This window comes from Gorilla gorilla, chromosome 10 (assembly GCF_029281585.2).
Source record: "Gorilla gorilla gorilla isolate KB3781 chromosome 10, NHGRI_mGorGor1-v2.1_pri, whole genome shotgun sequence".
Classification (NCBI taxonomy): domain Eukaryota; kingdom Metazoa; phylum Chordata; class Mammalia; order Primates; family Hominidae; genus Gorilla; species Gorilla gorilla.
This window is the reverse complement of record NC_073234.2, coordinates 56,293,130-56,780,716: the sequence shown is the minus strand read 5'-3', so window position 1 is coordinate 56,780,716 and position 487,587 is coordinate 56,293,130. Positions and strand designations below refer to the sequence as shown.

The 487,587-nt window shown below is 36.3% G+C and overlaps 1 protein-coding gene across 8 annotated transcripts; it reads right to left on the bottom strand.

The window, feature by feature from the left end:
* Positions 1-2,669: 2,669 nt before the first annotated feature.
* Positions 2,670-441,146, bottom strand: NELL2 (neural EGFL like 2). Of its 8 annotated transcripts, none has more exons than XM_055357389.1 (22): positions 440,832-441,146; positions 439,402-439,529; positions 368,428-368,513; positions 367,839-367,967; positions 309,878-310,028; positions 271,775-271,948; positions 271,589-271,685; positions 269,173-269,245; positions 268,973-269,055; positions 267,951-268,079; positions 266,710-266,812; positions 207,040-207,131; positions 203,686-203,788; positions 196,633-196,761; positions 158,359-158,484; positions 103,961-104,083; positions 100,284-100,379; positions 26,636-26,776; positions 17,418-17,611; positions 16,119-16,295; positions 14,383-14,607; positions 2,670-3,379 (listed from the first exon to the last, which is right to left on the bottom strand). In XM_055357389.1, exons 1-22 carry the CDS (start codon positions 440,895-440,897, stop codon positions 3,329-3,331), a joined length of 2,676 nt encoding a protein of 891 aa, XP_055213364.1. In that variant the 5' UTR covers positions 440,898-441,146; the 3' UTR covers positions 2,670-3,328. The 8 variants fall into 8 exon arrangements, with proteins under 8 accessions (XP_055213364.1, XP_055213363.1, XP_055213367.1 ...); XM_055357388.1 differs by having other exon boundaries at positions 439,402-439,495; positions 440,832-441,072; XM_055357392.1 differs by lacking the exon at positions 439,402-439,529 and having other exon boundaries at positions 440,832-441,091.
* Between the last annotated feature and the right edge of the window lie 46,441 nt (positions 441,147-487,587).

Below are 487,587 nucleotides of genomic sequence, written 5' to 3'. Positions count from 1 at the left end.
AAGGAGCCAACTCCACTGCAATGGTGACTGCAGACAGGGAGTGTCCAGGTACCACAGTGAACAAAGTGGGTACAGAGCACAGCATCTACTTACTGTCTTCAGGGATGCTTTCGGCATGACTCTCTCAAGAGATCAATTTACTGTTGAGCTACAACACTCTACATTTGAAAAAACGGAAAATAAAAAGTCTTTCTTTAAGAACAGTTGGTATTGTCTATCCTTAAGCTACCTACATCAACAGGACTGGGACCATGCAGGTATCTGTGGGATGTGCCGACCTTCAGAGGAAGTCCTAACTAGTTAGCAATGTGGAGCTTTGATAGATGAGGTCATGCTTAGTGAACTGAAGCTCATCTTTTATTCAGTAGATGTAACCTCAGTTTTATTCAACTGAATAACTTCTGCTACTCCAACACTCAAGAGTATTGACTGCTGTTTTAGAGCTTTGATATGCCGTTCATTTGTAAAGGCAATTTACAGGGTGTTTCAACTTTGGCTATAGATAACCAAGTTATGGGAAGGATGAAAGGGTTCCATGATATTGCAGTATAATTGAACAAATGCATGACTCTTTTTACCATTATAAAAGGCAAACTAAAAAAGCAATATGGCAGTCTTTTAAAAAGGGAGATAAACTATACAGGTTACTAAACCAAAGAATCATAGCGAAATATTCTCTCTCTCTTTTTTTTTTTTTTGCAGGAAAGGAGAAATAAAGAAAATGGAGTAAAGACTATTTTCACCAAGGCCTGCCCTTAAAGGAGCTAAGCACCCTCAAAATAAATTCATGCTTCTTAGCTCTCACTTTCCCTTAATATTGGCACAACTCAGCCATGGCATTCTGCCAATTATCATCAGAGTGAGAAATGGGGTATTAACCTTCTCTTTTTCAAGGAACAAAGTTCTTAAGAAACAATTGATTACTGCTTGCCCAGGGTCTGCACATGAAGCAGTAATTCTCCTGGGGAATCTACTATTTGTGGAGTAAACCTTGAAGAAAAAAAAATTCAATCTGAACTCATGTATTGCTTTAATAGTCGTTGAATTATCATAGTCTTGTATTTTCCTTCTTTTCTTCTTAACTATGAGTTTTCTTTCACTCAGCGGCCTATAGAAACCAAGGATCTGCAAGCCACCAATATGCCCAGAGCCCTACAAAGATTTCCAAAGGATTTGTAATATAAAATTCCAGCCTTGCTTCTCCTTCCAGAAGGACATATCTAAATGACAAATATGTATCTATATGGGTGTACACACACACACACACAAACACACTTTCCTGCACATATAATTTCTTACTCTCTTATAAAAATGAGTAAAGTATACCTTTTCAGGAGGATTCAATATGAAATCACAAAGCTATATAAGGAAAAAATAACTTGAAAAAACTTCAAATTAACAGATATCTTCTTGGAAGCTAAATTGCTATTTACCATTGTAATACAGCTGATAAAAAATAAACCTTATGCTCTGTTGAATTAAATTAAATTAAATATAAAAAGGCTACAGAAAAATCACTTATGATAAATTCAGGGAATATGGCTACTTGATATTACACATTCAATAAATATTACCATGCCAAACTATGAAGACATTTTTGAATTATCTTTCAACTCAGCTTGTGCTAGGTTGTTTCCATAGCAATAGTGAGTGAACAGTTAAAAGCCACTTTATCATTTCTGTAGCTTGCGGTGGTCACCTTGTGTTCATTTTAATTTTTTTTTTTAAAATGCCTCTATGCATCGAAAATTAATTTGACAATACTTATATTTCCTTTTCTCCCTAGTGTAAAACATAACAGGGCAATATTGGATTAGCTTCCTTTATTGAGTTTCAGGATGTTTACTTTTATCCCCTCTGACCTTCTGGTGCATCAAAATATTTAACATGTAATTAATATCATAATCTCTTTTAACATTGAGATTTTAAAAAATTTTATATCAAAACGTGAAGGACCAATTCTTGAAGACATTTTCAACCTCACATACTGCTCTCCTTATGTGTATCAGTTAGAATCCTGGCAGGAAACAGATGGCACACTCAAGCTGGCTAATTAAAGAGTATAACAAAGGGACCATTTATAAAGATATGCCTAGAAATAGAGAAAACAAGATTGAATAGTTACCTCCCAAGGACAGAATAGCCAGAGCTGTTAATATCCCTAAGCCAGAAGATGCAAACAGTAGAAGTTATCAGAACCTGGTGAGGCAGTGAGACAGAGAGGAGTACCTTTCAAGAGATACAGCCTTCAGTAAGGTGACACACCAAATCATGGCGGTGGCCAGGCAGGAAGGGAGCCAGCAGAATAAATATCCAAACTTGACCTCTTCCTAATATGCCAGCTGTGTTTCCTGCTGCAGTATAATTGAAACCAGACAAGAATCAAGAGGAAAAGGAACCCACTATTAGGGTCTGTATAGGTCAGCCACCCCAGGATGCACAGCAGGGTAGAAAGGGTGAAATTGAGGATCTAGAGAGGAAGAACTAAGTTATCCATCACATCCCTTACTTAGGCATATCATTTTCAATTTGGAAATTTGGAAATAGCAACTTTCAATTTATAAATAGCATAGCAGGAGTTTATCATCAGCAGAACTAGAATGCAATTTTTATAGTGAATCATCTGTGGAAAAGAGGAACATATCAAACAAGATACTCAGACTCACATGTGTTATAAGGTAAGAGAAATATTTATTTAATTTTGCACAAGAACGAGCTTATACTGAACAAATTCAACCAAATAATATTAAGTGCAGTAAAACAAGGAAATAGGGATGACTTTTCCTGTTAGAAAATATTAAGTAACCATGCCTGTGCATTATTTTTATCATTACAATAACTTGTTTCAGATTTCTTTTCAGAGTGTACTGTACATAACATGTTATAGCTTCTTTGCTTTACTTCTGAAAATATAATTCATTCACTGCCTGACATTTTATTTCTTGCAGTGAGGAACCTAACTGATTCTTGAAGATTCTGATCTAGAGGAAAATTTTCTGCACCAGTGAAGCTAGAGGCTTTCACAGATCCAATGGGCTCAGGCTTTCTATCCAGGGTTCAGGATGTCACGGTATATACTGTACGCCCATTCTTCTACATGGTGATGTGAGACACAGTAGAGGCAGACTTGAGGTCTAATTTTGCCCCAGTAATTTTCCTTTTGTGATTTTGTCAAGCTCCACAAATTTCATAATTGAACGTTCACTCAGCTATTAACAAAGCTGCATTTAGCTACCCACAAATCACCCAATTTAAGTTTTAACTTTTTTTTGGTCTTTTTAATGAAAGAACATTCTTTTAACAGAAATCTCCCATGAGACAGTTAACTTCACAGTTCCTGAAGGCACTGTGGATCCACTGAGCAACAGATGTGGCCATTCTAGATTAAAAAAAAGTAGAAAGAAAAACAGTATGAATTTTTAAGCCATTAGTAAATGATCACATTTATTGATTGGTACTCACAAACAAAACTGTATAATTTATTTCTGCATTCCTAAAAATTCAATGGCCCAATCACTTTTCATGACTCCACTATTGCAGACTCAATTATTATGCCCATTGTATTTGTGGGAAGTCATAAACTGGCTTTATTTACTCATTGGCATCCTCTGTATCACATTTGTTCTTTCATTTATTTGCAAAATATGTACTGAGTCTATGTAAGCACTACGTATATTAATAAATAAAGCAGACATGGTCACTACCCTCACAGAGCAGGGTTTGCAGTTTATCTAGGGAGAAAACTAGTAAGTACCATGCAAATGTATAATCAAAAATTGTGAAAAGTGCTAGAAAGGTGCTATGAACTAAATGTTTGCATCCTCTTAAAACCCACATGTTGAAATCCTAATCCCCAGTGTGATGGTATTAGGAGGTAAAGCCTTTGAGAGGTAATTAGTGAATGAGGGTAGAGCGCTCATGAATGGGATCAGTGCCCTTATAAAAAGATGAGAACACATGCGTCCTCTCTCTCTATCTACCATGTGATACAATGAGAAATGGTCATCTGCAAACAGGAAGTGTGTCCTTGGCAGATACCAGATCTGCCAGGGTCTGGATCTTGGAATGTGAGAAATGAATTTCTCAGCCTCCAAAATTGTGAGGAATGAATTGTCGTTGTTTAAGACGCCCAGTCTATGGTATTCTGTTACAGCAGCCTGAACTGACTAAGACAAAAGGAAATAAACTAGGTGGTGGTGTGAGATTAATAAAAGACTAGCTACTTAGTCAGTGTCCAGGGTAGACTGTTCTGTGAGGTGATATTTAAACCGAGACCTGGAGACTGCATGAAAAGGTGGCCAAACGCGCAGGGAACAGCATAAGGAAAGGCTTTGAAATGAGGAGAGTTTCGTGTAGTTAAGAAACTGAAAAAAAGCTTTGGGTAAGAATTTTCAGTTAGGGAAGAAAACTGTGGTGATGAAATAGGATAAATAGGCAGGGAAGGGCCAGATATGCGTAATTCGTTTTTGATATAAGGTATCAAAACAATATAGTGTTGTACAAAGAAGAAAAACCTTCTATCCTATTCTTTTGATTCCCTGTACTCTTACTTTTCTCAACCAGCTAACTCATAGATAATGTTAATATCGTTTTTAAAACCGTGATGGTGATAATATCCCTCCATTCCTTAAGTGTGTACTCTGTGTCAGACACTTTGCCAGGCATTTAAAATACATTATCTAATTTCAACCTCACAGCATTCCCAGTGGGATTCCTATTAATAGTCACACGTTTTAGATTCAGAAACTGAAGATCAGAAAGCTTAAATATCATGTCCAAAATCACACAGCTAGTAAATGGTAGAGCTAGGATTAAAACTCAGGCTAGCCTGACTCTAAAATACATCCTCCATTATATAGTTTCTCTCAGAAAATTGGCTTTTGATGATTGAAATGCATTATACTTTAATATGATAAAAACTGAAAGTGTCTTTGTTTCTATAAAAGGAAACCTGAAAAGATTTTGATAGTCTAGCCTTTGCTAAAGCACACCGATGAGGAAAAAGCCAGTATATATCCAAGAAGAATATTATCAGTTTAACTTATTTGCATCTTTTCTAACTTATTATTAAGCTGAGTTCGTATTCTGGCAGTGACAGGCTCAACCATTTCTTAGACCCCTAGTGGCATTTTAAAGTTTTGTCATCATATCTCCAGCCCCTAACATATTCCTAGAGACAGAACTGTTCGATTGAGACTTGTAGAACTCAGCTGTGCCCCAGAATCTCCAAGATGCCCCAGGCTGGAACCACCTTTGCCTCTCCTGTCTGACAAAGGCCACTTCGAGGTGCCGGCTCAGAGGCACAGGTTTTCTGACCATAACCAGGTCACACAATCTTTCCTAATTCATTGGCCCAATAAAGTGATGGGTGTACCAGTTCCTGGGAATATCAGCTCCTCAAATTATATGGCTTTGGAGCAGAAATATAATTAGGGAATTTCTGGAGCTTTCCATCACTGAGTATGTGCAATTAGCATTAGAACCCTATGGGGAAGAAACCATTAATATTGCACCCATAAGTATGTCTTAGGAAGGGATTCTTTGTTTTCTAAAATCTTCCAGGAGTGTGTTGCTTATTCCATATGGATATGTTCTGCTATAACAGGATTCTACAAACCATATCAATGGCAGCTCCTTAATTAGGGAAGCATGGACAACTAATAAAACATCCTACTTGGGTTCCAGTTTTACTGATAGCATAGTTTCTTATATAAGACTAACCCTCCTATAGATAACAACTATGAAGTCTGAACAAAATACAAAAATAACAATTGAAAGCAATAGAGAGTATCAGGTAGACACTACAGCAGTTTCAATCTTTGAAAGAAGGAAAATGTACTGTGTGAGTGTTGTTTTCACTTGGTATTCCCCCTTAGGGCACTCCCCAGTCTGTGCAGCTTGAGACAACTATAAAGAAAGCAGAAAGCCACAATCTCACTGAGGTGTCAGAGGACAGCTTGGGGGTTGTCAGAGTGGCTGGAAATTGAGGGGGAAATATCTATAAAAGAAGAAGTGAATCAGTAAACAAACTCCTTTCAAATCCTTGGCTGATCTTTGAGTTGCAGAAGAGATTCTAAAGAGAAAATCAAGAGAGCCACAGTTTGAAGGTTGAAAGATATGAGAAGAGCTTTCAGATGCTGCTCACTGAAGCAGTGCGTCAAATCTGTGTCCTTCTAAGATATAAAGGATTGATAAACAGTTTAAGTTTTCCTTAGACTTCTATTTCTCACCACCTACAAAAAATCAACTGAAAATGGATTAAAGATTTACATGTAGTATTAATACCTGCAACTATAAAACTACTAGAAGAAAACATAAGACAAATGCTTCAGGACACAGGTCTAGGCAAATATTTTATGAGTGAGACCACAAAAGCACAGGCAACAGAAACAAAAATAGATAAATGAGACTATATCAAACTAAAAAGCTTCTGCACAGCAAAGAAAAAAATCAACAGAATGAAGACACAACTTGCAGAATGGAAGAAAATATTTGCAAACTATTCATCTGACAAGAGATTCATATCCAGAACGTACAAGGAACTCAAATAACAGCAAAACACTGCAAGTAATCCAATTAAAAATGGGCAAAGGATTTGAATAGATATTGCTGAAAAGAAGTCGTACAAATGACCAACACATATATTAAAAATGCTCAACATCACTAATCATCAGGTAAATGCAGGTCAAAACCACAATGAGCTATCATCTCACTCCAGTTAGAACAGCTTTTATTAAAAAGGAACAAATTACAAATGCTGGTGAGGATGCAGAGAAACAGGAACCCTTGTGCACTGTTGGTGGGACTGTAAATTAGTAGAGCCATTATAAAAAACAGTATGAAAGTTTCTCAAAAAACTAAAATAGATCTAACATATGATCCAGCAATCTCACTACTGGGTTTTTACTGAAAGGAAAAAAAAATCAGTATATTGAAGATATATCTGAACCCCCATTTTTCACAATCACCAAGATATGTAATCAACCTAAATGTCTATCAACAGATGAATGAACAAAGAAAATGTGGCATATATCCACAATGGAATACCATCCAGACATAAGAAGAATGAAATCTTGTCATTTTCAACAACATGGATGAGACTTGGAGGACTTTATGTGAAATAAGCCAGGTGCAGAAAGATACATACTACATGTTCTCTCTCATATGTTGGAGCTAAAAAATTCATCTTATAGAAGAAGAATTATGGTGATCAGAAGCTAGGAGGAGTATAGGGGAGAGGAGGATAGGAAGATGTTGGTTAAAGTATACAAAATTACACAGCTAGATAGGAGGAATAAGTTCTAGTGTTCTATAACACTGTAGGATAAATATAATTAATAATAATTTATTGTATATGTTCAGAAATCTAGAAGAAAGGATTTTGAGTGTTCCCACCACAAAGTAATAAATGCTTGAGGTAAAAAAATACCCTAATTACCCTGATCATTGCATACTGTACATATGTATCAACACTCTGTATCCCCATAAATATGTGCAACCACTATGTGTCAACCAAACATAAAAGGAAAAACCAAATAATTCAAGCTTTCCATTGAAGGCCTAAAAGGGCCATGATTAGGTGTAAAACAATACCTACAGATTAAGAGATTCACGCTAAAACTAAAGGTAAATTTGAAACAGACCCCCCTAACTGGTGTAAAGCCAACCTCTAATAAGTGCTAGGTTATTGGCTAATAATTTACAACCTGCTAGAACAAAAACAGTCTTCACAAGAAGCCAATGGAACCTATGATCTATAAAACATATCATCCATCATATCCAATATATTATAAAAATTAATAGATGTGAAGAAAAACAGGAAAATGTGGCTCCTAATGAAGAGAAAAAGTAGTGAATGGAAAATGACTCGAAGATGATCCAGATGTTGTAATTAGCAAAGACTGGAAAGTATCTATCATAAATATGCTCAAAAATGTTAAAAGATACAGTCATAATGAATGAATAAATGGTAAAACTTGGCAGAGAAATTAAACTACTAAAAATTAAGTGGAAATTCTGGAACTGAAAAATGCAATATCTGAAATGAAAAGATTCACTGGATGAACCTAATAGCAGATTAGAGATGGCAGAAGAAAAAGCCAGTAAATTTGAAGACAAAGCAATAGAAATTATCCAATCCATAAAACAAAGACAAAAATATTGAAATAAAAATAGAACTTTAGTGACCTTTAGGATAATTAAACCATCTAAGCGAATGTTTAATTGGAGTCTCAGAAAACTATGAGAGAAAAAAATGTGGCAGACAAAATATGTGAAAAAACAATGGCTCAACTTTTCTCAAGTTTGGTGAAATGACATCAACTTAGATATCCAAAAAGCCCAGCAAACACCAAAGAAAATAAAGACCAAAAAAAAAAAAATTAGACCTAAGTGCATCATAGTCAAACTACTAAAAACAAAGATAGAGAATCATGAAAGGAAAAAGTAGGGGAAAAAAGAAATACTGCATACAAGGGAATAAAAAAACAAATGACCACTGTATCAGAAACAATGGAAACTAGAAAATAATAGAATATCACCTTTAAAGTTCTGGAAACAAATCTGTCAATCCTGAATTCTATATCCAGTGAAAATATTCTTCAAATATAAAGACACTTTCAGATAAATAAGAGTTGAAAGAACTTGTTACTAGCACACCTGCAATAAGGAAAATGCTAAGGAGTGTTATTCAAGCTGAAGGGAATGTAACCAGATGGAGACTCCAATATGTAAGAAGAAATGAAGAGTACCAGAAATGGTAAATACGGTAGTCTTTCCTTATCTGCAGCTTATCTTTCCACAGTTTCAGTTACCTGTGGTCAACCATGGCCCAAACAAGTGAGTAAAATGTATGATAAAACATTTTGACAGAGAGAGAGAGAGAGAGAGAGAGAGAGAGACAGAGATCACATTCACATAATTTTTATTACAGTATATTATTATAATTATATTTTATTATTAGTTATTGTTGTCAATCTCTTACTGTGCCTAACTTATAAATTAAATTTTATTGTAAGTATGTATAGAAAAAACATAGTGTATATAGTGTTTAATAAGGTTCAGTACTATTGTGGTTTCAGGCATCCACTTGGAGTCTTGGAACGTATATCCCTTGTGGAAAAAGGAGCTATTACTATATGTGAATAAATATAAAATATACCATTTTTCTCTTCTTAATTTCTTCAAAAGACATAAAACTTATTAAAGCAAGAATAATAACATGGAACTGTAGGATTTATAGTGAACAGAGTTGTAAAATATATTACTGTTTTAGCACAAAAGCTGTGGGGATAAAATCATAATGTTGCAAAGTTCTTATATTTTATATAAGTAGTATAATACTATACCTAATTACAATATAATAAGTTAATGATATATATTATAATCCCTAGGACAGCAAATAAAATAATAATATGAAAAGTTATAGTTTAAAATCCAATAGAACAATTTAGATAAAATAAAAATGTTATTAAAGAAAAAGAAGGCAGGAATGGATAAACAGGTGTATAAAATATAGATAGCACAAATAGAAAACAAATGACGAAATGGTAGTCCTAAATCCATCAGTGTCACAAATTACATTAAATGTAAATAAACAAAACACTTTAATAAAAGACAGATTTTCACACTAGGTGAAAAATAAGAACAATACATTATCTATTAAAAATGCACTTTAAATATAAAACCGTTGACAGATTGGAAGTAGATGAACAAAACAATATACTATGTGGCTAAATAAATATTAGACAAAATTAATTTCAAGTCAAGAAGCCTTGCTAGAGATAAGGAGGGACATTACATAACAACAAAATTGTCAGTTCAACAGAAGATATAAATGAGTACAAGCTGTGTAATTCAATTCATATGAAATTTTATAACAGGCAAAATGAATTTATTACAAAGAAATAAAATTAAGGTTGTCTACTGAAAGTAGGTGTTACCTGAAAGGGGATCCAAAGGTACTCTCTGGAGTGTTGGATATATTCTGTATTTTGATTTATCAAACTCATCAAACTATATACTTAACTGTGAATTTCACTATAATAAATATTAACTTGATAAAAATGAAAATAAAAGTGATTCACTGAAACTCAGTCTGACTACTAGGAATAATAAGCACCTACTATCAAAACTCATTATAAAAAGTAATTATTTTTATATAGTGACACAGTAAAATAAGTTTCCTTAAGACCCTGCTATTTTTGGCTATATTTATTGTTAAAGAAGTCCTTGCCACTCTTCATGCTAACCTTTGAAAATCAAGATTAGAAGACAGTCAACTTTTAATTTTCAGCTACACTTATATTTTTTAATCCTATTACTATTGATATTTCAACATGTTTTAATAGAGTCCATTTCCTTTATTTTCAAGCTTTTTGTAGTTAAAGTGAATATGTAATTATACATAATATTTTTTGTTTGTTTTCATTATTATCATGACCAGTACTTTTTTTAAATTATACTTTAAGTTTTAGGGTACATGTGCACAACGTGCATAATATTTTTATCTTAATTTTTATTATAAGCATTGTGATTACTTCAACAGCTGAATAATAATATATACTCTTCTAATATGTAATTAGAATATTATATAAATATAACACATCATATAATTGCATTGTATACAAAGTTACTATAACTTATTTAACTGTTCTATTGTTGGACATTTTCGTTTCTTCCTTAATTCTGTATGACAATGTTGAGCTGGATATTGGCATGTATATAGCTTGTTTTATACTTTAGATTATTTCTTTAGGTTAGATTCTCAGACCTGGGATTAAAGAGAATATATTTGTGTGTGTATATGCGGGTGCGGATAGTATGTGCTGCATTGTGTATTTTTTAATGATATTAACAGTGCACAAAAATAATAATTCCAGTATATCTCTGTCAGCATTAGAAATTGTTACGAGAAACTTTTTACTATAGTATGTGAAAATAATTATTTATAATTTTAGTTTACAATTAAGGTTCAATTATTTAAAGGCTCAATGATTTCCTCTTTTATTTTAGTAGGTGTACTTTTTTAGTGAGTTGCTTATTTATCCTTTGCAGATTTATTTATGGGGGAAATAATTGCTTTTCAAAAAAGTTTTAGAGGCAACGTCTTACTTTGTCACCCAAGGTGGAGTGCAGTGGCATGATCATGGCTGACTACAGCCTTGAATGCCTAGGCTCAAGTGGGCCTTCTGAGCAGTTGGGATTATAGGTATGAGCCACTGCACCCAGCAGTAAGTGCTTTTCTTATTAATGTTTATGTTTTTAATCTAACAAAGAAACCAAATCTGCTGAAGCTGTTTTTCTAGTATGTAGTTGTGACTTTTTTTTGGCTAATTTTATGTATCTATAGAAGCACTAATCTTTTCTTTGAGGTATATTTTATCACTGATAAATTTTAAAAAGTATCTCCCTTCTAGAGTTTTGATAAATATTTAATTATATTTTCTTTATTTTAATTTATTTTAATATTTAACACTTTTTCCATGTGGAATTTGTTTGATATGTAACATAATTTTTATAACTGTGTGTTATTTCCCTCAAATTGTTATCTAGTCATTCCATTATTTGTGAAATAATGTTTTCTTCCTCCATTGATTTGCAAAGTCCTGATCATATATTAAAAGCTTTATTATAATATTGCTTATTTATAGGTATTTTTTCCTTAGATCGAGTTATCTATTCTAATGTTAGAACAGAGGTCCACTGGCACAACTTCAAGTTTGTAGTTTTTGATAGATAAAGGCAACATTTACAAATGTGTGGTACCTACCCACCAACTACTTTCTCTCTCTCTCTCTCTCTCTCTCTCGTTCCCACTCTTGCCATGTGAAGTGCCTTCCCCGAAGCAGACCATGGTACTGTTTCCTATACAGCCTGCAGAACTGTAAGCCAATTAAACCCCTTTTCTTTGTAAATTACCCAAGCTCAAGTATTTCTTTATAGCAATTCAAGAATGGCCTTACACAGTGTGCTACCTAATATGACAGCCAGTAGCCACATGTGGCTATTGTGCAGTTGAAATGTGGCTAGTGTAACTAAGAAATTAAAATTTTCATATTATTTAATTTTAATTAAAATTTAAATAGCCACATGTGGCTACTGACTAGCATACTGAACAACAGAGTGCCAGATAATAAGCTGATAGAGAATAATTTCCAAGGGTGACTGTGTCTGGTTTTGCTTATCATTATACACCTGGTACCAGCACAATGCCCCACACGGTGTGTATTTATCAATTAGAAACAAATAACTCAGAGGGGAGTAGAATGGAGACATAATAAATAAAATAGTGCTTTCAAAGCACTAAATTGTGAAGAATGCTTACCTCTAATGCAATACCTGAAGCTTGCATAAACTTTATTTTCAAAATAACACAAAATAAATGTAATAAAAATGAGTACTTGAGATAAATTTGACAAAACTGAGCATATTTTTATGACTCATATTTAATAACAAGAGATAAAGAAAATAGTATCTAATAGTAACTTCTATGAATCAGTACTTATCTGACAGAAAGAAATGACTTTAATATCAAAATACACTTTCTGGAATATATTCCTATCAAGAGCTGAGAGATTATAGTAGTTGTTTATAAGGTAGTGAATGACAAACTTATTCAAATTCTTTTTTTTTTTTCTGAGATGGAGTCTCACTCTGTTGCCCAGGCTGGAGTGCAGTGGCACAATCTCGGCTCACTGTAAGCTCCACCTCCCAGGTTCACGCCATTCTCCTACCTCAGCCTCCTGAGTAGCTGGGACTACAGGCACCCACCACCATGCCTGGCTAATTTTTTGTATTTTTTAGTAGAGACGGGGTTTCACCGTGTTAGCCAGGATGGTCTCAATCTCCTGACCTTGTGATCCGCCCACCTCGGCCTCCCAAAATGCTGGGATTACAGGCGTGAGCCACCGTGCCTGGCCTCATTCAAATTCTTTACCCCAGAAAACAGTCTGAGTTGTTTTCCTGCCTATTACTGTACGCATTTTTCTTACTGGAAATATCCATCTGTGCTATATTTCATTTTTGTCCATCACTCAATATATATTTTTGTCACTATTGCTCAGAAGAATAATCTCTCAGAAAGATTAAGGGTGTAAGAGGACTCAACTCTATTTGGTAATTAAATGTCAGAAAGTATTTCCCTGTTAGTCATTAGTGCTAAGTTTCAAGATATGCACTATTAAGTATACACATATTAAATGTATATTAAAGGAACATCGCATATACATTATTAGTAACTTTTAGTAATGGTAACTTTTAAATTTGCTAATGCATTTCATAAAACAGCAGTAAATGTTCACTCAAAAAGCTTTGCTTGATTGACAAATTGCATTGATTGAAAGAACTAGAAATTTGAGCTTGAAATAGATAAAAATGGCATCTCAAAGCTTAAAGCATTTTATATTTCTTTGTCCTGTTACTTCCACCTACTCTGGTAAGAATTTGTAGTAAGTGAATCTGAATTAAATTGCTCTGTAGGAAAAAAATTACAAAATGGAAATGCTCACTTAAAAAAATCAGAGCAGTTACAGATATCTGGCTATGTTATGCTGAGAAAAATCTGACACGTCTGCTATTTAGTTGTTACTGTTAAGCCTTCAGGTTATTTATTTAGTTTTAGTGTTGATTACAAAATTATGACTATAAAGCATAATGGCCACAAAATTAAATTTTTGTAGAAATAATAATCAAATTAGAAGGCTTCCAACATTGTCACTAATCTACAAACTCTATATGCTCTGCCTACATTCATTGTATTTGTGCTCTAATTGAAGCAAAAGGCACAGAGCTCTATTTTCCAATGAGAATAAGGAGAAAGAAGTTTGTAATGGTTTTTCTCCAACTGTATGAATAAAATATGGTAAAAAACAGATCTTAAATTTTTCAACTCAATGTAACTGACCACAACAAACCAAGAAATATGCCCATCTTTGCCATATTGATTTCCACTTTGGAAAATGTAATAAATCTACTTCGCTTATGTATCTTACGGACCTTGTAAAAGAACCAGCTAAAAATCAATAAAACAATATTGTCTCCTATCTTGAAAGAAGAAACATGAGGTTTGTTGTTTCAGCTTTTTTAAAAGATGTGTACGGTTAGATATCTAGGACAATTTAAGTAGCTTGTTTCTATGCTGGTGATATAAATAACGGATCATTCTGGTTTTAGTCCATGCACTATCCTTGAATATACATCAGATGGATGCCCATGACAGCCGTGGAACTAACAGAGCTGAGTGGCATTCCGCCCACCTATGTTTGAAAAATAAACAGGAAAAAAAAAAAAAACCTTCCTATTGTCCAGGTGGAGCACATTATTATCTATGAGCCCTGGGTGCAGCTGGCAAAGTGCTCACTATTTAAATTTAATGGGGTTTACCTTGCACTGGCAGAGAGTACACTCAGTGCCATGTTTGATCCAAGAGGACCCGGTGAAGCGAACCACATTCATCTCGTCCAGGCAAGTCTTGGTGATGTCATTGCGGATGGTGTCAGCCTGGCAAGGGTCTGTGACACAGCGCGGGCAGCACTCATTCTCTGGGAGAATGCTGAATTCACACTCCACATCTGGGCAAGGCAGGGGCCAACAATCAACTTCCCCTTGCTACAAGGAAAACAGATGTGCAAGGGCAGAGGAAGAGGGAGGAGGAAATGGAGGGAGGCCAGGAAAAAGCAGATGAGCACAGTGTTTACTGAATACTCAATTATTTGATTGATATTTAAACTTAGATCTACAAAGCCCATGAATCTTTCAGGGAATCTGTTAACACAAAAGCCCTATCAGAATGATGAGTTCTGTATTGCAGCTGATTTTGAAACAATCTTCAGGATTTAAATAACACCAATAAAACAAAAGCAAAAATCACTCATCTTAAAACAATAAAATGTGCACACCCCTATCTTTCCCATGACAAAGGAGAGAGGTTTCTATTTAACGTTTTTGCCCATGTGATACCTTTTTCATTCTTTTGCTATTTTTTCTAACCTATTATTAATTCCTTTATGCATAAAGAATGTTTTGTCCATTTAGAAGAAAATAAACTAAAATATGAAGGCAATATGATGGTTTTTCTTTGTTCATTTATATATTTTTCAGTGTTGAGACTTTGAAAAAAAAAAAGAAACAAACCCTAGGAATTGATTTCATTCCTTTTTAATTCCACACAGGAAAATTGTGTGAATTGGATCTTTTTAAAAATGTAGTTCCCACCTGTTTCCTATTTTCTTCATAATTCTGAATCTCATGCTTTGGGAGATGAAAGCAGCCTTCGGGCACAGAAACTGACCTTGCTCTTTCCATTGATTTTTGGGTTGAAAGTATAAAAAGGAAGGAACAAAAAAGCTTTGCCTTAAAAATAACCTCACACAAATAGAAAGAAACTGGCCATAACTTTAAAAGTAGCATCTTCTGTGAAAGTTTCTGCTATAAAGTAACATAGACCAATTTTCCTTTTCATTTACACCACTAGAAAGAAACAAGAAATTTGTTCAACTGAAAAAAGACTTTATCAAGTCATTACTTTCTTCTTACTTATTGTTTCTAGTAAAAGTTTTATAAATATATAGAGAAATTCAATTCTAATATATATTTATTGCATATCCATATTATGTGCAAAACAAGGTGCCCACCAGAAGCATTGAAAATAACAATCTTTAGAAGGTTGCGGTGGGGGGGGAGGCGGAGTTGCTTTGTTTTTTAAGTCTAAACATAACTGACAGAAATGGGTTAACAAAAGTTCTACTTGGAAAAAAGAGTATTTTTTTTTTATGAATGCCATTGTTCTATCAATAATTGTCTTTAAGTTAGCCTAAACAGGATAGGAATGGGGAAGCTAGGAGAGTCTTTTCTTTTGAGCTATGGAGATACTCCTGAAAGAGACATACATTACTGTCAGTGAAAGACTATTCAACACCTTGTACCACATCTACCTCAGAATATTCCTTCTTGGGTTGTGATCGTGTAACTATCACCTCATCATCCTAACCAGGCTCAATGTTTGTAACTGTCAACACTGTGGCCTGGTGCTAGGTATTGGCAGATGGGGAGGGCGAGGTTGCTTCTCTATTTAGATTCTGGGCCTAAATTTTCTTTCCACTTCATGTAGCTAAATTTACCAAGCAGCGGCACTGTTGACAATTCTGGACCCAGGTGTCACCACTGTTATACAAAGTTTCCCCATTTTGATGGAGGCACTGACTACTAAGCCTTGGGTCACATTCAGGGCAGCAAAAAAGATCAACTGTGGGGTTCTCACAGTCACAGACCATCCGTCGACACATAACGAATCCATTCTGTATGAAAAAGAAAAAAAGCAGTTACCAAAAACCTCCATTGCTCAATACAATAACACACACACACACACACACGCACACACATTTCAGATGGTGACTTGGAAGTTGAAATAATTCACACTGCTTATCCGATATAATAAATTTTCTTTAGCATTTCTTTTTTTAGCTAGCACAAAGAAATTACCTAAGCTGGAGGATTTTCAATTTCCTTTCCACATACTACTCCTCAAATGACCAGAAAATATTTTTTTTCAGAAATGACCAGCATAAAATAACCACTGTGTATATAAATGTCTTCATTTATACATAAGTATATATTTGTATATTAGTATGGTAAGTTGCATACTAACTAAATTTTGTTTTGTTTGAGGACATGTGTTTTAATATTTCATAGTTAATAACATATATATATTACTAAATTTCTGGAGTATTTAAAACCTATGTTTTTGTATAAACTGTTATCAATTTCTTTTATGACAGTTGGGTTTTTGGTACATAATATTATTCATCTGAAAATAATTTGAGCATTTATTATAACTAGGTACATATAACAGAATACCTATCTAAAACTGAAATATAGACCAAATAAATATTTTTCACTCTTGGATCACAGCATGTTCATTCTGACTTTATTTATGCAGTCATTCAAACATGATATTGTGACTAGGAAAAAATTAGCATGGTTAGTAATAAAATTTTATCAACATGTGGATAGATAAATACATTGGTATATCCATACAATGAAATATTATTCAGTATTAAAAAGAAATGGATTGGAGATATAGGTAACAATATGATTGAATCTCAAAAACATAATATTGACAGAATGAAGTCAGACACAATATAGTATATACTATAAAACTCCATTTATATGAGGCTCTAGAAAATACAAATTTAATCAATAGGGACTGCATGCAGTTTTTGCCTGGATCTAGGGTTGTGGGACTAACTAGGAAAGAACATAGACAACATTTGGGATAATGGAAGTGTTCTGTTATATTAATTGTGATGGTAGGTAAGTGGATGTACACATTGTCAAAACTCATCAAACCATATACACACTTAAAACATAAGCAAATTACAACTGAATAAAACTGATTAAAGTTTTTTATTTATACCAACCTGACATGAGCACACAGAGCACCTGTCATTTTCCAACACCCAAATCTGACCATTGTGCTTAACTTTTCCATCATGGATGCAGTCCCCTGTGCAATTCTTTCCATGAGGACATCGACAATCATATCCGCCATCCAAATTGAAGCAAATGGTATCATTGGCACAGCTGTGCCTCCCGGTCCCACACTCATCAATATCTATAGACAAGAAAAAGCAGCATTCAATGTGCTTAGAATATGTGCAGTTTCAAACAACTGCAATCAGGCCAGTTGTCTCCTGACATAAGGTATTCAACTGTAAATTAATTTTCGTCTTACTGGCTTGCATTTGTGATTAAATGTTGACTAAAGCAATGTTAATGATCTGGGGATTTCACAGGAAAATATTATCATGTTTGATTTAAAAAATCAGGTAACCTTGGCTAGAATTTCAACTTTTATATCTCTGTAAATAACATTAGGCTTTATGAAACATTTTTATTTTTGAGAGTATGAATATGACTCAATTTACCAAACAAAAAGAGTTTAGCAGTGGAAATTCTAAAAGTGCCTATGATACTTTAATGGGGATATCATCCCCAGTGTTAAACTGGTGATTATAGAAAAATCCCTTCTTAGTGGGAGATGAAATGTCATGAGATCCCTGCAGCATTTTATGCTATATCAAACCTTATTCTCGCGGCTGCACCTGCCCCCCTCCATGAAGCTCTTTCCATTGTTCTGCCTAGGTGATCTTCCCTTGCATTCCAGGCATTTTCATACAGTCCTTAGACTTTGACTCTCAACCACAGAAGGGCAAATAATAATCAGCAATTACCATCTCTCTTACAAAGAAACCACTATTTTTTAACTTTTCCATTTCAGATTATCATTTTGTCCCCTGTCTGACTCAACTGGCAACTGCCCATACTTCACCTGGCCTCACCTATTTCATGGCCATCACAGCCTAAAGCGTTTTCATACAGATGAAAAGCAAACATATCGTGACCCACAGATCAGGTCCATAAGAGGAGATGGGATTCATTTTTATTTACCCCCATAATTTAAAGGTCACAAGCCAAAATACATTTCAGAGACATGGTATGAGTGGCAATAAGTAGTTATTTCCCATTTCATCAGTTGCCTCTGAGTAAAGGTCAAGAAAGAAAGAATTAAATCATGGCAGAAGTGGGTTAGAGGCAAGATGGAGTGTATAGCTTTTAACTAGGGCGCTGTATACTGATTCTCCTTGAAGATTTTAAAAATAAAGTTTAGGAAATATCTTTTTCAAATGGTTGGACTTCAACAATAACTGAAGACTTGGACTAGTAAAAACTTGGCAATTTTAAATTTCTTATATACTTAAATTCTGCCATATATGTATTCCTGAAAGTAAACCACAGGACATTTTTTTTCTATTTGCCTTGATTTTTATTAGTTTCCACTTCAACAAAACTAATGGATTGGATCAATAGCCAAAAAAGTGATTACAGAGCTTTATTAAGCTTGATTTGTTAAGGATAATATTACTTATTATCGTAGACTATGATCAGAAAGAAAACTGCTAGCCAGGATGAGAATATATATTTTTTAAATTAAGTACTATGGTTAATGTGTATTTTTTCAGATTAGAGAAAATTTTTCTCTTTGTAATAAAAATTAAATTTTATTAGCTAGTTTTATATTTGATCTATTTGGAATGATATGGTACATCTGATGAGTTGATATTTGTCTCCCATTACATATTTCTAGAATTAAGAATTATAATAAGCCAGAAAAACATAAACAAACCATAGTTATTTGGTCTCTTTGACAACAAGCTCTACAGACATCCTTACTACATAGCCTTTTTACGGTCTACTATAAGGACATTATTCCATGAATGGCAATGGCCGAATTTTTGCAATCATTTTATTTTGCTTGACACTTTAAAATAAAAGCTGTGTTACCAGATAATACTTTTTTCCCCCTTATAGGCAGAAAGATTCCACAGGATTGCTGCAAGGGACAAAGAAGAGATATCCAGGCACAAGATGAATATGTATACTTAAATAAAGCACATCTATAATAAAGAAATAGAGTAAAAAGTTGCTGATAATGATGGTTGGCATGTACTTGTTATACCTGGAAAAATGTGTGGGCAGATGCATCATAATGGACTAACTACAACCTCTTGCTATCCAAGGAGTTTGAGTTAGTTTGAACTCAGCTTGCCTTTTCTGCTTATTATCTACACTGGCTCTGACAATGCAGAAACTTTTCCCAACTAACTGGTGGTATAGAATTTTGGAACCCATTTTTACACATAGTTTGGTTATAACGAGATTCCCAAATTAAATATCTATACAAGGTGTGTATTCTGCTTTGAAAAACCTATCATGGCATACACAAATTCCAACTTTAAAAATATTGATAACTCCTTTAGTGAGCGATTACTGAAGAACTAATGTTGCTAAATCCATTTGTCAGTGTCAGTTCTCATGTAACTTGGTCTAGCAGAGCATTTGACACAACTTACTCCCTCTCCTTTATACATTTTCCCTACTTGCTTCCTATCACACTGGTAGCTCTTCCTGGATCTTTTTTTGTCTATACATTCTCTAGGTTTGGCAATTATACTATGATTAATATTTAGCCATGCAAAGAGTAGGTAAAGAGTGGCCTAGAGTGTCTTTGAGGCAAGAGTGTGCTTGAAGGCCCAACGTCTAGAGCTATCAAGATGTGCTGGAGAAACAAAAGTGCTGGTATGACTGGAATGTTCAGTGAGAGAGCAGAGTAAACAGCATGTAGCTGAAGAGCTACTCAGGGCCAGGTAAAGGTCATGTTAAGAAATTTGAACTTTTTCATAAAGCCAATAAAATGCCATTTTACAGAAATGCAAAAAAAAAATCACAATCTGATTTTCATTTTAGACAGGTCCCTTTGGGTTCATTTTGGAAAAGAGATTTGAATGGATTAGAATTTGGAGCCAGGAGACCAGTTAATAGACTGTTTCCTTGGTTCAGGCAAAAGATGATCATACAATAAAAGCAGAGTCTCATAGTGGTTGGAATGTACCAGACTCTGAGTATTTTTCGTATAATGATTTATTTAATTTTCACAACAACCCTCGAAGATATAATTAAATTTTGATTCTCACTTTATAAATCAGGAAATTGAGACATAATACTGTTACATAACTTGCCCAAGGTGACACAGCCACACAGCCAGTAGGCCCAGATGGGAACTGAAGCAATCATGCTCTAAGCCTGTGTTCTTAAGTACCATGCTACACTGAGTTATAGCAATGGGGACGCATAGAAAGAGACAACAGAGAGAATTAACACAACATAGTGATTTGTTGGCTTTGAAGATTAGAAAAGAGAGATCAAGAACGATGTATAGATTTCTGGCGTGGAAAATATGGTTGACGTTATTTATGGAAAGAAGAGCAAGATTTTGCTGCGGAGCAGAAGAAGGGGGAGGGATGAAGGCAGAAGCGTTCAGTTTAGGACTGGCTGAATTGCACTTCCTCTGGGCTTCCACCAGGGCTGTTCAGTAAGTAGTTGGATATATGTGTCGGGGGCTCAGAAAATAGGATTGGGCCAAAATGTGGGTTTGATGCAGATTACTTTCATCATCTCCTTTCTCAAAAAGAGCCCTTCATACGCAGGTTCAAACTTCGTAGTACGGTATTTAGAGCTACTTCTTGTTTGCAATCATTTTCCCTATCTCGACTTGGCAATAATCTCATCATACTTAGCAAAGTCCTAAAGCAAATACTAGGTACTCTGAGAAGCCTTCCTTGATGTTAAAGAGCAAATAATTTCTCTTTGTTCCTTCACAGCATGACATTTATATTTTTTCTCAAAATCAAATGCTTTTCTCAATCACAGCATTGGGCTTGAACAGAATATTTAAAATACTATCATGTAAACTTCATTTTTTTGGTATCGAAAGTTCAAAAAACTTCACCAAACTTAAAGATTGTCCAGAAACTAAAGCAATAATGGGACATGTGGGCATAAATATAAGATATTTATGTGAAAAAAGATACTGGACTGTGTCTCAGACAGAGACAAAATTTTAGGCACAGTGGAAATCGGGGGTGGATAAGGAAAATAGGACTCTGGCCTGTTACTTCAGGATGAAATGTCTAAATCTCTGAGATAAATGGATGAGCAAAACAGCAAACAATTTGTATGAATGCAGCTTATAAACGTGTGTTGTAGATCACACAACTGTAACCTAAAAAGTAATGACACAGTGAAGTTATTTATTCATGCCTCCAAGTATGAGTCTTACACTTCAGAGTAATTGTAAAGCTACCATTGTGGCTTTGTCTACTTTCTTCCCCCCAGCAACAGAAAAATAGCACCTTCTCTGAGATAATCATACTCTTAAAATGGAATCCTTCTAAATACTAATATTACAATTCTACACATCACGGAAATTGCAGTAAATGGAGAGTTGTCTAGAAGTATTATTTTTATCTTTTTTAAAAAATATAACTTAGATGTGCTCTTTTAAAAAACTCCTTCATGCCAGGCACGCTGGCTCACGCCTGTAATCCCAGCACTTTGGGAGGCCGAGGCAGACGGATCACGAGGTCAGGAGACTGAGACCATCTCTGGCTAACACGGTGAAACCCCGTCTCTACTAAAAATACAAAAAATTAGCCGGGCGTGGTGGCAGGCGCCTGTAGTCCCAGCTACTCGGGAGGCTGAGGCAGGAGAATGGCGTGAACCGGGGAGGTGGAGCTTGCTTGCAGTGAGCCGAGATCGCCTCACTGCACTCCAGCCTGGGCGACAGAGCGAGACTCCGTCTCAAAAAAAAAAAAAAAAAAAAAAAGAATCCTTCAGAGCATGTTGTACTCTGACAGAGTAGTAGGTTTTTCTGGTAATCTTTATAAATTTTATTGGTAGAATCATCTTTCCAGAAGAGTTTTGTTTTTTGTTTTTTGTTTTTTTAAATAAGGTTTTTCACTGCTCCTATGTTTGTGGGTTTCCTTGAAAGGCCTTTCCTATGAAGATGAATCCTCTACTTTGCTGTCTTCCTATTCGTAATGTGTTATTTTGATGTTTAGTTTAATTATCCTTGTTACTTTCTGGGCTGAACACTCGTGAATGCATTAATTATGTTTTATCCTGATCATTATTATGTATCTACTTTTAACTACATATACATATCCACTATATGTCATACTAATATCTACATTCCAACATAGGTTATGTGCCTAATGCATTTCTAATGAAGAGATTAGCTATCTATTATTTACCTCAGTCTTTTCATTGGACAAATAAATGTATCATCTACTATGTGCCAGACACTGTTCTAGGCATTGGAGATATGATAGCTGACAAGCAAACACAAACTATGACCTTTGAAGCTTACATTCTAAAGCAGATAATAAGCAAGCAAACACACAAATACATACTATAATTTCAGGTGACTTCATAATTTCTATCAAAAAAAGTGAGGCAGGGTAAGTGAATAGAGTGTCAGAGGTGGGAGACTATTTTGAATTAGCAGTCCAGGAGAAATCATTTGAGAAGAAATTTGAATTAAATGAAAGAAGAACCATGCAAAGATCTAGGGGAAGGGCATTCCACATAAAGTGACAGTACATGCAAAGAAATCTGTTTCATATATTTTAGAAATGGTAAGAAGGCAAAGGATGCATATCATGTGAGCCCTTGTCAACCATGGTCAGGGTTTGCATATTGCTTTGAGAGAGGTGGAGAGGCTCCACGAGTGTGAACAGAGGAGTAACATGATCTAACTTCAGTTTTAGAAGAATCACTCTGAATGTTATTAAAAAAAGACTCTAGGGGAATTGGGTGTGGAAGTAGGAAGACCAGTTTGGAAGCTGCTATAGTGGTTCAGGCAAAAGGTAGTAATGGCTTAGATTAAGATGTTAACAGAGGTGGTGAGGGGTGGTCAGACTGGGAATATATTTTGAGAGTTGAAACTGTGAGATTTGTTAATGTATGGAATGTGAGATATGAGGAAAAGAAGGAAGGAAACAATGACTCTAAGATGTAGTTCTAGGAAACTATGTTAAGGGACCTGTAGGACTTAGAAAGTAAATGAAAAGTTCTGTTTTAGTCATATTAAGTCTGAGTTGTCTATTAGAAGTCCAAGTTGAGCTACCTAGTAGGCCACTAGATGTAGAATCTGCAGCCAGGGCAGAGGTCTGAATTAGGGATATATAGATGGCATTTTAAGCCATGAAACTGGTTGACTTAGGGATTGAGAATGGATAGAAAAGACCGACAAGGCCTGAGTCCTGGGGCATTTGTGAGAGTGAAAGAAAAGGCCTGTAGGAGAAAGGAGAAAAACCAGGAGAGAGTGGGGTACCTGAAGCCAAGTGAGGAAAATTATGTTTCGAGAGAAAGGAATGATCAACTGAGTCAAATCCCTGAGTGGCTGATCAAGGAGATAGTAATTGATCAGTTAATTTGGCAAAGTGGAAATTGTTAGTAATCTTGAAAGAAAAGCATTGGCTGGAGCAGTGAGACTAAAGTGTCACTGGAAGGAAGAAGGCAGAGATAACAAGTATTGAAAATTTTTTCAAGGAATTTTGTTCTAAAGGGGACAGAAAATTGTGAGATATGTCTGTAGAATCAGGTGATGTCAAGGGAAGTTACTTTTTGTTTGCTTTTGTTTTGTTTTCAAAGATGGCCGCTACTCCTGACTCTTTGAACACTGACAGGAATGATGCAGTAGAAAAAGACTTAACTATATGGAAGAGAAAATTAATATTATATGGGCAGAATCCTTAAATAGGTGAGAGAGGATGAGATGCAAGATACAATGATGAGTTTGATTTCTGATAGGAGCAGGGCCACTTCCTCCAATAAAAGAGGAGAGAGAAAAAGCAGCAGGTATATAGAAATAAATGAGCAGATATATAGAAATAAATAAATAGGCGAGTATGGGTCATGGTGGAAAGTGAGGCAGATCTCTTTTGACTACTTCTGTGTCTCAGTTAAGTAGGCAGGCCACTGACAGAGAATAAAGAGAAAGGAAGCAGTATCCAAAGTCTGAGGAGACTTAAGAAGTTGTGAAATGGCTGTTAATTGGAAAGTTGGAAGGGAACGTAACTAAAGAAATGAAGTAGGGATGCTGGACAGTGCTGATGGCCCTTGCAGTAGGTAGCTTCTGAGATGGCCCCAGTGATTCTCACCACTTAGTATTCAAGCCCTTGTGCAATCCCCTTCCCTTGAATGTGGGATGTACTTATTGACTTGATGCTAACAAATATAAAGTGTGAGAAGTGATGGAATGTCACATCTGACATGAGGTTATAAAAAGACTATGGCTCCGATATTCAGCATCTGCTCTTGAATTGCTTGCTTTAGGGGAAGCAAGCTCCCACGCCTTGAGGAGTGGCCCATGTATTAAGGAAATGAGATCTGCCAATAGCCACATGAATGATCTTGGAAACAGATTCCCATTCCCCCCATTACCACCATAGGCAAGCCTTCAATATAAGAAGAGCACAGTCCTGGCCAAGAACTTGACTGCAGTGTCATGAAGGCCCTGAACCAGAGCCACCCAGCTAAGCTGTGCACAAATCCCTGACCCATAGCAAGTGTGAGACCATGTTTGCTGTTTTTAGCTGCTAAGTTTTGAGAGTAATTTGTTAGGTATCAATAGATAACTAATACAACCCACTAGAGATTTGTGATCATAAATTTGAAAGACAGTGAGTTTAGTTACAAACTTAATGTAAGACAGTCAACAGAGGTATGTGTATTTTTCTACTCACATCCAGATGCACAGAAAAAAGTGTGCAAGGATACTAACCCAAATTAAACAGGTAACCCCTAGAGGACGAGTGGAAAAGATGGGGAAAGGGGGGAAGAGAAATGAAGATGCATACTCAGCTTTAATCCATATACATGCTTCTGTATGATTTGCATTATTTATAATCAGCTTATAGTCATTCTTTATGTGCATAATTTTTTAAAAAGATGATCTCAATTAAATTCTATAAAATACAAACAAAGTAGCTTATCAGGGAAGAACAAAGTTCCAATGTCTGATCTGTCTTGAAACAATAATCTGTGGTTCCTGGTATTCTCTCCAGGGCTGGAAATGTTCACTCTGGAACATTCACCAGTGCAAGATAAAGCCCTTAGACCATATTTAAGTGGTAACATGCAAATGCCAGGTTTTAGCCCCCGGTAAGGCAACAGCATTCCCATTCCTAGGTGGAAATCCTGATGAAAACTCTGCTCAAGCTCCAGAGCTTGTCTGCTGCTGGCAAAACAGGCTAGAAGCCTTGGCATCCATCACCCAAGTCTGTTTCACTTGTCTCTTTGTGAAAATCCTTTGAGGCACAAGGATAAAAAACATCTTATCATTTAGGTGTCAAGTATCTTTAGGTTAGATTGTCAAAAGCTTTCATTGACTGTGTCATCTTAACCCCATTATCCTCTCAGGCTCTATGAAGTTGTAAATGCAAATGGAGAAAACAATGAGTTCTCAAGTTGTGTTTTGTTTTTCATTCCTATGCCAAGACTTCTGATGGCAAATTCTTTCAGTGCGGGTAGTTTCCCTGACAATTATTCATGGGGCTCTGCTTGCTCTGTCTGCCTGGTTTCTAAAAATCATGCCCCTTAAATAGAGGCTACAGAGGAGCAGATTTGTCAATCCGTTGAAAATAATTCAAAATTAATGGTAACTAATTGAATATAATCTGATTGAATTTTCTACTCCTCTTAGATTGAAAACTTAATGGAAGCAGGGACCATATCTTATGTATCCAACATTCAACAATCACTAAACTTCTCTTACTTTTCCAGGCAAGTGTTATGTTAGGAATAGCCCTGAGTAGCATGCATTGTGTATATCATCCTTGGCCACATCATCATTGCATTTCCTCTATCCCCATTTTCCCTCTATCTTGCTTTTCTCATGTATTTTTGCTACCTGTTTTTGGATCAGATGCTTGCATGCTTTCGTTTTAAAAAATTTATGTGATACTACATGTTTTTTCATTCTAAAAACACCACTTAACAGTTGCAAGAATCCACAGAAAACTGGGTTAGTGTCACAAACTTTAATTATCTAAAAATAACATTAAATACCATAATTAGCAAGAAAAAGTTAGATTTTAACACATTTCCAATCACTATTGTATACACATATAGTAAAAACACTAACATTGGCTCAATGTCTTCTATTTATAGCTTATGATATATTCCTCAAGTTCAAGAGAAGTTCTTAAATTCTAGGTCTTCTCCTTGTACTGACCTTCACACGATTCTCCACTTGGTGAAAACATCCCATTGTCATGGTAGCCATCTCTGCACTCACAGTGGTACCATCCAGGCAGGTTAATGCAATTAGCACGACTGTCACATTGAACAAAACCATCAGAGCATTCATCAATGTCTGGCAAAAAAAGAGGGATTTTATAAAATTATTTATTTTCTTTGAAAGAAACTAGAATATTCTGCTACAAGGCTACTAAAATTTTTAATGCCAGCAAATCCTTGAAACTGGGAAAATATAAAATTAAGAAAGTCTACTTGTTTGTTAACAGCTATACGGAAAGAATGTAGTGTCATTAGTAACAGGAGAAACATCTAGAAGGCTTCTTTGATGCAAAAGGCATTCCACTGTAGAAAATGGAAAGAATCCATATGTGATGGTCATTAGTGCTGCTCACCAAATATTTTAGCTCTTCTAGACACAAGCTAGGATTATGATTCTCCAGGCCCTTCAAGTTAGGTATGGCCACGTGATAGGTGAAGTGTCACTTAAGCCAGTTAAGGAGTGGTAAGTGTCACCTCTATGCAGATCCTTTAAGATGCAGTGTGTGATTCACATATGCCCTTTCCCTATCACAATGACTAGCCATTTCCAGAGGCACTAAAGACCTACCTGAGTTCCTGTAGAAGACAACCTGGGACACATTCCTTACTTACCTGGGATGGACTTATGGCATGAGAAAGAAATCAACCTTAGTTGACACTCTAATATAGATGACAATAGCATTCATGAATCAACATGCTTCACATGTTCAAGTATACATATTATTTATGTCACTTTCTACTGTGTTTCACACATACTACTTCGTTCAACCCTCAAAAAAATCCTGCCATGTAGATAGTATATTGAACATGTGAAAAAAAAATGGAGGCAGAAGGAAATTATGGGATTTAACCAAAGTCACCTAAAAGTTCACAGTGCCTGACATTCAGGTGTGTGCTCCTTTATAGATGTAGATCACGCTGGATCTACTATACAAAGACAGCTATGGATCTTAAGTCTCAGATATTTCCTCCAGAGGCTTATTACTATTCCTAAATATTGAAAGCCCTTGATTCTTCTTGTTTCATCTACTGAATCGTGAGAACATCCAACACCATCCGAGTACCTTCCTTTGCTCACAGGAGGAAAAGTAATCCCTGAAGTTGCTTTACAAAGTGTCTCCTTCTCATTAGCTCCTGGTTTTCAGGATCTTTTGGCTTAACTTAGATTCTGCTATATGATCCAATGGTGCTGAACCACTGTGGCTGCCAAAAATATCCACGTCTCCCACTCCCATCTTGATAGCCATATGCCATAGCCGAAGGTTCCAACCTGCCAAGGCAGGATGGTTCTTTCTGATATGCTTCTGACACCCGAATCATATTCCCTGCTTCTGTGACCAGGCACAATGACATCCTTCAAGTTGAAGGTAATGCAAGATGCTTTTTAGAGACCTTTCCCCTTCAGACAGACTACTTCAGTTGACAGAATCTACTTCCTTCCTATTTCAGTCTTATCCCCCTCCAAATTCCTGGAAGCATATACTCCTTTCATTTTCTTATAAAATGTCCTCTTTTCAGAAGTTCAATGTTGAAAGAGATAAATTAATGAATAAATGTATACATAAGTAAAAAAAAAATCAGAGAAATGAGCTATCACTCATTTATTTCTTGATAGGTCAAGTGTCCCTTCAGCAAAATAGTATGCAAAGCATCCTCTTAGATTATTAGGTAATAGGCAAAAAATATTTTATATTGCTGTAATATTTCAGCATTATTTCTGAACTATGAATGATTCTGCCTCTGTGGTGCCTCTTCTTTAGAATCAGTTACTATCGGCAGTCATTCTTACTGTCAAAATAATTGTGACTGACCAAATCAGCTAACCACTGACTTCTGACACATAACTGATGTGGATTGTATCCATTTACTGAGGCCTCATAAGTTTTGTGAAATAGTCTATTTGTACTTCAGGGGCTTCCCTAACTGATGAACCTCTGATTATAAATAGGTTCAGAATGCTTTGCTCATTTCAGCTTTATATGGTCTTTTCTTCTAACCGAAATGATGTAGAGAATTGATTATGTCATTTCTTAAGTGCATGGACAAAAGAAAACAGGTTGGAATTTAAGCTTTAGAAGTGAGTTTTATTGGAAGAAAGCCATACGGGGGATGGTTAGAGTCATTCGTTTTAGAAGAATTTGGTCACTAGGGCTGGTAATTTGGAAGTAACTCTTCATGGAACTGAACTTTCTCCACTGAAGCAACTTTCCCATTATATTTAGCCTTCAAATTAGTCCTTTCTTCTTACCCTGACATAGTAGTCAGGTTATCTCAGTTTCTGTGGTATAGATATATATTTCAATTGTTACTTCTCACTTCATTTCTCTCTTGTCACTCCTTTACTGGGCCCACTCCTATACTGCCTCATACCCATTTCTTCTTAATTACATTATGGTAAACTTCCTTGATTTATAAATATACTCCATAAAGTTTAATAGAAATGCTATGTGTTATATTAATTAGTGTTTTGAAGACTGGGAATACAAGCGTGTGCCTGCCCATAATGTATTTTCATATAAACTTTGGGCATTATCTTATTTAATTATTACTGTGTAATAGGATTATAGAAGATGAATAGGTAAATATGGCTGTTCCTACACTTTTGATGGGGTTACCTTCCAATAAACCTATTGTAAGTCAAAAAATCATAAGTTGAAATTGTATTTAATACTCTGAGCAACCTATCATAAATTAAAAAAACTCTTAAGTTAAACTATTTTAGGTCAGGGACCATCTGTGTAAGTTTCATGCATTAATTTACATATTCAGTATTTATTGAATGCATTTTATGTGCCAAGAACTAAGTGCTGGGGAAACAAGGATAAACAACACAGACGCAATTTCTGCCCTCAGTTAGTTTATCATCTACTTAAATTGTGCTTTATTTTAATAAAATTAAATTTATGAAAATCTGAATTTACAATCATATAGAACAGTATTTCCAAACATGCAATTTATCTGCCACCAGTGATATGGTATGTAGGTGATAATGGGCAGATATTTTATTTTAATGGCTACATATTTATTTTTCTGAATTAGTTCAATTTGTAGCAACTGAGACTTATAGTAGAGTAATAAAACTTTAAAATTTTAAAATGAGAAGAATTACAGAAACAATATTAAGTAAATATGGGTATAAATGGTCTATGAATATGACAAAAACAGTGAAGTTTTGAAAACAGCAATATACAATATAGGGTAATTATTCATCTTTCAAAGGGAGTTGCTGAGTAATTCCTTGTGAAATGCAATGCCTTAATTCGTCTAAAATATGTCTGAATTTATAAAAGATACCTATGTCACAGATCAAGATTATATACTTGCTATCATTTAGAATAAGGAAAAAACTAGTCAGATAATATATATAACTTCATATTACACTTTAATGTTCCTACTAATTTTGATTTGTTTATGCAAATTTTTCTACTTTGGTTAGTCAGTAGACAATGAAAATGTGCTTGAATTGACAGAGTATAACCTTCCCACTAGAAGGCATGTTTTTTTTCACTCGTGACTCTAATTAAAGCCAAAGATCTAATAAAACAGTCTCATCTGTAAGTGATTTGATGGTATGCATATCCTTATTCACTCAGTAAATACTTAGTAAATAAAGAATTGAAATCTGATCCACAATTTATGAATTAAGTATATTTTGTCTATATACAAATGAGGACATTAACACGAATTACAACATAAATGCACACATATTTTGAAGTATGTTCATATTGTGTTTCACATATTTTGTAATAACACAAGGCAGTAAAAAAAAGTTCAAATAATTTATTTCTTGGGTACTTTCTTTAGGTTAGTTAAAACCTAACTTCACAGTCTGTAACTGAGTCAGATACACAGAAAATAGCAGACCTGGGGAAAAAAATGTTATTATTTTATTCAGTATAAGAACTTCAAAGTTTGAACGCATTATTTTCCAAACTAAATAAAAGTATTCAAAAAATTAATATAGGCTGTATAAGCTTATATGACTTAGTCTTAATCATAAGGACCTTAACTTTTTACTCTGTAGGTACATTATATAAAAAACTAAGAGTAAATTTCATAAGTTTTATAATTTTATTACATATTCTGTCTTAGAAAGGAACTAGTTCCTTAGAACATTTTCTGTAACCACATTTAGAACAGTCAGCTAGCAATAGTATTAAAATGCTGTCCAAAAGCACAGAGAATCTAAAATCCAAAAGATGTTTAGCCATCCAACAACAGTCATGAATAGCAGTCATACTCTGGGGATCAGTATTGACTTAGATAATAAAAATGAAAGGCACTGCTGAGGGTAGATTTCCTAGAAAGCACACATGTTTTGAGGCAATCATTAAAAACAAACCAACAGGCAAACAAAACAAAACAAAACAAAACAAAAACCAAAAAAAAAAAAAAAAAAAGGAAAATGTATGAATAGAAACAAAAAAAAACAAGCTCATATACATCAGTGTCTTGTTTTCTTTGTCTCTTTCAGGTATGGTGGCACATGACTGGTTGTTCTGTACAACACCACACAGATCACTGGCTTCAGAGGCAATCAACTGACAATGGCTTTTGCCAGCAGCATTTAAAGGGTCATTTTAGAAAATGACAAATTATTTCTTGTAAAATTAACTGCAGTTGTAGAATGAGACACTTGAGTGATAAACAGCCTCTTTCTCATGCATAGTAATAGTTATTTCTACTATAAAATAACTAAGAACAACAAAAAATGTGCAAATGTCTAGAATAATCCATACCTAAAATAGACCCTAATTATTACTTTAACACTCTGAAGAAAACTGATTAGTTTCTGCTGTTATATTGGATAAAAAAGGAAAGGAAATCCATCTCTTTTTTTAAGATGAGTCTACTGTTTTTAATGACAGTCACATAGAGTACTCTTTTTCATACTATTTATCATTAATAAAAATATGACATCGTTTCTCATTTAAAAATAGGCACTTGTTCTATCTATATCGTCATTACATGCACTGTAGTTAAATTATATTGATAAACAGTAGGCAATTAAAGATCCCCAAAACAATGAACTCTTGATTACCCACATGTGGGTTATTTGCTTTCTAGATTATCTGAAACATTTTTTTTAATCAAAAGGTCATTTCCCTCTGTCTCTTGTTGAGCTTCTGGGAAGTCTGCTTTCAACATTTAGGCATGAATGCTGAGAATGCAAACTCATTACATTACTTTAAATGACTATGTAAGATTTGGGTATAAAATATTGTCTAAAATTTCATATAAGAAGACTGATTTTCTCATGAATTTTTTTAAAATACAACATGGTAACATATGTAAGTAAGTAAAAATGGAAAACCATAAAATCCTCTGCACAAGTTGCACCCAACATTGCATATTTAGAGAAAATTATTTTCATTAGTTTATAGTTCATAATTAGGAAGTTAATGACTGGTATTCAAAATGCACAGATATAATCTCTTCATCATATTGATTAATCCTTACAAGAGTCATATGAAATATTCTTATCCTTATGTCATAGACAAGAAGGTGGCGACAGCAAAAACAACAGAACCCTTTCAACTCCAAGTCTAGTTCTTTTTTCCCTTATGGTAGGCTGCATTTCAAGACCAACACTTGGCCAAACAGAATCAGCCTATGCTTTGGAATATCACAGTGTATATCTTAAAGTCAGTGAATTGCAGCTCATTGGCTCTTTGAACTAGGAATAATACTTTCCCTCTTCATAGTTTGCTGTTAACATATGAGGCCTCACAGGAGAAGCAGTAACTGGCTCGTAAGAGGTATCTAATATGTGCAAATTCCATGCCCATCTCCAAAATAATCCTTCAGAGTTTACAACACACGTTCACATTCATCATTCGATTACACAGAGGAAAATAATTTTGTAAGACGGATTTAGGTGAAAGAATGTCTTTTTTTCTGTGAACAATCAAGAGCCACTGAAGGGTTATTAATAGGAGAGTGATGTGGAAGCTGCACTTTGGGAAGAACAGGGCAGCAGCTATGTGTCAAGCCGGTAGGACTGGATAAGACTAGAGGCCATCTCACCAGCTTATGAGACTACGTTTTATAAAGAAAAAGGTTATAAACATTTCAACTCGGGAAAAAGTGGAAACAAGGATAAAGAAGCATGTTTTCTTAAATGCTTATCTTTGGTCAGTGTACAACTCCCTCTCATGTCCCCCCTGTGTTGATGTCAGGTTGACCAAGTTCACATTCCATGTCTGGGAGATATACCAGAAAAGGAAAGAAAACTGAGACAACCTGACTTTTCTTTTGGTTACTAGAGTCTTAGTATTTTATTATTTCTTTCTTCTTCACAGAGTCTTTGCATATGTTTTCCCTATTGACTAAAATGTTCTTTTTCTCATCCTCTCACCTGAGTTAGTTAACTATTTCTCATCTATCTGTCCCATACTAAAATTAATGTTCCTTGGGGAAGCTTTCCTGGACTCCAGAGACTATATTTGATCTCCTATTACTTAATGATTTGTCTGTTTCCCCCCATATTCTCCTCGTATTTTGTATCCTTGTAATAGCATCTATAACTATGCTTTTTCTTTTTGCCTAAACTTGCACAAATATTACACTGACTTAATTAATATAATTTCAATTCAGGAGAAATTCCTACCTGTTTTTCTCCCCTGTTCAAAAGCATTTTTAATTTGGGCTTTTTGTCCTTCCAAATAAATTTCAGATTTATTAGTTGGTGGGCTTCTCAGCAACACAACACAACAAAACAAAACAAAACAAACACAAGAAATTGCGGGGGCGGGGGAAGCCTGCATTGATTCTATATATCGACTTTGGGAGAATTGAAATCTTTATATTATTGTACCTTTTAATCAATACATATGATATATTTCCTATTTCTCTAATATTTTACAGATTTCTGAATGTATGTATTGTGCATATTTTGCCTGAACTTATTCCTAAATGTTTTATTACTTTATCTTTTTTTAAATAAACTTTATTGAGGTAAAATTTATATAGGAAGAAAATCACTAATAATTTCATGACTTTTGACATTAGCCACTACCATAACCAAGATATAATGCATTTCCTTCACCTCCAAAATTTCCTTCATATCACAGTAGTTTGAAAAAAGTTTTTATAAATATTAATTTAATGTTTATCTCTCAGAGTAAATTTCAAATGGCCAGAAATTGTTATATTTTACACCATATCTCTAACACTTAGAAAAGAACTGGACACATGGTTAGAGATTCATAAACACATGCTGAATGAATAGACGAATGAATGGTCTGTTTGTAACAGCAAGTAAGTAAGTGGAACACTCACTATGCCACACTTGAGTTCTGCTAGGGTTGGAGGGGAATGAAGGCAGGAGTGCCAGTTTGAAAGCATACACTAAGACAAAAATAACATGATGGTAAAATGATACTTCCTCATTCTACTTTAAATGTTTTTGCCAAAAGACTATCATATTAGATGGAGTACAGTAGGTGAAGAGAATGTGTTAATTTTACACACTTTTATATACCTATTTAATTATATGTATTTTTAAACAAAAAGAATACATTAACACCTCTGATTAAAATGAAAGACTGAAAACATTTTAAAATCTCTTCTTTTTTACTTCCAACCCTATAAACATTATGTTAGAGGAACAAAGAAAAGTATAAAAAGCCAACAAAGACAAAAAGAAAAATGACAGCAGCATAGAGGAAAGTATAATACATTTTTGTATTTTCTTGGAAAACAGAATATAGGTGAAGTGGTAGAGACAGAACAAAAGGAGCCAAAGATTAGAGTCTTTATGTGATAATTGGGTAAGGCTGATTACTAATAATTATTAATGATTAATAATATGGCTAATGGGGGTAGTTTGAAGAGTCTTGAAATACCATATAGAGCTGAGATGAGACATGGAGCTGGAAGTAGCTGAGTTAATTAAAAGTCTACTGATGAATAATCAACCTACTCATCTCCTCCCACCATGAGCAGATTGCTGAAAGAAAGCAGTTACCCTCAAAGGGCAGAGTGAATGTTAGTTTTTTTCCTGCAAGGGAAATAAATATCTGTGGGAAACTAAAGCAGCAGTGTAGAATTTGTTATTGTTTGAATCAAAGTCCTCTGCATTTCAGTCTTTAGGTATCTTGAAGTATTAAAACTGGCTCTTTTTTTAGCTTACTAATGTAAGTCTGCAAGCCAAAAAAAAAAAAAAAAGCCTACCCTCATATCAAAGCTCAAAATCAATTTTCTATGTATTCACTTCTAAACATTAATGTGAAATCAAGGAGCAATGGATAATCAAGAAAAGTCTATAACATTTAAGAGAATAGCCAAGATACAGTATCAGAAAAACTGAACCTGAAAGAAATAGAGATAATTGGCTGGGCGCGGTGGCTCACACCTGTAATCCCAATGCTTTGGGAGGCCGAGGTGGGTGGATCACGAGGTCAGGAGATCGAGACCATCCTGGCTAACAAAGTGAAAACCCATCTCTACTGAAAAAAAATACAAAAAAAATTAGCCGGGTGTGGTGGTGGGTGCCTGTAGTCCCAGCTACTCGGGAGGCTGAGGCAGGAGAATGGTGTGAACCCAGGAGGCAGAGCTTGCAGTGAGCCGAGATCACGCCACTGAACTCCAGCCTGGGAGACAAAGTGAGACTCCATCTCAAAAAAAAAAAAAAAAAAAAGAAATAGAGATAATTGACAGAACAGAACCAAAAATATTTCTAACTAACATGCTCAAATAGATTTGAGAGAATATTTCATCTATAAAATAGGGCCACAGTGATTACAAAAGGATATTCAGAGAGGAATAAAAAGTTCTTGAAAATTAAATATATACTAACTGGAGCTTTAAAAAATGCAATGTTAAGACTTGGAGGATCAAGTAGAAGTTGTCTCTTCAAAAGTAAAACATACAGAAAATAGAGGAAAAATATGAAAAAAGCAAAAGCAAACAAAGCAAAGAGCACCAACCCAAAATGTTCAGCTTCTGATTAAAGAGAAATTTCATACCAAGAACACATACACAAAAATCAATGGGAGAAAAATATCTTTAATAATAATAATAAGTCCAGAACTTTTCTCAAAGCTATTGTCTTCAGATTGAAAGGTCAACCAGGGTCCCCAAACATACTGAATAAAGATATGTTAGCCAATTCCTGTTGTTGGCTATGTGGCAGCTATTGTTCTATGTAATTTACCTATATTTACTCACTTAATGCTGACTGCAGTACTATGAGGTAGGAAATATTACTGCTATCCCCATTTTAAACGGAAGTGAACTTAAGCAATGAAAGTTTAAGTATTTTTTTACAAAATTATTTAGGGGCAAAGCCAAGATCTAAGCCCAGATATTTTAGATAACAGAGGTCAAACCCTTGCCCATACACAATGTTGCCTCACAAATAAATGAAACAAAGACCTATATCTAAATACACAATTGTCAAATTTCACAACAACAAGGATAACATAATGTCCCATTAGGCCATGTAGTTCCTTAGAAGTTTTATGTTCCATGCATTATTTAAAAATATTTTACTGATGATATAGCGCAGTAAAATAAAGGACTAAATTGAGACAGAGAAAAACCTATCAGTAGCTCATCACTCCTTCCTTTTTACAATACTTTCTTCACTTTGCAAGGATACACCCCTCTCTCTTAGTTCTCCTTGTACCTCAACGTCCTCTATATATTAGTCTTTTTTTTTTTTTTTTGCAGATCTTATCTTCTCAATCTCTAAAAGTTTGAATTCCCTGGGGATCTACCCTCAGACCTTTTCTTTTGTAGCTACCAAATTCTTAGTGATTTCATTTAGTACCAGGGCTTTAAAGGCTTTAAATATCCAAATGCCACTAGTACATTGAAAACTATCTGTAGTGGGCAGAAGAATAGTGTCCCTTAAAAAACCATGTCCAGTTGGAACCTCAGAATATGACCTTATTTAGAGAAAGCGTCTTTGAAGATATGATTAGGTGATAAACTCAAGATAAAATCACCCTGGACTTAAGATGGGCCCCAAATCCAGTGACTGGTGTTTTCGTAAGAAAAGAACACAGATAGAAACACAGAGAAAGCCCGGTGAAGAATGTAAATCAACTCTCCACCACATCCTCAGGTCTCCAGACTTTCCTGTTTCAGTCTGCATTCAGTCAGGAAAATTGGGCCACTACAAGTATTATGGGAATAAGGAGTTTTATATAGAAATCAAGTCTGCACAGATGGGGGAGGAGTTGGGGAAGTAAAGAATGCTTCATTCTTCATCTGGAGTTATGTAGGTGTACACTGGAGTTATGTAGCCATAGCCAAAGAATGCCTGGGGCCACCAGAAGCTGGAAGATGCAAGGAAGAATAATTTTCCTAGTGTCTGCAGCAGGAGCACGCCTCTGCTGACACCTTGAGTTTGGACTTCTAACCTCCAGAACTGTGAGATAATAAATTCCTGTTGTTTTAAGCTACCCAGTTTGTGGTTTTGTGGTACTTTACTATAGCAGTCCTAGGAAAATAGTACAGTATCTTATTTACATTTTTATTCTAGACTTCTCTCCCTCTAGTTCCTACCTGTATATTCAATTTATCACCATCATTTCCACTTGGATACAAAATTTCTCCTTCTGAAGTCTCCCTGTTCTCAGAAAATGGCAATACCATCAGTTACTTGGGCAAAAGTCCTTATATTCATTCATCTTTTTCTTGCTTTTGTCTCATGCCTTTTATCCAATCATCAGCAAATCCTATTAGTAATGTCTTTCAAATATATCTAGAATCTACTAATCACTTCTAACTAGCTTGATACTTACCACTCCAGTCCATTCACTATCACTATCTCCCTGATTCCATCTTTCCCTCCTACAGTGCATTCTGAATCATAGCAGTCAGATGATCCCTTAAAAATATATGTCAGATTGTGTCATACTTATGCTCAGATCCTATTTCCCATTCATGGAGAATTTTAGGAGGGAAGTGTCTTGGGATAAAGCTGTAGGGAATATATGCTGTTATCAACAACTTTCTATTGCTAAGGCTGAAGACTACATTTCCCAAAAGCCCTTTCCCTGTGTATGGCTTTGTGTTAGAGTTCAACAATGAGTGGAATGTCTAAATTTGCCAAAGAGAACTAAGGCAGAAGCCATTATTCCTGGGAAGTCATAGAAATCAGTGTCAGTGATTCTAAGAGCTCTGGTTTCTCCACCAGTTCTACTGCATCAGTCTGAAGTGATGAGTGAATGTTTTGCAAATCCTGTGGCTGCAACCTCGAGGATCTTCACTTTCCCAACTCCTCCCTCATTTGTGCATCTTAATTTCTGTATAAAACTCCTTATTCCTATAATAAGGAATATACTACTTGTCTGTCTAGTAAACAATATTTACCTGGTCACAATGATATAAACACTATGGATTTTCAAATTTTATATACAGTCCATAGGGAAAGCATGAGATATTTAAATATTAACCTTCATAATACAAATAGAAGATATTGGGAGATGAAGGTAAGGAGCAGAACCAACATCTTTACATTTCATAGGGAGGAATCAAGAAAAACCATTGTAGTTGATACAATGAGAAATGAAGGTGGAAAATATATTGCTGAAGTCTGAAAAGGTAACCAATAGAGGAACTGAAACTAGTGATATAACTATATTAGAATTAAATGAGTATGAACAGGTGATGGTATAACAGAGATAAATCTTCATCTATCATACCCAGCATTCTACTGATAATGTCTGAAATTGATCAATTAAACCAAGAATGGTATAAACATATTGAAATAATTAAGTTATTTATCCTAGCAGCTTATCTCAACTAAGGTTTCAGAAGAGAATTAAACCCTAACACATCCTTGTAAGCATGGATAAACTTATGTCCTGTATATCTGGTATGGTGCTAGGCATATGCCATCTTTGGGAGTTATGAGAAAATAGTCCCTCAGGCAATTTTCTGGTTTTGAGTTTAGATGAGGAACTCCTTGTAAGAAAGGGTGCTGGAAAGTGAGCAGGAAGTGAGTCAGGTGACTATTTCTTTTCATTCCAAGTTCTTCTCTGTTGTTTGGTATCTTTTAACTATGTGTCTTTTTTCTTTGACACACATAAAATATATATTTAAAAACATTTAGGAATCTCATTTTAGAAATGTTGAGTATGATAATATGATAGGATGGCGATTCACATAGTAATGATATGAAGTATGATATGAATGATATGAAGATATAAAGAAAATGAGACAGAAGCTTTGGACAAGATATCAGGGCTGGAAACATGAGGGTAACCTAATCAGAATTGATACTGCAAGATGCTACTACAATCAGACCCAATTTGATGAAAGTACTAAAATTGAGATTACAGAGAGACAAGAAAGAGGTAAGGGCAGTCCTTGGAGAAAACTGAGGGGACTGGAAAGGGAACTATAGGAGGGATTGTGAGTAGGGAGGTAGGAAGAAGATCACAAGTCAAGCCACAGAACTAAAGAAAAAAAGAGTGTCAAAAACAGAGGGTTGCCAACAATGGTAAGGAGTATTTGCAATGGCCTTTTGATATATATTTTAAAATAAATATTTCTGGTTTAACATAGAATTGAAATTCTCTCTGATATATGAATGAGTTGAACAAAGCATTTAATAAAAGAATTCTGGAAACTCCTTAAGACTTTTCAAAAATCTTCGCAGTTTCTATTCCTTTCACAACATAACCAATGTGTAAGATACAAGACTTACAAGAGTTTTATTCATGTAAGTATTTGAAATAGTCCCTCAGGTCATTTTTTGGTTTCGAGTTCAGAGGAGGAAATCCTTTTAAGAAAGGGTGCTACAAAGTGAGAAAAAGTATTTATTCATTCATTTAAGTATTTATTAAATGTCTATCATGTAAAAATGTGCTAGACACTGTGGAAATATATTCAAGAGTTCATAGTCTTATAAAGAAGATACAGAATGATCATAAATAACTCAGATAACAAGGTAAATATTATGAGGTCTACAGATGAAGAAAGAGATGAATTCAGGAAAGAGACATCACCTCACTTTAAAGCTCAGTTCAGTAAAAGTTCAAAGAAAATTAGTCCACTGTAGTAAAACACGGCTGAACAGAAACTTCCAGCTTTACTCCTACACATGCTAGAAAATTACTTAAAACATTTATTTATTTACTACATTGTGATCAAATATCTACTTCAAAAGCAGAGTTTTAAAAAAATCAGGTGATATGATAGAGAATATGGATGTGAAGCATCTATTGGCTCTGCATTATTAAGTAGACTGCTCTTAATCAAGGTAAAGCCAGGAAAGTCTTACTTTCTATGCCTTCCAGAGCCATTTTCTAATAGCAAAGATTAGATTAAATACTTGATCTACTTAAAGATTATTTCCAGAAGAAAAAAGCTGATTTTCTTGAACTATCCAGTAAGAATAAGAGAGTTATGGTGTCTTTGTATAATAGTTTACTGTGAGCTTTCTAATTATTAATATAGTGAAGCAAAAGACTTTATGCATTTTGATGAGCTCACTTACTGGTTATTCAGAAAAATGAGCTTTGAATGGTATGCCAGGAATGGTAAGATGACAGCAAGAATAGCTATTCTGTATTTATTTGCAAGCTAACTGACAAACCTACATCACAAGAAATACTGCTTTGAGTGAAACGGGCTCACTGATGCCAATAAACAAAGAAATGAAATACTACAGTTTTCATATATCTGAATGAGAAGTTGTCAGATATAGCTTTGAGTGGGTCTTAACCAGAAAATTCACTGATGGATGGCTTCTACTGGCTTTGAGCAAGTGTCATATGCCTGACAGACTGTCTACTTTAAGTCCATTTTATTATAACAACCACTTCCATCTCTGCTGAAACACCCTTTAGCTTGATACAAGTTTTTTAGCCAGTAAGGAAACATCACATCTCTCCCACATAGATAGTTGAAGGGAAAAATATACCAATTGAGCAAGCCAGTAACTCCTTCCAATTAAAATTACATGAAACAGGCTATGTGTTTCTTAAAGACAGGTTTGCTATTTGATGGTGCTTTAAAACCTCTTAACCACACAACCTGATGGCACTGTCTGGCTCTGTCAATATGGGGTCACTTAATCAAACTTTTTCCAGACTAATTAAATTTTGTGTTCACTTTAACAACCTATTTTTTCATGATCAATCAGATCAGTTGTACAATCCAATTTTATTGCTAAGGCAACCCCAAATGATAGATCAAAGGAAAAGGTTTTCACTCCTGAGTGTTTGATCTTACAGACTCAGCTTAATTGTGTACTTGAGTAATGTATCTTTAAAAAAAACCTTTGGTTTGCATTTTTCTGATTATTTAATGTAATAAAAGGAATAGGAAAAGGAAGGTAACTGACAGTTGTTTGGCTGCTAACTGCCAGGTATTTTGTCTATCTTTTGCATCTAATTTCCATTACAATCATTGTTTCTACACATTCACACACAAACCTTTTTTTTGAAAGATTTATATGGTGATAGGAGACATGATATGGGGTACCTAAAAGGAAAACAATCTCTATACGAACAGAGCTGCCACAGCTACTTACAGTTTTCTGTGGCAGAACATATCATTCTGCTACTTCTTAGAGGCAGATTCCAACACTATAAAAAGGCTTGGTACGAAGTCTGTCCTTCTAGTAGCTTCAGTGCCTTAGTCAACAACATGAAGTATTTTAAAGTCTAGTTTTATCTATACTGTCTCAGCATTAAGCTGCTAGAGCACAGGAAATGATCTAAATGTACAGTGATGAGACAGTGATTAAATAAATTATAGCACGTGCATAAAATGGAATGCTATACAGCTTCTTAAAATGATGCTTCGGAAAATTCTGAATGTCATGGAAAAATGCTTGCGATAAATATCATGTAAATGAGGTAGGATCAAAATTATGAATAAAATATTACTCCAGCATGTAAATATGTACCTTACTCATGAATAAGATAACAGTTATCTTTAATTGGTAATATTACAGATAGTTTTTATTGTATTTTGAATATGCTTTTTCATTTTATACATTTTCCAATATATGCATTGCCTTTTAATTTAAAAAGATTTACCAAAAAATATATCAGAGTTGATGAATAAAACCAGAACGAATTAGAAGAGTGGTTTGTATGCGCTCCTTACATAAATTAATGTCTCAAGAAGATGGCCAAGGCAATCTCATCTCATCTCCCATTGTACCCCTTCCATAGATTCTGTGCTCTGCCTGCCCCTTCCCTGCACATGAACTGGACTCTTCTGCCTCCGTGCTTTTGCCAACATGACTTTCTCTTTCTGGGATACACATTCCCTTCCTTTTGAGGCACCGAAAGTATATTTTCAAGGCTCTTCACAAGTCTTACTTATCCAGGCTGCTGTTCTTAACTCTCTGGGTTCCAGTTCTCTTGCTGCACGTATAATTGAACCAATCACAATCTGCGAAATGCCTGCCAGTCTTACCAAAACAAAATGTGAGCCCTCAGAGGACCTGAATCTCACATTATTCATCTTCATAATTATTGATTATTCATTCCCTCCACTTCTAGAACACAGCCTGGTGCACATTAGGCCTCAATAAATATTTGCTGAACTCTGGTAAAGTCATCCTCAGCAAATAGGACTGGGATGCACGAGTGGGATGCATTTGGATTAACATATGGAGTTTTCGGTGCAATCAAAAGGGCATTAATTTAAGCTATTGTATTTCTTCAAAGGAAATTATTATGTAGTAGATTTAAGAACATAACATGAGTGTTATTCTTTAAAATTTTGGCCCACAGTGACTAGTATAAAACAAGAAGGATCGCCTGGCCAACACAGTGAAAACCAGTCCCTACAAAAAGAGAAAAACATTAGCTGGGCATGGTAGCGTGCACTTGTAATCTTAGCTACTTCGGAGGCTTAGTCAGGAGAATCGCTTGAACCTGGGAGGTGGAGGTTGCAGTGAGCTGACATCACACCACTGCACACCAGCCCGGGCGACAGTGTGAGACTCCGTCTAAAAAAAAACAAAAAAAACAAAAGAAAAAACCAAGAAGGAAAATAAAACACCAAGGAGAGAGACCTGAAAGATAAGCTACGATTTTTTTTGGTTGTTCAAAGAATATGATATATACCAACATACGTCACTTTCATTTTCACGTAAGCGATATTTTCTTTCAGAATAAATAACAATTACTGGTTTGAAATTTAAATTGGGACTTAAAGATAAGTTGTAAATATTAAATTTGTCTCACCTTTTAATTGGCACTATTTTAAATATACTACATAAATATAGTTGTAATTCACAATGATAAATTTAAGCACTCTATGCTTCTAATTTCCTATGGAAGTTGATTATAAAACAAATGCTTTCTGTTAAATTACCTTTATTTATTCCCCAGTGGAATGTTCTTTCTAAACTATGAAGATAACCTCTGTAATTCTTTCCACTGTAATATCTCCCATGACCAGAGATCAAAAGAAATTCACTTAACTAGGAAAGTGAAACTTATTAGACAGGCAAGGATAATTAATGATAAATTCTACTATGTTGGCTGTAAATTTTTCTACCCACATATTTAATTTCATGTTATATTGAAGAAAATAGAGTCATAGTACCTGTTAATAAGACAAATTCCTGGAAGTAATTAAAATAGTTATAGTACACTAACTGTGGGGGAGATTGCTAATGGTTCACAGAAATCTATTTCCTCTTCCTTGTTGGCACATAGCTAGACTACATGAGTTTCAGAAAGTGGAATATGAGTGGTCAGGGTTTTTAGAAAGCAGATGTGGCACTGCCAGTCTCTTATTATTCTGCTGGTTGGATAGAATTAACAAGATCATAGGGAAGAGGGGAAGGGTGGGAGAGAGATTAGAAGGAGTCTGAGACTCTAAAATGTCTGCCAACCAGAAACACTTAACTTTGGGCAGTTACATGAAAAATAAACTTCTGTTGTATTTGTCATAATACATTTTGGCTCTATTTACTATTGCTGCTAATACTTCCCTATCTAGGAACTAGTAAAGGAATTCAGTAAAGTTGCAGGATACAAAATCAGCACACAAAAATCAGTTGCATTTCTATACACTAATGGCAAACTATTTGAAAAAGAAGTTAAGAAAACAATACCATTTACAATAGCATCAAAAAGAATAAAATACTTTTATTCTTTTTGTACACTAAAAACTATAAAACATAATGAAATTAATTAAAGTAGATATAAATAAATGGAAAGATATCCTAAGTTCATGGATTGGAAGGCTTAACATTGTTATAATGTCCATGCTACCCAAAGCAATCTACAGAGCCAATGTATTCCTATCAAAACTCCAATAGCATTTTTCACAGAAATAAAATTTAAAATTCTGAAATTCATATAGAACCACAAAAGACCTGGGATAGCCAAAGAAGTTTTAAATAAGAGGAACAAAGCTGGAAGTATCACACTTTCTGATTTCAAATTCTATTACAAAAACAGCAATCAAAACAGCATGGTACTGGCATAGAAACAGACACACAGACCAAGGGAACAGAATAGAGAGTCCAGAAATAAACCCACACATACATGGTCAACTAATTTTCAACAAGAGTGCCAAGAATACACAATGGGGAAAGGAAAGTCTCTTCAAAAATGATGTGGAGAAAACTGGATATTCACACACAAAAGAATGAAACTGGGCCCTTATCTTAAAGCATACAGAACTCAAATCAACTTAAAATTAAAAAATCAACTCAAAATAAAAAATTAAAAATACAATGACTACATATATATCCAAATAACTTGAAATCAGGATCTTGAAGAGACATCTGAACTCTCATGTTCACTGCAGCATTATTAAAATAGCCAAACTGGGATTACAGGAACATGCCACCATGCCAGGCTATTTTTTTTTTTTTGTATTTTTCAGGAGACTGAGGCAGGAAAATCGCTTAAACCCGAGAGGCAGAGGTTGCAGAGAGCTGAGACTATGCCATTGCACTCCAGCCTGGGCGACAGAGTGAGACTCCATCTCAACATAAATAAATAAATAAATAAATAAGTAAATAAATAGCCGAGTTATGGGGACAACTTAAATGTCCACCAATGAATGAACAGATAAGGAAATTGTGGTATATACATACAATGAAATACTATACAGCATTAAAAAGGAAGAAAATTCTGTTATTTGTGACAACACGGACGGACCAGGAGGGCATAACATATGGTGAAATAAGTCGGACACAGAAAGATAAGTGCTGTATAATCTCACTTATATGTGGAGTCTAAAACAGCCAAACTCATAGCAGCAAGGTAGAATGGTGTTTTCCAGCAGCTGAGGTTAAGGGGAAAGGGGAAGGTGATGGTTAAACTGTGCAAAGTTTCAGTTATGCAAGATAAGTAAGTTCTGGGTATCTACTATAAAGCATAGTATCTACAGCTAACAGTACTCTCTTTTATATCTAAGAGAGTAGATCTTATGTTAAAGGGTTCTTACCAACAAACAAGTACAAAAAGCAATAAAATTGTAATGAGGCAAAAGAAAACGTTGGGAGGTGATGAATATGTTGATGGTACTGACAGTTTCACAGGTATATATGTATCCCTAAACTCATCAAGATGTAGACATTAATTATGTACAGCCTTTTGTCTATCAAGCATACCTCAATGAAGTGGTTTAAAAAATATTCCTCTAACTAATTCAATACTATATCCTAAGTAAACTATTTAAAATCTACATCTTTCATGCATCCATGCATAGAAAATCCAGGTATCATTCGTTGTGTACCCTGTTTTCTGATTTATTCACCCTTAAATATGCATGTTAATTTTTCCAGATGCATATATAATATATATGTCATGTGCATTCACATTTACATTAATTTATTCACTCATGAGAATCTGCTAATTAGTAGGTCTTGAGGATACATGAGTGAAGAAAGTTCATTAGCAGTCAGAGAGACAGATCTGTATAGCAGGAGTAAACTTGATGTATTAATATGTGTGCTTCCTTTTATTTCCCATTCTCTCTCCTCTATCAATGGCCTTCTCCTCTCCCAAGTGCCTTCTCCCGCTTCTTCAGTGCCTACCCTCAGTTCACACAGGCAATAGCAACAAAAACTGGAAAACTCATAGAATTCTAAGTGGTTATATATATATACTGGTTAATGGTGTTTGGAAAAATCAGGAAGTGGTTTGATGAGGAGATGATGTGAGGTTTGTGTAAATATCTGGAAGACAATTCTAAGGTAGTATAGGTAGGGCCTAGCGCCCAACTTGGACTGAAGGAGCCCACAGTGGCTTTTTTTAAAAACCACCAAGTAATAACTAAAGCAAATGAAACCAAAAGCTTTTATTACTCATAAGATGAAGCACTCTCTTGTAGCATTGCCTACTAGAATCCCCTCAGAGAACATGAAATTCTCCTGGACACACAAACTGAAGGAGCCCAGGGAAACACAGGTCGTGCATGTAGGCATTCCTAGGTATGCTTTCGGGAGACTGGTCCCAGAAAAACGACTGGTCTGGCTGCTAAGCTTGGGGAGTTTCCATTGCAGCTACTAGGCATATTACTGCTAATGTGGTATCTGTGGTGTCTGGGATGCAAAGTAAGGCAAATTTTAAAAAGATCACTTAACTAGAATATTTAGGTAGTTTGCTCATTGCATGTAATTTAATAACATTTTCAAGTACAGCAAACATAAATTTTTCTGAAAGATTAGTGTAACCAAAGGTTTAATTGGTAACTTTGGATTGCTTTCCCTCTTCATTCTTCAATATTATGGAGGAGATGAATAACATCCTTGTAGCCTGTCATTTTTAAAGATGATACTAAAATTAAAGTCCTATAATCATCTTTTAGAAGGGTTTCTAAGCCTTAAAAGTGCTAAAAACCTTCACATATTTTCTTTAAAATAATCATTTCTTTTTGTCTGGCTGATAAGTTCAAACTTCCCACTCAGATAGACTGTATTTATTGAATTTCACAGAAAACTTCAATTACAGGTCTCTTGCAATGAAGATAATTATACTAAAATTTTATATTAGATTGTTTCTTTTTCCAGGTTTTAGGGGAAAAAGAAAGACATACTAATATTTATTTTATTATTACTACCAGCTCTTACCATGTTACATAGAATTCTCCACAAAGAAAGCACATACCAAACGATTTTTAGTATGTGATGTTAAGACTGTAAGAACAAAAAGAAGCCAGTTACTTGTGTTTACCTTTTGAGGAAACTATCCCAAAGCCCCACATTAATAACAGCACTCTCTCTTTCAATGTCTTAAAGTTATTGCTGTGACTTTCAAATTTTATTTTTCCATAGGCCAAGGATCCCAACTGTGCCATAAAATATGACCTATAATTTGGAACTCTCATCTCTGAGATTTTATTTGGTCAGCTTCTATTATCTACTCTATTTATCTCTCTATTTCAATTGGACTCTGCAGAGTTGGTTAAAGGTGAACATTTCCTATAAATAAGTCTCTTCACCTCTATCTCCCAGGTTGATTCATGACCTAATATAACCTTTGACCCTAAGAAAGTAGATTTCTAAAAGAATAACTGCTAGTTTTAGACTGCTATTTGGCTTCATATCTACAGCCAAGCAACATTCTTAAATATACCCAAGAATTTCCACCTTCACAAATATATAAAGTGCTCTTCTCCTATTTTTTTAAAAGAAGAATCAAAACAATCACTTCTATAACCTAGTGTAATGCAATAAATTTTAAAAAGGGCAAATATATAGTGAACTACGAACCATGAATGCTTAAAATAAGTAGAATAGTATATGTTTGAAGGGATGGATATTCCAATTACCCTGATTTGATCAGTATGCATTGTATATGGGTATCGAAAATCACATGTACCCCCAAATATGCACAACTATTATATATCAATGAAACAAAGAGACAAAAAGTAGGGTGTTTTTGAAAGTAAATCATAAAGTAATACCATGGAGGACAATGAATTGGATATTGTGAGAATATAGGATTTAAATGTTCCAAACTAAAGAGACTGCTCATTTCTATCAACACATTATTCTACACACACACACACACGCACGCACACACACACGCACACATCTGTGCATTTAAGCTACTTGCACATGCTAGTTTCACCCAAATATGATGTAGTAAAGCGCAAATATTTTAGGGCTTAATTAGCCTCTAATATGGTAGGAGTACTAGCAAAACAGGACAGACTTCAGATTGCAGATATCATGTACTGTGTGTAGGAAACTACCTTATGCTGGTAGTTGCTACCAGCATATTACTATATTATCACAAGGAATCTGCAGAATGGACTCCAAACTTGAGCTATAAAATAATGTAGCCTTCTGATTATAGACATTTTAGAAAAATTACACATTTGAAAACTTTGAGTGGATGCCATCTTGTTCACAGGTGGCAGACCCACAAATGGAGCCATAGTATGTTAAGATATCTATTTACACATGGATCTCTAACCAGCCTGGATAACTGTCAACTAATATTAGAGATCATGGTGACAATAAAACAAATATAAAACAGAAAACAATACAGTACATACTGTATGATTATGCTTACATAAATGCTAGGAAATGCAAAGTAACATACAATGACAGAAAGCAAATCAGGGGTTGTCTAGGCTTAGGGGAGAGGGAGTTGGAATGAGGTCTTGCAGAGGGATACCATGAAAATTTTGGCGATAATGGATATGTTCGCTAGTTTGATTGTGATGATGATTCCGTGGATGTATAACATATATTAAAACTTATCAAACTTTACACTTTAAATATGTGGGATTTACTGTATGTCAATTTCAATTTTTTAAAAAGCTATTAAAACATATGGGATAAAAATGTGTTCCCAATTTTATGCACATATTCAATACAATGGTCAGAAATTGGTCTCTAATGATTTACTGGTGTATGACTGTCAACAACTAAAGAACTTCCAGATACTTAAGGTAACAAACTGTCCTTCCCAAAGGAGCCAGAATTAGCCTTCAGTTACAGGAAGTGGGAGAATTGAGGAGGGAGAGTTGGTGTGAAGCAAGACTGTGTGTGTTTGGAAACTCAGGTATTAAAATGGGGAGTTACTTAACAGGAACACAATAGTTTAGTACACATTAATAAAAAGAAATTTCACAGACACAGGTTTAGAAACACAGAGTGGGTAGCCTCCTTTTAGAATGGGGAAGCCATGTGCTGGAGGAAGACGTACTCCAACTCTGAATAATAACTGAACTCAGCATGTCAGTCATGGAGTCATTCTTCATAGATGATACTGACAGCAAAGATAACTGAGTGGAAGGTCTGGAGTACCCAAGTCAGAACTGGTTGGGGTTCAGGTGGAGGGGTCTGTGAGCAGCAGTCTACTCAACCTGTTTGGAAATCAATTAACCTAGTTGTGGAAAGTAGAGTCTTGTGAGGGCTGGAAGGTCAGACTCAGTTTGAGTAGGAATCTGTTTTCCCTCTGAATACAGTGCTTACAGGTTCATTATGCATCTCCTAAAATAAGTAACTGGTTTTATAGCTATTTTGGTGTGTGGCTTACCATCTCCAGCTCTCTTTTTGAGGTCCTGCTCCTAGAGTAGGGATTATTTCTTATGAGTCTTTGAACCTTCATATTGCTGACAATAAACATTGAGTGGAAGAATAACATTAGTTTTAGTAGGCTTTCCTAAAGCTCATTAGCCATGTACCCCAACTGACACCATCATCTACTTCAAAGACCCACTGCTAGCAATGGAATCAGCTGCCAAGTCCACTAAGTGAGGAGTGGACACTGGAGTCTCAGAACTGAATCACAATAACCTTTCAACCCATGATAAATTTCAGGCCCACTGTATTAAAAGTTGCAGAGACCAGCAGGACAGGAGGCCAAGAAAAGCAAACTCAATACCCCCATTCAGAAAGCTCCTTGGGATTTCCTGCTGTGTGATTTGACATGACTGAGTTTCTGAAAAGGCCATCTAAGCAGGAGACAAATCTAGTAGCAAATCTGCCTGGGGATGGATAACATAATATTTATCTTTCATTCCCTGCTTCCCTTATTTTATCAGTGGGGGATTGGTTAAAGAGAGGATGTCTAGGCACCAGGCACCAGAGATCTGGGAAATAAAGCTATGAAGGCTCACAGGCTTTAGGTACACATATACCCAAGGTGCATGCTGCCTTCAGGTCCACTCTGTCGAGCACAGCAGTTAGAAAGCAAGTACCAATCTGGACTATTGATAACTTACCAAAGTAAGCTCTTGAGCTTCTTTTGCCTGCATAATACATAAGAGAAGGGAAGGGTATAGTCTCTTTAATTTGATGATGCTAATCCAGCATAGCTGGCATGATACAAGGGAAAATAAGGTCTGTGCAGTTTACTTCAGGGTTTTTAAAATCCAATCCATTCAGACAAATATTATTAGAGTCTAATAAGTTCCAAATACCATGTTGGGCACTGTGGATGCAGCAACAAATGAGCTAGTCTCTGTTCCAGGAAAGCAGGTGCTTACCCAGAGGGGCTGATTTGAAATCTTAAGTGGGATAAAAGGATAGGCAGAGCTTGTCCTTAGGGTTGGGGGAGTGTGTGAGATCAAGATCTATGAGCAGCATGTGGGGATGAAACAAACAATAAACCCAGCACCCAAATGGCAATCTTAGTAGGTCATCAGTCCAGTGGTACTAGAAATAGGGTGAGAAGCCAGATATAGGATCACCTAAGCTGAGAAATCAGAGGAAGTGGGAATCAACCTGGAGCAATTCCTCTACCTAAAGAAACAGACACTGGCACTTTAATAGCAAGCTGGGCCTCCTCCATGGATGTGAGGGGCTTTGTTAAAGGTACTAACCCAGCTAAGATCCAGCGCTCCAGCAGCTAGTTCAGGGGTATAAACATGTTAACAAATCACTAGAAATGAATTTTCAGAATTCATAACAGAGGTCCTGTACTCTGCCAGAAACGCTATGCAAAGCAAGTGACTTCTAAAATGATTAGATAGACAAGCTGGTAAAGGAATTCCAAACAAAGGGAAGAGCCTGTGCACGGACATGGGATGACGACAATGATGGAAGAAGAGTGAGTGATTCAGTGTGGCAGGTGCATATTTTTGTGAAGGGAGGTGGCAAGAGACAAGGTGAATATATAGGTTGGGGCCAGATGGTGAAGGGATTTGTTTGTTGGACTTGAAATTTTAGATATTATCCTGAAAGCAATGTGGAGATGAACAAGCTTTTGAGTACAGAGTGTTCAATAATGAGTTGTCCCCTGAAGCTCTCTCAGCATGCTGATGGCTGAAAGAAGCAGATGATGCACTCCCACACATCCTTTCTCGTTCTCCCATGAAATGTCCTGGTCCCAGCCTTGAACCAGGGCCCCCCACCTCTGCTTTGGAAAGTTTATCTTTGGATCCTACCATTTTGCCCAGCCCCTTTTGAGTTACAGATTACTTGCAAATTCTGATGTTCTTCACCAAGGGACCACTGCTCCCACTATCTATGAAAACATTATGGCAAAATAGAAACAAAAAGCATCAAAATTCTTTTTCTGGTCTTAGCCTCTGAAATGCTGTTATAAGTTAAGGGTAGAGATGGGGCAGTAACAGGATTTGGAGGTAAAGTTGAAGGGGAGATGGTAGAAAAAGAGCTATATTAGAGAAAGGAAGAACACTGAAGAGGACAAATAAAGATAATGATGATCATTGCCAAGAAGATCAATGCAGAGGTACTGAAGAGGTGGAATCTACAAGACTTGGTGACTAACTGACATGTTGTCACTTCAACTGAAGGTAAGGGAGAAAAAAATCATGGAAGATCACTGTAGACCACGTTGAGCTTTTAGTGTTTGTGAGAAATCTGGGTAAATATGTCAAATTGGCTATTGAAAACACAGGTATGGGGTTCAAGAGAGATTGAGAACCAAGTGCAAATTTGGTATTGTTTGATATATACTGCAAAAATGAAGCCATGGAAATAAATGAGAGGATGGAATTGTAAAGGGGAGTATTCACGAGAGAAAACAAGACTGAAAAAGAGGAACCAAAGGAAGAAGAGATCCAAGAAAGGGCACCCCGAGCAGTAAAAGTAGAAAAAGGATTTCAACAAAGAGAACTGTCCACAGTTCAAAATGGTTCAGTCAAATGAAAATGGAAGAGAGGACACTGGATGTAGCAATTCTCATGGAACATGGGGGGGGTACAAATTGAAATAAGCTAAAAAGTGAATGGAACATCAAGAAAATAGAGACAGGAAATACAGATTTCATTTCAAAAAGTTTGCCTATGAAGGAAAGGAGAGGGCTACGTTGGTATTTTGAGAAGAAAACAAAAGCAAGGATTTAAGGAATTACTTAAGGTAATGAAACTTGAATATGTTTACAGGTTGAGGAAATGGGACCAGTAAAAGGGGAAAGACTGGATGGTACAAAATACAAAATGGATAATCAATTGAGCTCTAATCCAATTTCACTATTTCTAGCTGCATAAAAAATAGTCCATAAAACAAATTAATTAGTTCTTCTCTGATGTTCAAGACAAAACAAGATAGAAGGTAAAGAATGGAACATCAGGGGCTGGCAAGATGGCCAAATAAGAACAGCTCTGGTCTGCAGCTCTCAGCGAGATAAACGTTGAAGGTGGGTGATTTCTGCATTTCCAACTGAGGTACCGGGCTCATGTTATTGAGACTGGTTAGACAGTGGGTGCAGCCCAGGGAGGGCGAGCCAAAGCTAGGGCTGGTCAGTGGGGAGGGGGTGCGTCACCTCACCTGGGAAGTGCAAGGGGTCAGGGAACTCCCTCCTCTCCCTAAGGGAAGCTGTGAGGGACTATGCCATGAGGAAGGGTGCACTCTAGCTCAGATACTATGCTTTTCCCATGGTCTTAGCAACCCACGGACCAGGAGATTCCTCAGGTGCCTATGACATAAGGGCCCTGGGTTCCAAGCACAAAACCGGGCGGTTGTTTGGGCAGACACTGAGCTAGCTGCAGGAGGTTTTTTTCATACTCCAGTGGCGACTGGAACACCAGTGAGACAGAACCGTTCACTCCCCTGGAAAAGGGGCTGAAGCCAGGGAGCCAAGTGGTCTAGCTCAGCAGATCCCACTCCCATGGAGCCCAGCAAGCTAAGATCCACTATCTTGAAATTCTTGCTGCCAGCACAGCAGTCTGAAGTCTACCTGGGAAGCTCGAGCTTGGTGGGGATAGGGGTGTCCACCATTACTGAAGCTTGAGTAGATGGTTTTCCCATCATGGTGTAAACAAAGCCAGAATTTCATTATCTAGCCAAACTAAGCTTCATGAGTGAAGGAGAAATAAAATCCTTTACAGACAAGCAAATGCTGAGAGATTTTGTCACTGCCAGGCATGCCTTACAAGAGCTCCTGCAGAAAGCAGTAAACATGGAAAGGAAAAACTGGTACCAGCCACTGCAAAAACATACCAAATTGTAAAGACCATTGACACTATGAAGAAACTGCATCAACTAATGGGCAAAATAACCAGCTAGCATCCCAATGACAGCATCAAATTCACACATAACAATATTAACCTTAAATGTAAATAGGTTAAATGCCCCAATTAAAAGACACAGACTAGCAAATTGGATAAAGAGTAAAGATCCATCGGTGTGCTGTATTCAGGAGACCCATCTCACGTGCAAAGACACCCATAGCCTCAACATAAAGGGATGGAGGAATATTTACCAAACAAATGGAAAGCTAAAAACATCAGGGGTTGCAATCCTAGTCTCTGATAAAACCGACTTTAAACCAACAAAGGACAAAAAAGACACAGAAGAGCATTACATAATGGTAAAGGGATGAATGCAACAAGAAGAGCTACCTATCCTAAATATATATGCACCCAATACAGGAGCACCCAGATTCATACAGCAAGTCCTTAGAGACTTACAAAGAGACTTAGACTCCCACACAATAATGGTGGCAGACTTTAACACCTCACTGTCAATATTAGACAGATCAATAAGACAGAAAATTCACAAGGATATTCAGGACTTGAACTCAGCTCTGGACCAAGTGGACTTAATAGACATCTACAGAACTGTCCACCCCAAATCAACAGAATATACATTCTTCTCATCACCACATCATACTTATTCTAAAATTGACCACATAACTGGAAGTAAAACACTCCTCAGCAAATGCAAAAAAATGGAAATCATAACAAAGAGTCTCTCAGACCACAGTGCAATTACATTAGAACTCAGGATTAAAAAACTCACTCGGAAACCACACAACTATATGGAAACTGAACAATGTGCTCCAGAGTGACTACTGGGTAAATAATGAAATTAAGGCAGAAATAAAGAAGTTATTTGAAACCAATGAGAACAAAGACATATCATACCAGAATCTCTGGGACACAGCTAAAGCATTGTTGAGACGGAAATTTATAGCACTAAATGCCCACAGGAGAAAGCAGTAAAGATCTAAAATTAACACCCTAACATTACAATTAAAAGAACTAAAGAAGCAAGAGCAAACAAATTCAAAAGCTAGCAGAAGACAAGAAATAATTAAGATCAGAGCAGAACAGAGGGAGATAGAGACATTAAAAACCTTTCAAAAAATGAATGAATCCAGGAGCTGGTTTTTTGAAAAGATAAACAAAATAGATAGACTGCTAGCTAGACTAATAAAGAAGAAAAGAGAGAAGAGTCAAATAGACATAATTAAAAAAATGATAAAGGTGATATCACCACTGATCCCACAGAAATACAAACTACCATCAGAGAATACTATAAACAACTCTATGCAAATAAACTAGAAAATCTAGAAGAAATGGATAAATTCCTGGAAACATACACCCTCCCAAGGCTAAACCAGGAAGAAGTCGAATCCCTGAAAAGACCAATAACAAGGTCTGAAATTGACGTAGTAATTAATAGCCTACCAACCAAAGAAAAACCCAGGACCAGATGAATTTACAGCTGAATTCTACCAGAGGTATAAAGAGGAGCTGCTATCATTCCTTCTGAAACTAACCAAACAATAGAAAAAGAAGGACTCCTCCCTAAGTCATTTTATGAGGCCAGCATCATCCTGATACCAAAACCTGGCAGAGACACAACAAAAAAAGAAAATTTCAGGCCAATATCCCCAGTGAACCTGGATGCAAAAATCCTCAATAAAACACTGGCAAATCAAATCCAGCAGCACATCAAAAAGCTTATCCACCATGATCAAGTCGGCTTCATCCCTGGGATGCAAGGCTGGTTCAACACATGCAAATCAATAAACATAATCCATCACAAAAACAGAAGCAATGACCAAAACCACATGATTACCTCAATAGATGCAGAAAAGGCCTTCAATAAAATTCAGCACCGCTTCATGCTAAAAACACTCAATAAACTAGGAATTGATGGAATATATCTCAAAATAATAAGAGCTATTTATGACAAACCCACAGCCAATATCATACTGAATGGGAAATGTTGGAAGTATTCCCTTTGAAAATGAGCACAAGACAAGAATGCCCTCTCTCACCATTCCTATTCAACGTAGTACTGGAAGTTCTGGACAGGGTAATCAGGCAAAAGAAAGCAATAAAGGGTATTCAAATAGGAAGAGAGGAAGTTAAATTGTCTCTGTTTGCAGATGACATGATTTTATATTTAGAAAACCCCATTGTCTCAGCCTCAACTCTCCTTAAGCTGATAAGCAACTTCAGCAAAGGCTCAGGATACAAAATCAATGTGCCAAAATCACAAGCATTCCTATACACTAATAGACAGCCAAATCATGAGTGAATTCCCATTAACAATTGCTACAAAGAGAATAAAATACATAGGAATACAACTTACATGGGATGTGAAAGACCTCCTCCAGGAGAACTACAAACCACTGCTCAAGGAAATAAGAGAGGACACAAACAAACGTAAAAACATTCCATGCTCATGGATAGGAAGAATCAATATAGTGAAAATGGCCACACTGCCAAAAGTAATTTATAGATTCAATGCTATCCCCATGAAGCTGCCATTGACTTTTTTCATAGAATTAGAAAAAAACACTTTAAATTTCATATGGAACCAAAAAAGAGTCTGTATAGCCAAGACAATCCTAAGCAAAAAGAACAAAGCTGGAGGCATCAAGCTACCTGAATTCAAACTACACTACAAGACTACAGTAACCAAAACAGCATGAGACTTGTACCAAAACAGATATATAGACCAATGGAACAGAACAGAGGCCTCAGAAATAACGTCACATATCTGTCAACATTCATTGACAAACCTGACAAAAACAAGCAATGTGGAAAGGACTCCCTATTTAATAAATGGTGCTGGGAAAACTGGCTAGCCATATGCAGAAAACTGAAACTGGACTCCTTCCTTACACCTTATACAAAAATTAACTCAAGATGGATTAAAGACTTAAATGTAAGACCTAAAACTATAAAAACCCTAGAAGAAAACCAAGGCAATACCATTCAGGACATAGGCATGGGCAAAGATTTCATGACTAAAACACCAGAAGTAATGGCAACAAAAGCCAAAATTGACAAATGGGATCTATTTAAACTAAAGAGCTTCTGCACAGCAAAAGAAACTATCATCAGAATGAACAGGCAGCCTACAGAATGGGAGAAAATCTTTGCAATCTATCCATCTGACAAAGGGCTAATATCCGGAATCTACAAAGAACTTACACAAATTTACAAGAAAAAAACAAACAACCCCATCAAAAAGTGGGCAAAAGATATGAACAGACACTTCTCAAAAGAAGACATTCGTGTGACCAACAAACATATGAAAAAAAGCTCATCATCACTGGTCATTAGAGAAATGCAAATCAAAACCACAATGAGATATAATTTCACACCAGTTAGAATGGCAATCACTAAAAAGTTAGGAAACAACAGATGCTGGAGAGGATGTGGAGAAATAGAAATGCTTTTACACTGTTGGTGGGAGTGTAAATTAGTTCAACCACTGTGGAAGGCCATGTGGCAATTCCTCAAGGATCTAGAACCAGAAATACCATTTGACCCAGCAATCCCATTACTGGGTATATACCCAAAGGAGTATAAATTATTCTACTATAAAGACACATGCACACGTATGTTTATTGCGGCACTTTTCACAATAGCAAAGCTTGGAAGCAACCCAAATGCCCATCAATGATAGACTGGATAAAGAAAATGTGGCACATATATACCATTGAATACTATGCAGCCATAAAAAAGGATGAGTTCCTGTCCTTTGCAGGGACATGGATAAAGCTGGAAACCATCATTCTCAGCAAACTAACACAGGAACAGAAAACAAAACACCACATGTTCTCACTCAGTGGGAGTTGAACAATGAGCACACATGGACACAGGGAGGGGAACATCACACACTGGGGCCTGTCATGGGGATTGGGAGATAGGGGAGGGATAGCATTAGGAGAAATACCTAATGTAGATGCCGGGTTGATTGGTGCAGCAAACCACCATGGCACATGTATACCTATGTAACAAACCTGCACGTTCTGCCCATGTATCCCAGAACTTAAAGTATAATAAAAAAAAATTAAGAAAAAGAATGGAACATCAGAAGGGAGAAAGAAATTATAGGTGATTTTTTTTCTTTTTCTCTTGCCTTCGCCACCAGCAAAATTCTAAATCCTGAATTTGAAGCTCTGCTTTAAAAGTGGTATATTATTTAAAAATGCACACAAGTATACTAATACTAATCCTAGTAAGTCATCATTCATCCATAGTTTTTTGGGGAAAGGGTGGCACTGCTTAGCTAAAGAGTGAGTCTAATTAAGTAGATCATCATATATACCGGGACACATTTGTGAGTAATTACAAGATAAGAAACCCATTAGCTCTTAAAACTATGTTGAACATAACTCAATCTTTCTTTACTGATTTGAAAGAATCTTCCAGTGCCCTCGGGCCATCATTATAAATATTAATTCTCATTGAAAATATGGAACTGTCAGTTCATTGATACTTTCTAGTAGAAATAGCCTTTTCTAATTTTAGACTTGTTAAATAAATTGACAGATAGGTTTGAAGAAAGAAAAGGTTAATGCTGCAGATATTACAAATGCAGAGAATTACCAGTTTGCTTCTGGTCCCTAAAATTCTATGACTATTTCCAGCTGAAAATGTCCACCATGGTTATCAGAAATCTTATTTTAATAAGTTTACTGCAGGTCAATAATATAGCATATATTGATATAATCCTAAGGCAACTATTTTGGAAAAGTACATAAATAGGATGATAACACATTTCCATGGTTAAATGAATTACTTTGTGATAATATATGATGGAACATTTCCCTTTTCATATTTATCCAGCTGTATAATTTCAGTGATGAAAGGATATGACAGTTGACTTACCAATTCAAACTAAACATTTTACCTATAGTGTTTAGTGAGTTAAACGACAAATTCAGGTCAGTAGGGGAATGCTATTAATATATTTGGGTGAACTGCACCTACAGAAGAAAGTACTAGAAAGCAAAATGCATGGTTTATTTTGTAATGGGGCAGCATTTGAGGAGATTCTTTATTGAGGATAAATACACAGAATAGAAATATTGAATATGAGTTATAATTGCCATTATCAAAGGGAAAGTGAAACGGTATAAATACTGTAATAGTCTTCAGGGCTGACTATTTCTGTTTTCAGTATTTATATAGTATCCTCAAGAAAGTGTAGCATTTGACTATGAAATCATGCGTGTGAAAGCACATTGTGGGATATTTGCAGCATGCTAGGCACTAGGCTAGGCCCTGAGGGCATAAAGATACAGTTGTGCCCTATTAGACTCACATCTAATAAAACAAGCACACACACACACATACAAACATGTAATGCATATGTGTGTGTATAAAATTGTCTGTGAGGACTGCCTGAAGGAAATACAGCTTATTAGGAATCTATTCATTTATCATTTTAGATACAAGGAGTACATCTAGGTTGTGTTATTTTGGTTTTCCTAAAACCATGTTAAGATATATTTTCAGATTATGGTCTCACTTTTTCTTTCATTACACACTACACGAAGACAGCCTGCAAATATAATTCCTGTGCATTTGCTATGAAATGAGGGCCTTATTGGTATGTCCCCTCTATCAACCCACGCACATTCGGAAGCTCCGCTTGAGAGTTAAACATTGAAAACAGCACTGTATATCCCTTACAGCAGTGGTTCTCACAGTGTGGACCCCCTGAATCAGAATCCTCTGAGGATGCCTTATAAAAATGGATATTTTTAATCTTTGTCCTAGACCTATGAAATCAGAATCCCAGGTAATGGAGTCTGATAATCTGTCTTTTCACATACTCCCCAGGTGATCTGTGTGTGCCTTAAAGTTTGAAAGCTGATGCACTAAGAAGCCAAGAATGTTCTACCTTAGAACATTCTTCCTCAGATCTGTGAAGCATATTCTCCTCCTTTTAGTTTTGGCCTTCAAGATTCTTAGTATCAAATTTGATGCTCAACTCTAACAACGATCATATTTTGTCTAATCTTACTAATTCACTCATTGTAACTTGCACTTAATAACTATTATATGTATCACTAAAAATGCTGCCAATTAAACAATGACATATCATCATTAGACACTTTCTGATTTTTGGAATGTTAAAATGTGAAATACGTGCACCTTAGAATTGATGGAGGATGGTCTATAGACTGCTATCCTTGTATTGTAACTCTTGTGTGACAGGATTGTCAAAATAAAAATAAAGTTTTGAGAGACGAACACAAGTTTGCTAGAAAATCTGTGAGAGGGGAGAGCACTTTTAGATTGAGGGAAGAGCAAGTGCAAAGTCCCAGGAGACATGAAATTCACATGCTTAGTCTAGAGAGTGTACTAAAGTCAGACTGCTTGAGTTCCAATGTCTGCCTTGACGCTTACCAACTGAATGATATTGGAACAACCTAATTTTAAATGTCTCTGGGCATAGGGTTGTAAGACTTAAATATCATAATACAAATAGAATGCTGAATACATTACCCAACAATTCTCAGTTACAGATTATAATGATGATTATTGTGAAAGGGAACAGTCTAGTGGGGAAGGAATGGGAAACGAGAGAAGATGAAGCTGGAGTGGCAAGTGGGAGTAGGATTTTGAGGATTGCACATTCCTAAGAAGCTTAGACTTTACCTCCTAATAGGGAATCACTGGAAGCAGGATAGTGATTGGTCTCATCTGAATTTGAAACCAATTACTCTAGTGTCAGTTTGGACAATGAATTCGAAGTCAGGGACCATAAAGACATGGAAAGAAAACTTAGGAGCCTCTGGCAGTAGTTCAGATGAGGGATGATAAGAATGGTTGCAGTCAAGATGAAGAGTGGGAAAGACTTCCTGGAGAGATTCAAAAGCTAGTTTGAATTACAAAGTAATTCAAAATTACATAACTCAGTGGCAAATGTGATGTAGTGAGTGAGTGATCAGGAGATGTAAAAGATATTTCCAAGATTTTTTAGTGTACTGAATTATTTTTAGAGAGTAGATGCCTATTGTAGAGATTACAGCAGCCTTTGCCCTTAAGAAAATTAAAAATGAAAACGGAAAACCTCAGAAGTCGCCATATAATTAGCATTCACCTATACCTCTAAATAAAGAGAAGACAAACTCAGGGAGAAGAAATGGCATAGACAGTAGGTTAATATTATCAGGAATGGATGAAGTTAATCAGGAAAATAAAACAAGATATTAATCACAAAGTTCATATGTGCTTTTTTGCATCTACACTAGTAGATATTACACACACTCACACACACACACACACACACAGAGTTTTATGAATAGCAATAGGAGCTACAATAATTTACAGCTGGGGGCTGACCTGTAGCTGTAATCAGAAAATCTGAGTTCAAATCTCGGCAATGGCCATTTAATGACTGTGGTCTAAGACAAATTTGCTAACTTGCTGACAGAGTTTCATCATCTATACAAACAAGAACAATTATATCTACTTTACAATACTTCTGTAAAAGCATTTTGAAAATTATGAAGTACTCTATTTACTATATGCATTTTTTTTTTTTTAAGATGGAGTCTCTGTCGCCCAGGCTGGAGTGCAATGGCATGATCTTGGCTCACTGCAACATCCACCTCTCGGGTTCAAGCGATTCTCCTGCCTCAGGCTCCTTAGTAGCTGGGATTACAAACGTGCACCACCAGGCCTGGCTAATTTTTGTATTTTCAGTAGAGATGGGGTTTCACCATGTTGGTCAGGCTGGTCTCGAACTCCTGACCTCGTGATCCACCTGCCTCAGCATCCCAAAATGCTGGGATTACAGGCGTGAGCCACTGCGTCTGGCCTACTATATGCATTTTTATCTGATAGGAGTTTTACACCTTTAGTGAAACACAAAAACTCTATATGTTTTCATGAATCAGGATAAAAAGTACTTAAATAATTTTTAGTTTTAAAATGTAACTCCATCCTCATTTCTCAATACTATTTCCTTTTAAAAATACATTTTAATATCTTTCTATTGGTTTTTAGATACCTCAGCCAATGAGATGCAATGCTAATGGAATTCTCCTGTAAAAACTATGATCAAATAGAAAGGAGATACATATACTTAACCTAGTTTAGGGTCAGACTCTGATTTGAAAAATCAAGACCTAAAAAAATTGTTCTTGAAATAGAAATCAGAGTTGAATGACCTCAGTGCTACAGTACATTTGGAATTACTCTAAGTAATCCTATGGTAATGAGAAAATGAAAAACAGAGGACACACTACTAAAAGAAAGGCTAAAACAAGGGAACAAGGGAATGATGACTTAAGCATGTACTGAAATATAGCCTAGAAATATGGAGGAAAAAAATAAAGAGGACACAGGCATTCTATTATATGACACTATTCATATTACATTTGTCCTTAAGTTTTCTTTTGCTTAATTTGCTACCCTAAACCAGAATGGAGATCCTGGCATTCACCTCATATCATTACCTTAGGTATAGAAATGTATTTCCTGGCATAACTAAGCTACATACAATTGCCCTGATCAGACAATCATCTTACAATAATCTTGTACATATTCCTTCCCTTTATAGGTGAGGACTTTTCCCCAATCTGTAGGCATTTGATAAGGAAAGTGGGGAATGTTGGTAAAATATATTTATATTTGGGAATTTTTAAAGTTGAAAGGGGTATACAGGTAAACAGAAATACTATACATAGACACAACCTATAAAATCACACTAATCAAAAAATAACTAATTGAAGACTTGAATATTAAATATTTATAAAAGTAAAACAGAAAAATATGTTGGGTGTAGTTGGTCTGATTAGCAAGCCTAAAATCATTAAAAGACTTGCAGATGAGACAAAGGTTGAAAAAAAGGGACTTGATTTAAGATTGTAAAAGAAATGACACTCTATGGTTTGGTGGCAGGAAACGTAGCTAAGTTTGTGTAAAGGAAAAGTTCAAACCCAGCAGAGTATCACAATTTCATGAAAGAGTGCAGAATCACATAATCACATAGTGAGAACCAACCTTAAGTAATGTGTTTCCAAATTATGCTACTTAATGACAAAAACTCTGTATTCGTTTTTATATAATTAGGCTATTCCCATATTGAGATACATTCAGACAATTTTGATTTTAGATCTGATGTCATGAAGATGAAGCACAACCGTGAGAGTGTGGAAGCATAAAATCCTTTGAATTTGACTCATCTAGAGATGGTATTACATTCTATATTTTTACAGTTTATCATATCATCACTATAACATTTAAAAGATAATAACTTAGTGATTCTTAAAGGCCAGAATTTGAGGGATATGTATATAATAATAATAGCATAACCAGAAATTAATGAAATTGTTTCTGACATATGAATCCTGATAGAATTCACTTTGATGAGATTAGACTGCCACAGGCTCATTTGTGATTCTGAAATATAGTACGTATATGTGTACATACATATTATATATATATACATTATACATATACATTATATATGCTTTATATATACACATACATATATAGCATGCTGTAATATGGTTAGGCTTTTAAATTAGAAAGCAATATGTACAAAATGCCTAGCATGATGAACTACTTTCTTTTTTTTAAACTTTCGTTTTAAGTTCAGGGGTACATGTGCAGGTTTGTTACACAAGTAAACTTGTGTCATGGGATTTTCTTGTACAGATTATTTCATCACCCAGGTATTAAGCCTAGTACTCATTAGTTATTTTTCCTGACCTTCTCCCTACTCCCACCTTCCACCTTCCAGTAGGCCCCAGTGTCTGTTGTTTTCCTCTATGTGTCAATGTCTTCTCATCATTTAGCTTCCACTTGTAAGTGAGAACATGTGGTATTTGGTTTTCTGTTACTGCATTAGTTTGCTAACAATAATGGCTTCCAGCTCCATTAATATTCCTGCAGAGGACATGATCTCATTCTTTTTTATGGCGGCATAGTGTTCTATAATATATATGTACCACATTTTCCTTATGCAGTATACCATTAATGAGTATTTAGGTTGATTCCATGTTTTCACTATTGTAAATAGTGCTGCAATGAACATATGCATGCAGGTGTCTTTACAATAGTACAATTTACACTCCTTTGGATATATGCCCAATAATAAGATTGCTGGGTCAAATGTTATTTCTGTTTTTGGGTCTTTGAGGAATTGCCACACTGCTTGCCACAATGGTTGAACTAATTTACACTTCCACCAACAATGTATAAACGATGAACTATTTCCTTTAACTAAACTAATCATTACCAAATAAGTGAAAATAGTTTTAGTTTATAAATGGCTCTGTTTTAGACCTCTTTAAAGATTTTAAAAGTTAAGCGTAGACTTCAATTTTATAAAGCATGAACACTATGTCCAAATGCTGTTAAGCCTTGGGACCCAGAAATAATATGAAGCAACTGAAATACTTATTAAGATATTAAAAGCATTTTGAATATTAACTACATTTTGATCTATGAAATTTTTTATGAGAAGATATCTATTATATTCAGAGAGGTCTTTGATTGTCACTATACTATATGGTACTATCTAACTCAAAAACATTTTTCTCTTTAAAAAGAATAAGGACTGGGAAATTAGCTACAATTTCCAGCCAGGGATTTAAAGGCTAATTTCAAGGCACTTCAACAGGTTGAGTTAACACAGCAGATAAGTTCTTCTCTATAAATTTCCTACTGACATGTTTCATGATACCACAAGCCTCATCTGAAAAGCAGGTAACTTTTTCTTCTTTTATCTGAGCAAAAGCATGATTGCATTTTTTAAAAGTACCCTGTCTATGGAAAACCAATTTAGTTTCATTAATGAAAAGGAAGCACAATGTGATTGAGAATGTAATACAGAATTATAGTTCATTAATTCTTCAAGTATGTAATTTTCCAGGCTCCTGATCCCCCATTGATTTCTGCACACCCCCACAGGTCCCACTAAATGTGAGCAAAAGGAAATTTAATCGTGTTGCTATGTCATGTGTGGCGATGCTGGTGCTCCACAATTAGGCAGAAACATTGTGAGAGGGATTTTTCCAGTGACTGCTCCACCATGTAGCCCTGTTAACATTTCTCTGTTGTCAAAAATTGATCAATCACAGACCCACAGACAAATGGGACTGTGACAGTCTCCTATTACGTGGCCAGTATCATTAAAGGAGATGACACTTGCAACAATCGAAGCTGATAATTCAGTACACTTAATTAAGCATGATAAATTGGATGTATGCATCAATCTTTTTTAAAAAAAACTTGTTTGAATTTTCCTATTAGTATCATTGCCATGGAATATGTCAATGCCCATTAAAATTTAAAACTCAAAATTTTACACTAATTAATAGAACACAATTACAATTTGGGGTGTTGGTTCAAAGAGTTATATCCTGATTTTCTGGTTTTTATAAGGGTTATCTTTTTAAAAAATATAATACTCTGTTCATCTCTCTGCTAACTTGTCCTTGAAACTTAAATCGCTTTATTTGCCACATCTCAGACTTGGGCAAAATTATCGCCATGAATATGGTGTCAATTAGTGAATGCCAGTAAATGTGGTCTGAAGAACTGAACAGAAATGCATTATGTCTAAACCAAATTTAGCAAAATGTTGTATGGTACTGCTTTCTTGTCTTGTAAAGACGGCTAATATTTCAAGACGGCTATGGAAGCTGCACTGACAAACCTATTGGGGTTCTTCTACAAGGAATCAAGGTCAAAACAACCCTATTGTGCTTTGTTAATAGGCTCGAAGCACAGCACATACTTTATATACTAAGAGAAAAAAGGCAGGTAGAATCTTATAAAGAAGTTGTTAAAACAGCTGTGTGAACAAAAGCCATTTTAGCAGTGAGAGGAAAATCTACCATGGAGGTCAGCCTTTAAACAGCCCTTATAACCATTTCCTCTCTATAGATGGTAGAGTAATCTATAGATGGGGCAATCTTTAAAGAGTTTCAGCTTTTATTCTCCCCTCTTTATATATTTTTATGCATAGTAGTGCCTTCTTGGCTTAGCAGAGTGTGAATGGTTCTGTCACCCAGACCAGAGCACACAATTCAGGCATGAATCAGCAATTAGCCTGCACTAATATACTGTCTCAGCTCTCAGGTCTGCAATGACTGGGTTGAAATGGTATATGGTGAAAGTTGAGAATGCTTATTAAGAATCCAGTAAAGCAATTACTTATTTTTTCACAGGTTTATTGTCCATCTACCTCATTCTAAAGTAAAGCTCTGTCTGGGAAGTGATGTTACCTTGTTCATTAGGGAGTCTCCAGTCTTCAGAAGAGTTCTTGCCACATTGTAGGCATCCGATATAAATTGATCAAATGAATGAATTAATTTTATGCCCAATGCTGATATTTCATATTTGGTAAATACCTTTATTGAAACACCAAAATGAGTTTTGAAGCATTTCAGCATCATATGTGCAATATGAGAAGTTGTTACCCTTAGACATAGAGATTTTTTCTTGGGGTCCCATGACGATAAGATAAATAAACTGCACAATAATTTGACTATAGAACTTCATTTCTCTTGATTCAGTTCTAAAACAGCTTCTAAGTTTTCAACTTTATTTAGTAGGAACTCTGGATCAATATTAACCACAAGAATTTTATACTCAGGGTATGTAGATTACAGCCACCCATGTATACAATAAGCACAATAAGCAAACAAACAAAAAAGAAAATGAGGAGAGCAGAGAAATCATAGCAAAATGTGCATAGCTCAGAAAAGAAAAAAAGGACTCTTTCTTTCTCTTTCTTTCTTTCTCTTTCTTTCTCTCTCTCTTTCTTTCTCTCTCTCTCCTTTGAAAGAAATTCTATTATTCCATGTCCATCATTACATTTTATTTATAAACAATATTTTTAAGACTAAATTATTCAAATGTTATTTATTTATTTATTTATTTATTTTTAGACAAGGTCTCACTCTGTTGCCCAGGCTGGATTGCAGTAGTATGATCACAGCTCATTATAGCCTTGACCTCCTGTGTCCAAGCGATTCTTCTGCCTCAGTCTTTTGAGTAGCTCGGACTACATGTGTGCACTACCGTGCCCAGTTAATTAAAAAAAATTTTTCGGCCGGGCGCGGTGGCTCACGCCTGTAATCCCAGCACTTTGGGAGGCCGAGGCGGGTGGATCACGAGGTCAGGAGATCGAGACCATCCTGGCTAACACGGTGAAACCCCGTCTCTACTAAAAATACTAAAAATTAGCCAGGCGTGGTGGCGGGCGCCTGTAGTCCCAGCTACTCGGGAGGCTGAGGCAGGAGAATGGCGTGAACCCAGGAGGCGGAGCTTGCAGTGAGCCGAGACCGCGCCACTGCACTCCAGCCTGGGCGACAGAGCGAAACTCCGTCTCAAAAAAAAAAAAAAAAAAAAAAAAAAAAATTTTTTCTGTAGTGATGGGATCTCCCTATGTTACAGAGACTGGTCTCAAACTCCTGGGCTCAAGCTTTCCTCCCACCTTGGTCTCCCAAAGCACTGGGATTACAACGTGAGCTGCTGTGCCTGGTCTGCTCTTTTTGATAATAATAATTTTGATTTTCTTAAAAAATGTGATGAGCAGAAACTCAGCTAATTAGGCAAATTAGGAAACATACTAGGAATTTATTTTAGCTTTCATATTCACTCATTTTAACATATTTTCTGGACAACAGTGTTTCAATGTTACTTGATTTTGAATCTGTTTGTATACAGGTAAATGGAAAAAGCTAGAGAATATAAATATATAAGGAAAATGGGAGATTTAGTTTAGACGGTAGAATGAACAACAGCACATATTCTAGCAAAAACATCAAAATCACCACCATCAACTAAATGAGTATGATGCAATGGCTTAAAGAAAGAAACCTAAGTTTCCTCAGCAACTTGCAGATATGTGACATGGCTAAGAAGCCACACTGGAGACTAGACAGATTCTGAAATTTATCAGCAATACTGCCAGATTTGTCAAGAGATCTAACTGGGAATTCTCTTTTAATTAAGGAGTGGTAGAAGCAGCACCAGGGAAAAAGCTGAAGAAACAGAGGCATGCACAGCAGGGCTGATACTGGAAGAAAAGAGAACGTGCAGTCAGAGGGCTGACCCAAAGGCTGAGGTGAACTACAGGAATGGAAATGTTCTCCAATAATATGGATTGAGCTCTCACACCAAACATTTGATGAAATCTTAGAAATGAGAGCATAGCCCAGATATTACAAGACGGTCCATCAGCTGAGCTCTGCTCTCAGCCCATTAGGCTCTCAAGCCGTAGGAAATTATGGATAGAACACAAAATGCCTCATCTTCAAACCACAACTGTGGAGGGTACAACAGTTTTGAGATAGGGCAGAAAGAAGCCAAAGAGAAAATCTGGACCAAACTGCCCAAGTGTGAGTAAAATAGAAGGAAAATGGATGGAATTGATGACTGAAAATAATAGAAGACAATCAAAATCGTAGCACAGAAAGAAAATATCCAGCCTAGGAGAAAGTGTAACTCCAAAACAGAAAGAAATGTACCACAAGCACTTAATAGGAAGATATCAATTAAATAATGAATACTCAGGGATGAGATAATTTTTGAAAAGCAACAAAAAACCCACTAATAAATAGAAAATCACAGGCCTAAAGGCAATAAATTTGAAGACCAAAACATCTTCACTGAAGCAAAGTAGAAACAGCAAAGAACAGAATATATTCTTAAAATAAAGTTTCCAACTTAAAAGGAAGACTTGTGATAGTCACAGAATATATGGTTGGAAAGGAAAAGATTTAAGTAATTAGAATGAAACTAATAGATATGGAGAACTGGCAAAAATAATTCAGTTAAGGATAACTGAGGTCCCTGAAATAGAGACCTTAATAAATGCAAGAGGAAACATTTAAGAAGTATTTAATACGAGAATTCCCCACAACGCAGAAAGATTTTAACTGTACACAGGGAGACTATACCAGTTTCTAGGAGATTGCTCAACATGGAGACATTCTGCACTCAGTATGGCATGGCTGGCATCTTGGGAGCATTCCTGTCTTGGATTAGGTGTTACCCACTAAGAGAGTTCTTGGACCATGCAATCCAATAACCTCCCTAGTTGTTTTTCTTTCATATCATTAAGGGTTTTTGCTTGTTTGTTATTTTTTATTTTATTTTTTTTTTAGATGGAGTCTCGTTCTGTTGCCCAGGCTGGATTGTAGTGGTGTGATCTCAGATCACTGCAACCTCTGTCTCTTGGGTTCAAGTGATCTCGGCTCACTGCAACCTCCAGCCCCCTGGGTTTAAGTGATCCTCTTGCCTCAGTCTCCCGAGTAGCTGGGATTACAGGCGTGTGCCACAACGCCTGGCTATGTTCTGTTTTATTTTTATTATATGTTCACCATCTGAAAAATCTGTACAAATTATAATTACAAAAAGAATTGAAATTTTATAAAATTTGAAAATGTATAAAATAAAAATGAACAAAAATCTGGTGGGGTAATATGTTCATCTTTGACATCAAGGACTTTATTAATATTGTCTTAAATTTAAAAATGCAGTGAAAATATCTATAACCCACTTAATATTTTCAATAATCTTTGTCTTTCCTAACTTAAAGGAATGTTTAAAAATAATACAATTTGTGATTTTAAAAAACCCACTAAACACCTTGTATGCCACATTAAATGGAGTTTGGAGTGATAAAGCAAAGAAAAAGAAACCCACTTAGTCTTATTTTGTGCCAATATAAGACGATATTTATAGTAATATTACAAATTTGTAAATCAACATGAAGCAAAAATACCATTTGAATTAAGAGTTGCTAGTGCTTCAGAGATTTGGCACATATGTTCTTTCTGCCAAGAATATTCTGGCCTCAAATATTTGCATGGCTTGCTCTCTTATCTTCGTTAGGTATTTATGATGTTACTGACTCATTGAGGCCTTCTTGAGATGTCTAAAATCACAACCTCAAATGCATCTATACTTGACATTCCCTGTTTCTCTGCTTTACTTTCCTCCTTAAGACAAAACTATTTATTATAGGATTCATACAATTCTCTAGTATTAATTTAGTATAAATTATAGAATGCATCCTGTTTGCTGTATGTGTCTCATCTAACATACATGTATTTTACTTACACATCTTGTGTATGGTTTGCCTTTCTTCCCTTACAGCATAAGCTCCACATGGGCAGGAATTCTCATCTATTTTCTTCACTATTGTCCTCAGTGTCTAGAACAGGGCCTTTCGCATAGTAGTCAGTAAAGCAAATACTTGTTTAATAAATGAATGACTCAAAAATAAATAGAAATTTGTGAGCACAATGGAACACCATCCTATTAGCTGCTATACTTAATCCCTTTTTAACTTACTTAAAACTTGAGAGATACAAGTAAATAGATATAACATAATAATTGAAGTTTGAGGATTCATTTTTCAATCAGGTATGTGCAGGCAGATATTTCTACAAACTCCTGGAAGCTTTGGTTCTCAGAGGCTTGGAAGCATTTACACTTCTTGATTTGCTGTATCTTTGCTGCAAAGCACTCACATCTGCCTCTACCTAGCATCAGAGAGATATGGAGCCAAAATAATTTATAATAAAATATTATAAGATGAAGTCTCAGTCTCTGGTCTTGCCTTTTGGGTGTCCAGTTGACTCTAAAGCAACCGCATTTTGCTGGATTAATGCAGTGAAACTGTAGGGGATGTGGAAATGTGAACTTATTTTGACAGAGCACCACTATTTTCTAGGCATGCTTTCGATAATGCATATAAAGCACTGAGCATAGGGTTTGCTATACAGCTACAGTTCAATACATTTTCATGTATCTTCATTATTATCACAGTTCCAGTCATCTCTCACATTGAATAGATCTTCTGATTTTTCTTCTCACTCCCACTTTGATGCTCTTCCAATATCTTCTCCACATTCATGCCAAAGTGATCTTTGAGGAACTCAAATCTGACCATACTTAAAATATTGACTAGCTTCTCTTTGGCTGGAGGGTGAAGACCAAAATGTTAATGACCTACAAGCCATCATAGTTTGACCCCTACCTGCCTCTAAAACCTCATCATATACCAGGCTTTCCTGGCCTCTGCTCCAGGCACACTGGTCCTCTTTCCGTTCCTCAAATGTGCCATGCTGTCCCCATCACAGGCTCTTTGCACATGCTGTTTTCTCTGAGAACACTCTTCCCCTCTACTTCACCAACAAATCTTCCTCTTCCTTTAGATCTCAATTCAAACCAATGACCTTAGTAAAGCATTCAGGCATCCCTGAGTAGATCAAATCCCCCATCCCACTCCCCACGCACAACGTGGATGGCTGCTTTTGTAGTTGTGCAATGCAGCAGCTCTGACTTCTCTGTAAGATTTCACAGTCATATCTGCAAATTATCAGTGGGATCCTTTGAATAGGTCTCTTTCCTCACTAAACCATGAGCTCCTTGAGGGCAAGTGGTGAGTCTTTTCCATGATTAAATCACAGGGTCTTCCCAGTGCCTGTCCTAATAAGCAGGCTTGTGTTGAATAATTATCATCATGATCACTATCCCCATCAACATCATCATTATTACCATCTCATTCCTGGGGAGACATCTTTCTTATGATGTACCCCTAGAGCCTACCTTCTCTCTTTTTTTTTTTTTTTTTTTTTTTTTTTGAGATGGAGTCTTGCTCTGTCTTCCAGGCTGGAGTGCAGTGGCACGATGATCTCGGCTCACTGCAAGCTCCGCCTCCCGGGTTCACGCCATTCTCCTGCCTCAGCCTCCCGAGTAGCTGGGACTACAGGCGCCACCACCATGCCCGGCTAATTTTTTGTATTTTTTTAGTACAGACGGGGTTTCACCATGTTAGCCAGGATGGTCTCGATCTCCTGACCTCGTGATCCGCCCGCCTCGGCCTCCCAGAGTGCTAGGATTACAAGCATGAGTCACTGCACCTGGCCGAGCCTGCCTTCTCTTAAAACTAGCTCCAACGGAACTAGCAGACCTTGATCGTTGCATTTATATAATAGTAATTGCCCTGACATGTGGCCCGATCAATTCTAACTTGCATTTTTGAATTCTGCCTAGATTACACCAAGTGGAGGTAATTTCTATCCTTTGAACCTTTTGAAGTCCTCACATGCTATAGTAATTTGTGTATTTTTCAATTCCTTCTACTGAAATTTAAATTCCTTAGAGGTAAGAGCTGGCCTGTACTTATCTTTGAATACTCTGTAGTACCAAACATTATCCCTTAAATATAGTTCAGTAAGTATCTATTGAAGTAAATGGTTGTTTTAACTCAATTTCTCTCTGATTCTGTTTGAGTCTGTTCTTAGTCCCTCTACTTCTGTGTTTTAACAATTATTTTTTTCTTTACTAACTTTCTTCAAGGAGCTACACCTTTCCATTTTGTAAACATCTTAAACATAATAAGATCTTTAAAATACAGGATACCAAAATGTTAAATATATACAAACAAAACATATACTTAAATATATGGAAACAAAAAACCCCTCATCCTATCACAGAGTACTTCAAGTGTAAGTAAAACGATAGAAATCTTCAATTCTGAAAAGAAATTGAAAGTAAAGTAATTGATCAAGATAGAAAAAAAAGGCCTAGGGCTATGAAAATAGAGTTAAGAGAAATAGGAAAATGCCTTGAAAGCAATGAGAGTACCACAATAAAATTGTATGAAGGCTGTTCCACAGTCTTCCTTCTAGGCCTTGCTTAGAGATGTGTATCTTTAATTAAAATCTATACTTTGCATACTCCTCAAATCTATACCTTGCAAATATAGCCTTTTTTTTTGTGGCAACAAAAAACTCCAGGAGAGAGTAATGTGTGCCAGGGACTGGGCAAGAGATCCACCCAGCAACAAAGTCAAAAAGAAAAATTTGAAGAGTTTTTAACATCCAACAAAATGGTGCATATAGGTTTTCTTGAAGAAACGACTTATTCCATGGTTTGAATTTTAAGAGTAGTTTATAAGGGAAATGTCTTAAGGTGATGGTCAATATTTTATTACTGTTTTGCAAAGAAACAGAAAAAGCCTTCAAAAGCCTACTTTCTCTGTCTCTCTTAGGTTCAATCACAACTTAGTTTTTTTCTCAAAGGCATTTCTCAGGGGCATTCTTCTGTTTGTTTGTTTGTTTTGCATTACTTTATTCAATTCAGGTTTGGAGCTCAGAGAACCCAGAGGAATAGATTTTGATATGTCCTTTTCATTTTTACTCTCTAAAAACACCAGAGATTTTAAGCCACTTTTTGGTAGGTGCTAGATCAAAGTTACTTCCAATTTTAATTTTCTGATTTGTCCCTGAATTGTTGTCATTTTGATTTGTTTATTAGGAGAGCATGCATCACTTTAGATTCAAATACATGGGCAACCAAGTCTACATGTTTTTGTAAAAAATCAGAAGTTTGGACTAGCTCACAGAAGTAACATACTCTTGCAGGTATACCAGGGGGCTAATTATAGGTGAGATCAGATTATTTTCCCCCAAATCAGTTTTGAATCTGTTCAAAGGCATGGACAAATACTTAGACCCTAGTTTGCTGTGCCAAAAGGCATATAGATAACGATTTTGTTCTGAAACAAGTGTAACACTTGTTAGCACCTTAGCCTTACATCTGTCCATTAAGAACCTTCGAGACAGTGGAAGTAGACTGATTTTGAGTGGAACCATATTCTGACAGGTCCTATAAGATGTTGACTCTAAAATTTATATTCCCAGCTTTTCATATGGCTTACCACATAAAACAGATTTACTACTGTCGCCTTAAAATAGAAGAATGCCTACTAAATATGACTTTAGTTTTAATACCAAGAAACACAGTTTAACTGTGTCAAATACAGTTAAACTGTTTTCTCACTGTATTAAATCAATAGGGTCAGTTATTTTTAAAGACACATTTGGCATTAGAATATGAGACTTTAATTCCTTGTTCTGACACCTTCTGGTTGTGTGAGACTAGAAAAAAAAATCTGTTAATGCCTTTATTACCTCAATTACCTCATTTCTAAGATGTGGAATATCTGTCATACATATTTCAATGGCTTTCTGAGAGAGTGCATCAAATGACATAATGTATTCTGTAGCTCTATGAAACTTAAACCATATTCAAATATTCATAACAAATTATTACAAATTGTAATAATTTGTTACAAATTATTCGTAACAAAAAATACGTGTTTCAGAATTTTTCTTGGGATGGCTAAACTGTTTTTTAAAATGTGCTGCAATGATATGTGTTTAGAGAGAAAATCTCTCCAAAGGTCTACTTGATTGGACTTCGTACCCACTTCATTTTAAGATTAACTTGTAGTAGAGACTCCTACTCTGGTATAACCTTCTTAACTGTGTAATGTCATTTTTCTATTATGGGTTCATCAGAATAGGGGATAGTTATGTGGAAGATTCACACTGATCCAAGGGAAAAAATGGTGTCTGTTGAGATTAAGTTGAGAGTAAGGAGCAGCCCGCTACCCTCACTGCCTTGTCTCACAGATCTGTGAGCTCTCACAGAAAAGCTTCACAGAAGTGACACAAAGTAAGTGCTCAGAAGTAGGACAGATGTCATTCCAGCTGGGTACGGTGGCTTACGCCTGTAATCCCAGCACTTTGGGAGGCCAAGGTGGGCAGATTGCCTGAGCTCGGGAGTTCGAAACCAGCCTGGGCAACATGGAGAAAGCCCATCTCTACTAAAAATACAAAAAATTAGTGTGGCAGTGGGCACCTGTAATCCCAGCTACTTGGGAGGCTGAGGCAGGAGAATCGCTAGAACCCAGGAGGCAGAGGTTGCAGTGAGCCAAAATCGCACCACTGCACTCTAGCCTGGGTGACAGAGAAAGACTCTGTCTCAAAGAAACAAACAAACAAAAAACTCATAATGCATGAATTTGCTGAATTTCTGGAAAATGGCTTTAAGTTCGAAAAATCACTAAAAGGAAGCCTCAGGGTATTTTATTATTTGTGAGCTGTAAATTTCAGCTCATTTTATATAACAAATGCCTATTTCTCAATTGCAGTTGGAAGGATCTAGAGCTTCAGTTTGAATTTAAATTACTGCAATATTTTAAAATCAGTATAGAAAATAATATGATTGCAAAATAGTCAATAAAGTAAAACATGTTAACCTCATTTTGAGACAAACTTTTTTAAAAATTTAATATTTGCATGGGACAATTTACATTTCCACTTCCTAAATGATTCAGTCACTTATGAAAGTGATTCCATATCTATTTTAGGTGATTTCCACATGCATATAATTTCAGGTCTTTCAGTGAATAAATAAAACTTTCTAGTAGTTTTAAAGTCTATACTTAAAGCCATCAGTTTTTACTTACCAATGTGCCACTAATTGGACGGCTACTTTTGTGTATGTAAGTTTTAATTATAGGAAACGTAGTCAGAGCTCTACATCTTAAAGATACTTAGTTTAAAAGAAAAAATATTTTAAAAAAATTTTTTACAATCTACACTGCCCACTTGGCAAATAGAAGGCAGAATAAACTAATGAAGGGTTATAACTCAATTCATCACTGAGAAGTTATCTGTTAAAGATCTTATTACAAAACACTCTTCTAAATATCTGGAGTACTTTCCTTATAGTTGCTTAAACACCAACAATCAACCTACAGATTGAAGTAGAAATTCCTTCACAGGAATTCCTGAAAGGAATGAGTTTTAGCTATAAAGTAACTTTTAACGCTTAAAAATATTATGTACAAAACCATTAAGTGGCTCATTTTAACTACTTGTCTTTATATAGGTTGGTTAAAAGAAAAAAAAATACATTCTTGAAAAAATTCAGTTTGTTTTGAAGTGAAAAGTAGGGTTCCTAAATGCCTTAATGCCATTTTCCCCTTGAGGGATTACAGTAAGTTAATAAAAATCAATTGAAAGCTATTATTGAACTATGATCTTAACTTGAATATAGAGATCTTAAAAATATACTGCAAGTTTGATTGTGGGCAAAGGAAAAAGAAAGATGAAATTAGTGCCTAAAACATGGTAAATATTGAAAAGAAAAAAGTATCTGATGATTGCTTTAATTTTAAAAATTCAAGTCAACAAAACATTTTAAGCTCACACTAAATAGACACAATAGAATGCCAGGCATTCTTGAGCAGGGATGTGGAAAAGGAATTACAATTGTATCCTTTAACTTTTTCCACATTTTTCAAGGCTAATTACTTCCTTTCATTTAAATCTCAAAGAAGGTAGAGACAAGGCCATCGATAGTAGGAGGAGGGTGCGTAAAGACTGGGAAGGGTGCTTTGACAGAGAAAGCTGTTAAAACTTGATGAGACAGAAATGGGCATGAAGTAGTTATTCTGAAGAGTGGAGTATGAAAAACATTCTAAGGAATGGTAGCTCTGCTTGCCCTTTTGAGATCTGTGCTCATGAATTTAAAGAGTGACCAGTCAGTGCAGTTGTATGTTTTTCCTCCAGCCACAATCAGCTGCTCAGGAGCAGAATGGAAGCCAAGGATTACATCTGACCCAGGCCTGGGCTTTTGCTGGGCAATATGATATTCGGAGAAAGAGCAAGAAAGTTAAGGGTATTCATAAAGGTGTGTTTAGAATGATTAACCAATCAAAGTGGTATTATTGATGAACCTTGAAATCAAGCTGGGTATTAGAAAAGTGCTTAGATAAAATAATTAATATGTTCAACAAAGTTAAACAATTAATGAAGTGAAGATACTATGGCATATGAGATGAAAGGTCAGGAAGTGGTGGCCAAAAGGTAGAATGCTTTAAAGTGAAATTTAGGGAGTGATGTAGTTATAGGTGAGGATAAGGTCAAGGTTATGACCATAGGTGTGAGTCGCTGAGGTAGAATGAAGGAGGTGAGAAGATCAAAGAACTGGAAGAACAGAGTATTGTTTGGTGCTATGGTTTGAATGTGTCACTCAAAGTTCATATGTTGGAAACTGAATTTCTAATGCAACAGTGTTGGGAGATAAGGCCCAATAGGAGGTGATTAGGTCATGAGGATCCTGCCCTCATGAATGAATTGATGTCATTTTCTCGGAGTAGGTGTGTTATCCTGAGGGTGTGCTTGTATAAAAGAAAGTTTGGCCCCTTCTTGCTCTTGTGCTCACTTGCCCTTCTAACTTCTGCCATGGGATGAAGCACATAGCACGAAGGCCCTTACCACATGTGGACCCCTTGACCTTGGACTTCCCAGCTTCCGGAAAGGTAAGAAATAAATTTCTTTTCACTAAAATTACCTAGTATGTGGTACTCTGTTATAGCAACACAAAACAGACTAAAACATTCGGGTTATCCACTTGCATACTGAATGAGCCAAGGAAGGTACGGTGGAAGAATGTCATTAACCACATGTCAGAATCTTCAATGAATGAAAGTTGACAAGGAGGGTTGGAGGGTATAAGATTCAAAGCTCAAACTCCATTTATTTTAAAAAGGCTTCCCTAACCACTAATGTTCACACTCTGTCACATTAGTCTATTTTATTTTCCTTATAGTACTTGATGCTACAAATTATTTGTTTCCATGGATGTTGTCTGGACACCACACCCCGCCAACACCAGAAAGTAAAACTTATGAGAGCAGAGACCTTTTCAACTGGGTCACTACTATTTCTTGGGGTTTAGATAGTAGTGGGCACATCTTACACATTGATAAATGAATAAACCAATGAATAAATAAAAGAAACTACAAATTAGACATTTACCATATGTCATGAACTGTGTGAATTATTAATAAAAAACAAAGATTTATGACATTATATTTCTTTATGAAATTTTCACTCTATAGAGGAGCTTAATTCTAGAAAAACCAACACTAGGAAACATACGAAATGAACACTAAGTGTTTTAGAAAGTGCTTAAAGTGTTTAAAGGTACAAGTGATACAGTTCCCCCATCATGGCTCAAATACCACTCCTATATATTTATTTATTTATTTATTTGAGACTGGGTCTGGCTCTATTGCCCAGGCTGGAGTGCAGTGGCACAATCTCAGCTCATTGCAATCTCTGCCTCCCAGGCTCAAGCCATCCTCCCACCTCAGCCTCCTGAACAGCTGGGACTACAGGTGTGCACCACCACACCTGGCTAATTTTTGTATTTTTCATAGAGGTGGGTTTTCTGCCATGTTGCCCAGTCTGGCCTCGAACTCCTGAGCTCAAGCGATCCGCCCACCTTGGCCTCCAGAAGTGCTGGGATTACAGGCGTGAGCAACAGCGCCCAGCCTTAAATATCACTTCTTTAAGAATGCCTTTGTCATCTACACCATAGACTAGGTCAGGCACTCTGCTATATCTTTTCATAGCACCTTCAACTCTTATCATTAAGGTAGTTAAATAATTACATAATTGGTTTTAAATGTCTGCTTACCCTCCTAAGATGCAGAAAGAAGAGGAAGTATCTACCTTTTTTAACACTGTAAACCCAGCAGCTATTCACAGATGACTGGTCAGCCTGGCCTTTCTGTGGGACAAATAGCTAAGTGACAGAGCAGTGTGCAAGAAATGTCACATAACTGATGGAGATTTTTTAAAGATTTGTTGACAAAACAGTCATGCAATTGGAGACCTCTTGTTACATGACACTCTTTGTGCCAACAAATCTATCATGGTTTACAACCAGCTCTTTCCGTTTCATATGAAAAGTAGTGGGTTAAGTGGCATTGCTGTATTATATACCTGAGCCTTATTTATGCAGTTGTTCTGTTTGGCAAGGTTAGGGAAAAGAGATTATTTAATTCATGTTTTACTGATTCCATTTCTAGTCCCCAAATATCTCATTCTTAGAATTCATTTATTCATGGTTTCTTTTCTAATTATCTCAGTAGGCAACTTGCTTTCAGGTTTATTTTTCCTCTGCCTTACTGAAAATCCATGTCGCTATAAATTCTGTGGACAATTGCTGTTACTTCAGTTACGAAGCAGTTAGGTGAAGGCAGATGACAGACTGGATCACGTTAACAAGGCAGCCAGAATCCATTAGCTCTCTGGTAAATTTCCCTAACAATATAGACAATGGATATACCTGCCATGGGAGTTAGTCATCACAGTGTTATTGCTTGTGGAGCAAAATGAGTTCCATGATCATCACATTGTACTTTCTAACGACCATTATTATGTCCTCTGATCCAGCTTGATAGGCCTTTGTGACTTTGTCCAAACAGTCTTGAAATCAAGCACAATTTTATTTGCTTTCATTAAATTAATTTTTATTAAAACATACTTGAAAAATTGAAAATATTCCTATCATTCTCATAGACAGTTTGTGGGAATATAACTTGCATACATCCTTTATGAAGGGCTTGGCAGTATCCAATGTTCATACAATTTAACTTCGCAATTTTACTTCTAGGAAATAGTTTTACAGAAACGCTTACACATTTGCACAAAAAATGTACATATGAGGATTTGCATTGAAACCATTTGAAATAGTAAAAGATTGAAAACAACTGAAATGTCCACTAATAAAATAAGAGTTAGGCTGGGCGCAGTGGCTCACACCTGTAATCCCAGAACTTTGGGAGGCTGAGGGAGGCGGATCATCTGAGGTCAGGAGTTCGAGACCACCCTGGCCAACATGGCGAAACCCCATCTCTACTAAAAATACAAAACTTATCTGGGTGTGGTGGTGGGGGCCTGTAATCCCAGCTACTCAGGAGGCTGAGGCAGGAAAAAAAATAAGGCAAGAGTTAAATATATTATGATATATTTGCATATACAAATAGAACGCTATGTTCTCAAGAACGAGACAGAACTAAATGTATTGATTGAAAGACCTCCATCTTGTAGTAAGTAGTAATAGCAAGTCATAGAACAAATAGGTACAATTTTATTATTTCATTTGCACAGCATATGGATGTGAATTTTGCATGGGTACATAAAATATACTGAAAGAATCTATAAGCACACATGACAATGTCTGGAGACATTTTTGGTGATCATAATGGGGGAGGGAGAATGTTACTGGTGTCTGGCGGCTGGAGGCGAGGGATGCTGCTAATCACTCTACAATGCACAGACCCATAACAAAGAATTATTGGGCTCCAGGTAAAAGAAAAAAAAACTGCATTAGAAGTAACCACTATGAACTGTTTGGTGTATAAACTTACAGATTCTTTCAGTATATTTATGTACCCATGCAAAATTCACACCCATATGCTGTTCAAATGAAATAATAAAATTGTACCTATTTGTTCTATGACTTGCTATTTACTACTTACTACAAGATGGAGGTCTTTCAGTCAATACATTTAGTTCTATCTCATTCTTGAGAAGATAGCATTCTGTATGTATATGCAAATATATCACAATTTATTTAATTCTTGTTTTAATGTATATGTATATATAGATATATACATATATTTATATATATAATCATATATATCTAATTGAAAACCACTATTGTAGTGAGTGGGGGTAGAAGCAATGAACTTTGCAGTGTGATTATACATATATAGATATATACACACACACATATATAAAATCATATATATCCTATATATGTCATACCTATGTCATAAATACATGATTTCTTAAAAATTAAATACATGAGTCTTAAAATTTTCTTTAAAATTCTTAAAAAATTAAAATTTCTTTTAATACTATAACTTTTTTAACAATGAACTATCATTTTCAAGGCCTCTGCTCAGAATAATAGTGTCTACCTACCTATATAATTTTCAAGTTTCTCCCACACTTCTGCTAAGGTATCTAAAATAATTATATGGAATTTACCAAACAACAGCTACAATGAGGCACTCTACATTATTAACTTGACCTGATACTGTCTTAAGCAATTTCCTCTCTTATAAAACAGAGATACTTTTTCTCACAGAGTTCCTATGCCAAGTACAATAATAGATGTATTGCAGTAGTTAGCTTTTCTCCCATTTAGTTCTATAGCATATTAGCATTTAAATTATTAAGATACAAGGGTTATTTTTTGAAGGAGATTGGAATAGACTCTACAAGGGCAACAATGTTGCCCAATTTTCTTCACCACGTTTCCAATGCCCTGCACAAAGTCAGCACTCAATACATATGTGTGAAATAACTACAAACATAACGACCTCACATGCAATACAAATTAATATCTCTCATCTAACATCAGTAGTTGAGTAAGGTATTGACTTAAATATTTTAAGTATGGGCCGGGAGCAGTGGCTCACGCCTGTAATCCCGGCACTTTGGGAGGCCGAGGCAGGCGGATCATGAGGTCAGGAGATTGAGACCATCCTGGCTAACACGGTGAAATCCCATCTCTACTAAAAATACAAAAAATTAGATGGGCATGGTGGCACACGCCTGTAGTCCGACCTACTCGGGAGGCTGAGACAGGAGAATGGTGTGATCCCAGGAGACAGAGGTTGCAGTGAGCTGAGATCGCACCACTGAACTCCAGCCTGGGTGACAAAGCAAGACTCCGTCTCAAAAAAAAAAAAATATATATATATATATATATTTTAAATATGAAGTTATATACACATTTGTCCCTATTCAGAGATGAGACTAAAAATAATTAACGTGATTATTACTAATGTACAATAACTATCAAGCTTAATCATTTAGATCCATTAGAAATATATTACATTACAAAATTGTTAACACATATTATTTTATATGTATTTTCATAGGTTGGCCAAGGGAATGATTTGTGATGGTGCATCTTTTCTATTAATGTCTAATAATGCTGGGTAGGTGGGTACAATACATAGAATCACAGAATCCAAAAGAACTTCTGGAGTCAAATAGTCCAACTATATGTTTCAAGTATGGATAGATAGCCGACTGTATTTTTAAATAATTCCAATTTAGTAAACAGCTATGTTTATTCAAAAACTCCAGGTTTTCTGAAAGCCACCAAGTAGTTAGAAGAAATCTCAGGGAAAAAAGTCTCACTTGGGCTTAGCTTTCCTTAGCTTTTGTGCACCTCATAATAAACCCCCTTGATGGTCACCAATCTATTGCTAAATTAGCAAAATTTTTGGATTGAAAATTACGTTATAAAAGTTGGTTTCGGCTGGGCGCAGTGGCTCACACCTGTAATCCCAGCACTTTGGGAGGCCGAGGTGGGTGGATCACGAGGTCAGGAGATCGAGACCATCCTGGCTAACATGGTGAAACCCCGTCTCTACTAAAAATACAAAAAATTAGCCAGGCGTGGTGGCAGGCGCCTGTAGTCTCAGCTACTCAGGAGGCTGAGGCGGGAGAATGGTGTGAACCCGGGAGGCGGAGGTTGCAGTGAGCCAAGATCATCGTGCCACTGCACTCCAGCTTGGGTGACAGAGCAAGACTCGGTCTCAAAAAAAAAAAAAAAAGTTGGTTTCAATTTTGAATCGCTGTGCTTGATTGCTTGACCTAAATGAAATGGAACATAGCACATCTGGGCACATCTGGCAGTGACTGATAAGCACCATGGCTGAGTTTGTCTCATAAAGCCACAGCCTTGAGCTTCCTCTCTGAGGCAGCCTGAGCCATCAGGAACACCCTCCCAAGCCAAGCTTCATGGCCAAGGCTGTGGGGGTCTGTTGAAGGAAACCTCTCTCTCATGATCGTGCACCCTAGAGGCCCCTCAGACTGCCAAAATGATGTCCACTGGCTTAGGGGACATTGTGGAGGATAATTTGTCTCAGGGATCTTCCCTTGCATGCCACAGTACGCTGGAGACGGCACTGAAAGTAGTCAGTGTGTTAGATCTGAAAGTATGCTTATGTATGTTTCCTGGCATTAGGCAAAATCAAAGGAAAGAGAGTGTGGAACAGGTCTAAACCTGAGTGAGAACCATCATTTATATGCTTGCTTTCTTTTTATTATGGTAAACTATTCCATATTTTAACCATATTCAAAATTTTCAATTTTAACCATATTTAAGTGTACAATTCAGTGGCATTAACTATATTCGCAATGTTTTGTAACCATTATCATTACCTATTTCCAAAATATTTCATCACCCTAAACAGGAACTCTGTATCCATTATGCAATAATTCCCCATTCCCTTCCATCCCTTGCCTTTGGTAACATCTAATCGACTTTCTGTCTATAATTTCATTCAGCTATTTTTAATAATTTTATTTCACATGTATTTAGCACTTAGTATGTGCCAGGCACTGGCTACTAAGTGTTTTGCATGAATTAACTCATTTAATACTCATTACCACCATGAGGGGTACCATTAACTCCTTTTCACAGAGTTAGAAACAGAGATTAAGAAAGATGGAGTTACTTCTCAGTATGGCATAGACTGTAAGTAGCAGAACTTCAACAATGAACTCCAGCAACCTGACTCCAAAGCTCACACTTTTGACTATGATGTTGGCCTGCCTACTGTTGAAAATTCTGAGTTCCAACTTTGTATTTAAGCTTACACTCATTCCTCTCAGTCAGTCCAGTGGAAAAAAAAAAAAAAAAAAAACAGAACTGCTAGGCACCAAAATACTCCTTTTATGGCATTAATTTTAAAAGACAGTGATGAAAAAAATTTGCTCCAGGCAATCTTTTCAAGCACAAAGAGACACTACTTTTATTTATTTATTTATTTTTTTGAGATGGAGTCTGGCTCTGTCATCCACGCTGGAGTGCAATGACGTGATCTCAGTTCACTGCAACCTCCGCCTCCCAGGTTCAAATGATTCTCCTGCCTCAGCCTCCCGAGTAGCTGGGACTACAGGCACGCACCACCTCCAGCTAATTTTTGTGTTTTTAGTAAAGATGCGGTTTCACCATTTTGGCCAGGATGGTTTCAATCTCTTAACCTCGTGATCCGCCCACCTTGGCCTCCCAAAGTGCTAGGATTACAGGCATGAGAAGAGACACTACTTTTAAGCGATGCTTGCTAAAAGTGCATCCTTTAAGGTTGCTCTTAATTAGTAATCTTGGCTTTGTTTGTAACAAAGGAAAACCAAAATTTATTCACCAAAATGCCTGTTCAAGTTCTCCTAACAGAAACTTTGCACAGATCCATTCTCACACTGAATATCACCTACTTTTTCCAACCCACTAAATACCATACAGTTAAGTATCAAATGCATATCACTATTACTTGAATGACTGGTGTCCAATTTCATTTTCACTTTGTTCATATGCCCATTCCATCTGATCCCTGCCTTCCTCTTGTCACATTCCTTTCCCTGAGTCACACTGATACCTACCCAACTCCTAACTTACAGTTTATTTTACTGTATAATCACCCTAATCCAATTTATAGGTACTGATTTATTATTTTTTGCATATATGCCAGTAGGCAAATTTCTCAGAATCAGGTGAGAGTGCAGTCATTAATTATAATGCTTATAGTTGCTTACTTATAGTTGAATTTTATATCATATTATTTTTGCATATATATTTTTATACACTTAGTATATATATATTTATCATAGTTGCATTAATTATAATGCTTATAATTACTTTCCCTGTCAACTAAGAACACCTGTTTTCTTCTAACAGCTGCTTCCCAGTTGTTAAAGCCAATATCACCCATTAGGAGAGATGACACATTGCATTTTGAAGTCCCTGTGAATGTCACAGGTATATAGTTTTCAAAATGCAGCCCAGGTTCATCCTTAAGAGATCTAGTCCATACAGGTTATATCCTGCTGAAGGTAATAAATGCTTACCTTTTCAACAGATTTTTTAAAGCAGTATACTTATGAATTTTATAATAGTTATTTCGTTTATCTAGATATAACTGAAATTGTGTTTTTGCCTTAAAAACCATTTCATAAAATACTGGATTGGTTCCCATGAAGCAATGTATGAAGTTCCATGAGTTTCAGATAGTGTTATTGTACTTTTGAGATTAATAACAACACAGAAGAAAACATAGGGGAAATGCTTCAGGACATTGGTGTAAGCAAAGATTTTATGGGTAAGACCTCAAAAGCAAAGGCAACAAAAGCAAAAGTAGACAAATGGGATTAGATCAAACTGAAAAGCTTCTGCATAGCAAAGGAAACAATCAAGGGAGTGAAGAGACCACCTTCAGAATGGAAGAAAAATCTTGCAAACTATTTATCCAAGGAATTAATATGCAGAATATACAAAAAAAAAAAAAACCTTGACTCAATAGAAAAAACCCAAATACTCCAAGAAAAATAAAGGGCAAAGGATCTGGATCGACATTTCTCAAAAGAGAACATGCAAATGGCCAATAAATACATGAAGAAATGTTCAACATCAATAATCATCAGGGAAATGCAAACCAAAACCATGAAGATATCATCTTACCACAGTTAGAAGGGCTATTATCAAAAAGAGAAAAAATAACAAATGCTGGCAAGGATGTGGACAAAAAGGAACTCTTATACACTGCCGTGGGGAATCTAAATTAGCACAGCCATTATGGAGAACATTATGGAAATTCCTCAAAGAACTAAAAATAGAATTACCATATGATCCAATAATCCCATGACTGGGTATTTATCTGAAGGAAAGGAGATCAGAATATTGAAGAGATATCTGCACCCTCATGTTTACTGCAGCACTATTCACAATAGCTAAGATACAGAATCAACCTAGGTGCCCAACAACAGATGAACAGATGAAGAAAATGTGGTATATATACACGATGGAATACTACTCAGCCATAAAAAGGAAGAAATTGTGTCACTTACAGCAACATGGATGATCCTGGAGAACATTATATTAAGTGAAATAAGCGAGGTGCAGAAAGAGAAATACCACATACTGTCACCCATACATGGAACCTAAAAAAGTTTATTTCACAGAAGTGGAGAGTAGAACAGTGGTTACTAGAAGAAAGAAAGGAGCGGGGATAGAAAGAGGTTGTTTAAAGGATACAAAATTACAGCTAGATAGGAGGAATAAGTTCTAGCTTTTTATAGCATTGTAGAGTGATTATATTTAATAATAATTTACTGTATATTTTCAAATAGCTAGAAGAAAGAATTTTGTATGTCCCCAACACAAAGAAATGATAACTGTTTGAGGTGATGGATATGCTAATTACCTGATTTCATCGTTAGACATTGTATACTTGTATCGAAATATGACTCTGTATTTCATAAATATGTACTATTATTATGTGCCACTTAAAATTTTAAAAATTAAAGATTAATAACAATACAAGGTAATTTGAAGAAAGAGGATAAAATTGATACAAACATGGGAGTTGAGAGCAAGGCAAGGATACTTCTTGTTAGACAAACCAAGGAGAGTTTTTCGGAAGAGTGGTATCTGGATGGCAAAATGGGGAAGGGGTAAAAGCACACATCTGTGGCTAAGTTTAACTATTCAAATCAAGAGTCTACCAAATGCTAGCTGTGTGACCTTGGATACATGATTTAACCTCCCTAAGCATTGGTTTTAAAATGATCAGAAAAAAATTATACCTGCCTCATAAAGTTGCTATTATGATTTAAATGATTTAATAAATGTAAAGCAATTAGCACAATGTTTGGCATGTGATAAGTTTTCAGTAATGACCAGCTGATGTCTCAGAAAATTTAGAAAGGCAGGTCAAAATAATAAATGCATAAATAGGACAGTGGTATATGTCATAATAAAGGAAAAGGTCTTGATTTAGGAAAATATCTTGATTACTTCTTTGGGTAGAGAAAGTGATGCTTTGTTTCCCTCTTCCCAGAGCATGGTGGAGAGGAAAAAGATTAGACAGTTAGGTAGACAGACAGACACAGAACAAGAGGGAGATAGAGAGAGAGAGGAAATGTAAAGATGTGAAATTGAGAGCCACAAGGGAGGATAAAAAGAGAAACAGTCCAGGGAAAATGGAGGGCTGTAAGGTGAGAAATACCTACCTGGTAAGAAAGAACTTTGTGCAGGGGTCAGTCTCTGGGGACAGAAGCCTATTTATTTTGAGGGCCCCTCAGGAAAAAAATATTACCAAGATATGTGCTATTGCAGATTTTACAAAAATATATGGCCAAGTGAGCACATTGCTAGGGCTCTTTCCAAGGGCTGGAAAGAAGCCTGGTTGCATTAAGAGAGCAGAAACTTAAACTTCATTAGCTTAATGGAAAATCTGCCTCTCATTCTGTGAGAAGAAATAGCCAAAGCATTTTTAGAAAAATGGGATCTCGATTTCATTTTGTCTTTTTGACATTTGTTTTGTTCCTCTTTGGTCCTCCTCCATTTGCCTCAAAATTTGGAATACTCTGCTACAAACTGTTTGTATGGGTGTTGCTTTGAGGAGAATGAAGGAAATGAAGGGAGATGAGTCTGTCAGGCATAGGTGATTCCAGTATAAAAAAGAAAAGCATTCATGATCTATATAACCCAAGGAAAGCAAGTCACTGCATAGTGCTAAATGTCCAAGTGAAAACACAATATAGCCCCTTGGGAGTGGGAGTTAAGCTTAGGAGAGGTGTCGAGATAGAATAACTCCTTTTGAAGAATTGAAAGTGACTGAGATCCAGAAAGGAGATGGTAATAAGAAAGAAAAGAGATGATTAAGTGTATAATCTTGAAAAACTTCCACGTTAGGAGATAAGCAGCAACAGAAGAAAAAAATGCAAAAAAAGGCAGTCAGGCAGGAGGGAGAGGAGTAACAGTAAAAGCTCATGGGTGTGAGAACTGCCATTTTGGAGCTATATTGCAGTGTTTTATTAGGGGCTTTACATGTACATGGTACTGTGTGTAACTTCAGGCTTGTCAATTTAATAGCTATGTCACCTTTGGCAATTTACTTACTCTATCTTTTCTTTAAAAAAGTGGGTGAAATAAACATACGTGTGCATGTGTCTTTATAGTAGAATGATTTATAATCCTTTGGGTATATACCTAGTAATGGGATTGCTGGGTCAAATGGTATTTCTGGTTCTAGATCCTTGAGGAATGGCCACACTGTCTTCCACAATGGCTGAACTAATTTACACTCCCACCAACAGTGTAAAAGCGTTCCTATTTCTCCACACACTCTCCTGCATCTGTTATTTCCCGTAGCCTTGTAGTATAGTTTGAAGTCAGGTAGCATGGTGTCTCTAGCTTTGTTCTTTTTGCTTAGGATTGTCTTGGCTATACGGGCTCAATAGCAAAGTCTTGGAACCAACCCAAACGCCCACCAATGATAGACTGGATAAAAAAAATGTGGCACATATACACCATGGAATACTGTGAAGCCATAAAAAAGGATGAGTTCATGTCCTTTGCAGGGACATGGATGAAGCTGGAAACCATCATTCTCAGCAAACTAACACAGGAACAGAAAACCAAACACTGCATGTTCTCACTCATTTATGTGGCGGGGGGAAGTCGAACAATGAGAATGCATGGACACAGGGAGGGGAACATCACACACTGGGGCCTGTCGGGGGTGGCGGGATAGGAGAAGGGTAGCATTAGGAGAAATACCTAATGTAGATGACGGGTTGATGGGTGCAGCAAACCACCACGGCATGTGTATACCTATGTAACAAACCTGCACCTTCTTTACATGTATCCAAGAACTTTAAGTATAATTTTAAAAATATATTATATATATATGTACATAAGAAATACTGATTACAAATGTAGAATAAAAAAGTGGGTGAAAACACCTATGTGAGCAAAATACCTACCACATAAAATTGTTGCAATACTTTAGTCTGGAGAAAATATCATGTCAAGAAAACCAGAGAAAAAGGGGGTTGCCATAAAACTTTTGATTCCTAATATTGAATGCTGCAGAAAGGTCAAGAAATGTGAACATTATGGAGATAGTGATTAAGAAGTTATATCTGATTTCCAAGAGAGTCATTCCAGTGGAAGGGTGAAATCTAAATTAAATGGGTATAACAAGTATAGAATACTGCTTATAGACAAATTTCTCCCTCCTATTTGCCTGTCAAGAATATAAAGTCCTTGAAGATAAAGATCTGGTCTCAGAAAATATAGTGGAAATATTTATTAATAAATCTAACAAATCTCCCCATTCTGCTTCTACATTATCTAAAATTAGTTTATTTATTCTAATCTAATGTATTTTAGACACTTACTAAATATTGCACTTATACTTACATACCTTACAGTTAGTGTAAGGTACAAAGTTACCAGTGTAAAAGAGATTCAGTACCTTCTGGTTTGTAATTAAGTTTTATGATTTATACACAGAGTCTCCCTTCTCATCATTCACTGAGTAAAAGTTTTGGCATCCTGTAATGTGTAACTTACTCTTGATTCTTGCCCACTCAGTAATGTTTAGAGGTATCTGTGTTTTAATTAATTTATTTTTGTTGTAAATGGCCGAAACCAAAAAGATCATAATGAATAATAAATTGTCATGCTTACACAATCCGTTAGATTGATGGATTTTCAAGCAAAAAGAAACACAAGCAACTGTAGTCAACTAATTTTCTTTTCCTCGAATTAAACATTTTTAAAGAAAATGATAACAACTAGTAAATATGCTTGGCTTCATATTAAAAGGACAAAGTCAAGGTTAATTTTAAGGCTGGAGTTGTCCCTTTTAAAATGTGAAGAAAAAACATCTGTGAGTGAAAAAGTAATTTATATTTTAAAAGCTGTTAAGGCAAATGAAAACACACCTCATTTAAGAAGGAGAAGAAGAAGTTATATATCTTAAAAAGCTAAGAACATAAGAGTTACTTTAACTTGTTTTTTGTTTGTTTGTTTGTTTGTTTTGAGATGGAGTCTCGCTCTGTCACCCAGGCTGGAGTGCAGTGGTGCGAACTCGGCTCACTGCAAGCTCCGCCTCCCGGCTTCATGCCATTCTCCTGTCTCAGCCTCCTGAGTAGCTGGGACTACAGGCGCCTGCCACCACACCCAGCTAATTTTTTTTTTTTTTTTTTTTGTATTTTTAGTAGAGATGGGGTTTCACCATGTTAGCCAGGATGGTCTCGATCTCCTGACCTCATGATCTGCCTGCCTCGGCCTCCCAAAGTGCTGGGATTACAGGCATGAGCCACCACGCCTGGCCCCTTTAACTTGTTTTTTAAGGCTTTTGATTAACCTAAAGGTTCAAGTTCACTCTTACTCAGCCTTCTAATTATCTTATGACATGAATATTGAGAAAATCGGCAATGGAAACTCTAACACTTGAAAGTATATTTTCACACATTTAATCAGCTGTTTGTTTGCCTCCTAAGGTTCCCACCAGTAGAAGTTTATCATAAAGCCTTCCCCTGTAAATTACAACTATTGGGATTATAGCTCTAGAATTCATTCTTCTTAAGAGCAATTTCTTCTGGGGTTACCATACCCGACAAGATTTGTAGTTAGCAGTCACTTAAAAGGTATTAGTATTATTTTTGTACCCATCTGTTTCTCTGTCATTGAGATAAAATGCTCTCTGTGCATTTTGACAGTCAGAGGTATTAAGCCCCAAGAGAAAATAACTGCATTTTACTTTCTGCATCTTCATACACATCATGTTGTGCTGTTCACACACAAGAACTTAAGAAATCTTTAATGTGGATAATTTGGCACCCATATTCCACAAAGTTTACTGCTATTTCAGTCATTTTAGCATCCTATGGTGCAGTGGGAGGCCAAATATCAGAACAGAAAGAGCGTGGAAAATTTTAATATGACAGTCCTAGAAATTATTCTTTTCTATTCCATTTTACTGGCCGTACAGACCAGAGCAAATTGCTTAATCTTTTTCAACCTCACTTTCCTCATCTAGTAATAACAACCACTTCAGAGGGTTATTGTAGGGATTGCGGTAAGGTCATGATAATAGCTAACATTTACTGAGCCATTGCTTGGTTTACCGTATTAACTAATATAATTCTCTCAACAATGTCATGAAATAGGTTTTTTTTTTATTCTTTAAACTACTATTATTTTTTGGAGAAAGGGACTTGCTACTTTGCCCAGGCTGGTCTTGAACTCCTGGCCTCAAGTGATCCTCCACCATCTGCCTCAAAGTGATTACAGGCATAAGCCACATCACATCCTGCCTAAAATAGGTATTATTATCACTCCATTTTAAAACAAGGAAATTGAGGCACACAAATATTAAGTAATTTGCCCTATTCCACATAGAGAAGTCATTTGCAGAGCCTAGATTTATAGCCAGAGAGCCATCCTCCAAGCCTACTTGTAACTCTTAACCATCATGCTGCACTGCTTGTTTATTATTACACTAAATGCCCTTAGACATGGAGTTTGAAGCAGCTACTGTTCCAAACAACTATAGCAAGAAGAATTTTAGATAATCCCAATAAGTCAATGCCATCTTGTCCCAGAGTGTGGAAATCTTAAGTGTCCTTAGCATTTCATTATCTAGACTCTGATTGAACATGCAGGGTGATCTATCCCTTTTTCCTATGGTTCTTGTGATTAGTAAATTTCTTATTTGGAGTCCAAACCTGCCTCCTGGTAAATTTACTAGTTTTCCTCTCTGGAGCAACAAAGATTCATCTAATCCCAAATCCACACACTAGTTTAGCTCTTCATGTATTTAAGGATAGCTTTTACAGCACCTTTCATTTTTCTTATTTTAAAAAAAAAAATTCCTGATGAAGATGTATTCAACTACCCTCTTATAACTGCCAGGACTTTCATCTCCTGGAAAACTTTTCCTCAATTATGCTTCCATTTGCTGATAGCCTCTTAAAACTATTGGCCCAAAGTAAATACAATATGCCATTATAAAATAAGTAATGTAGAATTTAAGGAGTTTTGTTTCATAGACCCTGTTTCTTTTAATTATAGGTTAAGTTTGCATTTTCTTTTAAAGCTAGCACATTATACTTTTGGCTCATACTTAACTCGAATCAGTAGCCAACTAAAGCATAAAAACTGTTAAAGTTAGTTCCCTCTATGTTGCACAATTGGTTTTTTTAACCTAAATGCAAGAGTGTATTTATACTTTATTAATATTCATGGACTGCCTACTATATGCAAAGCATGATGCCAAGCCCTATGAAAAACACAAAATCATAGGTTCCATCTCTACTTTCCATGGAACTCATACTCCAGTGGGAGGGAATGAGGAAAAAGGTAAGGGAGGAAAGACAGACACCTAAAGAAAAGAAAACTAAAGGAAAGGGGCAAAGAACACAATGAGTGTGGGCCAGAGATGGAAGAGATCAGAATTAAGGATCTAGAAATGTTGAGGGCTGAAAGCAGGACAAATGCAGGAGATGCTTTTGTTTGTCAAGTGTCATAATGTTATTTGATCCCATTGTTCCTACAATTTGAATAGCTCTGAATCTTGATCCTGTCTTTTGTCATATAAGCTACCCTCTCAAAACTGTCATTCACAAATTTGATTGTTCTTCTTTAACTTGGCCCAATGACCCATTATTTGCTATTTAACTTGATCCTTGTGCACCACATTTTACTGTAAGTCTAAAAAAATTAACCTGGAATATAATTTATTCTCTCATAAAAAAAAAAACAGTGAGTTTTTAAGGGAGAGTTATCTATTAGATGGATAGGGCTGACTGCTGTAAGGTTTTTTTTTTTTTTTTGTACCTAAGTCCTAGTGGCTTCTTCCAGAAAGTTTCCATGACAGAAAGCAATAGACACTGACCATAGATGAGAACCCTTTGGGAAGAAGTACAGACTCTGTTTGGGAGCATTAGAAATTTAGGAACGGAAAAAACAGCCTCATCCCCCAGCTCCGTTCCTAGTAAACCTCATAAACTTCATATCATTATTGTTTTTTCCTATGTTCCTCCTCCTTTACATTCTCTCATCATAAGTTTCACCTCACAGTCTGCAGGTTTCTGAGTGGCCAAAGTTCATCACTCTTAGGAGTCATTCACTGAGCATCAGTGAAATCATACTTATGTTTAAAACAGATGATTTTCTTTCTTATTCCAGCAATACTGAGACCCACATAACCTGAAAATCTTTCTACATACACATGGCTTAAAAATATAATATTAAACTTATAACTGACCTCATTGAAAAAATGAAAATTCCTATGTGGCATAAGAAGCCAAACACCAGATATGGATTTATGGACCAAGTGATTGACAACAGAGTGAACCTGGTCTTACAGGAGGCTCAAGACTCCAGCATAAGCAGAATCCTTGGAAGGCCTGCCCCTCAGTTTAAGAGTAAGAAAGAAACACACACACACACACTCTCTCTCTCTCTCTCTCTCACGCACTCACAGATAAAAAAATCCACCAGCACAGGGGATTAGGAGGAGACATTATTTCTACCTATGCTTGAGTGGGGAGAAAAAGGAATGTTAGCTCTTACAGAATTTTGAAGTTAAAAATTTATATAATCTGTGTGGCATACCACTTGACAAAAACATTAATGCAAATTATGCATTGTAATACCCTTGCTACACCTGCGGAAACAAATGTAAATTTTCCCTGAAGGGAAAAGACCTCAGACTTCACAGGTAAAGCTTCAATGAAGATAATAAGGTCAGACACCAAAAGTCCAAAACACATGAGGAAACAATCATGAGGCAAAAGTCAGCAAACACAATAAAAGATAATTTAGATCCCCTCGAACTTCAGGCAATAGAGCAATGCTGTAAATTTTATAATATAAGTATGTTTAAAATTGTTAAAGACATAAAAGAAGGAATCAAAACCACAAGACAAAAATAAGAACTAAGGAAAAAAGAACCAAAAGATATGAGAAAGAGAACTCCTAGAAATTAAAAAGTTATTAAAATTTAAAAACTAACATAAACTAAATAATGGATCAGACAAAGCTGATGAATTCATCTGTACACTGGTGGATAGGTTTGAAAAATTATCAAAGGCACAACACTGAGAGATAAAGAGATGAAAAGTATAAAAGAAAGTGAAGAATTATAGAAAAGACAAGGGCCAACATATTTCCAGAAGGAGAGAATAAAGAGAAGGGGAAAGAAGCAATATTCGAAGGGATAAAGACTGAGTGGATTCCAAAACTGATGAAAGAGGTTAACTCTTCAGATTCAGTCGTCTAAAGGAGTCCCTAGCAAGGTAAATAAAAATATTAATAAATTCATACCCAGGCACAATGCTTTGAAACCACATACTCCAAAGAAAAGGGAACCTTAAAAGTAATTAGGGAGAAAGAGGCTATGTTTTAAAATGAATTACAATTGAATTGAAAGCAGACTTCTGAACAGAAACCTCAGAGGCCCCCCAAAAACAATGGAATACTGCCTTCATAGTGCTTAGGGAAAACCTAGAATTCCTTTTCTTTTTTTTTTTGAGATGGAGTCTTGCTCTGCCGCCCAGGCTGGAGTGCAGTGGCGCGTTATCTGCTCCCTGCAAGCCCCGCCTCCCGAGTTCACGCCATTCTCCTGCCTCAGCCTCCCGAGTAGCTGGGACTGCAGGCGCCCGCCAGCACGCCCGGCTAATTTATTTATTTATTTATTTATTTATTTATTTATTTATTTATTTATTTATTTATTTTTTGTATTTTTAGTAGAAATGGGGTTTCACCGTGTTAGCCAGGAAGGTCTGGATCTCCTGACCTCGTGATCCGCCCGCCTCGGCCTCCGAAAGTGCTGGGATTACAGGTGTGAACCACCGCGCCCGGCCGGAAAACCTAGAATTCTATACCCAAGAGTTGGCCACTAATAGAACTGCTCTAAGAGAGTACTAAAATATATCCTTCAAGAAGAAAGAAATGAAACAAATAAGGGAGGAACAGAATGCAAAAAACAAAAACAATTTCAGTATAAATAAAATGTTGCATTCAACAACAATGTTTCTCCAGCATATTAAGTTTATGCCTCCCCCGATGGTACTTCTGATCAGTAGAAGTTCATCAGCTTATCTATATAAAAAAATCAGAATTTATGAATGAGAAAATTGTAGAACATTCTCAGCCAACATATGGGGGCACCCCCCAAAAAGAGAAAGATCTTGGCCCTAAGACATGTATTCCTATTGACACCCAGACTTTTACAAATTAAAAGTCTACTATTTGAATGGCAGAAAGCCTCAGCTTTCCTATTTGAACTACTCTGTCTAACAAGGACTTATCTATGGTATGATTTCCAGGATATTTTGTTAAGGGAAACAGCAATGGTTGGGAAATGGCTATAAAGGAAATTTACTTTTCATTATATGCTCTTTGTACTTTTAAATTTTATACAATGTGTACATAATGTTTATTCAAAATATTAATATTCAATTAATTTTAAAACAAATTTAAACAATTATCTTAAAAGTGACTCCATTTGGCTAGCTTCAAATAAAAAAATAAGAGGGAATAGGGATCCTGGGAATTCAAAGGCACAATACAAGTTAATATACAAAAATGATCTATTGAAAAAAATAATATTTTAAAAATAAAACTGAAGATCTTATCCAAATTCCCAACTAATTCCACTTGGCTTTTTTCTTTTTCTTGGAGACCTGCTCTCTAACAGCTTGAAAGCTATTTTTTTCCTCTTACATTTTCTCCATGATGTGTCCTCATTTCCAGTGTTAATTAGGTAGGCCTTACAACAAAAGAGTCTGAAAAATTTCCCCATCATAGTTGTTATCTATTATACACGACTGATATATAGAGTGAGTTAGATATTTTCCAATTAACCTGAAGGACTTGGAAGAATGACTTTGAGATTTAACACTAAGAACTTTTGACTACTTTTTGAATAATATAAAGATTTATATTTTCATAAAAGATTAATTTTTAAAGTTTGCATTAGGACAAAAATAAAGCAATTTTAAGCAAATGTACAGAATGCAAATCACTAAATTAAACATTTTAAACCACTATAGTACAGTAAAATTATACTTAAAACTGGTTTATGAATGGATCAAGAAAACTAGAATCCTTTATTGCTCTTAACCTTTCTCTTATAACATCTCAGGGTATCTCCAGCTAACTCAAGGATGTCAAAGAGTCTCAAACAGTTCTGTCTATAAAAGTTTATTTACGGTTCAACTTAAAATTTACAAAATCATCATATCAGGTGTCATTGATTGAGTGCTTACCAAGTCTTCAACATGGTGCTATGTGCCTTACTTCATTTAATCTCTAGAACAAACCCATGAGGTAGATATTACTATCATCTTTATTTTCTACATGCACAAATTAAGGCATAGTAAATAAAAGGAAATAACATGAAAAGGGTCACATAGCTGGTTGGTAATAGAACTAGTTCTCAGGCCAATGTTTCCCTGACTTCAACTTTTGTGTTCTTGACCACTATGTTAAATTCTTCAAGGAGAACTGGGATTTGGCATAACATTAAGCAATTAAAATCTTATTTAAAACAGATTAAGGATCACCAACATAAAGAGAAGTTACGTCTTAAGTATCTAAGCCAATTCAAGCAGGGTACGGTCAAAAAGCCTTTGGTGAGAGTGCTTTTTGTTTGTTGTTTTATTTGTTCATTTTATAACAGAAAAAGAATCATTGGTATCTACACCCCTAATTCACACAAAGTTCATTAAAACACATTCATTTATCAAACGTAATTGAATCACTTTTATCACTGGAGACAGTTTCAAGATCAGATGTGTCTAGTGAGCATGAGTGTAGATCCCTTAGGCAGATCAACAGAACCCTCCATGAGTATGTGCCCACTCTGCAAAAGCTACCCAATGAGCTACTTTGCAGATCCTCCCTTGTAAAATTAAGATTCAGAAAACTGAATTTAATAAGACAGTAAAGAACTAGAAGCAAAGCTTCCTTAATTCCAAATTGTCTTTATTACAGTAAAGTATATTTAATGATTTGTGTACGTGAAATTTGCATTTGTTCGGATAAAGCAGAATAAATTCAAAATAAAACTAAAAAATTCTTATTGGAAAAGCAGATGTATCTACAGTTTTTCTTTTTAAATTTTTTTTTATCAAATTGTCTCAGATTTTCTTCTCAATTTCTCCTCTTTTCTCACATAAAGATATATATTTTGGTAATGTATTTCCACTGTGAGTCATATTGGTAAGAAAAGGTATGCCATGTCCCAACTGTTCTGAGAATTTTCCCTTGCTTCTGAATTTTTTTAGACTTCATATGTAAAAATGATATACACTTATACATATTTCTGGAAAAAATATGCCATAAAAAAACAAATATTAATGAAATCAACATATACCTTTTATGATGAAAAATGTGCTAATTTGGCCATACCAGGAAATGTAATAGTTTGACATTAATAATAAATGCTAACTTTGGATATAACTAGCAAGATAACTTTTTTCTAACAAAAATAATTTCTATTATCTATACTATAGCAGTAATAAAATAAACTTTAAAAAAATCAACCAACCTCAATCCATTTGAAATTACTTTTGAAGTAAAGCAACACTCATGTAGGCCTCATGCTTCATTTTTGTCATTTTGAAACAACACATATTAAAAAGCTACAAAAACACTTAGGGGTGCAACTTAAATTTATATTCATTTAACAACTCACAAAAATAATTAAAATCTCATCTTATGTTTTGATATGTGGCTAAGAAATCCATTATTTGCACAGAAAAAAAAGCATTTATCATCAAAATGTCTGATTTCTTCTTTGATACTGCAGCAATTTTTTTTCAGCTTTGCCATTTGTTACCAACTTTTTCCCAGTTATAAATATTTTAATTTGATTTAAGTCAGCAATTGCTTGTAGGGGACTGTCAAATCTTTTAGAGTTATGCTCTAAATCATTACTGAAAGATTTGCTTTTAGTATAATAAGACAGCTTTGCATATTAATTAGATCATCAGACACATATTTGCTGAGGTTTAGCAATTGTGTAATAAATACAATATGGCAGTGATAAAGCTGTAAACCTTGGCACATAGCTTCAGCTTTCTAATACATTTTATTGAGTTACCCAAGAAATAATCACCCTGCTAAATCCAAGTTAAACACCTGATGGAATATTAGGATATTTAATTAAAAATGAAGTTATGCTGTACATGTGGGTGATTTTATACAGTGGCTAAGAAAGAAGTCCATAAAAAATTAATTTCGCTCAGTAAAAATCATACACATCGCCCTTTTGTGAAGTGGTAAATGAATGCAACCATTCCTACTAAGATACACATGATGCAGAAACAGAAATGAGGGGAGGGTGTTTCAGAAGAGACTTCAACTAAAGGAACAAGGGGTGGTAAGTGCAAGACACATTAAGATTTCAAAAAGCAAGTAAATCCTATTATTTCATCCTCAGTGATTCCACTGTGATGGCTCAGCAGATGGCCACTGGGGCTGCACAATAATTTCCTTTCTAAGCTATCAGGCAGCATCCAACTCCAGCAGGCCAAATTTAGGCCATTCCTATACTTGGAAATTTTGTCAATCTGGAAGCATCCTTTAACTTTGGAGAGAAAAACTGCCACAGTCTTCACTGTTAAAGACAACAGGTTGAAGGGGGCATAACAAAAGGCACAGACCTGATGAAGGATGATGGTATGATGAATTCCTGGGATGAAGCATGGCATAAGAAATAAAGGAAAGCAGGAAGAAAGGAAGAAACAGAAGGAAGGAGGAAGGCAGGACAGGAAAGAGAGAGAGAGGAAGAAAGGGAGGGAAGCAAGGAAAGAGGAAGGAGTGAGAGAAAGGGGAAGGAAGGAAAAGAGAAACACTGGGCTAGAAATCAGAAGACCCAAGTTCTAGAATGCAGATCTGGATCAACAATGAAACACCTATATAAGCTACTTCACGTTTCTGTGCCATATCTGCCATATGATAGTACAGAACTAGATAACTCTGAAAGCTTCAACTAACATTCAGAAAAGTCCAACAAATATGGACACAGCCACACCATCTTTTTCTTCATCATTTAATTGATCACTCATGTGTGCATTTATTTATTCACCAAATATTTATGGAACAACTACTAAGGGGCAGGCCTTATACTGTTTCATGATGATACAAAAGCAAATAAGATACATCCTGTACCCTCACGAGATTCACTGCCTGGGGGTGGGAATGAAGTGAGATGGCAGAAGGACAAGAGGGTAAAGCTGGGTGGATATGCAGGGCCAAATCCTGAAGGGCCTTATTTATCATGTTAAAAATGTGGCCTTTATCCTGAGGGCAATGGGGAACATGAAAGTTTTTCTTCAGTCTGGAGTGATATGATCAGATCTGTGCTCTGTTATTCTGTGGATACTGGACTAGCCAGAGACAAACCTGAAAGTCCCCAACAACTGTAGCACTGACCAGAATAGAAAAAATGGACCCTGGTAAAGACAAGGAATCAAAAGGATTTGACTGGATGTGAAAGAGGACAAGAGGGAAATTGCTCCCTGATGACTGGCTTAGAAGACTTGGTGGATAAGGTGGCTATTCGCTGAAATAAACTAGTAAGGAAGGAAGAAAAGAAGATTCAGGTTTTGGTAGAGGACGGTAACTGGTGAGGCATGAATCATGGAGGAGATAATGAGTTCAGATTGAGGTCTTTGGATTTAAGGCCCCCAAAGAAACATACTGGGATGCACTGGATAAAAGCCTGGATTTGGGAGCAGAATGACCTTTGTATCAGCTTCTAACTCTGATGCTAGGGAAAAAAAGAAACATTAAACACCCTGAACCCAGTATTTCTGTATGCAAATACAGATAATAACTGCCTTAGAAGAGAACGGCGAAGAGTAAGGTGATGTATAAAGGGTACAACACAGAGGGAAGTTAAGTAACTTGCCCAAGGCAACATAACATATAAACAGTACAACTAAATTTTGAGTCCACATCTGTTCTCAAAGCCCTTGGATGCCACAGACAGCTATTTAGAATCAGTCTGGGATTGTCTTCTTACAGACTGAAGGTTCAAGTATAATGAAACAGAGATAACTACATGTTCTCTTGGGTTATTTTTAACTCCAGTCTTAAATATTACATTGCCAGTATTAATTTTATGCCATTCCGGATTTCTACAATCTTGTGATATTTTCTCCTAGTGGAAGAATCCTGTGCAGGATTGTGCACGGCCACTGTTCACCCCAGATTTTCTGGGACAGCTTTTATTTCAAAATTCCACACCATTATCTTCACACCATTGAAATGTCCTGAAAAAGCCAGTATTTCTGTATCCAGCCTCTGTACCAGAAGCGGCACACAAATATTGTATTCAGGAAGCCTTGTGACCAGAGGTGTTGATGTGCAGGAGGTCCACAGTGCACCTTGATGTGTAGGGGCAAACTGGTGGAGAGCATGCCATAGAAACATGAGAGGACTACTGCAGTAGAGGTGCCTGATTTGATTTAGTATATCATATGGTAGTTACTAAAAACCTGTATTTCTAACAAGTTATCAATCTCTATAGGTGACTCTCATGCACAATAAATTTAGGGAGCTTCTGATTTAGGAAATGATCCCCTTAAGAAAGAATCCTACATACCAAAGATAGACACTATGCATTGTCCATCACAGACTTTTGAAATCAGTCACTGAAGTTTGGAAAACACCACTGAGCAGTACTTATAGAAAGAGATGATCTAGTGATGTAAGCCCTTTTGTGAGCATCCTTCTGTGCACAGTAGCAGATTCTATTCAGTAAAATGTTCACTTCCCAAATGGAGGAGAACATTTTCTGTCTCACATTCTGGTAAATCAGTGTTTTTATTAAACTAGATGACTCTGCAAGTGGAATAGAGGCAGAGCATGTACTGTATCTATTGCATTGAGATTTATGAAAAGCAATATGAGATGACAACTGTCAATTGCCAGTGGCAGAAGCTTTCTTTTAGGAAGAATAACCTGATTCTCTGAGGTCATCACTATTGGAACCTACTGAACCCAATGCAACCAAAACCACTACTAGTATGATTTTAATTAGGACTTAATACTCAAAACATTTTTTTAAATTCCCAAGATGTGTTTTTCACTGGACAAAGTATTTTACTTTAGGGTTATAAGTTATATGTAGACTATATATTGTTTTTAAAATAATTTTTAAAGTTTTTAATATTCATGTCCATCAGAAAGAGTAAGTTCAGAATGGATCTGAATGAGAAATAATTGAGGAGTAGAAAACTTTAATTATTTTCCAGATAAATAATTATTAATGAATAATTAAAGGGCCAGATAAAAATTTATTAAAAATTCTTAATTGTGGATGCAGGTGATAGTGTGTTCTCGGCACTGAGTTGGCCATAAGCTTGAAATCTAGGCTTTAATATAGTCATATAGATTCCAGTAAAAATGGATTCCAAATGAGTAAAATGAATTATGAAGTCATAAAATCCTGGGTAATTCCACACGTTTCTGAAAAGTTCAATATGCGTCTAGTTATAATAGCTGCAAAACCTTTTTAGAGTGACTTTGGGGAATCGCCCAGCGAAATGCATCACTGAAACTTCCCACCTCCTCCCTCCTATCACTTCCTTATTAATAGCTCCATGCTTTGAGAGCCCACTTGAAACTTAAAACATTATTTTCCTCATGGATTACTTTATGCATTGGCATAAAAATTCATTTTCTAGAAGACGAAATGATATTCTTACCCGTTTCACAGCTGGGTCCAGTGAAGCCTTGTGGGCAGGCACACACATTAGCGGCAATACAGGCTCCTCCATTCCTACAGCCATCTTTGCAAAACGCTAAAATAATTCAGATACATGATTTTAGCACTTTAGAAGTAAGTAGTTTAATAAACTCCAAACCTAGCTTTTCATTATCCCCTTGGAGATGTAAACATCAAATTATAAAAGCTATTTTAATTTTGTTTTCATGTAATATTTCCCATACATGTAAGAAACTGCAACACAACTTGTAAAACAGTACTCTTTCCAATGTTAAAGAAGTATTTCACCCTTAAAACAAAATACTGAAATTTATTTGAACAACAAACAGCAAATTTACACAATAGGAAGTACATTAAAATTCAGATTTCTTCTCATTGTTAACAATCCACCTTGAAAATAAACCTGAAAATGGCAGCTATCCTAGATGGAGCAAACCACCATCTAAAGAACGAGACCATGAAACAGGAAGTGGTTGAATCCCATGAGGCTCTGACCATTTTGCACACTAGCCAAAGTGCCAAAATAGTAGGAAATGCTCCATCCTTCAAAAATTTGTAAGCGGGTCCTGGTAATGAATTAACCAATAGTAAGAAAAATTCATTAGAGTGGTCTTCAGGGAGACTCTTAAATTCCTCTGCTAAGGATAGGTCAGAATCCAGGATCAAGGGCCAAGACACTATATAACCTGTTTTATCAGAGTGTTTTTGGGAATGAGGCAAGTTGTTCTGTGAGTAGGAAGCTGAACCATTGCAAGGGAGCCAAGGTCTGTACCATTGCAAGGGCGATCTCTTGAAATGTGCTGTCTTCGAAGAAGTGCATAAAAGAAGGAGAGAAGAGCAAGACAAGTGAGTACAACAAGAGAAGAAGAGAAAAACAAGATGGATGAGACTGAGCCCCCTTTAGAAGCTTTTATTTCCACTTTGGCTTATTCTTTGGCTCTGTAAGGCTCAGCAGCTGCTTCCTCAGCCTGACAAAGTCTATAATGAGTGAATTAGACCAGCTTGTTCCCGGCATTAAGGCAAAAGTTTTTTCTATAGTTTTCTGGCATGTGCTTCCTCTAGTTAGGTAGAATACACTTTTTCAGAGTAATAAAATGTAGAAATCTGAAATTCTAGTGATGAGTTAAAGAAATGGACCCAAAGAGTCCATTTGGCTTCTTTGGTTTAAACCTCATAAGTGATAAAGAATGTGCGTGTCAGACCACGTACATATTTTCACTGGAGTAATTTGCAAGGTTGCAGCCTGTTGATACCGGAAAGAACTCAATGATTCAGCTCCTACATTTAATCTACTTATCTCTCAGATTTTTCCCATTCCAAACAAAGATATACAGGAACTGAACAGTCTTTATTCGGGCAACCTGTAGTCCTAACTTCCAGAAGGAATTTATAGATCCTTGAAAGTTCTCCTTCTTTCAAATACAAGAATTATCTGTCTGCATCTGTTCATAATTTTCAGAGTTCTTTATTCTATGAACTTTATTCTTCATACTACATAGGAATTGGAATCAAGCAGAAATAAGAGAAAAGCTTTCGGGCTCCTAGATGAAACCTTAAGCCTAAGCAAACTCTCAGAACATTCAGGTGATTTGGGGGAAGTCCTAAGGACTTAGTTATATTGTAGTCTCCACTCATGCATTGGAAATGCATTTCAAGATCCCCAGTGGATCCCTGAAACATCAGACAGCACAGAAATCTATTTTTGCATATATATATACATATATATGTATATATATATTTTTCCTATACAGACATACTATGATAAAGTTTAAAGTATAAGTTATGCATAGTAAGAGATTAACAACAGTAATTTATAATAAAATAGGTCAATTATGTTGCATTTTGGGGCCATTAACAGTAAAATAAAAATTACTTCTTTTTGTTTTACCCATTTTGAGTTAGGTTTTGTACACGGTGTTTGTTTTTTGTTTTGTTTTGTTTTTGTTTGTTTTTTGGTGGAGATGTTGCCCAATCTGGTCTCAAACTCTAGACTCAAGCAATCCACCTGCCTTGGCCCCCCAAAGTGCTAGGATTACAGGTGTGAGCCACCAAGCCCAGCGAAAATAAGGTTTACGTGAATACAAGCATTGTGATACCTCAACAGTGTATTTGATAATCGGGAAGGCTACTAAGTGACTAATGGTGGCTAGTTGTAGACAGTGTGGACACACTGGACAAAGGGATGATTCACATCCCAGGCAGCATGAGGTTGGACAGTGAGAGATCTCATCATGCTACTCAGAATGGTGCACAGTTTTAAACTTAAGAATTGTTTATTTCTAGAATTTTCCATTTAACATTTTCAGACTGCATTTGACCGTGGGTAACTAAAACCATCAAAAGCAAAACTGTGGGTAAGAGGGAACTGCTGTACTATACTTTACATTCTAAAAGTCTAGCTTTTCTCAGGATTTGTTTAGTTTTTCCAAGCAAATTTTTGTGGGATTTGAATCCCCAAATAATTAGGCCTTTTTCAAAATGACCTACACTAACGATTTCCATGGAGTTTTGAAAATCAGGGTAATCCTCTGGCCTACCCATCTCTGGCTACAGTGTATTTTTGTAGACCAGGCCTTAAGAACCATCCTCATAGGACACTGCATTAACAACTATTCCTTGTTCTTTCCTACCTCACACAGACACGGTATCATAGCAAACTGATTTTAGTGAACTCTGAGATAAAGGACACGGTATATTTGAGAAATCAGCAGTTTTGAAGCTTAAAATCCCTAAATTGGATAAATCATATGACATTATAAGGGATGTAAATGTTATACTATGGGAGTTTACAGTTTCCAAAAAGGTCTTCTATTTCCCTTAGGAGGTAGGAGGGAAAGAGTACAGTGGGGGAAAAGGCGAGTTAATGGATTGTGGTGAACTACAGTTGTATTGTCTACTGATGGAAAAAGAAATCTGATTCCAATGGGACATTTAAAAGAATGATCAATCGGCATTAACAAAGAAGCTAAAATAGGAAACTATAACATGTAGAGAATCAATATTCATGGTTAATTACTCTTCCACAGCAGCCTCCGACAGCTCACAAGAGAGCAAAAAAAAAAAAAAAAAAAAAAAAAAATCAACTGTCCTACTGACTTGAAATGGAGTTGATTCACATGGTAGCATAACAAATAGGTTGACAACGCTGCCAGCTATGATGATGTACGCATGTTTGGGCTCGAAAAGAAACATCTGAAGCTGGGAGAGTGCTAAACTGGATGAAAAGGAAGGTTCAACGAAATTAAAGATCAAAAGGTGTAGAAAGAACAGACTGAGCAAACTGGAAGAAGAGGAACTTGGGATTAGACAATAGAATGTTGAAGTTTAAGACTTCCAAGATGGAGCAGTTCTCCACAGAAATGCCCAGGATGTGGTGATGGGTGTGGGTTTGATAGAAAGGAACAGAGATGAAAACCACTGTGGCTAAGGTCAAGGAACATTAGGTCAAAGGAGCTGAATGGTTTGGTCACTTAAACACTGAAGTAACCCAGGAGGATGTCAAGACCTGAGGGAAAGACTATGAGCCACACACCAAAGCTTTTGATGTCTGTAAGAAGTACCTGGAATGTACATAACAGTAATGATAAGGTGTAGAGGAAGGTAGAGATGGATTGCATTATACATAATGGAAGAGGCACTGGCATTTAAACCTTTTACCTTTGCATGTCGTTCCATTCCCTGTATAGCCCGGCTTGCAAACACAGTTGTGTCCTCCAACAGTGTTGAAGCATAAAGCATTTTCATCACAGTTGTGCTGATTTGTGATACACTCATCATGTTCTGAAATGAGGAATACAATTTTGTTACTCAAAGTTATATTTCCAAAGCTATATTTTAAACTACACCTTCAATCTTGGTTATTGCATGGTAAATTCTTTCAACCACAGACATAACAAATTATAAATTATAGAAGAGCTCAGATTTTGAAGTATTATATACTCTTCTTGATGTACATACAAGTTCACACATTCACAAACGTTGAATGCAAAATAATTTGGACAAAAGGCCTACCAACGGTTGCAAGAAATAGAGAGGGGAGGCAAAGATGAGGATTAATTCTAGAAGTAGACTACAAAGTCAGCTGTATACAGTTAATATTTGGGGAGTTACTCTCATGAAATAAATCTGTCACCTAACTCATCTCTGTAGCATGTGAACGATGTGAAATTGTATTGCTTTGTAAGTCATGACCTGTAGGATAATAAAGCTGAAGTTCTAGGAGTTAGGTGCCTGCCGTTAACACCTGCAGCCACACTTCCAAGCCTAAAGATACTTATGCAAACTGTCTGGGGAATCTTTGATCTCTTTAGTAAGTTCCCTCACTCTGCAAAGAAAGCAGCACAAATCTATTAAAAGACAAACTTGCTTTTGTAATATGTGCAAATACAAACTTTAGAATATGTAATCAATATAGTATCTGCTCTAACTGCTTATAACTTGAAACTCTGGAAAGCATTGAATTACTTGATCCTTACAGCACCCCTGTGGGAGAGGCAGAACCAATATCATTGTAACCGTTTTCAAGGTGACTCAACGGTGGCTCAGAGTGTTTAAGTAGCCTGCCCAAGTTCACAGGAATATCAAGTAACTTCAGAATTCTAGCTCAGCATTCAGCAAAGATGTAAATGTAAGGAATAAATACAGTGAACATGAGAAAGCAAACAAATCTAACATCAAAATACAGATGAGGAGGAAATGCAATATGTGAGAAAATGCACACAAATTAGTTCAGCCATCTAAAATCCCTACAGTGGCACTACTTAGTACTCAGGCTCTTACATGAATATTATTCAGGCCTAAAACAAAACATACATTTTAATAAATTACATTGATTGAGCCATTAATTTCACGTAATATAAATCATGAAAGCAATGAAATATTTGATTTTACTTTAGAACTCTGTATTCCAGACATTATAATGGTAATATATCTGTAACTTGTCTTTGGCATAATAGATCTGTAACTTGTAATACATCTGTAAATTGTCTTTGGCATGTACAGTTAAGATTAGACTAAAATCACTTACTTCAACTACTAAAATAAAATGCCCTTCATTTAAAAAAATAAAAATTGTCATTTTGCTATGGCATTTTATGTCTTATTCTATATAAGCACAAAGTTATGATAGCTTTAATTATAACCCTGAAACTACATTCTTAGAGATTATTCCCAATAATCCTTTAGAGGAAAGAAAGATTTCAATCACCAAGGTTCTAGAACTGCACAAATGGATATATTATTTTCCAAATTCCTGGCTGAATAACCCAAAATTGCACAAAATTCCACCCTTATTATCTAGTATCACAGAACATTTCATAGTTTTTATAAATTCATGCTTACTACTGGTAGCTTAGAAAAGAGCTGGATTACACATGGGTCTCCTAATTGAGGCTACCCTTGGACCACCATAAAATTTCAGAAGGGCTAGAATGGGCAGCCAACCTACCTTTGGGTTCTGCTGCCTGAAGCAAAATAAATCTACACTTTGAATGAAGTTTGCACCTGCTGCCAATTTCATTCCCAGTGCAATTCAAAGTGCCGCAGTTAATCTATAAATCTCTATATGGACAGCCGTAGGCCCTTAAAACAGAGCTGCTGATTGATTTGATGCTGTTTTAATCCCTGCCTTGGTTGTCTTTTTAATTAGACCATACTCACCGGGTAGAGAAAGGACCTAACAAGATTCAGTTTAGCATCTAGGATGATAATGTTCAATAAACGCTAAATAATTACACAATCTGGGACCTGGTTTCCTCTGTTGTCATTTACTCTCATGGGTACTGAAATGAGAAAGTGGGCTCCTAGGCAATTCAAAGGCAAATACAGTTCTGAAGGCTTTAAATGCATCCATGCCTTTACATATATATATATGTTCCCTGTGACTGAAGTGTCCTTCCCCACAGATTCTCCTGGAAAACACTTACCATTTTTAAACATTACAATAAAATGTCACATATTGTGCGAAGATACCTTAGTCTCCCCCTCCTACAGAGTTAGGGGCTGCTATCTATTTTCCCTAACACCACATACAAGGTTCTATTATTCTCTTTTATTGTAATGTTATGTCCATTTCTCTTTAGTTCTCCATTCTTAAGCTCCACTCTGGGACTGTGAATTTTTAGACCAGAATTTTGTATTTTTCTTTGTATCTCATTTAAACATTCAAAGAAGGTTTCTTAAATAAATGATCGAATGAATAGATGGGGCAAGATAGGAACTACTTCCTTTGCCATCATTCAAGACAATCCCAGTTTGCTCAATTGTAGACTACATGCCAAACACAGAGCTCTTAAAAATCCGAGCTGTTTTTCACATTGATTTTACTATGGTGCAGTTATATTTGATTTTGGATATTTCAAATATTAATTAAGATATTAGGACATCTTTTGAAAACAGAAAATATTAATTCCTTTACACTATCACTTTAAATCTTTTCACACTACTTAAAATGAAGTTGGTTATAGCTACAATTTATGAACTAACGTAAACTGTGAGCTTAAGAAAACCCTTTTTAAATGACTGTAGTCTCAAAGAAGATTTGATAATCCTTCACAAAAACAGAATATAAATGAAGCAACAAGCAAATATTCTGTAAAGTCATCTCAATAAATAGATAATTATTAGTGCTCCATTTCCAGTTTTGGTCAAATGTCAATTTCTCATCCTTTCTCTGACTCACACTTCCCTGAGGACTCCACCATCAAATCACTAGTTCACCTCTCCATTTCTAGTACTTCCTCCAACACTTCCAATATATAGTAAGTAAAATTAAATAGAATAAGGAAGGAAATTCTAAGGTAAAATTTAAATCAATATTATGTTCCAATATTTAAGAAGAGCATGTCAGGATGTAATAGTGAATAAATTTCGAGGTTTATGTCTCACATATTGAAAGGCAGACATTCAGGTCTGATGTTTGGAATATCCAATCTATAAGACTCAATGCTATCTTCATATCCTCAGTAAAAATTTCATTGTTTACATGATATGACAATCCAGTTAACAGCTGGAAGTGAAATCAAATGCATGGCTTTCTAGCTCCTCTTCATCAAAAATATCAGCACATGGTTATTTTAATCAGAATTTAATTATTCGTTGTGTCTATGAATTTGAAATTTAAATGAAATGAAAAAAGAAAAATATATCGAAGGAAGACACCATCACTCAACAATACTAAAAAGTAATTTGGATGTCAATCACTATGGAACATTATACATAGAATCTATAACTGTACAGTGATAGTTAGAAAAGATTCTTTCCTGTGTGTCATAATTTCTTTGTTCTGCATCTCTACATACAATGTAAACCTGATTTCATACTAGTGATGAGGCACAATATAGTAAAGTTCGTCCATGGGAAAAAAAAGTAATAATATACACACTTGGATGCATCTAAATGCAGATGTTATGTATAACAATAATACTTGGCTTTCACTGATTAACCCCTAAGTCAACCAGGGTATGCTAATGTATCTAAAATCATTTTAAGATTCCATATCCAACAGTGTCATCAGTCATAATAACATGGACTTAAGATGAGGTTTAAATTTGGTATTCATATTGAGCTGTTTGCAGAATGAATGTGCTACCTAGAAACAAACCAGCTGCTCTAAAATTCACATAGCTTTCCTCACTGTGATTTCAAAATAGATGTACAATAGAACATAATCCATGCTCTGTTCAAAAATTTCAGTATAATATAAAATGCAAATACTTCAGAAAATAGGAGTGAAAAGTCACCATTTAAATGCATCTACATTTAAATTCAATTTAGTACATTTTTCTTCAATATGTATTTAGTATTGGAATATTTGGGGGTTAAAAATGATTATAAAGTTAAAAGCCTTCAAAAAGCTTACAGTTTAGTTGAAGACATAAGAAAAAAACACAAAGCTTTAGTAAATGGTTTCATTATGAGAAATTGCTAAAGTAGAGAAGTAAACACTGCTTACAGAGGGTTGCAAGAGATCAAGGGAGGATCTGGTTGGGTCAGGTGGGAATCCAAGAATGACTTCTTGGAGAACAAAGAATTTGACATGGATTTTTTTTACATGTGTTGGTGAGGGCAGGTGCAGATTCCCAATTAAAAACACCATTCACATACTTTGTCTCTTTTGCTTTTGGAATCTCGAGGCCCTTATAATTTGAATCATACTGAATAATTTATAATAATCATAGCTAAAATTCAGTGCTTACTACATATCATGTACTTTGTTACATATATTATCTCATTTAATCCTTATATTAACTAAAAACATTATCATAACAGAAAATTAAACCTGACTTGGAAAGGCTAAGTGGCTTGCCCAAGAACACACAGCTAGTAAATAGGGGAGTTGTGAATTACATCTGACTCCAAAATTCAGGCTATTGATTGCTATGTAATTGATTGCCCAACATATTTAATGCTTGTGTTTTTCCCAATCTATTCCTTTTTTATTCTAGTGTTCTTCTTTATAATTATCCAGAAGTTTTTAATGTTTACACAGTTTAATGTCTTTTTGTTGTATGTGAAGTCTTCTGCTGCTTTACAATTAGGATGTTATCATCTCTTTACTGTATTTTATACCTCTTTAAAAACACCGTCTAAAAGGAGTCTTATTAGAATTAATAGCACGTCTTAAGGCAAAGGACAGACATCATTTTCTGTTCATACTAAAACCCACATTTTCACAAGGTAGAAATAAGTTTTTAAAAGAAAAGGATGATAACAAGGTGTTCAAGTTCAAATCCCTGCCAAACAAAGTAACCAGCTAACAGAACTTAGACTCTAGCACCAACTGCCCGCACTTAAAAGTCTCTTGAAGCTCAACATTAAATCAGTTTGGCAAATAGACACCTGCAATGTCTGAGAGTCTTCTCCTCTAACACCAGTGGTCAGGCCCTAGAAACACTGTGCATTGTGCTGGATAATTCTGCTTCATTCTACCAGCAATATCCTAGATCCTCTAGCTGACACCTTTATACACTAGATTCTGCTCTTCTGGTAACAGAACATAATATACCTTCATAGTCAGCCGACTACCCTCAGAGAAACTTTCTTCTCTAATGTATTTCTCCTGCCACAGGAAATATATTGCCTATCTTGCATCTTCTACTCTTCTGTTCAAATTTTAAAATGTTGGAAAAACAGCAGCTACAGTAACATATAGGTGTAAGTTTCACAAAGAAAGCTGCTTCACTTTCCCTAACCCAAGTGTTTTCTGGAATATAAACTTCACATAAGTAAATTATCTCTTAGATTGTAGCAGGATATGGCCCTAAACATAGTGACAACCAACCTCTAGTCGTAACTATCATTCGATTCCTAGAAACTTGAGAAAAAGCTCCCTTAGACTTCATGCTAAATAAGTCTTGGAGCAGAGAAGCCCATAAAAGAGGTATGAATTGCTCTTCAGTAGCTTATAACAACAGTATCAAATTACATGTTTAGAGGGATGGTTTATCTAAAAAATGTATGGCTGCTTGGTCATATATTCCTCTAATATTTCTGTAGACTAGATTGCTTAAGATATCAATGGGTTTTACCGAAGTCCATCCATTAGCATCACTTGTTAAGTGTCCCCACCAAAGCAAATATGTAGTGACCTGCACTGGTTTGTGAAGAGCATCCAAATCACACAGCCCACAGATCTGCAATACTGAGACTTCTTGCTTTATTCCAAAGAGAATGGCAACAACTGTGAATCCTCAGATAAAATATACTCTCTCTCTTTCCTAGTGTACTGAACAACTCTCTGAACTTGTCCACAGCACCTCAGTACTTTTGCAATATAATTATTATACTGCAGATCTTTCCAAAATGAGTACAAGTTGAGTTTAAAGAATGTTCTATGTTACAACTCCAGAATTTCTGGTTTTAGGTCTATAAGAAAAAAGTGGTACTCCTTCCTTCCTTCTCCCTTCTTCCTTCCTTCCCTTTCAAGTCTGGTATATGAAAACATTGTGTTATAATTCATTAGATGATTTTAAATGTCCTTGATCAACTATGCTGTAGTAGGACCACAACTAAATTTGAAAGATAAAGTAGAAAAAATGAGAAAATTATGTACTATTGTAATGAACAATAACAGGGAGGTAGTTTATATAGTACATATTCTAATTTCCAGACAGGCTTGGTTTAGATGCCGTTTTATCCTAGTTCTCTGGACCTGAGAAGGTTAGCTAAGCTTTCTAAGTTTAAAATGAGGAAATTAGGATCTCTATGAAAAAGCAGTTGTGAAGAATAAATTTAAAGGATGAAAGTAAAATTGCTTGCAATAATAAGGACACTTAAGAAAAATTAGTTGCCTATTATCTACTTCAGTGGGACAATTTCTTTTGCTTTTGCTAGATAGATGTCTTCTCTTTTCCATTTCATTTTAATTCTGTGGAGAAAGCCTAAATGTCCCACAGTGTTTGTTCTCCTCACAAACTTTTCTGAAATCAAATCTATTTTGGACATTTTTCTTGTTTCCAAAATGCCACTACTTTCAATGATTACATCAAGGGAAAATTGCCTGCTGACATATTGAGCAACAGCTACTCATTTTGTTTCTTGTGATTACCTTATTTACTCACTTTATATTACAGAAAAATTTTACTTACTACCATGTCATTTTAACAGAAATCTATTTTTAATGCTACTAAAGTGACTGCCAGAAGTCATACTGTAAACTTATTTGATACCCATATCAGTAGCAAATTCTCTAAAAGTCATTTCTAACACCCAGGCATTTTTAATTCACTATTTAAGCTTCTTGTTCACTGACCACACCGATTCAATTCAATACCGACTTCTTGTTATTCTTCAGTTTGCTTGGCAACTAGGAATTTGTTCTGATTTTCTTCTCCTGACATGCTTGGTTGATTTTCTTCTAGTCTTTTCACTGGTGTGCTCAGCCTCCTTTCCTAATCCTTATTTGACCAAGAATCTTAACAACCAAAGCACACTCAAATTTCCTCCTTCTCCTTATAGTAATTTCATAAGCTAATCCAACTATTGATTTTATTGCAAAAACATGTTTTATAATATTTTGTGTTTCATCAAATAAGCTTTGTCTGAACACATTATAGGGCAATAAAAATCTTGTAACCAGATAGATTTGTTTTCTCAACACGTGATTTTAAGGTTTCTGCTATATCATTCTAGTGCTCTGGAGAGTGCAAAGATGGATAATCTGAGATCTGTGACCCCAAGGAACTTCTTAATTATTCAAGGACTGGTGATATGAATAGATAACTAACTATGATATATTGTAGAAGTTGTTTAGTGCCATAACAAAGAAAACAATAACAGTAACAATAATGATAGTAGCTAAATTCTTAAGTGCTTACTACAGACTGCAAAGCACTGTGCTAAGTGTTTTATATGCATTATCCTCTTTAGTCTTCATAAAAGCCCTGTTCGGGTAGGTATTAGTTTTATTTTTATTTTATAAATGAGAATACAGAGCTTGCTTGGAGCAATAAGGTGCTTTGTCCAAAGTCACATAGCTAGAAAGTAACAAGGCCAGACCTTCAGTGCTTTAAAATATACAACCTGTAAACGAAAATCTCATGAAGCTTAAGGAGCTCAAAGAGATGAGGACTGACTGAAGGTTCTGGGAAAGCATTACATGGAAAACAGGCTGAACAGGTGGCTCTTGACAGACAGGGAGGGTTTTTAACAGAAAAGGGTAAAGATGGGGAAGAACACTGCAGCTGGAGAAAACACAGGTGCACAAGATAAAAGCATGGGGTATAACAAGGCCCTCAAGTATTTGAGCTGGCAGATGGTGATGACTAAAAGAGAACAGTAAGAAATAATTATTGGTAGCATCCAGACTACAACAGAATTTTATTTCGTAGGCAATAAATAGCTGCTTCCAGCTGTAGAAGAAAAGGTGGCATGAAAAATTGAGTTGATTTTTAGGAAAACTAATCTAACAGTAATGTGTAGATGAGGAGAGATTAACATTCCTTGGCAAAATGGGCTTCTCATGTTAGAAAGTTAGCATTCCTCTCTCTTTTTAATCCCTCTTTCCTCCTTTTATTCTTTTCTATTCGAGTTAGATTATTACTGACAGTTGAGACAAGAGCCTGTGCAACACTGAGAGAAGGAAGAGGAGAAAGAGGAGAAGAATCAGAAGGCGGAGGAAGAGGAGGAGAAGGAGGAGGAGGAGGAGGAGGAGGAGGAGGAGGGATGTTGACAACAAAGAAAAACAGAAAGAAACTGAGTGCTTATTACCTGCCAAGCACTGTGCTAAATAACGTATACATGCAGCATAAAGAAGTACTAAGGACAGAAGAGGAATCTTCGGGAAGTTTACAACAAAATCACAAGATTTGAATCCCTTTAAGGCAGAAACCATGTCTTATTCATTTTACACATCCAAGCCCCTGTGATTTTGTGAATTAAACTGTCTTGAATAGAAGGTCTAAAGTATAATGGAGAAAATGATGGAGAAAGAAGGGTAGATTTGTACTCCAATTTTGGGCTCCATAGTGAATCAATATTTGAGCCAAGAGGAAGAAACACTTTAGATAACTTAGGTTCTTAACCTAGGAAACTGGGAAGGTGGTGATGAGATTAATAGATATAAGAAAGCCTCTTACCTTTAGGTATTTTGTTATTCTTGTTCGCCTGGGTTTTGTTTTTTTTTTTATGGCAAAGAAGAAAATAGAATTAAAAAGTCAAAATATAAAGGCAAGGACCATCTTAGGAAACAAAATTTACTCTATTGATGGTGATCATAAACCAAATAAACACTCTTCACCTCAAATCTGTTTAACGACCGCCACTTACATGGTCAACCCGCGGGTCTAATTCATCAATCACCCTCAACATCCAAAACAAAATGACTGGCACAAAATTGGTCTCCAATGAATATCTGTTAAGGAATGCATCATTGATCTATAGTGTGTCTCAATCTAACATGCAAAACATTCAGAGACCTGACAATGCTGAATATTCAAGGTATTCCAGAATGGCAATCCTGCAGTATCTCTTATTGTCTCTTCAAGTGCTTGCCCCATTTCCATCCTCAGCACATTACTTCACCAGCAACCTCACAGATAAACATTCAGGTCATCAGGAGAGAATGTCCTCAGATTTCCCATCCACAGACAAATATACAGCTAAATCTATCCTTAAGTCTTTCTTCTTCCAAAACCAGGAATCCAGGAGTCACTATAGACTCCTCCCGCCCTTCTTCTCACTCCCCACATTCATCTGGGGGCCAGGTCACCTGGATTCTTCTTTCTTAAAAGTTCTCATTTCTGTCCTCCCATCTCTATCCCCATTGCTCTGCAGGTGCCCCAAACTGGGCAATAAATAGCTCTTGTTTGGATTAGTGCAATAGCCTCATAATGATAACACTGTCTCCAGTTTGGTGCAGTTTCAGACCATTATCAGAATAACTCTTTATAAAATCTAAACTCCATTCCTTCTGCCCCCACCAATCCTCCCCATTCTCTCTTCCTCTCTCTTAATTTTGCTATTGGTGGCACACCATTGTTTTCACTGGCCATCAAGGCACCATATCCTCATTAAAGCTTTCATCATGGCCCTCTGCTTTTACCAAACTGCACATTGATGTACCCACTGCAACTTCTAGTAGTAATATCACTTGTTGAGACTCTACTAAAGGCCATGTCTTTCACGTGTGCTTCCTTGCTGCCACATGTGCTATTCTTGGCCCAGAAAGCCCCTTCCCACTTTCTTTGCTTAACTCTTCTACTCACCTCCCATTCAGATCACACAAAACTCCTTCAGAAAATTTTCTTTGAGACTCTCTCAGTCTCATTTAGATGAGCCCTGTAGAAACTGTGTTTCATTTTGTTATAACATTTGAAAGCCAGAATGTGAAGTGGTTAGGTGAAAGGACTTTGGAGTCAGGCTGCCTCAGCTCAAATCCTGGCTCTTCCTTTTACTAGCTACGAGGTCTTGGGCAAGTTACTTAATCTCTTCAAATCACAGATTCCTCCTCTACAAAATGAGTCTAAAAACAGTACAGAGGTAAAATCCTCTGCAGGATCTGGGGCCATACTCAATAATTAAGTATTTCGGCAGCAAAAATATGACCATTCAAACCAAATAGGATCAATAAAGATGCAAAATAGCCTCATATCCGATCAAATTTTGCTGCCAAATGAATTCTAAAAAATAAACATTTGAAGTACCTACATCCTTCACGTGGATTTACTCATCGTTATTGTGCTCGAACTTTTTTTTAACTGCATCCACATAGAACCTCTTTGAAATAAAAGTTAATAAGAAAAAACAAAGAAAATAAAGTAAATAAACATTTGATCATCACAGCTGTCTAGATTTTTTGGAGTTTAGATCTATAGATAAGGGACTGTGGATATGCATGCCTTTCATAGAGTTGTGAGGCTCAAATGTGGTAACGTCTGGAAAGCACTGAGAATAATCCTGGTTGGCGTAGCGCTTCATGAGTTATTATTACACCAGCTGTCCTCACGCTGTCAGGGATTGTTAATTCTCTTACCTGTCCCTCTATAATCAGTATACTTCTTGAGAAAGAAAATGTTAGTATAGATCTTTGAACCCTCACATCTTGCCGTTAACGCCTGCCACGTTTTAGGCACTTGATACATATGGATGAATCGATGGTTAGGCTCCAACAGACACAAAATCAACATTTTTCAATCTCTCAGAGCATTTTACATCTAGAGTTCATTGCATTCACTCAGAATCCCTGTAACACCCGTGAGATTTAATATTTAGAAAAGTATCTACACACTGCTTAAGAAATCATGATGCTTAACTTCACCAATGCAGAAGTTCAACCTTGTTGCTCCTGTGTTTTCATGTCAGTGCTGCCCCTAAATTTGGCAAGAGGCATGATTTTCCATCCTTTGACATTTATTTCAAAGAAAGAAAAGGCTTTCACTAAGCTAGTGAAAATCTCTGCTGGAGAGAAATATCACTTCCACCTAACCCCATATGATCTATTCATTTTTAAAAAACTTTAAGGCCTGCTCTCCTTTAATATCTACAAATAAATAAGATTAGAGAGTACACTCAACAAACTACACCAGAAAAAAGTACCTCAAAACAAAATGAAATATAAAAGGTAACTTCTGAAATATACAATTTCCTAAGAAAAACAACCATAGCATTCCAACATAGACAGTCTTTCCAATGAATTTTAAGATATTAGATTTCCACAGTTGGATCAGATACTATTTTCTGACCTTTAATCTTCCAACTTATAGAAAATAGAATGATTCCTCCGATTTTAAAGTGATGAGACTATGGGGCAAAAGAAACCTATCAATGTTTTCATTCAGGGGCTTAATTTTAAAACGAGCTTCATTACAAAATTTATCTTTCTTAGAGTATGTTATTTTAATATCTCCTGCAGCAAAATACAAGATAAAAGATAATTTCCTATTCCAAAGGATTACATACATTGTTCTTGATAAAACAGGAAGAAGCATATAAAAGTATCTTTTGTGCACTTCTATTTCATGCTTCTGTGTTTATTGTGTTTCAGACTATTTAATTATTTCTAACATTTTAGAGCTAATATCTTTAAAGATCTTTTAATATTTTGATTTGCAGTGGTGTGTTTATTGATGTTATAAATACGTGTTAAGGTCTCCTGTGCTTAAATTAGAGTTGTGGTCGTTAGAAGATGAGTAAGGCAGAATTCTCATTCTCAAGATATCTATGGATGTTATTCCCTCATAAAATAATAGATACAACTGTATTTCTTTATGTGTGCATATATGTGGGTATGTGTGTGAATATATAGTATATATGTGTGTGTATGTATATAATTTATATGCACTAGACATAGATAGATAGATATTAAGTAGCAAGTAATGGCTAACTTATACCTGTGTTTTGTTCTGCTCGAGTGGCAGGAATCAATTTAGAAATATAGTGAAATCTTTTTTTTTGTTATTCCAAAAGTCATCTTTTCTGAAACACAAAAGGATATTCTCTTTTGATAATGTGGTTAGAGTGCCTCTTCTTTTATATCATATTTTTTTTAAGAATTTAAAATGGATTTTATTCTAAATCTCACTCAGAATCATTCACTTTTACTTGATAAGGTTCCTTAAACTTCAGTAATTCTTCTCTCACTGTGCCTCACAGAGGGGAGCTCTTGCCCCCAGGAATCACTAAAAGCTTTCAGAGGAGTTTAAGAGATACTTTAATGTCAATTCCTCATTCTCTTTCCCTGGTGGTTTCTCACACCAACAAGCTAACTCTTCCCTTCTTCTGATGTTTGCCATTTTTACTTACGCCCTTGGCCTCTGGGATTCCAATCAAACTGTTGCTCAGACATGAATAGAAACGTGACCCGAAGACCAGAAGATGTGTAGCTTAAGAAGCAACTGGATGAAGCTGGAAACCATCATTCTCTGCAAACTAACTCAAGAACAGAAAACCAAACACCGCATGTTCTCACTCATGAGTGAGAGCTGAACAATGAGAACACATGGACACAGGGAGGGGAACATCACACACCGGGGCTTGTCAGGGGGTGGGGGCTAGGGGAGGGATAGCATTAGGAGAAATATCTAACGTAGGTGATGGGTTCATGAGTGCAGCAAACCACCATGGCACGTGTATACCCATGTAACAAAACTGCACATCCTGCACATGTACCCTAGAACTTAAAGTATAATAATAAAAAAAGAAGCAACTGAATGACAACAAACGGGGATTGATTCTGATGCCAACTTTCTTCACTTTCCCTTCTCTTTCCACTACTTGCCTTCTTATATCTCTGTTTCTTGCCCTTGCTTCCTTCCCAGTTGCAAGCTTTACTCACACCTCTCTCCAATTTATTCATTTCAATTTCTTATATTCTTCCACAAAATTAAAAACTTTAAAATAATGTACCCTTCTCCCCAACTGCAAGTGTATATTTTAATTACAATCAGCAATGTCCTTCTCTAGGGAAAATGCTCACTCTTTGTATTCATGGCTCTTATTCTACCCTCCTCTAATTACACCCAGCACCTCCCTCCTCACTATCTTCTTTCCCCCAACCTCTTTTCTCTGGGGTCCCAGATCTAGTACAACTGGCAAATAGGTGTATTTAAAGGTTCCCTCTTGTAATGTTATCTACACATGTTCCATATATCTTCCCATGAATGATAAAATCCATTCACTCACTCACAATATCTCTTTAAGGTAAAGTGGGACAAGAGGAAGGCAGAAAGGCAAAATGAAAAGGATTTGCAGTTATCAAAATATAGCTGGCTCAAGTAGCCTCCAGGGCCTCTAGGACAGATTGATCAAGTTGACGGTGACTCACTAATGCTCCTGCTTCTCTGTCTTCTAATTTGGTCTCTGCATTCTCCATCCTCCACCCGCAATCCAAAATAATAAACTAAATGAAAATGATTACTTTGAAAGTGAGACATGACTACTATGGAAAGTTCCAGAGCAGTGAAAAACAGAATAATGGAATCATAATGTGAAACTCTTGAGAAACATAATTTTCTAAAAGAGAAGATGACAAATATATATATATGTATATATATATTTCTGAACAAGTGAATGTTGGGGAAAGTACACTACTGATGTTAATTATAGATTTATTTTGGGGATAGGAAAGTCCTCTTTTTTAAAATATTTACTCTCTGTCACTACTTCAGGACTTTCATGACTCAGCATATTTGCCTAAACTGTTTCCTTAGACTGCTGTGCATTCCTTTATCATGGTATTGAACACCCTGCATGGCAGTTGTATATTTGCCTACCAACCTTTGCTTCTAGGTGATGAGTGCCTTCATTATAAAGATGTGTTTCCTTTTTATACCCTTATTAACATAACAAAGAGTGGTTAAAAGGGAATTGGCCCCACCACAATGGCATCAACCAACTCTCCAGCCACCCCTACACATCCAAGTAAAAACAATATATATGTTTGATGTGCAAATGCAACTTCAAAAGGAGGCCCCAGCTCCCTACATCAAACATATTATTTATCATTGCCAAACCTTTGGCAGGTACTCCTGCTATATCCTGTGTTTGGCAGAGTGTCTGACCAGAATTTAGTACTTCATCTGTGTTTATTGATTGAATATTTTCATGCATTAAAAAAAATGGAGCAGGTTGGCATGATACATCAAGAGGAGAAAAAAAAATCCATCTAGAATGTTCTAAGAAGCTCCTGACCTGATTGCTGAATACTTGCAACAGAAGGCTTTTATTTGTATGTCATTAGATTTAAACTCCTGGACTCTCCTCTCTCTGTCTCCAGTCAACTATTTCAGAGAAAAACATCCAGAAAAGTATTTATTACACTGTGGTTAATAAAATCTAACAACACATGACCCTATCTCACAATCTTTCCTGAATTGGGTTGAAACACTCAAGCTTGCCAGCACAAAAGCAGTTAGTATTTTTACTTCTTCTGTGAATATTATGGACAATTCTGTATTACCTAAGGTAAAATGAAACTCAAAAGGTAATTGGAAAAAAAATCAAAGTATATCAGAAGAAGCAAAATTTTAATCATTAGCCTTCTCTAACATCTCTAAAAAATGTTTTCCCTATAAGTTTAAAAGCGCATGATTTTAAAAAGTGACAATATGTATATCAACATATTTGAATGTAGTCAGTTAATATGCAAACATATTCACCTGTAGCCTTCTTATTTCATACAACAAGCAGAACAATCATTTCAAAACATAAAACAGATCATGACATCTGACTTATTTTCCCATTTTGAATAAAATATAAAGTCTTTGCCATGGCCACAGTGTGCCCTGCAATATAGTCATCTTCTGCTTCTCTCTTCCCAATCACACTGGCCTCTCTGTGTTCCTTGAAGAGCTAAAGCATTTTGCTGTCCCATCTTCTTGAGATGCTATTAATTCACAGTTTTTTGTAGCTCACTCACTTGTTCACTTATTTCAGAACTCTGCTCAGAGGACACCTCCTTAGACACGCTCTGTCTCAGACCACTTCTTTTACCTGGATTTATTTCTTCACAACACTTGTTCCTCTCTAACATTATACTATACAAAATTATTTGCTTATATATTTGTGGTCTGTCTTCCTCATTCAAATAAAAGTTGGATGAGGACAGAGACCCTAATTTATTCACTGACACATCTCCAGCATGTAAGAGAGAATTTGTTTACAGTAGAAACAGAGAATTTTAAGAGAAATCGGACCCTGTCGGCTGCATCTCTCACCAATTTTTTTTATTGATGATATGAAGAAATTGAGGCTCATTCAGAGTAAATGACATATCCAAGGCCACAGTTAATAAGTCGCAGAATTAATAGGTGACAGAATCTTAGTTATCTTTACTTCCAGTCCAGCAGCTTTTGACTATAAAGAAACAAACAAAACAAATGGATACCCACAATGAATTTCGATTTTACAGAAATTTACATTTTGTTTTTTTAGAAAAGCCTCTCTCTAAAAATTGTAATAGTTTTTAATCTTGGTTTATTTTTTGTTTTCCTTCCCTTCACTAACAGTGAGCCCTAGTGTGATTTTGCAAATCCCAGAACGTGAAAGCTAACAGGGTGTGACAGCTGGTATGTCCCATGCTCGTCAAATTCAGTGGTCTGTAACAGGGTAAATGACACAATTACCTGCTGTAATTACTGCTGCTGACAATACAGTCTCCCTAGTGAATGCTTCATGAAATTCAGAACTGCATTTCTTGTCAATCCAACCCAAATCCTGCATACATATTTGAGGCAGTATTTTGCTAAATAAATGTTTAAAAATTAGAGCCCAAATCTAAGTGGGCATTTATTACTTAGTGTAATTCAAGCATTATGGATGCATTTTGCTTTAATCTAATTTTTTGCATTGACATGGAAATCTTTCTAACAAAGTTTTGCTTTGAATCAAGAATCTATTCTCATTGGTTATAAAGAGGCACAGAATACTTCACAGAAAAAGCAGATGTACCAAAAAAAAAAAAAATCAGAACTGAATAAATAAAGCATCTGCCAAAATCCCTGGTCTAGAGTGGTCCGCTGTACACCGAACTTATTACTTATTTCATTTCAACTATAAAGACACTTGAGAATACACACAGACACAAACAATTGTATAGTTGACTGCTCTGAGTCTGGCTGCCAGCCAAAATCCTTCACAAGTTGTAGGTAGGCTGTCAAAATAAAAAATAAAAATGCACAGGGACATACTTGCCTGCAGATATAACTTGTTCCCCTTTCTTAAAAAAAACAAGTAGAATCACCAAATTCCCATTCTAAGACTGGATTAGATTAAATAGCTTAGACATAGTAATAACAAAGCAATTCCAACTTATGGAAAAGTAGTACAAGCTCTTTTGCAAGTACATTCAAGAACACCAATATGTTAGCAGAATTGTATTAGTAACCAGATGATTTTGATTTTGCAAATAAGTGGTTCCTGGTTATTGATAAAATGTATTCCTGGAAACCACACCAGAAGGCTGATTATGATTAAATGGAACTAATCATATCCTTATTGGATTCACATGTTCTAACACAGTTTGGCACCGTCAGCAAAAACCAATGAATAAATGGGTGAAGAGTTCAAAAGTAAAGGACACGTACTTTATAATCAATGCTGAATGTGCACAGCAGTAAAACAAAAATGAGAAAAGAGGGCTAATATGTAATTTAAGTACATCATATCTTGACACACAGATCCTCATTCCATAATGACAAAAAAGGAGAAAAATTACATTTTAAAATATAACAACATGCCATGTTAATGAATAATACAATGGGTTTTGTAGTCTCATTTTTGGAAGTGAAAGTAATGATAAATCAGTAAATCATTTCTGAATTTCTTAGACTTTGCAGTTATTCAGTGGTTGTTGAAGAATTGCAGCATGCCCACCCACATGGTCGAGGGTGGTAAGCCACTTAGCTACTGCACTGAAACACAATCCAAGCCAAAATGTGGTCTCATGCAAGCTGAGATCAAGGTGTTGAAATACATTTGTTCATCTAGTCTCCAATCCCACTGGGTTCTATAAAGCTTTCCCTGCTTTGACACTTGCCCTTTGCTATTGGCCAGCATTTTTGTTTAGGAGTCTTTCGGTCTGCTCATTTCTCCACCCTGTAATGTTCTTCCCCAGGTTCTTCATCCCTCAGGACCCCAGTGAGGCCCTATCTGAACACATAACCTAAGTAGGTCCCAATGCTGGCCTCTATAGCTTTCCGTCATAGCACCTATTTAGCATTTGATAATACTCACCCACTTGCTTAGTTACTAATCTGCCTGCTCGCCTCACCCCCTAGATGGTAGACAATGAGGGGATGAATTGGGTGACTAGCACAGTACCCAGGCCGTATTAGGTGTGCCCACCTAAATATGAATTAGGTGAATGTACCTTTCAGACTAAAGGACTATTTTCCCTATGTATGCCTTTGTCTATACTTCATAATTCTAAATTTGAAATTTTAGAGGTCTTGAGACTAGTGAATATGCAGGCGAGGAATAAGACTAATAGCTTCTCTGTTCAGTGTAGAATAACTGTATAATGTCAGGCTTTTATTTGAATGCAATTACATTTCAAGAGACATGATATTATGTAAAGTGTATCTAAATTTGGGTACAAAGGAGTCAAATAATATAAATCCATTCCACTGTATTAATTTGAACTATGGGTGAGAATCATTTCAGTTCAAATGGCCTAAATAGTCACTTTCACACTGAAGCATGAAAGGGTATAATTTCAGTTCCAGCATTCTAATAGAGTCCACTATAAAGGCAAAATACCAGGTTAGGAGAGTTTAATGTTAGCTTCAGAAAATCATTTTGAAATAATCTCAGAATTTAAAAAAATTAAATTTTATTGAAAACATTTTTCCTGTTGATAGGATTATCTAGTCAATAGAATTATCTAAAATCAGATTGATTTTTAAAGGAATTAAAATATGAAGACTCAGGTAAAGAAACATTGTGTTTAGGAGTAGGATGCAGAATTGCGGTACCCCTGCAGTAATAAATCAGCAGCAAAGCATTACAGAGATGTCACAGGTAAGCTTGCTTGGAAATGTACCAGATGCTATCCTTACAGTCATATCTATTAAGCCAAAGTCTTCATGGATAGACTCCATATTTCAGAGACAGATCGGGCACATACAATGAAATAATGCATTGAGAACTCTCTCTGGTAATTCTGGGTTAAAAGGTTATTTTCCTCATTCATTTTTACAAATATTATGGTAATTGAAACAAAATGCAGAATGGAAATATTTATTAACAACTCATTTTCCCCAGACATCATCACCAACCACAGAAGCTGGCTTGCATTGTGATACATATTTGCCAACACTGTCATAAATTTTCAACAACACTGTAATTATTTCCTGACCTAGAACCGTAGGTTCATAAAGGATTTCAGAATATCATCTTGCCCTAGAAATCTCTTTTCTAATCTGTCTTTGTCCTTCTGAAGACATTTCCAAGTAGAATCACATGTTGGTTGGTTACATATTATAATGAATAGTGAAGCACTATTACTTTGTCCTCTATTACTAATAGCCCTATTAATCATGTTGAGGTGTTTCATTATCCATGCAGAAGCAATACCTATATGCATATTTTGCATATTTAACATTCTACCGCTTTGAAGATATATAATTTGTACTTGTATAATTAAGAAGACTTTATATGAACAGAAAAATGCCTCATCATGTGGCTGGCATTTGCATTCAAGCTTATGTTTAGCTATTTGTTGAGCACTTACAATGTGCCAAGTACTATAACATATAAGTTACTTTGTCCTTTGATTTAATTTTCACAACAACCCTATGAAATAGTATTGTTAACCCCATTGTATATTATAAGGCAAATGAAGCATGAAAAGGGGTGAAAAAATTTCTTCAAAGAATTTTAAGTAGAGGAACTAGAATTCAAATAGATCTGTCAAACTTAGAGACTAAATTCTTAAATGTTAAAATAAGTTAAGAAGCTCTGAATTGAACTAATCGATCTTCTTCATTTGAAAGTGTATATCTTTTGAAAAGTAAACATGTTACCCCTTAACTGCTCTACAGATCAACCCCAGCCACATGGCCACACTGTGGATCGAATTAACAGAAGGCACTTTCCATATTCAAGGTTTCACAGTTGGTGCTTCTTACAGGTTTCACCCTGGGAATTATCCTTTAAGAAGTCCAGGGTCATGTCCCATCACAAGGACCCCACTTTACGAAGAATGAGGATTCACTAAAACATATCAAGAGAACAGTCATAATAATGAAGAAATTAATTAGGAACAATAACTGGTGGATGTGTGAGCTAATTTTAAAAAAGGATACCCTGAGAAAGTGAGTTTTTAAAAACATTATTTTGAGTGCTGTTAGATGGAATAAAGATTAGTCTCATTTTCCTGTGCTCCAGGGTGTAAAATAAGGATAGCTTAATCACTGACTCAAGAATATGGTATTCATTCCATGTCAACTTCATTTGTGTTGGCCCCCTTGCCTAAAATCTTTTTTCTTCTTCTAGTTTACCCAAATTCTCTCTCCCCTGAAATGTACTCTACATTCCATCACTTTCAAGAAAATGTTTCTGATTGGAACCATCCTCATTGAATTTCCTACCTTCAGAACTCCTAGTCATTATTATACTGGCTTCTTTTGATTGCTCTTATTTGTTACAGAAATTCTCCAACAGACTAAGTTCTTTCAAAATAGGTCCATGTCTTTTACTTCTTCTCTAACATATAAAGGTGAGGTGTGGAAATAATGAAATGTATATATATATATATATATATATATATATATATATATATATAAACATTATTTTAGATAATAAAATTAATAAAGTAGCAAAAGCAGAGTTCCACATGTTACGGGGAAAACACATCCAAAGAACCCATGAGTTAAAAAGGAATCATAATGAAGGACTCAAAGGATATTTTAAAATATTTATAACTAAATGCTATAAAGAATACTGATATTATATTTGTGGGATATAGCTTAAGGAAATATTAGATAGAAATTTATACATTTATATGCATTCATTAGTCATGGACATAAAGATGGCAACAGCGGACACTGGGGTCTACTAGGGTGGGGACAGAAGGAGGGGAATAGGGTTGAACTAACTATTGGGTGCAATGCTCAATACATGAGCAACAGGATCAATCATACCCCAAACCTCAGCATCACACAATATGCCCAGGTAACAAGCCTATTTCGTACCCCATGAATCTAAAATAAAACTTGAAATTATTAAAAAAGTAGATTCTATGAAGTATATAATGATGAATAGGTTAGTAAATTCTATCAAGCATATAATGAATATCAATGGTACACAGTCTTCTAAACAGTTGAAGATGAGAGACCATTTCTCAACTTATTCTGTCAGGGAGCTTACCCTGATCCTAAGCCAGACAAACACATTACCAAAAACAAAACTACAGACAGGTATATTTTATGAATATATGCAAAACTTCTAAACAAATTATTAGTCAATCAAATTTAATGGTATATAAAAAGGATCATACATCCTATCTAAGTGGAGTTTATCCCAGGAATGTAAGATTGGTTTAACACTGGCCAATCAATCCATGAAATTGACCATATTAATAATCTGAAACAGAAAAATTATATGATCATCTCAATAGACTCAGAAAAAGTCTACACTAAAATTCATTATCCATTCTGATAAAAGTTCTCAGAAAACTAGAAAGAGAAAGGAATTTCAGAAGCCTGATAAATGGCGTCAACGAAAAACTAAAGTTAACATGATACTTAATAGTGAAAGGCTTGTTGTTTTCCGTTGACATCAGATACAAGTCAGGTGTCTAATCTCACTTCTATTCAACACTGCACTGGTGGATCTAGCCAGCGCAGTAAGGCAAGAAAGGAAATAAAAAGCAATCAGATTAGAAAAAATAAAAATAAATAAATGCATACATTGGAAACACATGGCTTTCAAAACAAGCAGATCTGGGCACCAGTATTTATTAGTAGTGTGACTTTAAACAAGCTATTGAAAATTCCAATGCTTTATGCTCCTCACTTAAGTGATGAAGATAATAATATCAAACTTAGGATGGTGTTTTGAAGATTGAATTAAATAACATAAATAAAGCATCTGGAACCATGTCTGACATACTTGAGGCACTCTTTTTTAAAATATTATCACCACCTCCCTTCGGAAGCCAAAAAAAATCAGATTAATTAAATGTTGACTAACATTTAATTAATGGCATTGACATATTTAAAGAAAAAAGAAAAAGACAGTCTACATGAAGCCTGGAAAAGAAAAACCTTTGTACATTCTTCTTTTATTATCTGTGGAAGAGATACCCTGACCAAATACACCAGTATCTCAGTCTCCTTAGAATCTTCTCATTAATATCTTTTGCTCCAATTATAATTCAATTATCTCTATCATTTTTTTCTGTTTGTTTTCCCAAAGGAGAATGCTATAACTAGGCCATAAAGAGTATTAGAGTCTTCTTGACTACACTAGTGGATAGGACTACCAGTGAAAATCATGTATGGAAAAAAAAATCAAAATAGGGAGAATAGAAAATAGGAAAAGAAAGTAGGAAGAAATATGAGCCCATACAGGAGTCAAAGAAAACACACACACATGCATACACACACAAATACAAACAACATGTAGTTAGGCAAAAGAAAAGTCTGAATAGTCAGGTTAATAGATGCTAAGAGGAAAAGAAGTTTGATTATGAGGTAAAGGCAACAGTATAAAATGCCAGAGAAACATGAGAAAAGGGGTTTCCTGTAGGTATTTAGGTCACTGGTGATTTCTATGTGAGTAAATCCAGAAGAGGAGAGAAAAAAGCCAGTTTACAAGAGGCAAATAAGTGGTAAAGAAGTGCTGGAGAAGCACAGAGTATCAAACCACACTGTTTTACTTTGTGATAAGTTAGGATGGTAGCTAGAGTGGGGTCCTCTTCATACTACAAAATGTGAAATCCATAGAACCCCCTTTACCCAGTATGATTTGCAGCAGTGTGACAGAGAAAGAAATAATAAAGAAGTAATACACACATCTTAAATACTTAAAATATACAAACAAACATTTACTTGTCAGTTACTAATGGAGAGCCAAGTCTTTTGCTTTGAGTTCAAAGTCATGCCTTTGTAAATCACACGAAATATGTATTCTGTAGGAGTTCCAGCTTTAATTTAAAGTGCAGTGAGAAATTAAAGATGCTTCCAGAGAATTCTGAATAATGAATAGCAGATTCATATAACGTTCTCCAATATTTTACAATGTTCTTACCCACCCCTAATATGATAACACACTGTTAAGTACTTGACCAAATCAAGTTTTCCTAAATATCCAACCTTTTTTTGGTGAAACAACATATTTTGGAAAATGTATTCAGTTGGCTGTCATTGTTGGTTTAAAAGAGCTTCTACTGAAGAGGGAAATTTGCTACTTCTCTTCCTACACTCATAACCATTCCTGTAAAATTCTCTACCCTAAGAGAGAATATATTCAGACATAATAAAAGGTTGCCAGCTGAAAAGCTCCTTCTTAAAATAAAATTTTAATTGACCACATTTTTTATATGTAACTGACACTGATCCAATTCCTTCTTCTACTATATAACTTGCAGAACTACTTTAAGAAAATGTACATGAAATAACCTGAAAATTGTAAAGGATTTTACAAAACCAAAGACATTATTTGATGGAAGATATATTTATAACATCTATCATTCATTTCTTTTTTATAAATACATACTTTAAGTTCTGGGACACATGTGCAGAAGGTGCAGGTTTGTTACATAGGTATACATGTGTCATGGTGGTTTGCTGCACCCATCAACCCGTCATCTACATTAGGTATTTCTGCTAATGCTATCCCTTCCCCAGCCCCCCACCCCATGACAGGCGCCAGTGTGTGACATTCCCCTCCCTGTGTCCATGTGTGCTCATTGTTCAACACCCACTTATTAGTGAGAACATGTGGTGTTTGGTTTTCTGTTCCTGTGTTAGTTTGCTGAGAATGATGGTTTCCAACTTCATCCATGTCCCTGCAAAGGCAGGAACTCATCCCTTTTTATGGCTGCATAGTATTCCATGGTGTATAAGTGCCCACATTTTCTTTATCCAGTCTACCATTGATGGGCATTTGTGTTGGTTCCAAATCTTTGCTATCATGAATAGTGCTGCAATAAACATGGGTGTGTATGTGTCTTTATATTAGAATGATTAATAATCCTTTGGGTATATACTCAGTAATGGGATTTCTCAGTCAAATAGTATTTCTGGTTCTAGATCCTTGAGGAATCACCACACTGTCTTCCACAATGGTTAAACTAATTTACACTCCCATGAACAGTGTAAAAGCATTCCTATTTCTCCACATCCCCTCTAGAATATGTTGTTTCCTGGAGTACTTATGGGTGAGAACATGCAGCATTTGGTTTTCTGTTCTTGTGTTAATTTGCTGAGAATGATGGTTTCCAGCTTCATCTATGTCCCTGCAAAGAACATGAACTCATCCTTTTTAATGATCACCATTGTATTTGGCGTGAGATGGTATCTCATTGCGGTTCTGATTTACATTTTTCTAATGACCAGTGATGCTGAGCTTTTTTTCATGTTTGTTGGCTGCATAAATGTCTTCTTTTGAGAAGTGTCTATTCGTATCCTTTGCCCACTTTTTGATGGGGTTGTTTTTTTCTTGAAAATTTGTTTAAGTTCCTAGTAGATTCTGGATATTAGCCCTTTGTCAGTTGGATACATTGCAAAAATTTTCTCCCATTTGGTAGGTTGCCTGTTCACTCTGATGATAGTTTCTTTTGCTGTGCAGAAGCTCTTTAGTTTAATTAGATCCCATTTGTCAATTGTGGCTTTTGTTGCCATTGCTTTTGGTGTTTTAGTCATGAAGTCTTTGCCCATGCCTATGTCCTGAATGGTATTGCCTAGGTTTTCTTCTAGGGTTTTTATGGCTTTAGGGCTTACATTTAAGTCTTTAATGCATCTTGAGTAGTTCTTTTGTATAAGGTGTAGGAAGGGGTCCAGTTTCAGTTTTCTGCACATGGCTAGCCAGTTTTCCCAACACCATTTATTAAATAGGAAATCCTTTCCCCATTGCTTGTTTTTCTCAGGTTTGTCAAAGATCAGATGGTTGTAGATGTGTGGTGTTATTTCTGAGGCCTCTGTTCTGTTCCATTGATCTATATATCTGTTTTGGTACCAGTACCATGCTGTTTTGGTTACAGTAGACTTGTAGCATAGTTTGAAGTCAGGTAGCATGATGCCTCTAGCTTTGTTCTCTTTGCTTAGGATTGTCTTGGCTATGTGGGCTCTTTTTTGGTTCCATATGAAATTTAAACTAGTTTTTTCTAATTCTGTGAAGAAAGTCAATGGTAGCTTGATGGGGATAGCATTGAATCTATAAATTACTTTGGGCAGTATGGCCATTTTCACAATATTGATTCTTCCTATCCATGAGCATGGAATGTTTTTCCATTTGTTTGTGTCCTCTTTTGTTTCCTTGAGCAGTGGTTTGTAGTTCTCCTTGAAGAGGTCTTTCATGTCCCTTGTAAGTTGTATTCCTAGGTATTTTATTCTCTTTGTAGCAATTGTGAATGGGAGTTCACTCATGATTTGGCTCTCTGTTTGTCTATTATTGGTGTGTAGGAATGTTTGTGATTTTTGCACATTGATTTTGTATCCTGAGACTTTGCTGAGGTTGCTTATCAGCTTAAGGAGATTTTTGCTGAGATGATGGGGTGTTCTACGTATACCATCATGTCATCTGCAAACAGAGGCAATGTGACTTCCTCTCCTCCTATTTGAATACCTTTTACTTATCTCTCTTGCCTGATTGCCCTGGCCAGAACTTCCAATATTATGTTGAATAGGAGTGATGAGAGAGGGCATCCTTATCTTGTACCAGTTTTCAAAGGACTGCTTCCAATTTTTGCCCATTCAGTATGATATTGGCTATGGGTTTGTCATAAATAGCTCTTATTATTTTGAGATATGTTTCATCAATACGTGGTTTATTGAGAGTTTTTAGCATAAAGCGGTGTTAAATTTTATCAAAGGCCTTTTCTGCATCTATTAAGATAATCATGTGGTTTTTGTCATTGGTTCTGTTTATGTGATGGATTACATTTATTGATTTGCATATGTTGAACCAGCCTTGCATCCCAGGGATGAAGCCGACTTGATCATGATGGATAAGCTTTTTGATGTGCTGCTGGATTTGTTTTGCCAGCATTTTATTGAGGATTTTCATATCAATGTTCATCAGGGATATTGGTCTGAAATTTTCTTTTTTTGTTGTGTCTCTGCCAGGTTTTGGTATCAGGATGATGCTGGCCTCATAAAATGAGTTAGGGAGGAGTCCCTCTTTTTCTATTGTTTGGAATAGTTTCAGAAGTAGAACCCTTCTTTGAATCCATCTGGTCCTGTGCTTTTTTTGCTTGGTAGGCTATTATTTACTGCCTCAATTTCAGACCTTGTTATTGGTATATTCAGGGTTTTTACTTCTTCCTGGTTTAGTGTTGGGAAGGTGTATGTGTCCAGGAATTTATCCACTTCTTCTAGATTTTTTAGTTTATTTGCATAGAGGTGTTTATAGTATTCTCTGATGGCAGTTTGTATTTCTGTGGGATCAGTGGTGATATCCCCTTTATCATTTTTTATTGTGTCTATTTGATTCTTCTCTCTTTTCTTCTTTACTAGTCTGGCTAGTGGTCTATTTTGTTGATCTTTTCAAGAAAACGCTCCTAGATTCATTGATTTTTGAACGGTTTTTTGTGTCTGTATCTCCTTCAGTTCAGGTCCGATCTTAGTTATTTCTTGTCTTCTGCTAGCTTTTGAATTTGTTTGCTCTTGAACCCTTTTACATATCCAAAAACTATTTTATTGACCACCTACCCTATATGAGGCACTATGCTACACGTTGCTTACAGAGTGGTGAAAACATACTCACCTTTTCCTACACTGTGGAGCTTAAAGTAATGAGGAAAACAGGAAATAAGCTGATACACAAATCACAGTAGGTGTTATGAAAGAAAAAGTGTGGGGTATTTTGTGAGCGAATAACAGGGAGACCAACATTAAATTGGGTGGTCCCAGATAACCTTATGATCTAAAGTATGAGTTGCAATTACTCCAGCAAGAACAAGAGAAAAAATTGTTACAAACAGAGGGAATACGCGTGTAAAGACCTAACTGCAGGAAAAAGCCTCACGTCTGTGAGAAATGAAGAAAACATGTGTTTCTCAAATGACATGAGGCAGAGACCAAATGCATCAACCTCAGTTTGAGCAAACATGATGACAAACAAGCCTGAAAATTTCAGAAAGAAGTTGCTATAAAGTTGATATGCATCTTAATGAGAAAAAAAGTATGTAGAGCAATGCAATGCAGCCTCATAAGACTAGCCTCCTGTGTCTATAATACTAGTCTTGTCCAGCTGATTTTCAAAATTACTACAACAGCAGTTTTCTGTACACATTGGTTCAACCTGTTTCACTGTGACCTTTTGGTAACAGTATAGACCAGGAATTCTTTCTTACTGCAAAAGCCCTTTGTCAGATTCCCTCATCCTCTGTACTCACTTCATTCTTCCAATAACTCTTTCACTCTCACTCCCGAGAATTTTCTTCCTCAATGAATTTACAAAGCATTCATTTCCATGCACGCCCTTAATTTGCAAACTCTATTCATTTAAAAACTCCTGAAACATCCCTTCCTTCCTCTAGTCTTTCTTAACTGAAAAAACAAAGGTGATTTTTAGACTTATTCTGTTCTGACCAGATGCACAATTCCTTTGACTTCTTGTGTACTTAATAGTTACTCACTTGAATCTCATCTAAAGTCATTATAGAATCCGCTAACAAATGTCTCATATCATAGATAGCACTGTGAGGTAAATGACCTTTTGAGGATTCTAAGATGTATGCAGGTTATGTAAAAGTCCTAAATATACTAACATTTTCTGTGGTGATTAGCGTCAGAACATTACCTAGCTAAGGGTAATAAAATGCACAACACATAATTTCAAGTGGTAAGAATTGATTAGGGAAAATACACATGCAATTTCTATCATACAAACCTTAAGAAAGAGCTGAGTCTTGTAAGCAGAGCCAGGAACAAAATGAGAAATCAGTATAGCTATGGGATGCTTTGCAGATATCCCATATTTTGAGTTGTAGAGGATTAACAACTCTTTTGTGGGTAAACTGACCTCTAGCTTCACCCTAGGACCCTGGTTAAATGTTTATTGATAACACATCCTGTAACAACTCATCCACTCTATCTCACTTGCTTTGTTCAACAGGATCTTTGTCTTGAAGACACTATGTACAGGCCAAATGGATGCTCATTCTCCAGCTAGCGCTGATAAATTGGCATGAGTTAGAAGTAGTCTATATCAGCACTGTTCAACAGAAATATAATGTGAGTCATATATATAATTTAATTTTTCTAATAGTCCCATTAAAAATTGTACTGAGATTAATTTTAATAGTATATTTTATTCGACCCAATACATCTAAAATATTATTTCAACATATAATCAATATAAAAATTATTGAGATATTTTAAATCTTTTTTCATGCCAAGTCTTCAAATTCTGGTTTACATTTTACATTTAAACCACCTATTAATTCAGTTGAGCAAAATTTCAAATGCTGAATAGCCATGCTTCCAGTGACTAGCCTATTGAGCGGCACAGGTCTAGACAGCTTATTCTTGGTATTCTTCTCCCAGTCTTTTTCATCCCACAAAAGTATTAGGTATGCCTAGAGGAAAAAGTAGAAGAGAGATTCTACAGATAGCAGATGTGATTGTAAATAATGACATAAATGGATAAGCCACAGACACCCACAAATATTTTCTTTATGAATCAAATTCATGAACCCATGTAAACTAACCTCTTTCCAGCGTTATCATAACGACGACCATGACACTTCACTCCACCTGCAGCGCACTCATAAATCATCTTCAGCTAAGCTGGGCCACTTGCTATTTCCTAACAAGACCTTAAGTTCCTTCATTGTCAATTCCTTTTCCTTACTACTCTTGCCATTTTACTCATTTTTCACTAATTACTCAGCAGTTCAATCTAGAAATATGAGACTCACTTGACTTTTCCTTTTCCCTCATTCTGTGTAACAGATAAATCACAAGTCCACTTTATTTTTCCATTTCCAGGGCTATCCTCCTAATCTGAATTACCACCATCTATTGTCCGTAAGAGCCTCTTAAAATGGTCCTCTTAATTCCCTTCTATTTCTAACCAAACCATACTCCACACAGTTCTTACAGCAATGTCTTTAAAACATCAACAGTATCATGTCTCTCCTTTACTTAAAACACTTCAATGGCTTACCATGACATCTAGCCTGAAATGGAAACTCCTTCCATGATTTCAGACTCTGCATGATCGGACCCCACCCTACATCTTCATTCTCATCCCATGCCACCTTCCCCAATTCACTATGCATCAAACCTAAGGCCTCTTCAGTCCCTTAAACACACCAACCTTTTATCCCAACTCAAAGCCTTAGTATATGCCTGGCTGTCACTATTTTTTTTTCTCTAATGTATATCTAATTTTCAGATAAAACTGTAAATTCTTCAAGGACAAGGACTCATTTGTATAGTTTTCATAGTTTACCACTAAAGGCTAATGCTCAGTAAATAGCTGTTGATTGCTTCACAAATATAAATGGGTTAAAAATGTGTTTTAAGACCTTTCAAACGATGATGATCATCATTACAATTTAAATTTATTGCACACTTGCTATGCACCAGGAACTATGGGAACACTTTTCACTGAGTCTCTTAGTCTTCACAACAACCCCACAAGGTAGATGCTATTATCCCAACTGTAATAACAATGATAAAACTAAGGCTGAAGGGGTAAATACTTTGCCCCTGTGTCTGTGAAATTAAATAATAGGAACTGAGATTTGAACCCTGATCTGTCCATCTCTACAAATAATTGTTTTGCCTCCTTGAATTTCTATAAGCTTTAAGTAATTTATTTTTCTCTAGTTTTAATAAACCATACTAACAACTCAAAAATTGTAAAATCAATACACATGTGATCAGTTTTTACATTCTACATTGTGTAGATATCTTATGCTGACATTGCACTGCTTCAGTTGCTATTTTTAGAACATGGTTGCATAGCAACAAGGATTATTAGGTGGAATTATCTTCCAGATTGTATTTTGTTTTTTTTTTTAAATAGAGTTACCATATTATTCATATAGAAATAGCTGAGGAACAAGGGGACAAATTTGATACAATCTATAATATCACATAAACAATAAGAAGAATGCTTTTCTGTTCAGTAATGTTTTGGTTTTCATTTCCACATATTTCCTTCCGTCATCAAATATATTTGGAATCCAACATGGTTGGGGAGTGACAACATGTAACTGAAGACGTTAAAACTTTAGAAGTGAACCAGTTAAGAGCAACAGGGTTGGAAAGAACTATGTTTACTTTATAAAGGGGAAAAAACTGCTCCACAGATCTCAGATCCTATCCAGAATTCTCACAGCTATGTTCTCTTGGAACCAGATGTAACTGAGATGGAGCATATGGCTATCTCCATGCAAAGCCCTCACCACTAGTTAAAAAGAGAGAAAAGAACAGAAAGAAGAAAGAAAGAAAACACATCTGAAAAACAGTGGCTTAATGCTATCATTTTACATTAAAAATAAATTAGTGGCATACTGCTAAGGGAAAAATGTGTAAGTACATAATACATATCCGAAGCACAAACCAGGAACAATGCAAAGGGGATCTAATTTCCTTGTCAGCTAAATCATATTTTTTCCCTCAGCTTATTATTAAAAGATTGTATTTTTAGGAGTAAGTAATAAAATTAACTGTAAAATTTAATCGAATGTAATTCATGATACGAATGGATTTGGACAAAGTGAAGGATAATCAAATGATTCACTTTTGGCAGGGCATCCAGTAATGCCCAGTATCTGACATAAAGCCAATCTTACCTGACAACGTAAGAAAACCATGTGATCAAAATGCCTCTGCTAGTGCTGACATGTTGTTAAAAAAAACGAGGAAAATAAATTGTAATGAAGAATAAAAGAAAAAAACCCCACAAATATGAGTAAGGCTATATGGGAGAGAGTGCAGGATTTTGGCATCCAAAAACCTAGTCAGTCATAGTCCTGAGTTTTGGTATTTAAAATCGTGAGGACTTGTACTAGTTTCTCCTTTTTTTTTTTTTTTTTTTGAGATGGAGTCTTGCTCTGTCATCCAGGCTGGAGTGCAGTGGTGGGATCTCGGCTCACTGCAACCTCTGCCTCCCGGGTTCAAGCAATTTTCCTGCCTCAGTCTCCCAAGTAGCTGGGACTACAGGCACATGCTGCCACGCCCGGCTAACGTTTTGTATGTTAGTAGAGAAAGGGTTTCACAGTATTGCCCAGGCTGGTCTTGAACTCCTGAGCTCAGGCAATCCACCCACCTCAGCCTCCCAAAGTGCTGGGATTATAGGCATAAGCCAGTGCGCCCGGCCCAGTTTCTTCATTTTTGGAGTCACAATTTTCTCCTCTGTGAAATGGGGACAATATTTCCTTCCTTGCTAATTCACAGGCTTTTGTGAAGTGAGAAAGGATTGATCCATGCAGTCACTATTGCACTTTCCCGCAGCTTGATTTATGAGTCACCAGGGATACATGTGAGCAGGTGCAATGTGCTGCTAGCCTACCATCTAGGCAAGGGTTCATAAATGATTCTTAACCTGATAAGCATTCTATCCAAACTGAAAAAGACGTTGAAAACACTCATTAGGAATCAATAAGAAAAATATCAACAGCCAAAATAGATTAAAGAGTCAAAGGACATGAATAAGCAATTCACAAAAGGAAAAAAAAAGTCAATACACACATAATAAAACAATGTTCATAGATTCCACTCATAAAAATACATAAGATGGTCAAACTCAAAGAAATAGCAGGTAAAATGGTGGATGCTAGGAGTAAGGGGGAAGGAGGAAATGGGAAGTTTCTGTTCAATGGGTATAAAGTTTTAGTTACCCCAAAACACAAGTTTTGGAGGTCTACTATACAACAGTGTATCTATAGTTAACAATATTGTCCCTTAAAATTTGTGAAGAAGTGGCTGGGCGCGGTGGATCATGCCTGTAATCCCAGCACTCTGGGATGCTGAGGCGGGCGGATCACCTAAGGTCAGGATTTCAAGACCAGCCTGGCCAACATGATGAAACCCTATCTCTACTAAAAATACAAAAATTAGCTGGGCATGGTGGTGTGCACCTGTAATCCCAGCTACTTGGGAGGCTGAGGCAGGAGAACCACTGGAACCCAGGAGGCAGAGGTTGCAGTGATCCGAGATCACGCCACTGCACTTCAGTCTGGGAGACAGAGCAAGATCCCTCCCAAAAACAAAACAAAACAAAATTTGTGAAGAGGTTAGATCTCGTGTTTTGTGTTCTTACCACAATAAAAAGACATTAAAAGCACCAAGATACATACCCTTCCACACATACACACATTTAAACCTATAAAAGGAAAACAGTTTCAACACAAACATGGATTCAGAGAACGAGCCTTCTCATATACTTCTGATAAAAATGTAAACTCCTACAAACTTTCAGATGAAAATTTTATATTATGTATTAAACTATTAAAATGCACACAATTGAGGCCTAATAATACTATAGAAGTGTATCCTAAGAATATTATCAGGGAGGATTACAAAAGTCCTATACCACATACTATCTGTAAGAGTGAAATTCTAGAAAGAGCTAAACATTTTAACCATATATGACTGGCTGAAAAAATTATAGTTTATTTTATAGAGCTACAATACCATTCTAAATTATGTTGTGAAATATTGATATGATAAAATATTCACACAAGTTGATCATTTTTAGATTAAAAAGCATTATGATAGTATAATTCCAATGTAATTTACAAAGGTATGTAGACATTGCATGTGTAGAAAAAAGAATAAAAAGTTATGTCTAAAATATTAACATGAGGTTCAGACCTTCCAAAGGGAAAAAAAAGATAAAATATTAACAGCAGTATCACTAAAAAATGAGATACTGGGGGATTTTAATTTTCTTCTTTGGCCTCCTCTGTTTTCACTATATCCTGTGTACATATTACATCTATATCTGAAAGAAAAATCATACATATACAAAAAAGATCATGTAGCAACAAGAAAGCAGCAAATTTAGGGTTCCACGTAGATGCAGTATATTTATATTAACCAATGCCAAGCTTTTCAAAATATGTGTATTTGGTTTCCCCTGAATTTCAGTAGAGTTTCTATTGATAAATATTATCCAAATTCGTTTTTCTGGAATGGTTCTATTATGTGCATAATGATGCAGATTTTGGAAAATGAACAACAAAAAAGTGTGTCTGTACTTTCAACAAATACTTAAAAGACCTTAAACAGGAGTTAGAAACATGGGCAAGAGTTTCTACTCGGAACAATAACAATGATTTCACCAGGAAAACCTATCTAATCAGATAGATGTTTGATAGGACAAGACAAACTGTAAAGGAATAATACTCAAAGAACATTTGGGCTGTAAGTGTCTCAAACTTACATTTACTACTGTTAAACAAAAGAAGATTCAGCTATTGATAGACTATGAACACAGAGGCCAGTGCAAGATTAACAACCTCATTCTATTCCTCTGTGGAGACAATCTTGGAATAAGAAATTCAGGCCATTATGTAGCAGCAGAAGAAAAAAATACAGACAAAATAGGCTTGCTTTTGTAAAAAGCAATAAATATGAGTAAGGTGCTAGCAGGACTGACAGACAGTGAGTTCACAGTGTGGCATGTAATTGAGTTGAATTTTGTATAATAAATCTGAGATAAATTCTAGGCAAGGTAATGAAGAAATGGAAGAGAACCATGGCAACCACCTATTGCTATTTAAAAGGTATGCCCTAAACTTCTCCTCTAGAAGAATAAGGTGAGTATTGCAACTGGATATGATAAAGGAGGGAAAGTCTTCATTTGATGCAGGCTCAGCTTTTGGATGAAGAGCTATTTGACTGTCAATCTTCTGAAGGACCTAATAAACCCTGAAGACATCCTATACCAGACAAAGTAAAGTATATATATATACACACACAACACTGCATACTCACTATACCTTTTTTTTATTTCTTAGAACTCTGACATAATGTGCTTTGATGCTCTTGGTAGCTAATATTTATTGGCTAAATTAATGGTCCCAAATGTCTGCTGATACTCATTCATCTGTACCTCCTAGGAACCATTCTGGGTGTCCACTGATGAACAAAGCAGAAACAACAGACATTATCCTTGCTTTGTGGGTGTACAGAAGCAGGAGGCAAACAGGAAGAAAAAAAAGTTTGTGACTGTTAAGCTTCTGAAGGAAACATAATAGAACCCCAGTGGATGGGGAAGAGACTATTTAGATAGAGCAGGCAGAAAAGGTAATTTTTAGGTTAAAATATAGAGGATGGGTAAGAGCCAACTATGGGAAAGGAGAGGGAAGAATTATGTTTCAAGTAATAGGACAGAATATAGAAAATTCATGAAGAAAAAAGAAGACTGAAATTTCTTCTAGGAAATAAGAGGCCAATGAGACTAAATATGAGAAGCAAGACATCAAGTGGAATGAGACAAGTTAGGAGAGGGAGGGAGGGGACACATGATAGCTTTGTAATAGGGAGCCACTAAATGGCAGTAAACAAGGGCAGAACACGGGCCAATTTTTTACTTTTAAATTATTACTCTGTCTGCTGTGTGCAGAACATACTGGAGATAGCAAAAGCAAATGTAACAAACCAATATAGTAGTGACAACAATTTGCTGACTTAGACTTCTATAATGGGAGAGAGACAAAGACAAGGGTGAGCTTTTTATTTTGAAAACTAAAACAAAGGACATGTATATAAGTTGGGTGTTCAGAATGAGAGAGGAATCAAGGGTGGCCTCAGTGTCCATGGTGTTAGCAAATGGGTGGTGAACAAGGCAAAAGTGGGTAAAATTGGGAGAGAAACATTTTCTTATTTTAAATCCCAATTTGCTCCTTGGGTACAATAATCCCTTTCATAGTTGAGTAATAGAATTTCATATTATCTAATCAACCACATGTTATTTCACAGCCAATCCTGTAGGCACTTTAAATACCTTTTAATATTTTTAATCCTTAAAATGTCTTTAAAAGGTAGGTATAATTTTTCCATTTTACCAAAAGAGAGTGTCAGGGAGGGTTAGTAACTGGTTGAGTTTCCCAGTTAGCATGTGATAGGTCTGTCTATACACTCCTTAATTCCTAACTCCAGCCAATGTTTATCCAGTATATTATAGTAGATTATACTCTTTTTACCCTCATCTTGCATCCATCATTAGAATTTTATATAAGAAAATGACCATAGCACATAGCTTATAACTCTGTTTAGCAATCAATTCACTTTGTCTTTTACTAATTTTAGTTGAATGACTAAATAAAAACATTTCTACCTCCCTTCATGGATTGTAAAGTCTGCAAGGGTATATGTCTTTTTTTTTTTATCCTCCATAGCATCAAGCACATGCCTTCCAAATAGCAGCAAATAAATATGTATTTTTTTAAACCACTTGTTCTAGGCACTACTGAAAATATCTCACATATATATTAACTCATCTAATCCTTACAGCAAGTGTGAGATATTACTTTCCTTCCCATTTTATATAAGGGAAATGGAAGCACTGAGAGTTAAGCAACTTCCAAAAGGTCACACTGTTAATAAGCTGCATAACCAGATTTCAAACACAAGTGGTTGGGCTCTAGAGTGATCTTGTGGACAATACAATAGAATAGTCTCTGCTTATTGATGGAGAATATGTTCCAAGACCTGCAGTGAATGCCTGAAACCACAAATAGTACCAAACCCTATATCTGCTATGTTTTTCTTATAAATACATACTCATGATAAAGTTTAATGTCCAAATTCAGCATGGTAAGAAATTAGTGACAATAATGAAATAGAACACTTATAACAATACACTGTAATCAAAGTTATGTGAGTGTGCTCTCTCTCTCAAAATACTTTATTGTACTGTACTCAACCATTTTTGGATTGTTGCAGATTTTGGTTGACTACAGATGACTGAAGCCACGGAAAGCGAAACTGTAGATAAGAGGGGACTACTGTACTGCCTAGTGAATGTGCAGTGAAAAGTTCAACTTAAGGAAAGAAGTCAGAGAAAAACTTGAGTGAATGGAGCTTACAAATCACTCTTAGGCAATGTAATTATTTTGAATGCTAAGTCAAAATACTACTGAGATACTTTAATTTTGCTTCCCTAAGTAGTACTACTACTTAAAAGCTTACAAATTTGGGATGCTACTCGAACTTCTCTAGCTTCAGTTTCCTCATACATAAAATGGGGATAGCAATAGTACTGACCTAAAAGATGGTTAATAAGATCAAATAAAAAATGCATATAAAGGGTTGTAAGCGTTATGTCCAGCACACAGTAAGCACAGACCCTGGGGCGTTCTGCTCAAGACAATCTTCCACAGTGCAATAGCACATATGCATTCTAAACACCTAGAATTTGAGGACACCAAAAACCAAGAGCATAGAGGGAAATGCCAAGGAGTGAGTAGCGGGGCCCCTATACAAATCCATCCGGGACTGGCACTGATATATATCCTAAAGAACACGAATTTGAGGATGAGACTGAGTTAGCCAAAGTTTACAACCACATGTCTAGTTCACATAAATTCTAGGAATGGTTTTGCCTTCCCTAAAGTGATGGAAGAAGAGTAGCCAAATGTTTCTTTCTCTCCCTATTTGAATAAGGGTTCCTCCACTTAGAAAATCTGACAACTTAATCAAGTTATTCAACCTCTCTGAGATTTAGCTTTCTCATCTATGCAACAGGGATATCTGCTGCATAGAGATGAAAAAGACATAAAGCCTGTCTTCAAATAACATATAATTTAATAAGGGAAGATGGATGTGTAAATAACTAATACAAAATCAAACAGATTTAATTAAGAGCTATAGAAATGCAGATGAAAAAATCTATTGAAAACGTCATTCTGTGACTAGGAAGGTGAATACTAAGTCCACTTGAGTTTCGATCCACTGGCTGCTAAATTATCCCACTTTCTAATGAGAAGACACAAAGAAACTTATACAAGTGGGAGCTGTTTATTAAGCAACAGAAGGTGAATAGAATTTCAATAAGTGAAGAAAAAAATAAAAAATAAAGATGGCTGTTCTGGCCAACGAAAACCACATCAGCTAAGACATTCTTAGAAAATGTAAAATAAAACTTGCCATAATGGGATAAGTGGGGTGTCAAAATCCAATCTAGTAAAATAAAGGTAGAAATGTTATGAGATTAATGACAAAAAAATATTTTTCAATTGGTTGTCCAGTTACTAGGTGATGCATCATGTGGTTGGAAGGTGAGGGTCAAGGTGTCCTTGCTACTCTTGGTTTTAGGCAGTGTAGCTATTCAGTCTTCTGACTCAAAGTAGAAGAGAGCAGTGGAGATTGCCACACAGGTCACTATGCTTGGAGGTGGCTCCACTGTGTGGAAGAGGCAGGCAGAAACAGATGGGGAGAGTTATAGGGCTGGACTCTGGGAATGACACGTGTTGGAAGCACTGAAGCTTCCTCCCACTAGAAAGAAGGTTCAGCATATGCCTTCTGTCAAATCTTTGCAATGTTAAATATGTTTCGAATTTAACTGCTAAATCCTCAAATGATCATGAGTCAGTCACTTCCTACTTCCCTTCTTCCTCCCTCAGCCCAAAAAAGCTAAGACCTTTAGTTCACCCCAGGTTAAGGGGGCTGGATCCAGCTACATCAGCATTTGAATTACAGTGTGGTACCTTAACAAGTTCTACTATAATAGTTTTGCAAAGCAGAAGCCTGTGGTTTGAGGACACAGAAGCTGTAAAAAGACATGAAACTAGAAAGGAAGACTGCTCTACTAAGGTGTATGAGTGTTACTCTGTGGGCGATGAGAAGTCAATGAAGTTTCTAGAGAGGGAAACAACTACACTGCATGTGAAGACAAAGCTGGTGACAAAATTGAGGTCATAATGAAGAGGTAAAAACTTACAGAGAATGAGATAGTATCATACCTAATATTTTCAGGTAAAAAAAATGAAGGCTTGAACTGAGATTGTGGCAGTGGGAATAACAATGCCATCATATATATATATATATATATATATATATATTTTTTTTTTTTTTTTTTTTTTTTTTGAGACAGAGTCTTGCTCTGTTGCCCAGGCTGGAGTGCAGTGGCGTGATCTTGGCTCACTGCAACCTCCGCCTCCCAGGTCCAAGCGATTCTCCTGCCTCAGCTTCCCAAGTAGCTGGGATTACAGGCGCATGCCACCACGCCCAGCTTTTGTGTGTGTGTGTGTGTGTGTGTGTGTGTGTGTGTGTGTTTAGTAGAGACAGGGTTTCACCATGTTGGCCAGACTGGTTTCGAACTCCTGACCTCAGGCAATCCGCCCACCTTGTTGGCCTCCCAAAGTGCTGGGATTACAGGCTTGAGCCACTGTGCCCAGCCACAATGCCATCTTACATTTTCATAATGCTTTGAACATTCTTTGATGTATAATCTTGTCATAGAACCACACACCAACCAAGCAGATCAAGGAGAAAGGACAATGTAGATCCTTCCTTATTTTTCTCCTTCTCTCTTCCTCCTTCCCGCCCTCCCTCCCTCCCTCCTTCTTGTGTGCCTGCCTGCCTGCCTGCCTTGGTAATCCAGCGTCTGAACCACCTCTCTGTTTTGGAAACATCATCCACTGTGTGATTCCAGGTAGGAGGCAGGGTGCCCCTACCACTACAGAAGCCAAAAGAGGCAAGATGCTTTCTGTCCCATCAACCTGCTGCCACTTGGCAAATCCACGGTCTTGCAACATAAATTAATACAACTATAAGCTTCTGCCCAGGAATTCTGAATGTAGAGTGAGTAAGTGGAAGGCAAAGAGATAATCGGAATTCACTTTTGGTGCTATGTGTCCCCACATCCTGCAGTGGTCCCCAGTGGCAGGGGTGATACATACTACAATTGCCCCATCCTGAGAAGACTGTCACAGCATTGAAGGCTTCAGAGATGACTTGGTCTCTGCACATTTTCCAGACTGCTCCTCAAGCTTTATGTGTATTCTTTGAGCCCCCATACCCTGCCAGGAAATCTCTTTAAGCTTAAGACAGCCCGTTTTTCTTATTATTTGCAACTGAAAACCTTGACTACAAACAAAGAAATCATATTTTCCCCGTTTGCTAACAGGACACTGAGATTCAAAAAGACTGAGAGTTGCCTGTGATCACAGGAGCATTTAGTTGGCAGCCGCACAGGGCTCTTCCCACTAAGTGCTGTCAGTTGTTTATCACTGGACTCATCAAATTCTGCATAGGAATGTGGAAAGAATTACTGCTAAAGGAAGGGTAATACCACTAATTACAATGTGTGTAAAGGGAAGCTGAATAAAATAAAAAACGTCATTAATATCAGGCAAGCTAAAACCTACAGCCTCAGGCTGCACTCCTCTCGCAAAGGAGTTGCAAATTGTAACATATTCTCTTTCATTGATTAACTTACAATGAAATCCTGCAAAATGAATCTAGGTGATGTATTCCCTTGGATAATTACATTTTATTCTTATAATATCTTGTTACCTCCTTACAAGTCATTGACTGCTATTCCCTTTTAAAAGATATCACATCTATTGAAGATATTGAAGAACAGACTGACTGTTGTGGACTGAATGTCTTTACCTGCCTCCACCCCCCAATTTTTTTTTTTTTTTTGATACAGAGTCTCAAAAAAAAAGACTAGAGTGCAGTGGTGTGATCTTAGCTCACTGCAACCTCCGCCTCCCAGATTCAAGCAATTCTCTCCTGCCTCAGCTTCCGGAGTAGCTGGGATTACAGGCGCCTGCCACCACGCCTGGCTAATTTTTGTACTTTTGGTAGAGATGGGTTTCACTATGTTGGCCAGGCTGGTCTTGAACCCCTGACCTCAAGTGATCTGCCTGCCTCGGCTTCCCGAAGTGCTGGGATTACAGGTGTAAACTACCGTGCCTGGCCCCACCCCCCCTTAATACGTTGAAGCCCTAACCCCAATGTGGCTGTATTTGGAGATGGGGCCTTTCAGGAAGTAATTAAGGTTAAATAAAGATATAAGGGTGGGGCGCTGATGCAATAGGTTAATTGTCCTTATAAGAAGAGATACCAGAGAAGTCTGTCTTTCTTTCTTTCTTTGCCTGCTCCTAAAGGCCACATGAGGACACAGTGAAAAGGCAACTGTTTGCAAGTCAGGAAGGGAGCCCTCACCAGAAATTAAATTGCCCTGAAACTTGATCTTGGACTAATAGCCTCCAGAAAAGTGAAAAAGTAAAATAAATTTCTGTTATTTAAGCCGGGGGTCCCCAAGGCCTGGGCCGTGGACTGGTACCAGTCTGTGACCTGTTAGGAACTGGGCCACACAGCAGGAGGTGATCAGCAGGTGAACAAGCATTACTGCAGCAGCATCAGTAGATTCTCATAGAAGCATGAACCCTATTATGAACTGCACATGCAAGGGATCTAGGTTGCATGCTCCTATGGAATCTAATGTGGAACAGTTTCATCCAGAAACCATCCCTACCCCACCCCACTTGTCCATGGAAAAAACTGTCTTCCATGAAACCAGTCCCTGGTGCCAAAAAGGTTGGGGATCACTGGTTTAAGACACGCAGTCAATGGAATTTTTTTATGGTAACATAAGTAGACTAAAAATCCAAAGCTATTAAAAGCCAAAACAAAATCCAGTATTCAATAGTTTCACTTCCATGGATATTTTCCACTTTACCGACAAATCTTGTGCGTCTGTTGATCTAAACAATTTTTTCTGTTATACACTTTGCAATAAATTAAACTTCTAGATTTTAAAATTGGGCAGCTGATACCACACTATAATGATATATATATTCTCTCTGTGACTATACTATTTAAGGTTATTATAATTTAATTTTGAAAGGAAAACTAATGCAGATGATTCGACATTTATTGAAGTGTCTACTGGTTCTTCTGGGGTTTATTTCAGTGTGACTTGTGAATTTAGTAGGAATATGACTCATAAAGAAGACAAACCTTTGACATTAATTCTTATAGTAAAATCTCCATGGTTTAAGATGATCATATTTATGATCACTTGAACACCATAAATCATGGGTTACAAGCCAAAAATGCTCCAATTTGTGGGTCAGACAGATAAAGCAAATGGGTGAAACAGCCTGGCTATAAGAATTCCTAGTATTTATCTGAACATGTTTTTCTACTGGAACTGCTGAATCTCAGTGACTAGGAGAGGGGAGACCTTCTTCTAAGAAGGCTGTTACTATTTCAGCTGTAATTGATAGTTGAGGTACAGCAATGCAGATCCAAAATTAATAGGGATTAATCTGAAAATCTGGCTGGAAATCCAGATATTAATGACAAAATATTTTGAATTTTTAAGTGTTGAATCATTAAGACACCCAAAAGCCAAATAAATCCCCATTGAGAGCTAACTGTGGCCCATAGGTCACTAATGGATGGCTCAGAAATAGCCTTGCTGGCATAGAGTACTCCTGAATTAAAAGGTCATTCTCAACAATCCTGCATTCTGAAGATTATGACAACAACGATACCCCCAATAACCATTTAAATCTACATTTTTTATAGTTTCCAAAATTACTGTCTGTGAACTTCCTCCACATTATTAAGTTCAGAATCTCCTAAAAAAAGAGCAGATGAGACATGTGCTATACATTTATTTTATATATTATATGTTGGGTAAATGTATAGTCTATTTCTGTGTGATTTTGTGTTTGTGTGTTTGTGTTCACTGGAAACAGACAATGAAAATGTTCTAAAAATGTTGAGCACCCCTCATTTTTACAGCAAAAACCAAATATGGAAAAAGCAACTCAATCATTAAAGTGAGGAATTTAGGCATAAATATGAACTGAATCCTCTTCTCCTCAACAGACTATCCCTCTAACTCTCTCTACAAACACCAAACTTGCTCTAGAATTATGTATTTTCTTCAATCATTAGGGAAAAATGGGAACTAAAAATCATTTTTAAATATAGTTATGGACAAGTCAACAGTGTTAGCTAATAGTAATAGTGCATTAGTTTTCTATTGTTGCCATAACAAATTAAACCTGGTAACTTGAACTATATTTATTTAAAGTTCCATAGGTCAGAAGTCCAACATACATCTACCAGGCTAAAATCACAATGTCCACAGGCCTGCGTTTCTCCCTGGAGGCTCTAGTGGTGAATCTGTTTCCTTGCCTTTTCCAGCTGCTAGAGGATGTCTATGTTCCTGCTCATGACTCCTTATCTATTTTCAAATCCAGTAAGGTTGCATGTCTCTGACCAGTCTTCCATAGTCACATTTCCCTCTTAAGTTTCTTCTAAGGACTCATGTGATTAGATTGGGACCACCTGGATAACCCAGGATAAGCTCCTCATTTCAAGGTCCTTAACCTTAATCATATCTGAAAAATCCCTTGTGCCACTTAAGGTAGCATATTATTCACAGATCTGGGGATTAGGATGTGAACATTTTTGGAGGGCTTTTATTCTACCTACCACAAATACCAACAATAATAACAAGTATTATGTACTGAGTGCTTATTACGTTCCAGGTATCATACTAACTACTTTACATGCGTTTTTCTTATTCTGTTATAAAAACAACATATAAGGTATGTGACATCATTCCATTTTAAAGATGAAAAAACTGAGACTAAAGACTTAGGCAAATTGTTCATCATCACAACTACTGGATAGTAGAAGAAGAATTCAAATCTAAGAAGCCTGAGTGAGTTATTATGCACAAGCTAAATGTCACAAAATGATTCAGGAGAAAAGGGGGCCAGGGAAAGATCATGATTTGATTTGGACAAACTAAAGAGATTCTACGCCATTTCCTGTCTTCTGGTTGTTGTTGTTAGTTGTTGTAGTTCACTATATTTTTACAAATCATTTTTTAAATTCCTCAGATAACAACTTAATGGTAATGAATTTTTGAGAAAAATTCTAAAATCAGCTCTCACTAGGCCACACTGAAAATTTGCTTTCATGGAGTTCCAAGAACACCAACAAAACCTTCTGCCTTCTTTGGAATGTAATACTATATCACCTTAATACTAGGCCTGCATTGATTATTGGAAGTCTCATCAATTTAACAAACAATTTTTTGGCAAAAAAGAAAAATAACATACAACAAAGACAAAATAAAGCATTAACACTTAAAGTTGCACATCTTAATTAGAATGTCGATAGACTGTCAGAAATGTTTCAGAAACCATAAATGTGTCTTAGAATTTTCTATAAGACTTTCTGGCTTTATCTCTTACAATTCCATTCACACTAAACTTGCTATTGAACAACAACCTACTCTTCCTGCTTCTTGAAATGTCTTCTCTCACTTCTTTCTCTCTTGAAACGTCTGTTCATCCTTAAAAACCTCAATTTCAATGTCACTTAGTTGGTGATATGTGGCCATACCCAGGTTTCAGCCAGATGACTCACTGCCTTCTCTGAGCTCCCCACAGCTCTCTGCACATTTTTTGGTTACAAATTGTACCATACTGTGCTGTAATGATTGATTTACACTATTCCCATCTATTAAATTGGACAATAACCTTACCATGTACCTATATGAAAGTTCTGGTGTAAAGAAAAGTAAAAGAAATGTGTGACAGCTTATGGGTTTTTCACAATCACTCACACACAGTTCCTATACCATACATTTTTACTACTCTAACTCTCTCTACTCTTGTCCTTCAACCTGATACAGTTTATCTGTACTTGGCTGAAGTGGGTTAATTAACTACATATAATACTCATCGTTTGTGGTAGTCAGTCTCTAAAATGGTCCCCTATGATATCTATCTCCTGCTAGCCATACCTTTGTGTAATCCCCTGCGTTTAGTGTGGGCTGGACCTAGTGATTTGTTTCTAACCAATGGTTTACAGCAAAAGTAACAGGATGTCAGTTCCTATTGGAATGCAGCTATTCCACAACCAGATTCCTGACCCACAGACACAGTAAGGAAACACTCTTCAAGCAGTCAGTGTGGCTGTGTCTCACCCCAACAGAAGCACACAGGAGAGATGAGGCTTCTGATTTGGGGGAAGAAACTCTATCTCAGGGCCCAAAACCATGACTTGTCATGAATGTGACACTGCAGAGGCACCCCGGGCTGGGGAGGAAAGAAGAGCAGCGAGGCGAGGCAATGTCACCAGGAGGTTATACACCCACTGCAAGATTAGATCAGCAGCAGAATGGGAAGATGAACTCTGCTCCACGGAGCACTCAGAAGGTGATAAGGCACAAGGAAGGTCAAATTTCATCCTGGCTAACATGTCAAAGCCAACAATCAAGAAAGGAAATGAAAGGCATCTGTTGAGCTTCAAATTCGGCAATCCTCTCCTCTACAGGTGTCTGTTGCTAAGACACCGTTATTATTACACTCCTGGCATGTATAATCCTTTTATTCCCCTAGAGGAGTTTTCAGCTCTCTGCTTTTCATATAAAAATCTTGAAGTGAAACAACTAATACATCCATTTGGGACAAAGGTAAGTTAGGGTTTGACTAATAAGTCAAAGTAGATGAGGCTTGCTAATGAGGCGGCTCCCACCATCTCAGTCCTCAGGTGAGCTTGCAGAGAGGCAGGTTCACAGGGAAACATGCCACTAGTGCTCTAAAGACCAAACTATGGCCAGCTGGGCTGGAGGTTGTATATGGATATGACAGATGCATATGATGCTACATAAAGGCTCTGACAAGCCTAAAAGCCACTACGTTGAAGCTGGTGTGCTTCCCCGACTCACTGACAGATTCAGAGAGCACAGACTCCTTTCCAAGCTTTTCATCTTTAAAAAGGCAATTCAGCTCCCAGAGGCTTTGAGCCTGTTCCATTTTGAGCTGACTGCTAATTGTATGCATGCACATATGTGTTTCAGAAAAGAGATAAGCACATTGCCTTGGCCTCCTCAGTAACTGTGGAGACACGTCTCACTTCTGTTCTCTGTGAGTTTTCTAAATGTGGCCTGAAGTTTTCCAAACATTAACCCTTCCTGGTAACCAGAGTACATGCTTTTCTAGAGATGCTTCCTGGATTATGTTTGCTTAGAAATAGTTTTTCATCATTAATTCTTTGAGTCCTAGGGCCTGGTATTTTAATTTGCTTTTGTGATCATGTTTATATTTTCAAATTACTTAATAAGTAACATTGTAATAATAGATAATGAACCACAGGAGATGAATGAGGCATCATTTAGCTTTAGGGGGCATACTTTACATTTTAAAACCTAAAGTTGTCTGATTTTCATGTTTTATAAAAAGGCTGATATATGCCACAATTTCATGATAGTTTGCAATGCTGATTTCAGGAAAAGAAAATTTGAAATGGTTGTTCACAAAAATGCAAAAGTCATTTCCAATAATGATGGCAACTAGCGGCCAGATGGTAGGATTGTCTGATTGTTGACTGTGGCTCTTTCTAAAATAAGTTCACACAGAAGCAGCCAGGCTCACAAAATCTGTCCTGCTTGAGAATGGCCCAGACCTGCTGATTGTTTAGGGGTGCTATTCTTTACCCCAGGAAGATTAGTATTGTGAAACCCTGAATGTTTCCATTTAGTCCCTGGGTATCACAATCTAACACTCATTCTGGAAATTCTTCCTAGGAAGTACAACAAATCCTCCAAAGGAAGGAATTTTCCAACTTCCGGAGTAACCGTTACTTAGTTACATCAAGGTTTTTAAGCCCCTATTCACAGGTACAGAAGAAGTACAGTCGAATAAACAATAACACATTGAGTCCATTGCTGCAACAAAGCTATCTCATGTAAGTTTACAACTCAGTTTAAAATTAACCAGAGAAAAGTGCCCAGTTGAAAGGGTCCCAGTGAGAAATAAGACATTTCCTCAACATAAGAACTTGTCTAACCATAAGAGTCACAATAAAAACAGCTAGTGTTCATTAAACATTTCTTTTGCAGTAAGCATTTTACTAAAGGAAAAGTGTACAAGGCACTTTACAACTAAAATAACTTTGTTTAATGTTTTTGTGAAAGCTGATATGCATATTTCCACTTCTGGCTCTTTGTCATCGTCCTTCTCAATCTGTGCTTCTTGTGGCCCTATCTACTCTGTCATTGTCCCCAGTATTCTTATGTCCTTTACCATTTATATACCAGTAATTATTATGGTACATGCACACACGATAAATTATCTGTTTTGTTCTGTACTTGTGATTTTGATAAATCCATTGAAAGCTATTTTTAAATAGCTGATATGAAGGTATTGTTTGTCCATACAATAAATTTTTGCTGCAATACAAATTTTTGGGGAAGAAGAATAAAAACAATAACATTGCTGCCTTTTCAACATATCGTTTCTTTAAATCCATCAAATAAATTACCTTTCTGGCATTAGTTTAAATAAATTAAACACACAGAGCAATGTTTGAGAAAGGGGCATGCATGGGTTACAACTGACTTAAAATCTTTGCTTTAGTTGCTCAGCAGTAAATTCTTTTCTGTAACCTTTTGCACCCAAAAATAGTATCCAAGACTCTTTTAAGGCTAGAAAATCAATAGTGATGAGGAAAAGTGAAGAAAATATCATCATAAAATTCACCACTCTTTCTTCATAATTAGCAAATTAAACAAGACTGACAAACAGGACACTAGTGATAACTTCTTTAAATAAAAATATTTAACTCATTTAATATTTCAATGGAGAGAGAAAGAAAAGAGAGAGAGAGTGTGTGCGGATGTGCATGCATCTGTGTGGTATATGAGGTATGACTCAAAACTGAATTTTTCTTCAAATTACCAGCCGTTTATTCCACTACCATTAATTGAGATTCTTCACACATTGTCTTATGAGACCACATTTAAAAGATTTGAAATTCTTTTTTTTAAATTATACTTTAAGTTCTGGGATATATGTGCAGAACGTGCAGGTTGTCACATAGGTATACACGTGCCATGGTGGTTTGCTGCACCCATCAACCCGTCATCTACATTAGGTATTTCTCCTAATGCTATCCCTCCCCTAGCCCCCTACCCCCTAACAGGCCCTGGTGTGTGATGTTCCCCTCCCTGTGTCTATGTTTTCTCATTGTTCAACACTCACTTATGAATGAGAACATGCAGTGTTTGGTTTTCTGTTCCTGTGTTAGTTTGCTGAGAATGATGGTTTCCAGCTTCACCCATGTCCCTGCAAAGGACAGGAACTCATCCTTTTTTATGGCTGCATAGTATTCCATGATGTATATGTGCCACATTTTCTTTATCCAGTCTATCATTGATGGACATTTGGGTTGGTTCCAAGTCTTTGCTATTGTGCATAGTGCTGCAATAAACATGCGTGTGCATGTGTCTTTATAGTAGAATGATTTATAATCCTCTGGGTATATACTCAAAAATGGGATTGCTGTGCCAAACGGTATTTCTGGTTCTAGATCCTTGAGGAATCACCACACTGTCTTCCACAATGGTTGAACTAATTTACACTCCCATCAACAGTGTAAAAGTGTTCTTATTTCTCCACATCCTCTCCACCATCTGTTGTTTCCTGACTTTTTAATGATCACCATTCTAACTGGTGTGAGATGGTATCTCATCATTGTCTCAGCCCAAAATCTCTTTTAAGCTGATAAGGAACTTCAGCAAAGTCTCAGAATACAAAATCAATGTGCAAAAATCAAAAGCATTCCTATATACCAAAAATAGACAAACAGAGAGCCAAATCATGAGTGAACTCCCATTCACAATTGCTACAAAGAGAATAAAATACTTAGGAATACAACTTACAAGGGATGTGAAGGACCTCTTCAAGGAAAACTATAAACCACTGCTTAAGGAAATAAGAGGACACAACAAATGGAAAAACATTCCATGCTCATGGATAGGAAGAATCAATATCATGAAAATGGCCATACTGCCCAAACTAATTTATAGATTCAATGCTATCTCCATCAAGCTACCACTGACTTTCTTCACAGAATTAGAAAAAACTAGTTTAAATTTCATATGGAACCAAAAAAGAGCCCACATAACCAAGACAATCCTAAGCAAAAAGGGATCTCCAGGTCAGGAGATCGAGACCATGCTGGCTAACATGGTGAAACCCTGTCTCTACTAAAAATACAAAAAATTAGCCGGGTGAGGTGGCAGGCGCCTGTAGTCCCAGCTACTCGGGAGTCTGAGGCAGGAGAATGTTGTGAACCCTGGGGGGTGGAGCCTGCAGTGAGCCAAGATCGCACCACTGCACTCCAGCCTGGGCGACAGAGCAAGACTCTGTCTCAAAAAAAAAAAAAAAAAGAAAAGAAAAGAAAAAGAACAAAGTTGGAGGCATCACACTACCTGATTTCAAACTATACTACAAGGCTACAGTAACCAAAACAGCATGATACTGGTACCAAAACAGATATATAGACCAATGGAACAGAACACAGGCCTCAGAAATAACACCACACATCTATAAACAGCTGATCTTTGACAGACCTGACAAAAACAAGCAATGGGAAAAGAATTCCCTATTTAATAAATGGTTTTGGGAAAACTGGCTAGCCATATGCAGAAAACTGAAACTGGACCCCTTCCTTACACCTGATACAAAAAGTAAGATGGATTAAAGACTTAAACATAAGACCTAAAACCATAAAATCCCTAGAAGAAAACCTAGGCAATACCATTCAGGACATAGGCATGGGCAAAGACTTCATGACTAAAACACCAAAAGCAATGGTAACAAAAGCCAAAATTGACAAATGGGGTCTAATTAAACTAAAGAGCTTCCGCACAGTGAAAGAAACTATCATCAAAGTGAACAAGCAACCTACAGAATGGGAGAAAATTTATGCAATCCATCCATCTGACAAAAAGCTAATATCTAGAATCTTCAAGGAACTTAAACAAATCTAGAGTGAATAAAAACAAACAACTCCATCAAAAAGTGGGCAAAGGATATGAACAGACACTTCTCAACAGAAGACATTCATGCAGCCAAGAAACATATGAAAAAAAGCTCATCATCTCTGGTCATTAGTGATAACTTTTTTAAAAAATTCAACATCAACCATGTTAGAGAAAAAGAATTGACCACAAAAAGATAATAAAATATAAGCACTAGGCATATTCAGTGCTATAAAAAGTTAAGTACTTTCAGAAGGGAAAATCCTTGAGGAACACCAGAGGAGTCTCTTTTTTTTAAACAACAAAAACTCAAGTATCTAGTAGAACTCCTTGTGCTTAGACACTTTATAAACCTCCTATGATATGTGACATGGACCAAAGCCAGCATCAGAAGGCCCTGGGATAACAGAAGCAGTAAAAATCAGTAGAAAGTATATGGAGCATGCACCAGGATAGTGTAATTTGAGGGGCCCTAAGAAATTTTCTCTGCTGCCTCTGCTGAGGCCTGTAATTTTATCTTTGGAGAATCACTCACCTAGGTTAAGCTAAAATCCGGGTTTTGATAGAAGAAAGGAGACAGAAGAACTTAGTGGTGAGTGGGACTTAAAACAGGGTCCTTTTTGTGGCGAAAGGACAATAAAAGGACACTGGGGACCACAAGAAGTAAGAGAAGGTATCCCTATACAGGGCCTAAAGGAAATTCAAAGGGGAACAGGGAAAGTTAGAAGGAAAATATGCATCTTACAATTTTAATTGGGTGACTGTAAAGCAGGATTTCCCAACCTTGGGACTATTGACATTTTGGGCCATGTAAATCTTTTTGGAGGATAAGGACCTAGCGTCCTGTGCCAGATATCTTGTAAAGGATGAAGATTAATCACTCATCTGAAAGGTAACCAGAGAAAAATTCCCATTGATGGGGTCCCAAGGAAATAAAACATTTCCTTAAGCAGATAGCTAGCCTAATAATATTACAGGATGTTTAGTTGCATCCCTGGCCTCTACCTACCAGATCCCAGTAGTAACCGCTTCCAACATAGGTGTATAACCAAAAATATCTCCAGATATTTTCAAGTATCCTTTGTCAGGTGGGAATGCACAATTGACAACCACTACCCTAAAGGATCAATTTAATTCCTAGGCTGGGGCAAGAGAATTTTCCATCCCTTCTACCCATCCATCCTTCCCATTCTCCTATTCCCACGCTAAAGAACTACACAACATAGAGCTCATCAACACAAAAGAAGAATCAGAATTCCTTTTTCGTTGTAGTAGAGAGCAGAGAGAAATGTGAGGAAGATCTGAAATGAGTGTCTCTTCACTCAGATCTTTACTCAAAATTCTTGATTCTGTTATAGGTAGTTAGACAGGCATGAGTGGGGCAGGAGAGGGTTCTCCTCCACTCACCAGGAATGTTAGGTGATGGTTTGGCAATTATCACATTGCTTCTTTAAAAGTGATGAATTGGCAGCCAGCACTAGGGAAAGGCCATTTCCTGAGGATCCACACGTGTCTCACTAAATCGTTAACTGAATGCAGATGCCAGGGAGAAGCAACTTCCCTGGCATGTGCATTAAGAGACAAAATGACATAGTATGACTTTCCAGGGGCATTCCACTGGAAAAGGGAAGAAAGCCTCAGATGAGCATGCATACAACTTCCTAAATACACTGTGCATGCTCACTTCCCAAGCGTAAGGAGGGCACTGCACATGCAGGCAGCCCATCCTAAGGGAAGAATCATGGGAAAGGGGGGCAAGACGTTGGAGGTGGGCCAGCTTATACAGTCCTAGGATCAAGGTTAAACACAGCACTTGTCCTTTGGGTCACCCATCTGGGACTCTTCTTGCAAGTGTACTTTCTTTCTTGCACTAATACTTTTTAATAAACTTCCACTCCTGCTCTGAAACTTGCCTCAGTCTCTTTTTCTGCCTTATGCCCCTCAGTCCTCAGTTGAATTCTTTCTTCTGAGGAGGTAATCAGTGAGGTTGTTGCAGACCTGTATGGATTCACCACCGGTAACTCGAATGTCTTCCACCAGTAACACAGTGACATGTGACTCAGATATTTGCCACTGGTAACAATTCCATCTTTGTTTCTAGAGATGTTTCATGCTTTTTCCATTACTCAAGGTCAGTTCCAAGAAGAGATTCCCAGTAAAACTCAAGAAGATCTACCCAATTTAATTAATGCTTACGTGAGTGAACCAAAAAAAGCCATTCGTCCATATAAGTAATCAAGAAACTTTGTTATGCATAAACAAAATAGGTTACTTTTGCAGAGATCCTGAAGAATGGGCCTCAAGCATCTTGGCTCATGTTTTCTCTTCCATTCTCTTCCCTTTTCTCTTCCCTTTTCCATTTCTTTCCTTCTCTTCCCTTCCATATTTTTCTCTTCTCTATTTCCCTCTCTCTGTTCTCCCTTCCCCCTTCCTTTCCTTTATCTTTTCTCCCTCCCTCCTGCTCCTCTCTCTCTCTGTCTTTCTTCCCTTGTGATACCCAGTATTTTTTCTATAGGAACACGAAACGACGTAAAGAGAGAAATTATGAAGCATTAATTAGAAAAAATAATAACACCTTCACTGAAAGGAAAATTATATTGAGTTTAGAAGAGCAAAAACAAATACATCATTTGTGCAAATAGTGCAACTGAGTCATTTCCACAACTTTGGAATAGAGTCAGAGGCCCAGAAAATGGTGATTCATGTTTATTCCACTAACTTCTGATTTAGGGTCATTATTATAAGATCTGTAGGGTAAAAATTTCTCTTGGAATTGAAGCTAATTAACTGAAATAACCTATAAAGACAGTAGTTTAAATAATGAACATAATGTATTGAATAGTGTGTTTCTACATAAAATATGAATCATTTCCCTTTACTTTTCTATGACTGCAAATTAGACAAACAGTGAATAGTATAAGAGTTATAATAAAGAGGTTCATATTCCAGCCCCCTTTGCTTCTCATTAGATGTTTAACTATGGATAAAGCAATCTCTCTGAGCCTCAGTTTCTTCATTTGTGAAACTTAAGGGATTTAACCAGATTATCTTTAATAATTCTTCCATCTACAAAATTTTATGAACATGAGGAAAATCTAACTCAAATCATCTGAAACTGAAAGAAAAAATATGCAATTTGACCAACTTGCATATGTAATTTGTATGCCAGAGTTACTAGGTTAAACAAATAAAGCAGAAAAAGGCTTCTTTATTGATCAAAGCTCTTGATTATTAAGTAATGTGTATTGCTCTTGGAATCTTCTTTAAATTAGAATGTCTATGATTAATTTCCACATGGGATAAGCAACTTTGAGAGTCTGCTGGGAGTATCTGTTGTTCTGTTAGCAGGGGGCTCATTAACAGGAAAGAAGGGCAGGGATACAGAAGCAAAACAAACATGGAATTCCATGAGCTCGGACACAAACATCAGGGACAGGCTCAGCAGTGATGGTTTGACATTCATTCTGGAACGTCTCCTACTACAAGTATGTGGGTGTCTGTTACTAAAATTTAGAAAAAAATAAATCTCAATATTTTATAAGATAAATAAAGTCCTACTCTGGTCTTAAGGGAGCTCTCAAAAAGGAACAGGCTAGAAGCCTTTGGTCACAAGGCAAAGTCCCATTAGGGGAGTAATTTCTTTAAGACTTGTGTACAGACCCTAATATCAAAGTGTGGGGGAGCCAATCCCAGGACATAAAATGAAAACATGTATTTCCTTTACAGAAACCTGGAATATGTGTTGACCTTCTACGGCCTAACATTAAAAAAAAATAAGCTCCAAAGAAGGGGACTCATAGAAGGGACAGCCTCAAAATTTGCTTATAAAATCAACTCAAGCAATTGGTTAAATTCTGACTGCACATGCATAGGCAATACTCCGATAATAGCTTGAAGGCTGAAACAGCTGAATTCTAAAATCTCAATTTTAGAATAAAACAAGCCTAGATTGAAAAAAAAAAAATAAGCTTTGGCAATATTCACCTGACTCTGGACTAAAAATAAAATCGACATATTCTCTAAAAAAAATCCAAGTTTTGTGTTCATAGACCTAGTCATAATAGAGAGAAAATTTAAGGGCAAGAAAGTTTCTCCTCTTTAAGTGGTAGCATAGAAATAGTGGTGTTAGTTGAAAATGCTAGTGCCTCATTAAAGAAATACATTTTATCATCTGCCAGATCCTGAGATTCTTGGCTCTGGTTTCTCAGGCATAAAAAAATCATAGTCTGAATAGCATTTCTTAAAATGATTTTCTACTCCCTTCCCATTCTTACAAAGGAATAGTTCATTTATATCATTAGATACTTTGAAATGGTAAGGGAAAATTCCTCCCAAGTAGTCAAAAACAAACATTAATTTGTAGGATTTTATTTGGAAGGAAAGTGCACTGGGAGAGGCGAAGCCAAAGCAGAAGACTCTCTGTAAATGTATGAAAGCTAAACTATTCCTTGGATTTATATCCAACAGACTCAGAATGGAAATGAATCTCTTAAAAATATCCTGCCCTGCAGAAATACTCCTTACTCAACAGTAGGCCAAATTATGTCTCATGTCCTTTCACTTAAAATTTCTAACACTACTTTAAGAATATAACAAAAACAAAGAGAATCATTAGGAAATATAAAAATGCACAAAGCTTTTCAAGTCTATGATACCAAAGAATCAGTGGGCTCCCCTGGAATTGCTAGCACTCATTTTTAATAAGCACACCTTGAAATATATGCATTCTAAGATGCAGCAGTTTTATCTTAGTTTTCTTGTTAAAGATGAAATGGAAATTCAGATTTATTGGTATTATCAATAGTATAGTAAATGGTATATTCCTTTTATTTATTATAATTTGTTCTTTTATATTCTTTTTATGCTGAAAAGTATCTCTGTAGTCCTACATCAAGAAACTCTTCCACTCAATGTACTTAAATTTTGTCTAAAAAAATGAAGAATTGTTTCCATAATTAGGAAATGTTTAGGATGAACTGACAAAAAAGATAGGAATTTGTAAATCCATCAGCATTTTTATATTAAATATCTTCTACCTCCAGGATATCTTCAGTTATTTTCCATAAATTGGGAAGTCACTTCTCATTATTTTTGAATGTCATCATTTTGTTTTTATAAATACTATATTTGAATTTAGAAGAAGATCCTTCCCTGTGATAAGGCTATCAATTAGCAGACAGTATGGACACTATAATGAAGACTTAGAAGCAGACAACTAAAACAAAGACAAAGTGATACTTCTATTATAGATCCATATTTTTACTAGGGAGGATTATGGAGTCTCTTTCCCTGAAAACATCTAGGTTTTGTTTATACATGCACCTGATAAAGATCATAAAGTTGGAGGTAGAGAAATAGGTGACAAGAATAACATTTTTGGGTGCTCTCCAGTTTTATGATTCTACCTGTTTTTCTAAAATATGTTACTTTTGTTTCTTCTATTTAAAAATATAGAGATGAAAAGAAATGTTTTGTTTCACACCCACGTTTCCTCAAATCCTACAGTATTCAAGCTACTCTTCTAGCACTATGTTTTGTTTTGTTTTGTTTTCATATTCTACAGGTAGAAAGCTATAGAATAAAAGGAATATGCTGTATTACCCCAAGCCAGGACCAACTTCAGACACTGCTAACACAATATCCCTAACAAGACTTTAGATGATACTAAAAGAGTGGTATTTCATACAACAAAAATATAGAAAACTTCTTTGATGTAGTTCTCAATTGTACTTCTCAGACATGTGAAGAAGCTCAATTATATTTAATAGTCCCATGTCCTAGAACTCTAAATATATATCTCTGAAAAAAATCACATTATTTATGTTATTATTTTTCTATTCAAAAATCTATCATCATATATCATTTAGGGACTGTTTCTCAGATTGACCATAGTATTTCACACAAATTTTGAGCATAAATACTAAGTATAAATGTAGCATATACTCATTTTTTAGGGTTTTTATCTTCCAAATTGGAGTATATATTTATCCAGAGCAAGCAGGTGTTTTTTTTCTTTAGAACAGATTAAGAAATAACTACCAAATCAAGAAGATATGATTTTGCTAATGTTTTGTTGTATTTTTGGTATATTTATCAAAAAAATGAGAGTCAAAGAAATTTTTAAAAGTAAACTTAAGACATAAAAAGATTTTATTTCACAAATAGCCACCGTTTACCTGTACATGAATAATCGTCAATTCTGATGTATCCAGTTTTGCAGATGCACATAAAAGAACCCGGGGTGTTGACACACATTGTATTTTCACGACAGTAATGGCGCCCTTCAGCACACTCATCGATGTCTGTGAAGAAAAACAGGACAAAGAGGTCAACAGTGGGCAATATTCTGGAGCTCCTATATAATTTTCTTTGGTAGGGAGAGAGAAGTATTTACTAAATGAATAGCATTTCAGAAAAGCATTCATGATATCTCCTTTGCTAGGAGTGGTTAATGTTCAAATGACAAAAATCATGAGTTTTTTTCCAACAGCTCTTCTTGGAGTTTTGAAGAAGTCTGTCTATTTTAACTTCCATCATCTAAATATCTTTTGAAATTTTCAGCGCATTCATCTGCCTATGCTTGATAAAACGAATCAGAATGCAAAGACTGGGCTGCCTTAGTATCCTGCAATCTTCAATCACAGAGCCTGCCACATATTATTGTTTGATTCACCAGCTATTCTGTACAGTTGAGCAGACCCTGAAAGAGGAAAATAAAGTGTTCGATATAAACCAGAATTGTAACAACTTCACTTAAAGATATGAAGCCAATTGCACGAGCTTATTAGAGATAAACGTCACGAGCTTATTAGAGATAAACGTAGACATATAGCTATCCCAGTAAGTATCTAAATACAGATAAAGTTACAACAGAGACCTGATATAGATGAGAAGTTACAAAATAGTAAAATAAGATATTATATTAAAGATCTTACATGGTAATTCACACACTGAGTTTTGAGTATGTATAATGACTTCTGGATGCTAACCCATAAGAAGCACTGCTACTCATTGTGAAGAATGTGAATTTTCACATTCACATTTCACAATGAAACTGTCCTCATTTAATAGCATCTCTCTGCATAGAACATAAATCATTTTACAGGTATTTAAGGACCTTAATGCACTGGTCAGACAAGGAATTTCCCATCCAGAAGTCTGCATTCTCATATCCTTCTAATGATTCCACAAAGTAGCACTGAATTCATTTATACTGTTAAGAGAAATGGATCAACTATAAGAGATAGCTAGGTGATACACCAGTACAGGGGCCATGTCATTTGTGTAAGCCCAACTATGTTCCCAGCCCTGAGAATGTCAAAAGAAATAACTGACATAATCTCAGTAATCTATATTTTAGAACTGTAGGGTTCTTATCATTCATCTGAGCTAACTATTTATTTTATAGAGGGACAAAACTGAGTCCTAGAGAAACTCAATTTTCTATTCAATTCCATGGACAGCATAATAAATTCCAAACCTCTTATCTGAGCCTACAAAATATTTCCTGGTTTAGTCTTTACTTTTCCAATTTCACATCTGATGACCTCACTCCCTTCTCCCCTCTCAGTGTTCTGGCCACATAGTTTCTAACCTACCTGCTCTTTCTTACCTATCATCCTTTATACATACTGTTCTCTCTACTTATAACTGCTATACCTTCTCTCCCTGACACCATCCCAGCGGATCTTGTTTACCGGTAGATTAATCCCTCAAGAATCTATTTAAATGTCCCTCCTACAAAAACTTCCCTAATGAACTAAAATACTCCCAACGCAGTGCTACCTCAAGACTTTGTAAATGTTTCCATTATAGATGCACCAATTGTATTTTTATTAATTTTTATAAGTTTCTTTCTCCCAAACAAACCACATATTCCTCAATGGTATAAATTATCTATTAGTGTTTCTTAACTTTGTCCATCATATTCATCTGGGATGTTAAAAAACAAAAACAAAAAAACACTAGCTCTTGGGTCAATTGCCAAAAACCCATTCCAAATTCTAATTTACTTGTTTGTGGTGGAACACATGCAATGATTTTTTAAAAAAATCTTCTCCATGATGAGTGTAATACAGGGGTCAGAAAAAAAAAAACTCTGTAAAGGGACAGATAGTAAATTTTCTAGACTTTGGAAGTCATGGGCAACACATAAATTAATGAACTTGGCAGTGTTGGAATAAAAGTTCATTTACAAAAATGGATGGTGAGCCAGCCAGATTCGGCTCAGCTCACAGGTCATAAGTTGATGACTTCTGACGTAAGGCATAACCAAGTTTAACAATCACCACTAAGTAGGGTGAGGATTCAAGATGTTTACTAGAGGAGCCTGGTACTCATGTCCTCGACAGACAAGGATCATAACAGCGAGTAGATAGCCACATGTCAAATTGAGTTTCTAACAGATAACTCTGAAATTCAGCAGGAAAGTGTCAGCGAACCTCTGAGGCATGGGAGAGTGAAGTGAAGCAGTTGGCCCAGGCAAGATCAGCTCAAAGCCAGGAGGAACTATCTATTGTGAGGAAAAGGTAAGTGAAAGATCTGCAGAGGTCCACATTCCTACCACAGACTCATATAATCCTAGCCACAAAAGAGACCCTGGGCCCTCACAGGCCCTGAGCCTAGCATAGGAAACTGCCTAGAATCCATAGGATGGCATTGTTCCAGAAAGGGAGTTCACAGAGTTCACATAGGGTCCTACAAACCCTCCTGAGACCAAAGCAACTACAGCATGGTGCAGTTTTGAGAGGCCATCCCTCAAAAGACAACATCCTGTCCTGAGGCCCAAAAGCCCCTGCTTTTCTACATCCCTGGAGCACCATGGCATCCCTTCACATCCATCCAGAGGGCTATGCTGCCATAATACCAGCTGGACCCATCAGTGCAAGCGGGTCCCCAGCACTCTAGTCCACACAATGTCCTACACACTGAGGAACAGATGATGCAACACACTGAGGAAGCAACCCCTGGGACAAAGGAAGCCAAAGCGTACCCTCCCTAGAAACTGAGAGCCGCCTGCCCAGGGTCACTGCCAATGACAATGATCCTGCCCTCTCCAGCAGCAGGGCTACCATGTACCCATACTTGCCTTTAGGAGACCTCAGGACTGGCCATGTGCCCTCCTGGGGGCTGAGGATAGGCTCGTCGCACCCAATGCCCCTGCCATCAGCACGCAAATGCTTTATCCAGGGACCTGAGGATTGATCCATCCTACCTACCACAGCCAGGGCCCAGGTGCACCATCATGGTGCTTGAGAGACCTGTCTCTCCTGCTGCCACAACTGCTGGTGCCCACGTGCACTATCACAAATCTGGACATCATCCCACACTGCCCACTGATGCTGGCCAGGAGCCTGGGTATAGGCCTGCCATGCCTGCTGCCACTGGAATACACGCACACTATCCAGGGACATTAAGGACAGGCCTACCCCACCCACCATCAGTACTCACATGTACCTCTTAGGGAACCCAGAAACCAGCATGCCCAACCCACTGCCACCACAATTAGTACCTGGGCATGTGGCTCAGAGACCTGAGGGTTGGAAAACTGCCACTAGTGCCACCATCAGTGTCACAAATGCTGTCTGAGTGATCAAGGACCCACTCAGTTGGCCCACCACTGCAACTACCAGAACCTGAGCACACCGCCCAGAGGCCCAAGAACAGGCCCACCCATATCTGCCACTGCTGGTGCCCATGAATGCCACTGAGGGCCCAAGGACTAGCCACACCCAGCCCACCAATGCACCACTGGTGCCCAGGGACCAGCCCACCTAGGATTCCCATTCCCAGCAAAGCATCACCAAAGCCTCCACTAACAATCACAGCTTAAGTCACTGAGGAACTCATAGACACCAATGATACTAATTATAGCCCGATAAATCATACAGACTACAATACTGTGCCTACCCAGAATCAAAGCAAAAGCATCTTACTAAACCAACAATACAGACACATCTATAGAAAAAAGTCTTTCCCTACTAAAGCCAAACCATAAAATTGGAAGGAGAGGCTGTTACACCACATGCACAGATATCAACATAAAGACATAAGAAACATGAAAAAACAAAGAAACATGACATCTCCAAAGGAACATCATAATTATCAAGTAACAGATCCCAACTTAAAGGAAATCTATAAAATGTCTAAAAAGGAATTCAAAAGAAAGACATTAGAGAAACTCAGTGAAATACAAGTGAACACAGATAAACAATACAAAGAAATCAGGGAAACAAGTCATTATCTGAATAAGAAATTCAACAGAGATAGATGCCATAAAAAGAAAAAACCAGAAATCCTAGAAGGGAATAACTGAATGAATAAAATAAAAAACATAATAGCTTCAACAATAGACTAGATCAAGGAGAAGAAGAAAGAATTTCTGAACTTAAAGACGGGGCTTTTGAAATAACTCAGTCAGACCAAAAATCAAAAGAAAGAAAACAGAATAAGAATAATAAAATGAAATGAAGAAAGCCTAGGTGTCCTATAGGAAACTATATAGTAACTAACATTTGAATTTTGGGAGTTCCAGAAGGAGAAGAGATGAACAAATGCATCAAAAACTTATTTAACAAACAACAGCTGAAAGATTCCCAACTCTAAACATCCAGATACATGAAGCTCAAAGATTCCCAGATAGCTGTAATTCAACAAGGTCTTGAGATTCAAGGCACGTTATAGTAAAACTGTCAAAAGTCAAAGACAAACAGAAAGAACAAAGCATCAAGTCACATATAAAAGCATCCCTATCAGACTACCTTGATTTCTCAGCAGAAAATTAGAGGCCTGGAGAGAAGGGAGTGAAGTATTCAAACTGCTGAAAGAGAAAAACAACAACAACCGGTAGCCAAGAATACTATACCCAGAAAAGCTATCCCTCAAAAATGAAGGGTAAAGAAATTCTTTCTCAGATGAGAAAATAATGAAATAATTCATCATCATTATACCAGCCCTACAAAAAATGTTTAAGGTAATCCTATATCTGAAAGTGAAAGAAAGATATCTACCATCATGAAAACACAAGAAAGTATAAAACTCACTGGTAGAGCAGATATACAAATAAGAAAGAGAAAGGAGTCAAATATTATCACTATAAAAAAAGACCATCAAATTGTAAAGTAAACAACAGAAGAGGAAGAAAGAATATGTAAAACAATCAGAAAATAATTAACAATATGACAGAAATCCCCACCTATTAATAAAAACCTTGAAAGTAAATGGCTTAAATTCATCAATTAAAAGATATAAAACAGCGGAATGTATTAAAAAAGAAGATGCAAGTACAAGAAACCTATTTCATCTATAAAGATATACATAGACTAAAACAGAAGGGACGAAAAAAAATCCATGCAAATGAAAATCAAAAGTGTGAAGGAGTAGCTATGTTTATATCAGAAATTGACTTCAAGTTAAAAAACATAAAAAGGGCCAAAGTAGGTCAATATAGATGACAAAGGAATCAATTCAGTAGGAAGATACAACAATTGTAATTGTATACGCATCTAACACAAGAGCACCCAGTTATATAAAGAAAATACTATTATAGCTAAAGAGAGAGACCCCAATATAATAATAGCTGTGAACTTTAACACCCTCGTTTTAGCACTGGGCAGATCATATAGACAGAAAATCAACAAAGAAAGATCAGACTTAATCTGCACTACATACTACATGGAGTTAACATTTACAGAAAATTTCACCCAATAGTGGCAGAATAAATATTCCTCTACTAATACATGGAAAGTTCTCCAGGATAGAACACATTAGGCCACAAAACAGGTCTCCAAAAGTTTTAAAAATTGAAACCATATCAAGTGTCTGCTCAGAACACAATGGAATTAAACTAGAAATCAATAACAACAAAAATTCTGGAAATTGTACAAATACATGGAAATTAAGCAACATGTTCCTGAGCAACCACTGGGCCAATATAGAAATTACGAAGACAATAAAAAGTTCTCTCTAAGCAAATGAAAATGAAAGCACAACACAGCAAAACCTAAAGGATACTGTAAAAACAGCACTGAGGGAAATTTATAGTAATAAATGCCTACATCAAAAAGTAGAAATATTTCAAATAAACAATATAGCAATGCACCTCAAGGAACTGCAAAAGTGAGAACAAACCAAACCCAAATTAGTAGAAGAAAAGAAATGACAAAGATCAGACCAGAAATAAAACAGAGACTATCAGACAATACAAAGAATTAACAAAATGAAATATTGGCTTTTTAAAAAGATAAAATAAATTGTTACATAGAATAACAAAGAATAAAAGAGAGAAGACCAGATAAACAAAAATGGGGACCATGTAACTGATACCACAGAAATAGAAAGGATCATAGAAGACTATTATGAATTGCTGCATGTTAATAAATTTAAAAACTTAGAGGAAATGGATAAATTCCTGGACACATACAACCTACCAAGACTGAACCAGAAAGAAATAAAAAACCTGAACAGATCAATAGCAAGTAACAAGACTGGATCGGGAATAAAAAGTCTCCCAACAGAGAAAATCCAAAGACAAAATGGCTTTACTGCTTAATTAGACCCAGACCCTCTGAAAGCCATAGCAGGAGTCCCCTGGGCTTAAGCTTGTGAGCTAGAGAGGGTCCCATCAACAAGTCCATGTGCACAAAGATATGAACAATTTACCCATGGGGATGAAAGAGCCAATTATAAGAAACAATTCAGTGAAAACACCCTGGTTATCAGAGAGAGGAATTATTTTGATCACACTGTGGCATTTCCTCAAACAAAAGTGGTTCCTGGTGAGAGATGATAGTTCCTGGTACAGATAGGAAAGCAGCTTCAGTGTCTAGAACAGGACAGTGAGTCCCAGCTGGAGCAAACATTAATTACATTAGGCAACATAACTCTCTCCAAAGACAAAACAATATCCCATAGAACAGGGGTCCCCAACCCCGGGATGGCGAACCAGTACCAGTCCCTGATTTGCTAGGAAGTGGGCCGCAACAGCAGGAAGTGAGCGGCAGGTGAGTACTACTGCCTGAGCTCCTTCTCCTGTCAGAGCAGAGGTGGCATTAGATTCTTATAGGAGTGCAACCCCTATTGTGAACTGTTCATGCGAGGGATCTAGGTTGTGTGCTCCTTATAAGAATCTGACTAATGCCTGATGATCTGAGGTATAACAGTTTCATCCCGAAACCATCCCCAGAGCCCTCACCCCTGGTTCCGTGGAAAAATTGTGTTCCACAAAACCAGTCCCTGGAGGCAAAAAGATTGGGGACTACTACCATAGACGTAGCCTACCCCAGCAGAAGTAGCTATCAAACCTTGTTAATTGAACTCATAAGTATGTGTGAAATACCTCAGATATCTCCCAAGAATACTTAAGAGATGGGAACTTTGATGGCACTAAAGTTCTGTGAGAGAGGTGGGGAAAAGAGCCAGTGAATTAGAATTATTTCTGTTAATGTGACCCTATTTACAGCCACAATGGTGGATAATTTGATTTATAAACATAAATGGAGATAATTGTGCAAGAGTAAACTGGCCTCCTAAAAACTGTCTCTCAATGTTCAGTGTTGGGTCTACATCCCAGAGGCTTAGGAGACAATGACTTGTCCAATCTTCTTTTATAGATGTTTCCCTTTTAAGCTATCATAGGGTCAGAGAAAACTCCACGTAGGATCATAAAGCAAAAACAAAAAGACCATTGAATATGAAACCTTTTAGGAACTCAATGATTTGGATCTCATAGACATATAAGATTCATGACCAAGAGATCTAAAGTGTCAGCCTATTACTTGGAGTAGTGTTGTGAGACAGAGCGAAGTAAAAATAGCAAAAAATACCACCATAACTCTGTAGATCTAATTGCCGCTTGCCTTTTTTGATTTCTCATGCCCTGCCTTCAGAGGAAGAACTCCCCAAAGAGCTGCGTTTATGTACTGAAATTGCAAAGTTACATAAGTGTCATTTCCATTTACATGTACGGATATTTACAGGCATAAAAACGGCATGACTAAAAAGTAATCTGGTGGAAAATCATGTCAAATTTAGTCCAGGGTGTATTTTAGTTCCAAATCCCAATTCAAAAACCTAATATAAGTAAAATTCTCACAATTCAGTTTCAATTCTGTACATATTCATTGAGTATATTCTATGTACAAAGGCATTTTATTGGATTTTCTGATGGCCCTATGGGGTAGAACCACAGCGACGAGTGGATAGTATCAGGGGTAGGTTTTGACTCATTATGACTTTCTACTAAGCAGAAAGGACTGCACAGGTTTTGATTAGGCTGCCAAGTAGAAATATTCTGACATAAGCTGGTTATGTTGTAGAGAATTAAACAAAGAGTGCCCCACTGGGCCACATGGACCTTCGCATCCCATCCAAAATTTATTACAGAGTTAAGGGACAGACCCTGCCTTAAAAGGGCTTACAATCCAGGAAATGGACGATGATCATCATCACTGTCAACCAGTTAGCTGCCTTCTATATTTGAAGCCAGCATTTCACAAGCAGCATTGCTTAAAGAGCAATATCTCTAATAGAGGTTCATGGTTCCTTGAAAACAAAATATTACATGGTCAAATAAGTTTCAAGACCACTATATTACTATAGTTCTTCCTCGTTGCCTTCTAAAACACTCATAAGGTGCATAAGCTAATTATAAGCTCTGAGACACTTTAAAAAAAAAACTTCATTCATTTACTCAACGAGTATATAATGGGCATGCACTATGTTCCAAGTACTGCATTAGGTGACAAAGACAAATTCTAGCTGGAGAAAATAACATATACATGATAACATTATGAAGTGATGCATACTATATAACAGAAACATATACATTGTGCATTGAATAGGGAGCAACAGACTTTTTTTAAAACACAGTGCTTATTTGTTCTGAGAACCCATTAATGCAGAACACATTTGGGAATTTATATCTGGTGATATAAATAATTTTCTGACTCTGCCCCCTCCTACCAACTTGAGAAGCTGATAGCGAAATTAAAAATCCAAGATATATTTACATGAATAACAACATGAGTTCCTACATTGTAAGTGCCAAAAAACCCACACACATACACACACAAATCCTACAGGGACTGATATTCAGAGAAAGGTTAATGGCTAAGAGTAGAGATATCCAGGGAAAATATAATGGTGTGGCAGGGCTTGAGGTGGATTTTGAAGAAATCCACTTCACTTATAATGTAAGACCTCATGTTACTTTGCTGCAGAAGGAGCAAAAACATGAAATGTTCAAGAACAATAAATAATCTATTTAATTAGCATTTGTGCAGGAAAATAATGGAAATACAATTATGGGAAAGGGGACATAATGTGAATGTATTTAAATGACCAACAAATACGAGGACAGCACTGTCTTTGTAGTGATATGAAGACATTAAAGCATTTGGAAGAAGCGGGTAGGGAGGAGGTATAGATATATCTTATGAGAGTTGGTAAAATGGCATAACTGAGGAATTGGTAAGAAGTGCATTCAAGGTAAGAAGACCTTTTATGAATTAATGAAAGTCCGAGTCTTAAGTGGTTACTAATCTTAAGTAATCTACCCAGTCCAAATTTCTTCATATGGTATCTTCACTGGTATCTGAAAGTATTTTATTAAGTTTTTTTTTAATATATCTGCTAGCTATGTCCTTTGGAATATAAGATTCAAGAGGGTAGAGAGCTTGTCCACAACAAAGGCTGGCCCTGAATAAATATCTGTTGAATGAATCAGTGAATCTTTTTATGGCTTTTCCTTTAAAAGGACAAAGGGGAAAGTGTCCTCATTTACAATGGTCTGATGTGAAGCTCAACGTGGCAGAGTGAATTCATTGTCTTCTGAGCACACTGCCTGGGCATTCACTTAGACATGGGCTTTTGTATGAATAGCAAATATAAGCCATCCTGGTGAAACAGTCTTGCATAGTAAAGGAAAAGTGGGGTGAGAACAAAGAAGCCTGAACTCTGGACCTGCATTTATTACAAACCTGACAAGCATTTAGTCCCTTCAGACCTTAATTTCACCATTAAAAGATAATTTTCAAGTCACTACTAGCCACAAAACTTTGCAATTCCAACAAAGGGAACGTCATCTATGTGGCTGCAGTGGTTTCTGATTCTCCAGGATTTTGTAAGCTATACAGTCATATTCTACCACATTTAAAAAGCAAATGTAAACAGTGTTTCTTATACTTGAACAGCTTCTCTTGCCCCAGGATAATTCAAGCTGGTCTATTTTAGAAACCAGAATTTATACATTTATAAATTCCCTTTTATCCTATTTGAAAGATGAGGCCAACTTTGTAATTATTCGGAATCATAGATTTTTAGATCTGAGAGGAACTTTAGAAATCATCTAACCCCAGTAATTTAGAATTGAAGAAACAGAGGCACAGAGAAGCCAGAAACAAATTAAAGAGGAGGCAGGTATGGGATCACAAAGCTTTTGTGAGCCATATTAAAGAATTTGGACTTCATCCTATGTAAAATGGGAAAGGTTTTAAGAGGTGATTAATTGAATCAGATCTGTGTTTTTGGAAGATCCCTCTAGGACAGGCTTATATAGTTAATGAGTGGCAGCCATAACAAGAGCAACATTTCTAGACCCCAGGTTTAAAATTAGTCTATGGACTCAACGTCCAGACGAGTCTCAGAGGCAGTGAGCACTCAGGCATGACACTCCCTTTCCTGCCACATTATACCTAGGATGTCACCAATGCTGTTTTGTTTTTTAAAGTATAGTGTATTTCCAAAGCTACATTTATTTTGATTATATCCTGTAAAAAGATTATATTAGTATGTTAATGAACACTAATGCCTTCTTGATCACCCAATAAAATCTTGAAGTCATGCAGCTCAATTGCAAAGACTCCACATACTGAAAAATAATACAGATCAATATGGGTTATTGCTAAGTCTTGACTCACCAGCTGTGAAATACTGGCTGGCAAAGTTGGCAAAGATATCAATAAAATAATTCACAAACTAGGATAAAGACTAAGTTCTAAGAAATGTAATTCTGGAAAGAGATTTGAGAGTAACATTTGGGAAGATAAGAATTTTTTTAAATATAAAATTTCTAAGTTTAAGTAGGCTGCTCAGTGAAATACCAGTAAAGAATAAATTAAAATATCATTTACAAATAAGCTAACACTGAAAGGAACTGCCAGCTATCATATGTTTTAAAGTCAGTGGCATTAATGACTTTGTTTACCATATATTAATTTCTATGTATTAAAAACTGTATTCATCTGAATGTATGATTGAAGGATAAGACTGAAACATATGATTTTCTTGACATCTCAAAATAATGGCCACAAATTTGCTTCATTCATTTTGTAATTTCATTCATTGTAAATTGTATGGTACATTCCTCAAAAAGAGTGAAAGCTCTGGCATTATATCAGCTTTCTTGCTACTCTTGATAGAATATATTATTCTTAGCTTTGGGATTCCTGAATTAAAAAAAAATAGAGACATGCACTAGGAAAATCTCAGACAGGGTTGAGAGTGTATCATAAATAACATACATGGAGAAAAATGAGAGAATGTGGAATGTGGGAAATGAAGGCATGTATAGATTTGTCCATATAATAGTTTCTGACTTCCTACTATGTCCAAGGTACTATGATAACTTAGACACCAACAGCATAGCCTGAATGAAACAGATGCAGTATCTGTCTTTGCAGAGCTTAGGATCTGACAAAAGAGACAACTAGTAATTTTAAAAAATGGAATGGGAGTTTGAGAAGGACAGCGCCATCTGGAAAGCAAAGTGAGGGCTCCAAACCTAGTCTTAACAAACAGGGAGAAATTGACATCTAAGCATAGGACTAAAGGAAAAGTAGCCAGGTGAGATGCGATAAAAGAGCATTTCAAACAAGGAGACTATATGCGAAGAATGTTGGAAATTAAGAGAATTTGGTATGTTTGAAGGACAGCAAAGTACTCAATGCACCTAATGAAGTACGCAGGAGCTGCATTTGTGTGGAGGTCTTACACACTATATGAGAGTTTGACATTATCATATAATCAATGGTAATCACTGAAGTTTTTTAAATTATTCTAAAACATGTCATATATACACATCCTGTAAAATTTAAAAGATGCAGTAGAGTGTACCATGAAAGTAAATCTGAGTCATAGTCACTCAGTTCTCCCACTCCTAATCCCTGAGACAACCACTGGTATCAATTTCTTCTGCAATTTCCAGACATATTCTATGCCTATTTAAGCATACACATAGGGGCATATGTGTTTGTGCTTTTCCTCTGAAGGGTGTTCAGCAGGGACATGAGATGTTATTATTGCTAAACAATATCTTTATAAATGCATGGTAGAGGATAAATTAGAGAAGAGTAAAACTGGAAGCTAGGAGGAAGCTCACTTGATATTAGTTTCAGTTCTTGTAACTATGACTGCAGAACATGAAAGGAATGAGGCAGATTAAAAAAATACATGGGATCTAATATTGCTTGCACTCTGGCACTGACTGGATGCCTGAAGATTAGGGAGGGATGCTCTCAAAGATAATATCCTTCTTTTTTAACTAAACAACTGGGTGAGTCCATAGTGTAGGGAACTGGAGGACTGCAATTGAGCTACAGAGAAGCATAGTTTTAAACAGGTTGAATTTGAGATGCTTATGACACATCCAGATAAAAATGTCCCAGAGGCAGTGAGATATGTGGGTCTAGAGCTTACTCAGGAAACAGCACTGGGCTAGAGATCAAGATTTGAGAGTCATAGGCATAAGGAATGTAATTAAAGCCATGGTGTTAGACAGCATCACACAGGTAGAGGATGTAGAATGAGGAGAAAACAATTAAAATGGAGACCTGGGGGACTTGGACAAGTAACAAGTAAAGAAAGCAGGTGGAGAAAAATTGCTCAGAGAGGTAGCAGCAAAACTAGAGGAGTAGTGGAGAAAGACAAATGTCAAAACGGTAGGCAGTCATCACCTTTTGAACACACCCATATTTGGAAAAATCTTTGTTTCTTCAAGAAAGGAAACTCAAATTTTCAGTATCCTTAGAAACTAGTGAGCTAGTACTACCAAATGGGAGCACTCATGCAAAAATTCAATCCAGAAGATAACTTTATAACCTTGCAGGTTGCAAAATTTAGCAAGCATAATAGAGAAGGCATATCAGCATTTAGCATGGTCGCCATGGCATTCACTTCTGGAGTCCAGTCTTGGATGTCATCAGTGAACGTTCACAACATTTATGTGAGTTGTGGTGTTGATACCAAAAGGTAGAGGTAGTGGGATTTGTACCAAGATGTAATAGGTATTTTCTTGGCTGAATATCATCTTAACCTGTCTTCCAGTCCTCCCACATGCATTGTGAGCTACCTAACGTCCTTCAACATATTCCTTTTCTGCTTAAAACGTCAGAGTGGATTCTGTTGTTTGCAATTCAAAACCCTGATCAATACAGTGTAGTATCATGAAGACAAGGTAAATAAGTGTTGGAAGAAGGGAGAGGTCGATAGAATTAATTGCTGCCTAGAAGCCAAGCAAAATACAGATGGAAAGTTGTCTGATTTAACAATAGAGAAGTTATCAGTGACCTTGGTGAGAGTAGTACGGAGGGGATATGTGATGACAAGTCTAGATTGAAGTGGGTTAAGGAGAAAGTCTGAGATGAAGAAGTGAAGACAGTGAGAAAAAATCATTACATTAAGAGATTCAGCTATAAAGGGGAAACGGCAATAATACGAAAACTAGAAGGGATGTAGAGTTAAGGGAGAGATTAAGCATAATTAAATGCTGATGGGAAGGGGCAAACAGAGAGAACGAAATTGAAAACTGAGTTTGAAGATATAATAGATGAAGCAAATTTCCTCTGAAGACAGGAAGAGATGAGATTTAGTATTCATATGTACCTATTACTCCCAGGAGGAGAGGTTTCTATTCCACTGAAACTAGGGAGAAGGAAGAAAGGGTGGAAGTAAGGCATGCTGGCTTATGAAATTGGAGCAGGAGGATGAAAAAGTTACTGTCTGTTTCTGTTTCACTGGTAAAGAAGTCATCTGTCAGGAATAAGAGAACTGGTAGAGTCAAAGGCTTCAGAGAATGGTGAAGGTTTACAATCGTCATTGTAGGAAATGAACGAAAACTCTGCTGGGATGCACAGTAGAATTACCAAGCAGAGTACAGGACTCAAAGCATGAACATACAGCTGTGTGAATCCACCACCTGACATTTTTATAACACTTTGCTTTGTACAGTGCATGTTCGTATGCATTGTATGTTAATTCTCACAATCATCCTGTGACCTGAGGAGAACAGGCAGTAACCCCTTTTCACAGCCACAGAACCTTTGTGAAGTTGAGACGTTTCCCAAATGCCTGTTGTAAGTTAGTGTCTGGTAAATCTAGCACAGAATCACTAATTATTAGCCACTGTCCTTCCACAAGCTGGTCCTTATCTTTGCAGTTTAGTCTACTAACACTCCTGGATATAAGCCTCCTGTTGTAGAAAAGTTCCAGAACATGTCTTGCCCTTTCCCTTTGCTTACTCTTCTCTGCCAATCTAAATTGGAGTCACATCTCAAAGCCCAGATGAAGTCTCAATTCCTATATAGCATCTTCCCTAACCTCTTTGGCCACAGGGATTCCATCTGTCTCTACTTCTGCACTTTTTGTCTGTGCTTATTCATGGGTAGTTAGTAGGTATCTTGGCTGAATCCAACTTGCTTGAAATTAAAGAACAGACAGTCTCATTTAAATGATTGTCTTGTCATGCTGGATTTGAAAATTCATCAAGTTGAATAGCAGCATTCTTTCCAAGAAGGTGGATTATTATTTTTAAAAATTAGAAACTAATTTAGTAAATATATATATATTTTGTCAGAAAGCATGGATTGGAGTCATAAAATTATCCAAATTGTTACCCATCCAGAGTTGCTCGATTAACCTAAACATTACATCAGTGTTTTCATGAAAGATACAGAGCCACTCCAATTTCCAATTGCTTGCTTGTACATAAATCACTGACTGGATTGCATTGTTAGTTTTGACAATCTTAATCAATGTTTAATGTTGATTAGGAAGTAGGACCTTACAACAACTCAGTATACACAAACATATATGTTCCACAATTTAAGTCCCATTTCTCCACCACTACATTTCCTCTTGAAGATATGAACAATTTTGTAAAAATCTATTTGGGAATACATTCTTCATATTAAAGAAAAATTACTTGGAGGACATTTAAAAATGTAATTAAAGCTGTTTTTTGAATTTAAAGTAAAAATGAAAGTCAAATGTATTATTAAAATCCCAGGGATCTATTTTTATATCATACCAATGAACAAGACACACAATTCAGAACCATAACGCCTGCCTCTTCACCAATGCTTCACACTCATTAAAGCCAGCACCAATTTCCTGTCTCTTGTGTCGAAACACATGGGGCTCTGTTTTCTGTGGAATAATAATTGACTCAAAGAAGCCAGGTCTTTCTCCATCACATAATTCAATATCTCCCTGTTCTCTCTCACATTCATTTAACTTGTACTTACCTGCTTCCCCCAAATCACAGTTATTGTTGTTGTCCCCTAAAAACTTATTCTTATTTCTATTCATTATATTAATAATGACGCTAACATTTACTACAATGTATGTTGCTTTGACAATGTCATTTCATTGTTTTTCCCACAGCATCAAGTTTTCACAACAGATCTCAAATATGATGTCAGCACTATTTAATCAAAGCTAAATTTATTTTCTTTGTGCAATTCTTTTTTTTAAGAACCAAATCCTTTTTATTTTTATTTTATTTATTTTTTTATTGTCGCAAACTTTTCTTTTAGATGAGATAAGAAATTTATTTTATTGTCTTAAATATTTATTCATTGGATAGTCGTACATATCTATGTCAATATACATATATACACCATTTCTCTTACTATGTTATATGGATCCTTTATGTCTTTTCTTATATTTTGTCTACTTTATTTGCATATCTAGTCATCCTATTTTCAGCAGTTTTTGACTTAGTTTTTTTTTTTTTTTGACGTTGAAACACTGTATACGTTTTAATCATGAGCAGTAATACCTTTAAGAGCTTCTTAAAATCTTTTTTGTTGTTGTTGTTGGCATAACCCTTTTTTATTTATTTTTATTTATTTATTTATTTTATTTTATTTATTATTATTATTATACTTTAAGTTTTAGGGTACATGTGCACAATGTTCAGGTTAGTTACATATGTATACGTGCTCCATGCTGGTGCGCTGCACCCATTAACTCGTCATCTAGCATTAGGTATATCTCCCAATGCTATCCCTCCCCTCTCCCCCCACCCCAAAACAGTCCCCAAACTGTGATGTTCCCCTTCCTGTGTCCATGTGTTCTCATTGTTCAACTCCCACCTATGAGTGAGAATATGCGGTGTTTGGTTTTTTGTTCTTGTGATAGTTTACTGAGAATGATGATTTCCAATTTCATCCATGTCCCTACAAAGGACATGAACTCATCCTTTTTTATGGCTGCATGGTATTCCATGGTGTATATGTGCCACATTTTCTTAATCCAGTCTATCATTGTTGGACATTTGGGTTGGTTCCAAGTCTTTGCTATTGTGAATAATGCCACAATAAACATACGTGTGCATGTGTCTTTAGAGCAGCATGATTTATAGTCCTTTGGGTATATACCCAGTAATGGGATGGCTGGGTCAAATGGTATTTCTAGTTCTAGATCCCTGAGGAATCGCCACACTGACTTCCACAATGATTGAACTAGTTTACAGTCCCACCAACAGTGTAAAAGTGTTCCTGTTTCTCCACATCCTCTCCAGCACCTGTTGTTTCCTGACTTTTTAATGATTGCCATTCTAACTGGTGTGAGATGATATCTCACTGTGGTTTTGATTTGCATTTCTCTGACAGCCAGTGATGGTGAGCATTTTTTCATGTGTTTTTTGGCTGCATAAATGTCTTCTTTTGAGAAGTGTCTGTTCATGTCCTTCGCCCACTTTTTGATGGGGTTGTTTGTTTTTTTCCTGTAAATTTGTTGGAGTTCATTGTAGATTCTGGGTATTAGCCCTTTGTCAGATGAGTAGGTTGCAAAAATTTTCTCCCATTTTGTGGGTTGCCTGTTCACTCTGATGGTAGTTACTTTTGCTGTGCAGAAGCTCTTTAGTTTAATTAGATCCCATTTGTCAATTTTGGCTTTTGTTGCCATTGCTTTTGGTGTTTTAGACATGAAGTCCTTGCCCATGCCTATGTCCTGAATGGTAATGCCTAGGTTTTCTTCTAGGGTTTTTATCGTTTTAGGTCTAACATTTAAGTCTTTAATCCATCTTGAATTGATTTTTGTATAAGGTGTAAGGAAGGGATCCAGTTTCAGCTTTCTACATATGGCTAGCCAGTTTCCCCAGCACCATTTATTAAATAGGGAATCCTTTCCCCATTGCTTGTTTTTCTCAGGTCTGTCAAAGATCAGATAGTTGTAGATATGTGGCATTATTTCTGAGGGCTCTGTTCTGTTCCATTGATCTATATCTCTGTTTTGGTACCAGTGCCATGCTGTTTTGGTTACTGTAGCCTTGTAGTATAGTTGGAAGTCAGGTAGTGTGATGCCTCCAGCTTTGTTCTTTTGGCTTAGGATTGACTTGGCAGTGTGGGCTCTTTTTTGGTTCCATATGAACTTTAAAGTAGTTTTTTCCAATTCTGTGAAGAAAGTCATTGGTAGCTTGATGGGGATGGCATTAAATCTATAAATTACCTTGGGCAGTATGGCCATTTTCACGATATTGATTCTTCCTACCCGTGAAGATGGAATGTTCTTCCATTTGTTTGTATCCTCTTTTATTTCATTGAGCAGTAGTTTGTAGTTCTCCTTGAAGAGGTCCTTCACATCCCTTGTAAGTTGGATTCCTAGGTATTTTATTCTCTTTGAAGCAATTGTGAATGGGAGTTCATTCATGATTTGGCTCTCTGTTTGTCTGTTACTGGTGTATAGGAATGCTTGTGATTTTTGCACATTGATTTTGTATCCTGAGACTTTGCTGAAGTTGCTTATCAGCTGAAGGAGATTTTGGGCTGCGACAATGGGGTTTTCTAGATATACAATCATGTCGTCTGCAAACAGAGACAATTTGACTTCCTCTTTTCCTGATTGAATACCCTTTATTTCCTTCTCCTGCCTAACTGCCCTGGCCAGAACTTCCAACACTATGTTGAATAGGAGTGGTGAGAGAGGGCATCCCTGTCTTGTGCCAGTTTTCAAAGGGAATGCTTCCAGTTTTTGCCCATTCAGTATGATATTGGCTGTGGGTTTGTCATAGATAGCTCTTATTATTTTGAGATATGTCCCATCAATACCTAATTTATTGAGAGTTTTTAGCATGAAGAGTTGTTGAATTTTGTCAAAGGCCTTTTCTGCATCTATTGAGATAATCATGTGGTTTTTGTCTTTGGTTCTGTTTATGTGCTGGATTACATTTATTGATTTGCGTATGTTGAACCAGCCTTGCATCCCAGGGAGGAAGCCCACTTGATCATGGTGGATAAGCTTTTGAGGTGCTGCTGGATTCGGTTTGCCAGTATTTTATAGAGAATTTTTGCATCAATGTTCATTAAGGATATTGGTCTAAAATTCTCTTTTTTGGTTGTATCTCTGCCTGGCTTTGGTATCAGGATGATGCTGGCCTCATAAAATGAGTTAGGGAGTATTCCCTATTTTTCTATTGATTGGAATAGTTTCAGAAGGAATGGTACGAGTTCCTCCTTGTATCTCTGGTAGAATTCGGCTGTGAATCCATCTGGTCCTGGACTCTTTGGTTGGTAAGCTATTGATTATTGCCACAATTTCAGAGCCTGTTATTGGTCTATTCAGAGATTCAACTTCTTCCTGGTTTAGTCTTGGGAGGATGTATGTGTCGAGGAATTTATCCATTTCTTCTAGATTTTCTAGTTTATTTGCATAGACGTGTTTGTAGTATTCTCTGATGGTAGTTTGTATTTCTGTGGGATCGGTGGTGATATTCCCTTTATCATTTTTTATTGCGTCTATTTGATTCTTCTCTCTTTTTTTCTTTATTAGTCTTGCTAGTGGTCTATCAATTTTGTTGATCCTTTCAAAAAACCAGCTCCTGGATTCATTAATTTTTTGAAGGGTTTTTTGTGTCTCTATTTCCTTCAGTTCTACTCTGATTTTAGTTATTTCTTGCCTTCTGCTAGCTTTTGAATGTGTTTGCCCTTGCTTTTCTAGTTCTTTTAATTGTGATGTTAGGGTGTCAATTTTGGATCTTTCCTGCTTTCTCTTGTGGGCATTTAGTGCTATAAATTTCCCTCTACACACTGCTTTGAATGTGTCCCAGAGATTCTGGTATGTTGTGTCTTTGTTCTCGTTGGTTTCAAAGAACATCTTTATTTCTGCCTTCATTTCGTTATGTATCCACTAGTCATTCAGGAGCAGGTTGTTCAGTTTCCGCGTAGTTGAGTGGTTTTGAGTGAGATTCTTAATCCTGAGTTCTAGTTTGATTGCACTGTGGTCTGAGAGATAGTTTGTTATAATTTCTGTTCTTTTACATTTGCTGAGGAGAGCTTTACTTCCAACTATGTGGTCAGTTTTGGAATAAGTGTGGTGCGGTGCTGAAAAAAATGTACATTCTGTTGATTTGGGGTGGAGAGTTCTGTAGATGTCTATTAGGTCTGCTTGGTGCAGAGCTGAGTTCAATTCCTGGGTATCCTTGTTGACTTTCTGTCTCGTTGATCTGTCTAATGTTGACAATGGGGTGTTAAAGTCTCCCATTATTATTGTGTGGGAGTCTAAGTCTCTTTGTAGGTCACTCAGGACTTGCTTTATGAATCTGGTTGCTCCTGTATTGGGTGCATATATATTTAGGATAGTTAGCTCCTCTTGTTGAACTGATCCCTTTACCATTAAGTAATGGCTTTGTCTCTTTTGATCTTTGTTGGTTTAAGGTCTGTTTTATCAGAGACTAGGGTTGCAACCCCTGCCTTTTTTTGTTTTCCATTTGCTTGGTAGATCTTCCTCCATCCTTCTATTTTGAGCCTATGTGTGTCTCTGCACGTGAGATGGGTTTCCTGAATACAGCACACTGATGGGTCTTGACTCTTTATCCAATTTGCCAGTCTGTGTCTTTTAATTGGAGCATTTAGTCCATTTACATTTAAAGTTAATATTGTTATGTGTGAATTTGATCCTGTCATTATGATATTAGCTGGTTATTTTGCTCATTAGTTGATGCAGTTTCTTCATAGTCTCTATGGTCTTTACATTTTGCCATGATTTTGCAGCAGCTGGTACCGGTTGTTCCTTTCCAATGTTTAGCGCTTCCTTCAGGAGCTCTTTTATGGCAGGCCTGGTGGTGACAAAATCTCTCAGCATCTGCTTGTCTGTAAAGTATTTTATTTCTCCTTCACTTATGAAGCTTAGTTTGGCTGGATATGAATTTCTGGGTTGAAAATTCTTTTCTTTAAGAATGTTGAATATTGGCCCCCACTCTCTTCTGGCTTATAGAGTTTCTGCCGAGAGATCTGCTGTTAGTCTGATGGGCTTCCCTTTGAGGGTAACCCGACCTTTCTCTCTGGTTGCCCTTAACATTTTTTCCTTCATTTCAACTTTGGTGAATCTGACAATTATGTGTCTTGGTGTTGCTCTTCTTGAGAAGTATCTTTGTGGCGTTCTCTGTATTTCCTGAATCTGAATGTTGGCCTGCCTTGCTAGATTGGGGAAGTTCTCCTGGATAATATCCTGCAGAGTGTTTTCCAACTTGGTTCCATTCTCCCCATCACTTTCAGGTACACCAATCAGACATAGATTTGGGCTTTTCACATAGTCCCATATTTCTTGGAGGCTTTGCTCGTTTCTTTTTATTCTTTTTCTCTAAACTTCCCTTCTCGCTTCATTTCATTCATTTCATCTTCCATTGCTGATACCCTTTCTTCCAGTTGATCGCATCGGCTCCTGAGGCTTCTGCATTCTTCATGTAGTTCTCGAGCCTTGGTTTTCAGCTCCATCAGCTCCTCTAAGCACTTCTCTGTATTGGTTATTCCAGTTATACATTCTTCTAAATTTTTTTCAAAGTTTTCAACTTCTTTGCCTTTGGTTTGAATGTCCTCCCGTAGCTCGGAGTAATTTGATCGTCTGAAGCCTTCTTCTCTCAGCTCGTCAAAGTCATTCTCCCTCCAGCTTTATTCCGTTGCAGGTGAGGAACTGCGTTCCTTTGGAGGAGGAGAGGCGCTCTGCTTTTTAGAGTTTCCAGTTTTTCTGTTCTGTTTTTTCCCCATCTTTGTGGTTTTATCTACTTTTGGTCTTTGATGATGGTGATGTACAGATAGGTTTTTGGTGTGGATGTCCTTTCTGTTTGTTAGTTTTCCTTCTAACAGACAGGACCCTCAGCTGCAGGTCTGTTGGAGTACCCGGCCGTGTGAGGTGTCAGTCTGCCCCTGCTGGGGGGTGCCTCCCAGTTAGGCTGCTCGGGGGTCAGGGGTCAGGGACCCAGTTGAGGAGGCAGTCTGTCCGTTCTCAGATCTCCAGGTGCGTGCTGGGAGCACCACTGCTCTCTTCAAAGCTGTCAGAAGGGGACATTTAAGTCTGCAGAGGTTACTGCTGTCTTTTTGTTTGTCTGTGCCCTGCCCCCAGAGGTGGAGCCTACAGAGGCAGGCAGGCCTCCTTGAGCTGTGGTGGGCTCCACCCAGTTCGAGCTTCCCAGCTGCTTTGTTTACCTAAGCAAGCCTGGGCAATGGCGGGCGCCCCTCCCCCAGCCTGGCTGCCGCCTTGCAGTTTGATCTCAGACTGCTGTGCTAGCAATCAGCGAGACTCCGTGGGCATAGGACCCTCCGAGCCATGTGCGGGATATAATCTCCTGGTGCGCCGTTTTTTAAGCCCGTCGGAAAAGCGCAGTATTCGGGTGGGAGTGACCCGATTTTCCAGGTGCCATCTGTCACCACTTTCTTTGACTAGGAAAGGGAACTCCCTGACCCCTTGCACTTCCGGGGTGAGGCAATGCTGCGCCCTGCTTCGGCTTGCGCACAGTCAGCACACCCACTGACCTGTGCCCACTGTCTGGCACTCCCTAGTGAGATGAACCCGGTACCTCAGATGGAAATGCAGAATCACTCATCTTCTGCATCCCTCACGCTGGGAGCTGTAGACTGGAGCTGTTCCTATTTGGCCATCTTGGCTCCTCCCCCTCTTTGTGCAATTCTTATATATTTCTAGCTAAAAGGTTTTCCTGTCATTAACCAGGCCCAAGCTTCCACTTCCTATCTCCAAGCCTTTTTTTCAGATGTCTTTGGTGTTCGTGATAATCTTATTTTATACTGGAGTTAGTTCTTTTTGAAAGCTAATGGATAGAGGAAGAGAAAGCAAAAGGAATGCTAAGAGTTATGTTTCACTCCAAGCAAGCAGTTGTTAATTGACTTCAGGACTTTCAACAAATATAACCGGAACATGTGAGTTGTATTTCTTAGAAGAAAAGATAAAGTTGGTATTTATAATTTAATCTCTATGCATACCTGACCTTAAACTTAATGAAGTTGCAAAAAGACTTTTTATATCAATTAGATTTTTTAAAGCTGTTAATCATGTGGTGTCTTATATGTTACTTCAAATGAATTCTTTTCCAGGGAGGCAATGTATTATTTTTAATAATTTGCATTTCTGTAATGAAAAATGATAATAAATGGCTGCATCACATAAGATACCTGCAACTAATTTGTTTAAAATGAATTGCTTAATTCTAAGCAGACAATTTCTCTCTAATATTAATAAACAACTTCATGCAATGTAATTATCAAGTATTTTAACCTGCTATTTATTTACAGAAAAATAACATGAATCCCCATAGTTAAATTTAAAGACTTGTCATATAATTTTCAAAATGAGAACAAATTACACACACTCTGTATTGAAGCACTGGTTAGAATATTATTCAGACCAGAAAGGAATTTGGCATAAAGCAGTTTTGTTCTGGAAATAACCCATGGTAACTTAGTTACTGAAGTAGCTACAGATTTCATTATAATTGGCTTCAAATATAAGACAATATCATTATACAGACTCTAAGAGTCCTGTTGTCTCTAGTTTCCAGTAAATTAATATTTTAGTTCCAAAAATAAAATAATATTGAATGAATTAACTGATACACTGACAATAATAAATACATGTGAAGTATACAAGCTTAATGACAAACTTTTACTGACTTATTTTTCTGGAAGACATTTTCACATTTTTAATCTTACTTAATCTTTGCTTCCCTAACAACCTCATAAGAAAAATGTTCCCCATTTTAATAGACGAGAAGGCTGAGGCTCTGAGATGTTAAACAATTTTCACAAGTTCTCACAGTTAGTAAACAGCAGAGGTAAGAATTCAAGTCTTCTTGGGCAATGTTCTTTCCGTACATCAGCAATGCGCTTGTTTGTCACAGATAGACAGATTTTGATTTGATCCATACAAATCCTTTACATTCATCTGCGTATTAAATCTCCAAATTTGGCATTTTTTTTAAATAATTATAGTTGGCTGCACACATAAATCTGCAAAGTGTGTATTCACATACTAGAATGACTATGTACAAGGAATGTGCCCAAAATAAGTTATTTGCTCTGATTTACTTTTCAGTATCCACACAACTGACTAGTAAAAGAGTAACAATTATAAATACTTGTTTAACATTGGTGGCTAGTAAATGTTTCCATCACACTATGAAGAAATGCAAAGGTAAGCAATCTGTTAAGAATAGTGGGCCAAACAAAACTCAAAGTCATACCAGAAATTCAATAATATTACAGGCTGTGGATACAAATTTTCCTGGCTGCTAATAAATCTGAGGTTGCCCTTCAAAGTCTCCCCAATTACTTCTGAGTGCACTCGGTGTTCCTATGAGTTCAGGAATAAATCAACACTTACATACTGCCACTCCCCTCTACCCTGCCCCTGGACATCCTCTGGGCCTCTTCCATGTACTCTGAGTCTCTGCCAAAGCTAGTACATATTTCTATGTCCCTATTGTCCCTTTGAAAGGAGATCTTGTCCACAAAGCTATTATATAAAATGCTTTAGCTACTACAAAGCATCTTCAGTCTTCAGAAGCATATTCAGAAAGACTCAAAAATGAAAAAATAAAAGTTTTTATACCTAATTTTGTTTTGTTCTTTAGCCCATAGGTTCTTCAGTAGCCTTGTTTCTGTACTAAATGTAAGAGTTTTTCCTCTTCCCCATCGTCATATTATATCTCTCTCACCATAGAGTGTTGAAACCAACCCACAGGGCCAGGCAGCCCTTATGTCCCCATACATAAATTTCTCTTCACCCTTGGCATAAGCCCTCAAGAGAATCAAATAGTAACAATAGATACTTGGGGTGGCAGTCATACTCACATACAACCATGCTCCTTTTCTTTATTTAGTTTAAACCAATTATTCTCAACTGAGAGCAATTTTGCTCTTCAGAGTAAATTTGGCAATGTCTACAAACATTTTTGGTTGTCACAGCTAGGAATGTGGGCTGGCACAGGTGTACTACTGGCATCTAGTGGGTAGAGATCAAGGATGCTGCTAAACATCCTACAATGCACAGAACAGCCCCACAGAACAAAGAATTATCTAGTACAAAATGTCAACAGTGTGAGGTTGAGAAACCCTGGTTAAAACAAAAAACACTCTGATACACAGGAATATATGATCGGAGATCGAATAATTCATCTTTCTAGGCAGGAACACATAAACTAAAGACTCAAAAATAATTTTTAAAAATCCATCCTTAGAAAGACATCAATGTAAAACTAGCCTAAAAATAGTCCTTCTCCCACTTTAATGTGCATAAGAATTGCCTGGGAAGCTTGTAAAAATTTGAGACCCAACCCTGACCTACTCAAGCAATATTAAGGTTGTGTCCAGGAATGTGCATTTTTCATAAGATCCTCAGGTGGTTTTGATGCAGCCTGAAACACATTCTAAGATACAATGTTAGAAAACCAAATTTTATACTGATGAAAATAAGCTGAGAACATAAACACTAAAATTCCTCTCCAGTTGAGCATATAGCTGAAAAGAATTAGATAGCCACTAAATTAATAAGATGATAAATTAATGAACTCTACACCCAAAACCTGCTCTCTTCAAATTTTGTATGCACAGAAATCACCTGGAGATCTTGTTAACATGCAGGTTCTGATTCAGAAGGACTGAGATAAAGTATAAGATTCTGCATTTTTAACAAGCTCCTAGATGGTGGCCCATGTTGCTGGTCTTTGGATCACATGTTGGACCTCAAACACTGAGGTCTTGAAAAAAAAACTGCCAAAAGAGTATAAAAACAGGATTACTTATTTTTAACAAAGCACAAAAACATCAATCACAATTCTCATTTCCTCCTGCATCTGGAAAATGGGCAGAGATTTTAGAATGTCACCTCTGCTAATAAGTCAACTCCATGAAGGCAGCGGTTTAGTAGGAGGGTTTTGCTCATGACTATATGACCAACACCCATTATATGCATGGTACATAGTGTGTGCTTAACAAATACTGTGAATAAATGAATGCTGAATAAAGAGTCTCTACATTATTTCTGATAGAAGCCAATCAAAAATCAAATTCCCAAGAAGAACCTATAGATCCACCTCAGAAAAAAGTGCTTGTTCCTAGCGCTTTTTAACATACAGCTATATCACTAATTGATGACTTAATTTATTATTTCTTACCTATATAGCATCCAAAGCAATCATGATCTCTAATAGACTTAATTATGAGTATTTTATAGGTAAGTCATTAAGTTGAGGGGGGAAAAATCAGCTCACCATGAAAGTCATACAACTATGGGGAGCTGTTTCAAAAGAAGAATACAGGCATACCTTGTTTTATTGCAGTTCACTTCAACTGCCTTTTACAGATAATGTGCTTTTTATGAACTGAAGGTTTGTGACAACCCTACATTGACCAAGTCTGCCAGCACCATTTTTCCAACAGCAGGTGCTTGTTTCATATCTCCATGTCACGTTTTGGAAATTCCCACAATATTTCAAAAATTTTCATTACTATTACATCTGTTGGGGTTATCTGTGAATAATGATCTTGATTTTACTATTCGAATTCTCCTAAGGCACTAAGAACAGTGCCCATACAAGATGGCAAACTTAATCGATAACTGTGTGTGTTCTGACGGCTCTACTGACTGGCCATTCCCATCTCGCCCCCTTTCCTCAGTCCACGCTATTCCCTGGGATACAACGATATTGAAATTAGGCCAATTAATAAGTGTTCAAGTGAGAAGAGTTGCACGTCTCTTGTTGTAAATCAAAACGGAGAAATGATGAAGCTTAGTGAGGAAGGCATGTTGAAAGTCAATACAGGTCGAAAGTTAGGCCTCTGGAGCCAGTTAGCCAAGTTGTAAATGCAAAGGAAGGAATATAAAAGTGTTACTCCACACAACACATGAATTATAGAAAGTGAAATGGTCTTACTGATGACATGGAGAAAGTATGAGTGGTATGGATGGAAGATAAAATCAACCACAACATTCCCTTGAGCCAAAGCCTAATCAAGAGCAAGGCCTGAACCCTCTTCAATTCTAGAAGGCTGAGAGAGGTGATAAAGCTGCAGAAGAAAAGTTTAAAGCTAGCAGAAGTTGGCTCATTATGTTTAAGGAAAGAAGCCATCTCTATACCAGAAAAGTGGAAGGTGAACCAGCAAGTGCTGATGTACAAACTGCAGCAAGTTATTCAGAAGATCCAGCTAAGACCATTGGCCAAGTTAGCTACACTAAACAACAGGTTTTCAATCAAGACAAAATGACCTTCTATTAGAAGAAAATGCCATATAGAACTTTTACAGCTAGAGAGAGAGAAGTCAATGCTGGCTTCATGGTTTCCAAGGAGAGGTTGACTCTCTTGTTAGGGGCTAACGCAGTTGTGGTGACGTTAAGTTGAAGCCATTGCTCATTGACCATTTCAAAAACCCTAGGGCCCTTAAGAATTATGCTAAAACTATTCTGCCTATGCTCTATAAATGGAACAATGAAGCCTAGATGACAGCTGCACATCTGTTTATACCACGTTTTACTAAAGATTTAAAGTCCACTGTTCAGAAAAAAGAAGTATTCCTTTCAAATTATTGTGGCCCATTGACAATGTACCTAGTCACCCAAGAGCTCTGATGGCAATGCACTAGGAGATTAATGTTTTCATGGCTGCTAACACTACATCCATTCTACAGCTCATGAATCAAGGAGTCATTTAGACTTCCTAGTCTTATTACTTAAGAAATATATTTCTTAAGACTATAGCTGCCATAGATAGTGATTTCTCTCATGAATCTGGGCAAAGTAAGTTGAAAACCTTCTGGGGAAGATTCACCATCCTAGATGACAGTAAGAAAATTCGTGATTCATTGGAAGAGGTCAAGATAACTACACTAACAGGAGTTTGGAATAAGTTGATTCCAGCCCTCATAGATGACTTTGAGTGGTTCAAGACTTCAGTAGAGGGAGTAGCTGCAGATGTAGTGGAAATAGTAAGAGTACTAGAATTAGAAATGAAGCCTGAAGATGTGACTGAATTGCTGCAATCTCATGTTAAAATTTGAGCAGATGAGAAATTGTTTCTTATGAATAAGCAAAGAAAGTAGTTTCTTGAGATGAAATCTACTCCTGGTAAAGATGCTGTGAGCATTGTTGAAATGACAACCAAGAATTTAGAATATCACAAAAATTTAGTTGATAAAGCAGCAGCAGGGTTTAAGAGAACTGATTACAATTTTGAAAAAAGTTCTACTGTAGATAAGATGCTATCAAATAGCATTGCATGCTACAGAGAAATCTCTCATGAAAGGAAGAGTCGGTTGACAAATTTCATCACTATCTTATTTTAAGAAATTTCCACAGCCATCCTAACCTTCAGCAACTATCTCCTTGATCAGTCAGCAGCCATCAACATCGAGGCAAGACCCTCCATCAGCAAAAATATTATTATGACTCTCTGAAGGCTCAGATGATTGTTAGCATTTTTTGCAGTAAAATATGTTTAAATTTAGATACATACATTTTTAAAGACATAATGACATTGCACACTTAGACTACAGTAGAGTGTAAATATAACTTTTATATGCACTGGGAGACAAAACAGTCTATATGACTTGCTTTATTGCAATATTAGCTTTATTGCAGTGGTCTGGAAACAAACCAGCAATATCTCCAAGGTATGCCTGTATATGGATAGCATTGATTGTGTCTTCAATTAGCTTTGTATGAGAAACCATGCCTAAGAAGAAATTTAGAACGGTTTCATCTTTATCAGGTTTGATTTATAAATTTCAAAATCCTCTCCTATCAAAGGAGACCTTTGCTTCAAATTTTAAAATGTCCTTTTCTCTTATTTGAATGTCTTAATGGTGTTCAAGTTTAGAAATGAATGGAAATTGTTTTGAGTCTGAGAAAGTTGAAGCACAATAGAAAGTAAATGATGAATGAGCCCAGATGAATAGCTAACGCAAGTTCAAATTTAGCTATGTCACTTAGTAGGGATTTTCAGAACTTCCATAACAAAATTCTTTAATTGAAGAAGGAATGATTCTCATGAAAAAATAAATCCATTATTTCCTCAGTATTGTAAATATGTTACACAGATGTTCCTCAAAGCCTAAAAATACTTTAATGTTTCCATATATCACATTAATCCTGAAAGCTGTTTTATGTAGCAAATTTTCCACTTGATTGAATGGATAGATGAAGCCATTAAAAGGTCAAGTCATGACATTTGGAAACATCAGAAATACTTTTGCTCTTCTCTCTCTTTCTCTCTTTTAAATTTTACCTGTGATGGTTAATTTTATGTGACAACTTGACTAGGCCAGGTGGTAACCAGACATTTGGTAAAGCATTATTCTGGGTGTGTTTGTGAGGGTGTTTCTGGATGAAATTAACATTTGAATCTGTAGACTGAGTCAAGCAGATTATCCCTCCCTAACGTGGGCAGGCCTCATACAATCAATTGAAGACTTGAATAGAACAAAAAGATTGAGTAAGAGGGAAATTTCATCTGCCTGAGTCCTTGAATTAGAACATTGGTCTTCTCCTAACCTCGGACTGGAACTTATATCATTGAGTCTCCAAATCTCGGGCCTTTGGACTCAGACTGAAACTATGCCACTGGCTCTCCTGAGTCTCCAGCTTACCCACTCCAGATTTTGGGACCTGACAACCTCCATAATCATGTGAGCCAATTCCTTATAATAATAAATCTCACATATGTATATAATATACAACACTCATACAAACACACACACACACACACACACATCCTGTTTGTTCTGTTTTTCTGGAGAACCCTGACTAATACAGTATCCTTAGACTTTTTTTTTTATTTAAGAAATTCTACCATAATATATACCACAGAGAGTTCATCATTAATGACAGTTTTGAAAGTGACAGTGTCTGCTCGAGTTCCCTAATTAATCCCATAGAGCTCAGTTCTCTAGGTTATTTCTCCTGGCTGTTAGCAAGCCTCCCATTAGATCCAGCAGGGACTTGTGTGCTGGGTTTGCAATCAGAGAATTGAGTTCATTCTGTAGCTTTCCCTTCATATCTCTTGGAGCAACTTTGTGAGGCTATCGCTCATCTTACTCTTAAAGGAATCCTTTCAGATTTCCTCTATATCTCACAGTTAATCATATGCAAATATGGTTATGTCAGGAATTCATCACTAAACAAGTTAGTTGTGAGATGGTAAGCAGCTGAAAAAAAGAAAAGAAAGGAGGCCGAAGGGGTAAAAGGAAAAAATGAAGGAAGGAAGAAAGGAAGGAAGGAAGGGAGGGAGGAAGGGAGGGAGGGGCAGAGGAAGAGAGGGGGAGGGAGGGAAGAGGAGGGAGAGAGGAAGGAAGAAAAGAAGGAAGGAAAGAGGGGAGGGAGGGAGGAAAGGAGAGAGGGAGGGAAAGAAGGAGAAAATGCTAGAGCAAAGGAGGTTGGTTGATTTCTCTAATGGCAATGAGCTGCTTTCTGGATGAAATACAGAATCAGAGCGAGACTCCGTCTCAAAAAAAAAAAAAAAAGAAGCAGCATTCAATTTTTAAAGTAGTTAACTATGATTAAAAATGCCTTTCTAAAGAAAAATCTTATGCTACTCTTTCTTATAAAAATAACTAGATTCAATAATTAGTCTGGGCATACTGGCTCATGCCTGTGATCCTAGCATTTAAGAAGGCTGAGTGGGATGGTCACTTGAGCCCAGGAGTTTGAGACCATCCTAGGCAACAAAGCATGACCCCATCTCTACCAAAAGTAAAATCATTAGCCGGGCATGATGGCACAGTGAGACCCTGCCTCTAAAAAATTAATTAAAAGTGGTAAAGAGAAAAAGTCCACAGAATTTGAAGACAGACGACATGAATTTGAACCCCGAATTTACTGTTTGCTGCCTGGGTAAATGATTTTGAAGGAGTCAAAATAGATTACAATAAAGCTTTCATCATCATAGGACTGTTGGAGGAAATAAGATCATATACATGACCAGCCTAGGCAACACAGTGAAACCATGTCTCTCCAAAAAAATTTAAAAATAAAAAAATAAAAATAAATTAGCCAGGCATGGTGGTGCATGCCTGTAGGCTCAGCTACTTGCGAGGCTGAGGTGGGGGGATTGCTTGAGCGCAAGAGGCTGAGGCTGCAGTGAGGCATGATTGCACCACTGCACTCCAGCCTAGGCAACAGAGTGAGACCCTGCCTCAAAAACAAACAGAAACCCATGATAAGTGAAAAGCATTTTAAATGCCTCCAAAGAACCATAGTTTTGCTCACATTATTTTGTACATAGGCTAGAATTCCCTGAAATGCAGAACAAGAAAGAGGGTAGAAGAGGCATCATTGGCCAAAAGATAGCATTAAAAAGACAGGAATGAGGTGGGAGAAATCAGTGTTTTTATTGATATAAACGATGAAGTTTATAAAACAGATACTTGAACTAGATGTCTAAGATGTCTAAATACAAAAACTTATTAGTTAATGTTTGAGGATTCCAACTCTGGCACATCACATGTGCTTAGTAAACAAATGTTTACTAAGATTCCCATCTTCAGGGTCAACTGGTATTTATTACACACCTTATACATACCAGATATTTCACGTTGAAGTGAGTTGCTTTGCAAATTTTAGGTAGAATTCAAATCTTAGGGGAAAAAATGAGTGTTCTGTAAAAGCAATTGTGAAGATGGGGAAACTTCTAATAGTTGAGGTCCTTTTAATGTGTATGTTATTTATCAGTGCACATACAATTCAATAAATAATGAATGTTATGAATGAACAAATTCCTTTTCTTGCACTATTCAGAATAATTTTTAAAGCCCAATAGAAATCAATTTAAAACTGAATCCCTTTTTAGCTACAAAAGTCAGTACCATGATTAGATTTTCTTATATATAATATAAACACAACTCAATAAACTCAGTGCTTGCCCTGAGTCATTCTTTAGTGATGAGTCAGCCTAATGGTGCCCATCAGTTCAGCATATCTAAGCATTTCAAACTATCAGTAAACAAATCTTTCTTAAGCTCTACATTGCCTCTATTTTAGAAGTTTGTGAGAATTCAAGGAAAATAAACAGGCTGTGATTACTAGGCACTTATAGTTGAGAGAAGTATACACAGATACATATATTGAATTCTGAATGAATAAATAACACGTCTGAATTAATAAATAGCACAGTATATAATAAAGTACAGTAAGGCCTCCTCGCTTAACATAGGTAGGCTCTTGGAAATGGCAACTTTAAATGAAATGGCATATAACGAATGTAACCAACTTTAACATAGGCTAATAATAGTTGTAAATAAGGGTTAAGTTCTTTCAGCAGATTTCTGGTCACAGAAACATCACCAAACTTCTAACTAAAGACCAAAACACTTCTAATATTAAACATGGAAATAAACGTGAGCTATACATACATTTAAGAACCACTAATAAAAACAAGTAAGATAATTGTTTACCCACTTATTCCAGTTCAGGGTTGGTGATGGCTGGAGCCTGACCGGGCAGCCCAGGGGACAAGGCAGGAACCAGCCCTGACCAGGATGTCATTCCATCATAACACCACTCACACACACCCACAGTCACTCACACTGGGGCCATTTGGATACGCCAATGAGTCTACCATACACAGCTTTGGGGTGTGGAGGAAACTGGAGTATCCAGGGAAAATCCACACAGACATGGGGAAAATGTGCAAACTCCACACAGACTGTGGTCCCAGTCAGGAATATATTTATTTTTTCTCATCAACATTATAATGAAACAACATTAAATGAAATGACGTTATTTGAGGATGTGTTGTATACTCCAGCTGAACGACTGAATATAAGCCAATATAAAGTGCTAATCGTTCAGTCAGATAAGATAAAAAGAGAACATGAGAAAGTAATTATATGCACACAATAAATTCATCAGGAAATCTTCACAGAGAAGATAAAAATCAAGCAGAGTCTGTAAGAATGATTAAATCATGGACTGTTAAGCCAAAAAGCTAAAGGCATGTCTGTCAGATTGTATTAGTTTTCTAGGACTGCCATAATAAAGTACCACAAACTGGGTGTCTTGCACAACAGAAACTTATTGTCTCACAGTTTTGGAGGCTAGAAGTCCAAAATCAAGGTGTTGACAGGATTGGTTCCTTCTGAGGGCTGTGAAGTACAACTTGTTCCATGCTCCTCACCTAGCTGCTGGTGCTTTGCTAGTGATTTTGGTTTTCCTTGGCTTATAGTCACATCATCCTGATCTCTGTCTTCATGTTCACAGGATAACTTCATGTTCACATAGTGTAATTTCTCTATTTGTCTGTATCCAAATTTCTCCTTTTTATAATGAAAGTGATCGTACTGGAATAGGGTCTCACCCTCCTCCAGCATGATTTTATCTCATCTTAACACATTAAATCTGCAACGTCCCTATTTCCAAATAAGGTAACATTCTCAGATGCTCATGGTTAAAATGAGAATGTAAATGTGAGGTGGGGTGTGAGGGTAACATAATTCAATTCATAACTCAGATGAATCATTATCAGCAAAAGAAATGATTATGATAGGTGACCTGCTCAGGGCTAATGGATATATAGCTACATGTGACCAGGTGACATACAGCCCTGGAAGCTGGGCAAAGAAGTTCAGACTTGATGTGGTGAGCAAGAAGAAGGCACTGTGAACACTCAAGTAGAATAAATGATGTTTTATGAATGTTAATCTGGAGAGTGGGTCCTGGTTGGTTAGGAGTAGGAAGAGACAAAGGAGGCAGAATGTCTAAACAGAAGGTGACATGAAGTGAAAAATGACACCTGGAGGCAGGAATCAGAATGAAAGAGATTGAATGAATCCAAGAGAAACTAGGCTATCAGTAAGAAATTAGGTACTTGGAGGTGGGGCCAGACTATACTAAACTATTTCCCATATTCTTGTTAATTTGAAGAAATGTCTCACAAACTTAGTTTAAAATTCAGTAATAAGGCATCAATTACCAATTTTTATAATTATGTGTGACATGCAATCATATAAATGACTCACTTATGCAGGACTCTTCCTGTTCTTAGTATAATGTTAAAGGCTTAGATAGGAAAAATGCCACTGGTTTTAACAAGTTTGGAAATCACAAAAAACTTCTTCATTGTAATGCGCTATTGGACTGACACAGCTGTCATCCCCAGCAACTATTATGCGCTGAAGAAAGAAACTTACAAAATGACGCCAGAAGCCACCATCTAAAATAGAATGCCAAGATAACTCTAACATAATATTGAATAGTGGAATGTGAGGATAGAAGATATAGTCAAAACATCAAAAGATCCCATAATTTTCAGTGTCAAGTGAAGACATGTAGCAAAAAACCAGTCTGAAAAACAGGATGTCCAACATAATTTTTGACAACTTTTATATCTTATATGTAGTGACAAAATACCAGATGAGAGGTAAAATATTTAAAAATGTAGTAAGAAATCTATAGGAGGTGAGATGGATGGATGGCGATGAATATATAATTTTTTAAAGAGAAATGTGATAAGCATGCAGTTAACAAAACACTAAAGTAGGCCAATATACTTCCAGACATTCTAGATCCCTTATAGGAAAAGCTAGACAAGCCATGCTGTTATAAAATCCTAATATTATACTATGTTTATAAATATCTGAGGTGTTGCAAAACTCACTGAAGAACAAGAAGTCATCATCTGCCTGGCTGAGATACTGGGGCAAGGAGAAAGGGTAGAGAAGTTAAATGAGAAAAAGTGGGTCGGGCAGAAGAATCCCTTCTTTAGCTTCAGGTCCCTTAAGCTACTTTCTTTTTCCATCCCTTTGAAGGCAAACACCTAGAAGAACTCTCTCTCCTTTCTTCAGGTTCATTTTTTTCCCTTAGACAATATTCAATGTACTCCAAACTGGCTTGTATCACCAACTTTGTACCAAAATCACTATTGCTGTCCTCAATGTCATCTGTGAGGTTCAACGCAAAGGACATCTTTCAGTCTTCATTTTTCTTGATCTCTCAGACACATCCTACTTTCTTCTTGAAATTCTCTCTTCTCTTGGCTTCTGTGACACCACCTTTTCTTCTCTTTCCTCCTACGTTTCAGCCATGACTTTGCTATCGCCATCACCAAATCATCTTTTCTATAAAATGCTCAAATGTTGCTCAAAACTCTAGACAATCCCTTCCGTCTCCTCAACTAACATTTAGATGCCAAAGAATTCCAAATTTTCTGTCTAACTTAAACTTCCCTTAATGCCAAATTGAAGTATATTCAACCAGTTACTCACCTTAGATGTCCCATAGGCACTCCAAACCCATCATGATTTTCTCATTCAATCTGTTCCCTAAGTGAGCAGCACCAACATCTGCCTATTTATTAGTCCAGAAACCTGGGAATCAACCTCTAAACCTCTCTCATCATCTACTACCACCAATTAATCAAGACTGGCTGGTGTTACCTCACTAATGCTCTTAGATGCATCCACATCTCCACTTACATTTCTAAGACAAGCCCTCACTGGCTTTCGTCCATTGGTTTCCCTGCATCCAGCCTTTCTCCTGTTCATCCTACAGCTGGAGTGATATGTTTAAAACACAAGTGTGATCACGAAACTTCTCAGCTTAAAATCTTTAATTAGCTGTCCCTTGTTCTTAACATGAAACTCTTAATCTTTAGTGTGACCTTCAAGATCCTGCTTCTCATCATCAGTCTCACTGGGCACCTCTCCTGTGCTCTCTGCTACTGGCCTTCCTTTGGTTCTTAAAAAGTCCTTCTTTCTACCTGAAGGCCCTTAGATATGCTCATTTACCCATGTAAGAAATTCTCTTCTTTTCTACTCTTCCTTCTATGATTCCCTGTACCCTTCAGATTCCAGAATAAAACTCTTCTTGTTCAAGCAAAATTTTCCCTAACCCCACCACCCAGATCATATGCCCTATTAACCTATTTCTCATTTAGAATAGTTGCCACATTTGCAATGAAATGTTCTTTGGTGTAACGAAATGGCCTGTTAACTATCTTTCTTGCCTGACAGAATATTAGTCATGTATATCTAATTTACTGTTTTATCCTTATCTCTAACCTTGCACAAAGTAAGTACTCAATAAATATTTATCAAATGAGTGAATGAACTCCAATAGTTACCAGTGTTGTGATAACCATGATCAGGAAAACTATTAGTAAAAATCAATAGTCTCAATTACAGTCATATCATTAAGCAACCCCACAGATTTAATAAATAAAATTGTATGTTATTTGCAAACAATGGCTTGCTTATTTTTATGTATAATCACAAGTGTAATTTCTTTAAGGACCAAATATGTAACATGCAAAATTGCATTAAAAATGTTTAAAAAGATGTTCCTTCTAAGAAGTCAAAACATCCTCAAAGTTAGCAACCATGCCATAATCAAAAGGAAAGCCATATTTGATAAGAATTATTCAAATCCTGAATAATATTGTTATTTGGAATAAATAACAAAAGATATATTAGAAGTCCTTATATATAAAAAAATTCAAGATATCTTGAATTTGATGATATCAATAGGTTTGACAAATTTTTCATCAGTTTCTTATGTTTTGAAGATTATATATTTAAATGACAATTAGTATAAAGTTGTAAAACATCTGTCATTGTATGGTGCATTCAAGATGAAAACAGCTGCCAACCTGTGCCACAGATTTTATCCAGAACACTTCCAGATAAAAACTGAGTGACTTGGTCTTTATGATTAGGCCAATTTTCAGTAAGTTGCATTAAACAAGTAAGGTAATCTAAATCTCTGGCCCCTTTCCTTAACTTCTTTCCTGTCTCAATAAATGGCAATGCCATCCATGTGTTGCTCAGATTCCAAATCTTGGCTCCTCTTGATCAATTCTACACCACAATAAACTAACTGCAAGTATTTTTGGCTCTACTTTCAAAACGTACTATGAATATACCTTACTCCTCTTCACTTCCTATAACTTTCCTTATCCAGGCCATCAACATCTTTACCTGGACTACTGCAATAGCCTTCCAACTCATCTCCAATTTCCACTGCTCCCCACCACACCCAACACAATAGTTCATCTATCACACTGGAGCCAGAACTATCCTTTTCAATACAAGGCTGAGCATATCACTCTCCTCCTTGATGCAACTCTGAAATCCTTGCAAGCTTTCCTACATTACCTGGCCCCTGCCTAATTCTCCAACAGGATTTCCTTCTTTTGTCTGCTCCACTATGTTTTCCTTCATTTTGTTCCTAGAGCATTCTAAGCTCATTCCCACTTAGAGCCTTTCCACTTTTTATTCTTCTGGTTGAAGTGTTCTATCCAAGATTATTACATGGCTGTTTCCTTTCTTATCATCAAGTCTCAGGTTAACCACCACTCTCCCCTCACTCCCTGTCCCAGAGGTTGACCACTCTGAATAAATCCCCAGCCAATCTCCAGCACATCATCCTGTTTCATTTTCTTCCTATTAATTTTTACTACCCGAAATTGTCTTCTCTAGTTCTATAGTCACCCACTAATTCTGTCTTAGCCCCCAGAATGTAAAGCTCCTGAGCACAGGAAATTCTTAAGTCTTGTCCATCATTTACTCCACTTTACACCAAGCCTAGAAAAGTGTTCAGGACACAGTAGGTGCTTACTAAATATTTATTACATGATCGAATATACTTAGTAGCATCAAAAGCAGCTCAAAATTTTAAAAAAGCAATAATCATATAAGTAAAATTCAAAACAAAGTATCACATGAATTTGTATCATGTAGTTTCATGTTATACATATAAACTACCAAAGGGGCTTGTTACATGTTAGAAATCTCAAATATTATAATCAAAATACATTAGTTTCCTAAGAAAGTTTACCTCTATGTTATGTAAGGGTAAAAATCCATTTTTATGAAAAATCTTTTAAGATGAGGAATTTTAAATAAATCTGCATTATGGATGGGGAAGGGAAGCCATATTTCTTTTCTTCTGCAAAACTGGAATGATCCCTTTAGGACTGAATCAGTAGCATTTAAAGAAATATTTTAATCCAAAGGTCAATTTAAAAAATGAATAAGGATTTTTAAGAAAAAGAAGAAACTATTTAAAGCTAAGGGAAACAACAGAAGTTGGTTTCCCAAGAGCCAACAAGTCATCCTGCAGCTAAGCAGAAGCTGTGTGTTTATACCTGAGGTTTTCCATCTCCACAGATCTATGACATATGCTTTTCATGTGGAGTGGGTAAATTTAGAACTCTCCAAAACTTTCTCTGAATGCCCAAACACCTCTAAATCAATGTTCTTATTTGTAGAACTCATTAGCTAGTTACACAATTAACAGGAATGATTCAAATCCATACCTCGGGGAAATCATAAATTACCACATCTCATGGACTTCGTCAGGAAGAGTCAAAGCCAGAGCATTTGCAAATGCCAAGAGTCCACTCACTGTATGTGGATAGTTTCCATGAGAGAATAAACTATCTTGGATATTAGTTAAGATTTTTAAAAATTAACTAGAAAATGATTTACTCCACTGGAGATGTTTACTAAATGCTACAGAGCATGAATACAACCACTTAGACTACTTATAGTAGCAAACAGAAATAGCAGTAGGCACTTTATCTTCCTGTTAAGTGATTGCCTTTGTTACACAACACTGTCTGGAAAAATCTGACTACGATTCTAACTGCAAGCCACAGTAATCATGTCAATATGTGAGCTATCTGAATATCTAATTATGAAAAAAAAGAAGGCAATTTCACAGTGGAAGAATTGTTCTAATTCAAGAAACCAGCCATATTAACTTATTAGTGTGACATATAGCAGATAGCTGAAAAACTTTAATTTGAAAGATAATTATTTTTAGCTGATTAATATGCTTCAAATTAAATTCACTGCTTTTAATGGGCCCATCAACTTGACAACCTGGGAAATTAATAAATTTTGCATGCAGTAATCCTAGAAAATTTATACAGCTGAGCTACACATCATTACAAGGATTACCTTCACAGTAGGCATTATCCTCTCGAAGAGCCCTAAAACCATCTCGACAGCTACAAACAGCCCTGTCATTCAGATTTCTGCAGACGGAATTCTCCATGCAGTTATGCCTTTCAGAACAAAAGTCATAACCTACAGAAAAAAAAAGAAATTTATTAAGGTAAATGAAACTATGACAATGCAAATTTTTCCTACTTAATATTTTCTTTAATTTTGAAGCTATGACTCCCTAAATAATTTTTTAATTAGTATCTTCATCAACATTTACACATGCTATGAGTACCAAAAAGTTCTTCTTTATGTTTAACTCAATTAATTTCTATTTCAAGTTAACTCCATTTCTTTTGTGGTTTTTGACTTTATAAATGCTATCTAGTCCCTAATATTCTAATTATAACCCTCCATATATCTGAAAAAAAGAAATATTATTAGGGTCCAAAATGAAGATTTATAATACAGAAGATAACACAATGAGAAGGTAATCTGGTAACTGGAGGTTCAACATTTTCAATACCTGTGGGTAAAACAAACCAAGCCAGATGAAATGTACCTATTGTGTATTTAAGAAATTAGACAGCTTAGCATCCAAAGAAAACAAAACCTTTCTAAATGTGTTAAAGATGAATATTAAATCACTTTAATCTAATTTTCTCTAGAAATCTGCAAGGCAAAGTATGCTCACTCTAAAGAGGAAGAAAATTTTTAGGAATTACAGAGATTTCACAGATCTCAGAGTCTTTATAAGAGAAAAGAAAAATGGAACATTTTATAAATAGTGACAGCAATCATGTGCAATTTCTCAAGATCTCTTTTTGTGGTCTGAACCCCTTGTTCAAAGATCATCTAAGATGCTGAAATGAAATCTTCAAAACTGGAATCTATATTTAATGGAAATTACATAATTATATATAATTCAACCAGTTTTAAATTGCTTGATGTATGCTATCTATCTAGGTTTGCACTTTCTAATGGATTACTATTTTAGCCCATGTAAAGAAAGAAGGTGGCTGGGCGTGGTGGCTCACACCTGTAATCCCAGCACTTTGGGAGGCTGAAGCAGACAGATCACTTGAGATCAGGAGTTGGAGGCCAGCCTGGCCAACATGGTGAAACCCCGTCTGTACTAAAAAAACAAAAATTAGCTGGGCATGGTGGCAGGTGCCTGTAATCCCAGCTACTCTGGAGGCTGAGGCAGGAAAATTGCTTCAACCCGGGAGGCGGAGGTTGCAGTGAGCCAAGATCGCGCCGCTGCACTCCAGCCTGGGCAAAAGAGTAAGACTCCATCAAAAAAAAAAAAAAAACAAAAAGGACTAAAAAAGTATATTTCATGTATCTTAGAATAATGTGATCTACCTATAAGCAAGAAAAGACTTTTACTTGCGAAAATCATATAGATGGAAGTACTACATTGGTTCATCTTATCTGTAATCAAATTGGTGTTCATTCGATTAGAATTCCAGAGTTAAAACATACTCCCTATTAATGCAACTATGATGTATAGTAAAATATTATTGGTACAACTTAATAACCCTTAAGAAGAGTAATGTTCCAAAAATGTAATAATACCATTAAAAAAGAATAGAAAAATAATCAAATGACTCAGTGATTTCTACAAAAATAAAATAAAATCGAACATAGGTTTATTAAGTCCAGAAAAATATAGTCAATAACAGCATTTAAAATACTTGGCAATGTAGCTTCTTTTGACAAGAGTCTTCACAATCTAAACTGTCATGATTAAGGCTGTATATTTAAAAGTAAAATTCTTAAGAAGAGCAAAAGTTAAAAATGCTTTCTCCTAGGATCTTTTTATTTCCTTCTTCTTTAAATAGCTAAATTCAGATGATATTTCTTCAAATGTATTCCACTGTCTTTTTATAATGCCTTAGGGAGAACAATTTCAGCTAAAAAGTCATCTTCACTATCTATCCCAATAGCTCAGCACAACATCAAACTAACTGAAAAGGCTTCAAAAACCACTTTATATTTATTCTATATTAAAACAAAGTTACTAAAAAAAATAGCCTACTCCTTAAGATACACAGAGAATTAAGAAACAAAGCTCTAACACAGTGCTAAATTTCTGCATAATTTTGCCTGTACTGTTTCAAACAACTTTCAGAGGACTGTGACTAAGAACGGATACCATTTCTGACACACCTTTTTTTCAAAACCTTCCTTCAACTTTTCACTTGGTTGAATTTTCTCCTCTCCCATCTTGGACTCTGCCCAATATTATCTATGCCATATGTGATATGCCACCTCTATTATCATCCATTTTAAGTTCTGTTTCAGTAATGGTGAGACCTCTCATCTCAGCATTAAACATCTTGCACACATACACTATGTAGAGTTTAATTGCTGCAAGAATTTTCTCACTGTAAGATAACAGTGTGGTCCAATTTTCACTATTTTAGGTAAAAATTAGGAAGTGCCTTGCTTTTTATCAGATGGGTTTTTTTAAACACAAATACTTGAAAAATTAAAATTTCAGTCATTCCAATTCCAATTCACTATAAACAATGTCAGCTATTCTGATTCATTCTTCCAACAGATAAGTTGATTGAACCTACTGGTTATTTTGCAAAATGCTAGGGTCAAAAAGCTAACAATTAATGGATGGAAAATTCAGACTTGATTTCAAGTGGGTTGCTTCTGATCTATAGGGAATAGCTTTAAACAAATCAGAGTATGGGTTGGCAGCATAATCCTGTTATCTTCATAGTTGCATTTCCATTCATATGTGCTTGGCTTTCGGAGTTGGCAGGCCTGAGTTTACATCTGATCTCTGCCACTTACTTGCTGTGTAAATTACTAACTGTACATTAATTAACCTTTCTAAGCCTTCAGTTTTTCTCACCAGCAAAAATTAGTATAATAACTACCTTGTAAAAATGTGAGGTTCCAATGAAATTATCTATGTAAAAGCATAATAATATATTATTCGTTAATAACTAAAGTAATTAGAGCACTACTAAGATGAAATTAAATATGTTGAGATCCATAAAAGAAAATTCAAATATTTGTTATAGACAGATGGATGAACCAATTATCTAATACAACCTAGCCTTTCTTTGATTTCCTTCTTTAGGTTTTAACTCCAAGGATATTATGTTCTCTAATCCCTTTGCAAGCTTTACAAAGTTACATAAAGTTCTATGTTTTTCTATCAAGTGTAGACCTTTTGGTAAAATATAAACATGCATTCCTATATAATTGGAAAAGAGGGGAGGATGGATACAAAAGATTATGTGTAAGTAAGAACAGTATATATATAATACATAATTATCAAGAGAAAGAGAATACAATAATTTTGTGGTGAATATTTATAGGTTTTGCCTAAAGGCATCTATTTCTTGTTTTTGTGGAAAAAAAAGAATAACCTAGTTATCACTCACCCCTACTTTCAGCCCAGATGCTTAAAAGAAAATGGACTCTACTCCTCCACAGGATAGAGTCACACCAGCCAATGCAGTCCACTGGCCTGGACACAATAATTTCTTCAGGTCAGGTCATATTATCTACTTCAAGCTAATGAAGACCACTGAAACTCAGTTCTGGGGTTTTTATTCAGTGTATGAGAATGCTGAGCTTTTTCTTCCACCTACTTCAATGGCATAATGATATGAGCGTAAGAATGTAGGGGTATAGCTGAGAACACATTGAGCCTCAAAATAAAGCTACCTCACAGGAGATAAACTGAGAGATGCATCAAGACAAAGGGACGAGATTTGAGAGCAGAATCAACCTACACCTGAAGCCAATTTATCCTCTGCTTATTGGGCCTACATATTCCACTTTTTTGCCATGAAACTTGAATTGGGTGTTCTATCACTTGTACATGAAAGAATATTAATTTAGGTGTTGTTTGCAAGATGATGGATTATCCTAGTGTTTCCCAAAGTGTATCTCATCTACGTGGATGAACACAAAAAAATACTAATACCAACGGATTTCTTTTAATGTGTATAAGAAATACACAAATCCAGCAAATAATCCTATTATTTCATGGCTACCACCGCTTAGGAATAAAACTAAATCTTTTAAAAGTGAGTAGGTATTTAAAAATTAACTATATAATGGTATTAGTAACATATACATAGCACATAGCCAGAATCATGAAGGTGATAATTGAATAATATGGGAAACTATGGGTTATCCAGAAGTTTCCCAGGGAAAGGAGAACTGACACTAACTCAGCCTTTTGTATGTGGATGCCCCTATTGTTTATAATTATGAGTTGAGATGAAGTAAATAATAAATTAAGGAGGGCCATCTAGTCAATAAGTCTTAATGATCTTGCAGGCAGACAAAGTGGTTGCCAAGGAGGAGGAGAAGAACCAGAAGGACTGCAGATATAAAGGTTATCCACATTGTTTCTTTATCTTTCTAAATCAGAATCCTCACTGAATCACTGAGTCTCTGTCATGTGGTAATCTGTTATAAGCTTCCTTGAAAGGGCTCTCTAATTTGAAGAAAGCGGAAAACTTTTCTGCTACATTTCTTCTGATCTGCTACTACAGAAGATGGCTAGCTACAGGGTACCTAGAACACAGTCTTGGGTGAATTTGATTTAGCGCCTACCGATTTGGAGCCTGACTTCGGTGTGTAGCTTAGTTTCCAACCACTGGCTGAGCCTCTAGTGAAAAAGTCAACACTTCATCTCATGCTCTGCTCTCAGGGAATATTTACTAACTGTTGTCCAACAACTACTCTTTCAGATGTGAACACACCATCTTTAGCACTATACAAATAGGCCTGGAAACAGGAGGCCAATTTTATCACAAATGAATTTGTCACAACATATCTTTAGGAGTTGACTAAAAATTTAAGCCTTGAAAACTTGACTTCTTTTCATCTCTGTAATTTCTGTATAGCCCTTGGACACCTGCAGTGTCCATTAAAGATAGCCATTAAAAGTGGTCACAATTTTGCAGCACTCTTATCTATGGTGAGGTCTATTTCCCCTTCTCTTGAATGTGGGCTGTCTGTGAGTGCTTTGCCCAATTGCGTATGATAGAAGTGATGTGGTGCCAGTTCCAGACCTAGTATTTGAAGGCCTGAGTCACCATTTAAGAAGTCTGATGATTACCCTGCTGGAGAGACCATAGGAAGAAGTCCTTAGATTACGTAGAGGGGGAGGGAGTGCCAGCTGGCTCAGCCTTCTAACCATCCCTACCCAAGGTAACCAACATGTAGTGAGGCCATCTTGAACCTCTCATCCAAGCCCAGCTTCCAGCCCTACAGCATTGAATGACCCCAGTTAACACCATGTGGAGCACAAGAATCACCTAGCCAAGCCCTGTCTGAATTCCTGACCCACAATACTATTGCTTTAATCCACTGAGATTTGGAGCAGCAATAGATAGTTTTTTTGCAGCAATAGAGAACTACTAAAAGTGTGGTCCTGCTTGCCATCAGCATTAGCATCACCTAGGAGCTTTTTTGTAGAAATTCAGATTCTTAGGCCTGACCCCAGACCTACTGAATCAGAATCTGCATTTTAATAAGATGCCTAAGTTAGTCATATGTATATTTAAGTTTAAGAAACACTGATATGGCCTGCCTATGTTTGGATGCCAAAGACACTCTAGTCAAGCTGCAAACTGGAGGACTAAATCCAAAGAGCATTCTTGATTCATATCAAATTGCACACGTGCTTTGTGTAAGGCACTGACATAGGCACTGTGAGAGTGAAAACTCTTATGGTCCTTATTATATGTCTATGTGATCATAGTTCTTTTTAGAAGTGTTCTTTATTACCACAGGTTACCCTGAAAGCTCCTCGAAAGGCAGACCATGTCTTAAACCATTTTGTAATTCCTAAAGAGCCTCACATAAAATGAGATTTAAAAACTCTCTATTGAGTGGATGGAAAAGTAACTTAAAAACTAAAAACAAAACCAAACTGCACCACCCTGCTAAAAATGGGAGTGGGTGATCTAGGATCTATCAGATCCTATGTCCACTTTTAATAGAGTAAGTTAAAAGAAAACAAAACAGTGTATGTTTCATAATGTTTCTTTGCCTACTTTTTCTATTTAAGCTTTGTTTTGCATCAATATAAAGGTCATTATTCAAACAAGTACTAGTAGCTTATTTGGGGCAGTTTGTTATACAGCACCAATTACATCAGTTATAAGTAGCAACTACATTCCAGGTATCATACTAAGTATTAAGGATATAGAGATGAACATAAAGACTCAGCCTTGCCCACAAGGTGCACTGTCTAATGTAGAAGATGGATTCACAAGCATATAATTCCCGTATAATACAGGAAGACACATATAATTTCATGATTGGCAAGGATCTTAAAGAGTTCCATATAATCAATGCTTTAATTTAATACATGAATCTATAATAAGATACCTAGTTTAAAAATCTTTAGTGATGGAAATTCACTGCCTCCTGGGGTGGCCTGTTGCATTTTTGAATAGCACAAATTTTAGTGTTTTCTTATCTTCAACTAATAATTGAAGTCCCTTCTAATTACTAGTTCTAGTTGTATCATATCAGAGGCAACACAGAACAAACAATGTATGTCTGATGGCCTCTCCATTCTCAGTAGTCCAGAAACCTATGGGTGAGAATTGAGAGTAGAATCAAGAAGAAACGGATTTGAAGTAGTCATAATGAAAAATATTCTAGGTAAGTTATAAAAAGAAGCTGAGGAGAAATGAAAAACAAACAAAACTCACTTGCCAAGAAACAGTAACTGCCAATAAAATAACTAACTCAATATTGTTGTGTAACTTTCTTTAGCAAAGCTGTACTGACTCCAAACCAGCACATAGAGAGAAATTTAGAGATCCAGAGCTTGAGACAGGTTCAAGACAACTTGCAGAAATGCACAGGAGCAGTTCGGTTTTAATTCAGTTCAGTAAATATTTCATGACTACCTCCTGTGCTACTCTGTGCCAAATTAGGAGAGCATATAGGGAAATACTATTAGTCTATGGAAATAATTTGCTTATGAGAATTTCTACTTCATGTCAGTTGTACTAGCCTACTATAATAACTCTTGCACGTAAATCTTACTTTTCAAAAAAGTCTTACCTTTACAAACTTTGCAACAGCTGTGAGACAAGGTTATCTGATAAGACTCTGGACAATCCAAAGCTGGACAGCCTGAACTCTCAACTAGTTTCATGGTCTGGTCCTGTTAGACAACAGAAAAGAAGTGCTTCAAATTTTATCATTAGGACTTGTTAAGAAGTTTCCAGATCCAGCATCTGAGAAGACTCTTTCAAGATCAAGAAATTTTTGTCCTGAGGACCTCTGCACAGGTCATGGGCTCACTCCCAAAATGACATTAAATCCCAATTGGAAAGTCTTTAGAATAAGCAAGTCTTTAGAATAGGAATCAGCCACACTGATTCCACCACACTGCAGCCATGTCTATAATTTGCCAAACATCTGGGTAATCCTGGAAAATTTTGCTAGTTTTACAACACATTTTGCAAGCCCAGATGACAATTGTGGCAAAGATACAGTTTGAATTATATCAACAGCTTTTGGAAAAAAACAGTAAATTAAAATTGAGCTTTTGAAACATTTCAGTTTTCTTATAAAGTTTTATTATAAGGACATTCTCACAGATGATTCTGGTAAAAAATATTGGATGTCTTCCACAAAACTACAAGGAAAATGACGGCAGGATTCTTGTCTCTTGTAAATTAATGTCTAGCACATTTTCAGGCACATAATTGGCACTTAAAAAATTTCTTGAATAAATGAATAAATCAATGTAAAATCACTGTAGTTCTTGCAGCCAAAAAGATTAAACACTTCCCAAGGAGAAACCAAAATACAAAATACACTTCTGATCATTGAAGTATTCTTGCCTTAGGAGCAAACATTTGTTTTCTATACTGTCAGTCTCCAATGTCCTAAAAACAAGGATCATTAACTATGTTATATTATGCTAACCAATACATAAGTAATTAAATAACTCTTGGAACTTGCAAGCTTCCATTTTAACTACTGCTCAATAGCTTAGATTTGTAGATACAATTTCTGCAAGGAATGCTTTCATAGAAGAAGTGCACATTTCAATATCTGCCTTTTCCTGGCTCATTTATGTAAAGGACCTTCCCCAATTCATAAGCTCTTGTCAAGAAGCTTGGCAGGAGGCATGTATACAGTGGAGTCAAATGCTAGTCTTCTTTTGGTTTAGTAGTAATATCAGTTCTGGTAATCTGATTTTCTAAACCACAGTGTTTTTCTGTGTTACTATGAAAGTCACAGACCCCTAGGACTGCTAATATTTTCAAAACCACAAAACTGACAATAAAAGAACAAACAGGGACTAGAATTGACAGCCCAGAAAATGGATGTGTGAGAGAGCTGTCAATTCTGCAACATAGTAAATACAGGAGCTAAGGGCCTTGAAGGGAAAAGAAACTGTGGAAGTCCTTAAAGTGAAGAATTTAGTACAAAAGCTTATGATGATCTGATAGAGCTGTGCTGTCCAATCAGTAGCCACTAGGTACATGTGGCTCTTTTACACTGTAATTGCAAAGTATGCAAGACAGTTTCAAGACTTGGTGTAACAAAAGAATGTACAATATTTTATTAATAAATTTAATATTGATTACATGTTGAAATGATGATATTTTGGATATATCGGGGAAAATAGAAAAAACTAGTCCAATAAAAATTATGTTTGTGGCTTGCATCATATTTCTATTGGATGGTGCAGCATTAGAAGGTAGAAAATGGTGCCTTTTGTTTGAGCAAATAAAAGGTAACATTCACTCATTTATCTAAAATTTATGAGCACCTGCTGTGTTGCCTCTATAAAGACTTCTAACTGAACCTATTTAAAATTAAATAATCTTATATAATAGCAAATTTAAAATCCAATAGGCAATTATACCAGTACATTTCTAAACCACAATTATCAGCATTATGAGACACATTCTGGTAAAATGAATAGGATACACACACACACACACACACACACACACACACACACACACACACAGAGACAGAGAGAGAGAGAGACAGAGAGAGAGAGAAAGAGAAGTAAAGAAACTTTAAATGCTCTCAAGATTTTTAAATTTAGAACCAAAATTTTAATGTTAGAGATTACTATTAGAAGCCAGCTGGCAGAAGTTTTCTTCCCTCCTTGAAGTAACTTCTCTGAGTCTCTTTTCTCATTTTGGAGTTACTAGATCTCACTCTGTCTTCCAATTCTTTTATCTATTGTGAGACTTACTCCACTTAAAACGGCATTGGTGTAGGGATGCTGATAAAGGAAAATCCATCATCTTGAAATACAGGTTGAGGAATTCATTTTAATGTTCCTGTGCCTCTATTCTCTAAGATGAGAACCTACATCATTGGAAAGCTGATTTAAAACTAAAAGAAGAAGAGAGGATACTTTATAATGGGCATGAAGAAATCAGAGCTTTCATGTTCTAGGAATCAAATCTGTCACAGTCTTGCCTCTTTGCATCTCCTCCTTGCTTATCTCAAAGGATTTCCAAATTGATGCATAAACTGGATAGCTTCTTTCAGATTCAATTTGTCTTGGCAAAATTCTTAGGATTTTCCTTTCCCTCACTCTTAGCAATCATAGTTTATTGGTGGTGCCAGCAGCATAAATCACTATCTTAATTTTCTACATAATTTATACATACTAAATCATTTCCCAAACCATGTATAGGAGGTATTTAAAGAGGAAAATTAACTATCAAATAAAAATGAAACCCTAAAGCAGAAATTTTATATATAGACAGTTTCCTTCATATAGAATAAGGATTTTAATGTAACATTAGGGTCAAGAAATATAACATTATAATTTACAAAAGACAAACATGAAAAGTGTTGTGAAACATATTTAGTTTTTCAATTAGTAGGTCGAGGGGCAAAAATTCAAATGAATCACATTTGCTTCAGAAACCTTGGCAAGTAAATTTGTAAGGAATTTCCCTTTAACTAATTTAAAACACTCCTTCCAAAGGGAATTAGATAAATATCAGTCTCAACTCCATCCAACAATTAATTTTAGTTAGGTAATTTTTTTGTTTTGTTTTTAATTGAACTGAGCAATACTTCTCACATGGTGCAAAATCATGAGTGACAAAAAGCTAAGACTAACTTCACCTACATTTTCCTCCCAAGAGCAAATAAGGAGCTTATTTGAATTTGGAAAACATACGACAACTTCACAAAGCTTTAATTTGACAAAATAGCATTTTCATTTCTTGGAAAAATTATTTTTCAACCACTAATTTACACGCTTAAAAATGAGAATTTCTTTACATTCAAATGATAATTAATATTGTGAATTTTCTCTTTGCATTAGAATTTCAAAAATGTATTTCAAGGTTGAGCTAGTAAAGAAACTTTTATCGTGTTTATAAATAGAAACAATTTTGAAAGACCCATGAATAGTCTTCTTACCTTGCACTCATAGAGAACACATACTCCAGAAGAGGAATAGACTGTATTTCTTTCTCCTTCAAAGTAGGTTTGTCCTTGAAATTGGCATATCGCTTTGGAGTAAAAAATACATATATATTTATTTTATTGGGAAAAATAGCTTAGAAGGGATCAGATCATCTTGTAACAGCATTTCACATGTTATACACCTTTTTTCAACATGTTTGACTAACCAGAAACCTCAATTCAATCTACTGCAAGGCACATGTAAACTTAAATTAGTGTCATGCAAATTAAGTTGAGAGAGTAAAATAAGATATAAAAAAGATAAAGGGCAATGACATGTCTGAATTAGACTCCGAAAAAGTAGTGCCAAAAAGCAGACTTACAGCCAATCACTTGCCTAATAGATGATGTCCCACTTAGGGCATATTAAGTAGTCACTTAGGGTGGCAATAAATCAGGGGTAATATGAGACTCAGGGAACAATATGAGAAAAGTTTCTGTTTTATATACCATTACAGAATTTTAAAATAGAACATTATAATAGAAAGAAGGTATATTCATTTCAGCACATCCATGTAAGTTTTAAGTTTTATGGTTTAGTGTCATTTTATTTATAAGTATGTATGGTTTAGGGCACCCCATCTAGGATGCTGAGAGGTCTGAATCTGAACCTGCCTTGCTTCCATCACAATTAAGTGAAATTTTAACATATAACCTTAGATTCCATGGGAAAAATATGTTTTTAATCCATAAAAATGCATAGAGTATCAAATAATCTTTTTCTAAAACCTGCAACATATTTACAATTCACACAAACATTTAGCCAACAGAAATCATTTTCTTGTTTTGAAGTATTTCACACTACCTACATTGACTCATCACCTATGGTAAAACAGATTTACCCTAAAGCTAATGATGCCTGATTTTCAGCGTCCTTCTCTGGCTTAGGCTCCTTGTAAGATGCTGAACTAAGTTCTCCTTTCATAATTTTGTATTGTTTATCTTTGAAAGGGCACCCAATATTGTAGATGCTTCAGGTCCCCATAACATCTAGATCTACCCCAAGATAATTATTTCAAAGACCAGTGGAGGTGATCAACTGATACAGACTCTGGAATTTGTTCCCCACATTTACTAAATCCAATTTTTTATTTTAACTATACAAATTATATAAAGTGAATGGGTATATTTTCTTTTGATTCCACTGTGTGAATTATGAGAAATTGTTTCACTCTTTGGAATTTATATATCCCTATTACCTTTAAAAGTATCAACTTGCCAATAATAAAGAAGAAAGAAATTAGACATATTTTTATTTTTAAATTTTATTATTTATTTTTTTCTTTTAGAGACAGGGTCTTGCTGTGTTGCCCACGATGGTCTCAAACTCCTGTCCTTAAGTGGTCCTTCTGCCTAAGCCTCCCAAAGTGCTGGGGTTATAGGCATGAGCCACCATGCCTGGTCTATTCTCTTAATATCAATATATTGTTGTACAAATATTCATTTCCAAAGTATAACCTGACTCTCGCTTTCCTTGAAAAACTATTTTAAAGTTGCACATTTAAATAATGTCAAATAAATAAATAAATTAAATAATGGAAACCATGCACGTTTTTAAAAATGTCATCCTCCAACTGATCCCCTTACACAGCATTTATTAACAAATTTGACTACATAATGCATATCTCCTAGCCAATTGATTTTGAACTTTTTAGAGCTTGCTAGCAAAGAATAAAATTTACTTGCACTGATCATATGACTTAAAGTCTGGCTAAAATATGCTCACTCGTGAATATTCAAAATGAAACTATGGATTTGTCAGTTGCATACTATCTATCATATTATGAATTAAAATGGTATGTGCATTTACTTAATAAACATGATTGATTGCAAAATTTATCTCTCTGACATCTAATTTTTAGGATTTTTTTGTTTTTATGAAACTCAGTAACCTCAACATACCAAGACCTAGCATATTGCATGTTTAATTATACTTAATAAGTACTATATTTTATAAGATAATGAGAATAAACAAAAGCTTTCTTACATCTATTCAGTACCTGCCATTCAAAAGTTTCTAAGCCTATTGTATTATATGACTTGATAACTGTAGCCTATTCAAGTCCAAGCATATGTGGAAGAAAAACAATGGTGCTCTAAATCTTACACAGAGGGGAAAGGAAACATTGTAAAAAAAACACAAGGGTAAATTCTCCTTATTCAAAGTCTTTTGATAATTTAATATTCATGTAGAGCAGATGGGCCTTCTGTTCGAAACTCTTAATTCAAAAGACTCAAATAGGCAACTTGTGGGACAATAGGGCACCAAATGGAGCTTGGCAGGGAGGGAAAAAGCACAAAAATGAATGAGGTCACAATTGCTTAATTCTCTTTCAAGCAATGAGCACAAGCAGGATGAAGTTGGCTTAGAGAGAAACCAAAGTGAGTGATTTTTATCTCATTTCTTTTTTGAACAGTTGCTGTAATTCTCCATAAGTCTAATGTTGACATGGAATATTCAGTAATACTAGTAGGATATTTCTTCCCTAGACTCTTTAGAGGAGAAATGTGAAGAAATTCAAAAAAGATATAATGATTCCTAAAAACACTGCAAGGAATCATAAAAATGCCATTAGAATGGCTCTAGGAGTTTTCTAAGAGAAGACTGAGAGTAACAGTCATGTTAACCTATTCATACATTTAACAAATATGTACTGAGCTCCTATTACATGTTAGATATTCTCCTAGGTACTGGAATTCAAAGACGAATTTAATGTCCTTCATGCCTCAATATTTAGTAGGGCAGACAGACTCATACACAACTAACTCTAAGAGAAGTCAAACTGAAATTCTACGATTAAATAATCCATAAGTTATATGGAAACTCAGGAGACCGAACGAACTTCTAAGAAGGGACAGCTGGATTAAGATTAAGAAAATAAACAAGGGCTGGTTAAGGATCCAGACTGTGGTAAAAGCAAGGGATCATCATTACCCTAAGGCTAAGGAACAATGGAAGAAAGTGGTTTTACTAGAGTCCAGTGTAAGCCAGAATTATGGAGGAGAGGCTGCCTTGTAAAAGCTGTAATCATGAGAGCACAGCTACTGCCAGAGACATAGCTTGGTGCAGGAAAGAAACATAGCCAACCTTCTCTCCTCCTCCTGCCTTCCAGTTTCCTGCCAGTGTCTCCCATTGGTGAATGCTACTTGAAACTAGCTGGCAAGGAGACCAGAGTGATGCAGGTTGCAGAAGTCAGGCTCCTGGGGGACAGAGGACAAAGAATGGAAATGGGAGTGTGGGGTGCCCAGGAACAATAACAAGAACAAATGTCTATTACGTTAATTCACTATAAGCCATTAAGAGGTCTAGTTTACCAGGATAGCTTGCTCAGAAGGGCATGAGAGAGCGGAACACAGAAACAAAAGATTTGAAAGAGAAAACTGATATTTTTAAAATGTTGTCCCTCCTTGAGATGATCAAAATGAGGTTTATAGGCAGCCAGAGGGTAAAATGAGGGAACTGAGCTCTGGGAAAATCAAGTGTTTAAACAGAGGAGGGAAAGCAGATCGGGCCTATGCCCTAATTTTAACCAAGGCGAACCCATGCAGGTATCAGGTGCAAATTCTGAGAGATAACAATAATCGCTGGCTACCACAATGGCTACAGGACCGTCCCTGGAATTCTCTAACTGAGAAGTATCTGCCTTCTAACCTCTCCCCAGTAGAGTATAAAGTAAGAAAATTCACTTCCTCAATAAAACAATAAAGGAATAATCATTTTTACTATATTTGTTGCTCCTTTTAACCATGTTAATTGCATGCACATGTTTATAGCCAGAGGCTTCATTTCTTCCCTAGTTTTGTTGTGTGGCTTGTGTATATGTGAGTGTGTATACCACATTAAGTTCTTTATGATGTAACTTTGGATTTCTACACCTCCAATCACTTACTAGCTTAAAGCAGAACTGTTTCAATTAGGCCATATTTTCAAAAGTCTATGCTGAGTGATTGATTGAATATATTATGTGTATATACTTTAAGATATAAAACTTCTAGGGAGATGTACTTAATTTATTCATACAGGCTTATCACTTTGTAGACTAAGAATGCTATACCATTTTGAAATCATATTAACCCATAGAACCACAGCTACTTGTCAGTTATTAATATTAAACAATGTGAAATGCATATTTACTCGACTCTAGTAGGTGCTGCTGTTGGCATAACTCCAGGGAGTGCATTCACATCATGGTCTATGTGATTTAGGTCACCCAGAGCTTTCCTGCACACAGTCTATTCAGTCATAAGTGGAGACATTAACAACAACTTGGAGAAATTCAATAGGACAATATAACACTTGATGTATACGTTCTACCAAGGCTATCTTAAACATTACAAATTGGATAGTCACTAGCATCATAATTATGAGAGAATCCAAAAAATCAATTAATAAAAATTATTTTCACTTCATTTTCCCCCATTTTAAGAACATAAAAACGATTAACAGCAAATAGGAGCCAAGAGATGCTACAGACAAATTTAGAAGTCATCAGTTGTTAAAAAGTGAAAGGTAATTTATAACACAGACTGAGAAATGGATAAGTGAAAGAAGCCAGTAAAACTCTGAAAATTCTAAGTTACACATTAAAATCTTGATTTACTGGTCATTAATGCAGAGATGGCAACTGCAGTTTCCTCTAATGAGATTTAAATGAACTTTAGCAAACCCTTGTAGAAAGAATTATCTAAACCTATCTAAAAACATTTCAGAATATATAAGCAAAAGGGCATCACATTTTACTTTTAAACATTTCCTCACTACATATCTAGCTTTTTCCTCTTATTACCTGATTTAAAATTCATGCATCTACTTTAAACTTCCCAGTTGGTACCAATACCTTTAAAAATGATTCCTTACAAAATTAAAAGTTATAAATACCAAAAAGAAAGCCACTGTAATTCACTTAAGTGAGTCATGGGACTTACAGTTTCTTTAAAACTCTTTTTCAAAACACCAAATATCAGTGATCTTTGGATTGATAGTCTGTTAAGGACAGAGTTTTATATAGTAGTAGCTTTCCAATGGTATTGTTTGACATTTTGATTCCCTTTGGGAGACTTCTCAAAAATGTATAATAGCAGTTACTTCATTCTGAGCCAATATTTTGTTAGTGATATACAAATCAAAGCTGTTGGATGAGAAAAAACTCATTAACTATAATTATGTATATTTGTATTCTTATACATTATTTAAAAGAATGTATAATAAATGCATTCATGAGGCAGGCTAAGATTCTGCAAAGTCAAACAAAAAATTTTAAAAGTGTTTTAATATTCTTAAAAAGCTCCAATCAGCTATGCTGCATTCATCCAGCCTACAATCTTTTTTTGTTATCTGGACTCACTTGGAGTCAATTCTTAACAATATGGTCATAATAAAAGTCTTGAGCACTAACTGATACAAATTAATCTCTCTCTCTTCTCTATAATGCTTAAATCTCTATTATAGCACTGAACACATTTTCCTTTTCTCTAGTGAGTTGTACACCTTTTCATCTTTCTTATCTCAGGACAGAGTGTCTTACTTGTCTTTGGATTTTATTCAGCACCCAGCATGGGCCCTGCATAATATACTCTCAAGGTTTGTTAAATTTTTTGGTAAATTCTCTTTCAGCTTCCTGTTTGATAAAGAAATCTAAAAATAAGTGAACTGAACCTCTCTAAACCTCATTTTTCCCTTTACATTTGGTCTCACCTGTGGAGTTTGCATCTTATAAGAAAGATTCTATAGCCTGTGTCTTACAGAAGGAGTCTGCCCTTTCTGTAAAATGACAGCTTACTTTCAACTCGAGCACATTTGAAACATCTGAAATGGGAGCAGTAAGAAAGTAGCTGGTTACTGTCATAGCAGTAACTTACTAACATGAATAATGCAAATTAGCATGCTCAAAGAAAGTCTGCTCGGACAATGTAATGACAAAACTTTCTTCTTTCCCTATATAAAACCAGTTTTTGTGAGTCAATGCTATTTAAAATGATCAGAAGTTCAGAGTGCTTAAATAATTCACAAATTCATGAATTAGACATGATCCTGCCCCTTAGCTAAATCTCATTAATTGTTTGGGAATTTAGTTGTTTGCCAAACTAATATTAGAGTTTAAGAAGTGAGATCTTGATAGTAGTTATGCAACCTCCCTTTTCTGTTTTATATACATCATGTCCTTGGGCTTCTAAAGGACCAAAGTGTGCTTCCCATAGGGGGCCTTAATTTAGGTCAGTAGCTTATTCTTCCAAAAAGAGAACAGGCCCTGAAATACTGTAAATTTAGCAGTAGTGAGGGGTTAGGAGGCAAAGGAGGATAAAAGTACCTCCCAGAATAGAACAAGAGCAAAAATTCAAGCACCTCGTCTAGATCAGCCTTTAGGTTAGAGAATGTATATGCTGAGGAAACAAAAATTGAATGTTTAGAAGTTAATAGCAAAAAAGCACACGCTATTGCTGTAAGCAGAGATTCAGCATTTTTGACTCTAACTTTACCAATTTAAATGGCAATCTAAAAATATTCTGAAATTCTTTTAATTTAGCTGCTTTTCTGTCACTAGTCTTGTTCTTGATCCTGGCTCATATACCATATAACAGTCTATTAAAACAACAATATAATCAATTCATTTAGTCCTCTGACAATATGAAAAATGAATGACTGGAGGTAAAGATTTAGAGGAAAATACAGTATTTGTGTCAATACTTAAATACTATTAAAGCGACAAACTTGGACACACATGAAGAAAAGTTTCATTACCACTAGACAAAGAAATATAAAGTATAATATAGTAAGGAAAAGTTTACATATTGTCACTTTCAAAGTTAGAACTAGAATCCATATGACAGTCCTTATGTGCATCTTTTCTTACCACCAACCCAGTGAATTTGGTCAATACAGGAACATCTTGTCTTTCGTTTAACTTTGTGTAACTTTTTTTTTTCAAAACGCCCAGCACCATTTAGACACATGTTGTTTTGATGTTATAGTGACGAAGATACTGAACACAAAATGCTGTGTGAACTGCAAAGCATGATTCTTTTCATGATAAACCAAATATTAGTGCTCAACTAAGAGATTACAAGTAAAAAAACATTGAAAAAGTGATTTTGCTCTTTTGTAACAGTTTCTGGTGTGCAGGTAAAACAAAAGAGGTAACTATTGAGGGGCAGCTCTATTAGGAGGAAATTTTTCAATGCAGTTTCATGACAGCTATATTAATAACTCCATTATGCAAAGAATGTGGGCCAAGATAAGAGAAAAAGCACACGGTTAAAGGGAGCAAGCTCTGTGTAGAGTAAGACAAGCGGAAGGAATGGCACAAAGAGGAGGGAAGAGAGAGCAGAGGAAGCAACTGAGGACAGAAAAATTTGATAGCATACTGGAGATGGAACAGGAGAAGGAAAAGGAGTAAGCAACAAAATGATAAACAGGAGAACCAAAACAATTTCATAAAGACATGGGGCAAGAATGGTAACACCTGGTGAAAATAAGAAACTTTTTTTTTTTGTGACAGGGTCTCACTTTGTTGCCCAGGTTGGAGTGCTGTGGCACGATGAACTGCAACCTCAACCTCCCGGGCTCAAGTGATCCACCTCAGCCTCCTGAGTAGTTGGGACTACAGGCATGTGCCAAAATGCCCCACTAATTTTTTAATTTTTTGTAGAGACAGGGTCTCACTCTGTTGCCCAGGCTTGTTTTGAAGTCCTGACCTCAAGTCATCCTTCAACCTTGACCTCCCAAAGTGCTGGGATTATAGGTGTGAGCCACCACACCCGACCTAAGAAACATTTATTGACACTGAAACACTGTAGTAGAAAGTCATCTTCCCTGCCTTCAAGGAGCATTCAGCCTAATGTGGGAAATGATGGGCACATGCACAGGTAACTAAATATAACTCAGAGAAGAACACAGTCTTACAAGGGTGGAACTGGAAATGCTTCACACAGAGGAGTGTTTGAAAATAAGCACTGAGGGTGAAATGATTTAGCATGATTTAAATCAGGAAAAGAGTACTCATAATACATTCAAAAATAGAGTAATAATCACAATAATATATTTTGTCCCAGGATTCCAATGAACATCCAGTCTAGAAACCTATATTACCTGGAAGTGATTTATTATAAGTCGGTTTTACCTATATTCCCAAACCAGTAGGCTGATGGATCTCAACAATAGATGCGTATTAAAATCACCTGAAGAACATTTAAAATTCAATGCCTGGCCAGGCGCAGTGGCTCACACTTGTAATCCCAGCACTTTGGGAGGCCGAGGCGGGCAGATCACAAGTTCAGGAGATCGAGACCATCCTGGCTAACACGGTGAAACCCTGTTTCTACTAAAAATACAAAAAAATTAGCGGGGCATGGTGGTGGGCGCCTGTAGTCCCAGCTACTCGGGAGACTGAGGCAGGAGAATGACATGAACCCAGGAGGCGGAGCTTGCAGTGAGCCGAGATCGCACCACTGCACTCCAGCCTGGGTGACAGAGCAAGACTCCGTCTCAAAAAAAAAAACTCAATGCCCTATTTGCATGCTAGACCAATTAAAAAATTCTGAGGGTAGGACTTGGGTCTTTTAATATTTTAGAGCTGTCCAGGTAGAGCTAAGTTGACAACTATTTTACTATGCAGAGAAAGGGGAAATCAAAGAGAAAAATAAAATTAACATTTGAATAGAGGCAGTCCAGAGATATTCAGTAGAAGCCTTTTTATCCTATGTTATCTGATGGAATTTGGCCTATTGTTTGAAAATAATCAGTTAAACTGAGAAATCATATACGACAATAAATATGTACTTTAAACATTTTAAACACACAAATTCACACTCAATCATGTTTTGATGTTGAACATTTTAGTATGGATTCCTTGATTGTGCTTTATTGTAGTCTTGATTATATAAGTAAGCCTTTCAATGTGTTACCTAGAATTTCCAGTATAAGTTTCATTTTGTTTGGGGTTTTTTAAATGTAATAAGATAGATACTTGCTCAGCAGTCTGAAGAGAAATAATTTTAATACCCTGTTTTCATCCACATTTATAGTTGTTTTACTGACACACAATTTCAGGGTACCTTTTTTAAGGGAACTCTTATACACTGTTGGTGAGAATGCAAACTAGTTTAGCCACTATGGAAAGCCGTTTGTAGAGTTTTCAAAGAACTTAAAGTACAACTACCATTCAACCCAGCAATCCCACTACTGGATATATACCCAAGGAAAATAATTCATTCTATCAGAAAGACATATGCACCTGAACGTTCACTGCAGCACTATTCACGATAGCAAGGACATGGAATCAACCTAACTGCCAATCAACAAGGAACTGGATAAAGAAAATGTGGTATATATATACACCATGGAATACTATGCAGCCATAAAAAAGAATGAGATCATGCCCTTTGCAAAACTTGGACACAGCTAGAGGCCATCATCCTAGACAACCTAACACGAGATCAGAAAAGCAAAAACCACATGTTCTTACTGATAAGTGGGAGCTAAACACTGAATACATATGGATGTTAAATTAAGAACAATAGTCACTGGGCATCACTAGATGGGGGAGAAAGGGAGCAGGGTGTGGGCTAAAGAACCACCTGTTGGGTACTATGTTTGCTGCCTGGGTGATGGAATCATTGGGACCTCAAGCCTCAGCATCATGCAATTTATCCATATAACACACCTGCATATGTATGCTTTAATCTATAATAAAAGTTGAAATTTGCAGGATACAAAATCAGTGTACAAAAATCACAAGCATTCTTATACACCAACAAGAACCAAAGTGAGAGCCAAATCAGAATGGCAATCCCATTCACAATTGCCATAAAAAGAATAAAACACCTAAGAATACAGCTACCCAGGAAAGTGAAAGACCTCTACAAAGAGAATTACACAACACTCCTCAAATAAATCAGAAAGACACAAAAAAATGGAAAAACATCCCATGCTCATGGACAGGAAGAATCAATATCATTAAAATGGCTACACAGCCCAAAGCAGTTTACATATTCAGTGGTATTTCTATAAAACTACCAATGACATTCTTCACAGAACTAGAAAAAAAAAACCTACTTTAAAATTCATATAGAACCAAAAAAGAGCCTAAATAGACAAAGCAATCCTAAGGGTGGGGGGGGGGGGGAAAGAAGCTGGAGGCATCACAATACCCAACTTCAAACTATACTACAAGTCTACCAAAACCAAAACAGCATGGTACTGGTACAAAAACAGGACATAGACCAATGGAACAGAATACAGAGCCCAGAAATAAGGCTGCACATCTGCGACAATCTGATCTTCAACAAAGCTGACAAAAAAACAAGCAATAAGGAAGACTCCCTATTCAATAAATGGTGCTAGGATAACTGGCTAGCCATATGCAGAAAATTGAAGCTGGACCCCTTCCTTACACCATGTACAAAAATCAACTCAAGATGAATTAAAGACTTAAATGCAAAACCCAAAACTATAGAAACTCTGGAAGACAACCTGGGCAATACCATTCTGGACATAGGAATGGGTGAAGATTTCATGACAAAGACACCAACAAATTTTTGCAACAAAAGCAAAAATTGACAAGTGGGATTTAATTAAACTTAAGAGTTTCTGCACAGCCAAGGAAACTATAAACAGAGTAAACAGACAACCTACAGAAGGAAAGAAAATATTTGCTGGCAAGGTTGCAGAGAAAAGGGAATGATTATACACTGTTGGTGGGAGTGTAAATTAGTTCAGCCATTGTGGAAAGCGGTATGGTGATTCCTCAAAAAAACTAAAAGCAGAACTCCCATTCAGCCCAGCAATCCCATTTCTGAGTACATACCCAGACAAATATAAATCTTTCTACCATAAAGACACATGCACGTGAATGTTCACTGCAGCACTATTCACAATAGCAAAGACATGGAATCAACATAAATGCCCATCAATGACAGACTGGATTAAAAAAATGTGGTACATAAGCACCATGAAACACTATGCAGCCATAAAAACAATATCATGTCTGTTGTGGGAACATCGATGGAGCTGGAGGCTATTATCCTTAGCAAACTAACGCAGGAACAGAAAATCAAATACCACATGTTTTCACTTATAAGTGGGAACTAAACGATAAGAACTTATGAACACAAAGAAGGAAACAGCAGACACTGTGGCCTATTTGATGAGGGAGGGTGGGAGTAGGAAGAGGAGCAGAAAAGATAACTATTGGGTACTGAGTTTAATACCTGGGTGATGAAATACTATGTACAACAAACCCCAGTGACATATGTTTACCTATGTAACAAATCTTCACATGTACCCCCAAACCTAAGAAAAAGTTTTTTAAAATTCCATTATGCATAACAATAAATACACTGAGAAATATTATTAAAACTTTTACTTACTGAAAATTATTACTGTAAAAAGTAATTGACAAGAGAGTCCTTCAATAAATAATTTAAAAAAATAAAAGTCGATATACACACATAAAACAGTTATAAACTAAGAAAGTTAAAATAAAATTTCCAAAGGAGAAAAATACATTTACTGAAGAAAGAGTTGGAAACATATTTTACTGAATGAATACAAATCATCAGGAACTCCGCTAGATGTATTTCTTTAAGTTTTGTTATTCCTTCAAATGACTTCATGAGGTGAGAAATATTATCTATCTATCTTTGTGTTACATATTTTAACTGAAACCCAAAAAAGTTTGTGTTGCCTAAAGTGGGTGATGCAATGGGCTTCGCTTTCTAGTCCAGTCAAATCTCCATATCTCTAGTTAATTAACCCTCACAACCATGGGTTAGAATTTGGACTCATTCAACTTTATTTCATTCTAAACCTTAAAATACAATGATTTGCCAATGCTTTTCTAACTAAACATAAAGGTAGAGTTTAGATGTGTTATCCTTAAACTTGAATATAATCAAGAAAATTTTGATTGCAATTGCTTTCAAATGCTTGCATTTTATGTTAAAGACTTACTGTGTTTAAAATAAATTTAACTTTAAAATGAGAAAAACAGTACTTTTTCAGTAATTTTAGTTTATCAACTTTTTCAAAATCATTCAACTTAATTTGTATAAAACAAATTTTATTTCATTTCATATTTGTATTTAGTTGATTTATGTATTAGTATGTATTTATAGCAGTTAAGTAATATTACAATTATTATATAAATGCAACTTACATGAACAGGGTTGAAAACATTAAGTGTACAAGCTTAGCCTCAAACTCAGTTGATTTCTTTTAATTTTTAACAGAGCCAATGTAAACTGTCAATGAATGTTTGTCAAATCACCTGGAGATCTTATTTAAATGTGTATGCTGAGCAGTAGATCTAGAGTGAGACATGAAATTCTGCATATGTAACCAGGTCTCAAGGGATACTAATGCTGCTGGTTCAATGATCACACTTAGAATAGCAAGATTATAGACCAGTAACTATCAACTGGACTTGCACATAAAAATTGCACATAAGGAAATTGTTGAAAATATCTGTGTGGAACCCAAACAAACTAAATCAAAATCTCTAGGAGAGGGACCTAGTCAATCAGTATCTTTCAAGAGAATCCAGATGATTCTAATGTCTGAGCAGTGTTAAGGATTACTGGTGTAGACTCATCCAACTAGTCAATTTAGGGAGTTTTTACTATAAATCTCAATCCTAGATAATCCCACTCAGTAATGCACAGGTTGCTATAAGAATCAGACCAAAATTATTCCAGATGCTTCTTAAATTTTAAATAATTTGCTTATGAATATGACTTCAAAAAGAGTAATAAAAGTAACAGAAGTGGAAAAAATGGAGAAGAAGAGGGAGATGGAGAGGCAGAATGAGAGAGAAAAGCAGAAAGAGAGAGGAAGAGAGAAAAAGAGAACAAATGAAATTCACATTTACTGTAAGACTACAGATTGAGCCTTATTAAATACACCTGTACTTGTACCTTGGGACAAAATATTTGTTGAAGTATATCATATTTTATTCTTTTCAGATAATTTTTCTCTTTAGGGGTCAATTAAGTAAAAGTTTTTGACAGCTATGCTAAATGAAACATCGAGGTTAAAATGTTAAACACATTATGTTAACTCTGTAAATTAAGAATTAAATTATTGCCAAAATTAACCTTCTCACAATAATAAATAATCAAAAGAAAATTTGGTTACATTACCCCCAAATGTCTCTGGAATTAACTAAGAAGCAAAAGGGCTTCCCATAATCCTTCATGTCTTCAGTGATGCTATTATATATATATTGATGAATTTCCCCTCAGCCACATTTATTGAGAAGAATACTGTGGAAATGTTCTTGTTCATACTCTCACTCACACACACACACACACAAAATTATTACTTTAATGGCTATTATATGCCAGTCAGTGTGCTCAGCCTAATAAAAAAAATAAAAAATAAACCCACAGACACTGACCTAAAGAAACAGAGGCATGTGATTACCTGAAAATAAGTCAAAGTGACCATCACAATGCTGCTCAATGAGCTCAGGAAACTGATACACGAACAAAGTTGGAATATCAATAGACAGTAATTTTTTTAAATGACCAAACAGATATTTAGAATATCAATAGACAGTAATTTTTTTAAATGACCAAACAGATATTTAGAATGTAAGAATACAATAACTGAATTGAAAAATCCACTAGAGGAGTTCAACAGTAGATTTGATTACGCAAAAGAATCAGCAAACTCGAAGACAGCGCATCTGAAATGCAGTCAGAGGAGCAAAAAGGAAAATAAATAAAAAAGAATAAAGAAAGCCTAAAGGAGTTATGGGATAACATCAAGTGAACCAACTTATGCATTTGGGGGTCCAGAAAGAAGAAGATAGAAAAAGGCAGAATGCTTGTTTGAAGAAATAATAGCTGAAAACTTCCCAAATCTGGAAAGGAAAGGTACATCTAAATTCAAGAAGCCAAAATAACTTCAGCAAGATTAAATGCAAACAAAGCTACACAAAGACACGTTATAATCAAATTTTCAAAAGTCAAAGACAAAGAGCATTTCAAAAGAAGCAAAAGAAAAGTGACTAGTCATGTACAAGGGAACTGCCATCAGACTATCAGCAGAATTATCAGTGGAACCATTGCAGGCAGAATAGAGTACAATGACGTATTTAAAGTGTTGGAAGAAAAATCCACCAACCAAGAATACTATACATAGCCAAACTGTCCTTCAAAAATTAAGAAAAAATAAAGACTTTTCCAGATAACAAAAGCTGATGAAGTTTATCATCACTCAACCTGCCTTACAGAAAATGATAACAGAAGACCTTAAAGTTGAAATGAAAAAAATACCAGACAGCAACACAGAAGTATATAAAAGTACTTTTTAACTGGTAAAGGTAAATATACAGACAAATACAGAATACTATAATACTCCAACAGTGGTGTATATATCACCTTTAATTTTGGTATATAACTTAAAGATAAAAATATAAAAATAACAACTATAAAAATATGTTAATGGACATGCCACCTAAAAATGGTAATTTGTGACATCAATGATAAATAGTGTAGTGGGAGGGGAGTAAATAGGTGTATGGAAATAAAGTTAAGTTGTTATCAACTTAAAATAGATTGCTATATTTTATGTCAGCCCCATGGTAACAACAACAAAAATTCCTATTGATGATACACAAAAGAAAATAAGAAAAGAATCAAAAGCATGTCACACACACACAAAAATCAAGGAAACACAAAGGAAGACAACAAAAGAGAAAAAGCAGGATAAGAAGCTACAAGACAAACAGAAAACAACAAAATGACAATAGTAAGTCCTACTCGATCAATAATAACTTTAAAAGTAAATGGATTAAACTGTCAAAAGACAGAGAACAGCTGAATGAATTAAAACAAAACAAAACCAAGAGCCAATTATATGCTGTCTACAAAAGACTTACCTAAGATTTAATGATATAAATGGGCTGAACGTGAAATGTTTGAAACATATATTTCATGCAAATGATAACCAAAAGCAAGAAGCTTCCAGGATTTTTTTTTTTGAGATGGATTACAGGCATGCACCTGTACTAGGATTACAGGTATGCACCTGTACTAGGATTACAGGTGTGAACCACCGCACCAGGCCTTTTTGTTTGGTTGTTTATTTGTTCTGTTTTGAGATGGAGTCTTGCTCTGTCTCCTGGGCTGGAGTGCAGTGGCGTGATCTCGCCTCACTGCAACCTCTGCTCCCTGGGTTCAATCTATTCTGCCTCAGCCTCCTGAGTAGCTAGGATTACAGGTGCCTGCCCCCACACTAATTTTTTGTATTTTTAGTAGAGGCAGGGTTTCACCATGTTGGCCAGGCTATGACACAAAATTTACTTTAAATTCATAACTGTCAAATAAGAGATAAATAAGGAAATTATATAAAGACAAGAGGGTTTATATACCATGAATATATGACAATTATAAATATACCCAACATCAGAGCACCTATGCATACAAAGCAAACACTGATAGACTTGAAGGGAGAAACAGACAGTAACAAAAGAGTAGTGGAATATTTCAATTCCCTACTTTTAATCATGAATAGAAGATCCAAACAAAAAAATCAATAAGGAAACAGAAGACTTGAAAAACACTATAGACTAAATGAATCTAACAGACATATATAGAACATTCCATACAACAGGAGGAGAATATAAATTCTTTTCAAGGACATACAGAACATTCTCCAGGATAGACCATATTATACTATAAAACAAGTCTTAACAAATTTAAGAAGATGAAATCATACCAGTATCTTTTCCAAACACAATGGAATGAAACTAGGAGTCAGTAGCACTAGGAAAACTAGAAAATTCACAGATATATGGAAATTAAATAACACACTTGAATAGTTTAATTGATCAACTAAAAAATCAAAAAAGAAATTTTAAAATACCTTGAGACAAAGAAAATAAAAACATGACATAATACAACTGATGAAACACAGCAAAAGCAGTAAAAAAGGGAAGTTTATAGGGGTAAATGCCCACATTTAAAAATAGAAAGATCTCAAAGAACCTAACTAAACACCTCAAGGAACTAGAAAAAGAACAAACTAATTTCAAAGTTAACAGAAGGAAGAAAATAATAAAGATTAGAGCAGAAAGAAAATGAAATAGAGGATAAAAACAAACAATAGAAATAAAACCTACTAACATAAGGGCTGCTTTTTAAAAAGATCAACAACATTGACAAACCTTTGGGTAGACTAACAAGGAAAGCAAAAAAGGGAAGACTCAAGTAAAATCAGAAATACACAGGAAACGTTACAACCAATACACAGAATAAAAAGATCATAAGAGACTACTCCTAATAATTATAACACCAGTAAATTGGATAATGCAGAAGAAATGGATAAATTTTAGAAACACTACAACCTACTAAGACAGCAGAATCATTAGATAACTGGTAAGGAGATTGCTTCATTAATCAAAAATCTCTCAGCAAAGAAAAGCCCAGGACAAGATGACTTCAGCAGAGAATTCTACCAAACATTTAAAGAATTAATGCTAGTCTTTTTCAAACTCCTCCCAAAACATTGAAGAAAATGGAACACTTCCAAACTTATTTATGAGGCCAATATTACCCTGATATGAAAGCCAGACAAAGCACTGCAGGAAAAGAGTACTACAAGCCAGTATCCCAGAGAAATACACATGCAAAAATCCTCAAAAATACTAGCAAACTCAATTCAACAGCGCAGTAGAAGGATTATACACCATGATAAAGTGGTATTTATCCCTGGATTGTGAGGATAGCTCAGCATATGAAAACCAACCAATATGATACACCATGTTAAAAGAACAAAGGATAACATCACATAATCATTTTAATATAAGAAGAAAAAGCATTTGACAGAATTCAACACCCTTTTATGATTAATAAAACACTCAACAAACAAGAAATAGAAGAAATATACTTCAACATCATAAAAGTCATATATGAAAAGCCCATAGCTAACATTATACTCAACAGTGATAAACTAAGTTTCTCTTTTACAATTAACTACAAAGCAAGTTTGTTCACTTTTAGCACTTTTCTTCAACAAAGTACTAGAACTTCTAGCAACAGAAATTGGGTAAGAAAAATAAATAAAAGGCATCCAAATTAGAAAGGAAAAAGTAAAATTATCTTTGTTGGCAGATGACATTATCTTACATGAAAAAACCCTGATTCCACAAAAGACCTGTTAAAGCTCTTAAACAAATATAGCAAATTTGTAGGACATGAAATCAACATACGAAAATTGGTTGTGTGCCTAAACTCTAACAAGGAACAATAGGAAAAGGAAATAAAGTAAATAATCTCATTTACAATAGCATCAATAATAATAAAATACTTAGAAATAAACATAACCAATGAGGCAAAAGACTTCTACACTAAAAACTATGAAACTGCTGAAAGAAATTTAAAAAGACATTAAAAAATGAAAAGACAGCTTGTGCTTATGGGTTGGAAGACATTGTTAAAATATTTGTACTATCCAAAACAATCTACAGATTTAATGCAATCCCTATCAAAATCCCAATGTTACATTTTAGAGAAACAGTCAAAACAATGCTAAAATTCATAAGGAGCCATAAAGGACCCTAAGTAGCTGAAAAAATCTTGAGAAATAACAAAGCTGGAGGCCTCACACTTCCTGACTTTCAAACACATTACAAAGCTACAGTACATAAAACAGTATGGTTTTTGGCATTAAACACAGATAATGAAACAGAATAGAGAGCCCAGAAATAAACTCACTTACATACAGGCATATCTCCAACAAGAATGCTAAGAATACACAATGGGGAAAAGACAGTCTCTTCAACAAGCTGTGTTGGGAAAACAATATCAAATGCAGAAGAATGAAATTAGACCTCTATCTTACACCATGCACAAAAATCAACTCAAAATGCATTGAAGACTTAAACGTAAGTCCTGAAGCTAAGAAACTCCTACATGAACTAATAGAAAAAAATTTCATAATATTGGTCTTGGCAATAATTTTCTGGATATGATGCCAAAGCTCAGGCAACAAAAGCAAAAATAGAGAAATGGGACTACAACAAACTAACAAACTTCTGTACAGTAGAGGAAACACTCAACAGAATGAAAGGCAGCCTATGGAATGGGAGAAAATATGCAAATTGTATCAGATAAGGAGTCACTATTCAAGATACAAGATGAATTTCCACAGCTCAATAGCAGAAAAACAAATAACCCAATTAAAAACTGGGCAAAGGATTTGAATAGGCATTTCTCCAAAAAAGAGATATAAATGGCCAGTAGGTATATGAATAGATCCTTAACATCACTAATTATCAGAAAAATGCAAATCAAAACTGCAATGCAACATCACCTCATATCTGCTAGGATTGTCATTACCAAAAACAAACAAACAAATATAAACAAAAACAGAAAATAACAAGTGTTGGCAAGGATGTGGATAAACTGGAAACTGTTGCTGGGAATGTAAATGTGCAAACTCTACAGAAAACAGTATAGAGGTTCCTCAAGAAATTGAAAATAAAACTACCATATGCTCCAGTTATCCCACTTGTGTGTATTTTTCCATCATAATTGAAATAAGAATCTCAAAGAGATTTTTGTACTCCCATGTTCACTGCAGCATCATTTGCAATAGCCAAGAGGTGGAAACAACCTAAGTGTCCACTGATGGATGAATAAATAAAGAAAATGTAGTATATACATACAATGGAATATTACTTAGCCTTTAAAATGAAGGAAATCATGTCATATGCTACAACATGGATGAATCTTGAGAACATCATGCTAAGTGAAATAAGTCAGTAACAACAGGAGAAATACTGCATGAACCCAATTAACATGAGGTATGCAAAGGGGTCAAAATCATCCAAGCAGAAAACAGAATGATGGTTTTCAGGGGCTAGGAGGAGGAGTTTCTATTCAATGGTTATAGAGTTTCAGTCATGAAAGATGAGAAAGTCCTAGATGTCTGCTGTACATCAATGTGCATATAGTTAACAATACTGTATTGTACACTTATATTAAGAGGGCAGATTTCATGTTATGTGTCTTTTATCCAAAAATAAAAAAGAAAGAAAGGCAAGCAAGGAAGTAGGGAAGGAAAGAAGGAATGAAATGAATGAATTATAGTATGGAATGTTCTAGCATCTACTGCCACTGATTTCTAGTTTAATTGTATTGTGGTCATACAGCATACTCTGTATAATTTCAGTTCTTTGAAATTTGTTGAAATGAGCTTTATGGCACAGCATAAAATCAGTATTTATAAATATTCCATGGGTGCTTAAAGGCTTATGTAAGCTGCACAGTAGGGTATAATGGTCTAAATATCTTTATTAGGTTTGGACATTTAATCACATTCAAGTGCTCCATTTGCCTAATAATTATTTTGTGTGCTCATAGTCTATCAATTACTACAACTTTACTCTATGTATTTGTCTATTGTTCCTTGTAATTCTGTCAATTTTCTTAAATCTATTTTGAGGCTATATTATTAGGTAAATGCAAGTTCAAATTGCTAGGTCCTCCTAGTAATTTTAAATTTTATAATTATTAAGTAATTCTAGTAATGCCTTTTTTGTCTTAAAATCTACTTTGATTTTTCAGGGAAAAATACCTTTATTTTGCATGGTCTATATTTTACTGCTCTTTCACTTTTAACCTTTCTGTATTATTATATTTTAAATGGGTATCTTTTAAACAGTTTAGAGCTGAGTTTCATTAATTCAGTTTCAAAATAAATATTTTCAATGTTTAGTCTATGTATATTTAGTCTATGTATATTTAACAACAAATATATTCAATTTTTAAATCAACTGTCTTATTTTGTGCTTTCTCTTTTTCTGCCTATGCTGTTTATTTTTGTCCCCCCTGCTTTTACTTATTTTGAATTAATCATTTTTTGCTCATTCAATTTTCCCCTATACTCAGTAGTTTAGAAATTTAACACTCTTAAATAATAAAAAATTAAGTTTAGTCAATAACTTTAGGGTCCTTTGGGATAATAGAAGCGTCTTAAAATATTTTAACATATTTATTCTCCCTACTATAATGTTATTGTTGTATTTTTAAATTTCTATACATTTTCTAAATTCTGTAAGATTATGAGGATAATGGTAATTATATCTTATTCTATCAATACTCATTTAGGTTTACTCACTATTTATAACTAATTTTTTCAGCTTTTTACTTTTTACAAATATTTTTCTTTATTTCATTCTTGAAGGATATTCTTATTAAGCATAGATTTCAAGCTCAGAAGTCATTTTCCTTCCATATATTGAGGAAGGGATGAACTACTCCCTTCTGGTTTCAACTGTTGAAAAGTTAGTATGATTAGTCTATTCATTATTCCTTTGAAGTTAATATTGCCTTTGGCTCCTATTTAGACTTTTTTGTCTTCAATTTTTCTGAATGTTCACTTTACTGTGTCTAGATCTCATGTCTTCCTGTTCCTGGAAGATACACTGATTTATCTTAATTAATGAGCACACTTGTATTATATTAACTGTTGGTTAATTCTAATTTGACATTTTTGCAGTCTGTTTCTGTTGTCTGTTGTTTCTGCCAGTTTTCATCCTACAGTTTTGTTTCCTTGGATGCCTAGTAGTAGTAAAAAGAAACCATATTTCTAAAAGTAACTTGAGGTCTAGGATAAAGATAGATTTCTCCAGGAAGAATGTTTATTATCCCTCACCAAAGGCATAATACATAAATGTAAATGAAATCCAAGGCTTGAGTCTCCCTGAAAAACCAAGATAACTGCAGCCTAGGCTTTATATCCATGCAACATCTTGTTTACTCCTAACTTGCCCTTATCATGAAGGTACCTGGTTTTGGAATTCCAGCTTATTGTGATGAGGGTCTGTTGAATGCTTCCTCCTACTATAGGTTCTTCGCTGTTGTTTCTGTCCCCTTTGCCCCATAAATTTATCAAAAGAAAAGCTGAAATTTTCAAGGAAGAAGAAAGACCCTCATAGCAAAAGCAGTTCCACTGATTTTTTTCACTGTATTCTATTTTCTAGGTTTCTCTTTGGTTTTGGTCTGAGAATCCCTTGCTATTATTTTTATCATTTAAATGATTTTAAGAATTTTAAAAAATATTTTTATCCTCCTTTGTTAGTTGCTTTCAGAAGAATGTGGTTCAAATAACTTAGCTTTTATGCAAAATAAGAAATTCCATTATTAATTTTCATCTTTTTAATTAATTGAAAATGGAAGACTATAACACTTTATTGGTGAAAACTAAGAGACTCAAAGTTCAGGTTAATAAGTAATAAAAATGTAAGTCAATTAAAATTAAAAACAAGCAGTTAATTCTTTATTTTTTTAAAAAAAGCATTGGGTAACTCTGTTAAAGAGTTGCTAAAACAAAAATATTCTAGAGCCCTGCCAAGGCCCTGCTACACAGAAACTGCAAGGCAAAGACTAAGATTCTAGCATTCTAAAGGGCAAAGTAGACACTAACAGTATACTAAATAGTCGTCAATATAAAATATATGTATAATTGACCTTGCTTAATCAAAAAAAAAAAGAAGTCATGAGTAAACATCAGAATTGTACATATGTGCTTTCTTAATGAAGCCAGGCTTTGCTAACATGTGGCTCTGAAAAATTCAACAATATACTGAACGAAACCAGAAAAGAAGTTATCCCCAAATGTTTACTATTGGAAATCAATTCAACTAGTTGTAACTATGTAAATTAAACTTTAAATTCAATAATTATACTGTTAATATTTTACAAAGAATATTTGAAAATAATTTTATATAAGAATTATAGAATCAGTAAATGTCTGACCTACATTCAGTCTCCCTCATGAAGTTAAAAGACAAATTATACATAGTGTAATACTGCCTTCAAACCTATATATGCAAGCATAAATTTAATTTTTATTAAAAATAATAGAAAATTTCCTAATTTATTTTATAAATGTATGCATTTATGTGACTATCACAAGGTAAATATTCTCATATTTGTTTACTCATTGATCTGATTTACTGTCCTGATTTATTTTCAGTGCTGTAGTTACATAAAATTATTATTTTTAGATATTGAAATTTTATCAAAATATTGATAGGTAATATTTCTCTATTTTGTAAAAATTATGTAAAAATTCAAAATAAATACCACATACTATATTAAAATTGGTACTTTTCTAATATTCAGAGTGAAGTTGCTCAGATTAAGATAAAGTATGTTTAATTTTTGAGTATTTTATTTTGCTATAAGTCCCTCATGTCTAGCTGCTAAATAACCATTTTCTTGGTCATGCATAATTGATCAGAATAAAGCAGTATTTCCATTGTATTCATTGGGACAAACAGTCTCAACATGCACACATTTAGTTCACAATCAATAATTTTTTTATAATAAACAAAAAACTTGTTTGTTCTTAGTTGATAAAATTATGCCTTTTTAATAGGCAGATTTCTCATTTGTTTGCCTGCTCCTCCCAAATTCCTTTCTCATTTTTCATGCAACAAATCTCTAAGAATATTATTAGTGTTATTTTAATTCGAAATCATTTCTTTTTCTGTAATTGGTTTTTGCCACATACTTCTTATTGCTCTGTAATAATCCCCCCATAGAAAATACATAAGTCCAACTCTCAGAGTATTGTTACATGGCCACACAACAATTGTGATCAACCTGCATCATTAAATGAGTATTGGCCCACAGAGAATCATTCTTCCACTTTCTATTGGTCATTATACGTGGGTTTTGCTCTTCATTAATTCCATATTGTCATTTAATTATTAAACTAAGTCTTCCTCTCCATTCTGCATACCTTCCCCTGGTATCCAATCAAGAGAGAATTCTTGTTCTTAAGGCCCTCATGATCTAATTAAAACCCAGATAAAATGAGAACTAAAGGGCAAACGGTTGGCTGCAAAAAAAAAAAAAAATGTACGACAGACTACAGATTAACAAGGTAAAAATATAGACCAGCTGCTGAGAGACTAAATAAGGAAGTCACAGAAACTAGTTGGTACTTGTCAAGGAAGACTTCATAAAGAACAAATGAAGTTCTAATTTACTCTGATTCCTTTGAGAAGCCTCCCTGATTTCCCAAAATAAAGGAAGTTTTCTCTGCTCCATGAACCCACAGCACTTGAACATATCTCTAACACGGCACTCAGCCATTATATTGTAGTCTATTGCCCCTCAGTAACTAAAAACTTACTGAGAAGAACTATATTATTGTGTTCATATCTCAAGCAAGTAACCAAGTGCCTCAATCATAAGTGTTTTCTCAGTGAATAAAAGTGTCATCAGAACATAGATCTAGCAATACCACTTCTAGGTATTTATACAAAAGATATGAAATCAATCTCTCAAAGAATATGCACTCCTATGTTCACTGCAGCAGTATTCATAATAGCCAAGATACAGAAACATGGAAACAACCTAAGTGTCTGTTGACAGATAATTGGATTTTAAAAATGTGATTACATACACACAATGGAATATTATTTATCTTAAAAAAAAAAAGAAAATCCTGTTTGAGACAAGATGGATGAACCTGGAGGACATTATGCTAAGTGAAATATGCCAGACACTGAAAGATAAATCCTGCATAGTCTCACTTATATGTGGAAACTAAAAAAGTCAAACTCACAGAAGCAAAGACTAGAACCATAGATGCCATGGGCTGTGGTCAGGGGGAAGGAGAGGAATGAAAGGATGTTGGTCAAAGGATACAAACTTTCAGTTATATAATGAATAAGCTCTGGAGATCTAATGTACAGCATGGTGACTATAGTTAATAATAATGTATTGTATACTTGAAATGTGCTAAGAAAGTAGATCCTAAGTTTTCTGATCATAAAAAGGTAAATATGTGAGGTGACAAGTTAATAAGCTGAATTAGTGAATCATTTTGCAATGTATACATGTATCTATATTTTTAATTTTAAAAAAGTGCTACCTCCCACTCATGGACTATAAAGATTCAGACATATTGGAATTTAAAGTCCAAACTCTTTATGGCTTTGAGGCTTTATCCCTCTTTCTACAATGATTTCCTCCACCGCCATTCACACACATCCATACACACACACATACATATTTTCCATATTCATCCTTCTGATCTTAAATGTTACTTTTTTAGACAAAGTCTTCTTGAATTCCAGTGTAAATTAAGTCCCAAGGGTTGCCTCTCATAGCATCTTAGACTTTTCCTATATTGCACTTACCATAATTTGCAATAATTCGTGTGTGTGTATGTGTGTATCCTTTACCACCAAACCAAGGTAGAAAATGAAAAATACAAACAAGGGCCTGTGGGATTTTTCCAAAAGTAGTTTCAGAGAAAAAAAATTACTATCTATACATCTAAATGGTATGAAATGTGAAGTTTCTAGCACATGTACAAATAGCTAGATTAGAATTTCTTTAGTCAAAATAGCTTGTAGTGGCCCTGGGAATTGACTCAGGGGTTGACAAACTATGACCCAGAAGCCAAATCTATCCACCACCAGTTTTGTACAGCCTTGTGGCTAAGAATAGCTCCATATCTTAAAATGGTTGGAAAAAATTAAAAGAAGAGTATTTTATGATGTAAAATTATATTATAGAAAATTCAAATTTCAGTAACAATAAACATAGTTTTAGCCAGGCACGGAGGCTCATGCCTGTAATCTCAGCAATTTGGGAGGCCAAGGTGAGTGGATCACTTGAGGTCAGCAGTTCGGGACCAGCCTGGCCAACATGGTGAAACCTCATCTCTACCAAAAATACAAAAATTAGCTGGGCATGGTGGCAGGCACCTGTAATCACAGCTACTCAGGAGACTGAGGCAGGAGAATCCCTTGAACTGGGAAGTGGAGGCTGCAGTGAGCCAAGATTGCACCACTGCACTCCAGCATGGGTGACACAGCAAGACTCCATCTCAAAACACAACAACAACAAAAAAAACATGGTTTTATTAGAAGACCGCATGATCATTCATTATCATTTTCATATCGTTTGTGGCTGCTTTCATGCTATAAAGACAGAGTTTAGTGGCTACAATACAAACCATGTGGCATGCAAGACCAAAAATACTTATTGTCTCGCCCTTTACAGAACAAATGTACATACCACTATTCCACCCAAATTATTATTACAGGCAAAACATAGTAATCCAGTTCCCTTTGGTAATGACTGGCTGAGTTATGGGCGTGTGACCCAATTCTGACCAATGAGAAATGAAGAGAAACCTGTGAGGCAACTTCTCAGAGATGCTTTCTTGCTTTTAAGAACGACGTACAGATACGTACAGTATATCAGATGATATACTGATGTTTCCTTTATTCCTCTGGGTGTACTTGTATCTGGATATAATTCCTATAATTGTTATACCAGCACACAGAAGAGGGCAGAAAAAAGGGAAGCAAAGAGAAGCAGAGGTAGAACCCTGGCATACCTTTCTCTGTGTTGTCCTATCTGTGAACTACTTCTAGCATGAAATGACAAATTTTCTCTTTATTTTTCAGTCAGTTTGCATCAAAGTTTGCTGTAACTTGGAGCCAAAGGTATCCTAACCACACATACCTAAATCCAAAACTGTATGGCATGCTTTTGGGTCCAGGAGCTTGTGAAAAAAGAAAACTTATTATAGCATTTATTATATAAAAGGGTATCTATAAGGTTAAAAAGTATAAATTCAAGAGGTAAAAAAAAAAAAGAGTCTAGAATGGGGATGTTAGTTTGGGACTTTGTTTCTTCTCTACCAGTTAGCATGCAGGTCTCCTCTGCTATACCAAAGGAAAGTCTAAAATTCATACAAGTCCCATTTTTCTGTATGTGCCTCTGAATTTTAGGGAGAGGCAGGGTAGGCTACAAAATGGAACACCAGAAGCACAGCATATGTCATGGAAACAGCACATGGGTAATAGATAAAACTGATCCATTACTGATAGGGATAATCTGTTTATTCACAGGGGATCACATCATAATAAAAAATATAGCAATTATAACAGCTAACACTTATATGGAGCTTACTATGTACCAGGCACTGTTTCAAAGTACAGTTGATCCTTGAACAACATGAGATTGAACTATACAAGTCCCCTTATTCATGGATTTTCTTTCCATTCTGCAACCCCTGGGACAGCTGGACCAACTCTTCCTCCTATTCCTCCTCCTCAACGTACTCAATGTGATGACAATGAGAAAGGAGACCTTTATGATAATCTACTTCCACTTAATAAATAGTAAATACATTTTCTAATTTTTATGATTTTCTTAATAACATTTTCTTTTCTTTAGATTATTTTAAGCTAAAACTTAAAGCTTTTCTTTAGCTAACTTTAAGCTGTATCATAAGAATACAGTATATAACGGGGAGGAGCCAAGATGGCCAAATAGGAACAGCTCTGGTCTACAGCTCCCAGTGTGAGCCACGCAGAAGATTTCTGTATTTCCAACTGAAGTAACGGGTTCATCTCACTGGGGAGTGCCAGACAGTGGGTGCAGGACAGTGGGTGCAGCGCACCGGGCATGAGCTGAAGCAGGGCAAGGCATCACCTCACCCGGGAAGCGCACGGGATCAGGGAATTCCCTTTCCTAGTCAAAGAAAGGGGTGACAGACGGCACCTGGAAAATCGGGTCACTCACACCCTAATACTGCGCTTTTCCAACAGGCTTAAAAAATGGCACACCAGGAGATTATATCCCGCATATGGCTCGGAGGGTCCTACGCCCACAGAGTCTCGCTCATTGCTAGCACAGCAGTCTGAGATCAAACTGCAAGGTGGCAGCAAGGCTGGGGGAGGGGCGCCCACCATTGCCGAGTTAGTTGTTTGATTAGGTAAACAAAGCAGCCTGGAAGCTGGAACTGGGTGGAGCCCACCACAGCTCAAGGAGGCCTGTCTGCCTCTGCAGGCTCCACCTCTGAGGGCAGGGCACAGACAAACAAAAAGACAGCAGTAACCTCTGCAGACTTAAATGTCCCTGTCTGACAGCTTTGAAGAGAGTAGTGGTTATCCCAGCACGCAGTTTGAGATCTGAGAACTGGCAGACTGCCTCCTCAAGTGGGTCCCTGACCTCCAAGTAGCCTAACTGGGAAGCACCCCCCAGTAGGGGTGGACTGACACCTCACACGGCCGGGTTCTCCTCTGAGACAAAACTTCCAGAGGAACGATCAGGCAGCAGCATATGCGGTTCACCAATACATGCTGTTCTGCAGCCACTGCTGCTGATACCCAGGCAAACAGGGTCTGGAGTAGACTCTAGCAAACTCCAACAGACCTGCAGCTGAGGGTCCTGTCTGTTGGAAGGAAAACTAACAAACAGAAAGGACATCCACACCAAAAACCCATCTGTACATCACCATCATCAAAGACCAAAGGTAGATAAAACCACAAAGTGGGAAAAAAACAAAGCAGAAAAACTGGAAACTAAAAATCAGAGCACCTCTCCTCCACCAAAGGAACGCAGCTCCTCACCAGCAATGGAACAAAGCTGGACGGAGAATGACTATGACGAGTGGAGAGAAGAAGGCTTCAGACGATCAAACTACTCCGAGCTACAGGAGGAAATTCGAACCAATGGTAAAGAAGTTAAAAGCTTTGAAAAAAAATCAGACGAATGGATAACTAGAACAAACAATGCAGAGAAGTCCTTAAAGGACTTGATGGAGCTGAAAACCAAGACACTACTTGACAAATGCAGAAGCCTCAGTAGCCGATGCGATCAACTGGAAGAAAGGGTATCAGTGATGGAAGACAAAATGAATGAAATGAAGTGAGAAGAGAAGTTTAGAGGAAAAAGAATAAAAAGAAATGAACAAAGCCTCCAAGAAAATGGGACTATGTGAAAAGACCAAATCTACGTCTCACTGGTGTACCTGAAAGTGACGAGGAGAATGGAACCAAGTTGGAAAACACTCTGCAGGATATTATCCAGGAGAATTTCCCCAACTAGCAAGGCAGGCCAACATTCAGATTCAGGAAATACAGAGAACGCCACAAAGATACTTCTCAAGAAGAGCAACACCAAGACACGTAATTGTCAGATTCACCAAAGTTGAAATGAAGGAAATATGTTAAGGGCAGCCAGAGAGAAAGGTCGGGTTACCCTCAAAGGGAAGCCCATCAGACTAACAGCTGATCTCTCGGCAGAAACTCTACAAGCAAGAAGAGCATGGGGACCAATATTCAACATTCTTAAAGAAAAGAATTTTCAACCCAGAATTTCATATCCACCCAAACTAAGCTTCATAAATGAAGGAGAAATAAAATACCTCACAGACAAGTAAATGCTGAGAGATTTTGTCACCACCAGGCCTGCCATAAAAGAGCTCCTGAAGGAAGTGCTAAACATGGAAAGGAACAACCGGTACCAGCCACTGCAAAAAACATGCCAAATTGTAAAGACCATCAAGGCTAGGAAGAAACTGCATCAACTAACGAGCAAAATAACCAGCTAACATCATAATGACGGGATCAAATTCACACATAACAATATTAACTTTAAATGTTAATGGGCTAAATGCTCCAATTAAAAGACACAGACTGGCAAATTGGATAAAGAGTCAAGACCCATCAGTGTGCTGTATTCAGGAAACCCATCTCACATGCAGAGACACACATAGGCTCAAAATAAAGGGATGGAGGAAGATCTACCAAGCAAATGGAAAACAAAAAAAGGCAGGGGTTGCAATCCTAGTCTCTGATAAAACAGACTTTAAACCAACAAAGATCAAAAGAGACAAAGAAGGCCATCAGATAATGGTAAAGGGATCAATTCAACAAGAAGAGCTAACCAGCCTAAATATATATGCACCCAATACAGGAGCACCCAGATTCATAAAGCAAATCCTTAGTGACCTACAAAGAGACTTAGACTCCCACACAATAATAATGGGAGACTTTAACACCCCACTGTCAACATTACACAGATCAACGAGACAGAAAGTTAACAAGGATACACAGGAATTGAACTCAGCTCTGCACCAAGCAGACCTAATAGACATCTATAGAACTCTCCACCCCAAATCAACAGAATATACATTTTTTTTCAGCACCACACCACACCTACTCCAAAATTGACCACATAGTTGGAAGTAAAGCACTCCTCAGCAAATGTAAAAGAACAGAAATTATAACAAACTGTCTCTCAGACCACAGTGCAATCAAACTAGAACTCAGGATTAAGAAACTCACTCAAAACTGCTCAACTACATGGAAACTGAACAACCTGCTCCGGAATGACTACTGGGTAAATAATGAAATGAAGGCAGAAATAAAGATGTTCTTTGAAACCAACGAGAACAAAGACACAACATACCAGAATCTCTGGGACACATTCAAAGCAGTGTGTAGAGGGAAATTTATAACACTAAATTCCCACAAGAGAAAGCAGGAAAGATCTAAAATTGACACCCTACCATCACAATTAAAAGAACTAGAAAAGCAAGAGCAAACACATTCAAAAGCTAGCAGAAGGCAAGAAATAACTAAGATCAGAGCAGAACTGAAGGAAATAGAGACACAAAAAACCCTTCAAAAAATTAATGAATCCAGGAGCTGGTTTCTTGAAAAGATCAAGAAAATTGATAGACCGCTAGCAAGACTAATAAAGAAGAAAAGAGAAAAGAATCAAATAGACGCAATAAAAAATGATAAAGGGGATATCACCACCGATCCCACAGAAATACAAACTACTATCAGAGAATACTATAAAGACACCTCTACGCAAATAAACTAGAAAATCTGGAAGAAATGGATAAATTCCTCGAAACATACATCCTCCCAAGACTAAACCAGGAAGAAGTTGAATCTCTGAATAGACCAATAACAGGCTCTGAAATTGAGGCAATAATCAATAGCTTACCAACAAAAACAAGTCCAGGACCAGATGGATTCACAGCTGAATTCTACCAGAGATACAAAGAGGAGCTGGCACCATTCCTTCTGAAACTATTCCAATCAATAGAAAAAGAGGGAATCCTCCCTAACTCATTTTATGAGGCCAGCATCATCGTGATACCAAAGCCTGGCAGAGACACAACCAAAAAAGAGAATTTTAGACCAATATCCTTGATGAACATTGATGCGAAAATCCTACATAAAATACTGGCAAACAGAATCCAGCAGCACATCAAAAAGCTTATCCACCATGATCGAGTGGGCTTCATCCCTGGGATGCAAGGCTTGTTCAACATACGCATATCAATAAATGTAATCCAGCATATAAACGGAACCAAAGACAAAAACCATGATTATCTCAACAGATGCAGAAAAGGCCTTTGACAAAATTCAACAACTCTTCATGCTAAAAACTCTCAATAAATTAGATATTGATGGGATGTATCTCAAAATAATAAGAGCTATCTATGACAAACCCACAGCCAATATCATACTGAATGGGCAAAAACTGGAAGCATTCCCTTTGAAAACGGGCACAAGACAGGGATGCCCTCTCTCACCACTCCTATTCAACATAGTGTTGGAAGTTCTGGCCAGTGCAATCAGGCATGAGAAGGAAATAAAGGGTATTCAATTAGGAAAAGAGGAAGTCAAATTGTCCCTGTTTGCAGATTACATGATTGTATATCTAGAAAACCCAATCATCTCAGCCCAAAATCTCCTCAAGCTGATAAGCAACTTCAACAAAGTCTCAGGATACAAAATCAATGTACAAAAATCACAAGCATTCTTATAAACCAATAACAGACAAACAGAGAGCCAAATCATGAATGAACTCCCATTCACAATTGCTTCAAAGAGAATAAAATACCTGGGAATCCAACTTAGAAGGGATGTGAAGGACCTCTTCAAGGAGAACTATAAACCACTGCTCAATGAAATAAAAGAGGACACAAACAAATGGAAGAACATTCCATCCTCATGGGTAGGAAGAATCAATATCATGAAAATGGCCACACTGCCCAAGGTAATTTATAGATTCAATGCCATCCCCATCAAGCTACCAATGACTTTCTTCACAGAATTGGAAAAAACTGCTTTAAAGTTCATATGGAACCAAAAAAGAGCCCGCATCGCCAAGTCAATCCTAAGCCAAAAGAACAAAGCTAGAGGCATCACACTACCTGACTTCAAACTATACTACAAGGCTACAGTCACCAAAACAGCATGGTACTGGTACCAAAACAGAGATATAGATCAATGGAACAGAACAGAGCCCTCAGAAATAATGCTGCATATCTACAACTATCTGATCTTTGACAAACCTGAGAAAAACAAGAAATGGGGAAAGGATTCCCTATTTAATAAATGGTGCTGGGAAAATTGGCTAGCCATATGTCGAAAGCTGAAACTGAATCCCTTCCTTATACCTTATACAAAAATTAATTCAAGATGGATTAAAGACTTACATGTTAGACCTAAAACCATAAAAACCCTAGAAGAAAACCTAGGCATTACCATTCAGGACATAGGCATGGGCAAGGACTTCATGTCTAAAACACCAAAAGCAATGGCAACAAAAGCCAAAATTGACAAATGGCATCTAATTCAACTCAAGAGCTTCTGCACAGCAAAAAAAACTACCATCAGAGTGAACAGGCAACCTACAGAATGGGAGGAATTTTTGCAACCTACTCATCTGACACAGGGCTAATATCCAGGATCTACAATGAACTCAAACAAATTTACAAGAAAAAAACAAACAACCCCATCAAAAAGTAGGCGAAGGATATGAACAGACACTTCTCAAAAGAAGATATTTATGCAGCCAAAAAACACATGAAAAAATGCTCATCATCACTGGCCATCAGAGAAATGCGAATGAAAACCACAGTGAGATACCATCTCACACCAGTTAGAATGGCGATCATTAAAAAGTCAAGAAGCAACAGGTGCTGGAGAGGATGTGGAGGAATAGGAACACTTTTACACTGTTGGTGGGACTGTAAACTAGTTCGACCATTGTGGAAGTCAGTGTGGTGATTCTTCAGGGATCTAGAACTAAAAATACCATTTGACCCAACCATCCCATTACTGGGTATATACCCAAAGGATTATAAATCATGCTGCTATAAAGACTCATGCACACGTATATTTATAGCGGCACTATTCACAATAGCAAAGACTTGGAACCAACCCAAATGTCCAACAATGATAGACTGGATTAAGAAAATGTGGCACATATACACCATGGAATACTATGCAGCCATAAAAAATGATGAGTTCATGTCCTTTGTGGGGACATGGATGAAACTGGAAACCATCATTTTCAGCAAACTATTGCAAAGAGAAAAAACCAAACACCACATGTTCTCACTCATATGTGGGAATTGAACAATGAGAACACATGGACACAGGAAGGGGAACATCACACACCGGGGACTGTTGTAAGGTTGGGGGAGGGGGAGGGATAGCATTAGGAGATATACCTAAAGCTAAATGACGAGTTAATGGGTGCAGCACACCAACATGGCACATGTATACATATGTAACAAACCTGCACGTTGTGCACATGTACCCTAAAACTTCAAGTATAATAATAATAATAGTAATATTAAAAAGAATACAGTATATAATACATATAGCATACAAAATATGTGTTACTCAACTATTTACATTATCTTAAGACTTCTGGTTAACATTAGACTGTCAAAAAAAATCTGGCAGGAGTCCAAATTTATACGTGGATTTTTGACTGCACAGGGTTCAGCATCCCTGACCTCCACACTGTTTAAAGGTCAACTGCAGAAGTAGATTATCATAAAGGTCTCCCCTGTGAATAAACAGATTATCCCTATCAGTAATGGATCAGTTTTATCTATTACCTATGTGCTGTTGCCATGACATATGCTGTGCTTCTGGTGTTCCATTTTGTAGCCTACCCTGCCTCTCCCTAAAATTCAGAGGCACATACAGAAAAATGGGACTTGTATGAATTTTAGACTTTCCTTTGGTATAGCAGAGGAGACCTGCATGCTAACTGGTAGAGAAGAAACAAAATCCTTCTACCGATAAATTCATTTGACTAACCAAACTCGTAATGGAAAGATTTTAAGGCAAGTGGTCTTGCATCAGAGTCCAGGCTTTTAATCAATACATCATACTGTCCCTTATCTGACTCTCACTTGTATCATCTGTAAAATGAGGATTGTTCATCAGAGGAGAAACATCCCCTACAAAGTGTGGACAGAGTAAATTAGCAGCACTTAGTGCCTGCAAAAGATCAGAAGTGACATTAGCCTGTTTCAGAAACTTCAAATTGATGTGCTCATTTGTCAACACTGTAATTTAAGAATATAAATAACATTAGTATTCATACAGGCTAACATATAAAGAAAAGTGTCCCTTTATATTTCTTTGTGTCTGAAATGTACTCAACAACAACAACAACAAAATTTCAGACCTTTGACAGTAGGTTTGCTTTTCTAAGTCATTGGTAAGAGTATTATTTTTCTCTACCCTTTAATCTTTATAGACAAGGAATCGCTACTTCTTTTGCATTTCTTCATGATCCTATGTTTTACAGAAATAATAAAAATAAAGATCCTATATAATGTATTCAACAGACTTTGTTATATATTAACACTTACAACACTAATTATTATTCATGCAAATGAATCAAACCTAAGTAAATCAGAGTTGGCACTATTATGATCACTATACCTATAATGTGGCATAAAAGGGAATCATATAAGTGACTGAGTGTTGAGAAATGCTTAGTTTCCATGGGACCATAATTAAATTAAATACTTTGCTTATTAAATAGGATTAGAAACAGTCAGGCAGCTTTGGCTTACACAAACCGAATTCTTCAAACTTGGACAGTGTGGAAGCAATGAAAAGATGTATCCATTTACCAAATTAAAAGAGTCAGAACTTAAGATCAACTTTCCAAACTAAGTATTCAAACAATAAAATCAAATACCAAAGAGAGACTGTTAATGACTAGCAAAGAGAGAGGAAGAGACCAAGAAAAAGCAAAGTTATTATTTCTCCACTTTGTGGGAATTGCATTATAGGGAATTTGCACATACTTATAAATAATTTACAGACTATAAAAGGCAAAATGATTCTGATACAGAGATCTCAGTATTAAATTAATATCACTCATGCCACATTAGCCTTGCACGATGAAATCAGTTTTCTCAACAAAAAGATGACTCCAAAAGGACTAAGTCTGACACTTCATTAACACTGACAAGGGTTTGAATCAAAGATTGGCACGTAATGACCCACTTGAAGCTGTCTATCCCTTCAGTTCAGTCTATCCCTAAAGGTTTAGCTAAAGGCAAACTGCTAAAGAAATTTCCCTCGGGAAGTCAGTACAGCAGGAACTACTGTAAAGGTGAGAAGATAAATAATGCATTATCCGCTTTTTTAAAAATTACTTATACATATTCAATATTCTTACCCTTTTTTTGAAGTATACTTCTATGTGTAGGAAAGAATGCAAATTTTTGTCACTACCTTATTATTTTTCCTAATTCTATTTTAATATACTTTTGGCCATTTTCCTTTCCTTCTGGCATTTCCCAACCTGGACATATGTAGCACACATCAAAAATTACTGCAGCACTGAAGCAGGTGTCAGATGACACCTCTTCTTGCTCACACATGTTATTTCTTTTAACATTTCCATCTTTTATAGAAGAAACTATTTTGTCACCTCCTTAGAAGAGAGACTGAGAAAAAACTGATGTCATTTGAGGATTATTACATGTATTTCCAAGATGCCATTATGTGTAGCTAACACGAATAATGAAGTGAAGTCCCCCTCGGAGGAGGAAAGGAGAGGGGTCTACTGAGGGCGTTCTTACAGCAATGGCAAACTGTGACATGAGAAGAGAAGAGGTGATGCCATCATTCAAAATGTAATTATGTAGAAGGGCAAATAACACCATAAAAAGAAACAGACACAATGTAAGAAGCACTATCTTGTGCACTATGTAAAACCTGTCACTTAGTGAGTATACAAGGGACAGAAATGTTGGAAAATATTCTCAAACAACAAGGTAATTATTACAAGCAGGAGAAGAAATACGTAAACCAGGAAACCAGCAGGGAGAAAAAAAAGGAGAAATTAGAAAAGGTATATATATCAAGATATATAGAGAAAGAGAGGGAACATATAAAAAGAGAGAGTATATACACCAAGCTCATTGCAATAAGAAAAGTCCCCTCCTCTGCAAAGGTTGGAACTAGAAAAGTGTCATTCTTCAAAGAGAAAGAAAACCACCCAGCAGAGATTATATTTTCCTTTTACATTCTTCAAAAATAAAGTTAACAAATGCGTACTGTTAAAGATCAAATGAAAAGGGGAAGTATGTTTCTTTATGGACTCTGCAGCAGATGCTGTTCAGAGAAGCCCATAATTACCTAGCAGGTAGACAGATAGGAAGGTACATTCTTTTAAAATTACATGTTAGGACAAATTATTTGGAGACTTTCAAAAGATGGTAGATGTTTCCTAATACATTAATGCTAGAGGATTCACTGACAGGAAACAAGAAGTTTTATGGGCTTTATAAGGCTTTCATGCAGCCATATTATGTAAAGCAAGCAAAATGAAGCAACTCTAAAAATCAGTTTATTCTATGAACAGGTAAGGATTACCAAGGCTAAAATTTCGCTAATAGAACATGAAGTAATTGGGAACTTGAACTACCAAGAAATTCACTAGATTCAGGTGACCATTGCTTATGGAAGAGGAATCTTTTTCATTCTTTTCTCAGCTGCCACTCTCCCAGGCTCATAGCAGCCAAGAACAACAGTGCGGGTCAAAGCGTTCAGGAAAACCTTCTATTATGTTTCTATATACTAGATATACCACACATATCCAGAAATGTAAGTCTTGATAGCAAGCAGAAACATATTTTAAATGGAAAAATGAAGATAACGGGTTGTGAATGCAATTAAGTTAAATGACTTAACTGAAATTCTGCATTTCTAAAAGTGATCCAATATCAAAAGAAAATTATAGCAAGAGTCATTATAAAAGAGTAAGCAATATTCAAGAAGGTGTTTGGGTTCTCCCTAAAGTACTACTGGCAGAAGAAAAAATAAAAATCAGGATTTAGCAACAGCCTTTCAGTCCAAAAGAGCAGAATAAAGCTTCTAAAAGGACCTCACAGAGAAGATTAAATTACCACAGAATTTCATAAAGAATTCATTGAATGCTTAAGCAGGCTTCTGTGGAGGTCAAAGAGAACCAATCAGAAAATTGGGGTCATTAAGGGATGAGAGACAGGGTAATAGGAGCTGAAATATAATTACAGACTAAGTGGAAGGGGGAAGGAAGAAATAGCAGAAATAATAAATGTTGTTTTGGTTTTGGATGAATCAGTTTTCCTTTAAAGACATTTATAGACTAATTAAGTTGGTTTTTCCATTAAATGATATTTTGTTCTTTACATTCTATTTTAGAAATGATGGCCTTAAGGGAGTGGCTCAGGTGCTGGAAGTATCCGAGCCTTTGATACATATTTCACATATATTTAATTGGAAATTTGAATCATAGTTTATCTTCCTTCTTAAAATATTCATCAAAATCTAGTATTTAGCTATACAAATTTGTGTATGTATTACATTTCAACTTCATTTCATTTTCAAAAAGCATGTCTGTAAAACATAAAAGCAAGAACTGATAATAAGCTTAAAAATCCACATGTATGGATGACCAAGATAACATTTCATTTTTCCTGTCTTCCTTTTTTTCTGTCCCTCCCTCCTGTGTTTACTTTGGAGTATATAATTCTGAAACTTATATATGTTGTTAAAACATTTGTACTTTAACTTTTAAGCAAGTCTCCTTAATTCACTGAAATTTGAAATAAAAATAATGAGTTCATCAAAACTTAAAATATGTAAACTGATAATTTTGCTATAAAATTACAAAAATAAGCTATTCTAAGCTTTAGTTGTTTGGGGCATTTATCTAAGCCAGGGGTGTCCAATATTCTGGCTTCCCTGGGCCACACTGGAAGAAGAAGAATTATCTTGAGCCACACAAAATATACACTCACACTAACAATAGCTTATGAGCTAAAAAAAAAAAAAAGTCACAAAAAAGTGTCATAATGTTTTAACAAAGTTTACAAATTTGTGTTGGGCTACATTCAAAGCCATCCTGGGCTGCATGCAGCCCGTGGGCCACAGGTTGGACAAGCTTGAGCTAAGCCTTCAATTTGAACTTCTTGCAAAAAGGTTATGCTGCCATTCTACTTTACACACATTTCTATAAAACACTGGCTACTCTTGAATTGATTAAAATTATAAAGTTAGCAGAGGAGTTACTATAGTTAGAAAGCAATACAGAGAAGACAAGGAGTGTGGTTTTATGAACATAGCTAATACCTCACACCTAGTTATTTTCATATTCAAAAAGCTCTTTCACTTACATTATCTAAAATAACTGTGCAGTATTTTATAATTATCATAACACCATTTAAAAAGGCTTATTTTTTTTCCAGCAGTATGACTGACATACAGTATCTCATTTAAGCTCACAACAAATAAACAAATAGAGAAATAATGAAATCAAGGTGATCTTAAATGATTCACCCGGGTTCACAAAGCTGAAAAGTGACAGACTGAACTCCAATCCAGATCTGACTGCAGTTAATTACCACCTCACTACAGCTTTTGCTTCCGAATACCTGGAATGACATTCTTAGGAGATAAATAAAATTCAATTCAGAAAGTCCTGAAAAGTTCCCCAGCACTCTGCATTTAGTTTCCTTGCTACCTCTCTAATTGCTCCTCTTATACTTCCTATTCCCTAAATACATAATATATTCCCTAAATATGTTCCCCAACTTCCTACCTTTAGACTGCATCCTTGTCTCCTGAAAATCATCTTTTCCTCTCTACGCAGCACCATCATTCTCACAGTTACAACTGAAATTGTTGGCATCATTACTCCTCCTCCAAACTATTTCAGTCGATTGCCAAGTCATGTACTGCCACGGTGATGCCCTGCTCACTGCCACTGCCTAGGCCTAAGTCCTCTTGCTATCTCCTAAACCATTGCAAACAGGCAGAAAATAAGATTTCAGGTCCCCAGAAGGTCTTGCACGGTCTTGTAAGCCACAGCTCCTTTTGCATGGCATCTCCCACCACGACCCTTGGATGCTGCAACCCTGCTGGCCTGAACTCTATGCAGTTCATTGAACACAGAATCAAGCACATGCCTGCCCTAGAGTCTTGAACTTACTGTCCTCCAAATAGTTACATGGCCGGCTCCTTCACTTAATTCAGGTCTCAGTTCAAATGTCGCCTCCTTAAGAGACCACAGCACCCTGTCCCTATCATGCCCCTACCTTATCCTGATTGTTTTCCTTCATGGTACTTTCAATTTCACATCATTAGCATTTACTACTCTCCATCCACCCCCAGAGGGTAAGCTGTACGCAGGCCAGATATTTCTATCACTTTCATTCCCTACCTTGTCCCTTCCCCCTTGACTACTGCCTAGTACATGGGAACACTGAGGTATTTGTTCAATGAATGGATGAAAGAACATCTGGATAAATTCTAACTGGTTTTTCTTTTACTATTTTTCCCTCTCTTTCTTTATCATCCACAGTACTGTCAATGTGGCTCAAAACGCAGCAAAGCAAAATATGGAATGGGTACGCTGCAAAGTATTTTTGGGGAACAGTGAGTAGGTCAGTGAAATGCCATATAAATAATGGCCTAGGACTTGGCTGTGTTGACCTTACATGCCCTATTTTTAATACTTTGTTTCAGGGAATAATAATCCTCACCTCATAGGACTATTTTAGGGATTTAATGAGGTAAGATATATATAATCTGTATATATAAAATGATTGCTACAGGGCTGGTACACAGAAAGCATTCTGTAAATATGAACTAGTATTACAATGGCTGGCTTGCAGCCAGTTTTCTATTGCTGGTTTAGGGCTTTAAATATCATGGTGAGGAATTTGCACCTAATGTATTTGTAAGGAATATTTTTGTTAAAATTTCCCCTAATGAATAAATATTTTGAATGACTAAATTTTTGTTTCACACCCTTCCTAGGCCACATTTCCCTCTTTCAAAATGTTAGCCATCTAGAGTTGCAAAAACTAGCTCACAATTTGAGGTGGAAAATTCGTTTCTGTATTCCATACTATAAGCAAAGATACATCCCAAATGTATTTAAACATTAAAATGGTATCAAGTGAAGAATTAAGAGAATATTGGGAGATATTTGGAAATATAGGGAAAGCTATTTTAAAGCTATTTGAAGAATTAATAAAGGAAGAACGAGACACCATTTTACTTCTATCAATCTAACAACACAATTTTCAAGTATGATATTCAGTGTTGTGAAGAAATATGCTAACAAATCTAATATAACTGGATATAATTTGGTAGTTTATGGCAAAAGAATTACAATGATGTATAGTCTTTGGCCCAGTTACTGCTTTTTCAAACATTTACTCTATGGAAATATTAATAATCCTATACTTAAAGGTAAAGCATGAGATATCACCCTTTTGTTTCTCTGTTACCTAAATGGAAATGTTAGAATCATCATCAGCTCCCTCCTCTAGAGTCTACATTCAGATAAATGCCAAGTATTTACATTACTAAAGTCATTCCTTTTCTTTTATTTCAACTGCCATCATCCTAGTTTAAGTTTCATTAGTTTTAACCTAGACCACAGTCCTTATGATATTTCAAACACTTTGTATGCCAGGGATTCCTAGAAGCACCACTATTGTTAGAATTAATATGATTAGAGGTATATTGGAAAAAAGATAAAATGACTGCTATTTATGGAAGATGATTGACTACCTAGAAATAAGAGAAACCCTGAGTAACTATTTGAACCAATAATTGAGTTATAAAACAAGTTGACCAAAATCAATAGCTTTCCTTTGTGCAAATAATAACCTATTGAAAAGTATAAAGCAAACAAATCTATTCTCTCAGCAATGAAAAATATAAAATACTGTGAAAAGCACTGCAAACCCACATTCTTTTCCATCAAGATTTACTATCGACAACTCTGTGAGGCAGCTAATTCAAGAAAAACTCAAGTATCTCTTGCTTCTTTTCCCCCACTTTGTGAACCAACCCAATGAACTAGATCCATTCATTTGTTTTGAACACTAACATTTCCAATGCATTGTGATTCTCTTTTCACATAACTACACACATCCCACCAACCTCCTCCTCACTGCTAAACTCACTCAGTTCTCTGGAATTCTAATTCTACCCTTTGCATAGCTTCAACCTTATGGCCTTTTGGCTCTCCCTGAATCCTGTTATTCCAGCAAGAACACCACATGCCCCGTGGACTTCCCAAAGGATAGCTGCAAATTCTTTTACCACCATGGATACTTCATATATACCATGAAATACACATCTGTACTTCAGAGTCAGAAGGTACAGTTGTTGTCACTTTTCTACCCCCACAAAAAATATCTGCTCTTTGAGGTTCCCGTCATTAAATTCCCTACCTACATACACACACGCACATGCACATACACACATTCATAGACACTCCCCTTCATTCACTGCTGACTTTGAAATCTGGTCACAGTCTCTCTCTCTGTCACAATGTCTGCAACATTCTGAAGGATTCTGACATCCATGTGATTGACCTATCCTGCACCCTGGCCTTTTTACTCCTTGGCTCTCCCCTTACCTCCACTTTACCTGTATAGCCACAGTTTTGTCATCACTCAAAACTACTCCACCTCTAAAAGCTCTCAATCAGACATTTTACTTTCCCATTCCAGCTTCTTATTCTTCCAGGTGGCCTCAACTATTCCCACTGCATTTATTCTTCAACCTTGTTAGTGCTTCCTGTTCCATATGAACTAACTTTCTCCCTATTGATGAGCCCTCAACTATCCTTACTTTCTTCTCTATCCAATATAAATATCGTTAAGTCTCAAAGTTTAGTTAGTTTTTGATACTATCATTAACTTCCTTGTCTGGAGATCAAAATCCTAACGATGGATGAATCAATCTACTTTTCTCATGCCTACATCTGGGTTGTAAAATGTTAGGGACAAATTGTATAACCAGATGGATGAATAGCACAACTTCTGGTTATCAACTTTATCTGGGATCTCAAAACTTTCATGGGCTGTTTTCAGTACATTGTTAACTTCACCTGTGACTCTGCCTCTTCTCTGCAGTAATTCACCTTAGATCTCACTTCACAGAAAAAACAAAAGCTGTCAGACATAGACTCAACTCCTTTAACTTCCTTTCTATCAAATACACATTTAGCTCCATCAATATCCATCCATTTCTCCTTCCCTTCTGTTTGTACATAGGACGTGTCTCCTCTCCCAGCAAAGTTCGAATTCTTCAATTATGCTCTGAATCCTATGCTTTCTGCCCTATTTGCACCATCAGTTAATTCCTCTCTTATACATGTTCAACCTTTCTTTCTCTCCCTATCTCTCATTTTCTCTCTCAAATGCTAGTGAATACGTGCCATCAGCATTTAAATATTGTCTCTTCCTATTTCTTTCCATCTTAAAAAATTTAAAAAATTCCTGAGCCCTACATGTGCATCCAGTAACTACCCCATGCGTCCTCCCATTCACAGCCAAATGTATTGCAAAAAGCATCACCCCTTCTCCCACCCACTCCCCACAGCCACTCTAATCTGGCATCCTTTTCCAGGCCACCAAAAATGCTTTCAAAAAGACAACCATCTCCACATTCTGAATCTCATAAAAAATGTTAAAAGCATCATTGATGTCCTCTTAGCACCTTCTGCTACCATGTATCACTTCCTACTTCCTAAAATACTCTTCCTTTAGCTTCCTTGGTACAATAATACTTCTGATTTTCTGTGTAATTTTCTGGCAACTCTTTCTCATGTTATTTTACAGGCTCTTCCACTTCTTATAGATTTTAAATGTAGGAGTACCTCAAGGACTGCTCCTTGCTCCCTTTTCCTTTCAATATATTCTCTCCTTAAGTGACTCTGATCATTCCTATGGCTCCAGTTAGCATCTACACCAATGACACCCATATTTATAGCTCCAGCTCAGACCTTTCTTCTAAACATCAGCCTTATGCATCAAACTTCAATATTTCCTCTTAGATGTCTGTGGGCATCTCAAACTCCTTATGGCCAAAAGTGAACTCAAAATCTAATTGCCCTCCAGTATTCTCTACTTCAATAAGCAGTATAATCATCATAGCCATCCATCCACTTTTCACAAATCTGAAATATGAAATTCATCCATGATATGTCTCTCTCCCTTGGTCCTTGAAATCCAATTACTATAGGCAACATATTCTACCTCTCATATATATGAATCCATTTGCTTCTTTCCAATTCCACAGTCATTTCCTACCTCAAACTGTAGCCTCTCTGAAATGGACTAGTATGAATGCCCCTAACTAATGTTCCCATATCCCTTTCTGCTTTTTCAACCCAGTTCCCACAGTGGCTCGCCTATTGAATTATAATACTTAATCATGTCATACTCCTGTTTAAAACCCTCCAAATGCTTCCTAATGCTGTGGGGATAAATATCGAAGTCTTTTAACACCACAACAGCCCGCATTATCTGGTCACTGCTTCTCTCCCCATCCTTATCCCAAAATACTCTACTTAGATTCTCACACCATCCACTGTGCTCAAGTCACACTAGAAAGATACAATATACCACACATCTAACTAGAAAAGATTTTCTTTTTAATGATGATAACACCTTGTGCTAGTGTGGGTGCTGAAAAAAACAGGCACTTCCAGATGTTGCTGAAGTGTAAATTGGTAAAACCATTGAGAATAATATGGTAATAGGTGCCAAAATTCTGCATATTTTGTACAATGCTCAACCTATAAATTCTCCTTTTTAATACTGACCTGAAAAATACTGTGGCAGTATTTTTATAATAGTGAAACCTGGAAACAAATGAACAGTAAATGTGAAAGACTTTGATGTGTATCCTCAAAGCATTAGGAAGTGTTTGAAGGGTTTTGAACTGGAGTATGATGTGATTAAGTATTATAATTTTGATAGATGATCCAGTAGCACTGTGGGAACTGGGTTGAAAAAGCAGAAGGGATATGGGGACATTAGTTAGGGACATTAATACTTTATCTGGTAGAACATATTTTGTTTCATCTGGTGAAAAATTGTCTTTTGATACAGGAGATTACACACACACACTCCCCCCACACACACATACACACACAAGGTATATGAAAACTCATCACCGTTTTCAGTGCAATCTAAAGAGACTGTCCCAGCTGAGAATTTTTGGTAGTTTCTCATATGTTTTGTGTGATAACTAGATCATTTGGGGAATTTTTTATCCTCAAACTATTCAAAATCTGGAAATTGTCTTAAGTCACCCTGAGTGAAAGTTTGCAACATTCTTGACAAAATAAAGAATTTAGAAAGGACAGTCCTTTCTATTCTGTTCAGGATGAATGCATTTTCTAAATGTTATTCACTGTGTTGGTTGTGCCACACATAACTCCTAGTTACTCTGCTTTATTAAATCCCCACTTCAAAATATAAAAAGAATAAACTTGACACAATGAATAAAAGTACAATTATTATTTTTGCAGAAGATGCGCAAGCACAATAATCTCAACTTACTGTTAATACTTACAGATGCAATTGAGTACAATAAAAATCCATGAAAGAGGGGTCAAAATATGAAACACCTTATTCAATGAATGTTGCAACATGTATTGGGCATCTACTATGCATCAGATACTGTCAAGTGATGAAGATACAGAGATAAATGACAGATGAACCTTGCCCTGTGTGAAACAGATTAACTCAATTCATTCAATATAAACTCAGTTCAGTTTTCAATATAAAGCTGGGTTAGAATTTCTTCAGAAGCCTCATTCCTTACCTGCCACTCACTCAGGACCACTGTTATTTCTACCTCATGACTGAAATTCAAAGGGTTAACCACTTCTGACCTTTGTGTTTCTGAACTAGTATTCTTTTAAGGTACTATATCATATTTCTATTCTGTTCTATTTGAAACACTGCCCAAAAAGTAAAACTTCATGCCTCTGACATACCATGTATTGCTTGAACATAGATGGCCTCAGACATGGTGACTGACCACTGGTTTCACCAAGTTCTTGATATTACCTGAAAATGCATCCTGCCCCAATGCTGAAACAAAGCCAGAGTAAGAATCATGTCACTGAGGTCAATGAAGGCCACCATACTTCCTATCTTGTTATTCTTGGGTATGACGACCCCATTTGGAAAGTAGCTTCCAAACACATTATTCCTGCTTTCATCTTCATACCTTGCTCACTTTCCTTCCTTCTGAATCATCCTCACAGGGTATTAAAAAACTGTAGAAAAGGCTACATATTTTTCTATCCCTGTTTCTTTGTCCCTTTCAATGTGACTTTACAGGTTCTCCATCACCTGTACTGGCCTTGTGACTTGAGGAGGCCAATAGAATGTGGTAGAAGTAACAATGTCTGAATTCCTAGCCTAGGAGTAAAGAGGCTTTGCAAGTTTTGACTTTTTAGAAATTTGCAACTATCATATAAAAGGCTGAGCTAACATGCTAGTTGAAAGATGACATGGAAAGATGCTCTAGTCATCTCAGCATCAAAAAGTGAGAGTGTCATAAACCAACCATCTGAACTGACACACCAGCAAACTAACAGATATATAAGCAAGCCCAGCATGATTGAAGAAAAAAATCACAGCTGAATTCAGTCTAAATTTCTAATCTGCCAAACTATTTCTTAAGCTATTAAATTCTGGGATGTTTTGCTACACAGTAAATGCCAACTGATAAAATGGGCTTCCAATCCTCCATCTCAACCATTGACCATGTAGATCCTCCATAACCTAACACCTCATTCTCACTGAAACCTGGATTTTCAGTGAGGACAATGCTGCTTACTCTGAAGTCCTCCCATTTAGAGTGTTTATTTTCCACACCATATGTATGCTTGCTGTAGGAAGGAGTGTCACTTCCAAATTACCACTCTCTCACCCTCAGGAAAGAACTCAACCTCCTTTAATGTGTATGGCATCCATCTCTTTCACTACCTTTTAAAATTCATATCATCTACCTATCGCAGAGTTACTGGGGACTTTGGAACCTGAAAACAATCTTTCTCTCTACCTTAGGTTGGGATTTGTCATGGGAAATTTTAGATGGCCTTTGGAAAACTTGTTCAGCACTTAGAATCTAAATTTGCTTGACTCCTTGCCTCCTCATATACAGTGGATTTCATTTCCTTATCACTTAAGCATTCCGTTTCCATAGTTATACCCTTCAACATGTTACTCCACCAAAATTAGTCCACCTCCGAAATATTTCAACTCTTAGCCCATGAGACTTCTTTCATTAATATATTAAAATAACAAACAAAATAATATAGATTTTTTAAAAACCCCAAATAACCACAGAAAAAATTTTATGGTGTCCATCAGAGAATTATCTTTAAAAGATACCAGAATAAGACATATTCCAAGCTATTAAATCAATTTAGAGACATATAATTATCATGATATACAAAAGCCATCTAGAAACAAGAGAAAATTATCCAAAGAAATTTTTAAAAAGATGAGTGATGGTAGATTTGCTCTCCTGGATAATAACTCATACTAGAAAGCTATTATAAAATACTGTAGAATTAGTATCCTAAGACACAAATAAATTAATAGAGAATGAGATGAATCCTAAAACATACTCAAATACATGTAAATATGTAAACATCTAATGTAACAGAAAGGTGTAATGTTCATAAGTGAACAAAATAATCATTTAACAAATGGTACTAGAATTATTGGTTAATTTGTTTGACCAAAAAAAAGTTAACTAGATTATTATCTCATGTACACAAAAAATAAATCCCAGGTTGTTTAAATTTAAAATGAAAACAGAAGGGGACATTCAGAGGCTGGATAGTAAATATTTGATGAATAAAAAGAGGACAGGGCCTTTTAAAGCATGACAACACTGAAGGCAGAACTATTAGGAAAAGACTAAAAGAATCAATTACATGAAATTTTACATATTTTTCACTGAAAAACAAAAGAAACATTATGAAAACATATTTGCAACATATATATTAGATAAGTTTTATCATAAAAAGACCTCTTACAAATGAGTAAGAAAAATGCAAATAATTAATTTTTAAAGTGGACAACATACATGAAAAATTATTTCATAAAACAAATACACAGCCTGGTGCAGTGGCTCATGCCTGTAATCCCAGCACTTTGGAAGGCCAAGGTGGGCAGATCACCTGAGGTCGGGAGTTCAAGACTGGCCTGACCAACATGGAGAAACCCCATCTCTACTAAAAGTACAAAATGAGCCGGGTGTGGTGCTGCATGCCGGTAATCCCAGCTTGGGATTACTTGGGAGCCTGAGGCAGGAGAATTGCTTGAACCCGGGAGGCGGAGGTTGCGGTGAGCCAAGATTGCGCCACTGCACTCCGGCCTGGGCAACAAGAGCGAAACTCCATCTCAAAAACAAACAAACAAACAAACAAAATAAAAAAACAAGAAATGTTTATACATTGTTAGTGGGAACGTAAATTATTAGAACCTCTTCAGAAAACAATATGGAGATTTCTCAAAGAACTAAAAATAGAACTACCATTCAACCCAGCAATCTCACTATATGGTATCTACCTAAATGAAAAGAAATTATTATAGTATATCAAAATATATAGCAGGACTATTCACAACAGCAAAGTCATGGAATCAACATAAGTGTCCATCAATCCAGCCCATCAATGTAATGACTGGATAAAGAAAGTGTGGCATATATACATCATGGAATACTACACAACTGTAAAAAAGAATGAAATCACATCTTTTGCAGCAGCCATAGATGGAGCTGGAGGCCATTAACCTAACTAAAATAACTCAGAAACAGAAAATCAAATACTGCATGTTCTCACTTATAAGTGGGAGCTAAACAATGGGTACACATGGACATACAAAAGGAAATAACAGATACTGGGGAGTTCCAAAGGGAAGAGTAGAAGGGGCGTGAGTGTTGAAAAATTACCTATTGGGTATCATGTTCAGTATTCAGGTGATGGGCACACTAAAAGCTGAAACTTCAGCATTATACAATATATCCATGTAACAAACCTGTACATGTGCCCCCTGAATCTATAAAAATAAAATACATTAAATATGTTTTAAAACACAACAAAAAATAGAAATTGTCAACAAACATAACGAAAAAAAAAATTCAACTATCCAGATTTTTACCTCCACTTTAGGCCTTTACTCCAGACTCCAGGCTCAAATATCCAACTAGTTGCACTACATTGCCACTTAAATGGCTAACACACCTCTTAAACATAACATGTCTAAATTGAACTTGATCTTAGCCACTCTCCCAAATCCAGCTCAATTACCAGCCTTTCCAATCTCAGGCATTAGCAACTCTGTCCTCTTACTTCCTTGATACAAAAACCTTGTAATCATCCTCAACTCCTCTCTTTCACTCATACCCATTTCTCTCCATTAAAATTCCTGTTGGCTCTACCTTCAAAACATAGTACATCCAAAACCTAATCATTTCCCATAACTTCCACCTAATGAAGCTACCATCATTTCTTCCCTGTATAACTTCAAAAACAGACCTGTCTTGCCTAAAATGTGTAACTAGCAATCCACTGCCCTTGGCGTAATAATAAAACTCCTTAATTTAACGCCATCCTACCTCTTCAGCTGAAACTCATAGTATGACTCTCTGCACAGCAGTCACCTCTGCCACCTTTCACAACATGACACCTCACTACACACAGCCCCTGAATATCCAGTCTCTCAGCTTACACATTCCTCTTTCTCCTCTTCACTAGTTAAATGCTATTTTTCATTAGAACTCAACTCCAACATCTTTTTCTCAGGAATACCTTGCCTGATCTCCCTGATGGTAGAATTCTACTTATTTCAGGTGCTTTATCAACACCTTAATACTGCACCATTGCATTGCATACTTGACCATTACATGATTACAGAAAAGAGATTTGGTGGTAAAACACTTATTTCACCTTTATTTCACTTAATTTCTATATGCCTAGAACAATCATTCCATATTACTATTTCTAGATCATTTCAAGAAATATTCTCCAGCTCATAAATTCATTCCTAGGCACATGGAAAACTCAGCCAGGACAGTTAATCCAATTCTTACATCCCATTTCATATTCTACTGATTGTCTCCCCCAGCTCTAAGTCCTTCAGCATTTAGGAACTGTGGTCTGAAGAGACATTAATACATTAAATAAATCAGTGAACAAGTACAATGTGCATCTTGTTCTATACCAGCCCACTCCCTCCCTTCTTTCCAACTAAGAAATAAAAGTGACCTTTCTGAGATTCAGGGCCTGAGAAATGCTGGAGGTAGACTACAAGCATGAACATAGATGGGCGAATTATTAACATTGCTTTGCCGTAAAAGGTCCTAATTTGTGGTCAGGAAAGCTCATTTTTTTATTGGTTTAAAAGCATGATGCTTACCCACAAAATAGCATGAAAAGAATACGTTATCTACTGCATTTTTTCCTCTTTCTCAAAGCATAATAAAGGATTAGCCTCCTAAATCTAATAATAATGATTTAGGCAAACAAACAAACAAACAAAAGGCTCTTGGTTTGTGTTTTCTTACAAATAATGCTACAGTAAATTACAATATCCTAAAACTGGTTAAAAAGGCTTGAATAGGTTAAACAAAGACCAAGAGAATATCCAGAGCCATCTGCAAACACTTGCTTTTAGCATCATGAGATATATTTGTGCGGGCTCACTAACTCCTTGTAAATCACCATATTTAAAATAACTTCAAGAATCAAGTGGTACAGAGCACAATTCTACGAGGAAGGATTAATGGGAGAATTTTTACAAAGGAGGAAACAGAAGTTAAGCTTATGGAAAATGCATTATCCTAAATTTTTCTAATGCTGTATTGCTTTTATTAATCTTCTTATCCTTACAAGATTTACAATAAAAAAAACAAAGACTTCAACGTATTTGGAGTACTAATAGTTAACAAGTTGGAACAGAACAGTTTAATTTAGCATTGAGACAGCACAATCTTTCTCAGAAGAACCACCCAGCATAAACTAAAACTATTTTATGGGACTACCCCAAGCTACTAAAAGCCTGGGAAATTAGACAGATGTGATTTATTCCACAAGTATTCAGAAAAAGACCTCATCTAATACAAATGTAAAGAAAAGTTTTTCAAAAAGCTTTTGGGACCAAAGAAGAATTCGACATTATCACTGACTTTTAAGAATTCCAGTTAATAATCAAGGTAGGTCTAAACCTTTTACATAGATACTTTTAATTTTAACTCAGTGTGTTTTCTCTATTCTTTATTTATCAAAAACAAGTAAAATCCAACCAGAAGGCATTTGCTTTTGAAATTTCTCTTCCTGAACTATCAGAATTGATAGTTTCTGTTCCATGTATGAAGTCTTACAAAGTAATGAAAAGTTATGCTTTCAATAATAGGCATACACATTTCATTTTAATACGAAATACTAGAAGATTTACTTTTGATTTTTCTCTCTTCTCTTACTAATCATATAGAAATAACTATTATAAAATCATATTTCCTAAGTACTTACATAATCATTAAACATATGGGTAATTAAACTCCTTGATGTCTCCAGAACATCACAAACCCTAAATTCTCCATTCAAACTAATTTTCTATTTCCATTGATGAAATATGTTACAAATCATATGACACAATGTATAAGAAACACTGCATATGTTTAAATTGTGGTGCTGCCACTTTACTAGCTGGCTTATCTCAGGCAACAGCAGTAACCTCCCTAAGCCTCACTTTCATCTGTAAACTGGGAGCCATTATGAGAAACAAGAGCTCTCACACTTAGAAAATACTTTTAAAATGTCAGCTTAAAACATCCCTAAAACATATCCTGACATCTTACTGCATACTTAAGATCAAAAAGAGAGAGAGAGAAAAAAAAGCAATACTGAGCTCCTGGACAGTCAGGGATGCACACCTGTTAGCTAAGTCCTTGCTAATCGAAGCATGTTCCATGAACCAGCAGTGTTTGCCTCACCTGGGAACTGGTTAGAAATGCAAACTTACAGGTCCCACCCTGAAACACTGATTCAGGATTCTTATTTTAACACAATCTCCAGATGATTCCTATCCCCATTAAAATTTAAGTGGCACTGAGCTAAGTGACGTGCTCCTGTATACAGACCTTACAGCTTGTCTGAAAAAAATTCAGGTCTCAGCAAAATTACCAATGTTATGAATCATGGAGGTCACTTTCCAATGGTTAAAATCATAAATAATTATATCTGCATATTATCTATTGTGCTATATGGACTTCAAATTATCTTTCCTGGGTTACTGAGTTTGTTGCACAAGTATTTGTGAGACATCTCTTTACAATTTGCAATAATATTTATAAGTGAGGGTCATTATGAAGGCAGCCAAGAATTTTTTTTTTAAGCTCACAATGTAACTAAAGTATAAAACAGTCAATAACTCCAGATCTGAGCCTTAAATCCTAAAACCCTGATATGGCCCTATGGCTTAACCCAAATTCCAGAGACCATGTAGCCAGTTCCCTAATATAGACAACATTCTAGCAACTGAGGTGAAACGGGTGTGAACAGGAGCTGCAGCTATTTAGAAACAAAATCTAAGTGAGGCTCTAGTATATAATATAGGTGAAATACATACTGTGGCTCAGAGTGGGATTGCAGCAGATATGCTGACAAATAGATATGTTACCAGCTTAACATTCCTAAATTGGAAGAAGCTCCATTCTTACCACCACCAACTCCAGGAACAATTTTTAAGGCAATTTCATGTGGTATTTTTTTATAGTTAAATATTTTTAAATTGGGGGCCAGATTTTGCATAAAAGAAAATGTGCTTAAACTGTACTCCATCTCAACCATCTTTAAACTGAAATGTGTCTGAACTGGCAGGGTGCAGTGGCTCACGCCTGTCATCTGAGCACTTTGGGAGGCCGAGGTGGGTAGATCACTTTAGGTGTTTGAGACCAGACTGGCCAAACCCCATCTCTACTAAAAGTACACAAATTAGCTGAGCATGGTGGCTGGCACCTGTAATCCCAGCTACAGGAGATGGAGGCTGCAGTGAGTCAAGATTGTGCCACTACACTCCAGCCTGGGCGACAGAGCAAAACTCCGTATCAGAAAAAAAAAAAAGAAAGAAATGCATCTGAATTCTGCTTTATCACAATCATCTCTAAACTGAAAAAGTGAATTCCTTTCTGTCCCTTCCTCATACTAAGCTCCCATATCATTCTGTTTTCTTTAATTCTTAATCTATAATAATTTTATACCATTTATAAATATGTACAGAAAACTGAAGGCCACATACCATTTTCAAGGTAGCCATTGGAGAGGCCAGAGCAGCTGGGTTGTTGTTTTGTATGTTTGGTTGAGGACATGGGTGCTGTGGCTTTATTCTCCAGTGGGCACTATGTTGTCCCTTTACCTTTATTGTGCAGTTGGGTTGTCGGAATTGCTACTTTCCATGTAATTGCCAAAATCAACTTCTAAGATGCTTTAAATTGCATATGTCTCATTCTTCCCTATTCTTACTTCAAAATGCAATTTTGTATTATCTCAATTGAGAACAAAATAAGCTCATTTTTAAACAATTACTTAACAGCACTGGAGATAAAAAGTTGCATTTTCTGCCTAAGTTGAGTGTTTTTCTTCTCTCTTAAATTGGGTCTCCTATGAATGATACCTAGATTATCACTCTTTTGCTTTGGTATAAATCTGAAATCCTCTTACTTATTTCAAAGCCTTATGATACTAAGAAGGACGACTAGCCTTCTGATCACCTAAAGAATCCCATTTTGGTCCCCTAGAACTGTGCTAGACAGTTTGATTTAATTATTATTGCAGATAGATTTGCATAACGCTTTCTTCTGAAAAGTCTTAGGTCACTTAAGCAATGCCGTTATATGTGCAGAGACATTCTTTTGAGAAAGTGTAATGGGACATGAAAAATAATAAAATCCACAAAACACATTTATTCAAGGATTTTAATAATGAAGAGAAATTGCAATTCAGAGTGAAGAACTAGAAGCTGAGTACTCTCTATTATTTTTTAATAAAACATAATTAAATAGGCACAGTATAATGCCTTAGAGCCAGAGGACAGTATCTGTGTTACGTCTACCGGAAAACCCACTTTCATATCAGACAAAAGGGGAGGTCAATACATTCTTATGCCATCTGTGGAATTTACTGAAGATGCAGAACAGCAATTAATTTAACAATAATTTTATATGAGTCACCAGACAACATTGTTTGTGGTAAAACAAGAATGTTTGGGCTTCCATTGACTATTTCTCATTAAAAGATCTCCCATAAATTGCCATTTTCTTGTCAAGATTGCCTGGGAAAGAGAACAAAAGCCCCCCAACGCCTTTTCTAAACACCTACTGAAACCCGGAGAGACGTGCTGTTTTCAGGCTTCCCTCAGCACTTCCACCTGGTGCTCCCTTGCCAAAGGAAGAAAACATCTGGGACCATCTTCTTGTAGAATAATTTGGCAAAAGCTGGCAATATTAAAAGTGTCATAGTCTTTGACCCAGCAACTCCACCCTTAGCAACTTACTCTATAGAAAAAGTCATAAGACTGCACCAAGATTATGCATTAATGGCTTCCTGCAATATTATTTCTCATAACAAACATATAAATTAGTTAGAAACAATCAAAATATCTTTAGAGAGGGAAGAAATAAAATAATAAACTATATAGTGGAATAATATGCAACTATTTTTATTTAATATGAAAATATCTCCAATATATGTTATTAACAAAAAAACAAAGTTCAGGAAAATGCTTAATATCATTTACAATATATAAAAAGCCTAGACAGGCAATGTGAGTAGACACATTAAAAGTCATCTGGAGGGATACACAAAAACCAGAAGTTCGGAGGAGAAAGAATAGGGAGGTGTTTATGTTTCATTTTATATCTGTTTGCATGGCTTGCAGATTTATTATATGCATGCATTATTTTTAATTAAAGCATTAAAAATACTGTACTAGGATTGGGAAGAAAGAATGGTAGAGTTAAACAACTTACACTACCCAGGACTAGCATACAGGACACAGCAGCTAAGTCACTGTGACATTGTAATCACTCTGTGATTCTGCCCTACGTTTCCCTGGCATTCCAGCTCTGCTATGAGCTGACTAATTAACAGTAGATTTATATTTTTCTAAAGATCATTAAAATATATCACATGCTGTCTCACAGCCTTAATCTGAAGGCTGTATTGTTAATTATTCTAGTTTATGAATATATTGCCAATTCGGTATTTTTCCACTGATTTGACATCATTTTTTATAATGTTTAAAAGGTAGCAGCATGCCAAGAGTCTTTTTAAAGGGTTTTTTAAAATTAAGATAAAATTAATGATAGTACAGTATTTAGGAAGCCTACAGGATTATCTTGGTGAAATCTCTTTAAAAATTTAGCTATCTGTCTTTAGAGAAAACATTCCCTATCAGAAGCTCATTATCTTAAAGTAATACACAAGTGAACTATTTTCTTGCCTATTTGTCACATATACCTATAGAATTATAAAAGTGTTCTAATTCTATGATTTATTCGATGTTATTTCAAATACTAAATTAAAGTAATTTTAGTGAGAAAAGACCGTCCAGACCAAGGCTGGATATGTGATTTCCAGTGACACCATTAGCTTTCAGCTCAATTTTTTGCTGTGTCATAAAATTCCTTATTGACTACAGACTTTCAAGAAATATTCTTAAAACAGCGCATCTGATACGTAAAACAACGCGCCTTTCTTTTGATTGCTACTTCTACCTTTTTCATTATTACATAATTCCTCTCATTTTATATTGGCATTCTATTCATGTGGCCCCTCGTGTCTCTATCACACCAACTAATTTATAATTGTGTTCATGCATGAGAACCTCCAGTACATCCTAAATATTTCCCATGCTTCCAGCATTATTGTAAAAATAGCTATGTTTACTGGTTACTTTGTTTCAAAATTATTTTCTTTTTTACCATAGCCTACATAAATTATGCTTTCCCCCTCTGTTAAAAACAAAAAAAAATTATTGGTGAATTATATTCTGCTGATTTTTGTTGAAAAGTCAAGAACACATGTTCAGAAATCTCCGATTCCATTTTATCAGATTATCATCCAATTTTTAAAATCACTAAGTACTTGAGCAGCAATCATTTAATCTCCACTACCCTTACTTTGCTACGCATTTTAAGGTGACAGGACTAGAATCATCTATATTGATGTGCAAATAAAATAAGCCTCCCAAATTACCACTTCTACTAAAAACAAGAAAATAGTTCTTTGGAAAAGTATAAATAGAAAATATTTACTCTTACTTTTTATTATTTAATATTAATGAAAGCAGCCCATAAATATACAAAAAGGCACTCATCTTCATTAGTCACCTGGGAAATAAGAAAATTAGGCCACGGTACAATATCATTTACCAACATCATTTATCAGAATGTTAAAAATTAAAAAGACTAAAAATGCCAAGTGTGGGTGAGGGTGTGGGGCAACTGGAATTTTAAATATATACCCATCAAATACATACATAACTAAGACCAAGAAACATGTAAAGAATTATTCTATGAGTACTATTCACATAGCCCAAATCGGCAAACTACCTAACTGCCATCCAACAATAGACTGAATTGTGGTACATAAACACAAATAAAATATATGCAGCAATAAGTATAACTGATCTGCAGTGGACATCAAAATGATACAATAAGTATGAATGAGATGCAGCTACATTTTTGATTTGCATCAGAAATATGGATGAGCCTCACAAAGGTGATTCTGAGTACAAGAAGCCAGACACACAAAACAGTACATAATAATGAGATATTAGTTCTGGGTTTCAACCTTGATTAATTACCTTGATTAATAACCTTGATTAATAACCACAATATTGAGGAAGAGAGTGGTCTTGGGGAAATCAGGACAAAATTTGAGAGAAAAAAATTACCGTGCATTACATACTATTTGATCTTAGTAATGTCACTTAATCTACCTGGCTTCATTATTCTTCTATAAAATGGGAATAATGAAACCATACCTCCCAAAAGCAAATGGCTATTTCAAAGAACCCTTGAGGTCCTACGTAGCTTTAAAATCTAAAGCTAATGAACTAATGAGATCATTTCACTACTTTGTATTTTTATCAATAAAAACATGAGTGACTCTTTTAATAAAAACAGTAATAACAGTTAACATTGTTCGAAGCACTTTACATTTATTACCTATTCAATGCTTACACAGCCCCTATAAAGTAGATACAATTGTTATTTCCATTATACAAATGAGGCAACTGAGGCCATGAGAGGTTAAGCAATTTGGCCAAAGTCTCACAGCTAATAAGTTGTGGAGTCAGAATTCAGACCCAGAAAATCTGACTTGTAACTCACAGAATTAACTACTCAATATGCAAAGATATTACAGTAAGTCCACTTTAACTAAACCAAGATGGCTTTTAAAATTAAGTTTAAAATAATCTGATGTCTCATCAGCACAGAGAATATTAAAGTGTAATCTATATTATATACTGAAACTCTGACCTTGCTCAACCAAAAGAATGATGATTTGTATTTATTCATATAATTCTGGACTCTTTGGAAATACCACTTAAACTAACTGTTGCTACTAGGCAAATACCAACCAGTTCTGATGGTCACATTCACATTCCCTGTATTTGAGAACTCTCTAATAATGGAGGAAAGACATTACAGCATCAGTGCAGATTTGCCTCAGATTCCCTATTTTCATGAACCGCCTTTCCTGTGAAGCAGAGCTCTGTACACAAGCCTGAATCTACAATCAATATAAATAAATAAATAAAGGCATGCATCCATGTAATAGCATTAATATTCAGAAAAATTAAATTGTTTCCTAAATTCAGTGACTTTCAGTAACATTCGATTTCCTAGAATTTCAGTCAATTATTTTCTGATAATTTTTTTTTAATCTGGGTTGGGATTTTATGTACTTTAATCATATCTTGACCTCATTCTATTTCAGAGTTAAGGTAACTTAAAATATTTATACTTTCCATTTTCTACAGCTATCTTGAATATGTGTCACTAAATGTCCCTGTTTGCTAGTCGAGAGCCTGAGACCGGGATAAAGGATGTGGAGGAGATGGTGACTGAAAGGAAAGAGGATGAGTGGTGAAGGCAAACTCTGCCGCCTAAGACTCAACTAGGATTCCAAAACACCTCTGGTGAGCTTAGCTACTGGTCGATAAAAGTAGATCACTTAGATTAATTATAACAGATGGTTTTTTTTTTTTTAAAAAAAAAAAAAAAGGAAAGCAGGCTGTCAAACACAGCACTTTCAGATGGAACTTCTCTGAGACCTCTAACTAACTGTATGTTCCTGAATGACTTGGAATTCTCCTTATTAGGAAGATGGAGATAATACATACTTATAGAGCTGTAAAGATCAAATGAGGCACAAAGTATGTGTCTTGTAACCTATAGGAGAAATACGGCTTCATTATGGCTGTAATTACTATGGCTTTAACGATTTGGCCTTGGCATTCCTGCCTTTGGATTTTATCCTCTCTGTTTAACTCCAGCACACTATTTTAATGGTCCAGGCAGGAAATTAAGCCCCTCTTCCCAATGCTTTGTTTATGTAGATTCAACTAAAGAAAAGGCTTGGTTTCTTCTGACTTCTTTCCCAGAACAACAACCATCTTGCTATTCATCAGTATTTATATTCAGATAACGAGCTGGAGTTGAAGTTACCGAGGGAAAGTATAAAGGAAGCTGCAAAATAGGACTGCCCAGAAATGTGCAAACAATTCCGATGAAGCAAGCCTGAAAGCATTAAAGGAAGAGCACCAAAAAGTGACTGGCCACATGCACGTGTTTCGTTCATTTCAATCTTGGCAGAGTGACGTTCAGCAGTTAGGTTATACGCTTTACCTTCCAAGGGCTTTAGAAACAGTAAGCCATTAATCTCTTTAAGCTGTTTTCAATAATAATCTATTTTATCAGGTTTTGTCATTAAAAAGGCAGTTGAGCAGAAGCGTTTCAAAGATAGGATCAATGTAGGGTCCAAGAAGAGGGCTTATATTTATATTTAAAAGAGTAAAAAACATAGGAATTTACTTCTACTCCACTAAAATTAGATTTTCATAAATTATAACAGTGACACTACTGTGGAATTAACATAGGAAAATAAGACTGTTTCTCCTCACATGCAATGGTGATACACACACACACGCACAAACACACATACAAGACATCACAGACTTGTGTAACTATTGGTTTCTCCCACTTTAAATACATATGAAAATCTGTACTATTTAAGTCAGTCAGTCAAAGGATTACTATTACATTTATTTTAAGTGTTATTTGTCTTCTACAAGACTTTTCAGAAGCACATTTTCTGGATATTGTCAGTGACTTATTTTTAAATTGTGCTTTGCGGAGACTCATTCCCAAAAAGAACCTCTAAGAATATTCACCATATGAACTAAATGCTTATTTCCCTAAGGGGAAATATCTATAGCTGTTTACTGAAATGTCTTGCTAGCTCTAGTAAAATGTTAAATTCATTAAAACTAAAATTTCAAATCTTTGAAATAACAAGCAAACATAGGCATGAACCCTCTCTATTCCTCTCTATTCCATGGTACTTATCTTATATATCATTAAATGTGAACAGAAAGATAAAGTCACTTAATACTTATTATTTTTTAGCCATATCTAATGAGGGCTTATGGCTTTTTTTTTTCATTATGTTGTGGTCTGCTCACTGATTACTCACTTCCAGCTTTAACTATTTTCTATATGAAGCAAATAGTTGGTTTTCAATCATTAGCACCAAAGACTGCCTGAAACACTCTTCATTAATGAATCTCAAAACATTTTATCATTTCATTATGTCTAACCGCATGTTTATTGGGAAGAATTCAAGCATTAGTCCGATTTAGTCTGCAGTTTACTCTTGTTAACACAGGCAAATGGTAACATGAGAATTGAAATTCACTTCTGACGAATCTCTCACAATGGCCCGTTATTTCAATCAACCTGTATCTAATAACACTGACATCACTTAATGCAAATCTTTCATATCCATGAATAACAACATAAAATTATGGATGGAAAGAAAGATAAAAGAAGTTAAAGCAGGGCAGGGCACGGTGGCTCACGCCTGTAATCCCAGCACTTTGGGAGGCTGAGGCGGGCGGATCACGAGGTCAGGAGATCGAGACCATCCTGGCTAACAGGGTGAAATCCCGTCTCCACTAAAAATACAAAAAAATTAGCCGGGCGTGGTGGCAGGCACCTGTAGTCCCAACTACTCAGGTGGCTGCGGCAAGAGAATGGCGTGAACCCGGGAGGCGGAGCTTGCAGTGAGCGGAAATCACGCCACTGCACTCCAGCCTGGGCGACAGAGCGAGGCTCCGTCTCAAGAAAAAAAAAAGAAGAAGTTAAGGCAAAAAGTATGATTCCTTGCTATTGCATTATGAATATGAAGCCATATATGTATATATGGTCCTTCTTCCTTCCTCTTTCTAACCACCTACAAACAAAACTATATATTACCACAAGCCTCCTTTTATTAAGAGAAGTCCTAGAAAAATGCAGATTATTTCTCACCAAGGAAATTAGCTAGTGACATGTAAGAAAAATTGTATTCAATCCTTCCTAGTTCCACTGAATCGACTTGACTAGGCTAATACAGTCTTATGAGATGGACTGGCTTCAATGTAAAGCCTAATAAAATTAAATATAAATGCATTCCTGAGGGAATTAAATCAATGGACTACGAAGCAACTTCTTGATTTTTCTCTGATAGCTTGTCACCCTCACCAGCAGTAGCACATTGCTACTGTCTCTCTCTCTCTCCACCCCCCACCACTTCTCCCCACTTTGTCTTTTTGAGAGTATACATATAAATACACTTGCATTTACAGAGCTCTATATATTCCACAGACTTTAAAACAACTCAGTTTTCATGTATGTTACTACTCCTTTGTGGAAAAAACAGCTAAATTTTTAAATACTCTTTTTAACAAAGGTTTAAGTGAAGTCTTTTAAAGTATAAGAAACATAAAGAAATTATTTCCATTATTTATTGAATGATCTAGAACCCAGTTAAGGGTAGTTACAGATGAGTCAAAAAGTATTTTCTGACAACCGAAGTGAACTGCTATATAATGACTGCTAAAAGGCAGAAAAGCTTCCACACATGGTGGTGTGAGCCTTTTTTTCCCTGAATGAAGGCCATGGCCCTTATCTACACTGGACAATCCTATAATAATGTGGACTTCTGTTGTTTGGGCTAATGGAACAGCATATCTTCTGCTGCTGAAGGCCACTTGTTATCATGGATTTCCTTGGTTATTGCGGCCGTGTGGACCGTTCTTAACCTATTTGGGAGACACTTACAATAAATAGTACAATTAGTGAAATAATTTCCAGTAAGTTTCTTACACATGTTTCCTACTACTATCACTATATGGAATAGATTACTCCAAGAAAAAATTGTCCTACTGGAATAGGGGCATAGCATTTTAAAATGGAAAAGAACTAATCAACCAAAACAGAGAAAGTATTCTTCCTTTATTCCATCACTTCTGAAAGCTATTTAGCTTGCCCAGATTAAACCAATGATGGGTGAATACTTATTAATACAGTGCTTTATTTTTCCAAAGAAAGTATTCATCATAAAAGTTATGCTCACATTTGCATTCCTTACAGCATTTGCCATCCACATACGCAAGAGCCGACTTAAGTGGGCAGTCAGGATTTGGGCAGATTAGAGTTTCACACTGGATGGTTCCATTCTGAAAAGGAAACAATATTTAAGGAATTTCCATGTTGGAGTTTAGTAGTTTTCAAGAATTTTTGAATTCATTCCTTAAATTTTAAACTCTTCATGTGAAGAGAACAGAACAGGGCATTGCCAGGAGGGGAGGCGGTGCTGACAATCACCACAAGGAGGCGCCAAACTGGAGACAGGACCACCGCAAGGAATTTGATTCCTAAAGATGGCCAGAGCTCCCAGGTAGCTGGCTGCTCGGGCTTCCCATTTTATTGACTTCACTATACCACATTCCATCTTCTACTCAATTTAACTTTTGCTCCCCATTTAAAAAATTTAGGAACATATCATGTTCCCGAATAAAAACTGTATCATGCACACGAACATGCACTCACGCACACACACACACAGTTCTGAACTACTTTTGATCTTTTTATATGCATGATATTCTGTTTTTGAATAAACTGGATGAACTTTGAGAAATTTTTTAAAAAGCCTAATTCACATAGATGTCTGACTTCTTTCCGGAAAACCAGCTTTAACAGATGAGTTCATGTGTAATTTAAAAGTTTAAAACCAAACTCTTTGAACTTTTCTTTGAAAATGAACATACATTTCTGAAATCATAATGAAATAAAATATTCTACTTCATTAGCGAGCAATTAGCAAAATCACATTTATTTAAACTCTATAATTTGTATTCCACTGTATTAATAAACTATTAGATTGTCCCAATCATTTAAACTCTATCTAATTTGCTTATATTGCTCAATCTGGACACAATATTTAATGCTGCATATGACTTAGTTTCATGAAAATGCATTCATGAAAACACAAGGGAGAAAAATCTCTGGAAATGTTAAGGATAAGAGGATAGTCTTCTTTAGGAATCACTTTACCTAATTTAAATTGCTAACTTCATGTGTGTACCAATAAACTTAAACTTTATAGCATTCCTAAACCATAATCATCTTTAGAAGCTAGAAAGTGTTTTTAATAATGCAACACTGTTCTTTAGATATGACCAGGTTTGTTGGCACTTTAGTGTTGTGTCTTGAGGAAATGGGTCTTGAAATTTTCATGATTACATTGTTTTAACAAATTTTTAAAGAGTGGGAGCATCTGAGTTCCCTTAGTCTCAACTCAAATAGAAGCCATACCAGGCATGTGCAGTTCTTACAGCCGTCTATCCAGGACTCAAATTCTCGGTAGGTGGTTCCCTTCATGGTGCAAGTCCTTTCACAATAGCACTGATCCAATCTATTCATTCGCTGTTCAGCTCGAGACAGCTGTGGCACAAAAGAAGGGGTTTTACATTGTTCATCCTTCCAGCAACACAGAAATGTGAAACACTCCAGCAGGCATCTTTTTTTTAAAGTATGTAGCAGTAATGATGGCTGTGCTTATCAACCACTTGCCATAAACATATTTAAGACTTTAATTTAATTTAAAAGAATGTTTTTTTCTCTCCTCTTCTTTTTGTGATAAATTTGCTCCCTGCCTTAGAAACAAACAACATAATTTATAAGACATAAATCAAAGGTTAATTCAAAACATCACTCAAATGCAGAGAAGCACTTTCCATTTAAAAGAAAAAATGTTTAATTTCATTTATATGCTTCTTCAAGTAAAAAAATAAAATTCAGAATTTATGTTGTATAAGAAACAAATCATACACCATACAACACAACCATCAGGTAATCTGTAACTACTATACAAAATTACAAGTCTAGTGAAATTGTAGGTAAACCTGACATGTGCTTAAGATATTAATAAATAATCCTAGAACTGTAACATAGTGGTAGAAAGCATTTATGGGACCATTTCTTTGATACAATTCTGGTGTCTATATTCTTTACACTGTCCTACTGCCTCCTTGCTTGTAATGAAAAACTGAATAAAAATAAATAATAATAAAAGCTAAACAATAAATCCTCCTGTAGTAAGCAGTGTATAAATTAGGTAATCTGCCTCATTCCTGATTTACTGAATTATTTGTTATACAGATGGCTAGAGTTTTAATATTTATAAGTCTTTCCTTAAGCAGAGATTTAGATTCAGTCCTAGCAAACAGTATAGTATAAGAAGAGCCTTGAAGGTGAAAATCTATGGTTATAAATGGAAATATTGGGAACATCAAAGATTTTTAAGCTTCCACACTGTATTCTTGAGTAGCTTTTACCTTGGCTGATGTTTTGGCTAAAATATCCTGTAGCTCCATGATTTTCTGCACAAGTCCATGGAAGTCATTGCAAGTTGGACAGGCTGGAATTACAAACACTACATTTGGTCAAGATGCATTTATAAGGGGTTCAATCTGGTTAAGTCTATGCTGACAAGTAATATATGGGGACTCCACAGTGCAAGAACTAATAGACTTACTGCGATTAAGATCTGGGCACTGAGCAATAAATCCCTGGGGCATGACAAGTAATTGGACATCTTGCATTATACCCTGTGTGTGAAAAATAGAAAAAAAAAGACATATTACTTTCATTTACCCAAATTATGTTCAATGGTCAAGTTCATGAAGGAAAATATTACAGAACACACTCACTAAAATCCCTGAGTAAAAAGTCTTTGTTAATACATTATTTCCACTTCATACCAAAGGGAAAGAAATTCATCAGGCACAATAGATGATTACCCATGTATTCTCTTATTGATCATGTTTTTAAAGCCTTAAGATTAAATGTCAAGATATAACTAAGAGGCAATAGTTATGTTGTTTTGAGAAGTTATTTTTAGTTAGCCACTGACGGGCTTGAAAATGAGCTTTAAAAAAATCAACCTGGTAATAATTTCTAGCTTCAGCAACTCTGAAATTGATACCAATTTTAAATTAACTTTAATTATTGGAAAGAAAAGGATAGAAAAACTGAGTCATGAAAGCATGCTCATTTGAGCATCTCATGAAAGTGGGATCTTTTAAAACTAATTTCTCAATTTAAAAAGGACAATAGATTCATTAAACAGCTACAGCAAAATATAATGATGAGTTCTTATGAGTACAGAAAGTTTAAAATGAAAATTTTTTAAATGCCAGCTGGAAATGACCTGTTTTACATAGAAAATTTTATCACACGTTTATAGGCAAAATGCACATGCATACTTAGTCATTAAGGTATAATTAGCTTCCAGCTTGCTGGGCTCCTAAAGCAAAGGCCAATGGTGGCTCAGAAATGATCTATCAGACACATCCAGCTGTCTCTTTTATCTGCCACACGCCCCCCATTTTTTCATGGCCTTTATATATTTTATTAAATTAATATTTTACTTTATCCATTTGAAAAATGCAAACAAAATATCTAATGATAGGGATAACAGTACCAACATGACATCAATATAATTTTAAACGTACCTATAAAGATTTACCAGTCAAATACTGGTCTCTATGTCTTGTACATGTTTAATCTGATTAATAGCATGTATCAATGTGAAGGATAAATATTTAATATTTTTACTGTGTGGGTATTACTGGATCCATTGTGTGCTTGGGCCTAGATTGATGAAATAAATTGTGTACCAACTCCTATCACTTAGAAGCAACAACATAAAAACAAGGCTATCATGTACAGTTATGTAGTTTGTGCACTGTACAACTCTAATGGATACTATTTATGGACTACAATAAAGAGAATGACCCCTAGAGTTGTACACGTAATTGACATGTGGAGATTTTGAGGCCACACTCAGGCTCCATGGGAAGGACTGTCACGATTAAATAGAGATGAGATTTGGGACTCACAGCACACATCTGCTATCCCTTACCTGGGAAAAGCGCATGGTTTTAGGATTTGCAAGCATGGAACCAATTTCCTATTTGTGTCACTTACTATTTGCCTATCTTTAAGCAAGCTACTTTACCCCTCTGTGCAGGTTTATGCATAATAAAACAAAAAAAATTGACCCTGCATCAAGACTAGCAAGGCTACAATGAGATGGAATCATATATTTCAAGTATCTGGTTTCCTGGTAACAGACAATGCTTAAATAAGTTCCCAAAACACCTTTATAGAATTATAAACTTTGCTTAGAAAACAAATTCACTGGTATGTGATCTACCTTGAAATCTATGAGTTGAACTATCACTTATCATTGTTTGATTTGGTAATCATTCATCGAGCCACTTCCATGTTGTAGGGACTGTCATAGCCACTGGGGGAAAATGATTGCACTATGGGCTTGTAGTCAAGCAATTCTCTGGACTTTATTTCTTCATCTTTAAAATATGGAAAGTTAAACAACATGTCCCTTAAAGCCTCTCCAATGAAGAAATTCTATGAAGTGTTGTCTCCAAGTACAAACTAAAGAAAAAGATATAAAGTATAACTGCTTTCTCTTTTGACAGATTTGTGCACATATGTGTATTCCTTTCTCACTTTCTGCAGTACAAGGAGACCATGAATAATATATACTAAAAAGCTTTCAATCCGCTATTAACATCTTTGTAAAAGTATCATCAAAGGTTATATTTCAGTGGTGGAGAGTTTATTTGTATGTTAACATTTTAGATTTTTATTGCTTTGAAAGGTTAATTCAAAGAATGACCTGTTAACTGCCCTGATTGCAGCCTTGTGACCATTTCTGTAATATCTAACGATTAAACTCATTGAAAAAAGAAGAGAAAATAATGTTTGCTGGCTAAAATATTACTGTTTAAAAAAAAGAAACAGACACAAATTTTCTAACTTACAAATCAAATTATTTTGTTTCACACCATAAAAAGTAAAATCTACTTTTTGAAACTCATTAGAAAGCATTTACATTTCATTCTCAGACTTTTGCCAAAAGATACCTTAAAATATCCATGTGCATTATTTCTCTGTCCTAGCCAAAATGTTGTGCCTAGAGGCAAGTCTGTGGAGGGCTTTTCTACTACCCTTTCATAAATTCTGCAAAAAAGAAACATCAAAGAAGAAACATGAGTAGACAGTCATTTCTTAGAATCTTCCATTTCCTAAAATGAGGACACTGCACTTACTTATTGCAGTCAATGTGTAAAATCAAATGGGAAGCACTGATGGCTAAGGAGAGCTTGTGCCACTTGTCATCAGCCAAAATGTAAGGAAACACTTCTGTGTGAGGGCGGTGACTGCCTGAGCGGTAATGCAGTCTGACTTCATTCCGATGGCCACTACTTTCCAGTTCCAGGTACCTGCAGAGAGAAGAGCCACATGAGACACATTAAAAATAAAGTTCAAAAATGATTGAGGTGACCTCTGTCTACAGGATGGAATAGATGTACTTTTCCTAGTTCTCCCACTAAGTACAACTAGACATCATATACAGAACAAACACAGAAGAATCTAGAAGATAGAGAAAAAAAGATATTCAGGATCCAAGGAACAATATGGTAGTGAGCTCAATGGGTTTCCATTTTGTGTCATATATCCTGGACTTGGAGCTAAAGACGGCTTCAATCTGGAAATATCAATGAATGTAGACCTAAAAAATCCTCAAGATGAGCCTGCTTTCTCTAGCTGAAGAACAAAGAAAGGATCAGTCTAGCAAGACAGAAACTTCTAGATAATAATCTCTCTGTTCCAGTCAAACAACACAGAAAAAACTGTGGCCCCATCCCAAACGATGCCAAACAAAAGCTAAGTAAGAAGCTTATATTTCTACCCTGTTCAAGCAGAAATGAGGCATGTAACACCAGAATAGTGTCAGAGAGGGCCAAGTTTAGAGCCAAGAATTTTAATCCTCCCAGGCAGTAATGAGGTCCCCCACAGCACTAGTGAAGACGATACAATGAGGAGCCTGGACTTCCATCTCAACTTGGAAGTAATGAAGCACACTTCCCTTTCCCCGCTGGGATAGTATCAAAGGAAGCCTACTGAGGAGTCAGGAGTTTTATAGTTATCCAGCAGTAATGAAACCACCCCCGCCACAGTGCCAGCAGAAACCATATAGGAAGCTGAAACTTCCCCCAACTCAGAAATAAAAGAAGCTTCCCCCTCAACTGTCAACAAAGGCAAGTGGGGAATCTAGACTTCTACCTCCACCTGGCAGTAACAAGATGGCAACCTCCCTTCCCCTGCCAAAGCAGTGTCAGAGAAAGCTGGCTAAAACAGGCGGGTTAAATAAGATTCAAGTCTCAGAACATGATACAAACATGTCCAGGTTTCAGTAAAAAATCATTCATTATACCAAGAACCAAAGAAATCTCCAACTGATTGAAAAAAGAAAAAGAACAGATATCAAGACTAAAATGATAAGGATGTTAGAATTACCCAACAAATATTTTAAAGCAGCACTGACAAAAACAATTATGAAAAGACTTAAATGAAAAAAATAGAAAGTTTCAGTAAAGAAAAAGAAAAATGGGGAAAAAAATTTAAAACCAAATAGAAACTTCAGAACCAAAAAAATACAATAATGGAAATGAAAGCTCAGTGGATAAAGCTAAACAGCAGAATGGAAGTGACTGTGAAAAGAATCAGTTATCTGGAAGACAGAAAAAAAAGCATCCAATGTGACAAATAGAAGATAGACTGAAAAAAAAGTTGAACAGTCTTAAAGAGCTGTGAGATTATAACAAAAGATCTAACATTTGTATCACTAGCATCCAAGAAAGAGAGGAGAAAGGAGGCGAGCTTAAAAAACAATATTGAAGAAATAATGGCTGAACACCTCCCAAATTTGGCAAGAGACATAAACTCACAGATTCAAGAATCTAAGGAAACCCTAAACAAGATAAACTCAAAACAATTTTCAACTTCATATCAAGCCATATCATAATTAATCTTCTGAAAACTAAAAACAAAGAAAAAATTTGAAAGTAGACAGAGAAAATCTTGCACATTAAGTACAAGGAAAAATTAAAGTGACAGTGTGTTTCTCAGTAGAAACCATGAGAGCCATAAAGAAGTGGTAAAATATTTTTCATTTGACAAAAGCAAAAAGAGCTGTACACGTAGAATTGTATACCCAGCAAAAACATCCTTCAGGAATGAGGAGAAATCAAGACATTCTCAGATAAAGGAAAACTAAGAGAATTTATCATGAGAAGACCTATTTTAAAAGAACAGCAAAATAATGACCTCTAAACAGAAAGAAAAATATAAAATAAAAAGCTTTGGAACATCAGGAAGGTAGAAAGAACATAGTATGTAAAAAAGAAAAATGGGTAAATACAATAAGCTTTCCTTCTTCTCTTTTCTAACGTATGTTTGACAACTGAAGCAACAGCTCAAAATTGAAGCAAAAGAGTCTGTGTCCTAAATGTATGTTAAACAACATTTAAAGAATTTATGTTATAAATGAGTGAGGGTAAAGAAACATAAAGACAGCTAAAATTTCTATACATCACTCAAACTGGTAAAATGACTATATGAGCAATCAGTTATAAGTTATGTATATATAATGGAATACCTACAGCAACCACTTACAAAGCTATACAAGGAGACACACTCATAAACATACAGATAAAATGAAATTGTAAAACAAGTAACCCATGGTAAGAAAAAAAACAGAAAAATAAAACAAAGAGAGAACAAACATAAAATAAAAAATAAAGTGGCAGACTTAAACTCAAGCATATAATTTTATTAAAAGTAAATAGTTTACATGCATCAATTAAAAGAAAGAGATTAGCAGAAGGGATTAAAAACCATGACCATATTCTGTCGGTAAGAAACTCACTTCAAATATAACAGTCTAGGCAGTTTGAAAGTAAACAAATAGAAAATAATATATATTGAAACTATTAAAGGAAAGCAGAAATGGCTATATTAATTTCAGAAAAAATATATTTCAGAGCCAAAAAATACCAAAGACAAACAGAGATGCTATAAAAATGATGAAAAAAATCAATCCATTAAGAAGACATAGCAATTCTCAATGTTATTACTGAAAACACAGAGCTGCAAAATATGTGAAGCAAAAACTGATAGAATTGAAAGAATACATGGTGAAATCCACAATTACAGTTGGAGACGTCAACACCCCTGTTTCAACATTTGAACAACTAGCCAAAATGTCAAGAATATATAACTCAAAAATACCATCAACCAACAGGATCCACTCAACATTTATAGAACATGCCACTCAACAACAACAGAATACACATTCCCTTCAAGTTCCCAAGGGATATATACCAAGGCAGACCATATCTTGAGCCATAAAATAAACCTCAACAAAACAACATTTTAAAAAATTTAAATCACTTAGAGTGTGCTTTCCAACCACAACAGAATCACACTGAAAATCAATAACCAGACAATCTCCAAATGTTTTGAAACTAAATATATTTCTAAATAATCCACAGGTCAAAGAGGAAGTCTCAGGGAAATTTTTAAAAATACATAAAATAAATTAAAATTAAAATTAAATATCAAAAATTGCCAAAAAAACAGGCAAAGGAGTACTTGAGAGAGAAATTTATAGCACTAAATGCATATATTAGAAAAGAAGATAAGTCCCAAATCAATAAGCTCCCACCTCAAGAGCAAAGAAAAGGAAGAGCAAAATAAACACAAATCAAGTAGAAGTAAGGAATTAATAAAGAGCAGAAATCAATACAATTTTAAAAAATAGAGAAAAATCAATGAACCACAAGCTGGTTCTTTGAACAGTTCAATAAAATTAAAGAACTAACAAAGAAAAAAGAGAAAAGATATCAATATTAAGAGATAAACAGGAGATTTCATTACAGACCCTGCAGATATTGAAAGGTTAATATGGGAATACTAAACTCTAGACAAAAAATTTGACAAATGACACAAAATGAACTAATTCTTCAAAAACACAACTTATGGAATATGAAACAGATTACTTGTATACTCCTATAATTTTTAAGAAAAGTGAATTCATAAATTTAAAACTCCAAAAAATTAAATCTCCAGGCCCAGACAGTTTCATTGCAGAATTTTCTCATACAATAAAAGAAGTCATATGAATTCTACACAGTCGCTTCCAGAAAGTAACAGAGAGAAAAACTACTAAATTCATTTTATGTAGTTTATATTGCCCTGACACCAAAAAACAGATAAAGATAGTACGAAAAAGTAAAACCAAAGACACTATGCTCCCTGAGTATATACATAAAAACTGTTAACAAAATGTTAACAAATATAATTCAGTAATATATAAAAACAATGATATACCATAATCAAGTGGGGTTTATTCCAGGGATGCCAGTCTGGTTCAATATTTGAAAATCAATCCATTATACTGACTAACAAAGGAATGAAAATTATTTTATCATACTGACTTATGCAGAAAAAGCATTTGACAAAATTCAGCACCAATTAAAGATGAAACTCTCAGAAAAGTAAGAACAGAGGAGAACTGTCTCAACCTAATAAAAAGCAACTATAAATAAACTACTGTTAACATCATACTCAATGGTGAAAGACCAGATGCTTTCTCCCTAACATCAGAATAAGGCAAACCTCTCGTTCCCACCATTCTTATTCAACATAGTGCTGAAAGCTCTGGTCAGTGCAATAAGAAGAGAAAAGAAAAGGAAAAGGAAAAGGAAAAGAAAGGAAAGAAAAGAAAAAGAATACAGAATAGAAAGGAAGAAGTTAGAAAGTCAATCTTGGCAGATTACATGATTGTCTACATAGAAAATCTCAATAAATCTAGAGGAGTTGGTACCATTCCTTCTGAAACTGTTCCAAACAAAAGGAAAAGAAGGACTCCTCCCTAACTCATTTTATGAGGCCAGCATCATCCTAATGCCAAAACCTGGCAGACACAATAAAAAAAGAAAATTTCAGGCCAATATCCCTGATAAACATCCATGTGAAAATCCTCAATAAAATACTGACAAACCAAATCCAGCAGCACATCCAAAAGCTTATCCACCACGATCAAGTAGGCTTCATCCCTGCGATGCAAGGCTGGTTCAACATATGCATATCAATAAATGGAATCCATCACATAAACAGAACCAGTGACAAAAAAACATATGATTATCTCAATAGATGCAGAAAAGGGCTTTGATAAAATTCAACACCTCTTCATGCTAAAAACACTCAATAAACTAGGTATGGATGGAACGTATCTCAAAATAATAAGAACTATTTATGACAAACCCATAGCCAACATCATACTGAATGGGCAAAAGCTGGAAGCATTCCCTTTGAAAACCGGCACAAGACAAGGATGCCCTCTCTCACAACTCTTATTCAACACAGTATTGGAAGTTCTGGCCAAGAAATCAGGCAAGAGGAAGAAATAAAGTGTATTCAAATAGAAAGAAAGGAAGGCAAATTGTTTTGTTTGCAGATGACATGATTCTATATTTAGAAAACCCCATCATCTCGGCCCCAAAAATCCTTAAGCTGATAAGCATCTTCAGTAAAGTCTCAGAATACAACATCAATGTGCAAAGATCACAAGCATTCCTATACACCAATAACAGAGAAACAAAGAGCCAAATCATGAGTGAACTTCCATTCACAATTGCTACAAAGAGAATAAAATACCTAGGAATACAACTTACAAGGGATGTGAAGGACCTCTTCAAGAAGAACTACAAACCAATGCTGGAAATAAGAGAGGACACAAACAAATGGAAAAACATTCATGCTTATGGATAGGAAGAATCAATATCATGAAAATGGCCATACTGCCCAAAGTAATGTATAGATTCAGTGCTATCCCCATCAAGCTACCATTGACTTTTCTTCACAGAATTAGAAAAAAACTACTTTAAATTTCATATGGAACCAAAAAAGAGCCCATATAGACAAGACAATCTTAAGCAAAAAGAACAAAGCTGGAGGCATCAGGCTACCTGACTTCAAACGATACTTCAGGCTACAGTAACCAAAACACCATTGTACTGGTACCAAAACAGATATATAGTCCAGTGAAACAGAACAGAGGCCTCAGAAATAACACCACACATCTACAACCATCTAATCTTTGACAAACCTGACAAAAACAAGCAATAGGGAAAGGATTCCCTATTTAATAAATGGTGCTGGAAAAACTGGCTAGCCATATGCAGAAAACTGAAACTGGATCCCTTCCTTACACCTTATGCAAAAATTAACTCACGATGGATTAAAGACATAAATGTAAAACCCAAAACCATAAAAACCCTAGAAGAAAACCTAGGCAAAACCATTCAGGACATAGGCATGGGCAAAGACTTCATGACTAAAATACCAAAAGCAATGGCAACAAAAGCCACAATTGACAAATGGAATCTAATTAAACTAAAGAGCTTCTGCACAGCAAAAGAAACTATCATCAGAGTGAACAGGCAACCTACAGAATGGGAGAAAATTTTGGCATTCTATCCATCTGACAAAGGGCTAATATCCAGAATCTGGAAGGACCTTAAATAAATTTACAAGAAAAAAAACAAACAGCCCCATCGAAAAGTGGGCAAAGACTAACAGACACTTTTCAAAAGAAGACATTTATGCAGCCAACAAACATATGAAAAAAAGTTCATATTACTGGTCATTAGAAAAATGAAAATGAAAACCACAATGAGATACCATCTCATGCCAGTTAGAATGGCGATCATTAAAAAGTCAGGAAACAACAGATTCTGGAGGGGATGTGGAGAAATAGGAACGATTTTACATTGTTGATGGGAATGTAAATTAGTGCAACCTTTGTGGAAGACAGTGTGGCAATTCCTCAAGGATCTAGAACCAGAAATACCTTTTGACACGGCAATCCCATTACTGGTTATATACCCAAAGGATTATAAAGCATTCTACTATAAAGACACACACACGTATGTTTACTGCAGCACTATTTACAATAGCGAAGACTTGGAACCAACCCGAATGCCCATCAATGATAGACTGGATAAAGAAAATGTGGCATATATACACCATGGATTACTATGCAGCCATAAAAAAGGATGAGTTCTTGTGCTTTGCAGGGACATGGATGAAGCTGGAAACCATCATTCCCAGCAAACTAACACAGGAAGAGAAAACCAAACACTGCATGTTCTCACTCATAAGTGGGAGTTGAACAAGAGAACACATGGACACAGACAGGAGAACATCATGTACCGGGGCCTGTCATGGGGAGGGGGCAAGATGAGGGAGAGCATTAGGACAAATACCCAATGCATGCGGGGCTTAAAACCTAGATGATGGGTTGATGGGTGCAGCAAACAACCATGGCACATGTATACCTATGTAACAAACCTGCATGTTCTGCATGTGTATCCCAGAATTTAAAGTATAAAAAAAAAAACTATCAGAACTAATAAGTTAATTTGGCAGGGTCATAGGATACAATATGACATATAAAAATAATTATATTTCTACATGCTAGCAATAAACACATGGATACCAAAATTAAAAATACAATATAATTTACAATTACACAGAAAATTTAAAACTACTTAGGTGTAAATCTAACAAAACATAAACAGGTATTATATACTGAAAACAACATAACACTGATGAAAGAAATCAAAGATCTAAATTATGAATAAATATACCATATGCATAAATTGGAAGACTCAATACAGTAAAGAAGTCAATTCTCCCCAGTGTGATATAAATGTTTAATATAATTCCTATCAAAATAATGGCAAAAAATTTAGCTATAGACAACATTATCCTAAAATTTATACGGAAAGGCAAAAAATTTACATTAAAATTTATATGGAAGGACATTTAGGCTATTCAAATCAGAATACCTGAAATAGTTTTGGAGAAGGAATAAAGTAGAAAGAATCAATCTACCCAATTTGAAGACTTTATACAGTACAGTAATCAATACTGTGTAGTATGGGCAGAGGGATAGTCATATATCTCATATGCACAGAGAATCAAGAATATACCCACACAAATATGACCAACTGATTTTTTTACAAAAGAGCAAAGGTAATCCAATGGAGACAAATATAGCTTTTTCAACAAATGGTGCTGAAGCAACTGAACATCCAAATGTTAAGGGAAAAAAAAATTTTAAATTCAGTCTCACACCTCATGCAAAAATTATCTCAACATGTATCACAAACTTAAATATAAAATCTAAAATGTAAGACTTTTAGGATAAAAAAAGGATAAAATGTTAGGGATTTAAGTCTACACAATGAGTTCTTAGAGTTGACACCAAAAGCACTATCCATAAAAGGTAAAAATTGATAAATTGGACACCATCAGAAAGAGAAACTTTTGTGCATTTTAAGACCCTGTGAAAAGATGAAAAGACATGCTACAGTTTGGAAGAAAATATTTACAAATCAAATATCTGACAAAGAACTACTATCTAGAATATAAAAGAACTCTCAAAACTCAGCAATTAAAAAAACAGAACGTGGGGAGAATGGTATCATTATGGTGGATGGGAGGTAGGACTAGATTGCAGCTCCAACTCGGATGGACAGAGCAGTGTGTGCAGGCTTGCATGATGAATTTTAGCTCCAGATCGACTGCAAGAATAAACCAGGAATTCTGAAAGGACCCACCCCACAGACCCTCTGAAGGAAGCAGATTGCTCCTGCAGGACACCGGAGACACTCCAAACACTGAGTGTTCCAACTGTGGAAACGGAAAAGGGAGATCCTCTTCTCCCAAACACACACCCACACTGGGGAAACTGAAGGTCTGTTTGAGGGAGAAGTTTCCAAACTTACCTGGAGCTGAGTCAATCTAGAGAGCCTAGTCAAATACAAGCGTAGAGGAAGCAGAGGGAAAGGCCCTGGGAGCTCACTCAGTCTCCAAGCAGGCCATTCCTGCCTAGCACCACAGGAATCCTTTGGGAGAGTGCCCAGAGGCATGGGGGAAGATGTCAAAGGCAGAAGGAAATCTCCAGATGAACTTTGTAACAATTTAAGCTGGGCGAGAAGCCTCCTGGCCAGAACTTGGGGGAGGGCACAAATCTGGTGTGCAGACTCCATAGGTGGGGAAAGAACCAAAGCTCTGTTCTTTTGCAGCTGGGAGGTGGGTAGCCTGGAGCAAGTTCTTAAGTCTAGCTCACCCACCACCCGGAAACAGACTCAGGGCTGTTGGGGCAGGGCACAGGGGGAGTAAGACCGCCCCTTTGGATTGCGTGGCAGTTCGGTGAGGCCTGTGACTGCCAGCTTTCCCCCACTTCCCTGACAACCTTCATGACTCAGCAGAGGCAGCCATAATCCTCCTAGGTTCACAACTCCATTGACGTGGGAACCTCACCCCCAACCCCCACAGCAACCTGCCCAAGGAGAGTCTGAGCTCAGACATGCCTAGCCCTGCCCCCACCTGACGGTCCTTCCCTACCCACCCTGGTAGCTGAAGACAAAGGACATATACTCTTGGGAGTTCTAGGGTCCTGCCCACTGCCGGGTACTACCACAGCTGATGCTCTCTGGAAAGCGCCACCTCCCAGCAGGAATCCAACCAGCACAAAAATAGAGCATTAAACCACCAAAGCTAAGAATCCTCACAGAGTCCATTTCACTTCCCTGCCACCTCCACCGGAATAGGTGCTGGTATCCACAGCTGAGAGACCCATAGACGATTCACATCACGGGACTCTGTGCAGACAATCCCCAGTACCAGTACCAGCTCAGAGCTGGGTAGACTTGCTGGGTGTCTAGACCCAGAAGAGATAACAATCACTGCAGCTTCACAGGAAGACACATCCATAGGAAAAGGGGTAGAGTATTACATCAAAGGAACACCCTGTGGGAAAAAGAATCTGAACTGCAGGATTCAGCCCTAGACCTTCCCTCTGACAGAGCCTACCCAAACGAGAAGGCACCAGAAAACCAGCTCTGGTAACATGAGAAAATAAGGCTCTTTAACACCCCCCAAAAATCATACTAGTTCACCAGCAATGTATCCAAACCAAGAAGAAATCCCTGATTTACCTGAAAAAGAATTCAGGAGGTTAGTTATTAAGCTAATCAGGGAGGCACCAGAGAAAGACAAAGCCCAATGCAAGGAAATCCAAAAAAAGATATAAGAAGTGAAGGGAGAAATAGTCAAGGAAATAGATAGCATAAAGAAAAAACAATCAAAACTTCAGGAAACATTGGATGCATTTATAGAAATGCAAAGTGCTTTGGAAAGTCTCAGCAATAGAACTGAACAAGTAGAAGAAAGAAATTCAGAGCTCAAAGACAAGGTCTTCGAATTAACCCAATCCAACAAAGACAAAGAAAGAAGAATGAGAAAATATGAACAAAGCCTCCAAGAAGTCTGGGATTATGTTAAATGACCAAACCTAAGAATAGTTGGTGTTCTTGAGGAAGAAGATAATTCTAAAAGCTTGGAAAACATATTTGGGGGAATAATTGAGGAAAACTTCCCTGGCCTTGCTGGAGACCTAGACATCCAAATACAAGAAGCTCAAAGAACACCTGGGAAATTCATCATAAAAAGATCATCGCCTAGGCACATTATCATCAGGTTATCTAAAGTTAAGATGAAGGAAATAATCTTAAGAGCTGTGAGACAAAAGCACCAGGTAACCTATAAAGGAAAACCCATCAGATTAACAGCAAATTTCTCAGCAGAAACTCTACAAGGTAGAAGGGATTGGGACCCTATCTTCAGCCTCCTCAAACAAAACAATTATCAGCCAAGAATTTTGTATCTGGTGGAACTAAGCATCATATATGAAGGAAAGATACAGTGTTTTTGAGACCAAGGAATGCTGAGAGAATTCATCACTACCAAGCCAACACTACAAGTACTGCTAAAAGGAGCTCTAAATTTTGAAACAAATACTGGAAACACATCAAAACAGAACCTCTTTAAAGCATAAATCACAGAGGACCTATAAAACAAAAATACAATGTAAAAAGCAAAAACAAAATAACAACAACAACAAAAAAAGCCAAAGTACACACGCAACAAAGAACATGATGAATGCAACGGCACCTCACATTTCAATACTAACATTGAATGTAAATGGCCTAAATCCTCCACATAAGAGATACAGAACCGTAGAATGGATAAGAACTCACCAACCAACTCTCTGCTGCCTTCAGGAGACTCACCTAACACATAAGGACTCACATAAACTTAAAGTAAAGGCATGGAAAAAGACATTTCATGCAAATGGACACAAAAAGCCAGCAAGGGTAGCTATTCTTCTATCAGAAAAAACAAACTTTAAAGCAACAGCAGTTAAGAGACAAAAACGGACATTATATAATGGTAAAAGTCCTTGTCCAAAAGGAAAATATCACAATCCTGAACATATATGCAGCTAACACTGGAGCTCCCAAATTTATAAAACAATTACTAATGACCTAAGAAAGGAGATAGACAGCAAGAAGAAAGTTCAAGTATATATATATATACACACATACATACACACACACACACACACACATATATATAGTATTCCATCATATATATATATATATATATATGATAGAATACTACTCAGCCATAAAAAGGAATGAATTAATGGCATTTGCAGTGACCTGGATGAGATTGGAGACTATTATTCTAAGTGAAGTAACTCAGGAATGGAAAACCAAACATCCTATGTTCTCACTGATACGTGGGAGATAAGCCATAAGGACACAAAGGCATAAGAATAATACAACGGACTTTGGGAACTTGGGGGGAAGCCTAGGAGGGGGCTGAGGCATAAAAGACTATAAATAGAGTACAGTGTATACTGCTCGGTATAGAGCTCCTGCAGTAATTCATAGGAGACGTGATGGTGTCTTGGACCACAGTAGTAGTGGTAGATTGGTGGGAAGTGGTTTAATTTTGCATATATTTGGAAAATAGAGCTGATAGAATTTGCTGATATGGAGTTTTGAAAAACAAAACTAAAAAAAAATAGTGGAGCTGGAGCTTTTGACTCTAATGTTTTGTACTTGAGCAAATAGAAGACAAGAGGTGCCACTGATTGAGATGGAGACTATAAGAAGAGTAAGTTTAGATAAGGTGAATCAAGTATTTAAATGTAGATATGTTATATTTAAGGTACCTAATGAACATTCAAGAGGACATATAGAAAGGACAGCTAGATCTATAAGTCTGAGGTGAACAGAGGTCCATATGGGCATGGGAATATGGGGGTAACAGGCATATAGACCACACTGAAAGCCAGGAAGGCATAGGGATTCCCTAGGGAATTATTACAGACAAAAAAAAAAGGCAGTTTGACATTTTGAGGAAGCAGCAAAGGAAACCAGTGTGGCCAGGGAGACTAGAGAAGAAAAAAGTGAGAGTGGTGTCTCAAAAGCCTGGTGATGAGGATGGTGCCTCAAAAAAGAGGGAGTAATCAACTGTATCAAACGCCATTGACAGGTCAAGTAAGATGAAGAATTCATCTCTGGATTTAGCAAAATTCAGAGATTATGCTATTTCAGAAAACTTTTTAGGGGACCTTAAAGCTATTTCAGAAAACTTTTTAGGGGAGAAAGCTGGCTTGAAGAAGGTTCAAGAGAGAATGGCAAAGAGAAGAAACAGACAATAAATGGAGACACTTTGAAAGAAATGGGAAGGTAAATGCTGAGAGACATGTCAAGAGATTTTTTCTTCATTTTTACTGGTGAGAAATACTATACATGCTTGTATGCTGCTGCGGATAATCTTGTAAAAAAGGGAAATTAGCCAAAATTGAAAGAGAAAAGAAACTGGAATAAAAAAGAAGCCATAAAGCAAAACACAGATTAACTTTACATTTTAACTACATAAAAATTAAACCTTTTTCAATGGAAAAGACACCATAAATAAACAACCAATGACATTCTATAAGACAAAATAAAATGCATAATACATCAGAGGTTAATATCCACAATATATGAAGTGCACCTATAAGTCAATAAGAAAAATCAACTAGATGGATTTTTCTTATTGACGTATAGATCTGCCAATCAGATTAGCAAAAATTAAGCAGATTAATAATATGCAGTGTCAATCATAATGTGGGGAAATATGCACTCTGATACATGATTTGCAGCAACATAAATTGACAAGAGCTTTTTTGAAAGGCAGCTTGGTGAAACTACCAACACCTTAAATGTGCATACTCTTTAAATGAGCGATTCCGAATCTAAAAATCTATCCTACTCAAATAATAGCACAAATTGGCAATGACATATGTAGAAGGTGCTCACAGATTTATTTAAAATAGTGAAAAACTGATAAAATTCCAATTACTCATTCATATAGAAAATGTAATACATCCATATTCTAGAATACTATGCCACTCTACAAAAGAATGAGGCTCTGACATGAAACAATACCATAGTGTACTATTAAGTAAACAAAAAGGCTGTGTATAATCACATTTTGTTTAACAAAACTCTGTATGTGTATGTGTGTGTCCGTACATATATAACATATGTATGAAGTAAATTGATATTTTAAGATAAAAAAGAAAAAGGTAAACCACCAGTCGAGAATATAAATTATTTAGAAAATACAAAGAATGAATAAAATACCAACTTGTTTGCTTTTTTTATCCAAAAGACACCAGCCAGAGAGTCCCTTTTATCTTCTTGTTTAACAACAAGTATTCATTATTTAATCAATTCAACTAATGAGTTCTATAATAATAAAGTGTATTTGCATTTTTAAACAATAACATCAGCAAACGCATCATCCCATTGCTAAATACCTGTCAGTTCTCAACATAATGAGGCAAGAACCCAATTGTTGCTATCATGTCCCCACTTTTAGAAATTATTAGAAATAACACCTGTATTGAATTCCTAAACCTAAGCCACTAAAAGTAGCCTTTAGTAACAGTGAGGGTGATACAACACCCTACAAACAATAACAGCCATTAAGGAGTTAAATTACTTCAGCAAAAGTTAAATTTTCATTAGCATAATTCACTCAGGTTTTTAAAAATAGATAAGTAATCCATCAAAAAATTGTGAAGAGAAAAATAAGTAATGATATAAAATACTTAGACGTGTACCTGACACATGGTTAGTACTCAATAACATTAGCTATCATTAATAGAAAGGAAGATATGTCAAAAGGAATCAATCCATAATTCAATTCTGATATTTTTGAAACAGAATGTCTTCAAAATCAGTCACCACTAAAATGCACAAAATCATATGAATACAGGAAACTACCTGAAAATATGATAATTGTATAGTTGTAAGTTTTTATAATGAACACTGGGCATACTTTGATCAATCATTTTTCTAAAAACAGTCATATTCACTTCAGGAAATCCACTGTTCCCCACTGGATGGAGTCTCAGTAGAACACAGCCCTGGCTCCCCCCGTTGTCCCCTTCCTGCCTCCCTACCAAGGCTCGGCACAGCAGGATGGTTGAACATCTAACCCTAAAGCCAGATCACTGGGTTCAAATTCAGGCACCCCTCCTAGTAACAGTAAGCTACTTCACCCCTATGTGTTTCATCTGGTTAATCCACTGTATGATAGTACTTGCCTCATTGGATTTTTGTGAGGATTTGAATGAGCTGACTTAAGAAAGCACTCAGAACAATACTCAGTACATACAAAATACTCAGGAAAAGTAGTAGATGTCAGCTATCATTTCCATTTCAAAAAGGAAAGGGCTCATGTCTTCCCTCTGTCTTCTCTTGGTACAACTGGAGGCAAGACCATGACACATCCTTCCAACAAACACGCTTTCCTGAGAGAATCTGATGCAGCGCAGCAAGGAAGGGAGGAGCAGGTAGTACCTCCCTGTGCTGGCGGCAACAGCACCCCGGTCAGTTATGCTAAGGTCACTGTGCATTTTGCTTCCTGTTTGCTGACCCATCAGGGTACCTCTCGTTATTTCCTAGCTCTAATTCTGGCATCATAGCCTCCCATTAGTTCTGTAAACTGCCCTCCCATCTGCAACCTCCCCAGATCACCTTTCAACCAAGAGTTCTAACCAACACATTAAAATTATGACTACTGGGAAAATACATAATTGGAATAAAATGTACCAACATTTTAAATACAATTGTTTGAGTGATAGAACTATGAGTAATTTTTAATCTTATTTTTATTATCCTTTACTTTCCCTTCTGTCATTAATGAGCAATTACTACCCTAAATTGAAAATCACATTATAAATCCCAGGAAGATAATTTGTCACACTTGAACATATCTTGTCTCCCTGATTTGTTATTCAGAATTTTGAGAGTTAGCTGGAATCAGAAATAAAGTTCACCTTTTATAGTAATTTATGCCCTTGTTATTCAAATATCCTTTGCATTGGCAGAAACATAAACTAATTTAAGATTAGGTTTCCGAGAAATAGGCAACGGTGGCAGGGCATCATTCATTTTAACAACCTCCTTCATCACTCAAGATCAAAGGATAAAAATAGGGTCATGTCTCATATGACAAAAAGGTTGCACACAACATGAAATGAGAATTTTTTCTGCTGCCTTAAATTAAGCCTAAATAGGAAAATGATCAGATCATCTCAGTACATTAAGCTACAGCCCAGATATAAATTAGTCACCTAAAGAAAAGCCACACGTACTTCTAGTGCCAAATATATTATCAGTGTAGCTTATGGATGGTACAATTGCAAAGTAGTTACATGCACAGGCTTTGGAATTGAAAATACAGCTAGATCATCTAACCTCTCAATGCTTCAGTTTCCTCACCTGTTCAAGAAGGATTCAATGTGATAATCCACACTAAGCAAGATGCCTGAAACATAGCAAGCACTCAGTAAATGGTAACTATTTTTATTATTGGTCAATAATCCCAATTAGGCATCATTTATAAGGTCCAGATTCTTAAGGCTGATTCTGTGAATAACGAGCAATTTGAATATGTTTTTTAAGTGCAAGAATGCAGAAGCCAGGAAATAAACAAGGCAAAAACAGATTAATCCACTCTAGTGGATTAATCCAACTAGTGGATATCACTGGTATGCGGGGACTCTAGTATAATGAAATATAAAGAGTGAACTACAGTGGTAGAGCCAAAATTATTGTGAGTTAGGTGGCTTTCCTCATTTATTATAGAAAATTGGCTGTTTCATCTTGCCACTTCCAGTGATTCCCTCACATGTTAAGGGAGATGCGAGAGCAAGTAGAAAAGGGTGCATTTTCTAGCATCCCTTATTAGAAATATTTTTTCTGATATTTTTGTTAATTCATTTATTCTAATGGTATTTGTTCATTTGGAAGACAGTATAATGCAGCAATTTAAGAGGACTCAGAGTCTCTTAATCCTGTCCCCACAGTTTACTGTGATAACAGGCAGGTTAAAAATTCTTTCTAAGCCTCAGTTTCCCCCCTCCCCATCCAAAGAGGATAATAAGACTTGTAAATTTCTGATTATTTTAACAATTAAATGAACTAAAAGTTGTAAGTGCTTACTTTGCACAATTCTTAGTAAAGAGTAAGCACTCCATATGTCATTATTATGACTTGCATTTCCTATGATACAATTATACATTCTATTAAAATATCAGCAAAATTTCAGGATGGGTTTTAACTTAACTAAGTATGAATTTCATGGACAGAAAGTGTTTTAACAAGAATCTACCGAACTAATGGTGCTTAAATCTCATCTATGATATTCCTGTCAACATGATTATCTAGTTTGAATATATCCAGTGACCAACAATCAGAACTTCCTGACACAGACCATTTTGTTTTTAATTTTAAATAATTTTTCTTACATTAAACCCTAAAGAAAAGAGGTTTCTTAATAATAGCTTTTTAGTTTAATTATTCCAACAAATATTTACTATGGTACTGAGAATCTGTCAATAAACAAGGCCAAACAACTCTGTAACTTAAAGACCCTCAGCAATAAACACATTATTAAGTGCAAATTAGGTTTAGCTGTTTCAAAACTAATAATAACACTACTATAAAAGTTTTGTTACAAGAAAAGGAATACAGCCAAATCATTGAGGATAACAAAACTTTTTCATGAATAATATAGCTAGGAGCCAAAATTGTATCACCAAGAGATAAGATCAGTAGAAAATTGAATTAATTCATAATTGAAGCCCTAGCATCCAACATGATGGCTTGAATAACAACCTATCTTATTACCCCACATAACTGAGCTTAATATAAAATACAAGGAAAAAATGACCACTTGTAAATTACAGGTAATTTATTATTCTTAATGATGAGGCCAGCAAAACACAAACAAATCCTAAGAAAGAACACTTGGAGCTATGATTCTGGAGATAAGAATTAAGTGGCATTGCATATATTTTTAAAACATCGATTTTCAAAAGGTCCTATGTGAATATTAAGAACAGGTATTAAAAAAAGAAGGAAAGGGTATAATAAAGCACTGATAATAAGTGCGGTAGCGGTAGCCAAAAGAGTTAGGGAGTTAAAACAAGCCATTGGATAAAGGGTACTACCTGCTTAATGCTTAGCTTTCTCATTATCTCAACTCAGTTGTGACTGAAACTAAACAGGTAGAAATTAGAGAAAGACATAGAGAGAAAGGGTTCAAAGAAGTGGCAGGCTCAAGGAACATGAGCCTTCCCTATTGCATCAAGGATGGTCATAAAAGCATACTGTTGTAAGGTTGGGGACCCACTGGGGAATATAGTCTGCTTTAACGATCTGAAAATGCACATAGCAAATGTGCAAAAAATTTGGCTGGCTCACAAATTTTACAAGGGTTTCATAGATTCTACAAAGTCCATTCATGGGCTTCGTTAAGTATTTCTGAATAATAGGAAATAAAAGCAGAAAGAGTGAAGGCTTATGGCTAGTTGCAAAAGACCTGACAACTTGGCCAGTTGTGTATATACGTAAATATATAATTTTTCTGATATAAAATAATAGGTTGCAATTAGACAAAATTACAGAAAATACATAAAAGGATGAGGAAGAAAATTAAAATCATTAATGGTCTGGCTGGCCATTTTTTATGTATCCTTTGCAATCTTTTTCATTTAACTGAATATAACTTTGTCTTTCCATGTCAATAAAGTAAACCCACATCCTTTTAAATGGATGTGTGGTATTTTGTAGTATAGCTGTATCATAATTTATTTAATATCTAATTTCCTATTAGTTTCTAGGTTTTCATTCTTAATAAAAATATTTTAATATACGTTTCTTTTTGTATCCGTACAATTATTTTCTTAGAATAAATTATTAGAAATAAAATTGCTAGTTCAAATGGCATACACATTTCAAAGGGATTTATATTACATTTACCTTCTTATTTATTCATTCAACAAATACTTTTTGAATGTCTATTTTGTTCTAGGCTCTGTTCTAGGAACATAGGAATATAGAAGTAAACCAGAGATAAAAACAGCAGCCTCAAATCAAGTAAATATGTAAAATACATAGGTTATGTGGTGATAAAAATCTATGGAAAAAGTTAAAGTAGGAAAGGAGAATACAGACTATGAGGGGATGATATTTAACATAGAATGACCAAGGAAAGCTTCATTGAGAAAGTAATGTCTAGTGTAACCCTGAAAGAGAACAATCACCCTGAGGCAGTGGCCTACCTCCTAAGTTCAACAAATACCAAAGAAGCCTAAGTGGCAGGAGTGGAATGAGCAAGGGACAGAATAGTAGGGAATTAGGCCAGAAAGGTAATAAAAGGCAGGGAGGAAGATCATTTAGGGCCTAAGAAGCTAATAAGATAACTTTGGCAGCAGGTAGAACGCCACCAGATGGTTCTTTGAATTGAATTTCAGTATAATCAACTTGACTGCAGTGTCAGAAACTCACTGTATGGATAATGAGGAGTTGCAAGGGCTAAAGCAAGGAGATGAGTTTGGAGGCTACTGCTAGTGGTGGCTTGGACAAGCTAGGGTAGTGAGAAGGGTCAACTCTGGAGATGTTTTAAAGGGAGAGCAATAGATATTTTCTCAGGATTAATGTACAAGTGAGAGATACTGAAACACTTCAAGGAGTTTAGCCTGAGCATCTGGAAGAAAGTAGCTACCATTTATTGAGATGAGATGGAGAAGACTCAGGTTAGAGAAAGAGTAAGCTTGAGGAAAGTGATAAATTTGACTTCTAACATGCATAGTTTGATATTCAAATTAAATATCCAAAGATATTTAGATATCTAATGAAGGTGCAGTTGGGCCACTGGATACATGAATCTGGAGTCCACGGGCAAAGATCAAGACTAGAAAAAAATAGGAAATCGTTGTTTCATAGAGATGCGATTTAAAGCTATTAGGATGAGATCATCTAGGAAGTGAGTAGACACTGCATAATGAAAAGGTCTGAGCATCAAGCCCTGGAACAGTCCTACATTGAGATGTCAGCAGTGTGAGGAGGAATGCATTAATGGACTAAGCAGTAAATCCAGTAGAAGGTGAGCTGTGAAGGCCAAGTAAAGAAAGTGTTTGGAAGAAGCCAATAATCAACCTAATGAAATGATGCTCAAAGTCCAACAGAATGAGGATTCAGAATTGCAAAATGGATTTAGCAACATGGACATCAGTGGTGACACTGATTTAAAAAATTTTTAGTGAAGTAGAGAGAGCAAAGCCTGATTGGAGTAGGTTCAATAATAAGTGATAGGATGGGAATTGGAGACAGCTAAGAGGAACACAGAAGGCAGTAGATTACCAGTTTCTAGGTTATATGCAAATGGAGAAAATCATGCTGCCAAATTAATCACTAAAGTCATTGTACACCAAGAGTATAACAGGTGACTCATCCACACATTTCATCAGCAATGGATATCACTGCTTTTCCATGTGTATATACACACACACACCCACATACACACATATTCCTATGTCCAACATCTCATTAAACCCTCATATTAATTATAATGTAACCTTTCAGTCAATTCTTGTAGGTTTATTAGTAGACAATTTTAATAATAGCAAATATTTGGCTTAGAAAATTTATCTTCATTTAACTATTTAAAAACCCTACTTTAGTCTTGTTGTTTCATACATTAAATACACTTCTGGAGTTCATCTGAAGAATTTTAGTAAGAATGTTAGTGTCTCTATTTATACTTTACACTGTCTTATACTTGTGTGTGTGTGTGCGCATGTGTGCCCATGTAGTTGTCCCATACTCAGATTTTGGAATCAGGATTAAGATCACTCTAGAGAGTGAACTAAGAAGCATTTCTTTTCTTTTCCACACTCAGGAACAAATTTTATAGCATAAGTATCGCTCCTTGAAGGTCTGAAAAACTCAACATTAAAAAAATAAAGTTAAGGTCTAATGACTTCAGGATAAAAGGATGAAAAAATCCAATTCTTTGACAAATTTTTATTCCATTATTCCATCTAGGAATTCCATCCTAGATGGAATAAAATCATTCCATCCTAGATGGAATAAAATCATTCCATCCTAGATGGAATGATGGAATAAAATCATTCCATCCTAGATGGAATGATGGAATAAAATCATTCCATCCTAGATGGAATGATGGAATAAAATCATTCCCTCAGATTTTCTGTACTATTTTTGAGTTGGGATTCTAATATGTGATTTCATAGAAAATCATTCACTACATCTAAATTTTCAAATCTATAAGGTATAAGAATTTGAAATAAATATCACTATTTTTATTGGTGGACAACATGACTATGTGCATAGAAAAAGCAAAATATTCTACAAATAAACTATAGAATTAACAAATGAATTTAACAGGCTCACTGGATAAAATATCAGTGTGCAAGATTCAACTGTATTGCTAACAAATAGAAAATAAAATTTCAAATAATGCCAATTAAAATGACATCAAAATATCAAATATCCAGGAATTAATTTAACAGAAAATATGCAACAACTCTACAGAATGCTATGAAACAATACTGAAAGAAATTAATGTTCTCTACTGTAAATATGTAAGTCATCCTTCAAATTTATGTATAGATTTAATGAAATTCCAAACAAAATTTAAGCTGATTCTAGCATTATAAAGAAATGTGAAAAATACAAGTACATATATCTAACATAATCTTGAAAAAAGCAAAATTTGGAGAACTTATGCTACCACATCTAAAATTTTTAAAAGGTATAGTAATTAAATTGTGTAACAATGGCACATGAATAAAAAAGTAGACTAATGGAGCTGTATAGATAGTTTAGAAACAGGTTCATACAAATAGGGTCGCCTGATTATAGCAAAGGCATTTTAATGCATAGAGAAAAAAACAGCTGTTTAAAAAACTGTGAGGGATCAGTTGGCTATTCATATACGGGAAAAAAGAACTTGGCAAATGATTTCCACTTTTTTTTTTTTTTTTTTTTTTTTTTTGAGACAGAGTCTTGCTCTGTCACCCAGGCTGGAGTGCAGTGGCAGGATCTTGGCTCACTGCAACCTCTGCCTCCCGGGTACAAGTGATTCTCTTGCCTCAGCCTCCCGAGTAGCTAGGACTACAGATGCGTGCCATCACGCCTGGCTAATTTTTTATATTTTTAGTAGAGTTGGGGTTTCGCCATGTTAGCCAGGACGGTCTTGATCTTCTGACCTCGTGTTCCACCCATCTTGGCCTCCCAAAGTGCTGGGACTACAGGTGTGAGACACCGTGCCCGGCCCGATTTCCACTTCTTATTTATCACCTATGCGTATGACCTTTGTGCAATACAGTAAGATCCCACTTCCTGAAAACTCAAGGCATCAGTTTGGAGATCAGATTCATTATACTCCAATCTTGATGGCAGCTGCAAACCGGTTCTGCCTCTAGTCCCTGCTGCAACTCAAGGGATGTTAATGATATTTGAAAAAAATAAAGAAGTATAACCCTTCACTAATTCTCCAAGTTGGTGTTCACTGAAGTATGGTAGGTTGAGAAAGGGTCAACTGCACTCTTTCCTTCTTTCCAAAACTCTTCCATCTTACTACCACTTTATAATATATTATATTCTTCTAATGTCCGAAATGGTCATAATTTTTCCACAGAATACAGATCAGTATATTAGAGAGAAAAATTAAGAGTTTTTTCATTTAAATATAAGTACTAGTGGTCCTATTCTGAAGGGTTTTCAGGTGTGTAGGGGGGATGATGTATTTAATATAGCTAAGTTATGAAACACATTTTATTCCAAGGCATTTATTAACTGGGGTGTCACCCTACTTTAATTGAAAGATGAAACTCCTACCCAAGAGTTATTTGTAGAGGCTCAAATAAAATATCAATTTCTTTCTACATTATGTTTAAACATTATTCTACTTATCTACAGAGAGGAAGTGGAATAAAGTGATCCCTGGACCTGTGAAACCATCTGTCATAAATATTAGTGGTCAAGTAGAGTTCAAAAATATAGAAATTGAATTTAATTGTATTTAATCACCAAATCCTCAGAATACATTCACTCTGATATGAAAAGATATAGAAATATACAGACACATTAATTCCACAAAGGAATAACACGCTCATTGAGGAATCATTAATTACTTAGTCATTTGGCATATAAGACACTACTATGTACTTAATTTTACTTTAAAATATGGTAAATAAGCACATTTTAGTTCTGAATTTGGATACTCAAGTCAATCTCTTAATTTTGTGAAAAAAATAAAATTCATCTTTTCTGGATATAGTTTTATCTGTTAGAGAGGTTTAAGTCAGCTCTGCCTGAAGTTAAAGGGAGGAATTTGGCGATATCTTAAAATCCAACCTATACATAAATTAAATACTATGGTGAATTGAGACGAGAGAGAGAGAGAGTTCCCAAGAGAATACACTAATCTTCTCTTCAATTTCCAGATGCCTAAGTGGTTTTACAAGCCTATGAAGGGATGACTGCAATTGCACGCTTTCAAAGAACAAAGAATTTTTAGGAAGAAAATAATATTCCCAAAATGGTAGCTTTTCATCTTCATCTTCACCTAAAAATGATCCATGATACTTTTACGGATATGTCCATCTGGAGTGAGTAAGTGACTCTCAAAGCCCCTCAATGTCCTATGATTCTATGCAGTATTTCATTTGGCTTCCAACCTTTCTCTTACGTTAACAATTTGCTGTCCTAAGATGCTAAAAATCAATAGAAATTCCTTAGGCCTATAAAGCTTGGCCTGTGTAGGAATTTTCAACAGCTTTATAGGTAACATATTCTGAAACTATGGGCAGCAATAAAGGAAAAGCATTGATGCATGGAAGACAGCTAGAAGTTCTAGGCAGACTGTATTTGAAAGAGAGAACAAAGTCACGCGGGAGAGAGTAAGCTGTCAACACTGCATCATCTGTTTTCTGACATGCTTCATGGGTCATCATGCCTCCCCTGTTGTTCAGTATAAATAAGAGCCAAGGAAGAAGGCAACAGGATTCATAGGCCACCCACTGAGGCGACATTTTGATTGTAGTGAGCATATTACCTCAGGAGTTCCCAACTGAAATGGTTACAGAACATCCCTAACTAGAGGAAACAGAACCAACCTTGCCCTAAATTGTAGCTATTATAGAAACGCCAAAATGCTAGCAATCTTACTTTCAAGTTTTGCCATTAACTTTTTATGGAGAGGCAGTTTGAAAAATTAAAAGACAAAATAGTTACCCAATAATGTAGACCATGATTTATTTACATTGCCTCAACTTTTCAGTAGGTCATGGTGATGCTGCTGAAATAAAGAAGTAAATTGTGTGAAAGATTTCTGGCTAAAAACTGTTAGTATAAATAAAAATGCCCAACAGAGAAAAATACATGATTATTATTATTATCTTCAAACCACTATAAAACAATAGTGCTAATCTGGTCATTAGAGTTTTTAAGCTTTGAAGGAAGTAGAAAGCTCATGGTGCTGCTCTAAAACAAGCAGTTGAGAATTTGTCAGGATAATAGTTAGGACGATGGGCTGTGACGCCAAGTAGCCTGGTTCAAATGTTGATTCTGTCACTTATTGTAACATCGGACATGAGACTACATCTCTCAGGGTCCCATTTCCTTGTCTGTAAGACAGGAATAATAATGGTACCTACCTCCAAGATTGCAGTGAGCATTTAATGAGATTAATCCATATAAGGAATTTAGGGAACTGCCTGACACAGGGTAGGCGCTGAAAGTGTTAACCCTTGCAATGAAGGGAAAACACTTCCATGCACCTAAGAAGTCAGCCAGCTACCACAAGACCTGATATCAGCAGATGCTCTGTACTTCTCATTCAGTCATTTAGTTGGCAAATATTTATTAGCCATCTATACGAGATGTGCTGCACCAGGCACAGAGGATACAGAAAAAAAAGAGACAAAGTCCAGGTACTCAAGGAACTTCTCATTTCATCACTTTGTCATTTTCTTGAATCAACATGCTCCACGATAGTATAAAGCCTTCCCTTTTCATATGTAGAACTCCTGTACTTCTGCCCAATCTTTATTTTACATCACAAGGCATGTTTGTACCGTTTTCATATTTATCAGTTCGTATTACTCTACATTATTGAATCCACTTAGAAATGGAGAGTTTAAAAGTAAGCACAATTTTTCTTAATGTGATTGAGCAAAACTCCTGCAACAGATCTTGAATCCTGATAAATTGGAGGTTGAAAAGATTCTGTCATGTATTTATTTCAGTTACTGGCTAGTGGAAAACATGAGGTTTATTTTTAAATGAATAAAGCATACATTTTAACCAACTATAAATATTGAAAAAACAAGTCTCCATTTCACTTATTGCTTATCAATAACTTAATGAAATAAAAAATTTGAAAAGCCATAAACAGAAGAGTCATATCAGGATGAATGTAAATGCCTTTTAGCAAAATATACCTCTAATATATCATATATATACGCTGATCGTGTTTTCATAAACGTATGTGATATATCAGTTCAATACGTGCAATACTGTATATAAAGCTATCAAAAGAAAGGTAGAAAAGCCAGGCAAATCGTCTTTATGGAAATAAGATGTTATTTTCCCTGAATTTCATTCAGTATACCTAATTACATTTCAGTAAGAAAAAATATAGCATTTAATTTAAATAGGACTTACATGGTGAATGCTGATATGCATTGGAAATAATATGTAAAAAAAGTTTGCATTACCATTTTTTAGGCATACACTTTTACATAAATATATATTCTCAAGTTGTTGATACTACCAGAATATGAATAAGAGTAATAGTAAAAACAAGTGTCAATTTTCAATTTTATCATTTTATCCATGTCACTAAGAAGCAATAATATCTAATACAGGTGGGCATGGTCAAGGGATGTAAAGGCAGGTGGGTGAAGGTCTGATGAGGATCAGGATATTGGAATAAAATTCGAATTTCTCCCTGATAAAACACTAATCAAAATCCAAAGGAAAAAATAATGAGGAACTTTTCAGCTCACCAACTTGACCCAGTGAGCAAGGTTAATATCGCCAGTGGTAGGACAGGTTGACATAGTGTGCCTCCAGATGTGGTATACTAAGAAGAATCATAATCATTTCTATGGGTTTCCTGACAAGATGAGTAACAAGTAAACACTGGACAGACCCAGGTTGAGGCCCTGCAGAATGAGAGGCCTATACTTCCAAGACCATAAAGGATATCAGAGACAGGAAAAAACTGGAACTGCTCCAGATTGAAGGAGATGCTGGTAAATGACAACCAAATGCAACATGTGTTCTTGGCTAGAATCCTGGGCCAAGAAGAAAGAGTTTAGATAGTTGGTGATGTTTGAATGGGGTCTGTAGATTAGATAATATTGTAATGTCAATGCTGATTCTTAACTGGAAGGTTATATGTTGGCTATATAAGAGTGTCAATGTTTGACAAAATATACACTAGAATATTTAAAGGTGATGAAGTGTCTTGTCAGTAAATGGCTCAGAGGAATAAGAGATGGAGGGTGATGAAGCAAATGAGCTATAAAAATATTTAGGGAGTTTGGGAATCTGTTATGGTGAAGTTCTTTGTAATATACTTGTAACTTTTCTGTAGGTTTGCAGCTATTTCAATTTTTTAAAATTAAAAGCAAACATTAAATTAGGAAAACTGATGCATACATGCTGCATATATGTGATGGAGCATAAGTTGATATCCTTATTATGTAAAGCGTTCTTACAAATAAGCAAGAAAAATAGCAAGAGTCTCATTTAAATGAAAAATAATATTTAGAAACTATTCATCAATTCAGACACAAATAACTTACTAACAAATATATTTCCAAAATATTCAAATTCACTAATACTCAAAAATTAGTAAATTTTAAAAGTTATAGCTAGTTTTCAGATGTTATATCAGCAAAAAATTATTTTAAATATAATGCTCAATTCTTGAAAATGTGCATAGTTTAAGTGTGTAGTTAAAAGTTTAAGTGTGTAAGTATATAGTTTCATATTTAAGTCATTTGCAAAGCAAACATTTTTCTTGTAATTCACTCAAAACATATAATATCTTACTTCACTTTTGGTGCTGCTCAGACTATTTCTACTGGCTGAATCAAATGGATGTAAGCTGAAATATTCAATAATTCATATATTCTGTGATGCATTCAGTATCCTCAAGAATGTGTCATCCCACAATCAAGTGTAATTTTTACAATACCTAGAGTTTTAAATAACCAAAGGTTAAAGTACAAAGGAAAGATGACAGCATGTCAATCACCTTCTTTCAAAATGCTCAGTGAATAAAAGTACTAAAAAAAGAGGCAAACATGAATGACTTTTATTCAGCTGTTATGAAACATATCAATACATCTTTCAACCACAAAAATATAAGACTTCTCTCCAGAATCAGTGGAAGTGGAGTGTACACAACAGCAAGAGAAATAAGATTTTTTAGGTAATGGAGATAACATAAACTCCACTGTCAATTAAGACACCAAAACAAGATTTCACATGGACTTTTTAAAAAGGTAGACACTTAATCGTAACTAAAGGAAATAGTGAAATAAGTTAAAAGTTGAATTCTATTTCCTGAATAGTAAACTGTAGAAAAAAATTATATTTTTAAATGAGCCCTTTGTAAAATTATTTTAAGCAACTGATCAAGGGCTTAAAGAGTATTTGTGAAGTTTCACATTGACATGAAAAGACAAAAAGAGATGTACTGTAATGCCAAAGAATTAAAATTTATTACAACAATCCTTCAACATTCATTGTGGAAAAGAACATTAAAATATCAGTGCATATGAATGTATGGTAGATTAAAAAAAGAGAATTAAATGAACTTTCATGGCACATCAAAAATTTCGTTATTATACTCTGAGTTGCATCCAAAGAATTCAACTCTGTCACTAGGGAAAAGAGAAAGCAATTTAAATCCTGTGGAAGATGCTACTTTTGATACAAAACAAAATCCATTTTTCTAGTAATACGTCAACTTAAACATCTTTTACAATTAGAAAATATAATAGAAAAGTAAATAACCCATCACAGTAGCAGTACAATACATAAGGTTCTTAGGAATTAAAATAACAAAATATGTATATACACTTTATGTAGTAATTTCAAAGAAGATAATAGAAGACATTAAAAAATGTAGAGAGAAACCATATTACTGGATTAGAAGACTGAGTAATATAAAAATGTTACTACATTAACCCATAAATGTGATGCAATTTCAATACATACCAATGAAATTTTTTTCATAAAACTTAAACTGATTCTAGTTATTCCCAAGAATGAAGTTTCAAATGCAGCAAAAATTTCTTAACAGGAAGAACAAAGAGACTTGAGCTATTAAGTATCAAATCTTATAAAACTATATTAATCAGGATATTGTAGTATCTCTGCAGAAATCAACAAATAGGTTAGTAGAACAGAAAACAGGGCCCAGAAACCGACCTCAGCATTGATGGAGATTTGAGGTGACATTACAAATCAGTGAGAAAACAGTGAGCTGCTGAGAAAATGGCACTGGGGCCACCAGCTTCATTGTGCTGGATATTGCACTGAATATCTACATCTAAGTAGATACCTTAGATACCTACATCTAAGTCCAAAATGTCAATTTTTTTCTTAGGCAAGACTAAAGGGCATAAAAATAGAATATGTGTTTAATATAGTAAGGCAGATTAAGATGGAAATTTAAACACAGATGTATTATTATACCTTTCCAGACCCACAATTAAAAGATCAATAGGAAACTAATCAACAGTATTTGCATTTATGCCTATATGTAGTATTAATTGCAATACCAAATATTGTGCTGAGATAATCATTCCCTCACTAGAGTAACACAAACTCTCCAACACCCAAAGGAGAATGTTCAATAGCAAAAAGGATAGATATTTTTTCTTAAATGCAGTAATTGTCCAAAATTGTAGTAAATTTTGTTTCATTATATATAATGGACCACGAATTTCTCATACAAGATTTTCTTTTTCTTGAATTTTTGAATTAGCCTTCTCTTTTTTTATATATAGGAAAAAAATTGTTTCTTCACTATGTCATTAACATAATCCCACCCTTTAGAGACAGAAAGTATTGACTAGACTGCACATCATTTAAGAAAATTTAGTACATAAAAAAACCATAAAAACTTAAAGGCAAATTAAAAATATAGACGATAATGAATTAATATCCTTATTAAATGAAGCTCATTTATAAAAAAATATGGAAAATTGACAATGCATATACATAGGCAATTTATAAAAGAAGATATATGCATGGCCAATAAGCATATGAAAAGGTATTCAACCTCATCAACAAAGTGTTACTTCTCACCTTCTGAATGGGCAAACTTTTTAATCATTGTTGAAGAAAGTAGTTAAGTAGGCACTCTGCTGATGAGAATGCAACATATTAAAATCTGTTATGAAATATGTATTTCATATACATAGTATGTAGAAAATTACACATACACATACATATTTCATAAATATTCACCTATATTTGGTGTGTGTAATTGTATACATATTAAAATCTATACTTGAATCTATATCTATATATCTAGCCAATATCATAAAATTTAGAAGTACATACACACAGTGCATATAGAAAATAGCCATACTGGTTGATTATAGTCAAGGTCCATTCTAATTTGTCACTTTCCTGCTTTGGTTGTTGAGTGCCCATGGCATACTGATTACTATACATTTTGAATATCACCCATGAATACAACAGTATACTACACTTCAGTAGTAATTTTTTGCATTTGCATTTTTAAATGCATACATTAAAAAACTACAATATGAAAATCATGTATGTAAGTTTATTACTGGTACAAAAATAGACTAATGAAACGGAAGAGACAGCTCAGAAATGATTTTAATATAAAATATAAGATTATATTTCAAATGAGGGAGGGGGAGAGATATAAAAATGGTGTTGGAATAATTAATTATCTGTTTGAAAAAATGTTAAGAGCCTCAATTCTTAAGTACACTAAAATAAGTTATAGATGGGTTCAAGAGTAAGACAGGGAAACCATAAAAAAATTATATTTTTACAAAGCAAGACTACCTGATCTCAGGATAGGAAAAACCATTTCAAAAAAAGAAAAAAATCTACGAGGAAGACATTAAGTGAAATAACAACCAAATAATAAACATATATAAAGAAGCAACGTTTGAAATGCAAAAATCCTCTTAAAGAAAAAAATTAAGTGCTCAGCAAAGTCAGAGCCTCTAATGGCACTGCATTTAATTATAAGGCATCATTTACAAGAAAAAATACAAAATATTCCCGTCTAAAACATTATATTTAATAGGAATTTATACATTTGATGGATTTTGCTCTTTACACACACACACACACACACACACGCATGCACAAAGAATTCTGGACCAATGACTCAAAAAAAATTATCCGTTCATTAACGACATCTCTATGAAACACGATATTAGATAGTAAATCATCGAGATATGATAAGCTTCTGTCTTAAAGAAAATCAGGAAGAGCTATAGACTCCTAAAATTTAGACGTCAATGTTTTCAAAAATGGCAAAAGGGAAAATAATAAAGTCACAAATTCTTAGCAAAGCCAAAACAAGAAAGAACTAAAATTATAATCTCAAAAGTTTTTATTCCCAAGTGAAGAAAAGGTTAAAAAAGTTTTTAATCATTAGAAATATTTTTTAATGCTGAAAAGAAAAAAAAACTTTAAAAAAGTAGCAGACTGATCATTAAAAGTTACATGGGCCAATTATTTCTAACGAACAATTCACCTTTCCTGCCATTTATAAAGAAATGATATGGCAACACAGAAACAGGAAGTATGAAAAATTGCAAGCAGGAGGACCAAGTTGGTTTCCAAGACACAGTTTGCTTGCTCCTTAATGACAGTTGCTTACACAACAACCAAAATTCCAGTACTCTGTCCATAGGGAGTGAAGAGAGTAGATGTGAAGGAGCTACAAGATGGATGACACAGAAGGGTCTTGCAATGGCCTAAGATATTTAGGGCCTGATAACTGGATATGGTCAGAATAGGATGGTTGCCTGGAAATATTCTTGGTCCTCTGCATCCCCATCTAGGAGGAAAATACCCAAAATGTGTAATGAAAGTGAATATGGGCTGGTTAGTCTATGGGCTGCGGCAGCAGCAGTCAACTGATTCATTCTTTGACCCTGCAGAAAGAGTGGACTGCTGACAGGAAGGGGAAAAAAATGCCTCGCTTCTTTAGTGTGAAATGGGGGATGTGTGCTCTATGGGATAACCTCTGTGTGTTAAAATGTGTATTTCTGTCCATCACATCACCTATATAAAAATTATGATGAGAAATTCCATTTGCTTCCTTTAATTTACTTTCTTTGATGAGCACCTGACCATGCCTACTTGGTAGTGATATATGTATGCTTGGCTACATTAGAATATATATTGTAACTTTCCTAATAATAAGGGAGGTATTAAAATACACAACAGAGATGTAATTTTGTGAGAGATAAACAATGATATAGAAACACTTCAAGAAAATAAAATCTAAGTAAAGTTTTTTAATTATGTAGAAATTGGAGTTTGAAATTTTAATTTATAAATCCTATTATCTTTAAAGTTATTTATTAAATAAAGTGCAAGCAGAAAGTAATGAGTTTAGTAGCTTTTATGTCAGTCTATTAATTTCATCCATAATAAACAAAGTCATTTTTTAGTTCAGAACCATTAAGCCAAGCAAATATTGCCAGCAAGTTTAATTTTTACTTACTAATGTCAAGAAAGAAAAATGGCTTAATACATGACAAGCACTCACAAACATGAAGACACATTTTTTTCAGCCTCATACATAAATACATTTTTACTCACCCAGAATGTATAATTAATATTAAGAGGATAGAAAAATCTCATTTATTTCACCTGAAGTTTATTAATACAGAAGATGATGACAAACTACAGGACAGTTTTATATTTATTTGCAAAGCTATTGCCACAAATTATCTCCATGTATGCTATCTGCAAAGCATTCAAAGTCAGAAGCATAAATAATGCTTGGATATCAGCAAAATTCCTAATAAACCCCTTGGAACAAATTTGTATATCTAAAGTCCAAGATTATTTTAAATAAAGAAGAAATATTATAAACCACAGAACAGAATCTAGGCAACTACACCAAATCACACGAAGGATAACATAAGGATTTTATTTATCCTGAAGAAACTGCAGTTTTGTAAAACATGGAAGAAGGAAACAGTTTCTTTGGAATTTTCAATAAATTTCTTTTATTTTTACTGATAAATATACTTCTGCTTTTCAACAATCCTTTATATTTTTCATATTTCTCTTCTATGTTTCCTGTATAAATGGATAAGTGAATCAATATGTTAAAAATATTTCTCTATTCTCTATTTACCTTTCGAAACACAATAGTCAGAAAACTATAATAATGAGAGAACTCCTTTAATCAGCTTGAGTGTCTTAACTCTTTCCAACAACTGCCATATATTATTGTCTGGTTTTTTTAGGTTATGCTGCTGTTGGTGAACATACTGAAATGACTGAAGAGCCAAAACTCTTTTTACACTGTGCTCACATGAAGTTTGTGGCTTAATTTTTAATATCAGCCTCTATTTAAGGAACACCATTTGAAACCAGCATCTCAGGTTGGGAGGCCAAATGAAGCTTTGTTCATGGCACACCAGGGCACTGCTGATGGAGTTCCCGGGAGTTTCATAATTATGCCACTTGGTTTGAAGCTATGTTTCAGTGCCTAGGTTTGACTGAAGCCCTCTTCTTAATTCTGCAACAGTGTGATCATCTGCCCTTCCTACTTTCGTCTTGCTTTTAGTTCACTTCAGATACCCTAGAATCCAGAGCATGCCCATTAATCCATATGTCCAAACCAAAAAAATTGTGTGATTAGATATCCAGCATTAACACCGTGGCTGAGATGTTGCCATATAGCTTATTACAGTTGTCACTATTCTCTAAGAACTTGACTTATAGCTGTTTCGAGGCAGTGGCTGCCAGTTAGTGAATTCCTCATGCTAGAGTTAAGGACATTTCAGGATGGATTAGGCACCCTGCATCAATATAGCAATTTGAACATTCTCCAAATCCTACCACTCTAGCTTGATGAAAACTTTGTGATGCCATTTATGATTCCTGATGTACTCATAGTAACCTTTTTCTTCATCTTTTACTCATTTCTTCATCTACCAAATATTTATTTAGCATCTGTGTATGACATCATGACAGATGTAATGGAGTTTGCAAGTTTAATGCACAATCCTTGACAGCAGAAAACCTTAACATCTAATCAAAAATTATTGTCAACTATGTAAATATTTTACACAAACACACAAATTCACCTGAGAAAAGGATGAGAAAGCTGCATTCCACAGCATTAATGCGGTTATCGCTAAATGTCAGAATTATAGGCAGTGGTAAATGTTTAATAATTGGCTCTCTGTTATCTAGAGACACAATTCTAAGCTATTGGTTCATCTGCCCATTTGTATCGGAAAGAGAGTATTTAAAAAGTATACAAAAATAAAGGTTCATTGAAAAAGCATATTTTTCAAAGCCCTGTTTTGTAGCATCTGCTGATTTCCATGGAATAATTACTCATACCATGGCCTATTTCAAGCTACTAATGTCAACCGGTTCACAAAATTTCAGCCCCTAAAGCCAGTAGGCAAGCCAGCTCCAGCAAACCACTGACTGGATGAGCTACATTTTCTTCTTTATACATATTTTTTTGTTTTTGAATGCCTTAATGATAATAGTGGCTGCCGTCAGGGGTAGAAACTGGGTCGCAGGGGACAGGAATGGAGTGCCTTTTACATTTTGAACCTTGGGATGTATTAGCAATTTTTTAAGAAAGCTACAATTTAGATTTTTAAAAGTTAAATTATGTATTTGTTACAACTGTAATCAGAAGCAGTAAATGATATTTTAATGTCTCATGCAATTAACAAACATGTATACACATAAAATATTTAAATAACAATGAAATACATGCGGCCATAAAAAAGAATGAGTTCATGTCCTTTGCAGGGACATGGATGAAGCTGAAAGCCATTATTCTCAGCAAACTAACACAGCAAAAGAAAACCAAACACCGCATGTTCTCACTCATAAGTGAAAGCTGAACAATGAGAACACATGAACACAGGGAGGGAAACATCACACACTGGGCCTCGCAAGGGGTCAGGGGGAAGGGGAGGGAGAGTATTAGGACAAATACCCAGTGCTTGCAGGGCTTAAAACCTAGATGACAGGTTAACAGGTGCAGCAAACCACCATGGCACATGTATACCTATGTGACAAACCTACACGTTCTGCACATGTATCCCAGAAGTAAAAGTAAAAAAAAAAAAAAAAAAAAAAAATTAAAGACATTATATGTTAGAATGCCAAAAAACTGGCACAAATTTTTTAAATACATTGGAAACTGATGTAGGAAGAAATTAATGTAAACTGGAAAGGTCAGTGAAAGCTTCCTGGAGATATAAGCGCAGTTCTGAAGTACGTGCAGGATTTGAACAAGCAGAGAAAAAGAAAAAGAGTGACACATAGATGCCGAGCAGATGGGTCACTGTGCCTGGCTAGTATTTATACTCCTATCGCTTTACTCCATTACCACGAGTGCTGGAGCTACCATTCCCACAGTCTCCATCAGTTCCTACCTTCTCCCTCTTTAATTAGGCTTCAGAGCAGGCTTCCCAATAAGCTAGGTGTTCACTGCAAATAGCCAATATGGAGATAACACTGGAGTCAGGAACAGACATAAGGAAGAGAGAGCCAGTCTCACATCACCTCTAATAATATTCATGTTCATTTCATGTTTATTCTATAGCAGAGACTTTGTAGTCTAACTCACAGAGTCTAAATTCACAGAGGGATAGCTCAAGCTCTTGCTCTTGCTCAAGCTCTTGCTCTTGTGCTTTCTCCCAGGCAGGCAAGAACATGTGCTCCGAGGAAGCATCACAATGCCACTGCCACCCCATCTTCCCCCCAAAAAAAACTAGAAAAATAAGCATCCTTCAGCAGGGCATGCAGAAGAGTTCTTACTATGGTGAACTAGAATGCACCCATTGAAGCGCTGGACCTGCACCTAATCACTGTCAGTTGGAAGTGACTGAGTTACATTGAGAAAAGCAATTTACATGCAATGTGGTGTGAAGGACACAGTCTACTTACCAGGCCTTCATATAGAAGGCTCCACTGGCATATTGAGCAGGAAAACTTGGTTGTATATGACTGTCTTGCATATTACCAAGAAAGTGTCTCCAAAGGGGGCAGTGTTGCTTCAAAGACCTTCATACCTAGATGTATGTTATCAACATCACTGTAGATCTGCTTTTTCTGAAGTGACCGGCTAACATAAAGTCCCCTGAACTTGTTCTCTAAGGACACTTACTACCTTGACCACAAAAGGCCATATGAGAAATATGTGTATGGTTTCAGTGCCAAGAATGGTTAAATTATCCTGATTATTTAACTAGGTTTTTATCTTTTTGTTTGCTCTGATTTGTATATGTTTCATTTTATCTTGTCCTGTAGCTATTTCTATAAGCCACCTTAAAATTTTTGTGAAAGAAAGCAAAAAATAATGAAATAAGCGTTCAGGCAATGATGAAACTAAATAGATGAGTGAGGAAAAGCAAGATAACTAAAGAAAGATAGCTTCAGCAAGAAGAACAGGAAAAAATCCAATACAAGCCATAACAGAAGATCTGTTGAGATGATAGAAGGCAATATCACAGGGCATTAGTAAAAAGACTCAATAATAAAAAGTCGGTTTGGGTTCTGGCTCTGTCAGTAACTAGCTAAATGATGCTGAAAAAAAGGCAATAAAGAACCTAGTTTAATGATCTCCCATAGACACGGAGAGACCAGATAGCACAGAGGTTCAGCAGGTGGGCTCTATAATCACACTGAGGGAAAAGCCTACTCCCATTTATTCCCATGGAACCTTTAAGAACTTATCTCTAAGGCTTGTTTTTCTTATCTTTGAAATGAAAATAAGAGTGCTGATCTTGTATGATTATGAGAGGTTTGTGAATTTTTATAGCTAGTATTTTCAAGCACTCTATATGGATTTACAGAGGGGGACAATTGAAGTACAGAACAATTAAGTAATTTGTACAAGGTCCCAAAACCAATGAGTGGCAGAGCTATGACTGGAATATATGCTGTCCATCTCCAGGTCTACACTCTTAATCACTCTTGAATACTGATGATAAATGAACTAATCACATGTAATGCATGGAGCACAGTGCCTGGCACATGGTAAGCCTTTAATAACTGTTAGCTTACTCAGCAAATGAAAGTGCCTTACAAATCTAAATTATTTTCCACATCATAGAAAGATATACTATATCTCAAATATGATATTTGTTCAATAATAACATATCTAGATAATATCTACATAATTTATAATTTCATAGATAAATTCATAGACATTGACAGATGATACAACCATAGACTGAATAAGTAAAACAAGAAATTTCAGAAATAATATAAATTTTAAAGGTATAACTAGAAAACCTAACAGCTGAGCACAAATACTTATGTATAAGAAATATTCATCTTATTATTATTTATTAAAATTTACAAAGTAAATGAGTTGAATACCCAAAAGTAAGGGGTTGATTAAACAAAATATGGCATATCAATACACATAGACAAAAAGACTGGATTAAAATATGACAGAACTTCAACATTAGTCTTTTAGTAATATGATTGTATCAATTTTCCTATTTCTTTCTGTCAGTTTTCCAAATTTTTTCTACAACGAAAACATACTTCTATAATCTAAAAAAAAAATTATTTTCAATTGAAATAAATACATTTAAAGCCCTGCCTATAACTTTAATAAATCTACCTCACAGGAAGAGTAAGAAAGGATTTGCCTGACAGCAAACCACCTGATGAAGGTCAGGTATTTCAGTTGCCCATATCTTTAAAATGTTTCAGGTGCTTAAAAAAACATTAAACTATTTTAAGAAGTATTAGGTGGAAAAAGTTTGCAGATTGCAAGAAGTCTGTGCTGGTCAGAGTGTGTACAGTTAAGGTGTTCGACCCTGGGAACCAATACAAACATTGACCATCTAGGACTCACAGTTGAGGGAAACAGACCCATTGAAATGCTGCCCGACAAGCCTCAGGATGAGCAGATGGAGGGCCCTAGCACCAGTTAGCACAGAGACAGGAGCAGTAAGAAAGGAGGTAGCAGTGGCCATCATCTATGTAAGGGATGTCATCTGGAAGAAGGCTGGGTGAGTTCTATGTCTCTACAAACAGGGAAGTGGGAGAAAGTCACAGGGAAGCAAAATCTAATGTGCAAAATTAAGGGGAAATTTTCCTAGCATGTAGAGGTAATCAGAAATACAACAGGTTGTTCTGCAAATGAACAATCTTGCTTTATTACATGTGACTCTTGTTGCCTGAAAGCTCAATGGACATGGGCAGAGACACACTGCTATAAACAAGGAGCTCACTGGATCTCAACCACATGAAGACAAGGCCTGTCCCTGCAACCAAAAACAGACTGAAGGGAATAGCCCAGTGAACCCTTGAAGATGGGATTTCTCCCTTTCTTGCTCTTCCCTGAAAGTTGTAAGCCAGTTACCAGGTGAGTGTTAGGATGGCACCCTCCCCTCAAAAACAGGCCAGAATCTGGGAGGAAAGAAACCCAACTGAAGGGCCTGGGAAATTATCCTTTGGAGCTAAAGATGTAATTAAATGGGGCCTCAAGCCCCAAGAGCAAGCGAGATAGTATGTCCCTAGGAACCTTCCTCACTAAGTCAGCCTTGCTATATTTTGTTCTCCACATAGATTTTCTTACGTTTGCTCTTTAGTATTTAGTAAAGATGTGCAAAGTCCCAGACTGCCTCATCTGCGATAAGAGAAACCAAATAAAGAGATTTATACCCATGCTTGGACAGGATCATTAAAGTTTTTATATAGGTAAAGCATTTTATATGTATAAATTCTTTAATCCTCACAACAACTTATGAAGCAGTACTATTATCCTCAATTTACAGATGAGGAAATTGAGATACAGATCTTAGGTGACTTCCCCAATGTCCACAGATAGTAAGTGGTGGACTTTCCCAGAACTGTGGTTATTCTTTCCAGAAGGAATCATCTTAAACTATTTGGTATTACTTCATAGCAATTTATGTATATGTCAAGTATCATGAATGACTTTCTTCTTCTTCCTCCTTTCCCCCCATCCAGAACTCCTAATCCTGTCTCACATATGACAAAGGCTGGAAGACAGTAGACACCATTTTTATACAATGCATGTCCAAGAAGACAGCTGTAACTGCTGCAAACTATGAGGTAAAAAAGGAAGTCATCTGTCAATGATTACAATTATATGACTATTAAACTCTAAACCCAGACAATTTTACAAAGCATTAGAATATAATATTTTTGTGGATAACTATTCACAAATTAAGAAGTATGTTTGGCTTTAAAATTGAGAAATATACCTCTTGAGGAATTCAGTAATTAATAAATCTGTTTTAGGAATAGCAACTTCTTACTAACCTGAAAAGCAGCAGCTCCTTCTGCTTTTAGGCAATTACTTTCAATTACCTGTCTTTGTGATTTTTGTATAATGTAACAAAACCATTCTATCTTAAACCAATCTTTGTGTTGTTGTTGAGACGGAGTCTCGCTCTGTTACCCAGGCTGGAGTGTAATGGCACGATTTTGGCTCACTGCAACCTCCAACTCCTGGGTTCAATCAATTTTCTTGCCTCAGCCACTCGAGTAGCTGGGACTACAGGCGCGCGCCAGCAAGCCCAGCTAATTTTTGTATTTTTAGGAGAGACAGGGTTTCACCATATTGGTCAGGCTGGTCTTGAACTCCTGACCTCGTGATTTGCCCACCTCGGCTTCCCAAATCATAAAGAGATATACAAGAGAAGAAAGCTTTTGTTTACTTCTCTTTAATATATTCATTTAACCACATATAATGAAAACACAGGAAACTCCAGCAACCACATTTACCTGTGATCCAAGTGGTGAATTGAGAGAATAACTCCTGAATTTAAGTGGGTCTGTTTTAGGGTCACCAAAATAGTAAATTCATGTTTATTTCTCAGCTTCTGAAAAAACTGTTCAGCTGTAGCAGTGGATGCTTTTATGCTTCTGGGAGTATCTAAAAAAGAAACAAACATATACTAAGAATAGTAGAATTTGATTTTATGAAGTATCCTTTACATGTAACATCTTTCAAAAAACTTTATCAAGTTTATCAGTAGCAGCTGATAAATACTGAGTTTCAGACTCTTGGTAAATTATTTTTCAAAAAGACTTTATGCTATATATAATAACACAGGACAATAAAATCACACATGAATTACTGAACTTATGTGTCAGGAATCTTTTTTCAAAAATGTCACCTTTGAAGCAAAGAATCAAAAAACCTTACTTGGGAACTCCCAAGTTTTCTCTACACAATTCCTATATTCTAGATAACACAGCAACATCAGTGTCAACAATGAACAAAAAGATGTGCTTCCTAGAATAGGACCTAAACAACCACACTAGAACTATTTAGCTTTTCTGACACCTCATGACAGAAAACTGGATTTAAATCTATGTGCCACCCTCCACATTGGTTTCTTCAGCCAGAAGGTTTGCTATAAATAGATTTTTAAAAGATCATTTAAATTAGTCACTCTCAGCCTTCTGTGCAGTGGAAGAGGCATTAAGATCAAATTATCTCACCATAGATATTGAAAAAAAGAATACATAGAACTTAATTCCCATTTCCTCCCCAGGCTTAGAGAAAGCCTAGCCAAGGGAAGTTTACTTAAGAGAGGCAAACTTTTATCCTGAACTTCCGCATGTTTTAGCCTTGTACTCCAACCTCAGGACCCAGATTATATGGGGAAACAGATAAGGATAGAAATGCACTTAGGTTTAAAAACCTATCATTCAAGCAATCTGCTAACTGAGCATAGGCTCTCCTATTCACAGTGTACGCAAAGAAGATTGACGAGAGATAGACATGTAGTTTGTATTGTGATCAAATTACTCTCCTCTTTCCTATGCTTGTCTAGATAAGTAGTTTTCAATGGAAGAACTGGCATTTAGAGAGGACAATCCTTCTTTGTGCAGGATTGTCTCATGCACTGTAAAACATTTAGCACTCCTGGGTCCCTGGCCAACAAATGTCAGTGGCACCCAATGCCCAGGCTTTGCAACAACCCAAAGTACTCCCACACACTTCCAAACATTCCCAGGGAAGCAATGCAGCAGAAACTTAGTTGGGAATCACAACCTTGATGAAACAGAAATTATAAAATTAATCCACATTCTCCACCTTTCTAGGCCCACGATTTTACATAATGCTAATGTAATCACCTGGTCTGAGTCCATTACTGAGAATACACAGACATGGAGAGCACACAGACCTTGAGACACTCGTATAATAGAAGAAGGGACACCTAATGTGATACAATGAAAGAAATGCTCTCAGAGAGGTAGGTACAAAGTGTTAATGGGTCAGGGGGGAAAGTAGCCAACAGAATCTGAAGGGAAGGCTCAATAAGTAGATGCAATTTGATCAGGAGTTTACCAGGTAGAGAAAAGAGGGAAAAGCATACCAGACATAGGAAAAGCTTGTGAAAAAGCAGAGATATGAAAGGGCATCACATAATGCAATGAGTGAACAGCAGACATTGCTGGATGGGGCTGGGGAACTGGATGAGGCAGGACCCTGCAGGCCAACTTAATGAGACACCCGCTGTTTCCATCACCATTATCAATTTACTCTCTTGGTTTAAAACAAAATAAAACAAACAAACAAACAAAAAACTCCCTATTTGCCACTGAGAAATGATCCCTCCCCACTCTCAACCCTTGACTTCCTCTCTGCTACAATTGGTCATGTGACACAGACCTGACCAATCCGGGCATCACCTATCCCTGTGCACAGTAATCAGATCAGGAACAGGCACCTAACCCAAGGTAATGAAGTCAGACTTGGGATAGTTGTTCAAAGTTTTAGAAAAAAGAAACTTTCGTGTTGCCGAAAAGAAACTTCAACATTCCCATTCAACATTCATAACTCAAAAGCATAAGAGTAATCTGAAACTTTTGCCACAATCAATGCAATAGTTTCTCTCCAGGCTCTATTACAGATAAGACAGGCTGTGGAGGAGATTCCACAACATTCCTCTTAGCTCCAAAATTTTTTGTTTCCTCAAGGAAGCATGCAAAATCTAATTGAGAATGATTTCATCTAGTGTTAACTTTTAATTCATTCTAATTTATACAGAAGTGAATCATTCACAAACTACATTACTTCATTTTAATTTAATAGATAAAAGCAAACTGAAATTAAATTATAAATATTATGCTTCTCCTCTTTTCAGGCAGGTAGAACTTCAGCAGCATCCTTTGTCTTGCAGAGCAGGATGATATATGGGGATGCAAACGAGAGAAATGGAGAAAGGATTACAGTGAATACACAAATGATGCTCAGACCCGCAGAGAGGTTCAAGGATGTGACCCAAAGAGATAGAGCTCTTACAGCAAGAGAAAAGGAATTTGGAAGTGTGTGGCAGCTGCCTTACAAGATGAAACTTTAGAGATAAGATGCTCAAAGAAGATTCTTAGGCTGTTTTGTTGTTTGGTATACACAGAAGAACTTTATTAAATGTCTATATTATCCACTATTGCTTTTGGAGTTAGATTTGTGAACAGAGCTGAGAGGCTATATTTTGTTCACTTATTTTTTAATTTTGTTCTGTTTTCAGATGAAATGACAAGTAAAGATTGGCCTTAAGGTAAAAGAATGAAGAAACTAAAAGAACAGATCAGATTTGAATATAAGTAAAAATGTACATCACTATGGTTGAAAACATGGTGAAGGAAACTGTAGGTGAAGGGAAACTATCAAAAAAATTGATCAATCTGCGTTTTGAAAAAAATTTCTCTAGTGGCCATGCGGAATGGTTGCTTCAAGAAAGAAAAAAACTGGAAACAGACCGCTTGAGAAGTCTGGCAATTTGGTAATTATTAACTTATACAGGTTAGATTTCACATATTTTAAACATCATATTTTGACATCCCTAAACTACCTTTCCCAAATCAAATTGACTTTCTTTGGCTTTGACTAGACTAGTAATAGTGATACTGCGCTATTAGTGTTTGCACTACTTGTCAGGCATGTTGATGAGGGAAGGTCCAAGGGAACTCTGAGGTAGATGGATAATTTGTATTGGGGTGCTTAACGAAGTGCTTAAGGAGAGCCACGCAGCAGAACCATCCTCCACCCCACCAGGGTGGTAGATGGGGTGCTATGAGGACTCCATCCAGCTTAAACTTGAAGCTCATTCACTCATGCAGGGTCACAATTCAGGACAGGACCACTTACCCTATTCAACCTCTCCTCCCAGCCCATTGTCTTCCTGTTTTGCTACCTCTATGGGGATGGGATGGCTTGCAGGAAGGAGGGACCCTCCAGCATGAACAAAGCCAGCGGAAGCCCCATTCTGCTTATGCTACAGGGATAAGAACAATAATATTCTTTTTTTTTTTCATCCTGACTAAGTTCATTGCACAAATGTTTAAAAATGGGCTTGCATGAGCCTCCCACCTATAACGGAGAAAGAGACAGTGTGGAATGCCCATGGGAGAGAGAAAACCCAGCTTGATTTACCATAGCCTCAGGATGGTCTCCTCACCTGGTGCCCCAGCCCAGAAGCCCAGGACACAGATGAAGATTTTTAAGTTTCCTGAATGTGACACAGAGAGTACATAGAGGAAGTTTAAGTCATGATTGTATCATAATTTTCGGTTCTCTGTCCACAGAACATCGTTTGCTTCCAACCCTTACCTCACCCTAAAATATTTAAACGTATTATTCCCCCTTAAAAACATGTTTTCAAGAATTCATTATGTCCAAGTCCAGGAAGGACTTGATGAGGGCCTAAACTCTGTAAGTGGCATCAGAATAAACAGGAGGGGTAGGATTCAGGTTATACGTAGAAAGTAGAATCTAGGCCGGGCGCAGTGGCTCACGCCTGTAATTCCAGCACTTTGGGAGTCCGAAGCGGACAGATCACGAGGTCAGGAGATTGAGACCATCCTGGCTAACACGGTGAAACCCCGCCTCTACTAAAAGTACAAAAAATTTAGCCAGGCGTGGTGACGGGCGCCTGTAGCCCCAGCTACTCGGGAGGCTGAGGCAGGAGAATGGCGTGAACCCAGGAGGCGGAGCTTGCAGTGAGCCGAGATCGCTCCACTGCACTCCAGCCTGGGTGACAGAGCGAGACTCCGTCTCAAAAAAAAAAAGAAAGAAAGAAAGAAAGTAGAATCTAAAGAACTTGGTCACTAATAAATCACACGCAAAAGGTAAAAGAAAGGAGGCAAAAGGAATCCAGTTGACTCCAATGTTTCCAGCTGCAGAGACTTAATGAAAGGAAATGCAGTGGAAGCCTGATGGTACCCAAATGGGATTTCAGTTTTAGAAATAGTGATTTTAAAATGCCATGTAACATACATGTGGACATGTCCAGTAGAATGCTAGCACTCCAGAATTTGATATGAGAGACGTTAAAGTTGACAATACAGGTTTAGAAGTCACCAGACTGTGTTACCTAAAGTCATAGGCGTGCCTGAGTAAATCACAGGAGTCACAGGAATGAGAGGAGGATGAAGGGATGGACCACAGAAACACTAAGTCGGTAGCACAGCAGGGGCAGCATATATAAGCTTTATAAATACAAACACACACACACACACACACGTATATATATTCTACAATGCTGCACATATGATACTATACAAATTTTATCCTGCAAAATTGTATAATAATATATTTTTCCCTTTTGAACTCATGTTCCATTTTGTTCTCACAAAGCCCTGGAGACTTGATAGCAGCAACAATTACTACTTCCTTTTTTAAAATAAGCAAAAACAGCCATGGAACATTTCCATGTTCACCCCAAAACACCAGCAGATAGAGGTATAATGGGGATGACAATTTCTGGGCCAGTATTCTTTCCACTAAATTGTACTGCTCCTGAACATGGCATCCTTTATCCATGCCTAATTGCCACTCACAAACAAATGCAAATAAGAGCGCACCAACACAGAAAATAATTCAGAAAAAAGTAATTAAATAAGATAACATTTTTAGTTCTTTAAGTAAGTAGGTGAGTAGTGATTTTAAGAAAGGTCATTTTACTCATTTGCATTTCTGTTTCCAAATTTGTAAAATTGGCATTCCTGCCTTATATTTTCATCTCAAGGATTACATAATGTTCAGAGAGACTCTGAGTTCCCATGATTATTATGATAAGACCTAATTCTGACACTGACCATTAAATCAAGTCAAAGAAACTACCACCCAATAATTAATTTTACTTTATTTCTATTATCATTAAAATTTTCAGAATTAATTCTTCTTTTTAGACAGAGTCTTGCTCTGTTGCCCAGGCTGGAGTGCAGTGATGCAATCTCGGCTCACTGCAACCTTCGCCTCCCAGGTTCAACTGATTCTCATGCCTCAATCTCCCAAGTAGCTGGAACTACAAGTGTGCACCACCACGCCCGGCTGGTTTTATTTATTTATTTATTTATTTATTTATTTATTTATTTATTTATTTTGGTATTTTTTTAGTAGAGACAGTGGTTTCACCATGTTGGCCAGGCTGGTCTTGAACTTCTGGCTGCAAGTGATCTGCCCGCCTCGGCCTCCCAAATTTCTGGGATTACAGGCATGAGCCACCGCATCTGGCAAAAATTTTAATTTAGATATGCATTAAGCAATCTTTCAACAAGGAATCCTGCTAGGAATCAAATATAGAAAAATAAAGTGCAGTGGTTACAGGAACAAACTTTGAAGCCAGAAGCATGAGGTTCCAATTCCAACCATGCAGATTATTAGCTGTTCATAGCATGTAGTAAAGACCATGGGTTTATTATGAGGATTATAATGTTATTATTATTACTCTTACAAGCAATGAGGCTGTGGAATCCATGAAAACCAACAATGGCCATAACTTGTGATTTTCTGAGCTTACTTTCATTCTAAGTATCCCAAACTCAGCCACAAAATATCAGTTTCCAAGTTTGAAAATTGATATACAAGTTTTGGCCATCAAATTCTTCCTAACATACAATCCTGCCTACCCTAGAAAACTACAAAAGATCATTCTTTTATGGACAAAAATCAATGTAAAGTGAGATTCTTTCTGAAGCAGGGACAAAGATCATTTGATTTGGTGCTCAGAGAAAGAGGCTGAGAAACAGGCCTTGAAATGCTACTAGTAAGCTCTATAGAAAAACTTATCGACATGCCTATGCTGCATGGGAGCTTTTTAATTGGAGAACTGCTTGAGGTTAAACCTAAAATGTATTTCAATGTTTTCCACTTTTATTGTGCACAGAGCCTAAAAATCCCACTAAGAAAACAACCCACAGCAGTTTAAAGCAATCATTAATAAATAATGAAGTAGCTCAGAAGCAATTACATCAAAATATTCATTTTTAGTCATGGGACTACCAGAATGGAGTGATGAGTTCATATGTGGCTACAGTAAAAATTTCTAGGGATTTAGACAATGTGCTAGGTATTCCCTATATACATACATAGTTAACAAAGAAAGGCGGGGGGAGGAGGAGACAGAGAGAGAGAGAGAAAGAATCTGACTTACTTATTTCTAAAATAGACTGTACTTAATGCAATTATGTATATGGTAGCAAACATGGGTGTTTACTGAAAAACAGAGTCAAGCTGGAATTCCTTTCTTCTTTTTTTGGTGGCCAAATTTCTCTTCTTAATGGGATATAATTGACAAATTAAAATTGTATATATTTAATGTGTACAATGTGATGTTTTGACATCTATATCTATGGTGAAATGATTACTACCATCAAGCTTTCTAACATATCCATCACCTCACATAGTTGGCATTTTTTTAATGTATGGTGAGAACATTTGAACTTCAAGTATACAATACAGTGTTAATAACTATAGTCACCACACACTGTACATTAGATTTCCAGAACTTATCATCTGCATAAATGAAACTTTGTACTCTTTCACTAATATCTCCCATTTTCCCCATCTCCTAGCCCTCAGCAATCACCATTTTACTCTCTGCTTCTATGAATTCAATGTTTTTAAATTCCACGTACAATGAGATCATGCGGTATTCATCTGTCTGTGCCTGCCTTATTTCACTGAGCAGTTTGTCCTCCAGTTTATCCATGTTGCTGCAAAAGATATGATTTATTTCTTTTTGTAAGGCTGAATGATATTCCATTGTATGTATATACCAATATTTCTTTATTCATTCATCCACTGGTGGACATTTAAATTATTTCCATAGCTTGGGTAGTGTCAATAATGCTGCTATGAACATGGGAGTACAAATATTCTTCAAGATACTGATCTCATTTCCTTTAGATATATACCCAGAAGTGAAATTCCTGGATCACATAGTAGTTCTATTTTTTATTTGATGAGAAACTTTATACTATTTTTCATAATGGCTGTACCAATTTACGTTCAAACCAACAGTGCACAAGGGTTCCCTTTTCTCCTCGTCCTTGCCAATACTTGTTATCATAGGTCTTTTTGATAATAGTCATTTTAACAGGTGTGAGGTGATATCTCAATTTTTTAAATTTGCATTTCCCTGATGATTAGTGATGTTGAGCATTTTTTCACATACATTTTGACTATCTGTATGACTTCTTTTGAGAAATGTTATTTAGGTTCTTTGCCCATTTTTTAATCAGGTTATTTGTTTTCTTGCTATAGAGTTGCACGAATTTCTTATATATTTTGGATATATTAGACAATGTGCTAGGTGGACATTGGACAATGGACCCCTTGGCAGATGTACTGTTTACAAATGTTTCTTCCATTCTGTACATTGTTTCTCCACTCTATTGATTGTTTCCATTTCAGTGCAGAAACTTTTTAGTTTGGTGCAATCTCATTTGCCTCTTTGCCTTTGTTGCCTGTGCTTTTGGGGTCATATACCAAAAACGTATTGCCTAGACCAATGTCAAGAAGTTTTCCCCTGTTTTCTTCTAGTAGTCTTACAGTTAAGTCTTTAATCCATTTGGAGTTGATGTCTGTATATGGTGTGAGATAAGGGTCTAATTTCATTCTTATGCATGTGGATATCCAGTTTTCTCAACACTATTTATTGAAGAGACTGTCCTTTCCTCCTCGTATGCTGTTGGCACTTTTGTTGAAAATCAATCGACTAGAAATGTATAGATTTATTTCTGGGCTATAACTATTCTGTTTCATTGGTCTACATGTCTGTTTTTATGCCAGTACCATGCTGTTTTCTACAGTTTTGTAGTGTTATTTATTTATTTATTTATTTTTATTTTATTTACTTTTTTTTTTTTTTTTTTTTTGAGACAGAGTCTCATTCTGTCGCCCAGGCTGGAGTGCAACGGCATGATCTCGGCTCATCGCAAGCTCCGCCTCCCGGGTTCACGCCATTCTCCTGCCTCAGCCTCCCAAGTAGCTGGGACTACAGGCACCCGCCACAACGCCTGGCTGATTTTTTATCCTTTTAGTAGACGCGGGGTTTCACCATGTTAGCCAGGATGGTCTCAATCTCCTGACCTCGTGATCCACCCATCTCGGCCTCCCAAAATGCTGGGATTACAGGCGTGAGCCACTGTGCCCGGCCTGTAGTGTAATATACTAAAGTCAGGTAGTGTGATGCCTCTGGTTTTGTTATTTTTTGCTCAAGACTGCTTTGGCTATTTGGGGTCTTTTGTAGTTTGATACAAATTTTAGGATTGTTTCTTCTATTTCTGTGGGAAAATGTCATTGAAATTTTAATAGGAATTGCATTGAATCTGTACATAACTATGGGTAGTATGGATATTTAATAACATTAATTCTTCCAATCCATGAACACAGGATATCTTTCCATTTATTTGTGTCTTCTTCAATTTCTTTCATCAGTGTTTCATAGTTTTCATTGTAGAGGTCTTTTACCTCCTTGATTTAATTTACACCTAAGTATTTTTATAGCTATTATAAATCATATTGTTTTATTCATTTCCTTTTTTTTTTTTTTTTTTGAGACAGAGTCTTGCTCTGTCACCAGGCTGGAGTGCAGTGGTGCAATCTCATCTCACTGCAACCTCTGCTTCCCAGGTTCATGAGATTCTCCTGCCTCAGCCTCCCCAATAGTTGGAGCTACAGGTGCGTGCCACCATGCCCAACTAATGTTTGTATTTTTAGTAGAGACGAGTTTTCACCATGTTGTCAAAGATGGTCTCGATCTCTTGACCTCAGGTGATCCGACTGCCTCCGCCTCCCAAAGTGCTGGAATTACAGGCATGAGCCACCGCACCCAGCCTATTCATTTCTTTTTGAGATAGTTCATTGTCAGTGTAAGTAAACCCTTTAAATATTTTCTGTGTGTTAGGTCGGGCCCGGTGACTCATGCCTGTAATCCCAGCACTTTGGGAGGCCGAGGCGAGCGGATCACCTGAGGTCAGGATTTCGAGACCAGCCTCAACATGGAGAAACCCCATCTTTACCAAAAATACAAAATTAGCCCGGCGTGGTGGTGCATGCCTGTAATCCCAGCTACTCTGGAGGCTGAGGCAGGAGAACTGCTTGAACCTGGAAGGCGGAGGTTGCAGTGAGCCGAGATCGTGCCACTGCACTCCAGTCTGGGCAACAAGAATGAAACTCTGTCAAAAAAAAAAAAAAAAAGAAAAAGAAAAAGAAAAGAAAATTTGTGTGTTAGTAGTAAAAAAGAAGGAATTTGTCCATCTTCCAATAACAAAAGAAATAGGTAAGCATCATTGTTTTCTTTTGAAATTAAAAAGTATCACTACAACTGCCATCATGAATTAAACGAGTTTCTGCCCACTGCAGTGTGCAGAAACCCCCACATAACCAGACTAATAAAAATACAATGTATAAATTCTATTATAAAAACTGTCTAATTTCAGACATAGAATGGTTGACTTAAAATATTTCAAAACTCATGAGATTATCATTTTTTTCAGTACTTAACTATCAAATGTTATTGTCTTCTAAATTCAGGTTAGAAATATATTGAGTTAAAACTATTATGATAGTTACTCTCCATTGCTCTTATTCTTCCTTCAATATGCTCATGCTTTTATAATGCAAACTTATAAGACAAAATGGTAACAATTTTAAAAGCCATTAAAATTTGATTAGCACTACTATATACAAAGTTTCCGAAATCTTTAAAGGTGAACAATCTCATTTAAGCCTCATGACAATTTTGAATAAATAGGATTGTTAGCTCTATAATAATAGAAATTGCTGATGAGAAAAATGGAAGCACAGAGAAGCCAAGACACTTGGGTCATCATCAAAAGTGGCTCAAAATCACAGCTCGTTTCTATGAACTTACAAAAGTAATTACAGCAGTATATAGGGATGAACCCACCAAATTCAAGTGGCAGAGCCAGGATCCTAACCCAGGCCAATGTGCTTCCTATTTTACACAACACTGTCCTACCAACACTACAGTGATGCACACTCCAGGGGCGGATAAACCCTTATTTTAAATTAACCTTTATAAAAGTATATTCTGAAGATAAATAAATAAATTGCACTTGATCTTAGAATCATTAGGTGTTTCAAATATAGAAAATTATTTATATCATACAATCTCCTGTCATCTAGATACTGTAACATAAACTATAGAGAGTAAACTGCACTAAATTGCAAAACAGAAGGCTTTTTTAAGAGACATTTTTAAAATAATTCTGCTTTAAAAATTACTGAGTGAAACGTATGAGTTCCCCACAAACCCACAATTTTGTAACTTTTTTAAAAAAGTTTTTGTGGATCCAAGGTAGGTATATATATTTATGAGTTACATGAGATATTTTGATATAGGCATGTGATGATATTGAGGTAATCACATCAGGGTAAATGGGGTATCCATCACCTCAAGCACTTATCCTTTGTGTTATAAACAACCCCATTATACTCTTTTAGTTATTTTTAAATGTACAATTAAATTATTTTTTACTATAGTCTGTCTGTTGTGCTAGCAAATTCTAGGTCTTCTGGTCTTCTTCTGTTTTTTTTTTTTTTTGTACCCATTAAGCATCCCCAATTCCTTATCACTGGCCCCCAGCCAACAATCCTTCCCAGCCTCTGGTAAGCATCCTTCTACTCTCTATCTCCATAAGTTCAATTATTTTAATTTTTAGCTCCCACAAATAAGTGAGAAGATGCAAAGTTTGTCTTTCTGTGCCTGACTTCTTTCACTTAACATAAACACCTCCAGTTCCACCCATGTTTTTGCAAATAGCTGGATCTCATTCTTATGACTGAATGGTACTCATCATGTGTAAGTACCATATTTTCATTATCTATTTATCTGTTGGTGGACATTTTGGTTGCTTTCAAATCTTGGCTATTGTGACTAATGCTGCAATAAATATGGGAGTGCAGCTATCTCTTTGATATACTGACTTCCCTTCTTTTGGGTATATACCTGGGAGTGGGATTGCTAGATGTTATAGTAGCTCTATTTTAGTTTTCTGAGGAACCTCCAAACCATTCTCCATAGTGGATGTACTAATTTGCATTCCCACTAACAGTATATGCGGGTTCCCTTTTCTCTACATTCTTTCTAGCATTTGTTATTGCCTGTCTTTTGGATAAAAGCCATTTTGACTGGGGTGAGATGGTATCTCATTGTAGTTTTGATTTGCAGTTCTCTGATGATCAATGATGTTGAGCACTTTTTCATATAGCTGTTTGCCATTTGTATGACTTCTTCTGAGAAATGTCTATTCAGATCTTTTGCCCATTTTTTTAAACCAAGTTATTAGATTGTTTTTCCTATAGAGTTGTTTGAGCTCCTTACATATTCTGGTTATTATTCCCCTGTCAGATGGGTAGTTTGCAAATGTTTTCTCTCATTCTGCACACAAACCCACATTTAATGATGCCACTTCCTCTCCCTTAACACATTTATATGCCCTTTACATTACTGGTTTAGGAGAGAACAAAAACATACTCTTAGAAAACCAACTTGGAAATTCCCCTTCTACCTTCTTACTCCAATTAAACCCTCAAACACCTTCAAAAATTTCTTTTGAATCTATAGCTAATTACAATTTGATTCAATGCATAATAAACATATATATTTCTTCATGTATCATTAACAAAATGTGTGTTGGCTTAATGTTGTGAATATTCAACCACATAAAAGTATACATACATTAATATAATCAGAAATCAGAAGTATAAGCATTAATCAGCTAATCAAAGAAAAAGAAATAGCAGGTTCTATTCCCAGAACCAACAACTGTAATGGTTGACCTTAAGCAAATCATTTGAAGTGCATGTTGGAATTTTCATTAATAAAAGTCAGGATATGGGGGTGGGGGCTACAAATAATAAAATGTCTCTACGATTTGGAACTTAAAATTAAAGTATTAAGATTTATCTATAACAAATACAAGTTCTGAAGACTATTCTATTTCATTTGTTTTCATTCCATGCTAGCAAGCAAAATTCTGATAATAATTTGGCTTCTAGAGTGTATTTTCCTCCAGAGACAGTAGTAATGATCAACCACAATAAGTATTCTGATTTAGTTCACTGCTATAATTCTCATTTTAGATTAAAATTAAAATTGGCACTTGAGTTTATAATCAGATTAATACTTTTAGCTAGTGTGAAGCAGTCCCTCAGAACCTCATCAGCTAAGTTACCAGCTGTTTTGATGCCAGCAAAACTGAGTAGGTAAACCAGTCCAAATAACCTTTCTCTTTATCATCTCTTCCTCTAACTGCAATACTGCTCAAGAATAAGATCACATATTCAAAAAAGATCAAATAAGGCAGAAACATTAAGCAAATAAGAAGAATGATGATAACTGATGTTGATGAAGATGAAGATGATGGTGATGATGTCATTCACAACTTTAATAGCCTGACTGCCTTCCACTGTTGATCCCGACTCAATACCTATAAATAGCAGTCTCAACAAAATCCTTTTAACACATGTAGCAAATTTAAGAATCAGTAATTTGCTAGACTTTTATTTAAACCAATCCAAAATGTTATATCAAATTGAACCCAAACTGAATGCCTGCAATTTGTCAGCTAATATCATTAACCCATGTCTTAAATTCCCAAGAATCATTAAATTCATGAACATGAACCATCATAATTTATAGAACATGTATCTGCCTTGATGAAAGCTACTGAAACTTGAACAAATGAAATGTTTGAATTTCTTTAAAGAAAAGAAAAAAACTTGAGCTTTCACTGGTCTTATCTTTAAGAGTACATGAAAAGTTTCAACTGCACCTTCGTATACTGACACCAGTCATTACTGTATGAAGTAGTGCTTAAATTAACAAAGTATTCACCTTAGCATTAAAGTTTATATATTTAATAATTAGGTAATTTTTCTCATTTTAAAATTACCCCATAGATAGTACCTGGTTATTTCTTAAACACACATATACTTAGCGTTTGCAAAGTGTTCATCTATTAAGATAGTAACCATAAGTGCAAAAGAGAAATGTTTATAAGTTAAAGTTTCTAAAATGAAAGCAGAATCACAAGCCTTTCTTTTATTTTCTTTGAGATCTGATCAAATATTCATATAGGCCCTAATAGGAAAAAAATGTTCTTTCAAAAAACTGGTTATTATTCTAACCACGTATGTGTTACTGTTTTGACATGGCTCTAGTAAAATGATTAGCATAAAAAGAAGAAAACAAGATGAAGGTAAGATTTCTATTATATATCCTTAACATTTTATTCATACATATTAATTAGAAGGATTAAAAAATAATGACATATAAAATATTTTTATATCTATAAAATCTGAAAGTTATGAATTGTGCAACCTCAGACTCCACAAGCAGATTCTAACAGAATTGTTGCTGAATAGCCAAAGAGATAGTACATGGTGTCCCATCAATTATGCAGAGCTGAAGTACTGAAATGCACAATTTCATCTTCTACCTAATAGGCTAATTTGACCTGAAACATCAATTTGGGGAGTTTGTTCTGTTTTTATCCTTCTTTAATTATAATAATCAAATTATTTCAGAATAACAAGACACCAAAATATCAGTTATCATGATTAATCACCCTATCAAAATTGAGCTACATTTTTTTCTATGAGTATTTTCACTGCAAGAAAGAAAACAGCATTATAAAGTACCACAGGGCATGGGGCACATTGTAATCAACTTTTCAAACCAGAGTTTCAGACACCAGCCTTCATGTCAGTCCCTGTCCTTGTTTCCACAGGCCCCAAATCTGCCATCTCCCGGTTTCTGAGCCTGTTATGATCATGATGCCAGAAAATCAGAAGTCTTGCTGCTCAGAGATTTTACAAAAAAAGAGCTCTGGGAATGTGTGCAGCCTCTAAAATAAATCATTTCCCAGCCCCACCATGTTGGCGCAATCTACAAAGTTGAGCTTCTGCTTCAGTTTCCCAGCCTGGAACTCTACACTCTGCCCTGAACACCCATCTGCTTGGTTGAGGCTTTGATGTTCTGTCAGGATCTTGCCAAATCTCATTCTCTCCCTCTCTCTCTGTTGTCCCTCAGGAATTCATGATTTTTGCTTTAAAAGTGTCAGAATTCTAGATCTATCAAATGCTGCCTGCATGACTTTAATCTGTGGGGGGACTGGACTTGCCCCATTTACCACATTGGACACCACACCCAACTCCCACTTATACTCACAACCCACCACCAGCCCCATCTTACCACCCTCTTGAAGTTTTTCCCACCATTGTGAGTTTTCTGTAAATTAAACTCACTATTTAAATACCGATATTACCCCTGTATAAAATACAGAAGATTCACTTACTGTCTAAACTAATCTCTGTACTTTACCTTACTGGGAGCTCTATAATCTCTAGCGCTAATTTACCCATTCCCAGGAGCCACACATCTGACCCCACCATGCTTGTGTCTTTCCCATTTCAAGAACAGATTACTCCCTAAGTGAGCATTCCTAGACTAAGTATTGCTTCCAGTTTTCTGCTCACTTTAATGAGTTCAACAAATATATACTGTTCAGTATATATTACATAATGATCATGTTGAGAATTCTGCAATGAAGATCAGGAATAATCCAGTACCATGAACTGTTTACCTCTCTGTGGCGGATTGCTAACTGTCCTCCAATAGTAATAACTCTCTTCCTCTTCTAAGTCATAAAACTCTCTCCTTTTATCAGGGCACACATGGTTTCCCAGATAGAAACTGCATTCCCCTATATCCTTTTCAGCTAAAGTGAACAGGTGATGTAAATCCTCGCCACTGGGATGTGAGCAGAAGTGACAGGCGTTATGATCCATATTTTATTATTAAAAAGGAACTGATTGTCCCCACTCTTCTTTTCTTTCAGACTGGAATGTCCTCCATGAGGACAATGGCAGTGTGGAGTTAGAAGACAGACAAAAATTGTGTCCTTGAGTAATTTCAGGTGGCAGGACTGTGCATCAGCCCGGAACCACCTGCCTGCCTTTAGATTGTTATATAAAAAAGAAATAATCTTCTTTCTTATTTGAGCACTGCATTTTGGGTCTCTTTGTTACAGGAACTTAGTCTATTCCCTAAGTAATCCATCTCCCCAAGCTTCCTATGACTCGTTCAAATGTTCCCCGTGGGTCTCATTCTGTAAAATGAGGATAAGAATTTTTTTTTGTATAAAAACAGAGAGTAAAAATTTTAGTCTTTTCAGGCCACATACACCTCTATTCCATATTGCTTTTTTTCTTTTCTACAAGCATTTAAAAATGTAAAAACCAGTCTTAGCTCAAGGGGCCATATAAAAATGAGTCCCAAAATTGGCCTTTGGGGCCACAGTTTTAACCAACCCCTGAAATCAACAGATATGGATATAATTTCCCAAAGATGAAAAGAAATTCTTTGTTTTTAGTTGATTATGTCTAGAATGGAAGACCAAAACAATGTGATAAGAGGCTTAGTTAAAGCAAGTACTAGATGTCATGAAAGTGGAAAAGACAGGAAGTGAAAATGCCTGTTAACTAGTTTTCATCACTGGTGTTGATATGCATATTTTGGTGTGTATCCTTTCTTCTCTCGTTGTGTGATATGCTTTCCAAGTGTAGGGATCAATTCTGTAATTCTCCTTTTAAGCACAGCGATCTGCATGCAGAAAACATTCAATAAGTATAGCTGACCATCTTGTTCATTGATGACTTTGCCACCTACTTCCACGCCTTTTCATAACAAAGAGCATATTGTCTGCCCAAGTAACTAAGTAAAAGTTACAGATTTGTTTTGTCCTCAACATTTCTTGGCATTGCCACCTATTTTAATATTATGATTTAAAGGTAGAGTAGATAACAACCACAATGAACAAAACTAGAACACATACAAAAACATTTACAATGGTGCTTTACATTGTTACATATTAAGACCAAAAGACTCTCCTTTCCCTTTGGAAGTTATGAACTGGCAGGTCTGCATGAGGACTGTAGCTCTATGAAAAGAACTTAGTCCTTTCTAGCATTCTAAGATTAACATCTCCCTAGAGAAAGGAATAACAGAGGACCTAAATTTCTGACAGGTACAATGGTAACAGTGTGGTTTGAGTATTTTCTTAGCAATGTTATAAATTTCTAGATTATCAGAGAAAATAATTACTAACTGAATGCCCAGAAACACCTTCCAGAGCTAAATGTAAGCTTCACACTTACTTTTTCCCAATTCCACCACCAGTTTTGGGGGTAGTTGTGAGTTGGCCTACATAGAATGTTCAGAACACTTAACAAATAAATGTTTTGCTTTCTTTTTTCTTTTGTTGTATAACATTCCTTTTTTAAAATTCAAGCAAAACCTGGGTGTTCTACAAAGTGGTCTATAGAAAATTTCTTCACTATATTTGATGCTTTAAAACAGAGGAGAACTGGGCATCAAAATCATAGAGGAATTATACTGCAATCAAAATTTGACATCTCATATCCCATCTTCTTGACAGTTCTCTCCCTTTCATGATAGTCCACAGCCTGATAGCTTTACTACACATTTTCATTATTTTTCAGTGTACTACTTTGTGCTGCCTTATAGTTTTCTCTGTTTCTTGCCTAATTGCTTTATATGCCAGTCTTACATCCTCAGAAAGACTGATTTTAATCTCCTTAAGGACAAAACTGTGTATTATACCTCTCTTCTACCCCAATAACTACCAGCAATTATAGCCCAAGACAGAGAGAAGGGTTCAATAATAATTTGTTGAATGAAATTCAATGAATTTTCTTTTCCAAGGCTTGGAAAACAAAACAATGTGCCTACCTTGCTGTGTAAGAATAAGTTACTCCCCTTCCCTCCTAATTCTCCACTGAAGCAAGGTTTACAACCTTGGACTCGCGGTACAGCTCTAGGCAATACCTGATAATCTCACAAACAGACACAACTTATGCTGTACAAAGGTTTATGGGAGGTCCTGGGAGGCACAGTCCATACTAATTACCAGGTCGGTCCAACTATCTCATTAGTCCAGGCTAGAAAAGTTGTTAGGATTTAAAATCCTATTGAAATGAAAGTATTGGAGTGGAGTTTAAAACAAGCTGCTTTCTTCCATCCCAGCATTTCCAATCTGAATGCTAGTCTAAGTTACGTATTTCTTCCCCTTTGGTTTATATTTCACTTCCATAAAATTTTCTTTCTGGCATTTGGATGATATTATGGGCATTTCCACCTCAATACCACACTTAGATAGATGTATTTCTGAATTACATACAGATATGTAAAAGATATAATAATTTCCATTTCTAATTTAGGAAATGAGGCCCAAACATCAATAATATATTTCCTATTTAAACACTAACATCCAATGATTCATTCACATACTCCCTCATTTTCATTCCTTCTCTCTCATATCTGTACAATCTCATTCACTAAACACATGCTCTAATTTTGTTTTTCTCACAATTTCTTATTTGTAGCATTTATGTCACTCTTTTCTCTTGTTTCATAAAATATAAATATAGTAAAGATATAAATACAATTTATAAAAATGTGTATATATACATTTCTAGTTATATTTGCATGTATACCTACACAGACACACATTCTTTTTTTTTGTCTCTTTAAAAGGTTTATTGATCATGTACAAAATAAAGAAAACCTTATATATCACAAACATACGCTATGTACAGCAATAAATACCCAGGGGGCCAGGCCCACTGCTGCCCCTCCTGGACAATAATTTAGCAATAAATACTGCGCAGGGCAGGGGTGGGGCACTAAGGCCACTGCCCTGCAAGAGGTCAGGCCCCTGCCTCCCCTACACGAAGTGTGAGCGCTCGGGCCTCACCCCGCATCCAAACCCCAGCCCCTCCTCACTTAGACCTTTAATAACCTCCATCCCACCCCAGCAGATCCCGGGGTCTTCTCCCACACACACAACCTTCCCTGGCTAGACCTAGGCAGGGCAGGCAGGGACTGATCAACTCTGCTTGGACCCACCTCTCAGCGCCAGGAGAGCAACAGGGCTGGACACGTGGGCAGCCCTTGTCCTGTTGCCAGGAGAAGGCTTTCTGTGCCCACCCCCGTTTGGTTAAAGGCTTCAGGGACTAGCAGATTGAGGGGGTGGGAAGAAGGGCAGGGCTGGGACACAAGGTTGCTGGAGGGGCCAAAGCCCAATTGGGGTCACCAAGAACAGGGAGGTCTCACAGTTTATCAGGGACACACTCTAGCTCAGACTCAAGGGACACCCATGGTATCAAAGCTGCTGCTCCAGGGGCAGGGTGGAAATGTGTGGGACTGGCCCGGCAGGTACCGTACACACCCAGGACACAGGCCACAGGCAGGACAGTCATTAGTCTCTCAGACACGCTCTGCCTCTGTGTGGTACTGATTATGTACTCCACTCTCCCGACATGCTCCAAGGCCAGACAGCCAACAGGAAGGCAGAAATACACCAAAAAGAATTATTCAGTGGCTTTTGGGGGGAAAAATCATTAATGTGTTGGTTCCTTTCACCAAACCACAGCCTAAAAAAGTAACTCACAAGACCCCAGAGCAGAAACAGTGCAGCAGGCTGCGGCTCAGACTTTCTAGATGTGGATGGGAGCTTTGGCCAAGTGGCCACTCCAGAGAGAGGCAGCAGGGACAACAGGGGACCTGACCATCGTCCCAAAGCAGGCTGCAGCCACTCAGGGCCAACACATGCATGCTTACTGTGGTCAATCTACAACTCATAAATGTGGCTGTGTTCTAAAATATCATTGGTTGATCCATTTTTAGGATCTTGTCCTAATTTTTACACAGAGGCAGTATTGTATATAATGGTTAGGTCCTCTGAAGATTCAATTTACTAGATCATGCTGTGACTGATTTCAATTCAGTACATCCTGGTTTCACTAATCCAACAGGGTAAACTTGGCAACACCTGACACTTTGGTGGGCAGAGGAGAAATGCGGAAGCCAAGATGAGAGAGAGGGATGCAAGCTGTAAGCTAGATACTGACAAAGGAAGCCAGACGTTCAGTGTCTAACAGTGAAAGAAGTAAATGTGAACTCAGACCTGCTCAAGTTGAAAAATCCAGGCAGAGGAAGAATATGTACAAAGCATGCAGGAACAACGAAGTACGGCATATTCATCAACCTACCAGTATTTTATACACTGCTAGGGCATAAGGTATGTGGGAGAAAGGGAGAGGGGGGTGGAAGGAGTCTAGACAGGTGGTTAGGAACAGATCATAGTTCTGTGATCAGCCTTTTCAGAGAGACACTGTGTTACTCAGAGAATTGCAAGGCTGAGAGGAAACTAAAGCAGAAGAACTGGGCCAACAGATTGGAACACACAGAAAAGCTATGACTCAGTCAGCATGTAACAGCACGGGGCTTTTCTTAGGAACACCAGGAACCAGTCATTAGCACAGTGAATTCCAATTCTATTCCCACACTAGGCGGGTGAGATCCCAATCTATTCTCTGTCCTTGTCAGAACTGGCTCCGGAACTGGGAATTGTTGGCACACAGTTACCCAAGCCTAGAACTGCTGACATAGGCCACCATTTATAGCTTGGCCTCCAGGTGAAACCACACTCAAACTTCCCACGTAGAACCCCAAGAATGTTTCCTCAGTAAAAAGCACCTGCAAAAGAAATAGAGACTTTCCCTCCCTGGGCCATATTAGGCTATATAAGCAAGAACAGGAACCTGAAATTCTGAAGGAATAAAGGGAGGAGGCTACAGAAGAAACTCAGGGATCCCAGCCCTGATAGAGAAAAACTAGGATTTCCATAGTCAGAGGAAGGAAGAGAGAAAGTCCTAAGGCAAAGAAAAATCTCTAACTGGAGAGCCATTGGCATGAATGAAACTTCCTCAAATTCAAAGTATGCTTGGAGAGATTAGCAATATCTGCTCATAGAACAGAGTGAGGGGTCTACAATGCCGAAGTTTAGATGAGTGTTTTGGGAAATATGGGACTAATTATGTTCTTTTGAAATATAACTATAGATTCTTCTAGGTCTAGAAGAGAGATTTTTAAGAAGAGATGAAGAAGGAGCATTGTATTTTGAGAGGAGGCGGGCATAGAGAGCATGAGGTAGCCCTAACAGTGATAGATGCTGCTGTCCCTAGGAAGCAGACGTCACCTCACAGCGACCACTACAGTCATAAACAGCAAGATCCTCAAGGTTAGGGGCCAGGCCTATTTGGCATCCACTGGATGCTTAATATCTAGGAGAGTGCCTGGCACATAGCGAGCATTTTATCAATATTTGTTGAATGAATAACAAGAGCTACTATTTACTGACTGCTTACTATGTGAGGCACTTTCCTAAGTGCCTTTTCTGAATTCACTATGTTGGTACTATTAGTGTCCTTATTTTGCAGAAAGAGTAAGTTATTTGTTCTAGGTCAGAGTTTCTCAATCTCTGCAATATTCACATATTGGACCACATTATTCTTTGTTGTGGGGAGCTTCTGTGCATATCACGTGATGTTTAGCAGCACCTATGTCCTCCAGGGGAACCTCATCCCTAATCGTGGCAATCTAAAATGTCTCCAGACAATGCCAAATATTCCCTGGGGGACAAAACTGCCCCCAGGTTGAGAACCACTGATTAGGTTTTCTGCCGATAAGTGGTAGAACTAGGACTTGAGCCCAGGTAGTCTACTCCAGAGACTTTGCTCTTAACCTCTACACTACAATGGCCAGATGAGCGTATGACAGGTAGCACTTAGTTACTGCTTACTATGAGCCAGGCACAATGCTGCATGCTTTCTATATAATCTCATCTAATTATCACCATAGCTGTAGATCTCAATAGCTACCTTTGAAACCAAACACTGTAGAAGAATTCAAAGAAAGTTTTTTTTTTTCTTAAGTTGATTCATATCTGCCAGATCCTTTTCCAAATACTTTTGCAGGACTCAGAACTACATTTGGTTTTCTGATTGCTAAGGCCTTGACTTTTCTATCCCATTTTTGATAAAAGCAATGTACCTTACTGAATTAAAAAATAGCTTTGATTTCTACATTAAATCAATTCTGATTTTCATGTGGCATTAAAGACTTACACTGTGCCAGTTTTATTATAATACCCTAAAATCATCTTAAAGTAGAAGTACAAATCACCGCAGAATAGTTTCTAAAGATGTGAACTATGGCCTTTGTGAAACCTGCACGGGGGAATCCTTGATTGTAATGTTGCCAAAGCACTTCATGGAAGAATGGACTCTAATAACAACATCAGCAAACCACAATCCATAGAGTTTACCTTTCTCACTTTTAAAATTTATCTAGAAACTGAAGTCTAGGGGGTTTAATTTCAAATCCTACCTGTCTCTTAGTATTTAGAAGATGCATCATGAAAATATCCATTATTAAAGGTAATAAACCCCACTGAGAAATATGGTAACAAAATTTGGTACCATGGTGTTCCCCAGTGCACAAAAAGGTGTCTGAAATTATGTCAACAGAGGATGCTTTGAAAGGTGAGTAAGAATGTCAATATGAATTACTTAATGTACAAATTGTATCAGTCCCTTGCCACACAAATTACCTACATTTGAAATAATCATTTCTTAATAATTGTGTACATTCTAGAGTCAGTGTATACTACATTTTGATGCCAGTTCCATCATTTTCTAGTTTAAACAAGTTATTTAACCTCACTGGGCCCTGGTTACTTTGGTTCCCATCTGTAAAATGGGAACAATAATAATAGTACACAGGGTCATGGTCAGGACTAATATATATAAACCACCTAGAACAGTGCTTGAAACATAATAAATGCTGGATTAACCTATCTCTCACACATGTATAGAAGCACACACACATTTTGATAATTTGTATTCAAATTGGTGTATTATTACAATGTGGATAAATAAATAGCCCAGCCCTCAATGCCAGATAACCAGACATGTCTACAGCTCTTCTAGCAGAACTAGAATACTGACATTTTTATTATATTATGAGTACAGAAAAGTCATGGGAAGTGTAGAACACTTCTTTAATATAAATGGATATAAACAGTCATTTCAATATGCAGACCATCAGCTTTTAATAGCCACAACTGTAAGTGAGTTCATCAGCTAAGTGAGAATACATTGAACTACAACATTTTCTTCTGCTGGTCTAGAAGCCTAGCTTCAGCATCTGAGAAGGAGGAGGACCTGATAAGTGCAAGATGGCAATTTACATGGTGTAATGAGGGGGTTTAATTTTGTGCAACTCCCACACCTCCCCACGCACGCTTCAATCTGTGCCACATGTGTGAATTTATATTACACCATTCCTGTTCTCATATGATCTTTCTAAAATTCTATCATTCCTGTATACTATCTGTGAAAGACTGTTATGTACCACTGTACTAATTACGCTTCTACAGAATATTTATGTGCCAATATTTTGTTGGCAACCGCAAACAAAAATTATAAAGAAAATTAAGGCATTATAGTCATTATCAGGAAAATCAGTCTATATTTATATCTTCACGCTGCTTAAAATAATGGTGATAAATAAAAACAAGACTATATTGGAAGAAACAAAAATGACCTGTATATACAAATGATATGCAATAGAACACATTAAAAAAGAATTATTTGTAACAATGACCCAGATCAATGGTTTAAACATCCATAAGATTTCTCTTCATTAATATTAAGAATATGAGCATTTGTGTATAAAGCCAGGAAAATTTTGCACTATCCTAAGAATAACAAAAAATGCTTTCCAAAAAGGGCTCTCAGTTTTATGCAGAAATACTAATATGAAATGTGATGTCATTATCTAATTCCAATATTTTTTGTCTTTTAGAATTTTTTTTCTAATTTCTGAAACAACTTAGTGAAGTGTTCGCTTGAGGGCTATCATTCCTTCAAGTTTGCCATCAAGGCTATGATCATAAATTTTTTGTAATGAGTCCACTGAAAAAGACCATAAGAATGCTGTTCTTCACACCCATGATAACACTATTTTCTGCCATCTGGGAACACAGCTTTGGATTGTTTTTCTATCAGTTGGGCTTAGTTACACTGCTTTGCCCAGGCTTTCTCAGTTCTTCCCATGACCAATGTCACAACTTGCCAGACACATGCCTCAGGTCAGGTTTTCATTCTGATTCTCAGAATTCATTGTTATCTAATTGTTACTACCCTTTCAACCTCATCCCGGGCCACTCTCCCACATGTGTGCTGCATTCTACCTACACCAAACCACTCGCAAGCCTCCAAATGCATCAAGTTCTTGAACTCCCCATATTTTTGCAGATGCTGTGCTTTTGCCTGCAATGTCCTCCCTTATCTCATTGGCCTGTCAAACTAACACCTAAATGCTTTCCAAGTTCCAGCTCAGTCAAACACCTTGCTTGATTGAGGAGGCAGTCCTAAAGACCCCAACGAGTTGATAGAGTTGGTGATTTATTCCTCAGAGTGTCAGTATATTGAGAGCTGTCTCCACAAGTTTACTGTATTGCAAGTTATTTACTCGATTTCATGTCAATCTCTCTCACTATACTTTCTCACTTTCCCTTTCTAAAGGGCCACTATAACCAAAAAGTTAAATTCCACACTGGCTGAGAGGAGGTACAAAATGCATATGTGTTGCTTTGAAGTTTATTTGTACTTTCCCAAGCAAGGCTCTTTTTTCCTTTCAAAAAAAATTACAAAAAATTAGCCGGGTGTGGTGGCGGGCGCCTGTAGTGCCAGCTACTCGGGAGGCTGAGGCAGGAGAATGGTGAGAACCCGGGAGGCGGAGCTTGCAGTGAGCAGAGATGCGCCACTGCACTCCAGCCTGGGCGACAGAGCGAGACTCCGTCTCAAAAAAAAAAAAAAAAAATGCCATAATATATGCTGTATTGATTGGTTCTTAACAAACCCAGAGTAAGCAAAGAAACATAGGCATTTCCTAACCACAGAAATTTCAACCATTTTTGGCTATATATCTATAGCTTAAAACAAATTGTACTATGAGTAAATCAAAAGTGCTACAGGACATGTTGCAATTCATTTTCTTTCTTTTTTTCCTAAAGTAGAAATAGGTCAAATACATGGAGAAGTGATGTCTTTTAAAATGCTGAAAATGTTTTCCTATGGTAGTTGTTTGTGTAAATTTGAGGCGATAACAAAGTTTTGTAGAACACTGTGGCAGATAGACCCTTATATTTGGTATTTTGAATATTCTGGAAATAGTGTTCTTTGTTGCCTGGCATAATGACCTACTGAGGAAAACTATAATAATTTTATAAAAATTCAACAGTTTAAAACTCAGTAAACCGATGTACACCTTGTACACTCGGCAATATCTCAGAAACCTTTTAGTTAAAAGTACAATAGATAGAAAAGAACAGAAATTGGCAGGCTATGTAGTATGGCATTTCAAAATTGCTTCGACCTCCCTGATTATCAGAAGTAATTGAGCTTCTTTAAGTGTACCCCATGGTCCTTTTCACATGCCTTATTTCTAAATCACATAATCAACTTTCTATAGATTAAATCCTTAAATATCACATGCTTTCAAGAATCTAATTAACTGGCAATCCTATTTACATATTTCCTCACAAAGGGACAGCATAGGCTCCCTGTCCCAGACATAATGAATTAATGGCTATCAGACTTACCTTCCACTATATGAAACTATAAAGCTATGCAAGATATGGAAAGTAACTATTTTTAGGCATTGGGAAACAATCACATAGCTATGATCCTTGAAAGAACTCTGGCTTTCTACCTAGGGACACTTTTCAAACTAGAAGCCACAGAGAAGCACAAGAAAAATGTGTAGACGAAGAGCTCTAGGAATCTTGCTTAGGGTTCCCCAAGAACTCTATAAATTTCTCAAATATGGCCAATGGCTAAGGTGTATATGTGTAGTGCAAGACTCTAGTTGACTGGCAGTAAACATCTCCTGGGCTATAAGCTGAACAGAGATTCCAGGGCTCACACAGTGCTGGGAGACACTGGATTACGACCATCCAGAGTGGAGCAACCTCTCTGAACACCCAGAGAATTCACTCCCAGAAAGATCATGCCTTAGGAGTGGAGTTGCTCTAGCTCCTCTAGCCACCTTAACACATCCTAAACCAAGCCTGAAGAGAATAAGGATAATCTTCCAGTAAAATGACTGCCTGACAGAAAATAAAAAAGAAAAAGAAAACAGTATTCTTCAAAGGAAGATAACAAAATTAAATAGAATGCAAAGGGCTTACAATAGCCAAAACAACTTTGAAAGTGATTAATGAAAGGAAAGAAGAAAGCAAGTAAGGAGGGAAGGGAGGGAGGGAGGGAGGGAGGGAGGAAGGAAGGAAGGAAGGAAGGAAGGAAGGAAGGAAGGAAGGAAGGAAGGAAGGAAGGAAGGAAAGGGAAAGAAGGAAGAGAAGAAAGGGAAGGGAAGAAGGAACTAAGGGAAGTTGAAGGCCTTACACTACCTGATTTCAAGATTTATTGTAACTTCATAATAACCAGGATAGTGTGGTATTGGAATAGCTTAGAGAGTCTAGGAACAGAGACATATTTACGTGTTCAATAGATTTTGACAAACTACCAAATAAATTCAATGGGGAAAGGACATTGTTTTCAATAAACCATACTGGAACAATTGGATATACATATAGAAAAAAATCATCCTTGGATTTCATCTCATACCACAAAAACAAAAATCAATTCAAAATGTATTATAAATCTCAATATAAAAGGTAGAATCGAAAAACTTCTAGAAGAAAGCACAGGAGAATATCTCTGAGAACTTGGTATAGCCAAAGATTTGTTAGAGCACAGAAAGAAGCAGCTACAAAATTAAAAATAGATAAACTGTATTTCATCAAAATGGAAAACTTCTCTTCATCAAAAGACTTCATTAAGAAAATAAATAAGTGTTCTGGGTTAAACTGTGTCCCCCCAAAAATTCATGCCCACTGGAACTTCAGAATGTGACCTTATTTGCAATTAACAAGATGAGACCATACTGGATTAGGGTGGGCCCTAAATTCAATGACTTTTTTTTCAAGAAGGCCATATGAACAAACAGACACACAGAGACAGACACACACATAGAGGGAAGAGGCCCACGTGCAGATAGAGGCAAGAATTGAGATGATGCAGTTATAAACCAAGGAGTGCCAAGAATTACCAGGAGCCAGCAGAAGCTAGGAAGAGGCAAGAAAGGACTCCTCAGAGGAAGCCTTGCAAACACCTTGATTTCATACTTCTGGCCTTGCGTGAGAGAATAAATTTCTGTTGTTTTACACTACTAAGTGTGTGGTAATTTGTTACAGCAGCCCTAGGAAACCAAAACTTCTGTTCATCAAAAGACTTCACTCAGAAAACAAATAGCCAAGCTACATATGACAGAAAATATTTTATTTGGGGAAGGGGAGAGGTAACTTGTAACTAGAATATGAAAAAAAAACAACCCTCCTAAAGCTCAACAATTTAAAAAAACTAATTAGAAAGTAGAATAAATAATTAAACAGAAACTTCACAAAGGAATCTATTGGAATGGCAAATAAACACATGAAAAAGTACTGAACATTATTTATCATCAGAGAAACGCAAATTAAAGCCAGAGGAGATACCACTATACACTGGTTAGAATGACAAAATTAAAGAATCAATTGCAAGGGAAAATGTGGAACAACTGGAACTTTGAGAAATTGCTGGTAGGATTATAAAATGGTAAAACTTAGGAAAACAGTGAGTAATTTCTTATTAAACTAAATGTGCATCTACCGTATAAGCCTGCTATTCTACTTCTAGGTATTTACCAAGAAAAATGAAAGCATACGTTCAGAAAAGACTTGTTCTGTGCTGCTGTAACAAAATATCTGAGACTGAATAATTTATAAAAGACCGAAATTTGTTTTCTCATAGTTCTGGAGTCTGGGAAGTTCAAGATTAATGTACCAGCAGGTTTGGCTGTCTGGTGAGAGCTGCTTTCTGCTTCAAAGATGAAGCCTTGGCCTGGCATGGTGGCTCATACCTTTACTCCCAGCACTTTGGGAGGCCAAGACAGGCAGATTGCTTATGCCCAGGAGTTTGAGACCAGCCTGGGCAACGTGGTGAAACTCTGGCTCTATGAAAAACACAAAAATTAGCTGGGTGTGGTGGCTCACGCTTGTGGTCCCAGCTACTTGGGAGGCTGAGGTGAGAGGATCACTTGAGCCTGGGAAGCGGAGGTTGCAATCAGCCATGATTGTGTCACTGCACTCCAGCCTGGGTGACAGAGTGAGACCCTGTCTCAAAAAAACAAAAAACAAAGACAGCACCTTGTTGCTGCAGCCTCTGGAGGGATGGAATGCTGTGACTTCGTGTGGCAAAAGGTGAAAGGGCAAAAGAGTAGGATGCTGCATGAAGCCTATTTTATAAGAGTCTTAATCCCATTCACAAGGGAGGAACCCTTACAGTCTAAACATCTCTGAAAGATTCCATCTCTTAATATTACCACATTGGTGGGAACTGAATTTTGGAGAGGACACATTCAAACAATAGCAAATTGGAAACACTTATATGTCTATCAACAAAAGAAGAGAAAAAACAAGTTGGGATATATTTATACAATGACTTATTACTTAACAATAAAAAGGGACAAACTTCAGATGTATAACAACATGGATCAATCTCAAAAACATTATGGAGAACAAAGGAATCTAGATACAAAAAAACTACCTACTCTCTGATGCCATTTAGACAAAGCACTACAACATAGAAAACTAAGCAATTGTAAAAATCAGCCTCCTCAAAGGTGGGGGATGGGGAAGGAGGAGTGGCAGGGGTCACCTGGAAAGATGCACAAACATGCTCGAATTTTTTTTTATATGAGAAATGTTGGAGTACCAGTGAAGAGATATGGCATATACAGGTTTGAGCTATGTGCTTAGTGTGTGTTCATTTCACTGTATATAAATTAGAATTCAAAGAAATGTTAACAGATGAGCACAAATATAAGTACATAAAATTTTAAAATCCAGTTCAAAATCCTAAATAAATCACTAATTTAGTAGGAAGTAGTCATTTCTGGAGATCTGATCACAATAAACCTCCATCTTTCTTTTTTCCAGTTAGTGAAGGATAATACCCTGGAAGAGTTTATCACTGTGCACAATTAATATAAAAGGAATCTAATTTTTTAAAATTATAATTAATAATCATTCTATTATCTCAATTCCAGAAAGTTGCCACATACTTCCAGCCTATCCCTTGCTGAATTTTTTTACATACCCTTTTAATCCTTAATATTTTCCATTCCAAAATGGAAATAATGACAGTCCCAAAATTCCAATATAGTTTCCTCAATCTAGGGTAAGCTTTCCTTCTTTATAAACTAGAAAAATTCAAAGTATTTGACCACTTGTAACTTTAGAAATTGTCATTAAGTAATACAGACTCCAAATTTTATTCTAGAAACTCTAGCCTTCCTATTATATTGTTATACATGTCAAACAAGACTTTCCCCATCACAAATGAGCATATGTATAAAAAGATAGTGCCCATTAACTGAGTATAGCCTTTGCTAATCAAGTATTATAATTCCTGACTTAAAGTTCACCAGGCACATGGAAGGGGACAGGAGTGGTGCACAGCATTTAGAACTGTGCTGTTCAACACAGTACAGTATAGTGCATAGCGTACAGTGGCTAGATCAATCCACTAGTCACATAAAGGCTAAAGTATCAAAATTAAATAAAATTCTAAAATTCAGTTCTTCATTCACATTAGCCACATTTCACGTGCTCAACAGCCACACAGAGTTAGTGGCTACCATATTGGACTGGATGTTTCCATGACACTATTCTGTTGGACAGCTTTGATTACAGAGAAGCTGGGGTGAAAGGCAGTCCTAAGGTAAAAATCCTCATTTTAAATTCAATGGAAACTGAATTTCTGAAGTGAAGGAAATGACCCAAAGCTAACAATTAAGATTTGGAACTTTGTGAACCAGAGATTTTTCATAAACACATGCACATACACACACACAGTACTAAGGCAAAAACCAGAGGTCAGTCAGTTTTATTATTATATCTACTCTCATGTCCCATGAGAGTTATCCTAAAGAGCCTGAAGCAGCAAAATTCAATTTGCCTCCACTTCCAGGGAAATTCTTTGAGCCAAGGTGTACATTTTATTGGACTGCCTCGTCTCTATTCATGTCAAAGGTTTAATCCTGAAGGCTTTCAGAATTCAAGACTTTAGATTAGAAAATGGCCTTTACTCCACACTACGGCAGTGCTCATTCTGGACTTATGAAAATGGTAATATAATAAAAATGGACTTGGAACATTTACACCAGGAGCACTAATAATCATATGGACTAATGATTGGAGTACATCCCTTGAAGTTACTGACTTGGCCATGCACATGGTTTAAGGCCATTTAAGAGACAACTTATAGGCCAGATGTCTGTGAAAATGTTCACATAGCATCTGTGGTTCATTATGCAAGTATATATTTAGAGATTATTGACGCCCAAAGACCACAAAAGTTTCTTTGGAGCCATCATAGTTAATGACACACTTACAATAAGGAAAAATTCCAGCATTGCCAGACAGTCTATGGTGTCAGCATCAACACGGATGCTCTGTTTTTATGAAGATTCTTGACTCTGCAGAGGGGAATGGCTTCTTTAGTGCCACTGTGGTCTAATCATGTCAAACCCTGCTAAGAGAGTCCTCCATTTATGGATCACTAGCAATATTGATCAGCATGGCTCCTCTGGAACCATTATCATTTGTCATGTCAATAATGTTGCTACTGCACCCTATTGCATTTTAAGTGGCTGCAGTAGTGGAGCAGCTCAGGTTCCAGGTGAAAAACTTCCAATTTTTCTTCCAAATTCTCCCCTTTCAGACAATATGCAAAAGTATTATGATATTCCATTGTAAGCAACTGAACCCATTAAGATGATCAATTCAAAATAATCCTAAAACATATTTTTTCTAGTTTTTTTTCCCATGCCAATAGCATATGTGGTTTGTTATGCAAGTGTACATATTTGTACTTGCCAATTTATTAAGTTGTCCAAATGATCTTTCAATTTCCATTTGAGCTCTCTATGTATGATACATACAAATGTTATTTGGTTTATTTTAAGTTATACAACCTTCCAAAATTAAAAACAACCCATCCATATACTGTGGCATTCTGAGATTTCATAAACAATAATGTTCCGAAGCCAGTGTCAGCTGCAGGACTTCTGAAAGTGGCTTTTTAAGCTCAGAATACCTTGTGGGAGTGTTACAGAGAGCAGCTGATTAATGCCTGGCAAAGTTTTCTCCCATACTATACAATGCCTGATACCAGAACTCAGAATATTGCATAACATTCTATGCTTCCAGTAGCTCCAAGGCTGACAGGCCAGGACAGAAAAAGGACCACAGTAATGGGCAAGGGACGCATTATTACCATGGGCAGAGCAGCAACTCACCCCATGCCAACCTCACCAGTGAAGTAAGGAAGCAATCAGGATTAAAAGTAGAATATGTGAACCCTCATTCTTGTGAAGTAGGGGTATTAGATTATTATCTGTCTTATATGTGTGCTTTACTTCTATTAATCCTATCTTCGAAACCAATCTGTACATTCCTTAAGTATTATAATCATATATCCTATTACTATTTATTGTTCAACTCTGCTGAGACTAATACAGTAGATTTAACACAGTGGACTTGTTTCTATTTTCTTATGTGTAACAGTGATAATATTTTATAAATTATTAATGTGCCTTTCTAAATGCATTTACCTTAGCTAGCCTAAGCAGTCTTCTGCCTGAAAGATTTTGGCTAAGTACAGAAGAAATGGGGGGGAAAAAAAAGCCTTGTACTCCTTCCACAATGACACCAAGGGAGCAGAAAAGAGAAGCGAGAAGTTAAAAAAAAATTTTTTTTAACCCACTCCATGCAAGACTGGAAAGGGTTGTGAAGAAAATAAGCAAAAAGAAGAGATTGTTTTTTTCCTCTCTTGGGGTTTTGGCCTGGAGAGAGGGAGCTGTATTAAATAAGTATCAAAGAGAGTAGAGAACTTTGGGAGACTGCAGCAGGTGGATCACTTGAGGCCGGGAGTTCAAGACCATCCTGGCCAACATGGCAAAACCCCATCTCTACTAAAAACACAAAAATTAGCTGGGTGTGGTGTTGCATGCCTGTCATCCCAAGTACTTGGGAGGCTGAGGTTCAAGAATCACTTGAACCTGGGAGTCGGAGGTTGTAGTGAGCCAAGATCGCACCACTGCATCTGGTCTGGGCGACAGAGTGAAACTCTGTCTCAAAAAAAAAAAAAGCAGAAAAAGACTGTTGCCCACTTCCTGTTGACTCAGGAAGATGATGGCTGTGGGGGCTGCAGTGTATAAACTTAGGGCATAGCCACATCAAAGTAAACACTGAAGTGCAGCAGTGTTAAGGCTAAGGAGAGGGGATGTCCTGAAATTTACCTGTCCCAATGTTTGGCTGGGGACCTTGCCAGAAAGGACACTGGAGAAGTGGTGAGGTGGCTTTATAGAAAGCGATGCAGAGGACCAATCTCCCAGGCTAGGCTCAAATATGAGTTAGCACCAGACTCCCCAGGGTCTATAGCACCAATGGGAGCCAAGATAAGGCAGTCAGCCAGGAGATGCCACTGGGCTCTGTTGGAGCTAACAAAAATCCAGTGAACAAGTGACAGCAACCATAGACTTGAGCTACAAGTGCCAGCAGAACACACAGCAACAGGTGGGTAAAGGATATCAACCCCCAGAGCAACAGACAGACAAACACAGGACAAGACCCTCTTCTTCCCCACCCCCATCCCACCTGGATAGAAGCCAGAGAATACTCCTCCCAAAGATCTCAAGTCTTTCTTTTAGTTATGAGGTCACAAAAACCATCCCTCTCTCCTTATGAACTGTCATCACTTTATAAAAGAGAGAGAGAGAGAGAGAGAGAGAGAAGGGGCAGGCTATTTGAGAAACTGGGCTTTTTAATCAATAGACTGATCACTACTGCCCATCTAAAAAGAGCTCATGCTTTAAGCAGTGGTCACAGGACCAAAAAAATCACTTATTAAAAATATGTTACAATTCTTTAAGGCAAGGGTCACAAGCCAGTAACCCCCAAGTGGCCCACCCATCTACAGATATGTAAATTTGAATTTGAATAGCTCTAAGTGACACCTTTCCTTCCAACTCACCCACTGACCTCAGTACCCCTCATAATCTCATATCTGGTTCAGTGAACTCATTTACATTACTTGCCTGGCCCATGTAAGCAAAACAATGTTGTGACAGGCTGTTTTAAAATTTTAAGATTGTTTAGGTCTGTTTCTTTCTGTTGAATTTACACATTGGGAAACAGGAACTCACAAATTTTAAAAGGTTTTTAAAATTAGATTTATGTAGGATTTCTTGAACAAGACACAAAATACTGAAACCACAAAACAAAAAATAATGATAACTTGAACTCCATTAAAAATAAATATTCCTGCTCATCAAAGAAATCCATGAAGAAAATAGACAAGCCACAAACTGGGAGAAAATATCCACAAAATAAATATCTAACAAAGGACATGTATTCATAATAAATGAAAAAAACCTACAGACCAAAAATAAAAAGATGCAAATCTCATTTTTAGAACAACTAAATGGACAGTTCACAAATAGAAAATACATAATGATCAGTGAATACATCATGAGATATCAGGGAAATACAAATTAAGTCCAGAATGAAATATCTCTTCATACCCATGAAAATGGATCAAATCAAAAAGACTGCAAGAAACACTGAGAACTCTCATACATTTCTATATGAGTATTGAACAGTACAAAATGGTACAATCACTTAGGTGAACTGTTTGGAAGTTTCTTAAAAAGTTGAATATACATCAACCCCAAATTTCCTCTCACAGACATTTATCCAAAAGGAATAAAAGTAAATGTCCAAAAGAAACTTCTAGAGAATATTTATGGCAGCTTTATTCATAATAGCCAAAGACTAGAAAAAACCCAGGTGTTTATCAGCAGGAAAACTGATCATCAAATTGTGGTATATTCATACAGTGAAATAATACTCAGCAACAAATGGGAATGCATTACTGATATATACAACATAAATAAATTTAAAGACGTTAACTTAAGTGAAAAAAGCCAGGCACAAAAGCATATTGCTTGATTCCATTTGTATAAAATCCAAATATAGCAAAACTAGTCTATTTTGTGAAAAAACAGAGAGTAATTGTGTGGGAGAGGTAGGAACTGACTACAAAGGGGCACATGGAACTTTCCCTGGGAATGGTAATATGCTAAATCTTGTTTTGGGTGGCGGTTATCTGATTGTATACAATTATCTAAACTTATCAAACTAAGCACTCAAGATTTGTGCATTTAATTGCATGTTAATTATACCTCAATGAAAGTAGATATAAATACAGAGTAGACAGGTATAACTTCATAGGGATAGTGATAATTTTGAGGGGCATAACTTCTAATTTAGTAGTCCTAAAAAAGAGTTTTTTAATTATTTTTTTTTAAATTAATTATACAAATATTGCAAATTTATAAAAAATTCCAGCAATACAAAAATGATTTAAGTAGAAAAGGAAGTCTCTGTGTAAATGAGATAGTGTTAGAGATAGAGTGACAAGGATGTCTATTCCATTCACTTATTAGTAATTCTTCTTTTAAAAGAATCAGGAGAGCCATTTAAAAAATATTTTTATTTGCTCTAAAACTATAATATATTAGTGGTTTGTTAACAAGTTGTTATTTTTAAATTGTTATAATTTAATTTTTGAAGATTACAGTCAATTAGAGTTTATCCTTCATTTATCAAACAAGACATCAATGCAAAACAGTAATTCTTTTTACGTAAAAAGTTAACATCAGAAACATATACTAAAACAGTTATGTAGGGCTCACTGTATAAAGTAAGTTTATGACACTAAAGCACCTCAGAGTCATTGCAAAATCTGCCAAACTGAAATACAGAAAAATAAAACCCAGCAACAAAACAAATAATTTGAATAAATAGGCAATACCATTAAAGGCCTTGCAATACCATTAAATGGAATCTGCTCCCAAAGGGACTGCATAAACCCTTGGCTACGGTGATAATATAGATGCCAATGTTAAAGAGAACAGCCAAAGATATCAGGAAGTATGAAGTGCAATTTAGGAGGAGAGTGGTGGTTCCAGGTGAAAGAATTAGAAGAAACAGACAAATTTTGCTCTTGGGACTAATTAGGAAGATGTGGGAGTCCAAGATTCTCTTACACATAGTATACTTAAAATATCTATATTATATGTACATACCTAAATAACTATGAATGAAACTAGGCTAGAGTGCTATACATTTTATATTAACCAAGTAATTCAACACTTACCTTTTTGTTCGAAGAATCAACAAGAGAACTCTAAATAGTTATTGCTTTATAATAGAAACACCTGAATCCATCTGGTCAACACACTACTATACTGGAAACCGTAATGACATCTGCTTGGGTTAGTCTTCCAAACTCACCCACCCACTGCCACCCCCTACCATAAATCAAGAGGAATAATGAATTCATATCTATAAATAAATATTAATGGTTAAACTTCAGGAAGAATTTGCTACAGAATTTAACAGTCATTTCTATGCATTTCCTCTCAGAATTATGAAATATTAAATGTTCTAAAATCTCAGACAAGCCGAAATTTGGACTCTTTGTTTATGATTGCATGCCAATAACAAAATATGCACAAATAAAAAATAGACAGAATGATATAAATGAAGTCAAGTATGATCTTGTTTCAATCCTTTTAGCATCTTGCTTATGACTTTGCTGTCATTTTTACTTTCTACCAGTAATTTTTTTAATTTACAGCTATAGCTAAAGATAGAATTAAACTACTGCTCTAAACATAAGAGTGCTTTCAAAACCAAAATGCAAAAAATGCTTCACCAGTCTATCTGGAGGAGGGAATAGTAGCCAACTAACATTTATAAACCCCATTCCTCCTACAGAGGGATGATGTGCCACGTGCGAAATGGCCTATTTCAGTTTCCAAGGTTGGCAACAACCTGTACCAGCGAGACCAAGTTCCAGAGCCAGCAGTGCCCAGGTCTTTTCACGCATCACATACTGACAGCTGAATCTGTTTTGTGGAGTCTTATGCCATATCTTGTTCTTGCTCAAAACCTACAATGCCATAAGAACAGATTTTGCCCTTCAAAAGCATTTGATCTTTTATTTTTAAGTACATTTGGTTCTAACTTCTCTAATTAAAAGCAAGTATCTCTGCAAAAAGAACACAAAAATAACATTTATTTCACGCTTTCTATTGTTCCCTCTTGTATTTTTATAGATTTATTTTGAATGAGTTCTCTCCATTTAATCCACTAAAATATAAATGCATTCACCGTCAATATCAACAGTGGATTTGATTTACTCTTTTTCTTTGAATGAAGAGCCTATTGCCTGAAATTCCGTATCTCAATTTAATTATCTGAAGAATGTATTTCTACAGATTCATATCTTAACATACACTGCTGGAAAAAAAACGTTAACAAATTAGATTTTCCTTACCTACTTCTTCTATCAAGACAGTGTGGAAAAGAAAATTAATCCTTTCCTACAATATTTTCCAGTAGCACATATTTGTCATGTTGTTATATAACTTTAGAAAGTCTAAAATGAGGTAGCTCAGCATTTGCACCTCTATTCTGTGTTTTTCTCCTGAGAGAAAAGCTTTGTTACACACAGATGGGAACAGTTTAAACATTCCCTCTATTTTCATCATGAGGCAGCTAAGATAGTGTTCATTTAAAACCCATTTTTGCTTTTCAGATGCCTGTGTAATTAACATCAGTCCTGAAAAGTATTAGAAATAAGCCTGCGAGTTTCCACAAGCTAACTGGCATTTTCCCAACTTCACCCTCTGACTTTACTAATTTGCTGACCAAAATAACAAAAAGTAATCATCCATTAAATAGGTGGGATCTCCCCACTCGACAGTTTCCTGCCTGGTCAATGATTCAGAGTGAATGCTCATTTTTTTCCATTAGTCTTTGAAACGTGTTCTAATTTGAAAGTATGTTATCAAAGAACAATTTAAATTGCACAATTTTCCTGGAAATGCAACCCAATTATTAAAAATTGAACCCACAGCAGCAAAGGGATGAAAATGTACTATGAGATGCTTTATTGTAGAGAGGCACCTATGATAAGGATAATGAAATTTTTGTAGCAACTTTTAAAAAATTGACCTCTACATCAGAGGCTTAGTGTCTTCAAGGTGAGTGGCAATAAATATACATTTACTCTGTGTTCTTTTCTTTCCCTTTAGAGGCCTCATTTCTTGTGAATTCCCATGCTCCAAATCAAGTTCTTATCCAATCAAGTTCTTATATCCACTGCATTTCAACTTCAAATATGTCTTCATTTTAACCCATAACATAATAGTCTTATAAAAATGTATAACTTAAAAGTATCTCATATCTTCAGGATTATGGTTTATCATAGAAATTAATAATAAACTTCAGAAAGATTTCAGTGAAGACAATCCAGATTTGAGTTAGGAATTTTAAAAGTCCAATTTCTGACCTTTGGATTTTAAGTTTAAGGAAATTGGTAAAGTTGTTTCTACGCATTTTCCTTCAAAATAATAGTGAAACATTAAGTGTATTAAGATCCCAGGCAAACCCAAGTCTGAATTCTTTAGAGTCAAATTTGGACTGAACAATTCCTCCTTTGAGACATTTTAAACATTTCTCCCCTTTATTTGGGATATGATATTTCTTCTCCTAGAGTGAAAAAATCCCTGTTTTCATTTGAAAGGCAAAAACATAAAGCCTAGAGTCATAGTGCTTTCCTGAGTTGGTTGAATTAAACGATCTATTAGGTATCCTACATAAAAATTCAATCTGAACATCAGGGAATAGAAAGTATTAACAAAAGCAATAACACTAATACTTACATTACAACAGAACTTTCGAAAATCAGTCTCAGAAGGAAAAACAAACATATGAATGATAGTGTCATAAAATAAGTTGCCTCTCTGGAGTACTCATATACTTTAAATAAATCTATTTTTATAGTATAATTAGCAATCTGATGACATGTGAGAAGAATACATCAGTGAAGGACATGTCCTCCTCCAAACAAAGTCAACAGGCTCTCAGAAAACATCCAGGTTCAACGTTCAGTCACTAGGAGCACTGCATCTCATTGGTAGCCTAAAGGAAACATTTTTATATGCCTTTCTTAACAATCCATCAGTCTCCAGGAAGAACTCTGCTCAGTTACAAGCATGTGTCAACAAACGCAATTCATAGTAAAGATATCCAGCTACTAATTACCACTGGAAATTTAAATAAGTTCTAAAAATATAGGTTACGTTCTGCTCCGAAATACTTAACCTATTTGGCATTTTTTCTGGGACACTTAATGGTCCATCAGTACAATGTGTTAGACTGTACAGATATAGAATTAGACACAGTGCTTGCCTAGGGGATTCTCAATTTAAATAGACAAGCAAAATAGATTAAGCCCTAAAACACCAGTGTATGGAAGAAATAAAGTAGATCACTACTATTAAGAATACATATTTATAAAACAGATACACAATGCACAGCACAGGAGTAAAGGGCAGGAAATCTCTCAGTAGCAAAGAAAGCATTAGAACAATCCAAGATGCTCTTTAGAAGGGAACTGTTTTGAACATAGTGTTAAAGATTGTCAGAGAGATGAAAAAGAGGATGTTACAGACACCAGAGGTTACAAGAAAAAGAAAAGTTAACTAAAAGGAAGGAGGAAATTTACTTCTGGCTGAATGCAAGTGACTTCAGAAATCGTTTAATCTAACTCCCATCTACACATCATTGAAACATTTTTGCTAAAATACAGTTATCTAATCTCCACTTAAGTATTATTAGAGACGTGTTTATTGGATGGATGGATGGATGGATGGATGGATGGATGGATGGATGGATGGGTGCGCGGATGGATGGATGGATGGATGGATGGATGGATGGATGGATGGATGGGTGCGCGGATGGATGGATGGATGGATGGATGGATGGATGGATGGATGGGTGGATGGATGGATGGATGCATGGGTGGATGAATGACTGGATAGATGGACAGATAGAAGGATAGCTATTCCAAAAAAAAAAAAAGTTACTTAAATGTTGGAACTTTGTTGAAAGCATTTATCTTAAAATGACTATTCCCAACTTTTTTCAGAGACCTAGTTTTGCCGTTTACACCAGTGTTGTCCAATAGTAGTATAAGAGCCATAAAGATGAGTCACATAAGTAATTTTACATTCCTAGTAGCCACCTTAAAAAAGTAAAAAGAAACAAGTGATTTTAATTTGAATAATATATTTCTTTAACCCACTATCCAAAATATTATTCCAACATATAATCAATATAAAAATATTAATGAGATTTTATATTTTATACTAAGTCTTCAGAACCTAGTATGTATTTCTATACTTATATCACTCCTCAATTTGTATTAAGCACATTTCAACTATTCAACAGCAATTGGTAGTTAGTGGCTACTGTATTGGAGAGCTCAGTTTGAGACAATGGTTCACAAGCTTGGCTAAACATCAGAATCACAGGAAACTTCTTAAAAATATAGATTCCTGGGATTCATCCCCAGAAATTTAGATTCACTAAGTTTAGGAGGCCAGGGAATCTTTTTAACAAGGCATTCAATAAACCACTGATCATCAAGCTGACATCTGGGAATTATTGCTCTAGAACAACACAAAATCAGTCTAAGTCTTTCTATACATGACTGTCCTTCCAAAATCTTAGAGAAATTGTCACACTGTCACTGTATTTTATTCTACAGGCTAAAAATTCTAAGGTCTTTCAATCATCCCTCATCTGGCATAGTTTCCAAACCTTTCAACTCCCTGGTTGCTGTACCCTGGATGCACTCCAGTTTGTCTGGCTTATTTGCAATAATGGAGAAGTACCATAGCATAAATAATCCAACTTAATCTTTATCTGCCTTGGAAATGTTTCTCAGGACTGTCATATGAATATGAGTGTCTCTGCTAAATGTTGAATTCGCAATACTTCAAACTAAAAATTTAAACTCTCATCATCAAGAAGCATTCAGGATGTCCAGGTTCTTCAAAATGCTGTTATTTCCTCTATGGCACACTTCATCATAGGCTGGAGAAGGACCCCCTCAGGATAATTTGGAGTTATTCAAAGTTAAACAGAACTACCATTTTTTCCATGCCTCTCCACCCTCTTACCTTTCCTTATGACTAGAGAAGAAAGCAGGTATTTTGATTTTTAGAAAGAGCTCTTCAGCTTTCATTAAAGTTACATAAATACAAAACATAAAGTCACGAAAGTAATCATATTTGTCATGAACAAATGGGCTCGATTCAGTGCCACAAGTATTCACTTAGCAAGGGTTTACTAAGCACATTATGTGTGCAACCATGGCAGGCCAGGCTACAAGAAGAAACAATGCAGAGACTCAAGCCCCAAGGAGATCACAGTCTAGTCAAGAAGTCAAGCATATTAATCTAAAAAATATATAGAGATGCTCCCCAACTTCTAAAACATTGGTACAACAAGGCAGATTAAATTCCTTCCTCTCCTATGCTAGACATTTGGGATTCATATCAGTAAATTAAGCATTCAAAAATCCCTGCCCGCATGCAGTCTACTTTTTAGCAGCAGAGACAAACAATAAACAATTCAAATGATAAGTAAATGAATTATACAGTATGGTAAATAATAAGTGTTAGGGAAACTAACAGATCAGAGTAAGGGGTATCAACAATATTTGGGAGGTAAAAGACAAGTTGAAATTTTACTCTGTGATCATTAGAGGCCTCATTAAAAACTTGTTATTTGAGAAAAACGTTTGAAAGAAGTAAGGCGGAAAACATGTAGCTGTCTGGGGGAAGAGCATTCCAGGGCAAAGTGGACAGCCAGTGCAAAAGCCCTGCAGCAGGAGAGTACCTGCCTGGCATGTTTGAGAAACAAGGATGCCAGTGGAGTTAAAGCAAAATAAGCAAGAAAGAGAGAAGCAGATGAGGTCAAAAAAGTAAAAGGGTGGGAGGGGGAGTGTGCACGTAAGACTTTATAGGGCATAATAAGAACTCTGTCTTTTACTTTGAGTGAAACGAAGAACCCCTGAAAGCTTGGAGCAAAGCAGTGACATGACATGTATTATATTTTAAAAGGATCACTCTGGCAACTATGTGAAGGACAGACTGCAGAGAAGCAAGAGTGTAAGCAGGCAGATTACTTAGGAGGCTACTGCAGTAATCCAAGTGAGAGAGGGTGGTAGCTTGGACCAAAGAGGTACAGGGAGGAAAGGAGAAGTGATCAGATTACTTTACACAAAAAAAATTATAATACAGTGTGGTGGGTATTGTATCAGAGGATACTAAGAGAGCACATAAAAAGTAACAAACAATAATTCCACCAAAGGAAGAATTTGTAGCCAAAGTGACAACCTACCTGAATCCTGAGTGATATGTAAGAGTTCACCAGGAAAAGGAACCAGGAAAAACAGCAAAGAAGGAGGCCAGCACAGAGTTGCTGGAGGCCAAGAGAAATAGATGGAAATGGTGTTTTCCCTAGAGAATCTACATTCTCATTAAAAGACAGTAAATCATGTAACGACTACAGTTACAGGTGCTACTGGAATCAAAATCAGCACAAGGACTTTAGATTGTAGAAATAAGTAGTAATGCAAGAATGATAATCAAGAAACAATACCAAAGAAGTAACAGGAAATGTAGGGAAAAATAAACCCACTTCACAAAGATCCACTTCACAGGAGATCCGTCAACATTCCACCGGCCCCTGAAACACTATTCAAGGTTCCCTGAAATCTTATCCTCCATCACCAGCTCCCACCAACAGATCAAATCAATACCAAGGAACGCCAAGGTTATCCAGACAGAGCCAGGTAAAACAATTGTGTCATTTGTTTTTCAGAACTTCTAAAACTTATCCCCACAATATAGAACTCAAAACCTAAGCTTTAATTGTGCTTGTAAAGTAATTATGTTGGGGTTGCTGTAGAGAGGAGCTATGCCCTGAATCTTCCTTTACTGGTTTTCTCAATGCTTCCCAACTTCTAAAACATTGGTACAACAAGGCAGATTAAATTCCTTCCTTTCCGAATCTGCCATTTATCCTCATCCCTTTCTACTCAAATCCATATATCCTTTACTCCCCATTAAGAACTAAAAACAGCAAAAGTAGAACAGAAGATGCTTTAGGGGCAGTCTCCCCCCCTGCCCAGATGACCTTCACCTGTCCTCCCTTTAGCACATGAAAGTCATCGACTTCAGCTCCTACACAAAATCTAGCATTTCCACCTGAAAGCCCCTCAAAAGTCCAAGGGAGCATGATCCTCTGATAAGCTAATTCCAAAATAAAAATAATAGTTAAGATTTAGTGAACGTTTAGTAAATGTCAGGCATAGTTTTGTTCCTATGATGCACACATTGACCCTAAGAAGTAGTACTATTACTATGCCAATTGAGGCAGAAATAAGTAACAAGATCAAGTTCATACAACTAGTAAAGGAGCCAGGACTGGAGATGAAGATGTCTAGCTCCCAGGCCGTGCTCCTAAATGCTACTGCACATCAATATGAACTCAGAATTACCTCCATCATTCCTTCCCTTTGTCTGGAATACAATGTGACCTTTCAGAGCAGTGATTTTCAGACTTCATTCCATATATTTCCTTTGTAGGGAGAGACACATGGTTGCCTGGGTTACTCACCCTTTCCCAAGAATGAAGACTATTAGCAGAGGCGTCATCAAAAACAGTTCAGGGAATATGTGCCCAAGTGCCCAGTTCCTGACAGCTGGCCACATGAAAGAAGGAGAAGCTATGCTATACTTTTTTCTTCCCCAACAGCTCCTTCACTAATCCTTTTTAATTACAAGGATCAATATCCAAGTCTCTACAAATATGAGTTTATATGGTGAAGCAAAAGTCACCACAACAAAAGTATTCACCAATAAGTTGTTTGCTTAGAAAATGTTTCCATCTAAGACTAATGTCTATCCCGGCAATTTCAATTAGAAACTGAAATCTAGCAAAGGATGAAAAATTTCATGAAGTCAATAAAAGCAATGTAAGCAAGTGCTCAAATGACACAAAAAGGCCCTAAGTTATGATTATCTGATGCAGGTGGATACATTTTTTAAATTAAAATTAAAATTTAACCAGAATGATAAGTACTTCAAAATAGAATGATTTCACATTCAAGGATTAAGAGAGAGTCCTCAGATATTTTTGCAAACACAAACAACAACAACAAAACACTCAATACTTGATTTTACTCTGTTTCTTCTTAGAATTCGCTTGTGGTTAAGTGATTACCTACAATTTGTCATATATAGACTAGGATACAATTTTCCTAGTTTTCTAATCATTCTTCAAGATAAAGTCCCAAATTTTCATGATTTACGATAAAATTTTGGTTCCTATTTTACTGTAATAATTTATATAGACATTTTCCTTTCCCTATTATATTGTGATCCCCATCCTTAAAATAGAAGCAGTGCAATAAATATCTGTTAATTTGAATTGAATTAAAATCAACAGGAAGGCTGGGTGCAGTGGTTCACGCCTGTAATTCCAGCACTTTAGAAGGCCGAGGCAGGCGGATCAGCTGAGGTCAGGAGCTCAAGACCAGCCTACCCAACATGGTGAAACCCCGTCTCCGCAAAAATACAAAAATTAGCTGGGCATAACGGCAGATGCCTGGAATCCCAGCTACTAAGAAGGCTGAGGCGGGAGAATCGCTTGAACCCGGGAGGTGGAGGTTGCAGTGAGCTGAGATTGCACCGTTGCACTCCAGCCTGGGTGACAGAGTGAGACTCCATCTCAAGAAAAAAATAAAAATAAACAGGAGACATATCACACCATAAAGCCTTGTTGTCTAATGCCTCAGTTATCAGTTAGTACCTTGGTAGGTATTGAATTATAGACAGATAATCTAGAATAAGAGAAAGAATAGATGCCTACAAGAATGGGATCTAGACCCAACATGAAGAGAATAAGCCAACGAGAGGTGGAATAAAGCCAAAGAAAGATAGAAACTCTTCATTTCAGCTGTTACCCAGAGTGTACTTCAGCCATGACATTGAAAGGCGTTCACCTGCCAGAGCCTGTCAAGATTGCTCCAGGTCCTCCAAAATCAAGGCAGTGTTCCTCTGATATCCCTGGTACTTTTCAGAGGGGTCTTCTAGTTACGTTTGACCCTGTCAGTAATTACAGCTACCACACTTGCTGGGTGCCAAATAGCATGCTAAGTGTTGTCCCTTCTATCTTCAAAATATTAATGCTTTCTGACTTTTCCCCTCCACATCCAGATTAACATTTTGAGGAGAAAGGGTGTATTTTTGAAAAAAGAATACAATAAAAAACTAGACACTTGATTTTACTCTATTTGTTCTCAGAATTAGTTCATAAATGGTGGGGAGAATCCCTTAAATACTTAGCATTTACCATAAAGGCTGAATTGACATGTAAAGAAACCTATTGTACGTCCCAAATGACTAATATGACATGGTAACTGTCAATACCAAGTTGCAAACCACTCCATAAACACATTCTGCTGCACAGTTAAATGAGAACTCAAAAGAAAGTTTAATTTGGTTATAAAATAAATAACTGCTAATGTTCAAGATATATATTAGTTTTCTATTTCTGCTGTAACAAATACTACAAACTCAGTGGCTAAATTAACAAATTTGTCTTGCAGTTCTAGAGATCAGAAGTTCAAAATGGGTCTCCCTAAGCAGACATCAAGGTGTCAGTAGGGCTATGTTCCTTCTGGAGGCTCTAAGAGAAAACTTGTTTTCTTGCTTTTTACAGCTTCTAGAGAATGTCCACATTTCTTGACTCGTGGCCACCTTCCAACTTCAAAGCCAGAGATGGCCAGTCAAGTCTCACATTGCATCACACTGACACATACTCAATTACCTCCCTCTCCCACAATTAAAAGGCCCCTTGTGATTACATTCGGCCCAGCTAGATAATCCACAATAATCTCCTTATTTTTAAGTCAGTCGATTAACAACCTTAATTTCATTTGCAAATCTAATCTCCCCTTGCCATGTAACAATATATTCACTGGTTCTGGGGATTAGTATGTGGACAGCTGACTCTCAATCAGCCTACCACAGTCTTTCTCCTGACCCCCAAAGATTCACATCCATTGTACATGCAAAAGTCCCCCAAATTTCCAGCCCACTGAAGTATCAACTCAAAGTTCAAAATCTCATCTAAATCTTAATCAATTCAGAAGTACCAAGAACCACACGTTAGAAAGATGGTGGAATACGACTTTCCAGCCCTCATCCCCCTGATAGAAACATCAATTAGAACAACTATCAACACATAACAATATACCATCACAAAAGCTAAGAAAACCAGGTGAGAGATTGCAGCACCTGGGTGTGGCACAGAACTAAGAAAAGGCATATTGAAGAGAGCAGTAAGGACAATTTTACATTACCCATCTCACCTCTCCCCAGTGCCAGGCAGCACAGCATGGAAAGCAATAATCTTGAGGAAACGAAATAAAAATGAGCACTTGACTTTGTTTCAGACCCCAAAAATAGGCCTGACTCAGTAAAGCTCAACACTAGGCACAACTCCACAGTCACAGACTCTAGGCTGGTATCCACAGATTGAGCCTCCAAACCCATTCTAGTGCCAAACCGGATCCCACAGCCTCAGGCTCCAGGCTGGCCAATCAGACTTGGTCTTTGGGCTGCCCCACTGTCAGCCCAACCCCAGTAGCCTCAGGCTCTGAAACAGTCTCAACATTAGATTGGCCCCCATAGACCCAGGCTCCAGACCCATCCCAGAAACAAGCAGCTGCAGCAGCCATGGGCTCTGGACTACCCCGAGAGCTGAGCTGGCCCTCACTGTCCCAGGCTTCAGGCCTACCCTAACACCAAGCTGGCAGCCTCTATCCACAGGGACCAGCCCAAAGCTGGGTCTAAGGATGCCCATTCCATCACCAGGGCAGCAACCGTGGACTATGGCTCCAGGCTAGCCCCACAGACCCAATCAGTGAGTCCAGGCAACAGGCCCACCAAACTGCTAACCCAGTCACCAGGACAGCCTATCTGAGAACTCCAGCAATAAGTCTTCCCACCAACCATGCCAGACAGTCTTCCTGGAATCTATGAACTGGCTGACTGGTGAAGAGCTTTCCCAGACAAAGCCAGTCTGCAAAGACTAGAATAAGTCCCTACTCCTTCAAATGCACTCACTTCTACACAAGCAACAAGAAACATAAAAAGCCAAGGAGATATAACACCACCAAAAGTGCACAATAATCTCCCAATAGCTGACTCCAAAGAAATGAAAACATATAAACTTCATGACAAAGCATCCAAAACAATTGTTTTAATGAAGCTCAGAAAACCTCAAGAAAGTACATATAAATAATTCAATAAAATCAGGAAAATAATAAGAGATCAAAATTAAAAGTTTAACTCTTTTCCCATTTGCCCCACGAATACTCACCAGCAGCGCTTGCAGCTGCAGTGTTTACTCTGAGCTAACTTTGCCATGAAATATCTTGCTTTTATTATTATTTTTACATTGCTCCAGTATATAGGCTTTAGAAACAAAAGACATCATTCTATTTATAGCACTCTGTTTTTAATAGTGGTATTTCCATTTAAAAATATAGTAATTCTCAATTGCTGAAAATGTCAAATCCTAGAAAATGTAGCATTGCCATGCAGATGTTAACATTGTTCTTGAACAGCTGTTGGCCAAAGATTAATCTGATGAATCTGATTTTTCCAGAATTGATTATTCTGGTGATTCAAATAATTCTGATGTTAGTTCTGTTAATAAATAACTCTAAAAACAGTTTTTATATTTTATTTTCACATTGAAAATCAGTCAGATTTGCTTCAGCCTCAAAAAGCATGTTTATGCAAAATTCAATGAGTGCTGACAGTGAGCTGCACTTTTTTTTCTAAACAGAAAAGGGATTAATGGAAAGTTTAAAATTATATTTAGAAAAAACACAAATTCTTCAGCTAAAAAACACAGTGCACAAAATGAAAAGTGCAATGGACAGTAATACCAACAGAATGATCAATTGGAAGAAAGGATCTGTGAACTCAAAGACAGGTTATTTGAAAATATATAGCCAGAAAAGAAAAAAGAAGGAAATGGAAAGAAGAAAGCTTACAGGATTTATGGGACGGCATCAGGAGTTTAAGAAGGAAGAAGAAAGAGACAAGTAAAAAAGCATATATACACACACATACATATACTTTAAGTTCTGGGATCCATGTGCAGAACGTACAGGTTTGTTACATAGGTATACACATGCCATGGTGGTTTGCTGCACCCATCAACCTGTCGTCTACATTAAGTATTTCTCCTAATGCTATTCCCTCCCCTAGCCCCCCACCCCACAACAGGCCCCAGTGTGTGATGTTCCCCTCCCTGTGTCCATGTGTTCTTATTGTTCAACTCCCAAATATGAGTGAGAACATGTGGTGTTTGGTTTTCTGTTCCTGTGTTAGTTTGCTGAGAATGATGGTTTCCAGCTTCTTTAAAGAAATAGTAGCAGAAAACATTTCAAATCTGGAGAAAGATATCCAGATACAGAAAGGTCAGCAGTCTTCAACCAGATTCAATCCAAATAAGACTATATCATGACATATTATAATCAAACTGTCAAAAATCAAAGACAAAAACAATCCTAAAACTAGTAAAAGAACCAAATCACATATAAAGGAGTTCCAATAAAGCTAACAGAAGTTTTCTCAACAGAAGTCTTACAGACGAGGAGAGAGCTGGGTGATATTAAAATTGTAGAAGTAATAAAAAAAAACTGCTAACAAGGAATATTGAACCCAGCAAACATTCCCTTCAACAATGAAGGAGAGATAAAGACTTTACCAGACAAACAAAAGCTAAGGGAGTCCATCATCACCAGACCTGTCTTACAAGAAATGCTAAAGGGAGTTCTTCAAGCTGAAAGAAAAGGATGCTAATTAGTAACATGAAAACATCTGAAATATAAAACTCATTGGTAAAATGAAGTACAAAGTCAAATTCAGAATACTCAAATACTATAATGGTAGTGTGTAAATCACTTATATCTTCAGTATGAAGGTTAAAAGTCAAAACTATTTAAAAACAATAAAAGCTATAATAATTTATGAAGGAATACACGATATAAAAAGATGCAAACGGTGCATTAAAAAATAAAATAAAATGTAGGCAGGGAGTTGCTGTAAATGTGTAGAGTTTTTCTTATGAGATCAAAGTTAAGTTGTTATCAGGTTAAAATAGCCTGTTATAACAACAAAATGTTTTATGTAAGCCTGTGGTAACTACAAAGAAAAAAATCTACAATAGATACATAAAAGATAAAAGGAAAGGAATCAAAGCATACCACCAGAGGAAATCACCTAAGCACAAAGGAAGACAACAAGAGAGGAAGAAAGGAATAAATATGTCCAAAACTACCATAAAACAATTAACATAATACCTGTAGTAAGTTCTTACCTATCAATAATTACCCTGAAAGCAAATGGATTAAATCCTGCTATCAAAAGACATAAAGTGGCTGAATGTATTTAAAAAATAAAAAGCAAGACCCAGATACATGCTACCTATAAGAGACTCACTTCACTTTTAACAACACATGAAGACAGAAAGTGAAGGGATAAAAAAAAATTCCATGGAAATGGAAAACAAAATAGAACAGGATAGCTATACTTACATCAAATAAAGTAGACTTTAAGTCAAAAACTGTAAAATCAGACAAAGTACATTATATAAAGAGATAAATTTATCAAGAAGATATAACAATTGTAAATATAAATGCACTTTACATCAGTGCACCTAAATATATAAAGCAAATATTAATATGTCTAAAAGAAGAGATAGACTGCAGTACAATACAGTAGCACTAGGGAACTTTAATACTCTACTTTCAGCAATGAACAGATCATCCAGATGGAAAATCAATAAGGAAACATTTAATTTAAAATATACTTTACATCAAATGGACCTAACAGACATATAAAGAACATTTCATCCAACAGCAGCAGCATACTCATTCTTCTCAAGTGCACATGGAACACACTCCAGGATGCATCATATGTTAGACCATTAAAAAAGTTTTAACAAATTTAAAAATAATGAAATCATATCAAGTACCTTTTCTAACCACAATGGTATTGCCATGGTTTAAGTGTATACGTCTTTCCGAGATTCAAATGTTGGAACCTAATGCATAATGTGATATTATTAAGAGGTGGGGCCTTTTGGAAAGTCATGAGTGATCCACTTTCATGAATAAGATTAATGGTCTCATGAAAGAGATTGAAGGAAGCACCCTAGAGTCTCTTGCCCTTCTGCCATGTGAGGATACAGCATTCATCCCTTCCACTATGTGAAGACACAAAGAAGGTGTAATCTATGAGGAATGGCCCTCACCAGACACCAAATCTGCTGGCACCTTGATCTTGGACTTCTTAGCCTCCAGAATTGTGAGAAATAAAAAAATTACCCAATCTAAGATATTTTGTTGTAGTAGCCAGACAAGATTAAAGTAGATATGAAACTAGAAATCAGTAACAGGAGAATTCCACAAAATTTGCAAATACATAAAAATTAACATGCTCATGAACAACTAATTGGTCAAAAAAGAAATTAAAAGGGAAATTAGAAGGAAAGGGGAAATTAGGGAAATTAGAAGACATCTTGAAACAAATGAGAATGGACACAACATACCAAAACATAAAGGATGAAGCAAAAGCAGTTTTCAGAGGTAAGTTTATAGAAACAAATGCCTACATTTAAAAAGAAGAAAATCTCAAACAAATAATCTAAAGTTACAACTAAATGAACTACAAAAAGAAAAACAAAGTAAGACCAAAGTAAGACCAAAGGAATGAAATAATAAAGATCAGAGCAGAAATAAATGAAAGAGACTAAAATTAATAGAAAAAATAAATGAAACCGAGTTGTTTTCTAATGAAGATAAACAAAATTGGCATGCCTTTAGCTAAGAAATCTAAGAAAAAAGAGAGAAGACTCAAATAAATAAAATCAGAAATGAAAGAAGAGACATTATAACTGATACCACAGAAATACAAAACATCATGAGACTACTATAAACAATTATATGCCAACAAATTAGATAAACTTAGAAGTTTAAGTGTATATGTCTAGGAATGTATTCATTCCTAGACACATACAACTTACCAAGACAAAATCATGAAAAAATGAAAAATCTGAACAGACAAATAACTTGTAAGCAAATTGAATCAATAATAAAAAGTCCTTCATCAAAGAAAAGTCCAAGGCCTGATGGCTTCACTGCTAAACTCTATTTAAATAACCAATACCAATCTTTCTCAAACTCTTCCAAAAAAATGAAGAAGAGGGAATAAATTCCAAATTTATCTTATAAGGCCAGCATTACTATGACACCAAAGCCAAATAAGGATACTACAAGAAAATTACAGGCCAATATTGCTGATGAACAGAGATGAAATAATCCTCAACGAAATGCTAGCAAACCAAACTCAACAGCACATTAAAAGTATCATTCACCATGATCAAGTAGGCTTTATCCCAAGGAGGCAAGAATGGCTCAACATACACAAATCTATAAATGTGATACACCAAATTAACAGAATAAAGACAAAATCCACATGATCATTTCAACATATGCAGGAAAACATTTGACAAAATTCAACATCATTTCATGATAAAAACTCTCAATAAATGTATAGAAGAAATGTATCTCAACACAATAAAGTTCAGATATAACAAATCTACAGCTAACATTATACTCAACAGTAAAAAGTTGAAAGTTTTTCCTCTAAAATAAGGAAAAAGACGAGGATGCCCAATCTTGCCACTTCTATTCAACATAGTACTGTAAGTCCTAGACTTACAATTAGGCAAGAGAAAGAAATAAAAGGCATCAAAATTGGGAAGGAAGAGGGTAACTTATCCCTGCTTGCATTTGACATCATCTTATATCTAGAAAATCCTGAAGATGCCACCAAAAAATTGTCAGAACTAATAAATGATTTCAGTAGAGTTTCAGGATACCAAATCAATATACAAACAAAAAGTAGTGTCTCTATGTTAACAATAAACTGGTCACGTGCAGTGGCTTACACCTGTAATCCCAGCACTTTGTGAGCCCGAGGCGGTCCAATCACTTGAGGTGAGGAGTTCAAGACTGGCCTGACCAACATGGTGAAACCCTGTCTCTACTAAAAATACAAAAATTAGCCGGGTGTAGTGATGGGTGTCTGTAATCTCAGCTACTTGGGAGGCGGATGCAGGAGAATAATTTGAACCCAGGAGGCAGAGGTTGCAGTGAGCCTAGATCTAACCACTGCTCTCCAGCCTAGGTGAAACAGTGAGGCTCCATCTCAAAAAAAAAAAAAAAAAAATGAACTACCTGAAAAAGAAATCATGAAAACAATCTCATTTACAATGGCTATGAAAAAGATAAAATACTTACATATAAATTTAATCAAGAAGGTGAAAGAGCTGTATACTGAAACTATAAAACACTGATGAAAGAAATGAAGAAGACACAAATAAATGAAAAGATATGCTTTGGTCATGGATTTAAAGAATTAATATTGTTAAAGTTTCCACACTATCCAAAATGATCTACAGATTTACTGTGACCCTTATTAAAATTCCAATGACATTTTTCTTTATTCATTCATCCATTGGTGACCATTAATTAGGTTGATCTTACATCTTGACAATTATGAATAATGCTGCAAAGAACATAAGAATGCAAATGAACACATAAAGAAAATGTGGTATATGTATACAATGGAATACTATTCCACCTCAAAGAAGAAAATCCTGTTATTTGAGACAACATGGATCAACCTGGAAGACATTATGTAAAGTGAAATAAGCCCTTCACAGAAAGACAAATACCATATGATCTCACTTGTATGTGGGACCTTAAAAAGTTGAACTTATAGGAGCAGAAAGTAGAATGGTGGTTACTAGGGCCTGGGGATGGGGGATAGTTGTTGGGGAGATGTTGGTCAAAGGACCAAAATTCAATTAGATGGCACAAAATGTTCAAGAGATCTATGGTACAACGTAATGACTATAATAATAATACATTGTACTCTTTAAAATTTCAAATAGATTTTAAGTGTTCTCACCAAAAAAAATTATAAGTACATGAGGTAATGAATATGTTAATTAGCTCAATTTAGCCATTCCACAATGTATATTTCAAAATATTGTGTTGTACACAATAAATGTATACAATTTTGTCAATTTAAAAATAATTAAATTTTAAGTAACAAAACATAAAACAAAAACAAAAGTCTCAAATCTCATCATCCAAATCATCTAAAACAGGTATGAGAAAGGCGCTGCATATAATCCATTCTGAGGCACACCTTGAAACATGCTATCTGCTCTCAAAAATACAATGGTAAGGCAGATAAAGGTGATAGTTCTAAATATTCTCATTCAAAAAGGGAGAAAATGGAAGAAAGAAAAAAACAGTTGCCATATCCAAGCAATTTTAAAATCCAGCCAGGCAAACACCACTTGGTTTCAAGGTCTAGAAATAAGCTTCTGTAATTATTGGTTCCACCCTCTGGAGTCAGCTCCATGCTCTGGGCTCTGAGTTCTGCCCTTTGAATTAACCTTCTTTTTTCATGAAAGGTAGCTTCATAGAAAGATGTTGACAGCCAAGTCAGCCTGTTTTTTGCTTGTAGAATTTTGGGGATCCAACACCTTCTTTCATTTTATTCTCTCACTGATTCTTTCAGGCCACACCAGCAGCAATTTTACTGCCATAATATTGTTAAGAACCTTGTAGATTTCCCATATATGTCATGGGGATTCACTCCATTAAACAAAAAAGGCTCCTCCATAGATATTTCTTGGATAATTCCATCTCTATTTGTGACCTCTGCTGAAATGGTTGAGGGGATCTATGAGTCATATGTTCTTCAAAGAGCCCTCAATGTAACTGAATACTCTGACCTTTTGATATTTCTGAGGCACTAGCAAAATATTTTCTAGTCACATCCTTGGCTTTCTTTTCAGACTAGGTATTCCTAACAGTGAATATCCTATTTTAACATGTTTTGGAATCTGAATAGGTTGATAATTTCTCAAATACCAAGTTATGAATATGTTTTGCTCAACAATTATTCCCTGAATCTCTCTCTCTCCTCTCACATGTTACTACAAAGAGCAAGAAAAAGCCAGAGTGCACCTTCAACACTTTTGTTGCTTACAAATCACCTTAGCTAAAATCTAAGTTCATTGTTTACAAGTTTTGCTTTCCACATAACCACAGGGTACAATTCAGCTAACTTTTCTGCCACTGTATAAGAAGGGTCCCCTTTCCTTTGGTTTATAATAAAAATTCTTTATATCCATCTGAGCCCTCAATGGCAGTTCCTTCAATGTCTATACCTAACCAATGCTCACTTATGATAATTTAGGAATATTCAGAGGTGATTTAGATTTTCTCTCTACCATGTTCTTCACTTTCTTCTAAGTCCTCAATAATAGAGTCACCAATAACCATATTTCTACTGAAAGTCTATTTAAGGCAATCTAGGCTTTTTCTATCATGCTCCTAAAAATTCATCCAGCATCTGCCCATTGCCCAGTTCCAAAGCCACTTCCATATTTTTTAGGTATTTCTTACACCAGCACCACACTTCCATGCAGGAAAATTTGTATTAGTTTCCTATTGCTGCTCAAACAAATCACCACAAACTTAGTGACTTAAATCAACACAAATCTATTATCGCACAGTTCTGGAGATCAGAAGTCCAAAATGAGTCTCATTGGTCTAAAATCAAGGTATCAGTAGCACTACATTCCTTCTGGAGGCTGTAAGAGAAAACTCATTTTCTTGCCTTTTTCAGCATCTAAAAACTGCCTGCAGTCGTTGGCTTGTGGCCCACTATCACCTTTAAAGCCACCAGTGGCCAGACTAGTTTTTCTCATATCACATCACTCTACACTGACTATTCTGCTTCCTTCTCCCCATTTCAAAAGATTCTTCTGATTACACAGGGCTCACCCAGATAACCTATGATAGCCTCCTAATCTTAAAGTCAGCTGATGAGCAAACTTAACTTCCCCTTGCTGTATAACGTAACCTATTGTTTGGTTCCAAGAATTAAGACATGAACATCTATGCAGGACCATTATTCTGCCCACCATAATATATATTTCCATAATGATAAATTTTCAATTCTGCTCTATTAGTGTAGCCTACCATGTAACCTGGTCCCTGCTTTCCTCATATACTTTATTTCATATCACATGCCCTATGTTTCTACTTCTCTAGACTTCCTCCACGTTCTCAAATGCACATTCATCCCATGCTCAGAACCTTGCTCACACACTAGTCCCTTTGCCTATCCCCATAGCTTCTCTTCTTTGGACTACTCTTACATATCCTTCAACTATCTGCTTAAATGACTATTCTTCAAAGATGGTTTCCCTGAGCCTGAGACTCCCCTAACTAAAATATAGATTCCCATTATATCTTCAGTTTTTCTTCATATAATTTATCTTAATGGTGATTAGGTCTATAACTAAGTAATTGTTCAACGGCTATTTTTAAGACACTATGAAATCAAAGTTAAGTTCTAACGTCTTCATTTGTTATGTGCCTAACACCTAGCAGTATGCTAGTTTCCCAACAATAACTTATTTGAAAGAATGAAAGTAACTCGCTTAATTGTCATAACAATGATCATTTTATAATTAAGGGTACTGGAGCTTAGAGAAATTAAGTAACTTCACCACAGTAAAACGACTAATGAAATTCCACCTCAGTCTATCTTGTTTCTAAGTGCATCTCTTAAACACTGTGTTATTCCACACTATTTGGGCACCAATAGCCATCACTTCAAAGTCCACAGATGCTCACCAACCATCATACTGAAGACAAATTAGTGCCACCTCGATTTCCTCAATGCAGTTACCTTTGCCTACTAAAGTCCATGGTCTATTACCAAATGCCTATTTCACTCTGCGTAACACTGGCATAAGAGGAGACATACGACCTTTTTTTTCCCTTTAAAACCTTAAAGTTTTTACAAATAACTACTAAGCTTATTTTCAATTTAATAACTTGTAAAAAAAAATGCTTTGATTTTATCCACTTCTCTTCTATGGATTAATGAGATTATAAAATCTGTTAACACTTCAGAAGAAATTGTATTAAACCAACAGAGGAAATTATCTACTTTGGGAACCTGGCCAGATTAATTGTTAAAATCAAAGATCTAAAAATCATGCTAACATTGCTAGAAAGTCCTAGAATGGTGCTTCTGTATACTCTCATTCCTGATCCCTCATGTACAAAGAGGAAAAAAACATTATTATGATCATTATCTTGGGGAATACTTCCTAGATTTTAGAAAGTAGAACCCTTTATAACCTTTCATAGGTCTTTTTATTGTCTACATTCACTCCTCTAATTTTTAAAAGCATAATAAGTGTATTTTTGTGGCTGCAAGTCAGATTATAGCTAGAAATGATTAGAAAATTGCCTGGATTCCTTTTTTGAAAACTATGGTAATTGGCAAAGATCAAAAGCCATATTTATTAAGGTGTAATCTAATTTAGCATCTTATTACTTGAATTTCCAAAACAACTATAAATCAAATTTCAACAACAACAAAACCATTTTAGTGATACTATAGTTGCTATTATTATTTTTAAAACATATGACTTTAAAATATATTTCCATTTGTTTTTATTAGGTATAGATAATAATAAATTTATGAGTTTCAAAAGGTATTGAATTGCATGCATCTCAAAATCCACTAAGCAGAAAAACTGGCACAAGGAAAAGCAATATTAAATGAGCAAAAATCACTGGGAAAGTATATGTTGAGATTTCTTTATTTTAAAGCTAAAAGACAGAAGAAGATGGTTACATTACTGCAGGAAAAATTTGATGGTCCAAAAATCTCTTCCATCTATTTAGAACATATCTGATAGCACAAAGAAACTTATATGATAGGTTCATATGAAACCTGAGAGCATCTCACGGATTTTGTAATTTGTTACTATTCCTGCTATGACTATGTACAGTGTATATGTATACACCGTACAAAATATCTGCAGCACCCTCAACTCACTGTAAATAGAATCTATAAAATCTTCAGTCTGTATATTTTTTTCTCTCTAAAGCCAAAGGAAATCTCAATGAAGCAGCAAGACTCGGAACTGACTTCTTAACAAGTTTCCAAATGCTATTAGCAAAGACCTTTCCAAGGTAATGCGAAATTCTATGCATGGCCAAAGGGCCACCTTTTGTCAATTTCATAATCCGAATCTTAGAATAAAAGAAATCACAAGAGCATAATCAATACATCAGTAATATATGCCTACTGAGAACATGGCATGCAGGAAATACTTGCTGATTGATTGGTTTTATTAAATAAAGTCCATAATTTGGCAGAAAATGAAATTTTACACCTTCAAATCTCATAAACCATATTTGTTAGGCATTTACTCTGTCTAAATATTGAGCTTGGCATCAACAAGGAAGCAAAAACAACCAATTCATCAATGTACATGGATATCTAGTTACTATGGACAATTCAAACAAAACATTTTATATGCCTTATGTATTTTGAACACCTACCTTGAAGAATTTGACAATTTAAATAAAAATGAATAACTAAACATTTTTAATTAACCAGGAAAAGTTATCGATTCCTGAGACTATTTCCTAAAAATTGTTTAATTTTCTAGCATCAGAATATAAAATGCACAGTCCTGAAGGTTTCTATTTGTGACAGATCAGACACTCTTCAGAGGAAACTAGGTAGAATACTAATAAAATTTAAAGGAGCTTTGTAAATTTTAAGAGCACTACAATACCATTTGTTTATTAGGAGCTTTAGATTCTATAAAGCTTTCCAGTTACTCGAATTGGCAGTCCTGAAATAACTTTGTTTCCAGTTCATAGGGATTAAAAATCAGAGATAAAAACAACACAATACAAAACAACAACAACAACAAAAAAAAAACCAGAAGGTTAACCCTACTGACACTTCTATTCAACTGTGTGAAATTCTGCTGACAATGTAGCCTTATCTTCTTTATTAGATTTGGTCATTGTTTTTAAAGGATTCAATATCCAAGCCCCACCCTCCATAAAAGACCCTTAAGTGAATAAAACATTAACATAAATATTTGTTACAATAAAAAATTAACTTAAACAGAAAATTTAAACAATAATTCTTAAGCCAGAAAATTGCATTTTAATTTTTTATAAGAGCAAACTTGTTTTAAGTAAATGTAACACATGTGAATTTCCTCCTTTCCCAACTCTAAGCTTTGGTTTTAGTGTCCATGGTGACACATACTGGCTATATCAGGCAACAACACCACTACAGAAACACTCAAGTTTTATTTTATTTCTATTTCTTGGTAGCATATTTTCCGAAGTAGTTTCCTTTTGCATATCCAACTCTTTAGTAATTATGAATTGCACTTTCAAAGCCATGGCACCAAAATAACAACAACAACAACAAAAATCTGGGTGAGGTAGGGCAAGAAGCTTTAGTCCATCAGATATGTTAAACCAAACTCCATTCTCTTTTGCCTTCATGTATTCTTCACTATACATGAATCTAGTCTGTCTGTACACGTTTAGCCACCTTTTAGAAGCTCTTATTACGGCAACTTTCCACAAACAAGCAATCCTCAAAAGCTCTAATCAAAGTTGAAGGTTTGCTGCATTGGAATTTGCTTCTGACTGCACAACACATTTAAGTATCATTTGAGATGTAGACATTTGTGCCCAGCCAATATCCACTGACTTCAAAAAAAGTTGTAAAATCATAAGTACACAATTAATGATAATATGAGATACACTTCTAGATTAACATTTATTTGAAATCTTTCCAAAATACTTTTGAGACCATTATTCCCTTTCTCTTGTTATTGGTGGATGAAGGAAGAATGAGGGTCTTTCAAAGATAAATTTTGCCTCAAATATACTGCGACTGTGATATGCAGTAAGTAAAAATATTCAGAGGCATTAATTTTTCCAGAAAGCTACCCCCATAAAACAATTCCTCCAAGCAGGGCACCATCGTACCTGAAACTTTCAGAGATCAGTGTCTTAACTAAGATTAAGCCATCCTTTTTCCTACCTAAATCAATTTCACCCAAACGAGGCGTTTGTGTTATAATTCATTGTTCCCCAGATTCTAAAATCAACCATCTGCCATAGGAGTTTCTGCTCAGTAATTAAGGGACTATCCATTAGAACTGGCAAGAGTACAAAGTACGAAGGAGAAGGGTGAGGCAGGGGAGAAAAAACCACTTAAAAGAGATAGGGATATGTGTCTCACACTGGCCCTTCTACACCTCAGCTAAAGTACTGTCATCCATGAGGCAATACAAAGTTAGGACAAGCGGCGAGAGCAACTCCTGCCGGGGTTATCGGAACTGAAATCGCAGTGGGGATGCAGCACGCCGGGCATACCTTGAAAGAGAAAGGCTTTCGTCCCATTATGCAGCCCCGGGACCTGACGCACTCCGGTCGTGGACTCCCCAAGTTCTAACTCTGTTAAGACGTCAATCTGTAGGGAAGGGTCCACACCAAGCCCCCAAACTGGTGAGGGGTATGAGGTGGGAGAGAGAAAAAGGAAAAGCTCCATCAAAATGCAAGTCTCTTCCTCCAGGGCAGCAAAGAACCGCGTTTTCGCGACAATATTGGGAACTGAAGATTAGAGGCGACTGCCTCCTCCTCCGCCGAGAGCCTTACCTGAGATCAGCAGCCAAGCTTTAAACAGCGGAGCACCCAGTCCCGTTTCCATGACCTACTTTAAACCCTTCTCTCTGCAAAGTTCCCCCTCAGCCCTCCGACCCTGGACTAGGGGCGTGATCCGCCTCGCGGTCTCCAAGGCAAGCACAGAAAAAAAAAAATCCATATCCAAACCCGCCCCCTTACTCCAAGCTTCCCACTCCAGACCTACTTTGGGTCCGGGAAAAGCGAGGCTTCCCCAGCCAGCCCATGCTGCCCCGAGGCGGGAGCCATCCCTTTCCCCAGCCCCAGCTCTGCGGCCACTCACCTGCTCCGAGACCGAAGATCAAACAGAATGTTCTCAGTAAGACCCGAGACTCCATGGTGCGGATCAGCTCAGTCCATCGTCTCCCTCTTTAAAAATAAAAATAAAAATCGAAGAGGTTCTTGGAATCAAGCGGGAAAATAACGTTTGTCTCTCCTGCTGCTGCCTCGGATTTACTGATCAGTAGGATTAATACGCTTTGGTTGCCTAAGAAAGAAAAGGGAGGCCTCCCCAGGCGAGTGAAGAACTTAGACCCTCCAATGCGCACATCATTCCCACACGCAGAGCCGAGGCGGCAGCGCGGCCGGGAGGGGGCCCGGAGGGAGGGGTCGGACTCGCCCCGGCGCGGCTCCGTCGGGGAATTGGCTCCCGAGCCGAATAAAAGCAGCCAAAGACTCGCACACCCGGTAGAAGGGGGGCGGCCCCAAGAAAGCCCGGGCTGGGGCGGCCCCGCACCCGCCCGTCTTCCCCGCCGCCTGAACCTGTTGTAAAGGCAGAGACAATGGAGAAAGCTCCGGGAGACGCGAGGAGAGACTGCTCCTCCGGGGAGGGAGGGGCGGGCCGGGGGAGGCGGGGTAAGGAGGAGGGAGGGGCCGCCGAGGGCGAGGCCGGCGCTCAGCGTCGGTCTCCCGCAAGGTCTCCTGGATGCCAAACCCGGTCTAGGGAGCCCAGGAGCCGTTGCAGCCTCAGCTCTTCTCCCTCCCTCTCTCGATGACCCGGGCAATGCCAACCTCCTTTCGGGATTGAAAGCTCTAAATCCAAGGTGCTAAGTTGATGGGCGGTCTTTGCTCTCACCCCTCGATTTCGGGCGCGTGTCTTGAAAGACAGGAGAGAAAAAAGACCACCCAGCTGCAGGAGGCAAGGCTGGAGCGAGTAGCGCTCGCCTGCCCTTTAAGCAAAGGAGGGAAGCCCATGTGCACTCGTGCACTGAGCTCCGGAGCAGCGCCGGGGTGCAGGGCACTCCCCCTCCAGGGCGTGCGGAGGAAGGCCACCAAAACACGCTGCGCTGCCGAGGTGGAGCTGGGCAAAGTAGGTAGAGACTGGTGGGGACGGATGGCGAGCCTGGGAAGCCCCGGGAGTCCTGGTGGAGAGGTTCCCTGCCCCGGGCGGGGCGCTGGAGAGCTTCCCCGGCGCGGAGAGCTTCCCGGGCGCGGAGAGCGCAGAGGAGAACTTGGCCAGGAGGTGCTGGACAGCTCCGGAACCCGCGCGCCCCCTGCCAAATAAAGCGTGGAGACCCGGACTCGGGCTCTCTGGGACCAGCATACAGCAGAAGGCAAGGGGAACTGAGCCAGGGCGTCTGTTCACGCCGAAATATCTACCTACATAGAGGAGATGGTTAGAGAGAGAGAAATAAATAAATAAATAAATACATAAATAAGCAGAGGGAGGAGATGGAGCCCAGGCGAGAGAGAAGAGACATCCCACTGTTGACCACACTCATGCAGGCTCTACCTGCCCTTCACCACATATGTCCGGGACCATAAAAGTGGTGTCATTTGAGAGCCATTCTTCAGCAGGCACATGTATGTTCAAGATCAATGGTACATAATATTTTTTGAACATAGCCCTAAAATTTTTAGGTAAATTTTGAGGAATGGCATTCCACTTTCATTTTGGAAAAGTTAAGAGTTTAAAAAACCATTATGGTATTAATCTGTACAAAGATCAATTGGGTTTCTTAACCTTCCATGCAAACATGTGGGTACTGAATTCTCCAACTGGATACTAACAGCTACAGTTACCAAAATGCCTACTGGGTAGTCTGAGCCCCCTGCAAGGCAGGAGTATAATATACTTTTTATCTATAGATATATAGTTATAGATATTATCATATAGTGGAATACATATACTATATTATACTATAGGGAAAGAGGTATTTTTAGATCTGCCCTTAGAATTTTTAAGAGAAAAGATTCAGAATTCGGGAGCTCTTTTAAATTAATTTTTAATTCTCTCTTATCGAATTTCCCATTTAATTCTATTTGTAACTTTGTAAAGTTTGAGAAATATTTCAGTACTTACAAGTGATAAAGGATTGTCATATGCAATTTCCCAAATTTGAAAAACTATGCCAAATAAATAATACAATTTAATTAATCAATGAAAAGAAATTAATCATCAGAGAATTAAATACCTTTCTACAGCTGTGCACCTAAAATATTCAATTGTAATAAGTATCTACAGAAGCTACACGAAATAAATTTTAAATAATGTAGCATTTAAAATGTTATCATTAGAGAAAAGAATAAAACATAAATATACATATGCACATATATATTTCCACATAAAAGTCCTCCTAACCAACCTGTGTTCAACCAACTCATGAAAGTAGGGATACTCTCGAGTTTCTCTGACTCTCATCCATGATATGCTGAAAGCTGGTGGTTAATGGGCTTATCTCCAGTACCATACACACTGAGGCTCCCTCCAGAACAGTGGTATTTGGTACCCAAAATAATTCTAGTTGAACCTGCTACTGTAATTATTTGACCTAATTAAATAGTATGGAAATCATTAAAATATGAGTATGGGGAGGGGTGAAGAGTTGTTTCTCTAAAACTAAGGTGTAAGGTTTGGAAACCCATAGTAAACGTGAGCCATTGTATTAGCTAGGGCAGTTTCTCAACCTTGGCAGGAGTTTTCAACATTATAACTACTAACATTTTGGGGCTGGATAATTCTTTATTGGGGCTGTCCTGTGCCTTGTAGGATGTTAGTTGAATTCTTGGTCTCTATCCACTGAATGCCAGTATTTTCAGTATTCCATTTTATCTATGTGTTTTTTTGACTATATCTCTTTGTGAAGCTTTTAAAATTGGTATTCTAGGGAATACAATATACATACTTAACTTTTCACCTTCTACCTAGAGTCCATACATTACCACTTCAGTTCGAATACAGAAGCTTTACTACCACATCAATCCCTTTATCCTCAACTCTTTAGGTTGTAGTTGTCTTATGTATTATATCCACATACACTCAAATTCCTTTTAGACAATGTTAAAACTTTGCTTGCAATCATTGTTGTAGGCATAATAATATTCCAATCCCCTTCCCCTTAAGAAACAGTCTTTTCCAGTTCCTAATCACTGGAACCTGTGTATGTTACCTCACATGGCAAAGGGGATTTAAGGTTGCAGATGGAATTAAGATTGTTAATCAGGTAACCTTAAAATAGGAAGATTATTTCAGATTATCTGGGTATGCCCAATATAATCACAAGGGCCCTTAAATGTGGAAGAAGGAGGCACAAGAGGAGGTCAGATTAATGCAATATGAGAAGAACTCGACTTCCCGTTGCTGACTATGAAGATGGGAAAATATAGAAGGGCTATGAGACAAGGAATATGGGAGGCATCTAGAAATTGGAAATGGCAAGGAAAAAGATTATCCCTTAGAGCCTCCAGAAAAGAATACAACCCTGCTGATAACTTGACTTTTGCCCAAAAAAGTCAAGACTGTTTTAGACTTCTCAACAACTAACCGTAAGATAATAAATTTGTGTTGTTTTAATCCACTAAATTTGCGGTAGTTTGTTACAGCATCCACGGAAAACTAATATAAGTACTGACTACATGAGGAAAAGTTCAGTAAACATGGTTGACTCTAACGACCCTTAGATCCCTTCCTACCATATACACATATCAAAGCTAAGTAAAATGCCCAATTTTTAAATTCACAGATGAGCTTTAAATTAAGAAAAGAAAATCCCCAGGTGCTACAAAAAAGACATAGCAGAAGATGGACAGAGAAAGCAATAGGTGGTGCAAGAATTTGGAGAGGGTGGAACACAGGGATTCAGACTCTATCGGGACCCTAAGAAAATAGAGTGGGATTTTAACATCCACACCAGAACTGAAAACAACAAATTTTGGAAGCCAGAAAAGATGATGATATTACTGATTCTTCTGATAAGAGTAGTAAGCTTTGAAGAATTATATCTCCTACAAAAAGAAACTTTTGAAACTTTAAAACTTTGCATGTTGGCCGAAGCTTGCCAGCTGCACATGCCCTTGTGGAAAACCAATGCACCTATACTAAATGTCAAATCTCAAGCTTTGCCACTTGCAGGTACAAGGTCCAAGATCACACTCCTCACTGATATGGAAATTCTAAAATCAAAAAGTAGCATTAAAGTCCCAGGGTCTTCTGAAGAAGCAAATATAAGACTTCTTTTAAGTGACTTTCTATGACTTCTGGTACACAAGAAGAAAATTCCTGCTGTGCAATAATAATAATAATAATTGTCATTGTTATTACTATTACACTGAGATAAAAGACCATGAAAAATACTCAAGAAACATACACACACACACACACACACACAGAGAGAGAGAGAGAGAGAGAAAAACAGAGAATTAGTATCTCATGACCTCAGGATATCAAAAAATAAAGTGACAGAAAACATAAAATAAGAATGTTTAAGTGATTGGAGATATTTTTAAAGGGATATAAAAGAAATGAAATGACAGAATTGTGTGAGAAAAGAGTAGACATATCTCAAAAGAAACCAAATAGAACTTCTAGAAATAAAAGTATGTTTAAAAACAATATTAAAAACCATTAGCTCTAATAAGCAGCAATAAAACAGTGCTAAAAATTAGTGACCAAAAAAATTGAAAACAAGTCAGATGTGAGAATATTACTGAGCATGTGCCAAGACTGATAAAAAGAATGGAAAACATAAACAAAACATGAATGTTACAGTTAAAATAACCAACACACAACTAGTTAGAGATGTGGAATAACAGACTAGAAAGAATAGAAGTATACAGTATTATACGTAACACTTAAACAAATAAAATTTAAAAGTTTTCAAAAATTAAGGAATATCATGAGGCTCTAACTCTGGGTAAAATGGATTAAGTACACTTTACCATTTCTCCCACTGAATGCCATCAAAATTCAACAGAATGTATAAAGTATTTGAGGACTCTGAAAATTACATGGTATCAAGCAAACTGGGAAAGAAAACCAGAGTTTGAAGTACTACCATACTGGCAGTGAGTTCTTTGTTTTGTTCTTGTTGTTGTTGTTGTTGTTGTTTTTGGCTAGTCAACTGAAGCAGTAGGAGTGGAAAATGAACAAATAAATCTGTAATTGGTTGTGACCAATTAGTTGTAAGCACCACTGCACTCAGACCAGCCAGGCAATGATTACCAGCCAGGTAGTGGTCTAAGAAATAGACCATTACCCAGGTCACAGGCTGGCCTCTGTGTTGCACAGTTGCATACTACAAAGTCTTAAAACCACACAAAAGGAAGACAAGTCAAAATCTTCTGTCTAAATTCTAAAGGGTCAATCACCTGCTTAAATTTTTAAAAATCCAACATTCACCACAGTACTTAACAAAATTCAGAGTTTTATAACTTAATATTAAAATATTTAGGTTATAATAAAAAATTATTTGGCATATGGAGAACTAGAAAAACTTCAACTTAAGTAAGAAAAATATAATCAACAGATACCAATGCCAAGATGACACAGATGTTGGAATTATCTGGAAAAGATTAAAGAAACTATTATAAAAATGCTCTAACAAATAAACACAAATACTCTTGAAACCAATGAAAGACAGAAAATGGCAGCAAATACATAGAAGATACAGAGAAGAACCAAGTGGAAATTTTAGAGCTGGAAAACAGAATAATTGAAATTAAAAACAAACAAACAAACAAAAATCATTAGAATGGGCCCAGTAGCTGAATGAAAATGATAAAGGAAAGAATCAGTGAGCTCGAAGACAGATCAATTAAAATTACCCAATCTGAACAAAAGGGAGAAGACTTTTTTTAAAAAATGAACATAGTCACAGGAACCTGTGGGACAAAACGAAAAGAAAATGTCATCAGAATTCCAAAAGGGGAGAAGAAAGAGTGCAGACACTTTGTTGCTGTTGTTAATCAAGAAAGAATGGTCTAAGATGTCTCAAATTTGGCAAAAGACATAAACTTACAGATTCAAGGAGCTCAGAAAACTTCAACAGGATACACTTATAGGAATCCATAACCAGAGTGCTGAAAATAATAGAAAAATGAAACTATCAATAGAGAAGAAAAAATCCTAAAAGCAACAAGAAAAAATGGCATTACATATAGGGAAACAACAGTTTGAATGAATGCAAACCATGGAGGCCACAAAAAAGTGGAATTTTTTTTTCTAAGTGTCCAAAGAATTTTGTCATTCCAGAATTCTCTATCTGTTGAAAATACCCTTCAGGAATAAATATGAAAGAAAAACATTCTCAGATAAAGAAAATCTTTAAAAACTGATTGCCAATAGACCTACTCTAAAATTATTGCTAAAGAAATTTCTTCAGGCAGAAGAGAGATAATACCATAAAGATAACAGCATATCAGGAATGAAGAGTAGAAGTGGCAAATATCTGGGTTAAAAAATATACTATTCTTGAGTACTGTAAAATATGTTTGATGGTTATATTATTTTTCCATTGCTACGGTAACAAATTACCACAACTTTGGTGGATTAAAACAACACAGATTCATATATATGTGTGTATATATATATACACATATGTATATATGTTGAAAATATACATACATACGTGTATATATATGTATTTTCAACATATATACATATGTATATATACATACACACATATATACACACACACGCACACATACATATATATCCTTATTTTTTTGAGATGGAGTCTCACTCTGTCACCCAGGCTGGAATGCAGTGACACCGTCTCAGCTCACTGCAATATCCACCTCCCGAGTTCAAGCAATTCTCCTGCCTCAGCCTCCCGAGTAGCTGGAATTACAGGCAGGCACCACTAGGCCTGGCTAAGTTTTGTATTTTTAGTAGAGACAGGGTTTCACCATGTTGGCCAGGCTGGTCTCCAACTCCTGACCCCAGGTGATCCACCCGCCTCAGCCTCCCAAACTGCTGGGATTACAGGCGTGAGCCACCATGCCTGGCTATATAACTTTTTTTTTTTTTTGAGACAGAGTCTCCTTCTGTCACCCAGACTGTAGCATAGTGGTGCAATCTCAACTCACTGCAATCTCTGCCTCCTGGGCTCAAGCAATTCTCCTGCCTCGGCCTCCCAAGTAACTGAGACTACAGGCATGTAACAACATGCCCAGACAATTCTTTTTTTTTGGATTTTTAGTAGAGCCAGGGTGTTATGTTGGCCAGGCTGATCTTGAACTCCTTATCTCAAGTGATCAACCTGCCTTGGTCTCCCAAAATGCTAGGATTATGGGTGTGAGCCACTGAACCTGGCCCACAAATTTATGATTTTATAAGTCCAAAGGTCATAAGCCTGACACCAGACTCACCAAGCTAGAATCAAAGAATTGGCATGACTAAGCTTCACTCTGAAGACTCTAGGGAAGAATCTATTTCTATACCTTTTTTAACTTCTACAGGGTGTCTGCATTCCTTGGCTCATTGACCCCTCCTTCAATCTTCAATCCAGCAACAGCAGGCAGAGTCTTTCTCACACTACACTCTCTCTGGTTCTCTGACTACAGTTTAGAAAGGGCCTTTGCTTTTAAGGATTTATATTTTTAGATTAGGACCCCCTGGATAATCCAGTATAGTCTCCCCATCTGAAGACCCTTTGCCTTAATCACATGTTCAAGTCTCTTTGCTATGTAAAGTAACACATTCACAGGTTCTAGGGATTAGGTTGTAGACATCTTTGGGACTCCATTCTCCTGGCTACCACAATGATTGAAAGAAAATGTTTTAAAATTATCTAATGGAGTTTTAATATATGTAGATTTAATACATAAGACAAACACAACATAAAGATATGAGAATAAAGGGACTGATATGATGGTAAGGTTTCCACATTCCAATTGAAGTAATAACATATGAACTCTAAGTAGATGATAAAAAGTGAAGAATGTATATTATAATTCTCTAGAGCACCAACCCAAAATCCTATAATATAATAAAGATATAGTTAAGAGATACAACAGGTAAAATGGAATTCTAAAAAATATTTAAATAACTTGAAAGAAAGCAGGAAATAGTTAAGATAGGAACAGAAAATAGAAAGAACAAAGGGAAACAATAAAATGGTAGGCCAAAATCCAAACGAGTCAATAATTGCCTTAAACGCAAGTGGTCTCATCATAACAATTAAAAGACTGAACTCATCAGAAGGAATTTGAAAAATATAATCCCACTATATGTTATTAAAAAGAAATCTACTTCAAATATAATGAGGTAAGTTAAAGGTAAAGGATTAAAAATATATAAAAATATATATTATATACTAGGTAAACATGGATCAAAAGAAAGTTGAATGTCATATGTGAATGTCAGAAAAAGCAAACTTCAGAGTACAAAAAATTATCAGGAAGAAAGAGGTACATTACAGAATAACAAAAGGGTTCACAATTAAGACACAACAATCCTAAGTATATATGCACCTAACAGCAAAGCATCAAAATGTATGAAACATTTACCTGGAGAAAGAGTAATAGAACTGAAAGAAGAAGTAGACAGATCCACAATTCCATTTGGAAACATCTACATTCCTCTTTCATAATCAATAAAAATCTCTAGTCTTATCTAGTTTCAACACTAAATTCCACCACATTTAAAGGATAATTAATAGCAATTTTACACAAATATTCCAGAAAATAAAGGAAAGGGAAACACTTCCCAACTCTTCTTATGACACTAGCCAAAACCAGACAAAGACAGTTACATAACAGAAAACAAAACTAGAACATAGATTCTAAATTTACCTTTGGAACATACGAAATCCTAAACAAAATATTATTAAGTTATATCTGGCAATATATAGAAAGGATAATAAACTACAACAAGGTGGGGTTCATTCCAGAAATGCAAGGTTGATAAAATATTTTAAAATCAATCAAGATAATTCAGCACATTTACAACCTAAAGAAGGAAAAACGTGATTATATCCACTGATGAAAAAATGATTTGACAAAATTCAACACCTAGTCACATTAAAATAAATAATTCACTGCAAAGCAAAATAAAAGGGAACTTCTTCAATCTAATAAAGAGAACTTAAAAATATACATCTAATGAGGCAACATTGTATTGGAGATTATATTCAGTCTATCCAATGAGGCAATAAAAAGAAGTAAAACAGCTGGGTGTGGTGGCTCCCACCTATAATCCCAGCACTTTGGGAGGCTGAGGCGGGCGGATCACCTGAGGTCAGGAGTTCAAGACTAGCCTGACCAACATGGTGAAACCCTGTCTCTACTAAAAATATAAATACAAGCCAGGCATGGTGGTGAGCACCTGTAATCTCAGCTACTTGGGAGGCTGAGGCAGAAGAATTGCTTGAACCCAAAAGACAGAGGTTGCAATAAGCCAAGATCATGCCACTGCACTCCAGCCTGGGAGATAAAGCAAGATTCTGTTTCAGAAAAAAAAATTAAAAATTAAAATTAAAAAGAAATAAAAGTTCTTCACATTGAGAAGGAAGAAATAAATGTTTTCCCTAAATGATATGGTCATCTACCTTTAAAAAATCCCAAAGCATATGTGAGAAAGCTACTACAACTAGTAAGTGGGTTGGCAAGGCTGCAGAATACAAAGTCAATATACAGAAATCAATTCTATTTGTATATCCTAGCAAGAAATAATTAAAAATACAATTTAAAAAAATATATGATTTATAACAGCATTAAAAAACATGAAATACTTATGAAGAAAAATAACAAAATACAGGCAAGATTTTACACAAAAAACTATAGAACTTTGCTGAGTGAAATTAAAAAATACCTAAGTGGATAAAAAGATCTACGTGCTCACAGATACATATAGTTCTTATTGTTAAGATATCAATTATCTTCATATTGATATAAAGATTCAAGAAAATCTCAATAAAAATCCCAGCAGGCTATTTTGTAGCAATTAATAAGCTGATTTTTAAATTTATATGGAAAAATCAAAGAAAACAGAAAAGCCAAAAATTTTTTTGAAAAAGAGTAAAATCAGAGGATTCACAGTATCTGACTTCAATACTATACTATAAAGCTATAGAAATCAAGACAGTATAGTTTTAGCATAAGGCTAGACATAAAAATTAATGGAATAAAGTAAAGAGCATAGGAATAGACATATATATATATATATAATGTTTAATTGATTTTTTACAAAGATATCAAGATTTTTCAATGGATAAAAGATAATCCTTTGAACAATGATGCCAGAACAATGGAACATCCATATAGTAAGGAAGGAAGGAAGGAAAGAAGAAAGGGAGAGAATCCTCATCTTATCTTGCATCATACACAATAATTAACCTAAAGTGGATTATAAGCTTATGTGTAAAAGCTAAAACTATAAAACTTTTAGAATAAAATTGTTGTGACTTGGGTTAGGCAAAGATTTCTTAAGCAGGACACAAAATGCACATATATCAAAAGAAAAAATCGAGAAATTATACTTCATCAAAATTAAAAACTTCTAGCTTTCTGAAAGATACCGTCAAGAAAATTAAAAGTCAAGCAATAAAATAGGACAAAATATTAAAGGACTTGTATTCAGATTATATAAATAACTCTTATAATTCAGTAGGACCAAAAAATTCAATTAAAAAAGATAGGCAAAATATTTATTTTTTGCACTTTTTTAAAATTAATGCATAATAGATGTACATAGTTTTGACGTATATGAGATAATTTAATACACTCATAATTTGTAAAGATCAAATAAGTGTATTGGAATATCCATCATCTTAAATATTTGCATTTTCTTTATGTTAGAACCATCCAAATTATTCTCTTCTAGCTATTTTGAAATGTGCAATAGATTATTGTAAACTATAGTCATCCTACTGATCTATGTTAACACTAAGTCTTATTTCTTGTGTCCAATCATATATTTGTACCATTAATCAACTTCTCTTCATCCTCCCCTCCCCGCTAAACTTCCCAGCCTCTGATAAGCAACAATATAATCTCTGTCTTTATGAGATCTATTTTTTTTTTTAGCTCCCATATCTGAGTGACAACATGCGATATTAATCTTTTTGTGTTTGGCTGATTCTACTTCACATAATTACCTCCTATTTACTGAATATTATTGCATGTGTACATATACTACCTTTTCTTCATCCATTCAACCAGTGATAGACACTTAGTTTGATTTGTAGTTTGGCTACTGTGAATAGTGCTGAATGAGCATGGGAGTGCATATGCCTTTTTGATATATTGATTTCCTTTCTCTTGGATAAATAACCAGTAGTGGAATTGCTGTATCATATGGCAGCTCTTTTTTAGTTTTTGTTTGTTTGCTTGTTTGTTTTAGCAATGAGATTTCACTATATTCCCCAGGCTGGTCTCGAACTCCTGGGCTTAAGTGAGCTTCCTGCCTCGGCCTTCCGAAGTGCTGGGATTACAGGTGTGAGCTACTGCATCTGGCCCTTATTTTTGGTGTTTTGAGAAGCCTCCATACTTTTCTCAAAAGTGGCCGTAGTAATTTACATTTCCACCAAGAGTATACAAGGGTTCCCCTTTCTCCACATCCTCACCAGCATCCATTATTGCCTGTCTTTTTTATAAAAGCCATTTTAACTGGGGGGAGACACCAATCTCATCAGAATTTTGCATTTATCTGGTGATTAGTGATGTTGAGCATTTTTTTCATATACCTATTGGTCATCTGTGTGTCTTCTTTTGAGAAATATCTGTTTAGATTTTTACCCATTTTTTAATCAAATTATTTGGGGTTTGGGGGGATTATTGTGTGTGTGTGTGTGTGTTGTTGTTGTTGTTGTTGTTGTTGTTGTTTTGCTATTGAGTTGTTTGAGCTCCTTATATTCTGGTTATTAATCCCTTGTCAGGTGGGTACTTTGCAAATATTTTCTCCCACTTTGTGGGTTGTCTCTTTCGTTTTGTTGATTGTTTCCTTTGCTGTGCAGATTTTTAGCTTGATGCAATCCCATTTGTCTAATTTTGCTTTGGTTCTCTGTGCTTTTGAGGTCTTACACAAAAACTCTTTGCTGAGACCAATATCCTGGAGCATTGGCCTAATGTTTTCTTCTAATAGTTTCATAGTTTCAGTCTTAGAGTTAAGCCTTTAATCCATTTTGATATGATTTGATTTTTGTGTATGGTGAGAGATAGCAGACTAGTTTCAATCTTCTGCATATGTTTACCCAATTTTCCCAGAACCACTCATTGAAGACTGTCTTTTCCCCATTGTATGTTCTTGGCACCTTTGTTGAAGATGAATTGTCTCAAAATGTGTGAATCTATATCTGGGTCCACTACTTTGTTCCATTGGTCTATGTATCTGTTTTTATGCCAGTATCATGCTGATTTGGTTACTACAGCTTTGTAGCAAATTTTAAAGTCAGGTATTGTGATGCCTTTGGTTTTGTTCTTTTGGCTAAGGATTACTTTAGCTATTTGAGGTCTTTCATGATTCTAAATAAATTTTAGGATTTTATCTAATTCTGTGACGAATGAACAGTTGGTTTTTTTTTTTTTTTGAAAGTTAAACTATTTGACAAACCTTCACCTGGACTAAGAAAAAAAGAGAGAAGACCCAAATAAATAAAATCGGAAATGAAAAAGGGGACATAACAAATTAGACAACAGAAATGCAAAGAATGATTAGAGACTATAATGAATAACTGTACATCAACAAACTGGAAAACCTAAAAATAAAGAAAAAAATATTAAAATTAAGAAGCAATATATCAAACTGGGAATGATTAGGTATGATATAAAAAGGAATAGTAAGCGGGATAAAATAATTTTATAGCAAAGGTGGCTTTCCATACAAATCATATTCTTATTCACGTGTCGACAATAGGAAGTATAAGAGATGACCTATTTGGAACATGGGAGGGGATTAGGTTTTAGTCAACATTCTTCGTATTCACCAAAGAATGTTGTGTGAATGTGGAATCATGATACAACTCCCGTAAAATAAAAAATAAATAAATAAATAAATAAATAAATAAATAAGAGAAGTGTTGCTTCAAACACAGTTCTAAAAGCAACATAGTAAAAAGAAATGAGCTTGGAACTTAGGAGCTCTGGGGTCGAGTCCCTGTCCCTGCTTTGCTAAGCCAGACACAAATTCCCTGCACCTGTTATCAGAGTTGCATAATAACTAATGCCTATTTACCCAAGGACTGCTGGGGGTCAAGTCTACATTGCCATGCTGTACATGAATGCTAGTTCTTCCTGTTGTTGTGACCTTAAACTATGCCACATCAGGATTGGCCTATTTTTATCACTCCCTCTTTGTGAGGCCAAATAAGGGTAATTTAAATCAGTCCATAGGAATAGGCAAGGAAAAGAGAGCTGGAAATGTAAATAAGGTTTACCAAACAGCACTGTAAGAGAACTGAAAATGTGAATAAGGTTTACCAAATAGCACTAGTGACCTTTACTGCTTAGAAAAATATATACAGCATTCCGGGCACAGGACTGACTTACTGGCTTATCATATGCATTAGTCTTCAAGAGCCATGAGTCATCAGTTCAAAAGCTTATCCCACCATGCAGCCCTTATTTTTCACTGCCAATAGACAAGCAGAGTGAGCATTGGCTGCTTTTTCAATACACTACGGTACTTAATGTTCATCTGAATAGAATGAAGCATCCACATGGACCCAGCCGGTGAGCTGGCTTCTGGTCCTGTTTAAGGTTTTCTATTAAAAGATAGGGCTTTGCCTATCATTAGGGGACAAGTGACTGTTAACGTGAAAGGCTAAATACCAGAATATTCTTAGTGATATCCAGAAATCAGCTTTACTTATATCAGATTTTTTTCTCTTCAGCCTGTAAACTTAAATCCATAAACAATAAATATAGCAGTCATTAAAAATTCCATTTTCAAAGGGAGATTTTTATTTTATTCTGCCTCTGCTACCATCAAAAATAATTCTCTTTTTCTAAGGCTATACGTAGTCCACACCTTAAAGAAAATTTATTAAGTTCAGTCCTCAGGATGCAATAATTCAAAATCCTTCCTGACTCATCACATAATTATTGCTAGTGCTCAGCTACTGCCATTAGAATCTTCTTTTTGATGAACATGTAGTTGCTAGATGGAAACCTTAGGCCGGGTTTCCCAAATGCATGTCTTGAGAACAGGGATAAGCTTATGTTAGTATCTAAAAAGGCTGGCAGGGATCCAGATTCAGCATTAGTTCAGCCAAAGTGTCTGTTCACATGTATCATTTAGTCCTCTGACAGGAATAAATGCCCCTAGAGTTCCGTCACTCTGCCAGAGCCTCCCTCTATCTCCACCTTGACAGTCTTGGCCAAAGGCTGAGCTGAGAATGCAAACATAAAGAAAGAGCTGCTGAGTGAGCAGGAAAATAAATGTGGGAGTGGCACAGGCGCTGTTCAGGTCATCCTTATCCTTTCCCTATACAGGCTGACTCTTAGTATTCACAGCGCTAAGTACAGGACTTGCCGGGAAGACTGGCCATCATTTAGGATCATATAATAGAAAAGCATGTAAAGTTCTCATTTTGCAAACCACGACACAGACAAGTCAAGTAATTTGTTCAAAATCACGCAACTAATTAATTTCAGAGTAGCTCTTAAGCCTTATTCTCCAGCTTTATTCATTTATTCAAGAGGTATTTGTGGAGGTGACTCCAGAGTTGATTCTCCAAACCCCTTCTCTATAGCTGTCTCCTTTAAAAGTTGTTAGAAAACTTAATCTAGTGAATTCCAGGCTTAGTCAATCACGTCTGTGTTTTTTTCAGGTCACCTCCAGTTTAAAACCAGTTCAAAATTTTCTCCCCCCATATCATTGCCCCCAAGGGTTCATACATTTATTTTTCTTTATTTTCTTTATTTTTTTATTTTATTTTATTTTATTTTTTTTGATACAGAGTCTCACTCTGTCACCCAGGCTGGAGTGCAATGGTGCCATCTTGGCTCACCGCAATCTCCACCTCCCGGGTTCAAGCGATTCTCTCACCTCAGCCTCCTGAGTAGCTGGGATTACAGGCACCTGCCATCATGCCAGGCTAATTTTTGTATTTCTGTAGAGATGGGGTTTCATCATGTTAGCAAGGCTGGTCTTGAACTCCTGACCTCAGGTGATCCACCCGCCTCGGCATCCCCAAGTTCTAGGACTACAGGCGTAAGCCACCGCACCCAGCAGGGTTCATACATTTCATTATGACTACTAGTAGTGGAAAAGGCACCTTCTCTATCGCCGCCCCTCCAGGTTAAGATATGCTACTGGTGTCCAAATTAACCCCTACTATTTGGTCATCTGCCCCCTTCTGAGGTGTTCTTCACTCAGAGGACACCATACTTGTTCTCCATGCCCTGCCATTATGGCTACAGCTTTTTGAGTTTACTAGGCCTACCAGCTATCCAAATAACAATTTCAAATAGACTGGCACCCAGAAGAGAGGTCTGGACTATCCCAGAGATGATAACTAAGGCCATGGGAGCAGATCTTGCTAAAATTATCCACACTCCAATCCCTAGCAGATTCACATGCAATATGCACCTTCTAATAATGTTCTTGTAGTTCTTCTGCAGGATGTCCCCATAAAGGGTCCTCTGCTCTCGGCTCAGAAACTACCACTGCTGGAGCTCGGACCCAATGGGGCCATGTTCCTTACAAGTTAAGATCTTCCATGTTATTGTTGTTGTTGTATTATTGAATTTTTGTTGATTCTTAATTTTTAAAGTGATTAGATGTTATTCTCTTTAAATTTTTTCTCTTTATTTGTAACACTGATTTTTTTTCCTCCTGTGGGTCATGATTCTGTATAGAAAAGGGATTTTTCTACCTTTCCCACTAGACTGAAAGCTCTACTGTAAGAACAGAGCTTGAGTCTACCTTAGTCATATGATTAAGAGCCAAGCATGACATCACGCAGAAAATTGGAGCTCAATGCATGCATATTTGTTTAATCAAGTTGAAATGGAATTTCCTCTCTCTCCTCTTATTTAATTGGGTAGAATATGGTTCCATCCCCTGCCTTGAGAGGATCTCAGAACAATATGATTTGCTAATTATGCAAATATATTTATCAACTATATGGGTAAAGTAGCCTATAATTTAAAGACTGAGGACTTGTTTTCAAACACATCACAGTAATGAAATGAGCCTATTCCAACAGTATATTCATGGTGCTATGGTTTCCTTTCTAAGCCTGGTGATTGTTTCACACTGGGCAAGACATCTGGTGAAGTTGAGAGGCTGTCACCCAGCTGAGAGAATATGTGCATGGTTGGGAGTAGAATTTCCTTACATCTTTTTAAAGATATGAGCATTTGAAAATGAAATCATTATGTGAAGATCAATATATGAAGGTGCAAGAGTGAACAGTTTACTGGGATGACTTGAGTAGAGGTAGAAATGCCATCAGAGTGACAGACAGCATCCCAGGCTTCTACTTCCAATTCTGTTACTGTCCAACTGGGCAGGTCAAAGAATCTTCTCCATCACCACCACCATGCTACTAGCATCATGATTATCATAATAATATCTAACCCATATAAAGTGCTTACCAGCTTTCAAGCTCTGTGCTTAAAAGTTTTCATGGATCATTTCCTTTAAACAATCATCAAAAATAGCCCTATAAGGTAAATCTTCTTCTTATCAAACTATTACTGTGAAAAAACCAGGGCCGGGCGCAGTGGCTCATGCCTGTAATCCCAGCACTTTGGGAGGCCGAGGCAGGCAGATCACGACGTCAGGAGATCGAGGCCATTCTGGCTAACATGATGAAACCCCATCTCTACTAAAAATACAAAAACATTAGCCAGGCGTGGTGGCGGGCGCCTGTAGTCCCAGCTACTCGGGAGGCTGAGGCAGGAGAACGGCGTGAACCCAGGAGGCGGAGCTTGCAGTGAGCCGAGATCGCACCACTGCACTCCAGGCTGGGAGACAGAGCGAGACTCTGTCTCAAAAAAAAAAAAAAAAAGAAACCAAATTCAACATTAGTAAGGAGCACAATTCAACATCAGTAAGGAGCACAATTGAGCTTTGCATTTATTTTAACAATCTGATCCCAAGATCCAAACTATTAAAAAAAATCATAATCCTACAGAGGATGTTATTTAAACTCATTTGGAAATTCACATACCAAAGAAACTGTGATTCACAATACTCTATCAGTCCACATAGTCATTTCCTAGGGCTGCCATAACAAATTTCCACAAACTGGGTGGCTTAACCCAACAGAAATTTATTATCTTACAATTCTGGAGGTTAGAAGTCTGAAATCAGGTAATGGTAGAATCATGCTCCCTGTGAAGCCCCTAGAGAAGGATCCTCACTTTGCCTCTTCCTGCCTCTGGCAGACCCAGGAATTTCCTGGTTTGTGGCAGCAGAACTCCAACCTCTGACTCCAACACCCAAATTCTTAATCAGTTCTTTCTATAGAACCCTTTGAGCCTCAGTTTTCTCTCCAATTTTCTCTATCAGATATAAAGTTAAATATATCAAGTCATTTTCGATTCTGAAATTTTATTATTCTAAATAAAACATAGCCAAATTAACCCTTAACATATTTAGAAATATATGTATAATCACATAATCATGATTTCGCCAATAATAATTTCACATATAGGATCAGTCCTCACTTAACTAACAAGTGTTAGCATTATTTTAAACACAGCTAAATTAAGTATTTCTAGGATCTGCTTGGTATCTCTTTACCACTCAGAGAGGGTAGAGGGAGAGTTAGTGGCTTCCTCATTGCATATCAGGAGTAACTGCAGAGCCGGCACCTGTTCTGTCTTAAACCAGACTGACTATAGATTTGATGTTAGCTGTGTTCCTGTGCCCAGTACCGAAGCAAGCATGACGGATGGGGTGCCCCAAGCCTTCTAATTTTGAATGTCCATGTAGCATCCTAAATAATGAGAATAAGAGCTATCACTGAAGAGTTTTCTTCCTGCCCTTAGGACAGTATCCAAAATCCTAAACTTGGCCTACAGAAGTGCTTTCCCAAACCATCTGTGGCAACAGACTAATTCTTTTTAAATCCCTAATCCATTGTGAATCAACAGATTAAAGATTTTTAAATTTATGTTTATAAAGTATAATAAAATTAAATTCTAGAAAAATAAACGAAAAAGACATACAAACTCAACAGACCTAAAATTGCATTTCAATACATCTACTTAGAACAAATCTAACAGGAAAAAAATAGAGAAATTCTACACATTGTTCAATGAAAGTTTGTATTTAGGAGATTAAAATGGAGAATTGCTAATTATGCTCATAAGTTTAGTCATCCATAATCATAAAAAACAAAAAGTTATAAAGCAAATAGCAAGTCCCTGTATTAAATTACTTTACACACACTTTGAATGAACATTATGTATATCAATAGTTGAGCTTGTTTTCCTGCTTGTTAACTTATCTAGGTTGGCTTGATGACAATGTTACTCTCAGGGGATAACATACATCTATGTTTTGTTCTATTAACAATAACAATAGAGAAACCTGTCTCACCTAAGCAAATTGACAGAAATGGAAGAAAAAAAATGACAGCAAGCTCAGGATATTTGTTTTAAATTTTTATCTAAAGCAAGGTAAGTGATGCTGTGTTTTCAAACTCCATCTTTAATCTTGCATCATTAACCAGCTACAACAATTTATTCTGTAAAGTCATGATTACATTTATATTATCTTTCAAAAATTGAAAAGGATGCTGAATCCACTATTTTCTCATGCATGCAACTTCTTTTGATAAAAAGTAAAATTCTAAATAAACGTTCTATCAGATCTGTAAGGAACTCAATGATATGTCTCACAGATGTGCAATGTCAACATCATAAATTATCTCATCCATAATTTTTGTTCAATTATGGAACACGTAATAACAATTTATAAAAATTATTCTTCCCTGCTTCTAACTCTCAATTTTACCCTTCAGTTTTACCTATTATTGAAAAATATTTTGCATTCCTTCTTTGCATCCATATATTTAGATAATAGAAAACATCAAAGATGTAAGATATATACATGCTGCTCAATTCACAACTTCAGAATGTTGGGATAAAACTGATTTCTTATCTTGTAGAAAGACCAAGAGTTTCTTTGGTGATTCAAACATTCTCAATAGAATATTCTCCCTTTATATGCATCATAACAATATGCGACAAGTCGCTTGTGACTAGCTTTTGTAACATTCATATTATCACATAAAAAAGAGATTGTGTAGGATTTAACACATTTAATTAGTTGGAGTTGGCCAGGACAAAAAGACAGGAAGTAGAGATTCTAGAGAGAAGCCTGATGGAGAAAGGAAATCTTCTCCTTCAGACTTTCCTTTCAACACTTAGAGAACTCTGCAGGCTGGATTTTTGCTGTGGTGTCAGAAGAGCATCTATTTCCCAGTGCGAGTGAGTGTCAGCTCTGGTCAAATGATTATATGATGAGATAAGAACAATTTAGTAAGGAGCTGTTAGTTTAATTAAAAGGAACAAAACGCAAGAGTTGAAATGCAAAGAGAAAAATCTCAATTTGGATCTAAGATTTATATTTATCTTAGCTTTATTTAAATTCATTTTTCATTTTCTGCTTCTATTTATATAGTAGATTGTATTCATACTGATGATTAAATAAAAAAATACATTTTCACAGATAAATGTAAATCACAATTTGGTTTAAATGCCATTACAAACACATGGAGGAACCATTTGGTTAAGTGATTGTGACCACCTCATGTAGCTGAATTACAAGCCCTGAAGTCCTAGTTCTCAAAAGTTTCTAACCCATGTTTCCATTATAAAAATTACCCCAGGGAGATTCTGATTTGTATCGACAGCAATAAGATTTTTGTTGAGGCTTTTTTTCCTGCATTTATATTATGAAATCATATATCACCCCCTAACTTTAATTAGATATTACCACTACCACCACCCCAGGGCACATTCTTCCACCTTGAGATTCACAGCCTAAAGAATTCATTTCTTTCTTTAGTGGCATTATATCAACAACACAAATAAAGATGGAGTGCATAACTGGATTATATTATCATCTAACACATTTACACTGATAAACACTCAATTTAACAATAAGCCATAATTATATACATTTGCAAGTAAAACATATTTTGCTATGTTCGGTTTTATAACATGCTATATTCTGATTATTTAGACTAAGGAAAATAAAGCATTTAGTGTGTTATGAAGGAAGACAAAAAGCAAGAGTCCGAGATTTCCATGTAGGTCAAAGTAATTAAAATAGTGATCATTCAGTAAGACAGGAAGAGGGGCTATCAGAGAAGGTCTCAATGTGGCTAAATTAGAAAGCAAGGAGATGTCATTTTTTAAAGTCTAAAAGTTGTGCCACTTTACAAAAATCATCCAACTAAGCAATTTTTGATGGTTGCTAAATATATATGCTGGTGTAAGCTAATATGAAATACACAGCAAAGTTTAAAAAAAGAAGAAAATGTATATTTTAGTTCAAGATATCCAGCTGAGGTAAGCTCTATAGGCTTCCTTAAATAGCTAATGGGAAATTTCTAACATCTCCAACTATTAGTTAAGTGTCCTTTGTCAATAAATGAAAGATACTAACATAATTTTTAAGACTTAATTAAAATAAACTAACATTTCTTAAAGGAATTCCGTGACCAAGGTGTACACAGGAGTACCGAAAGCTAAAGTGGTGTATATTTCCAAGGGCATATGCCCTTAAGGAACATATAAACTAGTCTTGAAGCTATACATGTATACATATGAAAAGTATTGAGTAAAGCAATATGTAATTGATTTTATAAGAAAAATATCACTTAATGTACTAGATGAGCACAAGAAACAAAAGCAATAGATTAACTAAGTTGAAGACCAGAGAAATTTTCAGAGGAGGGAGTGTTTGACCTCCTCTGTGAAATACATTTATTTTTAAAGGGCAGATGAGGAATATTTCAGATGGATGACACACCAGAAGCAAAAGTTTTCTCCCTGTCTAAGAATGAAAATCAACTTTAGATGCACGAGATGGACAAGTGGAAGATATGGATGGACAGGCAAGAGAAGCCCTCAGCTGTGAAAGCTACAGGGATTCTAGACTTTATTTTGAAGGTAATAGGAAAGCAATGAAGGTTTTTAAGCACAGGAGTGACTCAATCGAAGGGGAACTTTAAAATGTGTGTTAGCCTTTTGTGCAAATAAATACTAAATCTGCTGGTACTATTGACATGTTTTCATTAAAAGGCCCTCTATACAGTTCTGGTAAGAGCAAATGTTAAAAAGAAGCTGTGATTCTCTCAAATTTAACAAGATGATGTCAGTAATAATCACCTACTGAGGTTAGTAGAATACCCATCAGGGTTGCCAAAAAACAGAACACAATGCAGAAACTGATCATAACATTCTTGGAAACCACAGAAAACTAATGAAGGTTCGTACTTACAAAATAAGACATGGGAAAGAGGAGTGTGTTCTAATGTTAAAATTCAGTATCTTGGACTCCCCCGTAAGATGGCCAAATAGGAACAGCTCCGGTCTACAGCTCCCAGCAAGACCAACACAGAAGGCAGGTGATATCTGCATTTCCAACTGAGGTGCCCAATTCATCTCATTGGGACTAGTTAGACAGTGAGTGCAGCCCACGGAGGGCAAGCAGAAGCAAAGTGGGGCGTCACCTCACCAAGGAAGCGCAAGGGGTTGGGGAACTCCCTCCGCTAGTCAAGGGAAGCCGTGAGGGACTGTGCCATAACGGACAGTGCTATCCAGCCCAGATACTCTGCTTTTCCCGAGGTCTTCACAACTGGCAGACCAGGAGATTCCCTCTGGTGCCTACACCACCAGGGCCCTGGCTTTCAAGCACAAAACTGGGCAGCCATTTGGGCAGACACTGAGTTAGCTGCAGTTTTTTTTCATACCCCAGTGGTGCCTGGAATACCAGCAAGACAGAACTGTTTACTCCCCTGGAAAAGAGGCTGAAGCCAGGGAGCCAAGTGGTCTTGCTCAGTGGATCCCACCCCTACAAAGCCCAACAAGCTAAGATCCACTGGCTTGAAAGTCTTGCTGCCAGCACAGCAGTCTGAAGCCAACCTGGGAAGCTCCAGAGTGGTGCGGGGAGGGGCATCCGCCATTACTGAGGCTTCAGTAGGCGCTTTTCCCCTCACAGTATAAACAAGCTGTTGGGAACTTCAGACTGGGTAAAGCCCACCAAAGTGCTGCAAAGCCCCTGTAGCCAGACTACCACTTTAGATTCTGGGCAGGGCATCTCTGATAGAAAGTCAGCAGCTCTAGTCAGGGGCTTATAGAAAAAACTCCCATCTCCCTGGGACAGAGCACCTGAGAGAAGGGGTGGCTGTGGGCGCAGCTTCAGCAGACTTAAACGTTCCTGCCTGCTGGCTCTGAAGAGAGCAGCAGATCTCCCAGCACAGCACTCGAGCTGTAGGGACAGACGACCTCCTCAAGTGGGTCCCTGACCCCCATGCCTCCTGATGGAGAGACACCTCCCAGCAGGGGTCGACAGACATGTCATACAAGAGAGCTCCAGCTGGCATCTGGTGAGTGACTGTCTGGAATGAAGCTTCCAGAGGAAGGAGCAGGCAGCAAACTCTGCTGTTCTGCAGACTCTACTGATGATACCCAGGCAAACAGGATCTGGAGAGAACATCCAGCAAACTCCAGCAGACCTGCAGAAGAGGGTCCTGACTGTTAGAAGGAAAACCAACAAACAGAAAGCAATAGCATCAACATTAACAAAAAGAACGCCCGTGCAAAAACCCCATCCAAAGGTCACCAACATCAGAGACCAAAGGTAGATGAATCCATGAAGATGAGGAAAACCAGGCACAAAAAGTTGAAAATTCCAAAAACCAGAATGCCTCTTCTTCTCCAAAGGATCACAACTCCTCGCCAGCAAGGGAACAAAACTGAATGGAGAATGAATTTGACAAATTGACAGAAGTAGGCTTCAGAAGGTGGGTAATAACAAACTCCTCCGAGCTAAAGGAGTATGATCTAACCCAATGCAAGGAAGCTAAGAACCTTGATAAAAGGTTAGAGGAACTGCTAACTAGAATAAGCAGTTGAGAGAAGAACATAAATGACCTAATGGAGCTGAAAAACACAGCATGAGAACTTCGTGAAGCATACACAAGTATCAATAGCCGAATTGGTCAAGTGGAAGAAAGGATATCTGAGATTGAAGATCAACTTAATGAAATAAAGTATGAAGACAAGATTAGAGAAAAAGAATGAAAAAAAAAAACAAAAAAAAACAAAGCCTCCAAGAAATATGGGACTATGTGAAAAGACCAAACCTACATTTGACTGGTGTACCTGAAAGTCACAGGGAGAACAGAACCAAGTTGAAAAACATGCTTCAGGATATTATCCAGGAGAACTTCCCCAACCTAGCAAGACAGGCCAACATTCAAATTCAGGAAATACAGAGAACACCATAATGATACTCCTCGAGAAGAGCAACCCAAAGACACATAATTGTCAGATTCACCAAGGTTGAAATGAAGGAAAAAATGTTAAGAGCAGCCAAACAGAAACGTCAGGTTACCCACAAAGGGAAGCACATCAGACATACAGAGGATCTCTCTGCAGAAACCCTACAAGCCAGAAGAGAGTGAGGGCCAATATTCAACATTCTTAAGGAAAAGAATTTTCCACCCAGAATTTTATATCCAACAAAACTAAGCTTCAAAAGCGAAGGAGGAATAAAATCCTTTATAGACAAGCAAATGCTGAGAGATTTTGTCACCACCAGGCCTGCCTTACAAGAGCTTCTGAAGTAAACACTAAATATGGAAAGGAAAAACTGGTACCAACCACTGCAAAAACATAGCAAAATGTAAAGACCATCGACACTATGAAGAAACTGCATCAACTAACGGGCAAAATAACCAGCTAGCATCAAAATGACAGGACCAAATTCACACATAACAATATTAACCTTAAATGTAAATGGGCTAAATTGCCCAATTAAAAGACACAGACTGGCAAATTGGATAAAGAGTCAGGACCCATTGGTGTGCTATATTCAGGAGACCCATCTTATGTGCAAAGACACATATAGGCTCAAAATAAAGGAATGAAGGAAGATTTACCAAGCAAGTGGAAAGCAAACAAAAGCAGAGGTTGCAATTTTAGTCTCTGATAAAACAGACTTTAAACCAACAGAGATTAAAAAACACAAAAAAGGGCATTACATAATGGTAAAGGAATCAATGCAACAAGAAGAGATAACTATCCTAAATATATATGCACTCAACACAGGAGCACCCAAATTTGTAAAGCAAGTTCTTAGAGACCTACAAAGAGACTTAGACTCCCACACATAATAGTGGGAGACTGTAATACCCCACTCTCAATATTAGACAGATCAACGAGACAGAAAATTCACAAGCATATTCAGGACTTGAACTCAGCTCAGGACCAAGCAGACCTAATGGACATCAACTGAAGTGTCCACTCCACATCAATAGAATATACATTCTTCTCAGCACCACATCACACTTATTCTAAAACTGACCACATAATTGGAAGTAAAACACTCCTCAGAAAATGCAAAAGAATGGAAATCATAACAAACCGTCTCTTAGACCATGGTGCAATGAAATTAGAACTCAGGAGTAAGAAACTCGCTCAAAATCGCACAACTACATGGAAACCGAACAACCTGCTCCTGAATGACTACTGGTTAAATAACAAAATTAAGGCAGAAATAAAGAAGTTCTTTGAAACCAACGAGAATGAAGACACGATGTACCAGAATATCTGGGACACAGCTAAAGCAGTGTTTAGAGGGAAATTTACAGCACTAAATGCCCACAAGAGAAAGTGGGAAAGATCTAAAATCGACACCCTAACTTCACAATTAAAAAGAACAAAAGAAGCAAGAGAAAACAAATTAAAAAGCTAGCAAACACTTTGGGAGGCCGAGGGAGGTGGATCACAAGGTCAAGAGATCGAGACCTTCCTGGCCAACATGGTGAAACCCCATCTCTACTAAAAATACAAAAATTGGCTGGGTGTGATAGCATGCACCTGTAGTCCCAGCTACTCAAGAGGCTGAGGCAGGACAATTGCTTAAACCCAGGAGACAAAGGTTGCAGTGAGGCCAGATCATGCCACTGCACTCCAGCCTGGTGACAGAGTAAGAAACTGTCAAAAAAAAAAAAAAAAAAAAAAAAACAACTACCAGAAGACAAGAAATAACTAAGATCAGAGCAGAACTGAAGGAGGATAGAGATATGAAAAAGACTTCAAAAAATCAATGAATCCAGTAGCTGGTTTTTTGAAAAGATTAACAACATAGATAGACCACTAGCCAGATTAATAAAGAAGAAAAGAGAGAAGAATCAAATAGACACAATAAAAAATGATAAAGGGGATATCACCACTTATCCCGTAGAAATACAAACTACCATCAGAGAATACTATAAATACCTCTACACAAATAAACTAAAAATCTGGAAGAAATGGATAAATTCCTGGACACATACACCCTCCCAAGACTAAACCAGGAAGAAGTCGAATCCCTGAATAGACCAATAAAAAGTCCTGAAATTGAGGCAGTAATTAATAGCCTACAAACCAAAACCAGCCTAGAACCAGATGGATTCACTGCTGAATTCTACCAGAGGTACAAAGAGGAGCTGGTACCATTCCTTCTAAAACTATTCCAAACAACAGAAAAAGAGGGACTCCTCCCTAATTCATTTTATGAGGCCAGCATCATCCTGGTACCAAAATCTGGCAGAGACACACACACAAAAAAGAAAATTTCAGGTCAACATCCCTCATGAACACTGATGTGAAAATCCTCAATAAAATACTGGCAAACTGAATCCAGCAGCACATCAAAAGGCTTATCCAGCATGATCAAGTCAGCTTCATCCCTGGGATGTGAGGCTGGTTCAACATACACAAATCAATAAATGGAATCCATCACATAAACAGAACCAATGACAAAAACCACATGATTATCTCAATAGATGCAGAAAAGGCCTTCAATAAAATTCAACACCCCTTCATGCTAAAAACACTCAATAAACTAGGTATGGATGGAACGTATCTCAAAATAATAAGAGCTATTTATGACAAACCCACAGCCAATATTATACTGAATGGGCAAAGGCTGGAAGCATTCCCTTTGAAAACTGGCACAAGACAAGGATGCCCTCTGTCACCACTCCTATTCAACATAGTTTTGAAAGTTCTCACCAGGGCAATCCGGCAAGAGAAAGAAATAAAGGTATTCAAATAGGAAGACAGGAAGTCAAATTGTCTCTGTTTGCAGATGACATGATTGTATATTTAGAAAACCCCATCGTCTCAGCCCAAAAACTCCTTGAGCTGATAAGCAACTTCAGCAAATTCTCAAAGTACAAAATCAATGTGCAAAAATCACAAGCTTTCCTATACACGAATAGTAGACAAATAGAGACCCAAATCATGAGTGAACTCCCATCCACAATTGCTACAAAGAGAATACAATACCTAGGAATACAACTTATGAGGGATGTGAAGGACCTCTTCAAGGAGAACTACAAACATCTGCTCAAGGAAATAATAGAAGACATAAACAAATGGAAAAAACATTCCATGCTCATCGATAGGAAGAATTAATATCGTGAAAATGGCCACACTGCCCAAAGTAATGTATAGATTCAATGCTATTCCCATCAAGCTACCATTGACTCTCTTCACAGAATTAGAAAAAACTACTTTAAATTTCATATGGAACCAGAAAAGAGCCCATATAGCCAAGACAATCCTAAGCAAAAAGAACAAAGCTGGAGGTATCAAGCTACCTGACTTCAAACTATACTACAAGGAGGCTACAGTAACCAAAACAGCATGGTACTGGTACGAAAACAGAGAGATAGACCAATGGAACAGAACAGAGGCCTTAGAAATAACACCACACATCTACAACCATCTGATCTTTCACAAACCTGAGAAAAACAAGCAATAGGGAAAGGATTCCCTATAAAATAAATGGTGTTGGGAAAACTGGCTAGCCATAGGCAGAAAACTAAAACTGTACCCCTTCCTTATACCTTATACAAAAATTAACTCTGGATGGATTAAAGATTTAAACATAAGACCTAAAACCATAAAAACCATAGAAGAAAACCTAGGCAATACCATTCAGGACATAGGCATGGGCAAAGACTTCATGACTAAAATACCAAAAGCAATGGCAACAAAAGCCACAATTAACAAATGGGATCTAATTAAAATAAAGAGCTTCTGCACAGCAAAATAAACTATCATCAGAGTGAACAGGCAATCTACAGAATGGGAGAAAATTTTTGCAATCTATCCAGTGGGGCTAATATCCAGAAGCTACAAGGAACTTAAACAATTTACAAGAAAAAAAATACCCCCATCAAAAAGTGGGCAAAGGACATGAACAGACACTTTTCAAAAGAAGACATTTATGTGGCCAACAAACATATTTTAAAAAGCTCATCATCACTGGTCATTAGATAAATGCAAATCAAAATCACAGTGAGATACCATCTCATGCCAGTTAGAATGGCATCATTAAAAAGTCACGAAACAACAGATGCTGGAGAGGATGTGGGGAAATAAGAATGCTTTTACATGGTTGGTGGGAGTGTAAATTAGTTCAACCATTGTGGAAAACAGTGTAGTGATTCCTCAAGGACCTAGAACTAGAAATACCATTTGACCCAGAAATCCCATTACTGGTTATATACCCAAAGGATTATAAATCATTCTACTATAAAGATACATGCACACGTATGTTTATTGCAGCACTATTCACAATAGCAAAGACTTGGAACCAACCCAAATGCCCATCAATGATAGACTGGATAAGGAAAATGTGGCACATATACACTGTAGAATACTATGCAGCCATAAAAAAGAACGAGTTCATGTCCTTTGCAGGGACATGGATGAAGCTGGAAATGATCATTCTCAGCAAACTAACACAGGAACAGATAACCAAACACTGCATGTTCTCACTCATAAGTGGGATTTGAACAATGAGAACATATGGGCACGGGGAGGGGAACATCACACACTGGGGCCTGTCGGGGGGTGGGGGCAAGGGGAGGGATAGCATTAGGAGAAATACCTAATGTAGATGATGGGTTGATGGGTGCAGCAAACCACCAGGGCACATGTATACCTATGTAACAAACCTGCACGTTCTGCACATGTATCCCAAACTTAAAGTATAATAAAAATAAATTAATTAAATTAAATTTTTAAAAAACTTAGAATCTTTAAAATCTAGACAAATTAATATGTATGGCCAGGAACACTTAAATCTATTAAATGTCTATGACTCTTTTGGATCACAAATTTATAAAGATAGCAAATTAAAATAATAAATTAATTTTAGAAAAACTTATGTTACTTCATTATATAAAACATCTGAAATAAAATAAATAGGAAAAGGCTAGATCAGACATTGTAATAGATATAATGCTATATGCCCAACACATCCCATTTTCTTTTATTCTAAGAATATGCTTTCCACTCCACTTGTTTGGGAAAAGCCTTCAACTAACTTATAGCTAAAGGAATATGTGTAGAAGTGATACTCAACGCTTCCAGGTCTGGCTCATAAAACTTCCATATTCTGTCTCTCTTTTCTTGCCTGCTGAACAGATACAAAGATATCCAGTGGAATGCTAGAAAGCCCTTGAAGATCAAAAAACAAAACACAATGAAAGCCACATGATGGAAGGAGATTAGAGTCCCTGAATGACGGTGAAAAAGAAAGGCCTTCCTCTTACCTCCCAGTTACCCTCATTGAATTATGACATGAGCTAGAAATAAGAGCTACTGAGATTTGAGATTGTTTGTTATAGCAGTTAGCCCACCCTAACTAATATGGGCTCCTAAAATTCCATGCATATTTAAAATCAAATGTTACACAATTTATTTTCTAATCCTCCTCAAAGCGTTTCATTAAAACTTCATGCTGTAAATATAATCAAATTAATTTTTAGTATACTAAAAAGTACAGTTGAAGAGAAATAGCTTAAGGGAATGAGATAGGGTCATTAATCATTACATTTTGAAAAAAAAGTGGCCTGATGGTTCATTAGGGATTTGGTTATTCTATCATGATTTCCTCACTGGGCATTGTCCAGTGAGAGTTAAACAGTTTTAAGCAGAGACAAAAGTAACCTGAACACCAATGACTGGACCAAATTTTCTTCAACTTTATGAGATTATAAAAAAACTTCTTTATCAGAGTGCTAGTGATGTAGATGTTCTTTTACACGGATTATCTTATTTGAAAATCCAAACTATAATGAACATTTCTTTGAGCATCATGTCAGTGCTTAAAAAGTTTTGGATTTTGGAGAATTTCAGATTTCAGATTTTCAGATTGGGTATCTCAGCCTGTACTTTCATAACAGTTTATTTTTATAATTTCCTGTATTTTCTTTATTTCTTCTTCTAAGGTATGTGTATTGTAAGCTGGCATTTTCTCATTATCTATATGTTTTATTTAATTATATTTTATAATTTCTATTTTATGTGGTATGTTTATGCTTATAGATTTCCCCTTTTGATGTTTTTTACTGTTCCAAGCATAAGTTCTTGTAACTGTTTATAAATCTTACATGAGACGACTCTAATTTCTAAATATATTTCTTCTGTAAGATGTGTTCTTTCATTAGTAAAGATTTTTAAAGTGAGTTTTCAATAAGAGCAGAATGATCCAGCAAAAACATAAGCATTGGAAAATGGATAAAAATTGATGAATATAAATTCCTTAATTAATATCTGGTTATCCAAGCACTGAGGGATCCTTAATGTCTCTTCCCAAATTATTTTTTAAGATACACTGAATTATTTTATATCCTCTGTGGCCCATATCAAGGTCAGATGTTCATACAACCTGGAAATAAATCATCCACCATCTGACTAGCTCTCACAGGCCTATAGTGGGACCTTTGGTCTGAATCCTATAAAAATATTTTTCTTCAGAATGACCATTATACATATATTCATTTAATTAATGTTTAATGAAGGTCTACTATGCAACAGACACTATTAATATATTAATGAAAAAAACAGACAAAAATTGCTACACTCTGAGAGTCTAGGGGAAAAACAGGGAACAAATAATAAACTAAATTGCCTGTAATTAATTAATTACATAATATTCTAAACAGTAATACATGCTATGGAAATAATATAATAGGAAAGAAAATTGTGAAGATTATAGAGAGGTTAACTTTTAAAATAGGGTGTTTAGTAATGGTCTCACAAAGATTGGCATTAAAATCAAGACCTGAAGGAGGCAAGGAGGTGAGCTATGACGATATCTTAGGGAAGAGGGTTTCTAGGCAGAGGGAATAGCAAATGTCTTGAGGTGGGAATGTTCCAGGCAAACCTGAGAAACACAAGGAAGCAGTGTGCCTGGAGAAGCAGTAAGTACAATTGGAGTTAGGAAGAGAGTGAGAGGAAATGAGGTTAAATTATGTGAATTTTATGAGTCACTGTAAGAAATTTAGGGTTTTCTTTAAGTGAAATGAAATGTCACAGAAGAACTTTAAACACATGAATGATATGACATATTTAAAACTCTTAATTCTGGCTGATATGTTAACAATTACTGAAGGAGTAAAGGGTAGAGCAGTTAGAAAGTTACTGCAATAATCCAGGTAAAAAATGATGATGGCTCAAACCAGGGTAAGAGTGGGTAGATATGGTGAGAAGTGGTGAGATTCTGGACTTATACTGAATTCAGAGTAGATAGGATTTACTGCCAGACTGGAATTGAGATATGAGAGAAAAAGAGGAATCAAGGAGAACTCAAAGGTTTTTTACCTGAATAACTTAAAGAACAAAATTGGAATTCACTGAGATGAAAAAACTAGAGGAAGAGATGGAGAAAGGAAGCAGTAATCAGAAGGTAAGTCCGGGACATATTAACCTTGGGATGACTAAAAATATGTCCAAATAGAAATACTGATCTGGCAGCTGGAGTTAAATGATTGGGATTTAAAGGAAAGAAACACATAAGAAATATATATCTGGGACTCATAAGTATGTAGATGTCTCTTAAAGCTATAATATGGTTTGCCTGTGTTCCCAGCCAAATCTCACCTTGAATTGTAGTTTCCATAATCCCCGTGTGTCCTGGGAGGGACCTGGTGGGAGGTAATTGAATCTTGCGGGTGGTTACCACCATGCTGTCCTGATGATAGTGAGTGAGTTCTTATGAGAGCTAATGGTTTTATAAGGGGCTTTTCCCCCTCTTCATTCATTATTCTCCTTCCTGCCACCATGTGAAGGTTTGCTACTCCTGCCATGATTGTAAGTTTCCTAAGGCCTCCCCAGCCCTGCAGAACTATGAGTCAATTAAACCTCTTTCCTTCATAAATTACCCAGTCTCGGGTATTTCTTCATAGCAGCATGAGAATGGATTAACACGAGCTATAAGACTAACTGAGATCACAAAGACTATGAGAATAGACAGGAAAATAAAAATAAGAGTTCTGGGCACTCCAACATTAAAAGCTCTGAAAGAGAAAAACATAACGAAGGACTGAGAACAATAAGCTAGTAGATTAGGTGCAAAACCAAAAAACAGTGGTGTCATGAAAGTGTCAAATATTGTTTATAGGCCAAGTAAAATGAAGATTGATATTTGGCCTTCGGATTTAGCAATATGGGAGTAATTGGTTACCTTGGCCAGAAATATTTCAGTTGAATGACAAAGGCAGAAACCTGTTTGAAATGGTTGAAGATAAAATGAAAACAGAAAAATGAAATTAGAGACAGTAAAGTAGGAAAATTCTCTGGAATAATTTTGCCATAAAGGGAAGGAGAGAAGTACAATGGTAGATTGAGTGAAGGCAAAGTAGGACCAAATGAAGTTGTCTTTGTTTTTTTGTTTTAAAATGAAAGATACAACAGTACGTTTGTAAGATGGTGGGAGATAACCATTAGAGAGGGAAACCAGTGATTGGAGAAAAACAAGGGAAAATCATTGTAATGATGTTCTTCAGTGCATTCAAGAAATAGGATATAGTAAACAAGTAAAATGTTGGCATTAATTGCAAATGTGAACAGTTTTTCAGGCATCCTACAAGGCAGAAGGCAGAGTTTAGGCACACAAAGGCAGAAGGTCATTAAATGTGGTAGTACAAGCTTAAGAATGATGTCTTCTGGTTGCTTTTATTTTCTCAGTGGAATAGGAAGCAAAGTCATCCATTGGAAGTTATGATGAGATAGACATGTTTGAGGTTTCAGAAGAGAGGAAAATGTATGAAATGGACATCTAGAAGTATGGAAATGTGTGTGGCATGGAGAAATATGATGGCTAGGAAGCACTAAAAGTCTACTTGAGTTTAGTGATCAATAATTTGAAGTGAGACCCATAAGCCTAGGAAGCTATGCGGTATAGATAAGAAATAGAAGAGTTGTATTTAACCAATCTTATGATTTCATTGAGGAATAGAGGGTATGTACAGGGGAATTCTTACAGTGATTAATCATGAACTTTAAGATGGGTAAGAAAGGCAGTAAAACAGATGGTAGGTAGGTAAAGGTCAAAAGATTGTTGCGTAAAGTGTATTCAAGAATAAACTGGAAAGATAAGAGTTTGTAATAACAGAAGGATTCATGGAATTGAGATTTTGACAAGGTTGTAATTATTTTTATATTATGGTCTTGAATGAACATAGGGATGAGTGAGGAAGAATGGAAGACAATATCACTGAAGGAAAAGAGGTCAAGGAATCAAGTGGCTACAGTAGTAGCAAGATCACCCACATGGACATTAAAATATTTAAGAATTATGGCAGAAATGGTGTTGGATGAAATTAAAGTGATCCAGGTGCTAAAATACTCCATAAATGAAGTTATATTCAACAGGTAGTCTAAAGTAAATGAGTTGATGAAACTTTGTGCTGTTAAAGATACAGCATTCATCATAAGAAAAGAGAATTTATTTTTGCCTTTTACAGAGTGCTAATGACCACACTAGAAAAATAAATAATTAAAAGTTATTTCAATCATTAATATTAAAAGGAAATCTCTTGAGTGGTGGGTAATTTTTCCTGACATCCTTTCTCTGAAAGAAGAGTTAGCTGACATAATTTATTTAGATTTACTTTAAAAGTGTTTGACCTTAAAAAATACCTGTCACAGAACACATAAGAACAGAGTAATTGAGAAATCAATACAATGCTCTATTAAGTTGAAAAAGTGACAAATTACTTTTAAAAATAAAGTACTGGAAGTCCTAGATAGAGCATTCAGGCAAGAGAAAGAAATAAAAGCCATCCAAATAGGAAAAAAAGAAATTCAACTCTGTCTCTTTACTGACGATATGATTCTATACCTAGAAAACTCCAAAGACTCCACCAAAAGGCCACTGAAACTGATAAATAACTTCAGTAAAGTTTCAGAATATAAAATCAATGTAGAAAAATCAGTAACATTCATATATACCAATAATGTTCAAGCTGAGAGCCAAATCAAGAACACAATCCCATTTACAATAGCCACACACACACACACAAAATACCTAGGAATAGGTCTACCCAAAGAGGAGAAAGATCTCTACAAGAAGAATGACAAAAAAAAATGTTGAGAGAAACCACAGATGACACAAACAAATGGAAATATATGACATGCTCATGGACTATTGAAAGAACCACAATCATTAAAATACCCATAGTACCAAAAGCAATCTACGGATTCAATGCTATTCATATCAAACTACCAACTTTACTTTTCACAGAACTGGAAAAAAATTCTAAAATTCATATGGAACCAAAAAGGAGACCAAATAGTCAAAGCAATCCTAAGAAAAAAGAACAATGCTAGAGGTATTATATTACCCAACTTCAAACCATACTATAAGGCTACAGTACTCAAAACAGCATGGTTTTTTGGTGACACACAGACACACACACACATACACACACACAGCAATGGAACAGACTGGAGAACCCAGAGATAAAGCTACACACAATACAGCCATCTGATACTCAACCAAGACAACAAAAATAAGCAATAGGGAAAGGAATCCCTATTCAATAAATGGTGCTGGAATAGCTGTCCAGCTATATGCAGAATAATGAAATTGGACCCTTATCTTTTACCCCATACAAAAAAAATTAACTCAAGATGGATTAAAGATTTAAATGAAAGATTACAAACTATAAGAATCCTAGAAGAAACATAGGAAACACCATTCTGGACATCGGCCTTGGGAAAGAAGTTATGACTAAGTCCTCAAAAGCAATAGCAACAAAAGCAAAAATTGACAAGTGGGACCTAATTAAAGATCTTCTACCCAGCAAAAGAAACTATCAACAGAGTAAACAACCTACAGAACGGGAGAAAATATTCACAAATTTTGCATCTGGCAGAGGTCTAATATCCAGAATCTATAAGGTTCTTAATTCAACAAGCAAAAACAAATAATCCCATTAAAGAATGGGCAAAAGACATAACAGACACTTTTCAAAAGACATACATGTGGCCAACAAACATGAAAAATGTTTAACATCACTAATCACCAGAGAAAAGCAAATCAAAACCACAATTAGATACCCTCTCACACTAGAAAGGCTATTATTAAAAACTCAAAAACACCAGACACTGAGGAGGCTGTGGAGAGAAAGGAGAACTTATGCACTGTTGGTGGGAATGTAAATTAGTTCAACCACTGTGGAATACAGTTTGGAGATTTCCCAAAGAATCTAAAACAGAACCACCACTCAGCCCAGTAATTCCATTACCAGATATATACCCAAAGGAAAATAAATTATTCTACCAAAAAGATACATGTACATGTATGTTCATTTCAGCAGTATTCAAAATAATGAAGACATGGAATCAACCTAGGTGCCCATCAATGATGGATTGGATAAAGAAAATGTGGTACATATATATGTGGAATACTATGCAGCCACGAAAAGAACAAGACCATGTTCTTCGCAGCAATATGGATGCAGCTGGAGGCCATAATCCTTTTTTCTTTTAAAAAATGGAACACAAGGACTTAGCCATAATCCTAATCACATTAATGCAGGAACAGAAAACCAAATACCACATGCTCTCTCTTATAAGTGGGAGCTAAACTTTAGGTACTTTTGGACATAAAGATGGCAATAATAGACACTGGAGACGACTAGATGGGGGAGGTAGGGAGGAGGGCAAGGTTGAAAAATTGTTGCATACTATGCTCACTACCTAAGTGACAGGATCATGCATATCTCAGCATCATGCAATATACCCATGTAACAAATCTGCACATGTACTCCCTGAATCTAGAATAAAAACTGAAATTATTAAATAAATAGGTAAATAAAGTACTGTTTTACAAATGTGGGAGCAGGAGGAATTACAGGGAAGGAAATGATTACACTATTTCCCTGAGTATTTTAACTATTTTAAGTCAACAGGGGAATATGCAGGTTTTAGAAAATTGTTCCAATCATTCTGAACATTGATTAGTCTTATTCAATTTCAAGAAGACTATTAAAAAATAACAAGAACAATAGAAAAGAAATAACATATATTTCTCGGGGAAACCATTTGGCTATATGATGGCACTGTGATTCAGTAGTAAACCGTAAGTATTCCAAGTAACATTTTAAATTATAATCTTTCAAAAGATAAATGGATAAAGCACTACAAAAATTAAGTAAATGCCTGTGTTTAATCCTTGTCTTCCTCAAAAAAATAAAACTACAAAATTCGTATGGGCAACCTGGTTTTGGTGAATATATCAAAACTGAAAATAAATGAAAACTAGAGCAGCTTTTCAAGATAGAGGTTTTATCAGGACTGGACATTTACTATGTTAAGTTCTAGGGAAATAAAAATGAGTAAAAGACATAATCCTGCCTTCGAGTCATCAATAAACAAGAGAAAAAACATGTATGTAAGCAAAATATATATTTATAATATACATTTATTTACAAAATTCTAGGGGACCAAAAAGGAGGTGGTGACTAAATCTTTCTGTGAGAGTCAGAGTAAAGTCACAGGTGATACTTAAACTGTCCCCTGAGTTAATGGGTGCAGCACACCAACATGGCACATGTATACATATGTAACAAACCTGCACGTTGTGCACATGTACCCTAAAACTTAAAGCATAATAATAATAAAATTTAAAAAAAATAAATAAATAAAAATAAAAATAAATAAAGTGCCCCCTGAGGATTGAGTTGGAGTTCAGGTTGAAGGTCTCTGTCTATGTGTTGGGGGAGAGTAGTACTGAGAATGGAAAAGCCCACACACAGAGAAAAAAATCAGCAGAATCTAAAAGAATGAAAATGCATGGAACATTTAGTTACTTGTGAAGAAAGAGATGTAGTTTATGAGGACAGACAATGGATGATGAATTTGTAAATGTAATTGGAAAAGCACCCTTGTAAATAATTTATTTTTAAGGCTTTAGACCTCATCCTATAAAGTAGTTACTTGCCAAAGCATATTCCATAGACTACTAGTTCTATGGGATGTTGAAAGATTATCACAAGAAAAAGGAGGCATCTCTGATCAAACAGAGTTAAACAAAATTTAAAGGATGTATTTACTCTCAGACTTCTCCGCACCTCTTAATATACTAATACACACTGAAAATCTCAAAAAGCTAATAGAATATGCAGTTTTCCAAACTAATTTCACAATAGAATCTTTTTTAAAGGAGAAAATCAGAGAACTAATGTTCTGTGGGAATGTATTCTGGAAAATGCTACTGGAGTAATGGGGAAATCACTGCAACTTAATTAAATTGGCTTCCCACCACATGACATCATTTATTTATTCTTCCACCTAATAAACTTTTATTTAGTACCTTCTACATGCTAAGCCTAATAGTGCATAAAAGTACACGAGCCTTATAAATTCGAATTGTTTATGTGAATAAAAATAATATTAGTTTCCTATTAAGTTAATGTGACCAAAACAAAATGAACTTGGATTGTGACTATACAGGATTCAAGGTCATCACAGTGCAGCAGTAGTGGTTAGGCATGGACACTCGGTAGCCAAACTGCCTGGGTTTAAATCCTAGCTATTCCACTTACTAGCTATATGACCTTGGGCAAATTACTTAACCTCTCTGTGCCACTATTAAGTGGGAATTGTGACAGTCCCTAACTCAGTTGTTCTGATGATTAAATTGAATGAGTTAATATTTATAAAGTCCTTAGAAAACTGCTTGGCATACAGTAAGCATAATGTGTATTTCTGTTAAATAAATCAAATAAATATGCTGGGGTCATAGGGAGTGTTTTTCTTTCCTTTCTTAAACTAGTTTATTGCACACTTACTCTGGGAAATTTTTGTAATAAATCAGTAGCCTGTTTAGATATAGGTGAAAATGAGATAACACAAGGCCATTTGGGTTCCTCCCTTAAGTAGGAAGCTTTATTGAAACATCAATCTTTACCCTAGAGAGTGAGCCACAGTCTCCTAGCTCTCATTATTTTCTCCATACAGCTGATTGAAAAAGTCAGGATATAAAAATGTAACAGCAGGATGCAGAAATAAAGTTGATTTCTAGTTTTTTCTTTATACTTCTTCCTAGTTTTCAGATTTTCCATGATGGCATATCTAAGTTCTTTATTAAGAAAAAAGTTATCTAAAAAATCAGCTCTCAAACTAGGATTAAAAACAAAGATAAATATAATATAGGAATTTTCTCCTTCCCAGTCCTAAAATAGTTGCCAGAGATAATTGGGAGGTCAAGGTAGGATTCAGCATTATGTTTCAAGTTTGAATAGTTGTGAATTTAGCAAAGAAATTCCCAAACTCTTAACATACTATAAAATTCATAAACGTTAATATATTTTAAAGAAAAACAATATGATTCACATCAAAACCACAGCTGTTTGAAAATTCAGGTCACTATACCCTCCTTAAAGAATTTTTAAAATGGTGTTCAGAGTTACCTTAAAATTAAAATAAGAAAGAACTCACATTTTGAGGATTAAAATGAGAAGTCTTCTTATAGACATTTTATAATAATAACGTCTAAAAGGTTCTTTTTTCACTTCTAGATTGAATAAAGCATCTTCCTTATTTCAGTAAATGTTAGATGGATCCTTCTGATTGCTCAGGCCAAAAACCTTGGAGTCATTTCTCTCACATCCCACATCCAATTGCTCAGTACATCCTGCCTGCTACTTCTCAATATATAGACAGAATCTGGCCAGTTACCATCTCCACCCACAACTGCCATGGTCTAAGTCATCATCCTAACTGGTCTCCCTGCTATCATCATTCCCTTCAGTCTATCCTCAAATTAGCATCCAAAGAAGTGATCCTTTTAAAACATAAATCAGGTTGTGTCACTCCTCTGCCTAAAACCCTCAGTGGTTTTCCATCTCACTTGAAGTAAAAGCTGAAGTCCTTGCCAAGCCATCCATGATCTTGTCCACCTTACCCCTCTGATATCGCTCTCCTTCCCTTGTTCCATTTCAGTCTCCCCGGTATCCTTACTGTCAATATTTCTAAAACAAGCAGCCAGACCTTTACAGTTGCTGTTCTTTCTGCCTGGAATGCTCTTCCTGCAGGTGTCCTCTTAGCTCACTCCCTTACCTTCTTTGTACTTTGCCCAAATGTCGCCTTATCATAAGGTTTTCCTTGACTACCTCTTTTAAAATTGCAAACCACCCCACTCACATTTTCTAGTGCCTCTTCCAGATTTTTTTCTACATACCAATTAAAACCATCTAACATCCCATGTTTCATATTTATCTCATTGTGTCTCTTCAATAGAATGAAAATTCATGAGCACAAGAGTTTTCTCTGTTTTATTCTCTGATATATTCCCACAACCTAGAAGAGTGCTTAACACAGAGTAGCTGCTCGGTAAATATTTAGTGGATGTTAAATAAAAGTGGAGGTGTTGGGAAAGCTATTGGATATATACTCCTGGAGTGTAGAGAAAGGTCTCGGCTAGAGATATAATTGCATTAGTCATCAGTAAAAATGGCATTAAAATTAAAGAGGCTGGATTCAGTAAAAAAGAAATTTTTTTTTTTTTTTGAGACAGAGTCTCCATCTGTCGCCCAGGCTGGAGTGCAGTGGCGTGATCTCGGCTCACTGTAAGCTCGGTCTCCTGGGTTCGCGCCATTCTCCTGCCTCAGCCTCCTGAGTAGCTGGGACTACAGGCACTCGCCACCACGCCCGGCTAATTTTTTGTATTTTTTAGTAGAAACAGGGTTTCACCGTGTTAGCCAGGATGGTCTCAATCTCCTGACCTCGTGATCCGCCCACCTCGGCCTCCCAAAGTGCTGGGATTACTGGCGTGAGCCACCGCGCCTGGCCAAAAAGAAACTTTTAAGAGAACTCATTTTTAAAGTATTCGTTGGAAAAGCATAAAGACAAAAAGAATGCACTTTGCTGGAAACACATAGTGATAAAAATAATGTACTTTTTGTAAATTTCAAATTAGCAAAATTTACAAAACTGAAGGCTATTTAAAAGATATACAATATGCAACTAATTGCAAAACACTGAATCAGTAATTTTTCATTGCTTTCTAATTGAATTTTGCTTTATTTCATGTTCAAGGTTATCTTCTCTTCTCAGTAAATGAAGCAAATTGTATGCCTTTTCATCCTTCTGTTTACCATCAGATCTTAGACAACCATGAAACACAAATAAGGAACTGAGATGCATGCAATATATTGTTTCTAAAGAACTCCCCTCTCGATTCTTCATCTTCTGTGACCATTTAATTGTGCTGGTGACTGGCAAGACATGTGGAAATTGAAAGTAATATACTTGGAAGTAAATGGAGATTAAAATTCTCTTCCCAATAATTTGAAACTTATTTTGAAGATTATTCAAAAAAATAAATGAAGAGCCCAAGGTCAGGCAACACTTTACTGACAATCAGCCATTAGAATGCAGAACAGTGCCCTCAAAGACTGCCATCTGCATTTTGTAGGAACAGATGCAAAAAAAAATGGGGAAAATATTGTAAAATAACCACCACTATTGCTCGGTAATTTGTGTTAACTGTATGAATGAAGTTGTTGACCCACTGTACTTCTTAAATGACATCACTCATCAGTCCCTGCAATTTGTTTCAACATGATGAAAACACAGTTGGGCTGAAAGATGCCTAGGTTCAGAGTAGTCTAAAAGCTTTTCAAATACCTTTAATGCATATTCACAGCCACCTCTTTTGAAAATAGTATTTCATCACCTGCTATATCTAAATTTCTAAAATCTGCATTATATATTTCAAGGATGTTTAAATCAAAGTTAAAGTATCAAAAAGCCTACATAATTTAACAAGTAACACGTATTAAAGGATGCTAACACAGCAGATAATAGGCAACCAACAGGCCAATGTTAGCCACATGAAAGCTGCAAATAACTGCAGATTTAAAGTTATGAACATGAAGAAGCTGAGAAATAATTTAAAAGGAAAGAGATAACTGAAATCAAATGAGGCAAAGAAAATAGTTTAAAGGCAAGAAAGTTGAAAATATAAAAACAATCTGAAGAGGAAGTGAAATAGAAAATCAGGTAAATGAAATGGATTCAGAATCTGACTAAGCTAAAAAAAATGGTATTAATCAACCATCACACCAGACCCACATTTTTAAAACGGAAATCATTATAACTGGGGTGACAATAAGGAAGCAAGAGAATTCCAGAAATATGGTGGAAATTAAATAGGGCACCATTGTGATTTTTTTAAGTTTCCTTTCTAATAAAATCTCTAGAGCCATCTTTACTCCATCACACCTTCCTTGCACTCCTCATTGCATCCATCATTATTAACCACAAATCTCACCTTCCCCACCACAACAACAATTTTCCTGGAAGAGATTTTTACAGAGTATGTAAGTCAAGAAAATGACAAATTTGAAACCATTATAAGTCATATTGAACACTTTTTGAACACCAATACCATAGAATCATAGACTCACAAGGTCAGAAAACTCTAAAGGTCCTCTAGTCTAATAATTCATTCTCAAAGTCCTTCTATAATGTTCCTGACAAGCAGCTAGATTATTTTTACAAAAGCATGTTGATTGATAAGAGAACACTGCCTCCTACAAAATGGTCCATTTCACCCTCAAATATCCTTTCAACCTGTTATTTATTCCATTTTTATTCCACTCAAATTAAACATTTTGGCCAGGACATCTATTAATAAGAAAACATGAAAACACCAAAGCAACTGGCCCTATCCCACAGAGACTCTCGTTTTGTTAATCTGATTGGAGCATCCCTGAGAATGTGCTTTTAAAACTCCCCAAGTGATTCTAATATGCAGCCAGGATTGAAGAACCTTGCACCCAACAAACTTCAGTCCATACCAAGGTAGATTTACTGCAAGAAAATGTCAAAAGGTCTTTCTCCCTAAAATTTCCATCCATGAGTCTCACTTTGACCTCTTGATGATTACACAGTAGAATAAAACAACATTATGACATAGAAAGAGCACAGCATTTGAATTCAGAGAAACCCAGCCCAACCACTTCCTAAGTGACTGGCCTCAGCCCAGCTGTCCAACTGTCCTAAGTCTTAGTTTCCATATATGTAAGAAGAGGATAATAGTAACTAATGGAGAGTTGAAGGAGTTAATATATTGCACATGGCCAGCACAGTGCTATCATGTCTTCCTGAGCCTTCTCTAGGTATATGTGGTGAGCAGACCCTAGGATGGGCCCATGATTCCCACCCCTTGGTGTTCATACCCTGTATAATCCCCTCCCATTGAACGTATGTGAGGCCTGTGACTTGCTTCTAATCGATAGAATATGGCAAAGATTAAAGGATTTTGCAGAGGTAATTAAGGTCCCAAATCAGTTGATTTCAAGTTAATCATAAGGAAGCTTGTCCTGGGTGGGCCCTTAAAAGAGTGACTAGGCACTCCCTGAAGTCAGAGACTCTAATCAAGAGAGACTGTCCTGTGGGCTAGAGAAGTAAGGGGTCATGTTACAGAAGCTCATGTGGCAAGTAACTAAATGGCCTCTAAGCACTGCAAGTGGCCTCTAGGACCTGAGGGCAGCCTCCAGACAACGGCTTCAAAAAGTCAGGGCTCTCCGCCATACAGCTTCAAAGAAATGGATTGTGTCATCAACTGGTAATTTGGTTTACAGCAGTAAAAAACTAATACTGTTAAGCACCAACCATTTTAGTTTGAATATTTTGAGTCGTTTCCTCTTGAAAATAATGTTCATTTTCCTGGTCACTACCTAAAACACCTCCACTTGAGCTAAATTTTCTTTAACATGTGGCTTGCAAAAGCAGACGCAAACATCACAGCTAAAATGTATTCAGGTAGAAAGCATCAGTGGATATTAAATCTGGGGTGGTGGTAGTGGTGGAAATGATATTTACATTAAATTTGATTTTGTTTTTTACCCTAAAGTACAGATCCTATGTGGTGTTAATCTCACATTTAGGGAAAAGAAAAAAAGACTCCCTTGTTATCAAATTGTTTTGCTAATGATCCTCTCTTTAACCATCTGGAATGCAACCCATTCAACCTGAAGCTCGTGTTAACTCCAAAGCTTGCAAAATATATTTTGAAGAGTTTCACAAAACATAGACTATTGTCATTTATCTTAATCTATTATAGTTTGTATTACTCACTTGACCCCACTAGCCTTATGCTAACTTGGCACATTTATATGTTCATGCATGCGTGTGTGTGTGTGTGTGTGTGTGTGTGTGTGTGTGTGTGTGTAGAATCTCCTGCCAATCAGAAAAACCTAAGAACCTTAATTTTCCTCTTTCCATATTCGCATAGGCAAGTATTTAAAAGTATTTCTAAGTAATTCATACCCAAACACATCATGAAGACTCATTCTTCCACCCTTGCTCACTGATGGTTTTATGTCAGATCACATGCATTATCTATCTTTAATTTCTGAAAGGAGCCTTTCTATTAATGTCCTTTGTAAGGTGTCATGCAGAGGAGATTAATGGCAGTCCTTATTTGATAGACAGTACCTAATAGTCAGCCACTGCTTCCCTCTCCCCTCTATAGGTAGTCCCTGATTCCCAATGTAGAGGCTAACACTGCATAGGTAGTTTTCCCCTCTTATTGAGGATATGATCACATGACCCTGAAAGTACCTGACAAACACAATTAACATGCTAAGAATGACAGAATGAAAACATAAAAGAGCTCAAGTTCTTGATGACACTGCTCAAGCAATGACTTAACCTGACCTTCAACCATCCTACTGCCAGATTTCTTCAAACATGAGAAAAGAAATACTTTGTCTAAGCCCTTTTTGGGTATCCAGCTACTTGTAGCCACAAACATCCTAAATGATACAACTGCCTATCTGTAACAATTTTTAAAACTCCCTAAACCTCAGTTTTTCCAGCAAAGAGAGGAAAAAATAATAGTGCCTGTTTCTTAAGAATGTTGTGGAAATGCAGTGGTACAATGAAGATAAATGGTGCTCAGCATGTAGTAAAAATGATAAATTATTAATATTAATATAAAATAATATTAATATAATGCAAACCTACATAAATACCCAATAACCGTATGTTGAATGTAACTGTGTTATTATTGTGGGTTGCACTGTGTTCCCCTAAAAGATGTTAAAGTCCTAACGCCCAGTACCTGTGACCGTAACCCTGGAAATAAGGTTTTTGCAGACGCTCAAGTTAGGATGTGGTCATTAGGGTGAGCCCTAATCCAATGTGACAGTGTCCTTATAAAAAGGGGAAATTTAGACAGAGACAGAGATATGAGCACAGAGAGAATGCTGTGTGAACGTGAAGGTAGTAATCAGAGTGACGGGTCTACAAGACAAGGAATGCCAAAGATTGCCAACAAAACACTGGAAGCTAGGAAAGAGGCATGGAATAGATTCTCTCCCACAGCCCTTGGAAGGAACCAATTCTGCCAACACCTTAATCTCAGACTTCCAGCCCCCAGAGCTGTGAGACAATGCATTTCTGTTGTTTAAGGCATTCAGTTTGTGCTGCTTTGCCATGGCTGCCCTAGCAAGCTAATACATGCATTTAATATTAAAAATAAACCTAAATTCCAAAGGAAAACATGCAAAAAAGACAGAAAATGAGTGTTCACTTTTTGCATAGCCATGCATTCATAAGCCGAAGTTGATTTTCATGGATAACTGATGGTAGCACACACACAAAAATGATTCTGGAAATAAAGTCTTTAAGCACGAATTTTAAGGTTAGAAACTGAAGAGCTTTTCAAAGGAAAGAGGAATAGTCACAGAGAAAAAAAGAATAATTTGGAAGTTATGTAATGTATGTTAATAGAATGAGAAAACAGAAAATAGGGAGAATTTTGAAATATAGAAATAAAGTAGAAGAATAAATGGGGTTAAGAAATGAGAGCACTTTCTTAATAAAATAATGAAATCACAAATGCTAAAGTAGATAAAGAAGATAATGAGATGTAAGAAGAGAATCCATTTGGACATATCTTTCAAATTTTAATTCTTTAGAAAGAACTATAAATTGTTATATTTGCATATTTAATCATTACTTTTTAAGCCTTTCAGTTCCTTGAAATTTTTTACTAAAGAATTGTCACTAAAAAGATGTGGAAGAAGATGTTTTGTATTGAATTTGAATATATTATTCACTTAATTACAACCTTCATGTAACAAAGGTTTCCTAATGTAGTCTCATCTAAAATTAATAGATATATACTCAGTGAATCCAAATGTTTAATGAGCTACAAGGTTTATTAACATTCCCATTTTATTTATTTTTAGCTTTATTAAAGCTCATCTACTGCCCACAAGCTTGTGATGCACATACCACATATTAAAAAGGCAAATTAAATTTAAATTCTTAGTGGCAGAATTTCCTACAAGCAAATGAATACCAACATGTCTACAATATTTCAGTACTGCCAGATTTTAAATTGAAGATTAAAGTTTTTATTTGCTTTTAATTAGTCTTATATTTACACAGCGAGAGAGAGAGTACAAACCAGTGCAAATGTTACCAACAAATCCATAAAATGAAATACTTTACATAAAAATGGGTGTAATTTCCACAACTCTGGAGTAGGTCTGTTGCTCAAATGAATACCTCCCTCATTTATTGACTGATGGCTGAAATTATTAGAAATTAATTTCTGTGAAAATACAAATGTTCTTAAGAGAGTAACACTTTAAGCTACTCTCAGTGAAATCATTTGAGATCCTAATCTACGTACACACTTTTATAGTTAGCTAGCTGGTAGGGGGCTGAGGAGGGAAGAAAGGAAAAGAGCACCCATGAGAGAGGCTGGAAGCACCCAAACTGACATTTGTCTGCTTCCCTAGATTATTTATATCTATTTGGGATTCTATTTTTTTCAAATGAACATCTTCTCATTTAAACCATGACATGGAAGTCAGAGACCTAAACACTAGATAGACTTGTGCAAATCGTGGTCTAATTTCAATTCATTTGCAAGCATTTACTGAGTACCTATTGTGCACAAAATACTAAGCTAGGCTTTACAGAAAATACAAATGTAAGAAAGACACAGTGGCCAGGCTCTCAGATGCTTACAGTCTGGCAGAGGTCTATAACAAGTTCAAAATTCAGTAACTACGTAGGCGGTATAGCAAGATGGGTCAGAGAGTGGGCCCCAAAGTTAGACAGGCAGGCTTGAATTGTGGCTCCAGCTCACATGTAATGTAACCTCTGTGTACCTTGACCCTCAGCTGCACAATGGAAATGAATTGTTATGACGATTAATTTAATTAATACACGTAAAGCACTTAGAACAGTACAAGCAATAAGTATTACGTAAGGGTCATTTGAGAAAACTAAACACAAAAAAAGTGCTAATGGAGTTCAAAAGACACAAAGTGGTGTTTGATAGGAAAAAATGACTTTCCTAAGATAGCATACAGCAGACAATATTAGTGACCCTCCCACCCTCCACCCCACCTATCATACACAAAAGGACTTCTCTACCTTTTCAGAGAGTACTTCTGCCTTTGTGGAACCTGACAGCTTCAGTTCACATGTGGTTTGTACTGTAACTTATTCTTTCCCTTTTATTTGCTCTTCCTCCCTGGTCACAATGGGAACAACTTGCACTAAAACTGTCATTGTATAACAAAAATATGTCAACGTCCCACACACAGTCTTTGCAAAAATGTCGGGGTGGATTTTTAAGATGCGAGTATCATGAGTATGCTTCCATATTCATTTATTTTTAATACATGAAGAAATAAGTTCTCTTCTGCTAAGGGAATAGAGAACATGAGTTTAATTTGGTCAGATCATAGTCTTGGTTTTTTAGGATGGCATGGATATTGGTGTAGTTAGGATTCAACCAAATAGTCTAAAACAAATCAAAACAATTTATCATACTTACACAAAGTAAAATGGTAATTTGACACAAAGTCAAATGTTTGTACATTATATAAAATTTACTTAGAAATAAGCCTTTTTAAATACTACAATATATGAACTTTTAATATTAACTTCTTAGATTTCCTTTTTCTGAGAGAAATAGGGACAGTTGGTTGAATTTTTAGTTGTGTCCCCAAATATGATATGTTGAAATACTAACCACCTGCACCCCCCACCTCATCCCTGTGAATGTAACCTTATTTGGAAATAGGGTCTTTGCAGATGTAATTAAGTTAAGATGAATCATGCTGGACTAGTGTGGCTCCTGATCAAATGACTGGTATTCTTATAAGAGGAATATTCAACACAGAAATAGACCAGATTAGACACACAGGAAACAAGGCCATGCAGCGATAGAGGCAGAGATTGGAGTGATGCAGCTATCAGCCAAGGAATGCCAATGATTGCCAGCAAATACCAAAAGCTAGAAGAAAGAAAGAATTCTTCCCCCAGAGACCTCAGAGGGAGAATAGCCCTGCAGATACCTTGATCTGAGACTTCAAGTCTCCAGAACTGTGACAATAAATTTCTGTTGTTTTAAGCTACCTGATTTGGTATACTTTGTTACAGCAGCTCTGGGGAGCTAATACAGTAGGCCAATTCATTCATTCGGCAATACTTATTGAGTCTGCTATGTCCTGGGCATTATACCTAGTGCTGCTGGGATATGGTGTGAGTAAGTGTAACAAAGTACCAGTTCTTGGAAGTTTATGTTTTTACAGAGAAGACACACATTCAACAAGCAAAATGTACTATCATTCATTTAATTGCAGTTGCAAACATAATAACCCAAGTACCTCTCTCAAGTCATTCTCTGGCACAGTAATTGGTTTTATTTTCTTTATAACCTTCATCACTATTTGAAATTATCTTGTTTTGTCCTATAATTGTTGTCAGTCTCCCCTCATTCCATTTCTAGCTTTTAGAAGAGTACATGGCACTATAGATACCCAACAACTGCTGGATGAATGAATGAAAAAAAGGTGCAGGGTGACAGGAGAGCATTTATTAAACAGATGTGAGCTTTTCTAAAAAGTGAAAATGGGAAATGATGTTTGGGTGAAGTAATAAATAGGAGTTAACTGCTTACTAGGGACTAATAAGGGTTAATTTGAAGACTAGACAGGGAAGAATGTTGTAAGCAAAGAAAATAACACTATAAAGACCATTGGCAGGAAAGAAAGGCACATTTAAGAAATCCATAGGTCAAGTTGACTAGGGTCCAAAGAGAAAAGGAGAGGGTACATCAAAGTAAGTCTGGTGAAGCAGGTAGGGGCCAGATCATACAGGAATTGAGGCAAGGTTAAACATTTTTTACTTTATCTTGGTAGACAATGGGAAACCTTCACCGAATTTTCCGAAGGAGAGTGAATGATCATATTTGCCTTGTAAAAATTTCTCTGTAGCTCTTGGCTGTGAATTAGAAGAAGGCAAGAATAGACATGGAGAGATGAGCTAAGGGCTATTCTAGTAGCCTGGATAAGAGATGAGGGTAGCTCAGAGAAGGGAACGAGCTATGACAAAATGGACAGATTCAAAGGTTGTGCGAGTGGTTCCAAAAATGTCCAGAAGATTGTAATGGTGATGGATTAGATGTGGAAGAGTGAAGGATAGGGACAAGTCTTCTGGCTCATGCTGCTGGGTGATCTTTTTTTTTAAAAATAAACAATTAGAAGAGAATGAGGTAGTAGGGGATGGGTAAAAGAATTTAGTTTTGACCATGTTGAGTTTAGGTTCCAATGAGACATCCACATGCTCATGTTGAGTAGTCAGGGTCACAGATGAGTCTGGATCTTGGCAGAGATGCCTGGAGCAGAGACATGGATGTTAGGAATCATATACCTAGAGATGGTAACTGAAGCCTTGGGCATTGATGAAAGTACTCAGGGAGAAGAGAAAAAGGTCTTGGACTATGTCTTGAGAAAGCAAAGTACTTGGATATAGCCTTAATTTCTTTGCATCTAGAGTTTTGGTTTTTTTTTAAATAAATTTTCTAACCTTAACCTCTGCATGACCTGTTTTCTTTTTAAAATTAAACACATACTGAAAAATACCAAATCTTCTGAGTTTTATGTTTAATTTTGAGATCCTGAATTCCATTTACTGTGGATTATAAAATTTATTCCTTTAGATATATATAAATGGTAAATTTGTAGCAATTAAATCACTTGGCATTTATTCTTCACATTTGTCAACTTCATGTAAGTTTTAGATAAATATTACCCATACAGGAAATCAACTTGTCTTCCAACATTCAAGCTTCCTGTACAAATATCTACATACAAATCCAAGAAAAAAAATCACCAGATTGAATTTTTTTTTTTTTTTTTTTTTTTTTGAGACATGGTCTCACTCTGCCACCCAGACTGGAGTGCAGTGAGGGGTGTGATCTCGGCTCACTGCAACCTCTGCCCCCACCACTCAAGTGATTCTCCTGCCCCAGCCTCCCAAGTAGCCTGGATTACAGGCGCATGCCACTACCACCCAGCTAATTTTTGTATTTTTAGTAGAGATGGAGTTTTACCATGTCGGCCAGGCTGCTCTTGAACTCCTGACCTCAAATGATCCACCCACCTCGGGCTCCCAAAGTGCTAGGATTACAGACATGAGCCACCTTGCCCGGCCTGAACTCTCATTTCTTTCTGAAGTTTAAACTACCCTCTCATTTTCTGATAGGACTTTGTATTATTGAGAACAAAGGCCTCAAGAAAATTGGTTTCATGGGATACCTTCCTGCAATATTTGAATACATATAAAAATCCCTATCAAAAGCTAAGATATAAAACTATGTACTTTTATTTTCAATCTAAAGTGATTTTATACCCTGAAAAGTAAGTATAATCACAATATTTACCGTAAAAAAATGCACTAAGCATTTTGTTGATGTAAACTTTAATGAGTCCATAACTATGCAAACATTGTCATTCGGAGTGAAAGGACATGTAGGTTCTACCTGTCCTTCCCTATCTTCTAGAAGAGAGGCAAGAAACAGTAATGACTTAATAACATGACCAATTCACAGAACTACCCTCAGGTCATACGAGTGTGAAAACACATGCAGAATGCAATAACTCATACACAGTTTTATTTCCAGAAGGTGTTTTTTGAAATGGCCAGTACTAGATAATATTTATGAAATCCAATTTCTACTTAATGCAGAACTTGCCTATAACTCTTTTCGGATTGCAAATTTTCAGATGTCTCCTTACTATTAACAAAACAAAAACTTATTTTAACCAACCGATCTTTGAAGAGTCTTACATCTTATTATAACATATACTTATTCTGTTCCCTTCCAACATTCCTGACTCTACAATTGGTCATAACATTAACACTTTCTCTCCTGTATTCTCCTTACTATTTTCTCTCCTATATTCGCCTATTTGCAGAATTAACTTATCAGTGTTGATCACATAGAATTATATACACTTTGGCACTATAAGGCTTTTCAGAAGTCATTTGGTTCCATTTTATTTTCACAGGTGAAGACACAAGTTCAAGTGCATTACATGACTCCCTTAAAACACACACTAATATGGCAAAGTACATAATTTAATTTTACTTTTCTTTAGCTCAAATCAGCATGCTACTATTTATAAGTAATAATTTAGCTTCTCATATTTTGGAGGGAAAATTGTATGTCATTATACACAACTTTTATCCCCCTATAAATAAGCTTCCCTTTATTAAACATGAATCAACTTCCCAATTATCTTTCAAAGGCTCTTGACATCCCATAATATAGTAAAGCTCTTGTAAAAGGTTATCAGTGCACTTCAGTTCAGACCTTTCCTTCTCTCTGTCTCCATATGAAGATATTTAGTAACATTTAGAATATTCCTTTACCCCATGGTAAAGTAAAATCTTTATTTTTCTGATAAGTTCATCTTGATTCATCCTTAACTCACAATATCAAGTATATTAAGGGCAAATCCCAAGTCTGTAACTCCTTATCACAGAATAGGGATTTGGCTCCCACTGTTGTAGAAATCTCACGGAATAAAAGGATTTATAAAACTAAAATTTCTAAAAATAGATTACAAACATATTTTTCATCTCCTCTTGGAGTTTACCATATTTGCTTCTTGTTTCTCAAAGTTACCTCTGGAAATACTCCAATCTTCAATTAATAAGCAAGGAAAAGGCCTTCCTGCTTTAACAAAGTAATTTTAGAAATAAGTTTCAAAGACAAACTGATAAAATGTCACTATGGACACAGGGAGGGAAGGGAATTTCTTAGTTAAGTGTACCTCAACATCCAGAATCTCTGGTTATACATTTATGTAGCAGGAGGATCGGAAATATATTTAAGACTTTCTCATATTCTCATTGCAAATTGAGTAAAATCCAAACTCCCTAAGTCCTAGAAGACACAATGACACCCTCTCAACACTGAGCAACTCCAGCCCCATCATAGACCACTTTCCCGCTCCTATCTGCCTCTGTGTCTCTTGAAAACTACATAAGTAGTTATAAGAAATAATACAGATAGAATCTATATGTCCTTCACTCCCAATGACAAATGTTTGCATAATTATGAACTCATTAAATTTTATATCAACAAAGTGGTTAGTGCGTATTTTACAGTAAATATTGCACTTGTACTTACTTTCCAGTGTATAAAATGACTTTAGATTAAAAATAGAGGTACATAGTTTTATATCTTAGTTTTTGATAGGAATTTTTATGTGTATTCAAATGTTGCAGAAAGGTATTCCATGAAACCAATTTTCTTTAACTCAATCGCAACTAAACTTTTCAATCGTGCACCACTATTAATAAAGAAAACATAAAATGCATATATGTGCTAGAGGGTTAATAGGTAAATTACAAACATAAAATAGAAAAATGAGGAGATTGAGTAAATTAACATAATTAGAAAATATTGTCTGTTTATTGTAAAAAATGATTTGAATTTCACTAAAAATATTATCTTATGCTTTTTAATACGCTTACTTTTATTTGAAAGTCTTATTCCTTTGAAATAAACTAGTTCAAACATGAAAACAAGAAAAAGAAAGAAAATTACAAAGCAACTTCCAACCGCAACAGCTTTGCTTTAGCTTTTCCCAATGCCTAGAATATTCTTATCCTTGATTTTCACACAGCAGAGTGGCCTTCCTTGACCATCCTATCTAGACACACCACCTCAGGTCTCTCCAATTAGCCTGCAGGGTATTTGTAACTATCTGTAATTATTGCTTCTTTTCAAGTTTGTTTGTCAACTTTTCCCACTAAATTGTAAAACACATGAAGGAAAACACCTTAATCGAATTTACTGCTGAGTCACGAGGCACATACATCAATGCCCAACACATAGTTGATGCTCAATTAATAAGCATTACATGAAGTTGACATTGGTCAAATGCTTTATTTGCCTTTTATTCACTACATTTATTGTCTATTTGCTAAGCATTACCTAAGAATAACATTTTTAAATAGAATTCTTCAAATACTTAAGATCAGGAGGAAATCCAAAACCCAAAATTATAAAACTTTAGTGTTGATCTTGAGCTTAGAAATCATCTATAGCAGCTTCTTTGCCTTACCAGGGGAGGAAACTAAGAGACAGAGATAATAGTGACTTGCCCAAGATAATGCAAGGTTTTTATTGTTGTTTCTAGGAAAGATGCTGCCCAGTCAGATCCTGAATGGAATATTTAAAGCACTAGCATAAGAAGTTTGGTTCTCAGCCGGGCGCGGTATCTCATGCCTGTAATCCCAGCACTTTGGGAGGCTGAGGTGGGCAGATCATGAGGGCAAGAGATCAAGAGGTCAAGAGGTCAAGAGACGTGGCTAACACGGTGAAACCCCGTCTCTACTGAAAAATACAAAAAATTAGCCAGGCATGGTTGTGGGCACCTGTAGTCCCAGCTACCTGGGAGGCTGAAGCAGGAGAATGAAGTGAACCCGGGAGGCAAAGCTTGCAGTGAGCCGAGATCGCGCCACTGCACTCCAGCCTGGGCGACAGAAGGAGACTCCGTCTCAAAAAAAAAAAGAAGTTTGGTTCTCACCAATGAAGTTAGCTTTACTATTATAAATTTGAGAATGATTACTATGATTACTACTATTGCCACTCCTATTAGAACACTGCGTGGATGTGACTTAACAGTTTGCTTACTATCTATGTGAATAACTATGTAGAAAACCCACACCAAGACCTTTAAACACCAAACACTTTGATCAGTACTGTCACCCAAATAATTTAAGTTCCATTGACTCTATTGATTGACAGATTATCACTTGCTCAAACAGGCTGACAATAAAACGCAAGGACTTCAGTCTAAAACGATTTAATAATCAGGACCGTAAAAGACATACAAGCTGAGGCAACGCATTGAATTGATTATTTAATTTTGTGTGTAAGTTAAGGCTTGCAGTACCTCACACAGTGCCTGTAACAGAGGGATCAACAAATACTGAATTAAATATGCTACTAAGTAACTGTTAAATGGCAACTGGACAGATGGATAAATGACAGACTGAAGGAAAGAATCATTCAGTCAATCGATTTGAATCACGAAACCTTCTGCCATTAGATGTGTGTTGCCCTACTTTGCCTGTCTAATTGTGGTTTGTGCAATTCTATGTACAGCCCAGTTGATCTTTCTGGCATCATTCGGTCAATCAAAGAACGCTTACAGTTTAGGTTAATTTAGGATTGCAATAAGCCTTAAGAATTTGATTTTTCTGTGAAGACTTCAATTTACCCAAACTCATCTCCTTGGGATGACCACCTGCCCACTTTTTGAAGATATTCACAAGTGTGCTTCCTTTAATAACTTTTAGGGGCTTAGCAACAGAATATGTGGGAAATCTTCCCTAATAAATGACACAAAAAGCACTTCAGCAGCAATTTTAGCTTATCAAGTATTTTTTAAACTCATTCTTTTCTTTTAAGAAGATCACAGCATTTTGGAATAGAAACATTGCATCTTCTGACTAAGTCTGTTGAGAGGTAATAAATTTGGTGGGTTTTAAGTATTTTTAAAATTTATGCAGAGTTCACCCAGTAGAACCTAGGTGGGCTTGTACTTTATACATTGAAAAAGTGAGATGTGGGCAATTTAGGGGGTAAAGAGGAGGAAATAAGAGCTTCCCTTTTACCCCAGTAGCCCTTGTCTTAGCACTTTGCTAAGGAAACCTCTGGCTTGCAGCCAGTATCATGATAACTTGACAGGTCCCCTTTGCAAAAGTCCTTATTGTGCCTTACATAAACAGCACAATTAGAAAGCCTGACCTACTCCTTACACATTACAAACAGAATATTTCATACTAAAATTGGCAGACTTCACTAAAAGCTACCTGACATGGCAGTTGCAAATACAATATACGTTAGTGGTTTAAAGTGCAGGCTCTGGAGTCATAAGAACTTGCCTTTAGATCCCAAGCCCCACTCACCAGCTGTCTGACCCCTCATGAATTATTAAATTTCTCTAAGCATCAGTATCCTCATCTGTGAACGCAGAATAATGCTACCTGTTCCATACAACTATTGTATGAATTAAATAAAGGCATGATGTGCTTGACACATAGTAGGCTTTCAAAAACATAATTAGTAGTAATGGTAATAAGTGTATACATGGCTAAACTACTTAACATATCTAAACTAAAAGAACAAACATATCTGCTAATGTACATTCAGAGCTCTTAAACTTAACCATGGCTTTTCCACCCACTCACCACTATAAGATCAAAATTGAGAGAAATAGATAAAAACGAACTACAACCTGTCTTCTCTTGCAAGAGTTTTCTAATTAGCACACTAACTAATTCACTCCTTACAAATGTGCTATTCATAAACACAAACTGTTGTCTCAGACACAGATAACTTACGTGATTTTGTGAATGTAAATGCATTACAAATTGATTTTAATTAGACATAATTAAGAATTATACACACTAATTTATTTGTTTTCCCTTGATGTTTGGGCTTTTTACTTAATAAATTTCTGATTCTAACAAGGAGACTGTGTTAGGGCATTAATTAAAATCTTCAGTATTTGGGGTCAATATGTAATTTTTATTAAACTTACCAAGTATGATCAAAGTGAAAATTAAAAATAATTCACTGCCAAAATATTTTAAATACAAGTCTTCCAAACTTATTTTAAGCAATGTTTGTTTTTTGAAAGGAATAATAAAATTTTGTTTTCCTAGCAGATCCAATTAAAACTGTCCTTTGCACATAAAAGGGCTCAAAATCATTACTATAAACTGATTCAAATGCAAATTTATCTGGGAACTTTGGCAAGTCTTAACTTCAAAAGGATACAACTAAAAAATATTTAGAACAAAACTGAGATGCAAATTAAACACTAAAATATTTACTAAAAAGAAATTAGTCCCATATCTAATATGTTTTTCTGCACAAGACTAAACAAATTGAATTTTTTTAAACAGAATTTAATAGAAGACCCTCCTGTCAGATCAGACAGACCCAGGTAATTCTGGTATTGCTGGGCTATCATAAAGAAATGGATTAAGCCCTATGCAATAGCTTTAAAAGTTATTACAAAAGACATAGAAATATCCAGTGAGTTAAGCAGCTCAGATTTTGAACACCCAAAGTAGTACTAAAAAACATTAAAATTCTATCCATAAGCTTTAAAAAATAATTTCTAATTCATAGCATATAAACAAAGGGTAGACTATGTTTATTTAAGAAACTGCACAAAAATAATCATATCTCATTTCTGGTTATAATTTGTTGTGTACTAATTCCTGTTATTGACTCTTCTATGGCTATTACCATGGACTTCTCTAAAATATATAGTAAATCAGGCCTATTATGAAGTAACAGCCTTACATTCTTTCTTATGTGTCACTTTTATATAAAGGAAGGAAGGGGAGGATGCTTTTAAAAATAAAACCCTGAGCTGCTCTATTCCAAATAAATGGAAGAACTACAGCGCCATCTTGTGGAATAAAGTAACTAATTAGTGAAATGCTTTGATTCTGTAAGGAAAAAAATTGAATTTCTTGGCCATCAACTCTAGTTTCTTTTAATGATCTATTATTTTAAAACATTTTAGTCTGGAACATCTGTTAAACAGCAAAAACCACTATTATGCTAGAACACTAACGTATATAATACAGTAACCAGGTGATTTATGGCCGACTATGTCACAGATAAAGAAAAATACAATGTTAATATTATACGTTGCCCTGGAACCAAAGAAACAATCTGGAAGTTCGGACTTTTGTGTCCTTTTTCAAAAATTGAAAGGCAACAAGAAAACCCTTAACATGGCTGAGGTGCAGTTTCTGAATATTTATTAAAGAAGCATATCCTTTAATATCCATAATCAGAAAGAAGGAAGTAAGTCAAGGAGGCTTGGGAGGAAATAAGGTTGGGTAGTTGGAATCAGAATGTTTTTATTTCTTTCTTCTTCTTGGTTCAATTAATAAAATTTCTTCTGGCAGCCAAGATGGCCGAATAGGAACAGCTCTGGTCTGCAGCTCTCAGCATGAGCGACGCAGAAGATGGGTGATTTCTGCATTTCCATCTGAGGTACCAGGTTCATCTCACTAGGGAGTGCCAGACAGTGGGTGCAGGACAGTGGTTGCAGCGCACCGTGCGCGAGCCGAAGCAGGGAGAGGCATTGCCTCACTTGGGAAGTGCAAGGGGTCAGGGAGTTCCCTTTCCTAGTCAAAGAAAGGGGTGACAGATGGCACCTGGAAAATCGGGTCACTCACACCCTAATACCGTGCTTTTCCGACGGGCTTAAAAAACGGCGCACCAGGAGATTATATCCTGCGCATGGCTCGGAGGGTCCTACGCCCACGGAGTCTCGCTGATTGCTAGCACAGCAGTCTGAGATCAAACTGCAAGGCGGCAGCGAGGCTGGGGGGGGACGGGTGCCCGCCATTGCCCAGGCTTGCTTAGGTAAACAAAGCAGCCAGGAAGCTCGAACTGGGTGGAGCCCACCACAGCTCAAGGAGGCCTGCCTGCCACTGTAGGCTCCACCTCTGGGGACAGGGCACAGACAAACAAAAAGACAGCAGTAACCTCTGCAGACTTAAATGTCCCTGTCTGACAGCTTTGAAGAGAGCAGTGGTTCTCCCAGGATGCAGATGGAGATCTGAGAACGGGCAGACTGCCTCCTCAAGTGGGTCCCTGACCCCTGACCCCCAAGCAGCCTAACTGGGAGGCACCCCCAGTAGGGGCAGACTGACACCTCACACAGCCGGGTACTCCTCTGAGACAAAACTTCCAGAGGAACGATCAGACAGCAGCATATGCGGTTCACGAAAATCCACTGTTCTGCAGCCACTGCCGCTGATACCCAGGCAAACACGGTCTGGAGTGGACCTCTAGCAAACTCCAACAGACCTGCAGCTGAGGGTCCTGTCTGTTGGAAGGAAAACTAACAAACAGAAAGGACATCCACACCAAAAACCCATGTGTACATCACCATCATCAAAGACCAAAAGTAGATAAAACCACAAAGATGGGGAAAAAACAGAGCAGAAAAACTGGAAACTCTAAAAAGCAGAGCACCTCTCCTCCTCCAAAGGAACGCAGCTCCTCACCAGCAATGGAACAAAGCTGGACGGAGAATGACTTTGACGAGCTGAGAGAAGGCTTCAGACGATCAAATTACTCCGAGCTACAGGAGGAAATTCAAACCAAAGGCAAAGAAGTTAAAAACTTTCAAAAAAATGTAGACGAATGTATAACTAGAATAACCAATACAGAGAAGTGCTTAAAGGAGCTGATGGAGCTGAAAGCCAAGGCTCGAGAACTACATGAAGAATGCAGAAGTCTCAGGAGCCAATGCGATCAACTGGAAGAAAGGGTATCAGTGACGGAAGATGAAGTGAATGAAATGAAGCGAAAAGGGAAGTTTAGAGAAAAAAGAATAAAAAGAAACAAACAAAGCCTCCAAGAAATATGGGACTACGTGAAAAGACCAAATCTACGTCTGATTGGTGTACCTGAAAGTGATGGGGAGAATGGAACCAAGTTGGAAAACACTCCGCAGGATATTATCCAGGAGAACTTCCCCAATCTAGCAAGGCAGGCCAACCTTCAGATTCAGGAAATACAGAGAATGCCACAAAGATACTCCTCGAGAAGAGCAACTCCAAGACACATAATTGTCAGATTCACCAAAGTTGAAATAAAGGAAAAAATGTTAAGGGCAGCCAGAGAGAAAGGTCGGGTTACCCACAAAGGGAAGCCCATCAGAATAACAGCTGATCTCTTGGCAGAAACTCTACAAGCCAGAAGAGAGTGGGGGCCAATATTCAACATTCTTAAAGAAAAGAATTTTCAACCCAGAATTTCATATCCAGCCAAACTAAGCTTCATAAGTGAAGGAGAAATAAAATCCTTTACAGACAAGCAGATGCTGAGAGATTTTGTCACCACCAGGCCTGCCCTAAAAGAGCTCCTGAAGGAAGCACTGAACATGGAAAGGAACAACCAGTACCAGCCGCTGCAAAATCATGCCAAACTGTAAAGACCATCGAGGCTAGGAAGAAACTGCATCAACTAACGAGCAAAATAACCAGCTAACATCATAATGACGGGATCAAATTCACACATAACAATATTAACTTTAAATGTAAATGGACTAAATGCTCCAGTTAAAAGACACAGACTGGCAAATTGGATAAAGAGTCAAGACCCATCAGTGTGCTGTATTCAGGAAACCCATCTCACGTGCAGAGACACACATAGGCTCAAAATAGAAGGATGGAGGAAGATCTACCAAGCAAATGGAAAACAAAAAAAGGCAGGGGTTGCAATCCTAGTCTCTGATAAAACAGACTTTAAACCAACAAAGATCAAAAGAGACAAAGAAGGCCATTACATAATGGTAAAGGGATCAATTCAACAAGAAGAGCTAACTATCCTAAATATATATGCACCCAATACAGGAGCACCAAGATTCATAAAGCAAGTCCTGAGTCACCCACAAAGAGACTCAGACTCCCACACAATAATAATGGGAGACTTTAACACCTCACTGTCAACATTAGACAGATCAATGAGACAGAAAGTTAACAAGGATACACAGGAATTGAACTCAGCTCTGCACCAAGCGGACCTAATAGACATCTACAGAACTCTCCACCCCAAATCAACAGAGTATACATTTTTTTCAGCACCACACCACACCTATTCCAAAACTGACCACATAGTTGGAAGTAAAGCTCTCCTCAGCAAATGTAAAAGAACAGAAATTATAACAAACTGTTTCTCAGACCACAGTGCAATCAAACTAGAACTCAGGATTAAGAAACTCACTCAAAACCGCTCAACTACATGGAAACTGAACAACCTGCTCCGGAATGACTAGTGGGTACATAACGGAATGAAGGCAGAAATAAAGATGTTCTTTGAAACCAATGAGAACAAAGACACAACATACCAGAATCTCTGGGACACATTCAAAGCAGTGTGTAGAGGGAAATTTATAGCACTAAATGCCCACAAGAGAAAGCAGGAAAGATCCAAAATTGACACCCTAACATCACAATTAAAAGAACTAGAAAAGCAAGAGCAAACACATTCAAAAGCTAGCAGAAGGCAAGAAATAACTAAAATCAGAGCAGAACTGAAGGAGATAGAGACACAAAAAACCCTTCAAAAAATTAACGAATCCAGGAGATGTTTTTTTGAAAGGATCAACAAAATTGACAGACCCCTAGCAAGACTAATAAAGAAGAAAAGAGAGAAGAATCAAATAGATGCAATTAAAAATGATAAAGGGGATATCACCACCGATCCCACAGAAATACAAACTACCATCGGAGAATATTACAAACACCTCTACGCAAATAAACTAGAAAATCTAGAAGAAATGGATAAATTCCTCTACACATACACTCTCCCAAGACTAAACCAGGAAGAAGTTGAATCTCTGAATAGACCAATAACAGGCTCTGAAATTGAGGCAATAATCAATAGCTTACCAACCAAAAAGAGTCCAGGACCAGATGGATTCACAGCCGAATTCTACCAGAGGTACAAGGAGGAACTGGTACCATTCCTTCTGAAACTATTCCAATCAATAGAAAAAGAGGGAATCCTCCCTAACTCATTTTATGAGGCCAGCATCATTCTGATACCAAAGCCAGGCAGAGACACAACCAAAAAAGAGAATTTTAGACCAATATCCTTGATGAACATTGATGCGAAAATCCTCAATAAAATACTGGCAAACCGAATCCAGCAGCACATCAGAAAGCTTATCCACCATGATCAAGTGGGCTTCATCCCTGGGATGCAAGGCTGGTTCAATATACACAAATCAATAAATGTAATCCAGCGTATAAACAGAACCAAAGACAAAAGCCACATGATTATCTCAATAGATGCAGAAAAGGCCTTTGACAAAATTCAACAACTCCTCATGCTAAAAACTCTCAATAAATTAGGTATTGATGGGATGTATCTCAAAATAATAAGAGCTATCTATGACAAACCCACAGCCAATATCATACTGAAGGGGTGAAAACTGGAAGCCTTCCCTTTGAAAACCGGCACAAGACAGGGATGCCCTCTCTCACCACTCCTATTCAACATAGTGTTGGAAGTTCTGGCCAGGGCAATTAGGCAGGAGAAGGAAATAAAGGGTATTCCATTAGGAAATGAGGAAGTCAAATTGTCCCTGTTTGCAGATGACATGATAGTATATCTAGAAAACCCCATCATCTCAGCCCAAAATCTCCTCAAGCTGATAAGCAACTTCAGCAAAGTCTCAGGATATAAAATCAATGTAGAAAAATCACAAGCATTCTTATCCACCAATAACAGACAAACAGAGAGCCAAATCATGAGTGAACTCCCATTCACAATTGCTTCAAAGAGAATAAAATACCTAGGAATCCAACTTACAAGGGATGTGAAGGACCTCTTCAAGGAGAACTACAAACCACTGCTCAAGGAAATAAAAGAGGATACAAACAAATGGAAGAACATTCCATTCTCATGGGTAGGAAGAATCAATATCTTGAAAATGGCCATACTGCCCAAGGTAATTTATAGATTCAATGCCATCCCCATCAAGCTACCAATGACTTTCTTCACAGAATTGGAAAAAACTACTTTAAAGTTCATATGGAACCAAAAAAGAGCCCACATCGCCAAGTCAATCCTAAGCCAAAAGAACAAAGCTGGAGGCATAACGCTACCTGACTTCAAACTATACTACAAGGCTACAGTCACCAAAGCAGCATGGTACTGGTACCAAAGCAGAGATATAGATCAATGGAACAGAACAGAGCACTCAGAAATAATGCCACATACCTACAACTATCTGATCTTTGACAAACCTGAGAAAAACAAGAAATGGGGAAAGGATTCCCTATTTAATAAATGGTGCTGGGAAAACCGGCTAGCCATATGCAGAAAGCTGAAACTGGACCCCTTCTTTAAGCCTTATACAAAAGTTAATTCAAGATGGATTAAAGACTTAAACGTTAGACCTAAAACCATAAAAACCCTAGAAGAAAACCTAGGCATTACCATTCAGGACATAGGCATGGGCAAGGACTTCATGTCTAAAACACCAAAAGCAATGGCAACAAAAGACAAAATTGACAAATAGGATCTAATTAAACTAAAGAGCTTCTGCACAGCAAAAGAAACTACCATCAGAGTGAACAGGCAACCTACAGAACGGGAGAAAATTTTCGCAACTTACTCAACTGACAAAGGGCTAATATCCAGAATCTACAATGAACTCAAACAAATTTACAAGAAAAAAACAAACAACCCCATCAAAAAGTGGGTGAAGGACATGAACAGACACTTCTCAAAAGAAGACATTTATGCAGCCAAAAAACACATGAAAAAATGCTCATCATCACTGGCCATCAGAGAAATGCAAATCAAAACCACAATGAGATACCATCTCACACCAGTTAGAATGGCGATCATTAAAAAGTTAGGAAACAACAGGTGCTGGAGAGAATGTGGAGAAATAGGAACACTTTTACACTGTTGGTGGGACTGTAAACTAGTTCAACCATTGTGGAAGTCAGTGTGGCGGTTCCTCAGGGATCTAGAACTAGAAATACCATTTGACCCAGCCATCCCATTACTGGGTATATACCCAAAAGACTATAAATCATGCTGTTATAAAGACACATGCACACGTATTTTTATTGCGGCACTATTCACAATAGCAAAGACTTGGAACCAACCCAAATGTCCAACAATGATAGACTGGATTAAGAAAATGTGGCACGTATATGCCATAGAATACTATGCAGCCATAAAAAATGATGCGTTCATGTGCTTTGTAGGGACATAGATGAAATTGGAAATCATCATTCTCTGTAAACTATTGCAAGGACCAAAAACCAAACACCGCATGTCCTCACTCATAGGTGGGAATTGAACAATGAGAACACATGGACTCAGGAAGGGGAACATCACACTCTGGGGACTGTTGTGGGGTGGGGGGATGGGGGAGGGATAGCATTAGGAGATATACCTAATGCTAAATGACGAGTTAATGGGTGCAGCACACCAATATGGCACATGTATACATATGTAACTAACCTGCGCGTTGTACACATGTACCCTAAAACTTAAAGTATAATAATAATGAAATAAAAATAAAATAATAAAAAAAAGAAAATTTAAAAAATAAATAAATAAAATTTATTGAGAGGCTACAATGTGCCAAGCACTTGGTAGGCCCTAGGAGTAAAGAAAATGAATATATAGCCCCTCCGTCAAGACACGTAGAAACTCGTAAAGTATACAGATCACTTCAAGATACAGAAAATGCTCAGGAAGGCCATGGGGGCCTGATACAGTTTGGATATTTGTCCTCTCCAAACTTCATATTAAAATTTGATCCCAATGTTGAAGGTAGGGCCTAATGGGAGGTGTTTGGATCATGGGGGCAGATCCCTCAAGAATAGATTGATGTCCTCCCTCCAGAATGAGTGAATTCTTACTCTATTAGTTCCTCCAAGAGCTTGTTGTTTAAAAGAGCCTGGCACCACCCCCAACCCTTGCTTTCTTTCTCACCATGCGATCTCTGAACACACAGGCCCCCCTTTATTTTTCACCGTGAATGGAAGCATCCTAAGGCCCTCGCCAGATGCCCAATCTTGAACCAGATATCACAATAGTGAGCCAAATAATCCTTTTTTGTTTATAAATTATTCAGCCTCATGTATTCCTTTATAGCAACCCAAAATGGATGAAGATAGGGTACCTACATCAGTCTGGGAATTCATGGCAGAAAGCAGAACAAAATCTTGAGGGGTAAGAGAAAGGGGAGAATATTTTTCACTCATTTTCCCAAATCAGTGGGTAGAAACCAAATGGTGAAACCCTGGATGACTCCCATACTCCAGTATACTTTTCTTTTCTTTCTTTCTTTTTCATTTTTTTAACTTTTAGTTTAGGTCAGGATTACATGAACAGATTTGTTATGTAGGTAAATTGCATGTCACAGGGGTTTGGTGTACAGATTATTTCATAACCTAGGTAATAAGCATAGTATACGATAGGTAGTATTTCGATCCTCTCTCTCCTCCCACTCTCCACCCTCAAATAGGCCCTAATGTCTGTCATTTCCTTCTTTGTGTCCATGTGTACTCAATGTTTAGTCCCCGCTTATCAGTGAGAATATATGATATTTGATTTTCTGCTCCTGCAATAGTTCAATTAGGATAATGGCCTCTAGCTCCATCCATGTTGCTGCAAAGGACATGATCTCATTCATTTTTACGGCTGAGTAGTATTCCATGGTGTATATGTACCACATTTTCTTTATCCAGTCTACCATTGATGGGCATTTAGGTTCATTCCATGACTTTGCTATTGTAAATAGTGCCCAACATATTTCTCAAAGTACTCTCCAGACAACTATGCATCCCATACGAACTAAAAAAAGCACAGATTACAGAATGACCCTTTGGTAGAATTAAACATCCTCTCCTTCTGTGCTCCCACAACGTTTGGTTCATAACTTAATATAAAACTCCTTGTGAATAAATATTAATAATTATTTACCTGTTTACTTCTCCTAAGAGATCATGATCTCTTTAAAAATCAAAACTATCAGCGAAGGATATGAACAGACACTTCTCAAAAGAAGACATTTATGCAGCCAAAAGACACATGAAAAAATGCTCATGATCACTGGCCATCAGAGAAATACAAATCAAAACCACAATGAGATACCATCTCACACCAGTTAGCATGGCAATCATTAAAAAGTCAGGAAACAACAGGTGCTGGAGAGGAGGTGGAGAAATAGGAACACTTTTACACTGTTGGTGGGACTGTAAACTAGTTCAACCATTGTGGAAGTCAGTGTGGCGATTACTCAGGGATCTAGAACTAGAAATACCATTTGACCCAGCCATCCCATTACTGGGTATATACCCAAAGGATTATAAATCATGCTGCTATAAAGTCACGTGCACATGTATGTTTATTGTGGCACTATTCACAATAGCAAAGACTTGGAACCAACCCAAATGTCCAACAATGATAGACTGGATTAAGAAAATGTGGCACATATACACCATGGAATACTATGCAGCCATAAAAAATGATGCGTTCATGTCCTTTGTAGGGACATGGATGAAGCTGAAACCATCATTCTCAGCAAACTATCGCAAGGACAAAAAACGAAACACTGCATGTTCTCACTCATAGGTGGGAATTGAACAATGAGAACACCTGGACACAGGAAGGGGAACATCACACACCAGGGCCTGTTGTGGGGTGAGGGAAAGGGGGAGGGATAGCATTGGGAGATATACCTAATGTAAATGACAAGTTGATGGGTGCAGCACACCAACATGGCACATGTATACACGCGTGACAAGCCTGCACGTTGTGCACATGTACCCTAAAACTTAAAATATAACAAAAAAATGCTAAAATAAATGATATCCACACGTAAAAAAAAATCAAAACTGTCTTATTCATCCTTCTATACTTAATCCCAACCACCTGCAAATTCAGCAAGCAACACGTTTGTTGAATTGAATCAATTATATCTTACAGTAGTGTTTAGTCAAAATAATAAGTTCATGAATAAGAATCATAGATGTAGCAGACCAGCACTGAACAACAGTGTTACTGATTTATTTCTAAGGTTGTCACTTACAAAGCTCTTGTTTTGCAGTTTTTCAGTCCTGGATCTATTTTTATAAAATATCCTGATCAAACAAGGGCAACAGATAAAAGAAAAATTGTCTCCATCTTATATCTATGTTTTTATTTGTAGGTGGAAACTTGGTGTGATTTTTTTTCTAAAAAAAAAAATCTTTCTTTGAATAAAAATCTAAAGAGGCAGCTTGCTAACATGGTAGAGAACAAAAAAGAATAAAGGGAGAAAAATTAAAAATTCCCACAAAGATGACTTAAATCTCCCAGTGTGGTGCATTTGCTTTCAATTCTCTCCTCTTTGCTTCTGACCTCTCAACTTGTTTGTTTGTTTGTTTGTCTTTTGAGACAGGGCCTTACTCTGTTGCCCAGGCTGGAGTGCAATGGTGCGATTTTGGCTCGCCGCCAAGCTCCGCCTCCCAGGTTCAAGTGATTCTCCTGCTTCAGCCTCCCAAGTAGCTGTGATTACAGGCACGCACCACCACGCCTGGCTATTTTTTGTATTTTTAGTAGAGACAGGGTTTCACCATGTTGGCCAGGCTATTGTTGAACTCCTGACCTCAAGTGATCCCCCTGCCTCGACCTCCCAAAGTGCTGGGATTACAGGTATGAGTCACCATGCTCGGCCCTCTCTCAACCGTTAGCTCCCACTCACACCCCTCCCTTGACTTTATTTTTTACCTAAAACATTAACACTTGATTGTGGAATAGTTAGTAGCAAACACAGACAGAGAATTTGTTATAAGTCATTTCTTAACAAAGAACCATTTGAAATCCAATTTCTGTTATGACTTTTACTTTTTTTGGACATCTTCAAGCATTTACCTCAAAATATTATCAAAGTGTTTGGCTGCAAAAAGAAACAAAAATACCAACTTTTAAACAACAAATGAATGTAAAGCTCTCTAAAGAAATCAATGTTAAATAAAAAGTTCAAAATGTCCTGTACTTGCTGTGTGCTTAAATGCTGAAAAAGGAAATGTATGCCAGGAAAAAACTATTTCATATGATTGTGCCATATGTATACAGATCAAGAATCTAATTCACAGCAACTCTATTTTTAGGTGAGGACCAACAGTTTTATAAACTGGTTTGGAAAGAAGAAATGTTTCAGCAGTCACTAGATAAGAGGAAAAAGCTTGATGTGAAATAATTCTTTTAGTTCTCTATAGGGTCAAGGATTCAAATATCACATACAAAATGCAATGCTGAAATGGGGGAAGTCACTATAACATACTGCAAGTCTCTCTAATTTAAAATGCCATTCAGACTTGTACTCATGGAATACAAAGTGCTTCTTATAAAGCTTGTATTAAAATCTATTTCTTAGCTCCTACTTTGGATTAAACAAGATAGTTACACAAAAGATCCAGGAGTAGTATCTGACACTTAACGGTTTCCTTTTCCTTTTCCTTTGGAGGTAAGAGGAGTGTGAGCATGTTTCTAATTTCCATGGAAAAATTATTAAACCTCTTTGAATCTTGGTTTCTTCCTGTGAAGGATGATAACACCACTTCATCAAGTCATTGTAAGGGATAAAAGTTATAGCCGATATAAATAGTTAATTGTAAGTAGTTGCTCAAAATAAAGTAGCTATCATTATTAGCACTATATTTTTAGAGTGGTTTGGTATAAACTGCATATCCAAACTTCTAACCTTTAAAATATTCACCAAAACTCAAATCTAAATAGACAAAGTATGCTCAAATCATGATGTTATATAGAAAAACCTCTAAGGTGGTTAAGCGACTTTATTATGGTATTTTAATGTCATGAGTTTTCTCAAAGTGTAAGCTTTGAAATTTTAATAATAAAACATAATGATCCATCTATATTCTAGTTTGTTCTTCATCAAAAATGGGTTTCCAAGAAGAAAATCTAATTGTACCAATGCAAAAATCCTAGTAATGACTGGCTGAAAATCTGAGCAGCTCTGAGGTAATTAAGTTGAAAACGTCAAGGAAAATTGTATTTTTGTGGTTGTTATTTTATTACCCTTTCCAGCAATTTTCCACTTGAATACCTTTTAAATGTATAATTTAGCCACACTTTATTCTTTACTGTATATCAATATGGGAGGCAAATAACTTAATAGAAGACCTGGAACCACCAAGAATTCTGGTTCTAGTTCTTGTATTGATTTAGCTCTTGATTTTCCATATTTAAATTAGGATAATAACCTGACCAGTTTCAGAACCATGTTGTCATGACCTCTTCTTCTTTTTCTTTGAGTCTCTCCATCTCCTTTCCACCACTGCCAGTCCCCAAAATACTGTGGAACTGAATTTATCATAAGTGAATTGCTTCCATTAAATTATCTGATATAAAGTAGTATTTGGCATAAAAATGATCATAAATGTTTTCCCCCTTCTTATAAATAATGCTTTTTCCCTTTTTCTCAACAATTCTAATTGCCTCTTATTAAACCTATGAAATTAACTTCTCCTGATTTTAGTAATTCCAATCATTTCAGCAAACCCAAGAGAGTCAAGGACTGAGCTCTGGAACATTCTGTTACTTAAAAGTCAATATTTAAAGATTCAAAGGTGAATCCCATCAAGGTGGAAGCCTGATTCGATTTGTCATGAGGATATGGGCCGAGACCGTGGAGACATTAAGGTTGGCTGTAAAGGGTGGTCAATAAATCGGTAGCTATAGGGGATATAAAAGCGAACGAGGGTTCTATTCTCCCTTGATTAATATTACAGCACATTACAGCAGAGAGAAGAGAGATATAGTGATTATGCAAGACAGAACAGAGATAATTATGTCACCAAATTCTTGAGAAGGTGAAAAGAGATGGAATCCAGTGCACAAGTAAAGGGATTGTTTTTAACATGGGGAGAGAGACCCTTCCTCTGTAATAGAAATATTCAGATGTGAGAGACTAGGTGGTGGGAAAATATCGTTATCTTCTGATTGCTTCTGTTTGCTCAGCAAGATAAGAAGCAAAGTCATCAGCAGAGAGTGAAGAACAAGGAATACAAGTGGGAAATTTGATAAGAAAAAGTGTGACATAGTAACCTCAGAGAGGGAAAAAATAATTCAGTGAGAAAATGGAAACTGTGGTTGACAACTGCAGAGAGGCACTAAGGGCCCACTTGAGACACAGTCATGAAAATTAAGAGAGATCAGTCAGCTAAGTTAGATGTTCCTCCCCAACCATGAACTGCAAGCTTGGTAAACATTTATTAAATTTTTATTATGTGCCAAGCACTATTCTAAACACTTCATTTTTATATTACTTTATATTAATACGTTTGAGCCCACAACAACTCCATTAGATAGGTATACATGAGGAAACTGAGGCACAGAGCAGTGAAGAAACTTACTCAAGCCACATGGCTAGTAAATGTTCGACTCAGGATTCAAGGAGTGTGGGTCCAGAGCTCACATCCTTAATCACTAAACTATGTGACATTTCTGTGAGTGCTTAAGATTAACCAGTATTGATGTTCTGCCATTTGAGTAAGGCAGAGAGTGAGGCAAAAAAGCTGAGGGCATTTACAAGTAATTAAACAATGGAATCTAAGCTGGACAAGGAGGGAGTGAGGATAAAAGAGGGTAGTGGAAACTAAAAATTGTAATAGTCAATGGATTAGAAGCCCCAGAGTAGTCCAAAATTGTCATAGAGGCAGTTAGCTGAAAACAGAAGAAGGGGTGTTTGGTGACTGGATGTTAGAAGATGAGATTTTGAGTATGGTACAGTTATTCACAACAACATAGTATAAAGTTTTACCATGATGATTGGCAGCTAAGGTCAGGGGGTGAGATGAGGCATGAAAAGATTGTAATGGAAAAGGTCACAAGGCCATGCGCGGTGGCTCACCCCTGTAATCCCAAAAATCTGGGAGGCCAAGGTGGGCCGATCACCTGAGGTCAGGAGTTCGAGACCAACCTGGCCAAATGGTAAAACCCCACCCCTACTAAAAATACAAAAAATTAGACAGGCCTGGTGGCCCGCACCTGTAATCCCAGCTACTTGGGAGGCTGAAGCAGGAGAATCACTTGAACCCGGGAGACAGGGGTGTCAGTGAGCCAAGGTCACACCACTGCACTCCAGCCTGGGCAACAGAGTGAGACCCCATCAAAAAAAAAAAGGAATAAAGAAAAGAAAAGGTCAAGAGACTTAAAACAAAATCCATTGAATGTACTTTATATATATATGTATATATACCAAAGGTAGTCATGGAAAGAAAGAAAGAAGTCAGGTGTTAACATCTTCACCAAATGAGGAGCTTTGTAGATTACTACAGGATGGAAGGATAAGCATAGTCCAGCGGCTTTGCTCCAAATAGATATTCCAACTCTTCCCAATTTACAGATAACTTTCTTGGTTTTAACACTGAAAGTCCCACATTCTGGGCCTCCATGAGCTAGGGATTTTGAAAGATGAAGAAAAATGAGACATTTTCTGGATATGGCAATGAAAAGATTATACCTGCTGTATCTCCAGGCCTTGTGAGATATGGATGTTATGAATTTTAACTTTAAAAAACTGTCATGCGGTAGGTACTACTATTATATTTGTAATTCCTCTTCTCAGAATAGAATGCTTTGTTAACTATTAGCTGATTAGTTTGAAGCAAATATTTCCAAAACATTTTCCTCACATTTTGTGCTACCTTGATTCCTAAAGGGTAACGATTATGTTTCTTGTCTCGCTAAATCTAATATGCTCTAAAAGCTATAGCTAATTCTTTTTTACCAATAAGTATTGTAAATACTTGAATGCACCCAATAGGAAAAAATCACTCAGGTAAGAAAGTCTTTTCTTACAGAAAAAGTGTTGGCACTCGGGAAAGGATAGGCGTGGTACTGCAGTATCATCCTATAATGAGAAATATTCTGCCATAGAAGGGTCCACATCTTCCACTCCACTAATTCAAAGACTTCTGGGTCTAGAGTATGGAGGGAGAATCACAGTATTTCATAGGCAGGAGTAACCTTAAAGATACTTTAGAAGTTATTTAGGAGTTATGGAAACCATCTTATTTGATTTAAACCCTTGTGGAAACTCTTCACTCAGATTATGCATTAAAAGTAGTTTCTGTGTATTTCTATATTCATATGGCATTAAATGCTGTATGACATTTTTCCATTTCTTAAGCTGGACATTTACAAAATGTGTATCATATTAAGTGATTTCAAAATAACACATGCAAAGAAAAAAGCTGAAAAAATACACAAAAGATTCACTAAAAAATTATCCAGATGGTGCAATGAGACCATCAGGCTAGTCTAAGCCATCTTCCAGGTCTTTCCTGCCTTGTAACCACACCCTTCTCTCTCCTTGCTCTTATCACTAAACTTCTCGAAAGCAAAGTCCATATTTTTTTAACTCCAAATCACATCTTGGATTGAACCTGACTTCAGCCCACACTCTCTTAGGAGGTTACCAAATGACTACTTGCATAGTCATTTATAAGAAAATCCCAATTTCCTATCCTTTTATCATTTTCACCATATTCAGAATGAACTACGTAACTAAATGTCAATGATTTTTACACATGTGTTAGTCTCGCACAAGTTTATAATCCAGAAAAAAACTACTTAACATGCCATATATCCTACGTTCAGGTTTAAATGCCCAGCTCTCTAAACTCAGTTTCCATCCCTCCTTGGAATTTCAGTAACGTTTCAAACCATTTGCTATCTCTTCTCCCTGAAATTATCTAACTCCTGTCCACTTTTAAATAATATCTCTTATCTTATTCTCCTATTAAGTTCTTTTACTTTCTACCTCCAAAATTAGTTCATTATTTTTCATATAATTCTTGAACTTTTAGCAACACAATGACACCTCTCTTTTTAATATATTCTTGCCCTGAATAGTTTTCCTGAATGTTCTTTCTTTGGTCACTTAGTGGCTTCTTTTCTTCCTCCAGGCTCCAAAGGCCAGTAATCCCCAAGAACCTACACTTGCACTTTCCCTCCCTTCTTTCTACAAGGCTGACCTTTATTAGCCAAGTGTCTATTCTCATGATTTCAAGAGCCATTCCTAAACAGAACGTACCTCAAAACCTAACATTTTGAGAATTCTTTCCTGCAGTTCCAACCCATTGCTAAACATCTCCACTTGGATGCCTTACCGTCAGTCACCTCACACTCCAACAAAAATCACACTCACCTTCCTAACCAAAACCAGTTATTCTCCTGATTTCTCCAATTCTGGTTAAAGAAGTCACCAGTCTCATGGTCACCCAAACTAAAAACCTCTGTTTTTAATCTACTCTAGTCAGTTAGAGTGGTTAACTTTTTCTATCTCCACCCTACGTCTGACAATCATCACCTCTTCTTCACGCCTACAATTATATTATAATGGCTTCTTAATTGCCTCTTTGCCTCTGGTTTTTCCACCATCCAGTCTGTCCAGGATATTACTGCCAAATAAATATTCTAAAACCCAGTATTATGACATTTCTTATTCAGTAACCTTTAGCAGCCTCCTACCATATAGCAAACTAAAGTCAAACTACCTAACCTGGCAACAAAACCCCTCTAAGCTGCTTGTATTTCTCTGGTAATACTTATCTTACAATAGAGTCAAACCTCTTAGATTCTAAAATCAGAAACGAGAAGATCATAAATAATCAAAATTACCCTGGAAAAGTCCTTCGACAGGCACTCCCCTGGAGACCGCAAGTTGGTTTGGCACAGCCAGTTTTTCCTCCAGCATTGGAACAGATTCCTGTTTCTTTGGTTGAGCACCAGGTGAAGTAGTTGGCTTGCTTTTAGGGTACATTTTACATGAAAAATGCATATATGTATATCTTTAAAAACTAGAATCACTCAGCTCAGTGGATATACTTGCACTTCAGAACAGAGACAAACTGAGGAAACCACAGATTCGCATCTCCATTGTCATGCTCACTCCAGGCAATCATTAAAAGGAATGATGGGCAGTATTGTCAACATTATTTAAATTGGTAATTTTCTCATTTTTATTAGATTGTTAGTTTGCTTTTGTTTTGCTGAGATAATGGGATTTCAACTGTTAAGTCGTCATTAAAATTTATTTAGGAACTTGCCTTTACTCATCCCCCTGAACTTTGGGGACAGAAATCATGTCATATTCCTATTTTCATTTTATACAGCACTTGACACTGTACTGAGTTACCCTGTAAGTATTTTCTCAACAAATCAAATTTGCTTTGATTTGTTTATAATTAAGTGGTGTTCAATAGAATATGTCTGATGAAAGGGTTATTTCCTATTTTATTAAAATCTGGATCTTTTCCCATAAAGACATATTGACAAAGTCTTTTCTATTGCAATTATTTTAAGGCAACAACTATTTTTAAAATATGTTGCTCTATTTTAAATATAATAATAAAACAATATTGATAAACTCCAGTAGAGGCTATGAAATAGATATATACTTGGTATCTATATTTAATAACCAAAATATACATGTTAAAATATTTGTATATTTCAATACAGATGCCACATATTTATATTTTAAAATAATTAATCTACAGTTGTTATTTAAATTAATAACAAGGGGCTGGGCACAGTGGCTCATGCCTGTAATCCCAGCACTTTGGGAGGCTGAAGTGGGTGGATCACCCGAGGTCAGGAGTTCGAGAGCAGACTAGCCAACATGGTGAAACCTCATCTCTACTAAAAATACAAAAATTAGCCAGGCATGGTGGCGGCTGCCTGTAATCTCGGCTACTCGGGAGGCTGAGGCAGGAGAATCACTTGAACCCTGGAGGCAGAGGCTGCAGTGAACTGAGATCACACCACTGCACTCCAGCCTGGGAGACAGAGTGAGACTCCGTTTCAAAAAAAATAATAATTAATAAAGTAAAAAAATATGAATAACAAGGAAATAACTGCTGTAGTATGTCATCATGATTATATTAAGTCACGAAAAAAACTGATAGCATTCCTGCATTAGACTGCACAGGGTTTGCCAATGTTATTTAAATATACCATATAAATAGAACAAAAAAATAGATCCCAGAAAAATTACAAATACAGTATCCCACGTAACTTAAGATTGTTACTAGAGTTATTTACATATTTACCTTGGGGAAATATAAGACATCCAGAGCTGCTTCTGGGAGATAATTTAAATAAGCCACCCTGTGCATTTTGAGGGACGTACAAAAATAAAGTTTGGACTTGCTGCCACATCCTCTAGATACCTGTTATATTCTTCCTGAAATTTAGTGACAGAATCTACCCTGTAGTATCCAACAGTGTACAATTGGCAGGTTTGAGAAGTCATCTTGGGGTGGTGCTAATGAACATTCCCCAGGAGCACCTAAAGGGAAGCTATGAAGGCGACTCTAGGTGGTGTCACACACCCTTGCTTCCCTGGGCAACATCCGCGGGGCTTTGAGAATGTTCCTGGGAACGTTGATCTCCGAGTGAAGGTTGGAGCTTCCTAGTGACCACTAGGGGGATCGGGAGCACCGTTGCGGCAGGCTGCCCTCTGGAGGCCGTGGAAGGAAAGGGCTCCAGGGATGTTCTGAGGTTTACAGGCTGCACACACCAAACAGCAGTGGATGCTGACGCTAAAAGACTATTAATGGGCCAGGAGTGGCGGCTCACGCCTGTAATCCCAGCACTTTGGAAGGCAGAGGCGGATGGATCACGAGGTCAACAGATCGAGACCATCCTGGCCCACATGGTGAAACCCCGTCTCTACTAAAAATACAAAAATTAGCTGAGCGTGGTGGCATGTGCCTTTAGTCCCAGCTACTCGGGAGGCTGAGGCAGGACAATCACTTGAACTCGAGAGGTAGAGGTTGCAGTGAGCCGAGCCGAGATCCTGTCACTGCACTCCAGCCTGGCGACAGAACGAGACTCCGTTGTCAAAAAACAAACAAACAACAACAACAACAAAAAACCTATTAATGTAGGGAACAGACCTCAGATATTTGGAGCCAGATGAAGATGCCATCGGGGTTACTGATGCCTGGTATGCTGATAACCTTTCTACCTAGATTTCTAGTTTTTCACGCGTGTCCAAAGAACTAGGTCTCCCTGAAGAAGGAAAGCTACATATCAGAATGAGGAAACAGAATATATACAGGCTTTGGGATCAGACCAACTTGTATTCAAATCCAATTTGCCATTTATTAGCATGAGAGGATGATTAAGGCCATATATTTAATCCCTGTAAGCTTATGTTTCCTCATCTGGAAAATGCAAAGTACTTGGTATCAGAAGGTACTTTAAAATTAGAATGGATTCAAAAGAGGAAGTTGTACTTTTATTTTTTAACCTAATACAATTGGAATATCTGGGACTCTGGGTGGTATCATTCATTACTGTCCCCAGCTACCTTTAGTAAAATCTAACATCTCTGTCAATAGCTACACAGACTCCACAGATCAATAACAGCCTTATGTAGTGAAACATGAGATGCCCTAGAAGATTCTGCTGCTTCCAAACCTGCTATATTTTGTATTGGGCATAAATATTAATTGTTCTCATGAACATCAGCCTATAGGGAGGCCTATAGCCTCCCGATCTAACCCCCTACCAGGTGTAGCCAGTATATCTAAATGGAGCTCTCACCTGCCTGTCTGGTACCTTTGGTTCCTCAAGGTGTTGAGAGCCTCATCCTGAATTACAGTTGCCAGAATCAGCAGAGTGAGGAGCAGATAGAGTTGGAGGGGCCAGCCTACCTAACTAACCCCTGTATCCCTTTCCCTTGGTATTAGTCTTTGTTGGTAGTATTGGTCCTGCTCCTCAGGCTCCATCTGTTAAACATCTCAACAGCATATACATACAGCTCCCTATTTAATTATCCTAATCCCACCTGATGCTGCCCCCAAGAAGTTTCTTCTGTCCCACGTCATTGCATTAGTCCCTTGAACTGACTTCATCCTGTATTTAAACTATTACACCCTCAGCTTGGGTTTTAAACTTTAGGTCTCATTACAGTCCATTTTCCCCAGGCCTCACTCACAAATATTACACCTTAGCCTCAGATTGTTCCTCAAAATCTCTCAAAAGAGCAGATAGTTTTGACTGCACCTTTAATCAGAAAATATAAGAGCTAGAGTTATTGTCTGGAGTCACTGAACTAGCACTCAGATTCCTAACAGAGGATGTGGCTACAGAAATAGGGTCAATTAATTCCATCAGTTAGTTTCTGTTAATTAACACTGTCATCAAAGAAAAAAACCCATAAATACTCAGAAATGACTCTAAAAAGAGTTCTTCATCCTCTAATTTAAAAAGTAGTTAATGCACAATTTTTAACTAATGTGGTGGCTTTTGTCTAGTCTCTTCGTAGGAGAACACATACTTAGAGTTGTGCACTTGGGGTTTTTTTCCTGTAATAACAATGGATTTCAACTGATCCATCTGTTTTCTCCTCTGGAATGCCTCATAACCAACAGTATGTATCTCCAGATAGCAAGAAAGGGGGAATTATTTAGTGGCCCAAGAATTGCAAGGAATACTAAATGGTTCATAACAGAATTCAGACCTTACTAGAAATGTGTCATAATAGATGGATACTGATATTCATCTTAAAGTATTATAGAGTACCTCTCATTTCCTTTCCAGTCTCAGCATTCTACCTTTTCTATTATTACTGATTTATAAATTAGTGAATTGCTTAAGAAGCAAAAATAATTTATTTGTCTGGTTGTCTGTCAATTTTGCTATGAAAAAAAATGTCCAAAAACTGTACTTGTACATCTGTCCCACAAAAATAAACACTGTATCCATATCTGGAATAATAGAAGATTTGCCACACCAGTCAATGATGAAAATCTTCCTTTGAATTAAACATCAAAGTATTAGATGCTAGAAAAGGCAACAACAGATTTTTTTCATATCCACATTATAAACTGCAACTCTGAAAAATATTTTTCTAACAGTTCAATGCTTTCTAAAGTCGCTGTCATCAAGTTTTGACATAAAGTATTTCAGGCACCCAATTTAGAAAGCAAACAGCTATTAAATTTCTAAAATGTCTATTGCCATAGATGTTTTAATAACAGAATAACGTTAGTTTCTTTTTGCCTCCTTTTCAAAAAATTACGCAATTCAATGTGTGTTTATTCATTTTTACAAACATATTTCCCCACTCTGTCAAAAAGAAGAGCATAATTCAATTGAAGTGCATCAGAACTGTGCTTCTTTGTACCATATTATATGACAAGCTGTAAATAAAATGAACTTTTTATGAATACATTATGTATGGGATATGTTCCCAGGGTTGCATATTAAGAGTATTTTAATGACATACATTTTTCTAGGTAACCAAAAGCATGTTGCTATTTCAATAACCCCTGTGCTGAATATAAAGCAAATTTGAAGTGTCCTAGCACAGACTTAGTAGTCCCAGCACCTGAAATATTGACATGGTAAGGTTGGTTTAGAAAATTATTCCTTTGGGAAATTATGTCAGCCACCATGGACTTTAAAAAATATATACTTTAAGTATTTAATACCCTAAGAATATAAGTTCTATTTTAATGTTAAATTTCTTTAAATGATGAGAATTACTGCATACCCTTTAGATATAAATAAGCATATATAGTCATTATTTTATTAAGTTATATAAAAGATTTGGAAACATAACAGAAGCAAAAATTTTATAATTTAGCAAGGAAAATATCTAATCAAAAGTCACGTATAATGTGGAAATGCTCTAAATATAATATTATATTGAAAATCTGGGTACAGGCTTCATATAAAGCATAATTCGGTTCCCATAAAAAGAAAAAATATACTCTTAGAAAAGCCTAGAAGCAATCCAATAAAGTGCTAACAGTAGCTCTTTGGGGATACATGTTCTTTGTATCTTCCTGTATTTTTTTCACTCTACAATAAATGTTAATTTTATCTTTATTAAGCTAAGATAAACTAATTTTATCTTTATTAAACTCTATTAAACTCCTTCATTAAACTAAGGCCTATAGAGCACCTACTATATACCAGGCGCTGCTCTAGGCACTGGCGTACAGCAGGAAAAAACACTAGGTGCCTGCCCTCAGGGAGCTATGTTCTTCAAGTGTGTATGGGGAGAGGGGGACGACGGACAACAACAAGATAAACATGTAAATAAACAGAAAGTTAGATAATGACAAGTGCTATGAAGCAGGGAAAGCAATGCAATGAGATAGGGAAATATAGAGACTAGAGAAGTGTAATTTTATATAGGGTGGTGGGGAAGATATTACTGAGAAGGCAACGTCTAGAGAGGGAGAGCCATGCAGGAAGTGAAAATACAAATCTCACAGGTATCTGGGGGAAGATGGATCTAGGAAGATATTACTGAGAAGGCAACATCTAGAGAGGGAGAGCCATGCAGGAAGTGAAAATACAAATCTCACAGGTATCTGGGGGAAGATGGATCTAGGCAGAAGAAACAGCAAGTGAGAAGCTGGCATGCAGAAGTGGGCTTGGCGTGTTTGAGGGAGGAGGGGAGCTGGAGCTCAATGAGTGAGGAGAAAAGGGTTAGATGAGGAGTTCTGATAGGCAGCCCACAGTCAAGGCTTGAGACACTGACACAGTCTCACCTTAGGGAGACCATTGCAAGCCTTTAAGAAGGAGAACCCATGACTTGACTGAATTGTAAAGGGGTGCCCTGGATGGTTTCTGTGACCAGAATAGACTGTGGGGGACAGAGGCGGAAGGTTGGCAGACAAGTCAGTAGTCATTGCAGGGACTCAGAGAGAGCTAAAAGTGGTTTGGATTAGAATGGCACTGATGGCAGGGAGAGAATTGGTCAGATACCAAAATGTACTTTACAACAAGATGAATGAGTGAGGGGTTTGAAAATTGTTAATATTAAGCTATGTATTTTCATATTTCCTTCCTTCCTTCATATTTCCTTCTAATGTCTAAGGTCTAATGTCTAATAACTAAAAATCTCAGTTTTTCTATCTTGTGGTCTTAGTTTTAATAAAATGTATTTGATGTTTAACACAGAAATAATTAATAAAATTTTACTTGAATCATGTATAGTCAAACCTCAGCCAGGTATAGCTTGTTTTCCACACTATATATTATTTCTAGTTTTTTGAAGAATTTGTGGCATGCACCAGTGAACACTCAATAGACTGTTTTTTTTCTAAAATACAATAGAATAATCCTTCAAACATTCTAGGCTTCTAATGTACTTCATCTTAATTAAAGTACCACCTCTGTTTTTAGACAGCTAGTTTGAGGGAATAGCCATGCTGACCTAGAACAGGTTCTATTAATAGAATGACTTAAATCATTAGTTCTTCAAAAACTGATTCCGAAGGATATTGAAGAAAATGTCATCTTGGTAAAAAGACTATGTTTTTAATGTCAGTAGCAAAACATGGAAGAAAAGTTTCCAAAAGCTAAGAGCTCAGGATTTAAAGCAGACAGCCTTGAGTCTTTGTGTTTTAGTCGCTGGTCAGCTGCTACCAGCTATGTGATCTTAAGTCCATTGCTTAAGCTCTCTCAGTCTTAGTTTTCTCAATTGTAAAATTGGGTAACAGTACGTTTCTCAAAATCATTACGAGTCTTAAGTCAAACAACTCACTTGGTACAGATGGAGCACATAGTAAGAATTCAATAATAGTCGGCTATTATTAAAATTAGCAATATTACCTTTCAGATGTGAAGGGTGGATGGTGATGCCATCATTTTCCTAAAGTTTCCTGCATAGTCAGTGCTTCCCTTCAGCTCAAGACTTTATACTGTAGCCAAATTTCCTCCTTACCATCTCCAAAATGTGACAGCCCCTGATTATCATGCCCAGGTGATTTCTTCCAAAGCAGAAAATTTATGTAGGAGGCATCCTTTGAAAGTAGATTTTATAGCCTTGCCAATTTGGAAGAAGCAAACTATCATGCAGAGATTCACACAGTGAACTTTTATCCAAGAAGGAAAATGAGAATTCAACAGAAAAGTTAAAGGAAACTTCAGACACTGAGAAAGAGAAGATAGGCAGGCAGCCCGCATGGCAGAGTCCAGCTAAAAACTGTGAGTGAACCCCCAATACGGGAGACAGGGAGTGAGTATCCTTCTGCAATCCCCTTCTGACTGGGGAACCATAAAATCCATATCATGGGAGAGCAACTTGACCTTCCCAAGCCCTGGATCTTACTTGGGGAATAGTCAAGAGGCTGTGAGAAGGAATGGCACTGGGAAGTGCCTCAGGCCTTTTCCCAGATGTAGTCACTGACAGGAGGATGCCATTCTCAATTCTAGCTCCAGCAAGCTGTGTGGGATCCTTCAACCTAGCAGTAGCATCAGTCATTAGCATTAGAAAGTCTCAGGCCAAGGGTTGGAAATTTGAGTCTCAAGCAGGGGAGGGGCCCCCACAACCAGTACTAATAAACAAGTGTAGCATGAGCTCCAGCCATGGGTGCCAGAATTGGGCTTCTCCCCTTCACAGGACCGAGCACAAGAAGATTTGCCTGAGAGGTATGGTTTTGGCCTATATAGCAAGTTCTATGGCTAGAAGCAGCTTTGTGGACTAAAAGCAGTCTATGTGTGACTTTACTAGGTGTCTAAACCTGCTCCCTAGGTTGGGACAGGACAGTGAGCTGTGCTAGGTCTGGAGCATGAGTCGGAGGCAAGTATCACTCCTGCTTACCTTACCTTGGCATGGGGGCCACCCCTCACTTCCTGTGCTGGGACATCATTGCAGCAGTGGTTGCTCTGCTCCTTGACTGGGCATTTCTCCAGGGGACTGAGGAATGCCCCTGGACTCTCATCCAGACCAGTGCTTGCACCTGCCATTAGGGGGCCCAAGTGCAGACTCGCTCAGTCCAGCTTCACACCCCTCTCCAAGGCTTGAGTGTTCCACAGCCCAGCCTATTGCCTGAGACACCCAAGTACTTCTCTTGATTAACAAAGATCAGTCATAAACCCTAGTACTACTGCAGTAGGACGAGAAATCAGAAGAATACAAAGAAATCAGAAAATCAATTTGGGACATAAATGAGATAATTACCAAAGAGATGGATATAGATATATTTTTTAAAAAATTTAAAAAAATAGAACTTCTGGAAATAAAAAAAATTATTGAAAGAATTGCAAACTACATTTGAAAGCTTTGCCAATAGATTAGTTGAAGCAGAATAAAGAATTTCAGAATGTGAAGACAAGATTTTGAATTAATCCAGACAAAAATAAAGAAAAAAGAATAAACAAATCCTTTGAGAAGTATGAGACTACATAAGGCAACTGAACTTACAAATCATTGGTATTAACCTACAGAGAAGGAAAAAAAAACAAAAAAGTTTAAAAAACCTATTTTAAAAAATATTGATGAAAACTTCCCTAGTCTAGCAAGATACTTAGACATTCAGATACAGGAGACCCACTGATCACCAGGAAAATACATTGCAAAACAGATTTAAGCACACCATATAGTCATCAGAATGTCCAAAATCAATGTGAAGAAAATAATTCTAAAATCAGCAAGAGAAAAGTGTCACCATGAAGGAAACCCCATCACTAACAGTGGACTTCTCAGAAGAAACCTTACAATCCATAAGTGAATGGAATGCTATTTTCAAAGTGCTAAGTGATGAAGAAAAAAAAAATTTCTAACAATAAATTTTATTTCCAGCTAGAATAAGCTTCATAAATGAAGGAGAAATAAACTCACTCCCAGACAAACAAATGCTAAGACAATTCAGCACTGCTAGACTGGCCCTGCAAGAAATGCTAAACGTGGAAACAAAAGGTATTTACTATCATGAAAACACACACAAGTATAAAACTCACAGGACTTGTAAAACAATTGCACAAAGGAGGAAGAGAAAGGAATCAAAGGGCAACACAGCAGAACTTCATGAAACTACAAAGACAAACACAGGCGGAAAAAAGATATTATGATAGAGGGATCAATTCAAAAATGGGTTATAACAATCCTAACAAAGTATGCACTCAAGACCAGAGCACCCAAATCCATGAAACAAACATTACTAGACCTAAAGAAAGAGATGGACAGCAATACACTAACAGTAAGGAATTCTAACATCCCATTTACAGCACTAGACAGATCACTGAGGCATGAAATTAACAAAGAAATACTGGGCTCAGGCTGGGTGCTGTGGCTCACACCTGTAATCCCAGTACTTTGGGAGGTCGAGGTGGGCGGATCACCTGAGGTCAGGAGTTCAAGACCAGCCTGGACAACATGGTGAAACCCCATCTCTACTAAAAAAAAAAAAAAAAAATTAGCTTGGCATGTTGGTAGGCACCTGTAATTCCAGCTACTTGGGAGGCTGAGACAGGAGAATCACTTGAACTTGGGAGGCAGAGGTTGCAGTGAGCTGAGATCACACCACTGCACTCCAGCCTGGGCAACAGAGCAAGACTCCATCTCAAAAAAAAGAAATAAATAAAAAGAAAAAAAAAAGAACTGGGCTTATACTTGAACTTTAGACCAAATGGACCTAACAGAAATTTATAAAACGTTCTACTCCAAACCCACAAAGTGTACATTCTTTTCATCAGCATATTGAACATTCTCCAAGGTAGACCACATGTTAAGCCACAAAACAAGTCTTAATGAATTTTTTAAAATTTAAATCATATAAAGTATCTTTTCAGGACACAAAGGAATAAAATTAGAAATCAATACCAAGTGAAATGCTGGAAAATATGCAAATACATGGAAATTGAACAACATATGCTCCTCAACAACCTTTGGGTAAATAATAATATTAAGACCAAAATCAAAAATTTTTTTGAAATAAATGAAAATGGAAACACAACATATCAAAACCTCTGGGATACTGGCAAAAATTTCATGATGAATATGCCAAAAGTAATTGCAACAAAAACAAAAATTGACAAATAGGTCCTAATTAAACTAAAGAGCTTATGCACAGCAAAAGAAACTATCAACAGAGTAAACAGACAACCTACAGAATGGGAGAAAATATTTGCAAACTATGCATCTTACAAAGGTCAAATATCCAGAATCTATAAGGAACTTAAATTAACAAGCAATAAAGAAACAACTCCATTAAAAATTGGGTAAAGAACATGAACAGATATTTTTCAAAAATGCAGTCAACAAGCATATTAAAAATTCTCAACATCACTAATCATTGGAGAAATGCAAATAAAAACCACAACGAGATACCATCTCACACCAGTTAGAATGGTTGTTATTAAAAAGTCAAAAAATAACAAATGCTGGTGAGGTTGTGGAGAAAAGAGAATGTATATATACTGGTGTTGAGAATGTAAATTAGTTCAGCCATTGTGGAAAGAAATGTGGCTATTTCTCAAAGAACCTTAAACAGAAGTACCATTTGACCCAGCAATCTCATTAATGGGTATATACCCAAAGGAATGTAAATCATTCTACCATGAAGACACATGCACATGTATGTTCATTGCAGCACTTTTCACAATAACAAAGATATGGAATCAACCTAAATGCCCATCAGTAGTACTGGATAAAGAATATGTAGTACATTTACAACATAGAATATTGTGCAACCATATAAAGGATAAGATTATATCCTTTGCACCAATGTGAATGGAGCTGGAGGCCACAATCACAAGCAAACTAATGCAAGAACAGAAAAACAAATAGTGCATGTTCTTACTTATAAGTGGGAGCTAAACATTGAGTATAAATGTACACAAAGAAGGATACAACAGATACCAGGGCCTACTTGAGGGTAGAAGGTGGAAGAACGGGGGAGGACTAATAAACTACCTACTGGGTGCTATGCTTATTACCTGGGTGACAAAATTATCTGTACACCAAACTCCTGTGACTTGCAATTTACCAGTATAACAAACCTGCACGTATGTGCCCCTGACCCTAAAATAAAAGTTAAAAGAAAAACCTCTGGGATATATCAAAAGTAGTTCTAAGAGGACCATGTACAGCGTTAAATACCTACATTAAAAAAAGAAAATCTCACAAATTAACAAAATTATACCTCAAGGACAAATAGAAAACAAACAAACAAAACAACAGACCAAACCCAAAGCTAGCAGAAGAAAAGAAATAATAAAGATTGGAACAAAATTAAATAAATTTGAGACCAAAGAAATAATATGACAGGCTGATGAAAATTTGATTATTTGAAAAAAAAACAAAATTCATTAACATTTATACTACAGATACAAAAGATCATCAGAGACTACTGTGAATGACCATATGCTCACAAACTAGAAAACCTAGAGGAAATGGATAAAGGAAACATATAACCCCCAACATTGACCCAGAAAGAAATAGAAATCCTGAACCGACAAATGACAAGTAGTGAGATTGAATCAGTAATAATAATAATAATAAATATCCCAACAACAGCAACAAAAAGCATATGACCAGATGGATTTACAGTTGAATTGTAATAACATACAAAGAAAACTGATACCAATCATAGTGAAGCTGTTTCAACAAATTGAGGAGGAGGGAATCCTCCTTAACTTAGTCTATGAAGCCGGTATCACCCTGATATGAAAACCAGATAAAAGCACAACAAAAAAGAATACTACAGACCAATATTCCCCATGAATATACACGCAAAATTCCTCAACAAAATACTAGCACCCTGAAACCAATGGCACATCCAAAAGATAATATGACATAATCAAGTGGGTTTCATTTCAGAAATGCAAGATGGGATCAAAATATGCAAATCAATATATGTGATTCTTCACATAGAAAGAATTAAGGACAAAAACCATACGATCATCCCAATAGATGTAGAAAAGCATTTGATAAAATTCAGCATTCCTTCATGATAAAAACTCTCAACAAACTATTCATAGAAGAAGCATACCTTAACATAATAAAGGCCATATATGACAAACCCATGGCAAACATCATCCTGAATGGGGATAAAGTTGTCCCTAAGAACTGGAACAAGTCAAGGATGCCCACTCTCACAGCTCCTATTCAATATAGTACTGAAAGTCCTAGCCACAGCAAGCAGGCATGAAAAAGAAATAAAAGGCATTTAAATTGGAAAAGAGGAAGTCAAATTATCTCTGTTGGCTACTGACATGATCTTATATCTAGAAAACCCTAAAGACTCCACCAAGAAATTATTAGATTTGATAAATGAATTCAGTAGCATTTCAGGATACAAGATCAAAGTATAAAAATCTAGCATTTCTACACACCAATAATGCCCAAGCTGAGAAACAGATTAAGAAGGCAATCCAATTTACAACAGCTACCAAAAAAAAAACAAAAACAATAAAACCCTAGGAATATATTTAACCCAGGAGGTGAAAGATCTCTACAAGAAAAACTACAAAACACTGATGAAAGAAATTGTATATGACACAAACGAATGGAAAAAATATTTTATACTCACATAAAAAATGGAAAGATATTCCATGTTCATGTATTGGAAGAATCAATATTGTTAAAATGTCCATACTACCCAAAGCAATCTACAGATTCAATGCAATCCCTATCAAAATACCAATGACATTCTTCACAGAAATAGAAAAAAAAAAATCCTAAGATGTATGTGAACTACAAAAGACCCAGAATAGCCAAAGCTATCCTAAGCAAAAAGAACAAAACTGGAGAAATCACATTACCTGACTTCGAATTATACCACAAAGCTACAGTAACCAAAACAGCATGGTACTGACATAAAATAGACACATCAACCAATGGAACAGAACACAGAAGCCAGAATCAAATCCACACACCTACAGTGAACTCATTTTCAACAGAGGTGTCAAGAACATAAACTGGGAAAATGTCTCTTCAATTCGTGGTGCTAAGAAAACTGGATATCCATGTGGAAAAGAATAAAACTAGACCCCTATCTCTACCCATATACAAAATCAAATCAAAATGATTAAAGACTTAAATCTATGACCTCAAGCCATGAAATTACTACAAGAAAACATTGAGAAAATTTTTCAGGACTTTGTTCTGGGAAAAATTTCTTGAGCAATACACCACAAGCACAGGAGGCCAAAGCAAAAATGGGCAGATGGGATCACATCAAGTTAAAAAGCTTCTGCACAGCAAAGGATACAGTCAACAAAGTGAAGAGAAAAGAATAAGAGAAAATATTTGCAAACTACACACCTGACAAAGGATTAATAACCAGAATATAAAAGGAGCTCAAACAACTCTATAGGAGAAAAATATATAATAATCTGATAAAAATGGGCAAAATATTTGAATAGACATTTCTCAAAAGAAGACATACAAATGGAAAACAGGCATATGAAAAGGTGCTCAACATCTTTGATCATCAGAGAAATGCAAATCAAAACTACAATGAGATACCATCTCACCCCAGTTAAAATGGCTTGTAACCAAAAGATAGGCACTAACAAATGCTGGCAAGGATGTGGAGAAAAGGGAACTTTTGCACACTGTTGGTGGGAACGTCAATTAGTACAACTGCTATAGAGAACAGTTTGGAGTTTCCTCAGTAAACTAAAAAATCGAACTACCATAAGATCCAGCAATCCAACTGCTAGGTATATACCCCAAAAAAGGAAATAAGTATATTGAAGAGATATCTGCACTCCTATGTTTGTTGCAGCACTGTTTACAATAGCTAAGATTTAGAAGCAACCTAAGTGTCCATCAGCGGTTGAATAGATAAAGGAACTGTGGTACATATACACAACAGAGTACTATTCAACCACAAAAAAGAATGAGATCCAGTCATTTGCAACAACATGGATAGAACTGGACATCATTATGTTAAGTGAAATAAGCCAGGCACAGAAAGACAAACATCCCATGTTCTCACTTATTTGTGGGATGTAAAAATCAAAACAATTGAACTCACAGAGATAGAGAGTAGAAGGATGATTACCAGAGGCTGAAAAGGGTAGTGTGAGGGGGGAGGGGGGATGGAGATGGTTAATGGGTTCGGAAAAGAAGAAAGAATGAGTAAGACCTACTATTTGGTGGCACAACAGGGTGACTACAGTCAATGATAAATTGTGTATTGTAAAACAAAAATAAAAAAAGAAAGAGGCAGGAAAGAGAATGAAAGAAAGAAGAAAAGAGTTTGGAAACATCAACTTTTGTGCAAGAGGTATATGGCTTTTTTGTATGTGAATTTGCAGTGGGGAGAATGCACTAACCCAAAATTTGAAGGACTTAAGTGTGAAAGCGCATTTCTTTGCACTTCTGTGCTGTACAACTGTACATCAGTTAGCCTGTCGAGGCCCTACAGGAAGGTGTGCACTGGCATGAAAGATCTCTTGGCCACTCCAAAGGTTTCTCCCCATCCAGAGATCGGCTGAGACAAGCACTCCCTATCACATGATGAAGGACTGGGTAACTGTCTTGGACTCCAGTAACCAATCTTTTGGGAGCCAGCACACACCCTTGGTTCATGGGATGTGCTAATAATTTAGACTTGAGATCACACGAGCCCTGCCTTTCTTGATCTACTCTTAGTTCATGTACAGTAAAGTAGTTCCGTTAAACTAAACTCTTCAGAGTTTTGTTCTGGCAACAGGTTTGGGAGGTGGAAACACTCAGGTTCAATGGATTTTGTGCCCCTCTGGATATATACTTTAAACATTTTCTGGAATAAAATAACCCTTTGATTTAGGTTTGGTAGTCATTTCATTATTGACAGTCTGATATAGTGTTCCTTATCATAAACAAGTGTACAGAGAGTATGAGCAAGTCAGAACTGTAAGAGTGTGTGTATGTGATTTTAGAGAGTGCCACTTTTAGCAACTATGAGAAAAGCTGTATTTTCAAAGTAATTTGAAATCTCTTAGTTTTAATTTTTCTTTTCTTACCTTTTTTTGGGGGGGGGGTGGTAGGAGGTTACAAAAGGTTTTAAAATTAACAGAATGGTTTTTAGAAATGCCACAATATACATTTGCTTGCTGTACCCATGCCGGATTGTAAGCTCCATAAGAGGAGGTGTTGTCCGTTTAAATACCATAACCCTGACCCAAGCACAGTGCCAGGTACTGCCAAGAGTATGCAGTCCAAGTATTTGTTTATTGACTATGGCATTATATGGCAAAAAAAAAAAAAAAGAATTTGGGAACTAACAGTTAACTTTGCCTATCTTGATCTTCTTACCCAATTCAACCTTTTACCTCTTTTCTCAAACCCAGTCAACATTATTATCACGTGCTCAATGAAGTAGCAATAACTAATCTTCATTGCTAATATTCAGTGCTTATTTTTAAATTACTCTGTTGCTTGAAATATCAATGCCTGTAAAATTAATTTATTTTTAGATCAAGGGATGAAGTAACCTCTGTTGCCCAAAAAACTGGAACTATATTAATTATATCAACAACTTTAGCGATTTTATGATTACAAAGTTCCAAGTGTAAAGTTTTATAAGATCCAAAAGTAAGCTGTTCCAAATGCCTTTAATGCAGAGTTCAATGCTATTTATGGGCATGGAAAAAAAGACTTCAAAGAACACATACACAATGTTGGTGTTTATCTCAATGGTCTGATAATGAGTGATTATTTTCTATGTTCTCTTTTACTTCTCAGTTTTGTCCAACTTTACCAAAATATGCATTTTATAGTTAAAAGAAAAATTACCAGACTTCTGGCTTTTAATAGTCCTGCTAGTAGCAGCCTATGAAATCTTTTCTCACCAAAATAATAATGAAAATGTTGAAAAAAAATGAAAGAACAACACAAAATTTGGCTTGAGATTCTAGTGTGATACAAGGCAATTTCCCAGTAATAAGTTCCTAGGCCATCAGATTGTCATAATGATCTATTCAGGTACCCTGAAGTCACACACACTCTGGACTTAGTTGTTTCCTGTGTGTACGCTAAACTTCTAAATAAAATTATGATGGGAGGAAGTCAGTTAACCTCACAGCAAAACCTCCAGAGGAAGAACCAGTAAGAATCTGTCAGTATTGCAGCCAAAATAAAAACTATCATCCCTGTTTAAAAAAAAAAGTCACTTACATTGGTCATTTTCCACCCTAGTAAAAGAATAAACAGAAGAATGTGATAATACCACCAAAATTAAATAACATTGAGTCTAGGACATCAGCAGGCATAATAATGACCTTGAATGCAAAAATCTGCATAAAGAAGAAGAAATAAGATAGCTAAATGCTAATGACATTTATACTCAGTTAGACATTTTCCATGGTTTCTCTTGCTACTGCATAGATAACCTGACATATTTGCTTTTCCCCATAAGTAATTTAAATGCTCATTATATTAATACAGTATAACAAAAAATAATGTTAGGATTGTTTTAGTCTAATGAAGCAAATCTCTAAATTTTTCATTTTTTTATGGGAAAATTAATTGGTGTTTAAGTTGTTTTGACTTATCTTTCACTTTTCAGAAATGTTGTTGTCAGGTGAATCAAGACACAGGTAGTCCCTTTACAAAATTTGAAATAAGAAAGATGATATCTCCTCAAGCCCTTCTTAAGATTATCCGTCAACTAAGATTTTAGAATGTTTCTATGCTATTATATTTATGTATATACCACATGTTTATACATATATATATTTAATGTTGGAAAAATATAATTTAAAAAAAAGTTCTAGCCCAGAAATCCTTTCCACAAATGTAGTAAATAAATAAAATCCTTTTATTATTAAATAAGCATCAAATCAGAATATGAGGCACATCATAAGCAATCTACTAAGAGATTGCAAAGACCAGAAAGAACTCACCATTTTATATAACCAAGCAGGCACAACCTGTCACATATATGTTCTCATGAAAAATAGCAGTCCTCAAGTAATAGGACTTGATAGCACCATTCGTCACACATGCATCCTGAATTCACCTGGTAATTGAAGTGACCATTTGTATTAGCTAATTGATTTTATCCAGAGAAGAAACACACTTCTCATATCTTTATGGCAGAAGATAGTTTTGCAACTTGGAACAGGCCACCTACCAAAGTTAAGCTCCATCTCTCCCACAGAGACTGAGAGATAGAGGTACTATCTCCCTTGATGTCTACATTCAAGAATATGGCTCAAGATCCTTGAGAAATACATTTTTGGGTCATAAAACTGCCAAAAGACCTATCTAGCTTTCAAAAGGATTTATACACGTTTCAAAGAGAGGAGCAAGTACTTACAATTGCAGGTTTTCTTAAGTAAATGCTTAAAGTGAAAGGAACAACGAGAAATCTCTTCTCTTATTTACAATGCCTATAATTAAGTCTTTCATTTTTAATTTTTCTTTGTCCTTATACTAGCTATACAGGGCATATTTATGTGTGTGTATAAAACTACATGAAAACTATCTTTTGTATGCATTTATAGATATACACATATATACAGTATATTAACTATGTATAAAAGAAATTGATGGCAAAAAAGACTATCTGGTAAATAATAGTACCAAAAAGGGCTATAAAAATATATCAAAAAGTTAACATTGGTTATGTCTGAATTATCAGACTCTGTGTCATTTTTATCTTCTCCTTTCTACTTATATGTATGTAAAATGATTTTAGCACACATTCTGTTTTTAATTGAGAAAAAGAAAAAACACAGGTTGTTTTTTAAATATTGAAAAATATTTCCCAAAAATTATCGGCAAAAATTTTCCCATCTGTGAGAAAAGAAGATGCCAATTTTTTAAACAAAAATAATGTAAGGCTTTCAGCACACAGTTATTTATGATGCTTTGTTTTGTTGGTTTCACAACAGTTTATTATTCAGCAAGATGAAGACTAAGGGCGAGTTTGCTGAACTCAGTTTCTACAGTTTGAAGTGATCACAATATTGGCAGAGGAGAAAAGCTGATTGATTGTTACCATGATGAAGATAAATAGCGAGATGGAGGGCCAGTGGCTGAGTCCATGGGTACTATCAATGAGTGATCAAAGCAACTAGTGGTTCATACCAACCATGATTCAAGTAACAGTCGCTAAGCTATTTTCAGAATCAGTTCCCTCTTCTGAGATATAGGACACTACTGTTTTTCCCCCTTAAGAGCTATTTTCTCACAGGAGAAATGGAATTAATACTTCAGCCTTTGCAAGTAGACATACAGCTCCAGATATTTTCCAAAAACTTTCTCAGCCTGCTGATAAATAAACTGCTATCTGGATTGTCCCACCAGGTCAGCAAATAAATTGCAAAACATCCAAAACCAGAAATAAAAACATTCAGGGCTCAGGATGACTATTCCACCAAAGAAACAAGAAATCAGAATGTGCAAGATACATATTCTGCTAAGCTCTCCGCCATCAAGAGCAATTGGAACATCCCAGCTTGGAATCCCAGAAGCCTCAGGAGTGGAAAGCCCCAGAGAACAAAAAACCTCAAAAGCACAGTGCAATGTGCAGGAAAAAATACAGACCTGAAAGCCAGGCAGAACTGACATGAAATCCCTACTTAGCTATTTACTAGTCATATGACCCTGGGTAAGTTATTCCTACCCACCTCTTTCTTCATCTGGAAAATGGGGATATCAATCTATGCATTAAAGGGTCACTGTAAAGAATGAAAATACATGTAAAATTCCCGGCTCAAGTTAGGCATTCAATAATTGACAGCTATATAATATTCCTACAGTACCATTGTGACACAATGGGACAATAAGAAGACTTGATTTGGTTGAGAATTGGCCTATATAATGTAATTTTTTAACCTTTTTTTAATATACTTTAAGTTCTAGGGTTAGCTTACAGCAATCTCTCTTTTTTGTATTCCTTCAACACTTTTGTCCATATTATGCCTTGAAGCTACTGTATCTACCTTGTATTTTCAAATTTATTATTTACCACACTAGAGTTGAGCTCTTTCAAAACAGCAACTATTGAATTTGTGATGGATTATGTTCCATACTTCAGGCATATTTGCCTACCTTATGATAAGAACAGATACCAGAGAGGAAAGTTGTTATTTCCTAAAACAGCTAAAAACATGTATAGTGCCTGTATATATATCTGTGTTCACAACTAACCATTCTATGAAAAATGCAAGCAGAAAGATAATTTAATTTATTGATTTGTGAGATTTTTGCTTATATTTTTCACATTAAGCAGAGAAACTGCTTTAAAGAGCTACAGATAAACGCAGTAAATGGATTAAAGAATGATGCAAATGTTACTACACAGATTTTGTTTGAAAGAAAGGGCAAAGGTATCATTTAGTCCAATTTAGAAAACAGTTAATCCTTCCTTCCTTTCTTCCTTCCTTCCTTCCTTCCTTTCTTCCTTCCTTCCTTCTTTTCTTCCTTCTTTCTTTTCTTCCTTTCTTCTTTCTTTCCTTTCTTCCTTCTTTCCTTCCTTTCTTCCTCCCTCCCTCCCTATCTCTCATTCACACCTTTCCTCCCTCACTCCCTTCCTTTCTGGACAGTTCAGTGCTAAAACCACTAGGTGGGGCCAAGCAAGATGGGCTCCAGCCGGCCTCACCATGTGCATACTTGACTGCTCCCCTTGAGCTCTTTGCTGCAGCTGAATTAAACCACTTGCTCTTTCCACCTCTGTATGTCTGTTCACCCCGAAGATTTTTCTCCCTAGACTGTGGGCAATTCACGCCCAGCTTCCTTCCCCACCACCCCTGCTGATGTCTAAACCAGTTCCATCCATACTTCAAGGCATAGTATCTCAAGGACTGCCACAGCTCACAAAATAATATTTTCCTCCTCTTAACTTTCTCAGAATTTTCTCCGTACCTCTCTTATGGCTTATCACTTTCTCTGTTGCATTCTTATTATTCAAGAATATATCCTATCATCTCTGGAAGATTGTAAATTCATTCAGAGTGGAAAGGGAAGAATTTATATCTGATGAATCTTGTCATTCCCTGAAGTACATAGCACAGTGCCTATAATACACTACCAGACATTTAATTAGGATTTATCAATGATGTATTAGGTGAGAAAAAGGTAAAAAACCATGTTAGGCAACAAGAAATAGGGATGGAGATTAATGCATTCACTCATTCATTCAACACATGCTGAGTGTCAGACACAGTGGGAAAAAAAAAGACTATAAGAGATAAAAATAGTGGGAGACAAAGAAAGATATAGTGGGTGTAGTGGTCACATGACAATATGGAGCTTGCCAAAGGTCAGGCTGAAGGATAGAGACTTCAGACTAGAGATGCTAAAAAGCACCAGCATCATCATTTATAATTATATATAATTTACCATATTATTGACATCATTTATAATGATGTTAATTATTTACTATGTCCATATATATATATATATATAGAGAGAGAGAGAGAGAGAGAATGTTTCATTTAACCATCTCAAACACCCTCTGATGTTTGCAGATGAAGAAATAAGTTTAAAGAGATTAAGAAATTTGTTCAAGTTCAATACCAAGGTTAATAAGCTAATACTTGCTGCAGTTAATACAGGGCAGGCTGGGATTCAAACCTAGGGCAGTGTGGCTCCAGAGCACTTAACCACTATACTATAAATCCACAAGGTTCTTAGGTAGAAGAAAGACTGCATTAAAAACTGTGATTGTAGGAAAAGTCCTGTAACAGTGACCTATTGGATTGACTGACTTTGGAAGGACCTAAGGAAGACATACTGTGAATACTCCTCAGTGATTCCCTACATTTATCCATCAAGCCAGGTTCTCAAAATTCTCCAGAAAATAACTCTAATCCAATTCTGTTGTAGATGACATGCAACATCAGCAATGCGCTGGTGGCCATAAGGTACTTTTTAAAATTTTTTGTTTCCTTAGGTTTTGGGGGAACAGGTGGTATTTAGTACATAAGTAAGGTCTTTAGTGGTTATTTGTGAGAATTTGGTGCACCCATCACCCAAGCAGTATACACTGAACCCAATTTGCGGTCTTTCATCCCTCATCCCCCTCTCACACTTTTCCCCGAGTCCCCAAAGTCCATTGTATCATTCTTATGCCTTTGCATCCTCATAGCTTAGCTCCCACTTATGAGTGAGAACATATGATGTTTGCTTTTCCATTCCTGAGTTACTTCACTTAGAATAACTGTCCCCAGTTCCATCCAGATTGCTGTGAATGCGATTAATTCATTCCTTTTTATGGCTGAGTAGTATTCCATTATATATATATATATATATCTCACAATTTCTGTATCCACTCGTTGATTGATGGGTATTTTGGTTGGCTTCATATTTTTGCAATTGCAAATTGTGCTGCTATAAACATGCATGTGCAGGTATCTTTTTTGTCTAATGACTTCTTTTCCTCTGGGTAGATACCCAGTAGTAGGATTGCTGAATCAAACGGTAGTTCTCCTTTTAGTTGTTTAAGGAATGTGGCCATAAGGTCTTAATACAAAGGCTTAAAAAGGTGTCTAACTAATTGACATTGTTTTGAGGGAAAAGATCATTAATTACCCCACCAGATTGAGGGACAGTCTCCAAGACAACTGACCTTGACTCTTCAAAACTGTCAGTACTACTAAAGATAGAACAAAGGCCTAGGAACTACTTTAGATTGAAAGAGATCGAGAGACAAATAAATGAAATATATGACCCTCCGATTGGATTCTGAATTTTTAAAAATAAAAGCTGTATGGAACATTATCTATGCAATTGAGGAAATTTTAAGACTGGCTATATATTACATAACATTATTGTATCAATGTTAAAATTGTGGATGTAATAATGGCATTATGGTATTTAGGAAAATTTCCCAGTTTTCAGGAGATGACGCTGAAATATTTATGAATGCAGTGGTAAATGCTTGTGACTTATTTTTAAATGACTCTGCAAAATAAAAGTAGCAAAGTTAATTGGTGCACCTAGGTGATGTTACACTGGTGTTCATTTTCTCAACTTTAAAATTTATTAAAATAAAAAGTTAAGTATATGCATCATCCTAGAATACCAAGGAGTCATTTACAAATCTATATGAATAAATTTTAAAGTGTAAACACACCAATATGCTAACAGAAATATCTATTTGCTATATTATCAACTTGGAAAATACAAAACTTTTTTTGGTAATCTCCACAAGAATGAGGTGGGAGAAGGTAATTTGTATAAAAATCCTTAAACAGAAAATCTTCAAGAATTACACTCTAGAAATTCAGGTCTGTTATTTGCTCTGTACAGCTCTCCTCCCAAGAAAGAACTGAGGTTGTGCCAGGAATTTTTTACTATAAAACATTATGATGCCAGTGTGGCTTACACATCCAGACAACATCTGGCACATCCGGCAAACAAAACTTAAATTACCGGAGGTCTGCTAAAGATGTAAGATACATAAGCTTGGATCTTTGATATATAAATTATGCCTTTTAAAGATGATGAACTCAGTTTGGAGATAGAAACATATAATTTCAGAACTTTTTTCATTAAATGCTCCAAACAGTAGGAAGAAGACAAAAAAAACACACTATTTTTCTCCCAACAGTAGAATCCTCATAATCATTATTAAATATCCACTTTATTGTGTGACTTCAAAATATATCTGAAAGCTAGTTTTGCTCTATTATTATATATGATCTTATAATTATTTCTATAGCTCTTTACATGATAAAAACATTCTTCAAAATGTTTAAATATATGATACTTCCATGAGGTATCTGCCTAAATCTAAAGTGACCTAACAATTCTTTAAGATATATTTATAAGATGCTAAATGAATACTAGTTTTGTTAGGGAGGAAGAAAGTTTATTTAATCATATCCTCTTTAAATTAGTGGGGTTTTTTTTGACCATATCTTATAGTTGTAGTCACTGTGCTGAGGTTTTAAAACTTAAAGATCATCAAGTATTTACTTTAAATCTATCATACACTCATTGTACTAGGAAAATAGGCCATGACCACATGGTTGCAGTTTTTCTAATCTACCACTGCAAAGGTTCCTTGATCCCTTAGGAATGGTATGTTATCCAAGAAAGCTTAGTCATAAATTTCCTTGCAAATTTCATTATAATACAAATACTGTTTTAAGAAAAATAATGACCCTGTCTAACAAAAAGATCTCTAGGCCATAGTACAAATGGTCCATGTTTTTGAATGAATATTCAAGATGATAATATCCCATTGCTCCAAAAGCACGCAGATCTTATTTCATTTATACTTTCCCTTCCTTCTTCAGTCACTATTTATGCTACCCACAAAATATTTCTGATTAAACTTCTAGGCACCTAGTAAGATGCCCTTCTGAGCCTGCTTGAAATTGCATGTGACCATATGAAATGCTTTGGCCAATGAAATGTGAGCATAATTGCCAAGCAGCAGTTTCAAGAGCCAGCGCATAATAATAAAAAGTGCCCAGCTCTCCTTTCTTCTGCCAGAGTGGTCGGCAACCTCCAGGTGGAGTTGCTTCATCAGACTGAGTACTAAATAGAAGATACAGCAGAGTAGAGCCCTCAAATCACAACAAGTAAACCTGTTAGTTTTAAGCCACTGACGTTTGGGGTTGTATATTAATTACCACAGCATAATCAAGCCTATCATGACAAGCACACCCTCCATATTTCTCTCAAGATGACTGTGTTAGGCCCTTGAAGTTTGCAAAGAATAGGAGTATAATCACTGGTTACTTGGCTAATGAGTGCTTATTGTAATGGTATATGACTGCAGAACCAAGCCTTATGGACACAGGATACGAGGCAGCACTTGTTTCCCTTATGGTCCTCTCAGCAGCAATCACCTGTTGATTGACAGTCATGTGTTCTCACATTATAAGAAATCATTTACCCTCCACATTGCTCCTTCTGCCATCCTACAACAATGCTGATTTATAAGGCCTCTGTAACAATGACAATGGTTCTATTATTGCCCAACTCTTAAGGAAATCCCCAGTTGCTTGGTTTAGTTCTCTCATAGAGTGCCCCTAATCACATGCAAGAAGTGTGAGCCCCCAAGTTCTGGAGGCCCAACAGTGTCCAAGATTGTTGAACCTTGATTTGACCTCAAACCAAGGTCAGTGAGGGACTTACAACTCAAGGGCAGCTTGGCTGCAGTCTCCTCCACTTTACTGTCTATTCCTTGTGATCTTTCATTCGCTTCTCAGTTGGAGAAATCTACTCCTTCCAAGTGTTCCTCTCTCCTCCCAGTCACCCTCTTGCACCCTCTTTCTCCTTCTCCTTTCTCCAGACTTAAACTTTCAAAGTAGGAAGAAAATTGTGAAACTTCAGTGCTTTATGAGAGCACTGAAGACTTTGGTCTCAAATTTGGTGACCAGTTTCTTAAATCTTTGCTTGTGATGTGGGGTACGTCACTTTCAAAACCCCAGGAAAGAAGGGCTAGAACTCAAACAATATATTGAGATATAATGCTTGCAAGTGAATTCCCTAAGAATAAGGATCTGATTGGGCATCCACTAAGCAGTCAGTAACTATAGGGGCACTCTATATGATGTGATTATAGCAAATAAATTATAAACCATGATTTTAAGCCAAGTTATTGTTTATGGATGTTTGATTTTAGGTCAGGCATCGATCCTTGGACTTACACTTAAATTCAGAGTGTCAGAGGCACATGGCACCAAGTAGAACATTCTACGTATAAAAGGCTAGCTGCAGCCATTGTCAAAAAAGGCAGCTTGTCTTAGAAGAGGTCTGTAGATAAGCCAGCCAGCCCACATTGGGTTCAGTTCACTGTTATCATATGAAACCTCATTTTAAAAGGTAGTTATTTAATCTCTATAATTCATATTTTCATTTTATTGGCTTGAAAATCCTTGCCCTTTGATTGGTAGAGAGTCCTCCAACTCATCAGAGTAGGAAATTCCCCAATTTGTAATGAGCGTTGAATGGTAAAAGTAAACTCTTTATACCCTACCAAGGGCCAAAAAGGAAACAGGCAAAATATCCAAGCAAATAGAAGCAGAAAGAAAATTTAAAGTGATACAATGCATAAGCTTGATATGTTTATATGCCTTATGCAGTTTGCAAAGTACTTCTACATAACTTACCAAGAAAAAAAAAACCAATGCTATGATTAGAGATTTTCCTTGTTTAGTTATTGCTAGTTTTATGAGTCTCTTTTCCTCTGCAAAGTGAAACTAATCTCAGGATCTAGATTTCATAATTGTTGTGAAATTTAAATGAAATAAAGAATGTGAAAAAATTTCATGAACTCCATTGCATTGTACAGTAATAGAATTTTGTAAAATCTTATCAAATTCAATTATTATTTAGATCAATAATAATATATTAAGGACTTTTTATGTGCCAGAGAATATGCTATGTGCCAGAAATATAAATATAAATAACACATAGTCCCTACTCTCAAAGAGCTAAAAGTTTCATGTGCAAGACAAAAATGGGGAAAATGATTTCAATAAAATATAGTAAATATGTGATAAAGGCATACTTAAAATCTGAGGGTGCATAGATTAGTCCAATCATGGGGTATACAAAAATATCCTGGAGAAAATGATGTCTTAAAGAATGAGAAACAATCTCGAAGAATGTGGAGTTGAAAATCCCTAGTTTTTAATTTACCACTTTATAGAGAAATTAAGTATCAGTTTGTTCTATTAATGTATAAGCTATTTGTACCTTGCTAGCTCCCCTATTACAGTGAAAACATCTTTAGGAAGGGACCATGTCTTATTTACTTTGTATGCCCCCTGAGTCTACTTGAATGTTTTAAAGAATTGACTCAAGTACTCTGAACACAAGTGAAGGTACAGATAACTACACATAACTACATATATAATTACAAAGATTTGATTGTCACATAATGTCATAGAATTATAGAATTTCAGACCTGGAACTGGAATTGATCTTGGAGGGCATTTAATCCACATTGCAAATATGATGTAGAAGAAACTAAGTTGCAGAAAAAGCCATGCAAGTGATTAATGGCTGTATCCGAAAGCTGGGATTCTTATTATTTTAAACTATTATTAAGTATGGCCATAGTTTTGTGTGCTTATATAGATATGTTTATATAGAAATGTATATGCAAATATGTATGTGCAAGCATATGGAAGACATACATGCATAGATACATTGAATTCACAAGGATGTCGGCATCCCAGCTTGAAGATCCCTTGAATTATAAATATCTAAACATTTCATTACGAGGTAAAAAACAGATCGAGATCTTAAGCCCCCCAGTTGCCATTTGCAAAACTGCCTTTTGTTCTTAATTTTAAGGAATTTTAAAGTTGCTGTATCCTGGAACTCATTATCTTTTGTTACAAAGAAAGCTAATAAATTACGGGTTTCTAGGTCAATATCAAGGAAAACACTTTTGACAGAAGTAATATTCTAAATGGTTCTTAGGTATTTGGTGTTCTGTAACCCAGTTTCTTGCCACCGTAAGTTGTGTCGAAATGGGGTGCCAATAGATATTTCCACTGAGAGAGACTAATGATCATGGCAAAAGTTCCAGACACATAAACACTGGCTTCACCAAATCCGCCCCTTCTCATCAGGTTGCTTGGGAAAATATTAAGCACTGGGAACCAAACTAGGCAATGGGACACGCTATTTTTTATGAAAACTTGGTTTTCTTAGGGCAGCTTTGGGTTCATGGCCAAAGAAAGGCAGAAATAGAGATTTCCCATGTGTTCCCTGCCCCACACATGCACAGCCTCCCCCAGTATCAACATCCCCCAACAGAGCGGTACATTGACATCGTTATTACCAAAGTTCACTGTTTATATCAGAGTTTGCTCTTGGTCTTGTGTATTCTATGTGACATGTCTACCATTATAATACCATGCAGAGTATTTTCATTTTCCTAAAAATCCTCTATGCTCTACAGACACTCTTTTTATTGTTGTTGTTGTTTTGTTCCTTTGTCAATTTTTATTTTAGATTCAGGGGTTACGTGTGCAGGTTTGTTACAAAGGTATATTGCATGATGCTGAAGTTTGGGGTATGATTGAACCCACATCAACGTCGTACCCAATAGATAGTTTTTCAGCTCTTGCCTCCGCCCTCTAGTAGTCTCCAGTGTCTGTTGTTGCCATCTTCATGTCCATGTATACCCAATGTTTACCTCCCACTTACAAGTAAGATGCAGTATTTGGTTTTCTGTTTCTGTGTTAGTTTGCTTAGGATAATGGCCTCCAGCTGCATCCACGTTGCTGTGAAATAAATGATTTCATTCTTTTTTTATAACTGCATAGGATTCCATGGTGTATATATATGTGTGTGTGTGTGTGTTTATGTGTGTGTGTGTGTATATATATATATATATATCACATTTTTTTCATACAAATCACTGTTGATGGGTACCTGAGTTGATTCCATGTTTTTGTTACTGTGACTAGTGCTGCGATAAACATACAAGTGCATGTGTATTTTTGGTAGAACAATTTATTTTCCTTTGGGTATATTCCCAGTAATGGGATTGCAGGGTGGAATGGTAGTTCTGGTTTAAGTTCTTTGAGAAATCTCTAATCTGCTCTCCCCAGGGAAACACTATTTTTTAACAAGGGATTTAGACCCACACTCTAAACTGAAACTCCAGTGTGCTTGCCTGTACTGTGTAGAAGACCACCTGAGTGAGGAGGGTCTGAGAGGCCTCAAACTAAATAAAGCTGAAACCCCTATTTCACCTTCTTCTCTCTTGAGCAGAAACATTAATCTAAGCTCTTTCTACTTCAAAGCAAGGAAAGGCTGATCCAGAGAACTTTGGTGGCAAGAAGAGAGAACTGGCAAGCTAAAAAGAGAAGGCCTACCTAATGCCTAGAGAAGAGCAGGCTTAGTCTACCCACACAACTCGGATATTATGAGCTACTCACATTTTCTTATGTTAGTGAAGTGAGACAGAGTCAAAGGTTTCAGAGGTGGGTCAAAGAAAGAAAGTGTATTAGGCCATTCTGGCATTGCTATAAAGGAATACCTGTGACTGGGTGATTTACAAAGAGAAGAGGTTTAATTGGCTCATGGTTCCACAGGCTTTACAGGAAGCATGGTGCTGACATTTGCTCAGCTTCTGGGGAAGCTTCAGGAAAGTGTCCAATTATGGCTGAAGGCAAAGGGAGAGCAGGCACATCACACGGCAAAAGCAGGAGCAAGAGTGAGAGGGAGAGGTGCCACACATATTTATATAATAAGATCAGATCTCACGAGAACTCACTATCACGAGAAGAGCCCCAAGAAGATGGTGCTAACTCATTCATGATAAATCCACCCCATGATCCAGTCACCTCCCATCAGGCCCCACCCCCAACACTGGGGATTACATTTCAACATGAGACTTGGGCAGGGCAAATATCCAAACTATATCAGAAAGCTACCCCGGAGAGGGATGGCTCCCCAACTATACACTAAATTTCCCGCCTCACTGGAGAAAGAGGAACAGCCCAAGGCTGTGGTCTGGGTTCTTTCACTCTAGATTCAAAGAAGCAAGAAAGTCAAAAGGGCCACATTCATTTATTCCTTTACCTCAACACAGTGAAGCTTCTACCCATCAGCAAAAACAGCAATAAAATTATCTCAAACATGCCCATCAGCCTCCTTCCCCAAAAGTGGTTGAGCCGTTGTAGATTGGGGTATCTGAGCTCTTCTTGACCTACAAGGGGGTCTTTAAGCGGTTCAGTGGAAAAATTCCAAACAACCAACTTTGAAATGACGAAACTTTTATGTACAAAAGTACACAGACAAGGGAATCATGTCATATACTCAAGACAGAGAAGCAAAGTGAATAAATCAAGCAATTGATCTTTTTCTATCTTGTATCATAAACAGAATATCTATTTATGCCTGTGCCCTTTCTCTGAGCATATTAAACTCAACTTCTCTACACTTGAAATACTAGCCTTTTCCTTTTTATGGCTCTTCATATATTTTTTATATACATTACCCACCTCACCTTCTTACTTTGCTATGCATACTGTTGAATCATTAAAATGTCCTCTGTGGTTGCATTTGCATTACTTACTGTTATGGTGTTAGAGAGATGAATGAACTTTGTTTTGTTGCTTTTGTGCTGTTCAACGACGTTTTTATCTTTCTAAATTCACTCCAGAATACTATACATATTCATACAGAAAACTTACTTATAAAATGACAACTTTAGTTATGATAATAATAATAAAATAACCAAAATGTTCTTGAAACCATTGTTCTTTACTTAACCTAAGAAATTTATATTTTTAAAACAGCTTTATTGAGGATTTGAGATTTTTTAACTGTGATAAGAGCACTTAACTTGAGATTCACCCTCTATTGACATACAATAAGCCGCACAAATTTAAATTATACAACTCAATAAGTTCTAAGATATGTATCAACACACTGAAGATAGAAAAATTATCTCCAGCCCCCCAAATTTCCTTGCATTCATTTATAATCCATTCTGCCCCCTCCCTGATTCAATCTCCTAATAACCATTGTTCTGCTTTCATCATGAAACATGAGTTTCATTTTATAAATCAAATTATACAGTATATGTTTTGGAGGGCTGATTTCTTTCATGCAGCAAAATTATTTTGAGAGTCATCTATGTTGTGGCAAATCAATAGCTCATTCTTTTTAATTATTGAGTATTATTGCATAGCATGGGTATAACAATTTCATCTGTTCACCTGTTGAACATTTCATTTCTCCTCAGTAAATACCTAGGAGTATAATGGTTGAATCACAAGGTAAGTGTATGTATGCTGGCATCTTATTTTAGCTTTAACTTGCATTTCCTTAATAATTAATGATGTTAAGCATTTTTGTGTCTTATTTTCCAACCATATATCTTCTTTGGTGAAGTGTCTGTTGTTTAAATCTTTTGTCCATTAAAAAAATTGGGTTATTTATGTTCTTGAGGTTTCAGAGTTCTTTATATATTCTAAACACAAGTACTTTATCAGAGATGTGCTTTGCAATTATTTTCTTCTAGTCTGTGGCTTGCCTTCTTATTCTCTTACAGTGCTTTTTGAGAAGCGGAAATCTAGGTTTTGATAGAACCCAATTTATCTTTTCTTTTTTAATAGATTGTGCTTTTGATATACCTAAGAAAGTTTTGCCTAGCCCAAGGTCACCAAAATTTCCTCATATGCTTTCTTTTAATGTTTCACGTTTAAGGTTTAATATTTAGGTCTGTCATCCATTTGAGTTATGTTTGTATATTATACATAAAATGGATTGAAGCTAATTTTTGGGGATTTCTGATTGTTGAGGCATAATTTATTGAAAATACTATCTTTTCTCCTTTTAATTGCCTTTGCATCTTTGTTTAAAAAAAGTTGTGCATGTATGTGTGAGTCTATTTCTGAACTTTATTATTTTCCATTGATCTACTTTTTTATCTTGACTCCAATTCCATATTTTCTTGATTGCTCTAGTTATACAAGTCTTGAAATTAGCTAGTGTTTGTCTTCCAGTTTTGTTCTGTTTCAGAACTATTTTTGTCATTCTAGGTCCTTTGCATTTTTATATAAACCATAGAAATAGTTTGTCCCTTTCTATATAAAAACCTGCTGGTATTTTGATTGAGATTGCATCGAATCTAAAAATCAATTTGGTTTAATTTCTGACTATTTGATGCTAGCATATAGAAATACAATCAATTTTTGTATATTGATTTGTATCCTGAAACCTTAGTAAAGTAACTTATTAGTTTGAATAGATATTTTTACTTTCATTGAATTTTCTACATAGGTGATCATACCTTCTGCAAACAAGACAGTTTTACTTCTTTCTTTTCAATCTGTCTCCCTTGATTTTTCTTGTTATATTGCATAAGCTAAAACCTTATGTATAATGTTGAATACAAGTGCTGTGGGTGGACATTGTTGTCTTGTTCCTAATCTTAGAGGGAAAGCCCTTAGTCTTTCTCCATTAAATGTGATGATAACTGTATTTTTTCATAGATGCTCTTTCTTAGATTGAGGAAGTCTTCTATTTCCATTTTGTTGAAAGTTTTCTTCTTTGAATCAGGATATTTGTTTTCGTCAAATACTTTTTATGCATCTATGAGGAGGATCTTTTTTTAAGTTTTTAATGTAGTGAATTACATTAATTGATTTTATTTTCAAATATTAAGCCATACTTACATTCTTGGGATAAACTCTACTTAGTAATGATATATCTTTGCATATTATTGCATTCAATTTTCTACAAACTTTTAGAATTTGTGCATCTTTGTTCATGAGGAATATTAGTCTGTTGATTTCCTTTTTGTAATGTCTTTATTAGTCCTGGCATCAGCATAATGCTGGCCTCATGAAATGATGTGGCAAAAATTCCCTCTTCTTCAATTTTCTAGAAGAGTTTGCATAGAATGTTATTAGTTCTTTAAATATTTAGTAGAATTCACCAATGAAACTATCTGGAGCTCAAAAATTTTCTTTGTGGGAAAGTTTTTAGATACACATTCAATTGTTTTGATAGATATAGAACTGTTTAGGTTATTCGTTTCTTGTGTAAGATTGGGCACTTTTTTTCTTTTTTTCTTTTTTTTTTTTTAACGGAGTCTCTCTCTGTCACCCAGCCTGGAATGCAGTGGTGCGGTCTTGGCTCAGTGCAACCTCTGCCTTTCGGGTTCAAGTGATTCTCCTGCCTCAGCCTCCCAAGTAGCTGAGACTACAGGCACGTGCCACAATGCCCGGCTAATTTTTGAATTTTTAGTAGAGGCGGGGTTTTGCCACGTTGGCCAGGCTGGTCTCAAACTCCTCACCTCAGGCGATCCACCCACCTCCGCCTCCCAAAATGCTGGGATTATAGGCGTGAGCCACCGTGCCCAGCTGGTTGGGTACTTTTTGTCATTAAAGAAATTTCTCCATTTTGCCTAAGTTTTGTAATCATTAAAATAATGTTTATATTTCCTTATTTTTCTTTTAATATCTGTGGAATCTGCAGCAATGTCACCTCTCTCATACTTAATATTTGTCATTGTCATCCCTCTTTGGTCTTCATTAGTCTGACTAGAAATGTATGAATTTTATTTACCTTTTTAATGAACCACCTTTTTGCTTTTAATTTTTTCTGTTTTCCCATTTTCTATTTAATTTTAAAATGTCTGTTCTAGTCTTATTTATTCTCTTCTTTTTAGTTTGGATTTACTTTATCTTTTTCTAATTTTTTTAGGTAGAAGCTGAGTTCGTTGACTTGAGACCTTTCTTTTCTAATATAGACATTTGGTGCAATAAATTTCCCCTTAAGTACTGATTTTGCAGCATCTCACAAATCTAGATACGCTATGTTTTCATTTTATTCCATTTAAAATACTTCATGATTTTTCTTTAATTTCTCCTTTGACTAGTGGGTTAGGTAGGCATGTGCCATATATTTCCAAGTATTTGTAGATTTTCAGAGATCTTTTTGTATTGGTTTCTAATTTAATTCTATTGTGCTCAGAAAACATAATTTATAGGACTTGAATCCTTTTAAACTTTTCGGAATTGTTTTATAGTCAGAATATAATATAGTTTTGTTAATGTTCTATATGTACTTCAAAAGAATGTGTTGTTACTGGAAAGAGTGTTCTATTAATGTTAAATAAGTTAAGCTGGTTGATATTATTGTTCAACAATCTACATGCTTAAAGTTTTGAAGAGTAACTATCCAACTCTTCAAGCTTTCTGGAATTGCTGTAATATGGCAGTAAGGAGGATGTGCTTATCTATTGCCCACATTTCAATTTGATGTGGTCTAGTCCTATTTCAGAAATTAGAATAAACTATTTCTAAATTATAACAACTTTAGGGTTGTAAGAAATAAACATAAAGTCAGGATATATCAGCTAATGGTCATCATTTTAAGGAAATATGGGAAATTTCTAAAAAAACAGGTATCAGCAACAAGCCAGGGCTTATAGTAACAGGGTTCCCGGCTGTTCAGTGTGAAACAGTGTATCTTGTTTTCAAAAGGCAGCCTTTTTAAGTGGATAGCAACCCTAGCTTTCTGCCAAGGTAACAACTCTGTTCTTCTGCTCTCTCTATCTGTTTTCTGTTCTTTAAATTATTTTTTAAGAGAGTTAGGGTCTTTCTCTGTTGCCCAGTCTGGAATGCAGTGGTGTCATCATGGCCCATTGCAGGTTGGAATCTTGGCTCAAATGACCCTCCCACTTCAGCGTCCTAAGTGGCTGGGACTACATGTGTGAGCCACTGCGCCAGGTCTTTAAATTATTTAATAATGAGTAAACCGTTTTTAATTTTTCACAGAGATGGGGTTGGGGCAGAGGCGTGGTCTCACTATTTTGCCCTGGCTAGTCTTGAACTCCTGGCCTCAAGCAATCCTCCCACCTTGGCCTCGCAACGTGCGGGGATTACAGGCATGAGCCACTCACTGCACCTGGCCTTTGCATTTTTTTTTTTTTTTTTTTTTTTTTTTGAGACAGAGTCTTGCTCTGTCGCCCAGGCTGGAGTGGAGTGCAGTGGCGCGATTTCGGCTCACTGCAAGCTCCGCCTCCCGGGTTCACGCCATTCTCCTGCCTCAGCCTCCCGAGTAGCTGGGACTACAGGCGCCCGCCACCACACCTGGCTAATTTTTTGTATTTTTAGTAGAGACGGGGTTTCACCGTGTTAGCCAGGATGGTCTCAATCTCCTGACCTTGTGATCCACCTGCCTTGGCCTCCCAAAGTGCTGGGATTACAGGCGTGAGCCACCGCGCCCAGCCTAAATTCTTTAACAATGAGTAAACCGTTCCTTATTTTCTTTCTTTGTGACTCATTGTTTCTGCTTATGCATGTCTTTATTATTATTATTATTATATTATTATTATTATTATGATACTTTAAGTTCTGGAATATATGTGCAGAATGAGCAGGTTTGTTACATAGGTATACACGTGCCATGGTGGTTTGCTGCACCCATCAACCCCTCACCTACATTAGGTATTTCTCCTAATGCTATCTCCCCACTAGCCCCCCACTCCCCGACAGGCCCCAGTGTGTGGTGTTCCCCTCCCTGTGTCCATGTGTTCTCATTGGTCAACTCCCACTTATGAATGAGAATATATGGTGTTTGGTTTTCTGTTCCTCTGTTAGTTTGCTGAGAGTGATGGTTTCCAGCTTCATCTATGTCCCTGCAAAGGACATTAACTCATCCTTTTTATAGCTGCATAGTATTCCGTGCTGTGTATGTGCCACATTTTCTTTATCCAGTCTATCATTGATGGGCATTTGGGTTGGTTCCAAGTCTTTGCTACTGTGAATAGTGCTGCAATAAACATATGTGTTCATGTGTCTTTACAGTAGAATGTTTTATAATCCTTTAGGAACATATCCAGCAATGGGATTGCTGGGTCAAATGGTATTTCTGGTTCTAGATCCTTGAGGAATCACCACACTGTATTCCACAATGGTTGAACTAATTTATACTCCCACCAACAGTGTAAAAGTGTTCCTATTTCTCCACATCCTCTCCAGCATCTGTTGTTTCCTAACTTTTTAATGATCACCACTCTATCTGGCATGAGATGGTATCTCGTTGTGGTTTTGATTTGCATTTCTCTAATGACCAGTGATGATGAGCTTTTTTTCATATGTTTTTTGACCACACCAATGTCGTCTTTTAAGAAATATCTGTTCATATCCTTTGCCCAAGTTTTGATGGGGTTGTGGGAGAAAATTTTTGCAATCTACACATCTGACAAAGGGCCAATATCCAGAATCTACAAGGAACTTAAACAAATTTACAAGGAAAAAACAAATGTCTTCTATTTTTCTAGTTTCTTCTTTTTACTTTCTCATGGAGTATCACTTTACTTCTGGGCCACTTGATCATTTGTATTCCTCTCTGTCCCTCTCATTCAGACCCTTGCAAAGAGGTTCTCTGACTGGCTTGTTTCTCACCAAACAAGCCAGATCATTCCTCTTGCATAGATGTCTCATCCTTGGTCATGATATATGTCACTAGCTTTAAAAAATAATTTTATTTATTAGCCATTAATTATCCCTTTTCATAGCTAAGTACTATTAAATACCTACAGTAAGTATGAAATTTCATCAACGTGTTAGCAGAAAAGACTGACAAGCTTTCATAGTTTAATGTATTTTAAGTTTCTTTTAATCTATAAAAAGATGACAGATAATTGTCTCAAAACAAGGATTAAGAGGTTATATACTGAAAATTTAAAATACAAATTGAGGATATTGCACATTACCAATAAAAACCTGTTGAAATAATTCTTTAGTACAAATACTGTTTAACTACACCATTTTTACTTGCTTTTCAGAATAAATTTCGAGATCGTTTAGAGGAATACAAAATCATCCAATATAGTAAAATTCACAATGTCAGGTAATTCAAACAAAGATTACCAGCGATATAGGAAAACCTGAAAACATGAAGCATCATGAAAATAATCAGCCCCAACAGACTTTTTGTGTAGGAATTAACAAGCCGACTCTAACATTCACATGGAAATGCCAAGGACCTACAATGGCCAAAATCAGTCTCAAATAGAAGAAAAACTTGAAGGTCTAACAGTACCTGATTTCAATAATTCTTATAAAGCTACAGTAATCAGCGTGCTACTGGTATAAACATAGACAATTAGTGGAACAGAATAGAATAGTCTAGAAATATATTCAAAAGCCTATGGACAACTAATTTTGATAAAGGTGCAAAAGCAATGCAACAGAGAAAAGATAGTGTTTTCAACAAATAGTACTGAAAGAACGGGATATCCGTATTTTTTAAAAGAATTTGCATCTATGACTCTCACCATATTTAAGAATTCACTTAAAGTGAATCACCAACCTAAACTATAAAACTTTTAAAAAATAGGAGAAAGTCTTTTTGACCTTGTTTTAGGCTAAAGATTATTAGATATGATGCCAAAAGAATAATCTATAAAAGAACAAATGGATAAATTGGACTTCATAAACATAAAAAACCTTCTGCTTCCCAAATGATACTGTTAAAAAAAATGAAAAGACAACTACAGGCTGGAAGAGAATACTTATAAAGTGCATGTCTGATAAAGGAATTGTATTCAGAATATATTAAAAATGCACAAAAATTAAACAATAAAAACTCCAATATTTTAAAATGGCAAAGATTTGAACAGATTTTTCACCAAAGAAGATATATGGATGAGAAATAAGCACAAGAAAAGATCCTCAACATCATTAATCATGACAGAAATGCAAATACATATCACAAAATACCATTATACACCTGTTAAAATTCTAAAATTAAAAATACTGACCATACCAAGTGTTGTCAAGAATGTGGAGCAACTGGAAGTCTCAGACACTACCGGTAGGAATGTAATATGTATTGTACAACTGCTTTGGAAAACAGTTCTAACAGCTTCTTAAAAAGTTAAGAATACTCTTATGATCCAGCAATTCTGCTTCTAGGTATTTACCCAAGAAAAAAATAAAAGTGTATATATTAGCAAGGGTTCTTCAGAGAAACAGAAACAATGGAATATATATAGATATATAACAGGGATTTCTTTTTGGAATTGGATCACATGATTATGAAGGTCGAGAAGACCCATAATCTGCTATCTGTAAGCAAGAAAACCAGGAAAGCTGGTGGAGTAATTCATTCCAAGCCTGAAGGCCTGAGAACCAGAGAAACCCATGGTGTAACTCTTAGTCCAAGGTCAAAAAGCTGAGAATATAGTAGCTGGGATTGGGGACCACTGGTGTAAGTTGTGGAGTCCAAAGGCCCAAGAACTTGTACCTCTAATATCTAATGGGAGAAAATGGATGTCCCAGCTCAAAGTGAGAGAAAATTCACCCTTTCTCTCTTTGTTCTACCCATATCCTCAACAGATTGGATGATGTCTGCCCACAACAGTGACATCATTTGCTTTATTCAGTGTACTGATTCAAATACTAATCTCTCTTCCAGAAATACTGTCACAGACATACCCAGAATAATGTTTTGTCAGCTATTTGGGCATCCCTTAACCCAGTCAAGTTGACACATAAAATTAACTATCACAGTATATTTCTATTAAACACTTGTACACAATTATTTATAGCATCTTTATTTGTCATATCCAAAATCCAATTGTCTGTAAATAAATGAATAAATAAACTTACCTGTAGAAATTCATTCAATGGAATACTATTCAGCAATATAAAGGAATATGCTATTGATTTGCCACAACAGGAATGAATCTCAAAATGGTTACGCTCAATAAAAGAATCCATACTGGAGAGTACATACTGTTTGATTCTATTTGTATACAATTATTGCAAATGAAAATTAATGGAAATACAAATTAAAGAAAAGCAATTCAGCAGTAAGAAAACAAATAGTACAATTAAGAAAAAGGCAAAGGACCTGCATAGATATGTCTCAAGAGAAGACATACAAATGGCCAAAAGGTAAATAAAGAAATGCTCAAAATCATTAATCATCTGGAAAATGCAAATTAAAACCACAATGAGATATCAACTCACACCTGTTAGAATGGCTATTATCAAAAGGACAAAAGATAGCGAGTGTTGGCAAGGAAGTAGAGAAAGCAGAAGCCTTGTACTCTGTTGATGGAAATGTAAATTAGTACAGCCATTATGAAAAACAGTTATCGAGGATCCTCAAAAAGTTAAAAATAGAACTACCATATGATCCAGTAATTCCACTAAGAGTACTAAGTCAAAAGATAAGAAATCAGTATGCTGAAGAGATATCTGGATTCCCATGTTTACTGTAGCATTATTCAAAATAGCCAAGATATGAAATCAATCTAGGTGTCCAACAATGGATGAATGGATAGGGAGAATGTGGCATATATACACACTGGAATCCTATTCATCCTGTCATTTGCAACAACATGAATGATAAGCCAGACCCAGAAAGACTTGTACTGCATGATTTCATTTATGTGTGGAATCTAAAAAAGTTGAATCATGGAAGTAGAGAATAGAATGGTGGTTACCGGCCAGGTGCGGTGGCTCACGCCTGTAATCCCTGCACTTTGGGAGGCCAAGGAGGGTGGATCATGAGGTCAAGAGATCGCGGCCAACATGGTGAAACCTTGTCTCTACTAAAAATACAAAAGTTAGCCAGGTGTGGTGGCAGACACCTGTAGTCCCAGCTACTCGGGAGGCTGAGGCAGGAGAATCACTTGAACCTGGGAGGCGGAGGTCGCAGCGAGATTGTGCCACTGCACTCCAGCCTGGCGACAGAGTGAGACTCCGTGTCAGAAAAAAAAAAAAAAGAATGGTGGTTACCAGAGGCTGGGGTGTGCAGGGATTAGGGAGGTGTTAATCAAAGGATACAAAATTGTATTAGACAGAAAGAACAAATTCAAGAGATCTATTGTATATCATTGTTACTATTATTAATAATAATATATTATATACTTGAAAATTACTGAGATTTTAAGTATCCTCACCACTAAAAATTGTATCTGTGATCATGCATATGTTAATTAACTTGATTTAGCCATCCTACAGTGTGTGCATATATCAAAACATGTTGTACACCAAAAATATATGGAATGTTTATATGTGAATTTAAAATTTTAAAATAAAGAAAATTAGTGGAAATACAAATTAAAGGAGAGCAGAACAGTGGTTGTTTAGGGCCCAAGGGGTGAAAAGGAATTATGGGAAGCAGGGGTTACAAAGGGATATTTGGGAACTTTTAAGAGTGATACCTATTTTCATTACATTAATTGTGGTTATGTTTCATAGGTATATAAATACATTAAAACTTATATATATTTTAAATATATGTAGTTCAATATATGTCAATTATCTCCAATAAAGCTGTTAAGACAAAAAAAATGAATTGTAGGCAATAAATAGACTTGGCTCCTGGATTATCTGTCTGGAAGTAGGTATGAAATACCAGGCCTATTACATAACGCTGCTGCAGGGGACTCTAAATGTAGCTCAAACTCTGAGGCTTCTGAAGAATCATTATAAGACCTGATTACATTAGGTGATTAGCGCTAATAATTGAAATGTGAAATAAATATCAGGGAAAGGCAGTTCTCAGAGAAAGATTCCTAATAGGTCTATTGGATTTAGACTGGGAGTGGAAAATAATTTTAAAGCATTTTAAGCATATGACAGGAATGTATAAGTTCTGCTTTCAAAACTGAACATAACAGTTGAGTGTTTCTGGTGGGGAAAATGATACCTAAAAGAAAACAGAATCAGATTATGAGTCTTGCGTACCTTGTCTAGGAGTTTTGTTATATTCTGCACAATTTTTGTTTATCTTGGAATCAATGGAAAGCTATCAAAAGTTTTAAAGTACAGAGTGACAAAATGAAACTATGAATTCTGGAGTCAAACAATCTTGGTTTGAATTCAAGCTCTGCAATTTTATAGCTTTGGGATTTAGAAGAATTTTCTTAGCATGTCTAAACCTTGGGTGTCTCATTTATAAAGCTGTTATAATAACATCAACTTTTCAGTGTTGATGTGTGGATTAGAAAATGTATGTGAGCCTCTAGCACAGTGCCTGGTGCCAACCAGGGCTCAACATGTAGTAGTATCATGAGTATTTTAAGCAGAATAATATGGCATTGGTGTATAGCATGGTTTGGGGATGGAATAAATGAGAGAAAAACAAACTGAGATGCACATAATTAGTACTAAGAAAATATTGTCAATTGCTTTGCCACTAATAATGAATAGAATAAACTGCTAATTTTTTCCAGGAAGATGAAAGGCCATTTCACTGGTTACCTACTATTCTCAGTTATAAAGCCATGGTCTCTGGCTTCATGGAAACATTCTTGAACCTCTCTGTGGAACCATTTAGTTCTACTAAGACCCTAGGATATGTGTTCAATTCCTCTGCTCTACAGCAACAGTTCTTTAAGTACTTTTTTTTAGCACACAAGTATAACAAACATGAAGCCAAATATGCAGATGAAAATTGACAAATAGGTTTTACTAATGCTCACCCTGCTGTGCATGTCAGAAGGCAATAATTTTAGGCAAACATGACTCAACTCCCAATGCTATCTCCATCTGTTGCTTCATCTCAGAGTCTCATCAATTTATCAATCCAGTGTCCCAGTCTTATCCCCTACCAGGCTTCGTGCCTGTTATTGTAATATTCATGACTTTAATTCCATGATTTCTGAAGTTTCCACAGGGTTTCTGATTCATTAGATATTATATGCTTCACTGCCTTGAATGAAAATGTGTTCTGTGATTCAGAACTTGAACACTCTAAACTGCTTCTCGTAAACCTAATATTTACTGTCTCCATCAGGTTTCTAACATACTTGAATTGCTGAATTTCCCTTGGAAAATTGTATTAAAGTGGCCTCAACAACCCAAATGCCAGCATTCTATTTAAAAGCAAAATTCTACTACCATGTTCTGCATCACTTGGGAATTTTGCAATGTGGCTGAAATATGAAATAGATAACTAATGTAGCTATCCAAGCTATACAGGTATTATGTATTTTGCATTTTTCTATGTATTTCTAATTGAATTCAAAAAGTTTGGGGCTTGATAGGATGTTGTGATCAAAGTATAGTGAATAATAGAAGAGAAATTAATGTCATGGCCATTCTATTAGAATTCTTTCAATTGCTAGTGATAAAACGCCATCTCAAACCAGCTTGAGCAAAATAGACTTTATTAGCTTAAATAAATAAAACATTCATAGGTTTCTAGCTCAGGGCATAGCAGCATCCAGGTGCTGATACATAGCTCTCACTCTCCCTTTCTTGGACAACTGGCTTTTTTAGGCATAATGAATAGCTGCACCCTACAATATCCCTCCCCATCATGCTATCTTAGCAACTCCACAGAAAGAAAGCAATGAGAAAATGCTCCCTGAACTAAGCACTAAGACCAGGGGACTAGGGTGCTCTAATTAGTTAGACCTAAGGCATGCAGCCTCTTCTGCATCTGGGAAATGGAGTCATCCATGCTCAAATCGTATAGAATGGGTTCTTCTCAGGAATGGATGGGATTTGTCAATAGATATGATAAGGGATACTAGGCAGACAAAATCACTGATCTTTTCCACAGATTTTCAAGAAGATGACAATGTTCTCGAAGATAAATCTACAAGATAATATAAAACAAATTGTGAAATTAAATATACTCAAGTTAACATGTAGAAGACAATCTGTGTTTGTGCCATTGATGATCAGATAACCCTTGAAGAGAATTCCCAATAAAAATATATGGAGGAAATTAGACTGCAACAGCTTTTGCACCCCTTGTTGCTATTCATATTATACCAATATCACCAAATTAAGCTTCCTAAAGCTCTGCTCAAAAATTTTTGATAGCTACTCAATACCAGCATAATAAACGACGATCTTCTGAGTCTGAAAGTAGACATAATTTTATTCAAATTTAGTCAATAATACAGTTAGCTTTTGGCCTTGAAAAACTATCTAGTCTCTTTAAACCTAAGGTTACTCATTAGTAAAATTATAACAACTACTTTAGTAGCTATTAGAGAACTTAATAAGCTTATCTCAGTATCTGGCACATAGTAGATGCTCAACAAGTAGAGGGCATGTTTTTAGCACTGCTTGTATATTTCTTCTGCAGGAATAAACTTCTTCCCATTATTCCCTCAGTAAATTCTCCCAACATTTTCTTCACTTAGTGTGATCTTGGTAAAGGTATAGATTCTGTGTTTTTTCCTCCACAGACAAATCCGTAGAGCCTATAACTGTGCCCATAGCATAATAAGAGCTCAATAACTAGTTGTAGAATAAATTAATGGTCTGCCTTGTCTCCTACCCCAAATTATTGACTTATTGAGGAGATGATACTTGCTCAGTTCATATTTATATTACCCCAAATTCCTGTTTCAGCAACTAAAATAAATAAATATTTGTTGAATGAATTACTGAATGGATAAAACCTGAACCATTGGCTCAGCACTACATTTTCACTTCTCAAACACAAATATAGTCATTGGTGAACATTTTAAACTGCAACCATAATCATGAGTTCTAGGATTTTAAGCTCATATTCAGAGGGAAAAAATGGTACAAACAATACACCTTCATGCTCAATCAAAAACATATGCAAACCAAAGTTAAAAGCATAAGGAGTGGCATTTATGTTGTTCAACGACATAAAAATATAAAGATTGCTCAATGACGCGGAGTGCGTTCTTCTTAAACCCGTTCACTTTTCAATCTCAGAACAACAAATAGTAAACAGTATGTATTTAATAAAACATTTCTGAAGTCAGAGCACATTACTGAGTAATCAATAAAATGTGCTTTGTAATGTATAGGCAGGGCCGATATCACCATCTTTTTAATGAATCCCCAGACCGCAGCAGAAAGTTTAATGGATTCCAAATTAGTGAGATTTTTATGAAAGTTATTAGCACACTTGTTCAACTAAGAACTTACACCCTTTCCTGGTATTTTCAACTGCTTTAATGAGGCAACAGTTACAACTTTGCCTAAATTTTATTGGCAATATAATAGAACAAAGTTCCACTTAGCCATCACTTAAGTCATTCTCCAAGTATTTGCATATGGGATAAGCATGATATAAAACAAGGAAGGGGTTGCTTGTTTTCACCAAATCCTGATGGGACTGCATACATGAACATGATTTGAACCCACGTTAGTGAATTTCCGAATGGAAAAACATGACCTCTTACCTTTAAAAATTAAATGACCCTTTTGGGACTTTCTAAAAGGAAGGTTCACCCAACTTTGCTAACATCAAATGACCTACTCAAAATAACGCCTTAATGTATTAGTATATGAATGAAAAACATCTGTATCATGTTTGACTTAAAATATGCATTTATTTGAAAGTAAAAGGGAAAAATTTTATAAAAATGTGTGCTTTATTTCAAAGAATCTAAACCATTAAACACATTTTTGATTCCCTTCTAACATTTAATTCAGTTGTTTGAAATAAGGCTTGAAGACATCTGTCTTTCTTCCTGAAATGAGACTAGCTAGAGCCTTTCAGCAGGGGTGTTTTGACCTGGGATCAATGCATTCAGATTGGGTCTATGGATAGGCCTAGGGCAGTCCCTGAAATCCCTGAAATTATGTTCAGAATTTTGTGTGTCATGCTGACATGCTGTTATCTAGAATAGTGTTTGTTAACCTTGACATTACTGAAATTTGGAACCAGATGGTTCTTTGTTGTAGAGGCTGTCCTGTGCATTGTAGGATGTTTAGCAGCAACCCTGGGCTCTACCCACTAGATGCCAGTAGCATCTCCAAACATGACTATCAAAAATGTTTCCAGACATTACAAATGCTTTGGGAGAACCACTGATCTTGAGAGAGGGTCCATAGCTTTTAACAGATTCTCAAAGAGGTTAAGAGTGACTGTGTTAGTGTGTGGACAAAGAGACTTAGTCACCTACCCATTGGAACTCATAGATAAGTGTGCTGCTCTGGCCTTTGAGGTTTCCCCAGATTTCTTTTTTTTTTTAATGTTACATAGGTATATGTGTGTCATGGTGGTTTGCTGCACCTATTGACCCATCCTCTAAGTTCCCTCGTTTCATACCCCACCCTCCAATAGGCCCTGGTATGTGTTGTTCCCTTTGTTGTGTCCATGTGTTCTTATTGTTCAACTCCCACTTATAAGTGAGAACATGTTGTATTTAGTTTTCTTTTCCTGTTAGTTTGCTGAGGATGATGGCTTCCAGCTTCATCCATATCCCTGCAAATGACATGATCTCATTCCTTTTTATGGCTGCATAGTATTCCATGGTGTATATGTGTGCCACATTTTCTTTATCCAGTCTATCACTGATGGGCATTTGAGTTGGTTCCATGTCTTTGCTATTGTAAATAGTGCTGCAATAAACATACATGTGCATGTGTCTTTATAGTAGAACGATTTATTTTCTTTTGGGTATATACCCAGTAATGGGATTGCTGGGTCAAAGGGTATTTCTGGTTCTAGATTCTTGAAGAATCACCATACTGTCTTCCATAATAGTTGAACTACTTTACATTCCCACCAACAGTGTAAAAGTGTTCCTCTTTCTCCATAGCCTTGCCAGCACCTATTGTTTCCTGACTTTTTAATAATCACCATTCTGACTGGTGTGATATCGTATCTCATTGTAGTTTTTATTTCCATTTCTCTGATGGTCAGTGATGTTGAGCTTTTTTTCATGTTTGCTGGCTGCATAAATGTCTTCTTTTGAGAAGTGTCTGTTCATATCCTTTGCCCACTTTTTAATGGGGTTGTTTATTTTTTTCTTGTAAATTTGTTTAAGTTCTTCGTAAATTGTGGATATTAAACATATGTCAGATAGTTAGTTTGCAAAAATTTTCTCCCATTCTGTAGGTTGCCTGTTCACTCTGATGCTTTGCAGAAGCTCTTTAGTTTAATTAGATCCCATTTGTCAAATTTGGCTTTTGTTGCAATTGCTTCGGCATTTTTGTCATGAAGTCTTTGTGCATGTCTATGTCTTGAATGGTATTCCCTAGGTTTTCTTCTAGGGTTTTTATGGTTCTGGGTTTTACATTTAAGTCTTTAATCCATCCTGAGTTAATTTTTGTATAAGGTGTAAGGACCACCTTTTTTTTGGTATAAGGTGTAAGGACCACCTTTTTGTGTAAGGTATAAGGTATAAGGGTCCAGTTTCAGTTTTCTGCATATGGCTAGCCAGTTTTCCCAGCACCATTTACTGAGTAGGAGATACTTTGCCTATTGCTTGTTTTTATCAAGTTTGTCAAAGATCAGATGGTTGTAGATGTGTGGTGTTATCTCTCCTCCATTGGTCTGTATGTCTGTTTTAGTACCAGTACCATGCTGTTTTGGTTACTTTAGCCTTGTAGTATAGTTTGAAGTCAGGTAGTGTGATGCTTCCAACTTTGTTCTTTTTGCTTAGGATTGTTTGGCTCTATGGGGTCTTCTTTGATTCCATATGAAATTTAAAATAGTTCTTTCTAATTCTGTGAAGAATGCCAATGGTAGTTTGATGGAAATAGCATTGAATCTATAGATTACTGTGGGCAGTATGGCCATTTTGATGACATTGATTCTTCCTATCCATGAGGATGAAATGTTTTTCTATTTGTTTGTGTCCTCTCTTATTTCTTTGAGCAGTGGTTTCTGATTCTTCTAGAAGAGGTCCTTCATGTCCCTTGCCAGCTGTATTCCTAGGTATTTTATTCTCTTTGTAGTGATTGTGAATGGGAGTTCATTCATAATTTGGCTCTCTGCTTGTCTATTGTTGTAAAAGAATGCTTGTGATTTTTGGACATTGATTTTGTATCCCGAGACTTTACTGAAGATGCTTATCAGTTTAAAGAGTTTTTGGCAGCCCAGCGCGGTGGCTCACGCCTGTAATCCCAGCACTTTGGGAGGCCGAGGCGGGCGGATCATGAGGTCGGGAGATTGATACCATCCTGGCTAACACGGTGAAACCCCGTCTCTACTAAAAATACTAAAAGTTAGCCGGGCATGGTGGCGGGCGCCTGTAGTCCCAGCTACTCGGGAGGCCGAGGCAGGAGAATGGCGTGAACCCGGGAGATGGAGCTTACAGTGAGCCAAGATTGCGCCACTGCACTCCAGCCTGGGTGACGAGCAAGACGCCGTCTCAAAAAAAAAAAAAGAAAAGAAAAAAAGAAAAAAAGAGTTTTTGGGCTGTGACGATGGGGTTTTCTAAATATAAAATCATGTTGTCTGCAAACAGAGACAATTTGACTACCTCTCTTCCTACTTGAATACCCTTTATTTCTTTATCTTGCCTGATTGCCCTGAACTTCCAGTACTATGTTGAATAGGAGTAGTGAGAGAGGACATCCTTGTCTTGTACCGGTTTTCAAAGAGAATGCTTACAGCTTTTGCCCATTCAATATGATATTGGTTGTGGGTTTGTCATAAATAGCTCATTATTTTGAGACATGTTCCATAAGTACCTAGTTTATTGAGAGGGTTTTCCCAGATTTCATCCAAAAATGAAACCTGCTGCTATTATTCTCATGTCTGGCAGAGTGATGTATTCCCACCACCACCACGACCGTTCTCTCTAAGCAGTGCCATCACCTGAAGATTTCTTGCCTCAAAAACTTTTGTTTCAGATTTCCTGATATCTGAATGGCTTCAGAAAGTCTAAGGACTATGTTTAAAGAAGGAGATCTTATAAACCTCCTAGGTTTGTTGTGATCAGGAACCCCACTTTGCTCATCTTGTTTGGATTCCCCACAACCCAACCCAATGCCTGACTCACATAATCAACATGTACTTGGTTAATAAATATGCAACTGAATTGTGAAACCCATGGCAACTGTAGCAGTTTATTTTTAATTAAAACAACCCATTGGAATGAGGTAGTTCTGGAGTTATTACCTCCCAAATTTCTGATTTTCTCTTTCTGCTTTCTGTAAACCTTTTGTCTGAGAAATCCAACTTAGAACAGAGTCCAGTGAGTGCATTCTACCATTAACTTCAAATCCTGGGCAGTGGATTTTTTCTTTGCTTTATACAGGTTTGGCCCCATATACAGGTCACAGGTATCCGTGAAGGTCTGTAACATCCATAGTGTTCTTATCACCTCCAATGAAACCCTGGTGAAGTATGGGATAGTTCTCATGCTCCTCTTTCATTTTGCCAACAAGTCCATGAATTTCAACCTGCTTTCCTTTTTTTTCTTTGAAACAGCTACCACATCTACTGTATTTGATGTTATTTTCCAAACCTAATTCTGAAGTGGCATACTCTCCAGCACCCTTCCCCTATACTACACCCCCACCACCACCTACACATGACTTTCTTGCCTACCCGACAAAAACATAAAGATGTTTTTCAATCTAAGTGTTTCATGGGAAAACCAAAAAAGAATAATAAAAATGACGAATAAGAGGAGATATAAAGTTGTAATGTTGCAGATGTCTCACAATCTTTCTGCTAGTCTATAATTCCTCACCAGTCTTTCAGATGTTAACTGGAAATTTTACTGACAACTCTCTTTAGTGCTATAGGTGGAACTCACCAAGCTTAAGCCTTTCTTTCTTAACGCTGCTCTTGTCTGGATCTGTGGCTTCCCAATGCTGGGCCACACATGTGAAGCATCACAGTCATCTGGGAGCTTGAAAAGTACAGATTCTGAGGCCTAGCTTAGACCAAATGACCAAATGAATCAATCTGAACATCTTATACTGCTAAATGGGGAGAGGGAAGAGTGACTTTCTCCACACAGTCATTCAGGGACCCAGGCTGATAGAGTTCTGCAATCTTCAATACAGGGCTTCCAAGGTCACCATGGTCATCTCCATCCACTCTGTAAAACAGAGAAGAGCATGAAGAGACATGTGTGGGATGTGTATGTAGCTCAGGCCTGGAAGTGACTCATGTTCCATTGGTCAGAACTCAATCACATGGCACACCAAACTGCAAGGCTGACCAGGAAATGTTGCCTAGCTGTTGTCTCAGAAAGAGGAGGAGAACATGAATTTTGGTGAGCAGCTAGCATTCTTTGTGAAATGATTTGAGATAACTAATATTCTTTTGGCAGGGCTAGAAAACCAGCTTTCAGCCACTAGAATTGGTCTGATGTGAAGAAGTCACTACTTCTCTGCTCGATGTTGCAGCCATCATGTGAGGGAAGTAGCCATGTACCCACTGCCGTCATCAAAAGCCAGATTCTTGTATTTCCACTATCAAGAGTAAAATGGATTCTGCCCATTCCTCTGGAGACTAGAGCAACAGAAGGCTTGTAGAGGTGAATCTGATGAGGAAAGTCCAGGACACATTGCTTTGCCGTAGCTGCAAAAGGGAAGATTGGGAATCAAGTCTTCTGGATTTATTTTTAGAAAGGCAGGACTCATAAGGCTAGACAGTGACCCAAACACATCCAGGGTATTAAAAAGCTGCTAAACATCTAGAAAAAAAAAAGATAAAATCCACACCGTAGAGAGAGTTTAGAAAGGAGGGGCCATTGGCAAGCAACCCATAAGAAACAAACCAAAATATATCAAGAATTATGATAAATATAACACAGTGATTCCCAGATTGGACTAAGAAAAACAAAAATTCAGCTATATACTGTTTACCATAAACATCCTAAGACATAAGGACATAAAAAAGTTAAAAGACAATTATGGAATGTCATCCTTAAAAAAAGCTGTTGTAGCAAAGGGGACTGTAAGCACAATAGCATCACCAAACTGGCCACATGATTACAAAAGATTCAATTCACTGCAAAT

Excerpts from the sequence above, each read along its gene's own strand:
- NELL2 (XM_055357388.1), bottom strand. The coding sequence starts at position 440,940 with ATGTGGCAGCAAGTCCAAACTTTATTTTTGTACGTCCCTCAAAATGCA. Across the intron at positions 196,762-203,685 it reads CTGTTGCAAAGTTTGTAAAG|GTTATGACTTTTGTTCTGAA; the intron begins GTAAGACTTTTT and ends TTTTTTCTGTAG. Across the intron at positions 104,084-158,358 it reads TGACGATTATTCATGTACAG|AACATGATGAGTGTATCACA; the intron begins GTAAACGGTGGC and ends TCCTCATTTCAG.